At 40.3% G+C, this 576,716-nt stretch overlaps 3 protein-coding genes and 1 pseudogene across 6 annotated transcripts; 2 read left to right on the top strand and 2 right to left on the bottom strand.

The window, feature by feature from the left end:
• Positions 1–56,813: 56,813 nt before the first annotated feature.
• LOC308501482 (uncharacterized protein) lies at positions 56,814–81,967 on the top strand (the record flags this gene model as incomplete). The annotated part of the gene is made up of 5 exons (XM_081058024.1): positions 56,814–56,938; positions 57,397–58,489; positions 64,294–64,340; positions 65,045–65,159; positions 78,361–81,967. The coding sequence occupies 5 exons, from the start codon at positions 56,814–56,816 to the stop codon at positions 78,502–78,504; spliced, it is 1,524 nt and encodes a 507-aa protein (XP_080914150.1). The 3' UTR covers positions 78,505–81,967.
• Positions 81,968–148,480: 66,513 nt separating this feature from the next.
• On the top strand, positions 148,481–437,199 carry ATXN1 (ataxin 1). Of its 2 annotated transcripts, none has more exons than XM_081057551.1 (6): positions 148,481–148,604; positions 178,162–178,382; positions 199,114–199,241; positions 288,949–289,076; positions 414,154–416,212; positions 433,061–437,199. In XM_081057551.1, the coding sequence occupies exons 5-6, from the start codon at positions 414,314–414,316 to the stop codon at positions 433,589–433,591; spliced, it is 2,430 nt and encodes an 809-aa protein (XP_080913677.1). In that variant the 5' UTR covers positions 148,481–148,604; positions 178,162–178,382; positions 199,114–199,241; positions 288,949–289,076; positions 414,154–414,313; the 3' UTR covers positions 433,592–437,199. The 2 variants fall into 2 exon arrangements, with proteins under 2 accessions (XP_080913677.1, XP_080913678.1); XM_081057552.1 differs by lacking the exon at positions 178,162–178,382 and adding an exon at positions 254,042–254,102 and having other exon boundaries at positions 148,582–148,604.
• Positions 437,200–439,300: 2,101 nt separating this feature from the next.
• Positions 439,301–480,749, bottom strand: GMPR (guanosine monophosphate reductase). Of its 2 annotated transcripts, XM_081057554.1 has the most exons (10): positions 480,379–480,728; positions 473,532–473,651; positions 471,270–471,353; positions 468,368–468,541; positions 459,655–459,736; positions 456,106–456,212; positions 450,710–450,752; positions 447,844–448,003; positions 444,067–444,260; positions 439,301–440,070 (listed from the first exon to the last, which is right to left on the bottom strand). In XM_081057554.1, exons 1-9 carry the CDS (start codon positions 480,463–480,465, stop codon positions 444,080–444,082), a joined length of 1,038 nt encoding a protein of 345 aa, XP_080913680.1. In that variant the 5' UTR covers positions 480,466–480,728; the 3' UTR covers positions 439,301–440,070; positions 444,067–444,079. The 2 variants fall into 2 exon arrangements, with proteins under 2 accessions (XP_080913680.1, XP_080913679.1); XM_081057553.1 differs by lacking the exon at positions 439,301–440,070 and having other exon boundaries at positions 443,744–444,260; positions 480,379–480,749.
• Positions 480,750–518,679: 37,930 nt separating this feature from the next.
• Positions 518,680–572,921, bottom strand: LOC308501481 (dynein light chain roadblock-type 1-like; annotated as a pseudogene). The gene is made up of 3 exons: positions 572,795–572,921; positions 570,564–570,622; positions 518,680–519,029 (listed from the first exon to the last, which is right to left on the bottom strand). The product of its transcript is annotated as a dynein light chain roadblock-type 1-like (transcript).
• Between the last annotated feature and the right edge of the window lie 3,795 nt (positions 572,922–576,716).

The raw sequence follows: 576,716 nt of genomic DNA, 5'->3' as shown, positions 1-576,716 counted from the left end.
GGTGCCATCTGCCCGGCTCCTTCATGGATTGCTGTGGCCAGGTGACTAACAGTAGGAAGATCATGTTTCTCCTTTTCTGATGAGTTAAGATTGATTACCAATGCTTCTCAATCTTTTGTTCTGTCACAACACATTGCAAAGGGTATTTGTATAAGGAGACTGGGGAGCATGGGTCCTGTCCTTAGACCAAAGGTGCTAGTTCAAAGATCTTGGTCCTCCCCCATTGGCAATGGTTTAAGGAGATCAATTTTCTTGGTACTCCTGTAACCCACTCATGGTACACTGGGAAGCATAATCTGTAATATCAATTTTAAACTTTGTAATAGAAGCTATTTCTTTCTTGTGGCTGAAAATTCAAAGTTTATCATCTAGATTACCTCCTTCCCAATATCAGAAATGTTCATTTGGCACCAGAAAGTTGTTTTGGGAGCACAGAATCAGAGCCAAAAGGGGTGGCTGGATTGCCTGAGTGATACTTTATTTGGCCATTGCATACAGAAAGTCCGGTGAATGAACTCTCCTCGTCTTACCATAGGGTACCCCTCTCTGGTGACGAGGAAGTTGCTCAGGAATCTCAGATTCAGTGTCTCATTCCTTGGCTAATCCTGGACAAACCCAATTCTTATCCTCTAATTTTTCACTTTTAAAGACTCTAAATAAGCCTCCTTCTACGGTACAATACAACTGATCAGCGTAATAAAATCATATCCCTGAAATGATATATAAGTTACTTCGAATGACCTTGATGGTTTTTCAGATCTTTCTTAAGTGATTCCTACAGTTGGTCCTGTCAGTTACTTTTGGATTCCTAGTGTTGTCAAGCTGATATTTTCAAGTTCAGGGGGCACCTTACTTCACTTTACTTCAGCAGCATCCTTGGGTGATAGGTGGCGAAAAAAGAGAGTGAGAGCCATGTTCACCTTAACGTTTGTGGGACAGTGTTTTGTAACAAAAATTGCAGAAGTTTAAAAAAGTCAGCTACCACGCTAGCTCCTTAATTCAGCATAACTGGGAAAAAGACTAATTTGAATTAGCCAAAAATTTCAATCACAGCCTTTGTTTCTTAAAGTTCTGATGTAACGAAAGATATTCTGAATTATAATGAGATCTCTATTCTCTTTTCCTCTTCCATTCACTTTGGCCAGAGCATTAACCTCTCTAGGTCTCAGTTTTCTCAACTGTAAAATAAGAGTATTAAGCCAACTTGCCTTTAGGGACTTTCCTGCTCAGGGTTTACTTTCCCTAATGTGTATATCTGTAGTTCTCAAGCAAAAGGATTGCCATTTGCAGGCAAATGAAAGTACATTGCAATATGTAGATGGTCCTTCCCCAGTGAAATACAATTTTCAATCACTGAAATTCCCAGAAGTTTATTGACAACAACAACTAACATTAAATTCCAAAATTAGTTCTAAGTTTACCTTCAAGAATATACAGTATCTCCGCCCCCCAAAAAAAACTGATGGAACCACTAAAAAAAGAAATTGTTAATAAACAATATTAATTGATTAATTAAAATAATAAATTCACATTAAAAAACTAATATACAGCATCTCAACCTGTTCTTGAATGAATGCACGTTATTCAAAAAGCTTGAGTACATATTATTTCCCTTGCGTTTAGTAGGTAAAAAGAAATTGCTAAGATGAAAGCAGTGTGGTCCCTGCCTCAGAGCTCAGACTGAATGAGGGATACAGCACACCCTCATCTGCTCTGTAACATGGTACCAAGTGGGATATCTTACGTGAATCCCACCAAGAAAGCATAAAGGATGGAGCAATTAATTCTCCCTAGAAAGGAAAAGGGGAAAGGAGGCTTCCCAGAGACGTAACCTCTGAACCAGACCTTGAAGGATGATGTAGAAAAAGATGGTGGGGCTGGAGCATGGGGCAGGGTTGTCTGGGAATCAGGGGATTAGGAGGAAGGTGAGTCAGGAAGGAGAGGAATTACCATAAGATGTGGCTGGAAAATGTGACTAGGAATGTGAATGGGCTTCGGATGATACACAAAAGCATTTGAGCTTCATATTTAACCAGGAGAGTTCCATGATCGGATTCATAGTTTAGGGAGGCCAAAATGTTGAGGAGAGGGGTTTTGAACAGAGAAAATCTGGAGGCCAGAAGAACAGGCTGAAGACTATTGTGATAAACCAGGTGGTAAGTGATAAGTGCCTGTGCCCAAGAGGGCTAGATTTGGGAGACAATCCAGAAGAAAAAAACACCCCTGCAAGAACTTGGCAGCTAATTAAATGTGGGAGGTGACAGGGAGGGTGACATGAAAAGAAAGACGCAAGTTTTTGGTTAGACTGGCCTCTTTTATGCCTACAGACACTGATAACCTGTAACTGCAGAAAAATGAGTCAACTTCCTCCTAGCCCCACTTAGATAATCAGAAATGCCCAATAAATAAAGCCCACAAATGAAAGAATTCTTTTTTAAAAAACATTTTATTTATTTAAGTGTGTTTTTCCAGAACCCATCAGCTCCAAGTCAAGTAGTTGTTTCAATCTAGTTGTGGAGGGTGTAGCTCACAGTGACCCATGTGGGGATCAAACCGGCAACCTTGTTGTTAAGAGCACCACGCTCTAACCAACTGAACTAATCAGCCACCCTGAAAGAATTATTAATGTCTTACTGACTTCACATGGCAGTGAGAAATTAACGATATAGGAAAATTAAAATAACCCAAAGAAACCATGAGCTTTTGGGAAAAAGTGGTTTTGAGAGAGTTTGAAGTTATTTTTTGTTTAAGGTTTTATTTGTTTGCTTTGTGTGTGTCTTTTTATTTTGCTTTGTTGTTTTTTAGTTTAGCAATTTTTGCATGCTTGTTTGTTTGCGTAAGACATTTTTTATTAACCTTAGAATGAAAATGATGTAATAATAACACAACAGTTTGAGTTTGATATCTGCAATAGTATTCCAACTATAAAAGAACCAGCCTTTCTCCACCACACTGTTCATATTTCCAGATAGAAGGTATGTACCTTCAGACTTCTGACTTCTTTTATTTAGCAAAATCTTCAGGGCCAAGTTTTTCCATAAGTAGAAGACAAAACATATAGTATAGGATGTTGCTATTATCCTTATATCATAAAATAAGAAGAAGCAACCAAAGTGGGCAAGCCAGCTTCATACACTAACACTGTTCTCCTGACCCTAGAAAAATTACTACAGGGCAAGTACATTGTAGCACTCATTAAAATATTTTGCATTTTTATATCCAAATAAGATGCAAAATAGATTATTTTAAAATTAATTTTGTCAATGAAATGCAATAAATGCTTGAATAAGTGTTTGTTTTATGTACTTTTTATTATCCTTCTTAATCCTCAGAACAATTAGAAGATAGGTATTCTTACTGTCCCTATTTAACAGATGAGAAAGCTGAGGTTCACTGAGGTTAAATAATTTGCCCAAGATCATGTTGCTGGTAAACAGAAGGACTAAGGTTTGAACCAGACAATTTATCACAGAACATATAACCTTAACCTGTTTACTATGTTATCCCTAATTAAATAAGCAAAATAAGTAATGATATGCTCATATGACCAAATGTTTTGCAATATTTGTTAATTACTAAGCAATTAAGTGTAAGAACATTTGCTGACATGGGGAAATATATAACATATTGTTTGTGGGCAAATGAGGTTATGAAACTATGCATAGCATAGCATAGTTCTATTAAAATTATTTTACACATATTATATATATATAATATGTGTAAAAAAAAAAATATATATATATATATACATATATATATATATACACACATTACAGAACTAGAAAGAATATACATCCACAGTTTAACAGTGATTATCTCTGTGTAGTGCAATTATTGTTGATTTTTATTTTCTACTTATTAATTTTTCTACTTAATATTTTTTCAGGTTTTCTAAACTAAACTTTAAAAAGTTGTATTTGACTCTCCAGCTTCCAATTCAACCTGTAAAGAGCTTGGAAGTCATCACTGCTGTCCTTATATCATCATTCCTGTCCTCACGACAAGAAAAAAGCTGAACAAACTAAAATTCAATGATTCTTCTTAGCACCACCAGACAATTAAAGCCACAGGGCAAACTACTGCCCCCAAAATTGGTGAGACAGACATGCATATCCCATTTCCCTGAAAATAAGACCTAGCTGGACAATCAGCTCTAATGTGTCTTTTGGAGCAAAAATTAATATAAGACCCAGTTTATATTATATTATATTATATTATATTATATTATATTATATTATATTATATTACATTACATTACATTATACTAAAGACCTGGTCTTATAGGAAAATAAGACCGGGTCTAATATTAAAGATGCATTAGAGCTGATTGTCTGGCTAGGTCTTATTTTCAGGGAAACACAGTATACAGAGAATCATAGATTAAGCAGCCCACAGCTGTCGCCAGTACCTACAGGGACACTTTAAACTGACTGACAAATTACCAGAGGTTCAGTGTATTCTAGCCAGAGTTAAAAACTCCTAGTTTTAGAGGGCCCCCCACACTTTCTGAATTTTATCTTTAGGAGCCCTACCACATTTCTACTGTGAAGATAGGTGAAAAATCCCCTCATGCTTCTGGTAGGAGGAGGGGGAAGTAAACATTTTGAAATATGCTTAAAGCATTCTGTTCTCCTCAGTAAAACATGCCATCAGGAGAAATTGTTTAATGAAGTATAACCTACTGAGGTTTGCGGAACATAACCAACCCAGGAGAAGGGAAATACCCACTCTTAGCTCCCTCTAGCCTTTGACATGGGGAAAGGGAAGTACTGAACTCAGGCTAAGACCTAATGATAGGACTACAGAACACTTTCCCTCCTTGAAAATATGTCAGTAAAAATTTCCAAAGCTGAAATGCAGAGAAAAAAGAGAATGAAAAAGACAGAACAAACTATTCAATAACTGTGGGATAATTACAAAATGTATCATAAACCTTTTAAAGAAATACCAGAAGGAGAAGAAAGAAAGTAACAGAGGACATATTTAAAGTAATAATGATTGAGAATTTTCCAAAATTAATAACAGAAACCAAATCACAAATCCAGGAAGCTTAGAGAATACAAAGCAAGATAAATACCCAAAATTCTACACCTATGCATATCATTGTCAAACTGCAGAAAATCAAAAACAAAGGGAAAAGCTTGAAAGAAGCCAGAGATTTAAAAAACCCACCTTACCTACAGAGGAACAAGGACAAGAATTACATTAGACATCTGTTCAGAAACCGTGCAAACAAGAGAAGTGTGGAGTGAAATATTTAAAATGTTGAAAGAAAGTCTATCAACCTAGAATTCTGTACCCCTACTCAGTGAAATGCTCCTTCGAAAGCAAAGACTTTCTCAGACAAACCAAAACTAAAGACACGTGTCACAAGTAGACCTGCCTTGCAAGAAATGTTAAAATGAAATTTTTCAGATAAAAAGAAAATCATACAGGTCAGAAACTCAGATCTACATAAAGAAAGGAAGAGCATTAGAGAAGGAATAGACGAAGTCAGCTAAGAGCCAACATTCACACGAAGATGCCCAAAGTTACCCACTGTTGTCACTGTTGTCACTACTGCCAAAGTCAGAGCTCCAGGCTGCTGCAGGGGCTGGAACTGCCTGCCTGAACAGGAACTCAGAAGCTCCATCATAAGCAGGAAACAAAAAATAGCTTCTCTCTTCAGACAATCTCCCATCAGTCTTCTCCAAATAACCAGGATAGTCTACTCTTTGGGTTACTCAGCAGTATTCTCACCACTACCAAACATAAACCTCCATTTAACAAGAATAATATAATAACAACATCATGCATCTGCCTAACAGCATGCAACTATTCCAGTTAAGATGAAGATACTCTCACCCTCTTCCCAAAAAGAGAAGGCTCAAAATCCTATCATTACCATATCCACATCTAAGAGACATTAATTCCATTACTAGTTCAGCCACAATGCCACCTAGATATGCTCTAATCTCAAAACTAAATTATAAAGTCAACAACCACCAACAAAATTGGCAGACCTGTAGCTAGATTAACTAATAAAAGAGAGAGAGAGAGAGAGAGAGAGAGAACATTGAAATCACTACCAACACTCCTTAAATAAAATAGGAGAAAGAGAAAGGAGGAAAATAATTGGTTTTATATACATAACAAGTGTCGTGGATTGAACGGCATCCTCCAAAATGATATGTTCAAGTCCTAACCCCTAATATCTATGAATGTGAATTCCCAAATAAGGTCTTTGCAGATGTAATCCAATTAAGATGAGGTCATACTGGATTAGTATTAGTAAATCCAATGACTGGTGTCTTTATAAGGAGCAAGAGATTTGGAGAAACGTAGATATACACAGACGGAGATGCCCATGTGACAATGAAGGCAGAGACTACAGCAAGGCAGTCACAAGCCAGGAAGGCCAAGGATTGCTAGCAGCACCAGAAGCTGGAAGAGACAAGGAAGGATTCTCCCCCCAGAGCCTTCGGAGGGAGCACAGCCCAGCCAACACCTTTATTGCAGATTTCTAGCCTCTGAGAACCTTGAAAGAATAAATTTCTGTCTAAAGCAAAAAAAAAAAAAAAAAAAAAAAAAGAAAGAAAGAAAGAAAGAAAACAAAAAAAACCCACAAAAGTTATATTTACTTTATAATTCTTTAAAAGCCCCTTCCTGATCCCCAGGCACATGGCAGCAGGAGCTGCCACGCGCCTGCATATCTGGATGTGCTCTCCTGGTTCAGCTTAACTTGGAGCCTGTTTTATAAGAACTGAATTGTGCTTTTCATCGCCTTATATGCTACACTCTGACTTGGTTTCAGTACATTCTTCAGAAATATGTCCAACTTTCAGATAAATGCTTCGTCACTGTGACTTTTAGAAATGTAGATGAAATTATTAAAATGTATTTTTAAGAATATTTAATTATCTCTATGCATTTATCTTACCTGTACTAGTCAGGGTCCTGGCAGGAAACAAGTGATACACTAACATGAGGGTGATTGGAGGAGGTGAGAGCAGAGTAAGGAGGAAGAACAAGGGATCATGCAGAACCCTGAGACCCATCACAGCAGAGCCATCACAACCTTTGCGACCAAAGGGACAGATGACACTTAAATGGAAAAATATATCTGAAAATAAATATTTGGATTCTACCATGTGGTAGAATGCAGGGTGTAGCTGCACGGAATAGCTTAACACACACTCTCCTCCCTCCTCATGGGACTTTACAAGCAGGTGGGAGACGGAGACACTAAACAAAATACAAATCACAGTCGGTGGTTAAGTTCCATGAATGAAAAGTAGAGGAGACTTGGAGAGATTTCAGCAGAGGCCTGGGAGCTTGTCCCTGCCCATCAGGGAAGGCTTTCCTGAGAAAGGGCTGTTTGAGCTGAGAGCTGTGGGATGCAAAGGGGTTTCCAGCTGCAGGGGTGGCAGGGAGGGACGTGTGTGAGAAGGTGGGAACAGCATATGTGGAGACCTGTTGTTGGAAAGGCTATGGAGCATTAAAGACTCCAAAAGGAGCCCAGTGGCATTGAAACTCACTCCCACAAGGGAGAGGGGAGGGACATGGAGATCGAAAGTGGGGAGATTTTAATTCATGCCAGGTCTCCAAAGCTGGGTTGGGGATTTGGAACCCATATGAAGAAAGAAAAGTGACAGAAGGATTTTAAATGGGAATGCCAGGATCTGTCTGTATTTCTGAAAGAGTCTTGAAGATAAGGGCTGCATGGTAACCTTAAACACAATTGGTGCTTAACATATTTTTTGGATTGCATTTCAATTTTGTGATAAAAGTGTTTTAAAAATTGTGTTTAAATATATTGTGTTTAGTAGTAGAAACTATGAGAGGGGGTGTGGAATTGAATTTGGGACAAAGGAATTGTTGCTTTCCCTCTAGAAATCCATTTTCTCTGATTACCATGTGTCAGGGTCACATAAAATGAAAAAGATGTGATTGCTTACAATAGTAATATAACATCAGCATAAAGAAAACATTATTTCTCATATATACTGGTTAAAACTATCAGTGATGAAATCAGACTGCCTGAATTTGAATCTTTGGTTAGCTTACCACTTCCTAGCTGTGAGTCCTTGGGCAAGTTACTTAGCCCTTCTGTGCCTCAGTTTTCTTATCTTGGAAAGGGGATTGTAATTGTATCTATTTCATCTCTGTTGTGATGATTTAATATGAATAAATGAAAAGCACATCAAAGACTGCCAGGCCCAGAGTTAAGTGCTCGATAAATGTCACCTATTATTAACTGCACGCAAATTTCATGGTACATATAAAAAGTTGTTTTGCCCAAACAATTTGCTCTTTAAAATGGTCCTATTCCTTTATTCTTAACAGTGGTTGTTGTTTACGTGCTCATAATAATTATATAACAGCAATATGACTTTTACAGACTTTTACCTGATGCATTAAACCTGGTGTTTAATGCATCAGATTTTGTTGGGCTTATTACACCAAGTAATAAGATCTCTCCCCCATAGTAAATTGTTTTCTGATACGTTCCGGGCAATGCACTTTAAGAAATGTTTAAAGCTAACAACATATACACTCATGGCACCTAATTTTCCTTGATTTCCAGATCATTAGAGGCATTAACTAAACATATGTGGGATTCACATGCAGGCACGGTCTTTTTCTCCTCTTACCCATCTTTCAACTTGCAGGAAGTTGTGCGTTTTAATATTTCCCCCACTGTCCCCCTCCCCATGTGATAATATGCACATCAGTGCACGAACATTGCCACAAACTTATTATCGAAGCTCCTGCAGGTTAAAAGTTATCCCTTAGCTCAGTAACAGACATTATTCTCTTTCTCCTACCTGCAAGACAAGACTCCTAATCTGCCAGTTTCATAAATCATTCCCCAACTAGTCCATGACAGACAAAAATAAAAGAACAGGTTAGCACAGAATGGGTTACAGGTTAGAAACCAGGTGACAGCAGGCCCCACTGCTACTTCCATAATGTACCCCCACTGGTACCCTGCTGTGCATGGGTGAGCATGCCCATACTTGTTGATAGAATTATTTTTAGAAAGTAATGCTTTCCCATTTATAAAACCAGAGAGAGGCAGCAGGATGTGTAGGCGGTAGTTCTCAGCCCCGGCTGCAAATCCAAATTACCTGTGGAGCTTTTAAAAATCTGCAGATGCTATGACCTCACTCCGGCCCAATAGTTCTCAGCCTGAGCTTCACATGTCAATTGGCTGGGGTGTTTCTGAAAAGCAGGATGCATTCCAGGTAGCCCCACCGCAGACCAGCTGCATCAGAATCTCTGGGGCTAGGCCCTCCAGGGAGGCGTTGCTGGCAACATGACAGGTAGGGAAATAATCCCCCCCTGCGATCCTGGGCTCGGAAATCTGAATGAAAATCTTCAGGGGTGGGGCCTGGGCACCTAACATGTCTAAAAGCGGATCAGTCAAGACAGAAAATCAGAGAGTGGTAGAAAGAGCAGGTAGTTGGATAGCGGTGTTTGAATCTTGGTTCCTCTGCTTTATTGGCTGTTTGATGCTGGCTAAGTTATACAACTGTTCTAAGCCTCTGCCTCCCTATCTTTAAAATGGTGGAAAGCAAATCTTCCACTCTAGGGCTCTTATGAGTTTTAAAGGGGAAAAAAAAAAAAAAAAAAAAAAAAAAACCTCAATAGAAATCTTGGTGCAGCAGCTACTACCTACTAGGCAGTCAATAAATATGAATTTTCTTCCTTCCACCTCCCATTCACTTCTCCTGCTGTCCTTAAAGCAATATGTGTGCTAAGTACGAGTGATGTACAATTACAATACAAGACACTGGGACTGGCTTTCCAGGAGTTATGGTGTAATAAACAATTAGAGAGCGGCCACATCATACATAAGCTATTCCTAGGTGTGTGCTATCGGATACTTTTATTGCTGCAGAGTTTCTGAATGAAGAGAAATCATCACTGAGGATCAGGAGCCAGAGGTTTCCTAAAGAGGAAGAATTTAAAAGGAGGCTTAAGGGTGAGTAGGTTTTGCCAGAAGAGGAAAAGGGGTGAGGGAGGAGGGGTATTGCAGGCTGAGGAAACAGCATAGCAAAGGTAACTTCCAAATAATACCTGAAGGTAAGTCATGTTTGAAGACAGCACATACCTTTCAAACAATATGTGACATGTGTCTATGGATGTCATTAATTAAGAAAGTGAAGTTTACCTTTCTATCAGTGTGAATGAATTATTATGTATGAGTTCTATGTGTTTAAGAACATGTATGAGGTTTACGTTGTTAATGAAACATGCATTTGTTTTATATGCATTTCCTCAATGTGTTATTTAGAATAAATTTGCCTGCATCTATCTTAACTTGCATTCTCCTTGGGTACCAGCATGCCTTCTTTGAAATAACTCACTGGCTTCATAAATAACAATGAATTTTCTCAGCACGAAGAACAAAGAGCTGAATCAAGATGACATCATTCTTCTGATAGTGAATTTTCATTCAGTTTCACATTTAAGTCCTGCTGGAGGTTTGTCCAGAATAGTTAGTCCCTGACCAATTGTAAGTGGCCAGAGTGAATGTGCTGTAAAGCAAACCTGCCTGGTGAGCAAACGTGAGCATCTCTGCAGTCGCCGCCCACCCCCCACTGCAAGGTCTGGGCCTCCTCACAGGCTCCAGGGACTGTTGCTGACAGCCTATCCCTCCTCTGCTGAGATTACTTAGAATGACCTACTTTGAAAATGGTGTGAACTCGGCCGAGTGCCAAGGAGTTGAGACGCAAACAGTCCTATCCAGAGGGCTTCTGGCAGAAGAGAGCATGCTCTCTTGGGGCCCATCCAGAAGCCTTGCGTATGGTTTTGCTTTGGGGGTGGTTGCTCTTTTTTTTTTTTTTTTTATTCCCAGGGCCTTGACTGTTACAATTCATCTTTATGTTCTTGGAGTGCAGGGTATTGATTGGCTGAGCCGGCTGTTACATCAAAGGACGGCAGCCAATCAGAGCAGGACTGCCTGTGTCCCTGCTGCAAACAGCTGATCTGGTAATAAACAGGACCCGCCAGGTTCAGCTTCAGCTCTCAGCTGCAGGCAGGGAATGCCCTTTCCAGGCAGAGCAAAGCCGGAAGCAGCACCAGGACTCAAGGCTGAGTCCCAGATCAGTGGCCTTTACCTTGGCCTGTACCTTGGCTCCCACGTGGAGCCTTGGTTACGCCTTTCACCTGTTTCATTTTTCTCTAAGTATCTGGCTTTTGAAACCAACATGGATGTCTCTGGGGCATTGGAAAAGGAGAAAACCGGGGTGAGGGTGGGGAGACAGAAATGTTGGGGATTACATTATCTCCATCACTTTAAATTATGACCCTAGATAATCCCTTTTTTCCCTACTGTCAGGACTGCCTGCTGAAAAAAATGAAGCCAGCTTTGAATCTAGGGAAATTATCTGCACTTGTAAATCTGCTTTAAAATAACTTTATTTTCCAAAGCAACTACCCTGAATGCAGAATAGGTAAATTCCAAATGTTTACCCCTCCGATAAGACTTTTCTTAAGATGAAGTATTTGTTTATATACATAGAAGAGAGTAGGAGTTGGTTTATCAACTTTTCCCTCAGGATACTTACAGCATGATAATTTATCTTTGTTGGATAAGCTTGGGCTGTTATCAGATAGGAAGGAAGAGCAAAATTTTATTTTAACTCAAATTTAAACCGAAAATGGAATATTCAATACCTGAAAATTCCATTTACTATTATGTACATATAACGATTTTGACCTGCCACTCAGAGTGCTTCTTTTCTTGTTTATGTTAATTTTTTAAAGCTGTAAAGACATTTATTTCCATGATTTTCCACCCTGAAGTCCTCTCGATTGCTAAGGACTCCTGTGAAACCCACCGCCTTCCATTTCTCCCCAGCATTCTGGTCTTTTGCAAACCTTGGTTTATGAAATACAGTCTATTGAGGACTGGAGAAACTTTCCTGAAAGAAAGACCTAGCAAAATGTTAAATATGGAATTATCACCCTGAACTACAATGCATGATTCTTCACATAAATTCACAGTTGGTAGCACTGTGGTAAATGTTGGCAAAAATGTGCTATAAGGGTTTTTAAACAGGGAAAGATGAGCACATTTTTTTTTTACCTATCTTGAAGTGTATGGAATCTCTTCCATACAATATAGACTCAGTGCTGTTGGTACTGCCCGTCTCCCATTTGTTCGGTGGGCAAATTACATGGGGAAAATGAAAAGAAAGAGAGAAACAGTGATGGAATTAGAACATGAGTTTGACACACAACAGTTGCTGGCTGTACTCATGATATGGGCCAGTCCAGATCCTTACATCATCTCTGGCAAACCATCCATCTCTTTCTTCAGTCTAACTCCTTGGGCCTTCTGGCTGGCAGCTGTAAGAATAGAGGCTACAATAGAGCCCACAATTTTATGTCACCATAATCACTCATACAGCCTCACCCCGGCTGTGGGTTTTAATTTAAAAAGCTTCATGAAGGTGGTTGTGCTCAAGACTTGATGGCCACCGGGCTAAAAGAGACTGAAACTCATCTGGTGGGGCAACAGCTGAGGGGGGAGACCAAGCCTTAGAGTGAGATTTGCCTTTTTAGTGCAGGAGTAGAGCAAAGTGCTGAGGAGGGAAGAACCCACAAAGGAAGACAGACTTAGGAAGCCATGTGTCTGTTAGAGACCTACCTTGGAGAGCAGTCATAACGATGGAGCATGGCTCTGTAGGCAGCTTAACCAGATGGGATGGAGAAAGCTAATGTGGTTGAGTAGGTATGTCCATATTTCCCCCCAAAAGTGTTTAAAGTGGTTTCTGTTGTAATTTTACAGGCTAAGTAAAATGTTGCAGGCTTTGTGAAGTTATCTCTCATCGTTAACTCATATTCATTATCTTATTAAACACCTAGATACATGTGATGCTGTGTGATGTGTCACTCAGAAGAGTTTGGCGTATGTAGGAATATGTAGGAGCAAATAAAGAGGAGAAAGTCTGTGTGTGCTCTTTGTTTTAGTGCCCCATCTTCCTCCTCCTTTCCCCCTTGAAGCTTTGTAAATGTTTCTATTTAGAACAGCTGTTTTAGCTTTCACTAAATTAGCTGCAAGAATAGTGAATACAAAGAGGAAGGGAAGAAGGGTAAGAAAGGGGTGAAGGTTTGGAGCCCTCAACAAGCCATAGGATTTCCCATGGGGTACCCATCCTCTGCCTGATAAAGAGACCACCGACCTACTACTGAAAATCCTTCAGCTTTGATTTTCCCTCTGTCCTGAAGTTTTTCAAATTTTTGAGGAAAGACAATGAAGCCAGAAGTTTGCAAGTGGCTGGCTGCTGTCCCCTTTGGTGTCTAGGTAGTCTGGCCTCCCTCTTTCTCTTTCTTCCTCTCTTTCCTGCACATTGCCTATTTAAAGAACCACATTGAACTAAGTAGTAAAAGGAAATAAGACAGACATAGAAGAAAAAGAAATTGCCATTAGAGATGGTAGTGATTGGGCAAAAGCAGGACTTTGGAAAGAACAGCACATCACTTCTAGGGGAAGCCTTCTAGTCAGATGAAACACCATGATCAGGAAGGACATAATTCCCATTGAATATCTGGGGTGCAAATTTTGTGAAGCCTTCCAAGGAAATAGGTGAACAAATCTGAGTCACGTTTGGGGAAATGACTGCGATTAGATTTTGCTTTATGTCTTCCATACAAAGAAGCGCATCAGAAGACAGACAATATCGCGTTGTCAAATTTTCACTGGGGTAGACAAGATCAAAATCTCCTGGTCTCTAACTCCCAGGAATATGCATAAGGGAAGGTAGGAAGCTATACATAATGCATACGCATAGGAAAAACATATTAATGTTGCAAGGTCTCATTCACAGAAGCAAGTAATAGAGTACAAATATCAGTTAATGCTTCATAGGGACTTCATTTTTGCTGGTAACAAAGCTATGGTTTAGCAAGGAATTCTCTTTAGTTCCATGATCATCAGTGGGGAGAACTGGTCTATGCATTGCAAAGGTCTATACCACATCATCATGGGAAGGATGCTCATATCACCAGATACCAAAGCTGCAGGGAAGTGATTTTCTTCTTTAAATTCTGTTTCGAGCACCCTGCATAAATATGAAATCAACAACACACTGCTCAGATGGAACTTAACATCTAAAAAAAGCTCACATTGTGCTTTTAGCCTTTTAGTACAAAATAATGAAGTCGTGAGGTTAAAGTTTGTTCCTGCAGTTTTCTCTGAAACATCTGTACAGTTTTATACGGGAGATAAATGTAGATTCCATGTGAATCGTTGTCAAATGAAAATGTGATTGAAGACTAGTGGTTCATTGCTTAAGTCTCACTCCCTCACTCCATCCCAATCACATATAGATGATTTCCTGCTAGCAAGTACTCCAAAAAATTTTTTTAAAAAGAAATACCTTTTGTGTTCACATTCATTGTCATTATTATTATTAATATTTGCTGTGTCTCGACAGTATGGCTCAGTCCAACTAACAGCCTCCAGGAGAATAGAGACGGAAGGAGAAGAAGCAAATTCCATTCAATAAATTACTACTGAGCACTTACTATGTTTGGCACTATGAGGCCAGAGTCCCTAAAGAGGGTTCAATGCAGTAGACTGCATAAGGCAGATATGTAAATAACTATGAATCAGAGCACAGGAGGGTCGGTATCTTACCCAAGTGGTAAAAATGTGGAACAGTGCGGAGATCGCCGTGTGAAGAGGCTCAGCAAAGTTTTTGTAGAGAAAATGGTGAAGGGAAAAAGGGTATGTGAGCAAGACATCAGCAGGCATTCCCCGCCGTTATGATGTAGGTCAGACTGGCCTGAACTCTACTCCAGACCCCCTGGAAAAATCCAGTACCCTCCTCACCATGTTCTCCTCGGCTCTTCTGCTCCACTCTGATTCTTTCACCATTCACTTATTCTCTCCACTGAAACTCCACCTCTTTCCTTGATTTCCACTAAAAGCAGTTACATGGAGCCCTTCTAAGACGCAGTTATTACTGAAGGTGTTGAAGAGACGGGGTTACAGCCCAGTAATGTACACATCTTACAAGTTAACATTAGTCATCCCTGTTCTTCAAAATCTTTCAGGTGTCCCACCTCGTTGCTCACTCATTCTCCCTTTTTGCTGTCTCTCTTCCTCATCTCTTCTTGGATTGGGCGGGGGGCAAAAAATCCAAATTCCCTTCTTTTCTTAAACCCAGTGATTCATCCTATTTTAGTCTATGTTCTTCCTTTAAGTGCCTACTTTCCCCAACAAAATGACCCATGATGTATTATTTTCTTAAAGATTTTTTTTGCCCCCTCTAAGATAAATTCTGGTTAATATACTTTCATTTTCAACTTGCTACAATAACAATTTTGTAAGGCAGAGATGAAAGATAAGGGTGTTTGGTAAGGTCACAAATTATAAGACCTAGAAGAATTCTTAGAGATTTTTCAAATACCTGTCTCTCATTTTACAAATAAGAAAACTGAGGCTCAGCCCTGCACAATGGTACAAATCAATGGCAGAAGAACTCTGCCAGTTTGGTGCTTCTTTTCCCTGATTCGGGGGTGGGGGCGAAACATCATGATAAAGGTATAAGATTGAAAAACAAGGTATTTATTATAGCAGGTGTGGTGAGGAATGCTGCAGGGTGGCAAAGGTACTCACTCATCACTAAGGCGTGCGTAGGAAAGCTAACTTCTTTATTTCCTTGTAAATGACCTCATAAGCTATTTGATCCACCACCCTGGACAGTAAGAGCAACCTAGAAATTTCAAATAACAATATGTCAATCTCTTCCAGCTTAATTGCTCTGCATTTTAAACAGTCAGTTTGAATTTCAACTCCCTGTTGCTGTGGGCTGACACAGACCAGACAGGTAAACATTCAGTCTTGGGCATATCAGGTTCTCATGGCAGAAGAGAAGGGGCGTTTGGACTGTTGGACTTCTGGAACAAGGTAAAATTGGGCTACTGCACACACTGGTGACCCAGAAGGTGCAGCTTAGTCCAGTCTGGCCTTTCGAGGGTGATTTGCTGGCTCTAACTCCTAGAGCATGTGAGGTGACCCTTGGCTGAAATCTTCAGCCATAATGGCCTGTTTGTCCCAAACCTACGCCACTGGGGCCTTTGAGACATCCAGATAACATGGAGAACACAAAGGGTCTTCTTAGATTGGGAGATATTTCCCTGGGCCAGAGAGTCAAGGTGACCGCAGGTCTCTAAGAGAACTCCAGTCTTGGGCTCAGCGCCCTATCCCATCCAGTTTGGAAAGCAGTGGCAGCTTGGAGGTGGTGCCAGGTGGGTAACACATGAATGGAAGTGGTGCTTCTGGCTCCACCCGAAATCCTGCCATGGTCCTAGTGATTCAATGTATGTTGGGGTGATCTATCTAACACCTAAACTTTTTAGTTAATTATTTTCATTTGGAGATAATTGTAGACTCACATGCAGTTGTAAGAAACAATACAGGGATCCCGTTCACCCTTGACCCTGTTCACTCCAATGGTAAGTCCACAAGCAGGATATTAACATTGATACAATCAAGGTGCAGAATATTTCCATCACCACAAAAATCCTTCATGTTGGCCTTTTATAGCCACACAAGATTCTCTCCCATCTTCACCCCCTCTTTGCTCCAAGCAAACACTAAGTGGTTCTCCACTTCTATAATTTTATAATTTTAGGTATGTTATATAAATGGAATCACACAGTATATAACCTCTTGGGATTGGCTTTTTTATTTATTTATTTATTTTAAGTGTGTTTTTCCAGGACCCATCAGCTCCAAGTCAAGTAGTTGTTTCAGTCTAGTTGTGGAGGGTGCAGCTCACAGTGGCCCATATGGGGATCGAACCGGCAACCTTGTTGTTACGAGCACCACGCTCTAACCAACTGAGCTAACCAGCCACCGCAGGATTGGCTTTTTTTAACTTAGCATAATTCTCTGGACATTCATCAAGGTTGTTACCTATGTCAGTAGTTCAATCTTCTTATTGCCAGTGGTATTCCTTGGTATGGGTGTACCACAGTTTGTTTAACTACTCACCCTTTGAAGAATGCTCAGATTGCTTCCAGGGTTTGACTATTACAAATACAGTTATATAAACATCTATGTACAGATTGTTGTGTAAACATAATCTTTCCTTTATGAAGGGATCCCTCTGACTAGTACCTGCCTGGCACTATATACATAGTTATTCATCTCCATGATGAATACTCGAGAGTGCAATATCTGGGTCATGCGGTAAGTTGCATATTTCTTTTTTAAAGCAACTGCAAACTGTTTTCCAGAGTGGCTGTACTATTTGGGGTTACATTCTCACCAGCAATGTGTAAGTGACCTAATTTCTCCACATCCTCACCAGCATTTGGTGGTGTCACTATTTTCTATTTTAGTCATTCTGATAGGCGTGTAGTGATATTTCATGGTTTTAATTTGGATTTTCCTAATGGCTAATGATATTGAACATCTTTTCATGTGCTTATTTGCCATCTGTATTTCCTCCTTGGTGAAATGTTTCTTCATGTCTTTTGTCATTTTCTAATTGTATTGTTTGTGATTTTTTACTGTTGAATATTTAGAGTTCTGTATATGTTCTAGATCCTAGTCCTTTGTTGGATATATCGTTTCCAAATATTTTCTCACAGTCTGTATCTTGTCTTTTCATTCTCCAAGCAGGGTCTTTCATGGGGCAAAAATTTTAATTTTGATAAAATCTAATTTATCAAATTTTCTTTTTATGAATCATGCTTTTGGTATTAAGCCTAAGAATTGTTTGCCTAGTCCTAGAGTCCAAAGATGTTCTCTGTTTTTTTGTTTGTTTGTTTGTTTTTTTGTTTTGCTGAAAGTATATAGGCAAAGTTTGTGATTCATTTTAAGTTAATTATTGTATAAGATGAAAGTTCAATTTTTTGTCTATAAATATCCAATTGCTCCAGCACTGTTGGATGAAAATGCGATCATTTCTCCATTGATTCACTTTTGAACCGTTGTCAAAAATTCATTGGGCAAGTATGTGGGTGTATTTCTGGGTTTTTTGGTCTTTTAATATAGTGGATTAAATTGATTGATTTTCAAATTTTGAATCAGACTTCCATCCCTACTTAGTCATGGTATAAGTCTTTGTATGTATTGCTGAATTCTATTTGCTAACATTTTATTAAAGATTTTTGCATCAATATTCATAAGAAATATTGGTTTGTAGTTTTCTCATTTTGTACAGTCCTTTTCTAGTTTGGTATGAGGATGTTGCTAGCTTCATAAAATGAATTGGGAAGTGATCACTCCTCTTCTTTTCCTCTAAGAGATTGTGTAGAATCGGTATTAATTCTTCTTTAAATTTTTGGTAGAATTTTCCAGTGAAATCACTTGATCCAGGTGATATTTTTGGGGGAAATTTTAAAATTATAACTCCAATTTCCTTATTGGTGTTAGGGTTGTTCAAATTATACATTTCACATTTGATAGTTGTAGTGACTTGTGTTTTTTGAGGAATTGGTCCATGAACCTGCATTGTCAAATATGTGTGTGTGAAGTGTTTTTTTTAAATAGAGTTCCCTCATTATTCTTTTGATATCTCCAAGTTCTGTAGTGACATCTTCTATTTTATTCCTGATATTGGTCATTTGTGTCTTCTCTCCTTTTTTCCTTGTCTGTCATGCTAGAAGTTTGCCAATTTTTTCTTTTATTTTTGTTATATTTATTTGAAAACATACATTTTGTTTTCTGGTTACTTTTTAAAAAGATTTTTATTAAAATATAGCTAACATACAATATTACAGTAGTTTCAGGTGTACATCATAGTTATTCAACAGTAACCACCTGGCATTATATGTAGTTATTACTATATTATTGATTATATTCTCTATGCTAAAGAAGTGATCACCATGATAAATCCAGCAACCATCTGACACCATACCATGCTATCACAATATTATTGACTATGTTTCCTATGCTGTACATTATATCCCCAAGACTTACTTGTTTTATATCTGGAAATGTGGACCTCTCATTCCCCGTCACCTTTTTCCCCCTTTTCAAATTTTTCAATTAGACTTGACATTCAATATTATTTTACATTAATTTCAGGTATACAGTATAGTGGTTAGACATTTATGTAATTTATGAAGTGATTTTCCCTGACCAGTCTGGTACCCACCTGACAGTATACACAGTTACTACCATATTATTGATTGTATTCCTTATGCTTTATTTTACATCTCCATGACTGTTTTGTAATGACCAATTTGTACTTTTTAATCCCTTCACATTTTCACCCTGTCCTCCAACCCTCTTCCATCCATCACTGATAGATCTAGTACCCATCTGACATCATATGTAGTTATCACAATATTATTGTGATATATCCTACATTCCCATTACTACTGTGTAACAACCAATTTTTACTTCTTAATACTTTCCCCTTCTTCACCCACCTCCATCCAACCCCCCTCCTGTCTGGCAACCATCAGAATATTCTCTGTATCTATGAGTTTGTTTCTGTTCAGTTTGTGTATCTTGTTCTTTAGATTCCACTTATAAGTGAAATCACATGTCATTTGTCTTTTGCTGTCTGATTTACTAAGCTAAGCATAATACCCTCCAGGTCCATCCATGTTGTAACAGATGGAAAGATTTCATTTATTTTTTATGGCTGAGTAATATTCCATTGTACATATGTACCACCTCTTCTTTATCCTTTCATCCACACAGGTTGTCTTCATGTCTTGGCTATTAAAAATAATGTTGCAATGAACATATGGATGAGCACATCCCCTTGATGTAGCATTTTAGGTTTCTTCAGATACATACCCAGAAGTGAGATTATTAGGTCCTTCTTTGTCTCATTATAGTCTTTGTTTTAAAGGCTATTTTGTCTGGTATAAGTACTGCTACCCCAACTTTTTTGTTTGTTTGTTTCCATTTTTATGAAATATATTTTTCCATGACTTTACTTTCAGTCTGTGGGTGTCTTTTGATTTGAAGTAAGTCTCCTATAGGCAGCATATATAAGTGTCTTATTTTTTTATCCATTCAACCACCCAATCTTTTGATTGGGACATTTAATTCATTTACATTTAAAGTAATTGTTGATAGGTATGTAGTTATTGCCACTTTGTTATTCATATTTTTTTATTTTTTCATCTTACATTCCTTATAATTTTCTCTAACATTCCTTGTAATACTGGTTTGGTGGTAAAGAACCCCTTTAGCTTTTTACTGTCGGAAGCTCTCTATTGGTTCTTCAATTCTAAGTGATAGCTTTTCTGGGTAGAGTAATCTTGGTTGTAGGTCCTTGCTTTTCATCACTGAATATTTCCTGCCAATCCCTTGTCACCTGCAAAGTTTCTGTTGAGAAATCAGTTGATAGTCTTATGGGAGCTCACTTGTAGGTAACTATCTGCTTTTCTCTTGTTGCTTTTAAGATTCTCGCTTTGTCTTTAACCTTTGGCATTTTAATTATAATGCGTCTTGGTGTTGGCCTCTTTGGATTCATCTTGTTTGGGACCCTGCACTTCCTGGGTTTGTATATCTATTTCCTTTGCCAAGTTAAGGAAGTTTTCCATCATTATTTCTTCAAATAGGTTTTCAATTTCTTGCTCTCTCTTTTCACCTTCTGGTACCCACATAATGCAAATATTGGTACTCTTGATGTTGTCCCAGAGGCCCCTTAAACTCTCATCATTTTTTCGGATTCTTTTTTCTGTTTGCTGTTCTGATTTGGGTGTTTTCTGCTACTTTATGTTCTAAATCGCTTATTTGAGTCTCTGTTTCATCTAATCTACTGTTGATTCCCTGTAGTGTATTCTTCACTTTCATTATTGTGTTCTTTAGTTCTGTCTGATTCTTGTTTATGTTTTATGTCTCTATTTTTATGTTTCCTATCTCTTTGTTAAAGTTCTCCCTGAGATCTCTGAGCAACCTTATAACCAGTGTTTGGAACTCTGCGTTTGGTAGATTGCTTGTCTCCATTTTGTTTAGTTCTTTTTCTGGAGCTTTGCTCTGTTCTTTTATTTGGGATAGGGTTTCCAGGCGGGAATTCCCACCGTTTTCAGGAATTTCTTTTGCTTTCCCCTTCCCAAATCCCAAGAAAAGTGGTCTGGAAATCGGGAAAATTGGCTCCTTGAACCCAATAATACCCACAATGGGAAATAAACGTACTACTCACAATGTATCTCTTAGACATTTTTCCTATTTATTGCTAGGTTTTCTGGGTGGGAATTTCCACCCCGTTCTTGGAATTTTTTTTTGCTTTTCCATTCCTGAATCCCAAGAAAAGTTGGTCGGGAAATTGGGAAAAGCAGCTCCTTGAACCCAGGTGATTGGTAGTATCAGCCGTCACTTTGTGGAAAAGATTCATTGTGGAGAACAGAAAACAATTTATATCTCTGGATTCAGGAACGGGAAAGCGAAAAAAAATCCTGAAAACGGGTGGGAATTCCTGCCTGGAAACTCTAATTTCGGACATGTTTCTTTGTCTCCCTATTTTGGCTGCCTCCCTGTGTTCGTTTCTATATATTAGGTAGGGCTGTTATATCTCCCAGTCTTAGTAGAGTGGCCTTATGTAATAGGTGTGCTGTGGGGCTCAGTGGCACTGTTTTCTTGGTCACTGAGCCATGAACTCCAAGTGTGTTCCTTGTGTGGGTTGTGTGTGCCCTCTTCTTGTAGTTGAACTTTGCTTACTGTTTGCACATCAGTGGGAAGAATTAACCCTCAGGCTGATTGGTTGTGAGAATTCGCCATGACTACAATGGATGAGTTGTGGTACAGGGGCTGTCCCTTTAGAGCAGGATCTGCTCAGCAGGGCTCCAATCCACCTCTTATGTGTGTTATCCTTGGAAGCAGCTGGGTGATGCTCCAGCTTGTTTTGAAGCTGGCCACTGGGTGCTGCAGCCCCAGGGCCACCTGGGAAGAGACCCAGCTGCAGCCCATGCCCTACCCGGAGCAACCCAGCAGGAGACAAAAAGTAATTCCCAGATGGCCGCCACCTATACTGGCCTCAAGAGGCCAAACCATGAACCAAGGCCAGCTGCTGCTAGTGCCGGGCTTAGGGCTGCTCAGCCAGAGGTACGAGACATGAAGCCAGATGCTGCTTGTCATGTGAAGTCTCCTGCAGGGTCTCAGCTCCCACTCCCCACATAAAAATGCAGGATATGGTGAGGCCCAAAAGGAACACCCATGGAGCCATAGATAGGGGAGTCAAACCAATATATTCTCGCTGGCGGCTGGGCTGGAGACACAGGAAGCAGGATCTACATAATCTGCAACCCGCCATCCTAACAGTAGTCTGTGCTTGCCAACCACCATCTTCTTGCTAGCCCCCATTTTTCTGCTGGCGTAGCCACGGCAGTTATATTAGTGGCCAATGGCTCACTGGTTACAGCTGATGGCCAACTAGCAACAGCTGATGTCCATCCAATCACAGTTGATGGCCATTTACTACCTGAACCAGCACCTTTCTATGTGAGGCCAAGAGCCCGGAAACTGCACTCCTGGCTCTGTCCCCACACTGCTTCTTTGGGTTCCACAAACCTTTGAGAAACCCTAGCAGCATGAGCAAAGGCAGGGTGGTTGTAAGAAAAAGCCACTGGAAGTGGCTTGGGTGTGCCTGAAAGTTGGGTGGTGCAAGATCTCAGAATCACCAGGGCATGGCAAACAAGTGGTGTCGGCCGGCTTGATAGAAATTCAGATTGGCCTATGCCTGCATCTGCATGCTGGGAAGGGGTAGGGCTTAACAAAGAAAAAAATGGCTTCTGCCAGCTCCTCCATCTGGGAGAAAGCTGCCCCTCCAGCCCTTATCCTAATGAAAAACAACTCAGTTCCTTAAGCCCCTCCTGTGGGGACAGAGCCCCGGAAAGCAGTTTCCAGGCTGGGCCTCACATAGAAAGGTGCTGGCTTGGGTAGTAGATGGCCATCAGCTGTAACTAGTTGGCCACAGCTGTAACCACTTAGCCATTGACCACTGGTATAACTGCCATGGCTGAGCTAGCAAGCATGGATCGCAGTTAGCAGCCCCCCACCACTAAGACCCACCCAGAACTGCAGTACCCAGAACTCTTCAAAATCCCTCGATTCTTGACCTCATCTTTTTGCTTCTAGTTCTCTGATTGTTTTATACTCGATATACCGGTTTTTCTGCCTCATTAAGTTGTCTGCTCTCTTGACTTTGCTGCTTTCTCTTCATCTATGACCCTGTTCCTACATTTAGTTCCATCCCTATCTAAGGAGACCCCATGGTCTATCATTTCTACCATTCTTTCCCATTGTCCTTCATTCTCATTCACTGGCAAAATCAAAACTTTGTAACAACCTAATTTTCTGCCTTCTTCTACTAAGCAGCTGAATATGAAGGAGAAAAATTGCAACGTGGAGGGAATTGGTGAACGAAAATTCCATGGTATAGAATTTCCAATTGCCCCATGCTGCTGGCTGTTCCTATTGTGTTTATGGTCAGTGCTCTGTCTTTCTCTCTCCCATTCCTCACAGCAGTTACTAAAGCCACCTCCTTCAATCCTCTTTCCTGACATCTCCCCACCTGTCTCACTCTTACCTGCTATTTCATGGAGAAAATGGAAGCCATCAGGTAGAATTGACTCCATACCTACAATCTTGCACACATCTGTACTCATTCTTCCTTCTGTTCTATGATCCTTCTAAAGCCAGCACCTGAGTATGAGCTGTGTAGCCCATCGTGGCCTGCTCACTCAGTAAACTTAGTCACCAATTACTTAGTTCCCTCTCTTCTAGTTCTTGCTCAGCACCATCCCTACTAAAAGCTTGTCTTTCATCATTAAAAAAAAATCCGTTTTGCTTCCCTTCTCATTACTTCTCTACCTTTCTTCCCCACTTCAAAGCCAGGATTTGTCAATGTGCTTTCTATACCAGCTGTCTATACTAGCTGTCATCCTATTCCCTCCTCAACCAACTAAAGTCTGACTTCTGCCTCACAATGTTTAAAAATTTCTTGCCAAGATCTCCAAAGGCATTTATTACAGCAGACACCTTTCAACTTTATCTTACTTGACATCTTTATAGTTTTTGCACAATTAAACAATATCTTCTTTTTGAAAAACATGACTTCTCTTGGCTTCTTTGGCTTTCCCTTAATCTCTCTGGCTACACTCTTTGGTCTCTATCAAGTTTCCCCCTTTTCTGCCAGTATTCCCTGTTTTAGGCCTACTTCTGTTCTCTATTTACACACCCAACCTGGACACTCATCCAACTCTTAACTCTCATCCAACTCTTGACTCCTCACTTTCTTTATTTCCTACATCTGATCTATCACCACATCCTTCATTCCACTTCCATTGTATATTAGTCAGCTCAAGGTGCCATAACAAAATGCCACAGACTGGGTAGCTTTATTTTCTCACAGTTCTGAAGTCTGGAAGGCCAAAATCAAGGTGTCAACATGATCAGTTTCTGGGGAGCGCTTGCTTGCAAGCTGGTAGAGGACTGCCTTCTTATTGTATCCTCACATGGTGGAGACTGTAAGCTCTCTGGCATCTCTTCTTATAGGAGCACTAATCCCATCATGAAGTCCATACCCTCATGACCTCATCTAAACCTAATTATCTCCCAAAGACCCCACTACCAAAATCACATTGTACCTTAGGGCTTTGATGTTTGAATGGGGTGTGGGAAGGTTACACAATGCACTCCATAGAACATTGTTCTAAAATTCTTCTGCCTTGTCCATCTCTACTGTCATTATTTTTAACCTGGTTTATTTCCATAGTTTCCCAGCTGGCCTCTTTGCCTATGCTATCCCCCTCAAAGCCATTCCCCGTACTGCAGTTAGACTGACATATCTGCGACAGAAGTCAGGCCTCCGCATTTCCTTGCAAAAGATGCTTCAGTAGTTTCTTCACGGAAACTTTCCGTGAAGTTTCCACACTTTAATGCAGCATGCAGGTCCCTCCATATTTGGGCGCCTGTGTATTTATCTCTCTGGCGCAATCTCTCTTCCCTCCCCCCCTTATACTCAATGACCCCTCCACAGTATAGAACTTAGGGTTTTCTGAACACACCATGCTTTTTAAATTGTCCTCGCTCTCAGGACTCAACTTAGATGTCACCTCTTCTAACAAGCTCTCCATGACCCTTAGGCTGAATTCGGTGATTTTTCCTAAGTGTCTCCCCAATCACTGTGTTTACTTCTATCATAGCACTCTGCCCAGTTTGTCGTAGTTGTTTTTCACTTGTCCGTCTCCCTGACTTGGCTCTAAGCTCCTTGAGGGCAGTCACTGGTCCATACTCTTCTCTCTGTTCCAATTCTATTGTGCAGTTTTTAGCTCAAGTAGATATTTCATGTTTGTTTATCATGTGAAGGCAATTTCATGCAACTTCTCTCTTTATTGATCAGACAACTAATAAAGGGAGTGTGAGCTATCACTCAAAGACAAGCTAGCAAGAAGCCCACAAACCAAAGAACATCATTATTAATGAGTCAGCTATCAGCCTTTCCAGGCTTAGCACTGACACTCCTGGAAAAGGTAACCATAATCAAATGATTTCACTTCTTTGGGCCTTCACCTGTAAAATGAAGGGGTTGGACTAAGTCACCCCCTAAGTTTCCTTCTAATGCTAAGGTTCTATAATTCCATGTAAAAAGACCATAAATATCTGGCTGGAATTTCTCAGAAATCACAAACTTGGGATAGTTCTACCAGAAAAGAATTTGGGAACAGCCCGGGTTGATAAAGAACCTGGGCAATCAGGGTTTCTCACTACCCATTCATGTCTTTATTAATTCAACACTTATTGAGCACCTAATCCGTACCAAGCATATAATGCTTTTCAGTTTAGACATTTCACAAGTGCTGATAAACAATAAGTAAAAAGGACAAAATTCTCTGAGGACAATTTGACATATAATTTTCCAAAGCTCAGATAAACGCACAGTGACGTCATAGGGGAAAACTATCTAGAAGGCACTAAAAACTGCTCTATTCAATTGCATTTAGAAATGATTATGTAACTATTACATAGTAAAAGCATGACTCAGAGGATGTAACCAATCTTAAAGCAACACTTCAAGTGTATTTCACAGTTAACACTGTCTCTGCTCTTGAATGAAACTTAGAGCAAATTTTTATTCTTCTGGTCACTTCCAGATAATATATTCTTTGGTCAATAATTGACACATTTAGGTTCATGTCATGGTAAAAACATAAGTGAGGCTTCTCCCCTCCCCAGCTCAGCCTCCACAAGGGCCTGCAGTTGGTTAGGAGAGCAGCTTGTGGTCTCTGCCTTTTCCCCATCTCTGACCCTTTCAGCTTTCTGAAGGTCATTTCACACTTCTCTGAGGTTGGAGTGCTGGGAGGAAGATGAAGAAAGGGAAGCAGGGAAGTTCTTACTTATCTTGTGAAGATCTAGTATCAGAGTTCTCTGGCCTTGACAGGTATTCAGAGTTGCCTCTCTTGTTGGTGTTGTCTGGGTTCTTTGGAGACACTCCAGGATAGGGCTTCTCTCACCTGTATTTCCCTACAGAGTACATCTTAATGTGATCACTTACTCTTCCTCAGACCCTGGGAATCTGGTACCAACTCTAGCTGTTTTGTTCATCTGGTCACTCATCCAGATGACCCTCTTGGAAAGGATGTGAGATAACACATGCCTGCTTTCTTTTGTGGGTGGCCCACGTCTCATCCCACACACACATTCACACATTCACACATTCTTTGTTCCTGATAGATTTGGGGTGGGAAGATCATGGAGCACACAGATTACTCCTACAAAACAATCCTCACCTCATGTCTCTAGTTTTCAAATTTAATGTACTTTTGATCGATGGAAGGTGTTGAAAAGCCATGTAATTAGATTTTGACAACACTCTTTGCAAATTTTGCAAAGTGAGGGTCTCAGACCTCACTTTAGAACATGACATCTATGTCTTGGTGCTTCTGCTGAAACTTTCGTTCTTTTACAATTATACCTGCCTCGTGATGCTAGAATGACCAAATTCTGATCACATGTTTGGTTCATACTTGCCATGTCACTATAACAAGTAGCCGTTTCCTTCCCTAGTTTCATTATCTAAGGGAAAGTTAATATCAAGTCTTTCTGTAATTCATTTACGTATTTTCATAATTAGGTGATTGGGCATTATAATTGTTTTTTAGGGCTGCCATAACAAAATACCACAAACTGGGTCATTTAAATAATAGAAATTTATATCTCACAGTTCTGAACACTAGAAAGCCAAAATCAAAGTGTCAGTGGGGCCACACCCATCCAATGGCTCCGAGATAGAATCTATTCTAAGTATCTCTGCCAGCGTCTGGTGGTTGCTGGCAATCCTTGGTATTTCTTGGCTTGTAGATGCATCATTTCAATTTTTGCCTCTATCTTCACAAGATATTCATTTTTTGTGTATGTGTCTCTGTATGGCCTTCTTATAAGGACATCTGTCATTGGATTTAGGGCCCACCCTAATTCAGTATCACATCATCTTAACTCCATTACATCTACAAAGACCTTACTTCAAAATAAGGTCATATTCATAGGTTCTAGGTGGACATAGATTTGGCAAGATACACTATACTATCCAGTACAGGTATTGTGAGATTTTTTGTAGAGAGGTTTGGAATCAGTGCAGATACGATGTTACATGTTCCCCCTCCCCCAAATAATGGTTTAAAAAATAGAGGGATTACATTAATTTTGGAAAGGACTATGGAAATGGGGACCCTTAGGTTTCACTGGAGTGCCCTGCCTAGCAATAGCCATTTTCATAGAGCAATATGACAAAGGAGTCATACAAACAGCTTAATATGCGTGAGTATGTGTCGTATGAGAAAATCAAAGCAAGCTAATAATAGCTACCCTAGAGATGAGCGGCGGATGCTTTTTCCACAGCTGAATCCTCAGTGGGATGATGTAGTATTTGTTGATTTTGCCATGTGACTGGTGAAAACAAAAGAGATACAAGGAAGATAAATGATAATTTTTTGAGTGGTTTGACTCTAACTACACACACTAAAGTTATAGCATCATGAGTAGTGATGTGTTGTTCTATATATTTACCAGTTTTTAAACTTCTGTAACATTTTCCTGGGAGTGCTTTCCTCCTGTACCAGGTTTCCCTTTTTCCAAAAATTCAAATGGTTTGTTGGAACCTTCTTCAAATAGTGACATAAAAAGAGGCATAAAATCAAAAGCAACTAAAGGAGAACCTTCATGATATTCATCAAAATTGGAATTTTTACATAAACTTCAATACAGTTTCTTCATGATTTATCAACTAAAGTCTAACCTGAGAAAATTTAGACCTTTAGAAAGGAGCAATGAACAGTTAATGTTTATAAGTATTCTATTTCCTATCCATTTACTCTTTCTAGTCTTGAATAACTTCTTTCTAGGAACTTTGATTTTTCTTAGCCAAGATGGCCTTTTGGAAAAACATATTTACCCATCCCTGCTAATTCAATGAGATCAGCATGCAACTTTAGAAACTTGGAGCGATTTTGTTAAATAGCACGTATTTCTTATTCAAAATGATTGTAGACATTTTTTATTACTACTTTTACTTCTATTTTACATGTAACTTCTTTTGTGAACATGGCAAATGCCACTGTGTGCCTTCCTTTGTATGTGCCAGTGGAGTCAGTAGACACTGATCCATGCTTCCTGTGTGATTTATACCAAACTTAAATCTTCCTTTGGATAATTGTTTTCTTTATGTGTTACCATGTCTTTACTGCAATTTGTACTTTCTTTTGTAAGACATTTGGAGTCTTGTGAAAGTGTTATATATGCAAATAATGAAGCAACACCCATACCATTACTTAGCTACTGTGGGTGCTGCCACACTGCTTTCTTTCTGTTTTCTTTCTTTGTTTTGTTCTTCTTTTAAAAACAAAAATCACCATAAAAATAATTATTGGGAATACAAATGATGCAGCAGTCTTAAATATATAATCAGTGCTTATTATTAATTAATACAGAGTAATGTTTATTTCAAAGTGGGCCTCTACAACTGATTGTTTCCAACTTCATGCCATTTTGTGCTGACTTAAAACACAGTAGAAGGTGTGATACACTTTGTATAATGTTCCACATGACAGGAGGTATAATACGATCAGTTAAAGTGAAATGGTTGTATGGTAACCAGAGAAATTATTGAGCCTGGATTGACCTGTTTCTATAAAATAAGTCAGGCAACAAAAAAATGTTTTTCTCTACCTTGGGAAGAGAGCCAAAAGTACAAGTTGGGTAAAACCACTAAGTCTGTTTTTACTCGATAGTCTTCTAGGACTTTTAGAATCCCTTTTACATAAAGGGCTCCAAGTGCAGTGTTTGGAATTTCAGGTCCACACAGAAGCGGCCCATGAAGTCCTGGAGTCACAGGTGTTAAGAAAGAGAAGGGACGGAGGCCTGCTTCCCTCAATCTCTGGCAGCCTCTTCCTCATTTGTAGGAAACATTTAGGTACAGGGCAGGCTGGGACCACATCAGCACAGACCAAGATCGAGAAGGGACAGAGTCTGTCTGCAGAAGCTGGTCCACCCCCAGCAGACAGCCAGGCAGGCCAGTGTGCAGTGGTCATAGGGCATGACTAGCTCAGATTGGGCTAGGCTATTTAGATATCTGATGGAGTCCTATCTGCCAACAGAACACAGTTCTGGAAGAAATCCAGGTGAAAATACTCAAAATCAGGCATGGCTCCAGGTGATCAGTTCAGTCACAGCAGACCCCCAGCCAGAAGCTGAGAGGGGAGTAGGAAATCACATCCTATTTCCCAAGGGAAGGGGAGAGCAAGAGTTTGGCAGAGCATCAGGACCCAAGCTGAGGAAGCTGGGGGCTAGGGCAAGGATCCAACGCTTGCAGAGAACTGAAGTGCTTAGCAGAGAAACTGAGGCCGACTGGAGTTGCAAGGCTTTGGCCAAAGTGGTAAGAGAACACTGAGACTCAGAGTCTCCAGGAGGAACCAGATACCCAGGTCTCTAGGCAACCAAACCAGTCTCATCTATTAATAGGTCTAAGGCTGATGACACGATCAGGACTGGCTCAGACTGATTGAAAGAGACTAAGAGCTTCTGGAACTTTAATGTGCATCAGAATTACCAAGGGATCTAGTTAAAATGCAGATTCTGTTTGGGTAGGTCTAAATTGGGGCCAATATTCTGAATTCCTAACAACATTCTAAGCTATGCTGATGGTTTTCAAGAGTAACAAACTCAGAGAATCCAAATTTTCTGTCGTCCCCTTTACTTCACTCCAGTGCTCTCCACTCATTTCACTTGCCTAGTCAACATGTCCAGCTCCCCAGCCCTGTGCATCATCAGGTCTGACCACTTTCTTCACTTTTCCTTTTCCTGTCCTCCCAACACCTTTGTCCTACTGTATTTCTCCTGTCAAGACCACCAACAGAAAAAGAACTTCTATTCAGATAATAGAAGAGGCAGGATAGCAAAAGCCAGAACAATTTCCCCCCTTGTCAGTACACAAACTAAATGCTTTTATGATTAATAGATACAATTAGTCCACATTAATGTCTTTTTCAGTTATTGTTTCATTAAGAACATAAAGAACATGTGACCTCTTACCTTTCTTTCCTGATATATTCCAACAGTTAAATATCTTCTGAGTGCTTGCTTCGGCAACACATATACTAAAATTAGAACAATACAGAGAAGATTATCACAGCCCCTGCAGAAAGATGACATGCAAATTCCTGAAGCATTCCATATTTTTAAAAAGACATTAAAATAGACATAAATTCATGGAAAAATAGTGTGTTTATGAATGGAACCCATATAGTAAGATTTTTAATTTTATTCACATTAATCTGTAAAAATAATGCAAATCCAATAAAAATCCCAACAAAGTTTTAGTGAAAGCTAATTCTAAAATTTGAATAAAAGAGCAAGTGGCAAATTGGAGGATCTAAGATGGTGTACTGGATAAATGCTGTGCTTGCCTCCTCTTACAACCACATTAAAATTACAACTAAATTATAGAATATCAACCTGGAGAACCACTGAAGTCTAGCTGAACAGAAGTCCTGTAACTGGGGATATAAAGAAGCCTCATAGAGATTGGTGTGAGGGTTGGAGATGTGAAACAGGCTGGCCCCACACCTGTGTGTGGCGATTGAGAATCAGGAGGAATATCTCAGCCACGGAGCTCCTCCCCACCCCTCAGAGAAGCGAGAGACCCCAGTCCCAAACTGGGCTACCCAGCCCAGAGTGCAGGGAAGAGGAGAGCCCACACACAACATCTGCCTGTAAAAAACAGTGGGGATTTAGACTATCCGGGTGAGACAGAAGGTTGAAGGAAACCCAGACATCCCCTTAAAGAGTCTGCAGACAGACTTACTCACTCGCAGGCACTGACTCTGGGCTCCAGCAGAAATACAGTGACTTGGGAGATGTCAGAGACATATAGGGAAAGACTGAGTTTTGTGGCTTCAAAGTGAAGACTGGAGTGAAAGTCACCATTTTTCCTGTGTTGAGTCCTCCTTCCCTGAAGCCAGCAGGCAGGTGTCATCATTCCTGTGTTGAGCCCCTCCTCATATGGTCAATTTGAATCTGCATTGGCCTCACCCCACCTGGTGATTGCCCGGGACTGGGCCCCACCCAACTCATGCCATGTGGGAGGTACTTTTTCAGCCAGCAGCCAGCCCTGCCCTCGTTGTACTCTTTGATTGACAACCCTTGGGGTCTGCAGGCCCCGGGTGTGTAGCTGGCCTTGGTATGCTCTGAGACTTTTCCTGAGTAGCTCCAGGCTCAGCACTGGCACCAAACCAGAATGTACTTTAACTTGGTGAACAACACTCATCCCACTGTGTAGACTCCCTGAGGCTCAGCTTCACCCAATTCAGTTATAGCACAAGGCTCTATCAGCAGCTGAAACTTATGAGAGCTTGCAGGTAGAGGCAGGACTCAGGGAGTCCTGGCTTTTTGCAGAGGTACCCGAGGCCCCATACTGGTGGCAACTATCTTCGGTTCGTAGTGTGGCCTCTCCCATACGGCTCCATGTCTAGTACAGGGAACAGCCAAGCATGTATTGCTTTGTAGCTCCTATCATGTAATCCCCAGCTGATCACAGACAGTGGCTGACATGGGCCTGCACCACAACCCCTCCCAAAAGGTGCTAGAACCAACAAATCTGGAGGTTGGCTTTGGACCACAGCAGAGCACCAACAAATTAGCCCCACAAGTGGCACACCTAAAGAGTGGTCTCAACAGGCACAAGAATGCATTGGTGTAAATCCCACTACATGGGTTAAGCCCCCTGCATAATGGCTCAAAAGCTATGGATGTGGCCAAACCCCACAGCCAGTCAGCCTGAGGGTCAATTCCACGCACTGATGTGCTAATAGTAATCAAGGCTTAACTATAACAGAGGACCACACACAACTCCCACAAAGGACACTCCTGGAGCACTCAGTGCAAGTGACCAGGGAGACTCTGCCATTGGGCCCCACAGAGCACCTACTACATAAGGCCACCTGCTCAAGAATGGGAGACATAGCATAACTTCCTAATACATAGAAGCAAAAATAGAGAGGCAGCCAAAATGAGGAAACAAATAAATATGTCCCAAATGAAAGAATGAGAGAAAAGTCCAGAAAAAGAACTAAACAAAATGGAGGCAACCATCCTACTAGATACAGAGTTCAAAACCATGGTTATAAGGATGCTCAATGAACTTAGGGGAAGAATAAATGAGCTTAGTGAGAACTTCAACAAAGAGATAGTAAGTACAAAAAAAAGCCAGTCAGAAATAAAGAATACAACAACTGAAATGAAGAATGCACTAGAAGGAATCAGCAGCAGACTAGATGAAGCAGAGGATCAAATCAGCAATTTGAAAGACATGGTAGCCTAAAACACCTAACTGGAACAGCAAAAAGAAAAAAAACAATTTTAAAAAATGAGGCTAGATTAAGAGACCTCTGGGACAACATCAAGTATAACAACATTCACATCATAGGGGCACCAGAAGGACAAGAGAGAAAGCAAGGAATTGAGAGACTATTTGAAGAAATAATGATGGAAAACTTTCCTAACCTGGCAAAGGAAAAAGACATACATGCTCAGGAAACACAAAGTGCCAAACAAGATGAACCCAAACAGGCCCACACCAAGACACATTATAATTAAATTGCAAAGGTTAAAGACAAAAAGAATTTTAAAAGCTGCAAGAGAAAAGCAACTACCCTGTTTCCCCGAAAATAAGACCTAGCTGGACAATCAGCTCTAATGTGTGTTTTGGAGCAAAAATTAATATAAGACCCAGTATTATATTACATTATATTATATTTTATTTGTATTGTATTGTATGATATGATATGATATGATATGATATGATATGATATGATATGATATTATAAGACTCAGTCTTATAGTAAAATAAGATCGGGTCTTATATTAACTTTTGCTCCAAAAGACGCATTAGAGCCGATTGTCTGGCTAAGTCTTATTTTCAGGGAAACATGGTAGTTACTTATGAGGGAGCGCCCATAAAATTGTCATCTCATTTCCCAACAGATTTTACAGGCAAGAAAGGATTGACATGAAATATTCAAAGTGATGAAAAGCAAAGACCTACAACCAAGACTACTCTGCCCAGAAAGGCTATCATTTAAAATCGAAGGACAGATAAAGAGCTTTCCAGACAAGAAAAAGCTAAAGGAGTTCATCACCACCAAACCAGTATTACAAGGAATGTTAAAGGGACTTCTTTATGAAGAGGAAGGGGGAGGAAAGAAGAACATAAATATGAATAATAAAATGCCAAAAACTATATATCTATCAATAGTCACTTAAATGTGAATGGATTAAATGCCCAACTTAAAACACATAGGGTAGCTGAATGGATAAGAAAGCAAGACCCTTACATATGCTGTGTATAAGAGACCCACTTCAGATCGAGTGACACACACAGACTGAAAGTAAAGAGATGGAAAAAGATGTTTCATGCAAATGAAAATGAAAAAAAAAAAGCTGGGGTAGCAATATTTATATCAGACAAAATAGACTTGAAAGCAAAGGCTATAGTAAACGACAAAGAGGGACATCACATAATGATAAAGGGATCAATCCAAGAAGAGGATACAACCCATATAAACATTTACACATCCAACATGGAACCACCTAAATACAAAGGGTGCCAAAAAAGTGTATACACATTTTAAGAAAGGAAAAAATTGTATTAAAATTGTAATACAATGAATGATGCTGGCATTCATTTGATTAACGCCATCTTTTGAGCAAACGTCATACTACGCATTGCTACCATAATTCAATTCAACTTCGAAAAATAATACAGAGATAACATCTCTTAAAATGTGTACATTTTAGGGGGTGGCCTGATGACTCAGTTGGTTTGAGCATGAACTCTGAACAGCGGGGTTGCCGGTTCAATTCCCATGTGGGCTAGTGGGCTGTGCCCTCCATGACTGGATTGGGGACAACGAGCTACCTCTGAGCTTCTAGAAGGGTAGCCAGATGGCTCAGTTGGTTGGAGCATGAGCTCTCAATACAAAGTTACTGGTTCAATTCCCACATGGGATGGTGGGCTGCATTCCCTGCAACTAAAGATTGAAAAATGATGACTAAAATAGCACTCTCCACAGCTAGATTGAAGGACAACAGCCTGGAGAAACACACTGTCCCCCAATATTCCCCAATGGAATATATTTTAAAAAATAGTGTACATTTTTTTGGCACCCTCGGTATATAAAGCAAAGATTGACAGACATAAAGGGAGAGATTGACAGTAATACAATCTTAGTAGGGGACTTTAATACCCCATTGACACCAATGGACGGACCTTACAGATAGAAAATCAACAAAGAAACAGAGACCTTAAATGACACTCTTGACCAGATGGATTTAATTGATATTTTTAGAGAATTTTACCACAAAGCAGCAGCAGAATATACATTCTTTTCAAGTGCACATGCAACATTTTCCAAGATAGACCATATGTTAGGCCACAAAACAAGTCTCAATAAATTAAAGAAGGTTGAAATCATATCAAGTATCTTCTTTGACCAAAATGGTATGAAAATAGAAAACCAATTACAAGAAAAAAAAACAAACTGAAAAGCAGATAAACACATGGAGGCTAAATAACATGCTACTAAATAATGAATGGGTCAACAACAAAATCAAGGAAGAAATCAAAAGAGACCTTGAGATAAATGAGAAATGACAACATAATGACCCCAAATATACTGGACACAACGAAAGTAGTTCTAAGAGGGAAATTCATAGCAGTACAAGCAGTTTCTTGAGGCCTACCTCAAAAAACAAGAAGAATCTCAAATAAACAATTTAATATTACGCTTAAAGGAACTTAAAAAAGAACAGCAAACAAAGCCCAAAGGGAGTAGAAGGAAGGAAATAATAAAGATCAGAATGGAAGTAAACAAAATAGAGTCTCAAAAAAACAATAAAAAAGATCAATGAAACCAAAAGCTGGTTGTTTGAAAAGATAAACAAAATTGATAAACCTTTAGCCAGATTCATCAAGAAAACAAAAATCAGAGAGATGACCCCGAATAAATAAAATCAGAAATGAAAGAGGAGAAGTGACAACTGACACCACAAAAATACAAAGGATTATAAGAAAATGTTACAAATAATTATATGCCAACAAATTGAGTAATCTGGAAGAAATGGATAAATTTCTAAAAGCATACACTCTTCCAAGACTGAATAAAGAAAAAAAACCCAGAATATCTACACTGACTGATTACTGCTAATGAAATTGAATCAGTAATCAAAACACTCCCAACAAACAAAAAGTCTTGTACTGAATGGCTTCACAGGTGAATTTTACAAAATATTCAAAGAAGAATTAACACTGATTTTTCTGAAACTATTCCAAAAAATTCAAGAGGTGGGTAAGCTCCAAGCTTACTTAATGAGGCCCCATTAACTTGATTACAGAACCAGACAGGCATTACAAAAAAAGAAAACTATAGGCTGATGTCCCTGATGAACACAGATGCAAAAATCCTCAACATAATATTAGCAAACCAAATTCAGCAATACATTAAAAGATCATACACCACCATCAAGTGGGACTTGTTCCTGGTATGCAAAGTTAGTTCAATATCCAAAAATCAATTAATGTGATACACTACATAAACAAAATGAAAGATAAAAATCGTATCATCATTTCAATAGATGCAGAAAAACATTTGACAAGATCCTGCATCCATTTATGATAAAAGCTGTCAGCAAAGTGGGAATAGAGAGAACATACCACACCATAATAAAAGCCATATATGACAAACCCACAGCTAATATCATATTCAACAGGGAAAAGCTAAAAGCATTCTTCTTAAGATCAGGAAAAAGACAAGGTTGTCCACTGTCACCACTTTTATTCACTATAGTACTGGAAGTCCTAGCCACAGCAATCAGACAACAAAAAGAAATAAAAGACATCCAAACTGGAAAGGAAGGAATAAAACTGTTATTATTTGCAGATGACATGAGAGAACCTTAAAGAACCCAAAAACTATTAGTACTAATAAATGAATTCAATGAAGTAGCAGGATACAAAATTAATATTCAGATATCGGTTACATTTTTATTCACCAATAACGAACAGTCAGAAAAAGAAATTAAGAAAACAATCCCATTTACAATTGCTTAAAAAAATAAAATACCTAGGAATAAATTTAACCAAGGAGGTAAAAGCCCTGTATTCAGAACACTATAAGACACTGAAGAAAGAAATTAAAGTTACAAGTAAATGGAAGTATATACCGTGTTCATAGATAGGAAGAATTAACATCGTTTAAAATGTCTATACTACCCAATGCAATCTACAGATTCAATGCAATCCCTATGAAAATACCAATGGCATTTTTCACAGAAATAGAACAAATAACACTAACATTTATATAGAACCACAAAAGACCCTTAATAGCCACAGCAATCCTGAGAAAGAACAAAGTTGGAGGTATCACTCTACCTAATATCAAACTATACGACAAGTCTACAGTAATCAAAATAACATGGTACTAGCATAAAAATGGATACATAGATCAATGGAACAAAATAGAGAGCCAAGAAATAAACCCACACCTATATGGTCAACAGTGGGGCAAAGACAGTCTATACAATAAATGGTGTTGGGAAAACTGGACAGATATATGCAAAAAAAAAAAAAAAAGAAAGAAAGAAAGAAAGAAAGAAAGAAAGAAAGAAAGAAAGAAAGAAAGAAAGAAAGAAAGAAAGAAAGAAAGAAAGAAAGAAAGAAAGAAAGAAACTGGACCACCTTCCTACACTGTATACAACAATAAACTCAAAATGGATTAAAGATCGAAAGGTAAGACCCAAAACCATAAAACTCCTAGAAAAGTGCATAGGCAGCAAACTCTTTGACATTGCTCTTAGTAACATTTTTTCTGATATCTCTCCTTGGGGAAGGGAAACAAATGAAACAATAAACAAATGGGACTCCATCAAACCAAAATGTTTTGCACAGGAAAGGAAACCACCAACAAAATGAAAAGACAGCCTGCTGAATGGGAGAGAATATTGGGCAATGATACATGTGATATGGAGTTAATACCCCAAATTTATAAAGAACTCACACAACTCAACACCAAAAAAAAAAAAAAAAAAAAAACAACAACAACAACAACACACACACACACACACACACAAACTAATTAAAAAATGAGAAAAGTATCTGAATAGTCATTTCTCCAAAGAGGACATACGGATGGCTGATAGACATATGAAAACATGTTAAACATCACTAATAATCAAGGGAATGCAAATAAAATCCACAATGAAATGTCACCTGACACCTGTCAGAGTGGCTATCATCAATAAATCAACAAACAACAAGTGTTGGTAGAATGTGGAGGAAAGGGTACCCTTGTGCACTGTTGGTGGGCTAAATTGGTGTAGCCACTATGGAAAACAGTGTGGAAGTTCCTAAAAACATTAAAAATAGAACTACCTTATAACCCAGCAATTCCACTTCTGGGCTTATCTAAAGAAATCCAAAACACTAATTCAAAAAGACATATGCACCCCTATATTTGTTGCAGCATTATTTGCAATAGTCAAGATATGGAAGCAACCCAAGTGCCTGTCAATGTGTGATTAAAGAAGAATGGTACATGCGAGTTCTGACAATTAAGTTCGTGAACTTGTTGTAAAAATGTTTCCAACAATTTTTAATATCAGAGGGATTATTCATTATGAATTTGTACCAACTGGACAAGCACTTAACCAAGTTCATTATTTGGAAGTGCTGAAAAGGCTGCATGAAAAATTAGATGACCTGAACTTTAATGCAACAATTCATGGCTCTTGCATCACGACAATGCACCAGCTCACACAGCACTGTCTGTGAGGGAGTTTTTAGCCAGTAAACAAATAACTGTATTGAAACACCCTCCCTACTCACCTGATCTGCTCCCCAGTGACTTCTTTCTTTATCCAAAGATAAAGGAAATATTGAAAGGAAGACATTTTGATGACATTCAGGACATCAAGGGTAATATGATGACAGCTCTGATGGCCATTCCCGAAAAAGAGTTCCACAATTGCTTTGAAGGTGTTGGCATTGGTGCTTAGCTTCCTAAGGGAAGTACTTCGAAGGTGACAATAGTGATATTCAGGAATGAGGTATGTAGCACTTTTTCTAGGATGAGGTCGTGAACTTAACTGCCAGACCTCATATATACAATGAAATATTACTCAGCCATAAAAAAAATGAAATCTTCCTATTTGTGACAACATGGATGGACCTAGAGGGTATTATGCTAAGTGAAATAACTCAGACTGAGAAAGACAAACATCATATTATCTCACTTATATGTGGAATCTAAAGAACAAAATGAATGAACAAACCAAACAGAAACAGATTCATAGATACAGAGAACAAACTGATGGTTGCCAAAGGGGAGGGTTGTTAGGGAGCTGGGTGAAATAGGTGAAGGGATTAAAAAATACAAATTGGTATATAGTTACAAAATAGTCACGGGGATGTGCATTATAGCATAGGGAATATAGTCAATAATATTGCAAAAACTATGTATAGTACCAGATGGGTACTAGGTTAATTGGGGGGATCACTACATAAATTACATAAATGTCAAACCACTATGCTGTACACCTAACACTAACATAAAATAATATTGAATGTCAACTGTAATTGATAAAAATAACAAAAAAAGAGGAAATTATCAAGAATAGCTAAGAATATTTTGAAAATAAAGAATAGAGAGTGGAAAAATGAAAAAGAATAGTGTGGAAGGGGCTTTCTCACTTTACAAGAGCTAAAGACTTAATATGTAGTCGGAATTATTAAAATGGTATAACAATAGATTGCTCTATTTAACGTGATTATGAACTATTTTTATTTTATGTGTGCTTTTTTGATTTTTCTACACCAAATATGTATAAGTTTTGTAATTAAAAGTAAAGCTAAAAATAAATGCTCTTAAAAAGGAAATATCTACTAAAAGATAAAAAGAAATCAGAAAGGTGTCACATATTTTTTTTATGTCCCTACACCCTGAAAATATGTCTGTATATAGCGTACTCTGAATATGTTTCCACTTCCTGCACTAAAGGGTCACTAGTTCCTGGCTTACACTAAAAAGTAATCATACAATGTGATCCTGGTTATTTAAGCTCTCTCAGACAGTTTTCTAATCTGCAAAATGATCATATCAATAGTTGCCCAGTTCACCTTGGAGGATTTTTTGTTGAAATTATACAAGATAATATGTGAAATGCTTAAAGAAATATCAAGCACTATACAAACTGCTATTACTAGTTAAGTATTTAAAACAAAGAAGTTGTAGACTTTAGAATTTGGTACCATCCTGTGTTGGAGTGATTGGACTATTTCAGGCATTTGTGCTCAACAGGTGAAAGGGGTTGGGAAAGCATAGCTTAAATCCCAACCCCTTTCCCCATGTCCCATCTGATTTCACAACTGTTTTCATTCATTCAGTGACTCTATTTATTGAGTGCCAATATGCACTAGGGCTTGGAGTTATGATGGTGAAACAGACACTGCCCTTGCATATATGAAACATATGGATTAGCAGAGTGTTTGTGGACAAGAAAATAGGCAATTTCAAAATCATGTGACAAATGCTGCAATGTGATAAGTTCAGGATGCCATGGAGTTCTTGTGGGGTCACCACCCAGACTTGGATGTTCATAGAAGGGTTCTTGGGCCATGTAATAGTTAAGATGATGAAAAGGGTGAAGGAGAACTGTGGAGGGTGCTTGGAGATAGAGCAAGGGGGAGGGGAAGCGTGTTCCAGGCAGAGAGGGGAACAGTTGTACTGCTCAGGGGCAAGAAAAAGCAATGGAACTACTCTGAGGTTTAAAAAACAAACAAACAAACAAACCCCTAAAAACCCTAGATCATAATTTTGCCTAGACTGGCTCAGCGTGGGCTCAGCATGACTTGTAATAAGTTTCAGGATGACCCGCCTCATCTCCCACCTCTAGCCTCCTGACCAGGCCTCCCACCTCTGGCCTCCTCCCAGCCTGCCAGTCCCCTTCATTGCCATCCTTTCCATTTGAAAAGATAGCACTCTGAAGAGGAAGAAAGAGGCTTTTCTCTTTTGAAGCAGCAGCATTATTAACAGAGAAGGAAAGTCTCCCACTAGCTATGGGAAAATCCTATAGATTGGTGTATGAATCAATGTACCTTAGCTTAAACCTATCTAATTTCCTGAAAACCATTCTATGGCTTTAGGCTTCCAGAGGGGCATAAAGCTTGTATGATGTTTACTCTTAGTTAAAATTAAATGGAAATAGAAAAAACAAAAAACAACAACAAAAACCAAACAGGAATTCTTGTGGAAGGTCATATCATTAAAGAAAAAAGATTTCAAAGCTACAAAGCAATGCGGACAAAACGCATATATTGCATTAAAGAAAGTCTGGCAATACATATATATATATATATATATATATATATATATATATATATATATATATATATATGAGTATAGTAATGTGTTCAGTTGATAACTATCTCTGAGTAATTGGGTTTCATGTGATTTTTTGATACCCTTTTATTGTGAAATATACATTTGGGAAAGTGCATGATATATAAAAGTATAATTTCATAAATTTTATAAAGTGAACACTTATATAACCACTACTCAGGTTAAGAAATAGAATATGGCCCAGAAGCCCCACCATTCATCCCTTCCCAATCACAACACACCCTCTCCCCAAGAGGTCACCACTGCCCTTACTGTTAGGATAATCTCTTTTCTTTTCTTTAGTTTTACCACCTAAGTATATATCATTAAATACTATATCTTTTCCTGTTTTTTTGAACTTTAAGTGAATTGGAGCACACAATATTATGTCTCTGGCTTCTATCTCTTAACATTAGGTTTCTCAGTTTCATCAGTATTGCTGAAGGTACTGTGGTTCATTCATTTTCAGTGCTGTATGGTATTCCAAGGCTGGATACACCACACTTTATTTATCCGTCCTACTGTTGATGGACAGTTTGGCTTGTTTTCAGTTTGGGGCTATTATGAATAGAGTTGCTCTTCTTCTGATGCTCACATTCACATATTTTATTGGCTATGTACCCAGCGATGGAAATCTGGGTAACTGGATATGCATATCTTTGACTTTAATAGATAATGCCAAATAGCTACCCAAGAACAGCAGTAGCAATCAGGACTCCCTGTAGCAGTGTATGCGACTTCCCATTGCCCTACACTGGAGTTTTGTGTAATTTTTTTCTTCAGTTTATCTGAATTTACTCTTTTTCTCTATAATAAATATCTATTGGTTTAATTAGGCAAAGTGCTATTCTAATATTACTTAACTTTGCCTTTCTCAATGGGGATATTATTTTCAATCTTTTAAATTGAAATAAATAATTCATACAGAAAAAGCACACAGATCACAGCTATACGGCTTACTGTATTTTCACAAAGTGAACACACCTCTGTACCCCCATCCATGTTAGAAAATAGAACTTTCTAACACCCTAGAAGCCATCTTCATGTCCCCTTCTAATCACAATCCTTTCCCTCCGCATCAAGGGTAAACTATTATACTTAGTTCTAACACAATAGAGTAGTTTTGTGTGTTTTTGAACTTTATATAAATGAAACAATACAGTATACATTATTTAGTGTTTAGCCTCTTTTTATTTTTCAACACTGTAAGATTCATTCATGTTATTTATATATAGCAGTAATTTGTTCATTTTTTCTTTCTTCCTTCCTTTCTTTTTTTTTCTTTCCTTTCCTTTTCTTTTCTTTTTTCTTTTCTCTTCTCTTCTTCTTCCTCTTCCTCTTCCTCCTCCTCCTCTTCCTCCTCCTCCTCCTCCTCCTCCTCCTCCTCCTCCTCCTCCTCCTCCTCCTCCTCCTCCTCCTCCTCCTCCTCTTCTTCTTCTTCTTCTTCTTCTTCTTCTTCTTCTTCTTCTTCTTCTTTTTTTCCGCAAGGAAGAAATAACAGACCTGCTCAATACTTTTTCAACTCATGAAATGTATTGACCTATAACATATATAGATTAGAACACTTTCCAACCATTTGTATTTTTGTTGTTTCCACACAAATAGTAAGCTTTTGGGTTAGAGAGGCTGTAGGGAGAGAAAGGGTGATATCCCCAAGCTGCCCCCTAATTTCTGTAATAATTGCTTTACGTGGAATTGTCTCTTAGCAATGATGATAGTTTTCATTCCCTTCTTGTCCACCTAAAATGCTGAACAGTAGCACATCCCCAGGCTGCATACTTATATGTTCAACAGAGCTGTCACAGGATTTTACTGGAAAGTTTATTTATTTCTGAGGCCTCCGGCCATGGGGAGAGCCCTTGACTTAGAAGGAGGGACAGCTTTCCAAGCTGTGTTGGTACATAATAGAACAGGGCACTTTTAGCATGAATCATGGCCTCAAAACTTTCTAGGGGTAAAAAAATCCTAAAACTGTCATCCAAAAAGATAGATAAAATCAATAGCTTGTATTTTTTTAACTCTTTCCAATAAGCAACGCTAAACCTTTCTACACAAAACAATTGCTTACATCTAGCATTTGGGTTTTTTAAAGGACAAAGTATAAACTGAACTTGAACTCTTAAAATGGAATCTTAATATCAATTGATTTTTTTTTTTTTAAGTAGCCAAACAGGCTTTCAAATGGTAATGCTCTGAAAGGCTGTTTGAATGAGAAGTAAACGTAATTTTTCTTTAGGCCTTGAGATGTAATTATTAAAGCTTCAAATGTCCCTAGTGATATTAGCTTGATAATCAAATTTGGATCACAGGAATAAAATAACCTACAGTGTGTCTTCATTACTGCTCTCCTCAAAATAATTCATTTATGATAATTCTACCCTCTCCCACTCACAGATCTGTAACTAGATCATGGAGATAGCCAGTACATTTAGCAAGAGTATTCAAAACGGTCAAATTGATTCTCACAACAAAGAATGCTATGTTTAAACACAAATAAAAAATTTTCACCACAAGAACAAAAAAAAAATTCCTGAAATCACATGCAAAAGTGACAAATCAAAATGCTGAAAAGAATTGCAAAATGTAGGAGACCTTGTTGCTAAACTAGCTATTGAGGAGCTTAAGGATCAACTGTATTGAGAAAAAAAAAACATGAAAAAATAACATTCCTTAAATAGCTGATTGAGAGTAGTTTTTATTAAAGAACTATATATATATATATATATATATATATATATATGAGAAAATTATTTTGAAGGTACAAGTCATATAGTTAGTCTTATAGAACCTTAACTTATGCAAAATCAAGATTTCATCAAATTGAGCAGTGCTAGAGTGTTTTTGTATCCTTTCTTTTACTAAGAAGATAGAAATCCCCTTTCTTCCCACCCAGCCCTCTCTCCAATAGGAGCTAGAAGAAAGTCTTAGTCCAGGGAGATGCTAGATGGGAAGTTATTGTCCAAGGCTCCCTGTTCTCTTCTGCCAGTGCTATTTAATCCTTATCTACCAATCTTCCCTGCTATTTCATGAAAAGAGGATCCCAGCTGTGCCAAAGCATGTAATACCTATATCATCTAGACACAGTACACAGGAGTTTAAGACAGAAATTAACAATTATATTTTAACTTGAAACCTTACCTATAGAGAATATCAATTAGTTTTCCAAACATTCATAGGCCAGTCAGACATTTCATTATCTTGCTTTATAAGAACTCAACAATGAGGGTGACTATGAGAAAGGTCTTATAGTATTGGCTTTTTCTTGTCACAGAAATGCCCACCTTCTGTGGGTGTTAAAGTAGAACAAACATTGAGAAATAGATGTCTTGTGTTCCAGCACTGAATTTGTCACCAACTAGTTGTATAATCTTTGCCAATTTCCTGCAACTGTTTGGCCCAGATTCCTGTCTAGAAAATGAAAAAAAAAAAATTGAACTTCATTCTGTAAGGATCCTTCCAGTTCTAGTAATATGGTATTGTATAAGTTACATTTCTAGACTATGATTAAGTAATACACGACCCTCTTCTCATTATTCCACACCCAGTTTGATTCATCAACACGTTTTCTTTCTTGCTGATGGACTGAGAGATGTTGTTGGGATTGGGAACCTAACTAACTCATTCCTGGTACCAGTCTCAGATGCAGCGTCAACTTAGTGTGCTTTGGCATCTTACCTTCTTAGGTTCCTTTTACAGCAATCCATTATTATATTTGGCCCTTTTTCTAGCATTGGAATTCCCAGGATGTGCTACAGGAACATTATGCCAAAACAAAAGGTACAAGAAAGGCTTGTTGTAGAATTCCAGGCTGCCATATTTTTTTGTGATGCTCCCCAGAGGACTTAGGATCCATAAATAAATAGATTGCACTGCTTTTAACCATTGAAAGTTACCATATGGATTGTGTCAACATTTAATAATTGTAACTAGAGCTCAGGGGACAATTGGAAGTAGTATGGTTTAAAACATTATCAATGAGACCTGACACGTGAGAGAGATTTTCTGCACTAGGAACTACAATGAATGCCACAGTCAGGAACTGCAAACTGGGAGCAAATCCACTCCATCCTACTATGAGCCCTTCCTGTTTTGTCAGCCAGCATGATTTCCTAAATCTCAAATTGCAGCAGAACTGTTCTGCAATTCCATGGCTAGCTATTTCGGGAGCCTAACACAGCAGGACAAATGTGCACAAGTCCACACAGTATGACAGAAGAATTAAAAATGTATTTACCATCTGTTGGTAGTTTCCTTGCGGGGCTCTTTTCTTTTCCTCTCCTGCAGCCACAAATAGGCCTTCTTACTTCCTTCCATCCTCAGAGAGCAGAGTTCTCTCTTCACATCTTTGGAAATACAGGGCTTCTTCTTCTTTTTTTTTTTTTTAATCTCCTTCATATTTCCCAGACAGTTGAACTTTGGAACTATTTCAGCTCTGAGGATCATTTCCTTTGACTATAAATTAGAGTGACTGTGAAGAGCTTGTAGTGGTTTATACTTTTTTTTGTGGCAAGGTTACTTTCAGATCCTACACCTGAATTCTGGTAACAGTGGACTCTGGAAAGCTCTAGGAGAGAACAAGAGATGTCAAACACAAGCTAACTGAAAGGAAGTTAAGTCTTTAAATTAGGCTTGGGAATTTATGCTGGCCCTTTACCATCTACTTAGTTCTTACCATAATGGGATATGCCAGGTGGGGAATCAAAATTTCTAATAGGAAAGGGTCCTAGGAATGCGGCAATGGGTTTCAAGCCAGGGTCATTTCCAGCCATGTGGTAGCACAGGTAAAAATCATAAGCTGGAATATAGTTTTTGTTAGTTGGGAAACGAGTTAGGTTGATCCGAAGCCAATCAATTTATATAGGAATATTCAATTCTCAATAAGAAGCACTAGCTTTAAGTTTTGGACTACATGTATTAATCACCTATAAATAAAATCTAATAAATAGAGATTCATATCAAAAATGATGCCATAGCCAAAATATTGTAATGCAGTGCCTTGACTCCAAATGGCCTATTTCATTCAGGTTGTTAAAAATTCTCAGGCTGCGAAGGTGAATAAACTTTACCTTGAAACCAGTGCTGGGTAACCTTGGACATTGGTCAGGTCCTTTAAACTCCAAACCTCAGTTTAATCACCTAAGAAATGGGGATCATGGTCTTTACCTCACTTATCATTGTGGAAAATAAATGAGATGGCATCTGCAAAACTCTGATCACATTGCCTGGCATAGAATACAAACTTGATAAATGGTAGCTTTTAAAAATTATGATTATTAAAAGCTGTTGCTGTGCAACTTTCTGTTTTTCTCAAAACTTGCTGTCAGTTTTATACATTCTCTTCAATTCTGGTTTTGGAATTTTTGTTGTTTAAAAGTTCTTCTCAACTCTGAACTTGAATGTGAGATTCAACTCATTTCGACTCAAGTACAATAGTTATCCCCATACAGTATAATGATCAAAGATCAAGTAAATAGAATATGTACCATAACATGGACAAGAGGCATGTGGTTTGGATTAGCTTTGTGTTGGGGCTTATAAGGCATTGCGCATAGTAGGTCCTGAAAATATTATTGATTCTTAATTCATTTAACAGTCGATGAATCTTTAGTGGCTGTCCATCATGTGCTAAGGACTGTTCCTAGAGCTTGGGGTTTATCAGTGAGTAAGAAAGACAAAAATCTCTGCTCTCTGACAATAAACAAACAAAAAATTGAAATGACACAGAATGTTCTAAGGTAATACATTTATGAAATACTAGAGCAGGGCGAAGTAGATCAGGAAAGTCAGGGGGTAGAGGTTTAAGTAGGATACTCCTCAGCAGGATTCACTGGGAGGTTGTTTTTTAGAAAAAAGACTGAGGAAGGTGAGGGAATGAGCCATGTGGATATTCAAGGAAAAGCATTTCAAGCAAAGGGACCAGCAAGCAGAAAGGCCCTGAGGCAAGAGAACACCTGGCTTGTTGGAGAAATAGCAAGTGGACAGTGAGGCTAGAGCTGTGGGAGCAGGGAGAAGAGTCATAGGAGATGGCATCTGAAAGACTGGGGGTGTTCTGATTGTGTAGGGTCTTGTAGGCCAAGGGAGGATTTTGACTTTGACTCTAAGTGGAACAGAGCCATTGGATGCTTCTCAGCAGAGCTGTGGCATCGCCTGAAGCAGATGATCCACTATGGTGTGGGCTGGTAACGGTGGAAGCAGAGAGATCATTTAGGAAGCCAGTGCAATAATCCTGGTGAGGAATGGTGGTGTTTAGCTCCAATGATAGTGGCCCAAGTGGTAAGAAGTGGTCAAATTCTGGATATGTTTTGAACGTGGAGCTAGCTGGATTTGGGGACAGATTGGATGTGGTGTATGAAAGCATCAAGATACTTTTTGACCTAATAGTTGGAAGGATGGAGTTGTCATGTACTGAAATTTGTATGCAAGAACTGTATTATACATCTCATGGTGACTCTGAGCGAATACATAGCTCAGGATTCTGGACTTGAGGGTAAGGCCTCCTTCTACTTGCTGGGGAAAACCTCCTGAAACAAACGAGCTTCCAGTTGTTCTGTGAAAGATGAGAATCAGAAAGACGGAGGTTTTCATGAATACTTTTATTATACGCCAATGAACAGTAAAAAAAAAAAAAAAGGAAGGAAAGAAAAGGCAGCCTTTTGGTTGTATTTTCTTAATGACAAGCAATTAATTTAGTGTTTTACTCTTTTCTCCTCCTTACCTCACACACTGAAATACCAGTGAAGAGGAAAGCTGCTGGTGCTTTCTGGCACCCAGCAGAGGAATGTGAGATCTGGGAAGACCTTCGAGCTGAGGCCAGTGAAGGAGTCAAAGGCTCAGACTCTAATAACTTCTGTGCCTGGGGCCAGAAGCCAGATGTTATGGAATGATGGGTCAGTAGTTCTGGAACTCTCTTGATAACTTTCCTATTCCATTGGACCTTTTGTTTATTGGCATTGTCATGGGTAAAAGACAAGCTACACCCATAACTGATTATCTATGTGTATCTACAGAGGAAGGAGATAGGGCCAAATATATAACCAAAGAGAAGAAAGAATAATGCAATCACTCTATAATCACGAATCTCATGAAGAGGATATAATAGTTGTCTAAGACTGCTGTAACAAATTACTACAAACTGGGAGACTTAAAACAAGAAAAATTGATGCTTTCGCAGTTCTGGAGGCTAGAAGTCCAAATCAAGGTGTCAGCAGGGCCTTGTTCTCTGAATCTTTCCTTGCCTCTTCTAGCTTCTGATGGTTGCTGGCAATTCTTGGTTTTCCTTGGCTTGTGACAGTGTAACATCAATCTCCGTCCCTGTCTTCATGGGAACTCCTTCCCTGTGTCCCCTCTGTGTGTCTGTGTCTTCTTCACTTATTATGGGGACAGCATCCATATTGGACTTAGGGCCCACCCTAATCCACTAAGACCTCACCTTAACTAATTACATCTACAAAGATCCTATTTCCAAATAAGGTAATACTCACAGACTCTGGGGTTCGAACTTCAATATATCTTTTTTGGGGAAAGACTTCAACCCACAACAGAGGGCAATGCGAACTCACATGAAAAGCTGACCAGTGTGGGTAGTCACCTACGTGGAGCAATAAACAAAAGAAAACAGTTACTTGCTGAAATTGTAAGTGGAGGTCAAATGGGTTTGGGAGTAACAGGAAGAATTCAGATAAGATACGCCCTCTCTTAGGATACTCTCCATCTGTGCTTATGGCCCTGATTTTTTTCTGTCAGACTTAAAAAAAAAATATTGTATAAATAAAAAGAATAAGAAAATAGCACTTCTCTGACTCACACATTGGGCAGAGCCACAAAGTCTTGTGATAATCAGGAAAGCCTTCACAGAAGTGTTGATGCTTAAGCTGGATCTGAGTATGAGAATAAAATCGCCCTGCAAGGAAGGGGTGGGGGGAGGAGAAAGGACTTCCCTTACAGAGAGAAAGCATATGCAAAAGCATATATGCCCTTTACCTCCTTAAGTAGGGTGAAAAGTCTTGAAAGGCAAGGTCCATGTCATCTACTTAATATGTAGTATTTAAACACAGTAATAAAATAACGAAGGGGACAGAATGTTTCTGGTTTTAATAAATGCACGAACAAGTACACCATAACCTGAAAGAATACTAGGAGCATATATAGGGAGGAGTTAATTATTGGACACGTTTGCCAAAGCACAAATATGGAAACCCTACCCTCAGCCAGATCTGAAGAAATCAAAGGGCTGAATGTGGTATAAATTCCTCTGCCCTGATTGCATAAGGAGATCTGCCAACATTTTTGCTCTGATATATTCCTTTGTGTACAAAGGGCTGAACTGGGTTCTTGAAAACCTGATCGTGAACTGAGATATGCAATTCTGAATCACCACCGTGATCTAGGAAAATTAACTCCTTGCTGATCTTCCCAGATAAGCACCCATGCTTGTTGCCTCTGAGATGTGCAACAGGATCTAGCTAGATTTCTGTCATAGAGCAACTCCCCTTTTTTTGGCATAAAATGTACAGGATACCCATAGAGTTCACACTGGGTCATCTAACTCTCATTAAATGCACAATGATTCATTGCTAGGGGTGGGGGAAAGAGGACAGTGAGGGAGAAGGAAGTGCTGAGCAGAGCTGCAGAGTTGTAATTATGAAACTGCAGAAAAAGCTAGCCCTGGGAGTGATGGGGTCATATGTTCTTAATGTTCTTACTATTGGTATTTAAGCTACAACTTCAAAGCCAGGAGTAAGGGGAGGGGTTGGGAAACATTTCATGTACGTTGATTGGCTTTCAGAGGAGACGCATCAGATGCCTGGCATGCTTATTGGAATTACAATGTATTAATTTCTCTTTATATCTGACAAAGAACAAAAGCTCTCCGATGATAGTACAGTTAGCAGAATCAAAATTTGGCTGTAGTGGTATGAGAGAACAATTTGTCTTTTTCTACTTGATTTACTTGCATTCTAGCTGACAGGGTCTTCCATTCTGTGCCTTCATTTTGTAGTTAAAAAGGGACTGTTTGTAATTTACAATTTAAGTCTGAGTGCTATTATTCTGCTCTGTCAGAAAGCATCTGTGGCAGTAGCTATCGTTTTACGTCTGTGCCACAGACACAAAGCAAGTCAGTCTTGAGAGCTCCCCCAAGCCTCCCAGCAGTTAAATTTGTAGAGGCCTGATAGAGAAGGGTTTCACAAATATCAAAATGCCTGACATCCCTCGCTGAAATCATGACACAGGCAGTTTCCTCGGTGAACTCTAGTTATTTATGTCCAAAAGCAAAGTTTGCCAAGTGCATTTTTCTCTAACTCTTCCTCTTTGGGGTAAACTTAGTAAATTCCTCATAAAATAGTTTTCTTAAACTCTGACCCCCCACTTAGGTCTGCTTCTCCTGGCTGACATTGACTCAAAACAAACAAAACAAGTAACTGAGAGACCTTACAGCTATGTACATGTATGTTTTAATGTCATAAAGTTAGAATAACAAAGAACTTCGCTTCCCGCCTTCCAAAACAATTCGATGGTTTTTTTTTCTTTGCTGTTGCATGTGATCTGATTTTGAAAGTACCCTAAGCTTTACATGTACAACCCATCAACTGCCACTACCTTAAGTTAAAATGATGGTGGCTTTGGGCTTTGGTTTTAATTTGGAAAATGTATTTCTTTCAAGGAAACAAAATGCCAAGTTGTTAATGAAATGCTTTTAATAGATTTCCAAATGCTCCCGGCCAACACCAACCAAAATTCAACTCACTCATTCTAAGACTTAAAATGTTCATTTTCTTTTCATGTAAGAAGAGCTATGTTCTAGATGATTAAGACCATAAATTCTGATACTTTATAGGTCATTGCATTACATGCAACCTTGGTCACAGTTACATTGATGAAAATTTATCTAGGTCTTGCTTGTAAAAAAATTAATAGTGGTTAAAAATCATTTCATTTCCTTTTGATGCATCCTATTGTACTAAATATATTTTTAATGTGTTTTTTAAATACAAATTTCCTTTTGGTGGCCCTGATTTGTTTTCTAGTTAACCAGCAATTATATAATTTTCATTATCAATGCCCAAAGCCATCTGTCACTAGAAGGTATCAACCACAAACCATTCAGCCTCAAGCAGCAAAAACAGCTGTGTCTTTAGAATGCTTGTGCTTTCTGAAACAGAGCATACGTTTTCCATCAGCTTCCCAGGGTGGCAAGGTACATGAGATTCCCCCACCCCAGCTCCCACCTCTGAAAAAAAAAATCTGAATCACAGAAGAGCGCAAACAAATTTTTGTTTTGCAGGCCCATACCAGATCTTCCAGTGAGATGATGCCTTCACTGATAGATAGCTCCCTCTCAGGGGTACTTTAAACAAGGAAAGAGGTCCATGTCATACACTGCAAAGGGGGAGGGGAACCTGAGGAAGGTAGAAAAGTAACTAAGGTATCTACTACATTACTGCAGAGAGCCATGCCAGGATCCTAAGGTCTCCAGCTGAGGGTTCATAGAACTCATTCATGCACCTCCTCAGCGCCATTATCGATAGCGTGCTGTCCATTAAAAATATAATATGCAATCCTTCCACACATTTAAATTTTATAGTAGCTACATTAGGAAGTAAAAAAAAAGGTAAAATTAATTTTAACAGTACATTTTATGCAATCTAATTATACAGACTATTTTTATTCTAACATTTAATCAATATAAACATTATTGCGATACATATACATGTGTATATATGTATGTAGGTGTGTGTATGTGTGTGCACGTGCATGTGTGTGTGTGTATATGCACTAAGTCTTTGAAATCCGTAGTATTAGGTTGGTGCAAAAGTAATTGCGGTTTAAAAGGTTGAAAATAATTGCAAAAACCGCGATTATTTTTGCACCAACCTAATATATTTTACATTTATATAGCACACCTTAAGTTGGACTAACCACTTTCAAGTGCTTAATAGCGATAGTAAACAATATAGACCTACACTAAAACACTTGTTTTTGTTTTTAATTGCAGACAGAATCTTATTTAAAATTGTGCAATGTGTATACTGTTAAATCATAAACTATTGGCAGATTTTTAAATACGACGATTTTCACTTCACTCTTGACTATTGGTGATGTCACTTCCATTACCCAGAAGCCTGTTCTGCTACAGTCTGATGGAGGGTCAAGACAGATGATTCAGAAGTATGTCCTTTAAGAGTCCTGTGACATACAGAGAGCCCAGTGACTTTGGGTGTGGTGAGCTGACCTCAGAGTCCATTGTGTGAGAGAGGTTTTCACTTTTGTTTTTAGTTTATTTTAGTTTTCTGATCTCCCCAGCTTCAGTTTGGAGTGCAGTCTAAAGAAAGTATATTTGTTTTGCGAGCATGCTATGATTTGCTCAGATTTTTAAATGACATATGTATGATAACACCCTCCTTATTATAGCATGGTTAAAGGTCTGTCAGTGTTTCCATTAAAAATTCAAACTTTCTGGGATTTATTACACAGCCATAACAAATTGCTCCAGACAGAAACTTGGCAAATCCTTCTTTCATGTAGGAGGAAATTCTTTTGAACAAGTTTTAAAACGATTAAAAAAAATGTTTACTGCTTAAAATTACTCATGTGATTTTTTTTGTGTGTGTGGGAGAAGACAGGCATTCAGATAGAATACATGTTATAGATTTACATTGTTTGTTTTATAAATTTCAAATATTAATATTAGCTTGTAAGTCAAATTTTACTGAAGAGTTATATAGTTGCCCACCCATCTCCCAAATGTTCAATGATTTTAGTATTTGATTCTCATATTCGGAAGTCTGATTGATGTAATGATTCTTAGAGGTGATGGATGAAGCAACCATGAATCTTTACATTTCTTCAAGGTAAAAACTAACATTTTTCAAAAGATAAGATTTGTTTTGCTGTGAATTACTTGCAGACAGAGATGTCTTACTCATGTTTATATTCTCAGGGCCTAGTTATTATAGATGCACAATAAATGTTGGTAAATAATAAATACATAAAATCATAAAGGCTGTTGGGAAGTAAATAACAAATACATTAAATGCAACTTGAGAATTAAGACAGAGTCTCTATTCATAAGTCTCTTATTTAAATATCCACTTATTAAATATTCACTGTCTAGTAACTTTGAAAAACCTTTTATTAAACTGTAAAGAACATGCTGCTGGATCTTCAACCTCTGATTTCTCTCTTCTCTGAACTTCTCTCTTCTCTCTCTTCAATGGATTATTGTAACAATCAAATGTCCCAGTGTTATGAAAGCACAAGTCAGTTCCACAACTGTTTTGAGGCTTGCCTTTCTTTTCCATGTCTTATCCACCTGGCAGGAGTGTTTAAAGATGGAATACGGAAGGCTATGAAAGATATAAAATGCTACGTAGATATAATTGACACATACGTCCTCACCACAGTAAACATTAAGGACAGACCCTTAAAATTACTGTGAAAGTAAACATGGTGAAAAGTGCATTCTTTCACCAAGACATTTGAGTCCAAATGAAATAAACGTACCTGACATAGTGTTGGGTTAATTGACCTCAACGTTTTAAAGAAATAAACAGGAGTTACTCTTAGAGTTGCATTATTTTATATTGTATCTTTATTTTTTCCCAATTTTACTGAGAAATAATTGATACACACCACCCTATAAGTTTAAGACACACAGCACGATGGTTTGATTTACATATATTGTTAAATGATTGTGTTATGTTTATTTTTGACTGGAGAAAAGCTAAGGCATGTTTTCCAAGTATGACTTTTGAAGTCTACTTTCTTTTAGGAATTCAAACCTAAAACTCTAAATAAGTACATCTACATTCCATTTAACTGCCAATCTGTTCACTATGTATTTGTTATAACCTGGTAAACTGTTTGTGTTTGCTTGTTTTTGTTTTGTTTTGAACTATATAAAAGGCTACTTCCAATGAAAACAAACACTACAATTTAAAACCCCTTACTATTGGGCTGCCTGTACACTTGTTTTATTAAGTACTCTTTTGCTCCCTCTGCTGCCATGAAGAAAATCTTCACGTTCAAGACCCCAGCACTTTCCTCACAGTGTTCTCTTGGCAACGATGATGCAGATTTGTGTATACATCAGAGCTCTTCAAAAATGCAGTACTATTTGACCAAAGCATAGAATGTAATAATTACTCATTAAAAAGTACAAATTAATAAAAGAGGGAGTAAATAGAAAATAAATAAATAGAAGAATTAAGTTCTGCGTCTGTGGCCAAATTCATATAGACAGAGCCCTGTAGTATAGAATAGAATTTTTCACACTTGAATGTGCTTAGGAATCACCCAGGGGCTGGTTAAAAGGCAGATTCTGATTCAGTAGGTCTGGGGTGGAGCTCTCATTCTGAATGTCTAAAAAATTCCCAGATGCTGCTGCTGCTATTCTGAAGACTACATTTTCAGACACAAGACATGATATAATATATTCTTGATAGCCCATTTTAAACCTTCAAAAGTAGATACCACCAAAAACAGTGAAATAGACATAAGGGATGAAAATTATTTTCCATTATGTTTAAGCAATACAGAACACAAATTAGGAGTAAGGCTCAGCAGGCCTTATTTCTCAATTTCCTTTAATTTCAAAGCTTGACTTATGCTGTACAAATATAGTATCAGGTTTATGAATAGGACCACAGTACTACATATTTGCCTACTGGCTTCTTGAAAGCTCCGCTCTCCTTTTATTGAGTTTTTATTTGCATAAAGAGTCATTTTTAAAGAATTAGTACCAGTTATTTGTGATTGTGCGTTTACTATTTTGTCATCTGAAAATAAGACATTTCAGTGCTACAGGTAATGAAAGTATATCATGAGTATTATGTTTATGTTGGTTGGACCTTGCAGGAAGAAATAGTTACAGATTTTAATAGCAGTTTATGGCTTTAATCTTAATGGCTAAGAAAGTAAATGACACATTTGTTATTAATTATTCTTACTTTTTGGATAATATACATTTTAGCTTCCTTGAGAGAATATTTAAATTAATTGACTAATCTGAATTATGTTTTAATTTGATTAAGTTTGTTAACATAACTTAAATTTAACTGCTTGTGTCAATATAATATTAAAATATTAGCTCTTTTTTTACTGAAAATTCTCTAAATGTAAGATGTCTAAAAATAGAGTCGAGGTGGATTGGACAGTCTGCAGATTAGGAGCTGGAATAAAAACATCTCAGTTAAGCCAAAAACATGGCAACGAATATTTTCTGTTATAAAAATATTTTAGATGAGTTCAGTTTTTATGAAAGCTGTCTGAAACTGAAATGAATAGCAGAAGCTCTCTGTTTATTCACAGGCCAGTAATAATAATACCTGCAGTACAAAGCATACGTCTTTTCCTGCAGACCCAACAGCTTCTGCTCCCTTTAGAAGCCGCCTCTGCTGGGGGAAGAGATTATTACCCGGTTATGTCTGAAGTATTAACCTTCACCTTGGTAATGCTTGTCAAGGAACACAACACCAGGCAGAGCCTTTTTAGGAAACTGATTTTAACTGTCCACTAGAGGCTGTAATGAGACCAACAATGTCACTTTACACCAACCCAGTGTTTAAACTGTAACAATCACTGATTTTTAAATAAAAAAAAAATGAAAAAAGAAGTTGTAGAAATGAGTAAGAGTGAACTGTAGTAGTTCTATTTAAATAGCCATGTATATGTACATGATATTTCAAAATGTGAGAAAAAAGTTATTTCCGGGGCTCTACACCTTCCTAGTTAGTATGCTTATTTTTTATTTCTGTAGCACGTTGACTCTACAATACAGTTGTTCAAAAGCTGACACATTTCTCTTGGTGATTCTGTATCCTGCTTCGGCTGGTGACTAACCGTTAGGTCATAAGTAAACTTAGCCAAAAGGTTTCTCAAATACAGCTTACAGTCAATAGTGGTGGCTTCCAGAGAGAAACTTACGTAGAGGGATCATGTTTCTACACACTTGGTTCCAAGCACCTGAAGGAGGTCAAACGCTGCCCGGCACCTACTGGTCTTCCAGAATTACCTGCAGCAAGGGGTACGCCGCAGTGAGCTCCCTTTCACAGGGATGTGCCTTCTCTTCCTCCAGGTGCCACACCTGTTGGCAAGGTGCACCCTTCGAAAGAAGATTCCTTCCCGTCGAGTTAACACCTGGCGGTGATACGTGCGATGTGTGTGTGGCGCGCGAGGGGGTCCGGGGGCGAGGGGGAGGAGCGGTGTGGTGGGGTAGGAACCGCACTTAAAAATCGAGTCCAGAGTAAATTCTTCAGCCTGGAATCACGAGAACTGCCATTTGATGCTCGGTTTGCTTTCTCTATCTCCTACACTGGTTACCTCATTTCCCATTAAATTAATGATCCCGAATTAGCTGCGAGAGGAGTGCGCAGGTCGTCTACCAAGGCTAGAGCTGGGTAGAGGGCAGGGAGGTCACCGGCTGCCCCAGGCAGTAAAGGTTAGGGTGCACGTGCAGTGGGGGGGGGTCCCTTAAAACTTTCCAGAGTTGCACGCAAAGGCACTACCCGTGCCCCGGTGGTCTGGGTTCCGGAACGCCGAAGCTAAACCGGTTTGAGGATTAACGTGAATGATGATCGCAGTCAGCCCTCTTGGACGCTTTTCGGCGCGCCCGGAACCAAGGGCACGTAGCAATCAGAACTGGCTCGCCTCCCCTCCCCCTGGGGTATTTCATTGGCTCTGAGCCGGAGAATCCTCCAGGGTGCCTGAGTTGCACTCCGCGGTCGTTCTGTCCCCTCCAACTAGGTGCAGGGACCTAGGGAAGGGAGCGAGGTCCCACCAGTCACCGCTACAATTACCTCATCGCCTCACTTCCCCGCCCCTTTCCCAAACCTGGAAGAACTGTCCCCTCTGACCCACGTCTCCCCTCCCGCTCCCTGCCCCCACCCTCACCCCCGATCCCGAGCCAGTCTTGGGGGGAAATGCGCCAGTCTCTCCGAGGGCCGCCGAGCCCGGGACGCTCGCACCGAAGGATTAAGGGCGCGGGCCAGCCGCCCGCCGTGCGCTCGCCGGGCTCCGAGAGGCTCGCCCCGCCGCCCGCCGGAGGGTGTCCCCCCTCCTATCACCCCCCCCCCGTCGGATCCTTGAGCTGCGGCGGCGGCAGCCAACTGCTCCATATTTGGCTTCTATTACACATTTACATACTGGAGCTAGCGAGCGAGCGAGCGAGCGCGAGAGAGCGCGAGGGAGGGAGGAAGGGCGGAGGGAGGAGGGAGGGAGGGGAGGAGAGCGGGGGGGAGGAGGAGGAGAGAGCAGAGTATACCGCAGACATCATTTCTACTACAGTGGCGGAGCCGTACAGGACCTGTTTCACTGCAGGGGGATTCAAAACAAGCCCCGTGGAGCAGCAGCCAGAGCTACAGCAGCCGCAAGACACTGTTTCTCTCCCTCTGCCCCCCCTTCCCCACGCCACCCCAGATCCATTTACACTTTACAGTAAGTGGCGATTTTTTTTCTCCTCTGATTCTCTCTCCCCCTCCCCCATCCCCTTCTCCCCTGATTTAGATTAAGATGCCCCCCCCCCGTTCTCCTGAGAGGGGCCAAAGCAACAACCAGCAAACAAACCCCAAACCCCAATCGGCGGCACCGAAAACAGCTGGAAGAGGAGCAAAGGGAACCGACGCGGCGTGTTGTGGTGTGGTGTGTGTGTGTGCATACACACCACCTTCCTCGGCTCCAGCCTTCCGAGCCGACACCCTGCTCAGGGTGCACGGACCGCCAGCAGGGGGGCTGTTGGGGGCCGGGTGGGCGCCCGCCGGGTGAGGGGGCGCGCCCGGGCTGGGGGCGCGGGCCGGGAGAGTGGCGGTGGCGGCGCCTCGCTCGGGCGGCTGCTAGTCCCGCTCGCGAGTGTGGAGAGCTGTGTCCTTATCCCTGGAGGTGGCATAAGGGAGGCGACAGCGGCCAGGGTTCGCGCTGCCCACTCCTGCCGCCGCCCCCTCTTCACCCTTCTACCCAAAGAGGGCGGCGAGAGCAAGCGGGTCTGGACGAGGCTGGGCTGTCCCGCCGGTGGCCGCCTGGCCTCGGAGTCCCACGGCCGGGGTCTACCCACGGAGGCCGGCCTTCCCCGGCGTGCGGCTGCGGAGCCAGGACTCTGCGCGCGGCCCGGCACAGGCTGTGGGAGCGCTGGGGGCGCGGAGGGGCGGGCGCTGGGTCGCGGGCGTGCGGGTGCCGGGAGCGCGGCCGGAGTGGTGGCGGCGGCCCTGGCTCCGCTACCACCGCCGCCCTGTTGGTACGGCCGCTTCCTGATCCTGTGGCCGCCGCCGGGAGCCGGGAGCCCGCGAGCGCCCCAGCCCGGTCCGGCACCCCCGCCCGCAGCCGCGGCGGGAGGAGAGGAGCGGCAGCAGGCGCTGCCCTGCGGGCGCCAGGAGTGAACCGCCGCGCGACTGCTGGGAGGGTGAATGAAGCCAGGAGCAGGGGAAGGAGGAGGCGCTGCGGATACTGGGATGCGCCCCGGAGCTCCGCGGCTCGTTCACTCCTGGCCGGGCCGGAGACGCTGCCACTCCCGCGGCCGCCGCCGCCGCCTCCTACGTGGTCCCAGCGCAGCGCGCAGGCCAGCCCCGCAGGGGGCAGGGAAGGGGCCGGACGGGCGGAGCGAGAGGTGAGGCGGTGGCGGAGCGCGGCGGGAGTGTGAGTGAGTGAGCGTGCGTGTGTGTGCGCGCGCGGGGCGGGGGCGGGGGCGGGGGGGTCGTCCACAGGGGCCGTCGCGCTGGGGAGAGGGCCCTCTGAGGCCACTTGGCTGACTGCAGCGCCTGACCCCTCCTCAGCCCCCCGCCCGCAGGCCGCCTTCCCAAACTCCGTGGCTTGTGCTTTCATTTTATTTCAGACCACGTAAGGGGCTGACTGGAAGCAATGAAACAATCCAGGTTTTCTAGGGAGATTAGCAAGAACCTTGGTGGGGGTGGGGGGGTTGGTGGAAGTAGGGTGGTGGTGGAGATCCTGCCAGAAAACAAACAAAAAAAACCCTTCCTAAGGACTGTGAGGTTCGGTTTAGTCCCGTGGAGGCTCTGTTTTGTTTTGCTTTCTTAGTATATAATCCTGCAGATAAGAGGCTAATATAAATACTTCGGAAGATTGGGAATTGCCGAAGAGTGAGTAGTAAGGGCGGAAAAAAAAAGCCAGTCGGAAGCTGGTTATATAATGCGCGATGTGGCTAACGAGAACGGCAAGCTATTTTTATTTTGTTAACCGTATGCTGTGCAGTAGGGACTCCTCCAAACTGGTTCTGTACCCGAAGAGATTCTTAGCTTCCCTGTGAGATCCACAGGATACAATTAGCCAAATTAGAAGACCCCATTTACACCCACAGAATCAAATGCCTTAGAGTGGCATACTCCCTGCACATTCTGTCGTGCATGCACGGGAATGCGTGTATGCAAATAAGTTCTCCTTTGGCAATCTAGTAGTCACAGCTCGATGACATTTGTGTTTTATAATGCAGGCTGTTCTTAATATTTAAACATCATCCTTACATATCGCACACAGCAGTTACTTGATGGTTATTTTTAGGCTCAGCTAGTTACTTTTCAACATTAGCTAAGCCAGTTCTGTTTGGGTTTCTGAGGAGCCCTGGAGTTCCTAGAAGCCCCTGTGAAGCCCACCTTGTGGTTTATTTGGTGGGTGAAGGTAGTTTGATAGTTGAGCTTTTGTTTGAAATGAAGCTTATGCCTAGGGAAACCACCAGAGAGGAGGACAAGAAAATCCTGCATAGGAACTCTTGGAGAGGGATTGCACCATAACTGCTAATGCTGTGGCATTTCATCTCCTCTGGCTGCCCTCTAACTGTACATGCATCAGTCAGTATTTTAGCAGCTCCACAGACAAATGGGCTGCTACTTAAAGCAGAGGTTGAAGTCTCCCCTGAACCTCCTGCCTCCCTGTCTTTCTCCTCTTCTAGGTACGGTCAGTGGTGTAGGTTTTCAGTGCACTTACTCCAGCCCCGATCACTCCTGTAATTAGATCAGGCTGCCATGGCAACAGACAGTGTTCCTTGTCCATTCAGGTGGGTTTGTTTTGTGCTTGGACTACTCCAAGTGTTTTATGCACAGTATTTGTCCTGCCCAAGCCAGACGAGAGACTTCACTATTTCAACTGCGTCTTCTTTCAGTCATTTGGACGGGAGACACTGAATGAGGCTTCTCGCTACTCTTATAAAGGAGACCAACAAGCTGTTCTTACTGGGTGCAGTATGTAAATGTCTCTCCCCAGACAGTGAAAGGAGCCTGACAATCCTGCTGGTGTTTATTGTGAACAGATCAACAAGTATTTGGTACTTGTTAGAAACCTTTCAGAGCTGACTAAAGCAACATTTCTTTTGCCTTCTGGTGCCATTGGCCTTGCAGGCACTTAACCCTTTCAAGAGTGAAAGTGCTCATCCTTTAGAACCTAAGTTGCGAGTAGTCATGACTGGTTTTCGAAAGGGTTTATTCAGCAGAAGGAATTTATTTGGGAAGGATATCACCATTGTCATGTTTTAAAACTTTACAGCCATCATAATAGAAAAATCTAGGACTGACTGACAGGAGGCAGATATTCTGAGTGTATTCATTTTTCATTTGGATTTTTTGGCCATGATCTTTACATCCGTGGTAGTAAGTTAAAAGGTTTTTGTCGCAGGAAAGATGACATAGGCCTGTGGTTGTTAAGGCTGATAATGTGTGGTGCTTTTGCATAATAAACAACTTCTACTCTATTTTGGGATATAATTTAATGAGCATTTAATAATTTAGAGAGTAACAGTCTACTCTTTGCATTAGGGCACCACCTTATTAAGCCTGTTAAGGAAAGAAAAATAATGCTGTTGCAATAAATAAATAAATAAATAAATAAATAAATAAATAAATAAATAAAATAAATGAAGGAAAGAAAAGTAGCTTGGTTGTGGGAGCTCTCTGTTGCTCAGGCAATCCAAATAGAGGGAAGTATTTTAGTAACCCTGATATTTGAAAGTAAAAATAATTGAGAATAATCCCGTCTTGATTTAGTTGTGAACCTGCCAGTTTTGGTTTACAGTTTTATAGCCCCATAGCTAAATTGGTAAATCCTTTTTTCCCCTAAGGCTAGGATTGAGAGAGCTACTTATTCCTGGGTGGGGGTGCAGTTATGATTTCTTTTAGTGAGTTTATTATACGGTTGGTAACTTGATTCTGGCCTGCTCAGATCAAGCTTGCAGTGGTTAAAATGAGCTATTATTCCTAGGAGGTAAATAGATGGGAAGCAGTGATATAAAATAAAGCACAGAAGTATAAGTTTTACAGAACACCTTGGAGGTCCTGGACGATATTTTGCAACATACAGGAAATTGTTTTATTTGCAATGAAATGTGAACATGTATTTTTAAATACACAAATTCATGCTAAAATAAATATGAAAAATGTACTTGATTGGGAACTGTGAAAGTTAATGTTTTCCTCTCTGGATTTCGTTTTAAGAGGGTTTGGTAAACAGAAGTGAAACTGCATCGATTTTAGGGCCTGTTTTAGAGAAAGGTTTGAGAAAAACTCTTTAGCCATCAGATTATACATCAAATACCTGTAGGGCCCTACATTTCAACATACCTTAATCAGTTGTCTGGGAGTCCTGGGAAAGGTCAGCCTTAAGAGATTATTGAAATATTAGTGAACACATTTCTATGAGTTGTCATTAGAGTGTTTAGAGCCTCACATTCCTTTTGTATAATATGTCTTTTTTTTTTCCATTCTGAAATGTCAAGTGGATTTTACTTTGGCACTTAACTTCAATGACAGTTTTTGATGACTAACACATTGTGACACCAGTTCATTTTGTTTCCTATTAGAAGTTAGTCAATAAACATTTTACTAGAACCCTGAAACTTAGTAAACGTAGGCGTGAATGTTAATTCTTTAAACTATAGCTGTCTGAAAGTAACACATAGTTTAGACTCTGAAGAGCTTAAGTACTTGCTTTGTAAAGGGATAGTGCAGCAAGACAATATCATTTTTACGGGGGGAGATAGTTTGAATTCTATTCTTTTATGTTTTCAGAGTAACTCAACACTTTGAATGATTGGTTTCTGTGAGAGATTTAGATATGAAGCAGTTTAACTGCTTCAAAGAACTGATTTAGTTCTGGTCGTACTTCCAAAGTTATCAGAAGCTGGCCCTCCTTATTTTGTTAAAAGCATCAAAAATAATAAATCGTAGAAATCCCAATAGAGAGAATAATTTCTGTTCTAGGGCTTTACATATAGGACTGCTCTGTTTCTAAGAATGAAGTTTGTAGTCATAAATTACGCTGTTTGAATTTTAGTTTTATTTAATTCAATTTAATAAAATACTCATTCAAAAATTCTTTAAGAGATACAGTAATATAATAATGAGTATACTGAGTGCTAGTTTAGAGACTTTTTAAATGTTGGCTGAAAGAGTTATAATTGTATCAAGATTTTTAAAAAAATATATAAATGCTTAAAATTACAAGAGTAATAAAAAGATTTAAGTAAATATTTGTGGAAACAGTTTTTATAAATCTTTTTCTTTCATAATTTATGTATTTTTGTCTATCAGTGTAGTAATATATTTTATAGTCTATAAATCTGGATTTTTCAGGCTAGTGTACGGTAAATATTTGTACTACATAGTACCATAGCAAATGTACTAAAACATGTTTAGTACTATTGCAGACAAAAAAACAACAAGCATTGTATTTTCTCTGACATGTTTGATGTTAGTAGAAATGTTTCATTGATTTTTCTATAACTTTTAATGCATCCCATTTGTGGAGTAATGAAAATGCATTGGTAATTGTCATAACGTAAGCAAAAATTCTATACTACCTGAAAATTACTTTTCAGAAAATTCATTGTAACGTAATCAGAATTTGAAACTTAAGGGGGCAGAAGTTTTCCTGATTATGGTGTTTTGATTCAGGCTAAGAGGAACTCTTTTTTTTCCACTTTGGTGCTTTTTAACATGACATGTTTCCAGGGAGTCATTTAGCAGAAGTCTTTAATGATAATTATCATAGCTGCTAACCTATAAGCATCTTCTTGATTGACTAGCCTATCCATCAGTGTTATTTAGGCCATCTTTGTTAGTAATCTTCCTCTATTAATCGTGTTGTGTTATGCTGCTCTGTTGTGCTTTGTAAATATTAAATATTCCATGTTCAGTGTATATATTGTATAAAACAGTATATAGGTTATTTTTTATATATTGTTTGCATTCTTTTTTTTACAACAAATCTACTCTGCCTTGCTTCTATTCTTGTTTCTTCCCTCTGATGGAATCCAGCACATTATGTTAACTCTCTTAATTACTCTGGTGTAGCAACACAAATACTTTTGAAATAAGTAGACATACCAATGGGAGAGTAAATTAATATTTTACAGCATTTGCATCATGCTTGACTGTTCTCTGCACTTCAGAATAGGAGGAGACTGTAATTTGGACTCTATAAAAACCTTATCTGCTAGGTGATATGTAAATAAGATTGTGTGCACACACATCAATATCCAGGCAAACACCCTCTCAACTGTTGGCTCATAAAAGGAAGCGCTGTCTACAAATCCACGGTACCTGCACCTTGTTTGAAAATGATTGTCCAGTACTCTGATGCTCCATTTGATGTTACTAGATAAAATCAAGACTCCTCCCTTTAAAACAAGTACTGTGTGAGAGTAAATAGAATTTTGTGAGCTTCTATTTAACTTGGCCACTATTTGAATTTGTAACTCAACAAGCTTTTTAGCAGAAGGATAGTGTCTTCAAAGACATTCTAGTCTAGAACAGCTTACCTTCTTGTGCTGTACTCACAAGATTCCACATGGGAAAATCACGGACTAGAAAGCTAACTTCTTTTGATTATCAATCCTAGGCATGCAATAGATGCTTAAATAAATACTTGGTGAATGGATTAGTTAGAAGTAAGAATACTTTGGCTACTATTCATTACTTTGAAAAGTGTTGGAAAGCAATTGAAATTATTTTCTTTTCCAGCTGGGATATGCTCTTAAAAATAGTGAGTGTGTATGGATGAAAATAATCATGACTACTGAGATGTGTTGCCATGTACCCAAGGATAATTGGCTCACTTACCTGTTTACAGATTATTCACATTGGAGATCATATTCATAGCTCTAGAATAGTTTCTTTCTGACACCCAAAATAATCCTGGGCCTTCTCCTTCCTACTGTTACCTGATGTGGGCTTAAGAAGCTCAAGCTAAATTTAAAATCAGCCTAAACAAATATGCAGATCAGCACCAGTAATCAAAGACTGAAAATCAGTCCAGCGATTACTAGTTTGGGAATATTTTATAATAACTGCTACTGATCCTATTTAATGTGGACACTTGGGAATTAACAGTATTTAAAAATATTTTCATAGATAGGGCTGAAAACTGTTAGTAGATCAAGTCCTCAACTTCTTCCATTTCTATGTATAGGTCTTTACTTCACAAAAACTACAAGCACCAAGCTCCCTGATGGAAAGGTATATGGAAGATTCATTCATTCTCTCTTTCATTCATCCATTCACACATTCACTCATTCATCATACAGTGGATAATTTTCACTTAACCATGTGCAAGGCATTGTCGCAAAATGAAAACGAAGTAGACATGCATTCAATAATTAAATAATTTAAAGTTTAGTGGGAAGTCTAGTGAATATATGCATACTTTAATTTCTTTTTCTGCATTTGATGTTTTTTTTTTCTATCCCATTAGACTGGTATGCTAATAACTGTGCCCTTTCATGATTGTCCCTTTAAGTTGCATGTTAATAGTAATATATGCCATATTGAAATCAGACTTTGGCTCAATTACTATTCAGTCCATGCCCATTTTTACCTGATACTCCTGTGATGACCAGCATGGGTTGATCAGGGGATTGGTTAGCATCATTAGAGAAGAGAATGACAGTAGCTGGCTCAAATGGGGATGACCAAGCTCTCAATTTGATTGAAGGGATGACCTTTTTGTATGTTGGCTTCCCTCCGAGCCCTGTTGAGTAAAACCAGACCTGCCTTTGGAGCATGCTGGTATCCATGTAATCCTCATGAAACAAAATGCAAAATTTGATGTTTCTTAAAGTTACGATTTCAGTGCATAGTCATTTTAAGTGGAATTATTTTTTAAAGCAATTTGTTCTGTTTTTATTTTGATGTCCTCTCCTGCACTCCCTGGACCATTGCAGTACCATCGTGCAGCAAGTCACCAGGGTGGTCCATTCAATCTGCAGCTTTGTTTGTCATCCTTGTACCGCAGTCTCCTCCTCCACGGCCACGACAGGGAAGTGCGTCACCTATCAGGTGAGAGTTTTGCGATGCTCTGTAGTTCCCACCTGAGGATAAAATCTGACCTGGAAAAATCACCTACTAGCCATGCTTTAGCACTTTACAGACTGTTTAGTATACTTGTTCTTGCAAACTGGATTGTGTGGGAAATTGAGAAATTGATAAGAGTTTTTATAAAACTTGAATTAAAGTATCTCTCTGTTTGGTTTCTCTCATTTGGTTACTGAAGAAGTCAGCATTTGACTTTGTGATGATTGATTGTTGCGTATTGTGCTTGAGCCTTACCATTTTAATTGTCACCTTTACTTAATGTGATAAGAATGTTTTGCTACCAGTTATCTTAAGTCACAGTTTTCATGTTGTAGGTTTTTTGTTGTAGAATGACACATGTATAGGGAGACAGAGGCCTGTTTGTTCAGTGGCAACCAGTATTTGTTGAATCTTGAAATTTTCTGTGTCTGTTTGGATTTTACAACTTCCTGATTTCCTCACGTACAGTAAATTTTTCTGGCCTGGAGAGTCATGCAGACACAGGGTGTATGCAGGGTGGATGACTCATGGTCTCTTTTGAAGAGAGGGCAAGAGGATACTGCCTAAATGCAGTCAGGAGAGATATAAGTTAGGCAGAAGTTGGGGCAGTGAGGGCTTGGGAACACCAGTGTACGCAACCAAAGATGATTGTGAAATAGATCTCCTCTTTCTATTTGTCTTGGGAGCAGTCCTGCTGGAAGCTGTGGAAATAGACTAGTTCAGAGGTTCCCAAGCCTGGCTGGGCAACAGAATCACCTGGAGAACTTTAAAAAATAGAATTTGGAACTCCACCCGAGACCTACTGAATCGAAATGAAACCCTAATGGTCTCTGGGAATCATACTGAGGCTCCATAGGTTTGGAAACTGCTGGATTGGGTGGTCTCCGGACAGCTCTTCCTGAGTCATGTTCTATGTTTTATTTCCTTGCTTGGTGAGACACAAAGTCTGCTTTTTACCAAACCTCACATACAGAAATCTGGATTTTCAACTAATTTGTTCAGAGGTGGATATTTGCTTTATCCAAATGTTCATTTGAAAATGATTCACCAGATTTCTTTAAAGAACTCCCTCTCTACACCTAAGGTCCAGTTTTGAAGTTACGTATAAATTCTGTGGCATCCTAGAGAAGAGCATGGGGCTCTGGGACCCGCCTGTCTGGATTTACATCTAGAGCTGTCACTGGGGCCTTGGGCCATCCTATATCCTTTCAATGCTTCAGTTTCTTCCTGTAGAATACGGAGATAGTATCAGAACTTTTTCCTAGGGCTTCTGTGAGGATGAATGAAACAGTACATGTATGCTGGGTGGCACAGTGCCTGGTGCATGGTTTGTGAGCCTTGAACATAAGCTCTCATTGTGATCAAGCAACTTATCTCCTGACAGGGTGATTTTAATGGTCTTGTTTTGTGATGGTTGCTCATGGACCGTACTTGATTGGAAACAAGTCAATATACCTGTACCTTGGTCTTTGGACCAAAACTGTAGACATTTGCAGCTAGCTCTGCAAGGCAAATGAGCCTTCATTTCTTTTACTGAATTTTAAGTTTGTCCAACTCTCTTACTGTGATAGGATACATATGTATTGTTTTTATATTGTTATAAGATGAACTGATGAGTTGCATGCATAAAGGAAGTTATTTGTTATCTGAGTAAAAACAAATAGAAACCTGAGTGACTGAAGTACACTCTGCCCCAGAAAGGATAGAGAAGTCCTACTGGGGGATAGGGATGGGGCAGAGGAGGGAGGAAATCATCGCACACATTATATCCTTGTGAAACATAGAACTGGGTCGGGGGTGGCTGGTTAGCTCAGTTGGTTAGAGCGTGGTGCTCTTAACGACAAGGTTGCTGGTTCGATCCCCACATGGGCCACTGTGAGCTGCGCCCTCCACAACTAGATGGAAATAACTACTTGACTTGCAACTAATGGGTCCTAGAAAAAAACACTTAAAATAAATAAAAGTTTAAAAAAATGCTCTTAAAAAATATATATAGAGAACTGGGTATTTCACATTTTATTGGCTGTGGGTTAGAGAAATGTTCTTTGAAAGGAAATAGAATAACCCTGGAGTTACACCGTGTTTCCCTGAAAATAAGACCTAGTTGGACAATGAGCTCTAATACATCTTTTGGAGCAAAAATTAATATAAGACCTGGTGTTATATAATATGATATAATATGATATATAAGACTGGGTATTATATTATATTATAGTATATTATATTAGACCTGGTATTGTATTGTATTGTATTGTATTATGTTATATTATATAAGACCTGGTCTTATATTATAGTAAAATAAGATCGGGTCTTATATTAATTTTTGCTCCAAAAGATGCATTAGAGCTGATTGTCCAGCTATGTCTTATTTTCGGGGAAACATGGCATGTAAAGGTAAGCCTGTTAAGATTTACAAGTATCAGCTGAATGGAAAGTGGTGCAATGGCTTACTGCTACTTTATCTCTTAGGGGTGTTACCCATTTTAACAGTTACATGCTAGGCAGAAAAGCCTCACATTTAAGTTTTTGCAGAAGCAGTTTAATTGCATATGTGGTTAATACATACACAAATATTTTTAAACCTGTGGTGTTTACAAGGGAATTTTATTATGAAAATATAGGCACCAAAAAGTCATATCTCTTGGTCAATATGTGCAAGCTTTTTGAGACAAGACCAAGGCTTTTATAGTATGTTAAGTGTCTTATGAATACTTGTATTACTGACACAGAAGTGCAGAGTCACCTTGAATTTTAAGCAGCTGACATTTTTTGTGATTGCATTTAAAAGAAGCTTATAAGCACTATTTAAACATTTTGCATAAATAATGGCCTCGTTACAGTCCTCACAGTTGATAGCTAAACATAGGCAGGGAAATACCATGTTTCCCCGAAAATAAGACCTAACCAGAAAATAAGCCCTAGCATGATTTTTCAGGAGGACATCCCCTGAACATAAGCCCTAATGCGTCTTTTGGAGAAAAACTTAATGTAAGACCCGGTCTTATTTTTGGGGAAACATGGTAGTATCGTTCATGTTGTACTCTGTTCTATTCATTAAGGGTTTTTGTGTTTTGTTTTTTTAAAGAAATTAAAACCTAGATTACAATATTTTCTGATTCTAGTTATTTTCTAGAGATGATATAGCTGTAGCAAAGTTACAGTGCTTTGTTCATATGCACTCTTCTATGTAAAGAAATGATTCACTCATTTATTCTCTGTGTATTTTTAAACTGCTCCACGGTACCGTAGGAATGAAAGGAAGAACTGCCAGAAAGAGGTTGTCCTGTATTCTTCATGGTCAGGTAGGGGAAAGACGGAATGCTCTGGAATAATTAAGACAAAGCAGAACGGGGTGGGTTGTACTTACGGGGTACGTTCTAACACAGGAGGAATTCAGCAGAATGATGCCGAGTAGGAAAAGACTGAGGAGGAGGGATCATTTGAGTTCAACTCTGAAGGCTGGTTAGCATTTCAGTGGGAAGACGTGGACAGAGTGGGACGAGGACCACTGACGTGACCTGGACGTACATAACAAGCAACTTCAGGGCATGTAACCGGCGAGGCCATTTTGGTGGCAACACAGGTGCTGGTGGACATCTGAGTCGCTGGAGTCCAAAGGACAGTAGAGAGGGTGGCAATAAACTTGCTGAGAGGTCAGGTCTGGAGATACATGTGGAGGAGTCATTGGCATAAAGTGATCTTTGAAATTGGGCTTTGGGTTCTTGTGCCTGGTAGAACGTTTGACAGGCAGGAGGGGACGGCTGTATTTCAGGGATGACATCAGCTGGGTAGAATCAGTAGAGAGAAGAGGCAGTAAGAGGAGCTGGAATGTGGCACAGCCTTTGTACGCTTCTTTAAGACCTTGGGTGGAGGGAGGGTGGGTGGAGAGGTTGGGATGCTGCATGGGTGGGTAATGGGGTGTCTGCCCTAGAAGCTCAGGCACCTTGGAAACTCAGCTCAATGAAGGCTTGTTGAAACCTTTATTCCTTTAAGACCTTAAAAAAAAAATAGGAACTTGAGCTAATTTTAACTAAACCTAAAATGTGTGTGTATGAAAATGCTGCTTTTGAAATTCAGCACATGCGGTATCTCTTTTCATTTAAACAAATGATCCCTCTATTTTCCTCTAAACAGTTTTATTAAGGAGATTTTCAGCGAAGCCCTGTACATATTAACAACAATTCCAGCATTTCCTTTGATCTTTTCCACCATTGATTTATTCCTCTCATGTGACATGCGTAAATCACATTGTGCCATCTACTTGACTCTGGAGCAATTGTTCATTTTTGTGGCAATTCATTTACTGTACTTTGATAAATCACATTAATATGGGTGTGTTTTATAGCTTTAGAGGCTTTTCCGGAGGCTTTATGTGGACTCTTTTCAATGTGACACCACAGACACACACACACTCACAGACACACACACAGATACACACACACGGTACAGCTTTCTGAACAATTTCGCTTCCCACTTATACTTTATAGAAAATAAAGAAATACACAATTAGTGAGCATTGACTCTGGGGTGAAAGATCCTAAGACATGGCTCAGAATGTAGCGGAGGCCTGGAAATTATCTGGTTACGTTGCTATTAGTGGGCAATCTGTTTTAATATAATTAGCAAAAATCTGAGGATTATTTAAGGTCTTTTTTTTTTTTTATGACCTGAGTTGTTTAGATGGGCTATCTGTATTCCCCGAAATGGCTCAGAATGAGGCAGTGACTTACCTACCTCTCATAAAAGACAGGAAAGTTAGGATAGGAGTAAGAAGGATGGAAAAAACAACTCCAGGGTCAGATCATTCTGTCTGCAAACCTTTAATAAGCATCTAATGTGTGACAGGCATCATGCCAGCGAGGCCTTAAAGGAAATTTAGAGATGATCAGTAGTTCACACTTACTATGTGTTAGCTCATTTAATCCTCGTTGTGGTCCTTTGAGGTAGGTTCTGTTATTATCTCCATTTCACAGATGAGGAAACTGAGGCACAGAGAAAATAAGTAACTTGCCCAAGGTTGACCAGCTCCCAAGTGGTCAAGTTACGCTTAGATGTCAGCCTGTACTTTTAGAGCTGCCATGCATTGTCTCTCAAGGCCTGGAGCCCTGTGCATAGAAGCTTACAGTTGAGTCCAGAAGGCAAGGTGTGTCCAGGACTAATTTGAAGAACCATAACAGAGGTACAGGGTATTCTCAGAGGTCAGCATCAGGGAAGGGCTCATGGGCAACAACCCATCCTTTTTGTTGCTTGCCTATCTGTTCCGTGTCACATACAGGTATCTTTGTGGTGTTTCGCCCTTTCTTTCACTCTTCCTCATACCTTCCTGAGATTCCTACGCATTTTCAATAATTATTAATTGAACAAAATGATGACAGTGGCAATATGCTTATCTGTGTTTGGGCTCCAAATGTTGTTTGGCATCACGAGTCCCAGTGAGACGATGAACTTTTGACTCTTCGAAGAGCTTCACTGGGTCATTGCTCAGCTTGCAAGATTTGGCAGATAGGAACTATTTATCTCTCCATTTTGATAGGTGGTGGGGTGGTGCCGAATGCAAGCTCTAAGAACAAAACGTGCAGTGAAAAGAGGTCACGCTTTAGCTGGGGTGGCCATGGGGAAGCTCAGACCTGTTATACCCTCAAGTCCCTGCCCCTCCCCGTCTCTCATTTTCTCTCCTTCACTGGACCAGTGGATGAATGTTCACCGACTCATGTCCGAAGAATAGAGAAGAAAGATCATGTTGCTCTCAGCCTGCTTAGGGAAGGCCGTTGTCTTTCTTATGCTGAATGAAAATTACCAAGGATTTAAAAAAAAAAAAATGTCTTCAGAGGCAACGTCTCCCGCTTTGTAGACACACAGAACAAAAGAAGACTTGGGATTTTCTCTCCATGCCCTCGCCTGGCAGCCCCAGCCTCCATCCCAGCTGTAATCATATGTGATGCATTTTTATTTACAGATTAGAAGGCTCTGACTGTGGCATATGACTAACCGGGAAGCTCCTCCCTACAACAGTTGTATGTCATCTGCTTCAGAGAACTAATTGCTTGGCAATTCCCCTTTGGTAATTCCCTCTTTATTTTCTGATGAGTTACTTAACAGTGATGGGCTTGTTGAGCAGAGCGTTGAGTTTAATGTGTGCTCTAGAAACTCCTGTCGGCCTGGGGGATATGGTTTTCGAATTTTGTTTAGCTTTACTGAAGAAACACTGAAACCATTATATGGCCTGTTAATATTTCACTCAATACTAGGTTAAACACTGAGCAGTGTGCCGTTTTCCAAAAGAAATCAAAACCAGGCTTCTTTTTTAAATGTGCCCATGTGCATTTGAAAATTATTAAAAAGGAATTTAATATTTATAGAATATTTAATGCTCATTTAAAAATATGATTTAGAATGAGGTAGCTTTCCAGTACACTGCAGAGTGAGTGTGATATGCTGGAAAGCAGTTGGACTAGTAATTTGGAGACCAAGTTTGTTTCCTGCTCTGCTGCAATGTGATTTGGACCACTCACTCTACCATGCTGGGCCTCAGTTCTCCCTTCTACAAAATAAAAAAAAAAGGTAGTTGAAAGACGTGATCTTCCAGAGCCCTTCTATCTAACACTGTGCAGTTCCATGAATAGATTTTATTGTAATTCTTCCTGTTGGCTCCCCTAAGACCTCTGCTCTGTCAAACATCATTTGCTGTTGTTTGACTTTGTTAGATTTTGTATTTAATTGGAATTTACATTTTAGCTAACACTGTGCCATTATTTATAGAGTAAGTCATAAGTGGTGCCTAAAATCATTTATCACCCCATCTATATTAGCTTCATACCTTAATACTTCCTCTGCTCCTTTTTACTGTTCAAGCTACCATGGCCCGAACAACATCTGGAGTGGATGCATGATAACTAGAAAAAGTCTTTCAGCTAATTGTGGAATAATTTTTTGCAGAGGGTGCAGAAGCTCTGCCCATCTTTGCAGTAGTATCGTGGATGATATTCTGCTTTAACTCGCAAGTAGAAATCCTTTTGACGTCATTTGGTTTTACCTGCAAGTGCAGGTTTGAGTCTCAAGGTATTTCCTTTTTATCTTCTGCATCAACTTTTGCAATTAGGGTGTGCATTACCTTGTCTTATTGGTTAATTTATAAGCAGTGTGTATTGATATGTCTCTGGATTCATTGCACTTTGAATAGTTTCTTTAGGAAGCTAGTGTAAATAGAAGCGGTAACATTTAAGTGTTTTGTTCTGTTTTGTTTTATTTTGTTTGTTTCATAGGCAGAAGAAGGGAAGAGGCAGTATTTGAGGTGGTTAAAAGTGAGACCTCTGAAGATGGGGAGATTGAAGTTTAAATTCTGGCCCTGGCTCCTGAGTTGTATGACCCAGGCCACATTTCTTAAATCTGTGATCCCCAGTTTCCTGATCTGTAAAATGGGGTTGATGACATCTATCCTACCGAATTGTTGGAAGGATCAAATGAGCATTCGCTATATATATTGCATATGGTAGGATCTCACTATATAATTTAAAAAAAAAAAAGAAAGAAAGAAAATAAATACAGGTGGGGGGTGACAGTATTTAAGAGCTGGGGGGGAAGAACAAAGGAAAGAGCTGTGTTTTGGGGGGTATTCTGGGTACAAGGAACACCTCAGAGCCTGTCCTGGGCAGGGTTTGAATCCCAAATAGACCTTTGAAACTTGGGAAGGCCTAGACAGCCCCTGCTGGCCATGACATTGGCCAGGTTGATCCGCTCCACAGAAGAGGTGTTCACTACTCCATGCTTGATAGAAATGTTATATTTTAAACATCTGTTGCCTATACATTATGGCAATAAAAGAAAAACAATAAAAGCGCAAGTTTCCTTTGATTCTACCAGCCCAGCCCATAAATCACGTTCACTTTTATGTGTTGTCTTTTAGTTCTTGACAATTTAACGTATATGTTTTCTCTGTTTTGCTTTTTCTATTTATTATAAACATTCTCATTTGCAACCTAGACTTTCCAATTATCATTTACAAGGATTAGGTAATATTCTATGTAGTTGTTTTATCTTCAGTTTTGTATTTTTCATGTACATTTGAGTTGTTTCTAATTGTTTACTATTATAAAACTGCGGTGAATATCTGTGTACACTTAAGTATTGACTTAGGATACGGTCACATCAGAAGGCTATTACTAAGATAGAAGGGGTTGCTCTGAATTGCTTTTTCTAAAAGGCTGGTACCAATTTACATTCTTTGGCCCACATATGACGACCGGCATATGAATGTGTCTTACTTCAACCTGATTGATTGTGGGACTTACTATTTTTTGGCTAATTGAATAGGCTTCATAGTTTCAAAATTTGCATTCCTTTCATCCCTCTCAGAGATAGAACATTTCCATATATGTTTATTTACTATTTTTTTTCTTACACAATTAGCAAATGGAAGTCTTGATATTTTCTCCTCTATGTATATAAGTTCTTTATGTGTTCCAGATATCTTTCTTAAGTCACATTTGCTGAAGCTATTTCCCCCGTCTGATTTCCTTTTATTTTGATGATCTATCTCTTTTTTTTCCTTTTTTTTTTTCCCTCTGTGATTGTACCCAGGGCCAACCTGGAAGGAAGACGTGCGATTACTGCAGCTCACATTCTGCACCCAGCTGGCCCACAGCTCGGCTTTGCTGAGTGTGGCTCTCCCTCATCTGCCTGCTGCTCCCCTTGGGAACTATTCCCTGTTGAAATTCTAGTGCTTTCTTTTGCCAGGGGCCTTTCCTCTTCCCCTCCCACCTGCTCTTCACTCCTTCTCCTTCATCTTTACCCACTCAGGGCTAGTTTCCCAGCTGTTGAGTCTCTCCTGCCTACTTTTGGGGTTCTCTGCCCTTTGTTTTTTGAAGGAGGCCTGGCCGTGGGATTGTGCTGGAAGCCTGGCAGCCTCCTTCACGTGGGCCTGGAGAGATCAGTCAGCAGTTTTAGACCTGGCGAAGTCGAGTTGTTATGCAAGGATCCTGAGGTAGGGTCTTCACACCTTCCTTTCACGTAGTCCTCCAGGCCACCCTGCCGAGGAATGGGTTCCTTGGGTTTGACCTTCATCCACGGTAGAGAGGCGCACTGTTACCCTGCTTCCTTCCTGCTGTAGCTCTTCCCTGAGAGAGCTCTTTGGGTGGGAGATTGGGAGAAGTTTCCTAGGTACTGAACTTGGGGGGAGTCTGGTCTCAAGATTTGAACTTGGGCTAGTGGCTCAGCTGGGCTGGGGGTAGGGGTTGAGGTTGGGGATGTGCTCTTTCTCCTAAGTGGCTTTTCTCGGTGTCCTCTTATTCTGCTCCACCCCATTTTCCTCTTGGAAGTCAAAAGGAACATTTCCTGCGATTCGACAGCTGTTTGCATCTCTGTTTCTCTTCACCCCTCCCCTGATTTTTCATGGCCCTCAGGATAAAGCCCAGAACCCTCAGCCTGGCTTAGCAGGTTTGGGGGTCCTTGCTTTTGTCATCTGTTGCTCTTTAGTCTGTCCACTTCCGTCCTACAGCATTTCCTCCTTAGACATGCCTTGCTCTCTATGGTGTTCCAGCTTGTTTTCAATCATGCTCTTCCCTTTTTTCAACATCCAACTCCCCCATCCCACCTTTGGCTTACTTTCCTACATTCTTAAATCCTAGCTTAGAGTCCTTTCCTTGGGGAGCCCTGGGACTCAGCTATGTGCTTCCTGTCCAGGCTCCCAGAGAACCCTTTTGTAACCCCTTTTCCCAGCTCAGTGACAGCAGAACCTCCCTCCCGCCCCCAATTTTTTTTTCCATTCTTGGCATTTGGCATTTCGTAGGCCTACAATAAATATAAACATTTCCCCTACAATGTGAATTTTTCTGGTGCAAATTGGATGTGATTCCATCCATTAACACGGACTGTGACTTATGTAATTACATCTGGAACCAGCATGTGCCCAGTGGGTCACAGTGGTGGAAAAGGCCGTGGCATCTACTTGAATAGCTTTGTGCATCACAACAATGGGTGCTAAAGGTGATCCCAATGTGTCAGAAGGCTGTGCTTAGGAGAAAGAAAGGATAAGGAAAGGTCCAATGATGAATTTTCTGAAACAAAAGCTATATGGAATAGAACACTAGATTTACTCAGCCATATTTACATTTTATAATACTACACTTACAACCACACAAAATGCTTATTACTATTGAAATTCAATGCAGGAAAAAGTTACTTGGTGGTTGAATGTCTAAAACTGTCTTCTTTCGTATTGAAATAATTCCTATTGAATTTTGGTTACATGAGGATTCTTAGACGAACAGCTATTGTGTGTATGAATGAATGAGACTGAAGTTTACATTCATCACATGTGTTCTTTGGTGTGGATCAGCCTCCTGAAGCACTTTTGCTACCTGCTGTCCAACTCAGGTGAAAGTTTCGGGTGAGATCATTTTCCCAAGGAGATATTTTGTCTGGAAGAGAGTAGTTCTGGAGTCCTAAGCAAGACTGGTCGAGTTGAGGTAAAGCACCAGCTGGACAGGGCCACCATTCCGAGGGGAGAAGGGAACCCTGAAACCCTCTGTGCATAACCTCCCCCATGAGGGATGAGACTGGTGGGGGGGCAATTTGACGGTGGTCGCTGTGCCCCTTTGAGTTAGCCTGCCAGTTGGCCATTCATCTCCTGTCTCTTGCTTAGGAGTTTGTCTAGAAATGGTCCAGTTAGTGGTAGGTGAGGATACCTTTTCCAGGTACAGGGAGTTCATTGGTATTCATCGATGTGAGGGACTGTATACTCCTGAGAGAGGTTTTGACAAGTATGGAAAAGGGAGCCTGACATTAGGAAGTGAGGTCTGGGCCCTTTGTCTGCAATAGCGTCTTGTAGGGAAGTGCCCCAAAGCCCCTCTGCCGTGCTCTATTCTGGCAAGTTCCATGTCGGTGCAGAAAATACGTGATAAATTTTGTTTTGATTACTCTTCCCCTTTCCAAGGCTCCATTCCCAGTTCATCTCTGGATCTGTCCAGACCACTGAGAAGTATGACCCCAAGTTGTAGTTTTTGGGGGGAGGCAGCCTCTATATAAGGAGCTGGGAAAAGAGTGCTTCCCTCTGGCTGCTGCCTCTGGTGCCTGATCTGACACGATTTATAAGATTAGCAGTTTTGTTTTTCTTTTATAAGTGGTCATAGGCTCATAAGGCAAGTTTATTTATTATTCTATTGGTAGGAAAAAGGGTGATCTGATTATTTATTTTAAAATCTCCATCTGCAAAACCTTACTTTCTATTGAGTTTGAATGACATGTGGTGATAACATCTAAGCCCAAATTTTGGTGTTTTATTTTGGCTTTCCTGTTCTATTGAATGAAGCCTCTGCAACTCTTTGTACCTTTCTCTCCTCTTCAGAAGGAACAGGTTGTCTTTTTACCCCATTTCAGTTTCATCTAATGAACAGTACTATTTTAACAATCTGTGTAAACAGATGCAAAAGGAGAGAAGACTACTTTTATCTGTCCCCCCAGTGAGCTTTAGATTCATTTCAGTCATGTTAGTGATTGGAATAGGCCAATGTGTGTAAGAAGCGACGTTAAATGAAGAAACATATTTTTGAATGTGACCTTGAAACATGGATCTTACCAGTAGTATATGAGTCTTCTCCAAACAAAACTCTAAAAGTCACAGTTCATATCATTCTTAAGTCCTGGAGAGAAGGTTGCTAATCTATGGAAATGAACAAACACTAGCTGTTTGCTCTTCTGCTGTGCAGAGAACATTCGGTTACTTGACTAATCTCAGAGTTTCTCTCTCTAAATGGTGCACTTTTAACTCTTTGCCCTGAAGTCTCAGGAAATGATTTCTTAACAAAAAAAAAAAAAGTTTTTTTTTGACTTTCCCGTTTTAAATGTGCAGGTTCTTCAAAGACTTCAACTGGGATGAAAGTCCTATGTTTTCTTGTTTCTCTTGTAGGACTAGTCAAAACTACCCTTTTCTCTTGGGGGTGTTTTATAGCCTGAGCCTCTGATTTAGTAAATACAGTCTTAATGACCATAGTCATTAGACCATGTGTAGTGGCTTGTGTGTCAAGGGTCTGCCTCAGCTGATAATAGCACGTCACAGAATTCAGAGTGCTGTGGATAAATTATTTCCACAATTGATATTGGATAATCAGGACTCCTTGAGCAGAGAGTATCCTTCTCATTTGCTAGAACCTAAAAGGTTGACTGATTTGCTAGGTTCCAGTGGCTTGAACACATGCAGCCTGGGCTGCAACGCTGGCTTTCTGACCTGCAGTTCAGCTCCCTTCTCCGTCACCTTGTACAGCCAAGATACCCCAGGAAGTGTGCAGTTGTGTCTCCAAATTTGTAGACTGAAAAGACATAATTTTGCCTAATTGAATTGGCTCCCTAGAGCAATTTTGAGCTGGAGTTGGGAAGGTGAAGACATGCAGTAGTGCTTCAATCCCTAGTTTCCCCTTGAAATTTTTCCTTATAATCTTAGACGTCAGATGTTTTGGTAGTGCCGAAGCCTCAACTTGATGGATAGGTAGAAAGTGGTTTTCCTTTTGCTGTCACTGCACCTTTAAAGTTGAGCTTCTAGAGCCATATTTCCTTTAATGCACCAGTGTCTTCAAGGTTAAAAATACCAGGAAGTCAAATTGAACTCGTATAGGAAATCTTGGCATCTGATGCTATCTTCTCTGAGAAGTCTTGTCCTGTGTGAATGGGAAGGTATGAGGCAGATCACTTCGGTATCTGTAGGTCCCTACTGACTTTCTGTTGGATGTTACAGAAGAGGGTAGAGGAGGCACATCCAGCTGCCAGTGAACCCGGTTTATGCTTCCTGGGCTGGAGAGAGCCTGTGCAGGACCCTGAGTCGCTTCCCTGATGAGGGTCTACTGTCCATCTGGGGGGTAATCTTTTACTAAGAACACCATTCATCTCTTGATGCCAGAAGCATGTATAATAACTGTTATGAAGCCTTTCCTTTCTTCGCAGGAGTAATTTGGTGGCTGATGATCCTGCTGCTAGTTCCAGGAAGACTTAGAATCGCATTCATTTTTAGACTTTACTGAAGTTAGGTTTTCTGTGTGGAAGCCTATTAGTGATGTCGGAAATGACACAAAGGCCATCTCTGTTTTAGGCATCCCCTCCTCAATCTCTTTACACCTTTCTTCTAGGAGTCAAGGTGATACCGCCTGGCGGGGGAGTTTTGCTTGGTGATGGAGTAGCTAAGAATGTTTCTCTCTAACAGGTCACAGAGAGTGCTGGTGGACATCTCTTCTTGCCCCAAGATCTTCGTTGGAAGTCCACGGGACTTGGTGTCTTTGCCGTTCAAAGTGTATATGAACTCGCCAGGAGGCATAATGCGTCAGCATTTTATTCTGGGCCACCCTAAAGGATGACACCCAGCTTCAGAGATCTCCTCTTGGACATCATCCCTGAGAACCAGTGTTTTAGCTGTCCCGTTGTCTGAAATCTGTTTCCCACTGATTCTGAGCTGGCTCAGGCTTAGTCATTAAACGGCCAGGACAGTGTTGCATGTTCTGCTTCATCAGCTTGCAGTGACACACCTTTTGTCCCGTTCAGAGCAGCTCTTGTTGAGTCTTTACACAGATATGCTAGGAAACAGGCACCAATCCATTCTTTCCATCTTGGCTTTTGCCCTCAGGCATAGTCCTGGGATGACCTGGAGTAGAGGCAGTGGAGGATAAATTCATCTTGCTCAGACTTGTTCAAGCTAGTTCTAGCCTGTCTCTCGCCACAAATATAGCTTTTAAATACTCAAGTGATTGCTTTTGGGTAGGAATGTGTGGATTGTTGGATTGGAATAATTTTCTCCCTGGATTTCTAGTGTTTACATAACTAGATATAAAAAAATGTTCTATCACTGATTTAAATAGCAGGGCTTATTTTAAAAAGCTACAGGTGCTTAATAACGGTAGAGAATAAAAATGTAAGTTTTTTGTTTTGTTTTTTTGTATTACAGTTTGTAATACAACCAAAAGGTGTATATTAATTTTTGTCAGGAAAGGGTCAAAACTGAAAATTTGCAACAAAGACAAACCAGAATAGAACAAGTGCAAACAGAAGCTGACAAATATATGCCCCTTGTTGGGAGTTCAGCCCATGGAATGTTATGTAGGACAAAAGGAATGGAAGAGATATTTCAGTAACATTTTGTTCTCTGTCAAAAACCTTCTGAAATATAAATCTGCTGTGTATTGGAGAATGGATACAGCAATTGATTCAAGTTGAATAGCTTTCATTTAACTAGAATATCCCACAGAAAGCAGTTCTTGTTCTGACAACCATATTTTTGCTTTCCTTGACTTAAAGAAAATTGAATTCATGTTTACATATCGTATAGGATTGTTTTATGGACAAAGACACAGGCAAAATCCCATCCCATTACAGTGGCTATTATGACAGCAAATAGAAACATTTCTAAATGAAATAAAAACATTTCTAAGCCATGGCCTGTTGCCCATAGTAATAATATGAGGTTGTTTTTATGAAACTATTTGCAACTGTAAGTAATTCAGTCATAGATGTGCTTTAAAAAGAAAAATCTTCTTTTTGTTTTGTTTTTTTTTTTTCCATTTTTTAATTCTAGTCTCTTGCAAGCACACATACCCATACATATACTTCATCTATTTTCATAGTAGACAGGAGGAATATGCATTTATATGTAATAGGAATCAACTTTCTGAAACAGATCAGCTTTTATCTTTCCCATGATGGCTCCCTGAATTGCTTCCAATCATTAAAATTTCATAATTGCTCACAAATACGGATGTGTCCTTCTAAGGGTCTTGCCATGTCAATCAATCCAGTCAAAAGCTAGTAGCCAGTGTTAGCGGTTTAAGAAGCTGAAATTCAGAATTATGACCTCCCTGCAAAGGGTGTTCTTTTTGTATTCCCCACTTCTACACTTCTCAAGGGGAAATTAGGTGCTTCTTGTTGTTTTTTTTTTCCAATTCCCAGGTCCTTCTGGCATTGATGCTGGAGTCATTGCAAATGTAATTTTAGCTATAACTGTTACTCCTGAAATATTTTGGCTCTTTGTGGCCTATGGTTAGGTAGAATCTGAAGTGTTCTAGGTACATCAAGGACTTAAACTCAGAATGTCTTAAAATTTTAGGGTTATTGATCAAAAGACAGCTTTTTTAGGGATAGAGGTCTGTTAAGTTTTAGCTCTATTCTTCCTACAGGGACTTTTAACTGATTGTCTTACATTTTATTTCCTTGCTGTGTTTATACTAATTTGTTACTTGGGTTTATTGTTTCTATTTGGAAACAACATTTTCTTTTCTTTCTTTGTTTTTTAAATACACAGCTCTTTAAAATATAAAACTGTTCTAACCTGCTCATTCTTACCTTGACCATCTCGTATGTCTTATTGCCAGACCATTGTTTCTCTTTCTACTTCTCTCCTGTGATTTTATCTTGTTCAGCAGTTCTGGTGCGTAATTCTGAACTCTATGGTTTGAGTTTCCTGAGCAACTTCTCCTTGCCTCTGAGTCCATTTCCTGTGCTCAAAGCTTTGGTATTCCATTCACAGCTCCTACTCAAAACTGAAACTTCTAGTGCTAATAAGATTAGTCCTTACAGCACTATTCATTTCTTCCTCTCCATTTCTTATTCCATTGTTATTTCTCAAAGACGAAAATTCATTTGTCATTAAGACAAATCAATGTCATTAAGAACTTCATTTTGGTGTCACTTTCTAAAGACATTGTACATCTTTCTGTTAGTATAGACTGATACACTCTATAGCTTCGAACTACAGCACCCATTAACAGGGCTGTGACAAATCAGTTGTCCCTACATGTGGTTTACAATATTATACTAGCTCTTTAAAAAATAATTAAGCTTCTCTCGGTGTTCTTTGCTGGGGGTCAGGGCTTGACTTGCTTTGCCATCCAACACAGAAGTTAATCGCAAACGGGTCCTCTGAACCAAATAATTAAAAATAGAGCAAAGTTTCTGAACCAGGCGGTTGGCAGAAAAGTCTGTACTTCCATCTGTGCATGGTTAGGAAAATATTTCATGATATTTAAATAGCATCAGCTTTGCTCTCTTTTGTGTGAGAGTGTTATCTGTGTGACAGCGTGTAATTCATTGCTCTGAAGGTTTGTTTGAATGTTAGCTAATCTTATATTTTAAAAAAAGGCACTGGCAAGGAAACAGGAAAGCAAATCCAGGTGTTTTGTGCATACATTCTTTATTTACCAGTTTCTGTGAAGGAGGAATGGTTTTGCTCTTGCTTTTTTCTTAAATGAAAATCTTCTTAGCATGTGCCTCAGAAAATTAACGAGCGTAACATTTTGACTTTGAAATCTTTATGTCTTTTGATTCCCTACCTACAAATAACCTTTGCTCATAACTTTTAAGATCTGTTCTTAGATACATGAAATTCTGATGAATCTATTTCAGTTCAGAATTAGGAGCTTCTGCTCTCTGGAAGGTGGATTTATGCCTGGTTTATACATCAAACTCAGAAATACTTTATGACATAGGTACAGACCTGTGAGTAACTGATTTTGAGAGTTTAATCTGTCAATATGGATTTTCATTTATTCTTACCAGTAATTCGTAGCTCATCAAATGTGTTCAGTTTTGGCCAGCTCTACAGCTATGATATGACTTTAAAAATATTTTTTTGTTTATATGGTTTTAATTGCTGTATAATAAATATAAAGATTATTTCCCTCTGGTATTTTTCTGTTGCAAGTACCTCTTTTTATTCCTGGAAAACTCTTATTTTTAGGTTGATTTTCTTTCTCCCAAGAGAGCCATTGTATTAAATAACAACTAATGCTCAATAAATACACCAAAGGGAGATCAGGAGTTATTAAAGTATTAAAAAAAAAAAAAGAAAATTTTATTCCTTTGGCTCTAAAACATGCATATTTCTCATAGTCTTCAGTTTCTTTATGCTTCTAGAAACAGAGTTTACGCATATTCTTAATACTATGATAATAGAATTAAACACTGAAATTAAGAGCTGTGGATTGACCTTATTCACATTAATTGAAATTAAACAAGGAGGAATATCTTTAATAAATTTTATTATTAATGAATTCTTGAGTTGAGCTGCGGAGATCAAGTACAGACAGTGATAGTCGGATCATGTAGCAGTTTGTCATTCATAAAAGCTGAAGGGACTGTACACATCTCTTTGTCCAGCCTGTTCATTTGACGTTCAACTTCATTTTGTTCACTTCTTGTGAACCTAGTATGTGCTAGGCGCTATGCTTGGAGGGAACAAGAAAGTTGAACAAGTTGTCTATGGCTTCAAACAAGTTAGCCTTTGATTTCCTTTCCAATATCATTTGGGGGAGTGAATAGCTTTTAAAAAGATGTAAGTGTATTTGGCTAATTATGATTCTTTCGCAGTGTAAGATAATAGGATTTAATATTTAATATTGTGTGAACCCTGAATACACATAGAGGTGAATGGTAGATGTCTTTAAACTTGAAAGTTGATGCTGGTTTGATCTTCGTTTTATGAAACAGTTAACATTGTTAGTGTTAGACTCCACTGAAAGGGGGCGGGAATTCATGTTCTTCACACTTTTTTGTGGGACTGCTAAATTTGTTTCTTTCATTCATTTGGGCATCTTCTAGACAGCAGCATGTGGAATTTCAATTTCAAAAAACTGCATTTCATTGTTGATATCTTTACTCCATAAATCATTCAGTTAACAAATATTTATTTACCAGGTTCATGATCGAAAAGAAGGAACATTGTACACACTCAAGGAAGTTCATTGTTTGGAGAACCTATTCTTTTAATAATAACAATAGTTGCTGGCATACTGAGGGTTTCCGATGTGTCAGTCACTGTGCTAATCACCTAATCTTCACAGCAAAACTAGATAAGTAGTTATTATCTCCACATTACAGGTAACTGGGTTAGTAGCTTGCCCACGGTCACAGAACTAGTAAGTGGTAGGACTGGGATTCAACTCAGACCATTTTAACCTCAGACCCTCCGCTCTTAACCAAGTATAGTTTATTGCTTACCACCCATGCCATTATGGGACTTGCAAAATTGTTTTCATAAATCTTGAGCATATACAAAAGTATAGTACAAAACTCAGGTACGTTATAAAAAATAAGGTTTCAGTGAGCACTCAAGCAACTTTCCACCCAGATTTAAAGATTACCACGAATTTGATGTCCACTAAATGGGGCCCTCCCCTATTTCGTCACTTTTCTTCCTACTTCAGAAGTAACCACTAAAGAAAAATGATGTTTTCAACAAAAATGCACCCCAGCCAGATGATTATTTCGTTTTCCTTCCTTTTTCTCGTCTCTCCTCTCTGCCTTGTCATCTCTCTTACTTCTTCCCCCTTTTTTTCTCGCCATCGTGGAGCGTAAAGAGGAACTGAGTCAGACCTGTGTAAATAGGTTGGGGAGCGTGTTCTCTGCTGTGATGTCCAGGCCTACGTGCCATGACTGGTGTTGGGAATTCTTGATGAGGTCTTTGTTCAATGTGCTCAAATTGCCCGTCCCCTTCCAAACAAGGCTACTGAGGCGGGCCCATGACAAGCAGACCACCCCAGGGGGTGATTTATTATGACTGTGCTGACAGATCTCTCTAAAGCTTGTCAGGTTATAATCCACAAATATTAGTGCTCTAGACATGTGGTTCCTTAATAATGTGACTCTTAGAATAGTGATACATTTTTGGTAACCAATGTGAGGGTTCTTCATAACACAATAAAAAAAAAAATACCACCGCTTGGAACATGTTAAGATAATATAACCTGTTGTCCTTTATGCTTCAATGCCGTCTTTCAGCCAGTAGTAATACCTGATACAGTCTGTAAAAATAAAAAAAAATGGGTTGTGGCTTGACAGGAATAATAGAATTTTTTCATCAGCTGGAAAATATATTCTAATCATCTAACTACATTAAAAACAAAGAAATGAGGTTTTTGTTTTTTGTTTGTAAATTGTACTCTATTGCGTGAAACTTTTTCCAAGGGTTATACAACTCTGTTAGGAGGAAGAAGCAATTTAATACAGTCTTAGCTATTAAGGATTTAAAACTGTTACTTTTCAGTTACTCCCATGCAATTACAAAAATATGTAATGAATTTTTAAAAGATTAAAAAAGAGCCACATCTAGCCAAACATACAAGTGCTTACAAAGGCATATGCATATAGATCTGTATGTAGCCATATGCCCATACACATTTACATACACATATATATATATTTTATTAATATTTTTCTAGTGCTGCGTGGCTTTGTAGTGTGTCTTTTATGAAACTAATGTTAAGGGGACCTTTTTATGAACCATCTATGTAATTTGGAGCTTTATCACATGTAGTGATATTTTCAAAGATCATGATTTTGGCCTGTAATAATAAGCAGTTTAGAAATGAGGTTGAAGGGTGAGTATGAGCCTGTGTATCAGTATCTTCTATGTCTTAGCTTTTTGCTTGGAGAAAAATCTGTGTTGAAAGATACCAATGTGCCTATTAATGCGCTTCAAATATGAACAAAAAAGAGCTACAGATGACACTCTGTTACAGTTTTATACATTGTCTCAAAAACATGCTGGAAAAATATGGAACTAGAAAAATCTTGGCAAATGTAGCCTAAGAGCGTAGCTGATGTAAAAGCTGCATTTGAGTATTCTAAGTACTGTTCTGTGACAGACAGCTATTACTATAGGAATTGGCACCAGCTAAGAAAATTTACAGTTTAATACTTCAGAGCAAATAATTGCTTAGGATGCTTTAAATAGCACAGGAAATGTGTAGAGTGTTTACTTGACATTTGTTATATGGAACACTAATACTGAAACAGATTCTTTGACCACAGAGAATGCCAGTGTAGGTGGGGTGGGGGCAGACGGGAGAATGAGACAGACAAAAAACAGCCAGCACGATTAGATAAAAATTAAATGGCAAATGAGCTTTTTCATGATATAGAGATACCAGAAAAAAAAAAGTGCCCGTTTGTTTCGATCAAGTGGACTTCCAGTGTGGTAGCAGAGAGCAAAGTTGAAAAAAAAGACACCCCAGCGTGAGGTTTCTCCTAATTCAGCACTGAATTAGGCTCAAGGCTGTCTTCACCAGGCGTCAAAACCTCCAGCCTTGCCCACTATGTCTTTTTTTTTAAAAGGTCCTGAAAGCAAGAGGAATAATCTCCCTTTTTTATAAAAAAAAAAAAAAGAAAAAAAAACACACCAAAAAACAAAAACAAAAAAAACCCTCTTTTTATCTGTTTAATCTGCACATGCTTGTGAATTTTTTTAATTTTTTTTTTTTAATGACAGCTCTGGCGCCCTCATTTCTCAGTGCAGCTCTGTACTTGTGATGTTTTTTTCTCCCTGAATGCATCTTGCCCTCCCTGAGTCTTCTCTACATCCTTTCCAAGCCCCGTTCATACGGGTTTTATCTTAGAATGGATTCTAGTGCAGTGTAGTGTGGCTCTTAAGTGCACAGCATTTCCTTTTGCACAGACTGCTTACTGTGCATGGTGCATTTAATGGGAAAAACATAGGGTATATTTTCGCTTAGTAAACCCTCTCCCATTCATGTGTGTACTGAAGTCAGTTAGTGTCTTTAAAGGACTTTTAAATGCATATGTTAAAAACTAATTGGCATCTGTGATAGGTCCAGGAATGTGAAATTGTTCAGTGTTAATGAAATTTGTTAAAAGCTTCTTCCTCCTGTCTTGACACCATGGGCTGCTTTTCAAATACCCAAGGTAATTTTGAAAACAACAATCAAAAGTTAAAACTTCTCTCTGCAGTATAGCCCAGCACCCAGAACATTCAGCAGCACAGAGGGTATATTTCTGGCTTTGCCAGTGACTTGAGATTTGACCTTGGATAAATCATGTTAACTTCTCTGTGCTTCAATTAGCTTTTGAAAGATACAAGTGGTTATGTATAGCCAGTGTGAAGGCAATAACTGAAGTTCACAACAAAAAGAGAACTTGAAGGAAAATGTTAATAGAAAAGAGCATGGACGCAAGCCTCATCTAGGGTACTAGTAATAAAAACTCTTGTACATATGGCCCCTAGGCAAGGTAGGAGGTTTTCTTGTAGTACACTTACTATATGTTTTTAGAATGAGAAGAAAACATATATGTATTGTTTTACCCTTTAACTCCAGAAAGATTTCTGTCCATATAGCCTGTTATGTAAGTGCCGGCTGTAAAGGGATTTTTATTTAGAATGTTATAATTTAAATTGCAACCAGGCAGTAGCAAATTTAAATTAATCATTTAACATACACACATATTTAATTTTATTATTTTAAAGAGACTTCCAAGTTGCTGTTTATCTAAAAAGTTTATTTCTTTATGTAAATAGTTTTTTATTGATTTAGGGAGGAAGAAAAGTAATCAAGGTTTATTGAGCCCCTACTATGTTTGAAACACACTACTAAATATTATAGTTGGTCCTTAAGTACCCCCATGTGACTAATGTTCAAAGGGCCTGTTGCTCCTTACTAGAGTGTCAAGGCACAGTTGGGAGGGCCAGAATCCATAGGAGAAAATAAAATATAACCAATGTGACTGATAATCAAAAGGAGGGGCTTTTTACTTGGTGGCACCCAGAACTCCACACGGTTGCAGGAGGCTCTAGGATCTTAGTAAACCAGCTACTGAGAGGTCCCCCAACTCAGAGACCTTCCCCAGGGTTAGACCGCTAGATTGCAAAACCACGCTAAAGTACTTCTCCCTGGTTAAGCCATTGCAGTTATTGCCTCACTGAAGTTATATTGTTGTAGAAAGGACATCGGCACTGCAAATTGAAATGCCTAAAATTTGAGTGAAAGATTACAAACTTTCAGTGTTAGTGAGAGCCCGACTGGGAGTCTGAGTTTTGGGGTAAGTAGAAAGGCAACAGCTCCAAGCTTAAAGGAGAAAACATTTCAGAGCAAGCTTATAGATTTAACACACTATCCATGACTCACTTTCTCTTTGTTCTCTCCTTCCAGCCGTTACATTCCCTTACTGCTAACCCCACAGGAAGGCTCCTTTTGATGTTTCCCTTTGGCTGCTTGCAAAAAATATAAATATACACCTTGGGAGAATAAGGGTGTGAGAGAGAAAAGGCAGAGGTCACAACTTTTAATCCTGGTTCTGCTGATAACAGACTCTGTGACCAGATACTTTGTACAGCAAGGGAGGATGTTTTTAAAATCTGTTCTCCGTTGCCAGGTGTCAGCAATCACTCTGTAGGAGGGCTTGTCTCAGGTTTTCTTAGATGTCCACTGAATTTGGATTGCTGCGATACCTAAAGACCCATCCATTTGGATCAGCTTTCACAGGCTTTTAGAAGTAGCCCTGGAGGTGACAGCAGCCTTAAGAATCCTTAGCAATTAGGACTGACTTGTCAGAAGGAGAACCAGGAGTAAAGGCTGGTGATGGGGAAGGGGGTGCCAAGCTATTCTGAAGCTGCTCTCCAGGCTTGTTGTTGGGAGGTTATGCCCGTGTGGTCAATTACCGTAGTTCTGGTACTTCTTGTGATTTGAATATAAACCCTGCCATTTCCTAGCTTGGCCAAATCACCTAACCTTTCTGTGTCTCAGTTTCTTCATCTGAAAAGTGGACCTTATTATCAGTGGGAGGATTAAATACATCAATATATGTAAGACACACATAAGAGCACTAAGCATCTAGTAAATACTATTTGCACTTTACCTACTATTATTATGCTATTGTTCTTTGGAGCTCTGTAAATTATTTGTAAGCATTTAGAGCCAGGTCCCAGGCATACAGAAGATGGTGGTTGTGGGGCTGGTGAGAGGGAGGCCTCGGGTTGTAGAGCGTGTGGACAAAGCCTGCTCTCTCCCCTAGGTCTCAGACTTTGCCTGTCCGTGTCGTGCTTATTTCTGAGCACTGGGCTTTGCTCCTAGCATTCCCTACCCCTCTGCCTTCGCCCCACTGCGCTTGTCCAGCATGAGCCTGCCCTTTTCCAGGGCAGAAAGACTTTGTCTGGATTTCAGCCCACACTCATCTGTCTCCCCCACCCTCCATTCTTGTGCACTTGTCTGCACGACTCACTGTATCATGTATTGCTTCATTTTGTTCCTCAGATGCCTTGACTGCCAGTCAGCCCCCAGGTGACCGAGGCCCTTGCTGCCTCTTAGCGTCCAGGGCTGTGAGGCTTTCAGAAAGAGCAAGGAGCAGGGAGGGAAGGGACCTGCTGTCCTCTCTCTAATAAACTCACCATGCTGAAGGCTTTTCCTCTCTCCAGTCTTTGGAGATGCTTGGCTAAAAGGAGCTAGACTAAGTGACCTCTGAATTTTCCCTTGCAGCTTCATCATTAGAGTAGTACACTGTGAATAAATATGTGTGCAGTGCGTGAACACATGTAGAGACTTGCTCGTTTATGGCCGAAGTTATCTTTGTACCCAATAGCATCTCTGCTTGATAAATGGAGGAAATGGTCTATATGATGAAATTTTTCACTTTTCACTGGACAGAAATTTGTTAAGTTTCGATCCTTTTATACTCTGAATTCATGCTCACATATGTCCAAGTTTATATTAGTAATGTGTCTATTAAAAATATTTTGTATGCTAAAAAGTAATACAAATAATATCACAGATTAATAAATGTTAAGAGTACATAAGAAAGGAAAAATATATAGGGAAGCACTTTAGGAGTTCTGATTTGCATGCATTATATTTTATTATATATAATTATATAATATAAATATAATCATAATCTATTCACTAAGTAATTTATTTTTTTAAATGTTAATTCCATTTCTTTTATTTATCTTCTCGGTTTTTATAATTCATTTATTTTAAGATATCAAAAACTAAGATTTCTGAACTAAAAAGCTGAGTAATGTAAAAATTTTAATTGTCCTTCTATATTATATTTTATTTAGATCTTGACTAAAGTATTTTGGCCTCTCATCTAATTATACCCTGAGAAAGTCATAGGGAATAGTTTTTCACCAAAACCAATTCATATACTACTGTTAACTATTACGTGTTTAACATGATGCTTAATTATTTTTATCTTAGGCATTGTCTATCAACTCTTCTATTCAGACAGACAAGCTACATAACTTCTGACAGATCATTAATATGCTACGTACAAATTCTGCTCCTGCATCCTGTTCAAAACCTTCTCCTTAACTTATGATTGCCCTTCTTACTTTACTTATCTTCTTCCCAAATCTCCCTTGGTTGACCTCATTTTTCAGACTTCCCCTGACTCTCACCATCCAAAATGACCCTTCCATCATTGTATTTAGAATTTATATAGCACTTTATTTATATACTTTATATTGTATATACATTCACTAATTATAGTTATTCTTTTTTTGTTAGTTTTGGGTGTATATAATAGACATTTATACCCCTCACAAAGTGATAACAAGTAATTTATTATTTTGAAGTTTTTCTGTAAGTACTTAAGAGACTTAAAACTATATATTTTTAAAAAGTTTATAATTTGGGCTTGTTTTCTCGTATTAGGTGTCTTGTATGAACCCAATTTACTGAATATGTGTATATATATATATGTATATATGTGTGTGTATATATATACATATATATATGGGGGGAGAGAGAGAGGAAGATGGGAGAGAACTGATATATGGTGGATGAAAATGTCAACGTTTCAGTTTGGAATTATTTGTACATTTCATTTATTCCTCTTCCCTAATATCCATATCCAGATCCAAAATTAATTGCTCCTTTATCATACTGAAGGCATCTATTTATGATTTTACTGATATTTGAAAAGTTTAAACAATGAAAGCTTTCAAACTCACTGATCCTAATTTACTAGGGAAGGAGGGAGGGAGGGAGGGAGGGAAGGAGGAAGGAAAAAGAGATATAAAATAGAATCTGGCCACTTATTTACGTTTGTAACTGTGTTTGTACACATCACAACATTACAGCAATGACTTCGTAATAGAGAAGACTTTTTGGTGATAAACCAGTATTTTTTTTCAAACTGTTATCACTTTCTGGGAAAAGAAAAACTTTTCAAATATTATATTTGTCCTACTGGCTCAGACCTAGGAGGGAATATGTTTGCTGTCTAATTAGGCTCCATATAGCTTGAACTTTTGGGAGATTCATCTGAAGTAGGACACTGCTAAGAAATTATTTTATGTCATACATAATCAAGTTGAAAAGTCTTAGTGATTTGCATTTAAAATGATAATTGGCATCATCCTTAAAGACAAGTTCTACAAACTTGGATGTTTTCTGATTCAGTTTAGCAGTGACACATATACATTAAAATCTCTCTTAATATTAGTGGGAAACCTAACTTTTTATAGTTCACAAAGTGTAAGAGGCTCCCTTCTAGTGTTTCATCTTAATCTAGTGATTCGGTTTCATGTTATGACCAAAAAGAAAATGTGTGTGGGTATTGTGGGGGGGGGGGACCTGAACAAGGGGTCAGGAGGGTAGAGAAATATCAGCTGCCTTTACTTAGCAAATATTTACCATCCTTCCTGCCCATGTGGATTTTCTGCGTGTGTACTTGGATCTGAATTGATCAAAAAGATCTGCATTTAGTGAGTCTTTTCCCTTAGAAATGCTTAGGCTTCACATTGATGCTTTTTTTCCTCTTGAAAAAAAATAGTGCAGAAAAATGTTGGAATAAATGTAGTCAATTTGTATAGAGAGCATTCTGTCCCTTATCTGGGTAAAAATATTGTTGGAAGAGAGAATGTGGGAGTAGGTAGGTACTAGCCAAAGACGTACAAGTATACTGAGTACAAGTGACATTTGACCTCACTGACTAGCGCAAGGAAGAAAAATAGTTCAAAATTCTTTTTCACAGGCTATGTCAACCAAGATATTTGTTTATTTGTTTTCTGAATTGGGTTTCTGATTTGAAAAACGAGATTGAGCTGTTTTTTGTTTCATCTGAACGAATTTACCATGAATTACAAGGAGAGAGTGTTTCTTAGGCCTCCGTATTTTTAGGCAGTGAGTCATTTCTATGTTGTTGAGACATTTTCCAGCCTTTATTGCTGTGTGTAGTTCATGCTTTTCTCTGGATGTTTTGACTCCTTAAGAAACTCACAATAACAAATTAACAATTACATACCTCTGGAATGAACACATGTGGTAGTGGAGTAATAAATAGCAATTCTGGAAACCTTAATAAACAGAAAACTTGGCTTTCATACTTAAGAAGGCTCTAGACAAGACCAGTGTCCCACAGATACAAGCAAGTTACACCATTTAAAGCAAGAAGACATGAATGTGCTTTTCCTTTTAATTATCCAAGGGATTGTGGTGTAAAACCAAATAGCCACTTTTATTTTTCAAAACTTGAATAAGTCATTATTTTTCATCACCTGACCTTTCTTCCTTCAAATGGACCATAATTTAGTTAACAGGTTTGACTTCTGAAACTGAATTGTGTTTGGGAACCCCGTGTTGGTCTGCACTTCTCCACTTGTCTTTCTCCGATGAAACTGGGAATAAATAGTACGTGGGCCCAGACCTTGGTGGGAGACAAATGAGCTGCCCAACTACTGCACATCCATGTACAACCCTGGTCCATCTCAGCAGGTGTCCCATTGGAATTTTTATATCAGAGCGAGGTTGTAAATAATCCCCTCCAACGGCTCCTTGCACCCTATTCATGGGGTTGCTTGTTCTAGTTGTATGAATGGAGTAAACTGGGTAGTCTCCAAGCGATGAGCACTTGATTTCATTAGAGATCATTGTCATGAAGGATATTACAACTCCTTGGTTACCATACATGCTTAGAAGAAAACTCTGTTGCCCACAGAATTTGAAAAAAGTCTTGGGGCTTTGGATTTCCCCTCCCATTAATCAAAAAGACACTGAAAGAACTTGCTGAGCTTTCATAAGTTTTCTCTAGATTCCTAGTGAGGAGTTAGGGCTAGTCATTTTTTTCCCCTCTTCATCTATGTCAGTTTCTTGTGCAATTTGCCCATATTTAGCCTGCCCAGTAGAAAGAGAATGCCCTTTTACGTTGTGCTTAGCACAATGAAGTTCTTTGCTCACCTGACTGGAATAGTTGATGGGGCTAAACGTCCACTCTCAGGCATGTGAGTCAGACAGAGGCAAAGATTTAAATGTTATTAACATGAGAAAAATCTTTTGAATGTGAAGTCATCATGCTTGAGGTTACTCTGAACCTTCCTCATAGTCTCTTTTATGATTAGTACCGGAATCAACATGCTTTAGCTTTGTGCTAAAAGGCACAGTGGAGTAAAAATGGACATGAATATGAAATGACACAGTAGCCAGGGACCTTCATATTATAGAAGTGTTGTACTGTGATAAATATTTAGTGAAGCTGGGCTCTGGGCTATTTTATAATGGCTCTTGGGTTCAGGAATTTGGAAAGTCAGATTCTTTGTAATTTCACTTTCCTTCTAAGCAAGGAAGTACGCTATGCTATTAATTTTTAAAAAAATATATACTTAGAAGTTAAAATTATGTAATTATCTTAATGCTCCAGAGCCTCTTTTCTGACTAAACATTGGAACTTACTCTGTTGAATGTGGGGAATTTGTCCAGAAAAGCTTAAGGAAATTTAGCCTACGCAGGGAAACTTGCTAGATTTAAAAATAAAAGGTTTAACTAAAGGATGATACATAACACAATTTTATTTTATCTATGAGAGATTATAGTTGAGTTTTCTCTCTTGGTCCTTTTAGATTAAGTGATAATTACAGCTTAATTTTTGTAACTGAGTTGTAGTGATAAATTACGTGTAAGCTGACTGTGGGTAATTGAACTCATTTTAACTGCATATAGATTTGTCTTTTAGAGGATCACAAAAAGGTATATTTTTTATAAAGTTAAAGTGTCCCCAGAGATGGCACACCTGAGATCTTAAAGTAGGAAAGAAAGATAATATAGTATGCCACTCTTTCTCTGAAAGGAATGCCCTCTACTACTGAAATATTACTTTCAAGAATTCAAAGTTTAGACTTTTTGGTTGAAATAATTTATAAATCGTGGCACTGACTTATTTAATTAATCCTTAGCTGAATTCTCCTTTATTTCTAAGAAGTTTGCATAAATGTTTATGTGAATATAGCCTTAAATATTTTAAATGTAGGATGCCAGCATTATTTAAAAACAACTTTATGCATGACTATGCACATTCAAAGTTCTTAGGTAAAAATGCCTTCTACCTTCTTTGGAAGAAAAATTTCAGGGTTTTTTTTTTTTTTTTTTTGTGTGTGTGTGTGTGTGTGTGTGTGTGTGTGTGTGTAACTCTTAAATACAAGAGACCTTTGGGAGCAGAGTAGGAAACTAGTGTTATACTGCCTATACAGAGAGGGAGGGAGAAGAAACAATGTATGCTCCACTTCAGCAAGTTAGTCATTCAAGAACTTAACAAACCTAATTTTTATTGTAGAAAATATTAATAGTGTTTGGGAAAGCTGATAATAGAATCAGGTTTGGTTCCTGTCATGACTCAGAGGCTTTGTAATTTGAGGTATTTTTCTCTGTATAATTTTAGATTTTTCCCTGTTATTTTGGATTTTTTTCATTATTTACTGTGGGTTCAACACCCACATACACATAGCCAAGAAAAGCAGTAGTTAGATGGCTCAATGTACGAGATCACTTTTGTTGAACAGAACGAAAAAAATCCTTGTTTGCAATTAGGCTGCCCTTTGGCATTTATCCATTTAAATACTTTTTTTTTTCCCTCATAACTTCACACAGACCAAGCATATAAGTGCGTTTTGAATTTTAAAAGGAACAGAACGTTGTAATAAAATGAAAAGTTCAGCGTTCTGTTTCCTCCTACACTTTCCAGTCATTCCTATTTGTTGAACTCTGGGCCCCTGTTGGCCTTGGGAGGCCCTGGCTGAGAAGTACACCTCCTGTGGCTGGTTCCCAGCCCCCACTGCTGCAGTAACAGTCGGGAAAACTGCATAACGTGGGCTTAGAGTCCTTATCTGCTGGCTGGGCTCTCATTTCCTCAAACTCAGCTAAGGCTGCATAGTTTGCGAGATGACAGAACTGACTGTGGCGCCTAATTTGTACGCCGGCCAGAAGGAGGAGGGGAGAGCAGAATGTGGATAATCAGGTGAGGGGAGGCCGTGCTGACACTACAATAAGGGAATTCTTCATTTCTGGTCACTGAACTTTCTCAGAATGTTCCATCGCTCCCCAGTAACTATATTACAGTGCAACATTATAGGTATATGTGTTATTCTGGGGAGAGGGCTGCACAGCTTTCATCAGATCCTCCAAGAATTCGCTGTCCCTCAAAAGGTCCATCAGAACCACTAATTTAGAATTGAGAGAGATGGATATCTTTGAGGGTAACGTGTTAAGGCTGAGTTACAGAAAACCAGCCATGGGCTACCCTTTTTTATTTGATTTAAAATGACCATAACATGGCCACATATGAGTTACGTTAGGTTGGCATTGCAAACATACCTGGTACTTATTTAAAATACAGTGTATTTATTTTGAAATAATGAAAAAATTATGTCTTGAGGTTTTGTAGCATCCACATTTTGAGGTGACTAGATGCTGTAACCTTGCGCATGGTAGCTTCTGATTTTTTTCTGTATTAGAAATTGCTCCACATGAGACAAATGAGGAGCATTTGAGAAATGTGTGACTGATTGAGTAAAGAGTCTAGTAGCTATCTTTAGAGAACTGTCTTTTGATTTACATTTGTATTGAGAAGTATGCAGAGCAGGAAAACTTGAACCATTTGGAAATGGGGAGCCGGTTATATTGGTGTTTCAAGCACAAATCACATATATTTTTACATTTATACAATGGCTTACAGTTTGCAAAACTGTGCACTTAGATGTGTGCTTGATAAGAGCAGACATTTCTTGTCTGGGTTCTAGCTGTGTCACTGTATCTGGCTCAATATCTGGCTTGCAAAATATCTGAAGAAATATTTTCTTGAATAAATTATCTCAATTGGTTCTCATAGCAGTCCTGTGGATGTAGACACAGCAAGTTTTAGCATTCCTTTCAACAGGCTCAAAGGGAGCAATTATTTACCTAAGGTCACGTGGCTGGTTGATAAATGATCTGGGCCTTGGCCTTACACTATGCTTTATCTTGACCCAAATATTAAAAGTGGCAAAGCCACATTTTGATCAACTCAAATTTTAAGAGAAGAGAGCGGGAGAGTGGTTATAATCCTCAGATATTCTCAAGAATAATAGTAGCATGCTTGCCTTATAACAGAGAGAAAATCTGAAGCCAGTATCTCTTGATGGTGCTATTTAGTCAGGCTTTTATAATGTAGTGGGAAAAAATGTATTCATTCTTAAGCAACCCAACATTTATTGACTGTCTCCTCTGGGCCAGGCATGGTGGCTGCATTGTGGGTATAACAGGGAACAAGTGTAGTGTGAGTCCTGCCCTCAGGGATCTTATCTTTTGATAGGGAAACAGACCACAAGTGAACCCATACATATACTCAGTATTTCCAGACAGAAAAATAGAGTAGGGTGTGTTAGGGGAAAGAGAGAGATGGTGGTGGCAAGAGGGATCGTTTATCCAGACACGTCAGGAAAAGCCTTGCATAGAATATGATATTTGTGCAGAGACCCCTGTAATGTGAAGGAGCCAGTACTGGGAGATCGGAGTGTTGGGGGTGAGATGAGAGTCAGGGAAGAGCATCGCAGGGAGAAAGACTGGCTGAAGCAAAGGCCCCGAGGTCAGATAGAACATTTGGGTCTGGAACTAGAGGCAGGAGGATTTGGATTTTATTCTAAACATGGGAGGAGACAACATTAGTTTCCTAAGGTTGCCTTAACACATGATCACAAACTTAGTGTCTAAAAACAACCAAAATGTGTTCTCTCATGGTTCTGGAGGGCAGAAGTCTGAAATGAACATGTCAGCAGGGCCAACACTGCATCCAAAAACCCAGGGGAGGATCCTTCCTGCCTCTTCCAGCTCCTGGTCACTCCAGGCGTTCCTTGGCTTGTGGGAGCGTCACTCCAGTCTCTGCCTCCATCTTCGTGTGGCTTTCTCCTCCACTTCTGTGTCTCTTGTCCCCTTCTGTCTCTTATAAAAGACATGGTCGTTGGATTTAGGGCCAATCAGGGTAATTCAGGATGAGCTCATCTTGAGATCTTATTTAATTACATCTGCAAAACCCCTTTTTCCTGGATGTGAACACCTTTTGGGTGGGCCCACCGTTCACTCCCTTACAGGAACCATGGAGAATATTTAAGCAGAGGGAGTGATGGCATCTAGTGTGTTTTAAAAAGACGGCTTTGGTGCTATGGGAGAATGGCTGTGACGAAGAATCAAGCAGGGATACTGTTGGGGAGGCTATTGCAGTAATCGAGACAAGGTGAGATGGGATGGAGATGAAGAAAAATGGGTGAATTTCAGTTCTGCATCACAAGGGAACAAACGGGACTTACCGATGGATTAGAAGTAGGGAGGAAGGAAAAGAGAAAAATCTGGGATGGTGGTATGGTACCCTTCACTGGGAAGACTAGTTTAGGAACGGGCCAGGACAGTGAGTGGTGGTGACATGCACAGTTCTGTTTTGGGCATGTGAACTGAGAAAAATGGAGATGTCGGGCACGAATGTAGATGTATGGATCTGCAGCTCACTGTATACGTAAACTTGAGCTTTATCAGCCTAGAGATGGGCAGTATAAAGCCACCCCTATCCAGGGAGAGGGATTTTTATGGAGTGAAGACTATATTCCATTAGTATGAAGATCTCAGAGCTGATGACCACGTTTCAATCTCTTCACCCAGCTCCTGACATTTACCTTCCGGCTGATGAAGGGAGGGCAAGTGGGATGCGGGCCATCAGGATAACCTGGCTTTGTTATCATGCTGTCACAAAGGCCATTGTGTGGTTAGTTTTTATTTCATTATTATCATTGTTTTCTTTGAATTCTTTCATTCCAAGCCCGACAGGCCCAATTGGCACATTTCACTGTGTGAGTTTTCTAGTTTTAGATTACATGCTTTTTCTTAAAGCCATCTTCATCTATTAACCTACATTCATTTTTAATTTTAATGCTCCAATCAATAATTATTTCGCTTGACAGTTTTTGACAGTCTGCTGCTGCATTTGGCTGTTTAGCATGAATTCAAAAGGTGATTTCTCAATTTGCACAAATGAAGTAAAGTTGCTCTTTCATCCTGTGCTTTGGGGGATATGAGAAAATATGCGTGTTTACTCTGCCCTGGGGAGTTTTTGGTGAAGAAATACTTAATAGTTTTCAGTATAAGAAGATAGAGGACTACAGAGAGTTAAAATTTTCTGTTATGTAGCATTTTGCTTATGTCATCAATTGACTTGAACGGTCAGATTGCTCTTAATTGGAATTGATATTGTGAGGGTCATCCATTTAACAAATATTTATTGAGGATTCATTGTGTGCAAGGTACTGTGCTAACTGTGATGGGAAATTACTACACAGTCCCCAAGAAGTATAGTGAGTGGCCAGGGAAACAAAGCCACCTCCAAAATTATGACGTGTAGAAATACTTAGAAAATGACAATTTTATCTTGTTGCATATCTGCAGTTAGGATCATCCTACCTGGACATTCCACGCGAAAAACTAGGAACAAAAGTGTGTGATCATCTTTGTGTCTACATTATACACACACATGTGAGCCTATTATTTCATCAAAAACAAACCACGCCAAAGACTAAACAGCAGGGGGAAATGTTCCGTCTTAGTAAAATCACAGTGTTACAATTCTTGGCAGTTCAGATGGTCTCCGCTGTAGCTGTTGGTTTACATTTTGATAATTTACCAATGAGCATATAATATTTAATTCCTAGTTGGAATGTGCAACCTAACACAGCATTTCCAGTGAAACACGCTGCAACTGTGAAAGTGTTTTCCTTGGGAAGCAGCGGCTCCCTTAACTCCTTCAGTTCTTCTGTGGCTATGAGCAGGCCCTGTAGGTTAGAAGTTCTGGAACAGGAGGAGGAAAGTGGATCACGTCGCAGTGAACAGGAAAAGAGGTGCTTAATCCTCCTGCTCCTTTGTAGTTAGCTCTGCTTTTCCTCCTTGGTCTGGGAGCATGTGACCTTGCACACACTAGCATGACTTAGGGAAGCAGGCACTGACCTTCTGGCCCTCTCTGTCATTTTATCCCAGGCATGTTTATAGGCAGAATTCATTGTCATATTATTGTGGCTAAAACTTGCCCAACTTCAGTACTGAGCTTATGTTTTTCAGTTTAAAAGGGCAAGAGAGGTACCATTTTCTGGACATCATTGACCCTTCACCATGATGTAGGTGGTTTTGTTTTGTTGTGTTGTTTTTTTTTTTAAAATAATCTTACACTTTACTGAACCTTATTGTGGCAGCTGTGCCCGTCAGTAATTGGTACTATGGGGTATTGGCTGTGCTCTTACTTATTTTGCTCTGGTTTTTAGATTGCTCACTTCCATCTGCTGCTGGTTTCCATTCTATACATGCACGGGGATGCGGACATAAGCTTTGTCCTCAAGTCTCGTGTTCTTTGGCTTCCTTGACCTACTAAGTGCTGTGGAAATCAGCCGAAAGCGAGCAGAGCTGGCAGGGGTGTGATAGCCACGCTGTGACAGAGGGCTGGCTGGATGTCCACGTGCGCACCATGCTCAGGCCCTCAGACAGGAGATGGCTTCAGGTCTGTGCAGGGCCTGCTGTGCTCACCCAGAGAGCTATGTAACCTATGAGCCGGAGCTGGCACCATTATGCCAGCATGTTAATTCATAGGGAGAAACATCCCTAACATAGTCTCAGGCCCATGTGATCGGCACGCTCTCTCACTATGTCAAGCGACACGGGGATGTAAATCCTCATTGGAAGCTACTGTATTGATTTACCTCGGGAAATGGCTGCAGGAAGCAGCAGTAGTCACGGCGCAAATGTTTCCTAAAGAAACATCCTATATGGAGTCACGTAGTTGCTTGGGGAGCAAGGGATAACAAGGAAGTGGGATGCATTACTGTTAAGCGGCACCAAGCTTGCGTAGCCTGCCGCTCTGTTCATCTCAGGAGGAGGGTGGTGTTTTTAGTGAGACCAGAAACATTTTAGTCATTGGTCGTAGTCATCACACTAGGATGGCCTTGCAGGAAAGCCACTGCCTCCCCCTCACAGCCTCGACACTGCCCGCATTAGCTTTGCCCACGTTAGCTTTAGTGACTCTACTTCCCTGGCTGAGCCAGCCTCCTTTTGAGGACACTCTTTTTTTTCTTGAGGAATATTGGGGAACAGTGTGTTTCTCCAGGGCCCCTCAGCTCCCAGTAGTTGTCCTTCAATCTAGTTGTGGAAAGTGCAGCGCCGCTCCACTTCCAGTCACCATTTTCAATCTTTAGTTGCAGAGGGCGCAGCCCACCATCCCATGCGGGGAATTGAACTGGCAACTTTGTTGTTGAGAGCTCACGGCTCTAACCAACTGAGCCATCCGGCTGCCCCACCAGCAGCTGTGCGGTAGCTTGTTGTCTTCAATCCAGTTGCAGGGGCCGCAGCTCACTGGCCCATGTGGGAATGGAACCAGCAACCCTGTTGTTCAGAGCTCGCGCTCTAACCAACTAAGCCATCCAGCCGCCCCCGACACAGTCTTTTCTTGAATACATGAATATGATTCATCAGGTGCTGGCCAGGGCAGGGGCTGGCGGTGGTGGTGATTGTGGTACTTTGCTTTCTTCAGTTGACTTTGTATGTGCATGTTCTAACCCTTTCAGGCTTGTTCTTCCCAATCACGTTCCCCCATTTCCAAGTTTGTCGTGGGAGAGTGGTGGTGTGTATCTCATACTCCTCGTTGTACTCTTTATTAGTCACTTGGAGACTTCGGGATACACATCCCATGAATTATACCTTCAGATGAAGCACTGTGAGCTGCATAGCAACAGGGAGGCATTCGTCCAGACCAGGAGTAGGCAAACCATGGCCTGAGGGCCAAATCCGGCCTTCTCCCTGCTTTTTGTAAATAAAGCTTTATCGGAACATAGCCACGTCCACTCATGTATCTAATGTCTATGGGTGCTTTCACAGTAGAACCACAGAACTGAATAGTTATGAAAGGGACTGCAGTACAAACAAAGCCTGAAATATCAATAGTGGGGACTTTTCAGAAAATGTTTGCCAGCCTTGGTTTATAGAATTTGCAGGTCATAGAATTGCAGCAAGTAAGAACTGGAAGTAACACCCCCATCCCACGCCAATTCAGTGAGCAAGTGGAAGGTCAGAGAAAGAATATGACCTGCCTAAAGGTCACAGAGCTGGTTGGTTCGTGGGAGAACCAGAATTAAACTCAGATCTTCCAATCCCTAGTGTGAGTATTTGCCTCCTACATTTGGAGGAGGGATACTACAGTTTGTGAGTTTGATGGTTTATAGATGATCGGTCATTACAACGTACTGAAATAAAGCTTCTTCAGTGGTAAGAGCTGTTTTCCAAATTGACTTCCCCAGGTTAAATCACCTGTCAGATTGGCACTGACACTATTAATCTGACGAACAGCACCTACCAGCACCTACCATGTATGGTAGGAATGAGGATAAGGGCTAGGGACACTGATGAACAAACCCCACCCTTCCCTCCGGAGGTTTGGATGGGAGGAGTATGTGCACGATATGTGCACATCCTTTTATTCTGCGGTGTGTTAAATGTCATAATAGGGCAGTTCCCAGAAGGCTGTGATCATATTAAGGAAAGATGTATTACTTTGGCCTTGGGGTAGTGGTGTTGTCAGCAATGGCTCAGCGGAGTTGGAGATATTTGAGCTGTGTCTCAATGGAAGTAGAGTTCTGCAGGTAGAGAACTGCAGTGGAAATGTCTTGGGGCCCCCTAGGCGTGAGGTCCAGTAGTTTGGGAATACTTGGCTACCACACCTAGAGGTAGAGCATAGGGTATGGTGAGGGCGTGACAGGACTCACAGTGGGAAAGGTAAGTTGAAGCCAAATTGTGGAGCCCATGGCATTTCCTACTAAGGACTTTAGCTTAGATGCTGGGGTTTCTAGTCCTCTAACCTCTAGATTCCAGAACACATGGAAAACACAGTTCTTATAAGGGAGGGCCTACACAGGCAAATGCACATTAATAATTACTATCCCTAACACAGGAGCTTTCTCCCGAATACATATCGCTGACTGATATTGTGACTCATCAACCAAAAATTCGCTTAAAGTTCTACTAGATTAATAGCATCTTTTTGATTGTAGTATATTTTCTTGATCAACGGATATTAAAAGTAAAATATCTATTGCCCTAAGTCTGTAAATTTTTTGATTAAAAAATATTGGCAACTACTGCTGTCGGTGGCAGATGAAGTTTTTTAAGTTAACAAATTGTGTAGGTTCCAGAGTCAAGCGGCTCCCAATCTTAAAGTTGTGTGACTTTGAGCAAGTTATTTAACCTGTCTAAGCCAGTCCTAACTCTCTAAGTTATTGAGCCTCTAAGCTGTAGCGTCCTTATCTCTGTCATTACTCTTACTTGTAAAATAATAACATTTGCCTCTTGAGACGGTTAGAACGATACAATAATGTGTGAGAAGCATGTAGCATGGTGCCGAGCACATGAGATGCGCTCAGAAACGTGTGTAAGCTATTTTCATGATGTTTGATGGCACATGCAGGTGTATCTTACATCTGACGCAGGTGGAGGGTGAATTAAAAAGGGAGCGTTGTAAGACCTTTTGTTACCAAGTGAAAAATAATGGGGGCCTGGACCTAATCCAGGCAGAGGTGGAGGGCCTGGGGACAATGGGAGAGCCTATGTCTACATTAGGTAATGATGTGAAACGTGAAAGGACCCTCCTCTTCATGCCCAAAGCTGTGGACCAGGCAGAGAGCAGAGTTTAGAGAGGGCCATTTCTGTGACTGCTGGGCCCTGGATGATGTAAATTAGCTGGCAAGTCCCAGGGCTCTTAATTCCTAGAATTGATCTAGATAAGAATTTACCTAGGGTAACAAAAAAATTTTAATTACTTTAATGAATTAATAACCCCTCTTTGGAACATATTAAAACTAGAATTAGGACATAAGTATCTTGTTTCATTATGATTTAATATAGTCTTGCACTTTAGCCTATACCCGTAACAGAGCTTTCAAAGGCATGTATGCAGGACAATAGGTGGTATATTCCAAATTAAAAAAAAATTAAGTAATATTCACATATTAAATACTTGCATAGCTAAGCTTAGAAATAGGATAAATGTTAAGTGTCATCTGAGAGATTTTTATTTCCTTCTTTGTCATTTCTGTATTTACCTAAATGAATATGTGTAGTTTTAAAAAGTGCCAAGAAAGAAAACCACAACAAAAGGAACCGATCAGAAAGGCTTAAGGGAATTTGCCATCCCTGTCTCTCTGAGTAGCTCTTTACAAAAGCTGGTGGTAGTGTGTCCTCCTCATCGTGTTTCATTTCAGTCAGATGGTGTTCTTCTAAATCTAGTGATATGGGGGCCAGCTCTTAAAGGTGGGTGGAAGTGAGAAATTAGAGTAGCAGTAGTACGTGCTGATGGGGCCAGTCTATTACATTTTATTGAATTATTTTTAATGTTATTTTGGAGTCTGGGCTAGACATAGGATTCCTGCTGTTTAACCATCATTTCTCAATCTGCACGTTCTCACACACGCGGGTGCCTGCGCACATGCATGGGCCTACGCCTTGGAGGTGCCAAGCCCTCACCATGAGCTGCAAGGACACCACTCTGGGAATCAGGAAATGCGGGGTCTGGTTGCAGCTCTGTAACTTCGGTTTTGTAATGGATTGACTCAGTCATTAACCTCCCTGAGCCCAGCTTCTCCATCTGTGAGTGAGGGGAGTCTGATTACCTCACAGGATTATTTTGGAAGTCCGGATTATAAAATGCCATATGTATGAGAGTTGTTTAAATGCTGGCTTGGCCACTCTTCAGCACTGTGGTTATGTCTGGGCAAGTGACATAAGTTCTCTGGAGCCCAGTACTATAAAACTAAGGCAGTGGAGTGTTAACTTTGCCCATCCAACACACCTGAGAGATTTGGGGTTCAGAAACAGTGGGGCAGAGGGGCACACCCTGGGTCAGTGGTTCTCAAACCTAACTGGAATCAGAATCACCTGGAGGGCTCGTGAAACACAGCTTCCTGGGTCCTACCTCCAGGATTTCTGATTTACTAGGACAGGGCCTGAGAAGACACATTTTTAACAAATTCCCCGATACTGATGCTGCTGCCCCAGGGACCACACTTTAAGGGTGAGGGTGGGTAGGAGGCAGGTGGGAAAACAGCGTGCAGTATTAAAAAGGATCCAGTTGAATTTAATAGTAAACCCCTGCCCTCGTACACACACATTGAAATCACCTGAACTAGATGTTGTCTGCAATTCTTTTCTTTTCCTGAATATGTGGTTCTCTTGATACCTCAGCAGGTAGGAACAAGTGACTTTTGGATTAGGTAGTTCGCACACAAGTAGCCTAAACTGACAAATCATTTACATGGTATCAGCTCGAATTCAGAGATGCTCGAATTGAGAGATGCTTATTCACACAAGTTTGTGCACCAGAGGCCCATGATGTCTTTTGGTTCTGTTGTCCTTTTAAAAAATTCAGTGAGTAAGCTAATTTTATAGGAATGTCTCACAAAGCTATGCCTGCAAACCCAGCATTGATGAATTGAAATAGAGGAGGGAGGGCTGGTTAGCGTAAGCTTATTGAAACTTCATCACGCAGAGGTCCCTCCAGATTCAAAGAGTTTGGACAGGAATCTTCCTACTTGTCTCTTATCGCTCCGTTGTGTGGTAAAGTTTAATTTGCTCACATGCTATCCACTTTTTTCAGCAAGGGCTAACACTTCGACGTGCTTCTTTCAGTGAAGGGGATGAGTAAGAGAGGGAGAGTTGGCATTAATTGCTTCATTAACTGTACGTGTGAGTCATCTCCTGCTTGTCGTATTAATTCAATTGGAAGGAGGAGAAATGTTATCTCTGGTTCCTGAGGCCAGCTTGGGCTTCAGTTAACTAGTATACTCCCTCGGAGGGACGCGTCATCATAGTTTCATTCACTTACTAAGGGAATGAATAGGTTGTGACTCTCATTATCCTAGCACGTATGCATAAACATGTAAATAGCAACCGGCTCTTACCTTGTGATGTTTATCAATGATCAAATACCACAGGCGGGATGTTGGCCCTGGAAGGGCATTCTATGGAAGGTGGTTGCTTCAAAAAAAGAAAGGGCTGGGTTCAGGTTCATACCTTCCTGACTTCACCTCTCTTTGCTTTCAATTTGATGAATAGAGGTGTTGAGAGAAGAAGAGGACAATTTCTAAATGAAGCTGCCTTCAGTTCTTTTTGTGTTTAATGTGGTAGCTGGATTACTTTGAAACACAACTGTATGTCTCTTATTTTCTGCTTCTTATGTTCAGTTCACTCGTGTCTTCCTGTTAGGCTCGTACCTTCCCCTTCTGACTCAGTCTTCTCTATTTCTCTTCTCACCCTGCCAGACCACTGTTCTTCCTCTGCCTTTGGCTTCTCTCACTTACTGTCTCCCATGCACGGCCTTTTGCACTGAAGCATGTCTCTGTTCACTGTTTCTTTACAAAGAATAAGGTTTATCTCCAGGAAGACCATCCAGATGGAAAGTGTATCTTTCTTTTGACTAGTACATTCATTTTTATCAGAAGAATTTATATTACAGTAAATGCATAATCTTAAACATACAGTTAAATGAGTTTTGATAAATGAGAACATCTGTGTAGCCAGCGTTCTACTCGGGATATAGGATATTTCTATCACCCCAAAGAGTCTTTGTTCCTGTCAGTTCCCATCCTCCCATATTCAACTGCTGCTCTGATTTCTTTCACAATAGATGAGTTTTATCTGTTCTTGAACTTCACACAAATGGAATCATTCAGTATGTACTTTTTTGTGTCTACCTTCTTTTGTTCTACATATTTTTGAGATCCACCCACATTGTTGCGTGTATCAATAGTTCATTTTTTTTAATGCTGACCAGTATTCCACTGTGCATGTGTGTGTGTGTGTGTACATACACATCTATATACACATGTTATAATTTATCCATTCACCTGTTCATGGGCATTTGAGTTGTTTCCATGTTTTTGACTGTTCTGAAGAAAGCCGCTGTAAACAATCCAGTGCAAATCTTTTTATGGACATATATTTTCGTTTCTTTTTGGAGTGGATGTTACAAGGCCATAGGGTAGGTGTGTAATTTTATAAGAAACTGTCCATTTTCTAAAGTGATTGTAGTATTTTATGTTTCCTCCACGAGTGTATGAAAGTTCCAGTCACTCCACATCCTCACCAACATTTGGTGTTCTCATTTTTTTTAATTTTAGCTATGCTAGTGGTTAAATGAAGTAGCATCACATGGTTTTAATTGCATTTCCTGATGAGTAATGATGTTGCACATCTTTTTTATGTGCTTACTGGCCATTTATATATCTTCTTTTGCGTAGTGTCTGTTCAAGTCCTGTGATCACTTGAAAAATTGGATTGGTTGCCTTTATTTGATATATGTGTTTGTTATCTATTCTGGATATAAGTCCTTTGTCAGATATATGTATTACAACATTTTCCCATTGTTTTGGCTTACTTTTTCATTTTTGTAATTGTGTTTTTGGATAAGCAGGTTTACATTTTAATGAAGTCTAATTTGTCATTTTTTAAGATATTTTTTGTCTTTATAAAAATTTTGTCTACCTTCTTGTTACCAAAATATTCTTCTATGTTTTTTCCCAGAAGCATTTGAGTTTGGCCTTAATGTTTAAGTCTATAAACCGTGTCAAAGTGGTGTGAGGTAGGGGATCAAGGTTCAACATTTTAAAATAATTTTTTGAAATGTATGAAATAATTATTGAAAAGGTTTTCTTTTATCCTCAAATTACCTTAGTTTCTGTCAAAAATAAATTGACTATATTTGTTCTATTTCAAGACTGTCTCTTGATCTGCATGCTATATTTATGTCAACACCATACTGATTTTATTAAAATAGCTTTATGGTGAGTCAGGTAGTGTGAGAGAGAGGTAACTTTATCCTTTTTCAAGATTGTTTTGGGTGTTCTAGCACCTTTAGAGCTCCATATAAATTTTAGAATTGACTTAACATTTAAAAAAATATAAGACTGTTAGAAGTTTGTTGGGATTTCATTGAATTATGAAAGATCAATTTAGGGAAAACTGACATATTAACAATATTGAGACTTCCAACCTAAAAATGTAGTGTTTCTCTTTGTTCCATTACTTCTTAATTTCTCTCAGTATTGCTTCCCTGTTTTGTTAAAGAGACATTGCATGTCTTTTGTAAAATTTAATTGTACTTTATGTTTTTATTACTATAGTAAATTTAATTTTTTAGAATCTGATTTTCAAATTGTTTAATGTTTAGATAAGGAAATACAGTTGATTTTTGTATATTGACCTTGTAGCTTATGGATTGCTAAATTCAATTGTTGGTGAGGGTTGATAACCATGCCCTGTTCCTTATCTTAAGGGGAAGGAATTTAGTCTTTTGCCATTAAGTATGTCACTGTAAGCTTTTCCTAGTTGCCCTTTATTGGGGTGAGGAGGTTTCATTCTATTTCTAAATTTTTGAGAGATGTTTATTTGTTTGTTTTTATCAGCGATGGAGCGTTAAATTTTATGCAAGTTTTTTTTCTGCCTTTCATAAGATATCATATAGTTTTTCTCCTCTATTTGGTAAATTGCTTTGTTATTAAATGTTAAACCAACTTTGAGTTCCTGGAATGAGAACAACTTATCATTATGTATTATTCTTTTCACGTAGTGCTGGATATTTTTTGGCTAATATTTTATTTAGTATTTTACAACTATGTCCATTAAGAATACTTGTCTATAATTTTCTTCCCTTGCATAGTATTTACTAGGTTTTGGTGTTGATGTTATACTGGTGTCATAAATTGTGTGGTGGAGTGTTTTTGTCCACCCTGTTTTTTGAAAGAATTTTTACAAGGTTTTATTTCTTTTTAAAGTAGTTGGTGAAATTCAATAGTGAAGCCATTTGGGCCTGGGGTTGTTTTTGTGCAAAGGTCCTAAAAATAACTTGATTTAAAAATTATCATACAGTAAAATGTCCTCTTTTTTTGGTGTCCAATTTTATGAGTTTCAACATATGTGTAGAGTTGTATAACTACCACCACAATCAGGAAACGGAACAGTTGTAAGCACCAATGTGCCCAGGATTTTGATAATGAATTCAATTTTTTAACAGATTGTTGACTATTCAGTTTTTTTATTTATTCTGAGTTATGTTTTAGTAAGTTATGTTTTCTAGAAATATAGAAAGAAATTGTTCATTTTATCTAAGTGGTCGAATTTATTGGCATGAAGTTGACTATAATATTTCCTTGTTATCAGTTTAGTGTCGGTAAGATCTGTAGTGATACTCTCTTTTCCATATTGGTTATTTTGTTTCCTCTTCTTGTTTTTGTGATTAATCTTTCTAGGAGTTTTATTAATTTTATTAATCTTTTCAAAGAATGAACTGTTGCTTGTTTCCGTTTTCATTCATTTCTGCTCTTTATTCTTTTCTTCTTTGTCCTTACTTTGGGTTTAATATGCTCTCCTTTTTCTAGATCACTGATTTGAAAATTTTCTTTTCTCTTATTTGGTGTGCACACTTTCACGATTGTAATATCTTCCTAATGAATATACCCTTTAATTATTATGAAATGTATCTTTAACTCTGGTAATTCTCCTTTTCTACAGTCTGCTGATATGGGTCTGGCCACAACAGCTGTAGGCTGTACAATCAGCCAAGAACTTGAGGTGAATCCTCATGTTTTACCTGCACCACACAAATTTTGACATAAAATACTTTTTACTTAACTCAGTATTTTGTAATTTCTGTTTCATTTTCTCCAGTGGTTATTTAATAGTAAGTACTTTAATTCCCAGAAATATGGGGAATTTTTAACTTTTCCTTTATTTTTTTTATTTGCTAACTACATTTTTGATTTATCTGATTTTCTACATAGTTGTTACTTTAAATATTTTGAGGACGTTTTTGTCAGTTCCTGTTCATGATCATAAAATCTTCTTTATGGATTGTTCCTTTTCCTGGTATGTAATGTCCTTCACGGTCACCCGTAATGCTTTTACCTTACATTCCATTTGTCTGATATTAAAAATGTGATCCTGGATTTTGTTTTTATTTTTGTTCATATTTTCTTTTTTTAAATCCCTATTTTCAACTATGTTGTATACTTTCATTTTAAATGGGTCACTGTTTTTCCTACATTTTGTGTGTCGTTTAATGCAATACTTGTCTCTGTTATTTGATTAGTGACCTTACACCCAATTATATTTATTATAATTATTCTTATCAAGACTTTTCAGCCTTGTTTAATGTTTTCTATCGCCATTTTTTTTTTTTTGCTTCTTTTCTTTTAAATCCCTTCCCTTCCTTCCTTTGGATAGATTGAATTTACTTTTGCTGGTTTTAAAAGAATACATTTTATTGTATTCTAACAGTGTTTGCCTTTATCTTAACATAAATTTAGTTTTCTATAAGACTTATCAATAAATTAATTGTTCTCCAAATCACTCCCCACCTTGTAACCATTGGACCTCTCCTGTCTCAGTCTCCTATTTTCCCCCTCCTGAGACTTAACCTCCTTCTTTCCTCCAAAAATTTCCCTGAATACTTATGTTAGTTAGTGGGCATAACTCTGAAATGTACCAACCTCCAACCTGTACTACCTCCCTATCTTGTTTGGAACCAGAAATGACTTATACTTTTAAAAAGTTCTTTCTTCTGACAAAATGCTCATATATTAATTTTTTTTTTTTACCTTATTCCCTTCCAAATTCCAGTTACACAATTTCTTATACAGGTTTTGTTGGCATGGTTAAAATGGATAAAACATAAAATACACAGCATGTATCCTGGTATAGAGGTGATACGTTAAAAAAAAAATGAATGCTACCTACATTGCTGTCTCAGGTAACTTATAAATGGGCACAGGGAGCTACAGATGATGTCAGAGGTTGAGTTTTCTTCTTTTGGCGGTGGGGGCAGGGGGAAGTGTTAATTATTTTATTTCTAATCTTAAATTTGAAGCGAGTGGGACATCTAGATAGCAGATAATTGGATATACCAATCCGGAGCTGATAAGAGACAGGGATTTGAGAATAGTTATGGTAGTAAAACTATAGGAGGTCTTCTAGCACGAGGTAATAGAGGGAGAAAGAGAAGAAATTCCTGAAAAACCATTTGTAGGATAGATTTGGAGGAAAAGACCCATCAGACAGAATTGAGAAGCTTGGATTCTTACCCCAGTTCTGACATTAGTTGGTTTACTTACAATTTTCAAAAGCACTAATCCTTCAGGGGCTTCTCTTTCTTTTCAGATCTCTCTCTCTCTCTCTCTCTCTTTCTCTCTCTCTCTCTCTGCACCCATCCCTCCCTCTTTTCCTCCCTCTTTCCCTGCTCCCTGTTCCTCTTTCCCTCCCTCTCCCTCTCCCTCTCTCCATTTTTCATTAATTTAACAAATGTTTCATATTGAGTTAATGCTTATTGTATGTTAAATTCTGTTCCAGGTACTGAGGTTTAAGCATCAGATAAGTATGGTCTTTGACCTCCAGTGCTGGGAGCAGACAAATTCCACCATTACTGTGTGTTAAGCTTCATGATACCTATGCATTACAGAACCATAGAGAAGGGGCATCAAAATCAGATTGACTGGTGAGGGGGAAGGGACTCAGAAGATTTTCAGTACGCATCCTTCAAACTAAGCTTTTCAGAGTGAGGAGTAGTTTAGACAAGGGTGTGCAAAGTCATCTAGACAGCATGTGCAAAGAAATGCAGAAGTGCAAAAATGGTATATGGATGGGCTGAGAGAGCAACAGGCAGGTCCGTAGGACCCAAGTGAGGCAGGCCTGACAGTGTCTGAGAGGTTTAAGGACTAGATCAGAAGGGGCCTGGGTACCAAACCCAGGAATTTAGATTTTACGTAGAATGTAATGCAGACCCACTGAAGGGTTTTAAACAGGAATGTGAAAAATCAGGCATGTGTTTTAGAAATCTCATTTTTCTAGTGCTCTGTATTGGGTGTGATCAGGGGCCAGGTGGTGGACAAGGGTACCAGAGAGGAAGCAGGTATAGAAATTCAGGTGACAGAGGAATGTTATTCAGTAACCTTGGTGCACCTGCCCTGTGCTGATCACTGGCCTCTGTGCTGGGGATTCTGCGTGGATCAGGATAGACCGCCCTTCATTCTTCAGGAGCTTGTAAGGGCCCTGAGGGTGACAGAATGGAAAGAGTGGGCAGGCTGGAGAGATTTTAATGAAGCAGCATGGAGAGGACAGATGACTAGACATCAGGATGAGTGAGAGGAGTTCTGGTATGGGTAACTGGGTGGACATGACACCACTCACTGAGCTGGAGAACCCATCCGAAGAACTGAGTGGGGCCTCCCGGGAGAGGTGTCTGACATGCACTCAAGAGAAACAGGACTAAACCTCAGGAGGGGCATCAACTGCTTGCTTGCTTACGAACTGAAAGAATTGAATTCGATGTTTAAGTTTTTGATTGTATTCTGTTCCATGATTCAGTTTCAGTCTCTGCCTATTACAGTTGCTTCACTGAGGACCAGACTTTCTTATGTATCTCCGCGGAACATAATCGTATGGGGCCTGGGTGAAACTGTGGGGTTAATAATTGTTTTAAGTAGAGCTAGAATCCAGAAACATGGATTTCATTTCTCACTCACTAGTCCTTACTTTCCCTTCACTCTTCCAGTCCCAGCGTGAGCTCACTACCTCGATTTCGGCTTGCTATGTAAATTGCTGTGGGCACTTGTGTCATATTCATATCACATAGCTTCACAGAGTGTTCCAGCTTGTAGACATTTTAGGATTCTTTGGTTCCATCTATGCATTTCCCAGATGAGAGGAGAGACCTGGGGAGCTTGTGAAGCTTCCAGAGTACCAGGAGGGTTAAGGTTCGATCGCTCCATTCCCTGGTCTGTTCTGCACTGCCTCTCCCTCCCCTCACTTAGTTCATCCTGGAGTGCTTAGAGAGCAAGGCAGAAATGTTCTTAGGTATATATTTGTGCAGGAGTTTAGAAATGACTAAGCCTGTGTATGTAACTTTGAGACTTCCTGTAAAGATTGTCAAGAAGAATTGAATGACTTGAGCTCTGACGTCGGGAGACAGTATCCTTCGGTGTCACTCTTGGATTCAAGCAGCTCTCTCTGCCCGCATGCCCCTGTTTGGGTGCCCTCAGAAGACTCACCATAAGCAGTCGTTTTACCCCAGGTGCAGAATCACATTGCACTGCAACTTCAAAGAAAAAGTAAAAAGTGCAGAAACTCCTGAACTGAGTGTGGGAAGCACTTCTTGTTGGTAAGAGTTTCAAGTGCTGGAGAAGAGATGTGTTGAAAGGACATTTGCTTTCATCAGCTTAGAGCATCTGTTTTTTATTCTTTAAAAAGAAGCAACACCTCACAGTATGGCAGTCCCTAGGCAAGTAAGCACTTGAGATTTTGATCTGGACAAATTCTTAGAGGGAGTGCCTCCCAGGAGCTTTTAGTAGTGATTTGTAGCACTTGACTGGTTCTGCAGAAGGACAGCCAATTTTAGTGGGGAAGGGGAGAAAAAGGCAAAGAGAGTTAAGGAACTGCTCTGGGAAACAGCAAATAAGCCGTTTCTCTCAAGCCCGGGCAGAAATGGGAACTGTGCTTAACAGACCCTGGACACACATTAAAGTAGATAGGAAATGAAAACTAAACTCCATGGTTTTTATTGTTAACTCCAAAACATTCATACAGTGTGGGCTCCATCACAGTCCCCCTCACCCCCGCCACACACTGCTTTTATATAGATTTCATTATTTTTTTTTATTCTGGTAAAATATGCATAGCATAAAACTTGCCATTTTAACCATTTTCAATGTGGGATTCTGTGACATTATGTACATTCACAATGTTGTACATCACCACTATCCTTTAGTTGTAATTTATATTTGAGGCAAACAGAAATAGCTTCCCAGGTTAAGCAAATTGGGAGGAGAAGCAGCACTCCAAGGCCCAGCATAACTACTGTTAGAGTTAAGATATTAGTCTCCATATCTTATTCCTAGGACTTTGTTCAAACCTAGTTGCAATACTGCACATAGAGGTTATAAAGAGCATTTTAGAGTTGTAAGGGAATTTACCGATGGTTCACTCCACCCCTCCTCCACTTTTTAGATGAAGAAATAAGGGGCTAAAAGGAATAGTAGTGACTTGCTTTAGCTGGATAGTGGCCGAGCTGGGTCCAGGGTCCGGGTGCTCCACTCCCTGAGCCCTGTGCACTGGACTAGTCTGTCTTTTGTTTTAAAATGTGTTATAAAAAATTCATCAGTGGTTTATTTTTAGGGTAATCTTCTCTCTTTCTTTGTGTGGTTTTTGTGTCTGGATTTTATTTTTTTAAATGGCGACTTCGAACCTGAATTTGTTTTAAATAAGAAAAATCACACTATTGATGCTATTATTCCTAGGGCTTCTTGCTCATGATCTGGACACTGACATTCACTCCTGTCTTGCCTCTGTTCAGATATTACTATATCCGGATGTTGCTGCCTTTTTTTTTTTTTTTCCATTTGTTTTGCTGATTGCAGTGAAACCAGAGTGTAAAGGTGATTAGTCATTTTCCCAAGTTGGGTGTTGAGCCAGTTTCTTTTCCTTCTTAAGATCTGTTTTTCACTTACAAATTAGGTGAAAACTCAGGGAAGCAGAGCCTGGCAGCTAAAAACAGAAAGTCTGCAGTACCACTTTACACCCTCAGGGCTGATCTGCCTGTTAGATCCCCTTTCAATCTTTTCCAGCTTCTACATTCCCATCCGTGAGCAGTTTTCACCTTCTCCTGCCCACGTTGGAGTTTGTGGGAGGTGGTTAGAAAGCTGGAGGACGCAGGAGCCCGCGTATATTGTTTGGGTCGGCCCTGGCAACAGCAGCAATAAAAGGAACAGGACTAGTTTTGTGCTGCTCTGTAAATGGCCAGGATTCAGCTGGTATCTGGGCACTTTTGCTCGGCCGGAACCAGACAATCTGATCTCCTGGTAAGGTTAAACTTGGCCTTCCCCTGCCTCCTGTCCTCCTTTGATGTCATTGTTAGCCGGGAATGGACATGGGGAGGCCTCCCGAACACAGTGCGACTTGCACCCAGCAGAAACATCATAACTGTAGAGGCAGAACAGGAGTGTTTTCTCCTCTGTACCCCAGATATGAGAAGTACGTCCCCAGCCTTTGCCGACACTTGTTCTTAAAGGGTTGAGCACCTCGCTCCAAAGAGCCTGTCCGAATTACCAGCTTGACTAGCCAGCGAGTCAGCAACCTTAAAGAAAGTCCAGGAAAGACCCCAGAATTTGTATAGATGGGGAGGCCGGAATGCTTGAACTGCCTGCCACATGTGTTTCATAAAATTGTAATTGAAGAGGAGAGTGAGAATACAGAGCAAGCCTCCATTGCTCAATAACTTATTTTTTGACTCTGAATAGGTTTTCTTTTCATTCAGCAGATTATTTTAGGTGTCATTCAGTTTATTTTAAGTACTGTTTTATCCTGAGCGGATTGACAATTTTATTTTTTAAACTCTGTATTGTGTTGCTGCCTACAGGGAACTTTACTTTTTTTTATGTTGATGAGTAAAATCTATGCGGTCAAGTACTGAATTCTGAATGTTTTTCTTTTAAGGGGCAAAGTTGACTCTTATTCAAAATCATGCGAGGCTGACATTTCTTTTGGGGAAGTCTAAGGAAGTTGGTGAGGTCTTATGTTAATAAAAACAAGTGCCTCTTTTTCTGCTTATCACCTTTTAGTATCTGCCCTGCTGGCTCACGCAGTGTGGTCTGGCTTAGCTCTCCCTGGAAGTCACATTGTGCTTTAGAACTCTTTACTATGACCCACAAACAGTTTTCAGACTTCACTCTAAGAAGCCTAAGGTAAACCATGAATAAACAAACGGTGAAACATCATCTCTGCTTTTCTGACTTCAGCCCTCCCAGAAGCCCACTTGGAATCAATCTGCCTCTGAATCCTGTTAGACATGTTTGTTCTCCTTGCTCTATCCTCACCTACAACTAACTTACAGTGTCCCGTTCCCCTTTCATTTTTTTTTTTTTGTCATGTTAGTAGTAACTGACAGGGAAGTAGTTACTCAATTTATAAAACGTTGGGTGGTGAGGTCACAGAGTCTGAGATTAGCCTGTAATTTGTAACAGTCTCAGACAGATGACAGAAAGATTTTGCTTGCTTAGTTCTGAGCTGCTTTGTGGTCTTTTAAAATGCAGTAGAATAGTGAGTAATAGAGAAGTTTCTTTCTGCTGTGGAGCTACAACAGATTAGCAAATACAGATGAGCTTGAACAGGCACATAATATTTCTTGTTTAGTGGTGAACATTGCACAACAGAAAACCAAAATATGACTTGTTCTGGAAGTAAAGATCAACTATGAACGTCTGCATAGACTTTGTGTTGCACAGTTAAATTTCAAAAAATTCTTTTCTGGTTATATTTTCTTGACATATTTGAGCTTTTCTGGCTTCTAAAAAATTAGCTTAGTTGAAAAAGCAGGCAATATTAAGCAGGGTTATTTTATTTTATTGACTTGAAAGGACAATCATAGAATCAGAATTGTGGAGCTGAAAGGGCTTAAAGCTGACCTAATGTTCTAATTTTACAGATAAGAAATCTGAGGCATAGTGAAGTGAAGTGACCAACTTTAACGCACAACTTTAACTTGTTTGTACAAGGCCTGAGGCTGAAAAAAAAAACAGCTCTCCAGAGACTTCTGGTTTCATGTTTTTTCTTCATTGGGCACAGCTTTTTAGCTTCAGTTAGGATTTTTTTTTTATTATTATTGAGATTATTTTTTTAAATGAGTTGGTCTTGAAAATTTATTATTTCAACTTAACTGTCTCATACTTCAAGACGGCTCCAAAACTTCCTAAACTAGACATCATTACCATAATACCATGGAAAGTGTATATACATCTGCTGAACAGTTTTTAAGGATTGATTGCAAGAGTGTCATAGCCATTGAGGTGTTTTTTTTTTGTTGTTGTTTTTTTTTTTGTTGTTTTTTTCAGGCCAGACATTGAGGTGCTTTAATCCTCTTTAGGAAAATATTTATTTGGTTAACACAAGCCCAATGCTGTGTTAAGTATAGACTTAGAACAATGAAGCATCACTTCGTAAATACTGGGAGTAAGAGTGGGATGAAATAGGGAGTGGCTAGTCCTGTAGGCAGCTCAAACAAATTTTTGTTCTAGCCTCCTCACATGTTAATACAGTGAGGTCCTTCTTCAGTGAGAGTCACTCATGACAGAGTGATGTGTTTAGACTTGAAGGTTCTAGGCGCCACTCAAATAAATAATGAACATAGTCAATTTGTAACACAGAAGATGAAAAGTTAATCACTGAGAGGTGAAACTGGTTGCTACTTTTTTTCCCCTTGTCACCTTTGTGGCATTACCTCTTGCTGTTCCTTGGGCAGGGATGGCTGGAATGGACAAGTCCGCTCTCCTGGTGCTTCTACCATGTTTCTCCGAAAATAAGACCTAGCCCATCAGTTCTAATGTGCCTTTTGGAGCAAAACTTAATATAAGACCTGGTATTATATTATATTATTATATTATGTTATATTATATTTATTATGTCATATTATATTATATTATATTATATTATATTATATTATATACTGGGTCTTATATTAAAAGGAGACTGGGTGCTATATTAATTTTTGCTCCAAAAGACGCATTACAGCTGATGGTCCAGCTAGGTCTTATTTTCGGGGAAACAGGGTAGCAGCGGAAAAACCTTTTGGGTGAGCTGTGTCCGCAGAGTAGTGATACAGACTCAAGAAGGTTCTGTTCCCAGGACCTACCCCGTGGGTCTCTTCATCATCAATGGCGCAGACGGGTGGTGTGACTTTTTATTGGTGAGAGTAGTACCAATTGTCTGTCGGGACTTGATTGTTTATTTGTACTTAGGTGCTGTGAAGAGATCTATTTTATGTTGTTTAATCCTTGTTTGGCTTTGTTAAAAGTGTTCTAAATTTTAAAAATTCAGATGAAAGAAATGTTTGGTCTCTTTGGGAAAGCAGGTTGGTCATTTAGGTACAGAGAACAGCACCACATGAGTAACTTAAAAACATTTGAAGATTAAGCCCGGTGAGAGTTTTGTCTCCTTTATGAGAGATTTAGAGAGTGGTTGGTGGTGGTGGTGGGCAACTCTAGGGAAAGAAAACAGAAAAAAAGAATTTTAAAAAAGGACAAAATTAGGCTTAGTTCTCCAGAGACCACACACACAAAAATGATTTAAGTGCAAAGAAGCTAATAAAAGCCCCAAAGAGCTTTTAGTACAAAAAAAGAATGGAAGAAGTACTGTTAAAGAGATGAATAAACAGCTGTATTGTAAATAGTATCTGAATAACTGGGATTTGAAGGGACTAGAAAGCCTGACAAGGGTCTTAGGGAAGTACAAAGGCAAAACATTAAATAGATATTTAAAGAAGTGGAGATTATAGCAGTGTGGTAACAACGAACTTACTTGTACTTAGAATTATTTTGTCTTTCATACTTGGTAATATGCTAATAATATGCTGAGGAATTTTCCTGATTTATAACATAAAGCAAAATTACCTAATGTAAGTGCTGTTATTGAAATCCACTTATTATAAAAGAAAATGCATGGGTCGGTGTATTAGTCTCAAGTCTCCTTGTTCCCTGGCCCGCTGGGGTGTCTCCACTTTAATATGGTGATGTTGGTGCCACTGAAGTGCCAGTGCACATCTTGGAGGAGTAAATGCGTCTTGCCAGAATTTCCTTAAAACTCTCACTGATGGAAGTATCCTATCCATATAGCAAGGATGTTTAAGAGAGAGAAGAATTGAGAAAGTTTTGTACTAAAAATACCTCTAGTCTTTTCCTTTCTTAGCTTTTAGGGTCAACACTACCTTTCTCTTGGAAATGAGACTGGGATAAAACCCTTTTCCCACTATTCCTGTGAGAGAGGTTTCAGAACTCTCGTGGTCCATTTAAGCCGAGGGCTGTATGCTAGCTGAACCTCTGAGCAGTCGGTCAGAAAGTAAATTTATTTCTTTCCTTCAAAAGTTCCTCCACAAGACAATGCAAAACCGTAGTTCTTTCGAGTTCCTTAATGATCATTCACTTTGTCTTCATAGTTCTCTAGTCAAGATTTAAATGTTTAATTTTGAATACTCCTGGCATTAACTGCTTTTAGGTAGTATATTTACTCAGAACATTTAAATACATTAAGTGTTGACACTGTTAGAAGCAAAAAAATAAACCTCCACATTTTCAGGCAGAAATCATTATAAAATATGGTATAAAGTTTCCTAAACAGGGTACAGTATAGTGAATAATAATTTAACTTTTTTTCTTAGAGATTTATTGTCACTTCTCTGAAGTTATTACACTGATATACTAGAGTCATGATGCCACAGAAACTCATTATTCTTCTGATGCCACGGCCTCTGTCTTACCCACTTTTCCTGATTGCCATGTCTTACATACAGCTCATTTGCCAATATCTGATTTGTTGTAAATGTGAGGGAAACTAGATAACCACGCTTAAGAAATTGCTAGGCTGAAGTGTACATCTTAATTTTAACCTCTTGTTCTCCCCACCTGCCCAGTTTGACCCAAGGCAGTTACAGCCAGGTTCTGGGTGTTGGAGGCTGAGAGATTTGGGGAGGACTATGCAAGGTTAAATAGGAGATTAATATATAAAAGTAAGGGCTGTCTGGATGCCTGGCATTTTAAAATTTAGTAACCGTCTAAATGGACATTGGATAAATTAGTGAAAATAAGTATGGTCCTTTCTCTTCTTGAACCATTCACGATTCCAGAGGAAGCTGAATGAGACATTTTACAGGACTTTGTGTAGACAGGGAACTTCAGAAGCAATCTTAGTCCCAGGCTGGGCCCAGGGCTCTCCAGTTGTCCCCATTGCCTGGCTCGTGTGTTGGGAGTACTTAGGTGGGGACACCTTGGAGACCTGTGGTTTAGCGAAATCCATGCCTAGCTCTGCCACTTCTGCTTCCAGGCAGCTTCTTTTCGCCGAGGGAGGAGGAGCTGTGGGATTTTTATGCACGCACCAAAATACATATTTGGCTCATAAGATAGGTAAAAAGACAGAGTGATCAATTATACCTTGTGGGGTTTTTTGTTTGTTTGTTTGTTTTATTGAACATATTTTTCCCCAAAGTAGAAGCCGTGATTTATAAATGGATTCTTTCCAGAAAGATTCTAAGTCTGACCTTTGGAACTCGGAATATATTTCTCATAGAAACAGTGTGTATTATAGCTGGGTCCCTGGAAAGCCCACAAGTCCCATAATGTCCCTAGGACTATGCCAGTCAGTCTCCATGGAGCGTGGAGCCCAAGAGCCCCTTCAGCTGGTAGGATGAAGAAGGGCCATTGTGGATTCTAGGATAACAGTGAAAAATGTGAATAGAAACAGGTCATTCTTTAACTGATCAAATGAGTGAGACTAGCAAAGGGCCTGATGGGAAGTGAAATCACGGGCTAAAGAGGTTCCAGGGGGTTCAGCTAAGAACTAAGAACCGGAGGGAAGTTAAAGGTAAAGAGAGTTAGACTCCACTTGAGGAAAAACATTCTAACATCAGGACTGCCTAAAAATAGAACAAGCTGCTTGATGAGGTATTGAAACCTCTCGTACCCGAGATGTTCAAACCCAGGTGGGGAGGACCCCTTCTCAGGAATTCTCCAGAGGGGAGCCATGTATTGAACAGAAGGTTATAACAGATGACCACTCCTTTTTCTCCTAACACTGAAATGTGGTACTTAAGACGCACATTTGTGTCCCGTTTTTCATGGGAAAAGATTAAATAACAGCATGGAAATAATTTTAAGAAAGGCAAATAGTCATACCTTTATAATCCTAATAGAGGATAATTTTTAATTTTATATATTATGTTCCTCATTAGCTTACACATAATTTCTTTAAAACGGGACAGAACTTAACTAACAAAATGTTATTTTCCCATTCTAAGAAACGTTATATTCACTATTACTCATCGGTTTTTATACTTCTGAGTACTGGTAATAAGATATTTAATGGTATATTTATGTTATTCCTTGTTCAGATTCTTAAATTCATTATTAGCAAAACCTAAATCATATCTGCCACGTGTAGAACTCTTACATAGTTTACATTTTTTATTGTTTCAAGATTTTGACTTGACTATTTCTGTACATTAGTGGTCCTTGAGGATGATGTAGGGCAAAGTTCTTTTGACTTTTATAATTAGCGTGCTGGATTCCCAGTTTTTCCTACCCCCGGGTGGGCTGTATTTTATTTACAGTAAGCTCTGTTAAAGGGTGATTGGGAGTAGGTCGGCGAGGAGAGGCTTCCAGTTACCAGAGAACCTGTGACTTACTCTCTCTGTTTTTCCTAGGTCACCAATTTTCAAAGAATTTGAGTATAATTAAATACACTTCATAATAAACTAGGCTGAACATAATTTAATCTTTCCCTAAAGGTACTTCAGAGTCTTGGAGAGCTTTGGGGTCATGATGAACATCAATTACTTTCTCACGGTGGGTGTGCAGAAGGAGGTAGCTGATAAGAGTTCTGTTTGATCGAGCCCTGAACGATTGGAGATTTGTTCTATTATTATAGGGAGTCCAGTGTCAAGACTGGAACCGATGCTTAATGTGAAATTCTCAGGCTGGAGAGGGTGTAATAAAGATGACCTCTTTGATTTGGAGAGGCTAAAAGTTGACAACCATAATTCACATATGTGATAGTATTCACAACTTTTTTGTTTCCCAAGTGCTGTCACTTACCATGTTGTCCATCACTTGTTTCTTATGACAGTCCTGGGGAGGAAGCAAGGCAGCTGGCACCCCATTTTTTTTTCCAAGGAGGGTGCAGCTCACAGTGTCCCATGTGGGGATCTAACCGGCAATCTTGGTGTTATTAGAACCGCTCTCCAACCAACTGAGCTAACTGGCCACCCCAGGCACCCTATTTTTGCAGATGAGGAAATGAAGCTCAGAAAGTTTAAGTGACTCTCATCAGGTCACATATGAGGCCACTTGATTGCAAATTTACTTTTCTTTGTAGCATTCCAAAGGATACTAAGCATTTGCCCGTGGTAGTATTTTTTTACTGTGTACTGTGTTTTCTGTGTGTATTAACTCCCTTAATCCTCACAATAGCCCCATGAATCAGTGGGTATCAGTTCTTTTGGTACTATTATGATTCCCATGCTGAAAGATGAGGACACCCAGTCACAGAGAAGTTAGGGCACGCAGCTAGTGAGTGGCAGAGCTGAAAATTGATCCCAGGAGCTAGGCTCTCACCATTCTGCCACGCCACTGCTCCGTGTAACGTAGATGTTAAGTGAATCAAGAGAGATGTGTCCGTAGCTTTCTTGCTATGTATAAAGATCTCTGCCTGTATGTTAGATCTGGGATCATTCTGACTGAGGTTTTGAACCCAGATCTGCCAATTTGAAATCTTGGGCACCTCACTTAGCCTCTGAGCGTCAGTCTCCTCATCTCTGAAGCAAAAATATGGACCCTCGAATGTCCTTGTAAGAATGAGATGAGATACATGTAAAGCACCTCACAAGTGCTTACTCCATAGCCTCTATTTTTAAAGTGGCTGTTGCTGTTATAATTATTCTGTGTTCACAATGGCTAAAACCATATTAAAAGTCTTTCAAGAATAAGCTATGTGTATTTACTTCCCATTGTGCAAATTCTTGGGTATTAATTGTGTATATTAACCTAATTGTCCTTCTTGAGTCTCTAAAATAGGCAAATTTTATCATTACATTTGTTAACACTATTTAACCTACCGATACTTTATTTGTAAGTTTATTTCATTAGAGAGCTAGCAAGTTGAAGGATACTGGATGGGAAAGCATGTCACTCTGTGCAGTCAGGTCTTACTTGAGGCAGCGCTGACAAAATTTGTGTTGAATTGAATATGTCTGGGCAAGTCACGCTCCCTCTCTGTATCTCCATTTTCTTATTAGTATCAGAAGTTGAAACAGAATGATTTTCTAAGGCCTCTGCCAATGCCACAATTCTGTGATTCATGTATTCCTGAAAAGTCGAGTGTACTTTTCCTCATTAAGTGCAAATGTATTTTCCAATGAGCCTGGAAATCTATTTTCCAATTATCCTCTCCCCTGGTTTATAACTTATCATCAATATATTGTGGCTTCTAACAGTTACTGCTCTAAGCCCATCAAGAGGTTAATTACCTGTGAAGAATGAGGAACTGCTGGAGAGCTGTAAAACATTCAAGAGAACTCTGGAGTTAATCTCTTTGGTAATGTGAATAAATAAATGTCCTTCATGTATCTAGCTTCCCAGTGGAGACATAACAGTACTGGGCTATATAGACTGGAGAAAGTCAAGTTGCTGACAGAGTTCAGTACTGATGATCGTGCTCAAGCTCAGTCAAGACTCCTCCTCCTCCTGGAAGTTATCCAATCAGAGCACAAATAATACTTTTAAAAAACAACTGGATTCCGCCACATTCCCTTAGGAATCCTGAATAGTCCCATTTTTTTGTTTGTTTGACTGACTGTTTCATCCTGCTCTCCTGTAGTGGATAGAAACTCCAAATCGCGAAATAAATGAGGAATTTGTCAAAAAAAATTTTAATTGCTAACAAAAGTTGTCTTCCTTCCCATTCTTTTCCATCTGGAAAAGAGCAGCCCTAGGCCCTAAAATCGTTTTCCTGTCGCTTAAGCAGACTCACGCATTGCAGTCTTATAATACTGCCTGATTCACAAGCTCTGTCTTAAAGAGTAAGTATTGTCTTGATTTGCTCTAAAATATGCTAGACAGGAAATTCCTGCTGCATGTAGGAAAGGTAGTGTGTTTACACACACACACACACACACACACACACACACACTCTTATCACCAAACATATCTGTTTCTATGTTTGCTTTCAGCAAAGCACCTAGAAAAATGAGAGTTGTCTAACCAGGTTTTGGTGGTTGTCAGGAATATGATTAGTGGGAATCTCAAAATATTACATCTGATTTTAGGAAGTAGTTTATTGGTAGTTTTAGAATGGCGTTCCTTTTTAGGCAGCCCCATTTGTCACTGAGCAGGAGGAAAGCACATTGGATGTCATCAAGAATATGTTGTGGGAAACAGAGATAGGAAAACTTCCTTCTTTTCCCTGTTCCCCTTATATTTTTGGTTTGCTGTTTTCTGTTCAGTCAAGCTGGCTATATATTCCATCAACAGGGTGCTACAACTTGTCAAAAATTATAAAACCTTCAGTGTTGAGCAGGTACTTACTGAATCATTTCTGAATTTAGATGGTGTTAGGAGTTTTACCTACCAGTGAGATAGAGGCCCACAACCAGGGAAGCCTTCAACCATTAACTCAGTTCATCTTCTAGTACCAACTTGCCTCTGGAGTTGAACTTACAACCCTAGTTCCATTTATTCTTCCTGTGACTTCAGAGCTATTTCAGAATTATTTCTTTATTGACTTGTACCAAGGGTGTTTTCTCAAGTTATCGGGCGGTATGGACTGCTCCCGAGAGACAGACACTGTGCTAATCCTTTGTTTGGTTTTGCTTTTTTAAATAAGGTTTTTAGAGTAAAGTTGCTACTCACATTCATGGAACTTTATCAATGTTGTTTTTGCGTACTCTTATCTTGTTCCTTTTTACTTTCGGTAAGCACTGTGATTCAGTATACACAAGTCCCTGGAGCTTGGAAATAAACTTAGTAGCTAATGTTATTAGTAAATTCAGAACACTTAATGATACCCAGTGGCATGTAATCTACAAGCGGTCCCTCTGGCAGCTGGGTTTTCATGGGAATGTCACATACCTTTGCTGAGAGAAGCATGATGGTGTTAAAAGTCGCCATATGAAAGTACAATTTCTTTATTCCTTCTATTTTGTTTGGTTAGGATCTCTGGCAGAGGGTTTTTTTTTTAATTTTTTTTTTTTTTTGCCTCTTGGTTGCTATGGCAATACTGATTTTACAGCGCTTTGATGACCTCTACAAATACCAAATAAAGTTTGGTATGATAAAGGCAAGCCAAGATCAAGGAAGCCATGTGTGTCCTCAATACAAAATCATAGATTAAATTTGTATATATCTTTGTCTATTCCTCATGGTGCTTGTTACTGTGTGTGTGTGTGTGTGTGTGTGTGTGTGTGTGTGTGTGTGTTCCTTCTTTTATTCCAGGCTGCTTGGAAAAAAATGCTGATTCATAGTGTCATTGTCTTTTATTTTCTCAGGGAAATTCTGGGTTTGTTTCATTTTTCTACAACCCTGAGTTTAATCTATCTAGATAAATCTTTATTTCCCCCTTACATACACAGGGCACTTTGCTTTGTTTATGCAAATAAATGTCAGGGTAGTCTCAAAGAATTAGAAGAAATGCCAGTAATTTTGTAGGGCTCTCGTGCATGATTTTTTTTACCCCTGTTTCTTAATAGATTGTACTTTTTGGAGTTTACATTTTAGGTGTATGGAGGTGATTTTAGAAGATTCTAAGGTTTCACTGGTAGCATGCAGTCAGTCTTGTCATTACTGATATATAACACATCCTCGAAGCGACCCTTGTGGATACTTGTCACAAAAGTAGAAAGTTTAATTTTGGAGAGGAAGAGGTTTTTCAGATATATTCAATATTTTGCTCTTGTGAGGTGAATGGCACTTTCAATTGAACATTTCTCACGTACTAGCCCCCAGACAGCTTGGCTTCCTGGTTGTAATTACATGCCCGTGGCTTGCTGGTTATCATTTTAGAAGTTGAGTTCGTCATGGATTCCCTGAGCATGTGGAGTAGCACACCCTGATTGTTCACATTAAGACTGTAATTCCATCCAAGGTTTATAGTGTCATCATAGAAATGAGATGGAATTACAGCCCCATGAACATTTTGGATGACTACATTATTTATTGAAATAGTTTATAAAGTTAAATAATTTTTTCAATATCTTGAAAGTTCATGGACTTAGAAATATAATCCTGACCACAGAGAAGGGTCTCAGTAAATAGTTGTTGTTTATTTGATTGACTTCATTTACATCTGTAAATAATCTTTATTTTTAAAGAGGGTCTGGAGAAGTTGTACTTACGTATTTGTAGGGATTACAATTCTTTTTTGCTTTACAATGCTCATAAGGTCTCTTGCTTGTTATTGATGGAAAAACTGCCTCCCCTTATGAATATATTATTTGATCTTTTCTTTTTCTAGCCTAGAGTATACTATTGAGTGGTTCTAGTGGCCAAGAGTCCTTATTGTGGGGAAGTCCGCCTATCCTAGGTAGTAATTCCTCTTATGTAATAACTTGTTTCAGCATAATCCTCAGAAACCTATGTGTCGCATGCCTTTGAGGTGGATCCCTGTGAGATGATTAATTACACAGCCAGAAACTTTAGCTATCTGTTGAAATATCGGACGGATGCCTTTCTTATTGGGCTTAATTAGGACAAGAACTATTAAGATAATTCAGTAACTCATGCTGTGTTATCAGATTTGAAATGGCCTATTTTTCATGCCTCTGGACATACTACTTCAGAAGAGTATAAGGTTGGAAATTCAGAAGGATACATTATATATTTCAGAATTTGATATTGTCTTTAAAGTTTAGACTCTGTATTATATGTTTTAGGATGATCATACATAATCGACGTAATGAAGTATTACTGATAATGTCATTGCCTATGCCAATATACCTTGTAAGGGATAAGTATCAAGAAGCTGAAAGGCAATTTATTTTGAGTAATTTTTTTGAATTTGCATTTTTGTGAATTTGCATGCATGTATGGAACAGTCTTCAAAAACACAGTGATTTTAATTAAGGAAATTCTGTATTACTATAGTCTTTGAATTATCATAAATATTTGAAATTTATATAAAATTATGTTAATTATCTATTACTTATCATTTTTGTCCCTGGAAATATTCCATTTTTAAAAGTTTGCATATAGAACAGAGATAGCAAATACATATCCTGGTACAGCTAAAATCAATGCTTGTTGCTCTTAAAATAATTTATTGGAAAAGAAAACATCTTTACTTTGTGAAATTATATTTTTATCTAAGGGCTTGATAACACTGAGAGAATGTATCAGCTTTTAACTGTTTAAAGATGGAGCAATGAGTGGTACCTCTGTTTCCCAATTTGTTTCTATCTGAATTTGAACTTCTTTTTTTATTACCTGTAAACATTTTATGTTAGCTATATAAATTATACTCAGATTTAATGAAGTATAACTCCTTGGTACATCTTGTCATTAACAAAAACCGGTGTTCTCTTTTTCAGCTTCTAACAGGGAGTGCAGCTGGATTTTGTATAAGAAGTTAACTTTAAAAGTGGTGGTGGTTTTTTGTGTGTGGTGTGGGTGTAGCAGAGCAGTATTGTGCATTCCTTTCAAAATGTGCAAGATGCCTCTGGGTCTGTGGGCGGGGGAACTACCTATGATGCCCTTACTAGTTACTCATTCAGTTGTTCCTCACCAGAAAAGGGAAAACCCAGTGCTCCATGCCCCACTCATTCTGAATAACTGGGGTGGTGGATGGTGGGGTGGGGGTGCCATTGTCATTTGGCAGAAGGCTTCGTTTGAGAATAGTTTAGCAAAAGGCAGGTTTACTATTTTACTATCAGTCTATATTACAAGCTAGTATATAAGTGGCACTAGTGATCAAAATGGAGTATATAATGAACAAAATTTACAATGCACTTACACATTCACCTGACGTAACAGTGAAAGCATTTAAATTCTTTCCCACATAATAAGTAATCCCTGGAGCCAGAAATTGAAGGGTGTGTGTGTGTGTATGTGTGCGTGTGTGTGTTGTTTGTAGAAGTTAACAAATATGTTAGTTCATGGATCATTTCCTTGGTTTTCCTAAAGAAAATTTCACTCACTGTGCTTGTGATTTCTATCCCATGAAGTCTCTGTAATCTTTAGAATATGAAGGTGAATTCATGAAGAATCTCTAATTCTTTTAGAAAACACTCCTAATTTAAGAAAGATGACACTTCACTTGCATATAAGACTCTAAAAATTTATAGGTTATATAATAACTTCAAAGAAATTGAATGATATATTCATTAAGAATACATTATCTTTATTAGCAGAGACTAAATGATTAGGGTTTTGCTGAATACTAAATACTTAGGAAGGACGGGTAAAGAATGTCACTGGTCTGGCCCACCAGGAACTGTGTTGAAGCCTTAGGCCTGTCATTAACCGTTGTGTGACCTTTGCCAAATAACCTAACGTCTCTGGGCCTTAGGAAAATGAGGAAGTTGGATTACATCAGTGGTTTTCAAATGTGGCTTCAGAAACCCCTGGAGAGTTCTAGATTTCCCACCAGCCTCTGCTGAATGAGCCAAGGACTTGAGTAGTGGACAGACTGTGAGGCCCAGGGATGTCTATGTTATAGTAGCTATGGTTTCAGTTCATGGGACCACTAAATCAAATGGTCTTTAAGACCACTTCCAACTCTTTATAGGGATGTTTCCATCCCTATAAAAGTAGGCCTTGATCAGTAAGACTCAATCCAATAGGGAATTGAGTCTCTACTAAGGAAAATTTGAAAATGGGAAGGGAGGTATGATTTGATCATCTCTGAGGACTGTTGCTTGCTTGTGGCAGACAAGTATAAGATCTTCCAAAGGGAACAGAGAGAAGAGCTGAGAAAGGTTATTTCTCTGTATCATTTCCCCATTGAGGAAACTAGGAGATAACAGTGAAAATAGTCCTGGGAGTTTAGAATGACTTCTAGATGTCCCTGTGCTTTCAAGCTGGCAACTGTGGGCTGGATTTGCCAGGCCTCTAATCTGTTTGAGTCACAGATAAATGATGCCCAAAGTGGCCATTTTCTGTCATCATTCCAGCCCAAAGAGGGGCCAGAAGAAGTATGGCATGAACCATGCCCCTCCAGAGGTGTTTACAGCTTCCTGGCATCCAGATACACAGCCTCCACTCCTGCAGCCTGGGCACAGATGATATCTCTGGAGAGAGGGGGTGGGGAGCAGGGGAAGAAAGGCAAGTCACAGGGATCCCGAAGTGGTAAGGTCCATAGTGGCGGCAGAATGGTTTGCCCAGAAGAAAACTCTGGCACTAGGTGCCAAGCATGTTTGTACTAGAATGGGGTTCAAAAATTCAAACAGAACACTGTCTGTTCTTAAAGAACTCATGTGAAAAGTTTGTTTGTCCCAAGTCTAAATCCAAGGGTCCATCTGTCATAAATGCTCTCAGGTAATCCCCAAGACCCTTGAGTATAATCTCCAACATGTGAAAGACAAAGGACTCGGTCTTTGGCTTTCGCATGAGGAATGAGAAATTTTTCTTCTGAACATCTCTGCCTTATGAATATTAAGGCAGGCACTATGTCAAAAGTTCCTGCAGGATGGCTAACAGAGGTGGAGAGTTGAAATAACCTTAAAGGCACTGAAGCTGAGAAACTGCCCCCTTTATTCTAACAGCCATGATTAGTTTTGGAAGGCTGTCAGTGGAGAAACTCAGGGCCGTGAATTTAGAAAGCAGCTGTGCTGGATACCTCTAGTATGCCGGCCCATTGGGCACCGTGTCTCCCCCACACCATGTCCCAGTCCAAGGGGAAGAAAGCTGCCTCTCGCTTGAAGCTAGACTGACATATGGACATCTGGATTTGCACTCCGAACACACAAGGAAGTCGTTGGTTGCATTATAAATGGAGTGCTCTTTGGTAAATAACCTTTTGTTGTTGTTGTTGAAAGGCCATATGGAAGAAAGTAAAGGATGCCTTTTCTCTACTGTTTTGGAAACCTGGATCTCGTCTGCCTTCTGGTTGGTTTTGGCTGTCAAGGCTGCTTATGCCAGAGCCACTGTGAGCCAGGTTTCTGAGGTTCCTCCTGACCCATGTTGGCAGCCTCTTAAAAATAACTGTCATTCCAAGTTCAGCTAAAATATATTACTCAACAAATAAATACATATGAAGTATATGAATAGAAGTAGGAAAGTGAGGATTAACAGACCAGAGAGTAACAGTCTTGCCATGAAAAATACTATAAAACACTCTCAGGAAGGTTCTTATGTTATTACTTGTACAGTAAAATGTAGAAGCTTTGACCCATTTCTCATGGTCCATCATTTCCCATTTCTCTGCCGGGAGGTTTTGTGTAGCGGATCCCTTGCAAATTTCCTTGAAAAAAACTTCACTCATATGTGTCATTGGTTTATCCCAGGCAAAGTATGTGTAAGTGGTTCACTGTCCTGCTAAATGAAATTAAATGCCACCTTCACATATGCCTTTCTTTTTCTTCTATAAATATTCCATATTACTTTGAATGGGAAGTCCTCAAATACAAAATTACATAATATTTTGCTGATCTTGAAAATGAAAAATGAGAACAAATAGCAGAAAGGAGAAGGGCGCTGCTTCACGTCGGACCCAGTATTCCCTAGGCTCAGACACAGATGTTGACAGGTGTGGGGGTTGCTCTGAAGGAGAACAGATTGTTAACCGAGAATGAGTTCGAGATTCTGTTCTTGTTCTTTGCTTTTGATTCCTGCATTATACCAAGGTTCTTACGGACATTACTGTAAAAGGGGGAAAGATGACACTGAAAACTGTTTTATGGGGAGTTCTTTGTTGCACAGAGTAGTTTTTGTTTTCAGGGCTCTACTGTAGTCAGAAGAGCAGACATTGCTACTTTCATTGTTCATCTTTTTTCACCCCAACTTCTCTTATCTGCGATGCATGCATTTCATTTGGCATTTAAGTGCACGGTTCCTAAAATTGCTGACAAGTAATCTCCATTGCACTTCTTGCTGGCACTGCGGTCTCACTGTAAATGCTGTCTGTATGTTCCTGGGAAGTTGCATAATTGCAGTTGCTCTAGTTTACTGTGCAATATGCTCAGTGACTAATGGCCTAATCGGGACTTGAAAAATATATAAACAGTTCAACAGAAGGCAATTGATTCACTGAACGCTTTTCATCCAGACAAGGGTGAGCTAATGGGAATTAAAAAGACGGCGGAGGTGTGCAGAAGCGTCTTTGATGTATTGGCGTTAGAGCGTTCCCATAAATCCCATGCATTATTGCTTATTGACGGTGGATCTGTTTTCATATGCATGAGCCTGGAGTGCCAAATGGTCGTCCTAATTGGCTCTGACTTGGTATTCCTTAATGTGGATGTTACACGTGTTACAACTTTTTTTCCTTTCTTCTAACTGCTACTGACTGTGACAGCTTTGGAGAGGCAGCCTGTCTCACGTGTCCCCTGTGGTGTTACCCTACCCCGGGTTGCTTAGGATAGAATTCCAGTGGAGACTGTGCAAGCAGGACTGCAGAGCATTGTTGATTGACACAGATTCTTGTTCTCTCGTTGTCGTCAGGGGCCCCTTTCCTTCCCCAATGTCCAGCTGAGCTACACAGACGGAGAGACTTGCAAACCCCCAAACCAGGTGTCTCCTTGGAGCACAGTTTAGTCGAGGAGGAACAATAACAATTATTGTCATGTCTCCTCCTTTCCTTCAGAATTTATTAGGTAGCCCCTACATTCTATATCTCTTCCTCCGTTCAACTTGTTCTCATACAACATTTTCTGCCTGCTAGCTCGACCAGGTTTTTTCTTTTTTAAACTTTTTTGGTGATATCATTCAATCTCTAGAAGCTAGCTTCACATTGATGTAATGCTTCAAACCACTTCTGAAGAAATAATTCATGGTGGAAAACTGTATTTTCTAAAATAATGAAATGATTGTTTTCTTGGGCACATGCTGGTTCATTCATAAAGGGGAAAGAAAGCGTCCTTGGTTGGCCTTCTTCCTAGCTTTTTAAGGATTATGTGGCCATCAAGTTCCGTATGTATAAGAGTAACACCCCTCAGTGTTATTTGTTTCACTGTAAATTTTCAACTGGCAGGGCATAGGACAGTGACCGGTTTTCCATGCTTCTGGGACCCTGCTATAACGCACGTACTCTCGAGGCTGACACCCCGATATGGGGTATGGGAGCTGCCCTGGGGCCCTCTTTTCTTGGAGGATCCGATGTACGTGCTCCATATTGTGATGTTTGTATCTTAATTTATTAGTCCTCCTGGAAGAATGTATGTTTTAGAAAAAGAAGCTGGGAAATACAATGGGTGAGATTTTATTTTGGAACTCAGAACATTGAGGATTAGGAAACACAAAGAAAGGGAAGTGGTCGGAGATGTTTGGGGGCTAAAGGGACCTTTCTGGGGCCCTTAAAGCAGTACATGTTAAGGGCATCACCTTGTGTCAAGGCTGCCTGCAGCTCTGCACCCTGACTTTCTACACAGGCCACTTATTGGGTTGTTCTCACCAGAGAAGCCGGGTACAGCATCCTCTGATACTTATTTATGTTAGGCTTTTCTAATCTGTATAGGATATGGGAGATCATGGGTAAAATACTCCAAAACACTGGAAACCAAGGGGAAAAAAAAGGCATATTGGACTTTGAAAAAATTTTGACACTTATTTGGTTATATGCTTTAATTTTTTAAAATAGCAATCACATTAAAGAATTTTAAAGAAATTATTATTTTTTTAAAGAAATTATTTTTAAAGTGACTCTTAATACCACTGCATTAGGTACTCAAGATGTAAGGCACAATTCCTTTAAGTACAACAACAATACATGTATTAATATGCATTGAAGTTAAAGAAGCTTGATATTACAATAGAATGAAGTAAAACCTGCTGGAAAGCACTAACACTTCATCTGATCCCTCCATTTCATCCCAGGGATAGAATACTTATTTTAAGAGGAATGGTTTGAATGTTCAGACATTTATGTGTGGACCTCCAGTGAGTTCTTCCTGTAGTCTGACTCAGTAGTTTCCAGACTTGAATGTATGTAAAAGTTGCTGTAAAGAGTTGTATACGTAAAATCATGTTTGCAGTGTCTTACTGGAAATTTAAGGGATTTTCAAAACTAATTTGGATTATATACAACTTGCTTAACTTCCGAACTTAACCTCCCACATAAAAACTGACTCTACTAAGTTTTTCTTCCCTTCCCTCCCTTCCTCCTCCCTCCCTCCCTCCCTTCCTCCCTCCCTCCCTCCCTCTCTCCCTCCCTCCCAAGCCTCCCTGCCTCCCTCCCTCCCTACCTCCATACATTTCTACCCTTTTTCCTTTCCTTTCCTCCTTCCCTCCTTTCCTTTTGGTAGATTAACTTCCACAGATTTTTTTTGTGTGAAACTAAAATAGTGGTGTCTACTTACATTCACGTCAGAAAATTACTAGTATGCTGAATATTCAGATCTCTTAGGAAAAAAAAAAATGAAAGTATTCCATAAAGGTCTACCTGAATTCCCCATCCTGTGCTCCTATTCATCTTTCTGTCCTCAGTTTCCCATTTTTAGCTGGAAAAGTACACCATCCAAAACACAGTCAGGTTTTCTGTGCAGCAAAGCATGTTACACCATCTATAGATAACAAAGGAACATTTTGGCTTAAAAGCCACCTTCTAATATAAAAGACAATGAAAATAATACTTACTGATAGAGTACATAGCATTGTTAGTAAGCATTTGAAAATAAGATTTAATTAAATAACTGAAGATATTCAGTAACTGGTTAAAACTTATGTGGTGTAAACATGGACATTTTCTCAATCAAAAGAAATGAAAGTAGATACCCAAGAAGTTGAGTTATGAAGAACTAAAATGTCAGTGAAAATCCTAAAACTAATGTAAGTGTTGGCATTGTACACATTTCATTTGTATCTGTCATACAAGAGTAATTTAACCTGCATTTTCACCATGTGACATCAAACCCTCAACTTTTTCTATCATTTCTGACTGGCAGAATTAAAGTAATTCAGTCCAATAAACAAGCCTTTAAAAAAAAGTTGCCATTGTTAAAATTAAGTGGCAAATGAAAGAGATATCCAAAGTTATTGCCAGAATTTAGAAACAAACAAACAACATTTTGGCTTGCGTAGCATGTCCTTTTAGGCCAATAGCCATGGATAAAAGTTGTAAGCAAAAAATATATCATTTAAGGTCATCATGCACCAAACCTTTTCAGACAACTGTTTAGTTTTTCAAAAATTTCAGACCATTTAAAGTGCACCGAAAATACAGAAAATAGATTGTGCTGATTGATGAAAAGAGAATTAATTAAGACCAGTTATAGAAAATTGTAAACAGTTACATCTGCATTTCATTCAGTTGTTTTTTGCTTACATTTACAATTAGTCATCCGGTGGGAAAAAAAAACGGTAGTTAAACATATATCTATTTAAAAGCTATTAGCTGCTTGAAAGGACAAATGTTCATGTCGAATTACCCTGAAAAGTAACCCTCAACAAACATGTCAACTTTCATTGGTGTGAATGAAGCAGGATACACATAATATGGGCAAAATAAACAGGATTTGGAGAAAAATCCTAGTATACAAGTTTTGTATCTCTAGCCCTTTTGTAAAAAAAACCTGTTAAAAACCACTTCAGACCTAACGATGAGAGTATGGAGAAAAAAATCAGCCAAGGGCAAAAACATAATTTCATCTAAGTATTACAAATCAAACATGGTAGCGTATTTATTTGACTTTTAAAGATAACATGGCTAAGCTTTAGGTGCCTCCCTGCCCCCTTATCTAAGAGGGATTTTCAAATAGCTCTCACTCTGGGGAGGGGAGTTTAAAAATAGAAGATTCCCTTCCCCCAATGCACACATAATTAATACCTGTGTTCAAACTTGGAGCCCTCTGCCTGCCCATCACTTGTCATCTCCCAGAACTCACCCACATTCCCCTGGACTCACACCGTATTGTTTGTTTACATGTTTGTCTCCCAGACTAAGGTTGGAAAGCTTTAAGGACAAGGACAAACTCTTGTTCCTTTGTACATTTACCATGGTGCTTTGCTTACTGTGGCCACTCAGACATTATTCATTGATGTTTTTAAAAAATGTTAGCTAGTAAGTGAAAATAAAATAGCAAAATGAGATTAACAGCTCAGATCTGAAATCAAAATATTGTAGAGGGTGCAGTGAACGCAGGAGAAAATGAACACACCAATCCAGATCTCATGAAGGAATGGAAGAAAATCAATTCTTATAGCTGGTGTAAAACTTTTCTTTGTCAGATGAATGTTCCAGAAGAGAGGCTGATTTTGTAGTTAAATCTGTTAAAAAGATGTTTCCAACCCAGAAGAGTCAGACTGAAATTCTTCGCTCACCACGAGCAGTCCACAACAGAAAATATAATTTGTGAGTTGGGAATCAGGGTAGGAAACCCTACTTTATATTCTTTTTATAGGAAAACAAATACCCATCTGCCACTGCACTGCTTTCCTCTTTTATAGTCCAGGCACACTCTTTGCCACTGTCTGTTTATTATCCCACCACTAGATGGAGAGTGCGAGAACCATATTTTATTCATGGGTATCCTCTGGGCCTAGCACAAAGTAGGCACTCAGCTAAGGTTGAATGAAGAAATACGATGTTTCAATTTCCCTAACAGCAAAAAGGATATAAAAAACCAGTGCTAAGACCAACAAGTGTGGGTTTCATATGCTGGTAATTGTAGGCGTGATAATAAGGAGCTACTTTATACATTAATTTTACATAAGAGTGTTGTATACCTGAGTCACTTTCAAAGTAAAAAGTTACAGTTATGGGATATTAAATCTGGCAGGGACTTAAAACCTGCATTTCAGTCCATTTAAGAGCGGTGCCTGGCTCTTCTCAGCTAACCATATAAAAAGGTGAGTGTAAGTTAGTAAATAATCCTTTAAAAATCTTCGTTTGTATATGTTTTCACCCGATGGCGCACTCACCCACTCTTGCTTCTTTAACTGCTGTGGTGGTGTCATTACCACCTTGGTGAGTGCAGCGGGGTTGGATACGCAGAATCAATGCTGTTCCCTGTCTTGATGTTTCCATTTCATGATGTAATACTTCCTAATGTGGTATGTTAGCATGGTGGAGAAATGGTATAATGATTCTGTGTTTCTTCTCTCCCTCCTCCCACCCATTACCTTCTTCCCTGTCTGTGCCCTGCACCCCAATCTTAAATAGCCTATAAGGTTCATCTGCACCTTCTCCTGAAAACCGTTTCCCTGTCCCTTTCCCCTTCACATACGCTACTTGTCACTAATGCTTGAATTTCAGATCTTCACAGCAAGTAAGAAATGTGTTACCTTCCTGAAAGGTAAAAGAGAAAATGTGTGTCGGTGGCTGCCTGAGCAAAATGCCACAAGGCCAGTGTCATTACATAACAATGGCTTGCCCCTGAATTTAAGGTAAAATATCAGAAAGAAAGACAGAAAGAAAGAAAGAAAGGGAATAGAATCCATAATGTTTGGTCGCCCTTGGCCTTTAGATCTTCAGAATTATGGGATAGTTTTCCGACTTTATGAGACTGTTATGCATCTGGAAAAAGGCCTCTGAGAGAAAAGGTAAAATTCCATATTAATTAATATGGAAGTAGTTGATGGAGGAGTAATCTACAAAGGTGACAGTTAAGTTCATCAGTTGAAATGCCATTGAGTACTTCTGTTAGGTTGGTGCAAAAGTAATTGCGGTTGTTGCAATTATGTTTAACCTTTTAAGCCGCAATTACTTTTGCACCAACCTAATACTAGTTACCAGGGATGTGTACGCTACCGCTCCTGGAATAACCTTCAGTAACATCACCAGGCCGTGTAACTCAGCCAGCCACCTCTATCGGCACCTCACTGGGCTCGGTTTCGCTGCAACTCTCCATGGGATGACTGGTGATGCTATGAATTGAACATCCAATCATGGAAATGGTAGTTTTTGTTTAGGATTTCAGTGGGAACAGGAACTCTGGTTCCATGTACTGTTTTGTTGTTTTGAAACCGAGATGGGAAGTCTGAGCCGAGTTAAGAAGTGCATAACACAGTGTCCTTCGACACCCTCGTTGAAGTCATTTTCTTAGAGAGAACTCGTGAAGGAAATGATCTGTTTCTCTAGCAGACTGATTTCTTATTCCAGGACAGTGGCGGGGTCCCAGTGTCTGATTTCAAAACATTTGCTCTGTTCTGAGAGTCAGGCTTTCAGTCAGTCCTGTGCATCGTTGGTCTCCACTGTGTTAAACCCGATGGAAAGGATTCGTGGTAATGATACCTCGGGAATGAGGTTGCAGAGAGCTTTGGAAACTTCTCGGTAGCAGTCAAACAGCAAGCTTTGGCCTGTTTAGCCTGGACAGCTGCAGAATGGATTGTGAGCTCATTGGCAGGGCTGGGCTGTGGGTCACTGTGGACAGGCCATGTTTCCGTTGCCTGTGGCTGGGAATAAGTGTGGCGGGGCCATTAAAAAAAATCTGTGGTTGAGTTTTGACTTCGAGCTGTTTTAAAAATGCCAAACAGACCGAATACACAGGAAACTAGTTTGAATGAGACCAGATGCAATGTAAGAGCATATAGACACACATGTCACGGGCTTCTCCCTCTATGGCAGGAACTGATGGAGAGAACAACAGACTGTTAGGTAAACTGACATATATAAGCCTTAGACCAGTGGATTTCAGCCCAGGGACAATTTGCCACCCTGCAGGGGATATTTGACACTGTCTGGGGACATTATTTGTTGTCACAACTGGGAGAACGGGGTAGTGCTACGAGCATATAGTGGGTAGCGACCCAGGGTGCGCTAAGCGTCCCTACGATGCACAGAACAATCCCCACAACAAAAGAACAACCTGGTCCAAAATGTCAGTAGTGCTGGTGTTGAGAGACCATGACTTAGACCCTCTCTTTTTGTTGTTTCCAAACTGATAAACCAGTCTGTCTTGGGGGAAGCTGAGAAGGTAAGCTGCACGTGTGAGTGGGAAGAGCAGGATAAGGAGAGAAAGAGAGCTAAGTGTCTGCGTTGTTTGAAAATGAACTGTTTGAGCCATGTCCCATTTGTATCCAAACGAGTATTTGGGATTCTGTCTCAGTGTGTTTGGGAAGACTGAAGAGTGTGTGGGGCCACTGGGCTTTGGGTTCAAGGTGACCTGAGTATTTCTTTTCTTTTCTTCATAGAACCTGTATTGGTTTTCTCTTGCTGCTGTAACAAATTACCACAAACCTTGTGGCTCAAAACAACTCAGATTTATTCTCTTCCAGTTCTATAGGTCAGAAATCCAATACAGGTCTCCCCATGCTGAAATCCAGGTGTCCGTGGGGCTGCATACCTTATGGGCACTCCAGAGGAGAATGCGTATCATTGCTTTTTCCAGTTCCTACAGGCCACTTGTATTTCTTGGCTTGCGGCATCCTTCCTCCATCTTCAGAATGAGCAATGTTGCATCTCCTTGTACCTTTCTCCCACGGTCACATCTTCCTTTGACTCCTGAGTGTGTGCAACTAGTACTCACTTGGGGGTACGGGGAAGGCTTATAGAAAATTCAGATTCCTGGGCCCAAGAGTGTGATTAAGAGGGGGTGAGGCCCAGGGGTTGTATTTTTAATGAGCACTCTCCTGTGATACATTTAACATAAAAGATTCTTGGATCTCACTTTGAGAAACAAAATGTGAACAACTATTTTAAAAGAAATGTATATTTTAATAATTTAGTGTAAAATAAAACCATTGCATAATCCTGATGTTAGAGAACAGAATAAATAAGTATATTAACTTCTTGACATTCTTGTAATTTCAGTTACATATGGGGGAATGTGATTTGTTTTTGGCATATCCTAATCTTGTTACATTAAGCCATATTAATATAATAATGATTTTGACCCTTGATTGTCTTTGTTAAGACTGTCTTCTTTTCTGTGTGATTAATTGTTGTATTGATATAAATATGATTTTGACTTACTAATGTTTAGCAAGAACTAATCACTCTTGGAAATGTTAGTAATTCTGAGTCCTTTTAAAATCAGCTGTAACCAGGCTATCATTACCTATTTGCTCGGGAGCTTAGAGATCACACTGATGAATTTCTAAACACATATAGTTGCCCAATAAATGCTAACTCTAGAAACAAATTGATTTGTTAGCTCTTTTTCTGGGACTTTCATTTTAGGAATAAAAACTTAGAGTTCAGAATTCCCATCCACATATATATATATTCCCATCCATATATATCCCCAACATATAGTGCTTACGTCCACCTTCTCTGCAGAGTCTTCCCTGATACCCTCTCCTGCATAAAACAGTTTCCTCTTCTGATATTCCATAGCTCTTCCCTTATTTTCTTACTTTACTGCAAAGAAGTTGTGTCATTTGTATACCTGCTCTCCTCATAGATGGAGAATTAACTTCCCCAGACCATGATCCGTATCAAATACTTTTTACTCCAAACAAGTGTCTGGCAGAATTTCTTACCAAAGCACACAGTCAGTAAGTGTATTGGTGAATTGACACCAACATTTAGATAATTAGGTCATCAGCTTGCAATTTTCCAGATAGTATTCTCACTTGTTTAGAAATTTAAAACTTTGCAATGATTTTTATGCAACCACATTTAAGAATAGTTATTTACTAAGATTTTTATGTTAATGATGTCATGACATCAAAAATCAGCTAAAGTAAATCTCCTTGAATGGGGATGGTGTGTAATCTAGATGATATGTTCCACATGTAATCCAAATGAAATACGAAGTTGAGTTGTTGGTATGTGGTTGTGGTGAGCAGAAGGCAGTTATTATACATTACTTGGTAAAATTCATGTCCATATCTTGTCCATTTACAATGAGCCAGAGATTAAAAATAACATTTGTTTCTGTTTCAGTAACTGCTTTAAAAAATATCCCAAATCATTTTATTTTCTTTAGTTTGACTTCTAGTAGTGTTTTTAATATGTGGCCTTTCAAGCAGTAATGAAATGCATCAATGCAACTTGGCAATGCATAACAGGATTTGCTTCTAGGATTATTTTTAATGATTAAAAGTCATATTGGGTTTTTCTTTAAAAAAACTGACCCAAAATACAGATAAGCCAAGGAAACCCAAAAAGAAACTTGTGAATGAAATGTTGGTTCTTGGCCTTTTGGTGGATTCTCCACATCTACTTTCTACAGCTCTCTTTTTTCTTGCCCATTCACAACAAAAGGGAAGGATAGTGGGGTCTCAAAGTCTGATTTACTGGTGTTTTTTGCATTCCCTCTTCTTCTTCAATGATAGTTTGAAAAGTGTACTGTGGTTGTCCATGGTTTTCAGTTTGGGGAATATAGTCATGGGACCTGTGTTTTCCGGAGGCAGCTTTGGTGGCAATCTGGAGAATTGATTGGAGGTCAGTGAGAACAGTTGGAAATCTAGGGTAGGCAGGAGAGGTGGGTGAGAGCAGAGACGGTAATTCTGGAAGGTGGAAAGGGAAGGATTTAAGTAGTATAAAAACGAAATCGAATTGATAGGATTTGGAACTAGCGCACTTCTGGAATAAGGGGGAAGGCAAAGGTGTTGATTCTGGTATTTCTGGTTTGGGCAACTCAGTTTGGACAATGTCAGGGTACCAGGAACAAGCTTAGTGTCCATAAAAGCAGGAGAATCCCAGGGTTTCTTATCACCCCACAACGCCTCACGGCTTTCCTTCATCCTTTAGCTTACCCTTGCTTGTTTGGGGGTCTTCGCTTGTGGCTCCTTCAGCTTCACTTGGGTGGTCTGGGGGGTCAGGTACTCAGAAGTGAGAACAGGGGGGTGTGGGCAACACCAGTGTGAAAGTGGATGGAGATAAATAAGAAGTTTAGTTTTGAGTTGTCCTAATGTATAATGTGAAAGGCAGTTTTTAAAATGTTGACAGTCTAAGATGGCTCACTTCAGATTTTAAGAGCAATGGGAGAAATTTGGTGTTCACCGAGTAACAACATCAGCCCTTCACTAAGCCATGACAGTGATTCAGAGAACTTTCTTTTGTGGTGCAGCACACTGAAGGGGGTCTACCAAGATAAAAAAAGAGAACAGTGCTTCATAAACTATAATTACTTAAATGTTGCCATAAGTAAATATTTAAATACACTAAAATGGCAACATCAGGAAATATGACTAAGAAGTCACTATGTGACACACCCTTTTCCCCACCTTTGTGGTTGTTGAAAATTTCCACCAAGAATGATATATGCAAAGAAGGTCAAGATCAGGCTGTTAAGTTTCAGAGGAAGGCCAAAATTTGCATAGCTCTGTAAATCCAGTGATGGAGCTTACCAGGGGGAATCCAGCATTTAAGGGAGAGAGACTGTCATAGTAATTAGAGAGGCTTACCTTTCTTAACTTCTGTACATAAATTTGGCGTGGTTAAACAAACAAACAAACGAACGAACGAACAACAGGTCATATCCTATCTATGTCTCTTGCCACTGCACAGCCTCCAATTTATTTAGTTTGTGTGAGAGAAGAGGGAGTCTTGGAGGAGAATGAAATGCCTTATGTGTTTGGTATAATACAGAAGGATTGTTATTATTACTTGATATTAGATTGTACTATTTTATACAAAGTTTGTAGCACAATGTTTCGAAGAGTAATTACAATGCCAAGAGAAAGAGCTGCATTCTCCTGTATCCTGTAGTCTGTGGTCCATAAACTTTTTATTATTCATTAAAAAGCTCCATGCCAGTTTGTGGCATTCATGTTGAAAACAGTGATATACAAAAAACTTTAATGGGACGTGGGACTCCAGGTAAGAAATGTCATTAAAAATGGTTGAGCATTTAGAAAGGGCCAGACGTAATCAGTGGATTTTGGAGTGTACCCCAAATCCATCTTTTTTTTTGTCAAGAGTTGGTGTACTATCCTACTTTCTTCTAAAATCAGTTCACATTAGGGCTGACCTAACTTCTTTTTGTTCTGAGAATGTCACAAATCAATTGGCGTGGAACTTTTCAGTGAACATCACTGATTATGGTATAGACTACTATTCTCTTTTAAAAAATAACTAAGACTTCTAGTTGAATTGCACTGGTAATTTTGTTTAATCTTAGTACTGAAGGGAAAGATGTTTAAAAATAAAATCAACATAAAAAAACACATGTCTGTGCTCTTTAGTCTCCACCCAATTAGAGAAAAATAGGAGCAAGCATGGTATGTTGTATTCAGCACTGTGGGAAGTGCTGTGAGAGATTCTCCAGAAGGTCTTGAGAACACTTGCCATCTACTAATAGTTGTGAAAGACGAGACTCACACAAATGAAGCAACCTTGTTCACAGTTGGAGAGTGCACATGTAAGCCCACACTGATGGGAGTCCCTCCCAGAGGCTCTTTGAAGAAAGGGAGAGCCGGAGTAGTTCTGGAAAGTCAAATGTCTTGAGCTGGGTGTTGGAAAATGATTAAGATGAGTCTAGAAAGTTGTTCAATATATTTTGAATGAGTCTGGGTTAGCAGAAGGAAAGCCATCAAGGGGAGAGAAATAATGGGCCAGGGCACAGAGGTATATAGTGAACAACCTGACCTGAGGGAGCTAAGGGTTTAGAAAGCACTTGAGAAGGATAATACTACCTCCTTTCTGTACTCTGGTGCCTTGCAGATGACAAGCATTCTCATTGCCCTTGTTTCATAAATGTGTTTTCAGAGGAAAAAAGAGGGGATACGGGCTAAGGGTACCTTGGGTTTGGTTTACAGAACATCATTACCAGAGCTCCTACCTCATGACCTTTTAAGAATCAAAAGATTGGACTTCACAGCATCCAGCATGTGGCTCTTGAGTGAGATTTCTTCTCATGTGATAACCAGTCTGGAGTGGAGGTGGCGGGAAATAATCTTTCTGCATACGAAGGGTGAGCTCTGAACTAATTCATCAAGCAGCTCCTCAGTTTAAAACAAGAAAGTGAAGAGGATATTTCATGCTTTTTGGAATACAGTAGTCCCCTGTTATCCGCGGTTTCACTTTCCATGGTTTCAGTTACTCAGGGTCAACCATGGTTGGAAAATATTACATGAAAAATTGCAGAAATAAAAAAAGTTCATAAATTTTAAATTGCACGCCATTCTAAGTAGCATGATGAAATCTCATGTTGTCCTGTCCCATGTGGGGTGCTAATCGTCCCTTTGTCCAGCGTCTCCATGCTGTAGACATTCTTGTCTGTTAGTCACTTAGTAGCCATCTTTATTGTTAGATGGATTGTCTTGGTATCGCAGTGCTTGTGTTCAAGTAGCCCTTATTTACTTACTTATGGCCCCAAAGCACAAGAGGAGCGATGCTGGCAATTTAGATATGCCAAATAAAAGTCACAAAGTGCTTCCTTTAAGTGAAAAGGTGAAAGTTCTTGATACAGAAAAAATATCGTATGCTGAGATTGCTGAGATCTACGATAAGAATGAATCTCCTATCCGTGAAATTGTGAAGAAAGAAAAAGATATTTGTGCTAGTTTTGCTGTTGCACCTCAGACTACAAGACTTACGGCCACAGTGCATGATAAGTGCTCAGTTAAAATGGAAAAGGCATAAAACTTGTGGGTGGAAGACGGGCAGAAAACGTGTTCTGACTGATGGCAGTGTGGTGTGACAGCACTGAGCCTATAGGAAGACTTTATGAAGGGATCCCTTGAAACCAAAGGATAGTTACACAGATTCAGGAATGGGTTTATCATCTCACATCATTACAAGGAGTGCGACTGCAGTACAATAAGGTATTTTGAGAGAGCGAGACCATATTCACATAACTTTTGTTATAGTATATTGTTATAATTGTTTTATTCTATTATTAGTTATTGTTAATCTCTTACTGTGCCCAATTTATAAATAAAACGATCATAGGTATATATATACAGGAAAAACAAGTATATGTAGGGTTCAGTATTGTCTGCAGCTTCAGGCATCCACTGGGGGTATTGGAACGTATCCTCCGCGGATAAGGGGAATTCTGTAACTGCCAGAGGAAGAAACAGGATTACTGAGTTCAGTAAACTGTTCATTTGAAACAAGGCCACGTAGTGAACTGAGAGAATCTTTAGTGTCAGAGAAATAGAAGTTGGAGTGCTGAATCTGTCACTTAGTTATTGTTGAGTACGTTATTTAGCTCCATTCACGTCCATATCTTCGTTTATTAAAAAAGGATAATGAAAGTGTCCACTGCCAAGGATGGTTGTAAGGCTTAAAGAGATAATGTAATTTTAGGGCTTAACACTCAAATATTAGCTATTATTATTATTGCATGTATACATTAACACCCAAAGATAACCAGTGTTGTTTAATAGTTCTTTTTAGTTCTTAAATAGATTATGGTTTATAACTAGATAGTTACTTCATTAACTGATTTCATAAAACAGATCTTTCTGAATCTCTTTCAGGGTACTTAAAACGTTCACTGTCTTCAGTTAAAACAAATCCTAACTAGATTATTAAAGCTTAAGTTGGAAGAAAGTATTTGCTAAAGAAGTCTAAAACATTCGCCTTTCACAGATTTTTACCTGGTAGAAATTCAAGTAAACAGATGTTTGCTTCACAGCCCACCCTGTCCTACGGTCCCCTCCTGGTTTTTGTCATGGCCATGGCCAGCCTGGGTAAACAGCCCTTGTTGGGTAGAACCCAGTGGTCACTAGAGAGCTAGAGCTGGCTGGACTTGCAGAGGTCAAGGGCGAGAGGGAAACTCAGTTCTGGGAGGGGGGTCTGTAGAGCTTAGAAGGTCCGCTTAGTCAGCCTTTCTCACTTTGAGAACTCCTTTGACATTTTTGGACAGGTGAGGGGGTGGTCTGCAAGGTGAACATTTGTATAACAGTACTAAGACATTGTTTACCGATTTCATTCCCGTTTTCTCACATGTGTACAGTGGAGTTTTTCAGAGGCTACATGATGTGTGATGATGTTGTCTAGTGAAATGTGTCCTCAGTTGGAAGATGTGCATAATTCATTGAACTAATATTATTTTCCAGATGACTCTGCCTGGTGTTACAAAATCATGCGTGGTAAAAGATCCATTCAAAGTGCAAGATAAACCAATGCATTTAATATAAAGGACTACAAGTAGTTAATGGTTGTTTCCGATTCCACATTGCCACTGTTCTTTAAGAAACTATTGTCAAGTTTTGGTGTAATGTGAACGAAGAATTTCTACAATTAGCTGAAAATGAGAGCCATGTTTTCTCCCTATACATCAACCAGACAACATATCACAGCAAATTGAATTCAGAGACACATTTGAGAATTTAGCTGTGTTCTATTAAGGCAGACATTCAAGAGATATGCAAAAATTTAAATCAGTGTCATTCTTCATACTTTTTGTTTTGAAAAATGTGTTATTTTTTCATAAAGATATCTTATGTAACATGCAATAGCATATTGTTATTTGTACTAAATGAATTACTACATATTTTTAAATTCTCTCAGTTTTAATTTCTAATACAATAAATATTGTTAAATGTAATCTACCTAGTTAAAAGACTTTGGGGTCTTTTAGAAGTACAAAGCGGTCTTTTACAAGACATTTTAGAAGTATAAAGGGGAATTGAGACCAAAAAGTTTGAGAACCACTGGCCTAGTGTATTGCTTACGAGGGTGCATTCTGGTCGATGAATGTCTACCGGTTGCTTATTTCTTCTGGAAAAGTGTTCTGTGGTCAACTATATTTTGGGCCAAAATGCATGCTTTCTCCCCTCTTAGAGATTTACAATACATATTAATACACCAAAGTCCCTCAAAAGTGTTTCCGAAATTTATTTCAACCTTTCTTATTCTTTGAGTTTTAGCATAACATAATGTTCCACAATGGACTGTAGCATCCCATCGACCACACTGGGCGGTAATACGGTATATGCTACTCTCTCCCCATTTTTCCAAAATAAAAGGCAAGATTCAGCAGGTACTTTCCTTCAAATCTATACTTTACTTAGAGGAAGGCTCATGAAAGTTGACCTAGTCTGACTTACTCTCTTTTTAAAAGAGAAAGCCTCTCATACTTCATTGTATTATATGATTTTGTCTATAATCTTCAAAGCTGTTTTTACTTATGTTTCCAAACTCATATGTTTTTAAAACTCTGTTTTAGACATTTTTGTGTGTTAATGAGTAGCATCTGCTCCTGTGTCATAAAACAAAGTGATCCCATCCCCGCACAAATTGCCCAAATTGCAGGTTAAGTCCTAGCAGCCTCGCTGTGGAGCTATTACTACTGTTTGGTATTTTTAAATGGCAAAAAATACCTTTGGTGATGCATCACATGCCTATAAAACACAGCTGCTTTTTGTAGCAGAAAGATTTATAAATGACAGTGGATTTTTTTAATGATTCTTTCCAGTTCTTTGGGTTCCATTGGGTTCCATTGGTTATGGAACCAACTGTTATCCTAACAGTTAACGCAAAAGCATTCCACAGACTGGATGATGAACACATTCCTGACTGTTACTTGATGGGCATCCCTCTCCTAAAAAATAAAATGATAAAATAACCAGCAACTGTTCCTTTCTGACAACAATGCCATTCTAAATTTGTGTCGAGGCAGAAGTGCAGAAATCATTTATTTTGCTTTCTGTATGTCATGTGTCTGTGTCAGGGAAAGAATGGAAATGTTTTAATTTGTTGTAATAATTAAAGGGGCAATAGCCATTGTATTTTATATAGTTCAAAAGCTTTTGTTTTTTATGTTTTGGTCTTGCCAGTTGCTACTTTAAAACTTAATATTATTTGAATTTGTAGTGACTTTCTATTGCCAACTGCCCTTATTATTAAAAACAATTCAAGCAGAAATTCCTGTGGCTGTCTTATTCAATATCTTGTTGTTTTTTCACTACTGAGTGGTTTTAGGGAGAACTATTTACATATGTGAAGTAATGTTCAGTCTATAGGAATATGTATTAGAGCACTTGCAAACTGTACTGGAAATTATCTCATAGTTAAACCAGCCAAATTAACCAGACTAAAATTAAAGAACCAGAACTGAGATTACTCTTGAAACACCAGGAGACCACCTTTCCATCTTCTTTGACAGTTGAGTATAGATTGTAGTAGGATTTCCAGGTGGGAATTCCCGCCCGATCTCAGGAAATTTTTTCGCTTTCCCGTTCCCGCAAAATGGAGCTCCCTGACTCTTGCTTCTCCCACACTTTTTCACCTTGGTGAATGGCAATTTCCTTTTTAGATATGATTGGGTCTAAAACTTGGGAGGAACCTTCTTAACACTTTTCTTTCTCTTATACCACTTGTCAACTTGACCTTTAAAATGTGTGCAGAATCTAACCAGTTCTCACTACCTCCTCCCCCAATGTTACCACCTTAATCCACGAACTAGGTGTCTCACCTGAATTTTTGCAGTGCCTCATGAGTTCTGTTTTCAACCTTGTCCCTTACAGTCTGTTCTACCCATAACAGACAAATCGATCCCTTGAAACATAACGCAGATCATTATACTACTCCATTCAAAATTCTCTAATGTCTTCGCTTACTTAGAGTAAAAAGCCAAGTCTTTACAATGACCCACAAGGCCTTTCATGATTATGAAATTATTTTTCTGTATTTTGTATAAAATGATGTTTACATGTAGTATAATAAATACTGTATACATGTATGCCTGTGTAAACACATATTTATACGAGTATGTTTAATTATTTAATTTATCTAGAATTTATTTTCTGAATGGTGTCAGACAGGGATCTGACTTTTTCCAAATTAAGAGCTGATTTTCCCAGCACTGTTTATTGAATAGAACATCCATTCCCCACTGAGGTAATATTCTACCATGAATCTGTCAGTCTTTTCCTATGCAACCTATATCTAAATGTTAAATTTTAGAAAAAAAGACGTACCTAATAAATCATGTAAGATACGATGGTGTTTTATAGATTTTATTTGATGTGGTATACTCAAATACATATGAAAACAACTTGAGTAATTGTGAAAATATTTACTTACATCCATTTATTTGACAGATAAACTAATTCTACTTAGGAGATTGGGACTTAAATTTAAAAATCCAGTTAGATGCAAAACAAAGATTAAAAATATCTCATGGTTTTTAGGCAACTGTTTCTGACTTATGTTGACATACTATACTTTGCTGCTTGTAACTATTCAGGAAATTATCACAAAAATGTTTCTCAAGTTTTAAAACCATGTAAGGATATCATCTGGCGTGAAATCCTTGTTTATATAGTAACTTTCAGTGTTCAGGCGTATCTGTGAGTGCTCTAGGCCCCTGGTGTTCTTTTCTCCTATCTTATCTCTATTTATAACTTCAACTGGCAAACAAGAATGGGTAGGCAAGGGAGAGTAAACTCAAGCCAGTTTGTTTTGTTGGTTATTAGTAGCCCTGCTGAAGAGTTTGCTGAAGAAAGGAAGTATATTGAAACTCTTGCTTAAAAAGAGGTGTCTAGAATTTTTCAGAGGTTTTCTTTTGATAAACATTGTCTCATTCTTGTGGAACTATGTGTAATTGAGGGTGGGCTAGAAATCACAAAATGTATCACTTCTAGCCCCTTCTCTTCTACAGAGATAAGAATGGAATATCTTGTCACTAAGATGCGTCCTTTTTTCCCCTCCTCCACAAATAGTATAAGCCTTGCTCCTCTCTGGACATCAGACTTGAGCAGCCAGCTGGTGAAGGGCCTAGAGCTAATATTGGAGCCATTCTGCCTCTCCTAGATAGATTTTGCTCCACTTGGTGACAAGAATGTAATCCAAAAATGCATTTCTTTCTTTAGGGCAAAAACAAAACAGAAAAAGAGAGGAAGAGGTCTCAATACTATGAGAAAAATAGTGCTTCTGGTAAACTTTTCGAACCAATACCACGTTACGTTACATTCAATAACATCATGTCCAGTAAGAGTCAATGGCGTGAGGGATTAAACCCAGTCTACTCAAGGGACAAATGAACTTGCTGTGTGACTTTAAGAGGTCTGCCATTCTCTCTGGGCCAGCAGCTTCATTTGCAGAAGAATTTGAACTAGATGACAAAGACCCTTCCTGTTCTAGAATATCAAGATATAGAGCTGGTAACAGATAAGAGAAATGCAGCAATTTATTTTTAGTAAAAGAAGATTGATACCAGACAATAACTCACTGTGGGCTTGCTTAAATCCTCCTCCTCTCTCCAAATTCTGTTTTTACCAAAACGGTGAATAAAGATAATTTGTCCTTCCTGGTTTGTATTGATTTGTATCAATATGTTACTGTTACACATTTGAGTGGGAGGTGAGTTACACTTCATGAAGAGTACTCAGAAAACTAATAAAATTGTTGCAACCCCACTTTTGGTGCGTTTTGATAGCATGGAGAAAAGAAAAGACTGCCATTTTCAGGCAGTCACCCTCCCAGCTAGACTGAAAATATAATGGTCTTAATTTCAACTCACTTGTTTAAACATTAACCAAGATTTCTCCTCCTCCTCAAAGGCTTTAAGTTCCTACATGAATTTAAACACAGATATATACAACCCCCCAAAGTCCTTTTAAAAAATGTTGAGTATTTTGTAAAGCAGTAGCTTCAAAAGACTTTCAAGGAATTGATTATTCACACAGCAAATCTAGCCAGGCATTAAAGTATCCCCTCTCTCTTACAACTAGGTTATTTGATGCTAGATCTTTAGCAATTGCCTCAGGACCTCTAGAGATACATACAAGGTTTAGAGTTACAAGTAGGAAGCAGTCACATAGTTAGAGAACTAGGTGACAGCCTTCCTAACGGGCTTGCAAAGTAGATGAGAAAGACCGCATAAAAGGCTAAAAAAAAAAGGATGCAAACATCTTTTTAAGACAGTTTCCAAATGGCCACTGTCAAAAAAAAACACACACAAAAAACAGTGGGGTGGATTTCACTGAGCATCAGATGAAGCTAGAACAACACCCCGTGACAAGTGAGGGTTTTAAGCTCACAAAACAGAAGAGAACTTTTCAGAGCGACCTTGTCACATACAGTTCTAATGTGTAGGCTTCATCAGCTGCTCGGAGTGGGGGTAGAGAGGCATGCATATTTTAACCATTCATTTCATATTCAGTGCGTTAAGTAAATGCTGCTTTCCATCTTGGGTGGAGAACGTCTTTATCAAGATTCATCAAGAGTCAGAACGAAAACCCATCAATTACTTGTTTGCAGTGCAAAATGGGAAAATTTCCTCTCTTTTATACTTTATTTTTTGTTGTTGTTCAATCCCAGTAGCCCTTTATTTAAAAATATTCATATTAGTTCAATCGGTCTGAGTTTATTGGGCAGAATCAGATGAATTTTAATTTGAAATAAAACTGGCTTCACTTTCTATCCTCCATAAACTACATTTTGGTATCTTTCAGTGTGTAAACTTAATGAATCCTTCTTTATTTACTTACTTCACTTAGTAAACTTGAAATTTTGCAAGCACATCCCCACTGGTGAATATCATAATTTTCGAGACGCATTACCTACCTAGTAGGTGCTTTGTTTCTTCCTTTCTTCCTTCTTCACCACATCCAGTTTTTATCATATGTAGACGAGTTGTGCGATAACTTTGCTCTGGTCATTAACCTGCCTATTTGAAGTTATAAAACATACATCGGAGAAAAGCCAGGGATTTCCCCCTGAATATCAACTAACTGCTTGAATTGGCATTTTCGTTCTGACTTGATGTTTTGTTTTGTCTTACTGCAGCATACTGGAGCAAAATGAAAGAGTTTATTTGGAGGCCTCAGAAGTACTGCTGCTACAGACCATGAGCAAGAGAGAAAGTGTGGACTTCAGCCTGCATGAATGGTCTTGAAACAAATGGTCTTGGGTAAGTCATCCGAAGGACTTGGCATCTATCAGCCTTAAATTTCATCAGTCATCGTTTATTTGGTGTCCCAGGACATCTTATTCAAGTGCATGGCTATTTTTCTACAGCCTAAGCAACAGGATGTTTGAGAAAATGTTGTCCTAGTGATGGAGAGCCAAAAAAGCAACTAAATTTACTTAGTGTGTTTGGTTCTGGAATGTGCAGAGTAGTAGGATCTGAGTAGAATGCACTTGCATTAGAAAAAGACCAAGAAGGAGAAGGAGAAGAAGGAGAAGAAAAACAAACCAAACAATTAAACACACAAGTGACAAAGTACATTTCCAGATAATTCCATTGTAGCTGAGAATATAAGACATTCATCATAGAAGCGATAGGAGATTCAATCTTATTCCAAGTTCATGACCCTGTAGTGAAGAATTGGGATGGGCAAAAGTGAGAGGCATTGGGAATCTCCAGGTCCTGGTCAGCAAGTGTTTATTGGGTACCTTTTTCCTAAACATGATGCCCTGAATGACAGTCTTGCTTTGGGAGTAAAATTTAAATGCTCCAAACTATAAATGAACAATTCCAAGCTACACATCAAAATAATGTGGACTTCCAAGAAAGTCTTATCCGCCTAGCTCATTGTATTTCTTGGAAACAGAGCCCTCAGATGGAAGCCCAGTTCTGCTCACCTATCTTGGTGACCTCAGACAAACTTACTTGTCCTCTTGGAATGAGTCACCTATAAAAATGCCCGGATGCACCTCGATGATGGCCAAGGTCTAATGCAAATTTAAAATTCAACTGTCCACGCTAGTGAAATTAATTAAATAATTATACCCTTTGATTCTTGCTCCGCAGAATTTATTGTGTGCCCTTGGCAAGTCGTTATTTGCAGAGGGGGGCTCATTGGATCAACTAGTGTGGAGAAAAGGGTTAGGAACCTGTGGGGGAGGGGATGTAGGGGGGGGGTTCTTTCTCCCTGATGGCACCAATCTTGTGAACCACCCCAGGCCTCGCAGTATCTACAGTTAATAATTTATTCCTTGTAGCATTGGAGAAACTGTGGCACAGTGTTATATGACTATACTATTTGAGTACACGAGATGGGCTTCTTTTGAGTTATTGTCCTTTCTTTTTCTGTTGGGGATCTAACTTTTTCCATCTGTGTTTATTCTGTGTTATGGGTTATCTGCCAGGCCTTAAACCCCATAGAACTCCAAACCTTGTTTGACATTGACCAGAATTTGTTTTCCTCTCTTACTAAAGACGCTTTTCTGAAGCAGAGCTGTGAATGACACTTTAGATGAGGCTCACCTGTCACTCTTGTTAGCAATTGTCTGTCTGCCCCAGGGTGATGCATTATTTGGGTTTCGCAACAGCATTTGTTTTCTCCTACGAATGTTAAATTATGAAGTGCAGGAAACCACATGAATGTGGCAGAATGAAAATGTAAACCGTGTTATCTGGAAACGTCAGTTTTATGATTCCTCAGGTGACACTGTCCTCCTTGCAATCAACGTACGAAGCCTCTCTACCTGTTTCGTAGCAGTCTTCTGTCCCATGTCTTCCTCTGCCTTTAGGCCGTAGGCTGTGGCCACTGTGTCACACAGAATTAGGAGGTCTGTTGAAGATGTTTGCATGGGGCTATCTTCTTCTCTCCCAAGTCCTGCCTGACCACCAAGCCTGGCTCACGTTCAGAGTCTTGTGACGACTTCCTTTCCTTTCAGGACTTCCCTGCTCATCTCTCTCTATGAACCCCTCTAACATGTAGAGCCTGCATCATTAAAGAATATATAGCTATGCATTGCTTTATGGGTGATCACCATCCTCTGTCTGGGTTGTAAACTGCCTGAGGGCAGGAATCAGATCAGAGCCCAGTGTTTCTCAAAGGTGGTCTAGCCCCATGACCTCCTGATTGGAATCACCTGGACGCATGTATTAAAGTTGCAGAATCAGCAACAGCAGGCTCGATGAGTCAGAATTTCTGGGGATGTCAAGCCCAAGAAACTCACCACAGATAACTCTTTTGCACACTGAGGTTTGCAAACAGCTGTCTACTTCTTCATCCTCCTTTCTGCCTCCTTACCAACAGCCTAGGGTGTAGGTCTGAGCACATCGTAGCTGCTCAGGAAGTACTGGCTTCTTGATGTAAGTAGCCATGGTGGTTGCATTCACTCTTCAACTGCCTCGCCTTTTCAGGATGTGAAGTCAGCTTATTGTCTGAACCCTTAGAAAACCTGTTTTGTCTAAATGTGTAGTGTTCCCCCAGGTCTCCTGGAAAACTTTTTACATAGCTTTCTCTTCAGCCGCTGACACTGACTGTCCCCAGTAATGGCGTAGCCCCCGCCCAAGTCTGATGATAACAGGAACAGCAGATCTGGGGAGCTGGTCTGGAGTGACAGGATGGGAGAAAGATCAGGGGACGGGAGCAGTGCGGCAGTAACCGAGGAGCTCTCGCCCAGGCTCCCAAAGCCACACCTGCTCCCTTGACAGTTTATTTTGAATGCTATTCCTTTCAGCTCTTAGGGGAACAGGTTGTCAGTTTTGGTGGAAGGAGAGCGGTCCCACTGCTGAAAGGGATAACGTTAAGCTGCAGTGGACACACATCAAAGCACCCACAGTGTCAGCAGCAGATTTGGGATTTGAATCTGATGGTAACAGACTGCAGTGGTGACACTGGGTCCCCTCCTACCCTCCTCTGCTTGCTCTAGCGAGGACAAGCCTGGGCTTGGATGATGCAGAAAAGATTTGCAGGGTATTGTTGCTTCTGGTGCAACTCCTGAACGCCCTTGCTGGCGGATGCAGCCCTGGGAGCAGATATGACAGGTCAAGTTGGAAACCAAACAGAAGAACTCGTAGAAGCCTAGCCAGCCTGTTAAGGAACAAGTGGGACAATCTGGCAATTTATTCACTGTTAAGGTAACGACAACCAAATGCATTCATCTTTTTTTTTTGCAACATTTTAATTTTTTTGGACTCTTGCTTCTTCACAGTTTTACTCCGAGAAGTTGTACCAATCCTGAATTAAGTTTGTGTTAAGAGGCATATTCGTGCACAGTGACAGGAAAGCACCTTTTTCTGGGTCTGCATTGAATTTTGACAATGAGAGGGAGCAGAAAGGTATAACTGAGTAGGTTAGGAATGGGCCTTTTCTCATGTTCTCAGCTAAGGGAAGGATAAAACAGCACGGTTCCCAAAGCAGGTGAAGGGCAAAAGAGGCTTTTTAATACAGGCTTCACAGAGACCTGACTAGATTTTCCTCTGCGTAGCTTCTTCCAGTTGGGTGGGTGGGGGTGAGGGCTGCTTTGGGGTGAGGAGGCTATCAGCTATGGAAGAGAAATGTACAGTTTGTTGATATTAGTGTCTTTGAATCTTTGTTAAAGGCTTTAAGGTAGAGGAATAACTTGGGAGAAAATTAAAGAAATATAAATCGTGTGACTTTAGCCAAATACCACATGCTGGCATTGCCGTTTTGGAGGTCTTGAGTGGGTCATGAAGTATATCCTTATAAGTAGCCATCTGTGGTTGGAACAGAGAAAAGCTGGTTGTAAAAGAGCATTTGTCTGATTAGAAACTATGTCACTTGTATCGTTTACCATGAGGCACCCTTGAGAACTGCAGGATTTCCAAAGGGCCACCTAAATCATAGGCACTTCTTTCTGAAGGCAGATATAAATAAGAGCCAGTCCAGTACCCTCTCTGAAGATCATTAGAAAGTTCCTTAAGTGCTTTCTAGCTTAGAGGAGTTAGATACCTATCATGGACCTAAGCCAACGTTCTGTAAAGCAGTACGAAGCATGCCTTCTGTGAAATGTGTTATATAACTCGAGCTTCTTGCTGATGCTATCACAGGCTAATAATTGCATCAGTCCTTCAGAGGAGCTGTGTGGTTTGGTATAACTGTGAGTAAAACCACACTGGTTCAGGAAATGCAGTGCCTTGTCTTATAATAGGTATCATCAAAACAGATGTTGATTTGCTTGGAAGGTACCCTTCCTTGGTGACAGTCTGAGAGCTTTGCAGGGAGGGGTTTGCTGTGCATCAAAAGAAATTAGAATTAAAGTGGCACACTTGCACACCGATGGAGTGAAAACTGAAAGAAACTCACCAGCATTCGTTACTGCACATGCTCTCCCCGAAGGCATCTTCACGTCTTGCATCATTATCAGCTCTGCTCTGATGACTGACATTGCTCCCTCTTTCTCTTCCTAGTTTAAGATCATTGGCTTCCAACTTCCCCCTGGATGGCTCCAATTGGACATTATACAGGTGCCTTCCACTTGAGGCTGGACCTACACCTGTCACTAATCTGTCTCCCTTTATGGGTTCCTTGTTTAGAGAAACAGGATCAGCAGGTAGCCAGTCATGGATTCTGGACACTATCTCCTTTTCCGATACTTCATCCCTTGACCACATGCTGTAGTTTTACCTCTTAAATACTTTATATTCTGCTCGCTCTTTTTCCATCCGCTTGTCTGTGTTCTGTTTCAGGCTGTTAGCGTCACTTGCCTGGACTACTGCAGCCACTTCCAAGAGAGGCCACTGGCCTTAAGTCTTTCCTTCCTGTATTCCATTCATCCTGCTATGTTGAGAATTGCCTTCCTAAAACAAGGGTCTGGTTGAATTATCCCCATTCCTGAAAACCCTTCATAGCATGTGGAAGTATGGAAAAGTGTTCCTAATACAACGTTAAGTATAAAACTCATACTTCAAAATTGTATATATATATAGAGAGAGATTACAACATAATGATAAAATGTATGCCTGTCAACAAAGGCTAGAAGGAAATAAAGCAAAAAAATGAAGATGTTTGTAGTGTTAGAATGATTGCTACTTCTTTCTTTAAAAATAATACTCCTTTGGTATTTTCCATAGTAATGAATGAACATGACGAAGTAAAAGGAAAAATCGAAAGGATTTTGTTAGCTTTCCCTTCCCTACAAGGTAAAATGTGAACTTTATTGCATGCCATCCAGGACCCTGAGGAATTTGTTATCAACTCACCATTTAAATCTCATCTCCCATACCTCCCATCTTTCCATGCAACACGTCCTTCCTTTCTAAACATACCATGTATTTTAATAACTATATCTTTCTTCATGTTGATTCTTCTGCATGAAATTCTATGTCTCTACAAGGTGAATGCCTCATTCATAGAGGCCTAATGGAAATGTCCCCTTTTCCTGCATTAGCTCTCTGAGTTGAAAGTTTTTATTTATGTAGATATCTTTGTGGATGGCATGAGGGTGGAGATTGATTATTAAGCCCATTCCTGCACATAATATAGCTTAGTAAATATTTATGGAGGGTAAGAAGAAAGGAAAGAACTCATTTAGAAATATACAAGTGATCCTTCAGGTAAGATTTAATTTTTTTTCAGATAAGCCCAGTGCTAATTACTGTGTTGTAAAAATTACAAAAAGTAGATTAAACAGCTTTTGGATTAAACAGTTTTTACAAAAGTAGTTGGAGTCAGTGTCAGACCATTTTAACTAAACTACTAGAAAGAATTTTTAGTATTTGAAAATTCTAACATCAGGTAGAATCACTTCAGCTTCTCAGTAGCCCCATTTGTGAAGTTACTGGAAATTGCTTCTTAAACTATTTTTTGTCATGAAAAATCATATTGGCCAAATCAGAAATTGAAAGAAATGACACATTTGATGCTGGCAACATAATATGAACATGTGTGTGGGGTTTTTTTGTTGTTTGTATGTTATTTTGCCTCAAGGGAATTTAAGAAGCCAAGATTGGATAGCATTAAAGGATTGATGTAACGTTTTCAATTCTGAAAGGTTATTCAACTCTAGGAATATACTTGTTACTATTTTTTCATTTCTAAGAATTCTATTTAGTTAAAATAGCAAAGGAGAAAACATATCTTGGCTTAAATAAAATGAAAAGTCATCTCCAAAATTAATTTGGCATCCTCAAAAGTTCCTTTTCAAAGGGAGGAGTAGGATGTTTTTTAATATCCCGTGATAAGAATGCCACTGGGGAAAAAAATCATCATTTGCACTTGTGAGCAAGGAATTTAGAATGTGATTTTATAGTGATCAATGTGTGAGGCATGTTACACATCTTTTTAGACAATATTTTGACATCAAGAGAATATTATTTAATACTAGATATTATCTTATATATATTATATATAATTTTTTTCCATAAATTTTTTAGAGTCAGTAAGTTGGAATAAAGAATTTCAATTTGAGATTTGCCACTTTTTTTGCATGATAGTCTTACCCAGCCTTTAGTTTTCATGCATATAAAATCATGATAAAAGTTGATTTATCATTAGATTAACGAATTAACAAATTGGCCAGTCAACAACATTGTATTCTTGGACTACTGTCTTGAAAACGTTACATACCAGAGCACTTTTCAGCATTTCATATAAGTTGATCTTTGTCTGTTTTGCACAATGAAGAACCTTTGCTGAAATTTCTTATTTATCTGTCCTGAGCATTGCATTCATCTAAAAACCTGACCCTTTGGCTGCTTAGAAGCTCCATCAAGAAATCAACGGTGGCTCAGGTAAATGAATGCAGACTCACAGTTCACCTTTAGTTATTCCCTGCTGCACCATCCAGGGGGCTAGAACTTTTTCTGGTTGTGGCTGCATTTCATTTACCAGGAGGTACCAAGTGTTGAATGACTCTTTTGTGAAAGCCAGTACTCGAAAGCATCCTAAAGACCTAGTGACAAAAATCCAGGAAGGCAGTAGACTACTGCTGTTTTCATTACAGAGTCAGGTGCTTCTTGATATAGTAGGTGCTTATCTTGAACTGCCCTCTGCGGACCAGGTATATGGGTCCATGTGGTGATATTGCGGCTGTAGCCTAGCTAAGGTTGTCTGGCATTGGTTAGCACAAGCGGAAGTATTTGTAAGCGTAGCAGCCTCAATTAGGAAGGCTACAAAGGAGAAGACAACTTTTCATGAGACTTGAAGGATCTAAATTCCGAACAGAATTGTCGTGCGGGAGACCCTGCTCGCTACACCATTTGTCGTGCAGGGTCTCAGCTCCCACTCCCCGCCCAAGAACGCAGGACACGGTAAGGCCAAAAAGGAACACCCACGGAGCCATAGATAGGGGAGTCAAACCAATATATTCTCGCTGGCGGCTGGGCTGGAGACACAGGAAGCAGGATCTACATAATCTGCCTAACAGCAGTCCGCGCTTGCCAGCCACCATCCTCTTGCTAGCCCCCATTCCTTTTCTGCTAGCGTAGCCACAGCAGTTATATTAGTGGCCAATGGCCTACGGGTTACAGCTGACAGCCAACTAGCCACAGCTGCTGACCATCTGATCACAGCTAATGGCCATTTACTACCCGAGCCAGCACCTTTCTATTGTGAGGCCGAGAGCCTGGAAACTGTTTTTTTGGGGCTTTGTCCCCACAAGAATATATGGATGGACCTCCAAGTTTTAAAATCCCGCCCTGAGAAAACTGATTACAGTCATCATGGATTTTATTTTTTTATTTTTTGAGTGGTACATAATAGATTGCTACCATGTTGTTGGGAAATAATCTTATGTAGTGTTTAAGAGCATAAGTTCATGAGGCAGACTTCCTGGATTTGAATACAAATCTGCCACTTAATAGTTGTGTAACATTGAGCAAGTTACTTAACTTTTTTTGGTTCCGGCTTATCAACCCATGAAATGGGAAAAATAAAACAGAATCTATCAGAGTTGTAAAAACGAAATGAGTTAATGCATATAAAGCTTTCAAAAAATGCTAGCTGTTAACATGTCACTTTCATGGTATTCACTTAGACAGTTACTCAATTCGTAATAAATTTTTTCCAGCCTTTATTCTTAGTGCCTTCCTTCTAACTGACTTTATGATTTTCTGATCAGTTAGGGAAGGTGAAACGTGGGTGAGCTCAGCTAGGGAAGGTGAGAAAATGCTGTGGGAACACAAAGGAGATGTTTGGTCTAGTTAGGGAGTGGTAAGAATATGGAGGAGGTATTTTGAGCTAGACCTTGAGCTATGGCCAGGATCCCAACTGGCAGAGATGGAAACAAGGCATTCCCTTCACCTGAGGGTGAGTGAACAAAGGTGAGGAGAAGGGAGAGTCCAGTGTGTGTTTCAGGAATGCTGGGGACCAGTTTGGGTCCAGTGTAAGGTTTGGGAGGTGGAATAATGGGAGATTGGGAGAAAAGATGGGTCAATTTAATAATAATGATGATAATAATTAATATGAATTGTTAAGTGAGTAGCTGCCTTACACCAGATTCTGTGATTGGTGCTTTACATAAATTATCTCTGATCACAACTCCCCGTAACAGTTATCCCCATTTTACAGATGAGAACAAATGAATTAACCCCATACCAAGGGTTGGAAACTTTTCTTAAGTGAGAGCCACTGAAGGTTTTGGAGTGGGAGAGGTCATGACCAGACTTAGCAGCGATTTACTTATATGCTCTGTTAGACTCTAGTTCCCTCAAATTAAAGACATGTGTTACACCCCACTGTGTTCCCCACATGTAACAGCACGGGACCTTCAGCACAGTGGATACGCCATACATACAGGTGAAGTCTATTTTAAAAGCTTCCTTCAATACAACTTGGGAGACACTTTTTGTGCATTTTCCGTTAAAGAGGAAACTACCAATTAACCTATCAACAGTTAAACCAATTTCTTTGTGCCTGTACATGTTTCGTCTCATCTGATCCTCACACAAAAAAAGTCTTAAAGATAAAGAGCATGATTTTTACCTTCAAATTACACATTCTTATAATGGATGAGGTTATACTTGTGCTGAAGAATTTCACCCAGTTGGCAGGGATAAAGCCAGGAGTCAAACCCTGGCCTTCCTGAGCCCTAGCCTGTACTCTGTCCTCACCCCCCTTCCTTTTATTGAGCCACTTCTGATTTCCAATCTCCACCAGGATTGTTTTCTTCCACTGGTTTAAGACCACTTTGTTAGCACTCTGTTGCTTTCAGGGAAACTAAAGCCCCACAAGCACCTAATCTACTTTGTAGAGGTTGATGGAAAAACATTATTTTCAACTGTCCTCAGGACCAGCATCCTTCTAAATGACACAGCTGGCAGGTGGCCATTTCTAAAAGCCCATCAAATTAGCTGCTTGTAAGAGCCTGGCGTCCTGGGCTGGGCGGGCATGCAGAGCGGACTTGCTCTTCACAGTAAAATAGAATTTGGGAGTAAGTACACTGCAAGAACCCTAGATAGTTAAGGTAAGCACTTCGCTTCTTCCATTTGATTGAAACCAAATTTATTGTACTGAAAAAAACCACTTAGCAACAGGCAGAGCAGCTCTTGCTTCCAAATGCTGCCTGGAATTTGGAATGACATTTAGCGAAAGGAGAAGTTCAGTGCCAGCTATCACAGGTCATGGGCAGTGAACCTACAAGCACGTATTGTGTAAAGTCAGCCCAAATCTGTATTTATTAACTTGACAGATTTGGAGTGGTTATCTGTTCGGTGAAATTGATCTGCAGTAGGATTCTCCAGAAAATATCAGATCCGCTTAATGCGTTTAAATTAGTGCTCGTAAATATTTGGCACTCATGCTGGTGCCAGTTTTCCGAGGCTTAGCTCCCCTGCAGCTGTACCTACTTTGCAGGTTTGGACATGGTATTCTCTCGTTCCCTGGTGAGTGTCCACAGTGGCCTCAGCCCTTCCCTCTCCTGGCACTGCCCTCATCCACTTGGGAGAGTCAATGAGCCAACAGCACTGGGTCTCGGGGAACCAGCTATCAATCTAGCACCCATTTTGAAAGTTCCTCAATTTGATTTTTAAATATAGATATTTTTAATTGTGGTATATATATATATATATATATATATATATATATATATGATATGATATGATATGATATATATATGTATCAATCATAAAATATACCACTTTAACCATTTTAAGTGTATAGTTTAATGGCATTAGGTGCATTCACAATATTGTGTAACTATCGCCACTGTCCATTTCCAGAGCTTTTTCATCACCTCAAGCAAAAACTATTAAACTCTAACTACTTATTCCTCCCTCTCCCCAGCTGCTAGAAACCTCTACTCTACTTTCCACCTCTATGAGTTTGTGTTTTTAAGGTGCCACATATACCTGGAATCAACCAATATTTGTCCTTTTGTATCTGGCCTTTAATTTTAACACAGTGTTTCCAATATGCTTTTTTATGTGGAAAGTATTTATTTTCAATACTTATTGTATCAACAATTATCAATAAGGTATAATTCTCATTCTAATTTAAAAAACTAGGTCCTGTAAGAATATGGGTAAATCGAAGATACAGAAAATTTTCCTCCTTAGTAACAAGAAAATAACACTTGTAAGACAAAAACCAAACTCCTGTTGGGGAGTTTCATGTTCCTCTTTGGAGCAGATTCTCCCTCACTTTGGTTTTAGCCTCTATTCGGCCTGAATTCTATGCAGAATTTCAGCAAGCAGGCTTGCATTACCGTAATGCCTCCTGGAATAGTTGAGAATTTTTTAGATACCATCTTTTGGCTGACTAGTGTTTTACTCCTCTTTCCATTGATTTTTAAATTCATCATTCTGTCTACCTGCCTCTGTCCAACGACAAGCACAAACATGTGATGGCTGCTGTTGGAAAATGAGTGAATCACAGCTCTCCACTTGCGGTGATACGATGCAAAGCAGAAGTATTCCTTTCTGCACAGAAGCAGAAGCATTGTAATTTGACTGCAGCAGTGGAATTGTAGTAGAGGTGAACAAAAGTCTTCTGTTTACATCTTTAATGAGCCACAATTAAAGTAGTGAGTTGGCGTGTCAGAGTGAATGTGTTATTTTCAGATTTCTACTCTAGCAAAGGCTGCAGCTGGTCTAGGGTGCACTTCACTGCACCCTGGAGATCCAAGAGCCTTAAGAAAGAAAGTCCAAAAGGGTCAAATCTACTTCCTGAAGTTAATGGGACAGTAATGATTTTCTGCTGTGCTAAGGTAGAGATTTGCCTCAAATCCCAGAAGCCTGTGATTCTTGAATCTACTTTCACGATACATCTTTTTCTTCTGGCGAAGGGCTCCATGGATTGATTTAAGGCTGAGGTGCTCAGAGATATTTCTCTCTTCTTGTTTTCTGTTGCCATAATTAAGATGTGCCGGAGTGCTCTGCCTGCATTGGGCTTCTGGTGTGGGGCAGAGGCAGGACAGCGTGTCCTGTAAATGGCCCATTCAGGGCCATTTGACTGAACCCAAACCTGAGCTCATTGATTTCAGGGGTGCCATGCTGGACCACTCAGCACTGTCCCTCCCTACCTCATCCACATTTACTTATAACCATTGAATTTAGTTGCACTGTGACACTGATCTGAGATACTCTCTTAGAATCATTTAGATGTGTTTCCATACATTGGTATCACTGCCTAATAAATTACTGCAGACAACAGATAGTAATATGGTAATTTTGAGATTTTCCTGAAAAGGTGGTAAAGCCACCTTGTTAAATAAGTGGAATTCATTTAATAGCTCATCTAAAACATAACCTGTAAACATTTCTATTTAGCCATTTGAACTCAGCAAAAATGTGTATGAAAGTATTTACGATATACTTGGTGTTGAAATGGGGACTGTATGGAAATATGTTGGTTTTGGCCCTTTCAGGTGTCCCCAGCATACATGTGAACGTCCATACATACATGTGAACGTATTACGGACCAGGCAGACTTGTCTCAAAGCCAGTGACATCTCAGCTTCAAAGCCTCTCATGGGCACAGGCTCTTTCTAAGGCCCAGTATCTCATTTTATGCTGGTAATTTTGAGAAGTCTTTTTTAAAGACCCATCTTCATACTCACTGGACTGGATTCATCCCTGATGAGGAATACCCACGCATAGGTTAATTAAATATCATTGTTTCTCCTTCATACTAGAATGTGAAATTCCCCAATATCTGCCAGCCCACAAAATAGGAAAATTGAAGGGCTGTGCAGAGCCTTTACTATCTTTACCCGTCATTTCCAAGGAAACTTATATCTTGGACATTTAGCAAATTATAATATGTTTGACTGATAGTGACTATGTCCCGAATTTCCCAAACTGATGACTAATAATTATATGTCACACGTTCCTGGGAACCCCCCTTCCCTTCATTGTCATTTGCCTGACAATACTGAGCAGTGCATAGTATTGCGGAATTTCTTAGGAGTGGGTAAAATTGAATCATATACCCTGTTTCTCCGAAAATAAGACCTAGCCGGACAATCAGCTCTAATGCGTCTTTTGGACCAAAAATTAATATAAGACACAGTATTATATTTATATTATGTTATGTTATATTATATTATATGTATTATATTATAGTAAAATAAGACCGGGTCTTATATTAATTTTTGCTCCAAGACACATTAGAGCTGATTGTCCGGCTAGGTCTTGTTTTCAGGGAAACACGGTAGCTTCTTATCTTGTCCCCTTACCACCTAAAGAAAATATTAATTTCATGGCTATTTTGTGAAATATTTTTTTCCTAACTTGACATGGTTATTTGAAGGTAAATAATTTTCCCTGCCAAGAAGTCACTTGTTGCAAGTAACTTTGATTTAAGAAATAACTTCTGGTTTCTAGTGTGCTAAATTCGTTTCTTTCTTCCTTTTACAAAGTGTCCTTGTATTGTTCCCAGTCTGTTGTTAGGTGTAAAAGCTAATTCAGTGTAGATTTTTCTTTTTTTTAATTCAAGCTATGACATTTCCTGCTGAAACAGCACTGCTATGGCCTGAAAGGAAAAGAAAATATAACCCATTTTAAAAAATGGAGGAATAAAGTATTTGTCTATAAAAAAAGGTTTTAAAATAATTCACGGTATTCATTAGTCATTTACATTTCTTATTAGTCAAAAATCTTAGGAAGGTATGATGTCAGGGACTGTTGAGGGTGAATGACAGTTGGTGGGGCACAAGTTCCCTCCTGATGCTGAGCCACGTAACCCCAGAGTGAAAGACAGCCTGATATATTTTGTCCTACCTAAAACAAGGAGGCCGGTTCCAATGGCCCACTTGACAACAGAACTTACCTTGATGATTTAGCAGCCACAGTGAAAGTCTGGGAGGGGCAGAAGTCTGGGAGGGGCAGGATGACGTGGAGTTGGAAACTAGATTGCTTTGGGAGGAGGGTGGTGGTCACACAATCTAGGTTTCATTGCCTGCTATGCCCCTAATTTTGTGACCTTTGGAAAGTTACTAACCTTTCTGGAACAGTTCCCTCCTCTATAAGAGCCTGGGTAATCTTTGGAGGTTCCCTTCACTTGGGATTAACAGACATCAGACTTACATGGGGAATGAAAATGGTACGAACAGAAGCAGGACAGGTGGAAGGGAGGCAGCTATGTAGATGGTGGTCTAGAAAACAAGTTGGAAATGTCCCCAGTGTAAATTCAGTTGTGTGTCTCTCTCCATTGGCAAGTGGCTTTTCCTGGGAGAGCTGAGCACTGCCTGAGGTTAGGGTTGGGCTCTGGAGTAGTTACTAACTTGCACCTAGAAATCAATCACCTTTCGAGGAACCTTATTTCCTTGCGTGGCCTGTGCTCCCTGCCCTTCCCCCAGCACAGGAAGCTTAGCTTTATGTTTGTGCTCAGGGCTGTGCTGGCTTCGAGGCCTCATCACCCCACCGCGCCTCACCTTTCCTTCAGTCAGACCTTCAAGATTCTTCTGCAGATGGTCCGGGGCCACGGTGGATTTTCTTTCTCATTCTGAAGCCTGGTTGAAATTCATGTTTTCTACAGATTCAGAGGTATTTATTTCTCCTGCCGTTGATGAACTTAAAGAGTCAGATACTATTGTGTATGTTTTTGACAGAACTCACACACGTGTGTGAATGAGCTCTTGTAATCAGCAGTGTAGTCTGAGTGTGAAATGCCTGAGTCCCTTGCTGGTTTGCTATTTAGTTGTTTAGTTCACACTGACTGGAACTTGTGTCACTTCCTTAGCTTCTGGGCAGTGTGTTAAGAGTAGCTCCTTCTCTCAAGAGCTTTGTAATCAAGGCAAATGGAAGCATAGGAACAGCGGAGTACTAGTGGTAACGCTAATGAAAACAATGGCCATTTTCCAGAGCTAACTATGTACCCGGTATTGTGCTGATAAGCGCTTCCCATTCACTAAATGTGTGTGTCCACATACACACCCACAGTAAAACAAACTTTTCATTCTCATAACCGCTCTATGACATAGAGATTATTATTATCTGCCTTCTATAGGTAGAGAAACCGAGGCCCAGAAAGAGGAGGTAACTTGCCCAAACTGTAGAGAAATCTAGGTTAGAGCTAAATCTATTGATTGCGTGGATGCCAGAACCAGACAGGGTTAGTTTAGATGGGATTAAGGGAGAAAGCAGTTTATGCTGTGTTTTCTAGGAACAAAGAGTTGTGACTGTGTGAAGTGGCAGGCAAAAGGGCATTTCAAGCTGGAGACGATTGCATGCGAGGACCGAACACAAAGAAGCTGGACAACAAATAGCACTCACTGTTCAGTTGGGGTGAAGAACATCGCTCCATAGGTATCATGTCACCTAGGGAATCAGCATCAAATGAGTGAAGTTATTTTGTTAGCTGTAGTGTAGGCATTGCCGTAATTAGCAGCAGGCCAACACCTCATAAAAATCTCTCCAGAGTGTAAAGACGTGTTTCTAACAGAAATGTGTTAGCCTGCAAAGCGAATAAGACACAAACGTTAATGCCCTGCCCTTAGGAGATTTCTCCCTGGGTTTTCTTTGCCAGATGACATGAGCTTCACACCCTGGCTTTGAGTTGTCACCGTCTTTGCTTCAGTTTTCATTAATTAGCTGAGTCTAGGTCTGTAGTCACTTGAAGCTGCTCGGGACTTATTTGCGCCAACTCCCCTGGACGGCTCGGCATAGTCGCCTATTCCAACAGGTCTGCCTTGCCCTGGCAGCTGCATAACACACTCTGTCGAGGCAGGTGCCTCTCCGGGAGGGGAGTGTAGCAGCATGGGAGTGTAGCAGCATGTTGGTAAACACATACGTAAGGGCAGACCCTCAAGGCCTCCAGATGGCAGACATCGGGTAAGAGATTTAAACTTGGGCAAGAACTGGAAGCTAACTGGGGCACCTGGATCTGTGGGTTCTTGGGGGAAAAAAACACATTAAAATGAGGAATTGTACGCATACGTGTAGTAGGTCTTACTTGTTTCAAGGTTTTTTTTCCCCTCTGAAACGACAAAAAAGAAAAGCATTGGGAGGGATTTCCCCAGGCTTGTCAATAGCTGGCTTGTTTGTCTAATTAATTAATTTACTAATTACTTTGCTTATAATCCCCCTTGTTCGGAAAAGATTTATGGGAATGCCTAAATCTCTAAATCTAGCAAACAAAATCTTATGAAGTTGCTAAGAGCAAGCTATATGCGTCTCTTTTTAAAAGTTTTTTATAGCAAGATGACTATGTATCAACAAGAGATCCTAAAACTGAGTAATTAATGTACGTACATTTCTTACCTAGTTTCCACTTTTGAAAAAGTGTGCTTTTCCTTTAAACTTCCAATTGTCTAGCAGTTTCACATGTTGTAGTTTCTGTACAGATTGGTGTTTGTGAAACTCTAGTGCTGACATGGTAACTCTTGTTTTTTGTATTTCTTAAAGCCCCCCTGCCTTTGGAGTACTGTGCATGTAGCACCCAGGAGCCACCTCTGACTGTAGGATCCTTACGCCTACCTAAGCCCTCATCCCCGGGCTTTATCACCTGGTCTTTCTCTGCTTTGTTACATGGCTCCCAGGAAGCTTAAGTGGTTCTGGTCATTAACAAAAATCTTGCCTGTAGGAATTCAGATCTGAACTTTGGAGAGCAGACTCAGTATTTTCCTTCTGCCCACCAGTCTCGTGGAAATCATAGTGTCGCCTAGCATTTACCTTCTATCTTAGTCTACCCAGCTCTTGTGCATGTTGCCACGTGAAATACCCATAGCTCAGTGTGGCGGTACTGACAGATGAGGAGACTTTGCAGGGTCACCCTCAGAATGTGACAAGACTGACTCAGTGCCTCTCCCACTGTCCCAGGAAGAATTCTTCCCTTCTGTGGAACAGGGACCGGTGGCTGGGTGTTATGGAAGGAGGCAGTGAAGGAGAGAATGGTGAATAAGGGAAAGGGGCAGTGCACACAATCCACTCCTCGTCGATAAAGAGAGTCCAAAAGAAAGGAAACTTCCCCTGTGCCGGGCACACCATTAGCATCATCTGTAACCTCCCTTTTAACCCTCATAACGACCCCAAGAGATAAACATGATTGCTTTTTGTTTTACACGTGCTGCAGGACAAAGGTTAATACAATTAATAGCTACCATGTCATAGAATATAAAACAGTTCTAAACCAGCTTTTTCTGACATTAAATGCATACTATGTTCAAATATGAGTGGGTTATTTTTGAGCTTTTCTTTTCCTCCTTTTTCCTTCTGATGCTCAATTTTTAGTTATTCCATGGCAAATTGAAAAATTCCTGAAAGGGTGATAGGGGAAATCAGTAGAGATATCTGAAACAAAGCTGTTGTCTCTTAGCCATTCTAATCCAAGTTTGTGGCTAAGGTGAGAGTTTTACAGTTACCTTGGGATTCCAGAACACTGATTTTCCTAATTGAGAACTAAAGCAGGGAGAGTCCTATAGAAATGTGAATCATAAAACCAAGGATCTAAATGAGGAGTGGTGAGGAGGGTACACAGTCGACTTTAGAGATGGATGGAATGTCCAGTGAGACCTCCGAGGTAAATGGGGGCCAGATGGGGTACTGTGATGATTTAGCTTTGGAGTGATAATGAGATTTTGACCTGTGACACCTGTGTGATTTTAATGTGTTGCGCCATATCGAGAGCTGACCAGAGTGTGGCACCGATATCCCAGGGTCGCAGGTGGCAAGTCTGGGTGCCACTGAGTGGAGCAGATAGATCGTGAGCTTTACAAACGGGTGACCAGAAGTACCCATCTTTCGAGACTGATTTTCACTTGTAAGGTCACTGTATACCTTCTGGAGCATTATGGTCATGACAACACCAGAGGTGGGACCATTTGATATTCCCAACAGTGGAAAAAAGCATAGGCTCGGGGTCAGAAAGACAAGAATTCAAATCCAGTATCACGCAGGGGACCCTGCTCGCTGCGCCATTTGTCGTGCGGGACGGCCTGCGGGGTCTCTGCTCCCGCTCCACACATGAGAACGCAGGACATGGTGAGGCCAAAAAGGAACACCCACGGAGCCATAAGTAGGGGAGTCAAACCAATATATCCTCGCTGGCAGCTGGGCTGGAGACACAGGAAGCAGGATCTACATAATCTGCAACCCACCATCCTAACAGCAGTCCGCACTTGCCAGCCACCATCTTCTTGCTAGCCCCCATTCCTTCTCTGCTAGCGTAGCCACAGCAGTTATATTAGTGGCCAATGGCTCACCGGTTACAGCTGACGGCCAACTAGCCACAGCTGATGGCCACTGATCACAGTTGATGGCCATTTACTACCCGAGCCAGCACCTTTCTATGTGAGGCTGAGAGCCTGGAAACTGCTTTCTGGGGCTCTGTCCCCACATCCAGCCTCCATCATTTGTTAACTGAGACCGTGGGCAAGTTGCTCCAAGCCACCATTCTCTGAGTGATAAAACAGGGATAATAATCATGCCTCAGAGGACTGCTGCCCATCAAATAGTCAGCACAGTGCCTGGCACATCAAAGGACCTAATTGTTATCATTATTATTTAAGAGCAACTAAGAGCACAGGCGGCCTCTTTTACTGTGATTATCATAGCTGTGGTATACCGGTGAAAGAGTTTCTCCTAATTTAGTGAGAAAAATCCTTGAAATTTCTGCTATAGCAAAAATGCAAATTACTACTGGATACATTTCTGGCAGCCATATAAGCCATTTACATAATGAAACCTCTCTAACATTATTTCTATTAATAGCTACACTTCTGAGTGTCAATTTGACCATTTTGTATTTAGAAATCATTCTATGAACAGATTCCTTTTCTTACCATGTCTTCTTAATATCTCCTGACAAGGATCACTCTCTTTACTTCATATTCGTGTTTATGATTTCATGAACTCTTCAAATGTTAGTTTACTACCTAAGAAGCTCATTTTTTAATAATGCGCTGGTAAGCATGGCACTTGGAAAACTAGGTTCTCTGTACCTTTCTGCTCCTATAGCATCCTTTGCATGGAAGCAATTGCTTCTCTTAGCGTTTCCCTAACAAATCCTGTTGATTGACTTACAAAGAACTTTGGTCTACGTCGGTTTGTTCATTTGGCCAACACTGTCATCTATCCACTGAGGCCCTTGGATTTCTTGATCCGTATGTGCAATGTATTGCTAAGGTCTTCAAGACCGATTTCTGTCAATTGGCCTCACAACTTCAGCTTACACAGTCGACTTTAGAGATGGATGGAATGTCCAGTGAGACCTCCGGGGTAAATGGGGGCCAGATGGGGTACTGTGATGAAAGAGTGTATCCTCTGTATCCTCCACTAGGTGGAACAATTCTGGAGGGTGTGCATGGTTTTCTCCTGTTTGTCTCTGACCTCTGGCAAGAGGGTCACAAAATACAGCGGTGTTCAGATGCTTGTTGAATGAATGAGTGAGTGAGAACCCATGGTTGGAAGGAGGTTGCCCTGGTAGGAGGAGTTCTAAGACATCTGGTTTTGTGGTTTTGTCAATGTGGACATGACTTCTGGGACAGGAAAAACATGGCAGGCACTCTCTCAGGAAGCATTCTCGTCTTAAACTTTAGAGTATCTAATAAGTTGTTGGATTTTTAAAAATTGCCCTTTCCGTTGGGGCTGGGTGAGGTGAGTTGTGTATAAAGGCTCTAAGCAGGCAACATTGATAAATTTAAAATAAAAAAAAAGGTTTCTATTTTAAAGAAAATCTTACTGCTTTTCTGTTTGTTTTGAAATACAGTTTTACTAATGGGTATTCTTTTTATTGCCGGTAAGGAAGACTCATCAGATGCAGCTTCAAAGAAATGAAGATTTTGATAAGGACATGAGGGAGGCTGATGGATTTTAGGGAAGAGTGGCAGTTGGGTCTTCGGTGTTGAGAAACAAATCAAACAAATCAAAACCCCAGACCAACAATCATGTAGTGTAAACAGGATAGGCAATTTCCAGAAAACCAGATGTTCGCCATGCAGTCCAGTGTGTGTCTCTACAGAGGTTGTACCAAGGGTGTGTGATTCTTTACCTTTACTTGTGCTGCTGTTGAAGACTTTGTAATCATTAGAGTTAATATTGCTGGAGAGAAAAGTGAATTAAGATGTCTGTTGTTATATTGTGGTAATTCCTGTTTGCAGGGCTCATTAACATCTTTGATCAGAATGAGCAGCTCTTTCATGGTTGAAGTACACCAGAATTACACAATGTATGGAGCCATTCTTCAGCTTGTTCTTGTTTTTTCTTCCCCTCACTTCAGCCTGCTGCTCCCAGGCTGATCCCCCAGGTGCTGGTGGTGGGGTGGGGTGGGGTGGGAGGGTGGGGTGTCAGGGGGAGCTGAGGTGCAGTGGAATCTGGATCCCTCTGTGGTAGGAGACTTGCTGAGAGACAGTCTTGTACTTGGAGTGATTCGGAGTGATGTTGAGGAAATGGTTCCAAAAGCAGGTTTGGAACGGGTTTGAGGGGCCTCTTGTAACAGCTGAATGTCGTGAAGGAAAAACAGACACACCTCAATGTTTTCCATGTAAGAATATCCAAACCTGTAGAGAACTTTTATAAAAATTCATTTGAGCCAAAAAGGGGATCCACCTGGGAGCAAGATCTCATCAGACTGAGATAAATGCTTCCGAGAATAACAGTTTTCAGTTTCTTTTATGCATTTGAAATGAAGGAGGGGAAGAGAGAGGAAGATTACACAGAGGTGGGAAAAAGCAAGGCGGGGATTGGATTACAGGATAATTTAACAGGGTTATGCACTCCCTTGACAGTGATTAATGGCTTATTGCAAAGGTGTGTTAAGGTAGACGCACAGAAACAATGGCACGGGCTTGCTTAAAGCAAAGATAAACCTTTTACTAAAGAAGTTACAGGTCTGGGGTGTGACTACCTACCTTGACTTGCTCAGTGAGGGATTTATGATCAGATCACCCTGAGACATTACTTGCCATAGAAACCCTTTTTTTGTCCACATTGTCCTTTCTATCATATCCTAGAAGGCAGCATTGAGTTCCCTGCATGGCGTCATACAGTTCTAGGACACCTACAACTTAGAGTTCCTGTGATCTAAATTTCTATCTTCAAAGGAGGAAGCAGACCTAAAAAGCAAAAATGGCTTGACCAGGAAGAGGTCAGACTGGAATCTCCTATCTGAGGAACCAGAAGTGTACACATGGGCTCGTGATTTTTATGTTACCATTCCTTCTTCTACTTCATATTATGTTTCCAAAATGACCATTTACAGTGCTCTAGCTCTGTTCTTAGCTAGGGCTTTGTATCTGTAATCATCTGCCAGGGCTGCCAAAACAAAGTGCCACAGACTGGGGGGCTTAACCAAGAGAAATTTATTTCCTCTCAGTTCTGGAGGCTGGAAGTTGGAGATCAAGGTGTTGGCAGGGTTGGTTTCTCCTGAGGCCTCTCTCCTTGCCTTGTAGATGGCTGTCTTCTCCCTGTGTGCTCACATGGTCTTCCCTCTGTGCATGTCTGTGTCCTAATCTCCTCTTCTTATAAGGACACCAGTCGTATTGGGTTAGGGCCCATCCATATGACCTCATTTTATCTTAACCACTTCTCTGAAGGCCCTATCTCCAAATACAGTCACACTCTGAGATACTGGAAGTTAGAACTTCAGCATATAACTTGGGATGGGGGTGGGGGCAGACACAATTCAGCCCGTAACTGTCTATAAATTAATTTGATTTCATTATGGATAAATTCCATATGGATCCATATGATTATGGATGATATTCATCACCCAGTCTTTCAACAACCATTTCAACAGGCTTGCCAGATGTCAATTTTGCTATAATATGCAGCCAGTCAATTTAAAACGCTATTTATCAGACCGTAAATGTTTTTAATTGCTCACTAGGTGCTAGGCATTGTGCTCGTCCCGGGGCAGGGGGCGGGGGGAGAAATGCACACAGGAAAGACCCACTCCCTGCCTTTTTTGAATTAAGTGTGTCAGGGAAGGCATGCTTAAAGAAAAAAAAAGGACGATTTGTGAAGATCGTCCTGAAAGAGGATGTACAGGTGCCGTCTCTAGGTCATACAGTAAAATCACTGCTTTTTATTCAAATCTTCCATGGTGGCAAGTTCCCATTAGGCTCCACTGGTCATTTGCCACTCAGCGGCTGTTGGAGCATTCCTGTGTCTGGAATGCTACGGTCCTGAAGAGGAAAGCATCAGAAGATATTACTGTGTTTATTTCGGATATGTTTTCTCATGGCCAGAATGCTCACTCAGCAACTGGATTACTTATGTGTGCTCAGGGAGTTTTTCTGGAAAGGGGAAAAGTGCTATTTTTACCATCTAGTGGTGTTCTGATGTCTCTACAGCAAACCAGTTCTATACTGAACCCCATCTGTCTCTCTCCTGGGACCACGTCTTTAGTCATATTTTTGTCCCTAATGTCTGGCATGGTGCCTGGCAGGTAGTAGGTCTTCAGTAAATATTTGTTGAATGAATGTGTGCCGATTGAAAAATTGCCTACTACTACTAGCTGTCTGCAGAAGATAAATGCCTTCCCTCTCCAGAAAGATTGTAGGCTTCTGAGCAGGCGCATCATGAGTCACATATTGTCTACCTGACTCAGCACCTTGTAAATGATAGGTAATGCCATCTCTAAATCCTCTAGCCTCAGGGGAGAGGCCAGTCATCCCTGCATCAGGAACCAAGGACGATTCTTAGAGTAAAGGTGGAAAAACAGATACAGGTTATTGCACAGACATGCATTAAAAAATGTAATCTGTGCGATTTACCTTGTGTGTTTTTTTTGGACTTATGGACTTAAAGTAGCACCCATTCTTTGTCCCTGGGGTAGATAGTACACCCTTCTCCACTTCTGCTGTAATCTCTGCTGCCTTCATTATAGAAGTGAATTAAGGTGAACTTTGAAAGAGGGAGGAAATGTAACTTGCTTGAATGCTGTGGGAGTGGGAGTGGGAAGGTTGTTCTAGGCACAAAGATGGCATCGAAAGAGAGTTGGCTGTTTTTCCATTTCCAGTAATAGTTGACAGTATTTATTGTTTAACATTTTTAAAAGTATTCTCTGAACCTCAGGATGTTCAAAAACAAGCACTTCATGGTAGAGATTATGTCAAATGATAAGAGGTGCATTATACGATCAGTGGTAAAAACAAAGGTTGAACTTGCGGTGATGAGAATTTAAACATACAGAAGTCAAAAAATTCAGGAGTTCAAATTAAACTGCAAGTGTGACTCAGTCCCCTCAGGCATATGGTAGTAGCATTTTCTGAATTGTGGCATATTCTGTTAAATTTAAGCCCTTGTTTTTGCAAAGTCGTGTGTCAAGGTTGCAATATGAACAGTAACTTTAGACTTGCACGATTTTTTATCTTCTTCTCACCCGTGGTATATGCTGTTGTAGCATTTATACACTGAAATTTGGTATTGCTTATAAAAAAAAGTTGTGCAGTGCTCAGTTTATAGTGCACAATCTATGTGACTTGATGACAAAGAACTCTTCTCTGTTTGAACATGACCTAATAGTGAAACAAAACACAACCACCTCTCTCTCTCTCTCTCTCGCTCTCTCTCTCTCTCTCTCTCTATATATATATATATAGATAGATAGATAGATAGATAGATAGATAGATAGATAGATATCAAATTTTGGTAATTAATTATTACCAAATTATTATGGTAAAATACTAGCATTAAGTACGTTGATACAGTTATACAACCATCACCTGCATCCATCTCTAGAACTCTTTGCTTTGTAAAACTGAAACTCTGCACCCATTAAATAATAACTCCCTATTCTCTCCTTTCCCCGGTAGAATGGCAACCACCATTCTACTTGCTATCTCTATTAATTTGACTGCTTTTAAGTAGTTCTATATACTGTGCTTCCCCGAAAATAAGACCTAACCAGAAAATAAGCCCTAGCATGATTTTTCAGGATGACATCCCCTGAACATAAGCCCTAAGGCGTCTTTTGGAGCAAAAATTAGTATAAGACCTGGTCTTATTTTCGGGGAAACATGGTAAGTGGAATCATACAGTATTTGTCCTTTTGTGACTGGCTTATTCACTCAGCTGATGGTGTGCTTTTAATAACAGCTCTATTGAGATATAATTCACATACTATAAAATTCATACCTTTAAAGTATACATTTCTATGGCTTTTATTATATTCATAACTGAGACATATTTGAAGAGAGAGTAAATTCAATACTTTCTTTCTTGGTTCTGGAAAATGCACACATGCTTTTTATCTGACAAGTCTTGTTATAAAAATGTCATGAAATAAAGGGAACAGAAGGTTAGGGGCAAATAGCTAGATTATGCTTAGTTTGGTTCAGATTAATTCAGATAACCAAAATATTTTTGTAAGTATGTTTGCTTTACTTGCACCATCTTCATTTTGTATCCTGGCGCCGGCAATATGTGATTATTTATTGTTGTTCTTTTGAGAGTATTATTTGCTTGCAAAATTGATTGTGATGAGTTAGCCAGAAATTCAACAGTACTGAAATTCCTTGAAGTCCGGTTTATTCAAAGACTAGTTTTGAGTTGACTGAGGCTATAGATGGAACTGGCACTTGAGTTACTTGAGATCTGGAATTCCAGTGCCAAAGAGGATATTTTGGTCTAAGTTAGAAAAATGGCATTTCATGCTTATATATTGCTGGTGGGAGTGTTCCTTGGTACAAACATTTAGGAAAACAGTTAGACATTATCCAGTAAAGATGAATGTGTATACAGCATGACTCGACAAGTTTCCTTCTAAGTTTGTTCCTTAGAAAAACTTCTGTATACATGTATGAAAAACATGTATGCTGTCTATCACAGCTTTACTTACATTCCTAATGGTTTAAAAAATAAACCCAAACCACCCAAGTGTTTATCAAAGTAGAATGGTTAAACAAACTGTGATATAATCAAATAATAGAATACTGTGCAACAATGAAAATGAATTATCTAAAACTATATAGAACAATACAGATCAATCTTGACAACCCGATATTAAGCAAAAAAAAAAAAAAGGTTGCTGAAAAATTCATACAATATGAATGATTCTGTCAATAAAATTTTAAAAACATGCATACGAAAAAATAAAATAAAAAATAAATAAATAGATTAGAATTTTATCCTGACGCAGGTAAGAAAAGGCTGAAAGCCTAGGAAGTCATCTATTAAACTCTTTTCCCTCAAATATATGGTGATGGAAGGAGAACTGACTCTGGGTGGTGAACCCTCAATGTGATATGTAGATGATGTATTACAGAATTTTACACTTGAAACCTATGTAACTTTACAAAACATTGTCACCCCAATAAATTTTAATTAAAAACAAAACTCTTTTCCCACGGTTCTGAGAGTATATGTGGAAATGAAAGTTACCACGTATTTCTGTCATTTAAATGCTCCTATGAAATTTCTAAGTACCCTGCATAGTAACTCTTTAAAATACTACATACACACTACTAGCAGGCTAAAAACCAACAGAAAGATGGCTGAGTAAAAAACAAATCACGCACACGGAATATTTTTATTTTAAAAATTTGCTTTCCTGAAATAGGATGTTCAGAAAGAAGCTTTTCTTGAATGATGTTAGATTGAAGGCCATAACGAAACATAGAGCTGCAATTTTTAATAAATGAAAATTAGTCAGGATCCTCATCAGTTAGTGCTTCCTGTGTTCAATACTCATTTTGTCACTTTATTACTTTAGTTTCCATGGGCTGTGCCTATTTTCACTTCCCTTGTAGTCTACTTGTTGGGTCATCGTTATGCCCATCATCACCACCATCACCATCATCACCATCTCGGCACATGCTTTTGCCTAATAAGCTAATAACAATCTTTTTAGGAATATCCCATTGAAAGCAAGTCTGTTCCTGCCTCAGGGTCTTTGCCTTGCTGGTCCCTCGACTTGATTTCTTCCCCTGTGTAGCCTCGTGACTCACTCTCTCAGTTGACTCAGGTCTCAGCTCAAGTGTCACTTTAACTGAGTGTTAACTCTAAAATAAAACCCCGGTCACTTTCCACCCCTTTAACTGGCTTACTTTTCCCAGATTGCATTCACATACATTTGTTTGTCTCTCTTCTTCCATTAAAATCGAAGAGAAACTTAGAGTCCATAGGAGTGGAGGCCATGCCTGCTTCTCTTGCTCTCTTACCCCAGCGTTTGGCACTGGGCTCAGCACATCTGGGAGCTTAGTAATTGTGCATTGAGTGAATGAATGACTGAGTCATCCCAGGAACTCTTTGAGATAGATATTACAACTACCATTCTATGGAATGAAAAAAATGGAGGCTCCGAGAGCTTAAACTACTTGCCCTTATTCACCCAGCTGGTGAGTGGTGCCTGACACCAAATGTGTTGTAACTGCACCTTCTGTCTGTCATCTGTCACTGATTCTGATGTGACTTTTTTTTGACATAGAGAACCTTTTCTTCTTTCTTTTCAGATGATCAAATTAATTGTTCAATTCCATGAATGCACCTTTACAGCAAATAATTATATCCCTTTTAGGACTATACACGTATTCTTGCTTTGCATATGCAAAGATTCCCCTCAGGCTTCACACTCAGCAATTTTTTATTTTTATTTTTTATTTTTATTTTTTGCCATATTGCCTTCTCCAGCAAACACCCTGTGCCATGTTTACTGCAGTTGTCTAGGCTCGAAGACCACAGCAGGTGTGTGAAAGCAGCAGACGAGACTTCAAGTGGGAAGGATTTATACATAACCCACTGAGCTACATTGTCACCGAATACATGTGAATGCCGTTAGACCATTTTTGATGGCATCTAATGACCCTGTCCTGACCATGTGCTGCCTTGTAATCTTGTAATCTGCACTCATTTGTCACTTTTTAAAAAATTTTATTGGGGAATATTGGGGAACAGTATGTTTCTCCAGGGCCCATCAGCTCCAAGTCATTGCCCTTCAATCTAGTTGTGGAGGGCACAGCTCAGCTCCAACTCCAGTCGCCATTTTCAATCTTAGTTACAGGGGGCACAGCCCACCATCTCACGTGGGAATCGAACCGGCAACCTTATTGTTCAGAGCTCGTGCTCTAACCAGCTGAGCCATCCAGCTGCCCCTCTGCATTCATTTGTGACTTTCTACTCTGCTAGATTTACTGACATAACATGGATGGAGAAAGTGAAATAAATATTATGAATGTCTGGAATGCTTTATTATTCCTTTAATTTTCTTTGCCTTGTTTTGGGATACAGGAGCCAGCTTTGAAGTTAAAAATAAAATAACTAATGTTTAAAGCTGAGATTGTCACTCTTTTTAATAGAACCTCAGATGGTGATGGGACCCCAGAGGGTTCTCATTTGGTAGGGAGAATGTAGCCTTGCAGGAGTACGTACACAGCTGGTGAGTGGAGTGTTTGGAAATCCTAGTAGAAGCTAAGTGCCCAGCCCCCCTTTCTGGGCCTCTTTCCACAGCCCAGCCACCTTTTCCTCAGTACTTTGCTCACCTAGCTGTAAAGCTATACATGTCATGGAAGGTTAAAGCCTTTTCTTGGACCACATGTTGGCTAGTTGATTATCAGCAGCCTCTGTTGTCCTAGATCAATGCTTCTCTTTTGACCTTGGTTGACCATGGTGGGCTGTTGGCAGAGCTCAAATGATCTCTGTTAAGGCTGCATATTAAATGTTGCCCAAACTTCTCAGGATCCTAGGACATCTTGGCACGGGTTGGGGATGGGGTGGGGGAGAGGAGTCAGAGGGAAAGGGAGAAAGAGAGAGGGAATGAATATGAATATTTGACATTTTGAGTCTACAACCTTTGCAAACTACTTTTCCTCTGACAGGAATAAGCGCAAATGTTTCTATTTTAAAAGGTTTTATTAGGGGGGATATTGTTGTTTTAAAGTCAAAATAATACTAATATTTATTGAGTACTTACTGTAGTCCAGATACTGTACTAAAAGCTCTACAGATATTGTAAAATCCAATTGTCACAGCAACCCAGTGAGGTTAGTTACTGTTATTAGTCCTATTTCAAGGACGAGAAAGTTGAGGCTCAGAGAGAATAAACAGTTTGCTCATGGTTGCAGAGCTTAAGGTGACAGAGCTATGATTTGAAGCTAAGCTGTCTGACCTCAGAACCTGCTCCATCTATTGTTCGTATTTTCCCTGATCACATAAAAGGTGTATATTCATTTAGCAAACTGGACATATAGAAGAGAATGAAGGGCTATGACCCACAAGATAACAATGAACATTTTTAGTGTTTCTAGTCATATACATTTTTAACTGGGATCACGCTGATTGTACTGTTTTTTTTTTTTTTTTTTGATTGTACTGTTTGTAAGCTGCCTTTATCATTGGTCTGTATACCCCCTTATAATACGGTAACCCCCGTTATAACACAGTTGTCAGGTTCCTTAAAATGCCGTGTTATGCGAATCCCTGTTGTACAAAACAAAGAACTAGTACAAAAAAAGGCGGTTAGGTTCCAAAAATTTAAAAACATGTATTTTTATAATTGAGAAATATCTTTATTAAAGCAACTTTCACCAAAAGTATAATATATTAAAATGTATTAAATAATGTTTTCTTTGTCATCATTACTAAGCACCATTAACCAAGGGCGTTTTCTTTTTGACAAGATATCTTCATTCTCTGAACTTAATAGTCCACGAACAAAATGGATTTAAAATTCTAATAAATTTTAAAATTCTGCAGTCAAATCTGATACGGTATCCACGCCTGAATGAAAAATTTCAAATGAAATATCTTTTACTCTTAAAAGCTCTTGTTACGTTCTGTGTTGTTTGGGGATTTCTCTAATTCTCAAACCGTGTTAGAGTAAAAACGTGTTCTAGGATGCCGTGTTGTGCGAGGGTTTTCCCCAATTCTTGAACTGTCTTAGAGCAAAACCGTGTTATAGAAGTGCCATGTTATACGGGGGTTACCTGTACTCCTATCGTGAACATGTTGCCATGGTGTTTTCAATCTCACATAGCATAATTTTATCTCTCTTATAGATACTGTGATTTACAAAAGTAATATAGTGTGTCAAACATTTAATTCTCCAGATTTTTTGCTGTTGTTGGTAATTGTGTGCTAGATTTCCTTGAACATATATCTTTTTTGGACATCTCTGATTGTTTGCTTCAGATAAATTTCTAGAACTAGAACTGTTGACTCAAATGGTGAGAGCCTTTATAAGGCTTTTGATACATATTATTAAAGTACTATATTTTAGCACTCACCAGCCATGAGAAAGAATGTCCATGTAAACCTTGCCAGTTTGATAAGTTAAAAATTATATTGTGTTTTAATTTTTTGGGGGGAGGGGGTGTGACTGAATGAGGTTGGGCCTTTTTTTCTGTTTTCTATTATATTTCTTTTAAAATTGGCTATTTATTATTCTTTGCTTATTTTTGTTTTAGGCCATACCATATATCTTTTACTCATTATTTCTATATGTTCATTTTGAATTAAGGATATTAACTCTTTGTCAGTGATATTACAAACACTTTTCCCACTTTGCTATTTTCCTTTGAATTTTATTCATGGTGATTTTGATACACAAATAATCAAATGTTTGTGTAGTCAAACATTAAAGATATATATTTTTTTATTTTATACCTAGAAAAGCCTTCAATCCACGAGGGTCAGACAAATATTCACTTATAATTTCTTCGAGTTCTTTTATAATCTCATAGTTTATATTTAGAGTTTATTTTGATATCTGATTTCAGGCATGGGAATCAAATGAGCTCTTGCCAAATAGTACATCAGTTGTTCTCATGCCATTTATTTAATACCTTTTTTCCTTATCACCATTATTATGTACTAAACACTTTATAGACATGGGTATACTTCTGAGCTTTATATTTTGTTCTCTTGATCTTTGTGGTTTTACACAAGTTTGGGTTCTATAGTTTTAATAATTTTTAACATAAACAATCTTAGATTCCTCCTTATAATTTTCTGTTTTCAAAATTTCTTAGCAATTTTTAGCCTATTCATTTATTCTTCCATGTGAATGTAATTTGGTCAGATTTCAGAACATTTTTTCAAACTAAATTTAAATTGTCATAGATTACATATTACTCTGGAGAGAAATTAATTTGTTACATTCTTGCAGCTTTTGAAGTCTTATTCAAGACTTTTATTGTCCCTTAGTAAAGTATTGACTATTTTTGTAGGATTTTTTTCCCCAGATTTTATTGGGGAAGGGGAACAAGGCTTTATTGGGGAACAGCGTGTATTTCCAGGACTTTTTCCCAAGTCAAGTTGTTGTCCTTTCAGTCTTAGTTGTGGAGGGGGCAGCTCAGCTCCAGGTCCAGTTGCCATTGCTAGTTGCAGGGGGCGCAGCCCACCATCCCTTGTGGGAGTTGAACCCGCAACCTTGTAGTTGAGAGGACAGGCTCCGACCAACTGAGCCATCGGGGAGCTCAGTGGCAGCCCAGCTCAAGGTGCCATGTTCAATCTTTAGTTGCAGGGGGCGCTGCCCACCATCCCTTGCGGGACTCGAGGAATCAAACTGGCAACCTTGTGGTTGAGAGCGCACTGGTCCATGTGGAAATCGAACCGGCAGCCTTCGGAGTTAGGAGCACAGAGCTCCAGCCACCTGAGCCACCGGGCCGGCCCTTTTTGTAGGATTTCAATAGTTCTTGCTAAATTTTCCTTCGAGAACTGACCATCTTATCAACCTCAGTAAGTTCTAGTAGTCTTTCAGGTAATTCCCTTAGATGTTCTAAATAGGCAATAATAACATTTCTAATAATGAAAATATTGTGTCCTACATTTTGATGGGTTTGAGCTTTCATTTCTTGTAGAACATCCAATGCTATGTTAAATAATAATGGTAGAGAAGGTATACTTGACTTCATTCCTGAATTTAATTATCTATGCTTGTTTTTAACTTTTAATATGACGTTGACTATTGATTTATGGCAGATCCTTTAATGTGGTAAATAAGTAGTATTTTAATTTTCAATACCCCTTCATACAAAATTTTTTTATAAAATGTCTTTTCAGCATCTTTAATAATTATAATCATTTTCTATTGAACTGGTGATGTTATGAATTGATAATGTAATTTATGTATAACGTGCATCCATTCCTGGAAGATTTGAAATTACTTGTTCCCCAAATTATTTGACTCCGGTCTTTTTTTGTTGTTGTTTTATTATGAAAGCCCCCCACTCCCTAACACACAATATTTTTCTGCGGTAATTTTTCTGGTAAATATTTTTCTTTCTTTCTTTCTTTCTTTTTTTTTTTTTTTGCGTGTTAAGTTGCTTTTTTTTTTAAATTTATTGGGGTGACCTTTGTTAGTAAAATTACATAGATTTCAGGTGTATAATTCTGTATTACATCATCTATAAATCCCATTGTGTGTTCAGTTCCCCAGAGTCAGTTCATCCCCAGAATCATTTCTCCTTCCATCACCATATGTTTGATCCCCCTTACCTTCATCTTCCACCCCCCACACCCCTTTACCCTCTGAATATTTTTATTTCTTAAATATTAACGATTTTTATTTTTCTAGAAAAATTGTCATTTCTATAATTTAAGTTTTATTAACATAGTTAATATTACATATTCTTAAAATGTAAAATGTCCTCAATATTTTTGGTTTTATCCTACTTCTCATTTTTAGTTTGGTTCAATTGTTCTTTCTTTGGAACATTAGATTAATTATCAGTAAATCTATTTTGTTTTTGGATATTTTTAAGGACCACCTTTTGAAATCTTTTCTATTTAAAATTTCGAATTTGTTTGTGTCATTATTTTTGTGTGCTCTACCGTCATTTTGCTTTCCCTGGGTTTATTTCCCTTTCCTAATTTCTTAAGTTGATTGCTCTTTTAAGTTTTTCTTAATGATGAAAATATTTAAAGTGTTTGACTCTGAGTGCAGATTCCCTACATGTGATACACAATGTTATCCATATCATTGCTTCAATCTGTAATAGCATAATTTAGTATCTCTTAGACTCTATACTATTTAGAAGAATGTTTTTTTAAATGTACAAATTTATTTGAATTGTTTATGCTTTTATTTATTAATGTGGAGTTTCATTGCATTGTGGTCACAGAATATTGAGAGGTAGTCAAGTTACTTTGATGTCTCAATACATGATTAGCTTTTATTAACGTCCCATGAGTACCTGTTTAGAAAATGCGTGCTCTAATTATCAGTTTTACCTAGTCATCAGATCAGCATTGTTTATTATTTTACCCTATCTCTCTATATCCTTAATGAATTTTTATCTGCTTACTTTTTCAAGGACTAAAACCAATAAGGTAGATTTCAGCAACACTATTGCATTTCTCTCAGTCTCTGCTTCTTTTCCTTTATATATTTTCATGCTGTGTTATCTTGGCACATACAATTTTAATGTTTCTTTGGAATGTACCTCTTGTCAGTAAAAATGACATTCTTGTTTAATGCTTTAAATATTTCATTCTAATTTTATATTAACAGTGTAACTCTGGCTTTTCAATGTACAGTTTCCTGGTATTCCTTTGCCCCAGTCCTTTTTCTTTTAACACTTGTGGGTTTCTTGAAAATAGCAAGGAGGTTGTTCTTAATATATGACTCCAGCTGAGATTCTTTTGCTCCTTAAAAGAAAATTAATACCTATCTTCAATGTTCATATACTTGCTCTAATTTTTGTAATGTTTTTATTTTTTCATTTTATACCTTGATGTTTCTATCAGTTTCCATTTTGTGTGATGTGATTTAGTCTCTAACAATTTTCAACTTATACATTATGTTTAATTATCTAGTTCACTTAAATTTGAAAAATAAAGACCTATCTTTCTATATGAACAATGTCAAGACGCTTACTGACTATTCCTCCTTCTTGTGTAGGATGAGATTAACACATTTTCATTCTCCTTTCTTTTTAAAAGACAGATATATAGATATTTTGATCGAGTATATTTTTTAATCTTAATCAAATTTTCTTATAAGAATTACCTAGATAACCTGTATTCTTTTCTCTAACAATATTCGGTTGTTAGTTGTTTCTGTGGTTTGATTACATATTATATAAACTTTTAAAGCACAACAACCCCTTAATTTAAATTTTTTTAATTAAATTTTTTGGTTGACTAGAGAACTTCTTCAAAAATGTTTTTATGAAGTACATTTTCTTATCCATCCTCTGTATCCAAGAATGCCTTTTTCAGTTTTCAGCTCTTATACCACAACAAATAACTTGATTAGTTTAGAATTATTGTATCAAAACCCTTTGCCATCAGAGCTATAGTTTGTTGTTTTGTTTCTTCTATTGTCAAATGTCAGCCTGAGTTTTGTCCCCTTTTAGTGATATGCACACCTATATTTTTTCCCTTCCTCATTTGATGCTAATGGTTTCCTTATTTTGACTTCAAAATTCAAGTTTCACCAGAAAGTAAATAGATGACAGTTTTCTTTAATTTATGTGTTTGTATGTTAATATTCATTAATTTTTTTTATTGTAAAGAGTGAGGCTTTTTTTTTTTTGATCTGGGAATCAAGTATTTCTTCAGTTCAGAAAAGTTTTCTTCCATGATGTCTCTAATCATTGTTTCTGTGGTAGTTGTTCTAATGATTATTTCCATAAACACAAATATCTGTATCTTGGCTTCTTATTCTGTTTTCAATGCCCATTATGATCTGTTTCTTTGTTCACCATTTTGGTATAGTTTTTTAAGTTTGTTCTTCACATCACTGGTTTGACTTTCCAGGGTGTTATCTTTCCTTTTCTTTGGCCCTAATATAGCTTCAAATTACACTTCTGAAAACTGATAATTGCAAAAAAAAATCCTTTTATTATTTTTTTAATTGAGTCAATTTCTTTCTGGTTTCATTCACTTGTCATACCTTATCTTTCATATCTTGTTTCAGAGTCTGGGCTTGTTTTTAACTTTCTTTCTTCCTTCTTTCCTTCCTCCATTCCTCCCTTCCTTCTTTTCTTCCCTGCCTCCCTCCCTCCCTCGCTCCCTCCCTCCCTCCCTCCTTCCTTCTTTTCTTTCCACAATCATATCTTGTCTGACTTATTTCTATATCCAATAGTAAATCTTTTTCAAAATTATCTTCTTCTTTTCTTCCTAAGCCCAATGTTGTATATTTTTGATTCTCTCCTTATTGAATGGTGAAAGATCTAGCCTGGCCTGGAATTTGTTCTCAAATCGTCCCTGTACCTTCTGGAAAAAATTAAATTCCTTCTCTCAGTCTGAAGCCTGGAGGCTTGGTTATTAAAAATTTCCCAAGCCAGTGATGTGTTCCATCATCTGTACAGACTGGGAAGGAGCTGGAATCATGGGCAGTCTCTGTTGGTGTCCTTTGCATGGTTTCAGAATTGTGTTGGGTGAAGCCACTGTACATGAGACCATTTTCCAGTCCTGGATTTCTCCCTCACCCTAGCTTCACTTCAAGTCTCCGGTACAATGGTGACTGAATTCTGGTGTCAGAGCCCTGTTGTTGGGGAGACATCCCACAAACAACTGGATAACCTTGGATATGGCAGTGCCTATGCTTGGCTCTTCTACTCTCGTACCATCTGAATGCCAGTGATCTGGAGCCCAAAGAGGATCTGTGTTTCCTGAGCAGCCCTCACCTCCAGCTTTCAGTCCTCTAGTTTAGGACTATTACTTACTAATTTTCCATCTGAATCTCTCATTTTTTTCTCACAATGCTTCACCACTTTTTCAAGAAGGAGAATCATGAGTGACATCTCTGGATCAGCTTTTTATGTTATGTTTTCTACGGTCTATCTAGCAAAAACTGACTTAATTATGATGGCATATGTCTGGTACTCTTCTCTGTTTTCCAGCACTGATGCATATTTTCACCTATGTTCACATTCTTTTGTTGAGATGGATGATACGCTCTCCAGGCAGAGAGAGGGGCTGGAGGAGAGACTTCTTGAAGAAAATCTGATATTCAAAGATCTGAATTTCTAAAACACAAACGAAAATAACTGAATCTTACAAAATATTTATGGAGTTCTCTGAAATCATGAACTCTCCCAGGACACTCAGCATGTAGTCATTTATAAAAGTTAGGCTTACACGTAAATTGTCAGACTCCCAGCCTTCGTATATAGTAAGCTGCACCTGCATCTCCGTAATGGTCCCCCAGAGTGCCATGCTGTGTGGTCCAGTTAGGTATGGAAGCATAGCAGCATAGCAGCCGCTCACTTTGCTTGTAATAACGTTTATGATCCACCTTTTGCACTTTTTCTAGTGGCGTTTGGCAGCTGGGTTCTGGGTTTTTAGCCGAGCAGCTGATTACTTCCTCTGAGAAGCTTTGGTGATGTCTCCTACCAGGGAGAACAAGAATGCCAATTATTTTAAGGAAACAAGGCAATAGTGTCCCATGTCTGAATAAGAGTGAAAATATAGTCTTCTCCATATCTAAACAAAGTGTAGTCACAAGCAGCAAAACAGAAGTGTACAAGGGTAGAGCATGGGCCAGGAGCTTAATGAGTTCAGAGGAGCTTTATTGATTGACTAGCATTTTCTCCCCTTTCACTGGTCCAGCTACAATTATTGTCAATAAAGTTGACTCAGAAAAAGAGAGACCTTGGCGTGTGTGTGTGTGTGTGTGTGTGTGTGTGTGTGTGTGTGTGCTGCTTGCCGGGACATCCAGGGCACAGACAGTTCTAGAACAGAGGGAGGGCAGTATTGCCAAGGTTGTGAAGAACAGATGTTGACCAGTGCTTACGCTTGTAGGCAGAATCAGTAGCTCCTACTGAAATGACACAGTGCGCATAGCAGTTTTGACTGGAGATGTGTTTATGGCGTGAGACACAAACTCCTGATTTCTTTCCTTGTGAGACTTTAATCTCTCATTTATTGATAAAATTATATATGGGGAGAGGACATCATAAGAAGACAGATATACAATCCTGTGGGCTCACCATAGGCTGAGGGGCATTTATCTACAAACTGTGTTGCTTACTTCTCCTCTGCAGCCCCTGAGCATTGCAAACCCACTCATGGATACCCAAGAGAACATGCTGTGAGCGGCATTCCTGCAGTTGAACACATTAGGATCGGTGATCAATTCCTTTTTTCAAAAAAAAATTTATATTTTTTAGTTACAGTTGACATTCAATATTATTTTATATTAATTTCAGGTATACAGCATAGTGATTAGACATTTATATAATTTATGCAGTGACCCCCCCCCTCCCCAATTAGACTAGTACCCACCTGGCACAAGCCATATTTTTTGTAACATTATTGACTATATTCTCTATGCTGTACTTTACATCCCCATGACTATTTTGTGACTATCAATTTGCATTTCTTAATCCCTTCACCTTTTTCACTGAACTCCCCAGACCCCCTCCCCTCTGGCAACCATCAGTTTGTTCTCTGTATCTATGAGTCTGTTTCTGTTTTGTTTGTTCATTTATTTTGTTCTTCAGATTCCACATATAAGTGAGATCATATGGTATTTGTCTTTCTCAGTCCGACTTACTTACTTAGCATAATACTCTCTAGGTCCATCCATGTTGTCTGTCACAAATGGTAAGATTTCATTCATTTTTATGGCTGAGTAATATTCCATTGTATATATGTAGCACATCTTCTTTATCTAGGTGTCCTTTGATGGGCACTTGGGTGGCTTCTATATCTTAGCTATTGTAAATAGTGCTGCAGTGAACATAAGGTGCATATATTTTTTTCAAATTAGCATTTTGGATTTCTTTAGATAAATACCCAGAAGTGGAATTGCTGGGTAATAAGGTAGTTCTATTTTCAATTTTCTGAGGACCCTCCAAACCATTTTCCATAGTGGCTGAACCAATTTGCAATCCCACCAACTTTTCTCTCCATCCTCACCAACACTTGTTGTTGTGATCAATTTCTTAGGTATGTAATTTGGATGTGAAAAATCAGCAAGAAGACATCATCAGAGATTAAGGAGGAATGATGGGGATATCCTTGACCTGTGGTATCTTTGTTTTCTACGAACACATTGATATAAAACAAGAGGTGTTTCCTAACAACTGACCATGGTCGCCTGGGGCAGATGAGTACATTTTTGAAATGTCAGACGGAAGCATACTTGGTTCTTGGAACTCTTCCTTAGATTTCCCATTCTAGACACTGACATCCTATTTTGAAATCATACCTGAATATAACACTGACACTTTGAAACATGCTTTCCAAGGTTATCCATGAAATAATATATACCTGGCCTTGGAAACACATTTTACCATCCAGGTACCCACCACAGATCTTTAAAGGGGAGGCTTTCTTAGTGGCACTATGCAAAGGTTTTGTAGTAAAAAAAAAATATTGATTGAATACTGATTAAGCCTATGTGCTGTGCTAGGTGTTCTTAGTATAATTTCACCTAATCCCACCACTCGTTGCGTTAGTATCATCATCATGCCCGTTTTATGGTTAAGGGACTTGGAAAGTTTCTATAACTTGTCCTAGGGCCACATAGCTAGTAAGCGTTGAGGCTCATCCTGAGGTCTCCGACTCGATAACCTACCTTTTTTCTCCTGTACCACATGGACTTTTCTATCGATTTTTCTTACAGGGAGTCTGGAAGTTTTTCTAAGGATTGTATCATTCCAAGAGTTGCTTCACCTAGAGCTCCCGCATCTCTATCCGAGTTTAGCCCTTCCCCCAAGCATCGTACTTGTGTCTGTGCTCATGTACACCTGAAACTAATAAATAAAAAAATAAATAAAATAAAATAGAAAATAAAAATAAAAAAACGAATAATTCTGACTTGTGAGCAAATGGTCTTGCGACATGAGGGAGCAGGGATTGTGTCCTTGCAGCTTGTCTAAGCACACAGCATTTTAAGGATAGGCCCGGAGCAGAGCAGGGACCGTGCGCAGCCCTGTGAGAGCCCCGGCTCTGCTCTTTTTTGGCCTTGGGAAAGCCATACTCTCACTAAGCTCTAGCTGCATCTGTGACATGAAAGAGAGGAAGGGATAGCCCTAAGGTCCATTCTGGCTCGCCTCCCAAATTCTGCCACGATATGCATCACAAAATAGGAAGCCTGAACATATAAAACAGAATTTAGTGTTGTCATAAAGTGTGGCTGACATAATTGATATTGTGCTGCATGGTAATTAGGCTTTGGTGAGGGAGAGGAGTGGGGAAGGGCTTAGAAGCTCTCAAGCAGGAAAAGAGCCAGGGAAAAGGAGAAAAGTTAACTGGGAGAAGGACGAACCTTAGATCTGCCTTTAGGGGGCGCCTGGCTCCATGACCCAAGGCCACAGGGTCCTAGAAACTGTTGAGAATCTGGCTCTTGCAAGTGCCCAGTGATTGTAGGTAACTGGCCTTTAGCCTCTGTGGCTGGGTCACCCCGGGGCTGCACTTACCTACACTAAGAACTACTGTGTTCTTTCTGAGGGCAGTGCAATGTGCCAGCCACTTTATATTCATCGTCTCATAATTATTATGCTATATCATGTTGTATTACATTATAATAACGTTACTTTACAACCATATAGCTAAGGCTCAGTTACAGTGTTTGCCCATGGTCATAGCAGAGTATGAATCCAACTTGTGATTTCAACGTATTTCCATTTTTTTGTTAAATCACATTTATTGGGGTGACATTGCTTAGTAAATTAAATAGGTTTTAAATGTACAGTTCTATAATACATCATCCCTATATTACATTGTGTGTTCACCCAAAGACTGAATATTTCCATGTTTATGGCGGGCCTTAAGATGAAACAAAATTAACTTCTAAAAATAAGGGAGGCTTACCTTACCCTATCTCCCAATTCAGAATGTTGGCTGCTGGCTGATACTGGAATTTAAAGGCAAGTACATCTTTGGATTGTTCCATTTAAAAATCAAACGGTTTAAAGGACAAATATTTTCCAGGGAGCAAAGCAAAGACTGAAGTCTATTCATAGTGAAACAACACGTTGCACTGTTGTCAATGTTGACGGGGTAGGGATGGGAGAGAATTACAGAGCAGAAACCCCTGGAGCCCTAAGGGGAGGCACCTTAGGTGACAAAAGGGGAAGGATCCTCTAGACACACTTTACCTACTTTACAATTTGGGTCCGGACAGCTCTGCTTCACCTTCCTCTGGCATCAGAAAAATATACGTTGGGGCAGGTTGCTTTGCTTATGCTTAGCTCACAAAGGACAGCTTAGTGTGGGAGTGATATTCCCTTCATTCCCTTGGCATGGTTTTTGAAAACTTTAAGATTTGTTTTAAGAATCCTTACTCTGAAAATGCTTGAGAATTTTGTACTTGCAACATAGGTTCTACTTGGAAAAAATTTTCTAGTTATAGTTCTCCTCTGTGGTATTGAAACAGATTTTTTTAAGTGTCTGGCTGGTTCTTGGATCGTATCCTGTTAGAAGGTCAGAATGGAAAAAGATGAGTGTTAGCAGTGTTGCTGGAAGAATAAACTGGAAGTTCCCTGGGGAGCTCTGGGCTCCACCTCTCACCCAGCATCCTGCAGGCACATTTTTTCTTACTCTTGGTATAATGTCAATTCTAGCGCTGAGTAATTTGCTCTATGGGCCTCATTACAGTGATGACGTTAATATTAAGAATTTAATTTTCAGTTTTTTGCATTTTGATGTTTTTTTTTTTTTCTTTTTGTTTTTGGACTACCTGTATAATTTCAGGAACAAACCTGCCTTTGTTACGCTTCCTTAATCTTACCTCACCTGGCCTAGATAACATGCATTCCAGGTTGTATTGAGAGTTTGCAGCCAGGCAGCTAAACAACAGGCTCTAACAGCTGGGTCATTTTCTAAGAACCAAAGGGCATGACTTCAGTTTCCAGGTCTGGCTTTGGCCTGCTTAGGGAGACCTGACATTTAGCTCATCTCAGCCTCTACACTTGGGGATGATTCAAGTTGCTGCCTGATTCATAACTTATAGGTGATTAAACTTGTAAAGTATTTTGAGGCCTTTTCTTTCATTCATTTATTCAAACAAACAGTTGTTGTTCAATGAATGGTGACTTTGATTTAAAAACACTATGCAGACATAAAACACTGGCAGCTTGTAGATAGCAGTTTTTTTAATTTGCTCTCCTAAAGGAATTTCATTACCAAATCCTCGTGAATCTTGAACCTCAAGAAGAATAATCCTTTCCTTTGTTGGAGTTTTAAATTTAGAATAATCAGACAATAGTGAAGCATTCTGTTCAAAGCATTCCTTTTAGGCTACCCATTTATTATACACTGTTCTAAAGAAGAGATGAATTTGATTAGCGTTGAACATTCAGTCGGTGTTTTTGCATAGCTAATACCAGGACGAAATTTTCAAAAAGTTGTGCCTGCTGTTTAATATTATATAGTCAACTTTTAATTATCTGTACTGATGGAATATAATCAGTGATGTGTATACTCTAAAATCAATTCCTTTGGCTTTGGGAAGCACTGTATTATGCTTTTACCTTCTGTTGTGGTTTTGCTCAGACGAATATTAAAAATGTGCTGCATTCTTTGTGCACACAGCTCAGCATAGGGAGGAAGGAGGGGATGGCCCCAAAGTGTACCAGGGGCCTAGGGAAAGGTCACCTGGAATTTTAAAATTACTCCAGATAATACACACAAAGAATGATAGCAAGGTTATTAATCTTGACTGTTACATAGAAAATAATGGCCGATAATTCATCGCAATGGCATAAGAAAAAAAGCATAGTAAACCACTTACAAGATTTCCATGTATGTATATTATTGTTTGCCTGTTTTGCCTTTTGAAAATTTTACAAGGCTAATCAGCTTACGTCACACTCCAGTAGCACTCCAGTAGTAAACACTGTTAGCTGGGTGATCTCCAAAATGTGTTCTGGGCATCGCTGGTGCTCCAACTAGGCCTTTTGGGGAAACAGAAGGGCTGGTGTCCTGATCTATTAATGTGGCTAAATAATATCCCTCTTACTTGTGTTGACTGTTACTGCTTATCATTAAAAATGGCTCTCTCTGTCCTATTCATTCAGGTTAAGCTTGTTTTTATGGGCAGTGGTTGTAGCAGGAAATTTTGGGAGGCTTTATCTCCTGTGTAGTAGTCTTTTGAATTCCCAAAGTCTCTCAGCCTAAAAATACATTTCTGCATCGGCCTGTTCTAGAGCCCCTCCCCTCCTACCATTTTGAGTCCTCTCTGTTTGGTCCATTCACCTGAGGATTGGTGAGATTGCTTCCTTCATGCTTTGGGAGGCAGTGATGGCTGGCTTTCTAGGATGATATAATGGATGACCATCCCGAAGCGTGGAGGTGCTGATACAAGGGAAAGAAAACCATCTGTGACTACACACTGTGGTGTGGGGCCAGTGCTTGGTAAGCCAGAAGGAAGGTCTCCAGCTCCACTGACCTGGCCTGGTGGTCAGTGAAGTCTGATTGGCATCATTGGGCTTCAGAATGTTGGAAGCTGCACTTAGTCTCTTCTCCGGGCTTGCCTGCCTGCCACCTGGTCATAGTTTCACCTGCTCCCACTCCCTTGTAGGTGACCCCATAGTACAGCTGTTCAGATGAACCCCAACAGCTTATCTCCCCAGCTGGACGCCAAGCCATGGAGAGCCTGGGGAGGAGTGAGGTCTGGCGCTTTGGTGGAGGCCAGTTGCTAAGTTCACAGTCTTGCCAGCCAGTCAACATTACAAACAAATGTCAACCTGCAGCCACCATGTGCCCTGGAGCAGAGCTGACCTCACCACATTTGTGAAACAGATTCTGTCACCAGGCTCCAAGTGCCCTTTTCCCCTGCCACACCCCATCTCCATCCTTGCTGACCTTCTCATTGTTTCCACATCAGGAGGCCAGCATTCTCATGTTGTCCTCACTTGTTCCCCTGTCATGACTTGCTCTGTAAAAAAGAAGAGGAAAGCTAGTGTCCGAACGTCTGCAGTGTGTGTGACCTGGGCCCCACGTGGTTTTACATACATAATTAAACTTCAGTTCTGCACAACTTTCTAAGACAGGTGTTTGTCTCATTTCACAGCTGATGAACTTGAGTCAAGGCAATAAATAACATCCCCAAAGTTTTAGAGCTGGATGGTGGTAAAGCTAGGATTAATACTCAGCTCAGATTCTAAACCAGTTCTCTTTCCGTGTAGATGTATTTCTTTTTCTTTCTTATTGGATATCCTCATATTCCACTTACAAGGTAGCATATCATTCTGCAATTTAAAGAGAGAATCTTTAAACCAAAGGAAAGACTAATCATGGAGCTTTAGGTATCAATGAGTTGTTGTAGCACAGTGATCTTAAACCTATACCATATTGGCGACCAGGCCCTGCAAGGTGACAAGCTACATAACATGCATCAAAGTATCACCCTCAATTGACTCTGCTTCTTTTACTTAATCCTAGACTACTCGCTTCTATTTCCAGCACAATGTAGAACCCAGCTGCTTTTCTTTGCTGTCCCCGGACAGATATGTGTGGACAGATTATCTGTGCGTTCTTGGTTTCCTACTGAAACTACAGCCCACGTTGGGAGCCCAGATATTTTGCTTCCAGCATTCTCTCTCACAGTGGATTTGGCAGCACTACGTTTAGGAACACGCTTTCCCTTACACTGAAAAAATAGTGTTATGCTATTTATCAGGGGGTCAGCTATGTCCTCAAATATGAGAGCCATTATTTCTAAAGAAACATTTTCCTGCACCGCGGCCATAATTGTGACCAGCTTTAAAAGGTGCGGTCCACACATGTCCTGTAGGGCTGAGGGGCGTGGGTGAGCACATCCGTCTCATACCTTGGAGAGTCTGCTGACGAAGTTTCCTTACAAAGCCCAAAGGAATTTTCCTCCTTCCACCGGAGGTGTTTATAACCTTTAATTTGCTCACCAAGGCTCTTGTAGAAAGGAGTAGCAGCTCAGCCACTGGCAGGCTGCCACGGAGCTGCTGCGGGCTCCTGTCCCAGAGCGGTGGCGCTCCCCTGTGGGTGCGGGGACGCAGATGCAGCAGCAGGAGGATGCCGGTGGGTTCAGCAGCCGTCGGATTCCTCCTGGGCCCCGCGCCCTGGAGGTGTGGCCACAGCCTGCGGGACAGCCAATCAGAGACTGGGAAGGCGGACCGCGTGGCAGAGAGGACAGGAGAGGAGGAGCCTAGATGAATGTGTGGGTGGGTGGTCCAGTTTGTTGGAAGAGCTTCTTCACTACATCTTACAATAAATGTTTAACTTTTTTGTACTCTGCCTGACAGTGGAGAGCGTAGCCCTGGCTGAAGATTCCTGTTTGCCTTGGGAAAGGACGCGCCTTTGTGCGGCTGTAGTATTTCATGCAACCTCCATCTGGTGCTTTGGGCATGAAAGTGGGTTCTGACCTCATTTCCCATAGGAGTTTGAAGGGGTGGGGGAAGCCTAATTAGTCCCTCCTGAAGCACTTACAATGAAGTACAATATTCTGAAAAGGTAACCTAGTCGCTGAATAAAAAGCCAGACACGCGTTTAACATGACATCAGAATACAGGCATTTTAAATAAAAGGTTTTTGTAATTGTGGAAAATGACTATATTTTAATAGGATCTTTACATATCCGTGTTATGAAGGGATCCTTTAAAGTATGATTTTAATAATTTTGTCGATCTTGAAAGGTGTCTCGTAATCTGGCGGTTCACCTGAGGTTTCAAGCACATTTTTCCCCCCCGTCAGATTTGTGTGAATCAGCACCAGGTACTAAATATCAAAACAGGGCTGCTTGGTTTACAACACTCTTAGAAAATAAACAAGATTTGAAGAGCTTTCTTGACCAAGAAGGAAAGGCTGGCTCTCTTAACACTGCCTGGCTAGGTTCCAGCTTACTGGACTAAAAAGAGAAGATACCACCAGTGTGATTAAAACAAGCCCCCTTAGCCCTACTTAATTAAAACAGTGTGAGAATCTAACGAGACACATAAGACCTCACTGATAGACACCAAAAAAAAAAAAAAACCAAAAAAAAAAAAACCTCAGATAGATACTTAACAGGCACTGATAGCATGTACTTGTTTGTTTTACTTTTTATGGCATCCAGCTTTTCAGAGACATCCATTGTGTAGGTGAAGACTTCCAATTCTTCCTTCTCCCCTTTCAGACATTCCCTGCTAGTTGGGGTGAACTAAGAAGAAAGAGACCAGAATGGAAAAAAAGTGTGGGAACATGGTCAGGATAGTTTAAAATTCAGATAGTGGTTACTACTACTGCTAAGTGGCTATGGGGAAGAAAGTTGAAGCTGTTGACAGCAATATTGGCCAAATTGACTGTGTTTCACAGACCATTGCCCTAATCTCTGTTCATGTCAGTTCCAGAAGGTAGACTAGTCCCCTTCCCAGTTAATTTGAGTGCCTGTTAGGTGTTCTACCCCTGGTTACTTTCTTGCAATAAGTTTCAGTTCATTGTATTCTGTACCTCTGCTCATGCTCTTTATTTGCTAACTCTACACTCAGACCCTTAGATACCCTTCCATACACATCCGGGAAAGATGGGGAACTGGCTGATTTGGAGCTCAGACTGAGTCAGGACGAAAGGTACAATAACCTCCACCTCTGGCCTTGGGCTTTTGGAGAGGGAAGAAGCCTTTTCCTCTGGGCCTACGCCTGTCAAAGCCTCATTACAAAGGTTTTTTTGTTTGGTTTGGGTTTTGCTATTCTAAAATAAAAGCTAATAAGGCTTTTTTTCATCTATTTCACTTATGTATTCCTGTTTCTAATATTGAAAGAAATAAAGAATTCCCTTGATTTGCCATAGTTTTTGTGTGCTTTAAGTTTATATATGACTTCCTGTTCCAAGCAGGCAGTTTTGGCCCCTGGAACCTAATGTATTCTAAAGCACTCTTTGACATCTTTGATAGCCACCTTGATTCAGAATTGAGTGATTAGGAAATAAAGCCACGTGGAGCCTTCAAATTATTTATCCTCAGTCCAATCTATGTTGTTAGTGAATGCCACATTTGAAGGTAGAAAAATAAACACGGCTTAGGAAGTAGCTCTCATTTGTTATGTTTAGTGAGGACCGAAGTATAAACTCACCAATGTGAGAGAGAGGTATAAGACGTTTGTTTCTTTATGGATATTCATAACTTGAGCCTATACAATCAAAACACTACTTTTAGGTCCAATAGATCTCCTTCTTGATTTTGAAATGATTTGACAGTTAAAAAAAATGACTGGGTGCATGGCTGGTAGGAGTGTAGGTTGCCATAGCCATTGGGAGAACAATTCAGTAGTATTATGTAAGAATGGATATTCATATATCCTGTGACCCAGCCAATCCACTCCTAGGAAGCGCCCTAGAGACACTTTACTTACCTGGATTACTTCTAATGGAAACAGCATTGTTTTCAATAGGGAAAAAAAAAATAACACTGGAAGCTAAAAAAATTTAAATCCATCAGTAGAAGAATATTGACAAGTTCATACAAGGGAATATTGTGCAGCAATGAAAATGAATGCACTACAGATACATGTAATAGTATCGTTAAATCTTAGAAGCAACAGTGTGTGAAAAGAACTGGCCACAGAAGACTACATACAATATGATAGAATTATTTATAAAGTTCAAAATAAATTATAATGTTCAAAAAGCAAAATTCAATGATATATGTTAGGGAATGATACATACAAAATTTTGCGGTGTGGTTTCCTCTGGAGAAGAGCAGGGGGAGAGTTTATAGAAGTAGCAAATAGGTAGCTGCATCAATACTGCTAATATCTTAAGTTGGATGGCAGGTTTATGGGTGTTTGTTTTATCGTTATGCTTTCTAGGTTATATATATATGTTACATGCGTTCTTTTGTAGGTTTCAGTGTTTGCATCATACAAATACACTTTTTTTGGATTAGAAAAAAGTTTCCAGTTCTGTTGAAACATAAGTGTTATATGGCACTGTATTTAGGCATAATGATTTGACTTACATATATCATGAAATGATTACCACAATAAGTTTAGTTAACATCCATCATCTCATGTAGATACAAAAAAGAAAACAGAAAGAAAAAATACTTCCTTGTGAGGAGAACTCCTAGGATTTACACTCTTAACAACTTTCATATATATCATACAGTGGTGTTAACTATAGTCATTATGTTGTACATTTCATTTTAAAAATACAAACATTTTTAAGGTGATACTGTAAGACAATGTTCTCTTGTTGCTCTCACATTCTACCTATTTCATATCATAGTCCCTTTTGATAGGCCCCAGCGTCTTGACATCAACGTAGGAGTGGTTGGAAGCTGTGGTCTGACAGGGAAATCCCTGAGGTCATTTGGGTGGCTGAAGATATAGTGTGCGACTAACAGTAACTACTGAGTGGGATGAGATACAAGACATGGAAGGCCTCTGTATTCTTTCTACTGAATGCCTAGAAAATCATGGGACCTGGAGGAAAGAGAACCCATGAAGTAAGGCTTGGTGACCTCTTGGAAAATCCATATTTATTGTCCCAACAGTGACTAATAGTTCCGAATGTGGACGATCAGCTTGGATAGGTTATTCTGAGAAACTTGCTCTTTTACTGCCCCCGGTTCTTTTCTGAGCAAAATATGGCCTGTTGAGTGAGGTAGGATTTGGCATGTGTGTGATGATGTAATATGTTACGCAGCCAGGCAAGTTGTCAGGGGCTCAAAAGTTTGGTTTCGAAAAATGAAAAGTGGATATGTGAGAAATTGGTCCATGTGGGAACAACAATTACAATAAAAATTGAAAACATACGCCAACACTGGTATGTTTCCTTGAGTACTGAAGTTCTCTGCCACTATGAGTGTCATCCCTAGTGGGAGGAAAGGGCAGACCAGACCTATTCTGGGATCATCAGCTTTTTCTTAAGCAGCTGAAGAGAATAATGGGTGACATGCTGGTGATGTGGAGGTTGAATCTTCGTCTAGGTTTCCATTAAATGAGTGTGTGGAATCAATACCTAACTGAATGTTTGTCATGAGAATATCCAGAGGCCCCTGTGTAGCTTGGTATTTTTCAGACTAATTTGCAGACGGGAAAATTTTGCAGCATGTCTATTTTCTAAAATAGTTTTAACATCTTCTGTGTAATGCTGATGCATCTGGAAGTGAAAATTCTAAGAGTTTCAATTCACTAAAAATGGAATTTTTTTTCTTACTTTAACCTTTAACTTTGGATCACAATTAGTGGCATTTGCACCTTACTCTTAAGAGTGGCATTTTTGCCGCGTATCAAAGTGTGTATATTCACTGACACATTGAACCAGCATTTACTAGGAATATTTTATGTGCAAAAAATTGTGTAGGTTGTTACGAAAAATGTAGAGACCTGGTCAGTGATTCTAACCAGCGCACTGTCTAGAGAGGGAAACAGATCATTACACAGCAGGACAAATAAATATGTACAATATATGTTGGTTGGAGTATGTCATAGAGGAAGTGACATCTGAGCTGAATTTTAAAGGAAGAATAACATGTGAATGAGTAAGAAGGACACTCCAGATTGAGGGATCAGCATAAATAAAGAGGAATTTTGCCTTATATTTATAAGGTTTCACCAGATTTTATTACACAAGCATAAGCATCATGATAATGATATTGATAGTAACTTCAAATAAAAATTATCTAAGTAAATTAAGACCTTTTTTTTTTTTTTGCTAAATTTGTCTGTTCTACCTTTCCATCTTAATTATGTTGCAAAGAAAAATATATCTGCCTTATGTTAAACTGGTCAATGGTTGTGGCCAATGACTAGAATTATAATTCAGTTTAAAAGTAGTGTAATATTTAGTGATAAAAACAATTGTAAGTTAATTATTTAGCATTTTATAATGTTTCCCTTTCATAGCTCTAATACCTTTAGGAAAATGGTTAAGTGACAGTTAGAAATCTGACTTGCTTAGGGTTTTATCAGAGAGGTAAAGACTAATTGAGAATAGAAATCTCAAAAATGCAGTAATGATAATACCTTATATTTCAGTAGCATACAATATATGAACTACTTTTGTAGTCATTATTTAAGTTTGGCCGTTGTTTATATTTGGTAAAAAAAAGCGGGGGGCAACATAGGGCTAAATTATAAGTTTGCTTTGTAGAATAAATTGCTACCAGTTCATTCTGCTCAACTATGTATTGGTAGCATCTTTAAACAATTCATTTTTACATTACTTTTTCCCAAAAGACTTGCAAAATTATCTTGCCCCTTTTTCCCTCTTTACATAAGTCTTATTTCATTAAATTTCAGCAATTCTAAATCAGACTAGCATTTAATAGATGACATGTGAAGTGTGTTTGCTATTAATTCAAACATTTAATGGCATATTCATTAGACAAAAACATAATATTTATTTATAAAGTCACATTACTCTGTCCAGTAATTAAAAGAATTGATTATGTATCTCTATCTTGTTTTTTCAGCAAAAGAAATAATTTACAGGAAGCATTTCTAATTATTTCAGCTAAATGTTTATGGCATTTAAATGATAATATTTGTTGTTTCTGTCATTTAGATTTTATAGATCATTTTTGTGCAGAAATACATCTTTTTTGTTGATGCTTTTGTACCTCTACACATATATTGTTGATTACTTAAACAATAATTTGTCCTTCAGCTTTAGTGAATAAGACATTCCTTTATCCTTGGTTTGCTGCGTGCCTTTCTAGCCATTTTTATGGCTTTACAGAGATGCTAATGCTAATTAATGTTTTAATAGGAAAAAATGTCAAATAAAACTGTTAAATTTGAAGCATGACTTACAAATTCAACATGATTGTTCCAACAATAATGTTGATAGTGATAATGATTATACAATTAATATTTATAGGTGCTTCCAGAACTCTGCTAAGCATTTTACTTATATATTATTTAATTTTCCCAACTGCTCTGTGAGGTAGGTGTTATGCCCATTTTACAGATGAATTTATAATCATTATGCCTCACAACATTTAATAATTAAAATGTACTATAATAACTATATATTTTAATTAGTTAACTCTGAGCTTTGCACCTATGAAATATGTATATGTATGATAGATACATGTATATATGTACATATGTAATTCATATATACATACACACATATATAATCATCTTTTGTTCATTCAACAAATACTTATTTATGGATTATTTCTGTGCCAGGCTGATGTGTGAAACTCTAGGGATAATGTGATGAGGTGGTACCCCTCCCATGCCTTTAAGGAACTTATGATTCATTGGGAGAGAGATGGACTTGCTTAAGACACAAGTACAAGAAAATATGATAATTGCTTTAATAGTGATAGGTACAGGGTGTTGTAGAAAAGAGGGGAAAAAGTGCCTCAGCTTCCCAGAAGGTATTAGAGAGGTCTTAATAGAAAAGCAACTGTAACTCTGAGGCCTGAGCAATGAGTTTGAGTTTGAAAAGATGATGTGCGAAGGGAATAGAACAGACCCAGGTGTGGGGATGAGCAAGGCAGGGTTGGTTAGGGAGCTGCAGGGATTCACAGGTGCTGAGTCTCAAGTGTAGCTGGAGGAGTGACAGAGCTGGCGGGGGGTCAGGTCACAATGAGCCTTGAGTGCTATTCAAAGGAATGCAGACCTTATACTCAGCATTGAAAAGCCATCAGCAGATTAATTCAACAAACACTAATTATATTACAGTAAGGGCTGTCCTTCGTCCCTCCCTCCTTCCCTTCCTCATTTATTCATTCAGCGGATTTTTATTGAGTGCACCTTATAATGTGCCAAGCATTGTGCTGAATATTGAGGATAAAGGGTAGACAAGAGCATGCATGGTTCTGCCTTCCTACAGCTTACAAAGTAGTGGACAAACAAGCATTAATCAATGAATCTAACAAAGAAATGTAAAATTGCAAAAGTGACTAGTGTAACGAAGAGAGTGACTCTATAAAAGCATGTAGTAGGAAGTAGTGACCTGGCCAAGGAACTTGCAAAAAGCTCACCTGAGAACAGGACTTACTTGAGAGCTGAAGGAGAAAATGATTCACGGTCATTTGATGAAAAAGATGGGTGACTTGGGGAAAAGTCTTAGCAATGAGGAGATCATGTGCAAAGGCCCTAAGACCTAAGAGAGCAAGGTGCTTTTAGGAATTAAAAGTAAGCCAGAAAAGCTAGAGAGTAGGCTAGAAAAGAAGGGCTGGACCAGACTGGGCCTAGGGGTCATGTTAAGAATTTAAGCTCAGTGGGAAACTATGCTAATCAAAGAGTGTGGCACACACAAAGGCACAATTACAATAATATAAATAAGTACCTACAAATATAGACATGTACGAAGGGAAAATAATATGTGACCCACAAATAGGTTTGTTGGTTTCTTGGTATGCTCATATCTGTTTTGTGCTGCAGTGATTCTAAGACCTATAGTATGTAGAATCTGTAAATAGGTGAAAATGTTTAAGTATTGTTTTTTACACAATAGGTTTATTATAATGTATAGAAATTCCTCTCTTTATTTCCATATCCGTATCTTAAATTAGAGATTCACATATAGCTCTTGATTTTATTATCTGCCCTCTTTCAAATAAAATTTAGCCATTTAGGTAGGATTTGGGTTTTAGGTGTTTCCTTAATGTGTTGTCATCTGGATTTGGAATTAGTTGGCATTTTTAATTTACTACAATAATTGTAAATTTACTGTTGATTGAAATATGAACATGTTGATTTCAATTTAGCTTAGGAATTAAAATCAAAAGACAGTGAAATACAAAAACAGTAATGTTAAGACTTAGGTGACATATCAACCCTGGGAAAAATAAGATATTTAACTTTTCAATAATAAGTGCAGGAGTATTGCTAGCACAATCAATTTTGGAGATATGGTATAGTACTGGAATTATGAACATGGCCTCTGTGAACAATATTGGCTTAAATATTGGGTTTAACATCTAGCTGTCTGACTTTTTTGTCAATAACAGATAAGAATGATTGCTAACTGTCTCAGAGTGCGATGGAGTGGGGTAATATATGTAAAGCATTAACACAGTGCCATGCACATAGTAAGTGTTCAATAAATGTTAGTAGTGACATTGAATATCAAGGATACCATGCTTTGCCTGAGTCATCAACAGAGAGACACATGCAATTCTGAAAGTGAAAGTCAGGCTGTCATGGTAAATACATGTGTTGGGTTCATATAACTTTGTGGCTAAAAAGGAATCTTAGAGAGCATCAGGTTCAGTAATGTTCCTGAAAACTTCTGGAGAATACTTATTTTATATTTCTCTGAAGTTTTGGAATCACTAGGCGAGGAAGGAGGGGAAAGAACAACATCATTTTGATGGTAACATCTCTAAGGTCAGAAGACAGGATGGGAAGTAACCTTTGGCTGGAACCCTCCCACCCACTGAAGTTGTGTGTGTGTGTGTGTGTGTGTGTGTGTGTGTGTGTGTGTGTATGTGTGTGTGTGTGACAGAGAGAGACAGAGAGACAGAGAGAGACAGAGACAGAGAGACAGAGAGAGAGATTATGCAAATGTGTTTCTGTTTTCTGTGACTTCAGCTAAGGTACATGAAGGCCAATGCAAGCTGTGTAACTCAGTGAGAATATTGTTTTTGTAATTACAGGTCTGGGCATTTTACATTGAGTTTTCTACTGCCATCCTTTCTACTCAAACAAAATCTGTGTGAAAAGATCTGCTGGGAAGGAGCTGATTGCTTATGTATTTCCATTGTGATGAAAGCACATGGTACAGGTAAAATATCTCCAAAATCTTTAACTAAAAATAACTACCATTTAATTATAAAGTTCTCAAGATAGTGTTAGGGATGTACACCTAGCTAGCCGCATGCATACAAACACACAACATAAACAGCATATTCTCCATCTATTAATTCTTTCTGTCCCTTTTATAAGAGTGGAACCCTTGCTTTTTTTTAATGGGAAAGAAAATAACTTCTGTTTATGTTGAGATGACTGATTAAGATGGATGACAAGACATTGATAAGAAAGGGGTGATTCTGATGGTGTTCATAAATTTAGCTGGAGAGATTACTATTATCCCATCAGATGATAGTAGGGAATGATACAATATATACTATCATCCAACCTTTTTGTTCATCTTAAGGTATGAATGAATTTCATAGCAACAGAGGTTTATCTGCAACATTATTTTTAATGATTCTATAGTATACCATTGAATGCATATCCTAAAATGCATTTAATTGATACCCTCTAGTTGGACATTTAAGTTGCTTCTAATATTTTTGCCTTTACGCTACCAAGAATGTTCTTATAGCTTTATATTAGTTGCCGTTATTAATGACTTCCTGAGGATACTTCCTTAGCAGTAAATTACTGAATTTAAGAGTTTTCAAATTTTAAGACTTTTGCTACTTGTTGCCAGGTTACTTTCCAATAAAGTCATACCAGTTTGTATTTCCAGAGGCAGTATCTGAGAGTACTTACTTTCATATAATGCTGAGAATTTGGAAACAAAGAGTCTTTGCCAAGTGACTATAAGAAATGGTGCCATGTGATTTTTTTTGGGGGGGAAGGAGGTGGCATTTGTTTGCAAATTACACTATTTTTTAAGAACCTTCCTATTGTTGATAGTAGGGTGCTTGAAAGTTACCAGCTTTTGGTATTTGAGAAATAATACTAAATCAAGAAGGCATGGAAAGGTCCTAGGGAATTTTAAGTTTTTCCCCTTTTTTGGCCAACTATTTTTAGATAACCATGAATTCATTGACTAGCAATACCTTTTCAATGGAAAACATAGTTTTTCTTTCTTTAATAAGAATAAAAAGGCCTTTAATAAACAGTACTCATTAAACATGGATCTGAAATTATACTGCTCATTAGTTAAAATATCCGTATGCGTTGTGTATATATGTATATATATACACAGGCATATGCACATATAGGTACATGTACCTATACATACATATGTGTGTGTGGATGTACATACATATATGTATATCTGTCCAACATTGGGAACATGATTAAATATAATTATAGTAGCACCATAGTAATTACAGGCTATGGATCACAGTAGATAAGACTTCGGGCTCCAGACTGCTGGGGCTCAGATGCCAGTCCTCCTGTTGTCTTGAGGTTTGAGGTCAGGAAAGTTACTTTACATCTTGATGTCTAAGTTTATAAAATTTACATAATAAGAGTACCCATCTCATAGGGTATTGCAAGCAAATATATATGAAATGTTGAAAATCATTATGAATCCTATTTCTAAAGAATATCTAGAGGTATGAGAAAGTGGTCATGATAGAAGTAAAAACAGCAAAGTGTGACCCGAACTGTAGTATAATCTCAATTTTGTAAATTATTTCCCCCTTCTTCTTCCTTCTTTTCATCTTCCTCTGTTATCCAAGAGAAGTTTAATATATTTCTGAATGCCTTTAATTTGGATTAATGGAGTCATTCTATTCCTGGAGAAACTGCCTGACTGACGTCTGCATGTCAGAGACCCATTTACCACAGAGGTGTCTTGTCACTGGCCAGTAGGACCCTTGGAGCAGCCCCCGGGGAGAGCAGAGCCTGGTCCCGGCCCTGTATGTCCTTGTGCCTGAGGTTCAGCGAGTACCTGGGGTCAGGCGAGGTTCTTGGCCTCTTTGAAGTGCATGTGGAGAGTCTCTATCCATCCAGCCCCATATGTGAGATGCCCTTCTACACTCATCTCTTTGCCCCATCACTAAATAAGCTTCCTTTCACTAAATACATGAAAGAAGATAGAATGAGACATTCCCTCCGGGTCTTAGGAAGTGTATACTTTATCCTGCATAAACACACAAGGGAAAACCATGGGGTTGTCAGTCCCTCAACCCTTAGCTGCATCATAAGGTTGAAAAGTAGAAGGAAGAAGGGTCAAAGAATTAACTTCGCATTAAGGAGGCAAATACAAGGTGACTTGTCTGGCTTCAGCTAATACTTTTCACTGGACACTCTGCATCTCTTGTGTATGCAGATGCTACATTAGTTTTGGCCCATATTTCCCATCTAATTTGAACAGCGTTCTGTTTTTCAGCAAAAGAGAAACATCTGAATTCCTAATTAAGACAGTTTAGCTTAAGAATTCCTCTTTAATGGGTCATAAATTATTCCCTTCTAAATGACTATGAGGATGAATAAGAAGCTAAAACTTGTATTTATACATGTACATATGGTGTTTCAGCAGAATTAGGAGATTCATAAAGAGAGAGAGAACCACAAATGTGCCAGCAAATATAGGTCAGGAAAGCAGTTCATAATGTTCTGCCAAACTCCAGTGAGGCACCTCGTGGGTACAGGTAGGAAGGCCGAACGTCGCAGTCATTGAGAATAGTGATGACACCACCATATGGAGCATTGGGTGTTTGGAAAGCACTTAGATTCCTCCGAAACTGCAGAATCAATGGGGATTCAAACAGAGAGGAAGAAATGGTTCTCTCGCTGTGAATTGCTAGCGGGTGTGCAGAAAAGCCGACGTGTTGATTAGGAAGGGCTTACCAGAATGAATTTCTCTAGGGAGGCAGAAGAGTGCAGAATATTTCACCACATTTCCCTGTGCTGTGGCCTCGGACCTACGCTCTAGCCGTGTTTGGTGGTCTCCATAACCAAATCATTTTGGCAGCCATGTAGGAAACCTTTCTGTAAGGCCAGGCCAAATCAGTGTTGAAACTCAATTCATAGAGCCCCACAGGGCCTTTGGGACGCCTTGGGACTTGGCCAGTACAGAGTGAAAGCATAACTATTGAATTGTGAGAAACTGAGACAGTCTCTTTAAAGTGTAATCTCATTCAGTAAGCCATCACTCATTTATCTATCTATCTATCTATCTATCTATCTATCTATCTATCTATCTATCTATCTATCTGTCTATCTATCTATTTTGGCACTTGCCCCTCTGGGGGTTACTGTGTACTGGGATAGTTTTAAGCACTGGAGATGTGGAATGGAACAAGACAGAGAGGAGTCTTGTCCTGATGGAGTCTGCTTTTCTAAGGGACATACAATTGATAGCCTCAAAACTTGGTTTGGGTGAGCAGGGCAGCTGAACTGGACCATTCTAAAAGGAGGCCAGAGTACATCTGAAATGAGAAACTGGAGAAACCAGTGGAGAAAGACCTGGTGATATGGAAGTTATAAGGCAGAGAGAGCCAGAGAATAGTCGGGAACTAGCAATGAAGTTGTGACTATTGACAGCAGGACCAGGTTGGGAAATGAAGAAGGTGAGGAGAGAAGACAACTATAAAACTTTGCTTAATGCACAGTTGCCAGGGCTAGTAAAAATCATGCCGCTATTGATCTCTCAGTTTAGGTCATCTAAATAATGTGTGCTATCGACAATGCTTTATTTTAAGAAATTGTGACATGAATATTGTGACTACATAAACATGTGAGAAGATTGGTTTGCCTATGGTATATGGTGATACTTTTTTTTTTAAATGAAATGAAATGTATTGGGTGACAATGGTTAGCATTACAAGATTATATAGGTTTCAAGTGTACAATTCTGTAATACATCATCTATATATCCCATTGCATGCTCACCACGCAGGGTCATTTCTCCTTCCATCACCATATATTTAACCCCTTTTACCTTCTTGTACTTTCTTTTTCAACCACCACCCAAGGGAAGAACTGGCATGGTGGTTTCATCCGAACATGTTTTTCTTACTCCAACTTTGACTAACTAACTGTAAACTACATCCCATTTCTTACTTATCCTTTGCTGTTCACATTAGAGAATGAGATTAATTATATAATTAATTCTATCTTCAGTGTACAAGCATAATGAACATTATTTAGTTAACTTTAAACAGATTTAAGTTCCAGATAAAAATACTCTGTCCAGTTGTCACAGCTCAGCCTCTTTAATATATGTTGCCCTTCCACTCAGCTTGTTGTGGTTCTTCTTACCCTCCTCCATTCATTCTTGGGTGCTTTAGTGGTCTCTTAAATAATAAAATCCACTCAGTTTCCTTTATCTTCTTTAGCCTTCAACATGGGTTTGATAAAGTTTTCGTTTTGGGCTTTGGATTTACTGTCAGTGAGGGACCCTTTTTTTCCCCTCTACTTTATCCCTCCCTAGTCAACTGCTTTCTTCTGGGACGCAATCCTCTACCATATACTTTACCCCAAACGCTTTTCCTTTCTTTGACAAGCCCAGTTTAGTTGCCCATTCCACTCTCCAACCCAACCCACCCAACCACACACACACACTGTGCATTCTGAGATTTGCAGTGCATATTTCCATGGTGAAGAAAACCCTATTGCTATTCATTAAATATTTAAAATAGAGATCTCCTCAAACATTATCTGTTCTTCCCTTTTCCACTCCAGTTCCTTCAGTCTGAAGGTAGACTGTATAATTCATAGGCAGTTTGGGGGAAGGTATTATTTTGAGACACTCAATGATATTTTTCATGGAAAAATGAAACATGCAGAGAGAACGACTCAATAATACATAATGTTTTATATGTAGTCATAGCTCTTCAAATCTATTTTGGAGTATATGAGTTTCTAACATAATTTACCAGACTTATGTGTGAAGCATTTTACTCTTTCAAAGTCTGATAAATATTACTTACTGTGTCAGTGTGCAAACATTCACATAGTTCTTTTACCTTCCCTGAAATAACGTAGAATATTTTGTCATCTAACGAAGTAAAGCGCATTAGAAAATGGTTGCTACCAAAGCCTGCCAGTTTGTCTTCCCAGCTTGGGACCCTAATTCAGAGAATGCTACAGAGATTTCGTCCCCTTGGATACACTAGTACTGCTCTGGGCATTGCAGACCGGACTGTCCAAAGTGTGAGCAATGACTAGAGGTTGAAATATCAAAGTGTCAGTATTCTGGGGTACTTTTCCAATAACTCTTAGAGTTTAGCAAAAGAGATGGAGCATTCAAATGTGTTGTAAATTCTAGAATATTAGATCTTATAGCTTTTGATGCTATAGCATTTAGAGGTGGGAGGAAACATGAAGATCATTTAGTCCCCTTTCCCCCCGACTCAAGACCCCTTCAAGTGTCGTTAATGCCTTTCATTTCGCCAGTGTTCAAATAGTGAATCATTGGTTCTTCATTCATTATTGACAGAAGCATTCTTACTATAAGATCTAGAAGTAATATAGAGAACTCCTTGGGACTAATGTATTTTTTTGAGGTAGCAAAAAATTACAAACTCATGACCCTAATGCCAAGCAAGATCTGGAAGGAGCATCTCTTTAGATCAAATGAGGAATATATTGTTGATATTTATTTAGGTTTTCACTAAATGTTTCAGTAAAATTTGGGAAGGTAGTTTTTATGACTTGGCTGTTATATTCTGTCCCTCCTGATTTCTTTTCACAAATAGTCTTTCTTCTCTATCTCCCGCCCCTTTTTTTTCTTTTTCTTTAAAGTTAGGATTATAGGGGTCTGTGAAGATTATATACGTGTCATCCTTTAGGACATTGCCCTGCCTGGCACATAGTTAATGCTTGACAAACAATTTGCTGCCACTACTTCTATTCTGCTGTTTCTTCCTCTACTTCACACTCTTTTTTTTTCTTCCTGGTAGAGATTTCCTTGAGTATCTAAAACAAAACACATAACCAAACAAAACAGGAACTTTAGGGCTGATACTGTATGCTTTAGAAGCTGGGGCTATTTGGCAGAGATATGATCCTTTGGAAGCATCTATGGCTGAACCCAAGTTCAAGTGGAACTCCCTTGCTCTGGGGATCAGGAGGGCTTTGAACAAGGTACTCACTTATTCTATGCCTCCAAGTTTTATGTCTGTAACATGAGTGGGTTACTCTCTGAGGCTTCTGTTACGTCTAAAAATGATCATCATCTCACATCCTTGATGTCTTAAGACTTTGAAGTCCTTGTAGAAAAGAACCTATGGAAAGTCCCCGTCATTGTTTATATTCTCTCCGTGCATTTGAGTGTTTTTTGGTTTGTTTCCTCCTTCACGCTCACGTGGACCTGTTCGTTCAGTAATGATGATAAAACAAAATAAAACATTCCTTTTCTGTCCAAAGGCAACTCCTTCCAGATGCTTAACCCCTTCAGCTAGTGTTCAGATGGCACAGAAGGAGCATCACTTTACTTGCCACTGAAATACAGCCGTCTCTGGTGCGAAATTTGGCAGCTGTGGAATAGTCAAGCTGCAATACTTATCTGACAGTTTGGGGAAAGGAGTAAGACAGAAATAGCAGATTCCAAAATAATCAAATTAAAACAGCAGGGAAAGTGGAATTGGGCAACAGGAAGGGAGGGTGGTATACCCCCAAATCTGATTATCTCTGTTGTTTAGACAGTGTGGACTTCAGCTGCAGAATCTCTGTGGTGACCACATTCAGAATCTCCTACACATGCCCAAAAGGGAGGGCTTGTCTGATGTCCCATTGAGCTATCTTGTGATTTTTTTTTTCCTCTCCTTCTTTTTCCAGTGGTCTAATTATCAGGCTGTGTTAGCACTTAAATAAATCTGTCTTTTTAGAGCTGCCTCCTCCTTTTGCCCCCTGCAAAGTATAATATCATGGTTCAGTATTTATGACATTAGAATGTCCTATGCTCAGAAGTCATTATGTTAAGGCACCTTTTAAATGGCTTAAGAAGGGTGAACTGGCCAAGCAGATAACCCTTCTGTTTAATTCAAGGGTCTTGGTACATAAAAATGACCAGGAAGGAAGATTCAAGAAATGTACCTGGTGGACAAATGCAGTTGAATAAAAATGTGTAGTTCTTAAGATTTACTGGAGTGGAGTAACCATTGTGATAAATATTAAAATAAGAACATGGAAGTAGTAGTTGATAAAATTAAAAAATACTGAGCAATGTGTAGTAGCAATTTAAAAATAAAAGGAAGGGGAAGATTTGCAAACACAGAAATAATCAGATCATCAGATAATAGGACAGCAGATCACTCAAAAGGGAGATTCCAGGGAATAAAGGAAGCACATGCTAAGAGAACCTAGGCATTTTGTTTAACTAGAAAAGAGAGAACTTTAAAAGAAATATAGGGATTAAAGGTTAGTTTCATTTAGAAGCACATAAAATCTGTAGGCAATGAGTAGAGTGCATATTATCCACAGAATGGAACCAAAAATGAATTCAAAGAAAATTAAATATAATTTATGTCATGGAAAAAAATGAGATTTGGTATCAGAAATTCTGGTTTTGAGTTTGAGTTGTGCAATTTATTAGTTTCATTTAGAAGCACATAAAATCTTTAGGTAATAAGTAGAGTTCATGTAGTCCACAGAATGGAACCAAAAATGAATTCAAAGAAAATTAAATACAATTATGTCATGGAAAAATGAGATTTGGTATCAGAAATTCTGGTTTTGAATTTTAGTTGTGCAATTTATTAGCTTTTTGACCTTAAGGAAATTACTTAAAATCTGAGAGTTTAAAAAAAAAATCTGTAAAATAGAAACAATTATATCTAACAGGAGTGTTGTGATGATTTAATGAGGTAATGTATAAAACAATGTTTTGTGAACTGCAAAGCACTCTACATGTTATTTCTGAAAATATGCACTGCTCTTATAGTAAGGAGAAGCTATTAGGGACAGTGGTCACATGTGAGAATAACTTAGAGGACCAGTCACGTAGAGGAAAAAACTATTATGTAAAATATTTTAAATATATTAATTATTTTTTTCTGCTTCTCATTTTTCTGGCCCAGAAATACTTCTATGTTTATGGGATTTTTCTAAAACTTTCTAGCAAGCTCTGTAACAGAGTTTTCTACTCTCTGTTGAGCTATAAACCACATGATTTTATAGTAAATATTGCCTCTGAGTAAACTCTGAATAACAGGCTAAAGAAAAAGAATGCTGTCTAGTTTCATTTAATAATCCTCCTTTCGGGAGTTTTGGGCAGAGGTAATAGGGGGGTCTGTGGGGTGGGAACAAGAGTAAAATAAGTAAGATGCTAACTGATGAAGATTTGAAATGGAAACGGTGAGGCCCAGTAAATCTTTACAAAATGTGGGCTGGCGCATTATACTTCCCTTTACACAGCAGCCCAACTGTCTCATTAGCGTCTGTCTCTTAATCACAGACTCCATGAAGTGTCTCCTTGGCTCTTTCTTGTTTTAGCTTTTTATCTTAATCTCCTACAAAAGTTAACGAAAGGAAATTAACTGGATTATATCCTGCTGGTGTGTATTTACATGCATGCCAGGGAGTGAAAGAAGCTATAACGTATAAATGGATACTAATGGGGATTCATCTGTATGCATCTGATCACCTCTGTGTGTGCACCCATGACCGTGTGTGCATTTGTGTCGATATCCACAGACACAACACATACGTGCATCTGTTGTGTACACCCTAACATGGAAAAGGCACACTGACGTTAATTACAAAGGGTGATACCAAACGGTAAAAGTCATATCCTTTTCAGCAGCATTTGCTAATATAATTAAAGTACATGATGTAACATTGTGTGTGCAGGAGAGAGTTTGCTTATTCGTCATTTAGAACAATAGTAGGAGTTAAATATTAACAGGTTTAAGTGTCAATAAGTGTGAAAAAATACAAATTCTCCATTGTCTGAAGTTCTTGCAATAGGGCCCTGTATTTTAGATGTGTCTCTGCTTGCTTGGAATTCAAAATGCTTTGGATAAAGAATGTTGCAGAGTGTAATTTGTGGCAGCCCCGATTGTTTGTTTATTATTTCTGAGGACATTTGCAGGGCTGAACTATCACATGGGGAAAAGAACAGCTTTGTTTGGAAGATACAGAGGGGCAGTACAAGAAAACTGAATTAAGTAAAGAAACTTAGAGAGTCTATCTTTGATTGATGGTGTTTCTTATTTGCTCTTCATTATTCCCTGTGAAGGAATAAAAACTATGAAATTGAATGAGAAAACTGGATTAAGATAAGTGGCTTCTCAGATTTTTTTGCCTTAACTGTGTCCAGTTTTCCTAGTAAAGCTCATAGTCACTACATAAAGAATCCACGTTTATTTACCACCTTAAATCTTCCTAAAAAGTGTGCCCTTGAGGTTTGATTTTAAGAATTAGAAGATGCAGAGGCAGGTTGTACTTGCTGACTGTGTGATAGTATTTGTCTCTTGATATTTTATATGCCTCCTTATTTTTATAGAGTAAGCAGCAGAGTAAAGGGGGAAATGGAATGCTATTTTTATTAAGAAAATCTTTCCTGCCTACTAATCTTTCCTGCCTTCCTGTCACCCTAGCCCCCTTTCTCCCAGCCCCTTTTCTCCCATTTGTGCCATCATTAGATTCTCCAAATGCTTTTCTCAGGGATTTGTAGACAAACACGAGTCTCTATTAACTAGGCTATAAACCACTTGTAAAAAGAAGTTTTTTTGTTTGTTGTAACTAACACCTAAGACAGGGTCCTAAACATATTTTGTTGAACGAACGAATGAGTCAGTCAATCAATCAGTGGATCACGTATCTACTATGTGCTTATTGTCTTAAACACAAGGGACAATGTACAAGAAGTATGAGACATGGTCATATCTCTCTGAAGTGGTATAAAATCCAGCTAAGGATGAGAACAACTTGAGTAATGAAATAAATATTGGATTATAACCCAAAGAATAAAATAAATATTCATGAGTCTATACTGATATAAATTAATAACTGCATAAATAAATATGTGGGGGCAAAATAGACAACTTTTTCAGAGAGGCATTCCAATTAATAAATTTAAAAAACAAAGCAGAAAAATAAGAGAAATAGAAAAGCATCATTGGCACCCATAGTAATAATTGCTACAGGAAATTTTCACTGATGGATGCTAGAATTAGTGGGCAAAAGCTTAAAAGCAGAAACAAGGTATGTTGTAGAGTTTCAAAGTATCTCCTTCCAATATATTTAGTAATTACAGAGAGAGAAACATAGCTCTATGTGGTAGACACCACTTTAACTAAGTGTTCAAGGATGGCATGACCAGTAATACGTACGTATTGACACCATGTGCCCCTTCACATGGGGCACTGAGAAAGACATACCACCGCTGCAGTATCCTTCCCAATAATGTAGAATCTGACTCTCATCAAGAGAAAATATTAGGCAAACTCAAATTCAAGAGCCTTCTAGAACACAACTGACCTGTACTCTTCAAAAATGTCAAGGTGTTTAAAGATACGGAAGGACTAAGGAACTGCCACAGAATGAAGACTCAAGAGACATGACAGCGAAATGCAACGTGAAATCCTAGATTGGATCCTGAAACAGCAAAAAGACATTAGTGGGGAAACCTGGGGAAATCCCAATAAATTCTATAGTTTAGTTAGTATTGACCAAGGTTAATGTTCTAATTTTGATCATGGTTCTGTGGTTATGTAAGATGTTAACATAAGGGGAAGCTGGGTGAAGGGTACAAGGGAACTCGGTACTATTTTTGCGACTCTCTGTAAATCTAAAATTATCTTTGTGAAAATCTAGTTGCGGGTGCTATCCCAATCCACAAGAAGCCTTTACAGAGCAATCCATGACAATATACAACTAAGACTTTGTGATGGTGAGTAGGTGTTAAGGGAAGGAGAAATGGCTGGTGATTGGAGTGGTGAGGAAGAGTTTCATATGAGAAGGAAAACCTGACTCCTCCTAGCTTGAAAGGAGATGTAGAGGTGATTGGTGGGGCAAACTGAGGGGTGTTCTGGGTACAGGGACAAAGGCATGAGGAAGGGATGCAGATGGCTCGTGCACGCGGGGTACGTTGGAGAGGCTGGCTGAGTCATGTGTGCATTTTTGCTGGAGACCAATATGGTGGAAAGTTGGACAACTGTGGGGAAGACAGAGAGTAGAGGATCATTAAGACGAGACAGAAGAGTTTGAAGCTCATGTGACAGGTTACAAGTTCTTGTTCAAGGAAGTGAGTCATGACTCAGTGAAATGGTATATATGTGAAACTGGCGACAGGGTGTGCAGGGTGGCTGGAGTTGGGAGACGTGGAGGAGGGAGGTGAGTTAGGAGTTGGAAATAGGTAATAAGAGCCTACTCATTTGAGGCCTGGGATGGGGAGTCAGAAAAGGAAGAGGAGGAGACATACCCAAAAGCATTTGAAGAGGTAGAATCATAGAACTTAGTGATTGATGGATGTGGGGCATGAAGAGGGAGGAGTCAAAGACGATTCCTGGGTCAAGGTTACGAGAGAGGTGAAGCTGGTGTTCACAATTGAGACAATTCATTCAGCAGATATAGTGCCTACATTGAAGATTATGTGACCTAGATGAAGAAGGAGGATTAAAAAGAGTATAAACACAGTGTCTGCCTCCGATGAAACAAGGAGCAGGAAAGTCTGTGGCTTGAGCTGGACTGCATGAATTTATAGATGAACAGGTCAGACCCACCCAGGAGGTGCCTGTCCTTCAAATAAAAAGAAGGGAGGAGGTTGCCCTGTTCCCAGCTGCGGCCATGAGCAGTGTTAGAGTATTTATTTCTCAAGTTGGCACTTCTCTCTGATAAAGATGTTTGGACTACTCACCAAAGAAAACCTCTATATTAAATCACAATTCCACTTAGGAAAAACCCACAAATGCTCCTTGAACTCTGTCAAGCTAGAGGTCCTTGGATCCCAAAGGTACCAAATATGAAAATTAAAATGTCATAAAAGCACAATGAACTTTACAGAAGAAGAAATAGAGAATACAAGGATGCATGCTTAGGTTCTTCATTTTCCAGCTCCTAATCTTCAGGTATTGTCTTTTTGAATTATTTTATATAGTGTTGTCCATTGAGCATACCCTCAATTAATGCGCTTCTGGACAGGTTTGGCTATAGTATTCTCTTCTCTTGGGCTTGTTCCTCACTCTCTGGTATTTAGGAAAGAATTTCTATAGCCTTTATACTCTTGTTTTTATCAGTTATTTCACAGATTTTCACATATAGCTCAAAGTTGATAATGCGTTTTTTGTGTGTGTGTTTTTTTTTGCTTTGTTTTATGTCTGCAACGAGCTGGTAATCTCCTCATCAGCAATTATAACTACACAGTTGGAGTGAGTCTTGATGTTGAGTCTTAACATCAGGGTAGGGGCAAAAGAATAGGTCCATCCACCTTGTGCACATGTGGACTTACACATTTGATTATTGCTGCCAGCAGCTGGATTCACATATTAAAGGTCTTCGAAGACCTCCATTTCTATCCCAGTCAACATTTAAAATTATGTTTCTTAACAATTCTTTTCTTTTTAATTGAGGTACAATTGGTATATAATACCAGTTTCAGGTATACAACATTTTACTGTGTCGTCTGTATACACTACAAAGTGATCACCACCAAAAGTCTAGTCACCATCCGTCATCATACAGTTGACCCCCTTCACCCATTTGGCACCCAACCCTGCTTCCTTCTGGTGACCACCAGTCTGTTCCCTGTATCTATGGGTTTGTTTTAGTTTTATTCTGTTTGTTTTGATTTTAGATTCCACATATGAGTGAAATCATACGGTATTTGTCTTTTTCCATCTGATTTATTTCACTGAGCATAATACCTTCAAGGTCCATGCATGTTGTTGCAAATTACAAGATTTCTTTCTTTTTTTATAACCGAGTAGTATTCCATCATATATACCTGGGGTGCCAAGAAAATATATATACACATAACCTGTATTCATCTTTTGTTATCGGTATACAGTGAGTATTACAATTTTAATACAGTTTTTTTCTTTCTTAAAATTGTAATACATTTTTTGGCCCTGCATGTGTGTGTGTGTGTGTGTGTTTGTGTGTGTGTGTGTGTGTGTGTGTATTCCATATCTGAGCTATTGTAAGTATGCTGCAATGAACTTAGGGGTGCATATATCTTTTCAAATTACTGTTTTTGTATTCTTCGGATAAATATCCAGAATTGGGATAGCTGGGTCATATGGTAATTCTATTCTTAATTTTTTGAGGCATCTGCATACAGTTCCCATAGTGCCTGCTCCAATTGACATTCCCACCCACAGTATACAAGGGTTCCCTTTTCTTTATGTCCTCTCCACGTTCTTGTCTTTTCCATAATAGCCAATCTAACAGGCGTGAGGTGATATTGTGGTTTTGATTTGCATTTCCCTAATAATTAGTGACATTGAATATTTTTTCATGTGTCTGTTAGCCTACCTGTATGTCTTCTTTGGAAAAATGGCTATTCAGATCCTCTGCCCATTTTTAAGTCAGGTTGTTCGTTTATTTTGTTTTATTTTGTTTTGTTTTTGACCTTATTCCTTTGATATCAACTAGTGATTAGGCTAAATAGACATTTTATTGACAATAGGCAACTGAAGAGAAAATTAGCCCCTTTCATGGTTAACTGTAAGTGGAAGTGGCTTGATATTCTTAGAAACGTGAAATTGTGGTGGTTCTGATTCTAGTCCAGAATTGAGCATTGAGTATAACTTTTGCAGCATGTGAACTTAATCTTCAAATATCTTTTTAACGCGAGAATTCTCAAATACACCAACTGCCTATGGTGTATTTGAAATGTGGGTTAAATGGTAGTGTGTTTCATAATATGACTGGAAAGAAATGACATCTTCTGTAAGGTAGACACTGGCAATGGCAGAACACTCTATGAAGTGACCACGAGACCCCCTTTATGGGCCTACTGTGGAAGCACATATATTCAAACTGATAGGATAAAGAAACTTTTTATGTCCTTTATAACTAATGTATTGACTTAAGTGTATTTTCATAGGGGACATATTTCAAAATTGTAATTATCAATGGTTCGTTCCGTATAAAAATACTTACTTTGTCCAGTTGTTCCTTCTACAGTCCCATATATGCCAGTCAGATTTTCTCCCTTCTCAGAGTGCCTGATCCTTTTGAGTATAGTGCATTTACTAAAATGTGTGCTTTGTTTTCTTTTGGTGGCATGTGTGGAAGTCACATACTGAACTGAAGGAACCATTTTGAAGTTACTCTCAAAAAAGTTGCAAGGTGAAGGCAGGCAGAATCCCTGTTCTGTAACCCTAAACAGAGCTCCATAGGGATTGGGAAACCTATCAGGCTGTGATTTGTCAAAGAGATTGTTCACATGTATCAAACAGGTTAATTCTTTTTTTCTTACGATGCCATGTAGGAAGTACACGATCATTTAACCTAGTGGACCTTTCGTAGATGCAACAAAGAAATAAGGAGGGAAAGTGCCAGAAAATTGCTGTGGAAGGAATGAGGATAGAAAGCCAAGTTTTAGGATTAGACAAAGTCTGTTTATCTTAATTTAGAGTTTTTGTTGCACCCTATAACAACTCAATAATGAAATTAGGGAGATATTTACAAAGCAAGAGGTGGGAAATGGTTATAAATTCTTTCCCTTTTACACTCTCAATTTTCCATGTTTAGTCTCTCTTCTCACCTTTTCCATTAAAAGTAAACTGGATGGATGGATGGATGGATGGATGGATGGATGGATGGATGGATGGATAGGTGGATGGATAGATAGATGAGAAAATGAAGTGAGCAAGCTGCTTTTAACAAAAATCAAGTGATGTCATATCTGTGAATTTTGTCATAAAAATGATACGATCCTATTTTTGTTATCCAGAACACATACTCCTGCCACCTACTTATGAAATCTGAAAATAATAGGAAAAAGTCTTCTTGGGAAGGAGAAAAATGACCGACAAAAACCTTTGGTCTTGACTCTGTAGATGAGGCCCTGAGATACCCGGAGCCTTGTTGGCTTAGAACGACACGCAAAATAAGGATAATGATCTCACAAGTTTACTTATCCAATTCTCCATGTAGATTAAAAGGAAGAAGAGGGCTTTCTAGTGTTAAGTATACTGACCATAGTGAAGAAAGGGAAAAACAAACAAAAAACTAGAGCGTTATAAAATCTCAGTGGTAAGGGGCCATTTGGTTGAAGACAAACCAACCTAGTAGTTTGTTCAGGGTAGGTGAACCTAAAAGACCTTTCCTGAGATGCAACAAAGGTAATGGTGCAGAGGGCAAGAATGTTGTAGTAAGAAACACCTCCAGCTCGCAGGGGTAGAATGCAACTGAAGTTTCTTTTTCAGTCATGTCACACTTAACTTTGGGTGGTCACAAGAGCGATGGAGGTAGCGACACGTTGGTGATTCCCAGATGGAGAGTCCTTCCATCTCAAGGCTCAGCCATTCTCTAGGGTCGCTGGGAGACCTTAGGATCTTCTGCAGCGATTTGCCCAACAGTGAGGGGGAAGGAAAGAGAGTGAATGTTGTCATTGGAGGTTTGTTAATAGAAGTGGCATACATCACTCTCTTGCACTGAATTTAGTCACATGGGCATACCTAATGCAGGTAAAGCTGGGAACTGTCAACCTGTGTGTCAGTGAGGACAGGGAAGCTGGTTTGCTGAACACTCATCAGCCTCTGCCTCAGCTGGATACCTTCCTGAGCCGGATGTCACCCTTTGCCTCCATCCCAGCCCTACTCTGGATGCGCACCTCGGTGAGGACCCAGTTATTTGCAGGACACTGCACCTCTGTCCCAGAAAAATCAGGGTCCCACTAAGTTGTATCAGGACTTTTTGTCCTTTAAACCATATCAATCTGAACTTACATTCCCTGATGTTATATCTTCAGTGGGAAGGAGAACAAGCAGTCATGTGTGGCTCCACATGGAAAGGCAAGGAACCTTCCAAATACTGCCTCTAGACGATGCCATCCCCACCACACCCTGGGATTTATCTATGCCTCTTGGTCAGGAACCAGCTTCTACTTTAATTCTTCCAACTGCACTTCCTAGGAGCTGAGTCCTATTACTGTTAACATTACAAAATTCCAAGGGAAGTCCTGAAATTATCCCAGTCCTTCCTGATGTCTCATCATCTGTGTTCTATACTCAAGAGCTTGGTTGTATCCCCATTCTACTCTCCCAAGATTATATCTTCCATCAAAACTGTAAAAAACGTGTTTACTGAATTCATTTATTTATTAGCCTGTGATTGTCAGATGACTGGGCACAAGAAGGGGACGTGAAAGTTGGGAAGAGGGGTCAAGGGTTGACTGTATAAAATTACTTTGGTATTTTGTTGAATGGGCTGGGATGACACATTTAGATGGGGGCGGGGGGGTGGGGAGAATATCAAGATGCCAGAAAACACTGGAAGTTCCAGGTAAGGAAGAAGAAACATTGTTGTCCCACCACCTCCTGATTCCTGCATCTATTATTGTTCCCTGTTCAACACAGGGCTGACTCACTTAAGAGCTGTCAGTACTAGCATTTGTCTACATTTTGTCTACTATTAGCTCTTGTTTGCATTACTACAAAACCACGCACTATTTATAACATTATTTCTCTGAGAAAATGAGTTTGGAGTTCCAAATAACTGACTTAAAAATGAACTGTCTGTACCCAGCTCATTTGTGAACTGAGTACTCCCCGTCTTGGGCATGTCACCCAGAGATAACATTTATCTGTGCTTTATCAGTATGGGCTTGTCAAGTTAACTTATGTTTACTTTTCTCTGCCTTCATTTGATGATAGCCTGGCTCTTAAAATTTAATACTCTATGTTTGGAGAAACATTTCCTTTGGAGGTGCCTCAAATATTCTTGTGAATAGGAATAGTGATTTTATTTTATCTCCCAATTTATCTTTAGTAGGATTCATGACTGTGAAAATCTTTTGAGCAGCTAGTCTGTAAATTGTAGGAAAAATGAAAACTATTTAAAGGAAGTGGTGATGTTGGGGGTTGGGGGGGTAGAATTCTTTTCTCTTATTACCCTGGGTTGTCAGATATCTTACAATGTAATTACTGTGTTGGCTTGTAAAGGTTCAAGAACTCTGTAGTTTACAATTCTCTCTTGTGTGTGTTCCACACATGTAAAAGAAAAATTCAACACATTGAAGCAAAAAAGGCTTGTTAACATAAAAGTTTTAAGCATTTTATAGTTTGTCGACACAGAGACATATTTCACGGATGTTATAGTTGTTTGGAGCCAATTTGCAGATTACATACCTTATTTACTTTTAATCTGTGTATAGGGCAACATGTGCACAAAAACATTGCTGCTGGCATCATATTGTAACTTGAAAAGGTGAAACCCTGGTCTTAGAGATCCTCCTTCTTAGGGAACTATCCATATACAAGTAAAATTTTCTGCTGCTAGCAGAGCAGCTGACAGGATATGATCACAGATGTTACTAATGCTGTTCCCTTAGGAGGTAGAAATAGAATGCATACCCAGGACTATGCAGCCTTGTCACAGTTAGATTGTCAGGGCGATGTGTTTCCATATTAAAAAGAATGCTTTGTTCCCCGCTTGCACATGTACACCCAATGGTGAGAAACTGTTTCAGTTCATCCGTTACCCTGATTTGCCCTTGCAAGCTCAGATTTTGATGCTACTGTAGGTAAAATTAAGTGAATAGTAGTTATATTGAATGATCCTTCCCTCCTGTTTAAAACAGGACTGCAGCCCATGCAAGAAACATTTCCTGTTAGTTTTAATGTCATGTATGTTGTTGTATCTTGTGATGGCATTTTTACTGTCAAAACTGTGCGAATAATTGTGATGTCATGATCCTTCTGCCATCCCCAGTCTGCAATTATTTGCCCCCAAATTGTCCTCATAGATTCCAGGTCACCTTTATGTTAAATGTTCATTATTTGGCTAATACCATAGAAAGAGTTTTACAGCAATTGCACTGCCAAACTGTGGCTTAGTACAAAGAAACCTACACGAGTGTGGAAGAAAGCGTTTTATGAACTGTAGAGTATTATATAAAAACGAGACATTATAATTAAATACTCTCAGGTTTTTACTGAGTGTTGACAATTTATATTTTCCCATAAGTACACTGCTTATAATGTTACAAGAGAAGCTAGAAGTTACTCCAATACTGCAAGAGAACACTTAGGGGGAATCCATAGTACTAAAACGGCAACAAAAATCGTTAATCGAGGGAGAACTCTCTAAGCCACCTGTTTCAGACTCCACAAGAAACGTGGTACCATCTGAGTTTTTCAGTCTTACACAAGTGAAAGCAGAACGGGGTATTGTGCTTCTTATATCTGGATGTAAAAACATGAAATGCTGAGTGTAGAATATAAATCACTGTTTCATAGATTTATGTTCTATGGCCAGCTCAAGTTTTCAGATTTCTAGATGTCTACAGAGACATGAAAGCTTTATTCTTGTTATTTAATTTCAATCTTCTGTAATCTGCTCTTAATTTCCAATGTCATGAAAAATCCTTTTTCTTTCTTTCTAGAGACTTCCTCTACCCCCTGCCAGCTAGAGTCCCACAGTTATCAGCTCTGACAGCTCTTAGATTCATTTGCAGATTATTCGCACCAAATGGGGTTGGTACCTCTTCATGGAAATTGGGCCCAGTGGGCTGCTTTACAGCCTGGATTGTGCTTGTCTCGGTAAAAGTTTATGTTTTATGGCTGACACTGCCATTGACCAGAGTAACTTGTTATAAAACATGATGCTTTATCATTTGTTTTGGGTCTTCCGTGCTGCATATTTGAGCTGAGACATATGTAGAGACTTTATTCACATTTAAAGAGACTTTATGAACCCTATATGTTAAAATGGTTTACATGGAAATCCTTTGAGAAATTCTTTCGTATTTGATTCTTGGAATGTTTAAATAGGAAAAGCAGTTTTATTTGTGATTAAAAGCCAGCATGACCCAGAGACCTTAGGAGTCATGTGGAAATCATCATCATTATTATTTTTATTAGTAGTAGTAGTAGTAGTAGTATTGTGATTATTATTAGTTTTGCAAGTGAGTAAATTGGCATTCTGGATTTTTAACTTTATTATTCCCTTAAAAGCACTGTTGACTTTTATGGAAAAGGTTGATTTCCTGGAACCAATGATATTATGAGTTTACTTTGTAGGCAGTTATTGTCATGTTTGTCAGATAAATCAAACCTCAAAGGGGCCATGGGGAATCGTTTTTCAATACTTTCTCCTGGCACTTTGTTCCCTAAAGAAAATGATGTTGCGAATTAAGGGGAGGAGTGTGAGGAAGCTTTGCTTTTAGGGACCCGGTACTCATGGTGTGGAGAAGCCAAAGACCCATGCGTCAGGGCACCCCCGCGGGATTTTTCATATGCTTGAAACTGGGTCTGAAAGGCCCATCCAATTTAAAGCTTTTGCCTGCGAACATCAAGCAGTGATTGATTTTTAACCACTGTGCTCATGGGGGAAACGAATGCAGTTGCTAAGAGAGATAGAAGCAGATAGAAAGGAGAAGAGCAATAACCTCCCTGGCACCCACCTGAGAATGTCTCCAGAGGAAGAGGATCGATAGCGTCTGATATTCATAAGTAAAGGAACTGCTGGAATTCTCCATTTCATATGCTCTGCCTATCAAGACCTCTCACCCTGGGAAGACGAATAGTCTTTATTCAGGAGATGGGAAGCTGGAAGTGATAAGAACCGTGTCGCTAACTTTGTTCTTTTTTAAGTGTACACTCAGTGCTTTTTATAGTCAGAGTTGGGCAGCTATCACCACAATAAATTTTAGAACATTTTCACCACCCCAAAAAGAACCCTCTGTATACCCATTAGCAGTCACGTCCCATTTCCCCCCACTCTTCGGCTCCTGGCAACCACTAATCTGTTTTCTCTCTATATAGGTTTGACTATTCTAGACATTTCAAATGAATGGAAGCACACAATACGTGGCCTTCTGTGCCTGGCTTCTTTCACTCAGCATAATGTTTTCAAGGTCCATCCACATTGTAGCATGTGTCAGTACTCATTCTGTGTTATGGTTGAATGGTTTTTCATTGTATAGATACACCACATTTTGTTTATCCATTCATGAGTTGATGGACATTTGAGTTGTTTCTACTTTTTGGGGTATTATGAATAATCCTGCTATGAACATTCCTATGCAAGCTTTTCTGTGGGCATGTTCTCATTTCTCTGTGTAGCTTATGCTTAAGCAGTTATAAATAAGATAGTAAATGATTTTTCCCTTTCATATGCTTGTTTGCTTCACTAGTCTCTTCTTACCTGTCTCACTCTCCTAAAAATAATTTTCCTTGAGAAGGTAAGAACATCACGTAACTTTTACTCATCACTAACCACCAGACTCTTTAGTAAGCGTCATGCATGTTACAGCATTTCTCAGAAAACCCCACTTTACAGATGTGACGGCTGAGACTTACAGAGGCTCCTCAGAGCCTGAAGTCATTCAGCTGGGAAGCTGGAAGAGCAGGGATTTGGACCCACATCTCTTTTACTCTTAACCACAGTGCTCCCGGTTTCCTCCCACACAATAATGTCAACCCAGGTCATGTACCACCTGTTCATCTGTCAGAGAATTGTCTCTTTAGTCATGAGCCCCCCCTCTGATTTGCTTGAGAAAAGTAAGGAATGTGGTTCAAAGACTCTTTATTAACTTCTCTTGGACCCAGAGCTAGCATTTGTGTTCATCCTTGGCAAAGTGGTTAGGAACGGGTTCTCTCTCTGTTTGAGAAAGGTGGCACCTGGTGCCGGCTGGTACTCGGTTCATCCTGACTCTTCTAATGCTCTGCCCTCCAGTTGCTCAGCCTCCTCACCTTAAGACATCTCTCCTGCACTGGAGCCACCCACGAATACTGCCACTCCTACGGCCTGTTTATCAACTTGAACTGACATTTTTTGAACCTTTCTAAATCCTAAAAACTCTGCCATTGCACGCTCTGGTCACAGCCTCTGCTTTTTCTCTCTTTCTCTGAACCCAGTTATCACCTCACCATGAGCTCGGGCCCATCCACACTCCTTAGTCATTGTGTCCGCCTCCTGCAAGCTCACTGTCTCCAACCCAGCCCAGGCCTCATGGTTTTCAAGTTTTACTGTGCTTTCCCATAAGTTGAGTGTCATACAGTCCCTTCCAAACACCAGCCCTGGGTGATTGATCACCACTTAACGCAGCTGCTCAGAGCTCCCCAAACCCAATTTATTGGTCCTCATGTGAATTCTTGCTATTCAATTTGAGACCAGGTCCTTGCTACTTCTTCTCTAGTAGATGCACTGTCATATTTCCATGGGACCTATTCCAAACTTTTCTAGTCTCTTCAAAACTTACCACCTCTCCCACTTTCTATAGAGGAACATTTATTCCTTTTGCTTTTTAAAAATCTCAAGGAACCCAGACATCAATTCTTCTGCCTCCCTTTTCCCTTCAATTCTGTGCATTGCTCATCTGACAGTGTTAGATATACAAGTGGGTCTGATCTCTAGTATCAGATGTCCTGCAGAGCAGTTATCCAAGGCATCAGAAATTCTGAGGAATTTGTTTTTTGAAGGCTAATTGGGTAGGATGCCTGAGTTTTGTAGAATGTGTCTTAAAATTCTTCTGATTGTCTTTTTTTTAAGTAGTTTCCCTAAGTTTTGTATAAGCCACAGTAATTGCTTAATGAGCACTCCCATTCTCTCTTCTGTGAACATAGGAGATAGAATCATGAAAGATTTGATTTTCTCATATACAAGAGCGGAGGTTGGAATTTTTTATGAAGTTGGGGTTACCTGTGAATTTCAGCTACCTGTCAGATAGACAATGGGAAGTTGGCTGTAATGGCTAGGAAGATCATAGAGGGGGAAAAGTAAGCCTTGTCAGCTCTTTTATAGTGATTGATTGGTGTCTTCAAGGGAATCCAAAGAGTTGCACTTGACAGAAGAGGTGATAAACCCACGGACATGTTATAATCTCTGTGAGAGGGTTAAAATGAGAAGTTTTGCTGGAGTCCGGAATCCTTTACTTTTGATGACCCATCACTGCTGACCAGGCTGTTCTGCCTGATCACCCAGTACTCCTTCAAAAGGGGGTCAGAGAGAAGCCAGGTGCACAAATAGGTCTCCCCTAGTCTCTCTTCACACTTTCTCAACAACCCCAACCCAAACTTTGAACAAACTCTTCAGGGAATGTCTGATGAGTTCACTACAGTTTTTATCAGGACATTTTTACAGCTACTTTGTTCCAAATTTAACTGATGGCCAATGGGAGATGTAACAGTGCAGGTAAGTAGAAAAAGGCAAAATTGGTCCTTTCCTTTGTGTCCTAAGGATAAATCAACAAGCCTATCTAGTTGACACATTTCTAGCTACAACAGAGGCCAAATTTGAGTGACAGTTATGAAGATTGAATTGTCCACTTGGTCTTGGAGATAGTCCTGCCACTCTGGAGGGGTGTGTGTGTGTGTGTGTGTGTGTGTGTGTGTGTGGTGGTGGGGTGTTCTTACCAAAGGCCTGTGTATAAGAAGCTTAAGAATGCATCTGTTTTATAAAAGTTGAATCAGTTCCCATGTGTTCTCTTGTGAGGGATTTTTAAAAATTACTAATTTTTTCTAAAGTATACCCGTATTAAAAATAATCAAGATGTTAAAAATAGCCAAGACAGCTATCCACAATTAGATTGCATATTTTGTTAATTTCCTATTTCAGTATCCCTGACATATTTGTTTTTATTTTCTTTCTTTTAACTAAAAGAAGTAATTTGTTTTAAATCACTAAAAGTACAAAGGTATAATAGGTATACAAGGAAAAATGAATCTTCTTATTTCTGTTTACAAGTCACCCTACTTAGCTCATAGAGGTGAGCTCCATCGTCATTGTATTTAAGGTCCATTTAGGCAATATTTTATACCTATATAAATAAAAATGTGGGTTTTTTTAAACATAATATTTGCACCATATCCACTGTTCTGCCCTTTCCCACTGTTCACCTAGTTATATGTCCCGGAAAACCTTTCTTGTCGGCACACAGAAAGCAGCCTTATTCTTCTTAGTATCTACCATGTTTCCCCAAAAATAAAACCTAGCCGAACAATCAGCTCTAATGCGTCCAGCTAGATCAAATAAGACCGGGTCTTATATTAATTTTTGCTCCAAAAGATGCATTAGAGCTGATGGTCCAGCTAGGTCTTATTTTCGGGGAAACGGGGTAAATACTATTATTACATTGTATGGTTTTGCCATAATTTATTCAGTCCCACGATGATGGACTTTTCGTTGTTTCCAGTCATCTGCTTCTGCTTCTATGAACAGTGCTTCACTGAATTATTTTCTATAAATAGCATTTCATATGTCAGCGAGGATCTCCGGAGGAGAAATTACTGAAGTGGAATTGTTGGATCCAAAGGAATGTGCAGTTTTCATTTCAGTAAACCTTGCCAAATTGCCCTCTGATCTGTCATTGGCACGGATGTGTGTTCCCAGTAGCACTATGTGAGCGCCTTTTCTCCACACACAATGTTATTAAAATTCCCGATCTTGGCCAACCTAAGAGGTAAAAACTACTACCTTTTAGTAGCTTTATTAATATGAGTTTCCCTTATTATATTGATGATTGACTATCTTTTCACAACTGTAAGAGCCATTTCTGTTTTCTGAGAATTGTATATTTATGTTCATTGCCCCCCCCCTTTTTTTTTTTACTGGGTTTTGGTCTTTCCAGTGACTCGATTTTTAGGAGCACTCAGTAGGTCCAGAAAATTAGTCCTTTTGCATTTTTCAAAATTGTTCCATTTATTTATTTTTTTGACTTCTTATATTTCTTTCATGCAGGATTTGTTTTTAAAATTATGTAGTCTTATTCATCAGACTTTCTGTTTTTGGCTTTTAACTTTTTGACATACACGTATGCCTTCTCCACTGGAACTCAAATATTTAAAACTATTGTCTCATATTGTTGCGTAGTACTTTTTAAATCATAGCTTTATTGAGATAAAATTCACATACCATAAAATTCACCCCTTTCATGTGTACAATTTAGTGGTTTTCATATATTTACAGAGTTGTACAACCATTGCCACAATCTAATTTCAGAATATTGTCCTCACCCCCAAAAGAAACCCTATCTCCATTCACAGTCACTCCCAAGTGCCTTCATCCTCCAGTCCCTGGTAACCATTAATATGCTGTTTTCTTTTTCTATGGATTTGCCTATTCTGGACATTTTATATAAATGGAATCATACAATGCGGGGTCTAATGTGACTGGCTTCTTCCACTCAGCATTATGTTTTCAAGGTTCTTCCTAGAGCTTTTTTGTTTTCATTTTCTACGTTTAAATATTTGGTAACTCTGTGTTTTACTTTGATGTATCATGTGAACTGGGGATCTAACTTAATTTTTTCCAGGTGACCATCCTTTATTAAAAGTCCTTCTTTCTCCCACTAAAATGCAGTTCAACTTTATTATACACTGTATTCAGTATATAGTTGGGTTTATTTCTTTTCTGTTCATCGTACTTTCTATTCATATGCCAGTGCATACTGATTTAACTTCTGGAGCTTTATAAAACTTTTAATATCTTGTATGCTAGCCTTTCCTTATTTCTTTTTGCATCATTTTTATGGCTATTATTTCCTATTTATGTCTCTATATGAACTTCAAATTTAGATTCCTAATGATATTTTTTGACATTGTATCAAGTTTATAGGTTAATTTAGGAAGAATTATTCTCTTTCTCAACAGTGACTTCCTATTCGAGGCCAGTGTAGAGCTTTTCAATGTTCATGTCGGCTTCTCTGCCCCTCAGCAGTGTTTCAAATTTTTGTTTTCATAGATCTTTCATATTTCTCATCAACGTTATCTGTACGTATTTTTATATGTTTGTTGCTGTTAAAAATGGGATGTTTTTTTACCCACTGTCATTTAGGAAGTCTATTGATTTTTCCGTATTGCTTTTATTAATTACCTTATGGAATTCTCTGAGTGTCTACAATAGTTGTTCAATTGACTTGCTCAGATTTGCAGTCACAGCATGCGCAAATAATGATAATTTCACTGCCTCCTTTTCCAATTTTATAGTGCTTATTTCTTTCTCTTATATAACTAAATTGGCTAATTCCACCAGAACAGTGTTGAATAACAGCAATGACGGTGGACAGCCTTGTGGAGTTTTTAACTTGAATGGAATGCTTCTCGGGTTTCCCCTTTTGACAGTGAGGCTGCCTTGGGCTTCAGCATGTTTAATGTCCGTTTGCTTTTACAGGGCTTTATAATGAGCAGAAAGCATTTTGGAAACGCTGGATGTGACAGAATTGTTTGCAGAGAGGTAAACCATACTCTGCCAGTTCTCCTGCCGTGATAAAATAGTAGACTGATTTTCCTCAGCAGCGTTGACAGGAGTTTGTGAGTGGGAAGTCCATGCTATAAAGGAAGAAGGCAGCAATTCGACTTTAATCTCATGGTAATTTTCATTTGCCAATGAAGTGAAAGAGTAAGAAGCTATAGGAATATGTAGCACCGTGAGGATGAAGTAAAAGCTTTTGCTAAAGGATTTCGGAAAGGAAGAAGAGAGGGAGAAAGGATAAAAAGGAAGAACAGGTAAAATATGGATTGCTTTTCTCACTGTCCCCCAAAACCAAACCATGTGATAAATATTTCTAGGGTACTAATTTTCCCCAGAATATTATTACTAAAAGAATGGCACAAAACACTAATTGTCAGCAAATATGATAAAGAGTCTCAGAAAAGGCTTAGAAGAAATAGTGAAATATTTCACCATTTGTAAGCAAAACAGACTAATAAAGAGTTCCAAATATTGAGAAATCGCTGAAGCAGAAAAGAATGCCTATTGAAACATGTTTACATGTTGATTCTTTTTGATGTTGCCATAAAAAAAAGTATTTTGATCTCTTGCAAAGAAACTGGAGAGGTATTTTATGTGCTAACCCCGAACCTGACATTGCTATTTAATACTAGGACATGCTGTCCCTTGCATTAGCAGAATTAGAAAAGAAAATAAAAAAGACAGTAACAATTGAGGCTTTGATGCTTGTTGGAAACATCTCACATAAGGAGTTGGTGTGTTGTGGTTAAAAACAAAAGGAATTTAGGCTGACTCCAAAAATGGGAGAAACTGATAGGTAGGGGTTTTGGGACTCACTGCACAGTCATGTATATGACACATTGGAAAGAGAAAGCTCTGGGAAGGGAGCAAACAGACTGCAAGTCTGTGCCCACCCTCTTGATTCTGGACATGCACACCTCTGGCTTGCACCAGCTGGTCTCATGTCAGAACCCTGATTTTCACATTGCAAGAACCATGGGGCTCTGGGCGGGCATATCAGGCAAGTTTTCTCACCATCTTCTTAGGTGGTGTGTTAAGGAGGAAAGAGCAAGGGCTCAGAGCAGAAGCATCTGGTTCTGCCACTTAACTGGCTGTGTGAACTTGACCAAGTTACAGAACCTTTCTGAGCTTCGTTTCTCATCTGTAAGTCATGCCTACAATTCAGGGGTTTGCTGTGGATTTATTAGAGATGTGGTACACAAAGGCCCTAGCACAGGGGTTTGTAGAAAGCAGTTGCTCAATAAGTATTCATAGATGGACCAGAGGAAGCAGGGCAGAGGGAAGGAAGGAAGAATTCTGTGCATCGAGTGCCATGAGCCGTATGTACAGAGGGTGCTGGGGAAACTCGTAAAGCGTACTACGTCAGAGCAGGGGGTGAAGGAGTGTTTATAGGAAAGACTTCTCAGAGAGATGAGTTATGGAGAATAAGCAGACAAAATGTTCTAGGGAAGGACAACATTTTCAAAGGCATAGGCTTGAAGGAGTCAAGGAGTCTTAAACCCAGGGAAGTGTGACTAAGAGAATATGGCTGAGTCCCAGGTTGTGAGATAGGGAGTTGTGAGCAGTAACACAGGAGAGGCTGGCAGGCCTCGGATTGAGCAGGGTCTCATTTGTTGTGCTTGGATTACTGTGTTTCCCCAAAAATAAACCTAGCCAGACCACCAGCTCTAATGAGTCTTTTGGAGCAAAATTTAATATAAGACCCAGTCTTATGTTATATAAGACCTGGTCTTACATTAGTAAAATAAGACTGTGTTTTATATAAATTTTTGCTCCAAAAGACGCATTAGAACTGATGGTCCGGCTAGGTCTTATTTTTGGGGAAACACGGGATGAGTGCGCTGGTGGTGGCTGTAGAAGGGATGGGCATGATTGCGTTCACGTTTTGGAAACATGACAGTAGTGTCTGTGGGGTGGAGCTTAGAGACTGGTGTGAGGAATGAGCCCTGAACTATGGCCATGATTTCTTCCATAGTCCCCACAAATTCTGGACCAGTGCAGAGCACGTAGTAGGTTTTCAAGAAAAAACTTCTTGATGGACTTAAACACAAGCTATTGTTTTGCCAGGATCATCTTTTCCATGATTCACTTGTTTTACTGTCAATAGATTATGGTCCTGTGGATTTAACTATTTCCCGCCAAATTATTTTTGCCCTTTGATTAAATTATCTTCAACTGTTGTGTGTCATGTCATACGCATACTCTATTTATAATTTATTGTGCAAGCATCAGTGTCATAAAAAATATCTTCTTACTTGAAAGGCGCTAACCTAGAACTCCATGAAAATCTTGACCCCCAGTGCTGCCCTCTCCAAAAGAAAATGGTTTAAGTGCAGAAGGATAATTGTTCCCAGCCCTAAATGCTTGAGGTTTTGCCCATACTCTTTCAAAGCTTTCCCTGTTTTGAGATTCTTTCAAGCCTCCTGACTCTCTCAAAGGAGAAAGCTACAAAAGCTTCTAGCTCCTGATGACTTCAAGCAGAGAAGCTCCTTGTCTTACTTTGTGGTGATGATACCTTCCTGGTGAGGATGGCCACTGGCAGTAACTGTGGCCGTGGGCCATTGAGGGCCACGGTCAGTGCCAAATGGAGTGAGAGACAGTTGTACCGATCATCGTCTGCATGAATAAATAGCAGTTATTCAGAACCCTGGGTTTTCTTTTCCATCAGTCAGCCCGCTAGTATTTTGCTGAGGTTCCACTACAGGCCAAGTAAGGTCCTGAGTACTGACGGTACTAATGTGGACGCAAGGGAAATGTTTGCTACCCCCACAGTCTACTTTACAGTGCAGTAGATACGAAGTACCTAGTCAATTCCAATACAAGTAGCAGAGACAAGTAGTATTGGCAGGAACTACGGAATGCAGTCGAAGCCTCAGGAGGGCGCCTGACCCTCACATGGGAGGCCAGGGAAGATTGCCATTGAAGGTCCAGAGTTTTCTGAAAAGGTAGAGGGGTAAGATATATTTTAGAGAGTTTTGGGGTGATACGGTTTATCTATAAGGAAAAAATTGGAGTATTGTAGATTTTATTTTAGATTTTTAATAAGGCGATCAAAATAGCCTTAGAGTCATACAATATTTGCACTGTATGCTTGGTTACCTTAGTGTAAGTCAGTAGGGTCAGGTATGATCAGAACCAAACCATAGTCTTCTTTACTGTGTGTCTTGGCCCTGCCAATTGGCCAAGAAACACAAATCTTAGAGGTCGATGGCCTGAGAGAAAGTGGAATCTGAATAATATCTCTGAAAAGATCTATGAGTCCTGGTGTATGAGCCATTGTCCATAGAAGCATTCCTGAAGTCGAAACCATTTTTCTCTCTGTGGTTTTAATGATTTAGTATTATATCATCTGGAATGAACAAAGTGGTCACACTTTTAGACAGAAGAGTCCGGCAAAGTTGCTCTCGATGAGAATTCCATATATGATCAAGGTGCTGAGCATGAATGGAAGTTAAACAGATAGGGAAGCTTGAGTTGACCAGCACTGGTGTGAACCAGCAGGTCACTCCAGCAGGTACAGAGACAGAAAGGTGACACTACCCCATGAGACAACATTCTGACCAGATCCTCCAGTCAGGGCCAGATAGTGGGCAACAGTGGTTTCTGTCAGAGCAAAGATGAATGTTGGATATTAGGCTTGTGAAAAGAGTTATCTTCTGTAACTTCAGGGAGTGGAGTGACAACCCACCATGCTTGTAATTTTTCTTTCATAAGCTATGTCCAGAAAAACGAGAAGAGAAATTTCTCTACCTTATAAACTATACCTGTTCAAAACACACTGCGTGAATTAATGTGCTGCTTCTCTTTTCTGCTCAAGTAAGGGTTTTCAAAATACTGTTTCTTTTGAAGAAGCAGAGGGAAAGTTTGACAGGAAAACACATTACTCCTGTTAAAGGGTATCGTGGAGGTTCTTCACCTGTCTTTGGGGCAAACTCCTTATGTATTCTCACAAGAATTCAGGGGGACACTTGTTAGAAATAGAATGAGTTGGTTAGAGAGATGAGCATGAGTGGTTTTGGGTACAGGGGCATGGAATGCTAAAACTATTTAGCAATTCAGGATTCTTTTTCTGTACTTTGTTGTTTCTAGAACCAGCCTCTCCAGGTGCAAGGTAGCAGCTATGAGTGGCTTGTCCCAGAGAGCCTGTGTCCTTGGAGAGAGTTCAGCAATACCCCCTCAGCACTCCCACCGTGTATGCAAATGTGCACAGTCTGACACACGCTCAGATACAATAGGTAGTTAAGAACTGGGCTCAGTCAGAGAGAAATGACTAACCTAGACTGTTTTTTTTTTTCAACTTAAAGACATTGCTCTTTTTGTTCTGTCTCTTGAATATGACTTCTCTGTTCCTTATTTATTTTCAGTCTCCCCAAAGGAACTGTCAATTTTTCAGACATGCAACTTTTGCTAGAGTCACAGACCATTAGATCTGTAAGGGATCGTAGAGCTCTAACAAGCCCACTTGGAAGTGCCAACAGGACAACCATGTAGAGAGTCGTAGCAGGCATTCGGAAAAACATATCTGAATCTTGAAAGAACAGTCAGGGCGGGACTTGATGTGAGTGTCACTCAGTGGCAGTAGACAGAGTGCATCTGATGAGGTCATTCCCCTGCTCAAAACCTTTTGAAGTCCCTTCAGTCTACAGAATCATCTCAATTACTCAGCAAGTCCTTTGAGACCCTCCGTAACATGGCCTCCACTGTCACTTCACCCAGACTTGCACCTCTACACAAAGGTCTGTGGACCATATTGGAACACAGGTGTTTGTTACCTTTCTTTTCTAAAGCTATTTAATCTTCTAGAGTTAGCTCAGATTCTACTTCTTCAGAAAGCGTGCTCTCATGAATTTGGGTTGTGAAGGACCAAAGGGAATCTCGGAGTCTGTAATGAACTAGAAAGTATATTCTCCACCTTCACCTTCACCTATGCCTTTTATGCATTCTAAGGGACCTCAGAGGTCATCTAGACGGGCTTCTCTGACAGCATAGGGATCCATTCCATGACAACTGTGACACATACGTGTGCCCCTTCTTCCTGTAGTAAAACATATAGAAATTTATCCAATTTTCTTTTTATTCTTCATTTACATTATTTTCTGTCTAGTTTTATGTGTCTCCAAGGATGTTATATTGAATTATCCTCTTTGTAAGTTCATCCTATGTTTTGAAGTAAAATATGAGGTTTCTTAGACCAGCTTCACTGTCAACTCATTGGTTTGTTTAAGCAAATCACATAACCTCCATCTTAACTTATCATCTGTAAAATGGGCCTAAGAATAACTCACCCAGTTTTCTAAGGATAAATAACACCTAAAGTTAAAATGTTTGAAAAATGTTTTAAAATGTGGACTATAAACATAGTATTCTATTATTGCTACCATACTGCTTATAGTCAAGAAAAAACTTTCAATCCTTATGGATAATTTAATATAGACTATGTCACATTAGGTCTTATATAAAAATATGGAACTTAATGCCAGAAGAGGCGGGTCCATAATTCGCCTCTGATTTACTACTTGTGTATCCGCGACTGAATTACTTAGCCTTTTGGAGCTTTAGTTTCCTCCTCTATAAATTGGGAATAACGATGTATTTGCTATCAGAGTTGTTTAATAATCACATTCTGCATCTATCACGCTTGAAAGACATCTTTAAAACTTCCAAAGAGCATATTCAATGATAACCATCATGGTTTCCCTCATGGCCTAACAATTATGCCAGCCATATAAATAGGTTAAAAATAAATTTTGGTTCCATTTTCTAAGATACCTCTTGGCTTGCCCCAAATGTACAAGTGATAAAAGGAGGAGGAACCAAGATGGTCTGAATGTGTAGCAGAGAAAGCAAAATTGGCAGAAGGCGGTGATTGACTTCTCTCCTGTCTTGAGGTTGAAAGGGGCCAGGTTGACATGTACGAGTAGATTGCATGGTAGCCACTTGGCCAAAGCTGAGAATGGTTGCAGGAGGGAAGGCAGTGTAAGTGGGCCCTGATATCACAATAAAGCCAAGGGATGGTTTCCTAGGGTGTAACCTTAGGCATGGTGTGCTTATTCTTTTTTTTTTTTGATTTTTTAAAATTAGTTTGATGTGTTCAAAACACTGTAATTGTTAGACATTTATCATTTATACCCCTCACAAAGTGATAACCCCCCTCCCCCAATCTACTACCCCTCTGACATCACATATAGCCATTGCATTTCCACTGTCTCTATTCCTTATGCTGTACTCCACTTCTTGTGACTATATATATATATATATTTATATGTATATAAATATATATATATATATAATACACACACACACACACATATATATATAAAATTATAGTTGACACTAATTATTATTTAACTTCAGGTGTACAGTGTAGTGATCAGGCGTCTACATCATCCCTGAGGTGGTCTCCCTAATAAGACAAGTGTCCATCGGATACCCTACAAAATCTTTACAACATTATTGATTATATTCCCCAAATTGACTTTTGTAACCCCATGGCAATCTTATGGTTACTGACTGTGCTTTCTAATCCCCTCACCTTCCCCCTGATCCCACCCACCCCCATCTGGCAACCATCAGTTTTTTTCTCTATGCCTCTGAGACTGTTTCTGATTAATTCGTTCATTTGTTCTATTTAGATTCCACATATAAGTGAGATCATATCGTATTTGTCTTTCTCTGTGTGACTTATTTCACTTAGCATAATGTTCTCTAGGTCCATCCATATTGTTGCAAATTGTAAGATTTCGTTCTTCTTTATGGCTGCGTAATACTCCATTGTATAAATGTACCACAGTTTCTTAATCCAGTTGTCTACTGATGGGCCTTTTGATTGTTTCCATGTCTTGGCTGTTGCGAATAGTGCTGCAATAAACATAGGGGTGCATAGATTTTTTTTCGAATTAGCATTTTGGAATTCTCTGGATAGATACCCAAGAGTGGAATTGCTAAGTCATAAGATAGTTCCATTTTCAATTTTTTGACATACCTCCATACTGTTTTCCATAGTATGGTGTGCCTATTCTTGAGTGTTCCCTATAATACCTGTGGACAACCAAGGGTGACCTACTCTGTGGAACAATCGGAACTGCCATGGGAGTTGGATTGGAGTCCCTCACTTACCTCTCTTTTAAGTTAGGTGGATGTGAGGCGGTGTTATGTGTTGAATTGTCTCCTCCCCCCCCCCCAAAAAAAAAAGATGTTGCAGTCCTAACCCCCAGCATCTGAGTGTGACCTTATCTGGAAATCAGGTCTTTGCAGATGATCAAGTTAAGATGAGCCCATTAGGGTGGGCCCCAATCCAATATGACCAGTGTCCTTATAAAAAGAGGAAATTTGGACACCAAGACAGAGATGCTGGGAGAATGTCACGTTATGACTGGAGTTATGCTGTCACAAGCCAATGGAGGCCAAAGATTTCTGGCAAACCACCAGAAGCTAGGAGGCATGGAACAGATCTTTCCCTCACGGCCCTCGGAAGGAACCAACCCTGCCAACACCTTGGTCTTGGCCTTTTAGCCTCCCGCACTATGAGACAATACATTTCTGTTGTTTATGCCATCCAGTCTGTGGTAATTTGTTATGACAGCCCCAGGAAACTAATACAGGCGGGTAGGCCATTTCCCACATCCAACTGTTTCTCTATGACACTTGGCCCACAGTTTGGGTTTGATGGTGAGGTTACACATGGTGTGCTTTTGTTGCCAGCGTATATTAAAAATGACAAGATTTCCTGTGGTTTGGCTTTTGAAAACAAGTGCATTTAAAGCCTAATCTCAAGGTTTGGGGTTGACTTAGAATGGGATTTCTTAAACATTATAATTACCTCTGTCCCATGATCTCCCCTAATTCTGTACCGTTATATGTGTTTGAGAAGGAAAAAGGGTGCAGTTGACCGGTATGTTTCAGTCACTTAACGAAACCCTGCATTTGATTACTATTTTCCCAGGCTTGGACACTTTGTTGAGAATATTTGGTGTTCTATTGTAAGCCCACTTCGGTTAGGGGTTTGGCAAGTCCATGACAAAGGGTGGGGATGTTTCTTTTTTCTTTTCACTTTTCTTGGGCTTGCCTGTTCTTTGTCTGAAAGATGCTAAACTTTCCCAGGAAGAGGGCCCACCTCTTTCCTCTTTGGGAGATGTTGATTTATATTATGTGAAACATTTGTTTTTCATAGAAACTTCCATTTCAATGTGTTAAAATATTTGGTTCTACTTTTTATGTGAAAAATAAACTTGTCATGGAAATGCTCTTAGAGTACAGTTACATAATAATTACGCATGTCCACCCCACCAGTGCATTAACACAGGAGACCTCACCTCACAATACTTTTCTAAGCTTTATAGTGTCTAAAAATTTTTCCCCAACTCCATGAAAATACATTAAAATAACTATTACAAGTTGAAAGTCAACTGTTTTTTGTAAGTGTGTCATACATAATTGTATCTCATGGTGGCGCTTTCATGTCTCTACTTAGTAGTTGGGACAATTAAGGCTCAGAAAAATGGCAAAGCTGAGATGAAAATTCAGGATTTCCTGATTTCCAACCAGTGCAATGCTTGTCTTGTATGCTAATCCTATTTCCTTTTGGGAGGGTAAGGGAGTGGAGATGGCATGCCCAGCCTCAAGTGAGAAGACCAGGATTTCAACCCACCCCAGGGACATGTGACTTCTCAGGACCTTGGGAAAATGAGGGAGCTTAAAAATTCTGTGCTTCAAACTGACATATTTAGGGATTAAATATTTCTGGGGTTTGCTTGAAGACATACGACTAGCCACAAGTTGCTTGTTATTGATGCTGGGTAATGAAAAGCTGGTGATCTATTGAAAGTCTTCTGTACATGTTTGAAATTTTCCATAAAAAAGTTAAGGAAAAAAATGTATGCTTCTAATATGTGTGCCTTTGATTTTTCCCATCTCTTCGCATGTTAGACACTATGGGCTAGCTCACTCATTTCTCCCCAACGACAAACTCCTTCTTCTGAAAGCCAGCTGCCCTCTCCTTTGGTCTGATCCTAATATATAGATTATTAGAGACTTTTTGCCACCTTCCCCATTTTTTATTTTTTTAACAGATAAAATGATGGCTGTGCTTTCATAATAAATTCAAAAGCTGCTCTCTATTCCTCAGCAGTTTGGATTGTAGAAAAGAGCACAAAAGATTAGAGTACTTTAAAATAAATCTCAGCTAATTATACATACAACTGCATTCACTAAATGTGAATATTTTCAGGGCTTTCTTTGCTACCAAGTGCCACCTGCTCATGATTTAAATGGGCACAAATTTAGTTCCATTAAACAAAACACAGCAACTCGTCTCCTATAGCACAAGCTCCTTGAGGGGCCCTATTTTGGAACTGAGAAACTAATTCTAGTGTTCCTTTGTTAGCTCTGGGCCTGTGTCAATCATGCCACAAGGTTGGTTACTTGAATATTTCGCAACCTTGCTTTAAAAATTCTAGCAGGCATCTAGGTTGTGATGAAGTGGTTTGTGTTTTATAAGCATCCTTAGGAACTCGATGGCATTTGAACTTGTGGTTCCAGCAATTACCAGGCTCCTGAATTGAGGAATACATGCCTTGGCTCTTGAAGCTCATTAAGGAGACGTTTTGCAGTCTATTGCCAAAAAGGGAAAAGAAATCCTTCCTCAAAATGTTATGTTCTTGGCCCATACGATGGTCTCAGAGCCCACTGGACTCCACCTTGATGTTTTAAAACTCTTAAGGTCAGTTAAGAGGAATTCATTCATCCCCTATTAATCTGGAACATTCATGATCTGTATAGATCCAAAGACAGTGCTTGTTTGGGGTATATGAAAGTTAAAGCAGCATTCAAATCCAACAAAATTTATCAATCTCTTTTCCAAGAAACTTCTAGAGTGGTCTCATCTGCTATGTTTGGAAGGTAAAAAAAAATAATAATAATAATAACAAAAATAAAACACCCCACAACATGAAGTGCCTATTGGCTATGCTCATAGAAAAATGATTTCCTTCCAACAACTTCTTTGTCTTCAGATATCTGGACCTGATGTCCTTGGTGTTGTTTGGGTTGTAGCTTCTATCAAGAAAGGAGGAAGAAGCTGCTTATCTGGCCTCGTTTTCTTAATCTTCTCTCCTCCCTTCACCACACAAACCCTTGCCCTAAATTCCTTTCCATTTTGCCCTTTCAAAAACTCCTCCCTGTCTTAGTAAAGCTAAAAATAATGATAATGCTTTCCAGTGATTCTCCGGTATTAGTATCTCAGATGCAGGCTGCAGGCAAAAAGGAAACCCTTCATTGTGAGTTCTTTTAGAGCTTCGTGTTTACAAATCTTGGCGCCCCCTGATTTTCAGATGAAAATCGCATCTTAGATTTTCACTCTCATCTGACTTCCATTATCTTTCCTTAGTGTCAGAACATGTCAGGATGCTTGGAACATACCTGCTGTCTCTAGGTGACACTGACCCATTGCACCCCAGAGTCAGGTCCATAGATCCACAAAGGTGAAGACGTACGTGGATCCTCTCCCGGTGATTAAGGGGAGTCTCAAATGATTGTGGCTACACCCCAGATTTTGAGCCTTCAAATATTATTCATTAAAGATCACAGGCCTGTTCCTGTGTTCCCAAGGGTGTGCCGACCTGCAGATGAGGGCCCTAGGAAGTGGGGAAACCTGGAGGTGGAGTCTTGTCTCTCCTCACAGTCCCTAGTTGTGTACAATCATGTGCCATAACTTGGCCGGCCTGCCTGGACAGCTGGCTCCGGTTACTGTGGGAACAATGCAAGGAAGGCCCTTGTCACATTCCTCTGGGGTCAAAGGCGCAGCCTTTTAACACACTCCGTCCCTGCTGGTAAAGGGAAAAACGAGGAGCGTGGAAGCAGAGGCTTGGAGAATGCCAAGGACTTTAGAAATCCATTAACTCCCTTGTTTGACTGATTCAGAGAAGTTCTGTGACTTCCTCAGGCCAGTGGGCAAGGGGATGGCAGACCCAGGACTTGAATTGTCTAACTCATGGTCCAAAACCCTAATGTTTCTCCAAATATCTTGCCAGTTTCAGACTTATAGTGAAAATCAATTGGTGGTAAAGACATCATATCTTGTTGTTTTCACGTGCCATAATTGAGTCGGGGTCAGGGACGACGATCTCTGTTACTTTTGGCCCAAGACTTTTAAGCACCACCAGGACAAACCTATCCATCAAAGAACATCTTCGGTGACCCTATGGGAAGTCATTGACTTCTGGCCCCAAACCCAGAAGTTAGAGTTAACTTTTAAGTGCACATCTTTAACTCGAGCGTAAAGCTCTAAAAGCACTCAAGTAGTAATGTTTGAAAACATCGAAATTCCTCTGAGCTCTGACCATGCTTGAACTCCCTCTTTAGAAAATAGCTGAAATCATAGTGGCTAGGGAACATGAAAACAGAATTAAACTGGAGAAAATTTGTCACTTATGTCCCAGTTCAAGGCACATTTAGGCATTCAATTTATAGATAATTGAGGACTCTTTGTGTTATAGCATGCTTTTCTGTGAAGACCCTTATGTGACCTTTTTGGCACATGTGCAAGTCAATAAAAGATTTTCAATTAACATTTTTACTGCTTTAAAAACACAGAGGGTGCCGAAGAAATGTATACACATTTTAAGAAAGGAAGAAAACTATTAAAATTGTAATGCTCAATATGTACCGTTAACAAAAGGTGAATACGAGTCAGGTTGTTTTGGCACCCTCGGTATACACAGAGGAGAGAAAAAATCTGTCTTATCCCAAAGTGAAAAGAATTGGAAACAGTCCTTTTGCATATAAACTTCTGGGTGATGAAATCAATTTCCCATTCACAGGAAAAGGCGTCATAAATTACTTTTCACCAGGGAAAGTGGTGCTGGAGCGACCTGCAGCTTCCCCCACAGATGGAGGTGTGGCCGTATTGGGAAGGAAGGAGCACACACTGGAAGGGCGAGGTCTTGGCACCTCCCTCATTTTCTCAACTCATGTCCCATCATCCCCCAGGATCATGTGTTGGACATGCGTGTTTTAAAGCCTCACTTTCTGTAAAGAATTTGTTCTTTATTGCCCAGCAAACTTTCCCAGGTTCTGACACAAGGTTATAGCCTTTTTAAAAAAAGATTGTTGTTTTTTTTTTTTCTACTTGGGAGTTGTATTTGGCTGTTGTGAGGTACTTGGGCTCGTTAACTTACTAGGAGCTCCCACAGCATTTCTGCGGGTTGAGGGCTCCCTCATTTTGTCCCCACCAAGAGCCCCGATGTGAAAAACCAAAGAAGGGTATGTTTCCTCAGTCCTGGGAGGAGCCAGAAAGGTTCAGTGTGGGCAGATGAAAATGCTGCTCATCTTACTGTAATCTTTCCTTCCCCCCTTACTGAAGCATAGTGCTCTCCGCTATCTGAAAAGAGCGATTTAGGTTTATATTAAGGAATGAATGAATAAATATGATGCAGTGATGAAATCTCATCTGGAGGGGAAGCAGATCGGGAATGCTAATGACCGTGTGGCTGCCTTTCACATTCGAGCAGTAGCAGGCGCCCCTGGAAGTTGGGTGCTTCTCCTTTCTCTCCCCCATTCACCCACGAAGCACCTGGAGCCGTGGGCAAAAGGTTATCCTTTTCTTTTCCATGTCTCTCATTATTGCACCTTGCATTATGGGGCCTCAAAGCACTTGCTAAGTCTTCAGGTAATTCCAAGTGATGGATTTCTTGTTCCCAGAAGGCCTTAAGAGACGATTTTACACAGATGCCCATGTGAACAGCCAGAGCCTGAGCAAGTTACTGTCTCACATCATTTGGTATGGCGGGAGAGTCCTTTTGGTTCATTGTGCCATTCAAACCCTACTTTCTTTCTTTAGAGTATTGGGTGCCAGCAGATCAGTAGTGCCTAGCTCCAGCCATGTCATCGTGTAACTTTGACCAAGTCACCTGGTGGGGACAAAGTTCCCCATTCTTGGAATGGGGAGGCTAGATTGCAGGCTCTTAGAGGTGCCCCAGCTTGGACGTTCTGAAATACGCCTTCTGCCTGCTGAGGCTCAGTCCACCCGCAAGACCGTTCTGGTCACATGACTCCCTCTCCCCAACCGACTTTTCCATCTCTGTGGAATGAAGTCTGCCACTTGGAAGAATCCCAGATTTGGCTGAAGGTGTCCAGACCTAGGGAGCAGCTTGCAAAGCCCCTGAGCACACTTTGCCCTCTCCTGCTCTGTTTGGCGATGAAAAAGTAGGTCAAGAGGTTGCTCCCTTTCTAGTTATCTGCAGGGGAAACCCCCAGGGCTGAAAACGGAACAGAAACAGCGGCTCCAAAGAAGGAAACAGAAAGAGATGCCTGAGAAAGGTAGCTAAAAACTGGTGTCTCTGAGCCTCACCCCAATTGAGAGGGAGAGAAACCAGAGCCCCGAGGGTCACACAGGAGAGGCCATGCTCTCCTGTCTCTCCTCCCAGGGGTCTGTAGATCTGTGGGACTAGAAGATGTTGGTTGCCCTCTCTTGGAGTCTCAGTGGACTCCAGGCACAGTCCCCTCTGCACTCATGCTTTGCCCTGGGTTGGGGGTCCTGGCGATGCAGTGTGGTGCTGCAGGGGTCCTCCAGATGCATTCTGCAGAGCCCGCAGGCTCCGCTCCCGAGAAACCTGGGGCCCCGGGCGGGATTCAGCCTCTCTCTCTCCTCCAGAGCAGCTTTGTCTATCTCTCGTCTATTTCGAGGTTATGTAAAAGACTGTGTTTTCTTAAAAGCGTTCCACAGTGTTTAAAAATGTTAAAGTTATGGAAGAGTTTCTATTTAAAGCCGTAGGACCTTAGACAAGTCATTTGATTTCCCTGAACCCCATTTTCCTTACCTGGGAACAAGGTGCAGCCTACGTTCTCAGTCTGCCTCACAGAGTGATTGAACGATTAATTAGAGTAAACTGTTCATGCTTTCTTTCCACAAACATGTATTGAACACCTCCTCTGTGGAAAGCTCTGCTGGAAAAGACATTCCCAACAGAGTGCATATGGGAGAAAGTTATTCCAGGAAGAGGGATAAATTATGCATGTGCAACCCTCCTCGTGCCTTAGTGTTCCTATCTGTACAATGTGGATACTAATATAATCTAGTTCATTGGGTCGTTGGGAAGGCTAAATGAGGTAATATTTGTAAATTAATTAGAACAATGACCAGTACATAGTAACCATTCTCCACTGTTTGTTGTTGTCATTGTTACTGATTATGTCACCAGTGCACTGTGAAATTGGTGCTGTAGGGCAGGTTCTTCATGGAGGTGTCACGTGTTCTGGTTTTGGTCTTCAGCACGGCCGCCCTTTGTAATTGTACGTCCATTTTTGCTTTGCCTCCTGCCGGGTGAGTTCCCAGGAGGTGCGTCCTGTGTTTGACAGGAAAGGCCAGGAAAACACTGTTTCAAGGAACGAGTGCCAAACAGTGCTCTGTTTCTGTTACATGGATTCTCTTCTCTCTCTTTTCTTTACCCCCTCTTTTGAGGTTGGATCGGCACTCCTCTCAGACCCAACAAAGGCTTTGCTTTGCAGAAAGGATCTTTCTGTGTTCCGTGTGTCATCTGCCTTTAAGGGTGTAATTTGTTTCTGGTGTATGCAGGACGCTCCCTGGAGAAGTCTTTGTTGATGGCGTGCAGAGGCCTTCGGTATTGATCGGCGATATAACGGTTCTATCGTGGGTGAATGAGGTAATTCGCACAGTGGTACTTAAGTCTGTGACCTTGAGGCCGATCAGATGACTACGCCACATAGATGGATCCCTGGTTACAGACTGTCCTTGTTTAAAGGGAAATCAGTGTGAGGTGAGTAATAGTTTTAGAGAAATGACTGCACGCGAATTGCCTGCCCCTTGGTGAGTGGCAGTCTATATTAATAAGTTCTGAGCACCCGCCCTGGCCTTGGTTAGACTGTGGGGGCTGGTTTTCAGGAGTTCCTTTATCTGTGCTCCTCTCTTATCTGTTCTCATTAGATTCCAGTGCGCTGTTAAACTGCCATGACAGTGTATAACATTGTCAGTATGAAGTTCAGAGCAAAATACGTACGCCTCTGAGCTAGTTGGATGGTTTGCTTTTCTTTCCTTTTTTTAAAATTCAGTGGGGTGGGACAGAGCTGAAGATGAAAAGATTTTTAATACAAGAAAAGAGAGGAAGTAAGCATGATGATAAAATCTGCATGCATGCAAAAAACCCTTGTTAAAAAAGGAGAAGTGGACTGTGTCGTTAGTTACACATTTAGTTGGGATCTACACTTTAGCCTTGGAAATGAGAGCTGTTGCTGAGCAGGCCTTACCATGTTGGAATAGGTGGAGGTCTGAAATGAACAGACTTGGAGTGGGTGGGCAGGTAAGGGCAGTGGGGGTAAGGGGAAAGGGTCAGATAGAGTAGTTATTTGGGAATCATTGGGTAGCAATCAGCTGTTTTGATGTTTGTTCGTAATAGCAAATGCATACATAGTACTTCCTGTGTACCAGACTGTTCTCAGGATGTTTTTACATACAAGGTGTGACAATTAAGTTCGCGAACTCATCCTAGAAAAAGTGCTATATACCTCATTGCTGAATGGCAGTACTGTCACCTTTGAAGTACTCCCCTTGGGAAGCTATGCACTGATGCCAGCGCCTAATCCACCCTTCAAAGCAATTCTGGAACTCTTTTTCTGGAATGGCCATCAGAGCTATCGTTGTATCACCCTTGATGTCCTGAATGTCATCAAAATGTCTTCCTTTCAATATTTCCTTTATGTTTGGGTAAAGAAAGAAGTCACTGGGTGTCAGATAAGGTGAGTAGGGAGGGTGTTCCAATACAGTTATTTGTTTACTGGCTGAAAACTCCCTCACACACAGTGCCGTGTGAGCTGGTGCATTGTCGTGATGCAAGAGCCATGAATTGTTGGTGAAAAGTTCAGGTCGTTTTTGTCTAACTTTTTCACGCAGACTTTTCAGCACTTCCAAATAGTAAACTTGGTTAACTGTTTGTCCAATTGGTACAAAGTCATAATGAATAATCCTTCTGATATCAAAAAAGGTTAGTTACCAACATCGCAAAACAAGTTTGCAAAATTAATTGTCATACCTCGTATTAACCCTTAATCTTCATAACCATTATTATGCAAATTTTGATTCTGAGAGCAATTAGGTTAAATCATTTGTTCAGAGTCATTTGAACCCAAGCTTTTGGCTCCGGAGTTGGTGCTCTGATCACTTATAGCCTCTTACTGTCATGGAGAGTCATGGTGTTGGCAGTGCAGAGACTAGGGGAATTCCTCTCCCCAGTGGGCTTATTTCTTATGCAGGTAGAAAGAATTTAATTATGTTTTACCAAATGTACTCATCTGACAGGAAGTCATTAAACTCACCATGATCAGGTTGGGAGACTGTACACATCACTCCTGAGAAGTAAGACTTTTTCCCTCTGAGTCAAAAGTCCTTTTTTTGCGTGTGCCGTGGTTGTATTCTGATTAGACCGTCATTCCCGGTAATACTCAGCTGCTCCTGCACTAGATCCCCTCTCTGAGGGTAAGTAGAGAGCTGGCTCTCACCCTTGGTGGCATCACTTGGCAGAACAGAAACGCTTTTCCTATGGTAGTTGGCAAGGCCATTGATTTTCATGGTAGAAGAGCAGAGACATGTTCTAGACAGCTTTAACTGGTGCTGTCATTTGCTGGTGCTAATGAATTTGTCAAGCATCTAAACTCAGGCTGTGCATACCTACAGTGATCTGGAATAGATTGTAACTTTTATGAAAAATAATAACAATCTGACATTGGAATCAGAAAAGGCACATTTTCCCTAAATCATTTCATAAACTGTCTCAAGAAAAAAAATTCATATTAAACAAACAAACCAAAAAAGGTCCTAAAAGAAATAGCTATCTTGTAAATGCATGATTTAACTAAGCCATTTATTGACTGGAGCAATAATGATGTACTTTTGATCTGTGGTAACTACAAATTACCATCCAAATGTTGAAATCCATCCAAGCCACAAAAATGATTGGAGGGTCCATGTGGAATATAAAGGTCTAGAGCTCATGTCCTATATAGCTTTTTGCTAATTAATAAACATTGGCCTCATATCTGTTACTTAATAGCCTAATTGCAGCACTTTGGCAAAAGTACTGTTTTTCACTGCTAAGGGATGGGGGAGTTTTCTGTAAAAGGGGTTAAAAGAAGAAATCAGGAAACAATTTTTTTAATGAGATGCCAAAAAATAGTCAGATACATATATACTTGGGTCAAATAAACAATTCCTGAGAAATCTTTTTATGATGACCATGCAGAATTGTTCGCAAGAAGGTTTTCCCCCAACATTTTATTATAAAAAATTTCCAACATACAGAGAAGTTGAAAGAGTTGTACAGTTAACACCCATATACCCACCTTATTTAACCTCCTTGTGACTCTGTGTTCCTATCTGTACAATGGGGATAATAATAGACCCTATCTCACTGGGTTGTTGGGAGGGCCAAATGAGTTAATATTTGTAATTTGAATAATGCCTGGCACATAGTAATCACTCTCTAATGTTTACTATTGTTACTGTTATTGATTATGTCACCAGTCATTGTGAAATTGGTGCCATAGGGCAGGCCCTTCATAGAAGTGTCAGGTGTTCTGTTTCTGGTCCTCAGCATCGCAGTCCCTTGTCATTCGAATGCTCACTTTGCCACGTAACCAGATGTGCAACCCTGAATAACTTACCAACCCTCCCTTGTGCTTCAATTTCCTTGCCTGGAAGGGAAATAATAATCGTGATACTCATTTTATTGGGTTGTTGTGAGAATTAATGAGTTAAAACTTCGAAAGCTCTTTGAATAGTTCCACATAGTTTCAACTTGAATTCTACAAATTACTAACTCTGTTATCTTGGACTAAATAGTTCTATTTTATTGTCCTTGTCTGTAAAATAGGAACGCAACCATTTTTCAGCATTGTGGGGATTAAGCAAAGTCATATATGTAAGTACCTGGCAGAATGTTACTATTATCACTATTAACTAAACTTCCTACTTTACTCAGATTTCCTTAGTTTTTACCTGATGTCCTTTTTTCTGTTCCAGGATCCCACCATGGTACTACATTGCTTAGAGTCGTCATGTTTCCTTAAACTACTCTAGAATGTGACGATTTCTCAGATTAGTTTTCGATAACCTTGACAATTCAGAGGACTGCTGATCAGTTATTGTGGGGAATGTCCCTCCATTGGGGTTTTTCCTGTGTTTTTGTTATTAGAAAAACCCCAATTGCGGGACATGCTACAAAATGACTGATAACTACTTCCCCAAATTGATAAAATGCCATCATGTGTATCAAAGATACATACTATCAGTGTGACTTATCACTATTGATGTTGACCTTGATTAACTGGCTGAGGTAGTGTTTGTTAGATTTCTCCACTGTAAAGTTATTCCTTTCACACACATGCCCCTTCACCTCCATACTGCACTTTTTGGAGGGACTCCACCTCCAAAGAAGAAGTGGGGAGCTATGTTCCACCTCCTTGAGGGTGGTATGTCTGCATGAATTACTCAGAATTCTGCACAGATTTGTCTATTCTCCCCCATTTAGCCAGGCATTTACATCAGTATGAACTCATGGATATTTATTTTCTGCTTTCGGTTCTAATTCAGTACAGTGTTACTTATTTCTTTGCTCAAATCGTTCCAGTTTTGGCCATTGGCACCTGTTTATTGGGAGTATTAGGAATGGTGTCTCCTGTTTCCCTTTGATATGCCCCCATCATTGTGTTTTTGTTTTGTTGAGCATTTCCTTCACGCTCATCTTGAATATTCCCTGCCCGAATCTTAGCATCAGCCGTTTCTCCAAGGAGACTTGCTTCCTTTTATTGGGAAAGGGTATTAGAAACCAAGATCTGGGCACTAGAGCTTGCAGACGTTTTATGCTCAACAATGTTCGTTCCCTCCCTTAATTCCCTTCTGGGGAAGCTCGGTGTGCACACTACGCAAGCTGCACAGGGCACCTCTCAGTGGTCGCCTGGTCCTAGCAGAGGACTCTAGTTCACTGGTCCTGACTGGGCAGAAGTCGCCCAGCCTGGCCAGGCAGCGGATTGCATTCAGCTCAGCCTAGGTGAAAGTGTGCTGTGCTTAGGTCTGTGAGAACTTTCCCTGTCTTCAGGGAACCCAACCCTCTAGAATCCAGTGAGGGGACAGTCCTATCAAAGTGCTGCAGAAATTCAGAGTAAAGGCGGGTGCGATCTAAGAGCATTCGGAGAAAGCTTCTTGTGTGAGATTGGACTCCAGTGTTGTGGCTGCTCTCTCGCAGGTCATGAAAGAATTCACGAGGCAGGTAGAAAGACAGAAGGAAGATTTATTCAAGTAAGAGAAGGGTCGGCTGGACAGTCTGCTGGAAACTACTGCAAACTACTGCGCTTTGTTTGGTCTCAAGTTTTATATTTTCTAACCAGGGTGTGAATTGCTTCGGCCCAGTAATGGAATTTTCTATTGAGTTCAGCTTTGTCCCTTGGGTTAGGGGAAGCCGTGAAACTGGTTATCATGAGATATATAAATTTAAGTTGGAGCCAGGAGTGGATCCCACACAGATGCAAAACCTTTCCCAAGTCCCAGGGCCTGCATGGCCCAAGTAAACAGAACCATTGAAACCTGCACAGTAAATGTATAGAAAGCAGAATCATTAACATTTGGCAGAAAAGAAGCAAAGAAAGAAAAGAAAGCTTTCAAAAAATCCCAAGCTAAGTTATACTTGTTAATTCGAATTATACCTGAGATCTAAATCTCAAAATAGAAAATTTAGTGCCACCATGACAATCCCCCTGTCTTAACAGTACGTTCAGTGTATTCCGATGCGGAGTCTAGAAGGAGAGATGTGGAAGTGTGAAGAGATATCTTTTAGTAGCTAAGAAGAGGCCTGAACTTAATGAAGGACTTTAGCTTCTGGGGTTTATTTTGAATATGAAACTGGGTTTATTGATCTTGGTGGGATGAAGGAAAACGGCTTCTGCCAGTGGTATGTTGGAGCCAGCTTGCGCTGGCTTTCATGAGTCAATTGTTAAATTTTCAGGAATTTGGAGAACAAGTTGGCATCATGTTACTAGCTTGAAATCGGCCATGGTGGGAATGTTTACACTACAGAAATCTGCAAATGCTACAAATCAGAGCTCCTTTCTCCCCTCCAGCTGGTTATTAAGCATTTCCCTGCACACCACTGGCTTTAGCTATCTAAAAATCTGATATATATCCTCACCCTGAGTTTATTTTTTTCCTTTAGCATTTTTTCATATACATATTTTCCTTTAATGCTTTCAATTTTCTGACAAAAACTATTTTAAAAAATGGTTACAAAAAGATGTTAGTCCTTGAACAAAAATTGCGTTTTATTTACATATTGGTGAAAACTGTAAGAGCCTGAAAGTGTTGTAGTTAACTGGGATATTTGTAGTTAATTGGGCCATTCTGGATAACTGAGTTGGAAATGCATGACCCAGCCTTCTACCTTGTATCGGCAGGGTAAGATCTGTCATCATCTGAGGATGGTTTCATCAATGTCTCATGTAAACAGTGTGGTTGTAGGCCTTTCCTCCTCCATTATGGTTGGGTTGGCTTGGAGGTTATCTTTCTATTTCTTATCAAGAATATGAGAAGAAATGGTATCATTATCCTTCAGTTGAGAAACCGTGACTCAGCATCATTCTGCTTGCAGTAGGTAATGCAGCCCTATATTAGCTTCACTTTTGTAAGGTGATACCTGGGTAGTAATCCATGGAATAGTGCTATGCAAATAGGGACAGTTTTCACGAGGTCATCTCTTGTGCATGGTTTATGGTACTAAGTGTTATGCAGAATTAGACTCAGAGGGACATACAGTGCAAGAGAATCAACTGAAAGTGGTCACACATGTGTGACCAAGGAGAGCAGAGTTGGGGAGAAAAAGAGACTTCTCTTACCCATCACTGGAGGTTGTGAGTTTTCACTGTCATCCTAAAAGATAGAGGTGCTTTGCTCTTTCCTATGCCGGTCATCAGGAATGGTAAACTTTCCTAAGCATCAATTCCTACCTGTCATTGGCTTTACTCCTGACCCCCTGCCAAACAGAATCTCCGAGGTTGTAGCACTTGGGAAAGAACATGGCAGGCATTCTGGCCATATCACAAATCTTAGGTGGAGAGTTCACTCTGAATCATAGGAGCCCTCAGATTCTCTTTTAGTTTGAAAGATTCCTAGATGTGGAGACCCTCAAATTTTAGCTGATTTCCTAGAACCCGCAAGCCAGCTTGCAATTGCTCAGCTGCAACCCTCAGCTGTAAACCAGCCCTCTCAAACATCACTGACTTGGACCTCCTCGGGACATTCTGGTCCAAACAGATCACTTGAGCAGCTCTCTTAGAGGGCTAAATGATCACAAGTCTCTCTCTTTTTTAATTGTGGTAAAATACATATAACATAGAATTTACTATTTTTAAGTGTATACAGTTCACTAACATTAAGTATATTCCCATTGTTGTGCAACAGTCACCGACATCCATTTCCAGAATGCTTTTCATCTTCCAAACTGTATCTTCATACTTGTTAAACAATAATTCCTCATTCCCCTGTCTCCTCAGCCCCTGGCAAGCACAATTCTGTCTCTGTGAATCTGACTACTCCAGGTACCTCATATAAATGGAATCGTACAGTATTTATCCTTTGGTGACTGGCTCATTTTACTTAACATAATGTATCCTCAAGGTTCATCCGTGTTGTAGCATGTGACAGAATTTCCTTCCTTTTTATGGCGAAATAATATTCCATGTATAGACCACATTTTGTTTATGGACACTTGGGTGGTTTCCACCTTTTGGTTTTGATGAAGAATGCTGCTATGAGCATGGGTTTACAAATATCTGTTCCAGTCCCTGCCTTCAATTCTTTTAGGTATATACCCAGCAGTGGAATTGCTGGATCTTAGGATAGTTCTATTTTTAAATTTTTGAGGGACCGCCATACTATTTTCCACAGCAGCTGTACCATTTTACATTCCCACCCATAGTAATACATGAGGGTTGCATTTTCTCCACATCCTGGCCATCACATGTTGTTTTCTGGTTTCTCTTTGTTTTTTTGTTTTATTGTTGTTGTTGTTTATGGTAACCATCCTAAGGAGTGTGAAGTGGTATCTCCCTGTAGTTTCGGTTTGCATTTCCCTAATGATTAGTGGTGCTGAGCATGTTTGCACATGCTTATTGGCCATTTGTGTATCCTCTTAGGAGCCTTTGCCTGCTTTTCATCAGGTGGTATGTTTGTTGTTGTACAGCGGCTTCTTGCCTAGATAACGCACTACTTACAGAGGCTGTTGAGCACTTATCTGGGGTTCTGTGGGGCAGCCTTTGCACATACGTAATACAGAGATGAATGTACAGGGACTTGACACTCTGGAAAACTCCACCTGACAGTGAAAGATTTGCCTTTGCTGCTTATCGTTAAAGAAGTTCAGTGGTGGAGGGGTGCTGCAGAAATAAGCTATTCACTGCTTTTGGGTTCTATGTGATATTGTCATCAAACTTTTTACTTAGTAAAAATATAGCCTCTTTGGGGAAAAGGAGGAAACAGAGATTCTGTCTTATCTTTCCCAGATAGTAGACTAGAGAAAAGAAAGTGTTAAGAAAATCATACGGAAAATACATTTATAGTACTGTATGTATTTATTTTTTAAAAATGTACATATAAGTGGATCTGGGCAGTTAAAGTTCATGTTGTTCAAGGGTCAACTGTATAATGATGTTTTAGACCAAGGGTTGACAAACAGGCCCAGGGGCCATATCCCACCCCATCTGTTTTTGTAAATAAAGTTTTATTGGCACACAGCCATGTTCATTTGTATGTTATTGTCACGGCTGCTTGTGTGCTACAATGGCAATGCTAAGTAAAAATGCCTAAAATATTTGCTCTCTGGACCTTTACTGAAAAAGTTTGCCAGAACCCTGGCTATTCTAGACATTTCAGTGATACCATTTTTAAAAAAAAGATTTTATTGGGGAAGGGGAACAATGTGTATTTCCAGGACTTTTTTCCAAGTCAAGTTGTTGTCCTTTCAGTCTTAGTTGTGGAGGGCGCAGCTCAGCTCCAGGTCCAGTTGCCGTTGCTAGTTGCAGGGGGCGCAGCCCACCATCCCTTGGTGGAAGTCGAATCGGCAACCTTGTGGTTGAGAGGACACGCTCCAACCACCTGAGCCATCCGGGAGCTCAGCGGCCCCTCAGCTCAAGGTGCTGTGTTCAATTTTAGTTGCAGGGGGCGCTGCCCACCATCCTTTGCGGGACTCAAGGAATTGAACTGACAACCTTGTGGTGGAGAGCCCACTGGCCCATGTGGGAATCGAACTGGCAGCCTTCAGAGTTAGGAGCATGGAGCTCTAACCACTTGAGCTACCAGGCCAGCCCCTAAGTGATACCATTTTTAAAACCATATATAGAATATAGTGATGTTGACTGCTGACTATTCACGTTATACTTGAGCACTTAGAAAACTATAAAGCTCAGATAGATATGAGATATTATGACCTTTAAGTATTTATTAACTCCAACTTTGTGTCCAGAACTGTGTTCCTTTAAGTCCTTGTTATTTGATCGGGGAATAGCTTTTGCATCACCAGTGCTGCTGCCAGATGAGACTGAAATGTTTCTAACGCAGGCAGCATGTTTTAAAGTCACAGTATCTAATCTCTCCTTTCCCCTGTGATAGTTGCTATTGATACTGAACTTTGGTGAAGTAGTTCTGATCTTTAGCTGCAATGAGAGGAGTTGTACTGCAGGGACATGGCCCTGAAGTTTAGAGCCCAGAAAACTTGCTGCCTTTCACTCTAAAAATAGCATCCTGCTTCTCTTCCCCCTCCCTTCAAGTCAGAGGTGCAGCTCTGCAAAGGCAGTGACTGCCAAGTTTGGAATTTAGAGATACTGTTGGTTTGCTGATTTTGCTCCACTCTCTCTGTTCCACCTTTTGACCATTCATACAATAAACCTGCTAACTGCTAGAAGAATCATTAAAGCATATAGACACTGTCTCTGAGAAGTTTATCTGGTGTGTCTGGCAATTCAAGAATATTAAACATTGACTTTAAAAGATTATATATAATGCCCTTTGAGATCACTGGAACTCCTACACACACACACACACACACACACACACACACACACACACACACACACAGGAAATCAAAAAGCCAGGAGGGACATCTACCTGAAGATGTTTTCTTCTGACCAGTGGTACGGTAATCATTTTGTACAAACCAAATAGAATCCCAATCATGGATGAATCTGGTGATATGTCACATTTTGCTGCAGATACAATATTTATCTAAAGGCAAAGTAGAGTCTTAGTCCCATTTCATAGAATCTTGCTGCCCGAACTGAAACTTGTTAGTGAAGTGATAGTCATTGGTTGTAAAAGTACCGATATATTGAAAATTTTGTTGCTTTTTTCCTTTGCTTTTTGAGAAGCTGATTTTTTTCTATAATCTAATAATTAGTATTTATCTTCTAGATCTGGTTCTCTAACCTATAGTGATTTTTAATTACTTTCCTTGGAAACCACTCCCCAAATATTATTTCCCTCTTAAGTTACAGGCTTTAATGTTCAAAACAGAGTCTGGTGAGAGTCCCTTTGCAAATGATTTCAATATGAGGGCAGAATTTCCTTATTTTTATATTTATATGTTTTTACTCCCTCAGAATAGATCTCTACTGAATTTCATGGTTATATTTACAATCATCATTTCAATTTGTAGACAAGTTTTGGAATTCAGATAGTGCCCTTTGAAGTACGAGTGACTTCTCAGAATAACTTGGGTTCCTTCATGCAGTCAGGAAGCATGCCTTCTTATTGATGGTCCAGTAAGAATTCTTTCATTTCTGCATATTTTGTTTGAATGTCTACTGTGTATGCCAGGGACTGGGTGAGGTGTTAGGAATACAGAGACAAATGATATAAATACCATGCTCTTGGAGCTGGGCCGTGATCTGGTAGGGGCGATACAATCCACAAAAATGTGTAATGGATTACGAAAAGTGCTCCATGTAGAGAAATGTACAACATACAATACTAAGTCTGGGGAATTTGTAAACTTACTTAACTCTTTAAATTGAGTTCGACTGTGGATGCATTTATCAGATAAGAAACCCATTAATGTTATTTATTTATTCTGAGGTAATCAATGGGAAAGTTGATGAAATAAAACGCATCCCTTAGAACCGATGCCCCTCCAGCAAGGCCAGAGCTCTCCTGCCATTATTGTTCTCACACATTCTTTATGTCTGGGTCATTAACATTGTGTTTAGGTCAGATGAAAGTGGCCTTTGTTTCATCTGCCACGCTTTGATAGCTAAAGTAAAATGCTGATGGAGATCATTTAAGATTGTCCCTGTGCTGTTGATTGCGTGCTTGTGGCTCAGAATCAGAACGATGCACAGTGATTGTTAGACTGACTTGCCAAGGCTACATTTTGTGTCGCTGCCACTGTCAGCACTTTGATCCTGCTCTTCTGCCTGAAGAACGTTCGTCGGGCACCCGTCGGACAGCTAACGCACAGTTTACCACTAAATGCCCTGGATAACTTTTGTTCTAGCATCCTTGCCTGCTGCTCCTGAAAAAGAAAGGTCTTCTTATTGAGAGAGAGCAAGTGCTTGTTTTTTGTGTTTGACAGGATGCTACATATTGTGGCTTTCATATAAAAACCCACATACATGTTATCAAGATTCTCATCTCTTTTCTGTTTGGCCATGAAACCCATACAGACCTAGCTTTGAGTTCTTGCTTTGACACTTACTGGGTATATGACCTTGGATCGGTTTCTTGTCTTGAGCCTGTTTTCCTCATTTGTACAATGGGCTAATTGAACCTACTTTACAGAGGTTTTGTGAGGATTCGTGATAATTGATAAAAACCTGCCACAAATTAGCCACTCAGTAGATGGTAGTAGTTAATATTAAGAAATCCATTACTCAGGATGACACTATACTCGTACAATGGCAAGACAAAATTTTTTTCAAGTCTGCGGTTCAGAAATATACTGTAAGTGTGGAATATATAGTATCAGCACAGTTATCCTGGGTAGGTCATATTTATCAGAGACACACCACTGGATGAGGATGTTAGACTCTGAACCACAATTTTTGATGGCTTGGTCTGCTATGCAGAATGTGTTCTGGGCCATCCTGTGTACACCATCAAAGGACATGAAGGTCCCTTTGAAAGCAAATTGAAGAATGTATATCATGTGTCTTTGACTGAGTAAAAGGAATATTATATATAGCACACAACACAGCTTGACCATCTGGTTCTCTCTCATGGAGAGAGCAGTGACCACAAGAAATAAACAAAGCGAAAACTCTGTTCCTATAAGAAGTTCATTGTTAGGTATAGGAATATCGCACTGGCTCCTGAATTGCATCAGCAAAAGAGATCCAGTAACAGTAGCAGTCCATACTCTGTGTGAAGTTTCTAGTGTGAGTTGTCGGAGATGCTTTCTCTGATTCCATCCAATGCTAAAATGTAAGATCTGTGTTCTTATCTAATGTCGATTCTATTTCACATGGAACAGAAGTCTCTTCTAAGAGCATTACTCCCCACCACAAACTGTCACTTCCCCTAAAAGTTGCATAAGCTGGACAAGGGGTGAACTTTTAGGGAACTTTTGTTGGGAAAGTAGCATGAGAAGAGGTTATCACCTGTTCATTCATTGTAGATTCTGTTTTCCTAAATCAAAGTCTGTATTTCTCCACTTTGTTTCTCCAGTTTTGATCTCCCCAGGATTTTCTGGCTGGTGTCTGATTTGGCATTTCTTTGCTGCCACAGTACGTCCGGTCTTTCTTTCTCTGCTGCTTCCTGCCAGCCCTCTACCTCCTGCCTGCTTGTAGGAGCAGTGTTGGCAATCCTTAGCAAGGGTCAGTTACCTTCATAGCTGGAGGAGGAATTCGCTCCACACTCTTTGCTGATTGTCAGGCTACATTCTTTCCCCCAGCCTCCCCTCAAAAGGGGTATTTTCCTGAAATGTTGCTTGTCAGTCACATTTATGGGTGTGGCATAATTTTCTCAGTCGAGGAGAAAGATGTCATGCAAGTGAAGCAAACTGTATCACACATGTTACACCAAGCCAAATCAACCATTCTCTTTGAGAAGGACATTTGATTAGAAATATTGAGACTGCACAAACATTCCAACTATTGATATATCTTCTAAACATAGTAAATTCTGTTTTTTGGGGGGTGGGAGGGTTAGGTTCTCAAGTTTATGTAATGGGATTATAATTCTTAGGGTCACGCAAGAGTTTAGTTTTCAGTTTACTTTTCTCTGTATCATTATGTAAATCCACCATTATGGGACTGAAAACAGGGACACTTCTTTAACTTCAGTCTTGCGATTTCATACTTGAAATAGGCATCTCTATCCATCATTAGCCCTAGTCTTTAAAATTTTATCTCCTTTCAATATGTTGGAAACTCACTGAATATTGTTATTTGTGCTATTATTCCCTGTGTATAAGTGCTAGTTTGTACACGTATTCTTCTAAGTTACTCCCATTCAAACCAAAAACAATCTGATGTTAATATGTCTTTTATACAATCTGCCTTTCTCAATCTTGATGAAAATGTAGAAGAACAAGAAGAACCTCACATTACCTCATGTGTAGTCATTTCTCATAAACGTGGGACACTGGTAATTCTGTAAATTCAACAAATGTATATGTAGTAGTTCCTTTTTTCAATGCAGTACTCTTGTAGTCTTTAAGAAAGTATGATAGAGATTGATGTATTGATATCAAAAGAGGTTTACAATGTAACAAGTAAAATGTTATCAGACTGCAAAGCGATACGAATACTATCGTACTATATTATGAATAAATTGTATGCACATATACAATTTTACTTATTTAAGTATATGTATACTATACTCTGCTTGAGCATAGGAGAGAGCCTGGAACCATATAAGCAAAATTTTCGTAGTGAATCTTAGTGGGACTTTCGCTGATTTGTACTGAGTTTTTCTCCTTATCTACATTATCTAATTGTTCACAGAAAACAGTTTTATTTTGTTCTCATGTGTCTCGTTTGGGAAGTGGGGATAAAGAGCATACAAAACAAGTACTGACATTTTGATAAATTATGAAATTATAAAAAGCTCTCCTGTGTCTTCCTTTTCTAGTGTTACAGATATGTACACATGTTGTGCCACATGGCATTAAAGCTTTTTCTTTTTATTAAGCCTCTTCTACGTGCCAAGCATTGCACTGAGAACTTGAAACATTATGTGAAGTGGATATTATTATTGCCATTATGCAAATGAAGAGAAGGTTCAGAGAGTTTATGTAACTTGAATCACACAGCTGGTCTGTGACTGAGCTGAGATTCATATTCCGTGAGGTTTCATATTCATATTCAGGTCTGACTCTGAAATCAGTTTTGCGGTCTCTTTATAATTCTTACTGTAGACATCTTGCCTGCCGTTAGGATGAAAAGGTTAATGTATGTGAGGGGATTATAAAGAGTTGCTTTAAAAAAAGACGGTGCTCAGAGTTTGTACTAGCATGTACCATCTTTCGGTTTGCATTGTTTCCTTGTAGTGTTTTCAGTTAGAGTATAAACTTCTCAAGAGGCAGAATCTCATCATCTCGGTAGCCCCACTTCTCCTAACACAGTCTGGTAGGATAGCCCGTGACTGCTCTGAAACCGTGAGACCTGGCTTTCAGATTCTGAGAAACTGAGTCTAGGAATCTGCTGCCAGAGGACATCCTGAGGAGGAGACTGTCCTAGTGGCCCGAGCTCTGTCTTCCTTTTAGGGAGAGGGAGCTAGTCTTACAGCTAGCTCATAGACTTAATCCCAAATGCTGTGGGATCATGTGAAAACTGCCCGTCTGGGGGGGCTAGACTAGCTTTGCCTCACATCCGCTCCTAAACCTGCAAAGGCGTCTTTAAAACAGTCTCTGGAAATTTTTTAAAACTTGGATCTTGAGCATAATTCCTTCTGTGATGTTGATTACACAGTCTGTTGCTGTCACTCCCTTATCTCCCTTTGTCTTTCAGGCTTCCTCTTCCAACATTCACATCATCTCGGTTCTTTCCCACACTTTATCTCAGACAGGGTGGCTTCCTCACGGGATTACTCCGTTGGTCTGATAAGTGGCCCCCAGCGCCTCTCTGCCAAATCCACATTCCCATCTGAGCCCAATTACGGATCCCTGTGGGGTCATCGACTTCACTGGGGTATGAATGGAGTTGTGGGTGTACTTTTGGGAAAGGGCAAGTGCAGTAATGGGCTACTCTGGTTACGTATGGCGACATCTTCAGTTAGCCCCATGATGTGGGGGTGCAGACGTGACACTTTCAAAGACCCACCTAAAAAATGATTTCCCAGGCACCACAGTATGCATTCCTTTGTCATAAGGTTCGCAGAGCTCATGATAAAGGAATCATGCATATGATTGTTTCTTACATAGTCATTGTTCAAAGCTCTTTTTAAAAATGAATGTAATCAGCCACACCACTGTACGTCCTCTGTTCTTCAGACATTTACCGTACACCTCGTAGGGGCGAAAGTACCAAGTGCTAGGATTTCTCGTAATCTCCAGGCCTTAATGACTTACGGAGTGGACTTAATGTTGTTTAAATCTTTTTCTCTTCCAGTTTTCCAAAGAAATTAGTTCGGTTTTTGGGTACAGAGAAACCAATCTGCTGTTTTCATAGGGTGAGTGATCCTTTGACTCTTTTACATATTTTTACCCACATCAAAATTGTATCCAATCAGTGTGATGCCCTAGGCAAAGTGCTTGACAGCACGTGTTTTAGAAGTTGTGTCCCACTTGGAACCAAGGTGTTCTTTCTACTCATCACATCTCCTCCCTTGGAGGGGAAGGTTTCCCGCTTGTATTTTTCTGCGCTTTCTTTTTTCTGTTCACATGTGTTGCCTCTTAAGAGTTGTCACTAGCACTGCTGTCACTTCGTCCAGCTTGCGGAGAGCATGACAATTTTTTTCCCCAGTTATACAGAAACACGGCTGTGGGCAAGGGGAAACCATTTGCTTTGTTCACACGATGCACTATTTCATGAATGCCATGATGGAGTAACAGGATGTGAGCATAGATGGGACTTCAGAGCTCATCTGGCAAAACCCCTATGTACAGACAGGCAGCTGGGGCCTAGAGGGCTTCACGTCCCCGGTCTGGGGGCGTCTGGGACAGCGGCAGAACGAGAACTAGGAGAGAGGCGTTTGACTCCCAGCTGCATGGTCTCCCGATCCCTCCGTCGCCCCCACCCCCACACAGAACTGTCTTTTGAAACCCAGTTCTTTCTGAGGATACAAAGTTATCGAGGGGTGGACTTGACGTAATACCAATAAACTAACGGTAACGTCCCTCTGGGGCAAGCGTCAGGAGAGATGCTGTTGAGCTGGTTTACTTTCTAGGAATCGTGCTTGGCTAACACCAGGAGGGGTGGGTGGAGCGGATGTACCCAGAGCACTTCCGTCACGGACCTCATCTGAGAGGGCAGATTTTCCTTTGCACCTTTCCCAAACCACTGCATTTGCAATGCCACATCATATGCCGAGACCCGGAGGTCCATCGGTGTCGCAGCGAGAGGCCGTGGCGCACCTGCAGGCCTGCGGGGCCAGCTGCACAGCGCACGCCCCCGCTCGGGGCAGTCAGCACCTGCAGAGTAACGCCTAACAGGTTCGCACAGGGCAGTGAGAATTTGGCCTGCTGTGAGAGAGACTTTGGGAGGGCCGTTTCTTCATTGAAAGACAAAAAAGGTAGACTGTTTTTCACATGAGAATTCAGTTGTGGGGTGTGGCAGACAGAAGTGTGAGGCTCCAGCTCTCCACTGGCCTCTCAGAGGTGGACCTCGGCGGTGGGTCTTTCCAGGAGGCCTGTGCTAGACTGGCTCTGGATCCTGTTCATTTAGGCTGATTCCCTACGTGCACTTATTTCCAAAACATTCCATCTCACGTGGGGATTGGTTTAAATGTAGTACTGAGAGCTTGTGACCATTATTGTATCCTACTCATCAACTTAACCAGCTTATCTTAACAAATGGGGGCTTTTCTTCTGCCATAACCAGAGTCATTTTTAAGGAACTCGGTATGTCTCCTTATCAGAGTACAGAGACAGTCAGCTTTCTACCAGTGTCCTGAATGCAGCTGAGAACATGGACTGCTGATTCACTGAGGGGTCGCCTGCTTATTACTCTAATATTGATCTCTTCTTTCTCCGGATACTCAGCATGCGTAAATGTGCATTCATTAGAAGTGTGAACTTGAGGGTTTTCATTCCCTCCTCTCCTCCGAGAAAAGCCCAAAAGGTTTATCCCCAGAGCTTGGCACAGTATGACGTGGGACGCTGAGATCTGTTGCTCTCTGGGGACGCTAAGGGTCTCTGTGAAATCAAGAGGTTGGTGAGACTAAAATATAATAGAGGACAACTGAGGGCCTTAGGAAAGTGGGGAAGTGCCAGATCCGATGTCTACTTTGTCCTGTCTTTTTAGTCAAAGATAAACTAGTAGAGGGGAGTGTAAGGCAAGAAATGGTAAAGGGATGACATAAGACCACCTGACCTGATGCCGACCTCTTGTGGCTCCTTTGGTTTCCTGCTGGGGTCATGCTCGTAAGGCATTTGAAGTTGACAGTCAGGAGGCATCAAATCATTACCCAAAATATGACAAGCCGTTTTGCGTCTATCAGTTGGTGTGTGTGTGTATGTGGTGGTGTGGGGGGAGGAGGGTGGCGACTAAACATAAACTGAAACCATGAGTTTCTTACTTAAAAGCACCTTTGAGGCTGGTCCCCACACTTTGGGTTTGTACCATGCACCATGCCACATGTGTACATACACCTTATAGAACACGAGTCGCTGGGCTTCGTTTCGTGGCACGCATTGAGGCTGGACCCTGAAATAATGCTGCTGTTGTTACGAAGCTTGAACTGCGCTCACCATCGATGGTATCCCTTTAAGGGAAATCTAGGGAACTGCTCTTGCCAGTGCTGAGATTTTATTTGCTAGAGGCTAAGTAGCAATGGCATGTATTGGTTCCATAGCAACATGTCTGTGTGCAGCCCAAAAAAAAATGTAATGACTGTGGCAGGCAGTATATCCTGGGCAAGATGAGCCCAGCCCTGATGCCCCCTTTTATTTCCCACCTTATCCTGGCCTGCCTTTCCCCTCCTGTAGCGTACGTAGACTTCGTAATTGTTACTATCTGTCCCTGCAATTAACACTTGCCTCCTGTCCACATCGAGCCTGGAACTTGAGGAGGGAGAAGACAATATCTGTAGTAAAATTCTGCAGACCCCTGAGTGTGCCAGCAGAGCTGGCAGAACCTCCTTGCCTTAGCAAACAAAAGTAGGTGGAGAGTCTGTGCTTTTCATCATCCCTGTGGCAAAGCTGCTCTGTGAGAATGGCACAGTGGGTAGAGCATTTCCTGTACAGTGCGGGCAGCCGCTCCTGGCTGGAATGTGCAGTGAAATGGAGCAGTGTGAGATCTAGGGGAACAGAGTACCCATTAAACGTGCTACACAGATCCAGGAGGCTCCTTCCCGTGTGCAGCACGGGCCGCACAAAGAAATACAACACATTGCATATCTTCTAGGAACTTCTAGGAACTTCTACCAGAGGTGCAGTTTCTAAGTGCAGTTACTCCAGTGCATGTAGTTGGGGTTTTAACATTTTTCTGATATTTTCTCCTTTATAAAATCCTCCATGAAACAAACTATTTTAATCACTCTTGATTTCAACAGGTGCTTTTTCCCTATGAACTCCTGAAGCATCTTTAAAAATCTGCCATCTATTTGACACTTGTCTCAGACTTCCTTTTCTGATACAGCTGTCTTTCTAGGTAGAGGGTAAGGCCTGCAAAGTCAGGAACCATCTATCTTATTCTTCATCTTTTTTTTTCTCTTTTTAAAATTTCTCTAATACTAAGACTAAACCCTGCAGATAGTAACCATGCCATCAATATTTTCTTCATGATAACATTGTAGTTTCACCCTGTCTCATAAGGAAGTTGTAAAGCACGTGTGTAAATATATTGAAAAAAATGCTTTGAAATTCTTCGGAGGAAAGATACATTCAAGAAATTCTTTTTCTAGCATGTGTTTTAAAAACATGTCGATATGAAATCACAAGGTAAGAAGACCTCACATTTCCTCATCTTCTTCTTTGTGGCAACCGACCACAAAGACTTTTACACTGGTACTGAACTCATTCTTTTTCCCAGCCCTTCCCCCCATATTTGCTACTTCTATTGAATTTGCCTTATTATACTATTTGGGCCAGACTTTTCCATCAAACACCCAGCAGTGTCTTTGAAGCTATTAAGCAAGCGATTTGAAGGTTTTTCATTAAGGTGACAGGTTTGATAGATTAGGATAGTGGTTCCTAATTTAGTTGTGAGGTGTCTGTAGGGGAGGGAAGGCTTTTATTGTATAAAAACTTTTATCTAAGAGTTCTCTTCCCTTCCCCAGTTCTCAGCCAACTGAGAAATAAGACAAGCATAATAAGACAGGTGGAGGCCAAACTGCACCCTTTTTGACTGATAACAATTGAGTTAGAAATTATATTTCAGGCTGAGAGCCAAAAATGGGCTTTCTACCTCCCACTTCCCCAGTCTGGGCCTGTTCACAGTTCACTTGCAGGAAAGTTTGGAGTCTGCAAGCGGGTCACTGTCTGTTTGAAGAAGGAAGGGGGAAAAGACCAAAATCCACCCTCGCTCCCCTCCCCGCAAGCCAGTGCTCAAAATTCTAACTCTACTCAACAGTAGATTAACTGTATCCAGTGGAGTTCACATTACCCAAGGGGAGGCAAGACCACCATGCTGGCATTAGCTCCCCGCTGGGTAACTCACTTCATAGCCTTGGGAAGGAAAAGCGGATGGAGTAAAAGGCCAGGAGAACTTAGGGAAAGTCCTGTGCGTAAAAATACGGGGCGGGGGCAGGAGAACGATGTTCCCCTCTGGTTCTGCTCACATCTCTCACTCTCTATACTCTAGTCGGGAAAACTACCCCACAGTCTCACTCTAGCCATCACACCCCACTGTGTTTTCTTCATAGCTCTTTGCTTTATCTATTTGTTTACTGGTTTGTTATTAGTCTCCTCTATTAGAATGTTAGCTCAGAAAGAAGCCAAAACCTCATCAGTATCATTTACTGCTATATCCTGGTACTTAAAACTGTACCAAACACATAAGAGGCATTTGATAAATGTTTATTGAATGAATACGTGTTGTTTTATGCCTCTTCTCACACTCCTTAATTGCCTGGACATCTTGGTGCCATCTTGCCAGGCCAGCACCTGTTCATATCGTAAGGCTCAGTTCGGCTTTGACGTTCTCTAAGCCTTTCCTGGCTTCCCTTCTTCCAAAGAGAAGAACTTTCTTGTTTGTAACTCCCCAGTTGCCAGTAGTTCATCGTGTGTGTGTGTGTGCGCGCGCGCGCGCGCGCGTGCACGTCATCTGCTGTGTGTGTGAATTTGTGTGTTTTCTCTTTCCCTCTTCCAGGCTGTGGCTCTGTAACACTTCAATTCACTCATTTGTTTACATATTTATCTCCCTTACTAGATGGTCAGCTCCTTGGGAACTGGACGGCCTCTTGTTCATTTTTGTTTCTCTAATATCTGCCGTGTAGCCAGGTGCTCACTTAATAATAATATTAGCATTCTAAGTACTTAACAGCATGCCAGGTACTGCTTCATTTTAGTGCAGTTAACCCCTAAACAACAGGGGGTTGGGCGCTGACCTTCCCACGCCGTCGAAAATTTGTGTCTAACTTTTGACTCCCCCAAAACTTAACTACGAATAGGCTCTTGTTGATCGGAAGCCTTACAAATAATATCAACAGTCCATTAACACATATTTTGCATGACATATGTGTTATATACTATATCCTTACAATAAAGTACGCTTGAGAAAAGAAAATGTTATGAAGGAAGTCATAAGAAAGAGAAAATACATTTGCAGTATTTATTTTTTTTAAAGCTGTGTATTAGGGGACCCCTGCAACTCAAACCTATTTTGTTCAGGGGTCAACTGTACTTAAAATAACCCTGTAAGTTATCTTACACATATTAACTTGTACAGTTCTCACAACAACCTTACAAAATACACTTTTAACTGTCCCTTTACAGGTAAGGAAATGGGGGGGAGGGGCATAAAAAGATTAAATGACTGGCCTTCGGTCTCACAGCTAGTCTGATTCTATACCTGTTATTAGCAGAGATGCTAACTCGCAGAGAATGGTTGTACAAATGAACAAATGAATGAATGAGACTCCTGGAAGCCCGGACCATTATCACTAAATAGGGCTACAGGCATTGGGATCAACATAAATATGTGGTAAGAAGTGATCACCAAGCCAACCTAGGATTACTATGTCTGACATAGAATCCTGAGGCTGTGACTGAAGTTTCATCCACAGGTGAACCCCTAAAGTCTTATTGTAGCTATTGCACTTAATTCCTAATTATCCTTGTCAGCAAGGTGGTGTTGGTTAATGAAAAGAAGTAATGAATTGTCCTTATATTTGGGGAATTATTTCCTACTGGAAAAATATTAAATCATCAATTATGAGTTAAACAGTTGCTGTGTGCAATGATCACGCTTAAATTGGGGAGGAAATGGGAGGTAGGTGGATGTGAATTGGAGGGTGAAGAGGAGAGCCCTAAGAGTGTAAGCCAAGGTCACTGTATTCGAGAGGCTGTAGCATATGAAGGGCCAAGGCATAATTACCTTTAAAGTTAAGGAAGTTAAAAAGGAATAAAGCGCAGTAAATGTGAGCACTACCATAAGGTGTTAGTACACATGATTCATTACCAGTCATATTTGAGAAAATGTATTAGTCAGGATAGGGTTGGCTTATGCTATAGGAATAGTCACCCCTAAATGCTCAGTGGGCTTAACAAAAGAAAAGTTTATTTCTCACTCATACGGTGTCCTCTGGATCTGGTGTCTCTCCATGCATAGCTCTGGGATGCAGGCTGCTTTGATCTTTCTGTCCTACCATCTAGAGGCCTCCTTCCTGATCATAGGGAAGAGAGAAAACGGGACGATTGCACTAGCAATGAAATGCTTCCTAGCTTTGTCCTGGGAGGGACACTTGTCTCTGGCTATGTCTTAGACATGGCATGCAGCCTTTTATACAGCTCATATCATTCCTGTCCTCTCTCTCATTTTTGTTTTTCACCCACCCCGCACACAGTAGTGCTCAGTGAATATTTGGAGGGTGAAAGAAGGGGTGAACATAAGAATGCGTTGTCACTTAAGCCTGATAGTGTTCATAGCTGTAATGTACATGATAACCCCGAAGCCCAGGCATGGAAAAATTAGGGACAGCTCAAAGATATTTACTAAAAGAAAAAAAGCATGAATCAGGAATAACAACAACTAACATCAATAAGCCATAGTGAGTGGAAAAATCATAAGGACATGGACAGACTAGGTCCTGTTTAGTTGGTGGCTGAGCTCATCATATTCGAGTCCCACTCCTCTAGACCCCAGCCCTGGACTCGCCACCTCACTGTGGAAAAGCCCGCAGCTTCACTTCCCACTTCTGTGTTTTCTAGTGGCACCCTGCCTTTCTAGTCTCGTTCCTCCTGAATGAGGTAGTGAGCATTACCGTCATTTAAAAATTAAAAAACTCACTTAAGGAGAGGTTAACCTATCCGAGATGCTGCCGTGAGTCCAGCCTAGTAGTTAGTATATGACTTCACTGCACAATCTCTTTCCTGCGTGAGGTTCTCTTAGACTTTCACCTGCCATCTCACAGCCTGGGGTCCTGGTGGATGGGCAGCATCCACTCCAGATCCATGAAGAGGGACTTCCAGACAGGAGTAAAACATGCTGAGCAAGGCATAGCAGCTGAATGTGAAAAGTAAGTTGGAAGCTCTGTGTGTAAAACAGCACAGAGAGTGGAGAGTTCACAGAGAGGAAGTGGGAGATTGTATTGGAAAAGCAGGTTGGGGCCATACCACACATGTCAGACCGAGCCCTGGGACCTCTCAGCCACATCTTACTGTGTCATATTTGATCAAAAGAAACCTGAGTACAAGGAGGACCCGTGATCACGGCCTTAACAAGTCCTAGAAAAGGGTACTTCTTTATTGCTGGTTTGGGGTGGTAGTGGTGGAGAGGGAGGGGTCTGAGCCCTCTGTCTGTCTCTATGGAAATGTGGACGGAGCATTATTGTGGAGAAGGTCCCCAACTGGGGGTTGGTAATCACAGGAGATTTTACGTCAAGTTGGTAATGTGACCAGCTGTGTTTCAGTGAGATTAACTTTACAACTGTGTTCATGGCCCATGAGACGGAGCCCTCAGTTAGGAGGTCACTGCAGGCAAAAGGAGATAAGCCTTGGAAAACTGTTTTGGGGGCTTTCTAAAGGGACAAATGTGGGAGACACTACAAAGAAAGAGTCGATCAAAACAGAGTGACTGAACATGAGAAACAAAGGGAGGAGTTGGAGATAAGTGAATTTTTGAGCCCTGTTGGCTATTGATGGTGTCCTATGGTGTGTATTCTTTTGAGCTTTTTTTCGAAACTGTCATGCTGTGAGGTGAGTCTTCTCAGGTAGAATGGGGGGATAGCCTTAGACCAAGATAAGCTGCTTTTGAGTAACTAACAGTGTTGTCCTGACCCCAACCTTTTGCCTATGCTTCCCCTGTCTCTCCCTCCCAAAGGTTTAGGATCAAATCTTAAACCAGCAACAAAATCGTCAAGGCTGAAATGTCATCTCCATCCTGGCCCTCTAGTGCAGATAAAATGGTTCAAATGTGGGCAAGAAAGTAAAATTAAATGTTAGGTTGCCATGTCTAGCCCCTGATAAGAGAGGGTTTCCTATCCCACCGTGAGGGCTGTTTCTCTCCTGGCTGGCTTGCCTGGCTGTCACACACAACCGCCCTACGGCTCTGGGAAATGAGTGGTAATGTTTTGCTGGTTGGTCAGATTTTTGCAAGGTAACAATTTTTCTGAGCTTTACTGCACACCGCTTTCTTAGTCTCTCTGGTCTGACAGGAGAGTCAGTTTTGATTTGAGAGAAAGGAGGAAGAATGCTGTTTGGTGGGAGACAGGAAGCATGTATTGCATTCCCATTTTTATTTTCTGGGTCTAGCCATGTCACTTGTCATAGGTGTCGATCTCCGGTGGCAGAGGACAGTCTGATAAGAGAAACTGAAATTGTGTGCAGCTCACACATAGCAACTCGTCTCTAAGGTATCGCAGCGAGCAGCCCCAGGTCTCTTTCCCTAGCATACAGGCTGGAGCTGGAGAGATGCTACCAGGAAGAAGAGAACTCCTAACACCCTGCCTTTCTTCTCTGCCTTCCTCGTGGGGCTGGGAAGCAGGCAGCTCTGGCTAGAGGTGCCGGAAGTGTGATAGTGTGGGAGACCTTTGATGTCACTGTCCCTCTCTCTCAAATGCCCTTGACCCTTCTGACTCTGCCCTTATTGGGTAGACCCTCCTGCTCACCCTAGCTGGCATCTGAACAGCAAATACTGATCTGTCAAAGCTGCTCTTTCTGTCTGTGAACTCTCCATTCTCCATGTTGATCACACATAGAGCTTCCAGCTTATTTTTCACATTCAGCTGCTCTGCTTTGCTCAGCATATGCTTTACCTTTTTCTTCTTGCTTCACCCCTCCTTCAAACCCATCAAGGCAGAGGGCCTCCCTGGGCGTGGAAGATACTTTGCATTCCTCATCAGTTCAGGCCCTCTTACATACCCATGAAATCACCGCGGTTTATTAGATTGGTTTGTAAGTCAGAGTCCTTTGAAATTGCAAGATGATTAGAAGCCTCTATCATGTCTGGGTGGGGGAGAGGTATATATTTAAACAGAAAGGCAAAGCTATTTATAGATTGTTATGTGTTGTGTTGAAGGGAGAAGGTCAACTTTAATGTTTTGTTACCCCACCTTCTATAGTTTCAAGCAGTTTCTCACTAGTACTCGAGACTTTAAACATTTCCCGTCTCCAGTGATATCTATATTCTTTTGATGTACTGTGTATAGAAACTAAAGCAGGAACAGGCTTCAGAGTAAGCTAACCAAAGCATCTTAGGCTTTTGATCACTTTCCATTAGCATGAACAGTAATCTCTGTCCTGTTGGATTTCGTTTGAAAGCACGTTCGCTCCTTAATGAAGATAAACATGATGCTGCATATTTCATCTGTCTTCTCAACTCAGGAACTGAAAATTTCATGTGTGAGATTAGCTCTGTTGGCATAGAGGGGATTCTGAATATCCCAAACATTTCCATAGCCATTGGCTGAACTTTTCTAATGTGCTGGCACTAAAAGAACAGATACCTAACAGATATTTGACTTCTAAAACCTGTTTCAGTGGTAAGTCCCAGCGGTGAGTCTCGCAGCCACATCTGGCTATGTAATATTTGGTCAAAAGAAATCTGCGTGCAAGGACACGTGATCGTGGCCACTAACAAATTCCTAGAAAGGCGTGCTTGTTGTTCGTTTCTGATTAGGTGGTGGCGGCGGTGGGCAAAGGGTCTAAGCCACGCTCCCGGTTGCTGTTTTAATATATGTACCACTGTTGCCGCTGCCTCTGGTGTTGGCTCTGACCCTGATTGGCCGGGCCCAGGAGGGAGGGCATGACTGTTGCTGTGGTCTGAAAACCTTCAGGCAGAGCTCTTTGAGAAAGCAGATTGCAGGGCCAGCTAGTATGTGCTCGTCTCAGCCCATTCAATTCTTCTTTGCTTTTTGACATAGTGGCAGGAAAAAAAACAACAAAAAAGACTTGCATTCTTACATTGTTTCTGTCTTTTATTTTTAAAGAGTGCTTTTAAATGTTTAGAACTTGGAAATACTATTGCTGTTGTTGTGTTGTTTTAATTTAGTATTTGAAAAATGTGTGTGCTGACATTGCCCGTGGAGTACAGCTTCCTAATTGAGAAAGAACACTAAACAAAGCGATTATTTCGCTTTTAATTTAACAGGCTTTCTTTCCTTAGAGTTGAGAGGTGATTTGAGATGTTCCTGTTTTCACATTCAGCTATTTCCTGGTTCTATGATCATAATAAATTCCATAGCTCCAAAGCATCAGAGCAGAGTGTGTCTTCTGCAGGAGTTATTTACAGATACTCAAACAAATGGTGCTTTCTGAGGAAGGAGAACTGTGTATGAAAACTCTGTGGTAAAATCTTTCGTATCAGTCGTGGCAACAGAACTTCTGAGGAGCTGGCTTTAAGGGTAATAACATCCCCCATGGCTGTGAGGCCGAGAGGAAGGGGAGGCACTCCCGTGTTCTGCTGCCAGCTAACACCTGGCTGCCTCAGGACAGCCTGCCTGGTGATTAAACCCAGGAGTCTGCGCAAAAGATTAGAGGGACCGCTGAGGAGAAAGGCGACCTCGCCCTGCTAAACTTAGGTGCTGAAGGAAGCCGAACCACCTGGGAGGCTTCCCTGGTGGTGTGACAACCACTAAGGCAGTGAGGTGGCCTGAGATTGACCATTCTCACAACCCACTGATTCTCCTCGGAGTGAAGACGGTTTTCTCTAGTCCTCCCGACCTCACTTCTCTTTCTCCTGCTCCCTGAAGGACACTTTGGCAGCGGATATATTATCCATTTGAACTTCTGAGAACATTAGTAAGCAGTGTGGACAAGAAGGGAGGAGTTTCAGGCTTTCTTTGTTGCTGGGATGGTCCTGAGGGAGAAGAAAATAGTGGAAGGTTGTAAACATCTGAATAAGGGAAATCGAGGAACCTGAAGGCAATGTCCTATGTCACTCCAAGTACCTACAATGTGCTGGGGCTCAAGCTTATTCACTTAAGTACACATTGTGTTAAAAGACGAAGGACGGGAGGTATAATTCCATGCCACTGAAGTTATTAGCTCCCTGTCCGTTTATTCAGTGGAGTGGAAGATTGAAGCAGTTTCCCTTTTGATTCAACTACAAAATACCTTTTGTTTGAATTACGGAAGTCTGGATAATTTTATTCATATGTTAATGCCCTCTAGTGGCCAGCGTGGTGCCCTTAAAGAAGCCCTTTCCCGATGATTTCACTTCCCATCCCTAACTAAAAGAAGCACCTACTTCTCAGCAGCTGAGTATGTATCAGGTCCAGTCTGTATTTCCTTACTATGATTTATCTATCGCATAGGGAAAAAATGAAAAGATTTGTTCCAGAACAGATAAAGTGCTATTGCTGCATCAACTTTGGATAAATTGTGCATCTGTAGCCCATCAGTATTATAAGTCCACTGGGTATGACAGAAGACTCTTTAAAACTTTGATGTAAATATTTTCACAGCCAATCCACTCATTAAAGGAGGAAAACTATGTTATTGACAATAGTAGGCATGTCCTCTGCTGGCTTCCCACTCATACATGGAGAGGTTTCATAAAACTACAGAATCTTCTCAGCTATTTTTAGTAGGCCAAGGCAAAATTTGTTTTCCTCACTCAGAAGGTTGATGTCGTTAACCTTCTGCTGTCTATATAGCTTTTTATATATCTATATATGTCTATATATCATTTTATAGAGTGAAGCGTATTCACTCTCAATTATCTTTGAAGGAATTGTGTAAATTATGTTTTGTTTTTGATACTTTGCTTTCCTACTCAGTCCAACCAGTCAAATAGTAAATGAAAGGCTACTGTGAGCTTGATCAAGTACCTAAGAATCACCTAGGGATCTTGTTACAACTCAGATTCTGACTCCCCAGGTCTGAGGTGTAGGGCCCAGGATTCTGCATTTCTAAAAAGCTCTCCGGTGGTGCTAGAGCTACTGGTCCAAGAACCACATTTTGATTAACAAACTAATACTTGAGTAACAAGGTGACAGGTAATGAAGATAGTCTATGTCCTCAAGAATCTTATGCTCTGAAAAGGGACTGGTAAAAGAATACAAGGAATTATGGCATAAGATAGAATGTAATAAAATGTATAATGCAAGTTAAAAACATGCTTCAGGGAGCTAAAGAAAAAAGTGATGACTTCGGATTTGAAAGATCTGGAAAATTTTCATGGAGAAGGTTATTTTGAAATTGGATGTGAGGTTTGGGTTCATGTACAATGGGGATGGGTAGGTCTGGTAAAGGCAAATGAGCCAAAAAACACAGATTCTGGAAAACAAAGTATATGCTGGGAATAAGAAGCCACCGATTTGCCTGTGATGGGGAAAGTGGGAGATACAGTTGGAAAGGTAAGTTGAAGTCATATTTAATCAGCTCTGGGCTTAATTCAGAAAGCAAAGAGGAATTGGCAATAAGAGATTTTGAAACAAGAAGTGGAGGGTGATGTCATTTTCCAAACAAGAAGTTATAGGACAGGTAACATGATTAATATTAGCACAAGGAGAATAGTGAATAGGTAAGATATGGAGAGAGAAGGATCAGAAGGTTTCCAGGAGGACATCAGGGATGGTTCAAAACATAATTGCACAATAACTATAAATAGGAAAGTCAACTGAGCTATAGAACATGTTTGAAGTGTAAAATGACCTGGATGTACTGTCCAATGTCACTTCCAAGAGGCTTTCCTTGTCTCTCCTATCTAAATAGCACTCCAGTCTTCTTACTCTGCTTTACTATTTTCATAATACCTTTTACTATCTGATATTATTTTTAATTTATTTGTGCCCTGTACTGAGACTCTTGTCCCCCACGGAACTTATAGTCTACTGGAAGAAACAGACAATAAACATGTAAATGTATATAATTAGAAATGAAGGAAAGAGAACAGGACACATGAGAAAGAGTAACAGGGAGGAGGGATGAAGCTACTTTAGATTGGGTGGCTAGAGAAAGGCTCTCTTAGAAGGTGACATTAAGCTGAGTATGAGAAGGGGCACAATATAGGGGTTAGAGTGAGGCAAAGAGGATGGCATATGCAAAAGTCTTGGGGTGAGAAGTACTTGGTACTTTTGAAGAACTTGAACCAGTTTGGCTGGAGGCTAGGGTGAGTTGGGAGAAGAGTTAGAAAGAGATGAAGTTAGCGTTGGCAAGCCACAGATAGTGAAGAGCCTTGCATTTGACAAGGAGATTTAATTTTATTCTAAGTGCTTTGAAAGTCGTGTAAGGGCCTAAACAAGCAGGGTGGTTGGGAGGATGACAAGAAAAGCAGAGAAGTTGGGTAGAAAACCTGTAGTTGACCAGATACTGGCTTGGATTTAAATGGTGGCAGTAACATCAGAGAGAAGTGGATGGGTTCAAGATACAGTACATTCTCAATGTTAGCTACACAGAGCATGGAGATTTTTCATGTGGGTGAAGAATAAGGAAGTGATTACCAGGATAATTCTCATGTTTCTGGCTTGAGCAACTGAGGAAATGAATATATCATTCACAGAGATGGGAAGGACAGGCACATAACAGAGTTTTGAAAATGTGGAGTTGAAGGTGTATTTTTATATATATACTTCTGTAGTATTCAGCTCATTCATGTTGTATATCCAAGCTCCAGAACTCTTCCCATCTTGCAAAACTGAAACTCCACACTCATTAGACAATAACTCCCCATTCTCCTTGCCCCAGCCTCGGCAACCACTGTGCTACTTTCTGTCTCTATGAATTTGACTACGCTAGATTCCTCATCTAAGTATCTGTCCTTTGGTGACCGACTTATTTCACTTAGCGTAAGGTCCTCAAGGTTCATCCATGTTGTAGCGTGTGTCAGAATTTCCTTTCTTCTTAAGGCTAATATTCCATTGTGTGTATATACCAAATTTTATTTACCTGTGTATCTATTGATGGACACTTGGGTTGCTTCTACCTTTTGGCTATTGGAAAGAATGCTATGAACATGGGTGCACAAATATCTCTTCAGGATTTAGTTCTTTTGAGTACATACTCAGAAGTGGAATTGCTGGGTCATAGGGTGATTCCCTTTTTAATATTTTGAGGAGCCATCATACTGTTTTTTTCAGTGGCTGCACCGTTTTACATACCCACCAATAGTGCACAAGGTTCCAATTTCTCCACATCCTTGTCAACACTTATTATTTTCTATTTTTTTCATAGTGTCTACCTGCAGGGGTGTGAGGTAATGACACATTCTTTTTAGTGGCTATTTCAGGCAGGCTGTTGAGTCTTTAGGGGGCGTCTACAGATCAAGAAGAGGTGTGGGTCTGAAACATACCATACAAGTTCAAATGTAAGTTATCTTCCATCCTTTCAGAGTTTGTTTGTTTATTTGGGTTTGAGTTTTTTGGCCAACTTGACTGAACATTTAAGGGCTTAGAGATTTAGATAAAACAACCAAATTTGTACTTAAGCTATTTATTTAGTCTCACAAACTTGTTTGAAATCACATAAAGATTAATTTAGAAATATTTATTGTTTTGTCTTCATATTACGTGAAATAATGTATTCACAACCTTCATCTGTAATACCACTGTCTTCATCATCTTTTGAACCACTTTGTGAGTCATCTAATGTAATTTTCCAAAGGATATCATCTTGATTTACATTTAAGCCATTTGAAATACAGTATGTTTTGAATCTGTGTGTGACGCTATCACCAGACATTTTATCCCAAGCCATGGGATTCCTATATCTGTTGATTATATTTTAATACCTTACTGGCCCAGACAGTCACATAGCCAAGCCCAGAGTCCATGTGAAAATGATATATTGAGCACCATTATTATAACAGTATGGTATAAACAATATTGAGATTTTTTCCTCCATTCTTCCTTTGAATATATATTCATGAACTGTACAACTTAACTGTGTTGCTTTTGAAATCAGTCTTTAAAATGCCTGTTTTATTTATAATGACATCCAGTGCGTGCAACTGTAAAGTGATACTCCCAAAGATAATTACTAGTGAAATTTGTTTTCTTCCTTAAAAAGAAAAAAAAAATTCTGTTGGATGACTTTTATAAGCATGCAAAACTAGCATTGTTCAAGGTAGTGCCAAGAGACTATGTTTTCTACAAAGAGTACTTTGTTGTATAAAATACAAAGAGTGCAACATAGTAATGTGATAAGCCCCTTACAAGGTCTCAGAAATTAAGGGAACCTAGTCTTTTCTGACAGGTGCATTTGGGAAAAAAACATCAGGCATGTATGATAAATTATAAACTTGGCTTTAGAGATTTAAGTGTAAGGAAGAGTTTCCATACAGTCAAAGTCCTTAAACATTAAAATAGTGATTGTGCCCATTTTTCATAAATGTTTGTTAAGAAAAATACTTGCCTTGCACGTGTGAAGTTCAGGCTTCCCTGGGCAACCTTTCAAGTTTCCTTTTGACCTTGCAAAACTCTGATTCAGTGATGCCTCTTACCCATTCGTCCATTCCATTCCATTCCATTCCATTCCATTCCATTCCATTCCATTCCATTCCATTCCATGTAGTTCACTAATGAAATTCATTACTTTCCAGCACCTTCTATAATTCAGAGAATTTCTATGTAAATATAATAGAAAAACCTTTAGTTGATCAGTTTGGCAATAAAAAGAATAACAACAGATATTAAACCAAAAAGATTTTCGTTATCTCAAAAATTGGACAAATCCATCCTGAAAATTCCTAATCCAAAACCCCAGAGATTTGATTCAATAATTAAATCCATTATATTCTAAGACTCAAAGCATGATGATCTGTTTCCGCAGAGATAAATGGGTTAAAGAAGACTGGGTTCTAAAGAAGCAGCCTTAATATGTGACATGGAGACATATATGTATTTGGTGGCAAGCTGACATTTCTCTAGACATCCATCCATACAGTCAACCATCTGTGCTTCCTTTGCTTTATTTTTACCTGTGTCAACTTAGGACATGGTGTTAAATGATGTTATCATTTCCTTTACTCTCTTAGCATAGAAGAGAATTAGGTAAAAGTAAGTACTACACATTTTTTTCCTCTCGCCTCAAAGCTATGAGCTTTTGCATCCTAATTAGGCCCCACTAGACAATAGTTCATCATTGAGACTCCAATGAAAACAATAATGATAATGTTTATTTCACATTTTTGACCTGGGAATCCGAAAGTGATTTATCAGCATTCATTCATCATTGCTCCTAACACTTCTGAACAAGGCATTCATGTTTTTGAACTCAGCATATAAATGGATTCTATGTTTTCCAGAGAATTTAAATGTTTGGGCTACCATTAAATGTGGAGTGAGAAGGTGATTAAAGCTAACATCATCGTTTTCTGAACTACTTACTGCTTGGTGATCTGACCTACACAAGAATGTCTTATTTTCTGGAAATGGTAAAAGAGGGAGAGAATGGGGCCATCAGCTTTGTCCATGTAAAAGTATTAAATAAAATCATACTGGAGAAAAAGTTTTAGAACTCCTAATGATCATCTTCCTTAAAACAATTTCTTCATCTGGTTCGGTGCTTAATAAAACGACGGACTTGAAATGATACGCCTGCTCTGTGTTGCCCAAATGGTAAATCACAACACGTGAATGAATGAAAACAAATCACCAGCTAAAAGGCCAAACCTCTGTGTTACCCTAGAAATATTTCTTATTTTTCCAGGGCTTCCGATGTTCTTCCATTCCTGTGTAAATAACTCAGCTTATAGTAAACCCCGAAGCCAAGATTAGTAGTCAGTTCCCTGCCAAAACCATGGTGCTCCCAGCCTGGGAGTGGCCACTGTCCCGCAGATGAAGTAAAAAACAAGAATCAGAAAAAGAGGATTATGTCTTACGGAGGAAACAGGACAGGGGGCTGTTCATTGTAACATCATTCACCATTCCTGGGAAGGGGAGGCATTTATGAGAAAGTGGAGATTTTTATAACTCATTTAGTCTGGCAAGTGAAGCAACACCAAAATGACTTAAGTGTTTAAAAGACAGGGGCATAACAGTGTGTATTTTCAATCATCTTAACTTATCACTGAGACCCTAGTGTGCTTTCTTTATGCTGTCTGTTCTTCCTGAGCATGCTTTTGGAATAGTGACCTTGTGATAATGCACACGGGTCAGTTATATTATAGTATTTCAGGAAATTTAAGTACTCTGTAAAGAGTCAGCTGCAGTTTTGTTAAGGAACAAAGACTGCTCTTTCAGCAAATCTGGCTTGTGTTCATATTAACCCCCCCCCCTTTTTTTTGAAGGGAAATTTCAAGATCTCGTGGCTGTGTTTAACTTTCTATTTTAGTAGCTGCCAGTACATGTATCCTCTCATATAAAGCCTACATGCATTCTTTCCCTTATTAACTTTTTTTTTTACATCCCTCACACCGTAAACCCCCCTCCCCCCATCCACCACCACCCCAACCTCACACCGAGCCATCACATTATACACATAAAATTATAGTTGGCATTCATTAATGTCCAGCCTCTGGTGTACAATGCCATTTGGGATATCCAGCCTGACCTGATGATAGAACACTCAAAATAGTACTGAAACCAGCATCCTAGGCACACCTAATAGGGACCTGTTTCATGCTGTTTACTTATTTCTAATAAAACAACGACTGGCTGGTTACACTGTACACATGATAGGCATACTGATTCGTCAGGAAGATTGATACCTAGGCAACCAATGTGGTGCCTTCTTTTAGACAAGGCCCAATTGTCTACCTCGTGTGTCTCTAGGTACCCAGGCTGAGGACAGCTAGAGCGAGAACTTTGGATTGTGTCTATCTGGGTTTTGGCCCCTTGCCGAGTGGTCTAGGTCCCCCAGAGGGAGTGTATAGCTAGTTGCTGTGAGGTAGGAAGCGGTAACAATGATCCAATTTGGAAAACAGAACTAGAGCTACAATCGGAGAGCTGAACACAGGAGGCAGTGGGCGCTTCTACTCTCTAGTCCCTGACCATGCAAACGACACTAGCTGGTGCTCCTTTTCCCATGAGGACTCTTGGGCAGGGTCAGAGAGCGATTGGATGTTAGTGCAGCAAGGAGGTCATTTACCCCGTGTAATTTACACATGGGGAATCTGAGGCCAGAGCAGGGGAAAGACTTGCTCAGGGTAGCAGTTACCATTGGATCTTGGCCTGGCGTCGGGTTGCCTGCTGTCTACTGCCAGCCTCCTTCCACGTCCTTTCCCTTTGCTTTACGTTCCTCTAAGTGTAAGATGAAAAATGTGACCATGGTATGCAAACGTTTTTTAAAAATCTTTCTGTACAAATATGCAATATGCATCAGCTTTCTCTAATTTCTCTGATCGACTGATTGATTTTAAGATGCACCATAGATTTAATGATTTCGTTTCCTGGGGGAGAAAGGAAAGGCTACCACCTTTTTATACACTCATCATGTATAAAACAAGTCCTAAGTTCAGAAATGTTAAAACATGGAAAAGGCAATCCCGTGGATATCACATGTAAGTTATGTGTGTCATAATGTTGGCACTTTTACACCTACGTGCCTGCTCCTTAAAGGGGTGCTTCCAGCAAAGCCCAAAACAGTCTTGGGGTGAAACTGACTCCTAACAATCAATGTTAATAGAAATCAATGAGGGCTTAGAAAAACAATCCAAAACAGTCATTTCAAGCAACCTAAACTGCTAGTAGTAGCTAAGCTAAGTAGCTCAGAGTTTCATTGACCACATGTCTCGACCACATTTACCACATTTCTCACCAAGGAACGTCCTGGGTGTGGATGAAAAGGCATGAGATACACAGCAGGTGGGGGCAAAAGGGAAGTGAAGAAGCTGGGTATTCCACATTCTAGATTATTAAACTACATTGCTAAGAATTTTTCTAATGTATATACATACAAGAATGTCGGTTTTGCAAAATCAAGAGTGTTCTGGAGATGATTGGTGGTGATGGTTGCACAACAGTGAAAGGCACTTAATGCCAGTGAGCTATACACTTAAAAAAGGTCAAGATGGTAAAGTTTATGTTACAGGTGTTTTACCATAATTTTTTAAAAGTATGTATGTGAATTTATTTATTTATTTATTTATTTATTTATGTAAATACTTTCCACTGGTTTGATGAAAATGTATCAGCTATGTCATCCATCCATCCATTTATTCATCTTCATTCATTCACTCAACACACATTTATTAAGTCCCTATTATGTGCCAAGACCCGTGCTAAAAGCTGGAGTAAACTATAAATACAATATACCATGTATCCTTGAGTTACTCACCAGTTCGTTTAGGTGAACAGTAATTACCACCCAGTATAGTGGGGCAAAACTGAACATATATATGGAGTTAAGACGGTATCCAGCTGTGCAGTAGTGGGGTGTCTTGCACTCGTCAGGTAGGAGAGGAGCATAAAGAAATCACCTGCTGAAGGACGGCATGGACAAAGCAAGGGGAACAAACAGCACGGTGCATAGTGCGTGCAGTGAAGAGTCAGAACTCCGTTACTGGTGAATGAGTAAGGCCCATGGGGTGGTGTGCTCCTAAGGCTGTGAGATAGAGGAGCAAAGTCTAGCGGGTCCCAAACGCCACGGTAAGGAGTGCAAACTCCTCAGACCCATGGAGCTCAGACCACATTCTCTAGTGGCCTAAGGATTCCTTACAGGTTCCCCCTACCCCATACCTCCATGGGCCTGCCTTCAGAAGCCATTGGTGGGGATGGGTGGAGAGGAAAAGGAACCAGTACATCAACACAAATAGCCTTGATTTTGTTTGTTTTGTATATTAGGTTTCTGTGTAAGGTTTTGTTTGAAGGCAGAGTCTGGCCAAAAAAGAAAAGTAAAAAAATTTCAAAATCACTGCTATTGGTGATGAGGACTCGCCACAAATTATTAGAATTGGTGACAGTTTTGTGTTTTAAACATCAGTATTCTGCATTTAAAATTATCAAAATGTTTTACCTGTTTCTGAACGCTGTATTTTACCTAGCAGCACTTTGCACATGATAAATATTCAATGTAATGTTCCATAGGAATTATTTTAGGGATATGATTTGTGTACTGCTGCCATAAAGGTCAATTTTAAATCGCATATTGCCCAGTAAGTCAAAGGGAATTTGTAGAAATATAAATTTTTCCCCTTACTCTCATTTTCTTTGTGTAAAATTTGACTGCAATGATTATTTTTTTTCTGAGTTCCTGGTCTGTTTTTGAGACGTTAGCTTTTATAATTTGATGCCTTGGGCTTGGTTGACAACTCTGATTCTGTATGTAGGATTGAACTTTGTGGAAAATAACAGCTAATTGTATTTTTTTTAATGCTTAAAATGATATTCTAGGCAAATTTTGTTTCTTTATGGACCATAGCCAGAATCCTACTGTTTTTCAATTTGTTTAAATGCAACAGCTTAGACAACATATGTACATGTTCAGTTGAAGATAAAGGATATCATTTTTGGCATATTATAAAGAAGACCACATTTTCTCTTAAATGTCTTGATGTAAAATAATTTGAACACAATTTTTGCACAAATCATTTTCAAGACATTGGCTGTCAAGTGGTTTTTTTTTTTTTTTTAGTAGCACTGTCATAAGAACCAATGAGACTTTGCAAATTTAGATATATTCTAAGCCTGAAATGTGGTTGAAGATGTCAGCTTTTAAACAACTCTTTGAGAAGTAGTTAGCTTAAAAGTATAGCAATTCAGAGCACACTGAGAATGATTTTGAAGAGTAAAGTCTTGATATACGGGAAAGAAAGTTGACAGATTCACTACAATTAGCAGACAACCAGGTAGAACTCCCACTTGTGAAAACTTTTCTCCTCTAACCGACTTCTGACACTGGCCTAAGAAAACCTCCAGCAAGTCTTTATTCTTTTCCAGCTCCCTAATCTGCTGCACGGAAAAGTTCCCCGTTTCCTTATGTAATAGAATAATAGCGACAATCCATTGCCTCTTCTCTTATGAATGAATAATGTAGGCCTATGAAAAACACCAGGACTGAAATGTAGTTTTCCTTCAGACCTCGTGTGTGTGTGTGTGTGTGTGTGTGTGTACACATGCATTCATGGACTTGCACGTCTGTTTGAGTATACCAGTTACAAAGAAGACAAAAAAAGTGATTTGAAACTAACTTCCCAGATTCTGCCACCGTTACCAATATGTTTTACCAATTCAAACTTTATTGCATTATTGTGTAAAGGCTTGTTCACGTGCCTCATGCTTTGGCAGGCAAATTGATATTATGGGGAACTTGTGCCCTTCCTTTCTACTACGAGAACCTGAATATTGAAGTATTAGAAATTTTTGCCTGATGGCCTTTGGTGTTGCTGTTTTCAACAGATTGAGCTTTGTAATCACATACTCGTATAGGCATTAGATTAAATTCATCAATGAAGTGTTACTTTTCTCAGTGTTTGTTATTTTTGTACCACAATAAAGGCTTTTCATGGCCGATTACCAGTCTTACCCACACATGGGAATGAATTAACTGCCCCCCACCATTTCTGAAAACACTACTAAGCTACCTTTTTGGAGTCATGTCATATCTTCCCGAATTCAGATATACCTGTGAGGTCCACTTCCCTGGTATGGACATACACTCACACACACACACACACACACACACACACACACACACACACAATAGATTGAAAGAATAATAATGGCAGGGACGTGCCCACCATTCTCTTTAGTGAATATATACCCACCAGCCCATCCCATAAGATGGGTGCTGGGTGGAAGATGTGAAATTGCTGTTCCCTTCGTGGGTACCAAACTATACGACCACCCTTAAAATGGTTGGCCCTTTTGAAATTAATGAGAGAGACAGCATAGATGATACAGACTTTGGGTTGGAAGAATTGTATTCAAACGCATTCTCTGCCACTTCCAAGTTTTGTGATCTCAGGCTGTTGTTGAGTTGCTTAGTGTTTGTTTCCTCATCGGTCATATGGGAATAATAAACCTCCTTTCACAGGATAGTTGGGAAGATTAAATAAGAACTAGTGCAGGAAATTCGGGTTTTGTTCATTTTAATCTGAAATTATAATCCTTTTAAAGAGCCGTTGAATGTACACCCCTCACTGCCTGCTGGTGGTGCGAGGTGGTAAAAAGAGCTGCTTCCAGGGTGGGAGTAGGAAGTGGCAGCCAGCTTCTGATGACCGAACTGAGGGCCCCGGCTTTCCACTGTGGCTGCACGCGAGAATCCCATTGCCTAGACTGCACCGCAGACCAATACGTGAAGGTCTGTGTAGGTAGAACCCAGGCAGCAGTATGTTTGAAAGCTCCCCAGGTGATCACAATGTGTAGCCAAGTCCGAGAACTGCTGCTTTAAGGGGATTTGAGTCTCCAGTTCTTCCAATGGCTGAATGGATAAAACCTGGCATTCTACAACCTACACTTTATTCTTTTTGCTTAAACAAAACAGGGACTTAGGCATTGTGCTAAAAGTATGTTATGTCTGATTTAGTAGGAATTAGATTAAGTTCTCTTGAAAGGACCTGTATCAATAGGTGGGCATTGGGGTATGAAAGAGAACCGAGGTCTCTGGATGTCTGAGGACCGGAGTAGTTCACTAGAGGGCAACAGACAAGGAAACAAATGGAACTAAAATAATAGAAAACCCAACAATTTCAAGCTACTTGTGTTTGGAAATTAGTCCTTGCAAAAGCACTACCTCTAAGCTGCCTGACTTCCCTGAAAGCTCAGGATTATAACCCTAATTGGTCATGATTCTTGAAAACTTGCTACATCTTCAAAATGTGGACTGAGGAATAAAAATTCATTCTCTTGTATTTACTGTACCCATAATTCAGTTAATTAAAGTTAATTTGCAAAAAGATATATATATATATGTATATATATATATATTTTTTCTTTCTTTCTTTTTCAAAGAAACAGGTTTTCTAAGAGAGCAGACTAACATAACTACATATTCAAATCTCTCTGACCTCTTCAACAAATAGTTCTGGGACAGCTAGGAAAAGACACGTGAGATACATGCAAAAAAATGTATCTTCTTCACACCATATACAAAAAAATAACTAAAATGGATCAACAACCTAAATGTAAGAGCTAAATTAGAAAACTCTTAGAAGAATTCTAAAACAGGAGTAGAAGAATTCTAAAACATAGATTTTTATGACCTTGGATTTGGCAATGGATTCTCAGATACGACACTAAAAGCATAAGCAACAACAACAGAAAAAAATAGATAAACTAGACTTTATCAAAATCAAAACCTTTTGTAAATCAAAGGTACTATCAAGAAAATCAAAAGACAACTCACAGAATGGAAGAAAATATTTGCAAATCATGTATCTGGTAAGAGTCTAGTTTCCAGAATATATACAGAACTTTTAGAACTGAACAACAAAAGGGCAAACAACTCAGTTTTAAAATGGACAAAGGATGTGAACAGACATTTCTCCAAAGTAGATATACAAATGTCCAATAAGCACATTGAAAAAATACTCAACATCCCTCAGTGGTAGCGAAATACAAATCAAAACTACAATGAGGTATCACTTCATACCAATTAGGATGGCCAATAATCATACTAAAAAGGAAAATAACAAGTGTTGGCAAGGATGTGGAGAAATTGGAACCTTCATAAATTGCTGTAAAATAGCACAGCCACTATGGAAAATAGCTCGGCAGTTCCTCAGAAAGTTACACCTAGAATTACTGGATGACCCAGCAATTCCACTCCTAGTTATATATACCCAATAGGATTGACCAGCAGGCATTCAAACAAAGACTTGTGTAAGAATGTTCATAGCAGTATTCTTTGTGGTAGTCAAAAAGTGGAAACAACCCAATGGCCATCATCTGATGAATGGATAAACATAATGTGATGTGTACGTACAGTGGAGTATTATTTAACATGAATGAATCCTGGAAACATCATGCTAAGTGAAAGAAGCCAGTCACAAAAAGCCACATACTGTGTGATTCTATTTATATGCAACGTCCAGAATAGGTAAATCCGTAGAGACAGAACTCAGATTAGTGATTTGCAAGGGCTGAGAGGAGAGAATGAAGAGTGCCTATGGAGTTTCTTTTGGGGATGATGAAAATCTTCCACAATGAGTGCTGATAGTTACACATTATGAATGTACTAAGAACTATTGATTGTATATTTTTTAAATTATTAAAATGGTGAATTTTATGTCTTTTGAATTTTACTTCAATTAAAACAAATCTCTGGCCCATCTCTTCTTTAATCCTCAGCATATGGTCTTAAACCAATCACTTAGCCATTGCTGGGGGTCTTAGTCCATCAGTTATCCTTTGTAGTAATTCCACTCTAATACTATACTTTTTTCCCTCCAATAGCATATGAGTACTTCTGCAGAGCCACCTACATCAGTCTTCTCTTCCTCACCAGCACTTCCTTTCCTCACTCCTCCTCAGGCTTTTGTCCCCAAAAGAACCAAGGGAAACATGGCAGACATGAAAAGCCTCCACCTGCAGATTCCAGATCTGACTTGCAAAGCTCTGCATTTGCCCAAACAGAAGTTCAGATGCCTCTTGCTCACTGGAGGGGCCTTCCAGTTTTTGAAATTAGAAACTGGTTTCCAGTGTGGCCCTGCCACATCCATCACAGCACCACAAAGGAACGTTCACTTTGGGGAACAGGTAGAACGCGCATACCATTTCCAGGCAGGCACAGGTGATTCCTGTAAACTCAGTAGAGTGAAAGTCACATGTACAAAAATGTAAATTTCTGTGAGAAGATGTAATGCTGTTAGTCACAGGGCTTAAGTGCTTTTAATTCTGGATAATAGATAGTCAGCTCTGATAGCTTTGGAAATTGATCTCTGAGCCTACCGAGTGGTCCAAAAGTAGAAGGAAACTGTAGTCATCATTCTCTTCTTTTCCTCTCTTTTTTTTTTTTCCTGCTGGGGTCAGCAGAAATGAGATTTTTTTTCTTTTTAGATCTGTTATTATGATTATGATTATACTGAAAGACCTGTATAGGAGGAATGCTGCAATTGGAATTAAAAATAGCATTTTATGTCCTCCCACACATAGCACTTGAGTGTTCTGAATGCCTTTTATAAATGCAGACTTTCTGCCTGGCTAGATAAAAGAAGCTGTCACTTCATTTCCATAACGAAGTCATTCCCAGGAGAATTCCATTGTTTTAGCAATAGAATTTTTGTAAAAGGCCTCTTATTTTGCCTGAAAAAGGTAACAAAAATGAACTTTTGAGAGCTTATTCGACAAAACAATTAAGGAGCTAGAAATTTTCTTCCTTTTTTCCTTTTTTCTTTTTTGATATTTTAGGAGTTGTAAGTGTGAGAATCCCCTGAGCCATGATATTAGTATAAACCCCTAAACCTGGAAGATGAAGGGGGGAAGAAACCCTCTTATTAGTTCTTTTAATAGAAATGGGGGTTGCCTTACCCTGAGAACGTGTATTCTAGAGCCGTGTGATAAATAGATGTTGCTAATTCTAAAAAGTATTAAATATTCATTTTTAAAGAGCTACAGGAAACTTACAAAATTCTCTTTATGTAAAGAATTTCCGTGGGATTTTTAATGAAACATGATCATCAGGTATTTTAATCTAGTTTCAGGACTCAGAAGGCAAACTGTGGCTGTATCTTGCTGGTGTCCTTTGCTCAGAAAATACCAGTTGATGTTTCCCTTTATTTGAATTTACAACGTTATGACAAATGGAGCGATACTTCTTTGTATGCTAGTACTTGTAAGCTGCTCACTCAAGCAGGCTGTGCGCTTGTGCTTTCCCTCAGCACCCTCCCCTGCGCTGCCCCACCCTCCACACAGTGGATCTTTGCTCCAAATACGGTATCAAATCTTCCACTCCACATTCATAGAAAAAGAATAATTGTATTTCTTGGTACTTCCCCGGCACCAAGTAACCCACATCAAAGTCTCCCAACCTTTGGTGTTTCAACAGGTAATCCCTGGATTTAATGCCAAGTGGTATTTCTGTTACTTGTTGTTCACAGCTGAGACCATTGAAATCTCAGTTTTAAGCTAGAATAGTTTTATTAAGCCTCCTCCAAAAGGAGAGAAGTTTTCAATAGTGCCTTTGTCTGGTAATGTTGGTTTTTTTTTTCTGATTGCATCAGAAAGTTGTGATATTTAAACAAGGAGACAGCTACCTGGAATGGTATGAAAAATGAGGTTAAAATATAGAGTCATTATGTTTTTTGGCTTTTAACTGAATAAAAGAGACAAAAAGAAGACGAACGAGGTTGATTCAGTATAATTATAGAAAATCCTGCTGGTCCGAACATTATGCAAAAGTTGGGTAGTTAGTATTGTTGCTGATTTTGAATTTTGGAAAATATTCTGTTCCTTAAAAATCTTTGAATAACCTTTAATCATGTAGAGATGCTTTAATTTTTTAAAACCTGATTGGAGGTCCTGGTTGTAGCTATGCTTTTACATAGTAATATTTCATTAAATGGAAGGAAAGTGTGGCTTTGATTGGATGCCTCCAGAGTTCTGCTTTTAATACCTTTATTGAACTCGGTTACTTGTAATTGTCTAAAAGGATGGTCTGGGGGTGTATGTGGATTCTATCTGGTCTTTTACTTTGTCTCACCGATTAGAATTTTGTAAAGTCAGGCCAAATCAAATAGTTGGGGATACTATCGTCTAATTCCCAATATGATGGCAAAAAGAGAATGAGTGGAAAATATGTAAATTTCTTTCCTAGAATGTTTGCTAATTTTGTTATAAAAAGGAGATGAAATAGAGCAGAAACAAAAAGAAATTTCAAGTCAAGGGACTCCTCTTGATGGCCACTCAAGGACCACAACAGCTCATGATTTATAAAAGCTTTATAATGATCAACACAGGAAACACAGGCTCTGTCCCCGCCTTCCCCATTTTTTCCTGACGCTCCTTTAACACCCAAACCAATCACTACGCTTCTGGAATAAAACTCTCCTCCAGGGAGGCTTGTGATGACTCATGGCTTCCTGAGAGCGCCTTGTAACCCAGGGCATGTGTGGCCAGTGTCTCAGGCTTCTTGATTTACATTCCTGTCTCCTGGGCCTTTGGGAGCAGAATAGGAAACAAATCAGGCTAGGACAAAATTGTCAGTAAGGACCACATGCCACCTTGGTCTTTAAAAATAATTTCCCAGGGACGTCCTTCTATGGCTATTCAATGCAGATTAAGTGTTTCTCATGTGTATTTTCATCTTATTCTTGATATGCAGACATACTTTTCTCTGAATGCTTAGTTCCATTTCTTAACAAACGTGGTTTTATACGAGTGAGGAGATATAACCTACATGGCAGTATAGACACCTGCTGAGTCCATAGCTGTGTGGATAAAGCCTTACCTTTACGTGATAAGCTGTGCTAATAATAGGAAACAGTAGCGTGGATCATGAATTATAGTTTTTAAAAAGTTTGATCACAGGATTCTTTTTCAGCATATTTTTCCTCTCTGATTATGTGTTCTTTAGGTAGATACTAATTTCAGGGTTGTGTTTTTTTGTGTTTTTTTTAACCTAAGCACAAACCCATCAATATCAGTAGAAAATGTTCCAAGTGGATGCTTAATACCCAAGGATTGCCAGTCTGGAAAAAAAGATTTTACAATGTTTAAATCACAGACATCATCAAATGTTGATTGGAGAGGGATTGTATGATATGATGAATAACCATATTTTTCACACTACCTTAGGTTTGGGCTTCATCTCCCTCCAGTGGCTGAATTCCTACTGGGTACCTGTACTCAGGAATGGTCTGCATTGCCCTTGAGTTTCCTGGGAAGGGGGAATTTGGCCCCCATGACTGACATTCCTTCTCCTTTGGAAGCTGGGCGGAGAGAGAGGCTCCCTGCTGGGCTGAGCAGCTCTTCCAGAGGTTGCATGTCTGAACTCTGCAACTGCCAGCAGCCCTGGCTGCTTCTCCTTCCTCAGACAGAAAATACAAAGTCAGCTTTAGTCCTGGGTTGGGAAAAAGAAGCTCTGGCAGAATATTTCATTGATTGACTGAGCTGTTTCCCTATTAGCTTCTGTAATGATTTTTCTCCAAGTCACCAGAGAGGGACTCTCCTATCTGATAACCACAGAGTAAAGAGACCAGGACATGTCAGAGTGAAAGTAAAATACCACATTCTCAGCCAGTCAACCAGTATTTACCAGGGGGTTACCGTTAGTTAACAAAAGCACTCCGAGGCTTCCAAAAAGAAGACAGGCACAAAAATCCTGTCTTCGCAGAGTTTACTACAGTCTGCCTGGGGAAATGATGCCTATTTTAGGGTAAGGAACAAAATGATTAGTATCCTAAGGAAAAGGAATACAAACTATAGAAGCTCACATCTAAAAAAAAGAATACTTCTCATTGAGAAAGTTGCAACATAGGAGGATGAAGAAAGAGTAATGGAGAAAGGATTTGAACAAGTCTTATTAGGTACGGCTTGAATATGAATTTGTGGATTAGAAATGTGAGCTCTCAGAGATAAAGAGAGAATCTGCATTTGCTGGTGCAATATGCATGAAGGGAGAAGTACGAAACGAAGTTGGAAAAGCATGTTGGGGCCAGATTATGATGGTCTGAAGCATCAGATTTTAGATTTTTAGCGAGCTGTAAGAACCAGTCCCACAGTATGGCATGGAGAAGTTATGTAATCTACTCCAGGAAGTTTGATCCAGCAAAGATGACTCAGAGGGTTTGGAGGGAGAATGTTGAAGGCAAGAAGACCAATTAGCAGGCTGCTGTGAGAGGAATAGAGTAGAAACTAGCATGGCAGGGTGGGACTAGAGAGCAGGCTTGATGGGACTTGACAGCTGATGGAGTGGGGGAGAATGCAGACGACAATGCTGCCATTAGCATGAATGGAAAATGAAAGAGGAGGGCTGGTTTGGGGGGAAAGGATGGGAAATTTTGAAACAGACATAATTATATCTACTGCATAAATCCAGCAGCTTGTTGGGGGAGATGCCAGGGCCATGGGCACAGATTTAAGAACTATGTGCAATAAAGGGAAATTATTACAGAAAGAGAATGTAACCTTGGGGAATACGTGCCTTAGGGGTAAGAGGAATGACAGGAAGGGACAAAGCCAAGAAACTAGCAGCAGTGTGATGTAAGGAACACCAGAATAGCACCGTCTCAGAGAAACCAGGAGCACTGGGGATATTTTGGTACAAGAGGCGAACAAAACTCAAAGTGATTTAAGCCAAAAAAAAAAAAAAAATGGAATTGATTGTATCATGTATGTATCAGTTTTCTGTTGCTGCATAACAAATGACCATAAACTTAGTGCCTTAAAGCCACACCTGTGTTATCTCAGTTTCTGCAGGTCAGAAGTCTCACCATGGTACAGCTGGATTCTCCACCCAGGGTTTCATAAGGTTGAAATCAAAATGTTAGCTGGACTGCATTCTCATCTGGGGCACATGGTCTTCTTCAAGCTCCCATGGTTGTCGGCAGTATTATTTCCCTGTGGGTGTAGGACAGGCCCCTGTTCTAATGCTGGCTGTGGGCCAGGCACCACGTTCAGCTCCTGGTGTCTGTCTCCAGTTTATTGCTGTGGTGTGACCGCCACTTAGTGCCCCGCCACCCTTCCCGCCGTATGTCCTCCCATGCTTTGAATCTCATTCCTGTAAGAATTTATCCCTCTGAAGGGCTCACCTGATTAGGACAGGCCCATCACGGATCGTCTTTCTATTTTAAGATTAATGGATTTAGGACCTTCATTTTATCTGCAAAAATCCCTTCACAGCAGTAGCACCCATATTAGCATTTGGTTGAATAGAAGAAGGTGTGTGTGCTCTTAGGGACAGCACAATTTGGGGGGCCACTTTGGAATTTTGTCAGTTACAACGTAACTAAAAAATCCAGAGGTAAATCTAACTTTTGGCATGGCTGGATCCAAGAGGCCTCACTATCGTCAGGACTCAGACATTTTTTTCAGCTTTGCTCCCTACTGCAGAGCTTCATTCTTAAGTGGGCTTTCCTCACGGGGTGGGAAAAAAGTCTTAGTAGACCATGCTCCCTTGGTCTCCCTAGGAGAGGGGGTGACTCATTCCTTAGTTCCAGCCAGTCTGAGAGAGCCCTTTGATTGGTGTGGCTTTGGTTACGTGTCTGTCGCTAAGACCAGTCATGATGGTGAGAGGGATATGTATTCTGATTCTCCAGACCTGGAGAATCACATGGCCATTTTTGGAGCCAAGACATGAGGTCATCCCTGCCCATATAACGAAGAGAATGGGGCGAGAGAGGTTATTCCTGAAAGATGCTATTCAGGCAAAAATGCTAGTGTACTAAATAAAAGGAAAAGAAAATTGAAGAACCTACTATATCAAATATTATAAAAGTAGTCAATTAGGAAAAGGATGCTACATTTAGAAGGCAGGAAGCCATTCTGAAAGAAAGAGAAGGAAGTTTACTAAAAACAAAACGAAACAAACAAACAAAAAAGTGGTGGAAGTCAAACTCCAAGAGTTTAAGATGTACCTGGTGAAATATTGGCATTGAATTTATACTCCTGTTAACATGTTTGTTCGTGGACAAGGAGAGAGGTGACAGCCATTTGGGAATACATCAGGACATGGGGAAGATCTTTCATGAATAGCAATGACTGATATGTTTGTAAGATGAGAAGTTTCTAGTAAAGGAAAAAAATGGAAGGAAAGATGGAGGGCAAAACTGACCCCAGTAGGACCTGAGGCCAGTAGGAGGAGAGCAGATTAAGACCCAAGACTGAGAACCACCAAAAGTTTTCCCAGATTATAAAGTGTGTTGGACTTTTTGGGTTTTTCTGGTCACCTCTTTGGAATAGTCAGGTATCATTCTTTCCAATGTAGCCATCTTATAGTGATTAAATATACTCAAAAGATCCTTAGCCTTTGCGGGTTATCTAATCGACAGAAAGACTTACCGTCAGAGCACTGGTTCTCCAAGTGTGGTCCGTAGACCAACAGCATCAGCCTCACTTGGGAACTTGTTAGAAATGCCAGTTCCCTGGCCCCACCCCATACCGAATTTTCTATCCTGAATCAGAAATTCTGGAAATGGGACCCAGCAATATGGCTTAACAAGACCTCTAGGTTTTTCTGACGGAGGTTCAAGTTTGAGAGCCACAACCTCAGAGCCTCCACTTACCACAGGGGTTTCCTTATCATTGGCTTTGGAAAAACTGTGAGAATCAAGGATATAGGTTCCTGGTGACCTGGGATGGCGGGGCGGGCGGGCTGTTGTAAATCGGTGTAAATCTTGAAAGAAGATGATAGTTGAGAAGCCACTAGTAACTTAGAATGAATTGTCAAAACAGGAGAAAGAAGTCTAAGTTATAACTTAGTGGTTCTCCAGCTCGTGGAGGGCTTCCATCTGGGTGATGGGTATCATAGGAGCTCCAAGTCCCTGGAGGATGGAGAAAGGAGAGAAGGGCTTAAATTATAGCTATAGAGTAGTGATTCCTCTGGAGTATGCGTGAAGTTGTAGAACAGGTTTTGGATACGGATCGTTTAATTGACATTCAGGCTCTTCTACTGGACACCGTCAGGAGGCTGTAAAAGGAGGGCATGGCGAGCTTTCTTTCATCAAGGAACTTATAAACTTTTCAAGTTTTCAAGACTTAAATAAATCCAGTGGAGTATAAAGACAATATAACAGAGTGCTGAATTGAAAAGGACCTTGGGTTAAAATGTGTGGTGGAGGCTGTAAGTGCCGTGGGCAGTCAGGGGAAAGAGAAATTGGCACTGTGTCATTTTCTTCTCTGGATGGACAGAGGATGAAACTGTCAGCCTGGCATAATTTCCCAGGTCGGGTGGGGGTGGTGGGTATTAGACAACTTGGCTTCAAGGAGTCCTTTTTGTTGCCCTCTCTTTTCTTCCTGAGGTTTCTAGTTTGTCAAAACTACCAAGTCAAAGCGAGGGTTTGTATTTCAAGACTTGGAACTTGGAGTATCATTAAGGTTTTTGGTTATATAATGAACTGGTTGGTAGGAGAAAGTACACTTTATCCTGGGTGTCTTAAGTGGAAAGAGACTCAAATTAAAGTTTGGCCTATTCGTTTCAAATAGACTTTCAAACTTACTCCATTCATGGGGAGAACGTGAATGAGCCTGTCTCAGGATGCCTTTGTTTTGTAGAACGAAGAAAGCAAATCACTGATTTTCCTTAGCTGAAGAATTAAGTTGTACCAGATCTGGGATATAGGGAACGAGAAAACACTTCAGATGAATACAACATTTCCATTGCTTTTTATTTCTTTGTATCATGCTACTCACTTGGGCAAGTAAACAGATAACCAAACCAAGAACCAAGAGAAGGTTCACAGGACACTCTTGTAGGTAGGCATAAATGCCATTTAAGTCTGGGAGAGGGGAAAAAACAACAGCAACATATATATAGATATATATAGATATATATCTATATATATCTATATATATCCTGACAGTCAAGAGGAGGCCAGCAAATTTGGAACCTAATGCAAAGTCCTGAGAAGATTTTTTTTTCAGACTTTATATGTAATGTGATCTGTTTTTAGCCCTTTTGGGGAGGGTTTTCTTAACGCCAGCTGCGGCATGCAGGTGTTAACACAGAGCTTCCTTTTATTTCTTGTGATGATGGGTGACTTGAGATGCATTAGGAAGCCAGAGTCTGCTTTGCTGTAACATCAAGTATAATCCCTGCACTGAGCGGTGTTCTCTGTTAGAAATCGCTAAGTGTTTGTTGCCCTGATGGCCTGGGCAGTCGGAAATAAGAATCATCTCTTATTCCAAGGTATTAAGAACAGTTGTGTTGCTCTTTTTTTTAAAACTGAGATTATAATTGACCTATAACATTATTTTAGTGTCAGATGTGCAACCTAATGATTGGAGACATATATATAACAAATATATATAGCAAAATAATCACCACAATAACTCTGGTTAACATCAAGTCTGTTGCTCATTTCTTGGTCAAGGAAACCCAGTTGAAATGCCAGGAAAGAAACAAAGATGAAAAGACAGAAATTGGTGTACATCTCTAGATCACATCACATAACACACAGGCTGTTTCCTTTCCCTGGAAACACGATGCCTGGCTAACTTCTGCTCATCTTTCACTTCTCTGCTTAAAGTGTTCCTTTTGTAAGAAAAGCCTTTCTGAGCCCCTACTTCTAAATAAGATACCCCCATTATGACTGCAAATCACAGTGCCTGTTTTTCCTTCATAATACCTGTCCAGTGTTCCAATTTTATACATATTCTAAAAATGGTATGCTATAATTCTTTAACATTTGTCTCTCTTGAGGCAGCAAGCTCTTTAATGATCCTCGTCTGTTTTGTTCACCATTGTGAGCACAGAACCTCGTGGATATACTAAGCACCAAGTAAAAATTTGTCGAGCAAATGAATTAATTAATAAGAAAGCACTTTGGAAACTGTGTTCACTATAAAAGTCATGGTTAATTATATTAGTAGCAGACACCTCCTTTTCCTTTCTGTCCTAGTTTTTTTTCTCTCCATTTTTTAGTTCTTTGTTTTGAGGTAAACTTGTCAGTGTTTTACCAATTCCGAATCTACGATTTGACATTATTCATTGTTGCCCTTTTTTGAGATAGAGACCATTTTTTCCCCTCAAAAATATTACACCCACAGTGTGAATACCGTGCTCCCACCTTTGTTCAGTGTGTGTTTATAACTTGGAAAGGAAAACATGACTGGCCGTTGTGGATGATTTATTTGGGAAGCGAACAGGATGCCAGAATAGCACTTTAATTCTTTTATTCGTCATCACCAAAGCCACTCATGTAAATTCCTATACTTCAAGTATGCTCCTCAAGAATTCACAAGTCAAAATAACTTGATAATATTGGCCCAGGAAAAGCTGTTCCTGGCTCTGTCTTCAAGGAGGGGAAAATTTTTTAAATCCAGGTGTGGAAAATATCAATGATCAGGGTACAAGTCGGTCTTTTCTTTAAAAGTAACAGACAAAAATTATCCAGTCCTTATCCAGTAGGTGCTTGGTGTGCCACTTCTGTGTGGCAGTGTTATCCTCAGTGGGTGGACATGGCAGACAGCCAAGTGGAACATTTCACAGCCCCGCAAACCTCCGGTGCACTAACCACTGCAGACCAGCAATCTGAGGAAGCCCATGTAATGATGTGCAGGCACATGCCTCTCTCACCCCCCTCCCACTCCCCCTACCTCTTGGCTTCCTGCTCCCAGCCCTCACTTTCTTTCTCCCTGAGATTCCAGGCGCCTCTGTTTCTGTCCTCTACTTCTGTCAGCCACTCTGTGGAAGCAGGAGCTTTAGCATGGTGACCCGTGCCGACGTTTGGATGTGTGGGTGCCCCAGGGATGGTTGGTTGTTGATGACTGGCCAAGGCTGGCTTTTATGCTCTGGCTCAGAGCTCAGTAACAGGCTTACGACCACTAATACTACTTTGCGTTTACATAGTGCCTTTCTTCTCAGGAACTCTCAGTGCTTTGCAAGAGTGATCTTATTGATCTTCCCAACAACCCAGCGAGGTATGAAAATGGCAAAGGTCCTAGCTCCCTCCTTTATGCAGAGAGTGGAATCAGGTAGCTTATTCTGAGGCTGTGTTCCAGTTTTGCATCTCAGCTGGGATTTCATCCGAAGTTTCCCAGAAGTGGCTTCAACTTTAGAGGGGGCAGGGGAGAGCCAGGGTTAAGGCAGGCCATGCCATGTGGTGTCTCCTGGGGCAAGAACCAAAATATCCAATATCTTTTTTACAAAAAGGTACTGGAAAATGGTCTTCGGTGAATTATCGATTAGTCTGAGTGATTATACACTTCCTTTGTTGCAGTAACAAGTGACTTGCTGATGCACTTACCTTTTTCTTTCTCTTTGGTTCTATTCCCATGCTAGGTATTTCTCACTTCTCTGTGAAAGGAAGAAAAAACACGCCTGAGCCCAGGAGCCCTCCTGCTTCCTGTTGGACGTCTCCATGGTGAAGGAAGCCTGGGGTGTCAAGTGAACAGCGCACAGTGAATGTTGTAAGTGGATGAGAGCAGCCAGCATCTGTGGTGGCCTGCCTTGCAAGGAGTTGTGGGTCGTGGGACGTCACCAATCCAGGGTGATGAAGGGGTGTTCATGTTCGGTCTCGGTGATCATCCAATTAATTTATTTTCTTCAGGGGAGAGGTTCTGTTCTTATTTGCCGTGAACTTGCCTTTCTCTCCGCTTCAGTGGGGCACGGCTCCTGATCTCCTTCTTGAACAAAAGAGTGGAATACAGTGATTCTTCCGTTGTAGGAATGCCCTTTTTCCTGGTACAGTTAACTAGTGTCAAGTTTAGGGCAACCTCGAAATTCTTTCAGGTTGGTAGGTGGGGGGGAGGGAGGCGTGTCACATTCTCCAGGCTCAGGATTTGTCACCAGGATTGCCACCAGCACTTATTTTTATTTATGTGAAATTTTGGATTGGAATGAATGTTTTTCTGGCTTTCAAAAATCTGAGGTATGCCAGTGCAGTTAGTTGTTTTGGGTACTTCTCTTATTCAAAATGGGCTGATTTACTGGTTTTTACCAGGCTACTGGATTGGGACTTTGAGATTAGTAAAGTAATTCCTGCAGGTCAGCTGCTAGTCACCTTTCATGAGGAGTTTTAGGACCAAGTAATTGAAAAGACTATATATGATGGGCTTCAAAGACCCTATCCATCACAAAATTTAGGGGTTTCACCAGCTCTGCTTTCTGGAGATTTTACCTCATTGCTAGGCTGTGTCACCAAAAAAAGTTGAGATGAGTTTTGACCAGGAAAGAATACAGCTACAGGAAACCCAGGATGGCCTAGAAACATATTTCCTTCAAATGTTAGAAAATGAAAAGCCAGCTTCGACTAGGGTTTTTTTTTTGTTTTTTTTTTTTCGTGTGTGTGTGTGTGTGTGTGTGTGTGTGTGTGTGTGTGTGTAACTTTATATATTAAGTTTTTAGCTTCTTAATAATTTACTCAGGAAAATTTTCTAGGTGTTTCTTACCTATTTTTTTCTAGTTTCTTCAAAGATTTTGAAAAACAAAATGCAGTCATGTGAGGGCATATATCAGGGAGTAAGAGCATTGACATTGAAAAGAAAAATTTCCACTGAATTTTTAAAACTTCCTGGTTTTCTCAAAATTTAAATTAAAATATGCATATTTTCCATATAAATGGGTTTAACAGTTATTTTAAAATAAGCTTACAAATTCAAAATCTCCCAGTGCCTTATAGTCTATGGGCAATGGGAGATACTGGTGTTTTAATTTGTTTCCGTTTTGTAGATATGAGCACATTTGTTCTAGTGGCAAGTACCCAGCTCCTGGAATCAATTGATCTGAATTGTATTCCGGGTCCTGTCGTCAAGGTCAAGCAAATTCGCGACCTTGGGCAGCCACTAACCCCCATGAAGTGTTATATTGTGAGCCTATAGATAGCTCCATGCTATTTCCTTATTGATCAGTTGACATCTTGGTTTGGGGTCCCCATAAGGGGCAGTGCATCGTGTCAGTCATTTTAATACTTAATAAAAAACATCTCTTACTATGAAAGTTTCTATCACTATTAAGGAATAATTTGGGGCACTGTTGGATTTGGGTGCTACAGTAGCAGTGTGTTCTACTAGAAATTATGTTCCCAATCAGGTAGCTGTTAGAATGCACTTCGGTGATATGTTTTAAAGCATTTTTATCCTAGGAAACAAGGATCTTATGGAAAAAGGCTTTAGGTTTCAGGTTACATTTAAATGGGCAGTGCAGTTACTATAATCAAGATAGTTTTTGTTTTGAATCTTGTGGGTTTTTTTTAAACCATTACTTTGAACTGCTCATGTGATACCATATCAAGCCTCAAACATTAAGTAAGGTTTTTCAAAGAAGTTCTGAATGTAAACTTTAAGATACCACATGGCCAACTTAAAGTAACTTTAAAATCCTTCCATAAACGAAGTAGGTTGAGAGAGAGGATAAGGACTTTATCTTCCCAATTGCGTTTGCTTGGGTTGTGGCAGGGGTGTCCTAGTTTTCTTAGTAATTTTGAAATTAGTAACTTTTTGTCATCTTGGAGCATTTTTACAACACTGGGTTTATATTTTCCCCTTACTTTGGTGTCCTGGGTGCCCCAAGGCCTGTGCCTTTGTGGTAGGGAAGGCAGACAATATTCAAAGAATGTGTGCTTGCTCGTAGATGAGGTATGATTGTGGGTATATGAATACTTGAGTAATAATCATAGCAGCCATTGGAATTGGTGTCCATCCTCAGCAGTCCTTGCAGATTGCACCCCAAACTCATTACCTCTGCAGTACTCTTCTTCCTGTCCCCATTAAACCACCTCTCAAATCTGCCACCATCTTTCTAGCAGATGGACTTTGTTCCTGAAAGTGTCTCAAGCAGGCTCTGAGATATGGTATCTTGTACAAGAAAAGTGTGGCAATGAAAACTGACAAGAGTCAGGAGACCTGGGTTTTCCACATGAATCTGCAGTTAACTGTTTAACCTTGGGCCCCCGGAAGCCTGAGGGGCCCATTTTATGGTGAGTAACATGAGAAAGTTGAGTTAAATGAGCTCTTCTGGCTTCCAGTGGCTAACGTTGCATAAAGCAGCAGTCTTTTATGAGGTAGATTGGACCTTCATTTTACCCCGTTTGGCTTCTAAAAGTCAATGATTTGGCACAACTTTAATTTACAACTGTTTTTAAAATGTTGAGCCCAGTCTGTGGTTAAAAAAAAACAAAAAAGGAAAGAAAGGAAAGAAAAAAGAATTATGTCTGTCACCATCATGATACCCTTTCCTCAGGCACCATGTGACAGTTCAAAGGTATTCATTTGAGTGCTTTCTAAGAATGTAGCTTTCGTCTTTTATATTTAGGATATACACCCATTGTTCTTTTTGAAAATTAAATATGAGCCACTTTTGAAATTAACTTTTTAAAAACTGTCCACCTTCATACTCATATATTGTTTAGTATATAAGCAAGGAGGTAGTGAGCTACTATGTTTCTTTCCTGAGCTTCTCTGCTTCCTTAAATAGGACCTATTGAGTTACCTTTTCAAAGTAGCCTTCCCTGACCTGTATAAAATAGCACTTACACCATCCTTCTGTATCCTCTAGCCTACTTTATTTTTCTTTTTTATTTTTTTTTTTTTTTTTTTTTGTCCAATGAAGGTGGAGTGGAAAATGAGTCCATATTTTGGAGTGTTACCCCTTGTCTTCAGGGCCCTGGAACTTGGTCCCTTTGCTGGGCCCTGGGAATCACTCAGACACCAGGACTGGCCATCACCCCCATAGCAGAAGCCTGCTTTATTTTTCTTTTAAGCATCTTATGTGTTACATATTTATTTACTAATCTCCTCAACTAAACTGTAAGCTCCATGAAAATAGGGATGATGATAATGATTATTATTATTATTTTCGGGTGAATCTACAACTCCTAAAATGCTACTTGGCCCATAGTGGACACTCAGTAAATATTTAAATATTTGTTGAGTGACTGTCTAAGGACAGAGTAAATTTATGCCTGGGCTTCATATGTGTGGGCCTAAGCCATGAATAAAGGAATATAAACATGGTTCTGAGGAGAATAGGGTAGGGGATGGCATAGAGGGACTAGTCTGTTTTCTTTAATCCTTAGAAGGCTACTTAGAAGTAGGTGCTAAATGTCTATGGTGTGTTTAAGTAATGTGGGAAAGGAAACAATTTGTAAAAAAAAAAAAAAAGGCTTTATAGAACTATATTGAGTTTGGGGATTTTCTGATACTTTTTTTTTTTTTTTTTTTTAATTCTGCACTGTGTGTGTTTTCTCTGCTTTTCCATTTGAGTGGTTTGGTTCTTCAGTTATTTATGAGAGGCCTGCTTGGACATTCTATGAAAGGTGGTGGTTTTGATGGTTTTGCCTCTTATAATCACACCATTTTATCACCTTTTATGTTTACATTTATTCCCAAAGTGGGAACCAGGCTTGACATGCGGAATCTACCTAGAAACTCACAATTTACCAAATAGCATCATTTTCATTTTCTTTCCTTTTGGATGACACGCCACGGGGAGTGAAGAAATGGTATGCCGGTACAAATGAAGTCCATCTAATGTCTCTGTGGTGTGAAAGGGGAAACTCACAAAAGTCTTAGGGTGACATCATCCTCCTACATTGCTTTTGTGGATCACAATGATAAAGGTTCTTGAATTTTGTGTGCTTATCGACCCCCTTTTCAGAATAACTGTTCTGAGTTACATATTCTTAGGGAGCAATAGTAAGACTAAAATAAACACCTCTGTGTCTATTTGCACAGTATTATGCTGTCTTCATAAGCTTTGAAAAATGGGAACTGAATTTCTAGTCTCCAGAGTAAGAGAACTACACATACACACTCTAATAAGATGGATTTGGGAATTCCCCCGTGTCTGTCAATTTGTACCTTTAGATTTGCCATCTGTGATAACAAATTCTCTAGCACTATCATTTGGGGAAAAAAAGAAAAACTGAGGTGGAGAAGGGGGTCAGGAGAGAAGGGGAGATTTTACTGTTAGATAAATGAAGGGAAACAGTCTCTCTGTATTTTCTTTCTTTTTTTTTTTTTTTGGCCCTTGCTTATCATGACCCTCTAAATCGGTCTGCATATTGTAAGGGCTCTTTCAGAGCGTATTCCGTGCAAGTAGTCTGTAGCCTCATGTCCTGTAGGGTTTTCTGTTGTACCAATTTCTTTTTCTTTCCCAGACTTCTTCCAGTTGCTTCTTTTTGATCGCCACTAGTTCCTGGCATTGCCCCTTTGGTGGGGCCTTTGCATGAGCTCCTACTTCTGAGAGTTAATGTCAGAACTACTTCCTGAGTCAGTTGGCAGTCTAGCACATTCCAGGCACACCCTTTCCCCTCAGCGTCATCTTCCCCAAATGCTCTGCCTCCTCCTTTCAGCATTGTGTAGAGGAGAAGGGAAAAAACACAGAGCACCCGGAAGTTGTGGAAGGAAAAATGTTCATGTGTCTTCTATAATATTCATGCTCTGTGGGGGAAAAGAAGGCATCAGCAGCCTGTTCGGACTGCTTTCTAACCGAATAGTGCTGAGGTAAAAAGTGTGTTCTGCTTAAGTTTAGAATTCACTAAATAAATACTATTTATTGAGACTGTTGTATGTCAAGGTGTGCTAAAGTCTGTTAAGGATACAGGGATGAGTAATCTATATTTACTGTCTTCTGAGAGCACTGTGAGAGATTGTGCTTCGGACAAGAGTCAAGTGGTCCGAACCGGATGGTAGGTAAGCTTCCTCGGGAATGGGTTTTCAGGGAAGACTTCAAGGACTGCTGAGCATCTCAATTAGTCCTTGAAGCAGAGGGTAGATTTCAACCCAGTATGTGTGTGTGCTTTGAGACGACAAAGGAGGGAGAGAAGATAAAACTAGTCTTTTATTAAACTGCTTCTGCATCTGGGCAGATGAGAGCTCAGAGTCGGAACTTCTTTCCATCAGAAATGATGTCGTATGATCACCAAAAAAGACATAGAATGGGGATTTGTAGTACCTGGAAACCATTCTCTGTTAGGGTTATCATATATACGTATACACACACATACATACACATATACATATATATGTGTATATATAGATATATATTTTATCTGCAAAAGCTGAAGCAAGAACTCAGGCACTTAAAGAAATGACACCTCTCAACCCTAGTAAATGTAGTGTTTTCAACTTGAACTTCAGGCAGAAACCATGTATCTTTGAAGTATTCATTGTTCAAGAGTCACTATGCCCTCGAGAAGGAAGGACGAGGATGACTGGGTAGAGATGCTGCCTCGGAAAGACAGTATTAAGCCACTGAACATTCTTCCAGAGGGAGATCAAATAATTCCCACACTTTTGGGCACTGCCGAGGTTGGGCGGCTCCATCATCTTTGTTAAAATATTACTGACGTATGTATGTCATTTCTCACAAAGTAAATCATGCCATAGGATTAGAATTATTTTCATTATTCCTCTAAAAGATTGTTGTCTCTCTTACAGAAGAGAGAGGCACAGATAGGAACTAAATAACATTATTTTGTCATAAAGCCAAAACAAAATATGTTGGCTCTTACTGGCAAATTGTTCCTTGGGACTAATGTAAAAATGCAATTAGAAAGGTAATTTCATTCTTTTAATTTCCAAAATTTTTCATTTTTATAAAATAATCAGTTTTTAATACCAGAAAATCATTTAACCACTCCCTCAACATACATTCATATTAAATTTCAAGTGGGAGCTATGTAATAAATCCTGCTAGGTGGAATCTTAGATTGAAAGAATTAATCCATCTTGTACATGTCTTGAAGATTATGTTAACCTTTTGCAGACACCTGAATAATTATGTTCTAGAAAAAGTAATTTTCCACAAGTGTAAAGTGCTATTTAAGTGAGATAGTAAAATAGGCTGTTTGCAGCCTGTATTGCTGGAAGTTAGTGTTTCATTCATTTCTTTCTACTTGTGGGTACATTCTGAAGCAACTTTCTTAAGTAGAATCCCCCCAAATGGCAATATTAATGGGATACAAATGGCAATCTCCTTTAGAATCTTTTATTTTCAAAACTCAGGCAAGTTCTTGTCATGCTCTTTGGACTCTTCCCCTCTTCTTCCACCTTTAAATCCCACTTCTTTTCCAATCCCTTTATCACATCACGCCTTATGACATCTTCTTTCCTGCTTTGAACGTCTGGCACTGGGATGGGACATGTCCACAGTGCCAGACCTCTGCGTGAGAGTGGGCTTGATTATTTCTTTCATTCTGCACATAAGCCCTCTTTAGGGACATGGGGGCAATGTGCTCTGCATATCTAGAAATGAAAACACAATCGCTAAAATAGTTTTCTAAAATTTCCATTAGGTTGCTCCTCATTTCATTTTGCTTTTTTTCTTCCCAAACCCTTGTAGCTCTCATAGAACTGAAAAATTGTAACTTCTCCAGGGCTAGAATCCAAGATGTTGACAGGCAGTCTTAATGCCTGGGGCTCCTACGAGTTGCTACCCATTATAAGCATTGTAAAACTTAGTCTGCAGAACAAAGAGAACTGGGCACAGAGATTGTTCCCTTCTTCTACCGTGGCAAGCCCTAGTTTTCCAGGCCCCTTTGCCTTTTTCTTCTTTGTTCTCCAAGAAAAGGGGGTATGAGATTAGGATGCTATTGTTCCAAAAGGAGACAGTTATTGCCCGTACAAGCAGTTTTTTCCCTTCACTTTGGCAACCTTAGTTGTTCTACCTGTTTCTGGCTCTCCTACTTCTGCTTACAAACAACCTCCCTCCCCCCCACACTCAGAAGACTAATCAATTAAATATACAAATATCAGCTGGTTCCTGCATATCTACCAGCTGACATAATTCAGAATAGAGCCAGTCAGCCTTTATCTTAAGTGAGTTTCTTGCCCCTTCTCTGTCACCAGCACATCAAGCACAAGTGTAGATTAAAGGATAGTATGTGAAGGTGAGAGCTATCCACTGGATAATGTTAGTCTGTCACTCCCCTTTAGTGGAGCAGATTAGCTGCCAGTCAGTATCTTGTTGCTGTCATTGGAGTTTGCAATCTGGGTTCCCAGCTCTGCTGGCGATCTGTTTCTGTATCCCAGCAATGATGCCAGTTGTCCTAGCAACGTACTAGCTGACATGTCCCTAAAGGCAAGCAAGGGAATGGCAGTGGTGAGGGTGGCCTCCAGAGGGTCAGCAGAGAGTTGGCATTCACCTTGCTCAAAGAGGATTTTCCATTTCCTTCATCTGGGCAGACCTCCAGGAAGAGGATGTCAGTATCATGGGAGTGTCACTTACTAAGGATCGTGGACCACATGGTCTTTCTGCTACCGATAGCATCCAGTGGAGAATAACAAACTGATTAATGGATAGTCCAGGCATAACCTGGGGTCTGCCAGGCCACGATGTTAGGCGATCACAGAACATCAGATGGTATCAGCTTTTCTTGTGAATTGAGTTAATGTTCTGGTTGTTTATCAGCATTGGCATTCAAAGTTGGGGACATGGGTAGATGTTTGGGAGGAATCGGAGGTCAAGAGAGGGAAACACCACAACAGTTGGTCTTGGCTACTTTTCCTGTTGTCTGGTCTGGCTGGAAAGCAGTCCAGTGTAACTAGAGCTCCAGTAATTTATCCATGTACCCAGCATGAAAAGGGACACTCTTCTTTTTAATTACTCTCCTCCTCCCTTTATGTCAAATTGAATTGGCACTAAATGACTTTTCTCCCCTTTTCTGGTTTGGATCCAAAAAAACATTAGAAGTCCTGAGGATTCTGTCTTAACGTCCCTAACCTAGCTGGCCTTACCTAAAGTTTAAAATCAGGCAGTTGATTGACATTGGATGTCTTGGGGACTTTATTCCATAGCCACTTTGTTGTAAAAGCCCCTAGCCAGTGACTTTGGCTGACATTTTCTTCTAGGAGTGTTTCTGTCTGTGTTGGCATGGCGATGTCAGGACGTTTTTCACAAATAAAGAACTAGAGGTGGATCTACCTGCAAACCTCATTGGGAGATGAGGAGCGAGGGAATCCGATGAATGGCATGTCCCCAGAACATCTGAAATCCACAAATGGTATAAAATAGTATCAATACCTTAAGTTGCACTACTAAAAGCATTTTTGTACTCTCAGAGATCTACTACTATTTGCTCCACCGAATGTCCATACTTAGCTGAGATAATTACATCTTCATGATGAAGAAGCCAATTAGGGTGTATCTGGACATTTCTGGCACACTTTACATACTCCACAAATATCAGTTCCCTCTTCCATACCTGTAATAAGAATAGATATTTAAGATCTGGGACTGGAATTAAGAGAAGTGATATTTGAACAAGGTAGGTGTTTATACTTTCAGAAAACTTTTTGTTTTCAAGATAGATTTCTCAACAGATAAAAATTGAAAAGTCAGTTTCGTTGGACAGGTGTGTGGTGTGCCCAACAGGTCATTATTTTAAGTTGCTGAAATGGTTTAAATTGTAAAAGACACGGTGTATTCCTAGAACAATAAATATCTGTTAGTTGCATTTTGACATTGTAAAGAAGTAGAGGGGTTTTTTTTAAGATCATTATGTAATTCTTAATTCAATAGGTAATGGTAAGTATTCCTCATCGTGCACAGGCAATGAAGACAATTCTCCCATGTCAATGTGAATAATAAATATAGCTAATGTGAATAGGTTAAAGTTAGAAGACTAAAATCCTTTCAAAGTTTGGGCCAGCATGGTGGCTCAGGCGGTTGGAGCTCCGCGCTCCTCACTCCAAAGGCTGCCGGTTTGATTCCCACATGGGCCAGTGGGCTCTCAACCACAAGGTTGCCAGTTCAACTCCCACAAGGGATGGTGGGCTGCGCCCCCTGCAACTAGCAACGGCAACTGGACCTGGAGCTGAGCTGCGCCCGCCACAACTAAGACTGAAAGGACAGCAACTTGAAGCTGAATGGCACCCTCCACAACTAAAATTGAAAAGGACAACAACTTGACTTGGAAAAAAGTCCTGGAAGTACACACTGTTTCCCAATAAAGTCCTGTTCCCTTTCCCCAATAAAATCTTTTAAAAAAATGCCCCCATGAGGGTAGGAAATAAAATCCTTTCAAAGTTTGATAGTTCCTTTTTGGAAAGAAATTTGGTAAAGCAGAAGAGACGCGTTAGATCTCATGAACTTCATGCTTCATACTTTACACAATGTATCTCGATATACAGTAATTGGAAACGCACCTAGAACAGAAAGAACCTGTTATCTCTTTCTCTCTCTCAAATTTGTTGTGTTCTGTCACAAAGGTAGGTGTGAATCTAAATATTGATAACTGAGGAGAAGATGGAGACATTTTGGGCCTGGCCCAGGAGCAGTAGCAATAGGCTAAGTAAGAACGAATGCCTGGGGTCTCTTTTCATTCCTGCTTCAGACCACTGGCAAGCTACTTTCTGTCTCTGTGTCTCTATTTCTTTGTCTTCCAAAGGAAGATAGTCATCACTTCCACTTAATAGCATCAGATTTGAAGATATTTGCCCCAATAGGAGACTTTGGAATCATATCTGGGTTCAAATCTCAGCCCTGCCACTCGTTAGCTGTGTGTCCTTGGGGAAATTGCCCAACTTTTTCTGAGTTTTATTTACCTTATCTGTGAATTAGGTCTGATCATACCTACCCTGCAGGATTGCTGAGAGAATGAGATGAGATATGTGTTTTAGCCCAGTGATTTCTCCCTAGTAGCTGTGGTGGCTATAATGCTGTTAGGATAATAAATTTCACAAAACAAAATTTATCATGATGTGTCACTAAAATCAACAGGTGAACAATTGCAACTTGCTAGTCTCTTTGTAGAGACATTTCCCCTGCAACATGAATTATCATTAACTGTCAATTGCAGTTAGCTGTAGAAACATTTCCTCCATAATATGAATTGTCATTAACTGTCAGTGTCATTGCATTGACAGTGAATTCAGTATGTATTGTTAAAGCCTTCTGCTTCTTTCACATATAGTAATTATGATGGTGAAGGTGACAACGTTTGTCAGAATTATCCATGTGAATATACTGAAGGCCCTGGAATTTTAGGTGAATTTTTCAGTATTAGTGAAACTGAAAGGCACAGTGAGTGGAAGAAATGATAGTCTCATCTATAAAAGAATAGGGAGATTCCCAAAGACTATTGATATGAGTGGAACTCTAAAAAAGAAAATCATTAAAATATATTTTGATGTAGTTAATATGTCCAGGTGGTGATAGGTAAAAAGAACTAGTCTAATTCTTTGAAATTAAGTATAGAAAAAGCTAGAAGATATATACATCCTGTATTTTCATTCAGCAAGTATTTACTGAGTGTGTGCTGTAAGTAAGGCATCCACGACAGCTAAAGGAGCTTTCAATCACTGGAGAGATGAGAAAACAGTCAACTCCTTTATACTGTGCCCGTTGTTCTTTTAGTGGAACCAACTGGATGCAAAGCAGTGTAGCCTTGTCTGGGGTCAGGGAAGCCTTCATCCTGAGACTGGGAGATATTAACCCAGGAAACAAAGTGAGTGTATCAGTTGGCATATACTGTGTAACAAGCCACCCCAACAAACGTATTATTTCTTGTGGTTCTGTGGGTTAGCTGGGCTTTTCTAGCTTAGCGGCATGGCTGGGACTGATTGGTCTAAGATGGCCTCACTCACATGCCTAGGTGTTGTAAGGCTGGTTGGCCCGAGGGAGAGGGGAGCTTCAGTGGGACAGCTTATTTCCGCTCCACATGGTCTCTCATCCTCCAGTAGGCTAGTCTGAGCTCCTTCATTTTGCGATCTCAAGGTGGCTCTCCCAAGGGCAGCAAGATAGGACAAAGCAAGATACACTAGTGCTTTTCGACCTCTCCTCACAAGGTGTTTGCTAATTTCCCTTTGGCCAAGTAAGCAAATCACAGATTCAAGGGATGAGGGAAATGCCAGCTTTAGTCACACGGTGGACAACATGTGCCCAGCTCAGAGGTAAGAGAGAACATGGCATGTTGGAAGACCAAAAGTAGTCCAGAGTGGCCAGAGGAGAGCAGGTAAGAAGTGTCAGGGGAGGGCCAGGTCATGAAGTAGCTATTCAGTCAGCTCTGCTGAGGAGTTTGGAGTTTATCTTGAGGACAGGAGAAGAGTAATTGACAGAGCTTAAGCAGGATGTTGACATGATCAATAAGATATGGAGAAGCATGGTTAGATGGCAAAATCCTAAAAGCATGTGTTAGCTTAGACAATTCAGGGACAGTTCCTAAGAGACGTCCCAGGAACAGCTAGGAGAAGACAGAAGTGCTATAGCTGAGAGGCTGTTCCCAGTGGACATGTGCTTCTTAAACAGTGTGACCAGAAAAGTCAGTGGAGACCCTGTCAGGAGGGAGAGAGGCTCAGGTCACGAGCACTATTCATATGGAATCTTCCAGAAGAACTTGGAACACATTAAGGGAGCTGGATCTTGCCAGCAGCTTTCATTGCGTCACTCCTTGTCAGGATCCTGCCAGATTCCTGTGTCCTGGGGGTTCTAAATAAATACCGACTGATGCACTGATTGAAAGACAGTCTCTGAAAGTGTCTTCTCCTGGTAGGTCGTGTGATAGTATCATCCCAGCTGAAGACTCTGCTTTCCCACAGGATTCCCTCTGACCTCAAAATAGGCAATGTGTTCTAGGAGCCCTTGGGTTCCCTAAAAAATCTGTTTCTACCCTTGGATGAGACCGGTGCTCACCCATTAATTGCAAGAACTGACCTTTTAACTGTGCTATTAAGTATAACTCTTTTAAAATACTAAAATAGAAATGACTGTTTCATTTCACTAAATTCAAGTCACCGAGAGTGAGAACTTGTGGTTTTCACTGGTACGTTTGGGAGCCAGTTTGTTGTCATTGAAACTGCACGATATCGGGTGGGAGTAGCAGGGTACTTTTCAGGCTTCAGAGTTATAACTCAGATGTTGAAAGTGCTATCTTTTATAGATTTTTTTAAAAATGGGGGAGGGGACACCTAAATGCACATTAAGTAGATAAATAATTTGCTATGATTTCTTTCTAATTTTTCAGTAAAAAAAAAAATACTGAAGCATGTCGACAGGGTGTTGCAGGCTGGTGGGGATGGCCTCTGGTTTCTGCTCTCTTTGCCTTGAGGAATGCCTTCCCTCACCATATAATTGTGAATAAGTGGAAATTGAGGGGATAGAGAAAGACAAAAAGGAAAACTAAAACCCCAGAACATACTTCTCTCGGGGCGGGCAGGCCACTGTGGTAACTCAGTAACGATATTTTCTCCACTTAAAGAATTTTCACAGCCTTTAAAAAGTCACTCCTTGTGAGATGGACAGTTGGCCATATTAGCATTTCACTTTCTGCTCACTGATAGGGCTGCTTTGTCAGCATTCAATTCAATTGGGGTACCACTCTGCATGTCTGGGGCTGGTGGCTAAGCTCCCGTGTGTACCAGGTGTTATCACCTGGCATTGTCACCTGAAGGGCATACATTTTCAAAGACAGGAGAGGGTTTGAGAAACCCCGGTGCTGGGTCCGAGACTAAAGGCATTTGTTTGCTGCAGAGAAATAGCAAGAATTTTAGACATTTTTATCAGTTTTAGATAAACAATTATGTGAAGGACTGATAAAGAAATGTGTGATAGGGGACTTCATAATTTAAAGTGCCCAAATTTGGTGAGCTTCATAATCATGTGAAATGGAAATGAAAACATGGCATGTTTTAGAATTCCTGATTCTGCTTATTTGTTTTAATAGTGATTATTGCATAAACATTGACTCATTGCATTCGATATTGAAAGGAAGATATGGTTTGCTGTGCTCAGTCTGGTCTGGCTTCCAGCACAGGGTCTAAAACTAGTACCAGATAAAGGAGAGAGCTCAGCAGCATAGGTAACTGAAGGAACCAACTGCCGTATATTTTTGTACAAACGCATGACCTTACGTGAAGTTTTGCATGAAATATTAATCAAAATAATATATTTCTGTATAAGTACTTATTCAACCTATTCTAGAATATACAGAGTATAGAGGGGAAAAATAGAATCTTCTTATTTTTAGAAGTGGAGTGAAGATGCAGGTGTATGTATTGTGCCACCTGTGTATTATTTCACTGGGTTTTGTCAGCTTATTTTCTTAACCACCTGTGTTTTCTATGGTACCTTAAGCAATGGAACCATGCTAATGCACAAGGGGCATGGGTACACAATTAAAGCCAACATCATAATCAAAACCACCTCCAGGTACTTGCTTTTTAAAGAAATTGTAATAGTACAGTGTAGTCTGGACAAGTGGAACTTTTATCGAAACTACACTTGATTGTTTCCTTGATTAATATACCGAGGCAGTCATTGTAATCTAAGGTCTGACAGGTGGTGAGGCAACTGATAAAATCATTCCCGTAAGCATTTTAAGTATCTTATAAAGAAAGATAGGTTATCCCAAGTCAGAATACTGTTGCTCTCCCACCGTTAGTTTTTATGTAAACTCTCCTGATACAACTATAGAGTCTCTCTCTCTCTGACACAGACAGACACACACTCACACACACTCCCCAAGGCTCCCTGTCTTGCTCTACTGAAAGCAGCCCGAGGACAGAGGGCATGGCAGCTTTGCGTTCTGCTGGCTTTCCAGTCTTATTCTATGGAAAGGGCATAAAGTCATAGCTGTGGGCTATGATTTTCACTTATCTCGACATTAAACCTGTCTGATCCAGTCCGTCTTATCTATTACATCATTCACAGATCTGAATTCTTCAAACCTAACCTACTCATTGTAGCAAACCCAGAAATGCGGAGCTGCAAGGCATATATATTTATTTATTACATCTCAATCTTAAACTTACTAGCTATATTTCAGTTTATGAAACTGAAAACTCGAATTAGTTTCCAGGATGAAGTACGTAGCCATAGTTGAACATTGTTTAGCAGAAGCCATGTTTATCTTCTGATACAACTCTTTTCAAGTTTCATGTGGTAAATTTGTTTTCTATTGCGGGGAGTCTTTCACATAGAAGGAAGAGTGTAGGGGTGAGGAAGCAGAGCAAAGCAGATTTGTATGAAAATCTGTGGCAAAAGGTCATCTGTGGCGTGGGGAAAATTTCCAAGTAGGCACAATTTGATTTCAGCATGTTCCTTCGGCATCTCGTCTCCCTCTTCTCCCTTTTGGATCTAATCTTTCCCTTCTCCCAATGCCTCAAATCAGTTCATGTACCTTGGTTGACTTGTGGAGAAACAGTCTGACAAAGACACATTAAGCTGAGAGAGATTTTGGCCAGGATAATTGCATTGTACAAGGGTTTGGAGACCCAAGGGTTGAATTTTTTTAATAGTGTAATTTCAGCTGATCCTGTGGGGGGGGGGGGGCGATCTTTTGGGTGTCAGTTTTTCAAACATATTGGGAACCAAGCAACTGCCCACCTGATCAATGCATGCTACTTATCCTGCATTCTATCTGATAACTTTCCATATAAAACAACTATTAACTTAATCTTAATAATCTAATTAACTTTGCATATAAACTTCAAAGCTATGGTATGCTTTACCAACTTTCATTTTTTTCCAGTTTTTAAACGTGTGATAAAATACACATAAAATAATATTTATCAGCTTTACCACTTTTAAGTTTAGTGTACAGTATGAATTTCAGTTCAGTGTACTCAACTGTTCAACTGTACTCAAGTACAGTTGCTAGTAAGTGCATTCACATTGTTGTGAAACCATCACCACCATCTCTCATCAGAATGCTTTTCATCTTGCAAACTGGAACTCTGTACCCACCAAACTCCGCACCCCCCCGCACCCTCCAGCCCCTGGCAAGTACCATTCTACCTCTATCTCTGAACGTGACTACTCTAGGGGCCTCATATAAGTGGAAATACACAGGATTTGCCTTTTTATGACTGGTTCCTTTCATTTAGCATATCCTCAAGGCTCATCCATGTCGTAGTATGTGTCAGAATTCCTCTCCTTTGTAAAGCTGAATGCTATTCCATTGTATGGACATACCACATTTTGTTGATCCATCCATCCATCGATGGACACTTGGGTTGCTTCCACTTCTTTGCCACTGTGAGTAATGCTGCAGTAAACATGTGTGTGCAAATACCTGTTCAAGACCCTTCCCCAACTTTCTTTTACATCCTTGCTAGATACAATCCCTTGAGGAAGACGTGCACCTCCCGTCTTTGAGCTTCTTTTGTGATAGAACCAGGTCGACTTTCTGCCCAGTAGTGTTATTTGAAGTATCTTCTCTGCCAGTCTCTCACCTAATGCCCGAAATGCACTAATAGGAGTTCAGTCTTCAGATATTGAGCAAAACTTTCCCCTTGTTTTCTATTAAAATACACATGATCCAGGGTCAGAGCCACTGATAAGATATTAGCCCCTTGGTGTGAATTCATGTAACCAGACCCTGTCTTTGAAGTTTTCTCTGCCCCCCTCCCTAGTTCTTCACAGTTTGCTCCCTATTACATCTGTTCCCTATTCATAGCTTTGCATTACTCCTGTAAGTGTCACACCGTATTAAAATTACTTATTTATCTGTTGCTTCTCCTGATAGAATAGAAGCTTTGTAAGGACAGGACGCTTGCATAACTTCTGTTAATTTTTCAGGCCCTAGTAAAGTATCACACAGACAACTCTAAATGAACCATTCATTGATTCATTCATTCATTGGGCATGTAAAGAGTGCCCACTCTGTGTCTGCAAGTGAATCTTAAAATTCTGCCTTTCTAGAAGTTTTGGGTGGCCATTGAGCAACACTGTCCACTGAACAGTTTTGGAAGATTTTAGAAACTTTCAAATCTACCTTCGTATATTTGAGATGTAGCGACTTGGTCCAGATGAGAGGATCAGCCTCTCAAATAGTTTTCTACACAAATCTACCCATTTTTTTTCTAGCTACTGTTCAGCAGAAGCGTCAGTCTAAGCAAGTTTACATCTTTCTAGTCAAAAGCGAGACAATGTGATGGCCTTCTAGGTCTCTTGTGCCTTCTAGAAGTGACTTCTACGTTAGAAGTACTGTACTATTTTCCCCTCTTGCAGGTGAGGAACGAGTCACTGTACTTTCTCAAGCAGCACTGAGAACTCCTGGTTGCTCGAAATCCAAGTGTTTCCAATACCAGGCATGTAGATTTTATAAATGCATGCATTCCCTTCGCACATTATTAGCAGCGGTCCCCTTAGAATGGGGACTGAGGTTTGACTCCTTTGGTTGCCATGCTCTGCGTTGGTTTGTGCTTATGTGGCTGGTGTAGACTAGCAACTCAGAGACCAGGGATAACATACCCTCGCTTACTGGTGTCAGTGACTGTTCTTTAATTCCACAGTGACTCCCTTGGAAACAGAAGTTACTTAGATAATTTGATGGCACTCCCACCTTTATAAGGTAATGGTTATTATTTTATAAATGAATGTATTAGTCTTAAACTACATTATTACCCTCGGCTCTAGCCTCAGAGTTATTAGTTCTACGATGTTACTATCAAGGCTAATAGGAGACAAATTATTATTATGATTTATATTGCATTGCTACTGTTATTCTGTGATTATTGCTAAAATTCCCTATTTGGGACAGAGTTAAAATACTTAGTGGTCACTAGGTTAAAACAGAAATTAAATGTCGTTAGCAAGAGCATATCCTTTTTTTATAAGAAACCAGAAACACATGAATAAATGGAGTCTTCAAACAAGGTTAGTCTTCTTTTAGGCAATAAATAATTCTGCTTTTCCCCTAAGTTTTGGACAGGGTTGTTAGCAGGTAAGAAAGTTTAAAGGCAACTGTTTTAAGTTTCCCTTTCTGGCTTTCTCACAGTCCTACTTTAATGCAATAGAAATGAAAGTTACAATAAAGATAATAGTGATATTCCTGAATAGTCAACTACAGTAAATAGCTATAGAGAATTTATACCCATAGAAAAGGAGAATTCCAAACAGATGGCTTTGATTCAAGGTACTTTCTGTAACTGATTTCAAGCTGAAATTGTTAGTTTAGGAAAGATGTAGATATAATCTGTCTTTAAAAACACTGCTGCTGGGATGCCTGTTTCTCTCTAGCGACCCTCCCCAGCCCAAGGACCACCACCACCATTCCCTCCTCGGTATGTATAGAAATAGTTTTCATGGATAAGAACAAACATTAAAATCCGACATTGGTGATTGGAGTATGCCTCTCCCCAGTTGTAGAGTAACTGTGATTCATGCTAATTCCTGGTCACACTGCTACATTATCTTTATACATAATTTGCATCATGGGTGTTTCTGCCTATGTTGTACATTTTAGTGTTATTTTTAGCTAGGCTTTTTTTTTTTTTTTTTTTTTTGCAATAACATTTTTTAAAACAGACGAATCATGAGACCTCCAGTCAGGGAAACAAGTGCTGGGAATATGTGGGGTCTGTCTCCTCTTCCCAAGGCATTCTCCCTTGCTGTTCTTGCTGCTTCTGCCATTATTATTATCGTTATGATTAGTAGTAGTATTTTATTTATGTATGTATGTGTGTGTGTAACTTTACTTCTTTGGAATTTCCATGTTTTGTTCCCCTTATTCATCAGGACGTGGCTGTTGAACTAATTTATGTAATGAGAGGCTGTGTCCCACTGATCTGAAGCAAGCATTGGCTTTCGTGTGAGGCACTGGCTATTCTACCCTGAACAAGGAGAACATTATTAGAAACTTGAATTATGAGATGGAAAGAGAGTTAACTCATCCGTTAAAAAAAAAAAATCAGCCTTTTACAAGTAATCTCTGCATCGGCTTGCAGAGGAGTTAGGAAAACACAGAGTAGGAATATCAAAAGCTTGCTGTGTTGTTGCCCGTAGGTGTTCACCACTGAGTGTGCATTTGAATGTATTTTCTTCCAGAATATTTTCTCTGCACACATATATAAATAAATACGTGTAGCTTTACAAAAATTGAATTGTAATTGATATACTTTTCTGAACCTTCTTTTCTCACTTTGCTATGTGCTCTGAATGTCTTTCCTTGTCAATCAATACAGAGCTTTACAATATTTTTATGGCTACGGAGTTTTGCAGTGCTTGGATATAACAGTGAAAATTGTCTGACTTCACCAATTGTTTGTGCCTGCGCTCTTCCCTTTCTTTTTCTCTTTTCTTCTGTTACCCACGGCAGACCGCTTCCTCTGCTCCTAACTATGGTCAGATGAAACACTTGACCATGAAGAAATCTAGGAATCCTATTCGATAGAGAGTTACATTCGTGGGTTCCCTCTTCACTGTCAGGACTTTTGAGAAATTATTACTCTTGCATTTTGGCTTTTTTTACCGCAGCTCACTGTGTCTTTTCCTAGAAATTTGACTTTCTCATTGATCCCCACTGTCTTCTGTTTACCTTCCCTCAGAGCTGATGACTCATCATCACACCTATAGGGGGTCCTCTGTCATGTTTCCAGCATGGCCTGGGCCTAGCAGAGACTTACTTGTACATCATTTTGATTCCATAATGTCCTTTTGCAGTTGTCTGGAGTGACCCCACTCACCTTTCAGACTGTGTTTTAAACTCCCAATCACAGGTCAACAGCTCCAGTCTTTACCTCCAGGTATATACCAACTTGTGATCTTGGTCCTACATGCAAGCACAGTACTCTGCTGACCCGTCTTCCCAGTGCGTTTTTCTACCTCTAAACCTTGCTGTGCCAGCACCCATCATCTCCATCTGAGACACTGTGTCCTCCCAGGTCTTGACTCATAAACCAGTCACCTCTCGTCTCCCAAACCCTGGCTGGGAGTTGTCTGATTAATTCCACTTGACTCTAGCCAATATCTGGAAAGACATCTGGAGGGAAACCTGAAACAGTTGACAGTGCAGTTTTGTTTTGTTTTTTAGTTAACAGACTTTAATTTTTTAGAGCAGTTTTAGGTCTACAGAAAAATTGATTGGAAAGTACAAAAAGTACCCCCCTCCCCTGCTTACCCCCCCCACACACACAGTGTCCCCTGTTATTGACATCTTGCCTTAGAGTGGTACGTTTGTTGTAATTGAACTAATATTGATAGTCTATTATTAACTGAAGTCCGTAATTTACAGTGGGGCTCATTATTTCTGGTATCCATTCTGACAAATGTATAATATGTCTTCACCATGACAGTATTTTCACCGCCTTAAAATTCCCCTGTGCTCCGTCTATTTATCCATCCCCTGAACCCCTGATCTTTTTATTATCACCCTGGTTTTGCCATTTCAAGAATGTCGTATCGTTGGACTCATACATATGACTATCCTCCAAAGTGCCTGCACCATTTTGCATTCCCACCAGCAATGAATGAGAGTTCCTGTTGCTCCACATCCTCTCCAGCATTTGGCGTTGTCAGTGTTCTGGATTTCGGCTATCCTGATAGGTGTGCAGTGGTATCTCATTATTGTTTTAATTTGAAATTCCCTAATAACAGGATTTGAAGCATCTTTTCGTATGCTTATTTTCCGTCTGTAGCTCTTTAGTGAGGTATGTGGTCAGGTCTTTTGCCCATGTCTTACTTGGATTGTTTGTTTCCTAATAGTGCAGTTTTCCTACAGCTCTATTGTTGGTGTAATTTCTTTTTTACATCCAGTTGGCTCTTCCTGCACTATTACTGTTAGATTGTATACTACTTGAAGGTATGCTCTCCTTCTTAGTAAATGCATCTGCCTCCCAGAACATTCTCCACACCATACAGGCCCAATAAACGTCGTCTTCCCAACCCAGTGCCTGGCACATGTTTTCCTGACCTCAAGTCTGATTTTCAGAACATTAAGACCATTTTATATGTCCTCTCCCACTCCCTCCGATGGCCATGTGTGTTCATTCCAACATAGCAGTGATGTTCATTGACTTCTGAGTCCGCCTGAATGTGAGCTTATCTATCTTTTTATGTATCCAGGCTGCTTATTTGTTATAATATCAAAGACAAGAGTCAAAAATATAAAAGATTATAGTTTGCATAACATAGATTTCAGCATTTAAGTCCATTTCTGAATCTGAACTGGTGTTAAGTTTAAGAAATTCCTTGGTTTCTTTGCATTAATGCCTAAGTTTTACTCTCTGCTATAATGATTTAATAGTTTATTTTAAAAACATTGTTTCTGAAATCTGTTTAGTTTTACCTGCTGACTACAAAAGTTGTTTTAACTTTTTATTACTGACCTGTTAAAAGCACTGTCTACGGCAATAAGAGAGAGATAGAAAGTATAAGCCCCTATGTATATAGTACTAGGAATTGTATGTTCTATATATGCAATAATAATTAACATGGGAGGAAGTCAATACAAATCAGTGAAATTTCTGAATCATTGACTACAGGTAACACAGAGCTTCCCAATCCAGTGTATTACAAAGACCCTACAGGCATGAAGGTAGTGATCAACTCAGCCCTTGGGCAGCCTTGGGCGACAGAGCCCCTGGGAGAGAGCTTGAACATTTATGCTAGCATGCTGCTGCCCAGATATTACTTTCTATTAAGTTATGGGAGGAAGAGAGAAAGAGAGACAGAGAGAGAGGAGGAAGACAGAGGAGACACTCCCCAGCACACACTGACATAATAGGGAATAGAGAAAACGATAATTTAGAATTTAAAAGAAGGCAGTCCACTGTCAGCTCACTGACAGCAGAGATTTTGTCACTTCTCTATCCTCACACCTAAAAGGTGCTTGGTACATAGTAAGTGCTCAATAAATATTTATCGGTTTAATTCATGGAACATACCTGAGTAATAAATTAATGGAGCCTGTTACTTAACTCTCTCTGTTCCTCCATTTCCAGAGTTTGGAAATATATTTCTATATAACAGATATACATTTACATGTAGCTAATAGGGTTCTTGTGACCTCAAGTGGCACTGCACATGCACAATCTATAGCATGGTGCCAGGTGCGAAGTAGGGAATCCATTTTGGTTTTTCTTACCCTCTCTCATTTGAATTATTTTTAAACACTGATGATGGTGATGATAATGATGATGATAAAAATGATATAATTTGCATACAGTTTATACTTACACTGATGTAATCCTCAGAGTAGTTCTTAGACAAGTATTTCTTTTTACCCCCATTTTAATAATTGATGAAACTGATATTCATTAAATTATTGTATAAGATTATGCAAATTGTATGTAACAAAACAGAACTTGAACCCAGGTAGTTTCATTTTTGACTTCAAATCTCAAGGACGTTCCTCTCTCCCAAACATAATAAAGTTTAATCTAGATTCACCTTAAAGACTAAATCACTTCCAATTAGCATGTTATCTGATGCAATGATGGTGATAAAATAAATTTCCGAATGCTTAAGTGAGGTAAACATTCCCAAGCCTTCAAAAAAATACATAGCCAGCTAAAAGTAGGTTTAAGATAAACACTAGTGAGAATCTTTAAATTCTGAATCTTGAGGATCTGAATTAGTAGTTCCTTTTTAATGTGAATTAATTGTAACATTTTCAAAAGGTAAAATGATAAAAGTATAAACATACATGCCATTATAAAACTTGGTGAGGTGAAAGATGAGGTGGGGGATTAGATGATGTACTGTGAGAAAAAGAAGCATGTGAGGTGGCAGGTTTATGTAGATACATTATATATATATATTTGATGTCATCCTTTTGAAAGGAAAGGATGTCTTTGAAATCTCACACCAGTGAGAGGAAAAAAGAATCAGCAATATCTCTTATTTTTCACTCCTTCATTTCAGTGCTCAGTCACTTGGTCTACTCTGGTTTTGACTCACAACAGTTTCCGAAACTCCTCCTGGTTTTTTAAAAATGAACTTTAATTTTTTCCTTTAAAGACTAGCACACAATCATTAGGACATGAACTGGATACCCCTAAATCTTCCCGTTTTGTCAGCTGAATTTAATTGTGTACCGTCTACAAAATCTGGAAGGTTTGTTTTCTCATAAGGTCCAATCCACTGGCAGCTATGGACATCACCTATTCATTCCAAATGTTAATTGAATACCAGCAACAGGCCCTGCACTGGGAGAAGAAAACATAATCCTTGGCCTCAAGTCCAAGCCTTCCTTCTCTCTGTGGATACAATTGAATGTTGTTTGCAGAATTCTCCTTCATATTTTAAGCATCCATCTTGCTCATTAGCCACGTCACAAGCTCATGAGTTGTAGGAAAAAAGGGGAGTCTCTGAGTGGCTTGACGTTTGGTCCCCAAGGCAAAGAACTGCCCCAGGGATGCTGAGACAGGGCCACCTCGGGTCTATGTGCTCACAACATGTTCTATATGTAAGGGAAACATATCTTCTGCATCTTAGAAAGACACAGAAAGCCAGACTCATGATGGAACACGGGGATGACAGCCTTTTAGCCTTGCAAACAACAATGTTTCAGTTCAGTTTGTTCCTGTTTGCTTTAAGAAGGGAAAAAAGGAGAAAACTCTAATTACAAACTCCATGTTGCTTTCGGCTATACTATTTTCATTCCTATATAATTTGTACAGCTGAAGTGGCAAATGCTTGCTTTTAAATGTGAAGAGAAGGTACTTCATGTAATACTTAGAAAAGATTGGCTTCAATTTAAAACAAAAGGAAAATTCTCCAGGACCTAATGATTCCTGATCTGTAATCATTGAGGAGCAGCCATTTTGTTCGCCACAGCATTCACGCTTTCTTTTAGTCCTTGCTCTCCCACCTCCTGAGTTCTTTCTTTGGGATCAGGTCAATTCACAGATGACCACTAACGTGGGGTTCAAAGAGTTTAGGATGAAGACACATGGATGGATTTCTGGAAAGGCCTTTCTGTGATCATCAGGTATAACGACGGCTACTTTCCTCGCCTTGAAAGTCCATTCCCAAGATACAACTTTGATCCCTGTCACTGGAGCAGGCTGGTGAGCGTTTCTGTGAGGTCCCAAGAAGAGAATGGAAGCTCTTTATTGAACACTTAGTTATGGACTAGGTGCGTTTTATATGTTATTTTTTCAGGAGATATAAAGACATCTTGACAAACTGTTAGGTGGGTGTTGCCATGTCTGTGTTACAGATAAGAGATGCCTGATGAAACAGATGTGAGTCAGCTTAGAGTTACTCTGCTAATAATAAACATGTAGGCTTTGACCCTACATCTCTGAGTAATAAACCAATGCCCTGTCTACCACAGCACATTCCTTTCCTTGAATCAGAAAGCGCTTGATGGGAAAGACAATGAAACTGTTTCTACTCCCATCCTTCTATTCCCTGAGAACCTGTTCACATGGGTCAACACATGTCCCATCAATGATGACACCAGCCCTTTACTTCCTTGTCTCCAAACATGTAAAAATGAAGAGGAAGATTAAGTGGATCATCGTTACATTACTTATATTCCATCAGTTGCTATCATGTGGGCGAAAAGTTCCACAGGAAGTTATTTTTTTGTTTTGTTTTTCTTTTATTTCCTGTATTTAGGCATTACGTAGCTATAGCAATAATTACCCACAGGTACAAATATCATTCGTGGCCTTTACTTGTTGATTTACAAATATTTTCAGTATCAACTCCTTTTTCAAACAAAATCTCAATATATAAAATTGATAAAGGAAACCTCAATATATAAAATTGATAAAGGAAAGCTTTGTTAGTATAGTGTTTGTTAGATTTCAATGTATGATGCTGACCAAGAAAAAAGAACAATGAAGCTTTGGGATGAACATAGAAATTTGAAATCAGTGTTACAGATGACAGCTACAGTCTCGTATAACTTCACTTTCCAGTGTATTCTTTTTCGGTGTTGTTGATTTTTTTTAAATATTGTTGTACAGTTTTGAGAAAATCCTGGTTCCCTAAAATAAGGAATTGCAAATAACAACAAGGTATTTTTTTAAAAACAGCTACCTTGCAGTCTCATGATATTTTTTCACTTAAGGTTATCCACTTAAAACGTATTTACGTAAAACAAAAGGAAGAGTAGAAAGGGCTTCTTTCAAAGTTGAAATCATTAACAGTAGGAAACAATTTGCATTTTAGTTTGCAAGGCTGCAATTTGGGGAACCAATGATAGCCTTCCAGCGAGTCTAAATCTTCTGTTAGAAGCAGAAAACACTTTTCAAATTATAACATTAATGAAATGCTCATTGATGTCCTTAGAAAAAAAGAAGAAAGTTAGAAGCCTGAGGGTCCATCTCTATCTAGTCAGTGTCAGAAGGCATAGTTTACCTTGTGTTGCCTGGTGAGTCCAGTCTTTGAATTTCATACTGACATTTTGCTATCATAAGTAAGTTACTTGATATACATCAGTGACAATCAACCAATTTGGTTACACCATTTTACGTCACACACACGTATTATCACATACCAAAATCCAGTGAGGACAGGGACTCAGGCTATGTTATCAGTCCTTAGCCAGTGATCGAACGGAATGTACCCCATGCCATACTGGGGGGCTTAGTTGTGAAATTTCATGTGAATAGACATAGGGAGATCTTAAGTTTATATGTTTAAAAAAAAGAGTACAACCTTTTTAATTAAAGGATGGCAAATATACATACTGAGATGACAGGAGAAATTTGATTTTGAGATCCACACAAACCTGGCAGCATGCATTGAGCCATTCGTAGTTTCTACTACGTCAGAATAGAAGTTACATTTAATTACAGGGTGACTAAGGATCTTACTTTTGGAGAATTCTGCTGTCATCTTCTTTAACCCTCACAACAACAAAATCAATTAAATAGAGACTTACTGTCACGATGACATTAAGGAAAGACTTCATGGTAGCAAGAATGCTTTAGAATTCCATCCACTAGGGATGGTCCGGGCACAGTGATTTGGATGCCCACACGCACCTGCCGTAGACTTTCTCCTTGTGCCTAAGGCTGGTTCTGTGGTTCTCAGACTTCCGTGTTCAAGTTAATTGTTGCACAGGATGGTATAAACAAAAACCTTCTATATATCCTTGGTGGGCAATATAGGGGACTTGTGTTCATTCAGTCATACTTAGTGCCCTTTCTTAGTGCCAGTACTCTTCTAGGTGCTGGTTGGCAGCAGTGAACAAAGTTTCTGCCTTTCAGAAGCTTTGTTCTGGTGTGCAAGACACACAAATTAAACAAACGGGGTTTATGATGTGATGTCAGCTGTGATGAATGCTCTGAAGGAAACTTAAAGTCACGTAAGAATTTAAGTGGCAGGGGAAAGAGGAAGGCTGCGCTTTTAGACAAGGTGATCATGGAGAGACATGTGAGCGGAGACCCAAATAAAGGGAACACATTTTGTCAGAAGACAAGCGTTCTAGGCAGGACAGAGTGCATCTTTCCAGAGTGCATTTGAAAAAGAACATGGAGACAGGCAGGAAATAAGGGGGGGGGGGGTCACGTAATTGGAACCAGATCATCTAGGACCTCCTAGCCTTGACGAAGACCAGGACTGTAGATTTCACCATCAATGTGGTGGGAAGCCATTGAAAAGTTGGAGTGGAAGACTATTAGGATCAGATTTACACCTTATAATCTCCAGGATGATTTTGACCCCACACACTTTGTGTTGGGTGGGAACTTCAGAACCTTATCCTCTGTATTAGTAAGTGCTATTCTACTGTATCACACATGGAACGCATTTTTTAAATTACAGTTACTACATAGTGAGAAATTTAATTTAAAAACAAAATGCAGATGGTCTGAAGCCCCTTGATAGAATGCGGGGTTTTTTGTTTGGTTTGTTTTGTTTTTAAATTAAATTTATTGGGGTAACCTTTGTTAATAGCATTATAGTTTCTGTTTCAGTTTTGGTGTACAGTTTTTTATAAGACATCATCTGTATTGTATTCCATTGCGCGCTGATCACCCAAAGTCTAGTCTCCCGTCTGTCACCATATATTTGAACCCCTTTACTCACCTCATGCTCCCCCATCCTCCTTCCCCTCTGGTAACCACCATATTATTGTCTGTGTCTATGAGTTGGTGTGTTTGTTTTGTTTGTTCATTTGTTGCTTTTTGTTTCATATCCCACATGAGCGAAATCATATGGTTCTTGTCCTTTTCCATTTGACTTATTTTGCTTAGCATGATACTCTCAAGATCTATCCATGTTGTCGCAAATGGCAATATTTTATCTTTTTTATGGCTGAGTAGTATTCCATTGTATATATGTACCACATCTTCTTTATCCAATCGTCCGTCGGAGAACACTTCGATTGTCTCCATGTCTCGGCCGCCATGAATAATGCTGCAATGAACATAGGGGTACATCCAAATTTGGGGCTGGGTGTTTTAAACAAGTATAAAATCTATAACACATGCTGCAATAAAGATTAAATTCGAAATCGTATACGAAGCTTCTAAGACGGTAATTAGCACCTTACCAGTAGTAATACTTCCCAAGTGCCGACTCTGTCTCTTTCTGCTCCTCTATTCTCTATCAAAACCCTAGCTGGTGATGTCTGGTTTTGATTCATCATCCTGGGAAACTGTTTACCTACCAAGAAACTGAGTCATTCAGCAAACCTCTGGTTTCTATAATGATAAGTATCATCCTCAGAAAGACGTGTGTTCTTTGTTCAAGGATAGTGGATGCTGTTTTTGGAAAACACCTCTTGTGACTGTAGAAACAGTTGAACTGATGCTGTGGCTGGGTTTGGGATTATTTTGTTGTTGTTGTTTTAAAGGTTCTGCTTATCTTTTCTGTCACAAAGCTGGGCTTCCATAAAAGAGATACATTTCCATTACTTCGTCCAAGTCACATTAGGTTCTTTCCTCTAGTTTATTAACCCCAAGTGCTCAGCAAACTAGACAGGATGATTGGATGCCATCTTCTCATAATCGATTTTTACAGTCACTTACTTGGCACTACGTGACATAGAGAAGAAATATTTCATTGAACTTAAACAATACTATGTGAAGGAAATTTTAGTTTTCTGTAGGGTTCTTTTAGTAGGAAAAACAATTCTTAGATTGAACTGTTTAAAACTCTTTGAACACTGAAATAGTTCATTTCTTGCAAATAATAAAACAAAATAGAGTGTGCAGAAGACCCACCTGCGTAGTGTATTTAAAATGCACTTTTCTGGGCTTCACTCCCAGGAATTCTGATTCGGAAATCCAGGGCTGGGCAGACTTTTACCCTAAGTAGACTGACGTAGGGCTTGTGAATTTAATAAGTGCCCCAAGTGACAGCTGTGGGAAACCACATTTGAGAAACACTGCTGACTTCCTGAAGGAACATTAACTTTTTATAGAAAATAGCAAACACATTCAAAGGTAGAGAGATGGTAAAAGGAACTCCCATGCCCTCATCACCCCACCTCAACAGCCATCAACAGTTTCATCTACCCCACCCTTACATCCAGATTATGTTAAGGCAAATTCCAAATATGATGCCAACTATAAATATTTTAGTGGTTGTATAAATAATTGGGATTCTTCTTATACAAAACCACAGTAGCATCAGCACACCTAAAACGTAATTAACCATAACTCCTTAATATCATCAAACATCCAGTCAGTGTTTATATTTCCCCAATTGTCTCATAAATAACTTTGTTATGTAGTAGGATTTTTTTTATATAGTTTACTTGAACCACGATGCAAATAAAATCTATTTATGTCTCTTAAGCCACTTTGAAGCTGTTGGTTCCATCTTCATCTTTTTTTGTGTCACATTTTTCTCTGTTGAAACCAGACCATCTGTCCAGTAGAATTTCCCACCATCTGGATTCTGACGATTGCATCCCTGTGGTGTTGTGAAGCATGTTCCTCTGTTTTCTACATTTCCTAGGAATTGCGAGGGAGTTCTAGAAGCATTATTTATTTTCCTTTGCCCAACAACCTCCTGGTTGGTGTTGTGTGGTGTATTCCCATCAGCAGGCAATGGTTAGTTGCATTTCGCAATGAGATTTTTTTTTGTCTAAATTCGTGAATTTATTAGGGACTGCAAAATGGTGGAAATGTAATTCTAGTCTTTGTTCATTTATTAGCAGGAATCATTGTTCAGGAAGAGAAACTTTCCCTCATTTTTATACAAAAAGCAGGATAAATATTTTATTCTTTCCCTTTGTTTACCAGTTTTTCAAAATAAAGTTTTTTTATAATGTCCTCTCAAGTCACTATTTCTGAAAAGTATTAGGGTGAACTAACTCATGTATTTAAACATATCTGGTGTGTTTCAGTCGGTGTAGTTACTACCCTGACTGAGGCGCGAATGGCCTTCTCTTCAACTTGGCTGCTGAGTCCTTTTAATACACTAGTTGTCTTGGAGAGTTTCCTCGCTTTCTAATATGACAGTATGATCCAGGCTCATCCGCTGCATGTCCTGCGTCAGACCTGGCAGCAGCTTTTTTTTACCTTTTAGTGAGAAATGGTACTGGAGACCACAGTCTGGGCTCCTGGAGTACTCATTACAGAGGGGTTTCTTATTGTCTCTCCACCTTTTCAGCGAGTGCAACCAGAGCTAGGATGGCTCTCATATATGGGAAACACATAAATAATACGAGTAGGGCGTGCATGTATTTTTAAGGTAAAATACATCATGAGTTTATTCTGATGTACCACAAGGCTCTCCTTAATCTGAGCACTTCCTTTCTCTCAAGCTAAAAATAGTTCTCAATCACACCAACATAGTTTACTCATTTACTTTATCCCACATAACACTCACTGTAATTTCAAAATAAAAATTCCAGCACCACCCCAACAGTATGCTTATTGGAAACTTTGGTCTTATTTTGGGTTTTAGTTCATTTGGGTTTTTAGTTCATAATACAGTTACTTTATGGTGTCTTCGGGTCACTGGGAATAGTTCCTCTTTGGGTATTTATGCCACTAACTGGATAGACATATACGTTCATTTGTTTTATTTTAGTTGAGATTTTTAAAGGAGGTTTCTGGAAAATTACTTTTGTTCAGTAACTATGTAAAAATATTTAAATTTTTGTAAACTAAAACCTAAAAAACAAGATGAAGTCGTTGATGTCTGTCTTTCATCCCTGTACCCTTCACTCTGTTTTCTCCTCTCTCTATACATAAACCATTTTTATATGCATTCTTCATTTTTCAATATAAGCAATTTTATTATTCAGGTAGGCGTTTATATTGTTGGCTATAATGAATATATTTATATTAATTCCCTAATATAATACCTTTAACCCCTCCTCTTTTAATGGCTATTGTCTATTAGCTACCGACTGTGAACAATATTGAAATTCCCAGTGACCCTTTTTTTACTCTCCACTCCTCTCCCAATCATTTGGTTTAAAGTAATGTCCTTTTACTCGCACTTAGATCGCTATCTGTGAGCTTATTCTCTTTTTTTCCGTATTCTCCCCCATGTTTTTTATCATCATACTATCTCTACATTGTCAAAGTATGTAACCATGATATACAATGCCACCGCCTTATAATCATTTTTGAGTAATCAACCTGTAGCTTATTATGTATTTAATGCTCACCCCATTCCTTATATCATTGTCTCTGTGGTCATTCCGGCTGCCTGAACTTTCTCCCTCGTAAATGAATAAGGAAAGGCTTAGAGAAGAGCAATATGTATCCCTTAGTCTTTGCATATTCATAACAGATTGTTGTTGACTTGAAAATCACTGTGGCTGGATGTCAAATTTTTGGCTTCGTTGTCTTTCCTGAGTGTCACTCTTTTGACTTGTAGCACAAAGCCTGGCTCTTGAAAAGTCTGATGACTCTCTAATTTTGTCTTTTATGTGTACTCGGCCATTTTGCCTGAATGTCCGAAGGATTTTATTTTTTGTCTTTTTTCTAGGTCAATTTTTCCAGGTACATGGTATCATTTAAGTATATAGTTTCAAATCGTTTTCTACTTCTGGAAAGTGTGCTTGAGTGACAATTTTAAGTATTTATTCTGTTTCATGGCTTGGCTTTGCTTTTTTAAGACTCTTGTAATGTCATGTTTGATTTTCTTTGCCTGTCCTTTCTTTCAGAGGCTTTCTCTTGAATTCTTTCTCTTCATTTCTTTTTGATGTTGAAAACTTTCTTCCTTTCCATTTTTTAATATTCTTCAGGCATTCTCTGTTGTGTGCATTCCCTCTTGTGTTCCTTGCTGTTTAGTCTTCATTTCTAAATTGCTTCCTCTTTTACTTCAAATTTCTTTCTTAGTTCTGTTTCCTCTAGATTGAAATCCTTTTTTCACTTTTTTTCATTAGATTTGTTTCTTTATACCATCTTTTATTTTTCTCAATTTTCTTTAACGCTTCTGAAACGTTAATTTAGTTTTTTATCTGTTGCGGGCGTGTCTCTGTGGTAAGAATGGTATTCTGAGCTTTACTATACTTTCTCATGATATCTGCATTGGATTTCATAACAATCCTATTTTGTTTCTCATTAAGTGAAATGAATTTTCCTGTGTTTAGGGGCAAAGAAAAGCTTTCTAGCTGCTAAGCTCTACAACTCCCTCTTCTGTTGTTTCCATGAAATGGTACAGTGAAACCCATGCTTCCTTAACTCTGTCTCTGCTTCTGCTTTTAGCTGTCCCTTCCCTTCTCTTTGATTGTATTATTACTGTCATGCTCAAGGTAGGTTCTGCTCTCAAAAGTTTCCCCTTGGGGTAGGTTAGTTGTGGAAGGAAGCTTAGTGTTACTGGTTTTGAGAGTTTTTGGACTCCACACCATCCAGTATTTCCTGCTGTCCCTCGCCCTCACCCTACAAATTGGATTCTGCAGGACTCCTGGCTAGTTATGCTGCTGTGCTCAAAATAGCTCATCAATCCGCTCACCTTACGTGAAGACCTTTTGGAGATTTGGGGGTTCCTTGTCGTAAAACCTTCAGATGCCCGCTGCCTTTCGCTTCCACCTGGCTCTGTAGTGGTAGGTGGTTTGGCCCCACTCATTTGTATTTCCAGGTTCATGGGTGCTGCGTCACTACCTCATTTTGTTTTGGTGTTGTCCGTAAGTTATAGGTAAGTTATAGGTTTTGTGATCCTAATTTCTCTGTATTGAGGGGGAGAAAGAGGAGGACAGGGATTGTGGAAGATTTAAAAACTATGCTGCCTTTCACACTGGATTCATCTTCCCTGAATCCCCACTCTCACTTTTTCACGGTGTTGTTAGGTTTCGAGATGATTTTGCTAAATGCCATCTTTTGGATTCCCGCGAAAGTACTTCCAAATGTGAAAAGTTTGGTTTCAATTATGTTTTTACTTAATAGTTTATTAAAGAAAACTACAAAGTGCCTTGAAAAACAAAACATTACCACTAATTATTACTTAAAGATAAAACTAGCTATATTTGTTAATTTTTTAGAGTATGTAGGAAATGAAATTGTTACATGGATCATTTCTAAATTAACATAATATAAAGTCAGTAGTTCCTCAGCCACCAAAAGAGACAATGTATATCAGGTTTAGGATGGATTAGGACTGTGGGCTTCCATAAATGCTAGCTCTGCCATTGAAAAAGCCCCCTGGGTCTTTCTGATATGCATTCTGAGGACCTAATCCAGTCAGCTTTTCCCCTCTTTTTCTCCCCCACAGCCCAGAAGTCTCTAGCTCTGAGGATTGACTTGTTATTACTTTGGAAATGTAGTTGCCAAATTGCCATTGCCAATCGCATTTTTCTTCTGGGCTTTTAATAGATGTTAATGCACAAAAGGAGCTATATGCTTTTCCTATTTTGTCCTTTTCAGATGCTTCAAAGCTTTTCATGGCATGGAAGACAGGATCAGCAAACATGCTTGTAGTATGTTACATCTGGCACTTTTTGGCAAAGGGTCCATCTTCCTGTCGAATTTACATGTGGATCTACTAAGAATCTGAGAAATCCTGTAATGAAAGAGGAACCAGACTTTTCTCTTTCGGAACCTTTCCTTATTAAATTCCGTTCATGACACTGTTAGACTTTATTCCCATTTTAGATGAGGGATTTCAGAATAGCAAGTTGAATTGCTTCTTCCTTCCTCTCACAGTCTCATTCCTTTATTCAGCATTGAGCGCCTCCCATGTCCCAGGCTGAAGGGGCTTCGATGCATAACTCCCAACCTCTTTTCTTCATTCTATTATTTTAAGAGTTCCTTGGTAATCCACCTAACTAAGAGCTGTTATTAAATTTCAATCAGTTTCATAAATATTTTTCTGACATCCTCCTTGCTAGGTTTTTAATTGTAAATCACTCTTAGATAAAACAGACAATATAAACAGTAAAGAGACTAGTCACATGAATATACATACTCTGAGTATGAGAGTCTGCAGAGGGAAAATATGTTGTTATTCTTCAGTTGGCTTGTAAGGATGAGTAGCCTTCTCATTTCTAACTCAGGCTGACTGTGTACAAGGAAGAGATAGATTGAACGTCACCTTTACCTTCCTCTTTACAGCTGTGAAACCTGACCCAGCAGCTGACACTTTCTGTGTTATGTTTAGTATCAGTACCCCATCATGTGTCACACCTGTAATATTTTAGATAGGAACAAACAAATAAACAAGAAATTTTTATTTCTGCTAACGGCCTTTCAACATCATCCATGGTTTCTCTTCTTGCTCTGAAGATGGCAGCCATTGGGTTTCAGGTCCTGTGAACATGACCTCTAAGAAGGCCTGGGCCAGATGTGCTCCCTGTCCCACAGCACCCTGCTGCTGCTCCTCGAGCACATTTAGTAGCGGGGCCAGATCTCGTGTGAACCCCCTTCTCTCCAGGGAAGTGTCTCCAAATGCAGGCATCTCCTCTTACACTTTCTGCCACCTAGCTTCCTTGGTTATGGCCGAATTCTACTCCATTCTGAGCCAACTTATCCACTTACAAAGAAATGAACAGAAATCATATCCCCATATGGGCTGGAACAAAAGGGAACACTTATCCTTTGCAAGTTAATTAAATTCTAGTAAGAATAGGAGGAAACCCAAGGAGTTTTGATTATCTATTTCTTGTTAGAAAGTAGTCCAACAAAATGATTCAGGGAATCTCCTTAGATCTGTAGGGATTTGGCGGTGAATAGGTTATCAATTGTCCCTTCGATTTCCAGCCATCTCTGGCCTCTCTGCTTCCTGTGGCCCAGCTGACTTGCCGTCTGTTCAACTGCTGTGTGCACGATGCGTGAAAAGAGCATATCATGTGCAGAGGACTGAAATCTGCCATGCACCTTTGCCTCACAGCCCATCACATGTACACAAATGTGAATTGGGATCTGCTATTTGATGTAACTTGAGCCACAGCCAAATAGGCTTCCACGGGGGGCTAAGTAAGGTGCGGGAACCAACTGGCGCTCCCCCAGCAGCCAGTACACCTATTACCAAGCGCAACAATTAGAGTGGCATATAGTAGCATATTGTTTCTAAATGTTAACAGCCCCAGAGCTCAGTCCTCAGACCTCTTTTGCTTCGCTTGTTGACCTCTTAAAACTACTATCTCAAAACTGACAGCTTCTCCAGCCTGGACCTCTCCTTTGTCAGACTGGGATATCCCACTGCCTCTTAATTGTCTCCTCTTAATTGTCTAATTGAACTCTTGATCTTCCCCCCCACCCCGTCACTCTCTTCCCCATTCCAGGGAGCAGTAGCTCCCTCCTTCCAGCTGCTCAGGCCAAAAGCTTTGATGTTGTCCACTGCTCTTCTGTTTCTCTCCTACTCAACCCCTCTGGTCCAAACCACCATCATCTCTTGCCTGGAGTATTTCAGTAGCCTCCTCACTGGTCTCTCAGCTTCTACCTTTACTCCCAGAAAATAGACCCTCAACACAAGTTCAGCCTCCAGACTAAACTTGTTGAAGCATATCTTATCATTCCTCTCATCAAAACCCTCCAATGGCCTCAGACCTCATTCGGAATAAGAACCAGAGACCTTATCATGGTCTAAAGAGTGCATGATAATCAGCTCTACCCCCACCTCCAATTTCATTTCCTGCTCTCTTCCCCTCACTTACTCAGCCCCAGCCCCACTGGTTCCATCCTGGATGCTTAGTACAATACCTGAAATATAGATACACAGTAAATATTGATTTCATTTGTTGAGAGTGTCAATAATAATAAAAGGCTAGCATTTATCGAGCAACTACTATGTATCAAGCACTATGCTCAGGGTTTTACATTTACTTAGTCTCCCAACAGCCTAATCAGTAAGCATTATTACTCTCCTTTTACATGAGAAAATTAAGCCCTGGACAAATTAAGTAATATGCTGCAGGTCTCATAGGGAAGTGGGGGAGCCAGATCGTGAGCCCTGAAAGCCATCTCCAGAGTCTGCATCCTCAGCGACTGTGCTTTGCCGCTTTAGAAGCACACTCAGGACATTCTTCAGCTGGCTTTAGCTTGGCATTTGCCTCCTGCAGTCTGCACCCCTGTCTCTCTCTGAGATCATCTGTGATTTCCCTGTCATTTGTGTCATTGCATCTTTTGTGTGCTTTTTTTTAAATAGTAGTTGTCCTCTCACTTGATTTTTCCATAGCTTTGCCAGTGCTACTCACTTCCTTCTTCCAGTGATTTCCTTAACACCGTCCTATTCTGATTATTTCCATCCTGCCTTTCTGGTCCGTCCTTCCCCATGCAGTTGTCAGGGTTCTGTCCTCCACGCCTCTATATGTTGGCACTCCTCCCAGCTTAGTCCTCAGTCCCCTTTTCTTCTCAAGTTACATTGTTTCCCCAGATGATCTCATCCCAACTCACAGCTTCTTGATGGACACAGGCTCCTCCATCTATATCTTCAGGCCAGATTCCTCTATAACCTTGGACCTGTATATGCAGCAGCCTACTTAGAAGCTCCGCTTGGAGATCACAAAGGCATCTTGACTCAAAGCCAAAGTTCTTACCCTCTACATCCCACCAAACATCCTCTTCCTCCAGTGTTCTCCATCTGAGCCATCAGCCCCATCTAGTTTCCCAAGAGAGATGCTTACAAGTTACCCTTGATGTATTTCTCTCTGTGTGTCTCTACATCTGTTACCAAGCCCTGCTGATCCCACCTCTTACATAGCTTCTTTCCATCTCCGCTGCCACCATTCTAATCCTGTTATCTCTCTCTAGGAGCCCCAACTTCCCTGGTTCCTTCTCACACCACTTTCAGCTGTTGCCCACCATTCTGTCTTTTCTTCAAGATTTATTTTCACATATAAATTTATATAGTTGTGCATTTATGTATTAGCTCTCTATGAAAGTAGGGACCATACCTTTTTTTATTTTCCATTCAATCCTAACATAGTGCATGGCATACAGGAGACACTCTACAATTATTTGATTTGTTGAATGAAAAAATAAGTGCAATGTATCCAATGACTGGCTGAGATCAAGGGAAAATAAAGAATATTTAAAAGCAGATAGGAAACTGCTGTGTAATGTAGTACCATAATGAATAAATGGTTATTGCTAATACTTAGTCATCAAAGAAAGGTTAAAATTTGTTTATTATTTTTTATTTTAAAAGGCAGGTGCATAGATGTAGAACTATAAAAGAAACAGATCTTAGAAAAATTTCCATTCAGTAAGCAAAGTTTTAGAAAATAAAGGGAGATTAAGTTAATTGATGTGAATACTTCATTTCCCAATAATGCAGATAAATGTTTACATCCAACTATGAGTAAAAATAGCATATTCTCAGTTATCCATGCCAGTGGAGAGCAAGCGAGCATCCATCATTGAAATTACAGTGAATAAAGAAGGGGATTGATTGATTAATTGGTTGATTGATTGATTGATTGATTGATTTGCATACCATCTCTTTTCCTTGATCATGGAGGAATTGCCAGAGGGGCTTAAAAATGGGCAACAGGAAAAAGGAAAAACAGTAAGAATCTTGGAAAATCCTCCACCAGATAATTAAGGGTCTGTTTTCATGTGTGCACATGTTTCTGTACATGGAAAAGGATGAACCCACAAATATTATAAATGCCAATTTTTGAAGGCTTTGGAAAATACAGCCCATAGCATATGGTATCAAATTAATTTGGGGTTTCACTTGTCTCCATCTGATTCGGGCACATTCAATTATGAGATAATAGTTTGGCATTCGTGTTCACAGTGGTTTTTGTAAGCTTCTCAATTCCACAAAATTTCACCAATGAAAAAAGGTTAGAAGATATGTGGGGAACCCTTGTTTAGCAGCTGAGGAAATAGAGGCATGGAGTCCATTAGTGGCTTGCCTGAGCTTTGAAAAGAACTGGTCAGTAGAGCCGTTGAAACCTACCGTGTTTCCCTGAAAATAAGAGCTAGCCAGACAATCAGCTCTAATGCATCTTTTGGAGCAAAAATTAATATGAGACCTGGTATATTATATTATATTACATTACTTTACATTACATTATATTATATTATAGACCTGGTCTTATGGTAAAATTTTTAAATTTTTGCTCCAAAAGATGCATTAGAGCTGATTGTCCGGCTAGGTCTTATTTTTATTAGGAAACACGGTATGATTACAAACTATGGCTCTAGCATCACTATGTCCGCCTTTATTTTGAGTGCATTTCTTATTTTCATTCTCTTTTGTGCCATTTAATGCAACCCGTTTCATCCTGCTGCCCATCGCAGTTAGATAGAAAACAAAATTTAAGACAAGATAGAGTCTGTTTGACAGTAAGGAGCTGTACAGCTGCATTCCATCAAGACAGAAGTATGCCTGAAGCCTCAGCAGTATTAAAACTTTCCAGTGACGTTTCATCACAGCTTCACCTGGGCTCCACGTGGCTTAACCCAGAAGGACATCTTTCTTTGGAGTGGAAGGTTACTCTTATTTGCCCACCTCTAATATCTCCTAAGAGCATTTGGTGTTTCTTGCCTTTTTGAAAGCCAACTCTAAAGTTTAATTTAATATTGATCAGCTGTTTTCCCTGCAGTCCATGCGAAATTTGGAGTATCAGCTACTAATTGTGTATTAGCGATAAAAAGGTCTTCCGAAGGTGCTGAGTTCATGATTAGTAGGAGAAGGTTCTATTCTCAGTCGCCACACGAAATGCAAAAGATTCTACACTTTATTCCATAACGTGTGTCTATAAGACAGTGCCTCCTGTTTAAGTAATTATTTTTTAAAAATATTTATGGACATTTCAAAGGTCCAAACTTGCCCCTTTTTACCCAATTCCTAAATCAGATGCACAAAGGCAAATAATGTGATTCAAACCCACCTTGGATTTGTCGTAGTGATGCTGTAGGTAAGTACCTTGCTGCACGATGAAAGGCCCTCTTTGTTCTTCTTTAGAGCAGAATATTATTGCTGCATATTACTCGGAACTGAGAGGTGAGGATTGAGCTCTGTAATGCCTCAGAAAATATCAAAAGAGTTTTAAAACATTCGTTTTGAGAGATTAGAATACATAGAAACTCAGAACGGTTGAATGTCAACCCAGACATTGGCAGACATCCATTCAGATTTCGTCATGAATAAAATGTGTACTCAGCAACTAGGTTCAAGCCCTTGGTAGTTTATAAGCAAATCTCTGTGCTTTTTCTAGATTGTTGCAAAAAAAAAAAAAATTGGTTAAGCAAATTTTGTGGTGGATCTTGTGCGTGCACAGACATGCATGAAGCCTCTGCGTCTTCCAAACTCAGAAAGCATATTTTAACAGCACAAGCATTTCTATGCATTTGATCTACATCAGAACCTTTTTTTTCTCTTCCTTGTATGCTTTTTAACTATATAGTTTAAATGTTTTACCTATTAAATCTGTTTGGTCTTCGAGCTGTAAACATCACACACAGCTAATAAGCTTTAGGAAAGAAAAGAAAGAAAAGGAAATTGACATTTACTATAGAGGTTCTACAAACCAATGAAAAAACTACGCAAATGAGCTAGAGAACAGACCAATTTGCATATCCTTGTTGGTTTCATGATGATATTCTCAGCATGAGCCTGGCAGACTTGCCTTTTTACCTCTTGGGATGATGCATGTACTAGTGGTAGAACCCTGCAGGGTCAATTTAACAAGTGTAACATTGTGATTTTCCATGCGGTTTCTCAGAACCACTGAACAAAATGCTGCAATAAATAGTGACAGAGGAAATCGATTTTTGAGGTAAATACTTTTGAAGGTCGGGGTAGGGAGGGACATTCTATCAGTCTTTAATGTTGCCCAGGGCACGGTGAGGAATTTCTGGTATGGACGCCTTTGGCATTTCAAAATAAATAGATACCCACCTATTCTGCCACTGTCTTGATACCCCATGCTCACCACCAAAACTCCTGCCCAAAGACTGGACAAATTTTGCAAGTCTCTTTTGGTTGCACCAAGGTCCCTCATCAGAAAAGCAGGCTAAGGAATCTGCATCTGCCACCATTGTGTTAAAATAATAAATAGTATCCGAATGGCCAAGTTGTGCATTTATTTAATTAATGGTATGTATGTATTGCTGAACATTGATATGTGGAAGCGTACTTGCACAGTGGCTAAGAAGGATTTTGATATTGTCGAGACTTGGATTTGAACTCAGCTCTGGCATCCCTTCTTACCTTGGTTTCTCACCATCAATGAGCACAATAAATGATTGTGAGAATTAAATGAGAGCGAGGACGCAAATTGTTATCAAACTGCCTGGCTCACAGTAAATACATAAAAAATGGTAACATTATTTTGAAATGCTTTCAAAATTATAATCAAGTTTCGCTTTGTAAAATACAATTTTTTAAAAAATCAGGTAGCTTTCTTGAGAAGAAAAAGGAAATGCAATCCACCTCCTGAAAACTTGGAGAATTTTAGAGGGTCTTTTCCAAGTTGTTATAAAACACCTCTGAAGTAAATTCGCCCACTTCTGCCCACACCAATCCTATAACATTCCAGGAATAAAATCTGCACTTGGATTTAAAAATAAAACGGGTGGAACACACTGAATTAGAAGTCCTTGGCAGACATCCCCCCCAGCAGAATGTTCTCTCAATTGGTGGTGTTTCAATAAAAAAGAAGACATATACTTTTTAATCTGCCCTTGCTCCCCAGTCCCTTCAGCCAGTTGTAGTTTTCTGTTATAAAAACCCAGTATGCTTGGATTTCATCTCACCTCTCCCTCTGATATCTGCACTCCCAGCCCCACTTCCACCCCACCCCCAAAATAAACCACATCCGCACAGACCCTCCTCCTGAGAAAGCGTTGAGCAGAGCTGTTCTCTGATACCGTATATGTGCATACTGGACTGCATTGAGGAAGGTCACAGAAACATGAGAAGTCTCTGCTGTTTTCAGTTGTAAAGACTGCCAAGAAAGAAAGAAAAAAAACCTCAAATGTATTCACATCTCTCCCGCCTCTTTCTTCTTCTGTAAATATGCAAACCCTTTTTAGAGAGGCTTTTGATAATGTGTTATTCCAGCAAATGCCATGAACCTTGGATGTACAAAGTACTCCCAAATCCCACAGGAATGACTCAGTGAAAAGAGTTAGACAAAATAGGGTTGGCAGGATTGGGTAGGGAGTCTTGTTACTACACACACACACACACACACACACACACACACACACTAGCCACTTCCACCCCTATCATCACCATAGAAATTATGTAAAAACTAGACATTCTCCTCTCCCTCTCACAGGCAGTTGCATCTTTCCCAAAAATGGAAGGGGAAAAAGCTTTCTTTGGCTAAGCCATATGCAAAAAATTATGGAACATCTGTGGAAGTAACAACATACAACAAGACAAATTATTGGTGGTAAAAGGCAAAACCCTTGTTTCAAAAACATGTCTGGAGATAGTGTGTATACAAAACCTTACTTTGTGCTAATTACACATAATAACTGTCAGCTTTGTGGACCCCAGGCTGGGCTTCAATAACTCGTGGTCGCAGTAGGGTGTTCCTTTTCTTTCTTTCTTATTCCATTCTTCCCTCCTTCCTTCCTTTTTTTTTTTTTTTTTTTTTTTTTGGTTGTTGTTGAACAAACCATGTGGCTTTATTGCAAGAATTGCTGTCATCTGGAAAACTGAATCAGAAATATGGGAGATTTGGTGACTCATGTCTTGAAATATAATAGTAGGCGATAATCACCCTTCACCCCTGATCGATTTCCCTCCAAAACTAGTCCTAGAAGTGCAGGGACTCTGGGTCCAAGCAACTCATCACTGAGCTTCAGGAATTTTTTTCCTGTCAACGTTTAACACTATTCTCAGTCTCAACACCCACCACAAAAATAATGTCATTCCAGGCAAATTTAGTTGCTTTATTTATTCTGAAACTCATTGTGATTTTGCCTGAGTGGCAACCCTTTCAGACACATACACTTAAAAATGTACTGTGATAGAATTACTGGGAATCTACTGGGAATCAGAAGACCTAGATTTGGGCCCATTCCCACGCCATTTCACCCTGTAATCTTGGAAAAGGAATCATTTAGCTGTCCATACCTCTGTTTCTCCATTTGTTAGAAAGAGGCAGTAATATCTGCCCATAGTTCTTATGTGGATCACATGACATTAAAACTAGCAATGCAGGTCCTGTTATTACAAGAGTAACTCTTTTACTACTGTTTTTTATGCTAAAAAGCCTCAAAACATCCCGTTATCACCTGCTGTCAGATTTATTTGCATATATTGCAATGCCCCTGGGAAACTTGGGGTCTCCCAAGTCAGTAAAGAAAAAGGAGCTTGAAAAAACTGAGGGATGTCTCTTTATGGGGGGAGAAGTAGTAGGGCAGAGTTTCATCTCAGGTTCTTAGGCAGAGAGACATGCCATAGCCACAGCTCCCTCCTCTCCTCAGAAACCTCCTAGCTCTGGGCATGGTAGCCAAGGTGACCTCTGTCAGCCTCCCCAGCCTTTCCTCCCTTCACTTCCCTCCCATAGCTTGAGTTCCAGCCAATCCTGTCTCCCATCGTAATTCCAACATTCCCTGCACATTTCCACTCAGCCCATCAAAATCCTCCCCAAACTTCAGAACCCCCCCGCCACACACACACACACACACACACACACACACACACATCTCCACAAACCCTTCTAACTGCAAAGCCATCCACCCTCTCACTCCTTTGGGCTCCCAGATCCTTTTATCATTTATGCTTCTTTGCTATTTATAACACTTATCAAGGTCTGTTTGATAATATAGTTAGCTTTGTAACTATTTTAGCAGAAAAGGGGAGCCCAGTATGCTGTGTGGACATGCAGGTGCTGGAGTGAGCCTGCCTGGGTTCAAATCCCCCCTCTCTACAAGCACTGTACTTGGGGTGAGTTCTTAATCTCTCTGTGCCTAGAGTCCTCATTTGCAAACCTGGCTTAATAATAATAGCCACCTCACCAAGTTGTTCTGAAGATTAAATGAATGTAAACCTCTTACCACGGTGTGTAAGCACTTAAGAAATGTTAGCTATTAGTAGTGCCTGTATACCAGAGAAGAGAGGCCAAATCTTGTTCATGCTTTTATGCCCTCGTATTTACAAGACCCAGTCCATAAACATTAAAGTCAATATCAGGTACATTTAGCAACATACAGATCTGTTCATTTGAGTCAGCTAAATAATTCACAGTGCAGCAAGCCTCCCCTCCGACAGCCTCGTCCCTCCAGTCACCGAAAATCTGTGAGGAATCAGAGTATTTCAAAACAACCGCAGAGCCCTGCGGAATACATTTTCAGTCGTCTTTATGTGTCTGCTTTCTCTTTTGGGTGCAAACAGTTAGCAGAGCTCGATTATAAGGCATGCATATGTATGCGGCATTATTTTGCAGACGCTGAATGAAAGAATGAATGGGTGCTGTATCTTGCCTGAACGCTTCCATCCAAGCTTCTAGGGCTCAGTGTCCTAAACACTGGAGGCAGTTGGGGTCACTTTAAAAACGGAGCCCTTGATGTTCTGCTCAAGTTTTGGAAGTGTTTACAATAAAGCAGGTGGTGAAAGTAGGAAACATCAGAAATGAGCACCACCTTTTCATAGAGTCTTCATAATAATATTGTGTGTGAGGGAGCGTGTTTAGGAGTTTGTGTGTGGATGTGGATGTTTACCCTTCATGCAAGAGGCAAGAGGGTAGTTTTCCACTTGGAACTAGCTAACTCTATAAAGTTTACCAGCTAACTGTATAAAAATGGTTCTGATTTTCCCCTCCAGGGGCCATTTTGCAATGTCTGGAGACGTTATTGGGTGTCACAACTGGGAAAGTGCTGCCAGCATGGAGTGGGTAGAAACCAGGGATGCTATTGAAATAAACATGCATAAGATGCAGGACAGACTCACAACAAAGAATTATCCAGCACGCAGTGGCAATGGTGCCGAGACTGAGAAACCTGGTTTGCCTTAACCTAAAAAGAATCATGAGCATTCTGGTGGGAATGTCCACCACATCTGTCCTGGAGAGAAGCATGACTCCCAGGCCACGCGAAGCTCCACCTCTGGACCTAGACCACGCGCTTCTGCAAAACTTCTCGTGCTCTTCCTCCCCGATAAATCCAGTCCATGAGGATAGACATTGTGAGGAGGAGGGGGGGGGCTTTCGGTGGGAATGTAGGGGGGCTTATTCTGACTTGGTCCTTTGCTGGCAGATTATTTCTGGTCATTTAATCGCAACCCTGCCGTTATTTGATTTTTCATTTCCAGTTTCTTAATTTTATGGTGCCATGAGACAAGGTGGAGAAGGGTTAAAGCAGCAAGACAGTGCCGGGGGGAGAGAGAGATGTGTGTGTGCAAATGGAGACCCGCTTGGTTTAATGGTCCTAGAGTTTTCAACTAGAGGTTTGGCTGTCAGTGTCTCTCCATCTGCAGGCGCGCGCACACACACACACACACACACACACACACACACACACCGGCCTGCCACCACGTGCAGGCCAGGTGGCTCCTGCTTACATACATGGCTTGGCGCTTTTACTCTTTGGCTAATTCCATTTCGCACATGAACAACACAGCCTCCTCCCAGAGATGTGTCATCCATCTGCTTGCAGAAGGGCTGTCTGTTTCCCTCCCCAAACTAGTCCAATCAACATTTTTCCTTTGGCCAGGGTAGCTTACCAGCAGCTCCTCCATAAGGTCTATAATTGCACTTTCATTCTCCTTTGCCTGGCTGGCTTCACCCTTCTGTCCTCTCTCTGTGCCTCCCCACTGCCCCCGCTGCCCCCCGATTCCCCCTCAGCCCTATCCTTTTCTGTTAAGAAGCCCCATCAGAATGAATGACAGCATCAACTTCCTTCCCCCCCCAAAATGGCTCATTACTCATAGCTTTGAAGCAATGTTGCCTTCTGTCCTCACAAGGTTTGCACATTCCCCACCCCAGCCCCCATGATCTAGAGTGAAATAGCGGATGAATGCCTTGCCTCACTCTCTCTAAGCTGTGCCACAGTAGCAGCACTGTGGGCAAATATGCCAGTCTTTACTTGTGATCTGCTCCAGCCTGTCTTTCCCCATATGCTTGCGGCAGACCGTGGTTAATATCAGTCTGGAGCATCTTGAAGTTAGCTCTGAAGTCCACCTCTAATCTCCTCGTACTGATAGGGTGCACACGGCCTCGTCCTTCTGGAACCCAGGTCATCTCTAACTGGCAGACAAGTTATGGGATGTGGACCACTAACTCTGATACTACAGTCGTCCTTGACATGGAGCGAGGGAGGGGATGATGGGCACGAGGGGACCAAGGGCTGCGCCGTGTTTCAGGGTTCTCTGTCCCACCACTGTTCTCCCACACACGTGGGAGGGATATCATGAGACTAAGAAGTAAATGTAATAATAAACTCTTCAGTATTTACCAGATAAATGTCCCTGCTGAAGCTCTAGGGGCCCAGATGACGATGGAAATGTTTTCTAAAACCAGCTGAAATCTGCTGTTTTGAAGGAAAAAGAAAAATCTGCAGGATCAAAGGGGTGTGAATTATGCCTTTCTATGGTTCACTACTGGGTAAGCTGGACCTATAACTAGACTTTATGTTCCAGTGGAATATATGTGGGGCATTCCTAGACAGTAAGTTAAGAGTAAACACTGTTCAAATGCTCCTCTACAGAAAGGCATTTTAAGCTAATACACTGGAGTGAAGAATGCAAGTGCATGGTGGGCCACTTTTGGTAAATTCCGCACAGTAACATAAAGCAGGTCCCTTTTTCCGGACAGGAGGTGTGTGGGTACAGAGGGATACAGACAAAGCACTTTTTTTTTTTTTTTGCTCTAGTCCCTGGGACCCCAGGTCAAGCCCCTGAGCACTTTAAAATATGGAAGAATGAGGAGCTCTAGTTCTTAGTAGCATTTTAGAGGGAAGAAAGGCAATAGCTAGGATATTGCCCTGCTTTGGGCCGAATGAGTTCATATGTAATAAAGTAGTCTGCCAGGGCACCCGAAACCACCGCTCGTACAAGGCTCTGGGTGCAGAACACACTAGCCCACACCCAGCACCATCAGATAGTTGCAGAAGGTTCTCAGAGGAGATGCACCATTGGTGGTAACGTGGCTTCCAGCCCAGCCGTAGCTGCTGAGTCTCCCTGAAGGTTCGGAACAGCCCCGCCATGAACATCCTAAGAGAGTCATGGAGCGCCGCCATCCCTTCTCCCTGGAATACTTTTCTCTTCTCCTCTTCATCTTGACTCCTCGTCTTTCGGAGAGCCCAGTTGATCTTGTCTTTCAAAGCCATGTCCCGCCAGACCTTCTAGAGGCTTCCTTAAACAATCCTCCATCCACCATTCTAAATGGGAAAATGAGAAGAACAGCATGGAGAATTCCAGTTTATTTTCCATGAAACGGCCACTTTGTAGGCAGGAGCTGGCGAATGCCTGTGCCTGTATCACTGGGCAACTCCTGGAAGTAAGCTGACTCAATACTAATATTAAATAGCTAAGGTTTGCCAGTGCAGCCTAGGTCATGGGGAGAGGAACAGTCAATCAAGTCAGGTTCCCATAGAGCTGAAAAGTCACTGCCGGAAAACCTCTCCTTTACTGTGATTTTCCAGATGAGCTGTGTGGATAGTTTCAGATCACTGAATGATTGTGTGTGCAGCCCACTCGTACACACTTGCACACGCACGCTTGTGTGCTTCTTTCTTGTCTTCATTTGAACCCAAATCTTGGCGTATAGGAGCAACAATTACAAAAGGAACCGAAAGTGAGAAAACCTGAGTTCTAGGCTGAGCTCAGCCCCCTGCTTCTACGTTAGACAAACCACTTAACCTCTCTGGTCTTGACTGTATGTGGATTATCACACCTGCTCATCCAATCTTGCAGGATTGCCTGGAGGAACATGTAAAGCAGGAATGTAAATGGGCTTTGAGAAGTTGAAAGGACTTTCTTTATAAAACAGGTTCTTACAAAACTATCGGCACATCCCTTGGCCCTTGGAGTTAACGCTCTTGTAAGACTAGTCCAAACAAGCTTCATTTGTTTTGAGCAGTTCAAATGCACGTTCTTTGAAGAAAAGTGACTCTTACGAACGCCATTATTTGTTTCCATAATAATCAGGTAGCTCTCAGTAGACTCACGTGGGATGCCTTATGCCAACAGTCTTGGCTTGCTACTTTGGGGTCACTATACTTATTTAGGTACTGCTTTATTTAACTTCTGTGCACTCATAAAACGTCACCTTGTCTCTTCTCCTGCCCTGGCCTCCTCCGGTGAACCCTTGAGAGCTTGTGGATAAGGCTAGGCCCTTCGAACCCTAAATTGCCCACCCTTCCGTCTGGGTCCCCGCCTCACTGATCAGTAATGCCCATAACCAGCAGCAAGCAGCTGCAAATTCTGTTGTACCCTAAGAGAGCACATCAACCCCAATCCCAGACAAACAGAGGAAACCATTGCTGTTCTAACATCACATGTTAGAAGTCTTCAGGCTCCTGAAGGCTCTGGGTTCAGGACACCTGGGATGTTGGGAGCTAGCATTCCTTGTGGTTAAATCACGAGAATATTGTGACCCAGACTTGAGTGAGGACCCAGTTCGGGGTGATTGGTTGTTTGATTGATGATGGGATCTAAGTTGTTTAGATGGTTTTGGTAGAAAAGAGTGACTGAAGGAAAAAGAGGCTGTACCTCCATTTATAACACTTGCATCTTGAGAATAATGAGAGTTTATACGTGATAGGTTATGAGATCTTGCTTCATGAAGTGAAGATGGGCCTAACTGCAGTCGTGAAAACTAGCCCGATGCAAAACAGCTAGAAGGGTTTCAGGACTGTTGAGATCATACTTGAATGATAACAGATCAGAGGTGGCACTCCAGTTTTCAGACTTGTTGATTAACAAGTGAAACATTATTAAGAGACTGGTCCATGATTATAAGGATTCTCTCTCCGCCCCCAGCCTTATCACTAATTGTCCCCTCATTAAAATATGAATTTTAGATTTCCACTCCAAAATTGGTTACCTGAATCAGATCAGATGTTGTATGACAACACGATTCTTTTTATTAAGATGTAATTGACATACGTGTACAAGGTTGTGTAAGTTTAAGGTATTAGAGGTATTGTTTGATACACTTATGTATCGCAATATGATTTCTACCCTACCGTGTTTCCCCGAAAATAAGACCAGCCAGACCATCAGCTCTAATGCGTCTTTTGGAGCAGAAATTAATATAAGACCTGGTATTATATTATATTATATATTATAATATATATTATATATAACATTATATATAATATTATAATTATATATAATATTATGTAATAGTATATATATATATAATATATATTATATGTTATGTTATGTTATGTTATGTTATGTTATGTTATGTTATGTTATATATAAGACCCGGTCTTATATAAGACCGGGTTTTATATTATAGTAAAATAATACCAAGTCTTATATTAATTTTTGCTCTAAAAGACACATTGGAGCTGATTGTCTGGCTAGGTCTTATTTTCGGAGAAACACGGTAGCAAAGATCTACAGAGAGTAGAATGGTAGTTACCAGGGGCAGGGGTGTAAGTGAATTGGGGAGATGGTAAGGGTACAGACTTGCAACTCGTAAACAAATAAGTTCTGGAATCTAATGCACAGTATAGTGAGTATAGTCAACAATGCTATATTATAAACTTCAAAGTTGCTAAGACAATACTTTTTCTTTTTACAGTACCTTAGTGAAAATATTTTTCACTAGTAAACCTTCCACATTCCAGGTTTCTCTCTGACTTGAAAATACGAAAGAACTAAAATTAGACTGCATTGGCTCAGGTCAAAAAAATCCAGAGGACAGAAATAATACAGGATCAAAAAACCCTCTCTCCGTGAATAATGGAGCCCACTGATTGTCAGGTGTCTGTTTTGTGTAGCGTTTCCCCACCTGAGGAGGCTTTCCTGAAAGGAAAAGATTTGCAATTAGGTATTTATAATGAGAGATAAAGGAATGCCTGGTCAGGTGGATTCCAGGTTTGTGGTTGATTTGCTTAGCGACTGGCAGGACCTCTTCCTATTGCTTCCCCTCAATTTGTTAGGGTCATTTCACTGTAAAGGTGAGAACAGGATTCGCTTATGCTGAATTGCCAGGGCTAGAGGGACTCAGAACCCTGCCCCTCTGCTAAGTCTCTCTCCAAGAAAGAGGGAATGGTACAAGTCAAAGAGCAACAGCAGCCTCAGAGCTCCCGTTCATTTAAAGCAAAGGTTTTAGAAGGTATCAGAAGAGGAGAGAGAACAGAAGCTATTGTGACACCATGTGGGTGGAGAAGAGAAAGTGTGACCTGTGCTTCGGTGTAAACAACGTCACATGTCCACACCTACTATGCACAGCTCCTGCTCACCCACCCACGCTGTGCTGTGAGCCCACTTGAAGCCTCTGGGTTGGCAGAAGCGTTCGATCACTGTGTCGCCAAAGGGCTCAGGTGTCTGAAATTTCTTGATGCAAAGTCTTACCACCCTGTCTCTGAAACCTCAAACAATGCGGTCCTCTCTGAGGGTAACTGCTGGCAGCAAGCCCAGGTGCTTCTGCTCCAACTTGGAACGAATAGGAATATGATTTAGCCATTCTTTCACCACAGAGGCAAAAAACAAACCTTACGTACTTCAGAAGACGAATATCCTATTTAAACACTGTCTTTACAGCAGGTGTGAGATTAGAATATTAGAAGAAATACATGTACGAGTGGCCATGAAATGGGCTTAAAGATCAGTTTTGGCAAAACTGCATGTTTTCCCTCTTTATTTCCATAGAAAATCATCCATTTGAGACTTAACTGTGGTTGCTTTTACTTTGTCATAGTTGTGGTTGTCCTGATTCCTGCCCTCTTTGTACGCAGGAATGTGTGCAAGTCACTCCTGCACGCGTGTGGGCACACTCCGGCCCCTCCCCCCACCTGGGAAACAGTGTGTGCCCTTCCCTCGCCCTTGGGTCTGTGTATGATCTTAGAAATTAGGAGGCAGCAGGTGTTGACCTCTACAGCTTTTTACATTCAAAATGTTTTTGGAAAAATCCCATTCAGAGAAAAAGGAGAGACTCAAACTCAAAAAGTCTGAGCATATACATTGCTTTCCATCTCCTAATTTTAGAGTCCTCCGAATCTGTTATTTAAAAATTACATATTTTAGTCATTGTTTATCCAGGGAGGCGTGGGCAAATGTAACTGTTAGTGCAGTAAATGACTTTGCTTCTTTTTGTTCTTCTATGTCCTTGCCACTATTGAACTGATACCGCTGATGGCTATGTGGGTGATCTGTGATGTATTCGTTTTAGCTTGAATAATCTCCCCCTTTCCTGCAAGTGAACTTGTATCTTCTCACACCATACCAGATAAAAACCTAACACAGGAAGGCCAGAAACAACGGTTGTTAAAAAGCGCATGCTACCCTGGCAACTTGAATTGGATGAACCTAATAACTAAACATTATACAAAGCTGTCTCTGTCTTAACGTGCTTCTCATAGATTCCAACTGGGAACCTTATGGTTTCACATGTGAATCAAAAAGAGGAGCACCAATACCCAGCCAGATTTTATTTATTTATTTTTTATGCCATAAGCCAGCCTATGTGTGTTTATCACATGTAAATCAGGGTCGCACAGGGTGACAATCAGCTATGCAACTAATGAGAAAGTGTGCCAAGTTAGATGCTTTATGTACGTGTTTTCAGTTTTTGTCTCTTAGCACTTTAAATCTTGAATTAAAATACACATGAGAGAGGCACAATCTGTAACTGTTAGAGTTTATATGCGCTGGTTGTAAGGTAACAGCCTCCTAAGTTATTTTTATGAGTCATTCTATCTCGAGGCAACTACAGCCATCTCCCAGCTTCCTGAAAGGAATGTCTGTTTTCTCACTTTCTAATAATTACTTCAGGTCTGAGAGTAAGGACATCACAGTGAGTACAAATTGTCCGCTTCAGGCTTACTACTAGACTTGGATTGTTTGGGTCTGAGTTTCATCCATTTGGGGCAGAGTAACAAGCTCATTTACGGATGTCTGCCTCCATGTATTCGCTGTAGATATTCTCAGAACACCAGCATAACTTCTAAGACAGTCTTCCTAATACTCTGTGTTGTCTAATAGCTGGGCTTTTGTTAAATAAAAACATGCAAATGTTTGGAATTACGGCTTTCTGCCCCCATCCTCAACCTTGTAAGTAATCCCACTAGGAGAAGCATTGCAATATTTACTTAGGGAGTTGGCATTTTGGGGCTGTTTCACAAGATAGTTCATTTTTTTCTGAAGGCCCCCAGAGACAGTGAAGGTCATACCACCGTATCTCTAGCCGCCCGGATATAACAGAAGTGAAATGCAGCATAGAGTGTTCCAGTTCACATTTAAGGAGAGCATTGGTGCTGTTGTCATTTCCGTTTGATTAAGTTATTGGGTGAGGATTTACATAATTCGTGCTCTTAAAGTGACTCGATCACTTTAAGAGTGCATTTATTTTGTAGCAGGGTATTTGTGAGCTGTGTCCTCCGAGGCAGCAGTGTGTGTGTGTGTGTGTGTGTGTGTGTGTGTGTGTGTGTGTGTATGTGCTGTATAAAAGGTTATTGTGCCTCCCAAGCCACCCTTGATCCTTGTTTTTCTCTGCACCAGAATTAAATGCCTTCTGATCATGGCCAACGAGGCTAAAGAATGAGGGCTTGCCCTTGAAAAACTGTAGGTAGTAGGATGAGCAGTTCTTTGTCTGTCACCACCCCCACACATTCCCACTGCCCTCAGCTGGGAGTAGCGATGGTTGGAGTAGAATGGACTTTGCCAAGTGCTGCCAGAAAGCCCCAAGATTCCTTCGAATGTGTCACCGGTTTTTCCCCTTCAGCTGAACCTCTCTTGCTCCAGTACCTCAATGGCAGATTGGACAGCTGGTCACCTCACGCATCCAGCTGTTTCCCTCTTCTACCTTTCCCCTCGAGGCTCCCCTTGCACCCTTGCCTGTCATATTGGCTGGATTTTCCAAAGGGGATTATAGAATGTAATCCAGCCCGGGCCTCACACCTTTTGAGAATGTCCCCACTGAGGCACAGATCCTCTCCCACGCACAGCGCAAAACCGAACAGGGGAGGAGAATATTCATTTATATTACAAGCTGCTTGGACATTTTAAGATCATTCATTGTAAATATTGTTTTTTAAATTATAAAATATACTTATAAGAACTGGATAATTACTGGGCAAATGAGGACATAGTAATCGAACTATAGTAAAAATAGGCTTGGTTATTAATTACAACAATAATGATTATAATAGATAACATTTATCGAGCATTTATTGTGTGCCAGCCACTGCACTGAAAATCAACACGCATCAGCTCTTCAAAAGCTCGTGACGATTGTAAGGTATATGTTCTCTTATCATCCTCATTCAATAAAAAAGGAAATGGAGAGCGTAGGGAGGGTAGTTATATAACGTGAACAAAATGGAGGGGCTGTTCAGTGAAGGCTAACCAGTGAAGCCTCTGTGGACATATCAAGGGTAATGGCCCAGGCTGGGGACAAACATCAGGTTCCCACATAGATGATGTGTGGTAAATTTTGTCCCTCAAAATGTCCTGAAATTGGAACCTGGCCAAATTCCAAACCATGACTGATGTTCACATCAAGCTAATACTCTCTATCTACCATTTTACCATTAATGCTAAATTCTTACCATTAACACCTACAGTTATTAGTGTTCTAAGTACTGCGCGGTCAGACTGTCTAAATTTCATGAGTGATCCATGCTTTTCTGTTTCTTCTTTGATTTGACATATGCCCTGCCATGCATTGCAGTCGATTGTGGCACTTTCTACTTTATTCCAAAGTCCAAGCGTTTCTGAAAGCCATAGTGCTAGACTGGGGGTAGCAGAGGGGGGGTTAATGTGCCTGTGTAAAGCAGTACTCCTTAGTCTGGCCCCCAATTTTCCATTTCTTAAATACTAAGGATGTAATGTGCATGATGGCTATAGGTGACATTGCTGTGTGATGTAATACTACAGGAAGGTTGTTAAGACAGATAAGAAATCCTGAGTTCTCATCACAAGGAGGAAAAACAAGGTTTTCCTTTATTGTTTTCTTCTTTCTTTTCTTTTTATTGTATCTGTATGAGAAGATGTATGTTAGCTGAACATATTGTGGTAATCATTTCATAATATATGTAAATCAAACCATCATGCTGTATGACTTAAACTTATATAATGGTGTATGTCAGTTATTTCTCAATAAAACTGGAGGGGGGAATCCATTTCTGTACAACTACAAGAATATTCACAAGGATCCAGAGATTGGTAGTTTAGAGAAAGAAAATAATAGCACAAGAGAACAATACCTACTTTGACAAAAAGAATAATTTGAAAAATTACATGCTCTAGACATAAACAGTTCAACAAGAAGGATTCATCAACTCTTTCATTTAATGAGCATTTAAGCACCTATTATGTGCCAATATCTTTTTTTGTAGCTCTAGGACAGCGTTTACTTCGTAATCTTTCACTGGACAAGAGTGATCCAACCCACACTCCCATCAATTGCCCTAGCTCACTACTCCTTTCTTCCCTCTCTCCCTCCCTTCCTTCCTTCTTTCCTTCCTTCCTTCACAAAGTTTTTAATGTCAAGAGCCCTGAGATAAAGATAGAATTAATATGAAGGGCTTCTGTGAAGTTGACTTTTGAACCAACTTTTAAAGAATGAATTAGGGTTGTGGCAGGTGAAAAACTAGAGAATCATCTTCTAAACAAAGAAGTCCCATTTTGCTCAGGTTTGTCTCTTCTTGATAACACGCTCAAACTTAGAAATCCCAAACCAGTTGCTACTAATCATGTATCCCATGCTAGATTTATGTAGTTCTGACATTCATAACAGAGTCTGTAAATTGTCAAAAAGTACACAATTATATAAATTGTTATTGAATAATAATAATTTGACTTGAATTGATCATTATTGCTGGTGTACTATTCAATGACATTATATAAAATTTGACTATATTGTTCTACTGAACATACACTTATTACTTGACTTAGATCTTAGTGTACAGAGTACCGTTACCTGGAATGGCATTATTCTTTAAGTACGAGATGTTGATAATTTATGATTAGCCTTCTTAGGGACAGAGTCATGGATTTGTTCTTCAAACCAAAATGACATCATTTGTTTGGTAGCTAGATATAGTATTCATAAACTGAAAAGCCAGATAGGCCGTCAAAAAAAGTTGTAACTCCCTCTGTTTGTTAAAAGTAGACATACAATCAAATGCTTTCTTATTATGATTTCCCTTAAGAACTATGGCTCAGAGTTATTGGTTGTTTGCCTTTCTTTCATGACAAAAAAAAAAAAAAAAAAAACCCTTCCAAAAGTCCCAGAAATGTTACCCATGAACCAAACTGGGGATGGGACAACTAATATTAGTAACAAGTCAATCCAGATGGGATGGACCTTTTCCTTTTAACAGGCAACTTCTTTCCTTTTTAAATTTATATTCTAGAGAATTAACAATTTGGGGCTTATGAAAGGAACCCTAAATTGTTCATTTTAGGGGAAGTTGACAAAAAGATTAAGTATTTGTGGGGTAGGTGCCTGTTGGGCCCCAAGATAAATTTTACCATATATTTATTTATTCACTTATGTTTTCACTTATTCATTCCATAAATACTTCTTGTTAATAAAAGCCTATCCTATGCAAGGTGCTAATCCACATTCTACTGAGTATACCATCATAAATAAAATAGAGTTTCTGCTTTCCCGAAACTAAAAGTGTACCAGAAGAATTCAGACATGTACACGCATGGCTATAATACAAGGAGAAAGAGATAGGAACCATTGAGGAAGTACATTGAAAACCTGATGGGATTCAGAGGGTCTGAGGTATTGTATGTAATGAAATTATTTTAAAATTTAAGGTGTACAAGATAAGTTGGAAATTTCTTTAGAAAACATCTTTCTATGAAATAGAAGTAGGTATACTGACAAGAATAATAATTATAGTTGATATTTATGGAATACTTAATTTGTACCAGGCACTACACTAAATGCTTTACATGTGTTGTCTCATTAAATCCCCACAACAACCCTGTAAGTTAGGCATTATATTTTCTTATATTTTACAGATTATTTTATGTCCCATCATGATAGCAAAAGCTTTGTCTGTAAAAGGCAACATGGATAGATGGCACAAAGGGAAGTAGATGTGTAATACAGTATCAATTACTGAGCCAGGAAATTTGGGGGGAGGGAAGAAGTCATTTTATGTTAATTCAATCTAAATTATGGGATCCTCCTAAGAAAATAAATTTTGTTACTTCAAGTACTCACAGCCATATAAATTATTGACTAAATTGTTTTTTTAATTCATAAACACTCCTTTACAGAAACTAGATAATGACCATTTGTTATAGGCACACTAAATGCAAAAATGGATAATCAAGAAAGCCTGATATTTATTTCTTGTGAATAAATGAAACATTTCACCTACAATCCTGTTTACATTACTGACATGCCCTGGCCCTTTTCCCTTCACTGTGCATAGTCCTATCTCACTTGTTTGAGGGGAGGGGGAAAAAAAAGATGGAACGTTTCCCCTCCTCCTTTTCTCTGCCTCCAGATAATTATTGCTTTCAGAAGAGATACAGGGGAGGGGACCTCTCAGACCCTCATTTTGTTCCATGCTTGGAGCAGGAAGGCTGTAGATAACAGTGGAACAAATGAGTTTTGAGCATTTATTTTGGCTATAGCTAAGGTTTTTCCATCAATAAAAATGTTACTTAATTTACCTTGTCGTCGACAAACAGGCAAAGGGTCAATTAAAGTTGTCACATGTGGTGTCCCAGGGCTGGAGTAGTGGGAGGCAAGAATGGGGCAAGCCTGACTCACATATCCTTTTCTCAGCTGCTTTTGTCCTTGCTTCCTCCCTACCAAGCTATACCACCCACCTCCTAGGGAGAATTCCACTTACAGGTAGATGTTGAGATGATTCCTCTGGGCCCTCAATTCTACAATAAAAATGTTTATGGGAAAGAGACCTAGTATGCTTGAGGTGTCACTTTTCTGAATGAGTTTTGTTTACGTGATAATGAAAGGTAAATGTTAAAGAAATCCCTACATGAATTGATACGTTCCATTGGGGTACAAATCAGTGAGGCCTTCCATATTAATATCGAACTTCTTTCAAAATGATCTCCAAAATTGCAATTCAGTTTTTCACTTTGATTAGAAATTATGTTTTAAGAGGTATTAGGTTGGTGCAAAAGTAGTTGCAATTATTTTTAGTTTGCAATTATTTTTAACCTGTTAAACCACAGTTACTTTTGCACCAACCTAATACCTTGACAAAGACATAAAAGAAAAATGAATTATTTACATTAGAATTATATATGCATCATAGATGTAGAGAGCAAACTGATGGTTGCCAGAGGGGAGGGAGGTTTGGGGAGCTGGGTGAAAAAGGTGAAGGGATTAAGAAGTACAAGTTGGTAGTTACAAGGATGTAAAGTACAGCATCCTTGTCAATAATGTTGCCACAACTATGCATAGTGCCAGGTGGGTACTAGACTAGTCAGGGCATAAATTATATAAACGTCTAACCACTATGCTGTACACCTGAAACTAATATAAAATGATATCGAATGTCAATTGTAACTGAAAGAGAGAAATAAATAATTTTTAAAAAGACTTGCAACAGCAACAAAAAGAATTATATATACATATACCAACTGTTGTTTCACTGCTTAATAATATTAATTGGCTAATTTTTATTTTATTTAATCTTTGATATTTTAAAGATTATTACTTCTGTTCAGTAAACCAAGACATAAGGTAAATTTGCCAGATGACACAGTTGGTATCATAGCTAGGACAATGGGTACCTCAGAAAGGTGTTATGAAAATGAAATGGGGTCATGTTCCGGGCTCCAGGTCCAATGCCTGAGATGTAATATGCTCAACCAATTACAGCTGACGTTATCGTTCTACAGTCCAGAGAGTGATACTTTCAGTCCATTGTGCTGAACACAAATCCACAGGTCCTTAAATTATACAATCTTATTTAATTTTGAGGAGACAGAGAAAGAGACTTATTAGGAAATATTCCGATCTATCAATGTTTTTAGTAAAAGGAAGGACAAAACTGTGTATTATTTTCAATGAGTTGTTATCAGCTTAAGAAGGCATTGCTATGTTTGGATAGATAAATACACACAAACTAACTCAAATAAAAAGGCCCAAGTGAAGAGGTTCTACTGTGTTTAGCTGTCTGTTGTTGTTCGGCTGTGTGTTTTTAAACCAGTTATGGTTCATAAGCTGATGAAGCAGAGAGTACATGTTTGAACTACAAGAAACAGGTTTGAATAAGTCTAGACATTTGGTTATCTTCTGTCTAGCATTCATTTGTGTCGTGGGCGTCACACGCTGGGAATTAGTGTTTCATTATGCAGAAGCTGTTTTATCTTTGGCTTCCTTATAATAGCTGAAAGTGAATTCTGAGTGGAGAGAAAGTGGAGGTCGGGGCTTAGTAACTACATGGATCATACCAAAATGCATCACATGGGTTTCAACAGTGACTGATAAGCATATGTATGACCTCATTCTGATAGTTCAGTTGTGTCTTGCCACCTCAGTTAGTGTACGGTATACCAAGGAATTGACCAGGATGCCCTGAACAGTGAAAGATGAAGAAAGGTAGAAATCCATTTCTGTGTCTAGTACCTAACACCTAGTATAAGTGATAGCAAGAGTGAGATTATCTTTGCTGTGGAAATCTAAAGGCCTGTGGGAGACCTCTGAATATGTAATCACTGCCTGGTCACATTTTAATTCGCTCCTTTAAAGCAACAGAAAGCAGTTCAGTTTTTATCCTCTAAATTAAGCATCTCTTCTACAATCAACAATTCATTTTCAAAATTCGAAGTGGAGCAGTATTTCATGTTCTTTACTTTGTGACTTTGAGAATGTGTGTCACATTTAGAATGCATGAGGAATGTAATGTAACTTCTATTTGCCCAAATAACTACCTCTTCAATATCTGCTTCCCTAAGCTGGATACTTCCAAATGAAATCTTGGCTTCAGGCTACGTTCAGTGGCACACAGAAATCAGCATTGTGTCAGGTGAGCTACTGTGTCAGTGAAAAAGTTCATCACATACGAAGGCTTTTTCTCCAGACACCAAAATGTCACGTCACACTGATTTGGGGGGAAAAAAAAAATAGTGATTAAGATGCACTGCTTTAATAAGACCAAGATTGCAAATTCAATCCCGGTATGAACTTGTCAGTTTCATTCATTCATTGATTCTCTCACCCACGGACTTAAATTCATTTATCCATTCATTAAATATTTGTTGCATAGGATATAACTGCTAGAGGGACTTCCATTACCTGGTTCCCATTTTATGGACATAAGAGGGTCAAACTAAGAATAAGTGGATGTGATAGCCCAAGTCTGTAAAAAAAAAAAAGGATGCGTCAGGAATCTCATCTGCTATAAAATGAACAAACTATATTTTGTACCTAAAAACCAGTTTTTCTTTTTGAAAAGCAACACTGTGTATGGTGAGAACATGGATTTAAGAACCAGACAGGCCTGGGTTTGAATCTTGCTATGTCATTTTGAGGCAGTTATTTTGAGACTTTTTTTTTGTCTTTTGTCTTTCAATGGAGTAATCATTCCTCCTTTGTATGATTGTGTGAAGATTGAGTATAAAACATGCAGCATAATGATTGGTACATTTAAACAAAGTGGTTAGCAAGTGCTACTTCCCTTCCCGTGTCTTCGTTTTCAAGCTGCTTTGGGTAGGGATTAGGATGACCTCTTTTCCCCTTGTGGATGGACAGAAACCTCATCACCCTAAGACTAGAGAACCGTCGGACTTTCCTTTGCAGGTAGTCCCCATGGGGCAGCACCTCAATGCCAGGTTCACTGCCTCCCCACCTGGCTGGTGGACATCCAGCAGTCCCCCATCACCTCAGAGCATGAGTTTCCCTCTATGACAAGTACTCACTCACTTTGATGCCCCTGAAGGTCCCAAGAAAGACAACAGCCCCACAGCATGGCCTAGCAAGGAGCAAACCCTCACCAAGGCACTCACTTGGGATGCCGTTGTTCCTTTGCCAAACTCATGACCTTTGGGGAATTTGGAAATTTACTACTCTGTGGGGGAAAGAGACAAAGAAATTCAAGATGAAGCTTTCTATCAGTAAAGGGCTTTTATTATAATGGTGTTGAATTGCGTTTGGATTTTGCACACCCTTCAGATTTCTTAGGGTGTGGGTGAGGGAGGCCTAGGAGATTTAATTAGTTCTTTGAGAGGTACTGAAGTTTGTGACATTGAGGCCCATTTTCTTCTATTGTCCATGGAAGTGGAGGACCCTGGAAATTAAATTTCTGAAAGACTGAGACTGTTGCCATGGATAGAATTGTATGGATATTTGAATATAGTTTAGCTACTTGGAGTTTTATTTTGTTGTTTTGTTTATGGAAAGGGAAAATTAAAGTAGTATAAATCTGGGTAGAGGAGATCGTGTGCAGTCTAGTTATAATGCTAAGGGCTTCTGAGAGAAGGAATAATTGGTTGCAGCGTTATAAGCCTTTAGGAGATGGGAATGCACAGGAGGCCGTGTAAAGCAGTATATTAATCATCATAGTCTCATGGTTAAGATCAGATTTATTTCAAACAAAATGTCTAACCTTTGATTTATTTGGATGCGAGCTCTGGACTGGGCACCTAGGAGCATTCAGCAAAAGGGGAGACTTTTAGAAACTTTTCTGCTATCGGCAGGACTCGTGTTCTGTACTTCAAAACTCAAGGAATCAATATTTACATTAATCTAATCAGTTGATAAAATCTCAATTTGTATACAAGCTCCAGTAGCATTTTTACTGCCTTGATTTAGCAAAACTATATTTCATGTACTTAGTTGTGTATTGATCTAACGTTTATTGAGTGTCTCCCCAGAGCTAGATAGTGGGACTTGGAGAAATGAATTCAAACATAAAGGTTAACCTCAGGAAGCAGACAGTCAGTCTACTGGGGGGGATAAGACATATATGGGAACAACTTAAACACATTGACAGAATTGGGGCGTAACTTATGAATCCAGTGATATTGAACTTCAGTGAGTGAATAAATTACTTCCTTCTGAGGGAATCAGAGAAAGACAGGAGAGCTCTCTGAGCCAGGACTCAATGACTGGAAACTCAGGTCCCCTCCCTGAGCCAGCAAGATCCACATTAAGATGACATTCATTTCTCTCCTGGGTCAATTACGGGCAGGAGTTTTATCTTCCTTGAACCTCAACAGTGATCCGCATCACCACTCTCATTTCTGCCTATCCTTACCCGCTCCCCGATTTCTTAAATGCTGTTGCAGCCAGCCAGGTAGCAAGATATTTGGGGTTTTGTTGTTGTTATTTTACCTTCTAGACGATGACTAGAAGAATCTGGGTGAGGGCTCAGTGACTCCTGCTTGTCTTCACAGGAAAATACCAGGTCACTGTGACTGTTGACTGTGTGTAAACTTTGTCCAGGTTGCAAGAAGAACCACATTTTTAAGAGCTTTCATTGAGCATTACCTCTGTGTGAATAGGGTCCCGATTTTCCCATTTTTGCATAATTACTTATCACAGATCTATCACTGACTTTAATTGAATATCAGCGTTGAAGTAACATGTGGTATTAGTAAGATTAATAGATAGCCATGCCCTGAAGCCAATAAGACATGATAATTAGTTATGTATAATTATTATTGATTATGCATGATATAAGTCATTTTCTTTAAGAACATAGACTGTAGCTACTAATATCAGCAAGCATCATTTAGGCTTTTATTTTCCAAGTATTTTACATCTTTGGCATTGGCCATTCTCATTTAAAAGAAGCACTGTCACATTGAGAGAACACAATTCAAATTCACTTTGCTCCACAAATGTTGTGTATGACCAGAATACATGTGATTCCGAGATACTTGTAGTTCATTAGAGGTTCCCAATTTAAAGGAAACTCATGGTGAAGGGATTAGGAAATAAAGAATAATTTAGTAAAGCAAAGCATTGCACCATTTTATGTACCACATTTTGCAGTGTATAATGAGCTCCTGTGTCTAATGCACACCCACGTTTCTGGCCCAAACTTTTAAAAAATCTTGTGTTTTAATTTTTTAATTCAAATTGTTGTTTGTTTCTATTTAGATACTTGTTTTTGTATTATAAAGGAATTTTAGCATTTATTTTTAAACATATCATGGTACAAGGAATTTTATGTAATAAATAATTACAAAACACAAGAACAGATAAGAGGTATAAGACATTTTAAGTACCGGTAACAAATTTACTATATTTACACATCATAGAAGGCCGAGAACTTTTCGTCATTGCAAGTTTGACGTAAATTCAACAAAACCAATTATCGTCTTCCAGGGTATTATTTTGCATACAGATATCATTGTTTATTTATAGAGTTATCCTTTTAACTCATAAGCATAAAGAAAGAATTAAAAACATTCATATAGATACAGAATTAGTACTACCCATGTATAATGTGCATCCTTATTTTTCCCTCACAAATTTGGGCAAAACAAGTGTGCATTATACACGGCAAAATATGGTATTTTAATTGTGTACATATTAACTTTGCTTAAAGCAGGGAGCAATATGTTAGAAGGCATCCCCTTAGACAGGTTTAGACAAACAACTGGTTGAATCATAATCTCCAAAATATTGCTACATCAGAAAAAGCCTGACAGCCAATGAAGTGAATCTTAGTCAGAAATTCCAGTTCAAGCATCAGAGACGAATGTCCTGTAGCACCTCACGCTTGTAAATCAGATTTATTCTTCAAAGGCCATTTCAGGTTCTCCTCCATGAAAGACCTTTTTTGTCCTTGTTTGGTTCTCTGATTGGTTTATGATAGTAGGTCTTATATCACCAACTAAATTATAAATTTCTTCAGGAAAGAGACCTCAATTACTACACAGTGGAGTCACAATATTTCAAAATTGAAAGTAATAATAAGAGAAAAGGGAGCAGGCTAGAGGTTGTGACTTGCTGGAGTCACAGAAAGTCAGAGAGTGAAGCAAAACTGGTCTCCCCACGCCTGCCGCCTACCTACTACATCATCCTCTGTTTCACAGCCGCCATTCAGTTAAAGCTCTTCATACATTTTTGGTGATTTGCTGCCCATCCTTTGCAGCCAAAGAACATGAACCCAAGTTCAGTTCTTTAAGAGTTAATTTTCAAAAGCCGGACTCATTTAGAGCCAATCTAAACCTGTTCCTTGTTTTCACTTACCTTTCCCATCCAGCCCAGCGTCATTGTGTCAGCCCAGACAGAACTTCCACAGAAGACCAGCAGGGGGAGTACAATTGTGTGGAACTTCTGTAAAACCAGCAGTTTGAAAATCACAGACCAAGATATGTGATGTGGAGGGGCTGAGAAGAGCCGGGGTTCTGTATGTCTAAGAGCTTTTAAAATAGTCTCAGAATCACCTTAGGCCTCTATAAACCAGCTTTTTATATTACATTAAACTGCAAGTCAAATTCTTAATTAGGCTTAAAAAGCAGGCACACTAATAACAAGTACAATTACCATGTTTTTTATTTTTAATTTGATTGTGTTTTTGCTGTGCTTTGCATACAGAAGACAAAAGCAAAGGCAATTCTGTAGAACAAAGCAGCTTCTCAGGGTGACCGTCCCCTGCTGATTTGTAAATGTCGAGGCAAAGCTGAGTTCATTTTGGAAAATGAATGTCAGAGCAAGAAAGAGTCATTTATTCCATAGCAGGAAATATTGACCCAGTGACATTGTTTACTTATAATGACTATTTCTATCACATTAGATATTTCACCAGTTTAGGTAAAGAATGAAGCTCATTGTGTCATTTGATTGGCTAACCATTAGAACTCATGTATTGTTTTAGCCAGTTCATTTGTTTGATCACCAATATTTATTAAGCACCTACTGTGTGCCAAATACTCTGGGTGCCAGGGTAAGACTGGGTTTTGGAATTAGATACTTCTGGGTTCAAGTTTTACTTCAACTGCTTACGACTAGCTGAGAATTTGGACAAGTTATTTAATCATGTTATCCTCATTTTCCTTACATTAAAGCCATAAAGGTTATTATGAAAAATTAAATGGCAAAATACGTCATTAAGTACCTATCAGATGGCCTAAGTTGTCATTAACTTTTATTACTGTCAGCCTCTTCATAGTTCCCGTAATATTCTTTACAGTACCCATTTGGGGAAGGAAAATATGAGACAACAGCTTTTTATTAACATATTTAATAGTGAGCTGGATTTGTTTATTTAATGAAATGTGAGAGATCAAATATGAAAGCAGGCTTTGGTAAAGCCATTATTTAAAATAATTACGTATTTAAATGAGACACTAACTCGAGTTTCAGGAGGCCACACTGTACTGAGGAAACATTTGAGGAATACTAACTAAGATACCTGGAATATAATACTTTCTTCGGCAAAGTCCCGTCCCCCTCTCCCCCCCACCACACACACACAGCATATTTGTCGTTTTGCCTAATCCTGGGGCATCACCAAAGTTCTCCTAAGCGCGTTCCAGTCTCTCTCCTCCCTCAGCTAATGGTACCCCCTCCTCCCTCCATCTCTCTCTACTGTGGCCCCAGACACCCTTCTGTAATGTTACATCAGCTCCTGTTTCTGCCCTTTGATGTCAAAAATGTTGGTGATTGGTCATCTTTTACTTTGTTGCCAAGTAGAAGTAGGGAAATGTGTCCCTTCCACTAGACAAAACATGGCAGGCTCATGTAAGTCTTTATGACCCCATTTCCATTGACCCCTTTCCATTGCCTGCCCCAAGTGGCTGTGTTGGTAGATGTTCCCATCATTATATCCCTTCTTATTGATACCCCTCTGCCCTGCTTCAGCCTCCCTCGCAGTTTCACCTTCAGCCCTCTACTCAGGGTGAGTTCCTTCCTTAAACTGTAAGCTTCTGAGAAAGTTCAAGAATTACTGCACTTCAGATACCATGTGGCAGTCTTAGCCCTGGACGGTTTATTGTCAGCCAATGTTTCTTTTTCTCTCATGAGGCTCATCAAACAGGAGTCTATATAGAGAGAATGTCCCTCCATCTACCTCACCGGCCATCCAGACTTACCCAGACTTGGCCAGAAGCACAGTGGGTATGCTCCTCAGACCCTCCCACTGGGCTTCTAGCTACACAGGACATAATGATGAAAAGCTACTGACCTGGGATTTCAGAGCCGAGGTTTCTAGCCTGATTCCACAACTAGCTCACAGTATTGTGCCTTTGGGCATTTTAGTCGTCTCCTGGCTTTTCAGCTTTTTCAAGTACAGTATGGTTTTTACTGAGCACCTTTCAATATCTAATTACAATGACATATAGGTAACCAGGATATTGTAAATGAAACCATCTTCAGCATCCAAAGGGTGGTACAGGTATTTGAGAAGAACGTGTGTTGACATATTCCTTTGGACAGATTGGTCATGAGCAGATCACCTCTGAGTGATTTCAATGTGCCATAGGGGAAGGAGTTACTGCCCCTCGAATGTCTACCAAGGCATTGATTTGCACAGCAGTTCTACTCCATTCATTCCATCCATATTATTTTGAATAATAAAAGTATAGACTTAAAGGAGAACTTTTTAAAAAATTTAATAGTGTACTAATCCTATTAACTTAAAGTTAAAACTTTTGGATAAGGGTAATGCCTTACAACATGATCTTTTAAACTTAAGCCAAGAGTCTCCCCTGATCCATGGGGGACACTTGCCAAGACCCCTAGTGGATACCTGAAAAATGAAGATAGTACTGGACCGTAAAGGTACTATGTTTTTTCCTACACATACATACCTATGATAAAGTTTATTTATAAATTGGGCATAGTAAAAGCTTAACAACAATAAGTAATAGTAAAATAGAACAGTCTATTATAACAATAGACTGTTATAAAAGATATGAGAATGTAGTCTCTCTCTGTCTCTCAAAATATCTGGAATTTTCCATTTAATATTTTCAGACCACGGTTGACCATGGGTAACTGAAACCTCAGTGAAACTGTGGGTGGGGGGGGTACTGTAGCTTCTCCGTGACCTTGGGCTCATCACATCATCTCTCAGAACCATGACTTCCTTGTAGATAATCTCTGACCACCTTCTGCTGTGAGCTTTCACCAATCTGGTTCCATACTACAGATATTACAGAAGTAGAATATCCAGTAATGCCTTCAGATATGAATGTGGAACATTTGAGCTACTTGATCTTTCCATTACCTTAAAAAGAGAGATGGCTCATTTTTAGTTGACTGGGAATAAATCAAAATAGAGCTTGCTAAAATTTCCTTTAGATTCTTGAAAAAATCTTTAACGTGGGTTCTTGATATGATTAAATTAGAGGAAAAAGGAATCCAAAGATTCAGTGTACCTCTTTATTTTTCCAAGTACTCCACTTTTGTAGTCTCTCATAATTGAATGAAAGAAAACTGTAGAGGGAGGAAAGAAAGGAAGAGAAAACAAGGCTGTGAGGACGATGGGTAGTTTCCAGACTGCACATTGAACAATCAGCTTCATCTGCATTTATAACAAGAGAAAACATATCCCAAACGTTTCTAGTCTTTCCCTTCCCAAACTGGAGAGCACATGGTAAAACTCCTTCCTGCGCTCGTGAACACACTATCATTTAATGAAGAAGTGGGGAGCAGAGCTAAAACCCCGAAGCTCAGCTCCCCTCCTCAGCCCCCAATTCCAGCACCTCCCCCACTTCTGCCTCTTCTTTCACCTCCAGTAAATTGAATGTCTTCCTTTGAGCACTGATTTCACGAGTGTGCTGTAAGGGACATTAGCAGGACTTTGCACATGGTTTGCATAAATATTAGCCACGACAGTGGACAGGATGTGCTGCAAATAGTCAATGGTTAGAGTAGACGACAGGAGTCGAGCTTGGCAGCTCAGCTGTCCTGCAGTCGACATGACAACCAGGAGCCTTGGGTACTGCAGCTGCCAGGAGAGCTTGAAACACTTCATCTTCGAGACCTGCTGTCTTCCAGTGCTAACATTTTATGAAACCTAGGTTTTACAAACGGACTGTCTTACTGCTTCCTGCATTACCAGTCAGTTTGATTCCTGTGCCCAGCTTCCTGAGAGCATTTGGAATTACAGCACAGATCATTTTCCTCAACAAGGTGCATGACATCATAGTGGAAACTGGGGAACAGTGTCAAACCGGTATTAACTGGAATTGAAAGGAGATCGGCTTGGAAATTAAAATAAAGATGTTCCAGGATAAAAATCAAAATAGCATAGTTTCCAACTCCCAATGTATAGTCGTTTAGAACATACAGCGAGGACTTTTAGCTTTTACTGGTATGATATAAATAGGCTGCTCCTTAAGGGCAGAGAGTGTCTTTAATCAAAAGTTGACTCTTAAGTTTTGTGTGCCTGTGATATACTTAATTAGCCCAGAGCAGATTTCTGTTCTGTCCTGTGTAGTGAGCAGCACTAATGCAAATGCAAGTTACACTTGGATCAGAGTCTTACTTTGGGGCCAGGCGAGAGGTGGGGATGTGGACCCCTGTTGACAGGTCACATTTGGTATTCTGAGAGACCCAAATGAGAACGCTTGCTTCTGAGGAATTAGGCAACTACTAGGACGTCTTCCAAGCCTAGTGCAGTGGAATTCATGATTTAGGTGCTCGGTTAAAATCATTAAAGGAAGAAAGAAAATTTTCTAGACTAAAATCGGGGGACTGGAAAAGGGATTATTATTAATGCAAAATATAGTGTGTGCTTCTAGGCTGAATACTCTTTCCAGCCTGTGCCATCAGCCCCTTGCTTGGAGTCTTACTCTTAGGGCTGCAGGATGAGCTTCTAGAATGGGAACGCTGGCGCTTCATGGGAAATGGATGAGACAACTGCCTGCTTGGAGGTGTGCACTTGTGTGACTGGGTTGGGGGCTGGGGACACAGCTTGACTACAACCCAAGGCCGTGAACCCAAGGAAAGGACTACACTCACTCTATGAGCTTTGCCCTGCGCCAGCGAGCTTGCACTTTAAAGTCAAGCAGGAGGCACGAGAGACCCATTGAATTGGTGGAAATGTCCCCTAACCCAACATTTCGCATAGCTTGTCAGGTCAGAGCTTGTTGTGTCTAGTTAGGTCTGAACCGGAGGACAGATGTGAGGCCAGTACCTTCTCATCACAGGGGCTTTGGGGGGAATGCTTGAGACTTGAACGCACTTCCTCCCAAAGCACCTTCTAGCGGAAGATGGAAAGCAGAACCTGCCCGGATGCAACAGATTCCCTTTCTCTGATCCTTCTTCTCTTATTTTCTTGTTTCTTAAATACTCTGCTTAAAAGAACTCTCCAAGAAAAGATTTCCAGGATTTGCTTTTCAGAGGTCATGTGGAAGCCAAGAATAATTGGCCTCCTTTTTTGGCTAACGAGTCCTAAGTTAAGGATAGTTTTACTTGCTGCACCCATCTCCCCCCACCCTGCACCCACTTACAGTGCTGTCATTAACCATCGGCTGCTCTGGATCCATGTCCAGGATGGACATGCTGACCAGCGAAAGCCAGAATGCAACACACATCCCCCCAAACACTTCTCTTTTCTTTTTAGTTTTAAGGTATGTAATCCCGGCATTTTTTTTTTTTTTCTATCACTGGTTGTTTAGAGCTCCCTCCAGTGTCACTATGCTGTCATATTCATTTTAAGCTTTTTTAAAAATCATTATTCCGTTAACCATAGCAGGGAGAGCATTTTGTTTTCTTATCACCGCACACAAAGCCCTGACATGTCATGTGTGCTTCTAGAGCTTAGAGACCAGCCACTCTTGGTCTCTGTGCTTCTAGGACCAGGAGAGTTTTGTGGGCAGAGGCAGGTGAAGACGTGGTCGCAGGATAGCACTGAGAAGGGCAGTATAATAAATGAGCAGTGTGATAAAAGTGTAGCTTTAAGAGCATGTCAACTCCCCGTGCTTAGAAAAACGGAAGAAGCCTGATGTTTCAGCTGAGAAGCCGGGGCCCTGGGACTCCATCCTCTGGCCTGCTGCCCTACGGGGCAGCACTGAATGCCATATGTGTTTATGATTCTGGTGGGAAGGCAGTGGTGCCTGTCCAAAGTTGAACGTGTTCTGCTAGGTTTGTGACCTGGCCGAGTTCCACTTCACGCTAGAGTCCCAGTCTTTCTGGGTGAATGAATGAGTGAGTGAGTCAATCAGTCAGTCGTGTGTTTATATTTATACGCATATTTATAGAAATCATATGCATATATATTTGTTTACATAATCAAGATGTTCAAAATCCAAAACACTGTTTTAATAGAATTATTCAAAATTATTTATCTACAGATTTGAATTTAGACTGGGTTCAAACCACCTCCCTCATTTGGTTGGCAAGACAAAAGTTGTAGATTTTTGTAAAATTTTTGTACACAGGTAAGATAATCGTTTTAGGTGGCGAAGCAGAAATACTTATATTATCCGTAAATCCATAAAAAGCGTGGAAGCTCTGCAGCCAGAACTTCCGCCACGCAGCACGCAGTGGGTCTTTTTTAGGGTTAATGGTGTTTTTGATTTATTTAGGGAGAATGTTGGTGGTGTTTGGTTATACCACTGCTGTTGCTACAGAGCAGTAGCCTGACGTGTGGGGTTCTAATAAGGTTGTATTGGGGGCTTTTATTTCTGGTTTGGTTGTGGAAGGTATGTTTATTTTATGTGTATTAAATAGTGAGGAGTTGAAAGGTGTGTTTGAGTTAAATGGTATGGGGGATTGGGTTATTTATAGTATTGAAGATTCTGGGGTGTTTAGTAAGGAGGTAATGGGTGTAGCTGCTTTATATAGTTATGGGGTTTGGTTGGTGGTTGTTACTGGGTGGTGCTTGCTTGTTGGGGTAGTTGTTCTAGAGGTTACTCGTGGAGGCTTAGGATTAGTGTTAGGAGAAAGGAGAGGAACTACAGTTTGATTTGGCCTTTTTGGCTTGATACTAGGATGAAGGTTTTTATTTGGAGCAGAGAGATTGATTTGGGCAGGGCTTTTTCTATTCAGGTCAGGTCTAGTAATAGGGAGGCCGTTTTTTGGCTGAGAGATAGGTTTGTTAGAGGCATGGAACGGTGTACTATGGTTGGGAAATAGCCGAGTAGGTTGGAGAATTTGAATGGGGCTAAGGGGTGTTTGAATTTTAGGTTTTGTGTTGCTGAGCTTAGGTCTAGGGCAGTGGTGAAGCCCAGGACAGTTACGGCTAGGGCAGTTATTTTTAGGTACCAGGGTATGGTTATGTGAGGCACGGTTATGCTAGGAATGGTGTTAATAATGAAGAAACCAGCAAAGATGCTTCCGATTAGGAGGCGTTTGATGGAATTTATTAGATAGGGGCTGTTCTCATTGATTAAAATGAGTGTAGGAAATCGAGGTTGGCCTAGGAGTGCGAAGAAAATGATTCGCATGCTGTAGACTGCTATCAGGGAGGTGGCGGCCAGGGTGATTAGAAGGGCGCAGGCGTTGGTAGATGACGTGTTGGCTGATTCAATAATTAGGTCTTTGGAGTAGAATCCTGTTAGGAAAGGTATTCCTGTGAGTGCTAGGCTGCCTACAGTTAGGGCCGTAGTAGTGAAGGGAAGGGTATTATATAAGCCCCCCATTTTTCGAATGTCTTATTCGTCTCCGAAGCTGTGGATAATGGAACCGGAGCATAGGAACAATATGGCTTTGAAGAATGCATGAGTGCAGATGTGGAGGAATGCTAGGTGGGGCTGGTTAATGCCAATTGTTACTATTATCAGGCCCAGTTGGCTGAAGGTTGAGAAAGCTACAATCTTTTTGATGTCGTTTTTGGGTGAGGGCACAGATTGCTGTGAAGAGGGTGGTGATAGCCCCCAGGCATAATACTACGGACTGAATGGTTTCGTTGTTTTCGATTAGTGGGTAGAATCGGATGAGTAGGAATACTCCTGCTACAACTATTGTGCTGGAGTGGAGTAGGGCTGAGACAGGGGTTGGGCCTTCCATGGCTGATGGTAGTCATGGGTGGAGGCCGAATTGAGCTGATTTTCCTGTTGCAGCGAGGACAAGTCCAGCCAGGGGGTGTTATTTAGGTTGAGTTGGTGTTATTTGGGTTGAGTGAGAAGATTTGTTGTAGGTCTCATGTGTTAGTGTTGCAAAGGAATCAAGCTATGGCCATTAAGAAACCAACGTCTTCAATTCGGTTGTATAAGATGGCTTGTAGGGCTGCCGTGTTGGCGTCTGCTCATCCATGTTGGCGTCTGCTCTTGCATTTTCTGCAATGATGAGACAATAGCCCTGAGCAGGGCAGGAGCCGGGAGTGACATCAGATGTTCTCTGCTCCTGCCTAATGTCAGTGAGAACTGGAAGTTGAATAAAGGAGAACAGGAGAGGCCTGGGCCCGTGTAAATGGTTCCCACTTGAAAGGAGAAACAGCTTTCAGAATTTGTTCCAGCTAAGCTTGCATGCCTTGTAGCCCTAACCCTAGGCAGTGGGAAGGATCTCATAAGTAATGTTTTATGTTCTGTCTGTCTTTCTTCTTCTGTTGTTCTTGGCTTGTGGGTTTCGTGCGTGTCGTTAACCCGAAAATTGCTATAAGCGAGTCGTCTCTAATTTTTAAAAACAAGTTAGAAAAACCGTAACATTTGCTGGCCCATGTACACTGCCCCTATTTATGAAACTACAATAAAAGGTGAATAAAAAGAAAGGGGGAAGTCAGTTATGTGCATAAAGAGTACTCTGAATTCTAGGGAAATAAGTGAGCAGCAAGTATTAGACCTGAAAGCAAATAACGGGCGACAAAGGGAGGTCTTGTTTCTTCAACCACAGGGGTCAACTGGTGAACGGGGAAATGTAGCAGCCCGAGATTCTAGAATCAAGTGATGATCCCTGCGGCAGGACTGCTGACCCTAAAAGGACAACACTACTCAGTTACTATGGTGAGAGTTAAACCTGGTCCTTTGGTTGGAACTGCTGAGAACTGAACAGTTAAAAGTCTCTAACTAGAGACAAAATGTTTCCACCGCTGGGCACTTCTACTGGAGGCAAAATCTGCAGAGGTTGTTTTTGTTGGCGAGCTAAGCTTTCTTTATACCATCTCATCTGCCCAACTGAAAGTCTCAGCCACAGCTCTTGGTTCCCATTCTTAAAAGCTTTGTGACAATACAAGCGTCATATCCTAGAGCAATCTTGTTGCTGGATAAGTAGTTTATGCTGGCATCTACAGTGTTAAACATTTGTCAGGGTAATCTCCACACCCTCACCAGCTGCATGGCTTAGGGAGATAGTAACTGTCCAAATAATGACAACATGTTTCACATGCCTAGTAAAAGAGATATATGACCCTCTGTTCACGAAAGTACACTTAATGAAATAAGCTTCCTGTTTGGCTAACCAAACGCATTGTACTGATAACGTAGCGGTTGTTTTCCAGTTCTTTTTACCCCAATTTTTATGCTTTTATGAGAATCTGGCAAAGATGATAAAAGGAGAGAGCTCGGAAGTTCGTATCGACCGTAGAGCTTCATCCAAGAATTTCCTTACCTTCTTTATTTCTCTGTCGATATCCTGCCTCTAACGAAACCCAGGGATGAAATGCTTTGTTTGGAATATCTTCCAAAATTAGAGAATAGTTAGAATGTCAAATTTCTCTAAAGTGAATGTTCATCCAGAAAGAACACTGCATTCATATATCTAATGATAGGTAGGTAGGTACATAGATAGATATTATGCATATAGATATTGAGCACCATGACTTTTCCCCAAAACATCTTTTTGCTTACCTGATTTCTTCTTAGATTTAATCATGTAGCTTTGTGATATTTTTCTACAAATGGCATGCTACTTGACTAGTAAAACTATAATAAAATGTGAGAAGTAAAGGAGACAAAGCATGCGTGGAGAGAAAGATGCTGAGTCTTGTTCTGGACGTTTCTGGGAGTTTTAGAGACCAACAAACAGGAGATATGGGAAGCCAGGGATGTGAATCTGGAGGTCAGTAATGTGGCAGCCTTAGTACAGAGACGAGAGGTCAGGTTCTGAGTGGATGAGGCCGCCCAGAGAAAGCATGTAATGATGCACAACGAGGACAGAGTTCACCTTAGCAGAGGAGGAAACTGCATGGGAGGTGACGAAAGACTGGGCAGTGAGCTAGGCAGTCCAGCATCCTCCGTCTTCTGAAAACAGGAGACCAGGTAACAGAGGTGAGCAGCGCGGACTCTTTTGGCCCTTCGAACGTAAGGCCCTCACTAAACTCCAGCCCCCTCGTCTGCCCCCGCCACAGTCTCACCCTCTTATCTCTGCCTTCAGCATAGAACCACCCTTATCAGGAGAAGAAGTGGAAAGATAAACTCAAGCAAAGAGCACCCACGGGAAGCTTTCTCTATGAGGCCAAGAGTAAAAGTTGCCAAACTGACCTGTCCTGGGGCCTCCTTGGGAAGGAGGCGTCCTCCCTCTCAGAGGCAGCCCCAAGCTTGCATGCAAGTTCCAAGAGGAAGGAACATTGCAAAGAGGAACAGCACTCCCTCCAAAAATGATAATAATAATAATAAAGCCACATGGTTTCAAGAACTTTGAACCGCTTCACTCAGCACAGTGAAACTTCTGCCCCGGTCCCCAAGATCCTGAACCCCATCTCCTCCAGGAAAAGGGGTGAGAACAACTTCTTGAACCTCTGTATAGACATGCACAATTGTTCTCAGATATTTTATTTTATTAGTGGTGGTAACCAAGGGGTGTCTTTGGGACATTAAAGCACTGGTAATTTTCATCAGTCCCCTCATTTGTGTCAAGAACAGTTGGTTTTTCCATTTTGTGTGACAAAATGTGTCCATTTTGTGTGACTGACAAGGACGTCTCACTAACCCCTGTTGCACCTGGATTGGCCACCCCCTCCACCCAGGCACACCTTATGCAGACCTTGAGAGCCACTCTAGGTTTCAAGGATGAGTTTTTTAGAAATTAATGGGGAACTAACATAGGCATGTCAAGTCTTTGTTTTAATACGAAGACACTTTAAAATAACATTTCCAATCTTTTTAAAAAGGAAAGGATATTTTAATATCCCCAAAGTAAGAATAATGTAATCTCAATATAGATCATAGAAATTTAGTGTTATGATATATTCACTATATTGTTTTTATTTTTCTTTGTTTCTGCGAGTTGGCCCTGGTTCAGACCAGCATGTGGGAACTACTGGGTTAGAATATTAGCCAACAAAAATGGTCAAAATATCCCACCCCAGCAAGAACAGACCATGACCTTCTGTGAGCCTTTCTCTGGCTTGTAATTCTTGGAGCTTTCTAGTGCCAAAATAGACTACTTTCCCCTCCCTCTTCTAGACTGTAAACTCTTTAAGAACAAATACAATATGGTGTTTTTAACATCTTTAGTCAGGTGTCTAAGATATCTCTGCACCATAAATGTTTCATGAATGAATAAATGTTCTGAATTGTGTGTGTGTGTGTGTGTGTGTGTGTGTGTGTGTGGTGGAGGGAAGTTGTGGTTGCTATTGTAGAAAAGATCAAGGAACCAGGAGTTCTTGTGTAAGATGTCCAGCCATGTGGTCACTGAAGAATTCCACAGTTGGAGTAGGCCGAAGAGGCATGCCGTCAGCCAGGTACTCAGAACATCTGTAAAGGCTGTAAGAGACTTGAAAACTGGTACCCTGCAGCAAATAAAAGCAAATGGCCATATCATCTGGGCTTGCCCGTTAATCAGAAAAGAAGGGGGTTTTGAATGAGAATAGAAAAGGCCTTGCACAGGGCTGATGGGGCGTAAACTACCTCTGTCTGAAAGGACCAGAGGGTGAACAGTGGATGAACAGCAGGTGAACAGCACTGAGCTGAGGCTGACGCCTGGCTTGGAGGGGACGTTTTAAGGAAAGGATGAGGGAGAGGAGAGCTGCTTTTTTTTTTACTAGATTTGCTTAATCAGAGGGCCGAGTGGAAAGAGTTACTGCTGAGTGAGCAGGAGAAGGATTGGCGCATAGGTGACAGAGAAGCTTACCTGGTGCTTCTCAAACTTCATAGTGTATAGAAGTCACCTGGCCTTCTTGTTGAAATAAGTCAAGTCTTTGTTTTAAGGTTCCGTTGGCCTGGGTGGGACCTGAGGTCCTGCATCTCTAACAAGCTCTCTGGTGCTGCTGCTGCTGATCTGTGCACCACACTATGAGTAGCAAGGATGCAGAAGACAAGGTGTTGGGGGTGCCCAGAAAGCCCAGGAACTAGGGAGAACGTCGACGGGAAATTCCGTGGCAGCCGATCGTTTCTGCACCACCGCTACCCCGCCCCCCACCCGCCCCATTATAGCAGCGAGTCTCAACAACAGCAGTGTTGATATTTGGGGCCAGTTATGTCTTTGTTGGGAGTGGAAGGTGGGGGGAGAGGGGAGCTGTCCTATGTGTATTGTAGGATGTTAAGCAGCATGCCTGGCCGATACCCACTAGATGCTGGTACCCACCCCAATCTGTGACAACCACAGTGTCTCCAGACATTGCCAAATGTCCCTTGGGCAACAAAATTGCCCCAGGTTGAGAACCACGGGTTAGAGGGAGAATTTGGTGACCCTTTCATAAAATTTACCTCCTGTCTTCTGGAACCCTGAGGCAGAAATGACTTAACTCCTATATACTTAGAAAGCAACCCACTTTTCACTATTTCAGTCCTTAGAAATGCTGAGAAAGTGTTTGCTTTTAATTTGACAGCCTGATTATTTTAAAGTGTCCTCCGCACAGACCAGTGCCTTGGCCCCATTTGCTTAGAACAGTAGGGACATTTCTTTCCAAGAAAATGTTGGCTAAGTAACCTAACATCATTTTAAGTCATCACCGCACACCCACCCAAATTGTGAGATAAAATGGAAACTCCGTAATCTATTCTCAGGACACCAGTGTTAGTAATTCGCTAATGACCTCTAAGAATTTCCTTGTATGCTTCCACGGCCACATGTAAGTTTTGTTGCACAACCTCTAAAGTGCTTTCCGTCCGTTGACAGTCTCAAGGTCCATTCGTTGACAGTCTCAAAAGTACTGACAAGGGCCCAGATGGGTTTGCTTTTTGCCGTTGTTATAGTTATTTCTGCTTAATGTGTTGAGAAAACATCTCAAGGTTTTAACCCCAGCCTGAGGCTTGGGATGGCGGCAGTTTAGCGGACTGGCACTTCATCTGTCCTCTGCTGGGGAACATGCACTGGGGGCCAGAGGCCCACACTGTCCCATCAGTTAAGCTTTCTCTGAAAGCCAAAGAAAACTTCAATCCAAAAAGGGTTTCGTCTCAAGCTAAAACAAAAATGTACATCATGCTGGAAAGGCTTCTCCAAGTGCGGCAGTTAATAAGCGCTGTTGTGTTTATGCTGGAAAAGTGTGTATCTAGCCAAGCATTCTTCACATTTTTCCCAGGATTTAGTCATAAAATCATTTTAGATATGTTGCAAGGATAAAATGTGTACATATCTGATAAAGGGCAACTTTTTTTTTTTCTTTTCTGCTGTAAAGCCCCCTGAAGTGAGAAAAAACAAACTACACACACACACACACGCAAACACACACACATATGTACGTGTATATACACGTGTGCCCATATGTGTGTATATAGTTTATCCCACCCCCCATGGAGGGCGTATGTGTGTGTATAAAACAAAACACACAGAGATCTGCATATTATATTTTTTGAACACTGAGTGCGAGAACCTGGCTTCTTTATTCACTATTATACTTCTAATTCAATTAAAATTGCATATTGCAGAACTTTCCCCTGGATTTGAATAACTTACCAGCAGATGCAAAGTACAGAACACGTCCTAATCGTGCCCGCAAGTCCACAGCATCTTTAGGAATTCAAGTCAAAGTGATTTGGGATCTGACTTATCGAGGACGCCACAGCAGTGTAGACGTGACTTCTGTGTGTGGTCAGGAAGCTGGCAGGGCTGGGGGGTCATTATCCATAAACTCAGACATGGGTGCATGTCGCAGGCTGCCCTGCTCACCAAAGGAGGGAGGAAAGTGGGCCCAGATGCTTAAAGAAATTCCCATTTTTTTAAGAACAGATTGACAGAAAGGCAGTAATCTGCGGTGGGGTCTAAAGAACACAGCATTGGATTTCTGGGTTTGAGTGCTGGCTGTGCCACTTACTAGGTATGTGACCTTGGACAGGTCACCTAACCTCACATTCCTCATCTGTTATATGGGGATCATGAAATTCAACATAGTATAGTAGTGGTTATGAGGACTTAATGAGCTAATTCCTCAAAATATGTGAACATTGTGAAGAATTATACAAACGTGAAGTAGTAGTTTTTACTTGCAGATGTTATTCTTGTGTGAGTTCTTGCTATAATATAACACACAAGTACATTTCTGAGTCAGACTAACTTCATTCGCAGCTAATGGAAATAGTAAATGAAGGAGAGATTAACTGGAAACGCTGGGCCAGTAATGATTGGACAGCAAGTGGTTTGGCGATATGTGCCTGCACATGCAGTGATGGAAAGTTTACTAATCCTGTGATTCTCCCCTTCAGTATTCTAGTTCTAGCCTCTTAAGAAAAAGCTGGAATGCATGCCAAAGTGTGCTGATAAAAGTTTAGCTACTGGCTTGAGGATAACAGAGGTTCTGATTTGCAACCTTTGCTGATTTCTGTGACGTAAATATTCCCACAGTGACCGGTTTCATGCTGCCAACGTGACATCACCAAATGTGAGATTTGGAGGGGATACATAATAGTATTTCCACTATACAAGTAAATGTAATTAACTTCAATCATATAAATAAGAGTAAAATAGAGTAAAATAACTGAGAGTGATGAGTTTTTAATATAATTTGTTTAATTGTGAGTTGTGTAATTTAGCTTTTAACAATGACTGTGTTTAACCTTTGGCCCACAAATTTAACAATCAGCGCTCACCAGTCCGTACAAGCTGGCTCCAACATGCCACTGTTTTCTTTTTGGCTACGTTAAAGCACAAAATTGTACCATGAATCAGCAAGTTCAGGACCATCCTGGAAACCAGCACAGAAAATGCAGCCATAAATGGATTTTTTTTCCTGTGGACTTTGGATGAGCCATCTATTCTTGGTCCCACATTTTCTGTTGTATTTCCCTGTGGCTAACAAAATGAGTTTTGGTTTATGAGGATGATTTATGGATCTAGTTATTAGGGTTAGTTTTTGAAATAGTTTCAGCTTTTTAATTATTTTAAAGCTAGTGAAGACTTAAACAGAACAGAATTTTATAGGATCTCTTTGTAGTTATTAAGAGAATAATCTAGAAAATATTTCCAAAGAGAGAAGAATATACATTTTGTGTTTGTTCATTTTAGCTATCTAACAGTCCAGGAGGCAATGGCTATTGGGGAACAATGGATTAAAATTTTAGCCCATTCATGATGTACATGCTTGGGAAAGGGACCTACAGAGGACCTGAATCAGAAGGTGATAGGATGGATGCCTCATGTCTGACCAGCCATATTGCAACTTTGGAGAATTTGAGAAGCCCAGCTAGGAACACGGGGGACAAAAATGTTAAGGCGGCCTTTATAATCAAAAGATCTAAAAGCCAAGGAAACCAATATTTCAGATACTGAATTATTAACTTACTCCTAGATGTGCTTCAGGTGTTGGGCTTATCTTGAAGACGTTTGTGAGAAGACTACAAAAACTTACAGACGCATGACATTTGGGCCAAGCATACCAAGTTGGGGGGTAGGGGTGAGGGCAGTACAGGAAAAGGGATGGTGCCATGTCAGAATTCTAGAATTTATTGTAGATTAATTGCAAAAAAGCGTATTTTAAAATTCGATCCCATCTGCAACGCAAATATTGCATTTTGTTTTCCTAAACAGGACTTAAGCCATTAACGCCATAGGCCCAGATTTTCAAGTACACTGATCATCTCTCATGAATTTGTTAGACATATTTACTTGCAGGCAAATAATGTGATGGTAAAGTCATGCATTTTGAAATACAACAACTCACCATAATCTCCTATTTGATAATTTGTAAGTCATATGCTGTTTTTGTGTTGGGGAAATAGGAGATCTTTTGGTAGTTCTAAAAAAAAAAAAATAGTCTTTATCTAGCAAAGAAATGTCAGTGTGTGATTGTTTTGCTTATGAATTCACTCAGCTAAAATGTTTTAAGATTTTGTAGGTTCTTGAAAGAAAATGGTTCTCATTTCTTTTTGATGTGTTTACATTCAGGGAGCTATGGCCTGCATATGGCAGTGGCTCTCAAATTCCTAGTGGGCCAGAAGCTCCTGGAGGGCTGGTTAAAACACCGGTGTTGCGCTCCTGGTAACTGGCTGCTGAGTTCTCACTCCAGGAGTCAATCCCTGGACTGCTGGGTGGAGGAGACAGTAGGCCACCAGAGGCTATGATAAGGGGCGCTGCCATCTTCTCTCTGGACCACTGGGCCTTGCAAGCAGAGGAGTAAAGAATCTGAAAGAGATGACAGGCCTGGAGGTCACAGTAATGCCCTGAAGTCAGCCCGGCCATGCATACCCTCCATCTGTCATGCTACCAGGTTAAGGTCCGGTTCATAGGACATACTACCTTTCCAGAGCCAGCATGCTTCCTGAAAGCTCTCTTTGCCAGTGAAATTGTTAGAATCCAGAGTCACAGATAGAAAATCTACACTTAAATCGGTGTCATCTATAGGAAGGAACAGATAACAAATTCATGCATCGTAATTACACTTAAATTTCTTCTGTCACAGAGACACTTGTTTTAAAAATGGATTCCAAACCTAGTTGATCACAGTCCTCTGGAGAACTTTCTTTAAATACCGTTTCCTTTACACCAACCGAGAAAACTGCTAGTTCCACAGGGGATTGGATGTCTGAGATTCTGTTTTTATTACAAGGCGTGGTGTTGATTCTGATGGGCAGCCATGCGTAAGCACTTCTGATTGAACAGCCAGTTTTGGTGGTGATGACTATGCTATTGCTGCTGCTGCATTATAGGTAATTCAAAGAAAAGCTCTTTTTTAAGAAGGAGAGTAATCCATAACTATAATACTTTTAATCTGAACAGTGTTCTCTTAGTTTCAAAAGACCTTCGTAACAATTATTTTATTTTCTGAGAGGTGGAGCATAGGACATGTCTTCCTAGCACCATCTTACAGCTGAGATACAGCTGCAGAGTGGAGCCATGGACGAGATCCCACCTTTCCGAGTGTGCTTTCCACTATACCCTCTTTGTTGTTTGCTTTTGTATATAGTTGTTTGTTTTTGGTGCCTTGAGTCTGTCATCTTGCTTTTCATCAATGGATTCCTGCCATGGCCACGGGTAATCAGGAGGTAAGAGAGGTGGAGAAGCCTAACTGAAAACAGGTGGAAGCTAAGGTACACGCCAAGGGTCTAACAGCCCCAGTTCTGAACCTGTGGCAAGGCCAGAGTTCATCTACTGCAGGGCTGGGCAGTTCTGGGTATAGTAGAAAAGCAAGCATCCAAAAAGCAGTTCAGTCCATGAGAGGAAGTTATTTGAAAGCATACATAAAAAGCAGTGTACAAAAAAAAAAAAAAAAAGTATGCCTGATTACAAAGGTCCCAGGGGAGTCCAAGATCCAGGCCAAAGAGGGTAATAGTGATTAGTTAGGAGGGTGATAGCACAACTGATATGGAAGACATAGTAATGAGAACACCAGAGTTCAAAGATAAGAATTTCCATTTCCAGAAGTTCCTGGGAAGGAAAACAAGAGTTTGGGTTATGGGTCAAGGATCTCCTAATTAGAGTACTTACGTGAGGGTGGACCTAGTGCCTGCAGCTTGGGACCAGCTGCTAATTTAAAGTCCAGGAAGCTCAGGTCAGCCAGACCTCACTTTGTAACATCCCCGTGAACGAGCCTTGCTTTTCTCATCTGTGAAATAAGGAGTTGGTAAATGCATAGTCATTCCTTGCAGCAAGGAAATCTATTGGCAAATGAAGAGCAAGAACATGGCTTAGTGCAGTGAGTCGGCAAGAGGGTTGACAAAAGCTGAGTGCATCCAGGACTCTTTAGTACTGATCCTGGGTCAGTGACATTATTGCAAGTGGAACCTCCTTTTGTGGAGGAGAGATTGAGCCCTTAGTTGTAGCACAGTGGACACACCACAACTCAGGAGCCCCAGCGGCTGGCCCCAGTCATTTGGAATAGAGCAAATGCAGCACCCATGTTAGTCATGGGACTTCTGCGTGTTTGGTTAATGCCTCGCGTTGACCCTTTTCTCTTGGCTGCTGTGGTTTTCTTATCTCCAGGAGAAAAATGAACTGAAGTCATGTCACAATGCTAGCTTATTACCTGCTATATACTTCTCGTAGTGAAAGGATTGCCAGTGAGTTCAGAAACCAAGACTACTGGCTCCCCTTCACTCCCCTTACAACCTGGAAGAGACAAGAAAATGAAGGGTTTTCAAGACAGAAGGAAGTCAAATTAAATTGGAAAGCGGGTCTACAGTAAACGCAGTTTGCAATGCCTGCCATTTAGCATTCCTCCTACAGTTGCTTCTGGGATTGCATGGCTACATGGAAATTTTCCATATATTTGCTACCAAGGGGATGCTAATGTCTTTTTAATCCAGGCACCCTGGGCTCAGGAAAAAGAGAAGGATGATGAATGGTGATTAAGTAAATGAAGGTAGCATTGGTCGGATGGGCAGTATAAACAAAGTAGAATAGAAATGACCTTGTCCTATCTGTTTTGTAAAAACAAGGATGACGATGTCTTTCTTACAGTCACATATCCAGAGTTCACTTGCATGTACACTGTTATTTTGTTTTCACAACCAGCCTATGAAATAACCTATAGATGCTGTATGTAGATTACAGATAATCTTGGGTTAGAAAAGTTTAGTAACCCATAAGCACTATGGGTTACTATAGTGAGAATGCTATACCAAATTACTTGAGGTCACGCAGCTTTCCACGAGCCAGGCTTTAGTGAAAATTTATGGCCCTCCCGGTGTCTCATCTTTTCCTAATCCCATTGAATCATGCCAGCGTCCTAATGTGACCCAGAAAATACCAACAAAAATTACTTGTGACATTCCCAGCAGTAGCAACATCAGACTTCCTTTAAAAGATACATACGAGACCTGATCTAATGTATTTAATTTGAAGGAGCAGAATTTCCCTGAACCCAAATTCAAAAGTACATGTCTCTATGGTTTGGGGTCTTGAGAGGGTTCATACTCGTATACCTTGAGTAGCATTATCTATTGCTACGCAAAGGAAAAACCTTTGGATCTTTCAGTATGTCCGGAATTCCATGTGTTTTTATGTGAAGAATTACACTCAGGAAAGTTCTATATTTGGTAGCAGAGACCTTGGCAAGAAGTCAGTCAAATGCACATATTGAGTTCCACACCATTGCTTCTGATGGGATGCTTCCCAGGATGGCAACTGACAGCCTTGCACAGGGACCCACAGGCTCTTTCACCCGGGCAGCAGGCTCTTTGGTTAGGAGACTCCATCATGGTTAAGGCTTTTTGCCCAGCTCCTGGCATCTTCAGGCTCCCCTGTGCAGACCAGGGTCATTGCGCAACCTGAAAACCAAGGTCACTGTTTAGTGGTCAAGTCCATGGACTTGGGGTTAGAGGAACCTGGGCTCACATTTTGGCTCTCCACTTGTTGGGAAGTTGCTTTGTTCTCTCTGAATGAGGTTACTCACCTGGGAATTAAAAAAATAGTACCTATCAAATTTGTTGGGAAGATTCAGTAACATATTATATGACACCCCCTGGCATGCAGTTGGATGTTAATAAATGTTAGCTCTCCATAGTACTATTACAGACATCCTCAGAGACCCTGACAGAGGATGTCTGATCATCCGATTATATATTTTATGCAGAGAGAAGAATTAAATGCAGAAGGACCTTAGGGCAATGCCCTCTCTTCTAGACGGTGTTTGACCTGCCAGTGCTTCCTAGTGAAGCAGGCAGACAATCCTCAGCTGCCCACTTTCTCTTGCTCACTACAATACAATTAGCACCCCTGGTCTATTCCTGCCCACTACACTCTAACGTGTCCCCAAGTTATTGGAACAATCCCAAATACCCCCCTTTCCTTTTCAGATGTCACTGGGAGGGTGATGCCCTCCGAGGCTGAGTATCACTGGCGAGCATAGTCTGAGTTCGACTCTGAACCGAAGAAGCATGCTCCCACCGCCACCACAGTAGCCAGTAGCCAGTGGAGACGTGAGCTCTGAGCATATGAGGGAAGAAGTTCTGGTCGCTCTGTCTTATCTGTTTCCCTCAGCACTCAGACATATTCAGTGACCCTACAGGGGCTGTAGCCATGCTTTCTGATGCTCTACAGGGAGCAGCATTTTCTGAGGGAGGGAAGACCTTGTTTCAGCTTGGTCTGTATGCATGTACCATGAGCAGGACTCTTGGTTAGTGTAATGCTGGTCCGTGACCACCACTGAGCTATTGATCTTCCTAATCCATCTGTATTTCGGGAACTTGCTTGATCCCTTGGTGCAGATGCATTTATGTAACAAACCAAAATTTATTAAGTATCTATTATATGTCAGGTGCTGTTAGACACATCATACTCTAACGACCAAGACATGTCCCTGTCCTCAATGACATAATAGCCCTCCATGGGAAACAGATCTCTGTAAAAGTGATAAGGGATTGTATTCTGTTCCTGTTTAGAGGCCTTCAATCTCTCAGCCTAAGGAATCAGCCCAAGGAATTAGCAAATTGCTCTGTATGTACATCTTTTAGTCCTGAAGTGTGTTTCTTTATTTCTTTGATTTTTGCTCCCATTGTACTCCTTACAAAGGACATTTCTCCTTCCTCAAGAAGCTGTTATCAGTGTCAGAGCTCAGCCCAGGCGGCCTGGTGCCGCAGGTGAGACTAGCTCAGGAAGCTCTTACATTTGCTCTCTTGCCCTTTAGAGTAGCACAGTTTCCATGCACACGTGTTGCTTTATCACAGATCTCTCTTTATTTCTTTTATGTAAAAGTTTTCAGTGGAGGGCTCGGTCTGATCTAAAAAGGAATGTTTAAGTTCTCGGCATAACTATTCTCTCTTGTACCTTTGCAAATATGTTAAAATGTTCTCAGCCACCTCCAGTCCTGAGCTCCCATTTTTCATGGTTAACGGGCTGTCACCACTCCCCAGCAGTGTACAGAGCAGCAGCAGGAGCCCGTGAAGAACTTGATGTAGATATCCTTACGAGCCCCTGACACATTGTCATCTCCAGAAGGGCAGGGTGGCAAGGAGGAGTGATTGATGGGAACTTCGCAGAACAACCTTCACTTAATTATTTTTGCATAGGTTCCTGAATTGTGGCTTCTTTGCTGGGAAAATAAATAAAAATAACAGTGCAATAACGCAGACCACTGGAGAGGCTGGAATGTGTCATTGTGTGTGAGGATTACTGCTTATTCTTTTAGAACCCAGGCATTTGTCTGTACCTAGAAATTCTTTATCTTGTGGAAGATTAATAGCCTTCAGGGTGAGAGGACTGAGACCCTACCCAAGAGTAAGATAAGGATGGTTGTTGATAATCAGATGAATGGACTGGAGTCCTATGTGAAGAGGGAAAATGTGTTTGAGATTAGCATGGTATCAGGGAAATGTTTGCACTTATCTTATGCTTTGAATAAGTTACAAGCTGTTTTCCTTCTTTCGTGAAGGCAAAGTAGTAATTCAGAAAATGCTGATATGTTGTCAGATGGAAAAAGTTATTTTTGTGTCTATTCAAAGTGCCAAATCAACTAATGCATACTGTGTACCTACTGTGTGTAGGAGATTAGAGAGAGTCTTCAATGCCAACTTACAGATTTTTAAGTTTATCCTGGAGCTAAAATGGGAAATGAAAGCTCTGGGTTAGAGAGTAGCTGTTACATTATTTCTCCCGTATCCCTTGTGTGAATGACACTCGCCCGCCATGTCAGAAGCCCCATCCCACTCCTCCCTGTTGTCCAACCGGTTGCTCAGTAACCATGGCCTGTGTTCTGCCTGGGCAGTCTCTCTCCTACCTGGCTCCTCTTCACCGTCCTCCCTGCCCCTGTGCCATGTCAGACCTCACGATATCCCGATGGCACTGGAGCAAGAGCCTCCCAGCTGCTCTCCCTGCCTGTAGAACTTGGTCCCTTCCCCCAACCTCCACCCTGTGACTGGAGTGACCTTTCTAGTATGAAAATGACCCTGCTTAACCCTTCAGTGGTTTTCCATGGCCTTCAGGAGACATCTTGGTTAAGGAGGGGCACCCCCTCCTCCCCTCCTGACACTCCATACGTGTACTTCCTGAATATGGCATGTTCTCTTATGTGGCTCTACACGCTCCTTCCGCTGTCCAGACCTGTTTGTTTTCTCCTTGGTTTTCTATATGGCAATTCCTATGTATTCTTCTGAACTCAACACTGCTGTCGTGTCCAAGGAGTCCACCCTGACTTCTCCCTCCTCGTCTTACTGAGCCATGCTAGGCTTCCTACCAATGCAACTCATCAGGTGGGATTTCCACCATCTGTTCTCTTGAGTGTGTCTGTCTGCACACTAGGTCCTGAGCTCCTGGAGAACAAGAACTCTGTCTATTAGATCTTCTGTTTCGTGTATCTGGTACAGAGCAGTCAGTGAACAGTTACTCAGTAAATGGATGAAGTCTTCAGGCTAAACAGAAGTGACAATGGATAAGAAGAGATATCACACCCTTGTATTCCTTGCCATCTGCGCCATTGTCCTATCTCATATCTTGTAGTCACATCATTCCAAGGAAGGCCACACGCTATTTCTAGAGAACCTTTGGGGACTCACACCATGGTCAGTTTTTTTCTTTATCACGATTCTCTTTATATGAGATTTGTGTCCCAAAAAGTCAGTGAAAGAGTATTGTCAAAAGTTTTGACTGTTGCGGATACATGGAGAAAATCAGAAAAGGCAATTGTGTCTGAAGAAGCATAGATACAACTTTCTGGTAGTGAAAGAAATTAAGTCATCTTGTCATTTGAACTGTGGTATCAAAGTATTGTTATATAAATTGCTTTAAGTTACATGAGTCCCTTGAATTACCTGGATGTAGAAAATAAAATTTAAGACAAAGTACAGAGAGAATATAGTCCACATACTTCACATAACCTTAGCATGACCTTTGGAAAATTGCTGGTGTGAACTGGCATTTGCTCGTTTTCTATTCACAGATTAGGAGAGTTGCCCCAGGTTTTCTCTTTCCATGGAGAATTCCTTCATTGACCCAAGATCATGACAGTAAAATGAAGTATTCCGCAGTTGGCATTAGTGTTCATAACCTTTTTGAAGACAGGTTAATTTTTTTTTTTTATGTGCTAGCACATTGGCCTTTATTTCATTGGCCGAAAGAGTGCCCCAAGTCAAACTAATTTCCTGTCTCTCAATCCCACCATTCATTTGGAGCAGGAATGGTGGTATCTTAATCCATCTTTGTCTCCAGGTTACCAGCTGAGTGCCTGGCATTTAGATGTTAAATGAATCAATTGTTTAGGCAAAGCTATTAGCAGAATGATCTAATGACCATAAACAAGAAAGTGCGTAGGCAACTTATGTTTTAAGAATTATATTTTAATAAGAGGTGAATTATTTGAGCATAAATCCAATATCAATTATCATCAGTAATGGATGACATATTTTGAGCATTTACTATGAGCACTAAACTCTACTGCCTTTCCCATTAAGTGAAAGACTAAATTTTATAAATTGGGGAAAAAAAGGAAATATAATTAAAAGTACATTTAGTAGCATAAAGAGCTCAAGGGGAATGAGTTTGGTATGACAAAGTATTCCTAAGTAGAAGTCCTCCCAGTTCTGTCTCCATGACTGTGGAATAGGCCATGAATAAAAGAAAGAAATTACAAATCATAAACATTTACAATCCTCTCCCTCCCTCCTGTCTTAGGAGGACTAGGCCAGTGCTTGTGTAGTCTGCTAATTGCTGGGAGGTCAGAAACATGCATGATTCAGCTGAGATTGGGCCAAATTGCCCCTGAAGAGAGGAGCTGGTGGCGAATGGTGGAGAGACATGAGGACCGCCATTGTGGGGCCTCTAAGAGAGAATAGGGTGAGGTGGGAGGTGAAATGGGAGCAGTTGCCCTGGAAGTGGAACTGGGGGAAGAGAGGTGTAAGAAAGCTTTTTAGGAATGCTTTCTGTGTATGGTGCCATGCAGTGGTTCCATAGCCTCCCTTCTACCTCACCCTCTCATCTATCAGTGCTCTCCTTGTCTCTTCAGAAAACTTTAGCCAAGACCTAGATTTATCTTTCTATTGGATGGGACACAAATCACGGAAGGCCAGCCTCCACCCCTGGCCTGTTACTCCACAGTAACAGACATTGAAAGTCAGTGCCTTTACTGTCATGGACGAATGGAAATTGGAAAACTACTTTAAAAGAGTTTTGGATTTTTAAAATATATAGTTTAATAAGAGTTTCAACATCCCTGTCCTCTCCACTACCCTACCCCTAGCTTCTTTGCATTATTAATTTTCTGTGCTAGCTCTATTTCCAGAAAAAGCAAAAACTTCCAAGAAAATTCTTAGCTCCTCATTGGGTAAATTACTAATAAGAGCCAATTACCAGTTAGTGGAGCTTGGATGCTAGTCTGTATAACTCAATAAATAATTTTGACTAAACAGCCATTTTGTATACTCAATATTTTAAAATTATAAATGTAGACATATATCAATATGGAAATGTCAGTGGCTCTTAGATCAAATGATTTAATAATGATATTCCATATCTTTCTGACCATCAGGAACTTCACAAATTAGGAGGTTTGGTACATACCTGAGGAACAGTAGAGTGTGTTGCAATGCCCCGTGAGGACAGCCTGACTGATAGAGTTGTCCGTTCTGGAAGAGAGGGAGCTCAGGCTACTGTATTATGCACCTGTCATTAACTTCCAATAAGAATTCTGTAGTTTGGGTGACTAGGCACCATATATGCTGAGAGGAATTCAGTAGTGTTACTATTATTACTTGATAACTGAGATCCAGTCACTAGTTGATGAAGTCATTCCTTTGCACACAAACAACATAATATGCTTACATTAGGTTTCCCGGGCTGCTGTAACAAAGCACCACAAACTGAATGGCTTAAATAACAGAAATGTGTTCTCTCACAACCCTGGTGACTAGCAGTCCAAAATCAATGTGTTGGCAAGACCATGTTCCCTCTGAATACACCAGGGAAAAATCTGTTTCAGGCCTCTCTCCTAGCTTTTGGTAGCCTCGAATCTTCCCTGTGTGTGTCTATATCCAAACTTCCCCTTTTTATAAGGACACCAGCCATATTGGATGAGGGCCCATCTGATTCTGATACGACCTAATTTTAACTAGTGACTTCTGCAACAACCCTAATTCCAAATACAGTCCCATTCTAAGGTACTGGGGGTTAGCACTTCAACATATGAATTTGAGGGGTGGGGACAATTCAACCCATAACCCTCAGTCTCAGAAGTGATGGTTTGGGGGATCAGGCTGAGTCTAGCAGCCCTACGTTCAACAGAGTCCCCTTTTGGGGAGATGAGCATCAACACTGATTGATTCCAGGCCTTCTCGAGTCTGTGATATAACTTCACACTCCCCTAAGAGCTATTTATGGCCTACATGCCTGTGAACATTTGCATGCTCGTGTGCAGAAAAGACAATCAGCCAGACAGATTTCTACACCCACTTAAGAGCCCTCACAAGGATCAGTCACCCATCCCGAGCAGCATGTTAGAGTTGACATCTGAAATGTGTCTGGCATTTTCAGGTAGAGTACCCTTTGAAAAATATCACATGAATGCCAGTTCCTTACTTTCTCTCTACACGAGCCCAAACACGGAGATCCAGACACAGAGAGCTGCAGAAATATCAGACCCTAAATAATCAGGCCTCTGAATCAGTCTGGAACGAGGGCAAAATGTCTGCAGCCTCATGATAGTTAAGGGTTTTTAAGCTTAATCTTCATACTGTTGTTCACCTGGCATGTATTAATAGTACACGCTCATTGAAAGTTTGCAAATGGGCAAGAAATGGAGTCTCTGTTCCCTGGGCATGGATCATAAAGGTCCCTGCATTCGTGTCCTTCTCTTGGCCTCTCTTTTGAGAAGGGGAACCTGGTTCATCTTTCCCAGTGTTACATCTCACTATGCACACAATGGGAATATCGGGGTGCTCGTGAGTCAGCGGTGTACCCCTGGATTGTATCCTGAACAAAGTCAGAGAAGTACCCATCCTGGCTGGTCGAAAACCCTACCGCCAAACCAATGCATGCCTTTGGGAAGCAGAAATATTCCACTCCCCACCAGGCAGACGTGCACAGTCCATGCTGACCCCACTGTGTTTCCCTATTTTCTTCCCTCTTTCTTGTTTTCCCTTTCATCCTTCTTTCCTTACTTCCTAAGCCGGTTCTTAAGTATATCCTTTGAAGACCCATCTTGAGGCGATCTTCAGAAATGTCCTAACTTTGCCTGGTACTTGTAGGCAGAGTGAACGGCTGCTGCCTTGTTTCTCCTGCCAGCGTCTCATTGATGTCACTCTAGAGACATTTATTACCCTGCATGATAGTGAGCTCTACACATGCCTGTCACCCAGCAAGACATGAAGCCTCAACTGCTTTTTATTCGTCTTTGTTTTCTGAGTACCTAGCACAGTGCAGAGTTGGTACATACCAGGTGTTCAGTGTACGGTCATTGATAAACTGCATAACTGAATGAATGAGCCCTAGTCTGTGCTTACACTGCACTATTCGGAAGTGTCATGGAGCACACAAAGACATATAATTGATGGTAAAGCATTCTTCCAAATAACTTACATTATAAACAATAAAACATATACTCATTCCAAACAAATAGCATCCTAATAATTTAATAAGTCAACAGGAGAGCCCACTAGCAGAATGGAAAGCACTGCTCATGATTCAGTTGAAATGGATCCCAGTCTTGGCTCCACACGTTATATATTCTGTGACCTTGGGAATTTCCTGTAACCTATCTGACTCTCGGTTTACTGATCTGAAAAAATGGGCCTAATGCCAACTTGTAAGGGAATGCTGTGTGTGAGCTTTGTGAGTGATCAAGTGATATGTGAACATAAGGTCTGTTGTGTTATGACACAGGCACTGTCTGAGTGAGGACACCCGCAAAGCGGTATGGGCAGTAAGTGTTCTGAGTGTCCAGGCACGAGTAGGCAAGTAATGCACACGCAGGATGTAGAATTTGACCTCCGCTCTGAAGACTAAGGCTGTGTTGGCTAGGCAGAGGGAAGGAGAGTGGCCTGGTAACTGCACCCAGTTTGCAATGAGCAGGGAACGAGTGTGGGAGGGAGGCCATGGGCAAGCCCTGTAGCCAGACAGAGGGCGAATGGTCCCATCGTGGAGTAGGCAGAAGGTGCTTCGCGCTTACATTTCTTAAGTTGAGCTAAATTGCTCGTCTTTTTATGTATACGTACTGTGATTTATGATGATATTTCACTCTAACAAAGCTTCACCTTATCTAGCCAGAGGAAGTCACTTGTCATTCCCCAAGCACCCTACACCCTCCATGCTATCATTTGTTACCCACAGTTCTCACCAGTTACCGAAATGCTATCCTTCCCTCTTCGGTGACTGCTCACCTTTGAAGAATCAGCGAGATCTCGTCTTCTCTGGGCCACATGGTCACTGCCCACTCCTGCACGGACAGTCTCCCTCCTCTCCAGCCTCAGAGCACGGTTCTCCTGGCTCCGCTGGGTGGCGTTCAGGGTAGTGTGCTGGGATGCGTTTTCTGGTCCTCTTGCCCCGATGACTACAGGTCCCTGGAGAACAGGGAATGTCACCTGTTCATCTGTGACCCTCCAGTGCCTCACATAGCCAGTATGATCTGAACCCAGTAGGTGCTCCATGATTGGAGGGACAGAGGGAAAAAGGAAGGAAGCTCTTTCGAACTCTGTACTGAATTTACACAGAAAGGCAGGTCCTTTGCCTTTTGATTTTTGCCAATAGGAAGAGAACTATCCTGGATTACCATCGGGAAATGAACTTGAGGGATAATGAGAATTCACTGTGATCACATGACCAGTCAGCTGACTTGTCTACAGAAGCATTTTGAGAATGTCTTGCTCAGTCCAGTGGAATGGTTTCAAACTGACTTCTTTTGGGATTGACATAATTTTTACTTTTGGCAGAAATAGTAACATGTTGCTCTTTATTTATTTGTAATTATAAATATGGTTCATTTTGATTTTACTTAAATATGCTGGAATGTTTGTGGTGTAATTCTTTTTTTGTGTGTGGTGTAATTCTTGAGGATACTGGAAGTAAATTGATGAGAACACTTGTGTGAATGAATGAATGAATGAATGAATGAATTAAACAATTTTTGAAACTAGATTGCTAGGTCCCTGCAGGTATTTCATTGTACATTGCTCACCTTTCAAGAATGTCTACAGTTCTCTGTGTGCAATAACGTCCTTGAGCAAATATAACTCCAGTATGACAACACTTTTAAATTGAGCAATTCTACAGAGAGGTTATTTTGAGACCAAAAAGTAGAATTTGGTGTCAACATTTGGTTAAAAAAAAAAGTGAATGCTGAGTTTGCCAACTATTATTCAAGTGTCAGAAAAAAGTAATGTAAATGGCATTTTTGAGAACTATATTTTTATAGTCTTGATTTCTATGAAATGAAGGGAAACTGGGTCTTGAACAGCTATAGTTTTTTAATTTAAAGGGAAGTGAATAAGCTGGTGTGATTTAATTTTACCCTAAAGAAATTCAGTGTATACTCGTACATGGTTTCCCTTCCATCCTATCCTTTCCTCCTCCAGCACTTTCTCACCTCCGTAAGCCCGTGTCAGCTATTTCTTTAATATCATTTCGTATTGGTGTGGGGCATGGCTGTGGTCATTTTAACCTATAGTCCATTCAAATTCATTAAAAAAATACAATGACTGATAATGACTTCTGCTAGATTAAGTGAAATTCTGTGGGTAGACAGACTAGTCAACATGTAATCCCCACAGACCCCAAGCAAACATTTATTTTCATTTCTGATGTGCTGTGGGCATGAAGGAAGGATTTAGTCCAAAGTGCCTCGGGGTTTTGTTCAGTCCAGAGTGTAATTTTTTTCCTTTTTTGCCTATAGCCATTTCCTTAACATTACTGAAAAGACTTTTTTCCTAATGAAGCATGAAAATTGATTGTATCTTGCCAGGAGGGTTCTTCCTAAGTCTTAAGATATTAAAGATTTCATGAGAACCACATGAAGAATATCTTCCTGAATCATTTACATTTTCCCCTTTTGTAAGCTTATGTAACCATGCAGAAAATCTAATAATAAGTGTGCTATTAGTGTACCATGTGCCATCCTGTAGGCAGCCGTGCTGTGGGGGTAAGAAATACCCAGGGTTTGTGGATCGCATTAAATTGCACAAGTGTCTGAAGTAAAGCCCTGTTAGAGAATCTGTAGCTAATTGGACAGAGAGTCCATTTTATGAGGCTTTTTTTTTCTCTTTCCCTGTTTAGTCTTTTTCCTTGTGGCGGAAGCCATGGAATAGATTCATAATCATACTGGAGTATATTTTCAAAGCTAGTAGCTTGACCTATTTTGATTCGCAAAGCAATGTTTGTCTAACACAGGTGATGCCAACCGATATCAGAACACGGTACCAAAAGCTAAATTGGGGTTAGAGAGAGGCCTTAAGTTGTTATCATAGGAGGACAACAAATAGGTAAAAACAAAGATACAAGCATTATTATCAATGGAATTTTCCCAGCATCCATCCACAAATCACAAGGAGTTCATACTGTCTAGCCTTTCTCAAGTTCCAAAATTTAATAAAGGTTTCCATCCAGGTCCCCAGACACTGCTGTGATCATGAGAGTGAAAGAATGAGGAAAAAGGAATTGTTTAAATTCCCCGGTTTTTAAATTCCCGTTTTGTAACCAGGCATAGGGCGTTCAGTGAACTAGAGATACACAGGAATTACAGTTGTTGACAGCTGTTTCCTCAGAGACCCTTTTTCTGTAGGTATTTGCTTTGGACCCTAAGACAGGGCTGTCATTCTTAAAGTTGAACTATCTGTGCTTGAAAAAGAGTGTTCTATGTAAGATGGCTCAGTCACGGGAATCCGTGAAGTCGAGCCTGGGCAATACTGTATCCCTTCCAATTCCTATTGCCTTCCTGGTAATCCCAGGGCTTTCTAGGCCTTTCTCTTTGGTGTTCTTTTGCTGCGGTGATAGGGTCTGAACACATCTAGGCTTGTTGCTGGGAGTGGGGGGAATGTCTTGACTTGATCGAGCAGTTGCATGTTTCATCCTCATCCTACTGCAGTACTTCTGCTAAGTCTCCAGTTATGTGGGGCAGCGGGTGCCTTTTCTCTGCCAGCCCGAGAAGTGTTCTTCGGAAGCCAAGATAGCGGGGCTTGCTACTACCACGAAGCTAGTCAGTCGTTCTAAATTTCTGTGAGATGAAACATGTTCAGGGGCTCAGGCTAATGCCATGCTCTCCTCTTGTCCTTGGAAAAATGTAAGAAAACATGTAGGTTTCACCAAAGGTGTTATATGTTGAACAGATGTATTTCTCTTCTTTCAATGTTTCTGCTTTGACAGTATTCCCGTATACTTGAGTGCTAGGGTTTACTCCTCTCATCCCAGGTCCCAGCTTCTCTCCATGTCAGACAGAGGTGAGAGCTTCTGATCTTGGGACACATTTACCCTCCCAACCTCACAGGTATCCATCCTTTCAGTACTGCTAAGTTGGAGTAGCGTGCTATTGATGATGCGTCACCATTTATACCTTTTGAGACATTTTCTATTTAATTGATGCTGACTTGGACCTATGCTATTTCTATAAGGTCCAGAGGTGCTCATTAAAATGAGCATTAGAGAGTGTGTTGGATGTGCCTTAGCACAGAGTCCAGGAAAGGGCTCTGTGGAGCTCGTTATATAGGCATTTCTAGATTGTTAAATTAAAGGATTAGTGTTGTGCTAAACCATTTTCAGGTTAATCAGTTGTGGGAAACCAGATCTGATGTTTAAGTAGGCTTGTACTATGATTTTATAGTAAGAAAAGTTGTTAAGCTATACTATTCTCATTAATCCTCTAGTTGCTAATTGACCATCCTCTACAATGTTGCAGTTAACTAAATATGGTCTTGTTCTCTAATTTTGTTATGTGTGAGCATTATTCTTTTCAACTGGATTGTAAGCTCCTTTTTTTACAGGGAAAATGTCTTTTTTGTTTCCTACCCCCATCCTGAAAGCTTCTGGTGCAGTTCTAGGTACATACCAGATGCTAAGGAATTTGTTTATTGAGTGATGGCCACATTTTTATAATGTCATTACAGTGTGTTATGACATGGTTTATTTCATGATGATTCGTGTAAAATGTTGTACCTGAGTCTAGAAAAACACTGATATTACGTGTTGATCTGTAACCAGGTTGTTGTCTGCAATAGGAAAAATACTGCAAAGTTCATGTGAACGTAGACAGGATAAACAGGTCTAATCTGGGTTTGATGTCGTTAGCCTGGTAAAGGAGTGGCTTCCAGACCATCCTATGGAATAGCCTGAATCCCTTTACCAGGAACTCCAGGTGGAACAGATCAAAAGGTCTGTTTGCCATTTACCTTTTACTTGGCAATTGCTAATAATTGCCTTTTGCCCGTGCACATTAACACGTCCATGAAGCAAATTAAAAAAAAAAAGTATCTACCCCAAAAATATAAAAGCATTTCTCTATAGAGACACGTGTACGCCAATGTTCATTGCAGCTTTGTTTACGGTGGCCAAGACATGGAAACAACCAAAATGTCTTTCGATAGATGAATGGATAAAGAAGTTGTGGTGCATATACACAATGGAATACTATTCGGCGTTAAGGAAAGATGATATAGGAGCATTTGTGACAACATGGATGGATCTCGAGAGAATAATGCTAAGTGAAATAAGTCAGACAGAAAAAGCAGAGAACCCTATGATTTCACTGATATGTGGTATATAAACCAAAAAGAACAAGACAAACAAATGAGAAACAAAATCTCATAGACACAGACAATAATTTAGTGGTTACCAGAGGGTAAGGGGGTGGGGGGTGGGTGATGAGGGTAAAGGGGATCAAATATATGGTGATGGAAGGAGAACTGACTCTGGGTGGTGAACACACAATGGGATTTATAGACGATGTAATACAGAATTGTACACCTGAAATCTATGTAAATTTACTAACAATTGTCACCCCAATAAAATTAATTAAAAAAAATAAAAGTAAAAATTGTATAAAGGGAAAAACTAAGGCACAAACAAGAAATTTCAAATTATTCGTAAGTGGCAGCCAGATCATTTATAAGTAGAAACCATACTATCAAGCCATAATCAATATAAAAATACAACTGATGGTGGCAGACCTCTAGGAACCTTAAACAGAGAGGCGTTCAGGCAGCACGACCCGGGCATCCTCTGAACCTCTTTGAAGAAGGAGTTACCAGAGCACCCACAAAGCCCTACGTCCCCTTCATTTGGGCCTCTTGTGCAGCCTCTTACCACCTGCCCCATTCCTGCCACAGAAAGCTTTTGTCCCTACATTCTCCACTCCACAACAGCCACACTCTCAAAGTGCCTAGCTGTTCATACTGCCACGAAGGAGTCCATTGATTGTACACATGGGCCCTCCCCGTTTCAGAAATGACACTTGCTGCCAGCCATGAACAAATAGAATTGACTTTATCCAAGTTGACAAGTTTGGGGCTAGATGTACATGGACTAAAGAGAGTCCATATTGTATTTTCGTGTGGTAGGGCTTTACCTGTTTGCGATTTCTCCCTAGCTCACCCATCTATTCCACCTGTGAGCTTCTCTCCTGGTCTCTTCAACTTGTTCATTCTCTTTTTTCTCTCTTGTTCCTCTCCTTATCTTCTGCTTCTTTTAATTACCTTTCCTCTTCTTATCAGTCTAGCCCTGGGTCTGGTGAGGCTCGGGGTGTGGGAGAGCACGGGCTCTGTACCAACCTTTCTTCCAAAGCACAGTCTCCTTCCTTCTTGCATTCATTTAGATGTTCACCTTCCTATGTTTCTAAGATTCCTTCCAGCTTTATGAAAGAGAAGCAGATTGGATTTGCAAAATGCCTTGACTGGTTGATTTTTTTAAATGTGATTTTTTTTAAAAAATGTGTATCAATATTATATAGAGGTAACTAGTTTACTGACTCTTGTCTGCCCTGGATTTAAGGAAACAGTCATATTATAGCAATTTTAGAAAATCACATGATCCAGTAGAGAAAGAAGTTAAAGAAATCTGTAAATTCCTGTGACTTCTTTATACCATTGAGATTAAACCAAATTAAAGCACTTCTATCGATTTTGGGTGTTTTAAGAACAGTTCAGCATATTGCATATCTTCTGCTATCATATTTCCTCTTACCTGACCAGCTGAAATGGGACCAGTCAGTGGTAGTTGAAATATTAACTTCGGCAAAGATCATACGTTTTTGTTTGGAACAATAAATTCTCACTCATTCACATTTTACAGAAAGTTAAAAGCATAAAAGCCATGTAACTACATCATTTTTAGTTCCTACCTTAGCTCATTTTAAGCACATCTAGGTGCTTGTGTACTCATTTTTAACTCACAAAACCTTTGTATGCAGTTGGGTATTTTTAAAGTGATTATTCTTGTGAATAAATTAATGCCATTCTTAGAGTGTGGTTTACACCATTCATTTGCTTTGTAAACCCATTCTTTCTAGTTAATGTGAAAGCAAATTGAGCCCAGCTCCACTCAAATTTACTGTATTTTCCTTATTTCTGAGGCTTTAAAATGTAAGCTTCCAACGTCAGGGACTCTGTCTTACCCACCACCACATCCCTGAGCCTGTCTCCTAGAATGATTTCAGCTGCTTGAGAGTCAATCAGTATTTGCTGATGGATTAAGATTTAGCTCCATTAATTTATATGCCAAAATGACTTACCATTTGCCAAACATTTTTGAATTTGACAATTTGTTACAAACTGTACTGTAAGTTTTTTTCCAATTTTATTTTATTCTTCCTTTAGCTAGTTTTTAAAAAAGTTGATTCCATCCAATAGTTCTAATTACAATACAGTGTTAAGCGAAAGATATTAAAACTATATATATTCCGAATGATCCCAATTTTATAAATATTTATAGATAGATGTGAGCTTTAAATATAGCGGGGGTCTCAAAAATGTGTACATACTTTAAGAGATGTTATCTATGTATTACTTTCGAAGTGGAATTGAATTACGGAAGCAATGTGTAGTATGACGTTCGCTCAAAAGATGGCGGTAATCAAATGCTAGTATCATTCATTGTGTTACAATTTTAATACAGTTTTTTCCTTTCTTAAAATATGTATACATTTTTTGGCACCCTCTGTATATACACATTATATGTAATTATTATACATAAATTATGTGTTTTACATATATCTGCCAAAAATAATCGAAATATAAATAGCAGATATGTGAGGTTGGTGGGATTATGAGCAGTTTTTATATTTTTAAGTTTCCTGTATTCCAAATATCACATTTTATTTTTATATCAGAAAAAAACAAAAAGTATTTAAGTTGTACATTAGAAATATTCATTTTGGTGATAACCTAGGCATCTGAAAAAAACAGGAATTTATTTTCTCAGAGTTGTGTCAACCTTTCTTAAGACCTTGTTTGTTTACCAGTTCCTTTCATTACTTAGTTTTTAATGTCTGTTCTTAAAACTGTATAAAACCCAAAGGGAAGCATTTTTAATAGCTTTTGTCCTTTAACAGGTCTATACCTTTCAGATCTTTGATTGCTCTTAGTGAAGAAAAGAGTGGACCCAAAAGGAAAACAGTTGCATTTTAAAAATACGTCCAGAGGGTTAATATGGAAAGAAGAGCTCGTGAACTTGACACTGAAACTGCAGCCATGCTATTCGCTGTCTGGGTGGCCTGGAGCATATAGTTTAAACTTCTTCATCCATTCCCTCTTCTGGACCCTATACTATTCATAATACCCACCTCATGCAGGATTCCTGGGAGGAGCACACCTGATAATGCATGTGGAAGTGCTTTGAATGACAGTCACGATGTTATTATCACCTGTAGCATTATTTCCCCCACCTGAAAAGGTGAAAAGGGTAAGATGCAGATGGTCTCTTAATCTTGGCACAGGAGCCAGGGAAATCCGTTTTTCTGCTGTACCCTCCAGCATGAAGTGTCGGAAGGTACATATAACATTGCTCTTCATAACTAATAGCCTCATAGTTCATGACAGGTGAATTCTTGGTTTCCATTAGCATTTCAGAGACCATTGTACAGAGCAGTCATCCTTTGCAGAGGCAGAGAAAATGCATTTTCCAAGGCAAATAGTCTCAAGTCAAGGAATCATTCCTGGTGGAATGAAATAAAGAAGGGCAGTTTATCTTTAAGGTAAGCTAGCATTGAAGCAGATTATCAGAGATGCTTGCGGAGAGTGGGGAGTTTTGAAGGCATATGCCCTTTTGCACGTCTTTAAATTCCTGTAATTGCTCAAAAGCCAAGAGTGACAGAGTAGAGGCATGCAAACTTTAGAGTTACCCCATCCACGGGCATTCACCAAGTAAGTAAAATTGATCACACAGTATGAGATTATGACTGCTGTTCCAAGACTCACTCCTTTTATTTGAAAGGATGTGCATTGTCTTTCCAAACTTTGGGGCCATAACATGGGCACAGAAGGACCTATGTTGGATATTGGATTTATTTGTCCACCTGGGCGGGCAGAGACATTACTGGAAATGGAGCAGGACAGAGGAAACCTCATGTTGCCCACTCCTCTGTTAACCATTTTCATCTTGAATGTTAAAAAGCAACAACAGAGGAGTTTTAGACTAGGTCGACAATTTGAAGTTACTATAATTGAGGGGGAACACTTCCTTCTATTTTAATAACCATAGAGTGATTTGTGAACATGAATATTATAAAGTAAGGACACAAAGAAGAGACCGTTCATTTATATTTCCTCATTAATTGAATTTAATAAGTGAGTTTGGTCAGTTTAGTAATACGTGTTAGTTTCAGAGGGTTATTCTGTAAAAGTGTTTAAAGGTGTGTTTTATGGCTGCATTATGTTGGCTATCTTGTGTGCATATTGAAATAAAGATACCTTTTGACATTTCAGATATTGACTCATCCCCCAAATTTGAAAATCTCCAATTTTGCACTTTCTAAAACATCAGTGCAAATTAACATAGTTTTATAGATTTGTGGAGTAACATGCAGATTGAGAGATGTGCCAGCTAGTGAACATAGCAGGAAAGAAAATGTTCTCAAGTCTATTCATTAATATTCTTCTTCACATTTTTTGTTGTTTAATATCTTCTTCCTTGAATGTATATGATTTGGGATTACCAATTGGAAGACCTCAGAGGTTCAGAAATTCACAGGCATGTGAAATATAAAACCATATTCATTTAACAGATACTGATGGGCGTATAAAATGGAACCTCCATCATCTATCTTTAGAAGTAAAAGATTAAACAGAAGTGTAATTAATTTGCCATCCTTGCTTCCCTGATTGAGACATTTATCAAAGTTGATCATTAATCATTAATTTCCTTATCTGTAAAATGAAGTCTATTATGACCTCTAAGGTCTATTTGTTATAGGATTAGGGACAGTTTCACATCACTCCCCCCGCCCCCCTAAAAAAGTAAAGGCTAAAAAAAATAGACATTTATTTTTCCTTCAGATGAAAGAGGATGGGAGGTAGGATTCCAGGGCAGATATGGCAGCTCCATAGCACTGGGGACCCAATCCTGTCTTTCTGTTCTGCCATCTTTAGTACATTACTCACACACAAAATGGCTGCTTAAGTTCCAGCCTTTACATTAGCATTCCAAAAGCAGGATGTAGGAAGGAAGAAGAAGGTCCTGACCCCCTTTTTAACAAGACTTGCAGTAGGTACTATGCCACATTTTTGTTAACCTCACATCAGCCAGAATTTAGTCTCGGCACACCTAGCTGGAAAGGAGGATAAAGAGCAAGGCTTTTAGCTGGGCATCAGTGTGTCCAGTTCAAAATCAAGGTTTCTACTTCTAAGGAAAAGGGGAAAATGAATATTGGGCCAAACAACAATTAGCCACAATTTTTACCTCAAAGCCATAATCATATATTTCTGGGAAAAGATGACCTATGCAGTCAAGCCTGAATGTATGTCAAGTACGTACAAATCAGGCAACTTGAACTATATGCCTTCATTAGTTCTACCCCTTATTTAGACCTCTGGTTGTATCTTTAGGCCTAGGTCAGAATCCTTAGGCTGCATACACAATGTTACCTCACACTATCAACACTTCATAGGATTAGTAGTGACTAAGAAAGGCGTGCTTTGCACCTGTATGCACCTGCTAAGGTACAGGTGGGGTCACAAAGGCTACTAATAATTGCAGCATTGTTATGTTATGCTTCAGGACCTACCTGTTAAGACAGGTGTGGGGGCTGAGGAGGGCAAGAAGCTCCCCCCAGGATAACTGAGAGAAAATCACTAAAAGTTACATCTCTGGTTTGGGCTCTATGCCTAGGATCATTTTCAAGAGTCAAAGGGGATGGGGTAGGAATCTCACATTTGTGCTTTTTGAAGTCCCCCATTTTAATAGCTAATTCAAACCAGGACTTCTATTCTGGGCCAGAATCTCCATAGGATGTATATGAATACGTTGCGTGTGGGTTGCTTGGAGGTCGGGATCTTTTTTATTTAATGTTTACAAATTTTTAAGTGTCTCTGAGATTCTTAATCAACCAACAAAATCCAAGAGTGCTTTCTGTTATATTCTAAGTCCGTTTCTGCTCCTGATTATAGAAAGAGGTTGGCTTATAGGGTTTCAGAGGCAGAATTTAGCTAGGTGGAAGGTTCTGAATTAATGTGGTATTGCTATGTGATATAATGTCGTTTCCTAGGAAACTGCCAGCATCTGGCTAACCTCCAGAAGGACAAGTGGTCAGGAAGGTGGAGGTGGTATTAGAACGGTTATTATTGTTTTGTTTTGTTTTAACAGGCAGACATGTCCTGAAAACTCGTTATCGTAGAGGTCCCCTTTCCATATCAACAAGGCCTTGTAGGTAATAAAAGGTAGACAGCTGAGATTGTTTTTTCTAATGTTGCTATTGGTCTGATTTAGATTTAGCCACAAAAATAAACATAATCCCTGATGCTGAGAAGAGGTCAGAATGAGGGGAACCAATAAGTAAGCAGAAAATAATTTTTTTTCACATTGGTATAGATGGGGCTTATACATATGGGGGACTCTGAATGGACCCACCACAGGCAGGCATATAATTGGATATGATTAATATCTAGATACAGACAGAAGTAATTCTACATAAACGCGGAGAAGCAGCTGGAGGCTCCTATAGCAGGAGGAAGGGAAGGAAATAAAAGGTAATTGTTAGATATGAGGTCATTCCAGGTGATTGGGCCCAGTAGGATTCCAGTTGTCTTACCTAAACACTGTAAACAGTTTGCAAATTGGAATGCCTCCTTTGACTGTAGTCTGTGCTAGGCATTGACTAGAATTGAAACATAGATGAAAAGTAAAATAATGTTTCATGAGAGTTTCTGTTTGGTTGTGTTGTAATTTCCTTCCACTAACAGAAAGGGCTAAGGCCTGGGGACATTAAGCCCCCAAATGTCATTTAGATGTTTCTGTAGTATAAAGCAGAAGGAAGAAGTGCTTTGAAAATCAATTGTACAGATTTAATCCTCCTTGCTCTACTATTTTTTTTAAAAAGTCAATGCTGATTAAGATGACACACCTCTGTGCTTCCATGCCACTCTGTGCATACCTGGAGCTTAACACTATCGCGCTGGAAACTGGGAGGCACCACATTTGGACTGTAATTGCCAGTGTCTCCCTCTGCCCCTTTTATGATGGGAAGCTCTTTGAAGGAGAAAGGCTCCAGGTCATTTACAAAGTCAATCCAAGAAACAAACCAGAGTGGGGAGAAGGCTGGCTGAGATGAGAAAAAAAAGGGGGGTCATATTTGAGAATACAGTGAAAATCAGCTAGCTTTAAAGGGTGAGGGTGGAGATATGCCCCTTCAGTATTGCTCCCCTTTCTAAATCCCAGAAGGAACTCACTCTGTGTGGAGGAGACTTTGCCTTCTGCGGCTGGACCAGCCGTGCTGAGAAGACCAATTCACATCAAAGAGCATCAGCTTTTGCCCACTGATACCATGTTAAGTCCTACCTCACACTTGTTTACTCTTGAATTGACCTCTGATTTTGTTTTGTGTCCTTCAGTGAAGCATCAGGCACCAGAAAAGCCCAGTCAGCAAGTTTTCTAAGTGCTCAGGATTATTACAAGACATGATGCTTTGCACATCATGGAGTTAATTTGTGTAACAAGTATTTGCACTGTGCCAAGGCCTTTGAGTTGGGAAGGAAAAAAGACATATGCTTTTCCTCAGGGAACTGAGAGTCTAGTTCTGTTCTCCATGTTTCTCCACTTGTATTTATGAAACCATGAACAGTCAACCGATTTCTAGTAAGCCTCCATTTTTTTTCAGAAAAACTGTCGGTGTGAAATAACGTGGTAAGGAAGATGAGAAAAGCACAAAGAGATGGGGATAGAAATGGGGAGATATCTTACAAAGAAACTATGTAATGTGTATTAGATAGCTCTGTATTTGTACCTATGAATCATCTCACTTAATCAGATATTATAATGGCAACTAGAAGAGTGCTTACTTAAACAAGATGTTCCATATAAAGCACTATCATTTAATAAGTGCTTTATAGATATTAGCTATGCTTATCCCTACTTCTTGTTGTTAATACATACTAAGCACTCAGTAAAGGTTTATTAAATGAGCAGATAGGGTATTAAACTAAGTGCTAGAGTTTAAGTCTATACATAAACTGAGTATAATATCTTTATGAATAGAGAACCTTATCTAGTACAAGTGAGAGTAAGATTTTTCACATTGTATTCTGACAAAAATGATCTGAACTGTTTGCTTAACCGCATAGACTTCCAAAGTGTTTCTCTGCCCAACATCACCTCCATTTAAAAAGAAATGACAGCAGCATTACCACGCCGCGGCTGGCAGGGAGAGCCCCGGGAACATGCCCTTTTGTTTCACTCAGTAGGGCAGGCGTGATCACAGGAGAGGAACCAGAAAGGAATGAGGAGATGGGGAGGTAATGGAGACCGAGGTGGTGAGAGCGATTTGGGGAGCAGGATTAGGACGAGGGTAAGCATGCGAAGATAATGGTAACAAGCAGACACCAGTGACTTCCCTGGAATGCCGCCTGGTGCCAGCCCTGTCCTTTCTATGAAGTGCCAAGACTAGCACTAGCTTCTTGCTCTAGGGATGGTTACATCCAGATGGTTACAAATGGCTCTTCAGATCTGGGCCTCCAATGCCATCCACTCAGGAGAACTAGTTGCCCATAATGCTTCCCCATAATGGTGAGGGGGTAGGTAAAAGTGGCCTCTGTTGTCGCAGGTTTCTATGTTGGCTTGAATCAAGCCTCAGCAGCTCCACGGGGCACTAGGGGCTGAGGGGCTGCAGATGTAACCAGACCAATTTATCAAAGGGAATGAAGGCTACACGTCAGACCAGGCGATTCAGGTGCGAGAATCCAGGGACTCTTCTCCAATTGCCGAAATTCATCAGGTAATCATGCAATTAGATACTACTTTCTTGAGGCTGGGTGCTCACAGCCTCAAGAAGGAAATGATTCCTGAGAGTTGCAGAAACATGGATCGTTTAGGATCAGAAGATCCTCACTCCAGGATGGCCTCACAGAAAAATCAAATGTAATGATTCATGCAATGAATTCAAACCAGACAACTGAATTGTGGGTTTGACATTAAGACAACTTGGGGAATGGAGCAGGGGGGGAAAGTTTGGGAAGAACAAGGACAGTGTAATGTTCTGGGAGTAAAATTTATTACTGAGCATTAAAAAAAATAATCAGCAAGTTAAAGTTGAGAGTCATTTTGTTTATACCCTAAATGCTGCAATGTCCCTCTCTTTAATTTGTTTATAGAAGTTTTAGGGGCCAGCCACATTTTTAGCATACAATCTACATGTCCTCCCAGAGTGCTGCCCCTCAGACAATCCATCAGATATTTCCTCAAGGCTCTTGGGCAAGGAGATAAAAGGCATATTTTTAAAGGTGGGTGTGTATGTGCAAAATATGTTTGTTTTAAAGAGATCTTAAATGCTGTAGAAATAATTAGCCATGTGCACATACCAAAATAATTAATACCAAATGGTACAATATCTTTTTTGAATCCTGTTTCAAAACAGAATTTGAATGAAACATTAAGTTCTGTCTCTTCTCTCTTTTTTCTCTCTTGTTACTCTTGATTTTCTAATAATCACTGTTACTCTCTTGGCTATGAATTTAATGTTCCTGTCCACAGCCCTCCTCCTAACATACTCTTCTTGCCTTTCAGGTACTTTATGGCGTTAGGTATTTCATGACTCGCTTTCTCCAGGGGCCCATATATACTAACTATTGAGCATTTTAATTACCTGAAATGAATTACATGCAGGTTATAAATGTGCGACAATGCTGAAGAAGCTGCTAGCGACATGCTATGCTACCTTGTCCCTGGGGTCATTTATCTAGATGAGGTAAAGACATTCTCACTTGCTGGATCCCAACGACTTATCTTGTCGTGTTGTTCCATCACAACAGGGCTCTTCTAGTCCAATGTTTGAATTTAGGTAAGGAGGAAGATGATGTGCTGGAATGATGGAAAAGACAGATCCAAGTGGAAGGGTGTGGGGGCGGGGATTTCTGTGTTTGTCGTCTCCCCTGCATCTCTTCAAATGTAAACTTGCTGCGTCATGTTACCAGTTATGATTTGCATTACCTCTCACCCTGTATGTCATGATCAGATGGAGATTGGCTTGAGATTGGCTAAAGGATTCCCATGGGTGAGACCTGGGCTTAAAAAACAATTGAAGAGGAAGCAAACCACAGGCACAATGTTTTCCAAGAGGTTTACTTCCCTTAAACTGAAATATAATCATGTTCCCTGGCTTTCATGGTACTTGTTCAAAGCCCATCTGTTTATTAAAGCATTTGCTTGATGAGGTGGGAGGCTCAGCCAGGGCAGTCGCAGGCATGAGATTTTCAAAGGCTGAACACGTTATTCAAGCACATTATTTCCCATTGACATACATCAATTTAAAATATGATAATCAATAATGCAAATTTATCCGGTGAATCTAGAAGATGAAAAACACATTTAAGATGTGTCCTACTATAGCCATTCCCCAATTTTTAAGTAAGACTATAAACTGTCCCTTTTGAGGTCATCTGTGACCATAGAGTTCAATCCAGTGGTCAGGAACCCAGGTTCTGAGTGTGTATTGTTTAGAAACTCACCAGTGATTCTGATGGTCAGCATGGATTCAGAACCACTGGTCTAATCCAGTGTCCTTTTTTAGTTCATGACTTTCTCAGTTTCTCTGCTACATTTAATGTAGTTGGGATCTTAGTTTTCTCCTATCTTCTTAACTACTTTTCTTGTCTTGAACCAAAATTAGGTATTTGCTCCTCTTCCTTTTTACTGCCCTCCTTGGATATCTGTCCCCATCTCAATTTCCCTCCTGGGATAATGGTACCGCTTCCGACATCCTGGTCTCCTCATCCGCTCTCCATCCTCCCAGATGAATACCATGTAAAACTGAACGAGTCTTACACTTCGTTATCGTCTCTTCCTCCAGAAGAGCGTCCTTTCCATTTCATTCATCTTATAAATTGTACCCTTTTTGAGAGACATACCCAAAGCCATGTGAGGAGGAGTTAGTAGTTCCACTTTGTATTCTAGTTTCAATGGCAACCTATTTAAGATTCTTAAGTGAGGATATACATATATATAAAATATAGTTTAGGGAAATTATTCTGCCTGCTCTGTAATCTTTAAGGGAGGGAAGTAGAAAGACCATTACAATGATTAAAACCAATGGGATTTTATTTGCTGACAATAAAGCTACTGCATTGGAAAAAGGTTTTACTCTTTTGACGGTTACAGTATTTTCTTCATGTATATTACGTGCTGACTTGGTGTAGGCTACTTGAGCTTCATAAGTTTATTAGACTCTGTTTCCTTAACTTTGTAATGGGTTAATAAAAGGTTTAATAAAAGTAAAAAAATAAATAAATAAATAAAAAATAAATTGTACCCTTTTTATTCCCACTTGAGCACTCTGATTCCTTTCACTTAATTCAGCTTAAGTCAGTCGTTCACTAAGCTTTGCTAATTCTTACCTTTCTTGCAACTCACCATCATTACTTTAGTGTAGACCCTAGGAACCTGACCGAATTTGACTGCAGCGTTTTGCATAGGGAGATGGGCATCGAGTGAAAGGTAGAATGCAATAGGAGTCGGAGAGGCTGAATTCTTGTCCTGATTCCGCAGGACATTAAAACACTACAAAAGCTATATGACTTTAATAATACCCATCATTTTCCTGGGCCTCAGTGTCTCTACCTATCAAGTAAGTAGTATTTTGTGTGTGGAATAACTATAAATAAACAGTACGTGTAATTTGTATAAATTCCGTACAGATTTGAGTTTCTTGGCCTTGGGCTTAAACCAGCATTTGAGAATGCTGACGAATAAGATAAAAACAAAAACCCAAAATGGTATTCCACTCCATATTGCCATCACACACAACCCTCTGTATTGGTTTCTTTCGTGATCCCTGCTCTCTCAGTCTAGACCTCCAGAATAGCAACACCAAATACATGAGGGTTTTTGTGTTTTCAGTGTTTTCTGAATACTATCAAAATTTTCTTTGCTCAGGATTTGTCTTCCTGAAAATGCCAAATTTGAAAATTAACTTGCTGTCTTTGAGTTACTGTTAGAACAGAAACTAGTCTGAAAGAAATTTGTATGCAGTTACCAGTCTGAGATTTTTAAAAAATCAAATCATTCAGGGTGGTCTGCCTAAGTTATATGTTTCCCCCAAGGAATTTCAAGTCGATTTCTTGGTATCACCTCATTTGTCCTTAGATTCTTTAGCTTTAGGACAGTTGACACCGTTCTTGGCAGTTTACAAAATGAGAAACTGAGGTAGTGTAATTTAATCCACTTCTCTGCCAAGGAAAATGGAAAAACACTATGGGGAAAATACTAACAATTATTTGGGACCTGACTAAAGAGTCTGAAAAATGTATTCATTGAAGGGCAAAATACATTACTATTCCCACTAATCGCTTTGCCAACAGCAAAGAGATTATGCTCAGAATTAAGCACAACCGTGTTTCATTTCACCTTTGCTTTGCAACTCAATGAGAAAGAGCAGTGTAAACTTTTTCCCACCAACGGCCAAATTAGGTCAGAGAAGCATTTACTTTGAACCTTCTAAGTCATAGGATGAGCAGGCCAGAGATAGAAAACCCATGACCTGTGCAGTGGTTCAGTCCCTGATTCTTTTGTCGCAAGTGTTCTGGATGTATTTTGCACACTTGGGCAGGAAACATAAGAGGAAGAGAGAATCACTTCTTGGATGTTTCCCACGTTTCCAGAGATAAGAAATCCAGGCATTTGCTTTATTTGCTATAACTAAGTCACACAGATGTTGTAAGCAAGAGGAAAATTTGAGGCAATGTGACTAAATTCTTTATTTCGGTGTATTAACGACTTCAGAGCTGAGGAGGAGAAACAGAGAGTGGTCCCAAGGAAGGAATGTGTCTGGTCAATGGCACGCCCAGAGTCAGCCCTCCCTCTGTAAGAAGTGGCGGTTGGAGTCAGGGGTGTTAATGGTTGCAGGAGAAGGCCAGAATGGGCAGCTCAAGTTGCCAGCCTAAGGGATGGGTGAGGATTCATGGAGCAGAAAGTGGAAAGTCCTTGCCTTTCTTCTGGATGAGGCACCTCTTCCCCGGTGGACTCATCCATCGGGGCTGAAACTGCTCTTTTTTGTTACTTAACTTTGGAGAGACTGCCAGGAAAGTGGTAGATGAGTCACCTGTCACTAAGAGTAGGTGTTCTTAGCACTGAGGAAAATGGAAGGTGGCAGTGAATTACCACTGCAGTTTTCTATATGATTGAATTACCATTACTTAGCACCCCTGTTGCACAAGGTCGAGCAGAAGTACAGGCGCTTCTGTGGGCAGCAGAGGTGACTGGATTCTGTGCTCAGCAAACTGTAGCAAGCCTGGATCAGTCGAAGGGGAAAGGCCCCAGACCTCCCTCCTGGTTATGCAGTGAGCTAGAGGTAATTAAACACAATACATAACAGAGGTCTTCATAATTAAAATGAATACCTCTCCACCAAGAGAGGCAGAACAAGGAAAGACATGCACAGTGAAATCTGGAGACACGGGGTGTGCAAAAGTCCAAAGTGTGACAGAACACAGGCGCTCGTGGCTTGCAGGGCCTGGTGGCAGTCTCCAGATAGGTTTCAGGTTAGCTGTCTGTGCTCTTGACTGTAAGGCGTAAGCCCAGTAACACGGCAGCTGCTGCGAGGAACTTCCCATCTCTGAGACAACTGGGTACCTGACACTTGCGAGGGGTATCTCTTGTTCCTGTGCCAAATTGGGGGAGCAGCCCAGATGACATCAGGCACCCATCAGCCGTTCCTCTTGATCTAGATGCTGAGCAACTTGGGGCTCTTCTGAGGGCTCGTCCCCCTCAACCCCCAAAATCATAAGAAATTCAACCATCCTATTTCTAAACATCTCAAAAACAAACCACAAAAGCAAAAAAACACCTAGGTTTTGTTTTCTGGAGAAAGCACAGTGCAGTGAATGAAAGTTCCATGTGGACCAACAAATAAAATTGGAGCTTAGTACTCAGTATATGCAGAGATTGGCCTGAAACGCAGCTTTTCATTTGTGATTTTCTATAGTTGGCAGTTTGTAGGCTTTAGCAGCAAAGTGCTCCTGGCTTAATTGTGGAGTGCCTACTATACTTCAGACATGTCCTAGGTCCCAGAGTGAGGGGCGTGGGTGGTACGTGTTCTTCCCCCAGGGACTTAGGGTCTGGTGAGGTGATTCTCAACCTTAGCTGAAATGCTGGATGCCTGCTCCCACCTTAGGTTTTATCACATGGTTACTTCGGGGTGTGGCAGGATTTTTAAAAATCTCCCCATGTGTTTCTAACGCACCTCCAAGGTTACAAACCGTGGATCTGGTGTAGCTGCCAGTCAGAATCACCAGAGGAGTTTTTACACAATACAGATTCCTGGGTCCCAGCGCAGAGCTACGGAATTTTTGGAAAACTACAAGGGATGTGTATTTTCACACGGGAACAAGTGTTTCTGATACTTGACTCAGGGGAACCTCACTGTAGTGTACTCATGCACAATCGTGATCCAGAAATATACTGCTTATAACAGTTCTAATTTCTTCTCGTAGACAAACCTATTTTTGTCTTTCAGATAATGGCCAAGTGCATTTGTAGTTGTTGTTAATGAGAATTTCACAGCATTGTAAAGTTACCAGAGTACTCCCCGTTCTCTGAGCTCTTTTCCCTGCCACGTTTTGTCAGAGAACTTGTTTTCTGCCTGCTAAGTACGTTCTTTCGGGTAGAGTATTTTCATAGACTCCCATATCTAGACATGTCTACTATCCTCCTCTGTGACGGAAATCTGACTCTAATTTTGCCATCATGTTTCTGTCAGAGCCCAAAGTGAGCCTTTGGGGTGTGCCTGGCTATGGCCATTTCCTCTGAAGGTCTCCCACCATCCTGAGGGTCGTTCTCCAGGAAGCAGGGGCCCCATGTGCCTCTGTGTCACCTGGTCCTGGCAGTCAGTGTGAGGGAGCCTGTAAACCCATGCGTTTCTATAAAACAACTTTGCTCACTGTCCTTGAGCAAAGTTTCAAATCGGCTGTGAAACAGAAGGCCAAACCCACCCATCATAGGAAATCTTATGCCTGGCTGCTCGCAGCATGTGTCAGCCTCCCTGGGTGGTCCCTTCAGTTGAGAGCTTTCTGTGGAGTTCTCAGGAGCCAGCACTTTGTAAATTTTACTAGATATGCTGATGATGGGTTCATTTTATTATTTACTTTGGAAATGTTATCGATTGATTCAGTCACTGGTGCATTGCTCTTTTGCTCCATCATATCCACCATCCCACGAGTTAACCGGAGCACAATGGAAGCAAATTATAGGTTTTTTTCAAAACTATAGAATAGAGAAAGATAGCAAGTGTTGAGACATGTCCTTATGAAAAAATAAGGGTATCAGACAGAGAGATACAATGTCTCAATATTGAAGGGATGCATTTTTTTACTTAACATTAAGATTTTTTTTTTCTAATGGAAGTCTCTTTTTTTTTTTGGTTTACTTTTGTTTATTTTTGGAAAAGCCCCACTAGCCTATTTTAAGAAATTATCTCATACTGAAATAAAGACCTCTTCTTCCCATTTCCCAATCGAAAGTATAGTTTGGAAAAGACGACAGGAATGTAGTGGCCCTCAGCCCACATCCGGGACTCTGTATAGCATGCCATCAGGGGACACTGAGGGATACAAGCTGAAACACAGAAATGAGGCCTACTTTCCCCTCACCCTGTTGGAATTACCTTATAAGGAGCACGTATCGATCCTACATATTCAAGAATGAAGTATAACTTAAAAATCAATAAGGAAAAAATAATACCTTTCTTATGGAGAAAAAGAATACTAACAAATGAAATGAAATACTCAAAATGAAATACTTTGTGGCAAGTAATGAAAAAATACGTTGACAGAATTCTCACAGTACTCTGATCATTTCCTCCACCTTCTCACAATTATGAAGGAAAAAGAAATGAGCATTGGCACAGTTCCTGAAGAATCCGAGAAGCAATTTTTAGCTAACATGTATTGTATGCATACTCTGTATTTAGGCACCGCGCTCAGTGCTTAATGTACATTATCTCGTTTAGTGGTCACCCTAACCCTGCAGGGTAGATGTTACCCCCATTTTCACACAAGGAAGCAGAGGCTTGGTTAAGTGACTCTGTGACACAGACCCCTCGCCATAAACAAAGATATTTCTATTAGGTATATAACATAGATTACCGGGCCTTTTCTTTGAGCAACGCCAAATTCCTGACTCCACAGTGAGTATGGAAAAAACCAGACAGATGGGAGGCCTTTTTCCCCAATGGTTGAGGCATTTTGAAGAATGATTGACACTTCCAAGGGAGTAACTGGGCATCGGAGTTAAGTGGTAAGCAGATGTCAAAAATAATGCTCTGCTCTCGTGCCTGGGGAAATGGTGCAAAGCACTGGCACCAATGTGGGACCAGAATGGAGGCTGGGTGGAGAGTGGTGTTAGGGGAAGTGGGAGCATCCATGTAGAAATTCCTGACAGGCTGTTGGAGATAGGAGACTAAAGTTCAGGCAAGAAAATAGATTCCGATCTTTTCTTTACAGAAATTGCACTTTCTCACATGCATTGTCTTGCTGCATCTCACAGCAATCTCTTGAAAGTGTTATTATTTTCATTCATATTTCACAGAGAAGGAAACTGAGGCTCAGCAAGGTTAAGTGCCCTCCAAGGCTATGGTGCTAGTACAGAAAATGAGCTTTGTTGCCAACAGGGCTCTGACTTCTGTTGTTGCGTTTCCATTTGTCCACCAAACATTTTATTACCTATTTAGATGACAGCCATTTGATGCCTCTGGCAGCGTTATTTGTTCTCTTTCATTTGCTATTAGAGCCTTAAATAAAATAGCTGGCCATTTTTGGTGCATGTATAATGTTGTAAAGATTCTAGTCAGGGCATGGTATTCTGAACAGATTAGATAGGAAAGAGATTGATTTAATTTATAGTGAGTAGTTGTGTCTAGAGAGTGGACTGTGCTTTATGTCCAGATAAGTCAGAAAGCCTCCATTTATAGTGCAGGAATAAACAGCAAATAATAAAAACAAACCAGAATTTGAAAACATGAAATATTTGAATTTTGTGTTTGAATGTAGATGTAATTGACTATTTGTACTGCAGACAAGGCTTTAGTCCAGTGTAAGAGGAAAACTATCGGTGTGCTAGTGTGGATTCTTTTCTAGAAGACAGTTTTAGAGACTTGTTAAACTTTCTGAACCGATAAGACTTGACTTTCCTCATTAACAGAAGTGAGGCAAGGAACCTTTTAATTAGAGATTGTTCCATCTAACATCTTTGCTGAAATTGGCTGGTGCACGTGAAGCAATCTAGGAAAGAACTTAAGGGAAGAAAGTACGTTTTATTTTAATCCAGTTGAAAATATGACCTAAGTGGAGAAAGTATGAAATAGGGCCCTTCTCAAGAGGTAACAGCAATGAGCCATGGTGACAGGTTCTCTAGTATGCCAGACCCTGGACTAAGTTCTTTGAATGTGTGAATTCACAAGCCTTTTTGGTGAGTACTGGCATTATTCCCACCTTGGAAATAAGGAAACTGAGGCACAGCTGTGGGGTAAAGGAGCCAGAACTCCATCCAACCCTAGCAGTTAGGATCCCAAGCCTATGCCCTCAGTTCCACAAGAGGGGGTCATTTAGTGTTTGAAAGCAGTTCGTGGCTAGAGGTGGCTTTTCTTGAGGGGCTCCAGCCTAGGTGCAAGGCTCTGACTACATGGTCCAATACCATGCCATCACAGCCCCACAAGATATGGCTTGTGATTATCTCCATTTTCTTAAAGAGGAAATCAAAGCTTAGAAAGTTGAGTAACTTCCCTAAAGTCACCAATTACCAAATTCCAAAAGTCAGAAGTCCAGGTCTATGTGACACCTAAATCAGCCATGTGCTGACTACCCATGGTAAGAACGATGTTAGGAAGTGTCATAGGTTTCTAAATGCAAAGAACAGGAAAAGAAGCATTTCTTCTGTCTTTGACCAGCTTTTCATCACACCCTCCCTTTCATTGTATGTCCAAGAAGTACTGCACAGAGGGGGATTCCCTTCTTCCCAGACCCTAAATTAAACAGAAATATGAAACTGCCCTGGCATCTCCTGCTGAATGCTGTTGATTTGACATTGTGCCTTGTTCAGAGAGCGCTGGCATTCTTCCAAGGAGCGTGTAACATTTTTTTATTGAATGAATACCTGATTAAGTTAATGACGCTGAGCCAGTGGAAGGAGGAGCAATTTGGCAGCCAAATTCTGTAGGGTTTCTGGCAGCTCATTCACGGTCCTCAACGCTCCCAGGCTTCGTGCTGGGCCGCCTGTGAGCCCCAGGAGAGGCTGCAGTAATTACTCAGCTTTTTGATTGAAAACAGCCGCAGGTAGCGAGTTATCACATTGTCCATTCTGCTGGTGATTGGAAACGACTCAGGGGCATCTTGGGCTTCACTACAGCAGCCTGGCTCTGAAATAAATGGAGGGAGAAAGTGGGTTTCCCACCGGTTCCACTTTCCAAAATGAACCATTCATCTTTTGAGGGTCAGAACGCAGCTACCCATTCACCGGGTATGAGTCATACCCCTAATTTTAAAACACGCATTTATTTCAGAGAGAACTCTTATCTTGGCTGATTTTTATAGCTTGTCTTCTTGTCCTTTCTGTGCTGGATTTAGTCTGGTTTCAATAAAATTGTTATCTTAGTAAATACATATTCCTTCCCGTAATCCGGAGACTACCAGTAGTATTTCCCTGGGATTGATGGCAGGACAATCCGGACATGCTTTTGGGTAATTGGATTTGGATTTCCTCACACACTACACATCTTCAGTGACATCTCACATGGCGTGCTTGGACTTCCTGCTACGGGAAGCGTCCGGGGTTAATAATCTCACATGAGACTTTGGATTAGAAATGGAATCTCTAAGTGCACATGCTTTTCCAATACACAGTATTTTATGTTCCTCCATCCTGAGTTCTATTGTTCATCCAACACTATCATTACATCCAAAAATCGAGAAGATCCAGAAACGCTTTGCCTTTTGTGGCCAACTTCTAAGAAAGACAAAATTGCAATAGGCAGACACAGGATGAGAAGAGAAAACCAACCCAGAAAAGAGAACAGACCCAGAATCTCAAGGGGCTATGAAATTTCAGTCTCTACCCAGCATGGGGAGTTTACAGTCTAATGAGGAAGACATATGAAAACAAGTAAAAAGTACGGTAATGAAATAATAGACTGTGGTTGTTATATAAGTGCTGGCGAGCTTCAGAGAAGGAAGGGAGAGGAGCAAGCAAGCAGTGGTCTGAAGGAGCTTAGCCAAGATGGAGTGATCACTAAAAAAAAAAGTAGCCATCAGGAAGGCCACTATGGGCAAGGGCCTGGAGGCAGTGGCTAGTGTCACCTTATGTGGGGACAGAGGGGACAGTTGAGCAGGTAGCTGTAGGACGGTGTGTGTATGATAAGATAGAGCAGGATATTAAGGGGCACAGGGAGAGCTGTGGGGTAAGGCGTGGGGGTGGCAGATCTCACTTTAGGTATCACTAAAGTAGGGGATATCTAAGGCGAGACCTGAAAGATAGAACAGGGGTTCTCAAAGCACGGTCCCTCAAAGCAGTATCTGTATCACCTGGGATCTCTAGGTATGAAAACCACTGGCTTAGAAAACAGGCAACAAGTTCCCCTGTGGAAGGGCAGTGGCTGGAGAGGAAAGGGCTCAGACAGAGTGGAGAGTATGCACATCGCCGAAGGTCTTGAGCCAAGCCCTTGAGGGCTGGACCTGGACAGAGAGGCACCCACTTGTTCACTGTTATCTATGGCGCTGTCACGCCACAGTAGCAGAGTTGGAGTCGTGGCCTGCAAAGCCGGAAATACATACTAGGTGGTCCTTCACCAAAGTTAGCTGGGGCCCTGATTTAGAAGATGGGGCTGACATAACCCGGTGACCTTGTACGGGGAGAAGATGAGGACAGGGACATCAGCCAGCCTTCTGTCCTGAGCAAGCAATGACAGGATAGAGAGCTCTGGGCACTGCCTTCAAATGATGCTTCTTCACTTTGTATCGCTCACGGTCTCCATTGTGAATGCAATGCCCTAAAGTCCAGCGAGGGACAGCAGGCTAACTCTAGCAGGTATTTGGGGAATCCACGTAGCTCCAAGTAGCACTGTGAAATTTTAAAACAAAGTTGCAGTTGGTTTGCACACTTTTTAAATCATGACTTGTAATTTTTAAAAATTCTTTTTTATGGTGGTAAAATATACGTAACATAAAATTCACCATTTTAACTATTTTTAAATGTACAGGGGCGTGGGGTACATTCACATTGTCATGTAATCATCACCACTGTCTATCTCCAGAGCTTTTTCATCATCCGAAACTGTAACTCCATATACACACTAAGCTACGACTCCCCATTGTCCCTCACCCCCGCCCCTGGTAACTTCTGTTCCACTTTCTGTCTTTGTGATTTTGCCTATTCTGCGTGCCTCCTAAAGCGAAATCATACAATATTTGTCCTTTTGTGTCTGGCTTCTTTCACTTAGCAAGTTTCAGGATCTATCCATCCTGTAGCATGTATCAGAATTGCATTCTTTTTTAAGGCTGAGTGATAGTCCATTGTGTGGCTAGACCACATGTCGTTTATCCATTCCCCTGTTGATGGACAATAGGTTGTTCCCGCCTTTTGACTATTGTGAAGAATGCTGCTATGAACATTGGCAAACAGTATCTGTTTGCGTTGCTGCCTTCAATTCCTTTGGGTATCTACCTATACGTGGAATTGCTGGATCACAGGGTATTCTCCATTTAACTTTTTGAGGAACTGCCAGATTGTTTTGCACAGTAGCTGCACCATTTCACATTCCCACCAGCAATGAATAAGGGTTCCAATTTCTCCATATCTGCACCAATACTTGCTTTTTTCCTTTTTTTTAAATAATGGCAGTCCTATGGGTGTGTAGTGATATCTTACAGTGGACATGTGATTCACTTTTAAAGTACGGTTAAAGGAGATGAGAACGTTTTTGTGTTGATGGGTGGGACAGATGATTGAAGCCCCTATCTAAACATCACTGAGACGTCTGCCAGGGAGTGATGAAGTTAACAGTGAACTTAAAGATCATTACACCAGCTGCTCACTTCTGGCTGCACATTAGAATCCCAATGCTGGTCCCCCTTCAGGAATTCTGATTTAGTTGGTCTGGGTGAGTCTGGACATTGGCATGTTTTTAAAGGCTCCCTGATGTGTAGTGAGGGTTGACGTCTTAGTCTGCAGGTAAGGAGAGGAAGGCCCTGCAACCAGGGCTTCGAGCTGTCTTGTTTCTCAGCCCAGCGCTGCTGCCCCCGAGACTCTCATTGTTCAGCATGACCTAGAACACAGTGAAACCAGCACTGTCCCAGGCACATGTGCGGCTTCCTCTGTGCTCTGAAGGAAGTACTTCCTCCAAAAGCTGAAGAGCCAGGTGTTGGAGCCCAGCCCTCCGTTTGCTCTGTGGGAATGGTCAGGTCAGTAGCCCTGGGAGATTTCTAGTGAGTCAGTTCCACTCAGAGGACTGAGAATATTGAAATGCTGGCCAGTTAGTTCATGGGCTGCCCCTACTGCTCCAACAATTGAACTGTGTACCCAGAAAATTGAACTGCTCAATGCTTCTTACATGTGTGTGCCACTGGGTAACGATCACGGGAGGCTTTCTCTGTGGGGCCTGGACCGGATCAAATTGCAGCAGGTAACGTGTCCTCCTCCCTCGTTCTGTTCCACTCATCTGTCTGCCCCCGGCCACTGTTTAGGAGTGCATAGATTTGGATTCATCTTATCCTTGGTTCATGATACATTCTTATCCCTAAATCCCCACATATTTCATATCTTACGTTTATTACTTGATCTGTTTATTTTAAGTATTTTAAGTACGTAAGGAGTTTATGGGCCAACTACAAAGTTAGAGAGAACAGGACTGCCCCCACCTCTGACACCAATTGCATGTTTGGAGGGTTCCCCAAACTACTGTCAGGTTGGATAATTCACTACAAGGACTCACGGAACTCACTGAAAGCTGTTATGCTCGTGATTACAGTTTACTACAGAGAAAGGATACAGAGTAAAATCAACCAAAAAAGAGGCCTGTAGGGCAGAGTTCAGGGCGGGGTGGGGGAGGGCCGAAATGCAGAGCTTCCAGGCGTCCTCTCCCCAAGGAACCGTGGATGGTGTTACCTCCTCCTGGCCACAGTGTGTCGCAGTGCTCATACAGTATTGCCAACCAGTGAAACTCACCTGAGCCGTGGGGTCTAGCGCTTTTAGTGGAGCTCAATCACATAGCACCCACATGGCTGATCTTATATCCCCAGCCCCTCCTGGAGGTCTGAGGAATACCTGTAGCCATTAGTTCCTTTAGAGATTGGAAGTGATAACACATGGCCCAAGCCCCCATCATAAGTCATATTGTTAGACTGTCCAGTGGCCAAAGCCCCCAGGAAAACATATTCGTATCTGGCAGGACATTCCAGAGGCCTAAAGATCACCTCCAGGTAGCCACGAGCAAAGGCCAGACCTCTGTTTGGTTAAGATTAATCCTTCACTACACACCAGCAGGTCCACTGGAACCTGCAGGTCCAAGAACTAGAACCCAGGTTGTTTAATCAGACAAACCAAGATTTTCATTTTATTTTTGCCATTTATTAGCCATGTGATCTTAGACGAGTCACTTACGCCCTGAGCCTCAGTATTCTTGTCTTTACAGTGGGATGATCATACACTGGTTGTTTATATGTAAAGCATCACTGTGGCCTACACAAAGAAAGTCACCATGACTTCTGTCGTACTCACTTTGCCTTGGCAGGGCTGGGTCCCAGGAGGTCTCAGGGCCTTTGTGGTCAAGAGGATGAAAAAGGTGTAAGAGACTGTAAGATGGCCACAGAAGGCAAGCCACGGTGATATAACCCTGCAAGAATGACTTGTTAGTTTATGGATTATCCAGAGGCTTCAGCTTTCCTTTCATCTAGTCACACAAGGGCAATGAATGCTTTCAGACCCTCTCAGAATGCTCAGTGCCAGAAAGGCATTGTTCTAACTGAATGGAGATTTTCACATTCTCTGTTCATCAATGTGGGCCATCTAATCTCTAGGAGATCCACCCCCTGGTGGCCTTAGAATCTAACTAAGCCTCTTCCAGCTACTGCTGGCCCTTTGCTTTGTGGTGTGTAGCAAAGCGTATGAGATTGTGTGTGAGTAGACAGCTGGCAGCCTGCCCTGTGGGATGTGGAAAAAAGATTCCGCATTTCCCCACCGTGCCTTTTGGGAATTACTCATCCAAGAAGTATTATGGAAAAGCAGGCAGAGTGGAACAAGGAGCCATTGTACTTAACCCTTACCAAGAAATGCCAAGCTTAAGTTTACCATCTGACCTTTCTGTTCATTCTGTGTGTATATGTTGAGTTGCTTTCATGCTTTCTGGTGTCATTGGGGGCCTGTGCTTTGGAAACTATTATAAATATAAGCCCATCTATTGGCTGAAGAAAGAAAATAAAATTTCAAACATCCATAGCTTTCCCTTTCGTGTAAATCACAGGTATGAGAAAAAAACCAGATGTTTGAAAGGACTGATAGTTTGGAGGTATTGGATTGATTTGATCGTGGGATCAGGAGAGGTTAGCAACAAATAAGTGTGGGTGAAAACGGCATTCACCAGGAAGCGTTTGCGGAATTATATAATTATGATAGCTACCATTTATTGTATGTACATTACACCAGGCACTGTACATATTAATTCCTCCCCATTTTATAAACAGAGATATTAATTGCAAGATTACACAGTGTTAAAACACTTGCCTCTATAAACTGGGCACATGTTTAATTTTGAGTAAAATAAAAATTACTTTAAAAAATTACACAGGCAGTTGGGGTGAAGCCAAACCTGTACTTTCCCTACACCATAGCCTATTGTACTACTGTGTCCTTCGTATTAGTAGTAGTAGTAGTAGTATTAATGCTACCTTCCTATCAGTATTAATGATAATAATGTTAATATTTTATCTTGAAATTTCAAATATGCCAAAGGGTGCGAATGCACAATGAATTCCGTAGTGAGATATATCACTGTAGAGCTAAGACCATTAAATTGAGAGTCAAAAATGACAGATTCTTGTCCTCCCAACCCAAATTCTAGCGATGTTACTGTGGCCAGTTCTTAGCCCCTTGTCACAACAGTCCGAGCGATGAGACAATGAAGGGAGCCAACTACCTCTGTCCTTTAAACAGTTCATTCTAGAATGGGATGAGAACCCCTAAACGCAGGGTGGAGGAAAGTGCCCACGTTACTGTCACCAGCCTTTAGCAGAGTGGTGGAGAAACGGATTTGGGCATGCAGAGTAGCTAATCTGACACGCCCTACACTTTAAAGCAGAAAGGTATTTACTCATGAACTGAACCAGGGAAGGTCTTGACAGAAAGGCATTTCCAGCTTTTTTGAAAAACTCAAACTTAATCTCTGTTGGACAATACATTTGGGGCCAGTTTCAATTCAGATAGTTATCCGTCCAAGTGATTATTTTTCCGTCGCAAGCCTTTCCAGGAATTCCAGCACGGGCAGGCTGCCAGTGGACACTGGCTCCCCAGATGCTGCAGTGACATTCCGTCAGCTTCCCGGGACAGCACAGCCCAGCTGCAGGCCTCGGCCCTCTTGCCTGCTCTTTCCTGCCCCGACACGCTGCCTGTCCTCTGCGCCCAGACTTTCACCATGTCCCCATGCAGTGGGCCGCACCCATGTGACAGATCTCCTTGTGTTTCCCCCAGTATCACTGTCCTCGTGTTGAGGAGGAATGGCAATGGCAGAAGCCAAGAATCTAAGAAAAGCTTCATCCAAGGCTTGGTGAAGGCCATCTCTCCGTTAGGCTGACAGCAAGAACAAATAACGGAGTCCCATTTAGGGATGAGGAAGACAGCAGTGTCTCCGTGCTGTCTCCGTTCCAAGCGGAGGAGCTCAGTAGAAGGACCGCCAGCACAGCTGTACGTCTTCAGGAATCCCCTCTAGCATCTCCCCCGGGCTTTAATCAGCACAAGACTCGGAGTCAGTTTGTTGCCCTGGATTCAGAGCATCCAAATGGGACTGTGTTCTTTTGGGTGGATTTCAATTTTTTCATCTTTAAGTTTAGTCGTCATTTTCATTGCCAAAACATCTATAGATGAACAAGGCCCCAAAAACTACATATTCATGGCGCTAACATAAAGAGTGGGGCCTGTTTTCTCCTGCCTTTCCTTTTCCCACTGAAATCTCCGCTGTTGGTGGTCGTGGCCGACCCCTGCCTCCCCAGCAGGGCCCTGCCTCCGAGGAAAACCCTGTGGGCTATGCCTCTCTGCCACTGACCGAGGGCTCCTACACCTTGGTGCAGACTTGAACTTGCTTTTTGTGATGCTAAAGGGAGAGAGAGCTTCTAGAGACAGCATGTTAGTGTCACGGTTCTCCATGTCTGACGCATGCAGAATGCTGTCCCTGGGGTCTCAGCTCTGCTGGGACCTGGATCCCAACTGGGTGGGTGGCACTGAGCGTGGTGCTGGGTGGTGCTGGTCATCTCCAGCTCACTTGCCTGTGAAGTGTAAAGATCCTGCTGTCTCTTCCTTAGTCAGACCAGCCTGTCCCACTGATGCCACACCCGCTGCAGTCCGTGATTAGTGCTAGATGTGGTGCGCGGCCGCCCTGGGCATCGTCTCCCCGTCTTATCCCGATGCATTCCTTTCCATATGGGAAGAAGAAACAGAATATTTGCTCTCAGGCTTCCACCACCACAGTGCATCTCAGCAGATCAGTCTACCCTGCGTCGTGGTTTGATAGAACACGACAGTGGTTTCCAATGCGAGTTCTCCCGCTGTGAGGCCACGCCTCAGTGTCTCCACCTGAAAAATGGAGGTAAAACTATAAGGCTCATGAGTTTGTTTTGAGGAGTAAATGAGATGTTTAAATGAAGTTATTAGTTATTGGCATACGGTACATGATCAATAGATGGACGCTATTTGTATTCGTTTCCTAGGACTGATATATCAAATTACCATAAATGTGGTAGCTTAGAACAACAGAAACTTGGGCATTATGCTGCGTGAGACCAATCAGACAGAGAAGGACAAGTACTGTGTGATATCACTTATATGTGGAATCTAAAAGAAGCTGAACTTATAAAAACAGAGAGTAGCATGGTGCTTACCAGGGTTGGGTGGGGGAATGGGGGAAATGTGAAGGCACAGACTCGCAGCTAGTAGACAAATGAGTTCTGGAATCTAATGTGGCAACAGTCAGTACAGTCAACAAACAGTACCGTAAGCTTCAAGGTCACTAAGAAACTAGATCTTAATGGTTCCCCTGCAAAAGGAAATGATAACGAGATGACATAACTGAAGTGTTAGCTGACATTCCTGTAGTAATCATATTGCAATATATAAATGTCTCAAACCAACACATTGTACCCCCTAAACTTACACAATGCCATATGTCAATTATCCCAATTAAAAAAAAAAAGAAACTTATCCTCTTAGAGTTCTGGGGGCCGGAAGTCTGAAATCAGGGTGTCGGAAGGGCCATGCCCCCTCTGAAGACTCTAACAAGGAATCTTTCGTTGACTCTTCCAGCTTCTGGTGGCTTCAGGTGTTCCTTGGCCCAGAACCACATAACTGTTCTCCCTGCCTCTGTCTTCACAGGATGTTCTGATCTGTGTGTGTCCCAAATCTTCCTTTGCCTTTCTCTTATGAGGACACTTGTCATTGGATTTAGGACTCACCTGGATGGTTCAGGATGATCTCATCTCAAGGTCCTTAAATATATTCTCTTTTTTGAAATACGCAGGCAGTCACATTCATAGGTTCCAGATGGACATAACTTTTAAGGGTCCACCATTCAATCCACTGGTTCTTCTGATTAATGATACAAATTCAACTGTATATTTATCTATTCTTTATGATCTTGGGCACTTGGACTTTTTTCAAGCATGGATTACAAGTTGTCACTCCTTTTGTCTTCTCCCTTACCACGCTTCTATGAAGAGCAAGATCCCGTGTGACTGGGTACCACGTTGAGAAGGGAAACCTAAGTGTGCTGAGGTGAGGACATCAGATAGCCTGTTCTGCAAAGTTGTACCAGATTTCAGTTCACCTCTCGGGTGGTTTCTGACCTGAATGGACCTGGATGGGGCCCTCTATCCCTTTCAGAAACCACTTCATTTTGGACCCAGGGTGCTGCCCAATGAAGCTCCATGGTGGACAGAGCAAGGAGTAAAAATAACAGTTCTTACTGAGGATACAGCCAAAAAAAGAAGATGCCATAGAAGCAAGCCATCTTGACGCAAGATGGAATTACTGTCTCAAAATATTTGTGATGGGAAAAAATGTAAAAGTAGCATGAGCCCCCAGACAAGAAAAAGGTCCCCACCAGTTATGTCAGAACATCAGCATGAGATTCCAAACGCTACCTCAACACCTAGGAGGACAGCAGGGTCCCTACTTCATTAGGCAGCCCAGCCCATTTTTCACAGGTCTGATTACTTGCTAACGTCTACTGTATAAATCAATGTCATTTGGCGCTCAGTTCTGTTTTCCTGCCTTCTGCGGACAGCCGTGATACATCGGAGCTTTGCAATCATGCTTCAGCTTTTTCTGTACTTCCCCAGGCCACACGTCCTCAGCGGCCTCCTCTGTTACTTTCCTTGTGTCCAGACCTCTCTCGAACCTGATCACCCTACCCTGGACATGCCCCATTTGCCAGTGTCCCCTTGCCTTAGTACTTAAACTCTGGCTTCACCAATGCCATATACTGTTGAAGTATATATTCCCGTATTCTGAACATTATGTTTTTTTAAATGAAGCTTATAATTACTCCAGCTTTTTAGGCGCCATACAAACTGTTGGTTCATGTTGAATATATGGCTCCCAAAAAACAGTCCGAGGCTCTTTTATTTGAACCAGACTTAAGCCAGATCAGTAGGCATTTACATTTATTCTCATTAATCTTAATGTTCTTGGTTCTGTGCCATCACTTCTAGGTTTAGAGGATATATTTGAATATGAATTGCAATAATATATTAAGCCATCCCTTCCAGCCTTCTGTTACTTCTAAATACGATAACCAAAACACTAATAAAATGTTGAACAAGATAGAACTAAATACAGAGTTCTGGCATACCATTAACTCCATGCTGACATTGAACAATTAAGGTCCATCCTACATACTAGGAACAAAGTAAGTGATGAATGAAATGTGTGACCCACTTCCTTTGGGACATGCCTGGTCAGTCACCCACCAAGGTATCTAATTATGCTATCATCCAACCCACGTTTCTCTATCCTGGAAACCCCAAGGATGTCAGGGTCTGGGCATATTTTTAATATTTAACCTAAATGAAGTGCCTTCTGCCAGCATACCCCATGGATCTTTCAGTTTAGTAATATAATAAAACAGAAAGGAGGTTGGCATGTGAGGACTTAGAGAATCCTTACCATACCCTGCTGACCTCTCCCAGCAGGTCCATCTCAGGGGTGCCACCTCCTATGGTCATGTGGTTTTTCCAGAACCGACACAAACTCATCAGTCTGCACGGCTTCCTCTTTAAAACTGTAACCATGCCTCTGTTGTGCATGGGCACACATGCCAGACAGTCATGGGTTTCACTCAAACTGAGGAACTCTCAGTATTGGCTGTGTGAGGCAGAGCAGCCCACTTTATTGCCGTGACCTTGGATTGCATTTCTAGGACTGTATGTGTGAGATTCTAGGAGGATCTTCCATTCAGAGCAGTCAGTTCTTCATTACAGGACTTGGAGTCAGTGGGAATACGTTCCCGAATCTCTCCACAGAGAAGCATCTTGTTTTTCTCTCACTTCTGAAATAGTCTGAATCCCCGGTCATGGTGGAAACATTTTTGAATTACAGCAAAGATATGTGTAGTGCTTCCTTTGTTAAAGTTTATTTTTCTTCCTGGAGAGGATTGAATTGTGTGTAAAATATATGATAATAGCCTTTTTAAAGTGTGTTTCCCTATACTTCTTGAAGATAGATAGAACCAGAAGAAAAGGAGCATCTGTTATTTAGAACTACATTAATGTAGGTGATGCCAAAGTAAACAGCTGAGTTGTACCTAAATGTTAGCTGCTTATCTCCAAGGCTCCATCAGTTCTGTTTACATGGAGCACCTACCTTGGTTTCCCAGCATTACTCCCCTGGAAAGAGGCCGGAGATGTTTACTATGCTGAGGAGCGTCTGAGTAGAAAAGTTCATCTTATACCTGAGTTTCTGAAACCTTGCTGTGCATGTGAATCATCTGGAGTTCTTGGTAAAATGCAGATTCTGAGTCAGGAGGCCTGAGTAAGGCCTGAGATTCTGCATTTCTAAGGCTGCCGAGGGATGGTGGTGTGACTGGTCTGAGAACCACATTTTGAATAGCGAGGTCTTAGGCCACTGAGCAAAATTTTAAAATACTGGTAGAGAGATGGATGTAAATGGAGATATGAGGATGCTGGAGATGAATGCATTCGGAATAGTGATTATCAGGCAAACCATACGTAGTAATCCCTAAATAAATCCGTCCTGATTGATCTATGAACTCCCTCTCCACTTCCCTTTTCAAATCTTTAAACAGTATAATCTGCATATGTGCTTCTTTAGTAATTTAGCGTCTATGTAATCATGTGTGGCCCCACGGTTTGAAGAGATCTTTCTGTTGTGACGGGACATCCAACAGGTGAACTCCTGCCAGCTCAGCGGAACCATTGGTGTGTTTCAGCCCTGAGAAGGCAATTAGGGACTCAGAGGCCATTTGTCTGCAGCTAGACATAGACCCTAAAAACAGAAATCCTGCTCTTTTTTCGTCTTTTCTTTCTTGTCTCTTTCTCTCTCCTTTTCCCTACTGTACTTTTCCACCTTCATAATTTACCTCTTCCCTCTCTTCACTCCGATGAATAATTACCCAGTGTATCAGGGACCTGGTGGCGTACTGTGGCGCCCTCTGGTGGTTCACTGAAACACAGCAAGACACAATCCCTACCCTCACACTACTTCCCCCTGCTGGGAGATACCCAGGCAATACAGAGAGATAATGGAGCACAGAGAGGGGGCATACAACCCAGAATTAGAACCTTGTCTCCTCCAGGATGCACTCGTAAGTAGGAGACAGGGTCCTTCTAAGTATAGGAGGAGGATTGGTTGAAATTTTTATCAGTCTGGTCCCTGCTCCCTCCAGTTCTGTGTTAATCTTTGCATCCTTGATTTGTCATTATTATTATCCAGAAAAGACGTCTATCAGTGGATAACTTCTCAAAAGAATACATTTGAATGTGTGGGTTAAGGTTGATATTAGGGGTCCATTGGCAGAAGATCTGCCAGAGTCCTCCACAGAGATCTTAGGAGCCAACTAAGCCAGTGTTTCAAATAAACAGCGTGCATAAACCAAAGCTCTATTTAGAACAAAGTCAGCATTCTTTTTCAAATTTACTAAAGCTGGGCTCTTGAAAAAGTACCTTCAGAGGGGTTTTCTAGTTTTGTATATTGTGCATTCAGTTGTACCGGCAATTTTACATTTGCATTGCTAATGGACCTCTTTCTGAATGTGTTTGACATTTTGCTTGGCTTTGAAAGGGCTTTTCTGCTGCTGCTTTTTTTCCCCTAGAGCCGCCTTGGGCTAATTAACCTATGCCCTTACTGGCTGGGCCTACTATATGCAAATGTTCTCATTTCAGATTCTGACATACCACCACCACTCTTGGGTGAACATCTTTAATGAAATCCTGTCGGGCTTTATTGGATCAGTGCTACTGGGGAGCCAGCAGGGGGCGTATGGAAGGGTTGGCTTTGAGTCGCTCCACTTGACTTTGCTGGTTGGTATGGGAATGTGGAAGCTTACACAGCTCTCTTTTTTAAGGATGCCTCTTAAAATCTAAAGGTAAAAGATCATTATCAGGACTTTTTAAGTGGCCCAAAGGGGCCACTCTCTTTGATACTTTTGTAGTTTAATTTTATTCTGTCATTGTTTTGAAAATAGCGCTGTCATCATAACCGATTTGCAAGTATTGGGTGTAAATTATGTGGTGCACTCTTTATAAGGAAAGGCTATACAGAACGCAGTTACCTGGGACTTGCAAAGGCAGGAGGTCGGGAAGGTAAATAAATGACATTACTCCTGCGACACACATATTTCTTCAGCATTAATATTTTATATCTTTTTACTTCATTTTTTGTTTCTGTCCCAGTTTTTAAAATGTCTCTTGTCATGTGAGAAATCCTATTATTATTGAAATGCCGTTTGATGTTGAGGCTGGGGAACTTTTGTGTCATTTGTCCTTTCATCTTGATGTTTGTTAATGATGTTAAAACAAAACCAACAAGGGCCACTAAATCATTGGCAAAAAAAAAAAAATTACAGATTAGGTTGAGGAAGTGGAAACTCTATAAGAGAGATTTGGGGCAAACTGGTGTTTGGAGGGGAGTAGTGGGGCTACAGAAAGAAAAAAGGAGCTGTGTTATATCAGGGATGTTGCCATTGTTTCAGGTAGACACGCATCAGATGCTAAAGGCAGCTGCCCTAGGTCCTGGGTAGGAGAAACGTTGAAACCCCAGGGCCTGTGCTTCCCACCGCCATACCTCAGGGCTTCCCAGGGTCACAGCGCGTGACAGCGCGCATGTCTGTAGCTGCTGCCTGTAGGGGGCAGTCACATTTGCTGCTTGTTAGCCTGGTTCCTGTAGGTTCCATTGATGTTCTGCCTCTTGACAGGTGGGCAGCTGTTTGTCCACACAATCATGCAGACTCGGAATTCAGTGGTTACTGAGAGACTGAGCTATGTGTCCATAAAGACTGGCTTTTGGCTCACTGTTTGTATGTTCTGGTCTAACTACACGCACAAGTCTGATTAGTCTGATAGAGGTTTCATCTCTAAGGTTAATGGTGAGCTGACACTTTCCCAGGAGAAAGGGATGGGGGGGGGCGTTATAAGGAAAAACATCAAAGCTTCTTAGGAAGGAAGAGGCAGGGATGAAACAAATGTGTAATCCATCATAAAAGAACCTTCAATGCCTCTGCCCGATTATTGCTTTTTTTAAAACCGTAACCATACTCATTTTTTAACTCTCACAGATTTCTTCTCTTTCTGTTACCATATGAGTGGCTGTACTGGGAATTCTTTGGAAACTTGTAGAGAACAGGATTATTTCTGGCTGCCTCTGCTGAGTTGACATGTGTATGTTTTATGTGTGTTACGTGTGTGTGAGTGCGTGTGTACGGGTGTGTGCATGCATGTGTTAGGAAAGAGAATCATTGTAGAGTCAGGATGAGTCAGGTGAAATCTTTGAGCAGTGGCTCTGATAGATAAGATAGTGATTCAGAGATAATGTGCAAAGTCAGTACAGTGCTTTCATGCTTAATCAGCTCCTCCCCAGGGCCTAGTTTTGAGGGCAGGGTCTACTGATGACGTTCACTGATGTCATCTCCCTGTGTGCTTCATTGAATTTCCCAGCAAGGTAATGATGAGGTGAGGAATGGGACCAGAATTTCTGTAACGGAAACTTAAACGCATTATCTGCCTCTAAAAGAAAAGAGAAAAAAGGCGAGAGGGTATTGAGAAACATGTCTTAGGGGAGTTGTTACCTTTATTAAAAGATACCTGCTTTAAGTTTTGACTTGCTCAGTGTCTTAATAATCTTAATGTGCTATCCAACACGGCCAGTGTTTTACCTGCTTTAGTGCTGGGACTAGAATCGGTTTCTGGAATTTACATTGAAACCAGAGGCCTAGTTGTAGTCGTGCTGAGGATGTTCTTTTCTGTTGCTGATATCTTGATTTCCTTTCCCTCCTCTTTCTCCTCCTTTACCTTTTCCCCTTGTCACTACCCTCTTCCTTTTCCCAGATTCCAGAGCTGCTGCTGGCGGATCGCACCCACGGGGAGATGATTCCTCATGAAGAGCCTGGATCCCCTACAGAAATCAAATGTGACTTTCCATTTATCAGACTAAAATCAGAACCAGCCAGACAGTGAAACAGTCACCGTGGAAGGGGGACGGCGAAAAATGAAATCCAACCAAGAGCGGAGCAACGAATGCCTGCCTCCCAAGAAGCGCGAGATCCCCGCCACCAGCCGGCCTTCGGAGGAGAAGGTCACGGTCCTGCCCAGTGACAACCACCGGGCAGAGGGCGTGGCATGGCTCCCAGGCAACCCTGGTGCGCGAGGCCATGGGGGAGGGAGGCATGGCCCGGCGGGGACTTCAGTGGAGCTTGGTTTACAACAGGGAATAGGTTTACACAAAGCGCTGTCCACGGGGCTGGACTACTCCCCACCCAGCGCACCCAGGTCTGTCCCGGCGACCACCACGCTGCCCACGGTGTACCCTCCCCCGCAGTCAGGGACTCCGGTGTCGCCTGTGCAGTACGCTCACCTGCCACACACTTTCCAGTTCATTGGGTCCCCCCAGTACAGCGGGCCCTACGCAGGATTCATCCCTTCACAGCTCATCTCCCCAACGGCCAGCCCAGTCACCAGTGCAGTGGCCTCTGCCGCAGGGGCCACCACTCCGTCCCAGCGCTCCCAGCTGGAGGCCTATTCCACTCTGCTGGCCAACATGGGCAGTCTGAGCCAAGCCTCAGGACACAAGGCTGAGCAGCAGCAGCAGCACTTAGGCAGGACTCCGGGGCTCATCGCGCCAGGGTCCCCACCACCCACCCAGCAGAACCAGTACGTCCACATCGCCAGCTCTCCGCAGAACGCCGGGCGCACGGCCTCTCCGCCAGCCATCCCCGTCCACCTCCACCCCCACCAGACGATGATCCCACACACGCTCACCCTGGGGCCTTCCCCTCAGGTCGTAGTGCAATACACTGACTCTGGCAGCCACTTTGTTACTCGGGAGGCCACCAAGAAAGCTGAGAGCAGCAGGCTGCAGCAGGCCATGCAGGCCAAGGAAATCCTGAACGGGGAGATGGAGAAGGGCCGGAGGTACGGGCCTCCCACCTCAGCAGACCTGGGCCTGGTGAAGGCCAGCAGCAAAACAGCTCCTCACCCGTACGAGTCCCGGCACGTGGTCGTCCACCCTGGCCCCGCCGACTATGGCGGTCGGGAGTCCTCAGGAGTCCGGGCCTCCGTGATGGTCCTGCCCAACAGCAACACACCCACAGCTGACTCGGAAGTGCAGCAGGTCACGCACCGCGAGGCCTCGCCCTCCACCCTCAACGACAAAGGTGGCCTGCATTTAGGGAAGCCCGGGCACCGATCCTACGCGCTCTCACCCCAACAGGCTCTGGGCCCCGAAGGCGTGAAGGCCGCCTCTGTTGCCACGCTGTCACCCCACACTGTCATTCAGACCACACATAGTGCTTCGGAGCCACTCCCAGTTGGGCTGCCAGCCACGGCCTTCTACACGGGGACTCAGCCGCCTGTCATCGGGTACCTGAGCGGCCAGCAGCAAGCGATCACCTACGCGGGCAGCCTGCCCCAGCACCTGGTCATCCCGGGCACCCAGCCCTTGCTCATCCCGGTGGGCAGTGCTGACGTGGAGGGGTCGGGAGCAGCCTCTGCCATAGTCACCTCGTCGCCCCAGTTTGCAGCAGTGCCTCACACGTTCGTCACCACCGCCCTTCCCAAGAGCGAGAACTTCAGCCCAGAGGCCCTGGTCACCCAGGCCGCCTACCCGGCCATGGTGCAGGCCCAGATCCACCTGCCCGTGGTGCAGTCCGTGGCCTCCCCAGCGGTGGCCCCCCCCACACTGCCCCCCTACTTCATGAAAGGCTCCATCATCCAATTGGCCAATGGGGAGCTGAAGAAGGTGGAGGACTTGAAAACCGAAGACTTCATCCAGAGTGCAGAGATCAGCAATGACCTGAAAATTGACTCCAGCACGGTGGAGAGGATTGAGGAGAGCCACAGCCCGGGCGTCGCTGTGATCCAGTTCGCCGTCGGGGAGCACCGGGCACAGGTAATGTTCTCCCAGGTCACACAGGGGAGGGGACACCCCAACACTATGCCTTCATCATTTCCTGGCTAGATGAACTTCTTCCAGGAAGCAGACTCGTCCGAGCTGTGGGGAAAATTAAAGGTTTTCATTTATGCCTAGACTCCGAAGCTTTCCCAGCCATGTTCTCTAAGAGAAGTAAGCCCAATGCTCCAAGACACCTGCTACTTGTAGTGAACTAACTTCTCTGCGTCTAGAGTGGGGCTAGTCAGGTACCATACTCAAGACAATTTAAGAAAATCATCACTTAAGTTATGTTCTGTAGTTCAGATGGGAACCTGATTGAGAAAGGCTGCAGGGTTTAAGGTCCTTCTAAAAAAGAACCATTCTGCTCTTTTTTTTCCCATCAGGAAAAGACAGTACTGGTCCACCACATCCCATACCAACACCTGTGTTATAAAATTCAGGTTTTATTATTATTTAGATATGGCACGATGGACAGATGAGGAGACAACAACCATTGAAAACATTCCCTGTTTCCCCAAAAATAAGACCTAGCCAGACCATCAGCTCTAATGCGGCTTTTGGAGCAAAAATTAATATAAGACCCAGTATTATATTACATTACATTACATTACATTACATACCTGGTCTTATTTTGACATAAGACTGGGTCTTATATGTTATATTATAAGACCCGGGTCTTATATTAATTTTTATATTATGTTATATTATAAGACTGGGTCTTACACTAATTTTTGCTCCAAAAGACACATTAGAGCTGATGGTCCGGCTGGGTCTTATTTTTGGGGAAACACGATAGTTTATTATACTCACAAATCACACGAGGGGACACACCATGCAGGATGACACGGGGAAGCACCAGGGTCAGTCAGGAGGAAGAGGGAGTGAGGAGAAATCATGGGCAAGAACCTTAATTGTGGTTTCTGTGGGGAGGAATGAGTGAGGTAGGGTAAGCAGGTGTAGGATTGGCTAGTTAGAGTAGTTTCAGTGGGCTCTGTCCCTAGTTGTCTGGTACCTGCCATGAGGTGAGTAGGGCAGGGGGGACAGTGGCCTGGAGTATGAGAGCCTTTTAAGAGGAGGTGGTTGGCAGTGTGGGTGGGTGGTTTGCATATGAAGGTCACTCTCCCAGGAGAGTTGGTTGCTATCTCTAAGAATTAGCTAAGCCTGAGAGGGGCAGTCCCTCCAGAGTCAGCAAGGCCCCCAGATGTCAGAGCGTCAGAACACAGAACATAAAAAGCATGCTTAATACAATCCGAGAAGTCAGGGCTATCGGATTGTACTCTCCTGGGCTTGTGGTAAATAGAAATCCCGAGGGTCAGATGCAGCCCAACTGAGTCATGCTAAAAACTGGAATTATGATTAAGTCTCTTAATTTCCCTGGGCTCCTTCAATCCACCCTTTTTCAGTCTCTTGAATCTCTTGAACACATTTATTCCACAGCCCATTTATATGAAACAGCAACTTCATTGCCCAGGTTGCTTGAGTCAGACAGGTTTGTCCCTCAGGCTGGGAACCTGCCTGGCTATGGAGCCCTACTCTCTGAGAGTATTTCCACCAGACACTTTGAAACATTCGGAGGTAACAGCGCCTCCTTCAAGTTGAAAAGGATCGTGGCTTAGCTGATAGTTGGGACATTCACAGAAAATAAAACAAACAAAAAAAGACCAACTAGTTAATAGTTTGAATTGTTTTAAGTATATTTTTAAAGATCAAGTGAGACGGAGGGGAATCCAATTTTCCACAGTCTTTTCCAGAACTTCCTGTGACTGACCGGATGTGGGATCTTGCTCAACGTCAGGGAGCTTCCATTGCCAAGAGCTCTTAGCCCCAAATACTTTTATTTTTTATGGTGAGATGTCACTAGGTTTAGAGTCTTTGGTAAAGCCCAAGAAAGATTTTTCAAAGTTCTGATTCAGAAAAAGAGCAAAAGTCAGGATTTTTTTTTTTTTTTTATTGCCATCAGGATTTAGGACTCATTACCCATCTGTAGTTGCTGCTTGCTCTAGCCTCCCTACATGGATTGGGGTGGATCCTAGTAGGAAGGGGGGAAAAAAGTTCCCTTTAGCAAAGTTTTCTTTTAACAGACCCCAGGCAAAGCATGGAAAATAAACAAGAATGAAAAGTAAATGTGGTTTTCATGGTACTTTTTTTAATCCTTAAAGCATTAGTGTACCCAGAATTAGGCATGGAGAGAGGTGTGATTTTTGAAATGCTACTGGTTCCTTACCAACATCTCTTTCAACTTGAGAATAAAGAGCAGCTCTAGCTGTGGGCTGCATCTCCAAGGCCTTCACAGCCTCTGAGACCAGAGCTCACAGGCCTCTTTAGGTTTCAAATGGACTTGACAGGTCTTAGAAAGGAAGCGTCTCTGTGTGTTTTCCCTGCTTGATACTTTGCAGAATGAACGCTTAAATGATAGAGAAATTGGCTTCCAGGCCAAGTCTCATTTCCTTCCCGTAGGCAGACCACTAGTCTCTTTGCTGACAGCCAAGGTGCAAATTAGAAGGTAGAATATTTGTCACAGTCTGTTTGCAGGCCTGTCAGGGCGGCCCCTTGTGGCCGTGCTGCATGCTGGGAAGGGCTTCTGCAAAGTCTGGTGAGACAGCTATGGTAGGAACAAAGTGCAAGGCCCTGACACAACCAATGATTTGTCACTTTACCGAGAAGCCTATCAGAAACAAGCAGACATCATCGTAGCGAAAATACTCCACCAGCTGTGTTTGCCACAAGTGACAGGAACAGAATCAGTGGAGAATCAGAGAGAGAAAGCAAGAGGGGAAGAGGAGATGGGAGAGAGAGAATTAATATCTGGATTCAGTTTACGTTCCAAGGACGGAGTGCCTTCCTGTGATTTGTGTCCCTGAGAGGAGCTTTCTCCCCTGGCCTGAAGAATCAGTCTATGTCTTCTCTACTAGTTGGAAATCGCTAACACTCACACCCACAGGGAGATTAGAAATGTGCAAATTGTTTAACTTAATTAGCAAAATTACAAATTTGATTAGGGAAATTGTGGGAGAAGGGCTAGGTTTGGCACAACAGATGGCTTTATGACTCTGGGCATAACGCCCACATGAAAGAAGAACCACGGAGAAGCTTGACCTCATAAAACCTACTGTGGACTTCCAGGTGAAGGCAGCATGGTGTGGAGAAAGCCGTGAGCCTGGCTTCCAGTCTGCCGCTAGACGAGTTGTTCTACCTCTCAGAGCTGCCGTTTCCTTACCTCCAGACAGGCAAATGACTCATCCCTGGCAGTACCTTGGGTCTCCTTGTTTTGTAATCTTCTGCTTTCATTCCTGCCTTGCAGAATAGTCCTTGTGAAATTTACCAGCATTGGCTACCAAAACCCGGCAGGGGCCATAAAGGGAACCTTCACTGACCACATGCTGACGATCCACACGGAGACCGAGAGGGAACTAAAGCCAGCCTGTATAAAAAAGAGGGTTTTTGTTTTGGTTTTTGATTTTTAATTTTGGTGATTATTTTTAAGGAGCTGAAGCTCTAATTATTATTGTCTAAAGACGCCTCCAATGTTGTTTCCAGCTGAAGCTCCAGACGAGGCTGTGTAAGAGAAAAATGCTTTCACATGGTCGTCACCATCCCCGTGGCTTTGCCATACCCAGTGCAGCATTTCTCTGCACCCCAGTGCTCCCACTCCAGCTGCTGTGGGAAACAAATGGGAGTTCCAGGTGTAGTCCCTTCTGACTGCTTCACACAAAGCCTCTTTGTGGCCACTCTGCAGTCTCTTTCTCTTCTGGTGAAGGGCAGGCAGCACATTCCACCTTAGGAGGGAAAGAGTCACTACTTCCCTCAGCCATCTTCTCAGCCTTGGTGATTCTGGGTGAGAGTCCAACAGATAGCAGAATCACTTCCTTGGGCCTCACTCCCAAACGGAATCCACTTCATATTCTCCAAGTTTGTATGTCTGTAGCAAGTACAAGAAGGGATCCTGGGTAATAGCATGAACGCAGGATCCACAAGAAGATGGGACATCACCTAGTTGGGTGGGAAGCAGGTTAGATGGTAGGAAAATGCGGGACCGGGGCCCAAAAGACCTAAGTCTATATCTATCCTCCACCATTTGGTAGCACTGAGTCCTTATGCAAGTGATTTACAAATCACTGCATGAATAATTTATCCTGCAAGTTCTGTCTAAGCCTTCCGTTCTTGCGTACATAGTGAGAATTATCAGGGTTGTAAGAATTAAAATGCATTCAAAGGAACCGACACAATATGTAGCACATAGTAGGCCCTTGACAATGTTAGTTTCCTTTCCCTGCTTCACTTAGGTGGCTTTGGCCCTGAGAAGGGAAACAGTTAGCTTCTGAAAAATAAATAAAAGGCTCTAAAAATAACGTATGGAAGGAGAGACAGTCTAGAAAAGCCTAGAAAGAAGGCTGAACTTTTCCAATGAGTGCAATCAGCCATTTTTACCCTGCCTATATTCCTGTGGCACATTCCTCTGAATGGCCTAGGAGCAGCCATACTGTGCGTGCTGTGGTTTTCTGAGCATGAGCTGAACTGGAGGGATGGATTGGTAGTCCCGCCTTCCATATCAGTAAGAGGACGGTCGCAGAGACGGGTTCACAGGCCTGTCCGCAGTCTCTTTCCTCTTCTGGTGGAGACTACCTCTGGGAGAGCCCTGCCCAGGATGGCCCCACCTGGGGGGCCTTCGGCTTCCATCTGGCAAACAATATTCTATCTGTGAGCAGCCTCCCCATCCCTCTATCTCATGCTCCCCAGGCCTCAACTTTTCTGAAAACTACACAAAATTTGCTTAGTAAAATTTTAGTGAATTTTATTTGTAAAGTGCTCTTGGGTGACACTTTTCTTGGACTCCTTCTTTCCTAACTGCCGAGCTCCTTATGTTCGTAGGGCTGTCTGTCGCTTCCCAGATCCTCCCTCGGTGACTGCTTCCCTTTACCTCCTTGGTGACTGCTTCATATGCAGTGCCATTTCCTCCTCCCGACTGCCCTGGTGTGTGGGTGCGCGCGCATGCACTTGTACCGCATGTTATAATGATGTGCTTCCTGCACGTTTACCAATGGCTTTTCTTTCATTCCACTGTGTTTTAATTTGACCGCTGTGTTCTGTGAGTTGTCAGTGGCAGCATTATGCATTTAATGGATTAGCTGCTGCCTAAAAATAGCCAAAGCCCTCATGCAAGCGGCACAGAAGCCTGTATAGTCCCTTAGCAGCCAAGGCAAACCCACGTGCCAGCATTTCACATGCAGGGAGGGCCTGGTGGAAATGAATCCTAATGGATCAAAAAAGAGATGGTGACTGCTCTGCGCACAAAGCCCGACGCTGGGCCTGTGGTCCAGTTGGTGAGAATCCTATTCTCAGTTCTAATGCCAGAAAAGCTCTAGCACTGAAACAGTATCAGACCACGGTGTGTGTGTGTGTGTGTGTGTGTGTGTGTGTGTGTGTGTGTGTACCCCTCCCAAAGAAAAAAACGAAGATAACTCTCCTTTAGCCTTTGTGTGATACGAGTCCCCTAACAAGGTGACCTCACATGTTTTATTGAAGCAGGTTTTCTTGGACCACTGTTGCTTACAGCTTTTTCAAAGTAAACTTTGTTGTTTAACATAGCTTTAGGTCTTCCAAAAAACTGAGCAGGAAGTACACAGAGTTCCCAGACACACAGTTTCCCCCATTATTAAAATCTTGCATTTGTGTCACATATTTGTTACAATTGATGAGCCAATATGGCACATGGTTATTAACTAAATTTGTCCTATACATTGTGTGGGTTTCGACAAATGTATAATGTTATGTGTCCAGCATTACAGTATCAAACAAAATAGGTTCACCACCCAAAAAAATCCTTTATGCTTCACCTACTTGTATTCCCCACCACCCTATACCCCGTCCCAAAGCCCTGGCAAGCACTGATCTTTTTACGTCTCTACACTTCTGCCCTTTCCAGAGTGTCATATAGCTGGACTCATACAGTCTATAGCCTGTTCAGACTGGAAGCTGCTTTCACTTGGCAATATAGTCACTTAAGTTTCCTCCATGTCTTTCTGTGGTTTCGATAGCTCTTTAACACTGAACAATGTTGTTCTTTAGGCACACATTGTAAGACCCGAAAGGAGGAGGGCAAATGGGAATGGAATCTGTGTGCCTGAGAGCTGTCCCAGGTGCCTGTTGAGCAAGTCCTACCCAGGCCTCCCCACAATGGAGGCTCTGGGACAATGTGTGAGAAGAACCCAACTTGTCATTTGGGGAATTTATATTTGGAATTATCTCTGCAGTAGGATGTGGGCTTTACTGAACCCTGAAAACACTTCCATCAAGGGTTGAGTCAGGCTTAACTTGAACATGATTAAATGTCTTAATCAAAACACTCACAGATATCCTTCGCCTCTGCCGAAGAGCTGTGACTGTTTTTATTAATGATCCTTAAATACTGGCGTAAGTGGTGTCTTGCTTAGCCCCTTAATCATCGTTCCAGAGTTTTCTGATGTTCTTGGTGTTGAGAATATACTCATGTAAACTGGCCTGCAAGGAAAGCAGACTGGCTTTTCTCTACAGGTAAAACAGGATCAAGAATTTCACTTGCACACAAAGTTAGGTATTCCCAATTTAATAGTTTCACTGGAAGTAAGACGTACGCAGTCTGACAATTAAGTTCGCGAACTTGTCGCAATGATGTTGCTGACCTTTTTTGATATCAGAGGGATTATTCATTATGAATTTGTACCAACTGGACAAACAGGGAACCAAGTTTACTATTTGGAAGTGCTGAGAAGGCTGCATGAAAAAGTTAAACGACCTGAACTTTTCACCAACAATTCATGGCTCTTGCATCACGACAATGCACCAGCTCACACGGCACTGTCTGTGAGGGAGTTTTTAGCCAGTAAACAAATCACTGTATTGGAACACCCTCCTGACTCACCTGATCTGGCCCCCAATGACTTCTTTCTTTATCCAAAGATAAAGGAAATATTGAAAGGAAGACATTTTGATGACATTCAGGACACCAAGGGTAATACGACAACAGCTCTGATGGCCATTCCAGAAAAAGAGTTCCAAAATTGCTTTGAAGGGTGGACTAGGCGCAGGTGTCAGGGCATAGCTTCCCAAGGGGAGTATTTTGAAGGTGACCATAGTGATATTCAGCCGTGAGGTATGTAGTACTTTTTCTAGGATGAGTTCGAGAACTTCATTGTCAGACCTCGTAGTCACTGAAACCCAGTTTCTGAGCAATGTCATATCTCCCGGATACAGACAGAGATGGTACAGTTGGGATAGTATCAAGCAAAAATATTTTGTCAAACAGATGCCCTTCACATTTGTGAAAACAAGGATTTTTGTGAAGGAAATGGGAGACATTTAAACAACAGACGTTTTGTTTCTTTATATCTTGTTTTTAGTGATATGTACATATGTGTGTATATAGACAGAACACCAATCTAAGATTGAAATATACAATCAAACGGCGTAAATATGTGTATATGCATACAGTGTTTAGATACAATAGTTACTGACTAAGTAGTTAAAGGAGGTTTTTTGAACCTACACACAGAAGAGCAAAGAAAGATCAAAAATCAGTCATTAACCAAACTAGAAAAGTGACACTGAATAAATAAGAATCAGCCCAGATGTGTTGTCTTAACTGTTCCTCTGTCCTGAATAGAAGTTGGAGGTGACAGTTTTAGAGGAGCTGGTTTGTGGGGGTAGAGAGAGGGAGGGGTAGGCAGATTTCTCATGGGCTCCGGGGTGAGCAGGTGGGTGCGTTTGCAGAAGCAGGAGAGGGCGGGGAAAAGTGGAGGAGGAGAGGTGATCTGCCCCGAAAAAGAGAGGTACTGGCTACAAGGCATCCAGAGATGAAAGACAGACGGGCTTCAAGCTGACATAAGGACACAGGCTATTCATGCTCACATTTCATCCTACAGACCGCTTAAAGTATTTGGAAAAGGATGTATTTATGGGATGAAAAAATGGGCTATGTTGAGCTGCCAGGAGTTATATAACATGCTTGGGTTTGATATGGTACTGCCCCCAGGAATATATGTTCACTGGGGTTTAATCAGAGACCATTTGAACTCCCCACATGATCATAAATGAATTAATGATTATTAGCACAGCTGAAATAGCACAAGGGAACCTCAAGAATGAAGAGGAGTCATGATGAGCTCAGCGTCTGCCAGGGGAATACTGAGTGAGGCCACTGCTGCTCAGCCCAGGGTGGTGCCTGCTGGGGGTGAGCCGGACCGGGGAAGGCACAGCTCCTCTCCCTGGGAGGACTGCATGCCCAATTTAGCTGGGGAAAAGAAACAAGGACAGGCAGAGCCTCTCAGCATCTAAACATTGACCTCTGTTGGCCAGTTGTGCCATTGCAGTGTTTTTACAGAAGGAAAGCAAACACAGAACTAGTCCTTCTTTCAGATTTGTGCTGAGTACCTGTCACATGCCAGGAAGTATCCTAGACTCTGGGGATAGAAGGATAAGCAAAACAGATAATATCTAAGACCTCACGGAGCATACAGTCTCGTGGAAGTTTAGGGAAGAGGTACAACAGACAAATAAGCAAAAAAATAATGCATCAAAAGATAAGTGCTATGGGGACAAAACAAAGCAGCATAGAGGGGGTAGAGAAACTAGGGACGGGGGTGGTATTGTAACAGGGTCATCAGTGGAGCTCTCTGAGAAGAGGAACAGGAGGTGACAGTGTACAGGACAGAAAGGATTCCAAATCTAGGGAGCAGTGGATGCAGACCCAGAGTTGCAAGTGGAGTAAATGGACCAACAAGACCTGTGTCATTGCAGTGCGGTGAGTGGGGAGTGGCATGCAGACCACAAGGGACTTGTTCACGGAGGCTTTTTCTCCCAGTGAGAAGCTGGCTTGGCCAGGACTGTGGTGGTAGAGGCAGTGAAAAATGGTCTCATTCTAGATATGTTTGGAAGAGAGAACCGTTAGGATTGGCTTTGTGACTTGGATGAGTGTGGGATGAGAGAAAGAGCCAAGTAAAGCGTTGTGGGGACAGCCAGGAGTGCAGTTCCCAGGCTCTCGACCTCATGTGGAAAGGTGCTCACTTGGGTAGTAAATGGCCATCAACTGTGATTGGATGACCAGCAGCTGTGGCTAGTTGGCCGTCAGCTGTAACCAGTGAGCCATTGGCCACTAATATAATTGCCGTGGCTACGCTAGCAGCAAATGGGGGCTAGCAAGAAGATGGTGGCTGAGCTAGCAAGCGCGGATTGCAGTTAGCACGGCGGGCTGCAGCTAGCAAGTGGGGTTGGTTGGTTGGCAGGAAGCGGATGGCAAGTTGCAGATCGTGTGGCTCCTGCTTCCTGTGTCTCCAACTCAGCCACCAGCGAGAATATAGTGACATGACTCCCGAATCTATGGCTCCGTGGGTGTTCCTTTTTGGCCTCACCGTTCTTGTGTGGGGAGCGGGAGCTGAGACCCTGCATGACACCCCTGCCTAACAAACGTGATTCTCAGGCCCTTGACCTGAACCTCTGGGAGAATGGGGTGCCATTCATGGAGATGATAAGAACATCGGAGGTGCCCGTGGGTGGGGCATATCAGCAGGTCCGGTTTGGATACAATTACATTTGAGTTACCAATAGATAGCCAAGCGGACATCATCAAGTAATATGGTGGCCAGTATCCAGCTGTGCCCTTGTGAAGTTACTTGTTCTGCATGCATGTTCTGTCTCCCCATTGAGTCAAGAAGTGGGTCTTAAACAATAGGGACCCTTCTACAGTCCCTAACACTTAGCAGGTGCTCAATGTTACTTATTGAACTTGATTACAGCTGCAAAACCTGGAGTGTGAACACTTGATCAATAACACTGGGGAGCTCTCAAAGCCTTAGGAGAGACCACATGTGTCTCAAATTAAAAGAATTCACAGACTTATTTTTCCAGCTTAACGTAACATCATGTCACAAAATCCCACCAGCGTTGTTTCATGTCCAAAACGGTACCCATTGGCATTGACAATGTGTTGTGAGGTAGATAAGGCTCCCCTCCAAGGGACTTTCAAGCACACAGACTTAACCATCCAGAGCCTCACTGCAAAATCCCCTCTTGGAATTTAATCCTTCATTAACTGTTAATGATCAGTTAACCTTTAAGAATGATTTTGTCTCTGACAAACCTAATTATAAACTGAAAACAGATTTGTTATGAATACTTTAGAGTGCTTATCTGAGACATGTGCAGTGAGAGTTTAACTTTCACCAAAGAAAGGGAAAAACTTATTTTAGTTTACATATGTGCAGACCAAAAACTGTGCATTATCTAAGATAATTCGGGCTACATAATTAGGAAAGAGGAAAATATCTGAGGATAAATAATTAGTGGGGACAAAAATAACATTTGGCCTGAGCTATCCAGTACACTGCTTACAATAATCTTTGGCTCCTAATTTGCATAGACACTCCTGAGGGTGTGTAGTATGACATCTCTTCCCAGGATGGCAGAGCTCCTTTGAGGGGAGACAAAGACAGAATTTAAGAGGAAGGGAGCAAAGGCAGGCCTTTGAAGTGATGGAATGGATTTTCCCAAATCTATTTAGGTTAAATAAATTCCATTATTATCAGCTCCTTTTAGTGCGTATTTTAAATATTCTCTCCCCTCATCACTTTTTCTTTTTTCATGAATATTTAGGTAGGCTGTTCAGGCTACAGACCACCTCACGGTATTTAATTCTAAGACCCATCTTTGGAGTTTTGAGATGAGGGAGTCGTAAAGGGCTTTCCACAGGCCCCAAAACAGTATGGTGTATAAAATGGGAAGCACCTGCATCTACATCACAGCCTTTGGAATAATCGGTAGTGTTCCCTGTTATAAAGGCCTAGAAGACATTTCTTCTTAATGAGTCTACAGATACTCTATGGCATGTGAAAGTCTTCAGATCAATTTGTGTATGAGTATACAGTGGTGTTATTCTCAGAGTCTGACATATTGGCTGCTCTGAGGAGTGTGCACAGTATGGCTTCCACACTGAGACACTGTCCACTGGCAGACATTGTACTGTCTGTCACCAAGGAGACAGACTGTCCAAATCACGGGGTCGTGTAGGAACATGCGAAGCCAAAAAAGGCCAATGTGTTTGCAAATAGGGCTTCTAGTATTATGAACATCACATGACTTCTGACAGGTGTTAGGCAGGGATGAGCAAACAGTCTGGTAGAGAGTCTTGAGATATTTACACGTGAGAACTTTGTTTTTATGATTTGGAAATAAAGCTAAACAATCCCCACTTGAAGTAGGATTTGTTCCTCTGCTCAGCTTGTGGTGTCAGTGGCTCTAAGAGGTTTGGGACAGGATTTTTGAAGCCAGCTCCACGTTGGTCCTCCCATTTGGAATTCAGTGGGCATCCCCATCTGTAACTTATAAGTATGATTGTACATATGTATATGCAAATATAAACGTGTGTGTGTAATATAATTGTAGTTCTGTAACTGAATATCAGCCTTATTACACACTCATATGGGGAGGCTAGAATTGTACGAGTAGATATGAGGCAGACAATATTTCACAGTTTTCTGTACCATGAAACAAATCTATGAGCTCATGCCATTGGATCCTATTTATTTCAAGTAGCATTCACCACTGTTGGGGGTAGTGGGAATGTCAAAATCATCTCTTTTGGTGGTATTATAATATCTTTGTTCAGAGAGGCAGAGATCAGGAGCGTAAGAAAAAGAAAATGGGTTTGGGGGCCAAAGAAATGGATTAAATCCCAATTCAATCAGCTTCTAGCTGTGACATTAAGCAAGTGATTTTTATCTCTCCGAGACTATAGTTCCTTATTTGTAAAGTGGAACAACAGTGCTGTTTTCACTAGTATACGGTCAGCATTAAACAAAATGCTTTTGGTAAAGTTTGTACGTGAGTGTCTGACAGATAGTAAGCACTCAAAAAATGTCAGCTCTCATTGCATTATTAAAATAACCCCAAACTATGAAAAATTCCCCAGATAATATGTACATTTATTTATATGGGCTCATGCTCACACACACACTGTAGTAATAGGCTTCCATATAAATTTGCTCTAGTCATTTCTTCTAATAAAAACACATGTCTTCTATGGAGCAAATAAAGTATATCATTCAAGAAGTGTCTAGATCTCCATCAGTCATAATTACTCAAAGAGATAAAGTACATTAAATGGAAAATTCACAATCCATGTAAATCACATTAAAAATGACTGTTTTTTCACATTTTGGGAAGTATTTTAATTACATATGTGTTTATGTATGTGTGGGTAAAATTCAACAGAGCATCTGTAATATTGTATGTAGTCAATATTATTGTGATTTACCACATATCTACCATTTTCATTGTTCTTCTTTCCTCCCTGCATCTACAAACTTCCATCTAATTTCAGTTTTCCTCTACCTAAAGAATATTCTTTAGTATTTTCTTTAGCGTCAATCTCTTGGTGGTGAACTCTCTCAATTACTATCTGACTGAAAGATGTCTTTCTCTTGCCTTCATTCTTGAAGGATGTTTTTGCTTGACATAGAATTCTTGGTTGGCACTCTTTTTCTTTAATACTTTAAAGATATTCCATTGTCTTCTAGCTTCCATTATTTTTATTGAGATGTCTACTATATGATTATTTGTTGCTTATTTGGGGATTGTTGCTTATTTGGGGATAATGAATACTTTGTTCTGAAGGCTTTTCAGTATATATATTTTCCCTGTTTCTGATTTACAGCAGTTAAACTTTGACCTGCCTAGGTGAGAATTTATTTTTATTTTTCCTGTTTGGGAGTTAGGCCTTCTTGAATCAGTTGCTTATTGTCTCTTAGTTTCAGAAAATTTTTAGCCATTATCTCCTTAAATATTTCTTCTGCACTACAATCTCTCTCCTCCTTGTAGGATTCTTCTAGGTGCCTTATCCTCTCGTCTGTATTAGCTATTTTGTCTCTGTTTCTCATCTTGTATAGTTTCTTATGAAGCTCTAATTAAAGAATCCAGTTCACTAATTTCAATCATGTTTATTCTGTTGGAAAATCTATCACATTCTTTATTTTAGCGGATGTATTTTTTGTTGTGTCATTGGAATTAATCCCTGGTCGTTCGCAAAAGATGAAAAGAATTCACAGACACAGCCTGAAATGAAGAGAACAAGGAACTAAGTTTACTCAAGAAGAAAGAAGCCAGCCTAGACGTTGCCGGGGCAGAGGACTGCACCTAACTGTAGGTTAGCTTTTTCTTATGTAGGAAAGTGTAGGTAAATTTCCTTATGGCAGGAGAGGTGATGTATAGACTGGGGTCATTTGATTGACATATGTTGGTTATGTAACTAGTTTCTTTCTGCACATGCTCTTACCCAGAATGCATACAGAAAAACTCACAGGGGTGGGAGGCAAGCCTTAATGTTCATTCCATTGTAATTGCATTATAATTAGGCAGTCTGCGCATGTGTGAAGAACCAGTTAAAGCCAGTTGGGTCTTATCTCCTCTTTTTATGAGGGTTTAGACATCTTAGATTTATTTCTAGGGGATGAGCTTGGGCGGTTCCTGGGGAGGGGATGCAGGCCTGGGCAGTCCCCCTTCTGTTTCACTTTTATTAACCCTTTTCTGCCTCATCATTTTTTTTTTAATTAAATTTATTGGGGTGACAATTGTTAGTAAATTTACATAGATTTCAGGTGTACAATTCTGTATTACATCGTCTATAAATCCCATTGTGTGTTCACCACCCAGAGTCAGTTCTCCTTCCATCACCATATATTTGATCCCCTTTACCCTCATCACCCACCCCCCACCCCCTTACCCTCTGGTAACCACTAAATTATTGTCTGTGTCTATGAGTTTTTGTTTCTCATTTGTTTGTCTTGTTCTTTTTGGTTTATATACCACATATCAGTGAAATCATAGGGTTCTCTGCTTTTTCTGTCTGACTTATTTCACTTAGCATTACACTCTCAAGATCCATCCATGTTGTCACAAATGCTCCTATATCATCTTTCCTTAACGCCGAATAGTATTCCATTGTGTATATATACCACAACTTCTTTATCCATTCATCTATCGAAGGACATTTTGGTTGTTTCCATGTCTTGGCCACCGTAAACAAAGCTGCAATGAACATTGGCGTACACGTGTCTCTATAGAGAAATGCTTTTATATTTTTGGGGTAGATACCCAGGAGAGCAATTGCTGGGTCATATGGTAATTCTATTCGTAATTTCTTGAGGAACCTCTACACTGCCTTCCATAGCGGCTGCACCAGTCTGCATTCCCACCAACAGTGTATGAGAGTTCCTTTTTCTCCACAGCCTGCCTCATCATTTTTTAGCTAGAATGTCCAAGGATTTTAAAAAATAGATTCTAGTTCTCTACCAAAATCCTGAAGCTTGTCTTTAATCTCTTTAAATACTGTAAATATAGTCATTTTAAAGTCTATATCTGATGACTGTACATCAGAAGCCCCTGTGGGTCTGTTTCTATTTTCTGTCTCTACTGGGTTTTATTCTGGTCTGCTCATGGACCTCCTTCCCTTTTTTAATTGAATGTCTTTTATTTGAAAAATTGTAGAAATAATTCAAGATTTTAATCCAATTTCAGGGACTAAGATGATTAAAATCTGAGCTGCAGACCTTGAGAGGGCCTGTCTCCTTCTGGTTCACCTTACTACTAGAGAACAGCACTTTGGTGTCACAGCCCAAAACAGTGGGTTCACCAGAGAGCACCCTCCTTCCATGTATCCTGAACTCCATTCCCTGCTCTCCCTCCACCCCTATGTTCTTGAAATTACCAAAAGCCCACTTGGTCTCACAGCTGCTTCACTTTGGAATGTGCAGATGCCCTCAGGGGGAACTAGCCCCAAGCAACAGGTTCAAATCTCTGGGCCATCACCCTTTCCTGTTCCTGACCCAGTACTTTTTATACCATCTTATTTTCTGGCTAGTGCCATAAGAAATAGGTTTTCACATTTTGTCCAGTGTGTGTGCATGCGTGTGTGTGTGTGTGTGTGTGTGTGTGTGTGCCAGAGTATCTAGTTGTCCTCAGAAAGAGGGTTGTTCAAAATTACCTAGTCTACTACTTCTAGAAAAGTCCTTGAGAGCCAGCCTGATGGCTGGAGCGTTGTGTTCCTAAGGCCCCTGTGATTTGATTTCCCACATGGGCCAGTGAGCTGCACCCTCTATAGCTAAGATTGTGAACAACAGCTCTCCCTGGAACTGGGCTGCCGTGAGCAGCTGACGTGAGCGGCTGCCGTGAGCGGCTGACCAACGACAGGCAATCGACTGGGGCGGGGTGCTTCATAATACCAGCATGGGCCAGGCAGTTGTGTCCTACACAACTAGACTGAGAAACAACAGCTTGAACCGGAGTTGGGGGGAGACAGAAGAAGGTGGAAGAAAAAAAAGAAGTTATTGAAAACTGACTTTTTAAAGCTATTTTATTGTTTTCTTTTTTTTTTTTTTGTAGAGCATAAAGTTGAAGAAATTAAATTTCTATGAAAATGAAACGATTAAAACTTCAAGTGCATTGCAAATTTAATGGCAATAGTAAGATTTTCAGCAGTTTGCTATTCCCTGCACACACTGTCCCCTTCTTGCCTTATTCACATATCCCTACTTCCAGAAATGTCTTTTCCTTGCAACCCTACCTCTACTCCACCCCCATTATTTTTTAAAACTCAGTACAGCATATCCTCATTCAAGAAGACTTCCTTACTCACCTCTTCTCCAAACTGGTCTATGCCTTTCCTCTCTCCAACTACAACTTAATACTGTGCAAAGTATTAGCACCTGACTCACCACACTGATTGGCAGTTATTATTCATGTGCCTCTTTTCCCACTTGATTGTGAACTTCTTTGGGACCAGAACTGTCTTGTTCAATTTATTTCCTTAGCACAGTGCACAGCACCTACCGTGTTTTCCTGAAAATAAGACTGGGTCTTATATTAATTTTTGCTCCAAAAGACACATTAGGGCTTATGTTCAGGGGATGTCATCCTGAAAAATCATGCTAGGGCTTATTTTCCTGTTAGGTCTTATTTTGGGGGAAACACGGTAGTGACGTGGAGAAAGTGGCAGCTATTGTAAGGATACTGGGCTTCACCTGCTTTCAGTATTTGTTTTTCAAACATGCAGAGACTGATTTGAGTACCTGGGGCGGGACCTTATAAATGGGTCAAGTTCTTGAGCTCTCTATGTCCATTTTACCCTCTCCCAGCCGCATCCTCCCCTCAAACCTCTCAAAATTCTGCCCATCCTTCAGGGTCCTGGGAAAGCCCTCCCTGCTTACTCCAGCCCCCACTGATCCTGCTACCCCTAAATTCCTAGAGTCACATTCATTTATCCAATAAATATTAAGTTTAAACCATGTACCCTTTTGGGGGCCAGGGATACAGTGATACACTCGAATGGCTGCCTCGTGGAGCTCACATACAGTCAAACTCCGATACGTACTAGCCCTTTCATACATGAGAAGAGCATTTGTCCAGTGCACTAAGAAAGCACAAGACCGTATCGTGGGCTTGAGTCACCCGCCGAGCCTTGCTCAGCACTGAACCTTAAGTAGATGTGCCGTCATCCTTGGGGGTCCATTGACTTGTTTTAACGGAGACCAGCGATAGAGCTAACAGTCAATAAAATGATATTTTGAATACTGAATGGACTTTTACACTGGACAGTTTTTTCCCTGGCTTCCACCTAACACCTGTATATGGTCAGTACAGGTACAGCAGAAAATTAAGAGCCTCATTTGTGTGTGTTGGTGGAGGAGGTTTGTGGAACTCAGTCTTATTGTTTCCATTCAGCTGCTAGACGTACATGTGTGTATGTGTAGAACAAAACCAAAATAAAACGTATTCATTTGTTTCCTTTCTTTTTCCTCCCTCTGTCTCCCACTGTTCCCACAGGTCAGCGTGGAGGTTTTGGTAGAGTATCCTTTTTTTGTGTTTGGACAGGGCTGGTCATCCTGCTGTCCAGAGAGAACCAGCCAGCTCTTTGATTTGCCGTGTTCCAAACTCTCCGTTGGGGATGTCTGCATCTCGCTGACCCTCAAGAACCTGAAGAACGGCTCTGTTAAAAAGGGCCAGCCGGTGGATCCCGCCAGCGTCCTGCTGAAGCACTCAAAGACCGACACCCTGACGGGCAGTAGACACAGGTATGCTGAGCAGGAAAACGGGATCAATCCGGCAAGTGCCCAGATGCTCTCTGAGAATGGCGAACTGAAGTTTCCAGAAAAACTAGGATTGCCTGCCGCGCCCTTGCTCACCAAAACAGAACCCAGCAAGCCCACAGCAACGAGGAAGAGGAGGTGGTCTGCGCCGGAGACCCGCAAACTGGAGAAGTCAGAAGACGAGCCACCTTTGACTCTTCCTAAGCCTTCTCTAATTCCTCAGGAGGTTAAGATTTGCATTGAAGGCCGGTCTAATGTAGGCAAGTAGAGGCAGTTTGGGGAAAGGAAATTTGGCCCTCCCTTATCATTTGTATCCAGATTACTGTACTGTAGACTACATAACACAGTATTTACATGTTATCCTCTTCCTTTAGGTTTCTGTTATAACTTTGTCATTAGAGTTACAGCTGGTGTTGCGCAAGAGACTGGTGCATATGCTTTTTTCCACGAGTGTCTGTCAGTGGGTGTGCGGGGGGCCAGAGCAGGGCCAGTCCAGGCGCCAGGCGTCCTGGTGGAAATGAATGTGGCTTCAGAGTGCCTGCCTTTTCTAGCAGCCAAGAAGCATCCACTGGGCGCTGACTTCTTCTGGTTTCATGAGAAAGTTCTGCGGGGAGGGAATTGCAGGGGTGGGTGCGTGCAGGGCTTCAGGGGTGCCGCAGTGAGGGAGGGTCTTTTTCTCTCTGCCTCCCTCTGTCTCACTCTCTCTTGCTCTTAGCACAGCATTGGAGATCCAGAGACGTGTCCTCAGGAGGTTCTCACGTGCAAAATAAATATCAGGAACCCAGCTTCAGGGCATCCTAGAAAAGCATCAGACAGCAGATGGAAAGCTAACCGTGTAAAAGAACATTTTTTTTCCCTCCAACATATTTTACAATAAAAGCAACTTTTAATCATATAGATATATATTTCCCCCTATGGGGCCTGACTGCACTGATTTTTTTTTTAAAGAGCAACTGCCACATGCGGGATTTCGTTTCTGCTCCACTAGTGCAGTGATGTCTCCAGGGTGTCTGAGGAGCAGAGCAGCCTCTGTTCGCATCACTCCACGTGGGGGTGGTGGGCCGTGGGGGTGGGAGAATGAACACCCACTCTGGTTTCCGTGCAGTGTTAGGACAACCAATCAGGTTATCGCATTGACTTCGCTCCCAAGAAGTAGACACACACTGTCCTTTAGAGAGCAGCGGAAGCTCTTCACATTGGGTTTGCAAATTTTTTGTCTTTTAACTCTAGTACTGTTTATAGTTCATGACTATGGACAACTCGGGTGCCACTTTTTTCAGATTCCAGTGTGACGTGAGGAATTAGATATTGAAGATGAGCATATATATTACTATCTCTAAGCACTTAAAATGCTGTTCACACTTTATTACCAAGCATCTTGGTCTCTCCTTCAACAAGTACTGTATCTCACTTTAAAGTCTTTGGGAAGAAAAACGAAAAACTAAGTTGCTTTCTTTTTTCAACACTGTAACTACATTTCAGCTCTGCAGAGTTCCTCACCTCAAGATATTGAAAGTTTCAATGTGGTTTAAAAGGATGAATGTGAATTATGAACTAGTATGTGACAATGAATGACCACCAAGTACAGCCTGACAGGAAGGCACTTTTCACTTTGATGTTTGAGAAAGAATTAAAGGCATATGCAGAGCTGGCAGAGAAACTGAGAGAAAAGGGGTGGAAAAAAAGAATACTCATTTTTGTCCAGTGTTTTTGTTTTTAAGATGAACTTTTAAAGAACCTTGCGATTTGCACATCTTGAGTTTATAATTTGTGTGATATTCCTGCAGTTTTTATCCAATAACATTGTGGGAAAGGTTTGGGGGACTGAACGAGCATAAATAAATGTAGCAAATTTACTTTCTAACCTGCCTAAATTCTAGGCCGTTTTATAAGATTATGTTCCTTTCAAAATTCATTTTGGTCTTTCTACCACATCTGTCACAAAATCAGGTCTTAGCAGGACAACTCTGAGAATTTTCTTCAGATTCATTGAGAGAGTTTTCCATAAAGACATTTATATATGTGAGCAAGTTTTTAAAAAAATTACTTTATTACTGTTGTTATTAATATTGTTTTCAGAATGACTTTTTTTTCCATCTGAAATCAAATCAAGATTTAATGTTTGGTACAAACCCAGAAAGTGTGTTTCATAATTTAAACCTTTCATTCCCAGAGATCTGAAATATTGTTTGTGGGTTTTGGGTTTGCATTTTAAAGTGCTTTAAAAAAAATTTAAAAAGTTTTATAAGTAGGGAGAAATTTTTAAATATTCTTACTTGGAATGGCTGCAACTAGTCTGAACAAATGCTTAAACTGATTCTTCTTTTACCATTGAAAATAGTACTTCTAAATTTAAAAAGAAATTCTAACGTCAACCCACATTTTCGCTATCTAGTATTCCTTCACATTTAGTTCTCACCAGAACTAATGATTTTTATAAACCATTTTCTGGGATGTACCAAAAACATTTGAATAGATTTAACATAACTAGAACCGGTCCTTTACTTTCTTCGAAATTCATTACCCTCTCAGCATGCTAGCAGAGAGCTGGGTGGGCCCATTCTCGCAATGGTAATGCTTATTTAGTGCTGTATTTTTGTAAGTGTTTCTGTTCAGAGAACTTGCTTAATCTTCCATATATTCTGCTCAGGGCACTTGCAGTTATGAGGTTTTGTTGTTTTATAACCTTTGATGGGAAGAGGAATATGGGGCTGCCACATCGACTTTGTCCTCCTTTGTACCACTGCTGACAGCCACTCATGTGGACTCAGAAAAACACACACAACCTTTTGGCTTCCTTCACATATTGAACTAACACCAACTCTGAAATGGGAAAACATACATGGTTTGGAGCAATAGGAACATTATCGTCACTTTTGTGCCTGTATTTCAGGTATAGGAATTCTAAGAGAATTGGTTCTTTCTAATGTCCCATTTCATTCTCTTGCTTTTTCAGCATGTGCAATACTTTCCGTGCCAATAGAGTTTGATTGGTGTGCTCTAGTTAAAACTCGTGCCCTTTGGGCTTTTTCCTTGTCGGGAGGGAAGGAGCCAGGAAGGGAGAGCCTCCCTCTGTGAGCTACTCCCTGCTGCTGTGGATTCTGAGTGCTGGGTGGGAGTCTGCAGGAGCTCCAGGTGTCTGTCACCATGTTGCAGCAAGAGCAAGCAAAGGAGATCTAAGGGATGAACTGCAGTTCCCCATCACCTCAAGGAATAGGGAAGGTGGAGTGTGACAGGAAAGAGGCAGAGTCATTTCTAAGGCACACTCTGGAGCAATAGAGCCAGGATCAACCCATTTTCCATGCTCTTTTCTGCGAGTGGGCGGGCCCCTCTTCAGGCCTGTGACCTTGAGACATTGAGCTGTGCCTCTGGGCCTGGGCAGGAAGTGTGGCCTGGGCAGGAAGTGCATGCAGGGAGCACATGCACTCCAAGCTTGCTGGCCAGTGCCTGTGGAGAGGGCTACCTGCGAACACTGGTCACCACTCCTCTGTGGCAGCTTTCTCTTCAAATAGGAAGAACATCCAGGGGACAGGGAACCTCCTCATGTTTGCAGCCATTGGCAAGCCTGAGGTTCCCAGAGCAGCCTTGGTCACCATTCCTGGGTAGCAAACCTAACAATGACAGGCGTAGAAATTCTTCGGTGCCCTGCAGCTTACGAGGATCAGCCATGTGCCTCTGTACTATGTCCACTTTGCAATATTTACTGACAGCCGTCTTTAGTTCTCTCTTTCCTGTTCTCCATTTTTAAACTAACAACAGCAGGCCTTTTGCGTTTACAATGGAACACAATCACCAAGAAATTAGTCAGGGTGAAAAGAAAAAAATAAGAAGAAACCAACAAACAAGAACCTCTCTTTATAGGGATTTCTAAATATATACAATGACTGTTCCTTAGAATGTTTAACTTAACAATTATTTCAGTTTGGGCCACATTCAGGAGAGGGAGATAAAGAGATGGGTGCCACTTACCTCAAATCTTTTAAAATGGAAATCCAAATTGCATTTTCATTTGGACTTTCAGGATCATTTTCTATGTTGGTCAATTTTTTGTTTTCCCCAACTGGCCCAGTTTGGTTTGGGATATTTTGATTCTTTTTTTTCTTTTTTGTAACTGTTGTTGATCCCACTTCTAACTCTGAATTGTAACCCTATATGTTTTTTGTTAGGTGAGTGTGTTGGGTTTTTTCCCCCGGCAGGAAGTGGCAGTATCTTCCTTCTCCCCTACAAGGAACTCTGCGGAACCTTTCACACCTCTTACTCAGGGATGGGGCTGGCGTGTGTGTGGTACACTGATGTGTCCAGAAGCAGCACTTTGACTGCTCTGGAGTAGGGTTGTACAACTTCAAGGAATGTTTGGATTTCCTGTGTCTTGTGGATTACTCCTTAGATACTGCATAGATTGCAATATAATGCTGCATGTTCACGATGAACAGTAGCTCCTAGTAATCATAAAATCCACTCTTTGCACATAGTTTGATCTTTACTGAAATATGTTGCCAAAATTTATTTTTGTTGTTGTAGCTTTGGAATTTGTTTGTTTGTTTCTTAAGGAAACAATTGACAATACCTGTTAACATCTGTGACTACTAAGGAAACCTATTTCTTTCATAGTGAAGAATCTCAAATGCTTTTGAAGACACTAATGCCATGCTATTTCAGATTTGGGTGAAGCAGAGCTCTTGGGACAGAAGGCCAGGCTTTTTGAGCTGTGCTGGTCGTCATGGCTACTGTTTCGTGAACCGCAAGCAGCTCAACAAACTGGTCTGTTCTCTCCTAAAACCCTTTGCGCTTATTTCCCAGTCACCCGTGATGATTCCAGGTGAAAAAGGGCCAGCCATCTCCGTGGCCCAATCCAGCTTCTTCGGTGGTGATATGAAAGAAAAGGGAATTTTTTTTGTTTTTTTGTTTTTTTTTTTTTTAAGTGGAGGCCTTTGCTTCCACTTTTGTGTTTTCAACCCAGAATTTCTGAAATAGAGAATTTTAAGACAACATCAAGTAATAAAGACACAGAGAATATACTTTTTTATAAAGCACATGCATATGCTATTGTGTTGGGTTGGTTTCCTCTCTTTTCCACGGACAGTGTTGTGTTTGTTGATAGGGAAACTCCAAACAATTTGCACACCTCTACTCTGGAGCTGAGATTTCTTACATAGATGACCTCGCTTCAAATATGTTACCTTACTGATAGGATCTTTTCTTGTAGCACTAGACCTTGTGGGGATTTTCTTTTTTTTTTTTTTTTTTTTTTTAATGTACACCTAATTTGAGAAGCTGAAGAAAAAAAATTTTGAAGCACTCACTTTGAGGAGTACAGGTAATGTTTTTAAAAATTGCACAAAAGAAAAATGAATGTCGAGATGATTCATTCAGTGTTTGAAAGATATGGATCTGTTGAAACAATGAGTTTCATACCTTGTTTGTAAAAAAAAAAAAAAGCATAAAGGTTGAAAGTTACATGTTTTTTTTTTGTTTGTTTTTCTTTTTGTATATAGAAATTTGTCATGTCTAAATGATCAGATTTGTATGGTTATGGCCTGGAAGAATTACTACGTAAAAGGCTCTTAAACTATACCTATGCTTCCTTTATGTTTATGTCACATAGAGCCCTCTTCTGAGGAAGGGCAACTCTGTATTCTGCAATTTGAGAATACTGTTCATTCCTATGCTGAAAGTACTTCTCTGAGCTCCCTTCTTAGTTTAAACTCGTAAGCCATTGCAACTCCTTTTTCTTCAGAGATGATGTTTGACATTTTTAGCACTTCCTGTTCCAATAAACCCAAAGAATATAATCCTGAACAAGAAGTGTTTGTAACAAGGGATCCTAGCTACCAATAAAACAGGACTCATTATGAAGACAAAAAAAAAAAAAAAAAGTTCAGCCTTCTTCCCCCCCACACACCTCATTTAAATGGGGGGTAAAACATGGATTTCAATTGAACTGCCTCATTTTACTTTAGTTTTAATTTTTTTCTTTAATATCGAGGCCAAAATACATGTGAGGCAACTTCTCAGAAGCGTTATAGTCTGTCCAAAAATCAAGCCAGCCAGCGGATACTGGACGGCTGTGGGCTATTGAGCAAACCCACCAATTCTTAAATCCAGACTCTCCAGCTTCTCCCTTACTGTTAGATGCAATGTTTCTGGTAGCTGACATTCACCTGTACAATGGCGGGAGGGAACAGTGGCTTCGGATTTTCACGTCCTCTTGACTTGCATACAAACGTTTCAGCTGTATTAAAATTAAGTGCATTTGGCCAATAGGTAGTATCTATACAATAACAGTCTCTAAGAATTTCTGTAACTTTTCTTGGCTGAAAGGATTCAAGTCTTCCACTGCAGATAATTGGAGACTTCGCCCAAGTTTTCTTTCCCTTTAGTTTGTTCATTTGCTGTCTGGATGGCAATGAGCCTGTCTCCTTTTCCATGGCCAGTCTGAAGGCCTCCTTTGGAAGCGTTGTTTACAGTAATCTTTGCTGAAATAACATACTGTCCTCTGGAAAATCAGGTCTGAGATGACACTAGCTTAGAGCCGTTGTCTTTTAAGAGCAGTTACCAAGAAGTCAGGTGTGCAGGTTTCCTCTGGTTCTCACACGAACCAACTACTCTTAAGTTATTATCTGGTCCAGGAGTGGAGTAAATTCTAGTCAGTGAACAATAAACTTGATACCTGTGCATTCGGTTCTGTGAATACCGCCCTTTTGGCCTTTTGTGGAGGTTTCTTCCTCCCCAGCCATCACTGCTCACCTGTAAACCCAAATGAGTGTCAGCTGAAGGGAGGTTTCAGTAGAGCCCTGCTAGTATTCATGGCGGCCTTTAGTTAAAACAGAGTCCTGGTATCTAGCCAGTGGGATCCGGGCCCCAGAGCCATCTCTGAGATCCATATCTATGGATGTTTTAATAGATCATTACCCACCAAAACTTCCAAGCGTGTGCCTCCCACCGGCCAAGGGAAAAGAGACACCAGAATTGAGGACGCTATCAGACTGACATGGCCAGTACAGAGGAGAACGAGGGAAGGAGTGATGTTTTGCACCTTATTGAAAAGAAAATATTAAGTGCATACATAGTTAAGAGCTTTTATTGTGACAGGAGAACTTTTTTCCATGTGCGTGCACACTCTCTGTAATTCCAGTGTAAAATATTGTACTTGCACTAGCTTTTTTAAAACAAATATTAAAAAATGGAAGAATTCATATTCTATTTTCTAATCGTGGTGTGTCTATTTGTAGGATACACTCGAGTCTGTTTATTGAATTTTATGGTCCCTTTCTTTGATGGTGCTTGCAGGTTTTCTAGGTAGAAATTATTTCATTATAATAAAACAATGTTTGATTCAAAATTTGAACAAAATTGTTTTAAATAAATTGTCTGTATACCAGTACAAGTTTATTGTTTCAGTATACTCGTACTAATAAAATAACAGTGCCAATTGCAAATGTGTCTGTCCTTGCCTTGTGTCAGTTCCTTGAAGAAAGATGAGGCTGAGAAAATGCTGGGAATTCTTCCTTCTTTACCTTCACTGTGATCGCTGGGTAGGTTTTGGGGGGTGACATAGGCATTGCCTTTACTACTACTCATTTTTTTGGTGGGGGTGGGGAAGATAGGTCATGATGAGGTGCTGAGATAAAAGGCACATTTCAACATCGGATGTCTTGCCTCATTCAGTTTGTTTACTTCTCCTATCGGAACACTACTGCTTAGAAGAGATATGTTTCCAATCAGCATTTGGGAGTTTCACGGGCTCATGGAGTATTATCGATACATTTAGTAGTTTTGCTGCAAACCCATTAGTGGTCCGAAGGCAGAAAGTTCACTCCTGTTTCCTGTAGTTGGTGCCTGTTAGAAACTCAATGAGCACGGGGTCACTCAGCAGGCGGAGGGGCCTGGTTGTCTCAAAAATACTGCACCCCAGCTTTGCACTGTACCATCTCAGAAAGATGGGGCTTAGCAGTTGCCCCAGAAAGTAATTCCTCAAGGACCCGTGACTTTCAGTGACATCCCCTGCCCTCGCCTGCGCATGTGGCTAGCAAATCCTTGCAGCTGTGAGGTCTGCAGAGGTGGAAGAGAACTCTCCACATTCAATTAGCCGAGGGAGGAAAGGGTAACTCTTATCATTTTACTGTCTTCCTGGTTAAGTGTTTGGGGACATCTCACCAGGACTCTCCTCTCAGGACTCATGAGCTGAGGCCCTGATACATTGTGAATGTCAGTGTGTGAAAGAACATGCACCTAACCAGCGGTGACTCGGTGACCTGGCAGCCTGGACAGGAAGGGCTGCCCATGTCCCCTCCTCCTCCAGAGCAGCTTGGGCGAACACACTGCATGCCAGGGGCAAGTGTGGGGCAGCAGTCTGAATCACTGCCTTGTCTTGTTTTAGCATTAGATGCTAATGGTTCTGACAAGTTTGGGGTCCAATGGCTGTGAGACTTCTTCACCTGGACTAAACATTGATTAGGGGAAAAACCTTTGCTTCACGTGCTGCAGTGAGGCAGGCTTTGAAACCATTAGGAGCACAGCAGGGGCTCCAAGGTGAATGGCATCTGGTTCCCAGGCTCTTCCTCCCTCCCCGCCCACCCACTGCTTCCCTGGAGGGCCTGCAAATGGGCAGCCACCTGTGTGTCCCAGATGACACCTGGTCTGAGAGCTGCTCTGGTGGAGCTCCCTCAGCCCCATTCCAATCAGAGGCAGAGGTGAACTGGCTACGGACAAGGGGTGATGGAGCCTTAGAAGTGCTGCTGTTTGGAAAGGCTCTGCTTCAAAATGATCCTGACGAGTTTGTGGCTTTTTCAGTCACTCAGTTTTCACTTCCCTAAAAACTGGATGGGCGAGGGACCTGCCTTCCGGTTTGTGGAAACAGAGCTAGTGTGCAAAGTCTTTGCACACGACAGAAAACAAGCACACATCACTGCAGAGAGAGGCCCCAAAGGGGCCATACTGGGCTGAAGAGTGTCCCCTTCCTGAACACACTGGGTGTAACACAGGAGCCCAGCCTGAGAAGGGACACTGGTCAGTCCCTTACTACTGACCACTGCTGCTGGTCCATTTTAAATGGATCTCTTTAGACCCTCCTTCCTTTCACCGCTCTGCCTCATTTTGCAATAAAGAAAACTCATAAAACTAACACACGTAAGGGCTTGAGTGTCCCACACATCTTCCACAGGACAGGAAGGGGCTCCCCCCTCACTCAGGCAGCCAACAGAATAGATGGGGCGCCTCCAGCACATCTTGCTCTGGGTTAAGCACCCTCTTGACTCTCATATGGCAAAGGTGCAGCCATTCATGTTCCTACAAGCATTACTCTTAATGGATTTGAGGGGCAAGGTGTTAAAACAGAGTTCAAGTTGCTGGATCTGTAAATGTATTTCCTGTAACACAGGAAGTGGACCTCTGATTTCCCGGAACGGGATGATTCGGTTGGAGTCGTCATATGCTGTCCGTGAACACCATGAACATCAGACAATTCACCCTCATCCAGTAGGACCGTGTGGTCCTTCCCTACTCCAGGACCATCACTTGCCTTTTCAAAGAAAATGTACTCCTGTGTCTGCTTCTTTAGCCTTCTTGAGAAGTGAACACAGTAAAAAAACATCCTGGCCTGCATACACTTTCCGGTCCTATTACTCAAGTAATGCTTCCAGAAGTAGCCAGCCATCGTCTATCCATCCATGTTCACTGTTTAAACAAATGCCATGGTGGACTGCTTCGGACTTCTGCCAAGGCACTGGGTCTTTTCTCTGAGAGAACGCCACGGTTACCAGTCAATGGATTGACTGTTGTACCAGAGGACCGTGTGCTCCTTCCGTCAGAGTATTAATCGCCGTATCAAGGGAACAGTTCTAACTCATATTTTAAACCAATGCCTTTGAGGAAGCTACGGCTCAAGGTTTTTCCTGTGTTTTTTTTTCAGTGGGACTCTACCTGCTAATTTTTGGTGGATAACCTTTCAATAAAACATCCTGTGGGGTTTCCAAATAATAATCTCTTTAAGAGAGAGGCCAGCCTGACAAGTTGGGCCTGAAAACGGAAGGGGAAGAGATGGAGGAAACAAAACTAAGTGAGAAACCAAGAAAAGGATTGCTTCTCAGGAGCACCAAACCCCCAAAAGGCACATGTAACAAAGATGGTGAAAACACGTCACCACACTTTGTATCTATGGGGAACCCAATTCTTATAGTTTGTGGGTCCAGCCACTTGCTTTTGTTCTTTTCCATTAAAAAGAAGCTGGAGGAAGCGGATGCCAGGTACTCTGACTGTGGCCTGTCCAGTCAATCCTCGCCTCCCTGCCCCTCCCCCCCTGAAGGTGCCTTGACTCAGAGCCAAGAGGGGCTCGCCACTAGCATGTCTGGGAAGAAGGTCTAAAAGCCCCAGCTTCCTCAACAACTTGGTTCCTGAAAATGCAAACTCCAGCACTCAAGTATGTCTTAAGATAACAGCATTATATTAAAGTGAAACCATTTTCTTTAAAAAAAAAAAAAAAAGAAAGAAAGAAAAAGGTGCAAGTGTTAGTTTTAACAATGAGGTTATGAGTTCCGGGCAGCTGGGCTCTGACAACTGATCCTATCAGTGCCCTGCTTCTGGCCCCCCCAAAAGGCACGAGGGGCATCCCCAAAGCCTCCAGGCGGCAGAAGGAGGAGGAGGCAGCATTCCACCATTCAGGAGCAGCCGGAAGCTCGGATGTAACAGAAGGAAGGAAATGGGAAAGCAGCTGTGTGGGGAAGCTTCAATGAGCGGGACTGTCACCTCATCCGCAAGGTTAGCTGAACAGGGTGCTGTGCTGTTGGGTCACGCGGATGAACGTCGTCCTCCTGCTGAGCTCTTTGAGCTTGGCGGCCCCCACATAGGTACAGGTAGACCGCAGTCCCCCGAGAATATCCAGGATCGTGTTTTCTACATCCCCTTTGTAAGGCACTTCCACAGTCTTGCCCTCAGAGGCTCTGGAAGAAAAAGGAAGTTTTTCTTTTGAGCTGGTTCTTTTTCCTTAAGAACCCAGCCAAGCTCGTTCCCATAAGCTTTAGCACCTTAAGCAGCCCCAGGGCACTCAGGTAGGCTGGATGCCACCATTCCCCCATTCCCACACTGTTCCAAATGCCAAGCTGATCTGCCAGCATCCCAGATGAACACGTTCCTCCCACCAGCATGCATGACCTCACTGCTGCTCCTCAGAGTACCAGGGAAAGGAGTCTTCATCACTAACACCGGATGAAGCCGTAGGCCCATACCCTCCTGCACAAAGACCTTCTTCTCAGCAACCTGCCTCCCCTCTGCCCCTAACCGAAACCCACTCCACCTTAAAATCCATACACCAGGCTCCAACTCACCCAGAGCCTAAACGCCTAAGGGAAAGGAGCACAGAGCTGGCGGATTACCTCTTGAACACCCCCTGCCACTGCCTCTCCTGCTTGCCCTCCCCGACCAACAACAAAAAAAGCCTGGAGCTTCACCCTCCTGCATGCCAGCTCTCTGATCAAACACTGAGTTGTCTTCAAAGGGGATAATCAAGAGGAGGAGGCAGACACCAAAAAATGAACAACTCAAACCCCACCAGGTTACGTGGGAACCTCCAACAGCAAGATCCAGTGTCGCCCTCTAACGGCCTGTCTTCCCGGGGGGGAGGCGCTGTGCTGGGCACGTTCCCCCACACACTCCTTTCACTCACACACATCACTACACCTATCGTCCTGGGCATGGAGGTTCCCAGAAAGGTGGAACCAGAGGAGAACTACAGACTTTCTTGGCACTGGAGGCTCTAGGGCTTTGGTTAGCGTCTTTCCCCTTTTCAGACGAACACTTAGCAATTCAGAAGGTCTGGCATATGGCACAAAATTGACCAATATCTAAGTGTCCTTGCTGAGCCATTGTCCCCCTCTTCATAAGGCCACCACGTAACACTGTTTGACTCCACATGTCAGGTCTCCTTAATACAAAATAGAGATACTGTCCAGGCTTGCCTTTGGAGGGACATCACAAGAAGGAAACCTCCAATCTATGTGAAACTCTAGCCCTCATCTAAGGGCCAATGTGGAAATTGTAGCAATTAACCAAATTCTGGAACTTTCTCTAGCTGGTCTCTTCAACTGGAAAAAGAGCATCTCTTGATTAGAAACTTATTAGTTAGAATTTCAAAAGGGTATTAACTCTTATACACTGAAATCTACACGTGCAAGACGACCCGTCGGTGAAATCTAGCTGTTTAAACCATCAGCTAGAGCAAGGGCTAGCCGAGTGGGTGGCTTAGAGTCCCGAAATCATGAAGCAAGTCACTGGTCACACGCAAGATGGTTCGTGTCACAGCACTCTGTGACCAGAGACCAAATCTATGCACGTGTGCCTGCAATGACTGTCCTTTCATTTTCTTATGGCGGATTACCTCTTGAACACCCCCAGTAAGTCTGGGCGCTGCCCCCAGACTTACTGAAAATTATCCAGATTCTCACCATTGCTTCTCTGCTAACTGCACCTTTTATAAGTCATTTATTGTGGATGTTCAAGTCTTCTCATCTGTAAAATGAAGGTTCTTTGATCTGTCTCCCACTGACAATGTGATAACTAAATGGTTAATGATTGGGAAGGAACTAGCAAAGCATAAATAATGGCCTTAATCGAATATAATCAAATAAGAGAACTGTCCTCATGAGATAATGGGGATGAGGCTGCAAAGTGCCAGAAAAAGAGAAGGAGGGAGGGAGGGAGGGTAGAAGGGAGAGAGGCAGAGAGAGAGAGAGAGAGAATGGATGCAGCCTCAGGGTACCTTTGAATTACGGTTCTAATTCCTTCAGCACTTCCCTTCCTGGCCTAAGATTCAAATCCACTTCCAGAAGTGAGTCTTGACACTCCTGAATATTTTATTTCCTTTATGTCTAGACCTTGCTGCAGTTACAGGAGAGGCTTTTTCATTTGGCCCCTTGGCTTCTATTTGAGCTAGAGGCTAGTCTGGCCTTCCCTATCTGCTTTTCTTAGAACCCATCACAGATGAAGCAGCTAGAGGGCAAAAAAAATGTACTGCAGGCAAAGTATGTAGCCGCTGCTGAATCACAATGGCTCCACTTACATACCAGTAGCGAGGAGACCCTGCACAGGGCCCGGGATGGTGACAATGGGAAAGCACTGAACTTCTTGGCCAGAGTTCCAGGTTAGCGCTGAGGTGGTGATCCTCTCCTTCCCCCGCCCCCCTCTTCCATCCATTACCACATGGGACAAAGAGCGGCTTCTGAGGCGGCATGGGAAGCAGTGTCCCCGTTTTGACTGCCTGAAGGTGTCAGGGTGAAGGTCTAAATGGAGTCCCCTACTCCTCTTTCCCACCCTCGCTTCCCCACACTATCATCATTTTTATTGAGGTTCCCTCCAAAAGAGTGAAAGACTAGAGAGAATGAGGATTGAAGTCAGTCTCCCAGTACCTTACTGAAGAACAGAGCTCTGGGAGAGTACCCCACACCGTCCGGCCACCTGCGTGCCTGTAAACCTCAGGGGAGCTCTGGGATTTGGGGGATTCTTTTTACCTCTAGTTTGGTTTGAACCTTATATAATGCATCTGAATCCCATGTCCCCAAAATAAGCTTTTAGGTGTGGAAATAATGGTAGGACACAGAGGGTGTGAGCCAGGGAGGGCTTGGGTTTCCATCCCACTACCCGAGGCTTCCTGCAGAAAGGCCACCAGCCCACTCACAGCACACTTCCTTCTGAGGTGGCCAGACCTTCGGTCCTGTCCACTCTGTAGCCTGGCATCACGGCTGACCCCAGTGAGCAGCAGCCGCAGGCTGTCCAGAGCAGGGCAGGGCAGTGGGTATATTCTGTCACAAGGTTCTTAAAATACACATGCACACAATGAAGATGGGAGTGAAATAAAGGCCAGGTTATCTTTGGCGATGATGGATTTAAAATAATAAATAAATCAGCAGAACATCCCTTCTGCAGTGAGTGACACAATTAAATGGCCACAAATGCTTCCTGGGTCAATTGTCAGTGCTTAGAGGCAGGTGAGAGTCTTGGGTGAGCTACTGGAGGTGACACATGGCATTCTTCAAGAAAGGCCTGACGTCCATGCAGGGGTCCAGGTCACACCTGCTTCATACGCAATGGGAGACCCATGCTTCAACCCAGCCCTTGCAACCTGATCTCGCCCCAGGCTGGAGATTAGAGGTTACTGGGATGGTTCAGCACAGGCTCTCTCAGCAGGACAAGCAGGTAATACTCCTGCCCACCCCTGGGAAGTCTGCAGTGTCACCTCCAGGACTGGCTGAGCAGGAGTCATAACAAGTCACACATACCGCTGGTCACATTGCCAACCCTCCCAAAACACTTCTGCTCTGCACTGCCTTTTGAGGGCCCCAGACACTGCAAATGCTAGATGGGTAAAAACTGTGGCTATCTAAAAAGAGGCAAGATAGGTTTTCTAGCTCCTTCCCACGGTGCTTTAAACAGAATTGATATTCTCTGAGACCTACTTCTAACCCCTCTCTGTAAAGAAGCAGGAGACATGTGAGTCCTCACCAAATGAAAAGCCTTGGCTCTGCCCCTTACCTGTATTCGGCTACCCCTCCCACGTGTTTCTTCATCGCCGTTTCGGAGCTCATGCCGTAGAAGAGCTTGAGCTTCTGCCCGTTCCTCTCGATCAGTTCTCCAGCACACTCTGTATGGCCCGAAAACATCCCTCCCAGCATGACAAAATCTGCTCCGCCTCCTGAGCTCCAACATGGGGACAAAAGGAAAGCAGCAGAGAAAAGAGCTCAGAAAAGATCCGCCCTGGAAAGATCCCAGTGCTGCTACCAATTCACCCTCTTTCTGGCTATAATTAAGATAAAAGCTCAACCTCTCTCCTTTTGAGAACAGTGAAGAAGGTCCCCCTGACAGGGAGAGGGGCACTGAACACTCAGGAAACAAATGCAGCCTATTGAAGCTTGCTGGCGAATACCCTGGACGGTCCTTAGTGGTTGTGAACGACCAACTTTCAGAGAAACAGTAAGAATTGAACGGCAGCTTAGACTGCACGTTGTCCAATCTCATACTTAATTCAGTAACTCCTCTACAGTGCCCTCATCCAGATCTGGTCTGCCGTAAGCTCTCAGTATCTCTCCTTCTGTTTGTGCAGATCATGAAAGGACCTCAGAATAGACCAGACCGAACCTCCCAACACTAGCGATTGGCATGAATCAGAGAAACCTGTATATACGTGTGTATATACCACGTATACTCTACCTCCACCTCTGTTGTGATAAATATTTGACTTCCAGAGTAAGTAATATCCTCTATTAATCACCAAATAACACGGAACTTCCAGGACAGGTGCACAGGAGACTGAAGTTGCCTTTGTAGTCTATGTTGGAACAAGACCAGAACAGCTGGAACAGCAGTGTCCCCAGGGCTCACTGCTGTGTCCCCAGGGTTTATCACAGTGCATGGCACATGGGAGATACAGAATGACTAGTTCTCAGGAAAGTAGAAAGTGTATATGGACAAAATAGAAACAGTCCCCATTCCCCGTGGGTAACTGCAGAGTGGCTCTCTACTATTAAGTAAGAAACTGCTACGTCTGCTCCTTCTGAGTAACTCCTATTGAGGGTTTACATTTAGAATTCGAGGATATCAGTGCACAGATGTATTAATTAGGATGAAGGACACGAAGGAGCAAGCATAGGAACTCCTGAAAAGTACCTCTTCCATCTGGCGATTTAAATATAAGGGGACTTTGGGGCATGTGTCAGGCGTTCCAATCCCTTCTGCTCAGCCTTACAGAAAGACAGGCTCTGCAGGGCTGGCGCCTTGGCCCGCAGCCAGGCAAGCAGGCACACTAGGACCTGCCCACTTGGCAATAAGCTTTGCAGACCCTTCATTGCAGGGTCCAAGCACAAATGCTGGCTCCTTGCCCCCCTGCCATGATCACAAGGGGGCAGAGGAGACTTGGTGTCCAGCCAGGCCTCCTGATGACCACAACCCTGGGAGCAGATGTAAACAGCAGGAACACAGAGCACAGATCTCCTCAAGCAATGCTTTGAAGTGGCTTCCAGTTATTTTCATTTCTGAACACGCTCATGTCTTTTTCTAACCAGCATTTTCCCTGACACAGTCCCTCTCCCTCAAGCTCACTCAGTTCCTGGTCGCACACATTGGAAGGACCGTAGATGAGGAAAACGCCAGGAACCGCCCAGATCTGTTAACTACGAGGTCCTTATTTAGGACCAATCACTCTACAGTGTACTCAGCTCCCACTCTGAGCAGGGAGCAGCACTGTGTGTACTGTTAGCAGGGCAGCCAAGAGGGAACAGGCATCCGCATTAAGAAGATGCAGCTCAAACGCCAATAGTAAAAATGTCCTTGGCTGGTGGTCCTTACATTAAGGCTAAGGGAGCGCACTAGTATAGCTGGCATCCTGACTTCTCCATGCTCTGCCCGAGTATGGGACCCTGACCTTGTCACTTGCCTCTGCTACAAACCTGGCTGCTGAGAACACTGCCTCGTATTTCCTTCTGTCACTATCAGTGTTTAATTTAAAAAAAAAAAAAAAAAGAAGAAGAAGAAGAAGAGCTAATGCCTAGGCCTCAGACATTCTATGGGATGAACTCTGAACTGGCGATGAAAAAGCGCACAGGAAGTCATCGCTGAATACAGGGAAGGGGAAGAGCCACTGGCATCCCTTAAGAATGCTTAAGACAGAAAGTTTCCCTTCACTGAAAAAGAAAAAAATACAGCAGCAGCAAATGCAGCCCTGGCATGAGGAAAGGAGAGTGGGTCCAGGGGAGTTTTGTTTCTGCCTCCTGCCAGATCACACGGCTCCCACTTCAACCTTTGGAGGCCCCAGCTGTGCAGCCAGCTCTGACTTCTGAACAGTTTGCACCGCATGTTGAGATGCTTGACTTTCTAGCACTTTCCCAAGAAAAACCCAAGATCCCAGGCTGGGGCCCTGGGGGCCACCCCACTGGCTCAAAGCTGGACACTGCTGCCCCCTAGTGGGGAACGGGCTCCTTAGCCTCTGGTGAGAAACTGCTGCCGGGAAGGCGCCCCTCCTAGCATCAGATCTCCCCAAGTGAAGCCCCAAAGACCCTCGCTGAAGTTACTGCACATCTGACCTGGTACTGTCCTTTTCCACAGGCGCCCTGAGCCTTCTCAGCCATGACTTCTGAGCCATGATTTCAGCCATTCCCGGCTGGCAGGATGTCATCCCTAGATCTATCTCTGGGTACTTGGCTTGCTCTGCGATCAACCAGAATGAAACTGATGCCAGGATTTGGGCCAATCGGGCCTGAAACCATGGGAGGGAACACTCAGGACGGGCCCAAAATACCCCGACAAGTTCTACCTGCTCATTCTGGTTCCCACCCCATTCCCAGTTCCCACCCCACCGCCATCACGCAGCTGCAGCGACCCTCCTCCCCACCCTCCATCTCCTTACCAAAGGCTTTGGCGACATCTCCTGGACACGTGCAGCCTCCGTCCTTCCAAGTGGAAAGAGTAAAGAGGATGTCAGTGGGAGCTCACCAAAGCTGTGCCTCTCCCCAGGGGTGTCTGGGAATTGATACCCGCCCCCCCCACCCCCAGCCAAGTACAAAACCCTCAGAGCCAAAGTCAAACACTCACCTCCACAGGGCACCTTCCATCCGCCCACCCCACCCTCTGTATGGGATGCAGGCGGCAGCTGGAGCCGCTGAGCACAGCAGGGGCTCCGACCTCATCCTCCTCCAGCATTTTACACAACACGCCTAGCCATTCCCATTCAAGTTCATTCCCATTCGGTAGTCACCTCTCCCTCCCTCCCTGGTGTGAGGTGAGATGTATTTCGTACAAGCGCTGAATTATTTTAAGAGCCAGAAAGGTCACTGAGTCAGTTCCTTTATACTTCCAGCCACTCCATGTGTCTATAATTCACCTTCACGTAATGTAACTGGGTACGTTAGAGTCAAACATGCATTCCTGACACCTGGGGCTGCCTGAATGCCTAACAGGACAGTCTGTTATCTTGGGCTGCCCAGCACAGTTCAGCTGGGCGCGGGGCGGTTATGTTTAAACACCAGCAACACAGTACCAGCTTTCTAAAATGCAAAGCCCACTGTGCTTCCTTACAAACACAAAAGGCACAAAATGACCAGGCTCCCTGCTATTCGCAATGTCGCCTGTGTGAGGCGTGAGGAGGCAAAGGGCGCTGAGGGTGGCCTGGAGTAGGAGCCAGGGAGAGGCAAGGAAGCAAAGGCACTGGGCAGGCAGAGTGGCGCTCAGGACTAGCGAGGTGCGACAGAGCCTGGACTCAGCGTGGGCCTTGGAGAAACACCGCGGTCTCAGAGGGAAGTGACTGTCCCCAGAAGGTGGCACCCTGCCTTGGAGCAGCCAGAAAAGCTTGGGAAGAATACAGAAAACACAGGACACCACACTACGTTGCTTTACAATTAGCAGGAAGATGTGTGTGCCTCTGGAATTGGAGGGCCTCTCTGTGGAACTGGAACCACTTTACCAATAGCGTCTCCAACTGAGGATATGGGGTCACAGTCCTGTTTTTTCTATGTGCTAGTCAGGCCTGTGACTCCAGGATCGAGAACTCAAATACAGCTTCCTTACTTCTTTGCAGTTCTGATCACAAGGTAGGTGCGAAGGCTAGATCTTTTCCTTTTATGCATACTTACTGACTGCAAGTATTTCCTCAGTCAATTGTGTTATTCCTATGTGGCTTCCCTGACCCCCAGACGGCCACCGGCTCTCTGATTGCAGAGATTATTATTATAATGATTATTGCAGAGGTAGTCTCTCCATTTAAGGCAACTGGCCAAAGCCCTCCATGTGACAACAGTGATAGGGTTTCTGGTTCTGTATATCTAGTTAGCGCTTCAGAGCTCCAGAATATTTACTTTCTCTTTCAAAGGTACAACTCCATATGCCCTTCACCTGTCCCGCCAAATATTTTTCAAGTACTTCATCTCTTTATCCAAACCAGTTCTACACAATAGTTTCAAACTTATAACCTCGGAAGATTAAACTCATGCTCCCATTAAAATAGGTCCCTAACATACGTGACTTTAAACACACACACACACACACACACACACACACACACCTTAAGTCTTTTGCCCACTTGCTTGTGAGTACCTTTGACTGCTGGGTTGTCTCATGTGGGGCCGTGACATGCCACTCTCTTGTGCTCAGTGATGAGGCCTGACTCAGAAGAGCAGAGGTACCAGGACCCCAAGAAAATGAGCTCTTCTCTTCTCAGGATTGGCCAAGATGCCCACCGTTAATAGGATTTAGTGATGTGCCACGGAGAGGAAAGCACACTTATGGCGTCATCTGCTCCCTCTGCTTTGCTGTGTGCGTCTATGGAACAGACTGTGCAGACCACGCCAGCTGCACTGCACCTTTAATCTGGTGCAGCCCAGCATCCCCTCATGCTTCAGGGCACAGCAGTCTGCTCCCTACTACCATTTGCAAAAGTTGTTCAAAGCATCCTTTCCTGTGCTCAGGACGCAGCGCAGTAGGGCAACCCTTGCACTCTACGATACACACAGATTTTCATGCATCAACATTCATCGCTGCTGGAAGGTGGTTTAAAAAAAACCTGTATACAAATATTCCAAAGGTTACCTGTTTTGTTTTTCAAGAGTGTTAACATTATATTTTAGTAGGAAAGGCATCACACCACATGAGTGCTGATTCAATCTGCAAGTTGTGAACATACCTCTTCTTAAAAATATTTGCTCATCCCTAAAATACGGGGTGGTGAAAGCATGCAGGGGGCAGGCAGAGGGAATTTTTCCAAACTTCATTCTTCCATTCAAACACCACAAGAACCTGAAGTTGATATTTTATAGGTGCGGGAAGAAAATAAGGGAGGCTCAGAAAGTTTGAGTGATTTGCCCCAAGGTCACAGGGCTATGATAATGGAAAAACAAGATTAGAATCCTGGTTAAGAGTAAACTCTAAAAATGTCTATCAAAATATTAGCAGTGGGTATCTTAAGAGGATGGCAGTTCTAGTCATCTTTATTTTCTTTACCTTTATTTGTATTTTCCAACTTTTTCTAGGCTAACCCTGTTTTGTAGGGGAAGTTTTCAAGCCTAAAAAAATTATTTGAAAGAATTTGTTTAGGTCTTTCTAAATAATGCTGAAGCTAGCTGAAAGTACTATATTAAATCAATACAATTACAGGAAATTTGCTGATCCACCTTTACTTCTTTGCTGCGGGTCAGTGAGCGGATGAGAGCACTAATGACTGGTGTCCGGGAAGGAACGGGTTGGGGGTTGCTTCGAATTAACCCAACCCTCCGTCATTAACAGCCTCCCACGACACTGGGCCTCCTCAGACTCGGTAAGCATGTTCCCTATGTCTTCACAAAATGTACTGATTAAAATGTGGAAAGTGAGTAAAGACGAGACAGGAGTGTTTCCAGCCAACCTAGTCAGAGGAAGCACTTTTCGTTTAGGTCCTGTGAAGCACTACCAAGGCCAAGCCATTGGTTAGCAGTTCAGATCCCTCCTCTTCAAATAGTTCAGCGGGTGCTGATGCTTGGCTTTCCATGGGAAACCATGCTTGAGGACTCTGAGGGCAAAGGTCGAAGGAAAAGAAGAGAGAAAGGTGAAGTTTCCCGAAGCAACGTGGTGAGGAAACGAGCAGCCCCAGCGTCCTGCAGAGACCTGCATTCTTCGTGACTTCAGCAAGTTCTTCACCCTCTGAATCTCCTCATTTTCTAAATGAGGGAGGGCCAGGGAAGGAGTGGAACACTGGAGGGGAACAGACCTGGGTTTGAGCACTGCTTCTGCCCTACAAGCTGTGTGATGCTGAACAAGCTACTTAAGGTCTCTAAGCTTCAGTTTCCTCACCTGGTGTGATGGTTAATTTTATGTGTCAACTTGACTGGGCCATGGAGTGTTTAGATATTTGGTCAAATGTTATTCTGGATGTTTCTGTGGGGGTGTTTGTGGATAAGGTTAACACATTTGAATCAGTAGACTGAGTAAAACAGACTACCCTCCTTAATATGGGCCGGCCTCATCCAATCAGTGGAATGGTCCAAAAGGGCTGACCCTCCCTAAGTGAGAGAGTATTTCCCAACTGACTGCCTTTGAACTGGGAAATGGGCTTTTTCCTGCCTTCTGACTCCATCTGAAACATTGGCTCTTCCTGGTTCAGAGGCCTGCAGACTCAGACTGGAACTCCACCATCAAGAATCTTAGATCTCTAGCTTGCTGACTCACCCTGCAGATCTTGGGACTTCTCACCCTCCATGATCATGTGAACCAATTCCTTATAATACATAGATCTCTCTCCTCCCTTCTGTCTCTTTCTTTCTCTCTCTCTCTCTCTCTCTCGCTCTCTCTCTCTCTCTCTCCATACACACACACACACACACACACACACACACACACACGCACGCACCCACTATTGGTTCTGTTTCTCTAAAGAACCCTAACACACCTATCAAATAAAGATAACACCTATCTTGTCAGGTTGTTCCAAGGATTAAAGATTAAATGTGTGTCATTCCTGGCAGATAGTAGATGCTCAATAAATGACAGACATTACTGCTTTCTAAAACTGTTTCCACCTTTCAAATTCTCTCCTTTGTGTGATGTCCCTAGCAAATGACTAACAAAATTAACTCGTCACACCTTAATCTTCATCTTCGCAAGGGGTATCCTGAATGTTTTAGATCTCTGCCTATCAGAAGCCCATTTGAGCCACGATAAACAGAAACCTGATTCAAGTCGAGCCTGTTGGGTGTTAAGCCCCAGCTGACCAGAATCCATGCTGTAGCTTCCTTCTGAACGTCAATGGCATGGATGTGCTAACTCAGCAACTGAAGTGTGAAATGCAACAACTGGAAGAAAACTGGACAAAGAAAACTGGACATATATATGTCATCCACGTAAGTGGAAACCATAGTTCTATCCGAGTCTGTCCAATTATACCTGACATGTTCTGTCCTATTCTGAGCATCTCCTCTAGAAGGAGAGAGACATGATAACTCTCTTCAACTGTGTGAATGGTGCCCACAACAACAAGGTGGGGAATTACAAATAAATTGAGGATTTCAACTTGACGTTCATTCAACTGGCAAGATTTAGTCGCCTAGTACTATGGTACTGCTCTAGGAGCTTCATGAAAGTGTTGGTACATCATTGTCTTTGCCTGCCCTCATCTCCTTCCTGTATATTTCTCAACCCACAAAATCTAACTTCTGCCCCCAGTATGCCACTGAATCTGCTATCACTATAACTAGTGACCCGCTGGTAGCATCTGACACCACTGTAGACGTGATTAGCTAAGATGAGGTCATCCTGGAGGAGGGTGGGTCTCTCATCCAACAGGACTACAAAAAGGAAAAATTTGGACAAAGACAGACATGCACACAGGGAGGACGCCATGTGAAAACTGGAATTATGGCGTGACAAGCCAAGGAACCAGACGCTCGAGAGGCCTGGGACAGAGCCTTCCCCAAAGCCTTCATGGGCCTGCTGACAGCTTGATCTCGGACTTTTGGCCTCCAAGACTGTGAGACAATATATTTCTCTTGTTTAAGCCACTCAGTTTGGGGTGGCCTTCTCATTTTCCCAAATCTCCACACATATCCCCCATCATGCTACCTACCACCTCAAGTTGTCTCTGACTAGTTGTTACTAACTAATGTGCCCACCTCGCTCACTACAGAGTAAGTGGGGAGCAGGGCCTGTGTCTCTGCTGTGACTGCACTCCCTGCTCACGCCCAAGCCCACGCGATGCCACTGGGGGACGGGCAACCAGGAAGCAGGGCCCTGCAATCCTGAGACGCTCCCCAACCCATCCCCCAGCCCCGCGTGTAGACTTACAGAGATGATGTGCCCCTTCAGGCCATGGGCAGAGTCAGCGCACTCGATCACGGCACTCAGCTGGGGGTACCCCACCCCCGTCTTGGTGCGGGTAGTGCACACGGAACCTGATGGAAGACGTGAACCCCAAAGACAGATGGTTATGAATGAGCAGAACGTGACACAAAAGGACAGCTCTGCCCCAATTTACTGAGGACGAACTTGCCGTGGCAGAGGAAAGGTACAAGGGGAGGGGCTGCCCAGTAGCTGGATAACCACACTGAGTGGCCCTGCCCTTTGGGTCTTCATCACAGTCACCTGCTCGTCCAGAACACACTGCACCCCATACCCTGCCACTCACTCTCCCCTAGGACACCAGCTCCCCCTTAATGGCCGAGCAGTGACTCCATGCTCAAACTCCCATTCCTCTCCACTTTCCTTCACTTGTCCACACCTTATGGCAAGGGAACTCTCAGATTCCTCCCATGGTCTTCAGCCTTCTTTACCTACAATTTTTGTCAAATTACTAACTTCTCTATGTCTTAGAGCCTGACCTGTGGAACAGAGGTAAAACCCTGACTCTACAGGGCTCTGGAAATGAAATAGCACAAGGAATAAAAATCGTTTGGCCCAGGGCCTGGCCTACAGCAAGCCCTGGAGAAAAGGGAATCAGCACTAACCCTATTCCTCCACCCTCAGTTCACTCAGCTCTGGCCCCCCCAGGCTCCGGCCTCGTTTTTCAGGATCTCACAGTCCATCTCCAACCCTGTCCTGAGACCCCATCCAGCCTGGACTCTGACTGAGGCCGGCCTCCATGTCAAGACTCATACCGGCCACCAACATGCATCCATCCTCATGACCTCTGCCTTTCTCACAGTCAACTGAAGTCCTGGCTGTCCCTCTGCAGAGTATTACCCCTGTTAGGTCCAGGTCGAGTCATGCCAGGGGCACCCGCATCTCCGGCACATGCCCCTCACTCAACTGCCCTTCCAGCAAGTGAGCACCCCTGCTCCAACACCACCTCGATCAAACTCCTGAATGTCTACCCTCCTCGCCCACGGTCCTTAACCCCTCTCTCCCCCTCCTCCCGCTTAACCCGCTCCAGCCACGCTGACCTTTCAGTTCCTCCTGCACAGCGACTTTCTTGCCACCTTAGGGGTTCTCTGTACATGATGTTCTCTGTCTGAACACTCCCCTCCGTACCAACCCCCTGGTCTTGCCAACCCTTTCTCATCTTCCAGGCTTCATCTTAAATGTCACTGCCTCAGGGAAGTTGTTCGTCACAGAACTCATTTCAGAAAGAGGCATTTAAGTAATTATTTGTGTAAGAACTGAAGATCTGTTTTCTCTGCTGGATGGTAAGCTCGTTGGATATTCACTGTTGTGGATCCAGTGCTGCGCAGAGCCCTGTACATAATAAGGCACTATAAATAGTCACTGAAAGATTGCGTGAGCTCAAGAATGAATGAGTCACCCACATGCCTATCTCCGCTGCTTCACCACTCAGTCCCTCCTGGATGTCCTGTGGTATCAATTATGGGGTGCCCCAGGGCCAGTATAAAACCTGGAAGAGAACTCCTCCACTGCCTGCCAGCCCTGAGGTTGAGGTACTCTGAGCCCCTGCATCCTCTCCTGCTCCCCCTGACCACCAGTGGCTTCACAGCTTTCCACAAATTTCTCCCAGAAGCCTTTAAGGATAAGATCAGACATAGAAAGAGCCATGTCCATACTCCCAGGCCTGGCTTAAGCAGAGAAGGACAGGGGAACGCCCTCCTACCACATCCATCCTGTTGCAGGCCAGAATCCATCTCTTTAATGTCCATCTTTACATGTCACTCACAGTCCTGGAGCCAATAAGCTTCTCTCCCCACCCTCTGCCCCAAACATGCACTTGTATGAGGCAGAATTAGAGTCTTATAACCCCTCGCAAGGCAGGCGCGTCAGCTGTAGCGGCCTGAAGCTCTGCACAAGCGAAGGAGAAGGCATGGGAGTAGTCTTGATGAAGCCCCAGGTTGAAAGGAAAAATTGGGTACATATTTTCTCCCAGTTAGAGGGGAAGAGGTTCCCATTTCAAATGCTTTTTTCCAGTTCCTGGGAGTTGCTCAATAATTAACCTTTTTTTAATGCTGTCATTTAGAAACACAATACCCAGTATTTTCACTCTAAAGAATCTGTGAAATGTCAGTATCATCTCCAATCAATTTAAAGAAGCAGTTCCAATACATCAGGCTCCAAGAAAGGTCCTTTCTCACTTCAGTCACATCTGTTCTAAACAGACAGCCTGGGAGCACACAGTGACAATGGAAGGACAATAAATCTTCGGGGTAAACAATGTATACCCAGAGGACATGCACAAAGGAAACTAGCACAGCTGAATGCTCAAGATTACAAGAACAGCTCTTTGAGATCCAAGGATCGCTTACACACCTTCGCGTCCTGTACAGCACCTACCAGCACAATGCCGGCTACGAGACACCCAATACTTCTTTCTGATTAAGCAGGTGACTGGTGAGTGCCCCTGCCTTTGGGATAAAGAGTCTTCCTGGTCTATTATTAGCCTATTCTATTCTACTACAAGCCTGGTCTAATACAGCCTATCCTAAGAAGTTCCTTGTAAGCAAAAACTGGGCCTTATCCTTTCCTGGAATTTTCAATAATGACAGACACTCAGTAAAGACCAGAGTTGGCTTTCCGAGAGGCAATTAAAAAAGTTCAATCTTGAAACTCTCCCTGCGTGTTAAAAGCTTAGGTACTTTGACGAGCCCACAGGGCTCTTCTTCCATAATAGTTCCTTCAGTACATTCTTTTCTCTCAAGGCTGGTAACTGCAAGTCACAACACAAGTCACAACACAACAATGTCTTCTGCCTCCCAGCAGCACTTTCCCACACTCTTCTCTTCTCTCCCATTTTAGTGTTTGGTTAATAATGGATGTGTAAGGAAGAATTTTACAACACATCAATGAAGCATTTAAAAACATGGAAGCTCATGCTCCTGTGTGGCCAAAGGGGATGGTGAACACCACTGGTCCCAAGAGAAAACGGAGCCACCAGTATAAGGACAGAAAGGCTCGTTCTTCCACTCAGGATGCCAATGGGCAGTCCTAGGAGACAATGCCAGAGAAGATACGGGCAAAATCTGAGATGGACATGGATCAGAGGAGGAGCCAAACGTGGTAACTGTGACCTCACAGCTGCATGCCTATTTGCAATGTTTGGGGGCCTTCAAACACTCACGGAAACTTGAGTTATTCATGTCCATTAACTGTCTCCATGGATTCTTTACCCTTCACCTTCCTCTTCAAGGTGTAAAGGGGCAGTAACAAAATGTGCATTCTTCTCTTTCACAGTTAAGTGCTGAAACCTGGACCTCACATTCTAACCACAAGCTCATTTAGAAGTTCCCTAGGGGTATCTGTATTTCTAATTAGGAGCTTCTGAAAGCTCAATGGTAGTTTCCAAAGAAATGTGCTTTAAACTTCTGGATGGGTCATTCATGAGCTTCCCTCTGGCCCTGTCTAGTCTCCATGAGCCTCACACCCACCTTCTGCTGTGCTCCCAGCAAGTCTTACCTGGTCCAACTCCCACTTTGATTATATCTGCTCCGGAAAGAATCAGTTCTTCTACCATCTCTCCTGTCACCACGTTCCCTGCCTGAGACAGACAGAATACAGCTTGGATCATGAACTACTCCTTGTGGTACAAAGATGAATGAGTGAGGAGCTCTGTATGTGGACATAGGATGAGCATGTCCGGAGGCCACGAGGCAGTAGGAACACCCCCAACCCCCCAAAAAAGAGGGTGGGGGACAAAACATCGGATCCAAATTTAGGAGCACAGAATTTGACATCTGGAGACTACATTTGGGTGAGCTGATAGTATGAGAAGGTACAGAACAACGTGATTTTCGCGTGCTAAGACCTCAGACTAGGTCAGGACTTTTTGAACATTTCAGCGATGGACAAAACAAAATTTTATGGCGAACCCAAATATATAAAATAAGCAATGCAACACTCTCTCAGCTGATAACAGTCTGTATTGTTTGGCATAAAATGCTTCACAGAAACCTTATGGAGCCCCAGGGACCAGGATTAGGAAACTACGGGTCGTCTCACAGTTGGGAATATACCTGGACATCCTGCCCAGGGTCAAAGGTTCGCACCTAGATATGAAAGGTGGGGTATGTTGGGCCTTATGGACCAGCAGCACTGGAACATGCTCCGTTTCCAGAACACAAAGCTGTGGCCCTAAGAATAAACACAGAAGCCAGGAAGTGGCAGAATCTAAAAACCGGAAGAATGCATATGGATTGGAAATAGCACAAGTTCTTCCACTGCAGGAGTCTGGAAGCACACAAACAGCCATTTTTATTTCAATTCACTGCCCTGTGGATTCTTCAGCTGGTGCACAGACTCAGCGAGATGCCTGACTGAATTTTCACAACTGTGCGAAGTCTTATTTTGGGAAATGCATCCTTACTCATTTTACTTTTTTTTTTTTTTTTGCATTGAAACCCCACTGTCTTTTCACTGAATTGATTCCCAAAGGGAACTTTTCTTTTTTAAACCTAGACAAAGTGACTTTTAACTTTCTATAGAAGGATCTTGGAAAAGGGCGATAAAGAAGGCTCAAAGCTGCTTTAATCCAAACAACATCTAAAAATTGAAAATGATGTGTTCCAGAAAGAGGACTAGCACATATTAGTATATACAGAGGGTACCAAAAAAATGTACACACATTTTAAGAAAGGAAAATACTGTATTAAAATTGTAATACAATGAATGACATTAGCATTCATTTAATTAATGCCGTCTTTTGAGCAAATGTCATCCTACACATTGCTACCATAATGCAATTCAACTCTGAAAAGTAACACATAGATAACATCTCTTAAAATGTGTACACTTTTTTGGCACCTCTGGTAGCATATGATAAAGGTGGCATTACAGGGCAGTGAGGAAAGAAACAATATTTCCATAGACTGGGCTGGGACAGAGGATCTTTTGGATATCGATTATCACTCACATTTTTCACCAAAATATGCTTCAAATGAATTAAACTAAAAGTTTATCCCCCAAATTTAGAAGAAAACCTTGAATACTTGTAATAAGCAAAAAAGTGAGGAAAAAACATAAAGACAGATCTGTCTACATGAAAATAAAAAGTTTTGTACATATAAACACACACATACATACAATCAACAAAACTAAGAGGCAAATAAGCTGGTGGGGAAAACTACCTACAGTTATGACAAAGAGTTACTGACATTATAAAGCTCTTCCAAATCTACAAGAAAAATACTAACACCTCATAGAGTAACAGGCAAAGGACATGAAAAAACTAATGAAATAAATAAAAGCGGCCAATAAACACAGGGAAAGTGTTCAAGCTCACTAATAATCAAATTAAAATTAAGATACCAGTAAGATGTTACTTTTCACTTAACAGATTACCAATGATTATAAACAACAAATGCTAAAGAGAAAAACAGACATTCTCTTTCTCTTCTGGTAGAATGTCTATTTGAGTACAAGGTTTTCTAGAAAGCCATTTGCTCATATAGAAGAAATAGAAAAATTTGTATATCCTTTGATCCACTAAGTCTACTTTTAGGATTCTCTCCCAAGGAAATAATCATAGATGAGGTCAAAGGATTTAACCACAAAGATATGTTATTTATAAAAGCAAAACTGATAATATATTCCCCCAAATGGGAAGGGTTCAACAATCTATGGCCCATCCAAGTGATGTTTTTAAGTTTGGTTTAATGGCATGGGAAAACGCTTAAATGCTTTCAGCATACATTAGGGAAAACAGAAGGAAATAGTAAGATCTCCATTTTGTTAAAAAAAAAAAAAGTATGTGTATATATGAAAACATACACCAAAATGCTAACAAATTATGTCTAGGTAAAGGGATTATCTGATTTTTAAGTTTTTTTTTTAAATGTTCTGGATTTTACAGTAGAAATTGTTATTAGTTGTACTAGGAGCCTGAAAAACAAGACTCAGAGCTTTCATTCTTCCTCACTGGTTTACCTACTAAAATATAAATTTTAAAAGTCTTAAAACTAACATAAAAATACATTTTTCAAAATAAAAGTAATAATAAAAAAGTTAAAGAAGTTACTTGGAGCTCCCCGCATAGTTTCATTTTCAATGTGGATTCTCCCCTCACCCCTCAGTCTGGGTGCTATCTACAAATCATTTCATTTCAACGGGTCTACTTTATACAAAATAAAATAAGTTGAGTCAGCTCATGATGGACGAACCAGGTACAGTCACGTACGGGATGGTGATACCGTTTTATTAGCCCAGAGCCTTACACAGGTGTCACCATCTCCTGTCAACTACCTGTGTGGCTCCTTCATCACAAGTTAGAATGCGGTCACCACAGAGAGGGCTGCAGGGTGGAAAAACCCGGAATGCTGACATGCCTCAAGCATGAGGGCAACACAACAGGAACGTTGACCACTGGGAGAGGACGAGTGAGTTTCCACTTTCAGGAACAAAAAGCTATCTATTCAAGTTTGAAATCCAGAAGGGCAAAAATAAGGGGAAAATAGGAAAAGCCAAAATCAGAAATGAGAATGATGACAGGAGTACGGCTAGGCTCCAGTGAAAGCCCCGGCGCAGACCCAGGCAGCTCTGGGCCTGGGCCGTGACCTGCTGGGTTGGGGGAGTTGCTCAGGGGTGATTAGTGAGAAGCTAGCTTATCTTGGCCGGAAGCACCACATGTGTGCAGTGGATATGGATGGCCACAATGGGACTGCACCCAGTAACACATCTCGCTGTTATTCCAGCAGCTCATGCACAGTCATTTCTCGGGAAGCCACAACAAACCGAGTCTACAGACCCTCATCCATGCCCCAAAGCCAGCAAATGAAGATTTCCGCTGGTCACCCTTCTCCCCAGGAGGCTGAGCATGGTCCAGGCTCCTACACGTTCTGATGGCAACGACCATTCCTCCATGTCAAGGAGAGGGGTAAGGGCCCAAGGAAAAGATGCAAAAGTGACCAAATGAACATTGTAAGTACTTCTGTACCATTTTAAAAAGTCCTTCGGGCAAAAACCAAACCCCAAACTGTTTTGCACCAATTTTTCTGGCTTTCCTTTAGACATATACAGCAAAATAGTTCAGAAAGACAAGAGGTCAAATGACGGACCTCTCACTTCCTGCATAATTTTAAGAAAATCACTTCAATTCTGAGTCTCAATTTATCTTGCTATAAGATGGGGCTAATCATTCTCACTTGTTGCCACCGTAAGGTTTACAAAGTCCTATAAATTCCTAGCACATGCCCAGCTCTCAGTCAGGGCTCAGGAAAATGTTAGGTCCCTCCACTCGAGAGTGACTTCTGTAGATTGCTCTTCTACTCACTTTTCTTTCTTTTTTTTCTTTTTCTTTCTTTCTTTTTTTTCTTTTTCTTGCTTTAATTGTGGTCAAATATATATAACATAAAATTTACTGTTTTAACTATTTTTAAATAAGTACATTCACACTATTGTGCCACCATCACCACTATGCAGCTCCAGAACTTTTTTGCCATCCCAAACTGAAATTCTGTACCCATTAAACAATAACTTCCCTACCCACTTTTTACTGTCTGAGGCCCTTTGCCAAGAAAAATCCTTTTTACAAAATGACATCAGGCAGAAGTCGGCAACAGTAGTGGGCCACAGTTGGTCAAGGTGATAGAACCTCAATACCAGTGCCTTCTGCCAGGCACACGGAAAATGGCATCAACCTACCTGGAAACCAGGGAGTAGGAAATGCTAAGAAGGCAATGACCACATTTCAAGGCATATTAACCTGTTTACTCTATGTGCCTCTCAGAGACAAACATCACCTGAATCTCTGAGGCCCTCCTAGTTTTTGCCACAGTTCCACTTCACACCAGTCCCAAAAAGAGGGTGAAAACAAAAAAATTCGGGTTACTCGGCCAGAGAGGTGCTGTCACTCATCACAAGTTTCTTGAACTTCAGTGAGCCATGCTCGACTGATAAGGTTGCCCAAGGCCAACACCTGGAAGGAACCCTGGAGCGTGTCAGCCTCTCTGGGAAGAGGTACAGAACGGGAGGTGTCGCCTGTGCCTCAGAACCTCTTCTGACCATGACTGCTGGAGAAAGAATGCAGGAAGGTGACTAAGCCAATGGCTACAGATGGCAATGCCAAGGCCAGGCCCGTGGCTACCTGGGATCAGCCAACAGTGGCTGATGTAGCTTTTCCCAGGGGTGCAGAGCTGGGCCTCTAGTCTAAACTGAACAGCTTAGGTGTCACAGACCTACCTCCTCAGGACCAGGTCACAAAGAGCCACCAGCAAAAGCATTTCTCTGACCCAACATGGGGACTTCCTCATCCCAACAAGCCTGAGCTGGCACACGGGCTGGCTGCAGTGTCACTTAATGGGAAGATCTCAGGGCCTTGGGGCAGGCCACCTAGCTCTGACCCCCAGGCTGTGTGATCCTCAGAAAGCTCCTTGGCCTAAGACTAAGTTTCACATTAATAAAGGTAGGTGCTACTATCCTTACTCAAGGATTTGTTATTATTAAGAGAGAGAAGTGCCTCGTCAATGCTAGTACCTTTTCCCACGGTCCCTAAAATGTACCCAAGGATACATTATTCTCCTTCCTCTCTGAAAGTCACCAGGCAAATGGCCACAGAACTTGTTATACTCTTTTAACAGCCAGCGCTTCTATGGGACCCTTCTCTGCCAAAGATATTCTCTAAAACTCCCTGCTTCCTCCCTCCCTACATGGCATGGGAAAATGCTTAAATGCTTTCAGTATACATTAGGGAAAACAGAAGGAAATAGCAAGATTCCTTCCTCCCTACATGTGGCAAGGCTTGCCTGAGGGGAAAGGCAAGAAAAAAGGGTTTGCATGTAAATCCAGGCTGCAGCGGACAAAGGGGGTGACAAGCCTTCACTCCTGACGCAAACCCCGGAATTGCCAGCCTCTGCCAAGAACATTTCTGAGCACCTCTTCTGTTCACTGCATTGCATCAATCATAACAACACTTGGCACCCGTATTATGTATCTTTCAGTTCTAAAACATGGGACAAATGGTAATGCATCCTCACAATGCTTCCAAAAGCCATAAGAGAAATTTTATTTCCATAATTCGAGGACACTAAGAGCACTGGAGGTTTCCGTATGAATCACTTTTCAAGGGTCCGTGCAGGCAAAGAATAGCTCAAGAATAAGCACCTACCTTGCCAAATCCTCCTGTTCATTGCCGGGGAAACCAACAAGAACAATGACAACACAACCTGGACCAGCCAGCAGGCGCTGAAGAGGCCCTTGCTATTGGTGGCTGCCCAGAGGGTCGTGGGAACTCTGCCCCAATCTCCCCCTCCCGGCCCATCCCCCATGGCAACATCCAGGCTCGGCACTGGCAACAACACCCTTCCCTTGTCCAACCAGCCCGACTCCTTCCTGCCCTCTGTCCCTGGTCTTCACCAGAGGGGTGACACGCAGGCTCTCTGGGCTCCACGACAGCAGCTTGCCTCGGCTCTCGGCAGGGTTAGCTGTAAGCTAAAGCTCACAGCCAAATGTTTAGAGCATGTGAATGGAAAGCTCTGGGGCTCCAGTGGATTTCTAATACCTGCTTTTTAAAAGAAGCGGTGTGTACGTATTTTCTCCCTCTTCTTTAAAACAAACAGCCTCCATTCTTCCCACCCGCACTGTTCTCCATCAGCCTTCCATCTCTGACAGTTCTCAGAACACATGCCCTCAATGGTACTATCAACAAACCATTAACTGTGACTATTGTACTGTTCATAAAACATCACCCATCTGACCTCCACAGTAATGCCCTAGCCACTACTGCCTTTGACCTCTTTTACAGGTGAGGAAAATGAGATTCAGAAGGTGTGTGACTCCCCCATGTGGCTCAGCCCATGCAGCCACACCCACTTCAGCGGCACTAAGTTACCGATTTTAATGATGTTACGAACAACCAGCAGCAACGCAGAGGAGGGGATGAGAGCTAGTGAGGCATCTGGGAAATGGGATTAAAGATATGTTCCAGAAAAAATGGAAGACCGAATGAACAGCTTACATAAAACAATGTGTGTGCGTGCATCGCAACCCACTACTGAGCTAAAGAAGATACAGAAGATACACAGTAGGGTTACCATTTATATGAGGATCAAACGCAGGCAAAATTTAAATGGTGTTTTTTAGGAATGCAGAAAGAGATGGCCCACAAGGAAGAAAATGATCACCAGAGTCTGAGTGGCACTTCTGAATGTAGGTACACTGAAGGACTGCTAGATAATGACTATTGAACAGCCACGTTTTATGCCCTTTTCCGTATGTAGGTCATATTTCACAATTTAATACACGAATTACTAAAGAAAGAGAAAGTGGAGCCAGTAGGTTGACTGATTAAATCCATGTAATTTCTAATTCCTAAACCTTCATAATTAACTCTTCTATGCAATAAAGCCAGTAGATGTAAAGCTCGACTTCCCAAGTTTATTAGTCCCTTATATCTCCAGGACAATTAAAACACGAGAGGTGAAATAGAAAGACCTAGAAAGAGGTAGCTCTCACCACCTCAGATAAGAATGTCAACAGACACCGTGAGCCTGCCTTATTTCCGACTCTCCAGAAGGAATAAGTTCCTCTCCTAGTCAACAAATATTTGCCATGCTCTTTCTACCACCTACTTTCTACCACCTACATGTTGTTTCACAGAATTTATGTTTAATACCAAATGCTGATTAGGGATACCAGGACGCAGTTGGGGGAGTGGGGGCTTCTGCTCTCTCGTGAGTCCAGCTCTCTCTTCCTTCTCTCATGAGAAAAAGTTACCACAGACAGTCGGGGGCAAAAGAGTCAGTTGGGGCCTCACAACTACTCATCGTTGTGTCATGATAGAGGGTAATTTCATCACCCTCCAACACAAGCCTAAAGAAAGTCAACGTCCCCACCTCAGAACTGGGAAGCAGGAAACTGGTCACATGCATATGGCCTACGGGAAGAAAAGAGCTGAAGTTAACAAGGATAGGACACGTTAACAAGTCTCAAGGGGCAGAGCTTGGCCTTTGCATTCAGAGGGACCTGGCTTCAAATCCCAGCTTTCTGCTTAATGTTGCTGTGGCCTTATGAAAATCCCAAAGTGTAAGAATGAAGTTAGAGCTTAAGATTCCTCATCTGTGGTTAAGTTTGGGGCAACAACTCCTACTCTCTACAGAGACATTGTGAAGAAGAGAAAAAAACAGGTGTAAACCTTCTGAAACATGGTAGGCACTCAATAAGCGGTTTTACTGTTATCAAAAAGAAGGGACCTGACAGCACTCTTACGGACAGTAAAATGAATGTTACTGTTTCCCACCCAACTTCTGACACTGTACAGCTGGTTGACGTTGGGACAATTCTTGATCTTTTCTTCTCATAGTGATTGAAAAGCATAAAAACACTTATCTTAAAAATCTTTGGAAATCCTTAGCAGAATATGTAACTTCTGTTGATGATAAAATTCATCAACAGAAATAATTCCTGTCTCCCAACTTCCTTACAATGATGAAATGTGAGGAGAAATAAAATTCAAAATTAAATAAAGGAGACTTAGGTAGCTTATGTTGTGGTCAATCTATAATTGCCACGTTAATTAAGACCAGTAAAGACACACATAATTACGATATAGATTTTCCCAAATCCCAAATTTAATCCTAGAGCTTCTAGTTCCTTTTTCTGAGAATCCAGGTTTCCCAGCAATAACAAATACACTTTCTAAGTAGTGACAAGGTTAATAATTAGGAAAATACCAAAAAAAAAAAAAAAAAAAGCAAAAAAGTTCTGGAATAAAGATCCTAGATAAAACAACAGACTGATTTGCAAATAGTTGACTATTGTGAAATGCTCATATTGTGGATTTCAATTCTCACAGCAGAGTTTTCACAAGTAGGAATGGGGCATAGATGACACAAATACCGTTAAACTAAAACCCAATGACACTGGGTTTTTCATTTTATGAAAGTTGCTTTGTTAAGGTGTGACGCAGACCTTTGTTTAAAGGTATCACATGGTAAGAGACATTCGATATCTGGCAGCTATAAGGAGCCACCGCCCTATGATATTGATCTGGATTTCATTTTTTATAGAGGGGAGCCAGTTTTCAGATCTTCCATGGCTGCTGTCTGTCTCTTTCCTAATGATTCTCAACTGGTCTTCTAATAAGAAGGCACCAAAAGCTTTGAAGAAAATATAGCTCCCCGGACACACTGAACACCTCTCTCTGTGCTTCCCCATCTGGAGAATGTTCCATCATACCTACCATAATGGTGTGTTCTGGAAATTTGGCACGGACGAGTTTCACGAATTCCACAAAATGTTCCGAATAACCATTGGCCACATCCAGGCAAATAAACTTAACCTGCGGTATAGCTTCCAGGATGCTGCTCATCTTTTCCAGATCATTCTTCCCACTGCCAGAACTCACGGCTACATGCTGTACCAAAAATAAGCCAAGAGATTCAGACATGACTAGTGAGTAGTATTCAGAAGTCAGACCTTGCTCCCATCCATTCATCTGTTCTGGGGACAGTACAGTGACCCTTTGAGGTTACCCTATCAGATAGACACACAGTAGACCTGCTCAAGAAATATACAGCAGCACAAGTAAAGGAGATTCATCCATTAAATTATCTAAACATTGTCGCTACTATCTTTCCCACTATTAAACTGCATAGACCCTTAACCCTGGACCTGAGGCCACAGAATCTTTCCAGTTAACAGATTAAGTATTCAGGAAACCTTGTCCTTGCTTTTGTTTAATTTCCTCAAGCTCTCTTTATAGAGCTATGACTCATGAAACGGCTGGTGCAAATTCTCCTCTCCCTGGAGGAGAGGCAGGAAGAATAGGGGAGGCCAGTCAACCCAGGACTCCTCGTGCCAACGCTGTGGCTGTCACCCCAAGCATCTCGCTTCGGGGATCGGGAGGGAGGGAGAGATGCCTACAACTCCTCTGATGAAACTCCCTCCTATTTTCATTTTTACCCCCAATATAGATTAACATAACATGCAAATCGTAATCTTTGGAAAGAGCTCCAAATCTGTGTTCCAATAAAAAGAGCAAAAAAGGCGCCTAAAACGACCTTTCCCAACTACACGTGGACATGTTTACATTGGAAGTGATCACACGCTCCTTCGGGACAGCCTCTCCCCCAACCATCACCAGTGCCCTCCCAGCCACCCAGCTGCTCCTCTGAAAAATGTTCTTTGGGAAAAGACCTGTTTTTAGCAATGCATGCCTTAGTGAAACTAAGCCATGGGATTGTGCCAACAGTCATTTACTTTTTATAAGAATATTTTAACCTGTATCTCTAAACCACACGCCACAGATGAGGGACATATATTAATATCCTTGTTATCCTCATAACATCACAACAATGTAGCTACAACCCAGACACTGAGTGTAAGCGGAACTGGTAACATGACATGTTTTTATTCCAGATACCTGAGTTGACTCCAGTTTCACCCCTCATATTGACAGTGTGACCAGTGCCTGCCCAATCCACATTTTCCCTTCCACAAGACCTTTGCTAGCTTTTTTATTTTCCCCTTCATTTCTGTTAGAAAAGTTTGGCACACAGAACTCAAGATTGGTTTCTCTCAGGGCTACGGCATTTTTAACATTTTCCTTTTTCAATTAGCCATTCAGTTGGTAGGAAGTCAAATAATCACATTTAGTCATGGAAGCCAAGGTTCCAATTAACCACGTTGCCAAAAACTCATTACTCCCCAAACTACTTATAAAGAGGGGAAGAAGGTGACACAAGTATAGTACATTTAAACACAACACAACATGGCAAAAAAAAAAAAAAAAAAAAAAGGATTTGCTATTGAGCCAGAATTATTTTATCTTCAAGACGACCTTCTCACTAATCAAAATCCACACGTAATTAAAAATTAGTTTAAAAAAAAAAAAAAGCCAGCGCAACCTCCAAAGCAGTACATATGAAGTCATTTTCCAATCACAAATGATCTGATCTTGGAGCGCGTTTCTAATGCGGAGACCGCTCTGCTGGGACTGGCAGAGAACCGCCTGAATGTGCCAGAAGGAAAGTCAGGCGTGTCATATTGGAGCTTTTGGTTATTTTCAAATTGCCCTTTCTTAAAAAAAAAAAAAGTAACACCAGCTATAGGGAGATTAATCACATAGCACACAATTCACCCAGTTAAAGTGCACAATTCAATGGTTTTATTAAGAGTGATGCATAATCAATCTTAGAACATTCTCATCACCCCCAAAAAGCAACTCTCATACCTCTTAGCCCTTACCCTCCCATTCCCCCAGCCTCGGGCAACCACTCATCTATCTATTTACTGTCTCCACAGGGTTGCCTATTCTTGACATTTCATGTACCAGAATCACATATGTGGCCTTTTGTGTCTGGCTTTTTCACTTTGCAAAATGTTTTCAATGTTCATCCATGTTGTCGCATATGTCATTTCATTCCTTTTTAGAGTTGAGTAATATTCCATTGTATGGCTATGCCAGTTTTGTTTATTCATTCATCAGTTAATGGATATCTTTGTTGTTTCTGCCTTCCGGCTACTATGAATAAAGCTGCTATGAACATCTGTGCACAAGTTTTCGTGTGGACCTATGTTTTTATTTGTTGGGTCTATACCTAGGAATGCAATTGCTGGGTCATATGGTAACTCTTATGGTTAACCTTTTGAGGAACTGCCAAACTGTTTCCAAAACAGCTGCAGCATTTTACATTCCCACCAGCAATATAGGTGGGTTCCAATTTCTGCACATCCATGCCAACACTCATTACTCTTTTGATTACAGCCATCCTAGCAGGCATATTGTTTATTCAATTCCAAAACAACTTGTTATAATTAGATGTTTTTTCTAAAGCCAAAAGGAAATGTTCGGACTGGATCTAAGCCTGGCAGGAAATACAGGTCTTCCCCAAGCTCTCATGATATAACACTTCATCTTCAAAAAAAAACAAAAAAAGCCAGATACTCCTTGCAGGTAAATCCTAATATTTTCAAAACAGGATACAGAACATGTTTCCTCAGCAGATCTCTGGCAAGGACGAAAGTCTGGGGACCACTACTGCCTTTCCCCAGGTCTCTCTCCAGACTCTGTGCGTGTCCATCTGCTGCTAATTCAAATCCTTTTGATTTGCTTCCCCCGGCAACAAATGTAGCGATCATACCTGCAGGCATTCTGGGTGATTAGCAGCAAAGAGCTTCCAGTCATCCAGGGTGTAATGCTTATGAATTGCTGTAAACATGGAGTGCTAGGAAACAAAACAACGCTATTAGGACGGGAAATCAAGTGAGCCTCCTTCCTCCATATGGCCAGTGTGAGCCAACAATACACAAGCATCAGGGGTTCCTGCCAGTCATGCTTAATTAGCTTTGAATATGCTTCTAGGGGCCCAAAACAGACGAAGGTGTAACCAGTGAAATCATAAAACCGGGTTTCCATCCTAATCTGATCAGACAAACTGCAGTCAGGATTTAGGAGGCTCTGCCAGGAGACCGGGGAGGGATGAGGGAGAGTTCTGAGCCCTGCCCCACCCCACCCACCACCTATGTCAGGCCATGAGGACACAGACAGCAGGTTCCCTGCCCATAAGAAGGACCACCTTCAGGCAAACTTCTACTCCGCCAACCCAAAGAACCTCAACTTATAGCTGAAAGCTTTTCCTTGCATTCACAACCTAAACATTTCTTGCTAAAAGCTAAAACCATCAGGGAGTTGGTATCCCTAAGGAAGGAAATTATGTAAATTTATTGAGTACCTACTTTGTGCAAGCAGTTCACATGCATCATTTCATTCACTTCTCAGGGTAGCTTTGTACAGTAATATTACCTTCGTGGGCAGAAAAGGAGCTTAAGTTTAAATTTAAGAAATTTAACAATTGCTTAGCCAATAAGGCACAGAGGCCAGAATCAGACTTGAATCTGATCGCAGAGCTCAGGGTCCTTCCCCATGTTAGGGCATCTCTCCTGACTCCTCTGGGTTCGTTTCCCCACCTACAGTTTCCCATCCTAAAATTCTAAGACTTAGTCAACTTGCACTAACTCAGAGGATCCTAGAAATAGAAAACTCAATACCCACACATGGTTAGCTATTTCAGTGTACTCTGTCTCATTAATGGAGAGTCTTTTCTGTGAAAATGGGACGAGCATAACAAATTGTACGTTTTTCATAGACTAATAATCTGATATGTGAATTAATCAGAGCTATTTACTGCTGCCTGATTCCACCCACTTCTCCACAAATACATAATTCATTAGTAGCAATGGCTGATCACAGAGCAGAGCAAAGAAAAGTTAGGGAGAAAACACACAAATTCCTTTAGCAATTAATTTATTAGCCTCTGGTCCAAAGCTCCGTGGGGGGTGAGGGCAGACAGATAATACAACTGATCGTGGCGTCAGACCACCTCCTGTGCCATTTTTTGAGCTCATAATTTGTTTTAAAATCTTCCTTCTAATCACTGACTAATAATGACTCTCAGCACCTCCTGAGGTTAAACTTACTGCCCACAGTGAGAAGCTCTTTCAAGTAATTGGATTTATTTTTTCACTTGGCAGAATCATCAGTGGAAACAGACACTCACACCCTGTGGGCATCAGAAGAAAACATTCACCTCCAGGATGAATAACGGGCATTGTATCTGGGACACAGCTGCATGAGATGAAGGTCCTGCCCACAAAAGGCTTTTCCTTTACTTTCCTCAAGGCAAGGATACTAGCTACTCCATTTATAGGAAATTAGACTGGTAATGGCTAAAAAGAGACCTGGAGTTTATACTGTAATCTGTCAGTACAAAGTGGGAGGTAAAGCCCTGGGCTCTGTCTATGTGGCTGCATGCCCTGGGCCTAGTTACCTCTCCTTTCCTTATCTGCCTCAGTTTTTTCATCTGTAAAAGTTTTTTCATCTTTTTACAGATGAAAAAACTCCACCTACCTGGTGGAGCTGCGATCATATTATATTTATACCCAGTGTTTGGCACACAGTATTCAATAAATGTCTCCTACAATAAGATGTAATACATTCTATAGTACAGACTGTACACGAAGCAGTTCTGTCTTCATTTTAAAGGCACTGTCCCTCTTCTATAATATGGCACTAGACTAACTTTACGATATGGTACAATGTCCAACTTCGTTTTGTATCTCTAGTTTCCAAAACTATCATGGGCATTTCTAAGGAAGAAATGGATACAGATCTAGACCATCTCGTTGAATGCGAATTCCAGATTCCATCCACTTTTCTGATTGAAAAGAAGGGAAGAAAAGAAGTACCTCCAGCAACAATCAGACTCAGATCTAATAGTTTGGCTACAGGAAAGGACCTAAAGGATCTCACTTTTCTCCTCATCCCTGTGTTTGAACAAGTCCAGGTAAGCTCCTGACAACCCATCCAGTGTGAGCAGCAGAGGGAAAAAAGCCTACCGTCCTACCTGTGACATCACCACTGCCATATCAAATGTCCCCACGGTGTCCATGTTGGCCACAATGATGGGAATCCCTGAGTAGGTCTGCTTTGAGTTTCGAAATGTGAAGGTACGTTCAAGGTCCACCTATTGGCAAAAAGGGAAAAGAAGTGTTTTATTCTTTGTGTGATTTGTGCAGAATTTCCCGAGTCTGAAGTGAGTGAGAAGAACATAAAGGAAGTGTCTGTCCCTTGGTCCCCGGGGTCTCTTAGCGTTGGGCCAGGTGTTCCAGTTTCCCTGAGGAAACTGAGTAATGAGCTGTTATCCAACTACAAAAGCTGAGCCCAGCTCCTAGCATCGTCAAATGCCAGCACAAAGCATGGCATGTTATGCCATCAACCCAGCCTCCGAACTGCAAGTTCTCTCCTTCAGTAGCTTCTCCCATGCCTTCTGTCCCCAGTCTAGTTCATTCTAGCCTTACATATCCACATACATGTTCTTTGTCTCCACTTCCAAGCGCTGGATGGACCATTCCCCTTCTGAGAAAATCCACTCCACTCTTCCCTGCCAACCTTGGTCCTTTAACGGTCCTTTAATTCTAATCTTCCATTCCAAATTCACCCTGCAGTGAGCTGCAAACCATTAATCCCTTAATCTATCAACCTTCTCAGCAGTTTTGTAATTAGGGGCATCTTTCAAGATGCTAGGGGAGGTATACTGCAGCCATATGTCTATGCATATGAACACTTGTTCCTCTGACTTGCAAAGAGCTGGAGGGAAGGCCCTCCAATTCTATGGTAACTCCAACTTCAGGGAATTTATGACTAACTCAACTATCAGGAATCCAGAAGGAGGGCTAAGCCATGATGCTGGGCTCAGCAAAAGCCATGTGCTAAGGCCAGGTGCTCATCCAGAGCTGGGGAAGTCAAAATTACTTCTTCAACTCAGGGCAGATCTCAGGCCTGTATGCTCACAGATCCATTCTTCACCCTTCCTCCACCAATTTCTTATCACAGGGAGGCCACTCCATGCAGGCTCCATTTCCCAGGTTGGTTGCTGGCTGGGTTCAGTCAATGGGGTCACGGGGTAGAAAACTGAAGGAGAGCTGGGGAAGATGGAGGCGGGGGTGCTGGGAGTGGGTTTCTCCCAGAAACCCTCTGCGGTGGCCTGCATGGTCTTGATTCCAGGTTTCCAGATTTCACAGAGCGATCCCAGTCCCTGGGCCCCAGTACTCCCCCTTTGGAAGTGGTTTCTCACTGCTGCCAATCTGTGGGGTGCCTCTGTATCTCATTTGGCATCTCAGCGGCATCAGGATGCCTTGCATTTAATCCCCTGTTTTAAATATTCAGCACTGTTTGTTGCCTTGCCTGGACCCTGACAAATACAGACCATACCGGAACTGGGCACTTCTCCAAGGAGAAGCCTCAGGAGAAACACAGGTGTGAATCTTAAGCTGCTGAAATAAATTGGACCTACCTACATTATCCCTGGTTTCGTGAGTACACCAGCAACAATAATCATTTCCTGCCAGTGTTTATCTAGTTCCTTCTTTTATTCTTTTTCATTTGAGACAACTTTCACTGGGCTATCGACACGTCAAAAAACCACCATAGGACATCTCAGGCCTGTTAGCCTTTTCATGTCTCTTGCTTCCTCACACAGGGCCCCATCCATCAGGTTTCCTGGTCCGATCATGTCATAAACATGTTTGCACTGGCCTTAAACAGCAATCAATGAGGGGACACAAGATGCTGTCACTGCCTGAGCATATGGGACAGGTCATCCCTTTGTTGACTTCTTCATTATGATTCTTGGTTCTACTACAGTGAAGCAAGTGATATGTGAATTCTGAAAGATACCGGAAGGGGTCTATTCGTTGCAACCTTCTGTGCTACTAATGGCCCTGAAGCATTTTGACTTCCCAGGTTTAAAATAATCAGAATTCCTTGGTCTCAAATTACTCTTACACGCCTCCCAAGATGCAGGGGGAGAGCTGCTACACTCTGCACCCAGCTGAGCTCACAACAGATTTTTCTTGGCACTGCAAAACCTGTCAGCATACACAAAAAACAGCTCTTCGTGGAAAAGGTCAGTCTTGACAAGGACTTCTTCCCCTCATTACTAGTCTTCTCCACATAGAAGATTCTTCACAGTCCTTAATTCTAAGGATGATAAATAAAATTCACTTCCCGACTTTATCAACCAAGTCAAAAAGACACACACACACACACACACACACACACACACACACACACACGACCTGTTGTTCACTGAGGGAGATAAATATCTGAAATATTCCAGCGTCCCAGGAATAACACTTGGCATTTAATCTGCCACAGCTGGCCAAAGCACCAAATATAGCACCTCCAAATTTTCACTCTGCTAAGCTGACTTGAAAGGGAACATAAAGTAATAAGACTACCGACCTCAAAAAGACATGTTTCTGCGGCTCTTTAAACACACCTTCATTAAAGTCAGCCTGATAGCCCAACATTAGAGGGCCCGGAAGTACGAACGGAGGCCCACCTACCACATTTCTAAATACCTCGATGTTATGAGTCCAGCAAACAAGCTGCTACATCAATTTTGTTCTCTCCTCCTACCTTAAACACAATTTCATTAATGACCGGGAAAGCACCCAAACTTGGCGTCATGAGGAGCCAGCCCTGGCCCACAGTCCAAATCCCCTTCTCTTCCCTCCAAATTGCTTGTGTGCGTACACGGACACCCTAGTGCACACATTAAGGTCCATGCGCACATACCTCCATGTCCACAAACAGTTGCCACTTGGTCACTCTCTGAGGTTAGCGGTACGCACGCCCGCAGCAGGGATGGCCCTAGGAAAACACCTGGGAAGAGGCCCTCGCAGGCCTTGGAATCAGCTTGAAGTCATGAGAGCAGGGAATCCAGCGTCCTGAGTACCTGAAGCAGCACGCAGAAGGAACCGCACAGGCCACAGGCCCTGTCCAGGGAGGAGGGGACAGAACCACTGTTGACCACATCGCTGGACAGTGCTGATGAATGCAATTGTTCATTCTGTCTCACCTGTAGATCATAAGCCTAAGGACAGGGACAACGCCTTTCATGTCTGTAGTCCTAGTGGCTCAGAAAGTGTGGAATACATTAACATCTGGCCAAGGAGCAAGAATGATATTGTTTCAGGACCTGGCCTTTTTCAGGGCAACGCTTAGTGGGCCAGCCTTCTGGACATGCTCTGTCCCCTGGAAGTATCACCATCATTTCTCAGGATTCGGAGAAGCACATGCAGCTCCACAGCAGTAGAGAACCACAGCGTGCCACAAAGGAGGGTTCCCGTGGCCAGTCCAGAGCCTCTGGGCACACTTCGCAATCATCATGGGATGATTTCCAAAATACGCATGCTCGGGCTGCTTCAAAATTAATAAATCAGAACCTTTGTGTTGGAGACAATATATGTATTTTTGGAGTATCTCCCTAGAGGATTCTGAGGCATTCATGAACAAGTCTAGTCAAACCCTTTAATTTTACTGAGCCAAGTGGTCATGGCTTGATTTGTGTCTCCGCAAAAGATGCTGAGATCCTAACCACCGGTACCTGTGAATGCGACCTTATCTGGAAATAGGGTGTTTGCAGATAGATGACCAAGGTCAGTGCAGGTCATTCCAGTATGACCAGTGTGCTTTTAAAAAGGAGAAATTTGGACATACACACAAGGAGAATGTCATGTAAAGCGGAAAGCAGAGATCAGCGTGATGCATCTGCCAGCCAAGGCAGACCAAAGATTACCTGTAAACCGTCAGAAGCCAGGAGAGAGGCCTGGAACAGATTCTCCCTCACAGCCCTCAGAAGGAACCAGCCCTGCCAACATCTTGATCTGAGACTTCCAGCCTCCAGAACTGTGAGACAATAAATATCTCTTGTGTAAGCCACCCCATCTGTGGTACTTTGTTACAGGAAACCAATCCAGAGGCAAAGGTAATAAAATAATTCATGACAGAGCTTGGACTGCAACCCAGGTCTCCTTTCTCCCAGCCCGATAGTCTCTCTATCTGCCATGTTCTCATCCCCTGGCTGAGGATCCCTGGACCCCAACTCTTCTCACTGGACCACTGGTGAAAACATTACTACAGAGTTTTAAGGAGATTGAACACGTGTTGTGTTGTATCTCCCGTCCTAGGACAAGTGGCCAACTTTCTGATGTAAATCCTCTTCAATGCCTAACACCCAAAGTTACAGTTGCATTAAAAGTTTTGTTTTGCTTTTTAAAACAAATCTTGCTAGCGTAAGGACTCCCTTGGGACATCAGAGCCAGGAATGGGTCCAGAGGAAGAACACTCGGGGAGTCAAGGCGATGCAAGTTCTCCAGTTTATCAAATAAAGACAAGGTCCTCCCTCAATCAACAAACCTGTCACTTACTCTGAAAAGATTACCCAAACGCCCCCAAGGAGCCCTGTGGCACTTTACCTTAGTGTGCCAGGGGCTTAGGAAGACATGGGTAAAGGCAATGGATGGCCAGTGAGAGATGACTGCCTTTCTGGTACACACTGTAAGGCCACCTGGGCCATATCCACCTCCATCCTTTGCCTCTGGAAGGTGACCTCAAATTCATTTCATGTGATACTTGTGGAAATACCCTTTCAGGAGTACTCAAACTTCCAAGCGGGAGATCACTCTGCCTTTCTCTCCATTTCCTGCTCACTGCCTGATGACCCAGCACCAACCCCGGCTCACAGCAAAACTCTTGCAGTGATCGATCTTGTCAACAGTCAAAATTCTCCCTTCCTAGCCAGCTTATGCTCTTACAGGGCATGTTTCCTCTCCTGGTTCCACTCAAATCTGCTCTCTGGTTCACAGTCATTTACCACTCAGCTTTAATTTGCATTCCAGTAGGACCTTGGCCAGGGGGCACACATTTGGCTTCTCATTATGCAATGAAAAGGTTTTATCTGCCTATAAAAAATTTCAGGCATCCACAAGTAAACTGAGAAAACACTGAGGGGGATTAGAAGCCTAACTAGATCTAGGCCTAACTACATCCCTCAACACCACTGGAGCAGGCAGTCAGATTATGAGGGGTGGCCAGCCAGGCAGCTGCCTCGGGCACCAGGGAACTAAACCATTACAGGAACCAATTGGAAAGGCAGTACCAGTTAACTCAGGTTTCCAGGCATGGAGCTGGCCAACACCCACAAAAGTGAAAATATGAAAACCTTTCCCAAGGACACAGAGCTCTCATTTCAATGTGTATATGTAGATCACAAGGTGCCATCAGACGCTGGGACATTAATAGTTTCAGTCAGCCCAAATTATGAAACCAAATTTGGTCATACTATTCCCTGGGAAAGAGTCATTCATTCTATTACATAAATTATAAATGCTTTATCTTCTCAAGCTGTTTCCTGGTACAGACAATACATATAATATATCCTTGTTTTAAACATATAATTTTTCTTAAAAGTGAGTTTCTCTCTACTAAGTGAATTTGCAACAAATATTTAAAGACTATTAAGGCCACCAAATTATTAGTTTGCCCAGAATGCCCACATCTAATCCTAGTCGGGCATGAGATACTGAGGACAGCTTATACTTCAAGGAGGCCTGCCATCAAAACTGTTTATTTTTCTTTCAAGAGTCTGCCCGGCTCTTTAGCACCTGAAAGGACATTACGAAGAATAGGCAGAGTCATCCAGTCTTAGTAAGGGTGACAAGAGTTCATCCTTCCTCTCTCACCAGACCTGACCCATCCTCTCTGGCTGCAGCCCTCCAACTGCACTGGTTCTGGTCACTGGCTAAAGCGGGAGGCCTCCCTAATCCTAACAAGCCCTTTGCTGGCAGTACCAGGCACTGCAGTTGGGCCTGGGCACCAGTGGGCAGCCTGCCAAACTATTTATGGTCTTTGGAGTGGGGTGTAAGGAACAGCGTGCTGGCTCTGCCTCCTCCTGTTTACTCCTGTGACCCCAGCCTCCAGACCCAGTCCAGATTTTTCACCTTCCTCTCTGACTTTCAGCAGACCAGGCAAAGCCATACTGACCACCACACACCACTCCAGGGGACTCTCTGCCTTTCCATGCAACTAGTTTACCTTTTGGGGTCTGACCTTCCACCTTATCAGTAAGGGAATCCCTGCCCCCACCCCGAGGCCATTTCCAGTCCAATCCTCACCTGTTCTTCAGCCTTTGATCACATCAAGACAGAACCAGCAAACATGCTCAGGCTAACCGTTTGCTCCCCCAACCTCACAACGGCACCCCAGTGTTTCCGCCTTCTCTAGGACTGGGCTGACCTGCAGCTGTCCAGTAGGGGGGCCCACCAGGGAGTCCCCAGCCTCACTCTCAGCAAGGCCACTGAAACACAACTTAAACCCTAAACTTTTGCCCTGGCGTTTCCCTGTTTTTCAGACATGTTAAAGAAATTCTATTGCTGGACCTAATACTAAAGCAGCAAGAGTTCTCTGCACTAGGAGACATTGCCAAAATCACAAGAATCTTCCATTGTTTTCCGTCTCCTTTTATGATCTGCCTCCACGGTGTCCTTTTCCCTCTATACGCACCCCTCCATCCCTCCCCATTCTTTCTCATCAGCTGACCACCCGATCTTGACCCCTCTGTGATCTATCTCTAATGTGTACTTCCCCGGGCCCACCCAAACGCACATATTTAGAATGTTAGGCCCCAGCTGGGCCGCTTAAAGACACCTCCTGTCCTGGCAGGGAACCAGCTGGCATTCTGCTTTCTCAGGTGGTGGAGAGAGGAAGGGCAAAGGGGGTCAACCCCCCAACCATCCTCAGACACACAAACGCTAGCAAGGCTATTACCACGATGACCGCCTTCACCCACCTCTCCGCGCCACCCGGAAAAATATCCCACCCCCAAGGCGGCTTTCGAAAAGCCTCACCTCGGCTCGGCTCTTGAGGCTGCTTCGCTTGGGTCGGAGCAGGACATCCTTGAAGTCCAGCTTGAGGTCCGCATCGATGCGGGGCATCGTGCGGCGCGGCACGGCTGGAGCCCGCAGCTCCTTCCTGCGGCGCCGGCGCGCGGGGCGGGGGTGGACAGAGCGCGGACCGGGCGCGAGGCGTGGGCGGCCGGACGGCGTGGGGTGTGGGGACGCCTGTGTGCCGTAGGGCGAGGGTGCGCGGCGCGGGGCAGGCGGGCGGTGCAGAGGCCGGTGCTCGGCGGCGGCCCGGCGCGCACGCCGAGCTCTTAAGACGGCGCTCGGCCCGCCCCCCCTTCACCCCCCTCACCCCCCTTTCCCCCTCCCCCCGGCTCCGTGGCCGCGCCCCGCCCCCGACGTCTGGGGCGGGGTAGGAAAGGGGAAGGGGAGGGCCGGCGGGTTAGGGACCGACCAGTGACTAGGAAGTCGAGTGACATTTTTAATAAGCTCCCCGCCCCCCCCGTCCCAGCCCTTCCTTTACAGCCCTGCGGGTTGCGGTTACCGAATTGGTGGAGGGGCGGGGAGGAAGGGGCCATGGTCACCGTCTTGACTGCCACCCAAATACCCCGTAGGGAGGAGCCTTGGCCTGTGACAGTCTTACCCAAGGGAAAAGGCCACTCCTTGAGAGGTTTTGCTTCTCCTTTCTCTAATTTCAAGCCCAGTGTGCCCACCAAGCGCTGAGTCAGACCTTCACATGCCAAAAAAAGAGAAACCCTTAGGAAGCTGGACAGAATTAAGGAAAAGAATACGGGCAGATAAATCTGTTTAGCAGCAATGGGATTATCCACGCAATATTTGGATCCCCTTTGGATTTCAGGGGTATGGTCGGTTGGTTTGTTGATTGGTTGGTTGGTTTTAATAAAAGCAGTAAAGTCTACAGTCATCACAGATCTTGGGTTTTAAGGAACCTGAGTCCCCTCTGAGGGTGCTGTGGGTTTATTTTTAATTCACTTGTTGACCTTAGGGAGCCTTTGTTATACATTAGGAATGTACTTAAGTGCTTGGTCTGCACTTTCTCATTCACTCCCAGAACAACCCAATAAAGAAGGAGTCATTTTGCAGATAAGGAAAATGAGGATCATATACGTGAAATAACTTGCCCATGATTATATACACACACACACACATATATATACACACACATACATGTTTCTCAGTCCTTAAAACGCACTACAACCTTCACTAAAGCTGCTTTGTCCTAGGATCTCTCCCTGCCTGCCTTCAGAAACCTGACCCCACAACCTTCCTGGGAAACATTGGGGAAGTAATTAAATTTCTCTACAGGTCAGTTCTCTCATAGGTTAAAAGAGAGCTACTTATTTGGGGTCAGGGGTTAAGTTATGTGCATTATGCTTTATATCCTAGAACTAGATTACTAGCTGCATAAAGGTAGGAATCTTTCATTTTTCATTGGTCTGCAGCCTGGAACGGTTGTTAATGAACTCGTATTTGGTACGACTGAGCACTAGTACACATCACAATATTCATTTGACACACGTCTTCAAACAATAAAGGTTGTGGGGAGGAATCTTCCTTCTACCCTTCTAAATTCTTCTGGCTGGTCTAATAATCAAATTAACATGAGGCAGATTAACAGTAAATAACCAAATTTATTACATATATACATACAGAGGCCCCATAAGAATATGGGATCCAAGAACAAATTGGGCACTTAAGGCCTATATGCCATCTCGAGCTAAAGAGAAGTTGGGGTTGGGGATTGGGACTTCAAAGGACAGGAAGTTGAGTCACATGGAGATGGAAAAGCAAATGTTTCGTTAATAAATGTTTGCTGGGCCATCTGTAATAGGTTCCTCCCTGTCTACCACACAGTAGTTCATATTAAACAATAGTTCTCTATGAGGATATCACCCTTCCTGGAGCAGGTCCTCTAAATTTTTTTAGGCGGTTCGGAGGGAGGCCAAAGGTTTTTCCTGAGTCTTTAGTTTCTTAAAAATAATCAGTATAAAACAATCCATATCCCAAGGAGTCATTTTTTGGAGTGGCAAACTCTGCTTCGTCTCAAGGTCTTAGCCCATCCCGCTTGCCCTCCTCATCTTTGCCCCACAGGAAGTTTGGAAGTTTCACAGAAGGAAATTAAAGTTGTCAAGGAGAGAATGAAAGTAATCTCAATTAGTCCAGCCCACACAACTTTTGTGACTTTTATCAAACTGTTGGGAGTCAGCCATACGTGCTGCTTATTTCCAAATTAAGAGGGAACCTAGTTCTGATCTTGAGTTCCTAATTAAAAACAAAATAAAAGGAAAATGTAATTACTATATGATATGATTATTTAAAAATTATTCTCCCAAAAGGGAAAAGAAACTAATGTTGTTAAGCATTTGCAGGAGGTAAAGGGGTGAGTGGGTCTTTGTAACATTGGTGGTATCCTGTCTTAAAGGAAAAGCCTCCTTAGGTTGCCTTTGTTCATTTACCTGGGCTGATACTTCTCTTGGTTTCTTGCCCACTCCCTTTCTATTAGAATAGAGACAGAAGCTCACTTTACACATTCCATTCCCTCCCCTTTTGGAATGTTCCATCATACCTGCTCTCTTGTCAGGCACAAAACCACACTCCTATAGAGTTAGCATGAGTTCCTGACACCAACCTGGACTCCTTTGAACATCCATTGTGTCTTCTACATAATCCAGCTGTACTCATTACACTAATAATAAACATACAAATCATGTCAATCCAAGGACTGCACATAAAAGTTCTGATTGACCGGACAAAGCCATATGAGACACCCAGAATCCAATGTGTTAACACTGTATTGTCTAAGGGTAGAGTGGTACCAAAAATTACATAGGAGATAACCTCCAAAATTAAGTGAGATAAATCCCACTTGATTATAGTGGTAATCCTTTTATACATTCATGAATTCAGTTTGCTAATATCTTTAAAGGACCTTTTACATCTAAGTTCATGAGGGACATTCCTCTGTAGTTCTCTTATGATATATTTCTCAGGGTAATACTGTAGTATCCTCATAGAATGAGTTGGGAAATGTTCTTCACTCAAGTTTCTGAAAGATCATGTATAGGACTGGGGTTAAATAGTTAACAGAATTAACCAGTGAGCTAAAATTGGGTGGGGTGATATAATTGTTTATTTTTAATAGATAAGCATCTCTCAAAACCCAGAAATAGTTAAAAGGAAGTATTAAAAAGTTGGAAACAATTCAAAATTATAATGTTAAATATGGGTATAAGAAAGAATTAGTGCATATTTGGTATTTTGTGTATTTGCAATATTTGAGAAAATCTGCATCTTTGGATTAATAGAACAGCCTTCTAATGCCAATTCAAAATGTATACTTGAGTAATTGATTTAACCATATGAGTAGAAAGTGAAGCATATTCAATTTATATAGATTGTTGGAACATTTACGAGAACATAATTTTCACATACAGTATTTATAACAGTTGATAAATTTGGAACATCCAGCTAGTTGGTGAGTTCACTGCTTTGCCATGCATAGTAATTGCTGGGGACCTTATGAAATGCAGAATTTTCTACAGTAGGTAATGGGTGGAGCTAGAGGTTTTGCATTTCTAACAAGTGCCTAGATGAAACCAAGTTACCAGGAACCACACTCTGAGAAGGAGTCACCCCAAGATGTCCCTCTGTGATATGCTGATTGTTTGGAGCTAAAGGCAACTAGCCACACGCTCAAGAGAAATTGTGCATACCCCCACCCCCATCCCCACCAATTCAGCTACCTAGAAGAATTTGAATTAGAGGCCTTGCCCATAGGAAATTATCAGAGATAACTTCCTTTGACCTATTTATAAGGCAGGGCATACATCTATTTACTAAAGGTCTGCTCTTCTTATCCTGCAAAGACCTTTTGAAGCTCTCAAGGCGGTTTACCTTATCCTTAGATCAGGATGTCTTATATACCTGTGAGTTTTTTTTTTTTCTACTTCTGAACCTCTCTTGTATATGGGGTCTCTGACTGTCTCATGTATGTGGGGTTCCCACACATATGTATGTACATATGTATTAAATTTGGTTATTTTCTCTTGCTAACATGCCTCATGTCTACTTATTAGTCCAGTCAGAAGAACCTTGAGTGTAGAAGAAAGCTTGTTCCTTTCCCATAGTAGCAAAGCAAAAATTGAGTATTTAAAAAGGAAATCTAATTGAGCATATTTATAAATACAGTTTAAAATATTTGAGAGTATTTAAGTTTACAAATGGAACTGAATAATATTCAAAAGTCTTTTAAAGATGATTCCTACAATTTGCTACACTTTTGTTTTGGTTTTGTAGCTCATCTACACAAGAACCCTGTGAGATGGTCAATATTAGAGGCGGAGCCCTGCTCAGAAAGCTTGCCCAGGTCATAGTTAGCTGGAGTAGATTGGCACTCTCACCAGGAGCTGACTCTTCACTCCACTGTCATTCTGGCCCCAGACTATATACTGTTACAGCCTGTTATGAGGTCTCCCCACTACCAGAGGTTCTTAACTTCTGATCCACAGGTTCAATGTCCTTAGGTTCAAGGGGTCTGTGAACTTGAATGGGAAAAATATTATGTCTTTTATTGTCACTAACTTCTCACTGAAGTTTAGCATTTTCTACAATTATGAATGTGGGCAACAGACTATGGCTGTATTAACATATACCCATGATAGAGTTGAGACTACTAAACACAATACCAAAATGAGGAAATTTGCCTTCAGGATATGATTCTACCTTTAAAAGAACACTAGAGATTAAAACCTAGGATGGAATTATTAAGGTGGCTATTATATATATATATCTCCACCTCTAAAGACTCCACCAAAAATCTTTTGGAATTAATAAATGAATTTAGTAAAGTTACAGGATACAAAATCAATACATAGAAATCTGATGCATTTTTATCCAACAAAAACAAAAAATCAAGAGAAATTAAGAAAACAATCCCATTTACAACTGCATCAAAAAACATAAAATAGGGAATAAATTTAACCAGAGAGGTGAGACAATTTAACAGGAACTACTGTCATGAGGGACATAATGAATGATCACACACACACGAAGGAAAAATAAAATCTTTAGTACCAGAAATAATGGAAAAGGGAAGAAAATAATCTCCAAATTAACATTTCCTGTAGGGTTTTCCTTTAAGGGTTAACTAGTTTGGGGTGGTTTATTGGAAATGTTTTCTTTCACATTTTTCACTGAGATGGAGCCTCTACTTCTTAACTAAATTTTGTTTCCAGCCTCGACAATGAATTGTACCCGAAAGATTATTTTAACTTTGCTTTTTCTTGATTTTCCCATAATTCCTACTTCTGAAGATCATTATTGAGAAAAGTTAAACACCTTGAAATATTTGATAACAGTTAGGTCGAAATAATTATATTTTCAGCCTCATGCCATAAGTAATAATTTCTCTTTCCCTCCCCCATTTAGGAAGCCTCTCTGTCCCTCCTTTTGCTGTGTGGTCCATATAAATCTCAGGCCACACATTCCATGTACAAGAAATCTGTCTTTCTTTACTTTTTTCAGATAACTTTAAGTCAAGCAGTTGAAGTACTGAAAGGAAATCGAATGTATTAAAGTTAAATATTCAGTGTGACATGTTTAAATAAATTTAATTAAATTTATAAATAGGACCAAACAGTTTCAAAGACTTCTTTATGGTAAAATTTGCTAAGCTTATAAATAGAATAATATGATTAGGAATCTAAGGTTGAAGCTTGAAGAACTTAAGATTTTAAAAAATTGTAACTTTAATAAATTGTATATTAATTGTAAAATCAATATAATCATTTGAAGATTTTTTTTCTTACACACAAAAACTACCCCCAGGGGCACAAAAAAAAACTCGTATTTATCTTTCGATAAAGATATAATTGTGTCCATTTTATAGATAAAGAAATTGAGGCTCATTAGGGGAAGGAATGAATATCGTGCCAGGATGTGAACTCAAGTTTCTAGCACTAAACGTTAAATGCTCCCTCTACCACACTGTGTGGAATGGTATCCATGAGATTCAGTTTAACCTAAAATGATCTTAAGTGGGTAAAATTCAGAAATGGCCTGACTTATCTCCTCTTTTGCTTTCTTTTGTGTCCCAACTAATAATTAATAATTATAAAAATTGTGCTTTTTATCATGTGCTGTCATCACTGGACAACTGTACTCCCAAATCAGTTAAATGAATGCAGGAAACTTCTAGGATTAAGCAAATCAAAGATAAGACAAGTCAATGGCCATTTATTGTGAAATATGGAATTTATGCCAGAAACTGCTCAAAACTTACGTATGCAGTCTAAAATAGCATAAACACCTGTATAACCAACACCCAGGCCAAAGAAATAGAATATTTACAGCAACCCAGAACCTTCTACTCCCACTCTTCCACCAAGTATCCTTACATTGGTCCTAGATGTAAATATTATCCTGAGTATTTTTTAAGGCAAGTTATTTCCTTCTTTTCTTTGTAGTTTCATCATTAATGTATGTGTTCACAGACAATTCAGTTTCGTTTTGCTTTTTTTAAGTTTATTTTCTAATTGTAGCTGATAATAGAAATACAATTAATTTTTGTATCCAGCAATCTTGCTAAATTCAATTATTAATTCTAATAGTTGTTTTATAGATGGTTTTGAATTTAGTCCTGTAAGCTTCAAATATTAACAGTTTTATTTTTTGTTCCATACTTATGCCTTTCCTTCTATTCTCCCTTTCTTCCTCCCTCCATTTTCTCCCTCCCTCCATTTTCTCCATCCCTCCTTCTTTCTGTCCCTTGCATCCTTCTTGCACTATGACTCAGTTGTATCTTGGGTTTCCTGAGAACAGACTCTGAGTTAGAGGTCAACATGCACACGGATTATTAGGGAGTACTGTCAGGTTCGTGAGGGAAGAAAAGTTAGCAAGAAAGAGAAGTTGAGCTGAGGATGCAGTCTCAGCAGAGGCCTTATCCAAGCTTATGGAAAGTTCTAAAACAGGCATAAGCCTTCAGCAATTTCCAAACTTGGGGCAAGGGGACAGATCTTTATACCTCCACCTTGATCAGTCATTGGATATAGACCTCCCTGGAAGGAGTTGTGACCTTGAGGGAGGTGTCTTTCTTCAGCCAAAACAATTTTCAAAGGCTGACAGCTGAAGGTTGTCTGCTAAGGGCACTTCCAGGAGCAGGGGATTAAGTCCTTTATTCCTGAACTCCAGGGCAATGTTGGGGAAAAAATGGTGAAACTGGATATTGTTTTGTTTCTGATAGGGTGGGGGTGGGGGCCAGGTGGGGAGGAAGCTTCACCATTAAGCTTTACCATTAAATCACCATTAAATATCATACTTAATGTATAATATGTTGCATACACTTTATCAGTTTAAAAAAATTACGTCTGTGTGAGATGGGTTTTTATCTTGAGTGGGTATAGACTTTTATTCAACTGCATTTTTTTACTTTATTAATATGATTACATGATTTTCTCTTCTTTTCAGTTAAGGTGGTGAATTATGTTAATTTGATTTTTGTATATTAAGCCAAACATGAGTTCTTAGACTAAAATGAATTTGTAGTAATATATATTTATATATCAGTGGATAATGCCAAACTATTTTTCAAAGTGGTTAAGCCAATTGACACTCCTACCAGCAATGTATGAAAGTTTCCATTGACCCATATCTTAATCAACACTTGCTATTATGAGAATTAAATTTGTAAAAATAATTTGAAATATGTATAGTGAAATCTCATTGTATTTTTCAAATGTATCTTTCTTCTGCTACAAGTCAGGGTACTGCAAGTAAATGTCTTTACAAACAGTTCAGAGGAGCCAGGAAGCATCTGTGTATTTCATAAATTAGCATTTTAAGATGTGTCAAAATATGAAAGCTGTGAGGAAGGAGGATGTCCACACTACCATTAATCCTTCTTTGAATTTCTTTGGGACTATTTTGTTCTTTTTCTGACTTCCTGTGATTGATGTTTACTTAGCTCATTAATTTTAAATCTTCCTTCTTTTCTAATATAAAATTTTAATTTAAAAATTCTAATTTAAAAATTTCCCAAGTACTGTTTTATCTGCATCTCACAAACTTTGATTTGTAATATTTTTTTATTAATTTCTAGTACAAAATTTCTAATTTTCTATATTCCATTGTGATTTCTTCATTGACCTATGAATTATTTAGAATTTTGTTACTTGAATTCTAACATATAGGGATTTAATTTTTTTTTCTTTTTTACTTATCTAGAACTCAATTTATTTATTTATTTATTTATTTATTTATTTATTTATTCATTGTTTCAGGTGTACAAGACAAGGTAATACTTAGACGTTCATCATTTATATCCCTCACACCGTGGGGTCCCCCTCCCCCTCCCCCCATCCACTATCCCTCCGCACGGAGCCATCACATTCTATATATAAAATTATAGTTGGCATTCATTATTGTTCAGCTTCAGGTGTACAGTGCAGTGATCAGGCATCTACATCATCCCTGAGGTGGTCTCCCAAAGGGGACACATGTCCATCAGATACCCAACAAAATCTTTACAACATTATTGATTACGTTCCCCAAATTAATTTTCAAAAACCCTGAGGCCCTCTTGTGGTTACCGAATGTTTTCTAATCCCCTCACCTTTCCCCTTATCCCCACCCCCCCCAGCCCATCTAACAACTCTCAGTTTTTCCTCTTTGTCCCCAAACTGTTTCTGATTAGTTCATTCACTTATTCTTTTCTTTAGATTCCACATATAAGTGAGATCATTTACTTTGCGTTAAGAAAATACACTGTGTATGATTTCAACATTTTGAAATTTGTTGAAACTTGCTTTATGGCTTAGAAAATAATCAATTTTTAAATTTTGATCAATGTTCAAATATTTGCTTTAAAAGAATGTGTAGTGGTGGCTGGTTAGCTCAGTTGGTTAAAGCGTGGTGCTGATAACACCAAGGTTGCTGGTTTGACCCCCATATGGGTTACTGTGAGTTGCTCCCTCCTTAAATAAATAAATAAATAAATAAATAAATAAATAAATAAATAAATAAGAAGTGTGTAATTCTGGAGCTCTTAAGTGCAGTGTTTTTAACTATACTGATTAGGTTAAGGTTATTAATTGTTTTATTCAAATCTTCTATATTCTTGCTGATTTTTAAAAAAATTCCATATTCTATCAATTACTGAGAGAAGTGTCTTAAAATATCACACTGTGCTTGCTGATTTGTCTCTTTCTCCTTTCTATTCTGTTAATGTTTGCTTTATATTTTTTGAAACTGTTTTTCCAAGTGTAATGTTTTATGTTGTAATGTCTTCTTGGTAGATCGAACATTTTATCATCATGAAGCAACATTGTTTTTTCAAAGCTCTAGGAGTATCTTTTGCCTTCAAGACAATTTATGTAGCTATTCTAGCTTTTTAAAAATGTGTACTTGCATAATATATATTTTCCATTCTTTTACTTTTAATCTATTTTGTATTTCTATGCTTTAGATTTGTCTCTCATAATAGCACTTTTTTTTTCTAGTTTGACAATCTTCCTCCTCTTACATTCTTACATTTAAGGAAATAACTCATTTATTTTTTAAAAAAAATCTATCACCTTATTATATACTTTCTATTTGTCCACTTATTTTATGTTTTTTTCTTTCCTTTCTTGCCTTCTTTTGGGAATTGACTGAGAATTTTTTAAAGGTTTTTATTTTGAAATTATTTTAGATTTATAGAACAGTTGTGAAGATAACACAGAGTTTATATGTTACCTACACCCAGTGTCCTCTAATTTTAACATCTTATATAGCCATGATACATTTATCAAAACTAACAAAGTGAGTTCATATCCTTTTATACTCCCCAGCTGTCGAGTGTGGGTGGGACCTATGACAGTTTCTATCCAATAGCATATAGCAAAGTTGATGAAATACTACTCTTATGATTATGTTTTGTTAAATATGACTCCATCTTGCTGGTAAACTCAAATTCTCTCTATTGCCAGCTCTGAAGAAGCATGCTTTCAGGAAGTAAGAAAGCATGGATATGTTGGAAAAGTCCACAAGGCAAGGATTGGTAGACAGGCAACCCTAGGGTCTGTCTGCCATTCCAGTTTTTCTACTGCATTTTTTTTTTCAGTTCCAGGATTCAAAACAGAATATTATATATTATTTCATTCAGAGTCTCTTTAGTCTTTCCCAATCTGTGATAGTTTCTCACACTTTCCAAATCTTTCATGTTCTTGACACTTTTGAAGAGAGATGGTCATGTACTTTGTCTCTCAATTTGGGTTTGCCTGATGTTTTCTAATTATTAGACTTCGGTTATGTGTGTTGTGTTGTTGTTGTTGTGTGTGTGTGGAGAGAGAGAGAGAGAGAGAGAGAGAGAGAGAGAGGAGAAGAGAAAAAGGAGGAGGAGGAGGAGGCAGAAGAGAAGGAGGAGGAGAACGAGAAGAAGAGGAAGAAAAAGAAAGAGAAGGAAAATAATAAGAAGATGATAACCACAGAGGCAAAGCCCTCTTCTCATTGCATCATATCAGGGGTTAATGGAATCAACATAACTTATTACTACTGGTGATGTGAACTTGGTTAACTTGGTAGGGTGGTGTCTTCCAGGTCTCTCCTTTTTTCTCTTTTTATATTCTATTCACTAAAAACCCACATTCAAGGGAAGGGGATTTAGCTCCATCTCTTAGAGGAAAGAGTGTCAAAGAATTTGTGGACATATGCTAAAACCACCACACTAATTAGTAAATAATTTGGGAGTGATATATTGAGGCTATTCAGCTATCCTGTTTCTCATTCAAGTTTCTTCTACTAATGTTAGTATTCATGACTGAGAATTTTTAATCATTTACTTTTTTCCTCCTCTACTAATATGGAAATTATATACTCCATTTCTAGTCTTCTATTCAATTCCTAGAAGTTATAACGTGTGATTAACTTATTAAAGTCTATATTTTATTAAAACCTTTGCCCTCATCTCCAAATAATACAGGTGCTCAGAACACTTTAAGGTCATTCATCTCATTCCCGACTTATATGCCATTTTTGTGCGGTATTTTGAGTCTTTTTCATTTATTTATTTTTACTCCAGTAGATAATATCATTGCTGTTTTTGTGTTTGTTTGTTTTTTATTTTTACTTTTACCATTTAGTTACTTTTACCCACTATCACTTACTCCTTTTTGCATGTCAGGCCTCCTATCTGGCATGACTCTTCTTATTCAGAAGAATATTCTTTAGAATCTTCTTTAGAGAGGGTTTGCTAGTGATGAACTCTTAGTTTTTCTTTATTTTAACATGACTTTATTTTTTCCACTTCTGGAAGATAGTTTTCCCAGGTAGTTATTTTCCTCAGCACATTAAAAATCTTTCTCCGGTGCCTTCTCATCTCCATTGTTGCTGTAAATAAGTCAGCTAAACTAAAACTGTACTTCCTTTAAGGGAGTTCTGAGTCTACCACTTCTCTGGGAATTCCCCCCTCTTTCCTTTCTGTTCCTCCTATTCTGCTCAATGGCCATCTTTGTACTCACCTGGGAAGCGGGAATGTGTGTGTGTGTTGGGGGGGGGGGGTTAGGACTTGTATGTAGATCCCATCATTCTAACCCTGAGGATTTAGTCCTTTGGGGGTCCCAATTTAGCATAGGCAGGGTCTTCTATCAGACTCTTTTCGTTGAGTGGGATGTGAAATTTGACCACTCTCTTTCACCTTATATAGCTGCGGAACTAAAGCCGAGGTGAGGGATGTCAGCAAGTACTCTCAGGGTGTGTGAGAGATTTCAGATTTCGTGCTGCAATAATATGCTTACTTCTCCAGCTGCTGACTTTCAGTCAAAAATTCGCCTGTGATCTTCCCCGCCTTTTCAGTTCTATAGTACTGAACAAGCTTAAAGTTGTTATCATTTTAAATTCCCGTATTTTTAAAATTAAATTTAGAGGGAGGCTTGATATGCATGACCCAGCCCATCATTAACCAGCAATTAGAACTTCACAATGGTCACGTAATCGCTAAGGTTTATTGATTAACATTGACTGGACCAGCTGAGTCTTTTGTCAGATACAAGTTTGAAGGAAAGTTACGTTTGATTAAGCATGTATGGCTATTAGTCCTTTCCATTTCTTGAGTGATTACTGTTTACCTGCCCCTGCATTAAACCCTTGAGGTGCATTTTTACCTTCGATTATTAAAACAAATCTATGAGGTGCAGTCTATTTTTATTCCCAGTTAACAGATAAATAAATAAGAAAAAGTTGTTCAAACCAGGGTTTATCTATAGTGCCTCCCAAAGGGGGAGGAGGGAAGTTTATGTTGAATTGGATAGAAAGACTCTAATTAATAATATATGTTGGAGATACCACTTCACATCTATCAGGGTGGCTATTATTTAAAAAATGGAAAATGTTGGTGAGGGTGTCAAGAAATTAGAACATTGTATTGCTGGTGAGAATGTGAAATGGTGGAGTGCTGTGGAAAATAGTTTGGTGGTTCCTCAAATAGCTAAACATAGAATTACCATATGATCCAGCAATTATACTTCTAGTTATATACCCCCAAAGAATTGAAAGTAAAAATTCAAACAGATACTTGTACACGTATGTTCATAATAGCATTATTCACAATAGCCAAAAGGTGGAAACAATCCAAATGTCCATTGACAGATGAATGGATAAACAAAATATGCTATATACATACAGTGGAATATTATTCTGTCTTTAAAAATGGAATGAAATTCTGTTACATACTACAACATCCTCAACTTGAACACATTATGCTGAGTGAAACAAGCCAGACACAAAATGACAAACATTGCGTGATTCCACTTACATGAGGAACCTAGAATAGGCAAGTTCATAAAGATAAAAAGTAGAATAGTGGTTACTAGGGGCTGGGAGAAAAGGAGATAAAGGGGAGTTATTGTTTAATGAGTACAGAGTTTCTCTTTGGGGTGATGAAAATTTTCTGAAGCTGGATAGTGGTGATGGTTTCAGGACATTGTAAATATTCATAATGTTGCTGAACTGTACATTTAACATTGTTAAAACAGTAAATTTTATATTTTGTGTATTTTACCACAATAAAAAAAGTCACCAAAAGTAAGTGCAGTGAATCATTTGTTTTAAAAAATGTATCTTGTCGGGCCGGCCCGGTGGCGCAGGCGGTTAGAGCTCCATGCTCCTAACTCCGAAGGCTGCCGGTTCGATTCCCACATGGGCCAGTGGGCTCTCAACAAAAAAAAAAAAAAAAAAAAAATTAAAAAAAAAAATGTATCTTGTCAATGTAGAACATTTTGTTCCCCTTATCCAGTTCTAAAGCAATGTCAGTTTGGGGTATGGAAGAACATGGTCCCAATGCATAACCATTGACTGAGAAATTGTCTATGTAGGTTTTAGAAGTTTATACTCAATTCTCAGTGGATGTGAAATAACACATCAAATTAAAAAAAAAAAAGATATCTGCCCCAGAGGATAAATAGATCAGGGAATTAAGGAGAAAGAAAAGTCATATTAGGGTAATAATAAAAGCCAAAGGTAAATTTATCACACAGTAATGTATCACATGCTCCTGATAAGAAGCTAAAAACGGCCTACAAATTTGGCCCACAGATTTCTAAGGAACAAGAGAGAAGAACGAGCAGCCATTGTCTGTAAGTGAAAAACAAAGTCTGGTTTTCTCCTGTTCCTGCAGGGAGATTTGAAAGGCATTTCTCTCGGGTCCTTGTCAAGAGAACACTGTGTGATACAATGCATGGTCATTATCTCTAATGGAAACATGAGGACCGCAGTCCAAATCAAGGGACGCAATCCTGTAGGGTAAAAGACTCAATTAAATAATTCAATAAGTATTTCTTGACTTGAGTCACTGAGCTGTTTTCATAAACAGGACAAATTCTCAACCTGTCCTCAAAGACGTCATTCAGGGACCAATTTTAGGGGTAGAAACCTCTAGTGACGAGGAAAGAGCCAGTGTTACTTACAAGGGGTGTTGCAAACTTGTTTTCTTGCCTAAACCTGACCTGTCTTGCTTAACTACTATGGTGTTTTATTTTTTGTTTGGGCAGGTCCCGCAAGTTCATGTTGTGTTACCCTCAGCCTGATTTACACATTTATTTTGCTTGCCTGTCCTCTGCAGACATTTACTTGCAACTTCTGTAAGACTTTTTTCCCCCCAGTTTTTAAAAATTAGTTTCAGGTGCACAAAGCAACGTAATAGTTACACATTTAAACCCCTCATAAAGTGATAACCCACCCACCAAGCTACAACCCCTCTGACATCTTATATAGCTGTTACAATTCCATTGACTGTACTCCACATCCCATGAATATATACACATACATATTTAGTTATAGTTGACATTCAATATTATTCTACTTCAGCTTCAGGTGTATAGTGCAGTGGTCAGGCATCTACACAGTCTATGACGTGACCCCCCTGATAAGTCCAGTGCCCATCTGGCACCTTACATGATCTTTACAACATTGTTGATTATATTCCCCATACTGTATTAACTACCAATTTGTACTTCTTTTCTGGGGGGTGGATATTGGGGAACAGTGTGTTTCTCCAGGGCCCATCCACTCCAAGTCAAGTCATTGTCCTTCAATCTAGTTGTGGAGAGTGCAGCGCCGCTCCACGTCCAGTCACCATTTTCAATATTTAGTTGCAGGGGGCACAGCCCACCATCCCATGCGGGGAATTGAACCGGCAACCTTGTTGTTGAGAACTCATGCTCTAACCAACTGACCATCTGGCTGCCCCTCTGGAAGCTCAGTGGCAGCTTGTTGTCTTCAATCTAGTTGTTGGGGGCGCAACTCACTGGCCCATGTGGGAATTGAATTGGCAACCCTATTGTTCAGAGCTCGCGCTCTAACCAACTGAGCCATCAGCCGCCCCCCCCCCAATTTGTATTTCTTAATGCCTTCACCTTTTTCACCCTGCCCCAACCCCATTTGTACGAATTTTTATCTGCTAATTATTTGCTGTATGATAAGCATACAGCCTGACTTTTATTATCATTGCTCAGCTGGTTTAGGTTATTCTGCACCATCACCTTCAGCATTTATTTCACTGAGGTTTTATGTGATACAAAAGCCAGCCAGTGAATCAAAGGGCCTTTTTACATGACATTTGGTTTGAGATTTTTATTTAAGTGTTAAACAGACCTTGGGATCTTCTCATTTGAGATATGCTTTTCTTTTTCCCCAGACCTCACTGATCATTATGTATATGAGTTCAGCATAAATCACAGTGTCCTCCTTTTTTCTTTTTTCCCTGTGGACCTCTGTCCTCATTAACTCTGCAATTATGATGATAACTATCTCATTCCACATTCATTGATTCACTTGATTCCTATAGCATTATTCTCCAATGTCTCGAAGAAACGTTAAACAAAAAGCAGTCCATTTGATTTCTACTTCTAAAAAATTGTTAAAACAGTACATTTGAGCACCAGAGAGATATTTTAGGCCGAAGTGTATCTTAGAGAGAGAGCAAACAGAATGACAAAGGTTCTGAATATGTGGCACGTGTTTGGTAAACTATGTATTAAGAAAATATTTCAGAATCTTTTCAAATAAAAGGTGCTGTCAAGTCTCTTGGTGATAACTTTTGGCTGAATTTCAGGGATGCTGGTGTATTCCATTAGCTCATTCTTCCTCAGTGCTCTATCCCATGATTTACTGGAACTGTCCTCATTTGAAAGCATTTCTTAGTGTTCTTGATTGCTTTGAGGAAAAGAGTACGGCCTGCTCTAGTTTCCAGCGTCTGCTACCATCTCGATTCCAGGACTGCTGCCTTCTTGCCTTCACTGACAAGGTGGCCTGGGATACCAGTAAGAAGAGTTAAGCTTTTCATAAGGCTATTGTGAAGTTGATAGCTAATTTGCTTTCTATTCCTTTGAAGTTATGAACATTTGGAGGAAAAAAGGGAAAAAGCAAGCAAGAAAGAGCATTTCAGCACTGTTGTCATGTCTCCTGTCCTGTTTTTGATTTACTATAATTTTTAAAAAGAAGGGATCCTATTCTGAAAGCAGAACACAGGAAGAAACCAGACACTGAAGTCTCTGGGATTCCCAAGCAGTAGATTATTTTTTTATTCCAGTACAATACAGGGCAAACTCAAATCAAATCTCGTCTCTGGGCTCCTCATATAACCCTATGGGTATCTAAATAATTTGTTTCTCTAGACTTTCCAAACCAAGAGCTTACTTTCTTCCCTGTGTTCTGCTTGTCTTTGCAGGGCTGCATTTGTTAAATAAAGCTGCAAGACAAATAGCCCCAAACTTAGACAAAAAAAGCAGCTAAGTATTTACACAGCATCTGGCTTCTGCAGACGTTTAAAAAGACTATGACGTTCTCCCTCCTGAGTTAATGAATGAAGGCCTCCCAATTCAGCTCAAACTAGTTTACATCCAGCTTGTGGGACGTACAAAACAGGATAACTGCCACTCTTCTTCTTTTTTTTTCCTATTGGCTCACTGACCCTCAGCCCATTTCTTTAATAAGCTGCTTTTATGTTTGCTTCTATTGATCCATAAAATCTTTTTTCCCCTATGCATTACTCCTCAAGAACTAAATACATCCCATTTGTTAAGAAGCTAAGTAAGATCTGAGCTTCAAGAAATCTGAATCTTTCTTCTTCTGGATATGTTGGATTATTGTGTGTGTGTGTGTGCACGCTCATGTAGCTAACATAATATTGGACATAAAGTAGTTAGACATGAAACAGCCCTGCATAGTGCTAACTCAAGGTTTCGTTCCTCATTAAAGGAAATTCAGTTTGAAGCAGGGTCACAAACATACATGCGTATCGGGGCAGGCAGGAAAAATAAATGAGTTAACTGGTCTCGGTGTAAGTTGTCACTTCTTGGCTACTTTTCTTAAGTTTGGAGAAGAATAGAAATAGAGTTGAGAGGATTCTAGAGTCACTGTAAATGTTTTCAGGACAATTTGTGACTTTGAATAGAGTGGAAGCAGAAAGACAAGAAAAATATTTTTGACATAGACTTATCCACAGACCAGTGGTTTTTCACTGGGAACAATTTTGCTCCCCTCAAGGATATTTGGCAATATCTAGAGACATTTGTTGTTGTCACACTGGGAAGGCAGGATGTTAATTGCATCGAGTAGGTGGAAGCCCCAGGTGCTGATAAGCACCTTACAGTGCACAGGACAGCCCCTCCACAAAGAATTATTTGGCTCCAAAATGTTAACAGTGCCAAGGTTTAGACACCCTGCCCAAAATAGATAAGAATTGTCACCTTCAATTTGTTTTCAAGTATCATCCCAAAATTTTATGAATTATTTATCCTCCTGCATAACATTAATTGATGCCTAAAAACTTTAATCATAAGTTCAGTTGCAAACTGAACATTTACAATTCCTGGCTTATTTCAAGTGAAATTGTTATATCACTTTAAAAACATGTCAAATGAAAACTGATACCATTACCACTTGTAAGCCATCATCACTCACATGAAAAATATATTTAAAAACTTTACTTTTAGAGTTGAAATTTTATATTGTTCTTTGTTCTTTTTTGTCCTTGAAGTCTTATTTCCATTCCATATCCCCTCAGGAATTTATCCTAGTGTAATCCATTTCAAGTTTGATGAAAGGAATTGCATTGGGATAAAAGGCTTTTACTGACCACCTCATCATACATCTTTCACAAAAGCATATAAATCAAAATTAATGTTTTATTTTTTCCCGTGATCATAATGATCTCAGCATTAAAATTTTCTTTTGGGTTGAATTATAAGTTCAACTTTTATTAGAAACAATTGATCAAAACAAGTTAAATAAATTACATATATATTAATATTTATTAAGCATCAAAATTGCACCTTTTTTTGAGACTATCATTCTGGATGAGCTGGATTATATTCAGATGCTTAATACAGCACAAGGGTATTTCTTGCTCATACCGAAACCAAGAGTCCTTATGATATATATACTATATAACTGGGGTGCCAGAAAAATGTATACAAATGGACACTTTGGTCAGAGTTGCTCAAGCAGTAGTTCATAATCAGCAGTGTCTGGACGCTGATGGTAACTACTTTGATCAGCTCTTGTAATTGCAGAAGTCAAACGCGTGACTTGTATTCATCTTTTGTTACCAGTACATATTGAGTATTACAATTTTAATACAGTTTTTCTTTTTTAAAATGTGTATATATATATTTGGCACCCTTTGTATATATATGTATATATATATACTCCTTGGAGATCTAGCCTTTCTCCCAGATTATTAGGAAGCCCAGAGGCAGCAGAAGACAGTAGCCGGGACCTGACTAATGGACCTCTGGCAGGATAAAGATAATATGTTGACCTAAGTTATATTTCAGCTCCTAAGCCCTAAGGTGGAATGATGCCCTGGCTATTTTTCCATGAAACTAGGCAAAGGGACTCTGAAACTATCATAAGCTATGAAAAAATGATTTAATACCCTTACCTCACCTCTGACCAATCAGCCCCCAGCACAACCCCAAAACCCCTAGCCACAATGCCTTGTGATTTTGCCCTGTATAACCAGTAACCTGCATGCCATCAGGGAGTTTGAGCTTTTGAGCATTAGCTTCCCATTTTCCTGGGTGGCCCCATTCATAATAAAATAGCCAATATTTCTCCACTGCAATTCTCGGTGTTCAGTTTTTGGCTATGCTAGTGACAGGTGGATGAACTCTTTTTGTTCGGTAATAACACTACTGTTCCATTCAGCAAGAGGCTTTGTTATGAGGGTTACTCTGGGACTCCAGCTTGTGGGAGCTTCATTTGAGCATGTGTTTCCATGATCACTGAGGAAAAGGAAATGTGGCAAATAGTGCAATTGCTCTAAAGAAGCTACCTGGAAGTGGTCCATGTCCCTTCCAGTTACACTTCATTAGCCAATGCAAGTCACATGGCCACATCTAACTTCAAAGGGAGTTGGGAAGTGTGAACCTTTCACATGGCTGAAAGGAAAGTACTAGAATTTATGTGAAGCCCTACATGGGCTTCCTTCCCACTCTCCTATTAATTTGCATATCTGTGCTTGAGTACTACTGATTGCTAGCTAGAATGAGACAGAATTCAGCATCAATTCCATTCCTATTATTATGTTTGTCTATACAGATAGACGTTATGAGAAACTTTGGTCACATAAATAGATGGGAATGAAGGAGTTTTGTCATAGCAATGTCTCGCAATTCTTCCATATCCTCTGAGTTATATGTGAAAAGTTGAACAGTGATCTATCACATGCAATAAATTATAATAATGATCCACCAGCTGAAACCTTGATTACCTCCTTTCAAATTTTTCTTGAAAGCAAAAGCTTAGAATCCAAAGCTGTCAAAGGAATTGCACCCCATTGTAAGAATTATCCCCTTGCCCAACACCCACACAAACATTTCAAAGAGCACCCAGGGCAATGCAATACAGTGACGATTAGGTTGAGAGGAAGGGATCTTTCTTTTGGGAAGTAGGAAACCACAACTGTTCAACTGTGAAAGGGTAAGGGTGAAAAGAGAACTTCATCCTCCATCACAGGTGTTCTAAAGAAGACTGGTTTAAGAAAAAAGAGTGGATGAAAGTTGAACATAATGATGGAAATTGATTCGCTCTTAAAACCACCCATGCCGGCATATGCCTTGGAATACCTTTACATAACCCAGGGATACAAGTACCCCAATGTGAAGCATGATGCATTAAAATTCACCACCTGAGCCAATAAGAGCATACATTTTCTACCACTGTTTCATGCATTATCTTACTGTATATTTGAAGTTCTTATTTCTTCTTTCATTCATTCAATACATATCGACCAGAAGGACTAGAAATTTAGTAGTGACGGGTGGTTTAGGACATCTAGATTATTATATGGCCTTTCTTCTAACATGTTTTCTAACAAATCATGTAACACTTAACCTTTTGGGGATGCAAATTTTATCATCTCTAAATTAAGGGCTGCATTGAATATTCTCTAAGTTCCCTTCTTGCTTTAACATTGAATCTTTTATTTATTTATTTTTTTTACCATCTGTCATACTCTGCTCACATTGTGAATGTAAAATACCATGGATTGAGTGGCTTAAACAAAAGACTTTTATTTCTCACAGTTCTGGAGGCTGGAAGTCCAAAATCAAGGTGCTGGCAGATTTGGTTCATAATAAGAGCTCTCCTCCTGGCTTCTAGACTGCCACTTTCTCATTATATTCTCACAGGGCAGAAAGAGAGAGCTCTGGTCTCTTTCTCTTCTTATAAGTGCATGAATTCCATCACTGAGGTCCCACCCTCGTGGCCTCATCTAAACTTAATCATCTTCCAAAGGCCTCATCTCCACAAACCATTATATTGGGGCTCATGGCTTCAACATATGAATTTTGGATGGACACAAGCATTCAGTCCATAACATCCTTCAACAATTTTTCATGGTAACAGAATGCAGGAAATTCACAAAAACCCACACCTATTTCCAAATTCAATGATTTCACTCCTCCCTCTCTATTTGATCACTAGGCACCTGGTGAGAAACACCTTTATGATGATGGCAGAGCTGCTTATAATAAGCAGAGTCTGAAAGTCTTAAGTGCAGGAGTTCTTCTATAATTCACAGAACAGATAATTAGCCTCTAAGGAATCAAAAGTTGAGAGTAACTGTTTAAAATTCCTCACTGTGAGCTGTGCCCTCCTTAAAATAATAAAATAAAATAAAATTCCTTAGCACCAAAGCAGGAAGCTTGGCACTATATGCCACTGCATTTTGGGTATCACTGTCACTTCTTTACATGGCAATCTTCTGATTTTTTGATGGATTCTATGTTGACATGATGTTGATGCTAGCCAGCACCTTATTTCCATAGTCATTACAATAAACAAAACACAGCTAACATAAGAATAATACTAAATACATTTTCAAAAGAGTCTTTCATAAGTCCTCCACAGAGATACAATTATTTTTAATTTTTACATTTGTAATTTGAGTTTTCATAGTTGCAATCATTTCATATTGGTCCATTTCTACACTAATCACCATTTATTATGTATATATTTTATATTAGCTAGTATGCCTTGTGCATTTCATTTTGTGCTATCCTTTGAACTAGGTAGTAATCTCCTTTGGAGAGTGTGATGGGTTGAATTATGTCCCCCAAGAATTCATATGTTAAAATCATAACCCACAGTACCTCTAAATGTGACTTTATCTGGGACTAGGCTCGTTGCAGATGTAATTCGTTAAGATGAGGTCCCACTGGAGTAGGGTGGGTCCCCAATCCAATAGAACTGAAGTCCTTATAAGACTGCCATGGGAAGACAGAGACGTAAGGAGAATGCCAGGTGAAGATGGAGGATGGTAGTTATGCAGCCACGTAATGTCAAAGATTGCCAGCAGACCAGCAGAACCTAGGAAGAGACAGGAAGGATTTCTCCACAGATTTCAGAGCTAGCATGGCCCTGCTGACACCCTGATTTTGAACTTCTAGCCTCCAGAACTGTGAGACAATAAATTTTTGTTGTTCCAAGCCGCCAGTTTGTGGTACTTTGTTATGGTAACCCTAAGGAACTAATACAGAGACCGTCAGTGATTTATCCAATGTCACTCAATAATGAGTAGATGACACGTTAAGGTTTGAATGGTGGTCACCAACTCTAAAGTCCAAGTTTTTCACCAGCACCCCACATTTTCTCCTAGGGAGAAGTTTCTGCTTTGCATTATATAAAAGAAAATGTTTACTTTTATACATCCTTTGCAATTACCACTTTTTACTCATGTCTGGTGAGAGTTGTAGGACAAATTACCAAACAATCACTTTAAAGATAGTGGCTCAGAGGGAGTAATACATACTAGGAATAAATATAAACAAATTTTGGTGTCCTTGTGGGTGTTTTAGTGTACAGAGACTATTCAGAGATTTACTTTCATTTTTATATTTAACATTTTGTGTATTAAAGTTGCTGATGATAAAATATAATCTTTTCTTTAGATTTAAAATTCCGTTTACTAATGTTATCTTCTCTTTTTAAGTATATTAAATGAAAAACATGTTTATAGAGGCTGGTCAAGAAAAAAAGACCTCAAACTCAGAATTTTAAAACTTTACCATTTCTGAAAATTACTTCATGGAAAGGAAGAGAGTGCTCGCTAGCCAGGAGCTGAGGGCCTTTACCCCCCATTTCCTTAATCATCTGAATTATTGGCTTTCTTCTCCATCTGGGAGTACCCACGAGCTCTTTCAAGCTCAGCCTGTGGTCAGCAGGGGAGGCAGGTCAGGGGATATGAGACACAATTTGTTCAGTAGATGGGGGCAAAGTGGAGCTTTTAGGCACAAGGTGGCAAATTTCCAAAAGGCTTGTTGGAAAGGAGTGCTAATCACATACATTTGAAAGAAGTCACCATATTTGTCTAGCAAGACATTTCCAATATACAAAAGGATCTGATGTTTTCCTGGAAGAGGAAAGCAATAAGGGTCTCTCTGTTTGGTGAACTTTTCATTTTTAGACTGTATAATGTGGAGTTTGTTGATTAAGAGGAAGGGGGTTAACTTGTCATCATATTTCCCCCTTCTGTGGATACACATGTGCAAGCATTTATACCTATATTTTATGAAGTTATGATAAGCTCTTACATGGACATCTTCAAATAACTTCCTCCTCTTGGTAATCATGCCCTTTTGTTTTCCCTTTGAACTTGGGCTGGCCCTGGAAATGGCTTTCAATCATGCCCCCCATAAGATATGTTGAAACCCTAATCCCCGGGACCTGTGACTGTGACCTTTTTTTGGAAATAGGATCTTTGCAGATGGAATCAGTTTACAATGAGATCACTAGGGTGTGCCCTAATCCAACATTGTTGGTGAACTTATAGGAAGAAAAGATAGAGACACAGAAGGAGAATGCCAGGTGAAGATGGAAATAGATATTGGAGTGACACATCTACAAGCCAAAGAATGCCAAGCATTGGTAGTTGTTGTGAGAAGCTGAAAGAATATCATGGAACAGATTTTCCCTCAGAGGAACCAGCCCTAATGACACTGATTTTCGACTTCCAGCCTCCAGAACTATGAGAGAATAAATTTCTGTTGTCTTTAGCCACCCAGTTTGTGGTACTCTGTTATGGGAGCTCTAGCAAACGAATACAGAGAAACTTGAAGGCAGTAGACACGGAGAGAGGTAGGGAAGGAAGACACTTGTGGTGGTCAGCATGCAGGACACTGTGAATATCTCCTAAATTTTGCACCGTAGGCACCTTTCTTGCCTCACCTCAATTCCTAGTGGCAAATTACGAAGTAAAGATGACGTGAATCCTAACCAGTGTGAGCTCAGAGGTTTTTCAGTTTATGCTAGCTGTCCTGAAGTTATTTATTCTGTATTTCCATGCAGTTCTTTCAATGTTCACTGTAGAATTTCCTCAGTCAGTCAAAGATGCAACAATGTAGTCCTTTTTCTATCCTCTGGGCGAAAGCTGACACAGGGTGATGAAACCTGCCTCCTCTAAGTGATCTGGAGAGCAGTCAGGCCCACCTAATTTTAGCGGTGATGATGACATGGTTGGGGTATATTGTCTTTGGGTCTCCATTTTGCATCATGGAACAGACTTGCAATGAAATGCCTCTATCCCCAAGGGTGGTGAGGTGAACACAGCCATGGCTGGTAAATTAAGAAAACTTTATAGGCCTCACTTTATCTGGGTGAAAGACAGTTATTTTTTCCCCCTAAAGTTCCTTTAAATAGAATCAGTGTTCTGGCAAGAATCAATATGTTAGGGCACCCACAGCCATACTTCAAACGAACTCAGGGAAGCCAACTTTTGATAATGACAACAATGCGTCCTCCAGTTACTGTGGTTACAGCTGGACTATGAGCTTGACCGTTATGGCTCATCTCCTGACAATTGCATCTATTCTGAGCCCTTCAGTCAGAAGAATTGTGACTCCTTGTTCATCCTGATCCTTGGAAGGGCCTCAGGCCACTTGAAACAAATTTACTTCATCTTTGCTTTGAGATCTTGTCTTTTTCCATTTTACCTTGGCAGAGCTCTGAGGGCGGTACAAGTTACATAGTTGATGTTTGCATACACAATGGAAAATATGTCCCTTTGAATGAGAACCTTGGGCTGACTCTATGTTAAGAGAAGTTTCCTAGCAAGGAAATTCCCTAGTGAAGAGACTATTTCTGGAGCAATTTTTGCTGTAATAATAACATTGCTTTCCTATAAGGGAAAGCATTGGTCCATACAAACATAGACCCTAGACGTATTACAATGAAGACATGGGAATATCGTTTTGACCAAGGAAGGTTAAAAAAGTTCATTTGCAAGCTGGGGGTGAGTAGGTATAATAATCTCACCGTTGGGTGCTATGTGGTAGTGGGACTGTTTCCCTAAATTACACTGGGCACAAACAGGGCAGACCACACAATGAGAAGTTGCTAGATTGGAAAAACCAGACACATGCACTGTTCTGGACAAGGAGGAGGACATAGGGGCTATGGAAAGCAATCTGGCCATAGCTAGAAATTGTGAACAGATGGAAGAAGCAGCCTGCTGGAGTTCAGGCAACTTTTCCTATAACAGACTCCATTTTGTGAACTGGAGGTAGAGGCTAGATAAGGAAATAGCAAAGGTACCAAGGTTGAGGGCAATCATTCTGTAGGGAAGTGTCTTTAGCAGCTGCATCAACCTAAGCTTTTCCCTTTTAAGTGATCATTGACATGATTTACCAATCAAACACCTTCCTGAGTACTAAGAAATTGTTACAAATCCAGTACACCAAAGTAAAGCTTGAGTTCTCTTAGGTGTTTCAATAATAAGAATGACTTAGGAAGATTTCATCTTAAAGCCTTATGTCTAAATAAATTTAATGAATATACATTTCAGATGGTAGTGAGAAGGCTATCTATCATAAAGGCGAAATACCAAATATGCAGACACTTTCGTAACACAAATGTATTGGCACTCGTGTTCTGATTCTCTCAAGCATTTCTGTATTTAATTCTAAATGTCCCAATGTCAAAAAACACTTACTTAAGAAAGATGGCTACCCTACCAGTTAACTGATGCTCTCTCTACTTAGGGAGGTTTATACCTGAAGGCTGCCTAGATTCTCATCTGTGACATTGATGGGACGTGCTTGTTCTTATTAATGAAGAAGGGGCTATGCAACAAACCTAACAAGCTCAGGGGGGGGCATATGGCAGGCCTGACAAACTCAGTGACCAAAAGCAACTACACAGAATGGTCTGATCATAAATTCCTAACTGGGCTGGTCATCGTAGGTAGTCATATCCCAGGCCCATAGCTTCCTTAGAAAGATCAATCGTTACCTTAAGTGAAGATTGTTCTTATGCATCTAGGATAACACTTTTGAAATGTCAGAGTAATTTTGTTTTTCTAGCCCTGTAGGCCACAGGCAGCAGAGAAAACCACCAGAGCACAAGACCACAGAACCCCTCATTATCATCTGGTTCCCCACATACCATCTCCATGTGCTGTAAATGTTAACTATACCGTAACCCATCAATGTAAGAGAAGAATGTGTCTCTCCATTTTTTTGTTATGCAATTCCAGAGATTTCCTCCACTTTTCTTTCTTTCACCCCCTTAGTTTATCACCAATGGATTTCATATAACCCTCCTTATGTCTCCTCCTTTGATTCCGATGTGTAAAATAAGCTGCCAAACTGCCATTCTCCAGAGCATTATCTCAATCCATTGAGATTTTGCTTCCCAGCAATTGTCATCAGCGTGGCTCAAATAAATTCATAAAAATTTTCTACAGGTTTGGACATTTCTGACTTCTGACTTCAACATTCTTGTTATTATTTTTGGATTCTATAACAACAAAAGTGTAGTGGTCACTTATCCCTGTCCCTGGATTTAAATTGTACACATGACCTAATTGTACATATGACCTTTTTCTTATAACCTTGGAGACCTTGGAAATTGATCGTTTTACCATGTTTAAAGACCTCCACACTTCATGGAACCTTCCATTTTTTCATACTTAAAAAAGAAATGACAGAATCCTTTTAGACATTGAACATTATATGCAATTAAATTTTGTATTTTTATGTGATTTTCACTGACATGAGGTTACAACTTATGACACTGGCCAACTAATACTCTCTTTCAGTCAGAAAGCACTTTTTAATTGAAGCATTCTTATTTTCTACTTTTTGTATTTTTCATCGATATAATAAATAGTCAATAATAGCAATAACTCAATAAACATGTATTTTATTTTATTTACCTGCTTTTACAAATTTATAACATTTCTGCTAATGTTCAGATTTTGCACATCATTCGAGACCCACCCTCTAGCATGTTAAAGTATGTTAGAGGGCGCAGTCATTTTCTTTTTGAAGCTTAAGTTGTATCAATTTTGGCAAGCAAGACCTTTTCATGACTCCGTTAATCTCTGCAAACTTCCTTGTTTACTAACACAAGAAAGATGTTGCAGGCTTATCTGTACATTTCTGCCACAGATAAAGAATCAACTATTTCTCCAAAGAGCCCTCTTAGTTGAACAGAAATTTTGCAGTTGAGTGACTTTTATGTGGACTTTTTTCATGGACTATTTTGGTAGAGAGCTAGAAAAAAATTATATATAGATAATGTATTAATATTATACGTTATATAAAATGATATATGTCATTAATAATAAAGTTATATGTATATATAGACACACCCACTTAAATTCTTAATTTTAGAATTGTTCATCCTTTTCTCCAATACTAAAAATCTTTATTCCTAAAATTATAAAGATAGTTTTCGTTTTCCAAACAATACAAGAAAATAGTTTCAAATAATAATACAGCACAAAGAATAAAATTACTCACTAAAAAATTCAAGAATTTTTCTGTGGTTCTTTTGTCTTTAGAATGTAACCCACAAAAAAATGTTCAAGCAAATTAGTTTGTTCCTGAGTCATCTATAATCACCCACTTTAGATGGTTCTATAATTACTTATCTGATAGACAGTTTAGTTCAGTTGTTTCAGTACCTTTCAGGGTGAGGGCACTGGTATTCCAACAGCTGACAGCTCTATATTTTAGGAGGTGGACGATTTTGGCTACTAGGCGACCAGCAAGTCTTTTCTTGCTGGAGATAATCAGCTGCCGGCTGAGAAACAGAAATCCACTTTACCGGTCCATTTGGAGATATATACAAGGGTTACATTTCACCACCATTTGGTCCTTCTATAATTACTTACTATAATTATAAATACAAGATTTGCATTATATATGCAAGATTTCTGTTTCAACAAACAAAATCTGACAACCATTTAAAACTTTTCTAGTAATTTTGGAACCTAGTATTTTTATATACTCAATATTATTTTGTACATTCTACTAAAGCCAGTTCTATCCTTAAGTATTTAAAACCATCCTACGCTCTTTTCTGAGCCACTGGGTCTTCTCTATTTGATAAAATATAACACTTCCCTAGTAAGTTAATATATCATGTTATGCTAAGGTTTGCAATAGATATATCTAAATGATTCTCCTAATTAGTCTTATCCTGACTCAGTGCTAGTCAATTTTTAAATTTTCCTGTAAGGGTATGAAAGAGATATCTTGTATTGAATTCCACATAATGAGCAAAGAACAATATATAAAAATTCAGCTCTTGAAGTTTTGCCTCAAATCCTCCTTTGACTTGTGTCAGAGTTTACCTTTTATATTATTCATGCCCTTATTTTAATTATATATAAACCTAGTGCAGAACTCCAATTTCTCCAGAGGTATTTGGATTCATATATCATTATGATTAATATATTATTAATATCCATCAACTTGGTGGGATACAAATATAAAATTCCCAAAGCCAATTAAGAATGCTATAAAACATAATCAGAGAATATAAAAATAAAATACAAAATTAAACTAATAACTAAAAAATGTCTGATGTTATACTACAGAACGATTCCAAGAAATCTCACATGAAAGCTTTTCTATAGATTAATTTCCAGATTCTCTGAGTTCTGCTAGAATATTTTCAGGCCTAAATCTCCCTCAGTGGAGAATGTCACTTCACTGGTAAGATAATTGTTTTTCTTAAATGAGTAATGGCATTCTCCGAGGTGTGACATTTAAGTTTGAGAACTTGCCACCGAGCGCTTACATTGGCAGCACTGTACAAACAGCTCAGTAAGGTTTCATAACTTTGGTGTACTTGTATAGCAAACCTTATACATTTAGTGAACCTTAAGTTTTCTTAAATGTTCCAACATTGTCTATAAACATGGTAAGTGTTCAACTGAAAATTACAAATCTAAGTATGATGACTATTACTTGTCCCCTAGCATATATTTTTTTCCTTTGTTCTACAGTAATAGAGTGTTTGATCTGATCTGGGCATATTATCTCCTACAAAACAGACTACATTTTCCAACCCCTCTTGTACCTAAATGTGGCCATATGACGAAGTTCTTTCTACAGATATTGTTGAGGACTAAATTGTGTGCCCACCTCCAAATTAGTATGTGGAAGTCCTACCCCCCCAATACCTCAGAAGGTGACTGTATTTATTGATATGGTCTTTAAAGACGTAATTAAGGTTAAATATGTTCATTAGGATGGACTCTAATCCAATACGCTGGTGTCCTTGCCAGACAAGGAGACAATTTAAAGATACAGGGAGAAGACGGTCATCAACAAGTCAAGGAAAGAAACCTCAGAAGAAACAACCGTGCTGATGCCAGGATCGTGGACTTCTTGCCTCTAGAAGTGTGAGAAAATCAATTGCTGCTGCTTAAGTCACCCAGTTTGTGGTATTTTGTTATGGTAGCTCTAGTAGACTCATACAGGTATGTAAAGAGAAGTAGTGTTTGAAAGTCTCAGGAAACTTTCTTAAAGGTAAGGAACATGTCCTTCTCCCTCTGTCCTTCTCCCATTCTGGTTCCTTCTGGCTGTAATCAGAATGTAACAGTGTCTCTCTTGCACCCCATGTGACCTCAGGAATAATAAAGAGTACGGCAACATGATAGAAGGAGCCAGAGTCCCTGTTACTTACTATGGAGCCCATCCCAGTCCTGGGAGGATGGTTTCTGGACTTCTTGATTGCAAGAGAGGAATAAGCTTGTCTCTTGTTTAGGTCAGTGTTTTTATGTTTTTATTTTTCTATTTTTCATAACCTCATCCCCACAAATACACTCCAATAGGTATTTCAAGTTGGAATAACAAAGTCAAATATTCTTAAAGATTAAAAAGACTTAAATACCAGATATCCACAGATTCAAAACATTAATATTATGTTTTCAATTCTCTGAAACATGTTATTTTTATTATAAAACTTGATAAAACAATATTTCAAACTGTGCCGTCACCAGAAGTACACTATTATAAAAAATGCACATACTTCACTGAGCTCCATTCATGGTTTGTAGCAGGGAAAAGAGAACTTGATGTTGACTCTGTCAACTATGTCAGCCATAAACAAAAATCCACAAAGTATTCTGTCACCAGAAAGGATTTTTTCGGGAAAAAGAAAAAATTGCAATTCAGTATGTGTAGCCACGGTGAGACACTTGCACGAAGAAGCACAGATAGAAGCAGGAAGCCCTTTTCACGAGCGGGGAGAAGGAAATTCAGGGAAGGGGCTGTTATGGCCTTAGAGGTCAGTTGTAAACATGGAATTCTTCCTGTAGATCAGTCCATACCAACATAGGGCGTGAGAGCTCCTCCCATAGACCCTCCCGATTTGTGTCTAGGTTAAGGTCTCCATTATAAATTGTGACAACTGCGTAGCCCATGTGCCCCCATGTCGTGGGAATATCTGTGTACCCATGGAAGTCTGCAGTTCCCATCCAGACTGATTCATTCCTTGATTTGATTATTTTCTCTTAAGATTATTTAAATGTCTTTCCTGGCCATTTTTAGATCTTTGAACTTGATGGAATCCTGAAATGTTTTCATAAACTTTCTGCCTCTTAAGACCATGTTACTCTTACAGATCTTGAAATGGTAGTTAATTGAATTTTGAATTTCTCTCATGGCTTTATCTGACTGATGAGTCCCAGTTTTCAAGGTCATTCTGCTGATACGACACACCTGGGTTTGAAACACAGCTTCACCACTTGTTAGCTGTGGGGTGCTAGACAAGTTCTGCATCTGTCTGAGCCTCCATTTTCTCATGAAAATGCAGAGAACACAATACGTATTTCAAAGAGTTTACTGAGAAAAGGAAATAAGATAAATATATGTAGTCTTTATCACTGTCCCTAGAACATAGCATTTAATAAATGGTAGCTGTAATAATGTATTATCGTTAATATTATTTTGTACAAAAATGAATTTGAATGAATCAATAAGTAGTGTAAAAATGTGTATACATGTTAAAGATTAAACTAGACTTTCACATACATTTCACTCTTCCGCTATCTTGGGCTCCTACTGCCGTGACCCCTGAGGAGAAGTGTTTTGTCACCCTTGGAGAAACTCTAGGATGAGACTTTTTCTCACGTGAAAATGCCAAAGCCTCTGTGAGAAGTCAAAATTTTTAGGGTGTCTCTGATCATTTTCTGATCTGAGATTTGGTTGAAGGGAAAAGAAAGAATACAAGTATAAAGGGCCTGTGAGCTGGGAGGGGATTGGGTTCTAGAAGTCCAGGGAAGACACCTTGGAGCATTAAACAGAGAAGCAGCAAAGACTTGAGTAATATGTTTCTTGTTCTTAGTTCAGCCAAGGGTCTGGTCTCTAATCTGTTTTCTCTCACCTCTTTCGTTGCGTTAGTCAAATACTGTCTCCTTCATCTCCATAGCATTTTTTTCCTCCCTGTTGTCCTGGAAATAGCTCCCCTTATCCAGCCAGGAGGGTTTTATTGATTTCTCTGCTTCCTATCAACTTCTCTTTAAAAATACAAACAATATCAAGTGAAAATTCTGCCTTCTAAGAAGTCCTCCTTGAAAATCTAGAACATTTACAAACATGCATATTTATTCACTTTCTCTTTAGTAATGAAACAAACTCCCATTTTTTGTGTTTGTTCACTGTTTTCTCTACCTCTAATCAAATTTAAGACTATCTCCATTTTTTTGTGACATCTAGTATATTTGATTGAATGTATTCTTTTAGTACATTTATATTAATATTAAAATTAATTTGTGATTTCTGCCCTATCTCTGACTGATAGCTTCATATAGAAACTTAATACATAAACCTGGCTACATACCACCCTGCTATATAAAAGAAGGAATTTTACAGGTATTGAACTACCCATTTAAAGTAATATTTCACGTAGTAAAATTCTGGTACAATTAAGCCTAACTTAAGGCCCAACATATAATAACTTGAGCTTGGAAAAGTCTTAGAATAATTATATTTCACATCTGGAATCACTCTTAGAGATGACCGAAGCCTTAGATTCTTAGTGGATAATTACTTTAATCAAGAACAGAAATTAATTATATAGGTAAAGCTACTTCTCAATTTAAAAAGGACATAGAAAATCCTCCTAAAACGTGACTGATTGATAAAAATCAATGTGCACACTTGCCCATCTCCATCATTATTAGTATTACTAAGTGCACCTGTGCGCAAAGCTTAGGGCTCAGAAGTGGAGCAGTGGCAGTGTACTGCTATCCCTCTCATGGGGACATGCCCAACTTGTTCTCCTTAGTTCTTCTGTAGTCAAGAGGGAGGGTGAAAGAAATGTCTCCTTCATGACCCCACCCCACATGAGGAGTCCGTGCCCCACCTCTGTTCAGGAGAGACTACTGTACCCAGGACTGGCTGTGTGTGGACAGTGAGTCAGGGGGTCCACACCTGAGGGAGCTTGTCCTTTTGAGTCCCTTCCTTACTGATTCCTGATACCCAAGCTGGAGGGTTCTTCTCTTTTCTCTTCGATGTCTCCTAGCTTTACCCATTCTGGGCTTTCCCCCCCTCTCATTTCAGTAACTCAGCACTTTATCTCCTCTGTCCCCAGCCACTGTATTTTCGAGATGCAGGGAGAGGAATGCAGGCTAGCATGCTAAGCTTGGTCTCACCCTTAGCTCAGCTGGTTCTTTGAATCTTGGTTTCTGCTGAGGATGAGGCTAGGAGAGGGTACCCTGAGGAACTACACACAAAATACAAATACGTTACTTTAAATATAACTTTGCCAAATGATTTTTGTAAACTAGATCATTTTAGAGCTGAAAAGGTAACAAATTATTAATCCAGTTCTTTCATTTATTAATGGGGAAATTGTGGCTCAGAGATGTTAAAGGACTTGCTCAAAGTCACTTAGTTAGTGGCAGAGGCAATATCTCCATGCGTTCAGGCCATTATTCTTTACAAAACAGTGTGCTACTCTTATTTAATACCTCAATTACTACTGGTGTGTTAAAAGCTCTCAATCGACCATAGATAATATACACTGGCTTTTAGAATGTTAATGAAAATGGTACAATCTTGTTACCTATTACCAGAAGAATGCAAATACCCAAAATTAATCTCTATGTTTCTCAAAGAATTCAGAGAAGAATCGTCATTCCAGATAGTTGGTTATTTGTCCCCAAACTGAAAAAGTGACTTAGTGAAGATGCTCCCTCTAGGTCAGTGTGTAATAAAGCAATTAATCATTAAACAATCAAGTTACGGGACTCCTGGCTGAAAAACCGGTACCACAACTCAATTTTTCTGAGCAGACTGGCAAGAAATGCCAAGATGCTTATCCTTAATATACAATGGAAGCGATTTCATTTTACCCAGCCTCTTGGTACTCATTATTTCTTCCTGGTCTGGAATGCCAGAAGCCACTTTTAATTAACTTAAATCCTCATGTGTCACATCCTGTCTGAACCTCAGGGCTTCTGGAAGAAACTGAAAATAGATTTCAAATAGTCAATCTTCCAATAGACCTGTATCTCTGCAAATTGCACCCCCTTTGCTCTGAAGAAAGGATACAGGGGGTTAGTATGCTATATGCACCACTAGAGGGCACTTTGACACTTGCCTTTAAAGCTCCAGTATTTTAGCATCCCAAAATCTGTATCTGTTCTGTCCACACATAAGTAATATGTTGCGGTAGCACCAATGAAATTTTCTCCGTGTAAAAAAAAGTGGCTCTCAGCAATCATTAACAAATACTGGTTGATGATGGGGATAGTTACAACAGATTCTAGTTAATTAAGAGGAAACTGATGAAGTCTAAATGCAAGGATCAGAAAAGAACTCAGAAGAGCTTGTGCTCTGTGCTTTGGTTGTCTGCCTTAGTAGGAAAGCACCCAGAATAACAGCGTTATAAAATAAGGCAGACATAGGGTAAATCCCATCCACAAAAGTGAATTCATCAGGTAAATTCAGATTTTACTGAGGAGGAAGGACAGACGAACACAGAAATATATCTATATATTGATATATCAATATATTTATCTATATCTGTATATCTGCATATCTATATGTCTATATCTATACCTGTCTAGGTCTATATTCAGTAGGAGTAGAAGGATCAAAAGAACTTAGATAAAATAGGTCTATTGGATACTGTAAGGAAGAAAAGAGGCAATACATTTCAAAAAGTTTAAGGTCAGCAATATTCTCCTACTCCCTTGCCCCAATACCCTACAGGTCATTGCATTGAAAACACCTGAGGCCAGGACTAAGCAAGTATCAGAAATAGAGCTGAGTTATGATTTCTTCCCTTAGACAGAAATTACTAATATTTGATAGGACAGTAGGTGGAGAGTTGTCAGCACACACAGACTGAAAGACGTGAACAAATTCTTAGCACATAAAAACCCCAAAGAACTGGGAGTTGGAAATTTTGGAGAATGAACATTAGGCACCATGGAACTCTGGAAAAAAGGGACGCACCTTTGCATGGTGGCTCAGTGATCTTGAATGACCCAGCCTCACCATTCTGACTGCCTGTATCAATCCATTCTCTCCATCCCTTCCCACTTTCAGTACACAGACCTCTTTGGTTCCAGGAAGAATCAATTCACTAAAAGTTTTACTGTACATTCTTGACAAAAATTCCATGTGTCATCTGTGACTCTGGCCATTGTGTCTAATTTTCAGTTACCTCCTCTCAATTCACCATGATCTCTAGCCCCATTTCCATAGACTGCTTCAGTGGGGGGTAATCCCCCCATCTCCAAACTTGTCTGTACTGGCCTTTTTGGTGAGACTTTGGGAAGTCAGGGCCCCTTGCTTTTTGTATTCTCTCATGAGCCTAGAAGAGTGTTCTCTACATAAAATCATAATATTTTTTTATTTGAAATAGAACGTAATTGTCATTTAGTCTACCCTTCTATTTAAGAGTTAATGTTGAATGTCCAGTGACTATTAGGATCCTATCAACCTTGATTTCCTGTGTGAGATGTTTGAAATAAACCTACTAAAAATATTAGTGTAGGGGTTTTCGTATGAACATAAGTTTTCACTGCTTTGGGATAAATGTCCAGGAGTGAAATTGTTGGGTCCTGTGATAGTTGCATGTTTAGTTTTTTAAGACACTGCCAAACTGTTTTCCAGAGTGACTGAACCATTTTATATTCCCACCAGCAATGTGTGTGATCCAGTTTCTTTACATCCTTAGCAGTATTTACTGTTGTCACTATCTTTCATTTTACTCGTAGTTATTCTGATGGGTGTGTGCTGATGTGTCTGTGGTTTTAGTTTGCAATTTTCTAACGGTTAATGATGTTGAACATATTTTTATGTGCTTATTTTCCATCCGCATATCTTGTTTGGTGGCATTTCTGTCCATGTCTTTTGGGTACTTTTTTCGATTAGGTTTGTTTATTTTTTTTAACTGTTGAAGTTGTAGAGTTCTTTGTATACTTTAGATATAAATCCTTTGTCAAATATGTGGTTTGCAAATATTTTCTCTCGATCTCTAACTTGTCTTTTGATCCTCTTAACAGGGTCTTTCGCTGAGCAAAAGTTTTTAATTTTGATGAAGTCCGATTTGTCAATTTCTCTTTTTATGAATCATACTTTTAGTGTCAAGTCTAAAAGTACTCTGCCTAACCCTGGATCCTGAAGACTTTCTCTGATGTTTTTTATCTAAAAGTTTTATACTTTTATGTTTTACTTTTAAATCCATGATCCATTTTTGAGTTAATTTTTGTATAAGGTGTAAGACTTAGGTTGAGAGTCAGTTGTCATTGGCTATCCAATCGCTCAAGCACTATCTGTTGAAAAGACTTTCTTATAATGAATTATTATTGCACCTCTGTCAAAAATCACTTGGATGTATTTGAATGAGTCTACTTCTGGTTTCTTTATTCTGTGTCATTGATCTATTTTTCTATCCTTCACCAATACCACACAGCCTTTTTTGTTTTTGTTTTTAAAGATAGACCATAATTTAGGGAGTTCTTTTTTTTCAGATTTCTAGGAATTTTCTATATAGATAATTATGTCATCTGCAAATAGAAATAATTTATTTCTCCTTTCCAAACTGTGTACCTTTTACTTCCTTTTCTTGTCTTATTGTACTGGCTAGAACTTCTACCACTATATTGAATAAAAATAATAAGAGCAGAGATACTATTTTTTTTAATAATAATCACTTACTTTTTTTTTTTTTAATTGGGAAAGGGGAACAGGACTTTATTGGGGAACAGTGTGTACTTCCAGGACATTTTTTTCCCCCATGTCAAGCTTTTGTCCTTTCAATCTTAGTTATGGGGGGTGCCGTTCAGCTTCAAGTGGTTGTCTTTTCAGTCTTAGTTGTGGAGGGCGTAGCTCAGCTCCAGGTCCAGTTGCCGTTGCTAGTTGCAGGAGGCATAGCCCACCATCCCTTGTGGGACTAGAGGAATCAAACTGGCAACCTTGTGGTTGAGAGCCCACTGGCCCATGTGGGAATCGAACTGGCAGGAGCATGGAGCTCTAACCGCCTGAGCCACCAGTTCGGTCCCCAGAGATACTATTTTATTCTCAATCTTTAGGAGAAAGCAGGCTTTCACCATTAAGTGTAATGTTAGTTGTGTGGTTTTGCACATATGTGTGTGTGTGTGTGTGTGTATTAAACCAAATTGAGGAAGTTCTGTTCTTATATTTTGGGAAGTATTTTTATCATCATAGAATGTTGAATTTCGTCAAAGTGCTTTTTTCTGCATTCATTAACAAAACCATGTGTTTTTTTTATTCATCAGCCTGGTAATATGGAGGAGATTGATATTTAAATACTGAATCAAACTTGCATCCTTGGAATAAACTCCACTTTTTCATTGTGTATAATTATTTTTTATATGTTATTGTTTTTTATCCATATTCATGAAGGATATTGGTCTGAAGTTTTCTTTTTTGTAATGTCTTTGCTTTTGCTATCAGGGTAATACTTGTTTCACAACATGAATTGGGAAGTGATTCCTCCTCTTCTATTATAGGGAAAAGATTGTGTAGAATTGGTGTTAATTCTTCTTTAAATGTTTGGTAGAAATCACCAGTGAAACTTCCAGAGTCTGGAGATTTCTTTCTTTCTTCCTTTCTTCCTTTCTTTCTTTCTTTTTTTTTTTTTTGGAGTTTTTAAATTACAAATTTAATGTTCCTAATAGTTATAGGGCTATTCAAATTATCCAAGGACACTCTCTCCCTCCCCTTTTCCTCGTCATCTTTAGCCTATGTTCTCTTTGTTATTCCAATTGGATAATTTCTATGGTTCTAATCCCTGTTCACTGATTCCTTCTTTCATGTACCCTTCATTTAGCAGTTGAGCCCATCCACTGAGTTTTAAATTTTGGTTACTGTATATTTTAGTTCTAAATAACTATTTGGTTCTTTACTTATTTTTTTTAAGACTATTTCTTAGCTGATACTTTTTGTTTTTTCATTTGTTAAAAGCATATTTTAGTTGCTCATTGAAATGCTTTAATGATGGCTGCTTTAAACTCTCAGATAATCCCACCATCTCTGTGATCTTGGTGTTGCCATCTATTGTCTTTTTTTATTCAGTTTGAGATCTTCAGTTTGATTTTTGGTATGAGTGATTTTCTACTGAAACTTGGACATTTGGGGTATTACGATATGAAACACTGGATGTTATTTAAACCTTCAATTTTAGCTGTTTTTCTTTCTGACATTGCTCTGACAAAGAAGGGTGGGGCACTACCTTGTTGCTGCCAGATTGGGGGAGAAGTCCAAGTTGCCCACTCAACTTCTGTTGACTCTTACGGTAGGGAGAGGCTCCTCATTACTGCTGGGTGGGTGTGAGAGTTACAGGTCCCCATTTGGCCTCTACTGATACCACCTGCATGAGAAGGGCAGGAGTTCCTTATCGCTCTACACATGGCCACTATTGACATCATGGAGGTGGGGAGGGTGAGGGTTTGGTGGCTTCATTACCTCTGGGTGATGGTGAATGCCCCGACTCTCCACTAAGTCTCTTCTTACACTACCCCAGCGGGAAAGAGAGGGGTACTTCATCACGGTTGGGTGGGGTGTGAAAGCTCACTATGTCATCTCCATTAACACAGTTGGAGGGGAAAGGAGGAGAACTCATTCTTACCTGGTGGGGATGGAAGTCCTAGACCCATTCTTGCCCTTCTCTGACACCACCGTTATCGGGGGCATGTTGGGGTGCTTCATTACAGCCTGATGAGAGTGAAAGTCTAGGGTCTCCACTTTGCCTTTGTACACATGGGTAGCAGTGGGGCCACAGATCTTTTTGTGGTGTTTGGATGGAGTAGAACAGTTATTAGCTAAACATTTTCTGTCTTGGAAGGCTGCCCCTTTCCTGGTCCTTTGGCTAGGGAGAGCAGGCTTTTATTATGCCTTCTTTTATCTTTGCCTGTTGATGTTTCAGAGTTGTTGGCATCTTCAGCTCTGAGTGTGGGAACTATGAGGCAAAAAACCCAAACAAAAAACCCCACAAAAACAAAACAAAAGTCAGGGAACTCACCACCATGTTGGTCCTGAGGTCCCTTGCCAGTCTGCTTTCTTCTCTCCACCTTTCAGAGTTTTCTTATGTTTGTCTTGCATATAATGTCCAGGGGTTTCAGTTCTACTTAGCAGAGGAGATAGGGTAAAGTACTTGTACTCCTTCTCAGAAATTTCCCATATTTTATTTAATTATTTTTAATTTTTAATTTTTTTTAAGCATTCCCGTTATTTTCAGTTAAAGAAAAATAGCCTTTTCTAAGGGTGACAAAGTGAACTAAAGGTCAGAAGGAAGCAGAGTGTGGGCTTCTCATAAGCTCTTGCTCCAAAATTTAGACTTGAGCAGAAAGGACCCTCCCGGGAACTCAGAGGCCACTGGCAGCAGAGGGATGATGTCGGTGGTGTCACTTCCTTAGTCACTAGCTGGGTCTGCGTGTGCTCTAAGGTGACTTCCAAACCTGCCATTCGGTTGACAAGATTAACACCATTATTCTTGGGGGGCATGAAATTAAGGAACGACCCCAGGAGCTGAGAGAGTAGCTTATGCAGTTGGATTCTGAATCACAACGAGGAAATAATCTTTATCTGGTGCGACCATAATTTCACTTTTCTTGGAGCGAATTTGAAGGAACATGAGGTCATTCTGGGGGTGACTGTCATGTATGGTGCTCCGGGCCTTCAAGATGGAGTGTACATGAGGCTGGTGTCCTGCGTGGTGGTGGGATTGTCCGTGGTGGTGGTGTCCTGCGTGGTGGCGGGGATACCTTCTGTGTTCACCACGAGGGGTCCCTACACGCCCTTCTGGCTCTGAAGTTGCTTCAGTGTCCCCTCCACCTCTACCTGTAGGTCATGGCACTGTTTCTTTTTTTCTTTTTCAATTTTTCTTACAAGCTTTAAATTTTGCAATAAAATTTTTGAAAAGATAATACATTCACATGGCTTAACATTTAACAGGTCTTTTCAAACCTTTTACAAGTCGGAATAAAAACACAAGAAAACAAGCCCATAAAGGCATAAAAAGCCCACAGTTCCAGCCAGCAAGGCAGGAGACTTTGAGCTCTCCAAGGGTGCACTCGCCCATTTCTGACTCATGCACCAAGTCCCAGCAGCTCGAAAGAACTACAAGTACAGAAAGGCAGCAGTCAAGCTTCTAGGGTTCAAATCCACATCCACCATGTCCGAGGACAAGGCACTTAGCTCCCTTGGGCTTTAGATGGGGATAATTGTCATACCTACCTCACAGAGATATGGTGATGAGGATAACCAAAATATGTACAGCGCTTAGCAGTGCCCGACACAAATTAAGCTTCCAGGAAACGTTATCGTTATCACACACCAAGGCCCAGGATGCTAGAATGCAGGGGCCTGTGGGCCGGCCTCCCCATTTCCATCAGTCCCTCGCTGAGGCCCGAGTTTCCAATTTCCCATATTTTAAATGAGAAGGTTGGTCTGTAATGTTTTCTCAAGATCCTTTAAACTCAAAAAATTCTGTTATTCTATGATATAGTAAATCCTCGTTTGTCTTTTGTGTGTGTGTGTTAACTAGGGGGTTATAATCACTATGCCATAAATGTGGTTTTTAGTTCCAACTTTATAGTGCATCCACTTACCCGACCTATTTTCTGTTCGGTTGGGGAGAAACAATGAAAAGCTCTTGTGATGGTGTCACTCTTTCCTTAAATAAATAAGCTGTTGTACCTTCTGTGAGGTGGTTATGATTGCTTTGGGAGGAACCCCACTTTAGAATATAGAAGATCCAGGAACTCACAAATGTGCTGGAGAGCATGAGTCTGAGAACCTCTGATCAGGGGTAAAATATCCTTTCCCTAGAAGTACAGGCTTTATGGACTGTAAAGATATTTTGCATGACATTAAAATGCTAATTCAAACACTGCCTGTGAAAACTGACATTAGCATATGTTTTCAGAACTCCATCACTCCTTTTTAAGCTCCTATCCCAAACAAGATGGTTTAGTCTTTAAAATTGGCTACATTGGCATGCACAGCAGTGTAAAAATTTGTTCAAATGTTAATGCAAGCAATTGCTGTTGATTTCCTGTTAATCCAAAAATGTGAAACTTTATTCATTCAGGAAACATTTATTCTCCACCCAGATAGATCTCTCTCCTGGCTCCCTTCAGTGGTTCCATCCTTCTTTCCTTTACCCAGACTCATTCCTACAGAAACACACTTTATTCCTTTCATTTCTTCCATGTTTCCACTATTTTCATTCAATTGTTTACCAATGTTTATTATACATTAAATAAAATATAATAAAACCTTTTACATTGATTATCTAAACTTAAAAATGTAATTCTAGATGGAACAATAATTATGAGGTGTGATCAAGAAATATGGTGAATGTTTAAATAAAAAATTATTACAGTAAAGTCGCACTGCCATTAATCCCCCTCGCTTTGAACACAGTTACCCCATCGTTCTTGCCCCTTTCTGAAGCAGTGAGTGTCTTTTAAATGCGCTCTTATGGCTGCCTTGATGTCCCGAATTGATTCAAAGCATGATTTACGACACACTTTAAAACACACCTTCTCTCAAACATAGCTCACACCTGACTGATTGCACCGAACAAGCTGAAACTTGTCACAGACTAAGGTTTGATGTGTCGCTTCCCGTATTGAAGATCCCTGCCTTTCCATTGGTTGGCACTGGGCAGCAGCCTTCACCATATGTTTTGATAGCACCTCGTATTCTGTACTTTAATTTGTTTCTTAGTTGTGTTTTTCATAGCAGTGATTTTTAAATACAATCTAATTTTTTGAGATATAATTTATATACCATAAAATTTACCATTTTAAAGTGTACAGTTTAGCACTTCACAGGTTGTGTGATGTCCATGACGGGGTTGAGGAAGTTGATCAAAGAGGGGCTTGCAGGGTGGAGTTTGAGGTAGTAGGCAGCCATTTACGATGTTGTAAAGGATACAGAAATAAAGGAGAATGTGCAGGGTGATCATATCATGGGAGGTTATGATCATCTTAACACTGAGATGGAAATGCAGAAGAGAAGAAGGTTCCAGCAGGTGAAAGAAGAGAGTCAGTCAGGAAGTCTTTGTCCTGGTAGAGTTTAAGTCCATTTGGGGTGAAAAGTGTGTTCATGCACAAAGCAACTGGAGACCCCTTCAATGTACCTGTGTTGGTGAAACTCAGGGTTAGGAACAGAGTCCATCACTCCTCAGCTGGTAAAGTTTGCCCCAGACCAGCAGGTCTACTCATTGCTGTTAACACACTCATGGCCTCTCCTTCACTGAGTTGTGGCTCATACAGTCTTTCTATCATGAATGGATCCCTAGAACTCTCCCATCTTTTATTGTCCACCTCATATCCTACATGACATTTTTGGCAGGAATCCTGCCTGTCATGCTCTCTGAGTGCCTACTGCATTTTGGCAGAAAGCTTATGATACATGAGTCATTGTATACAGAGGGTGCCAAAAAATGTACACATTTTAAGAAAGGAACAAACTATACTAAAATTGTAGTACAATGAATAATGCTGGCATTCATTTGATTAACGCCATCTTTTGAGTGAACGTCATACTACACATTGCTACCATAATTCAATTCAACTTTGAAAAGTAATACATAGATAACATCTCTTAAAATGTGTATACATTTTTTTGGCACCCCTGATATTTGCCAGCAGTCTGACTGCCAGGCTGTTGATAATCTTGACAGAGTGGCTTAAATGACAGACATTTATTTTCTCACAGTTCTAGAGGCTGGAGACATAGATCAAGGTGCTGACAGGGTTGGTTTCTGGTGAGAACTCTCTTCGTGGCTTGCAGATGGTGACCTTCTTGCTGTGTCCTCACATGGCCTTTCCTCTGGATACACTCGGAAGAGAGTGGAGAGATGCTTATGGTGTTTCTTCCTCTTCATACAAGGACATCAGTCCTATCAGGTTAGGACCTCACCCTTATAACCTCATTTAACCTTAATTACCTCCCAAAATGTTCTCTCTCGCAGTAATCTCACATTGGTGTTTAAGGTTTCAACATATGAATTTTAGGAAGCTACAATTCAGCCCATAACACTAGTGAAAGGCTGGGGATCCCTGCCATAGAAAAAAAATCTAGAAAATAAGACTGACTTCCTCTATATTTCTACGGACTTAAAAAGTTGGCTCAACGAAATAATTATACACACATATACACCCCCCCACACACACACACACAAGATAACAGATCAGTCATCTTTGGACATTTTTACTCATATATCATAATAATTTTGGCATACTATTCAATTCTTTGGACATTTTTAGACTGACATCTAAAAATTTTTATCATAGTTTGAAGTTGTTGCAAAAGATGAAATGTCCAGTCTGTTGCAATATAAATAAAGAAAATTTGAAATAAAACTATAACATCATCTATTGAATCATCACCTTTTGAAAAATCACAAGTTCTCATTTCAATGACCATAAATTTTAAATTGTTCCTTTTTCTCCTTGAAATTATATTTAAATTCCATTTCCCCATAGAATTATATCTTATTGTAATAATGCATTTTATATTTCAGAGGTTTTTACTGATCACCCTATTATATTTTCTAACAAAAGAAGAAATTTTTTTTTTAATTTTTAAGCTTTTTAAGTTATTTAAAAACATTTTTTCAGTTACAATTGACATTCAATATTAATTTATATTAGCTCCAGGTGTATAACATAGTGATTAGACATTTATATAATTTATGCAGTGATCCCCCCAATTAGTCTAGTACCCACCTGGCACTATGCATAGTTGTGGCAATATTATTGACTATATTCTCTCTGTTGTACTTTACGTCCTCGTGGCTATTTTGTAACTACAAATTTGTATTTCTTAATCCCTTCACCTTTTTGCAAAATTCCTGTGATTAAAGGTTAAGGTGTTAAAAATAAATCTGGATTAAGTTATTATTAATTTATTTTGTTATACATTAATCAAAACAACCTGTATATTTTGTATACTTTGAAAATGTAAATATAAAAGGTAAAATTTTATTAAAAGTTCATCTATTAACAAGATGAGTGTTTTCCCCAAATTAGTCATATATCTGTGAATGAATATTATTTTTAGAGAAATATGATTAAACATTAAATCTATTCCTATTCTTTTATAAGTAAATGTACACACTGAAAAAACTAGCTTATATAAATAATTAGATGGGAATTCATAATTCTTTTTACAGAAAATTACTCAGTTCCTTGAATTCTGAGTTATATGCTAAAACTCACATGGTGATCTTTCATGAAAAATTTATTTTAGTAATTTATTTATCAGCTAACAAGTTGATTGGGTACCCCTCACTTTTGCTGAAAGCAAATTGGTAATTGAATTGAAAAAGGTTTATTACCAAGTTATTCAATTATTTATATTGTCTCTTTTCTTTTGGCCAACCTGAGAAGTTTTTACACCCTGGCACAATGCCCCTTCGTAGGATTTGGCATGTGGAAGAGGTAAAGAGAGAAAAGTGCCAGGGGGAAAAGGGAAGCCTTGACCTCAGGCATATTCTCAGAGAATTTGTGGATGTTGAGAGGCTAGAAATGAATTCCCCTAAATAACCATGGCCTGTGTGTTTCTTCCCCAGAAAGAACTGTACCCCAGTTGAAAGACAGAGGGTATAGACAGGATATCATAGAGTTGGGATTTGAGAGTCAAACAGATAGAACTTTGAATCCTGACTCTGCCACATACTCCCAGTGTGACACTAGGCAAATAATATCATCTGGCTAAATCTCAACTCCCTCTTTCATTATATACAGATGATAACCGTACCTATTGCTTAGCGTTGTTGTGAGAGCATCAAATAAAAAATATGGTGAAAGCAAAGTGTCTGGAACATAAAAAGCATAAGCACTCAACAAAAGTTTTGTTGTTCTCTCTCTCTCTCTCTGTCCACCCCCGTATGCCAGTTACTCCTCAAAGCACTTTACATTAATTATCTTATAAAAATCTCCCAGCAAATCTAAGAAGATGGACTTTTATTATTCTCATTTCTCAAATGAAACAGTTGAGGCACTGAAGAGATTAAATCTCAGTCACAAATCTAATAGAGGGTGGAGAATGAATTCAAAGCCATACAGCCTGATTTCAGCCTGACTTCAGAGCCCACACAGTCAGCCATGACAACTCACAGTATGGGGCACTAGAAAGTCCAGTCCTGTCCTAGTGCTTGAAGCACATATTTGTTGGCCAGTTCTCTAAGGAAAGTTGAAAACTCCAGAAATAGCAAAGTTCCATGAACTTTGTTCAAAAGTTCATTCAACCAGCCATCGATCTACTAAAGGTTTTATATATCCAGCTACTTCTGAACAAAGGCCTGCTTGCCTGTTCCATGACCTCTAGAAAGCTTGCTGGGGAAATTGCCAGGATGTAAGATTCTTTGCAGTATTTTCAGGTAATGCTTCTCCCTCTTTCCATCTTAGCCAAGTACAGGCTGGCCCTGACTCTCCATCTTGGATAGCCTTCTATGTTCAGGGCTTCAAATGCCTCATGAGATGATCTGACTCAGCTTCATCACCTTGTGCTGAGGTTCCTAGGGTCCAATTTCTCTGCTAGGAACTACTAAAATGCTGTTTGGTTAAGCCAACCTTATGTTAGAATATTGAGATACTTGACTGGGCTCAGCAGCATGTTCCTATGTTTATTTTCATTAGATTCTAGCACTTGCAACATGCGTAGCCTTGATGAACTGGGCTGCCTTTGCCTGCCGTTCAAGAAATTTGGAATTGGAGCTGTTTGCAGAGGTCCTCTGGGCATTACAGAGGGAGTCAAGGATGGCTGGAGTTCTGTTTGCAAGTAAGAGGAGCCAATGGGAAAGCTTGATTCTTGACTGTGCCTGACTGGCCAATGAAACAGCCCCAGTTTGGTAACTGGCTGTCCAGGCCTGGAGTCTGGCTAGCAACAGTCTTGTACATCTGGCAACACTGTGTCCTGTCTCCGTGGCAGTTTATTTTGGGCTTCACGGCTATTACCCAGAGTCAGGAGTAATGTCTTTCATTCTGAGACATCTAACCCCCAACCACAGGCATGTTTTCCTCCAGGGCAGAGGGCAAATGCAATTACATCTGTGACCAATTTGCGCAGCTGGGAGCTCAGCCTCCTGACAGAAACATTTATTTGAGATTCAAATCTCCTGGGAGCTGGGGAACCATACAGGAAGTGAGGTCCAGCAAGCATCTATTGTCCACGCTTGCTAGTCTGAGCCTTGAGAACAAAACACAAAAACGGAAAACATCAACTTTGGCTTTTATAAGCTGAAAATGAGACTACTCTCTCTAAAAACCAGGAGGTTTTCTCAGACATAGAGGAAAATAAGAATATTCAAATAAGACATGGCTGCCATTGACCTTGTGCAGCACCATGCATGTCGCACATAGAACCAGTGGAAAAAGCAGCTGCCTGAAGGTTAAAAACCCTGATTTCCAGTTCTGGCTCTATCACTTGTGACTGTGGCGTCCTGAGACAGTCACCTCACTTTGGTACGTTCCCTATTATGTGAGAGAAATGCAGTATCCAGGCTTTTTAAGGATCTAAAAAAATTATTTGGGACTGGAAAAAAAAATCACCCCCAAATTTAAAAGCGAAAACTGCCAAACTGAAAAACACTTATCTATCAAAAATGTATTATTATGTCTATTTCAGTCATTTTTAAATACATATTTTTAAAAATCTATTAATTAAAAAAGAGTTTGTTGGGTTAGATTTTATCACTTTATAAGAATTCCCAAGTAGGCTCCATAAGTGCTGAGAAATCATTGCTAATTATAAAGGATGTGTTATTCATAGCCAAATGATTTTTATGAAAATCTTGTCAATTTTTTAGTCAAAATTAAATTTAAAGTTAAGTGCCTTTTAACATGTTTGATATATGATGTGGGATGGGGCCTGCAAAGGTCTTACAATGTCTTTGAACTTCACCTGTCTAGCCCTTAGTTGCCTTCTCCTTAACACGAGGCTATAGTGTGGATGATCTGTGAGGTTCCCTCAGCTTTAAAACTTTCATCACCCTGTGTGGGACATTGACAGAGGAATTGTAATCAGATACAGTCTCAACAAGGTTGAGCTAATCTTTTGGAGGCCAAACTATGCCAGAAAGATCTGTTAGTGCTGTAAATGCTACAGATATTGTCGCTAAGAACGGAGTAGGCATGCAGGTGTATTTACCTGTGGGCAGCTTTCTGTCATGGCAAGGAGCTACCAGAATCTTGTGCAAACCACAAAGAGAGAGCTAGAAATATCAAATGTGTAGGGAGGCTCAGGTGGAACAGCATCCTGTCACCACCTCTGTCCTCCTCAACACAGCACGCGTTAGTTTGAACCATATGAAATGGCTGATATGTGGCCATTTTTGATCTACAAAAATGGCAACTTCATGTGGTTCAACCGAGCACTTATAGGTGGAAGTGTCAGCTAGTGGCCTCTTTACAGCACTTGCAAGGACAGGCTGATTTTAGAAGATAATAAATATGTCGTGGTGTTTTCTGCTGGAAATTTTCACTCCATTTTAAAACATGAGCTCATTCATTTTTCCAGTTACTCTGTAAGGAATCTGGGCATAAAAATGATTGTCTTCCATACTGGCTTCTGTCCTTTTCCCCCTGAGCTCCACAGGATCCAATCTTTTGGATTTCTGAGTTGGTAGTGGTTCTTTTGGCTCCATCCTGCTTAATCCCTTAGATTTCTAGATGTCCTTTCTAGAACTTTTTTTGAAGGAAAAAAAGACCCAACAAAAAAAATTGAGTATGCAAGCCTACAGAGAATAGCTTATTGACTCTAATTCTATCTAGTTTTCCAGCCCTAAGATAGAAACTCTGGCTTTCGTTTGTTTCTTTTTATTAAACAGCTTTATTGAGACATAATTCACATACAATTCACCCATTTAAAGTCTATAATTTAATTGCTTTTAGTAAATTCAAAGAGTTATGCATCCTTCATTATAATTTTAAAATATTTTCATTACCCTAAAAAGAAACGCCCCCACACACACTTTTTAGCCATCACTTCCTGCCTCTTATTCCTTCCAGCCCTAGACAACTAAAAATCCACTTTGTGGTCTCTATGGATTTACCTATTCTGGACATTTCATATAAGTGGAATCATATAGTATGTGGTCCTTTGTGACTGACTTCTTTCACTTAGCATATTGTTTTCAAGAATCATCAGTGTCAAAAAAAATTATAAAAAATAAAGAATCATCAGTGTTGTAGTATGTATCAGTACTTCATTTCTTTTTACGATTGAAAAATATTCCATTATAGTATATAAATATAATATAATATTTATCCATTTTTTCATTGTGATGGTTAATTTTATGTGTCAATTTGATTGGGCTAAGGAATGGTCAGATAGCTGGTAAAACTTTATTTCTAGGTGCATCTGTGAAGATGTTTCCAGAAGAGATTAACATTTCAATGGGTAGGCTGAGTAAAGAGATCTGTTCTCACCAATGTGGGTGGGCATCATACAATCTGTTGAGGCCCAGAATGGAACAAAAGGCAGAGCAAAGCGAATTTTCTCTCTTCTTGAGCGTGGATGTCCTTCCTCTCCTGTTCTTGGACATTAGAACTCCTCGTTCTTGGACCTTCAGACTCTGGGACTTACACCAGTGGAACTCCCAGTTCTTAGGCCTTTGGCCCTCCGCTGAATTATACCACTGGCTTCCCTGCTTCTCCAGTGTGCAGAGAGCAGATTGTGGGACTTTTCCACCTCCATAACCACATGAGCCAATTCCTACAATAAATCTCCTGCAATATCTCTATCTCTCTCTCTATATATATATCCATTTCTATATCTATATCAATACCTATATCCATGTCAATATCCATACCCATATCCATATCCATTTCTATATCTGTATATATTCCATTGGTTCTGTTCTCTGGAGAACCCTGACTCATATGTTTATAGATGGAAATTTGGTTGTTTCCACCTTTTGGTCATTATGAACAACGTTGCTGTGAACATTGCTGTATGAATTTTTATGTGGACCTATGTATTTCTTTCACTTAGGTACACATCTGGGAGGGAAGTTATTCAGTCATATGGTACCTCTATTTTTAACCATTTGAAGAACTGCCAGACTATTTCCAAAACAACTGTATCACTTTGCATTTCAACCAGCAATGTCTGAGCATTCATATTTTTTCCACTTTCTTGTCAACACTTATTTTATGTGTGTGTAATTTTTGTCTTATTTTTTATTATAGCCATATTAATGGATGTTAAGTGGTATTTAACTATGGTTTTGATTTGCCTTTCGTGATGGTTAATTATGTTGAGCATATTTTCATGTGCTGATTGGCCATATGTGTGTTTTCTATAGAAAAATGTCTATGCACATATTTTGTCCATTTTTTAAATTGGGTTGTCTTTTTGTTGTTGAGTTAAAATAGTACTTTATATATTACAAATACCATTCTCTTATCACATATATCATTTGCAAAAAATTTCTCTTATTCTGTGGGTTTATCTTTTCACTTTCTTGATGATATCTTTTGGAACACAAAAGATTTAAATTTTAATTATTCTTAGTATATTTTTCTTTAATTGCCTATGATTTTGGTGTTATATCCAAGAAACTATTGCCTAACCCAAGGTCACAAAAATTTATAGCTATGTTTTCTTCTAAGAGTTTTATAGTTTTAGGTATTATGTTTAGGTCTTTAATCTATTCTGATTTGTATATGGTGTGAGGTAGGGATCCAAATCCTTTTTAAAAACTTTGTATTGTTTTGCATGTGTGCATGTGTTGTCTCAGCATCGTATGTTTAAACACTGTTCTTTCCCCATTGAATGGTCTTGGCATCCTTGTTTGAAGTCAATTGACAATAAATATGAGGGTTCATTTCTGGACTCTCAATTCTATTCTATTGATCTATATGTCTGCCTTTATGCCAGTACCACACTGTTTTAATTAATGTAGTTTGTAATAAGTGCTGAAGTTGGGAATTGTGACTCCTCCAAATTTGTCTTTTTTTTCTCAAGATTATTTTGGCTATTCTGGGTGTCTTGAATTTTAATATAAATTTTAGGATTAGCTTTTTAATTTTTGCGAAGAAATCAGCTGAGATTTTGATAGGGATTCTATTGAATCTGTAGATCTATTTTGGGAGTATAGTCATATTAATGATATTAAGTCTTTTGATCCATAAACATTAGTATCTTTATACTTTCTAGGTCTTATTTAACGTCTTTCAAAATGTTTTGTAGTTTTCAGAATGTTAGTTTTATTTTTTTTTTGGAGGGGGGTTAAATTTATTCCTAAGTATTTAATTCTTTTTAATGTTATTATAAATGAAATTCTTTTCCTAATTTCATTTTTGGTTTGTTCATTGCTACTGAATAGAAATACAGATTTTTGTATATTGATCTTTTATTCTGTGACCTTGCTGAACTCATTTACTAATCTTAACAGTTTTTTTAGTGTGTTCCTTAGAATTATTTTTTATTTCCAATATTGTATCATCTTAAAATAGAGATAGTTTAACATCTTCCATTTTAGTCTGGATTTTCTTATTTTATTCTTGCCTAATTGCCCTGACTAAGGCCTAAGTTGCATATCTCAGGTGTCTAAAGAACTGAATTTCTGTTATCAGCCATTGTAGAAGAATGAATTAGATTCTCTAGCTCCTTTAACCATGCAGTTAATTTTTAATGTTTCACTCACCACCCAAATTGAGAGATATACTCTTACACTTCCCAGGGTGTATTTTCAAAAGAGCCATACAAGTCTCTGGCACTAATCAGGAGTGTGCTTGGCCAGGTTATTCCACTATTCTCAGATGGGGTACTGGTGCACGAGAAAGAATGAGAAGGAGCTTTGGACATGGAATCCTTTCTGCCAGGGATAGTGTCCTTAGGACCTCAGCCAAAGAAGGATATGGGGGTGGTTAAGAGGAAGAGATTGGGACTCACACACAGATAGAACTGCAGTCATGACCTGAACAAACCTCCCAGCTCCTTCCCACCATCCACAATACCACTGCAGGTTGAAACAGAAAAGAAAAGAAAATCACTGCTTTTTCAGTCTACCAAACAAGTAAGCCATTTTCTTTTCAGACTTGGAATCAACTATTTCTGTAAACCATCATAATTAATGAGGGAAGCTCCAAGTCAGGTCTGTTTTGCTGGTGCTTTCAAGCACTCTGTGCCTCTAGCACGTCTCTGATTGGCCAGGGTAAGAAAGATATCCAAAAAGATCTCTGAGTTTGTACATATTTGTGGAGGCTGTTTGCTGTGAGGTGGAAACAGACACTGCTCCTTCACTGGGAGCAACATCATGGCATCCATGACTTCAGAAAAGAGTTGAAATAAACATCTTGGTTTATGGGCAAACTGTGCAGAGCAGGCTTTGTATGGGAGCCTGCAAAGGTGGAAGAGCTATTCAAAGGTTGCCAGAGCCCAAGAATAAATTGGCTTTGATGAGGCTTATGGACACGATCCAGTTCTTAGCAAAATCCATGTCCAACCTCCCTGAAGTGCACCATTGAGAAAACGGCTTGAAAATAGGTTGAATGACATGGGGAGCAACATCAGTAGAATGGCTTTAATGAGCCAAAAAATGTGGTTTCAAATGCCCCTGTCTCTGAGTGCCACTGCCTGGCTTTGCCAACAGATATAAAAATCTGTTCACTGGAGCAAACGCAGAGAGATAGATGAAGTGGTGCTTATGCAAACCCTAAGTCAGTGAGTCACATTCACATTCGAGTCCAGAAAATTCACTCCGTGTGAAGAAAGATATGTCTGAGCTGAAGGGGAATTGTAGTCTTGAATGTATGTAGAGTTGGGAGGTGGGGCGCGGGTGGCGGAGTTGCATGCAGAAGGAAATTGTCTCTCAGGTTTCCAACAGGGAGAGTTTTTGGCTGGGCCTTGCCATTCGCTCCCAGGGAGAGGGAGTGGGGGAGTTGTTTATCGTACAGTCTGATCCTGGTTATTCAAAGGCTGGTTATCCATTTCATGGATTCATTGGCCTTGTGCCTCTCCTCCTTTTTAAGGGATTCCTGACGTTTGGTGATGTTGCTGCTAAGCTGATACCAAATTGTAGAAAGAATGAAAAGAGACTAAAAATAATTTTACCATATGTTAGCAATTCCTATAAACTATCTGATCAGGGAAAGCGAGCAAACTGTGTGGTTAAAATAGAATCTGGGGCTTTAGGGTGGGGGAGATTTCCTTCTCTGTTCTCTGTACATGGTTACTGCTCTCGGAGTTCCCTTGAAGATTTATTGAGGAAAGGTCTGTAAAACAAGGCCGGTGAAGTGAAGACGGAGAGAGAGCAGCCAGCAGGGCTCACAGCAAGGAATGTTGATTGCAGAGAGCTTCAAACAAGGCAATGGACCCTGAAGAAACATCTGGCCTCTGATTGGGCTCAGCCTACAGCTGCTTATGTGTCATCAGTAAGACGCAAGCTCCATCTACCTCCTAGACGACCAAAAATGATCAAACACTTTGAAATGATGAGTTGGAGGGGTCAGTAACAAATATCTAGAGGGAAGAAGCAAAAATACAAAGGTATTGAGACAGGTTAATTAGTATATTGCTAGACAGACAGAGGGGTCCCTGGTGGAATAAACAAAAAACAGCTATATCCTGAAACTCCAGGTCCTGGAATGTCTCCTTCCCTCCAGGACAGAGACATGAGAATACACCTCAAAGTTAATAGATAATCTCACATCCCTTCTGGCCGGACAAAGGAGCAGATCTGATAGATAGGAATGGCTAGGTTGGTTAATCCCTTCAGCATGAGCAAACAGGAAAAAACCTAATAGATGAATTCAATTAGAAGGCTCCAGCCCCCTTCCCCAAGCAGGCAAGGGAAGGTATAAAAGTAAGAACTCTTGCCTCAGTCACTGGGCATCCCCATTCGGGACCCCCACCCGCTTGGGAGCTGCAACCTCTTCTCCTGCCTGTAATAAACTATCTTCCTTTACAACTTTTTGCCTCTCTCTGGTCCGTGTGTCCATTCTTCGGCTTCACGAGACACGATCCCGGCCCACACCCAGAAACTGCCGGCAGATCCAACATCATCTACATCATTTGGGGACTCACAGAAAAACATTCCTCCTTCAGTATGAGGACAATTGATCAGACCAAACCCCAAGAAAGTCATGGAAATGGAAAATGAACATATTACTCCATAGAAGAAGTTGAATTAATCACTGGGGAGGAAAGTGGGGTGACCTTTCATAAAGTTAGTGGCAGAAGAGTCCTACGACTTAAAACAAGTTTCTTTAATAGGTTTCTTAGAAGGAACTCACTTTTCATATTAAAATACTGAAGGCTTAGGACTGATTAATTCATTACTTTGAATTGTGATCTCTTCATTAGCTTCTCTTTCCTTTATTAATGACCATTTGTATTTTTAATTTATATAATGCATTAATAAAATTATTGCAATTATACTTTAAGTTTGTAATAAGAATTTTTAAATGATTCAAACTGAGCTTTTCAAAGATAGTTTTCCCTTCCACTTTCTTGTCCTGCCCTCTAATCCTACCACTTAATTCAAAATTAAAGAGTTTTTATTTCAATTGAAACAGAACAGGAATTACATTTCAGTCTTAAGTCTTTAAACTTGGTCTTGATTTTCTTCCCCTTTGTTATCAACTTTATGAAATGTCAAGGCTTTTGGTTCAAACAGCTATCGTTTTTACTGTCGAGGATGACAGAAGCACCCACAAAAGACAAGATTTGTTGTAAACTAGAACGACTCATCCTAAAAGCCTTCTCCCCTCACACTTCTAGAATGTTGCAGGAAAAAAAGCACATTTGACAATAATAGCAGTCCTCAAATTTATTTGGTCCCAGTTGACGTTGAGATTCTAATGAAATTTATGGACCTTCTTCCCAGAAAATTTCACATGAACACGAAAGCACAGATTCCTTAGAGCAATTCTACCCTGGTTAGAGATGCCTGAACAAAAACTATGGTCTATAGCTACACTCTTGGGATATGAGCTTTAAGGAGGATTTTGAAGGTCTTTTCTTTGTTATTGACATAAAGAAGTGAAGGATTGCCAAAAAAAAAATTAAGAAAGGGATGCAGTGGGGCACTCAAAGGACAAAGAAGTGCAAAAAGTAAAAATAAATAAAACTCGTTGAGAAAAATGCAAAGTGAAGAGTCTAAGAAACGTCTTATGGACATTTCATCCTGTTTTAACCTTAGTAGAACCTATGAAAGAGAGAACCCCTGAGTAAAATTGTTTGCAAAATTGCTGTTAGGAAGCAATGCAATGATGCCAACAACGTTTGAAGAAAACATGTGAGAGGACGGCTGGGAGGAGAGAGTCTGAATTCAAAACACCCCAGCAGGAGATGCTCTGTGAAATAATCAGACTTGACAGGCAGAGGCATTTACTTCTGCTGTCATCTCTCAACAGAAATCTTGAATGACATATTGAGTATGCTCTTGACATGCCACAGTGGAAGAGCAGGCATATGTTCAAGCCATCAGGGAGAAACTACGCTGAGAGTGGTCAGAGTGGTCAAGATGACTCAGATTTCTTTATATTCCTAATAAAACAGGGGCAGCTCTCCTCTGCTGTGGAATGGCTTGGTTAAATGTAAGTTGGTTAAAAATGCATTGGGAGTGCCTACTGTATTTAGACAAACTGCACCTTGGGGGCCTTGCAACAGAACTAGCCACTGGCCTAGCAATAGCATATATTAAAGGGATTGGCAAAAATATATCTTTAATCAAGCAGTTTGAAACTGATAGATTTGTGTGGAGGAGTCTTTTGTCTGATGCATCCAAAATAAGAGCACATGAATCAAGAATTACTAACAGTTTTGCCTTCCTCCAAGTGCAGTGTGTTGCTGTAGTGATAGAGATAAAATTTGCAGAAACATTACTATGAGTTTTCAATGACAACACCATTTCACACTTCTATATGATTAATACTTGTCTTGATCAGGAATAGAAAATGTTATGCAGAGATTATTCAAAAAGCATGATCAGAAATCTGGTGAATGTGGCCTTATAAATTTATTCTCTGAGATATCTCTTTCCTCCAAACACAAAACATTGGTATATAAAATAGAAAAGAAGGACAGAAAATTAAAAATATGTAAATATAAAACAAAATTAGAATGGCATTGTGTACTGTTAAGGGAAATGCCAGCTCTGTAACAGACAAATTCTGAAATCTCAGTGGTGTAATACAATAAGAATTTATTTCTCACTCAAGTAAATTTCAATCAGGTGCCCAAGGGGCTGCCTTCCATGCAGTGATTCAGGAACCCAGGCTCCTTCCACTTTGTGACTTCTCCATTTCTTAAGATCTCAGCGTCTATCATTTCCAGCCAATGGCCAGGATAAAAAGAGAATATGGAACATGACAGAAGAGATATTTTTAGGCAAGCCTAGAAATGTCATGTATCCCTTCTGCCCGTATTTCTTAGCTATAACTCAGTTATATGGCCAAATGTAATTACAAAAGGAGCTTAAAAATTTAATTTAGTTCTGTGCCCTGGAAATAGAGAGAAGAGATTTTAGTATACACAAAAAATGTCTACCTACATAGTAAGACTTTTATGGTCCAAACATCTCCATGGGGGTACCTGTCTCAATAAACCATCAGCAGAACAGAAACAGAAAACACTAATCAGGAAGTAAAATCTTTGGCCACTGCTTTGCAGTAACGAAAGCATAAGGGGTAGCTAAAAGAGTCAGCTCCTAGAGGGTTAATAAGGCTGAAAGTACTTCACATAAATTGAGAGGATGGGAATAGGCCAGCTGCCTGAAATCAGGTTGGGGTTCTCTGATTCAAGAAACAAATATATTAAAAATTCTGCCTGGTGAAACAGAGTATAAAATACTGTTAGTGGACATAGATACAATCTCCACCTACCTCTGTGACTTAATCCTATCAAATGGCAGGATTGGCCCATTCAAACTTTGTGATGAAGTAGGCTGCAGGTCATTGCAAATCCCTTAGACTGGGAGGGTTCAGCATAGAAAGAACAACGTGGGGAAAAGGTCACACAGAAAATTAGCCTACAAATCAAAATTCCAAAACATATCAAAGAATTTAACAAACAAAAAACACAACAACAAAAACAGCTTCCAAAATTAACAATCTGAAAGTAAATTGATTCTGGTAAACTTGTAAAAAACATTCTGAAAATGACCTTAAAATGTAGAAATACTCAGAGAGATAAAAAAATTATATTCATGAATTAGAATAATGAATTATATTTCTAAAAATCGGGCAAATATAAATAAAACAGAAAGATATGAAAAGAGTTCATTGAAAGTCTTAGAAAAAAATAATGTAAACAAAAATTGTCACTGAAAATTTAAAAATATTGGGAGTTTGAAAAAAGTGAACTGAGGATGCAATTTGAGTGGTAGACATAAATCGGTTAATTAAAAACCAAGAAAGACTGGAAATAAGCAAGTTAAGATTTAACTCTGGAGGCTAGAAAAACAGTAACAGTAAACCTAAAGCCAGTAGAAGAAAGGAAATAATGAAAAAGAAGTGAGGGGAAGTGAGGTGGGCTTCTTTCATCTTTCTGCTGCCTGGAATATGGAAATGGTGGTGAGACCTGGATAAACGATCTGAGAGAGTGGAATAAAAGCTATGTACTGAGGATGGGAGAATGGCATGGACTTAGGTTCCTAATACCATGAAGTCATCAGCTCTACCTGGACTGCTTAAATCGTTAGGGGAGAGAGAAATGCATTTAAATCGTGGTGAAGCCACGGTTCTTTTGCCCTTTGTACATCAAACATGTACAAATCTACACCCAAACTAATAAAATTATGAAGATTCAATTCAATAATATAAAAATATTATATTATTTTTATTATAATAAAATAATAAAGGGAGGATGGGTGAACTGTTATTTATTTTATTGTTATTCTTTAAACTGTAACATTGATATAAATTTTAGAGAAATTTAGAGAATAGTTTTTATATGCAGAACTGATCATTCAGATTTATTTGTTCTTTAAGGATTAATATTCAATTATTAACATTATGATTTCAAAATCCTAGTTTACCTTAGATATCTTATCATTTTACCCATAACTCATTTTTCTAATAACTTTTAAGAGAACTTTGAGTAATTTTGTTTTCTTCTACAAACTTAAACACCTCTCCATAGAGTATATTCCTCTGGTAGGCCAACATTTATAAATATGTTGTATTTCATTTTCTTTCTAAGTATTTTGATGGTTAGACTTAACAAACAAAACTATCTCAAGTATTTAAATAATGTTTAAGAAATAAATATATTAATTGAAATTGAAAATATTGAAAAATGTAAGTTTTAAAGAATATCTCCAATACATAAAATACCAAATGTATGTATATAATTTCTCCTCCTTTTCCTTCTTTTCTTCTTCTCCTTTTTCTTTTTGAGGGTAACATTTCAGACATAAGTAAGAAATACAGAATAGAATACCCATCACCCAGATTTGACAATAATTACATTTTTTTGCCCTTTGCTTTATCTATTTTTTTTACCCTTTTCCTTTATTGGCTAAAATATCCTTAAAACAAATTCCAGACATTCTAACACCTGACACACTTTAATATACCTCTCTAAAATATGGATATTTTCTTAAAGACCCCAAAGTCATTATCACTCCCAACAAAATTTACAGTAACTTTTTTTGTATTACCCAATTCCAAGTCTATAATCACTGCCCAATAATATCAAAAATATATTTTTATACTTGCTTTGGCCTAATCAGGATTCAGGCAAGGTCACACATCACATTTGATTGTTGTGCTTCTTAAGTTTCCTATAACCTGGAGTAGTAGACCCTCACCCCACCTTTTTATTTTTTAAAAAAAATTGGGTTAGTTATCTTGTAGAAGAGTTTATATTCTGGATTTGCCTGCTTACTTCTTGGTGTCATTTAACATGTTCCTTTATCTCCTCACATTTCCTGTAAATGGAAGTTATCTCTAGAATCTTCAGGTTGAACTTTTAAAAACATTTATATTAAGATATCATTCGCATACAGTACAATTCACACACTTAAAATGTGCGATTTGATCATTTTTAACATATTCACAGAGTCAGGCACCCATTACAACAATCATGTAAAATGTTTCATCATCACCAGAAGAAACTATATCCATTTTCAGTCATTCCTCATTCCGACCCCTCACCCCCAGGTCTTTCTGCTTCTATGGACTTGCCTACTCTGGACATTTCATATGAATGGAATCATAGAATATGTCATCGTTTGTGACTGGCTTCTTTCACTTAGCATACTGTATTCAAGATTCATCCATGTTATGGCCTGTATCACTACTTCATTCCTTTTTATCCAAACAATAGTTCATTGTGTGGATACACCACATTTTATTTATTCATTCATCAGTGATGAGCATTTGGGCTGTTTGCCACAAATAAATGTTCATTTTTATGTGTCTGAGTCACCTTAAAGACACGCTTTTAATATAGAATGTTTCAAACATATACAGAAGTAGAGAGAATAGTATAATGAATTCCATGTACTTATCACCCAGCTCAACAATTGTCATTCGTTATTATTTTTCTTTCTATCACCACCCATTTTGGCAAACATTCAGAATTATTTTGAAGCAAATCCCAGACATCATATGATTTCATCTGAAATATTTCAGTATGTAACTCTAAAGACAAGGACTCTCCCCTTTCAACATAATTACAATAATCATCATCATATCCTGAAAACTCCAACTATGATTCTTTGATATCATAAGTGTTCTTATTTTTCCTGGTAGTCTATAAATGTTCTAATTTTAGTTTGTTTTGTTTTACAGTTTGTTTGAAGTAGGATCCAAAAAGGTCTATGTATTAGCGTTGGTTAACAATAATTTCTAGTCTCTTTTAATGTAAAGTTTTTTTCTCCTTACACTTCTGCTCTTATTATCGTTGTTTTAAAAAAGCAAAACAAAAACAACTGTTCCTTTTGCCCTGATTTTCCCCTATTCTGGATTACATCTCTATGGTGTCACTTGGCATGGTCCTCTGTCCTCTGTTTCCTATAAGATACAGCAGCTTAAATAGATTCTGGATTGGTTTCTTTGGTAATAGGTAGCGTAGAATACTTCCATGGAGAGGCATATAATGTCCTTTTTATTTTTTTTAATGTCATCCGTCATTATTCATCATTGCCTAGAAATGCTAATTCATTAGGAGTTTCAAATTGTCATATTTCTATTATTCCTTCTACATTAATTAGCTAGATTTCTTCTGTAAAAACAAACTCCCCCTTTTTCAATATTTCATTACTCTGAGATACAGTTCACATAGAAAAGACAAGGGGGAAAAGTTTGATTCTCTCTCTACTGACCAGTTATTAAAATAGTGCATTGGTTCCCTAGAGCCTTTAAAGAATATCAGTGTGTTGTTTTCTTGGTGTTATTATGAATTGATGGATTTATAAATATTCTGTGTGTTTAAATAAACATATTCTATGTGTTTAAATCCATTTTAGCTATCATTCTTATTGATACTTAATTTTTTTCCTCTTTGCCCAATAAGAGCTCCTGAGTCCTTTTGACACAATCCCAATAGTTTCTGACATACTGTATTTTGCCATGTATAATGCGCAATGTTTTGCCCAAATTTGTGAGGGAAAAATAAAGATATGCATTACACATGGGTAGTACTAATTCCTTTCCTACATAAATGATTTTAATTCTTTTATGTATGCTTATGAGTTAAAAGTGTAACTCTAGAAATCAACAACGATATCCGTATGCAATACGCTCGTCGGTTTTGTTAAACCAATTTGTGGAATAAGATAATCAGCTTTGTTAAACTTCTGACGAACTTGCAACGACAAAGAGTTTTTGCCCTTCTGTGATGTGCAAATATTGTAAATTTGTTATCCGTACATAAAATTTCTTGTACTTTGTATGTTTTTGTGTTTCATAATTATTTCGTACATAAAATTTCTTGTGCTATAATATGTTAAAAAAATAAATGCTAAAATTCCTTTATAATACAAAAAGCAAGTACTTAAATAAAATTTTGAATTTAAGTTTGGGCCAAAAACGTTGGTGTGCATTATACACAGGAGCGCATTATACATGGTAAAATAGGATATTTCTTGCTATTGAGTAAGATTGGTGTTCTAGGCTCCTCTTGTACATATCCAGCACCAGAAATGGGATGAGTCATTTCTTTAAGGTGCCCCATTATTTTGTTTTTGTTTTTTTAGTGAGAAATGGTATTTAAAAAACATGATGTAAATATTACGTTTTTGACCTTAATATAAGTAAAATTTCCCGGGGCTTCACCTAAACATTTCATATGACAAAAGAGAAAACCATTTATATTGAATTTACTCTCTGAATTTCAGTTTTCTCATTTGTAAAACACAGACTATACTAATCCTTACTCATTGGTTTATGATGCAGATTAAACAAATCAATATATGTAAATTATCTAGAATAGTTCCTGGGAGAGTCAGCACTTAAAAAATTAAATAAATATTAATTATGATTTAACACCAACATTAGCTTATATTCAGATTTCAATATATGGTGACTTATTTTAAGATCACAATATGATTCTTTGACAGCTCGTTGCTCTTGATTACCTCTCCTAACACCCCAAATTCCCTGACCTGATTTTATCATTCACACTCTCATGCAGCAGGATGAGAAAGAACAACCAACTCCAGAGTTATTTTCTGTTTTTTGGAAGGCCATCTGCTACCATGACCCATTTTACAACATGCAAATTCACCAGCCGAGCGCAATTTCCCTTCAATGAGTGGCCCAGTAAATATAATTACATTGCTAATTTTAAATTCCAAATGGTCAGCTCGGGTTAAAGAATGACCATTCATCAGTCAAGATTCTACAATTAATTGAGAAAACAGAGGGTCTACATGCCAGGATTTTGACAGAGAAGTGGTAACAAGTTTGTTTTCTTTCACCTCTTAGGCCACTGGCACACAACAAACAGATGGTTCCAAATCCTTCCCTCTAATTTTTTTTCCCCATTGGAAAGAGCAACGTGATGCTGCAATTAATGGATAAGGAAATTTACCTTCACAAACCTGGTCCTTTCAAGAATGGACTGATCTCTTTAAGGGGAATGGGCTGGTCTATCCTTGAATAAATTTTATGTAAAGCCCACATTAAAAATGAATTAATTCAAGAAAACTGAATGTTTTCAAAGTAATGTATTGGTTTCCTAAAACCTCTAAAGGATATCAGTGTGTTATTGGAATGGTTAATATACCAAAAATTGCCGTTGTAAGACATTAGGACAATTGATAAAATCAGCATAAGAATGTACATTAAAATATTATGTCAATATTAAATTTCCTGAATTTGGTAACTGCTTTGTTCTTACACATTCAGTACAAGAAGTAAAAAGACATGATATCTGCAAAGCTCTGTCAAATTGAGAAAAAATTACTGTGTGTGTGTGCACGCGCGTGCACTGACAGAGAGAGCATGCATGCACAAATGTTCAAATGTGACAAAATGTTAAAAATTAGTGAAAACCGTGAATTTTGGCAAAGGGTATAGGGGAATTCTTTATATCATTCTTGAAAATCTTCTGTAAGTTTAAAATTATTTCAAAATAAAATATTTTAAAAAATTAATTATTAAAAAAAAATTCTGTAAATAAGTTCAAAAGCCCGGGCCAAAAGGTAAGCACACGAGACACTGAAAAGTCAAATTAATTATCAACATAGAGCGAAGTGGGTTATTTAAGCAGAAACATTTGAAGGTAATTACCATTTTTTTGGAAGGTAATTATTTGAGCTAAGCATTAAGAAAACCAACAATGCAAGCCTTGATTCTCCCGACAGCCGTACTGTATTTACAGTTCTTCCATACGATTCCTCCAAGACAATCCCATAGGCACTTAAATTCAACAATCCTGAGACCTAAGATATCTAAGAAAGTGTGGGAGTAGCATCTGCTTGCTGGTGATTAAGAGGCCTGACATAGATACCTGGGGAAGTGGCATACAGCCCTAAAGTCAGCTCTGCAATTGGACAATATGTTAAGCAAGGACCTGTAAGACCTAAGGATCTTGGCTTCTGAAAAGAGAGAAACCGATCTCTTAGACTGTGTGGGAGAGTTAATGGATACGCAAGTGAAGAACACAGACTATCTGAAATGCCATCTTGGCTATCAGAAGGATGGAAGGGCTGGCCCAGTGGCAAGGCCTGTTTGAATAGCCTGCTGAAGGGTCAAGTGAAGAGACAACTTTCAAAGGCAACACAGCACGTCTTCCCATTATAGTAGGTCCCAAATTCAGCTACTTGAGTCTTTGTCTTCTCCATTTGTCAGAAGACTGCCCTCCTTTTTATCCAGTATAAGAATCCTCATTGTTGCCCATGTAAATAAATCCGCTTTGCATTATTTAAAAAAACACATGATACTCCCCAAGCCTCTCCCTGGATGTTCTCCTTTCTTTAACTAATGCAGCAGAAAGCACTCTCCTCCTTATTGGTTCTTGCATTTTTGCCAGTGCGGTCTCCTTGACTGCTGATTGAACTCCTATGAAAGCTGGAAGGTCTTCCTTCTCTGATGCCTCTGGTTGTCTCTTCTTCCTCTAACTTAGGAAGTAATATTATAGAACACTTCATTTTGTATGTTTGTTTATATGGCTCTCTCTCTCAAAAGAGTGACTTCCTAGAGGATAGGTCACACGGCTACTCATCTTTTTGTTACCCTAACAACTGTAGCATATCGTAGGCTCTCAACACTTACTGAATGAATGAACGAATGACCAGACAGGAGCTGAGCTTGACCTGGATGAAATGAGAACAAAAATTCAGTATAATTAGGATTCATTTGATATGTCTAAAATGTGAACCAAGAGTGCTAATATAGGCAAAATGATTGACCAGTGGATCAATTCTTACATTACCTATAAAGCATACAAGTTTTCAGAAGGGAAATAACTACTGAAATACATCTGAGACAGATATGTACTAAGTATCATTTCTGCCACTGAGGGTATTTTTCCTACATGTTCCTAGTGAGAATGAAGTTCAGGATGAGAGGTTACATGCCTCAAACAATCAGACCCAGAAGAGTTGAGTCCTCTTGGAATTTAATGCTATGAAGATGGCCTCATGAAAGATGCTGATGTATCATGATTCCCACTCAGGGACTATAAATATGCTCACCTGAGCAAGTTACATAAATTCCTGGGCCTCCGTTTCCTCCCTTGTAAAATAACCATAACAATACTCCCTGTGTTGGTCAGGGTTTAGTTACAGAGAAATGAATCAATGTTAGTGAATTTACACAGGAAGAAACAGTGAGTGATTTAGACATTCACTGAGAGGCCTAAAGGAGCAGATTCCCAAAAGCTACACCTCAGGGCCAAGTCAAAGGGAGTTCCTGCCTCTTCTTGGGTTAGGAAGCCACGAGCTCCTGAACTACATCACCCTCCTGACTCAGGAGCTCTTACAGTTAGGAAGCCGCCATGGTTAGAAGGCCACTGCTCTCTCTCACCATGCCCGCTACAATTGGTACCAGCAAGATGAATGCCCCTTGCCCTGCGTGGTTATACCACGTATAATAGCTACGACTGGACACAGCAGCCTCTGCTGATGATGCCAGTGAAAGCACCTGCCTCCACTATCCTAATGCCAGTGGAAACAGCAGGAGCAAAGCATCTGCCTCATTTCCACCTTCCAAATTTCATCTGACTGGGGAATCCACAAGCCCAGACAGAAGCCCAGACACCAAGCAGTCTGGGAAAACGTAGTTTTTAACTTCCCAGCCTCTAAAGTCATGGGAAGCACACCAGAAGGGGTTGGAATGAATGTTAAGTGCCAGTCTGAGTACTGACTGCCTTCTAGAGCTGGGAGGTTAAATGAGATAAGCTATATCAAATACATACCAGTTTCTCTGCACACAGTAGTACTCAATAAGTGGTACGAATATTAAATCTACAGAACTTGGCTAGTCATCTTTGTACTTCAAAGCTGTACTGCTACAGGTTTAAAAATTAAACAGAACAGTATTTTTTCCCACTCTGATGGACTTTCATGAGACTGGAATATGACACTGGAAGGGTATTCCTTATTCAAAAGATTGTGTTAACACTCACAGATGGTGTACGATGCACCAAATGGTACACTTCCATTTCATATTCCTTATCCCACTTATTCTTCACAACTCCATCAAGAATTTTACGTGTTATAAAATTTTGCATGGAAGCCAAATAGCTTGCTCAAGTTCCCACGGCAGGTAAGAGGCCGGGACTTGATACAGACCCAGATGGGCCAACTTCAGAGCCAGGTGCTTTCCATTAAGCCATTGATAGGCTCATGGGTGCTTGTCAATAGGGAGTGGCAGGCCTGGCTAGAGAAGATGAAGCACAGTCCTGATGTACAGGATGAAGACTTCAGTTCATGTGAGGTTGGGTTGTTTAATGGCAAGGTAAATAAAGGGCTTAGACTGGGGCCTGACCAGTGAGAGAGTAAGTGCTCCATAGATATTAGCTATTATTTGTCTCATGAAAAGACATCTAAACATTGACTGGATGGTAATATTAGCTGCCTTTCACCTGACGGAGAATCCTTTTCCAAAGAGTTTTGGTTAATGACTCAATAAAAGAAGTTCTCTATGTGCCTCTATATTGAAATGGTAGCGAATTCTAACTTCTAGAAATTCCACCATAAACCAGCATTGTTACTTCGAGTGAATTACTGACTCTTCATTGCTTCTGCTTCTTCATCTGTAAGTGGGAATAATAATTCTACCAATAGCGTAGGGATATTATGTGGATTAAATGTGTAACATATGCAATGCACTGATTGTTCTTGTTTTGGTTACTGTTTGCTTTACCAAGATGGGATAATACATATACTTTTCCTTATCTTCCTTTTCTTATTCAACAATATCTCATGAAAATCATTTAAAATCAATTGATATAGTACCAATTCATTCATCTTCATGGCTACATAATATTCATAATGTGGATATACAATAATTTATTTAGAACATGAGCTCCATTTACAGTTTTTCTCTAAGAACAATGCATTAAAAATCCTATGTGACTTGTTTGGAAACAACAATTTGGTGCACAAATTGAAGGTATACAGCTCAATAAATGTTTAAAAACAAAACATATCCATATTATCAGCACCCAAGTCAGGAAACAGAGCATTACCAGTTCCCCCGCAGCATTCATCATGCCTCTTTCTGGTCATTAACAGCTACCCTCCTGATTTCTCCAAATTTTGTATGTTTTTGAACTGTATGTAAATGCATTTATACTGTGTCATGCCTGGTTTTTGTGGTGAGGTTCATCCTCTTTGATGCTTGGAGTAATGTCTCCATTCTTATTCCTGTACAGTATATCATTAAACAAAGATGACAATTAGGTTGTCCATTCTACTCTTCATGAATGTTTAGGTAGCTTCCAGTTTGGGTTTATATAAATGGTGCTTCAGTCAACATGCTTCTATATTTTTTCTGGTGAACATGTGTATGCATCTTCTTTGGGCATAACCAAGAGTGGTATTGCTATGTCACAATATGTTCAGATTTAGAAGATACCAGCGAAGAGATTTTCAAGGTGGTTGTTTCCATTTACACATCTACTAGGAATGTATGAAAGTTTTGATTATTCCACACTCTTGCCAAAACTAGGCATTTTTCTTATACATAAGTTGTTTTTTTTCCTGTGGCGTAGATTGTCAAAAGTGGATTGCAGAATCAAAGGGCATGTGTTTTTATCTTTAATAGATATGACCAGTTTGTTTTCCAAAACGTCGGTATGACTGCATATTTTCACCAAGAATATCAGAGTATACTCTTCTTTTTACATCTCCACCAACAATGAATATTATTGCTCCTTTTAATTTTTGCCATTCTGATGGGTGCAAAATAATAGGACACTTATTTTAATTTATATTCCCTATGACTAGTTAATTTTTTATATTTGTTGGCCATGTGGGTCTGATCTTCTATAAACTATCTTTCTGACAGAGGGAAGGTTATTGAGTTTGTGACCGATAATGAAGGATTAAAGGAGTGACTTTACCTCATAAGAAGAGGCCGCAGGCAAAGTCCGTTAGCTGTCTTGAGATATTTGAAAGCTCATGTTCTAAGGGCTTCCATGTATTCTATGTACCTTTGGAAGGGCAGAATTCAGACCAACGAAATGGAACATTTAAGGCGACATGTTTTAAGTTAAATTAAGAGAGGATTTTCAAACCAATGGTCTTAGCTCGTTAAAAAAAAATAGCTTTCCCTGAAGTTGCAAATTCTCTGTTCCTACACACGTTTATGGTGAGGCTGCCGGTTTACTTGCCAGGGGTGTGCTGAAAGGGATTCTTCTGTTGAGATGGAGATGCACTTGGATGAGTGGTTCCAAAAGCAGGATATGCCTAATAATCAATTCAGAAACTTTAAAATGCAGATTCCCAGTGTTCTGCCTTGCAGATTTTGTTAAAGAAAGCCTGTGGAGAGACCCAGGAATCTTTAATTTTAAAACATTAAACAAGTGATTCTGATGTAGTCTGTGTACAGACCAACATTTGAGAAACGCTGGTCTAGACGTGCTCTAGAATCTCTTTGGATTTTAAAATGATAGATTTTATCAGCTGCTATGTTAGTGATGTTATTTAATCCAAAATGTGATAAGAGTCAGATAACAAAGGACTGTAAACAACCCCATTCAGAGTTCTTTGCCACTCTGACTAGTACGTCCCTAAGGAAATATGTGAAATATGTTTTCCTCCTACAAATGAGCATGTCTTAACTATAATCTTCATACAAACAAAACTACCTGTGAAATTATGAGTTACAAGTTAATAATTTATTGACAAAGCATGTTTGTAATTTTGTGGTTGAATGTGTGTGTGTGTGTGTGTGTGTGTGTTCATGATCTCAGAAGTTTATTTTATAAGGATACAAATAAGTCCCCTGTTTAAACTGCACCACAGTTAAAAAGAATGAGTGTTGTAGTCATGGGTCTGACTCACTCTTTACCTCAGTTTCCTCATCTCTAAAGTGGGGACCAAAATACAACAATATTGACTCTAAGGAGATTTCCCCTCAGGATTAAATGAGATAGCACATAAAGTACTTAGCGCAACACTTGGCACGTAGAATATACTTAATGATTATTAATTCCCTTCCATTCTTTCCCGTACAGTGCCAGCAAAAGTCACTCTATTTTTAATACAGCTTGTTCTCTTCTTTCTACAATTCAGGAAGTCAGTAAGTAAATTTGGTCTTGGTATGGTTGTTTAAAAATATTACAAGCATTTAAAAATATTTGGCTCCTTTTTTGTTAACTAATGAAGGTACATAGTGTTTTAGCCCTAGATGTTGATCAAACTTTCAAGGATATTTAAAGGAAAGTATTTATATTCAAGGAAGAGAACTATTTAGTCTTAATAGGAACACTTCAAAGGTCATAGAAGGAAGGCTATTTTCAGAGTATTCTTATCTGTTCCAAAAGGATTGAATAAATTGGCCCACTTTTTAACTTTCCTCTAGTCATTTTGTGTGGTTTCAGCTATTTCCTTAGGTCTAATATTTATTTAGTCTTGAGTTTAACTTTATTACTAATTTTTTCTACTAAACCAACATACTGAAGCCACAGCTTGCCCAAGTGTCTTTTAAAAGCACAGGAATTTGGAGGCTGGTAACTGAGCCTCCAGTTGTAGAAAAGGGGAGCTACCTCTTAGTGTAAGATGAAACACCTAGAACTATTTTTTTTAGACCGAATGAGCAAATACGTAAGTCAGGTTCAGTATTAACCAGGTTCTCAAAGACAAGAAATTTGTCTTAATTTGTTTTTGTAAAGTAAGTGTATGGAACACAGTAGGTATCTCAGATAAATGAACCTGAACAAGTAAATGAAAAACAACTAGGATCTAAGAGTTGGAAACAAGTGAGACTGACGTAAAAGAGTTAAAAAAAAAAACCCCACAATATAGTGCTGATTAGTCTGGTTCTAAGAATATGGAAAACAAGAAGACCCCAAGCAGGCTTATTATATCTAGGTTCAAAACAATGGCAGATTGTCAGGCAGTAAATGGAGAAAATATTCTCCAGAATTCTTTCAAAGCACTGTATAGATCTGCAAGAAATATTTTAATACGCCCTTTGAGGTAGTAGGTGAGAACCCCAAGGGAGCCGATGTGCACATATTTGCCAATATAAGGCAAGGGAGGAGGAATTTATTTAAGACTCCAGAATAGTGAGAGGAGGAGAAGAGGGAGTGTTAGAGGAGCCCGAACTTTCCAGAAATCTCTTGCACTGTTATATGAATAAAGTCTACAAAATAATCAGAGATGCTTGCTCTGGATGAATATCATGTTGAAATAAGGGAAGAGATGGATTGGCAAGCTGCTTAAGATGATGCAAAACAGAGCAGTGGGCCTGGAGGCAAGAGCGGGGAAGTTGGGAGACTCAGGAAGAAACACAGCGCAAGAATTTGCAAAAATTATGAGTAGGGTTTTGGATGATCTCAGGCTATAGAATTAGGGTTTAGACAAGTTTATCAGGTCTCTGGGTGGCAGGGGGCAGTGAGACTGCTGACGTCTTGATTTCATGAGTAGTCTCCAAGAAATTCATTCTTAGAGGAAAGTTGAATGAGCCCTTCTACAGCTGGGTCGTTCCCCGTGCCAGTCATTATTGCTTAGTTTATTGAATTAACATCCATTGACATCTTGACATTCACTGTGGTCTCAAGACTATAGCAGGCAAGGAAGATTCGAATAGCTATAATAATAATTACATATATTATTATTATTATTAATATGTATTAATAAGACATATGTGTATACACACACATAATTTTTCTCCAGGAGTTTACAATCTAGTAGGATGAATAAGACAAGCTTTCTAATAATACGTGTCAGTGCAGAGAAATATCTAAGAACTCAGAGAAACAAAGGTACAATAAAGGTCCATAAGAAGGAGACATACACGTAACATACACGTAACTTCAGGCTGGAAAGGACACGTGATGGAGGTGGCTTTTGAGTGAGCTATACAATGAAACACGAGTAGGGCGTTAACGGCAGAGATTTTAAGCGAGGACTTTCAAGTGTCTGGGACAGCAAGAGGAAAGAAATGGAGATGAGAAGAGAATGTTTTAGAAGAAAGGAGTACAGATCCCTTTGGCTGAGCAGAAGGAACACAGCTTCCTTCTTGTGGTTCTTGACCCCCAGGAATCTATGCATCAATCAATCCCTAGTTTTCAAACGAGCCCAACCACATTTGTTGCAAAACTGACCAACACTTGACAGTGGCTGAGCTTATTGTTCACTTTGTGACTGATGTAGACCCAGTGTTTTTACGTTTGGCTCATTTTACTGGTGTTCTGGGATAAGATGAGTTCAGCTTAGATTTGTTACCTAAATGATAACCATACCCTATGACTAAATGCTCTGGACATTTTGGGCTTAATTTGTCTCTGTTCTTGAGTTTCCAGATATTCTAAGATTATTAATGCAAGGCCATCCTTCCCCTTTCTCCATAATATACAAGTATCTCAGACCTGCAGAAACAGACATTGCTTCCACCAAGGAAAAGGAAAGCATTTTTGTCTTAACTGCTATAGAAATTTTGCTGGATAAAATCAGCAGAGTATCAAAGCAGGTCTCCCACTGGATCTTTCTTCCTGCCATCTGTACCAAATGAGCAGTTTGTTCCTTTGGGCTTTTGGATGGTGCCAGGATTCAATAAGTGTTGCCAAAGGCCCCAAATCAAGCTGGTGGGTTGAAGCCAGAGGGCTAGCTCATTCCTCTACAGGGTGAGGTTACAACATACTTTTTCTTCTGGCTGGAGTGAGTACCCCAGATTCCTACCCCAGGCCTCTGAGCACCAATGACATGTCCCTGGAAAGCTTGAAGCTGGGCTTACAGCCTTGTTTGTTTCCTTTCAAGTTTATGTTCTGGACTGAGTCGAAAAATCTGCTCAAAGTTCATACTTATGGAACTCAAGCTTTTGTTTTGTGAACTCAGATGATCTGTGTTTCTGGAAATGATTCCACCAGGAACAAAAATGAGCAGCCTACTCTGCAATACATGCTTTGCTTTCAAAAGCCTCAGTATTTCCAAGCATTGCCCAAGAGCCCTTTGATGTAGCCCTATTTTGAAGTCCTTTGGTTGTACAGAAATGTAAGCTGCAGTAAATGAAACTGAAACATTTTCAAGTTGCTAAATGTTAGATGTCATTTCTCATTGGTTTCAATGTTATTCCTTCTCTATTGCTTTGATAAGGTAAACCCTGTCATTCTTATTTGCCAAGTTTGGGCTCTATGTTCTTTGGATTCCCACATGTTTTCTCCATCCCCACTGTACCCTTGGGTATTTTTTCTGAAAGACATTTGTTTGGCCACGAGCTTCATGATGACAAGATTTTCTTGCATGAATAAATGAATAAATAAATGTTTATTCCCAAGCATGAATCAGCCATCACTTAATTCACTTCAGTTCAATTCATTTCTACTCATCCCAATTCAATTTTAATTTGTATACACTAGTAAAAGAATAAGAAGCTGGTCAGAGTGACCATACTTTTCTTTTACTCCTCAGAGGTCAGGACCTATTGAGACGGTTCTGCCAGAAGAGCAGCTTTGGATCACTGCTGCTAGCCAAGCGTATCTATTTTGAGCTACAGGAAAGATAGGACAGCCTTCAAGCTGAAAACACTTAATTCTAAATCAAGGACTTGTTCTTTCTTATCCATTTTCAATTTAAATAACTTATAACTCTTCACAGTTTCTGTAGTGGAGAGGTGAAAGGGGAGACTGATCTTTTAGAAAGGACAGTTAAATACTAAAATGGAAAAACCATCAAGGAACCCAATCTTTTCAATGATATAGGAGCTTGTGGTCATAGACCCCAATCTCTCCAAGCATGGCGTCTCTCCCCAGTGACATTACTTTCTCCTATAAGCTCAAGACCAGGACGTTTCACTAATGTGAGGTTAGTATACATTTCACTACTGTGAGGTTAGCATAAACTAAACCAAGTATAATTACAATTCCACAGGAAAGCTAGGCCTCATTAATGGGTAACCACTAGAAGGGGAAAGGTTGAGACAGAGCTGTATTCAGTGTTGTCTTGTAAAAGGACAAGAGTCAGGAGACAATGTCCCCAGTCAAATGACATTCTGGATCTCTCACTTAAAAACATATGTCTTTGTTTCTGCATATATAAACAGTATTTCTGACTGAATAGTATAAAAGGGTCTCTGAGGACTGGTACAGTTTAAAATACTATGAGAGCATAAGATGAAAAAACAGAATTTTTTAGAGCTAGCTATACCACAGAGCCCATGCCTCTGATGCTTTATGTTGTGCCTAACTATATCCACAAGTGGTTATAATTAGTTGTAAAAATCTTGACCGTTGATCGCCATCATCATAGAGAAGCAAACACTCCATTTGAAACCCTAGAGAAATACTAGATCTTCATATAATGAAGTCCAACGTACTTTTAATGAGTGTCTATTTCTGCTTCTTCCTACCCTCCGATCTACAATTTAAAAAAATCAAATTTCTTAGGCATTTCTGTTTGGAATCACTTTACTAGTCCTAAGCCTCTCTAAGTTTTAGTTCAGGGGCCTCAGCTTTCAGTCTAATTTAAATAGAGTCTCGGTTGTAGTTTTCTTAATGAAAAACACAGTCTGGATGGCCCTTTAAGGATGGAACGAGTTAGTCTAGATAGAGTGTGCATCTTGAAACTGGCACCAGGGCAGTGGATTGTTTGGGGTCTAACTCTCTCTTACTTTCCCTTTTCTGGCTTCTCTTACAGGTTGTTAATTTTCCTGGAGGTCTAACAACCTGCCCTCAGTTCAACTTGTGACTTTCAGGACTTGCGTTGGATTATCTACGGTTGAGGGGACATCTCAGAACCTCTCTTTGCAGAGCACTGTTATTTCTGTTATTGTCTTAGTCTAGTCATAGAACCTCCAAGTGGGACTCAAGAGACCCTCACTTTTGTACGATTCCCACTCATTCACATGTAATTCTCGTCCAATTAGACTTGTTTGACACTATCTGACAATGCATTTTCCCCTCATTATCTTGGATATTCCTGGAAAAGGGTTTGTTGCAAACATATAACATGTCCAAACCTCTCCCATTACATTTTCCTTGCCATTCTCATTTTGATTAATTTGGAAGAGATGCCTCAATCCTACTGTCTGTTGCTTTCAACTCTTGTTTCTAAAGTATACTAATTCTTTCCATAGGCAACTCTGGCTGCTTTCATCCAAGGAGGTTTGAATGGTTTCCTTGTAAACAAAAGAAGGATGCTGAACTCCCATCTGAGTACCCTGGGCCCCAAGGCAGTTAATTACTAACAGAGTGTCTCAGTGAACTATATTGTCCTCATGTTTTAAAGAAGTGCACTGAGTAGAAGACTCTTTTCTTGAGTGGAAAGATGAAATGTTTTGAGATTCCTGAAGCCAATTCTGCCTCTGGCATCACTATAAAAAGAGAGAGCTCCTAACCACAGACCATTCGATACTCCACCACAGTCCCGGACACAAAAAGTGGACAAACCTGGCAAAAATGCACACTTTCCAGTTACGTGTAATGAAAACTACCTGCAGGCAGTTCATTTTGAAATCATCCAATTGGAAAGAAAATTGGTTCTTGAAGTCTACCTGTTAATCTTGCTCGCTAACCTCAAATCACATTGACTGTTGAGCAGGCATTCATCATACCACACTCAGCATCCAGAGGACACAAAAAGGTCTGTGTGCACTCTACTCTCTTACTCTCTAAGTAGCCCATGGGCATAGCTACACTCAGCTCTACTCAAGGTTGGCTGTTCTGCACAAGAGGCTGGACCACTAGGTGGCACTGCAATAGTTTGACCCTCTGATGATCATTTATTTTATTTTATTTTTATAAAACATCTTATATTAATAACAGTCTATTTTAAGTTTATAAGCTTATAACAACTTCAAATGTATACAAAACTCTAGATTTGTACATCCTCCTCCATTTTATAGTTTTCATGTCACAATTTACATCTTTTTACACTGTATACCCATTAACAAGTTATTGTAGTTAAAGTTATTTTAACATTTTTCTTTTAACCTTCATACCAGAGTTATAAGTGACTTTCCCTCCACCATTACAGCATTAGAATATTCTGAATTTAACTATATATTTACCTTTACCGGTGAGTTTTATACTTTGATATGTTTTCCTGTTACTAATTAGTGTCTTTTGGTTTCTGCCTGAAGAACTCCCTTTAACATTTCTTGCAGGGCTCGTCTGATGGTAATGAACTATCTCTCTTTCAATCCTGAAGGCAGCTTTGCTGGATAAAGTATTCTTGATTGGCAGAGTTTTTTCTTCCAGCACTTTAAATATGTCATACCATTCCCTTTTGGCCTGCAAAGTTTCTGCTGAAAATCTGCTAATAGTCTTATGAGGATTGCCTTGTATGTAGCAAGTTACTTTTTCCTTGCTGCTTTTAAGATTCTCTTTTAACAGTTTAATTATAATGTGTCTTGGTGTGGGTCTCTTAGGATTCACCTTGTTTGGAAATCCCTAATTTCTGGATCTGGATGTCTATTTCTTTCCCCAAGTTAGGAAAATTTTGTCATTATTTCTTTGAATAAGATTTCTGCCCCCTTTTCTCTCTTTTCTCCTTCCCAGGACCCTATAATGCATATCATAGTCTCCTCTTATTTGTAGTTTCAATTTTTGTGGTTTTTGTTGCCACAGTGAACCATAGTCTGAAAATATTAAATGGAAAATTCCAGGAATAAACAATCCAATAAACAATTTATGAGTTTTAAATTGTGTGCCATTCTGAGTAATGTGATGAAATTGCCCATCATCCCACACCATCCTGCCCGGATATGAATCATCCCTTTGTCCAGGATATCCATGCTGTACACACTATGCACCCATTAGTCACTTAGTTGCTATTTTGGTCATCACATCAACTGTCATGTATCACAGTGCTTGTGTTCAAGTAACCCTTATTTTACTTGAGAATGGCCCTAAAGTGCAAGAATAGTGATGCTGGCAATTCATACATACTAAAAAGAAGCTGCAAAATGCTTTCTTTAATGGAGAAGGTGAAAGTTCTTATTTTTAAAAAGGAAAGAAAAATAAATCATATGCTGAGGTTGGTAAGATCTATAGTAAGAACAAATCTTCTATTCATGAAATGTGAAGAAAGAGAAAGAAATTTGTACTTGTTGTGCTGTCACACCTTAAACTGCAAAAGTTATGGCCATAATATGTGATAAGTGCTTAGTTAAGAAGGAAAAGGTATTAAATTTGTGGGTGGAAGACATAGCAGAAAACGTTTTCCAACTGATAGCAATGTGTTGCACCAGAAAGCATTGAGCCTATTTGAAGACTTCGGCAAAGGATACCCTGAAATGAGTGACCACAGTCACATAACTTTTGTTACACTATATTGTTATAGGTGTTCTATTTTATTATGTTATTATTGTTCACCTCTTATTTTACCTAATTTATAAATTTACCTAATTTATAAATTAAACTTTATTTTAATATATATATGTACCTAATATATAAATACCTAATTTATATATGCCTAATTTATAAATGTAATATTTTTACCTAATTTATAAATTAAACTTTATTATAGGTATGTATGTATAGGAAAAAAACAGTGTATATAGGGTTTGATACTATCCATGGGTTCAAGCATCCAGTAAGGGTCTTGGAATGCATCCTCTGCAGATAAGAGGGGATTGCATATGTTGGTCCGTTTGATGTTGTCTCATAAATCACTTAAACTTTTTTCACTCTTTTTTTGTTCATGGTCTTTTTTGCTCCTCCAATTGGATGAATTTCACTACCATTTCCTAGAGTCTAATGACCCTTTCTTCTGCATGATCTAGTCTCCTGTTGAACCCCTCTGTTTAATTTTCCAGATTAGTTAGTATAGTCTTCACATCTGTGGTTTCTACTCAACACTTTTTAATTAGTTTCTATCTTTTTGTTGAAATTCTTACTTTTTCATGTATTGTTCTTCTGACCTGGGTAAACATCTTTATGACTATTATTTTGAACTCTATCAGGTAAATCACATATTTCTATTTCATTTAGATATGTTTCTGGCGTGCTGGTGTTTTCTTTTAGGTGGAATATATTTCTTTATTTCTTCATTTTCCTTAGCTGTTTGTGTGTGTTTCTGTGCATCAGATAAAACAGACACCTCTCCTAATCTTGACAGGGTAATTTTGTGTAGAGATGAATTTCGTCAGTCAGTCTGACTCTTAGTTGTCTCTCAAACCTTTGTGATTGTCCAAGTTGCCTTGTTTGTTCTTCGTGCCTCCCAGTACTTGAGGGTGTGGAAAAACCAGTCAGTGTCTTAAAGGGGAGGATTGCAGTCAGCCCCCATACGCAGTTATTGAAACTCAGACCTTCAGATAGCAGCTGGGAAGGTAGGCAGTTAGGCCCCTTCCAGGGAGAAACTGAACTATGGGTGTTTTTGCTTGCTTTCTCTGTGCATGGCCCAGGTGTATAGCCATGGGCAGTGGGTACTCTCACACCCATTAAGAACTACTTTGTTTGCTGTAGTCCTGTGGGATTTATGAATGCAAACCCCATTGACTACCAGAACCAGACAATCCAAGACATATCTCTTGGGCAGCAACCATGAAACCTGGGGCACCAGACATGTGTACAAGCTTTTTCTAGGGAGATACTGGTGACTTGGCGAGAACTAGAGGGAGAGGGCAGAGGAGGTGTTCACAGTCTCTGTCGGTCTCCAGAGATGATCCTGATGGTCATTTATTAAGTAGTTGTGGATTAATGAGATCCCCTCTAGACTACTTAACAGCCCACGCCATTGGCCACATGTTCTAACTAAAACCCAATGTAGAAAGGAGTCCATTCCAGAACTTCCGCCAGAAGTTCCAATTGGTTATGGGAAGGGTACTGGTGGCTCAGTACCCTTATGGTACCTGGTGGCTCAGAACTAACTTTTTGCCTGTGTTTCACAGAGAAGAAGTCTGTCCGAATTTAGGGTAGACCTCAGGTGGTTTCAGAGTCACCAGCAACCTTACTTAAGACTAATGGCAAAAGACATAATTTGATTTTTTAAGTAGCACATGAAATAATAAGAGACCCTTTCCTATTTTCTTTTTCTTTTTCTTTCTCTCAAATGTCTCAGATGGGAGGCTTTTGATCTGTTCCTTAAACATTAAAAGAAAGTGCTTTTTTTTTCTCAAGGAAACAAAATCATGGGAGACATATTAACTTTGCATCTTTGGACTCACTTGTGATCTTGCCTAAATACATCAATAATGGACCAGGATGAGGATATAAAGAATGATGCAGTAGGATTCTACAACCATGAAAGGGTTGTATCCCAACATATTTATTTCTGGTTGCCTCATATGCCATTTTCCACCAGGAAGCAAGACGATGGTATTTATGGCTGGCTCTCCGAGCAGGTGTTGAATGTGTGTCTTCAAAATGTAGGTGCTGCTACAGGAAGTGGCGACTTTAACTTAAGTCAGTAATATTCTTGAAATAACATCTCTTCCAGCTGGTCTTCCCCATTCCTTGACCTACTTTATGTGTGAGAGGTTAGAAACTACCTCTTTTCTGAGGATCATTTGTTTTTCTAAGAGATTTAATAAAATGTCAGTTCAGTATGGTGTATAAAAAAATTATAATATGGCTGGGACTTTACAGTTACTTTAATAACATCTTTTTGTTGTTGTTGTTTTTGTTTGTTAGTTTGTTTTGGCAGTTCAGTTCAATGACCTCTAAGTGGGGGTAAAGATTACCACCAAAATGAACAGCTAGTCTTCAAATTGCTCCATAGGGTCTTAAAGAGTTAATTTACAGGACTCAGATAAGGTTGATTTTGTGTGTGTGTGTAGTGTCAGTATCACCATTTCCGCCCCACCCCCCTTGCCCCGATTCTCAGTAAAAGGTGTATTGCACATGTCAAGAAGCTCTGAAAGCCAAGCAGGAGATTGAAAGCGAGGTTTACAAAATGCTTCTTTTAATTGGGATCTCACTTGAAGATTTAGGGCAACAGATTTCAAACCCAAGTTTTTATTTGTTTACAGTGAACAAAATATATCATTTTTAATGGAAAGATATTTGGTCAACTCCCATTAACTGGACATCAGTTTGATGAGCAGAGAAAATAGCATATAAGTTAGATTTCTTTCAGAATATACTTTAAAAAAAAATTTAAGATTAAAAAAGTGCTTAAGAAATATCTCTTGGACTCAAAAAATAAGTTTTGCAAAGAACAGGTGACATTAGTAGTTCACAAAAACCTGTGTCCCAATTTATTATTCAATGTTATTTTGGAAACGAGTAGACATAATGAACTTCATCTTTCTGGAGGTCAGCCTGTCCCAGGACACCAATTTCCACACACAAGCCCTAGATATGTTGTGAATGTCTACAGACTATTCTTTACATCCATCTCTTACTTTGGTGACATGAGTAACCAGACTCTGAATAGCACTTCTCAGTGAAGCTTAAGCTATCTGTTGGGAAAGGCCTGGCCCAGGACTTATGATAAAGACTCCAATTCACCTCAGGAATTAAGACAAGGAACACCATACCCTGACTACATAGGATCCACCTATCTTCTTATTTGTTGACTTAACTAAACACAGCACTATGTATTCCTTTCAGCCAATTTCACTCTAAAAATCAAATGCTGTAGTGAAATTAATTGTATGCATGGCAAGCTATAACAGCTAATAGAATGGACAAATTGAATAAGCCATTCCATGTGCAATGCACTCTGCTGGGATTTGCTGGCCAGGCTGCTGTTTTATGCTTATTACAACCTTTCCAGATTTTATCTCATTCTCCCAAACAATCTTCTGCCTCCATAATTTCAGTTTTCTAATTATATCTACTATTTGGGGAGCCTATCATACTTGTCCCCCACTTTAATATAGACCTATTTGATGTAGTTTATGCCTATAATACTTGTCCCCTCTTTAAAATAGAACTGTTAGATGTAGTTTAGTTTCCCATTTAGCCTTTAATCCTGAATCCTGTGTATGTTCTATTTATTGGTTACGTGTGTGTGTGTGTGTGTGTGTGTGTGTGTGTCACTCTCAGTTTCACCCCTCTCTAACTCTGCACTCTTGCAGGGAAAGTTCTTAGAACATTTGGCCCTTAAATTTTGATGAAAACCAGACACTAATATGATGAGCTGCATGACAAGTTTTGAAGAAAGAAAGGAAGGATTTAGGGAAAATAACTGCCTGAATGTCTACTGAGCACTTTATCACATGTTATTCATTTGTTGTCACAGCAAAGCAGAGTATTGCAATAGAAGGAGCATGGACTTTGAAACTAGCAGATAGAGTTGGACTTCTGGTAAAGCTACCTACTCACCTATTGACCTTGGGCAAGTTACTTATGAACATAAAATTCCTTGGCTAAAAAGGAATCCTTACAACAACCCAATTTGATATTGTTGTAAGAAGACGCGATTGTTGAAGTGGCACTCAGTTTTGTTATTTCCTTTTCCTGATGAGGAAAAGTAGAGAGTATGGAAACTGAGGGTGCTTATGACTTTGGTTAAAGTTAGTTTTAAATCCTAGCTCTAGAAAGCATCTTTCTCTCTCTCCCTCTCTCTTTCTGTCTCTCTGTCTCTGTCTCTCTCTGTCTCTCTCCGTCTCTCTGTCTTTGTCTGTCTGTCTGTCTCTCTCTCTCTATATATAGATAGATAGATAGATAGATAGATAGATAGATAGATAGATAGATAGATAGATAGATAGATAGATAGATGACCTATCTATCTATCTGTCTGTCTGTCTGTCTGTCTGTCTGTCTGTCTGTCTGTCTATCTATCTATCTATCTATCTATCTATCTATCTATCTATCTATCTGTCCAATCTCAGAGACCTAGCTTTTTCCCCGGATAATCAGCAACCTCTGAAGCAGCAGAAGACAGTAGCTGGGACCTGACTAATAATCATCCAGTCCGGACCTCTAGCAGGTGAAAAATAACATCTTGACCTAAGTTATGGTTCAGTTCTTGAACCCTAAGGTGAAAACATCCCCAGCTACTTTCCCATGAAAGAAGACCGAGGAATGCTGGAACAGACCTCAGAACTGTCCCCAAGACCTGAAGAAATGATTCATTGCCCTTACTTCACCTCCGAACAATCAGCGGCCAGCACCACCCGGAATCCCTAAGCCACGGTGTCTAGTGATTTTTGCCCTATATAATCTGTAACGTACACACCATCTAGGAGTTCAGGCTTTGCGCATTAGCTCCCTATTCTCCTGGGTGGTATCATTCATAACTAAATAGCCACTCTTTCTCCTCTGTAATTCTCCGTGTTCAGTGTTTGGCTCTGTTAGTGCCAGGTGGACAAACTCTTTCTGTTCTGTAACAGTATGTTATAGGATCAATACGTATGTGTTTTAAAACCAACCTACAGCTCTAATGAGACTAAGTAAACTAATTGGTATATTTCAACCACTTCAGTAAAACTGGCTTCCAACATGTTTCTGCTTTCATGGAAATAAATTTAGGTTAATTCCCTTCTCCCACAGTTGCCTGAGGGGTGCATCTTTACACTTCCTCAGGATGGAATGACATTCACAAAGATGTTTTGCTGGGTCCTTTGGAAGAGACAACTCATTTTCCCTACAGAAGACCAGGAATAGATGTTCCATCTTAGTCTATAATATTTTGATGTTGCCATTTGTTACATAAAAGATTCATTTGCCTAGGAAAATTTGCTGAAAGCTTTCAAACCTCTATCTTAAATTGTCATGAAAATGGCAATAATATGTCTACCAGAGTATTTTTTCTTTTTCACTCGTGTAATTTTGAAGGTCTCCAAAAAGGTAGACAAGAGATACGAAATCAGAATTGGCATTCGGCAAAATGGCCAGCACAGAGGACATTTACTTTTGAGGGTTCACCTGTCTTACCTTGTCTGCCTTTCTCTCTGCTCTTCCACATTCTAGTCCTTTCTTATCATCCCCTATTTTAAACATCCTTGTAAACCCAGGCAATACCTATCCTGTAGTTCTCTCCAGCCTTTTCTCCTGACGAAACATATTAATTAATTATTTTCAGCTCTGATATACTTGGAAAAGCTATGGCAGACTAATTCATCTTATGGACTCAGAAATGATTTACTCTATTACTGCTCAGGGGTGAGGGAAGGGAGGAAAGTTTGGAACTAATATAATTGATGTAAATTAATTATATACTGTGTATATATTATACAGATATACTATGCCATTTTTATCTGACAACAACCATATGAGGTACCTATTTCAATTTTCTTATTTACAGGTGAGCAACTTGATGCTTTGAGAGGTAAAGTTGCCCAAGAAGGAAACGTCATAAATGGCAGAGGTTGAATTTGATTCCAGGTTTTTAAGATTCCAGAGCACTACACCATTTATCTCTGCACTATCTGAAGGGTTTGCATTTCGCCTGGAGTCAGGCCCTGACCACAAAGGTCACGGCGTCCCCAGCACAATGGCAGGCTAGAGTAGGGATCACCCTCCTCCCACTCCCTTGAGCTAGCTAGAGCCTAGTAGAAACCTCTTTTCATTTCTCTCTCATTCTAATTCAAGAGATACCCCCTTTTTAAACAAACAAACAAAAATAGGGACAGTTTCCTTGACCTGCTATTGTTTTCCTTTGACCAAGAATCTTTAACCCAAGTGTAAAACAGCAGGGAGAGAGTGTAGAGACCCTGGGTGTTGAAGAAGATGAGGAGGAAGAGCAAAGTCTCTTTCGGGGCAGCACAGAAGACCTCAGGCTGGGCCCCTTGAAGAAAGCTGAGTCAAGTCTACTTTAAGTGGGACAAGCCAAAGGCTCTCTGAAGCACTCTGGGAGTTCCTCTGCCAGCTGCTCCTTCAGGCTCTCAAAAGCCAGACCTTGCTTAAGGAGGAAGAAAAAACAAAATTTCCTAGAGTTTAGAGAACTGAACTGATAACGGGTCCATATGGGATTAGAAACCCAGGGTGTTTAAACAACAGTCCTTTTTTTTTTTTTTTTTAAACTGAGTGAACTGTCCTAATTTTTTAAGGTCAATGTTCTATAAGGTCATTGCCAACGGGTGTGGACCATGGATCTGAACCAAATTCCCAATTGGGAAACAGCTCAGCATTTCCTTCTCAACAATGCTAGTCCATTGCTTTTTAATGAAACCATTTGGGGACTGAGGGGGCAGGTGAAACAGAAAGAGAAAAGAATAGAGGGGTACAGAGTTTTGAAGGAGCTTATTATGCCATTTTAGGATCAACATCGCAGGTTGTTTGTGTTAAGATTCTATGAAGTAAACTGAAAGGACTCACTTGGTAACATACTAAATATCAACGTCTCTTTTTTTTTCTGTTGTGGCTGGACTGATGGCAAGCAGGGGTAGGGTGGGGTAAGTAAGTAAACACAGGTTATTTTTAAAAAAACAAACCCTTGTTGTAAAGAAGAGTACACTTTGTATAGACAGGTGCTGATCGATTTGAAACTCAAGAACTGGGTGCTTATTATTTAACACTCTGGAAAATAAATAGGCAGTTTTGCTTGTGCTCTGGAATTTACTGCTACCCTTTCAACCCTCCAAACAAATTAGGGGGCGACCTGCTGGATTGGCAGGATCTATGGGGAAAAAAGTGAAACACCTCCCAACACCAGAAACAGTCACCCTTTCAAAAGGAGAACATTCAATCTAATCTGTTGTCCTTGAGTTCCAGTTCAAGATCTTTACTTCAGCTCATCCATGTTAAAAAAGGAAAAAACAAAAAACACATGGTAGTGGGGGGTGGGGCTGATGAGTAAAATATTTAACAATATCAAGAGGACATAGACAGCAAAATCTGGACTATAGAAAAATTCCAGGTTGTCCAGACTGAAGGAACAACCAGATTTTTTTTTTTAAGAAAATAAGTTGGCACATGCAAGAGAGAGAATGAGGACTTTATAAATTCAGAGACAAAAGAGACATGTCAACCAATAGCAATGTATGGATCTTATTTTGATCCAGGTGAAAACAAAATGTAAAAATAAATGAGTAAATAATATGAGAAAAATACTTATGAGACAACGGGAAAATTTGGACACAGTGAATATCTGAACGTATTAAGGAATTACTGTTGATCTGTCAGATGTGATAGCAGAATAGCGGCTGTGTTTTAAAAATAAGTCCTAATCTTTTAGAAATGCAAGAAATATTTCTACAGATAAGGTTAAAGCTTTGGATTTGTTTCCAGGGGTGAATAACGGGGGGAGGGGGGACGTGTGTGTGTTCAGGGAATGGATGGAACTATATGTCCAATAGATTGGCTTTAGGGGGACAATTGTTGAGGCTGGGGGTTCATTATACTATTCTCTCTACTTTTGTATACATTTGAAATAGTCCATAAGAAAACGTTAAAGGGAAAAACCTGCTAGATCATGCTGTGATCTTTTGAACACCAGAGCTACCCTCTCTAAAACCTGACAGCGCTGGGCCAATACGTGTCTTCAAAAGACTGAGAGAACGCCCCCCCTGATCCCTTTTAAAATAATTTTTGAGTTATTTAAACAAACTCATTATCTTGCACCAGAACAAAACCACAAATGCTCCTTTTTTCATTCCCTATAGAAAACATGGTAGGATGGAACTGAATAAAATCTGAATGCAAATGAAAGGGACTAAACCATGATAAGGACCGTCTATAGCCGAGGTTAAGTTTCAAGGTGGGCTTAAATTCACAGCCAGCATGGGGCAGCCCACTACACTCCAGGTTCCACAGCTGTCGCAACAATGGCCACTGTTTATGACATCTAGGCCCTGGTGACGTGTCTTTTACTTGTGTACCTTGGTATGTCACAAAACTCAAGATAGTTTTGTTTCGTGGTTGACATCATTCTTTTGCCATGGATTTTGTTGCAGGTTTCCTGAACAAGCACCACATCCTTACAAGGCTTTCTAGAACAGAGCAAAAATGCCCTTCATATCTTTGAAAGGCATCTAAGGAATTGGTCCTGCTCTTTTTATAGAAGGACATCTTGAGGAAGATTCAGTTACACCTTCTGGGTGATGACTCTAAGCTACTTACAAAAAAAAAACAAGAGGGCTGATCTCTATGTTAGACAAGCAGAATAACAGGGTAATAAAAGCTAAGACTCTTGGGAGATTCCTACTTACTCATGGACCAGCGTTGATGGTTGAACCGAAGTGTTTGCTGGGACAGACTCTGGAGAACAGGGGCCAATGATATACATACAGGAAGCCAATGAATGTGTTGCAACCTGGAGCCACCACAGACTGGCCAGAGGCAGTCTTGCAGAGACTCACCACCAGCAGCTAAAAAGGACCCATGATATTATTTCTGTCTTAATTTGCATGCTTGACCCACCCAGTGCCCAGAATAAAAGAAAAGTAAAGAAGGAGGGAGAGGCAGAAAAGGAACAGAGAAGAGAAAAGAAGGCTGCTGACCAGCAAACGCTCATGAAAGGAAGGGAGTGTGTCTGTCCTCCTGGGACTCTGCTTCTGCATCTTGTTTTTGTTTTGTTTGTCAGACCACTTTCCCATTTCACTCCACCTACCACTCTTCACCAAAACAAGCCTAAATTTACTTCTAAATGAAAAAGAAAACTGTTCCTTGAGCTGACACTAGTGTGTAGTTTGAAAAAACTCATAGCAGATTTAAGAGTATAAGTCTACATTTTTTCTAGTTTTATTAAGCGATAGTTGGCAAATAACATTGTGTTAGTTTAAGATGGACAACATAATGATTTGATATATGTATTGCAAAATGATTACCAGAGTAAGTTTAGTTAACATCCATCACCTCAAATAATTGCAATTCTTTTTTTCTTGTGATGAGAACTTTTAAGCTCTACTCTCTTGGCAACTTTCAAATATACAGTACAGTAGGGTCACCACGTTGTACATTACATCTCCAGGACTTACCTGTGTTATAACTGGCAGTTTGTACCTTCTGGCTTCCTTCACCCCTATATCACAGCCACCACTCCTGCCTCTGGCAGCCACCAGTCTATTCTCTACCTATGTGTTCCAAGTTTTAAGATTCCACATGTCAGTGATGCCATGCAGTATTTGTCTTTCTTTATATGGCTTATTTCACTTAGCATAATGCCCTCAAGGTCCATCCATGTTCTCACAAATGGCAAGACTTCATTTTTTTTTAAATGGCTACATGATATTCCATTATATATATATATGGCAAGTTTTCTCTAGCCATTCCTTTATTGACAGCTACTTATGTTGTTTCCATATCGTGGCTATTATGGCTAATGCTGCAATGAACATGGACATGAAGATACCTCTTTGATATCCTGTTTTAATATCCTTTGGATAAATACCCAGAAGTAGGATTGCTGGATTATGTGGTAATTCAATTGTTAATGTTTTGAGGACCCGCCATACTGTTTTCCATAGTGACTATACCACTTTGCTTTCCCACCAACAGTGCACGAAGGTTCCCTTTTCTCCACATCCTTGCCAACACTTACCTCTTGTCTTTTTGATGCTACACATTCTAATGGGTAAGAGGTGATATCTCATTATGGTTTTGATTTACATTTCCCTGACGATTTGGTGATGTCGAACATCTTTTCATGTACCCGTTCTCCTTAGGCACCTTCTGGCTATGACAGTTTCTCAGAGCTTCCATGTTTTGATGACCTTGACAGTTTTCAGGAGTACTGGTCAGGAATTTTGTGGAATGTCCTTCAACTAGGATTCAACTGATATTTTACTACTACTGATGAGTATACTTTGGTTATGAGTTTTGGGAAGGAAGTTCTTTAAACTTTTCATTGTAACTTCTGAACATCAGATCGTTGTTCCTTCAGCTCTCTTCAAAGCCAAGTGGCTTTAGGTGGCAAGAAACTTACTCTGGGTATATGTCACTCCTGTACCCTGCATATTTGTTATTATTTGCCTTAAAGCACCTTTTGCTGTTTATGCTGCTAAAGGATTAAAGCATTTTTAGAAACTGGGGACATGCTTGGCAATAGCTATTGAAAGAAAAAGTATGTATGGAACTCACTTCTAATTATAGCGGCTGTGCAGCGAGAGTTAAAAAAATTAAACATTAGCAATGAATTATTTTAGTCACAAACATGAATGGTATATAAGTTCTCTGTTCCTGTCAAATATGGGATTTTAATTATTTTTTCTGAAATAACTTATGCCTTTTTCCATTTTTAATTTTAGTTGCTACAGAATCAGGTTTATCTTTCATACTGTTTTCTGGTGCTGTTTTCATATCTTCCAGCAGAACTGAGGTTTGGAAAGACTATACTAAAAATTACACTAGATTACATCAAAAAGAAAACTGTAGACCAATATTGTTATGAATATTACTGTAAAAATAATTTAAAAACATAATACAGCAGTTCATTAAAATAACAAAAACAATACAACCCAAGACTGAACCTAAACATTCGAAACTTACATGAGGGCAACTGTAAAACACGGTTGAAGGTGGAAAAACATACCATGTTCTTGGATAGGAAGACTCAACACCATAAACATGCCAGTTTTCCCTAAGTTAATTTACAAATTTAATGTAATCCCAATAAAGTTAACTTTAGGGCTTATTCCTAGAGCAAGACAACTTGATTATAACTTCATCTAGAAGAGCATACAAGCAAGAATAGTCAGGAAACACCCAAAATGCAGATCAGGGACAGGGGTAACTTTATAGAAGTAACATTAATGAAGCCTCTATTTTAAAACAGTGTGGCCAATGGAAGAGAATAGAAGACACTGAAATAGACCTCATTACATACATAAATGTATTATAGAATGCCGTGAAGGTGGCATCTCAAATCAGAGAGGAAAAGTTGATTTTTATTAGTGGTGTTGGGATAATTGAATGATCATATAGGAAAAAAATGATGTCTTTTCATACTGTATACCTGCATATAATCCAAATGAAACAATGATCTATAATGCAAAAAAAAAATGAAGCTATACAGGTACAATAAGTAAACATGGATTAATTCCTTTATAACCTGGGAGTGGGAACATTTTCCTTTATTATGATTCAGAATCTAGAGCAACTAGAATTTTATTACTTAAAAATACAAATTTGCATAGTAAAAAGACACCTGTAATAAAGTAAAATGGAAGATGACAAACTGGGGAACAAATATGAGCAACTTAAAGCACAAAGCATTATCAATACCCTCTAACCAAACACCATCAAGAACACACCTACAGATCAACAAATTAATATCAAAGTGCCTTGCAACAAAGAAGCCTGCACACCATGGGGCACTGTAGTAGGACTCAGGGAGAGCGTTTTGCAAATGACTTATTACAGGAGTTAAGAATTGGTTAGGTAACTTTGGACAGGGTTCAAAGAAGAGGGACTTTGCTCTGGATTGAATGCTATCAAGAAAAACGGAGAAAATCTATTATTGAATATCTAAACAAGACTTACGTATAAGGTGGGAGACGTGAATAAAGGCTATAGCCATAACTGGTAGAAAAGCAGCCACCAGTCACTCATGTTAGCAGGATAGGAGGATGTGTGGTACTTTTGTGGTTTGCACAGTATATTTTGCTTTGTCTCACTTCATCGTGGTTGCAGAGCGGCCTTGTCTGATGTCGGTACTCTATGAGATCATTTATATCCAACAGAAGAACACCCAGGTCTAGCTGTCAGTACCAGACAAACTCCTGGCAGCACTGAGGTCGAGCTGTGGCAGGCCGCTTCTCAAATGTAGGGGGCTGCTTCTCTTTCTCTTGGGACAAATAGCCCTAATACACAAAGAGCTTCTAAAAAGAGAGACGAGACTAAAAACCTCAATCAACTGGGCTATCTAACACAGCTGCCACTAGTCACATGTGGTTATATAAATTTAAATTAATTAAAGTAATGAATTAAAACTTCGGTTCCTCAGGCACATCAGCCACATTTCAAATTATCCAACAGCACATCTGTTTAGTGGCTAATGAATTGATAATGCAGGTATAGAATGTTTCCATTATTGTAATTACATTGGACAGCACTGCTATAGACAAAATTACTAGAGAAATAGTTCGCTGAAAAAGAAATGAATATGGCTTTTAATCATATGAAACATTGCCCAAACTTACTCAGAAATGCACATCAAAACTACAGCGGGATCCATTTTCCCCTAAAAGATTAGCAAAAATCTAAAAGTTTGACAACATACTATATTGGTTAAACTGTAGGAAAACAAACATCCTCACACATTGCTGATGAGGATGCAAATCAGTACAAACCTTACAAAGAGGAATTTGGCAATCCAGTAAAATTACATGTGTATTTACCCTTTGACCCAGCAAACTCACAGAGTCCTACTTAACATTCCGAGGAAAACATAAAAAGACATGTAGAAGACTTGTTATTACTGCACTACTTTCGATAGCTAAAGATTGGAAAGAAACCAAATGTTGATCAATTGGGAAACTGATGAGTAAACGAGGGTACACCCACATAATGAAGTACTATGCAGCTGTCAAAAGTATTGAAGAACAGTTCTCAATGCCAATATGGAGTGATCTCCAGGATATACTTTTAGATGAGAAAACCAAGGCGGAGTAGGGTATATTTACTCTTTAGCTAAGAAATGGGAGAAACACATGCACGTGAATATGTACATGCATATACACATATTCTGCTTATATTTAAAAACAAACAAGAAATGGAAGGCTAATTATTTAAAAATGGCAATTTTATTAGGGAAAGGTGGTGGGTCAGAAGCTAGATTTCTCTGAACAAACATTGTCTTACTTGACTTTGGAACCATATAAGTATTTTACATAATTATAAAATCTGAAATTATTGAACAATTTTAAATTGAAAGTAATAATCCCTAAGAACTGAAAAGAAAAGGAAAACAATAAACCTGAATGCATATTCAGATGGTGGCAAAATCATATTGTGAAAATGATTTCTAGTCATTTTACACACAGAGGTTGACAACACATCCCTAATGGAATACACTCTAAGGAAAATAAGATCTTTCAAAACATGCAAACAAACACAACTATCTTAAACTGCTTTCAATAATATTGCTGGGGACAGTGTTGGTATGATTATTCTGAAACTGTTGTGCATGTTTTCTGAGATAAAGCAAATGAGAAGCTATATTATACTTGAATTCTAGCATTCCTCATGCTTAGAGATCCAAGATTCTCCATGTGGGAGAAAGGAGGTCCAGTTGAAAATCAAAGAGGTTAGACAAGAATCTGAATGGGAAATATCAGCATAAATTTATGATGTATTTCATCTTAATATATGTATATATATAATACATGGTGCCAAAAAATGTATACACATTTTAAGAAATGAAAACTATTAAAATTATAGTACTTAATACTTACTGATAACAAAAGACGAACACCAGTCATGTTTGACTTCTGCAATTACAAGAGATGCTCAAAGTGGTTACCATCAGGGCAGCTGGATGGCTCAGTTAGAGCGCGAGTTCTGAACAACAGGGTTGCCGGTTCTATTCCCCCATGGGCCAGTGAGCTGTGACTTCCACAACTAGATTGAAGACAACAAGCTGCTGCTGATTTGCCAGAGGGGTGGCAGGATGGATGGCCGGATGGCTCAGTTGGTTAGAGTGTGAGCTCTCAACAACAAGGTTGCTGGTTCAATTCCCGCATGGGATGGTGGGCTGCCCCCCCTGCAACTAAAGATTGAAAATAGCAACTGGACTTGGAGCTGAGCTGCGCCCTCCACAACTAGATTGAAGGACTTGGAGCTGATGGGCCCTGGAGAAACACACTGTTTCCCAGTATTTCCCAATAAAATTAAAAAACAAACAAACAGTGATTACCATCAGCGTCCAGACATGTCTGACTACGGCGAACTACTGCTTGAGTAATGTTGACCATAAGTATCCAATTTTATACACTTTTTTGGCTATATACATATATATTTCTAACAATGTTTATAACAAAATAAACAAAATATAATGTTATAAACAAAATATAATGTTTATAACAAAATATCCTAGAAATAATGACCAACCAGTAGCAATGAGCACTCTTAGTTCCCAGATTAAGGTTTCCAACACCATTTCCCACTTGGAGTGCGCTTTGTAAAAATAGCTGATTCTCTATGGGGCAGGAAATGCATAAAAGGAGCTGGAAACATCTTGTCGTATCAGATCGCAAGGAAGATATCAAAGAATCATATCAAATGATTCAGGAGCCAAGTAAAGGAGGCTCCCACTGCCCAAAGATGGGACAATTTAACCATCAAAAAGGACAATAACTGCAATGGGTTGAAACACATCAAATATGTTAAATCCATAAGTTTATAATGATAACAAACAAACAAAAAAGAACCTAATTGACCACAATTCATAGATACTAGGAAACATACGTTCTTTTTTAAACTGGTTAAACATTTATCCTGCCATTCCTAAGGAACTGCACAACTGTAGACAAATAGTAGATGCGAGAAATTTTCTCTTTATAGAAATAGTCTAGTTATAAATGTGAAAGAATAATAGAATTCTATTGTAATTGCAACACTTACTGAATGAATGGGTCTAGATAGGCAAGGCTATGGACATCAACAGAAAGAGACAATCAGTGTTATCTGCCTCCTAATGGAAGAACACACTCCCTTCCACGCATGAAGTCATCCCACCTAACAGAAATAATCAGAATCTGAAGTAGATTCTAGATCCAACAACCAATTTATAAGAGATACAGAAGACACAAGAATATGTTAAACAACACAACTTGGATACATAGAAAAATCCCCATTGTGGGAAATTCTACAGGAAAAATGACCCAGTGTCTTCAGCAAATAAATTATAACAGATAGGGATTGGTGAAGAGTATAGAGAAGAAGGACACTTTTTAAGATTAAAAGATATTTAAAAGGTGTAACAAACTGATAGCAGTATGTAGACCTTACACAAATCCTGATTCAAACACAAAAACTATAAAAAGTATTTTTATAATAAGATGTTTGGAAATTTGAACACTGAGTATTGATCATATTAGTAAATGATTATTATATTTGAGTATGATAATGGTACTGCAGCTATGTTTTTTTAAGTTCTTGTCTTTAAGGGATACATCCTGAAACATTTATATAACAATAATATGACGGGGGAAATGAATGGGAGTATAGAATCTATATTGCTATAACTATATCATAGATAAAACAAGATGGGCCATGAGTTGATTATTGTTGAAGCTGGTTAATGGATACATGAGCTCATTATACTGTTCTTTCTACTTTTGCATATGTCTGAATTTTCCACAATAAAAAGCGAAAACAAGATTTAAGACAAAATAAATAATCTTGATGGTGAGTATACAGATGTTCATTGTATTATTTCTATTCTTTTTTTAAAAATTGCTCATAAATAAAATCAAAGCAATTGTAAAAGAAACCACAATGAGGATAGAAACCACAGTGGGGATACTTAAATTGAGGGAAGGCCCTAGCTCTCTAAAATTTTATTTCTTAAAGAAAAATATAAAAGACCTAAAGTGAATGAGCAAAACATTAAAATCAGTTTGCGTGTGGTGGTGGGCATATAAGCATCTGCTTATTTTTGTCTGCCCCATTTGTTTGTTAGATTTTTCTGTAATTTAAATAGCAGTGGGTTTTTTTTTGTTTGTTTGTTTGTTTTTAAGTGTCTATGCAGTGCCAAGGTCACATTTGCCCTCTGGGCAAGATGCTTGTGGCCAGTCATAGAGATCACAAATAGATTTTGCACCTGGAGATTTTGTATCAGTGAGAAGTGGATAGAAAGACAGCGTGGCTGGAGAGAAGGGAGCACTCCCACACCATACTCTGCAGCTGACACAGGTCACAGAATGACACAGAATGCTAAGAAGCCATCCAAGTTGTCAATAAATGAATAAACATGGGGAAGAGATACCTCAAGGGTTAAGTATTTTCTCTACTCCCTCAGTGGGTACCTAAGGCACCCCCCTTCACACACACACCCCTGGTGGTCAGCACCTGGGTCCTTGACCAACAACTGCACTCTCAGAGCTGTCCTCTCTCCCCTGGGTCAGGCAAGTTCCAGCACTGTGAAGTTCAGCCAATTATTCATTGGCTGAAGTTCTTGCATAGTTTACTTAAACTTTTCCCATTTGTTTGGCTAATTCCTGAAAGCACCTCCAATTCAGATCTTGGAAACTGTGCAGAAGAGTGTATTTCTGGAGGAAATGCCTGCAACTAATAAAAAAAAAAAAAAAAAAAAAAAGAAAGAAAGAAAGGAAGAAAGAAAAAAAAAAACACCAAAGACATGTTCTGCTTCAAGTGGCAAGACCAAGCGTACTTCCCATTTTGACAAGCAGAATTTGAGATAAACCTTTGGGACTGTTGAGGGGTGGGGATGAGGATAACTTACTTCGAAGAGTTGAAAGGTGAACTGTGACCTCAGACTTTGCCAAACGAGGCTAGAGTCAGTAGGAAAGATTTTTGCATAGACATTGGAGTGTGGATCCTGAGGTCAGTAAAACTGTGGCCTTGCTCTGAATCCAAAGCAGCTTAGAGAAGAAAAAGACAAAATACCTTCATCTCAGCTGGCTTTCTTCCATCTATCTCTAGAGAGCCACATATCGTGCATTTATCTGGGAAAGAGAGGGCAGTGTTAAAGAAGGCATATTGTTGATTACTTCCTGCTGTAATTACTCTTCAATATTAATGTACTTTTGAAATAAACATTTCAAAAAAAGACCGACTGAAATGTCAGATTTCTAAAGGGAACAAAAGTTGTTTTAGTATCAGACAAAGCATATTTATTAAGCATTCATTCATTCATCTATGAAATATTTTAAAGCACCTACTATGTTCCTGATAGTGCTGCCAGGTTCTGAAGTAACCCAGAGGGCACAGTGGCTACTTACAAGGAGAGGCACTGGGTAAGGTTATACCAAGTTTTACTTCCATTAAATTAAATTAAAAACCTGTTAATTAAACATTTATATAATTACAGGCAGTCATTATCTGGGTTGTTTTTCAAAGGCCAAATTTGACTCAGTGAGCCTTTGATTACTAAAACAAGACGGCAGCAGTAGCAACATGAAACATCTCTTCAGAACAAAGCTCACCAAAGAAACTATTACACAGGAGGTTTAGCTCAGGAAAAAGCAACAGAGAAATAGCTCGGGGTACAAACCTCTTTATCTCGGCTTCCAAAGTGCAGTTTAACATTTTAAAAGGCTGGTTTGGGGAGCATTTCCCCCTGAAAGTTTCTTTCACCCATTTACAGTCAGGAAGTACAATAAAGCCATGAACACCTTCCACTCTCAGAGAGGATTATCCTGCCTTCGCTTACGTATTAGATTAAATAGCATTTTACTTCTCATCAAGCCTGAAGACAGGATGGCATTTGAGTCTGAGTCTTCCATTTTAACATGTGAATTGTTAACCAGAAGATGAGACCCGACTCTTAACCAGGCAGCCCTTATTGTTGTGAGAATTGGCAACTTTTGTCCATGAAGTTCTCTTCAGTAAAATGAGCACCTGAGGTCTGTAAATATCAAGACCGTTGCCTCCTTCCCTTGCACTGACCAACATTTTAGTGGTTGTTTCAATATTTATTTCTTTACTTATTTCTCCCCTGAGTTTCCCAAACTTTTCACACCTCAAAAGAAACAGATAAACTAGATCAGAACTCTTTAGACACCTCTCTAAACTGGATCCAAAATACATTCCCAGTTATTGGGCATTTTACAGACATGTCTGAATCATGCTCCCTAATTCATGGAAATGCTAGGATTATGCCAATTTCTCTTTAAATATTTACAGAACAAAGTGATCTGATACAAAAACTCATTGCGAAAGAATAATTGACCACTGATACCAAGATCCAAGATGGTGGCGGGGATAAACACTGTGTCTGCTTCCTTCGTGAACTCATTAAAATTATAACTGAATTATAGAACAATTAACCTGGAGAACCCTCTGAAGTCTAGTTGAACAGAAGTTTTATAACTAAGGATATAAAGAGGAAGCTACGTAGAAACTCGTAGGAGGAGTGGAGACGCAAAATGAGCTGGTCCTAAACCTCCATGTGGCAGTTGCGAATCAGAAGGAACATGTCAGCCATGGAGGTTACCCACAGTGTAGTGAAGGACTCCAGCCCCACACCAGGCTCACAAGCCCAGAGTACTGGTGCTGGGAAGAGGAGACCTCACAACATCTGGTTGTGAAAAACAGTGGGGATTCTGACCCTTCGAGTGGGATGGAAGCCTGAGGGAAAGCCACCCATCCGGTTAAGCGGCTGGCAGCACACACTCACCTGCTCACACGCACTCACCTTGGGCTCCGGCAGAGGGATGGTGACTTGGGGGTAGCAGTGGAGTGTTAGAGACATAGAGGGAGAGACTGAGGTATGTGGTTTCATGGTGAGTGCTGGAAGACAGCCACCATTTTCCCTGTGTGAGATCCTCCTCCCACGCAGCCGGCCAGCAGGCACCATCTTTCCTCTGCTGAGCCCACCCCTACCATGGCTAAATCTGCATCTGATTGGTCTGGTGAGCTCCCAGGCTCTGCCATGCTGACTCACTGGAATCCCACCCCAACCCACTCCCTCAAAGCTGGAGCAGCTAGCCCCACCTGCATTGCACTCTTTCTTGGAAAACTACGGTAGTCCATGGGCCCCAGGTGGGTGGCAACTGGTCTTGGTGTCCTGAGACTTTTGCTGAGTAGCTCCAGGCTCAGCCCTGTCACTAAACCAGAATCTACAAGTCCTCCCACAAGTCCTCCCACTCTAGTGATTCCCTGAGACCCTGCATTACCTGACTTGCATACCGCCTGCGGCTTTGTCAGTGGCTGAACCTTACGGGAGCTGGCAGGTGGCAGCAGGCCGTGGGGTATCCTGGCTTTGTGCAGAGCTACCTCAGGCCCGGTACTGGTGGCAGACATCCTCAATTTGCAGCATGGCCTCCGACATGCTTCCAACTTTAGCACAGGAAGTGAACAACCACGATTGCATTGTGGCTCCTACCAGGTAGTCCGTGGCCAGTCACAGGCAGTGGGTGACCTAGGTCTGCAAAGGAGCCCCTCCCCAGAGGCCCAGAATCAACATACTTGGAGGTTGGCTCTTAAGACCACAGCAGAGCACCACCTGATTAGCTCCACAAGCAGCACACAAAAAGGGCAGTATCAAAAGGCACCAGAGCCCACTGGGGTGAACCCTCCTCCATGGAGTAAGCCCTCCACATAGCAGCCCATAAGCTGTGGATATAGCCAAACCCCACAGCTAATCAGCCTAAGGGCTAATCGCCTACTGGCATGGGTGCTGGACTTATCCTGGTGATCACTTCTTTAGGTATATAAATGTTGAATAACTATAGTGTACACCTAAAACTAATATAATATTGTATGTTAGCTATATTTTAATAAAAATCTCAAGAAAATAAAAATGCTAGTTTCCAACCAGGGGTTATGTGATGTATTCATACAATGGAATACTATTCAGTCTTAAAAAAGAAGAAAATGTGTCCATGTGTAACAATATGGATGAACCTGGAGGAGACTGCACAAAGTGAAATCAGCCAGACACAGGACAGATACTGCATGTTTCCACTTATACGAGATAATCTAAAAGTAGTCATGCTCAGAGAACAGAATGGTGGCTTCCAGCACCTGAAGGGAGAGGGAAGTGAGGCGTTGTTATTCAATGGGTATGAGCTTTGAGTCATGCAAGATGAGTAAGTTCTAGGGCTCTGCTGGACAACACGGAGCGTGTAGTTAACACTGGGGCATTGTGTGCATAAACATTTAAGAGGGTAGGTCTCAGTGTTCTTGTAACAACAGCCAAGAAACAAAACAAAACCCTAAAGAGGCACAGGAAACTTGTAGAATTGATGCATGTGTCTATTACCTTGATTGTGGAGATGATATCACAAGTATGGGCATATTTCCAAACTTATCAAATCATACACATTAAATATATGTAGATTTTGTAGATCAATTATACCTCAAAGCTGTCTAAAATTTTTAAAAAAAGAATATTGACCGCTTAGATTTTTGATATTAAAAAAAATATATGTTAACTCTTGGAAAGTCAGTAGCTAGAGGGATTTCTTACATGTGTTCTCTAAAACACGTTCTAATATTAACATTTTCTAATATCATCATTAAACATTGTAAAGTTCTAATAATATATTATTATTATATAATTAGTATAATTCGTTATAATATAATAATATTATGAAGCTCTAACAATAACTTCCACAAAGTGTTACACTTTCAGGGCTACAAAAAAAAATCTCCTCACTTACCCAGCCTCCTTATTTTCCTATCATGGAAACTGAGGACGCAGAATTAGAGACTTTGCCAGTATCACATCACCAGGCTCCACTTTTTCTATTCCTTGATGCAAGATACTTCTATTAGGAAAAAAAGAAGAAAATATCTAAAGAGTGTCCAAAAATAAGAAGTCTTCTTTTAAAATAAAGCCTTAGTTCACATGGCAACTCTTCAGAGAGGCCGTCCCCAGCAGTTTCTTACTCAGCTCCTTTACCTACAAAGAATTTAGCTCTACCTGAGTGGGTGGATTTATTCCAATCCAAAGTCTTCTGCACTAAATGTAGGTGCCGGGACCGCAGGAGTCCTCTCTGTTTCATTCACAGATGTATCTTGAGCACCCAGAACTTGCTTGCTCCTAGGAGATGCTCAACACGTTGACTGTTAAATGAATAGATGAATGAATAAGCAGATGAATGAAATGAAATCTGGCTGCCACTAGAGGTGAGAACTGAGGACTAACGATAGGAAAAAACAAAAATTAGATATGAAAAGGCTGTATGTTTTCAAACTGCAATCAAAAAGAATAATCAACTGAGTGGGCATTTTGAGAAACTTCACACAAATTCCATCCTCCCACTCTATGAAGGTTAAGAAGATCTGAGATGTTGCAATCTCCTTAATAGCTCCCGAATTTATCCTTAGGGTCAAACTCCTGGTATTTGACAAATTAACTAACTTACACATGCTAGATATTTTATGATAATATTTTAGATATTAGAATGAAAAGTGTCAGAGGGAGCCAGCAAGCAGAAGGTGAAGCAATACACTAGAACAAGATCATCCACATCACAAATATTCAGCTCTTGGCTGTCTTGTGTTGCTTGAATACAGGAATTCAGATTTCAAGATGCTGCTAGTACGGACGTCCTTTTCCAGGTGTTCCAAAACAGCCAAAATTCAGGCATGTTGCCTGTCATCTATTACAGTAGTGACTATAAAAATTCAATTTGATGTAATTCAACACAATGTAAGTTATTGAGCATCTGCTTAACAAATTATTACACTGGGCATTTGAGGGGGAGATATATGAAAAAAGTTGAATTCTGATGAATGTTGGCTGTTTGATGCATTGCCTGTTTGGCACATTGACTGCAGGATACCAGCAGCAGATCATTTTTTTTTATCTTACAATTGTGAGGCTGGAAGGATAAGGGTGGAGCCCTTTCTGTTGGATTAATTAAACCCACATTAGTAAAGTTTAAAGACGTTGAATCTGAAAAAGTGTTCAATGGGAATAAACAGAATTTCAGTGACCAGAATAAGCATTTTCAGTCAAAAGAACAGTATGAAAAATAAAACATTAAGGCGATGAAGAAAGTGGTTTTTTAAAAGGTACAGAGGACTTAAAGATTGTTTTCTTATCCACTTAATGTAACTTTCAGTGGATAACCTTGGTTTTATGTAAGATCAAGAAATGAGGGTAAAGAAGAATATAGAATTTGCAGATGATGATAAATGACAAAGAAAGATGAAGCTTTAGACAGATGAAGACAACAAAAAGTCATCAGGAGACCCCATTGAGAGCAGAGTCAGCAAGAAAATACACATATGAGGAGCTGAAAATGGAGTATTCAGCATCCAGAAGGGAAGAACCTAGAAAAAGAGGAGAAAAAGGAAATTTATCATAAAACTGCAACAATAGAACAGAAGCCAAGACAAACTTTGACAGCTTTAAAGGCATAGTTGGCTTAATTTTCTAGCGTGTTTTTTATTGGTTGGATTAGGTACAAGTGGCTCCATTGGTAGACAACATGTAATCAAGAGACCATTTTTGCAACAAAACAAACACAGTGTATCTTGGCGGTGGCATACAGACACCTGTTATGTGTTGTTGGCCTACACAAGGATGCTTGTCCTATTTCTAACAGCGTGGGGCCAGTGTATTAATCATGAGGCTTTTGGCTCTAGGTAACAGGAAAACCAAAGAAACCAGCTTCAACAACAAGAAAAAAATGTACTACCTGCCATAGCAGAAAGTGGGGAGGTGGTAGGGGTGAATTGGGTCTCCAGGATCAGTGAACTCAGCTGCTCAGAGCCGGCAGGATGACCTAGATTTTCACCTGTCTGGTCTGCCATCCTCTGTATGTGCTCTGACTCCCCTCATCTTCACAAGATCGCGGTACAAGCTCCAGGCATCACATCCTCACACAATACCAAAAGCCAAGAGAGAAGAGGCCCCCTTTTAAAGAGAACACAGAACCTAAGCAGAAGCTTCCAGTCCCTCACATCTTAGATTGGCAAGAATTCTATCAAAGGTCATTCGTAAACCAATTAGTGATAAGAATTGGATTACCAATTGGCTTAGATTAATCATGATGTATCTCCAAGAGGCTAGGAGGGTCCAGCCTCCCCGAAGCCAGGCAGATGCCTGAATAACAGGGTTTTGCTAGTTAGGAAACAGGGTTT

Source organism: Rhinolophus hipposideros (assembly GCF_964194185.1).
Source record: "Rhinolophus hipposideros genome assembly, chromosome: 8".
Taxonomy (NCBI): domain Eukaryota; kingdom Metazoa; phylum Chordata; class Mammalia; order Chiroptera; family Rhinolophidae; genus Rhinolophus; species Rhinolophus hipposideros.
Note: the sequence above shows the minus strand (reverse complement) of the source record. Positions and strands in the feature narration are given on the sequence as shown.

What these genes read in the sequence shown, in the direction of transcription:
- GMPR (XM_081057553.1), bottom strand. Translation starts at nt 480,465, where the DNA reads ATGCCCCGCATCGATGCGGACCTCAAGCTGGACTTCAAGGATGTCCTG. An exon ending in CAAAGTGGGAGTTGGACCAG is followed by an intron (nt 456,213 to 459,654) that starts GTAAGACTTGCT and finishes GTCTTCCATCAG; the next exon opens with GTTCCGTGTGCACTACCCGC. An exon ending in GGAGGGGTAGCCGAATACAG is followed by an intron (nt 444,261 to 447,843) that starts GTAAGGGGCAGA and finishes TTTTTCTTCCAG; the next exon opens with AGCCTCTGAGGGCAAGACTG.
- ATXN1 (XM_081057551.1), top strand. Translation starts at nt 414,314, where the DNA reads ATGAAATCCAACCAAGAGCGGAGCAACGAATGCCTGCCTCCCAAGAAG. An exon ending in TCGGGGAGCACCGGGCACAG is followed by an intron (nt 416,213 to 433,060) that starts GTAATGTTCTCC and finishes CTGTTCCCACAG; the next exon opens with GTCAGCGTGGAGGTTTTGGT.